Genomic DNA, 522,902 nt, shown 5'->3' on the forward strand with positions numbered 1-522,902 from the left:
TGCAAGGTTGTATCCCTGCGGCTTACATAGTGTTTGAAGGTAGGGCCAGGTTTTTTCGAGAATGCATTCAGAAGCCTAGCCCAGTGAAGGGGGAAAAGCAAGAGAATAAAACCCCTGATGCCACAGTGAATGGGGAAAAGCAAGAGAATAAAACCCCTGATGCCACAGTGAAAGGGGAAAAGGAAGAGAGTAAAACCCCTGATGTTACAGTGAAGAGGGAGAAGGAAGAGGGTAAAACCCCTGACGTTACAGTGAAGAGGGAGAAGGAAGAGGGTAAAACCCCTGACATTACAGTGATGCAGGATGGGGCTAAAAAAAGGGAAGAGGCTAAAACCTCTGATGTTACAGTGATGCAGGACGAGGCTAAACCAGGAGGACAGGCCAAGCCTATGGAAGTTGCCCCTATCCAGAAAAGGAAATATAAGACCGAATTAGACCATCCAGCAGACGATGAGGGGGCTGCTGCACCTCCACAGCAAGCAGACCCAGAGCCTGAGATCATCACTGAGTCACTGTCATTTGATAATCTCCGTAGTTTGCGGAAAGACATTGCTCGACACCCGGGTGAGCCCATCCTGGCTTGGTTGATCCGAGTTTGGGACCTTATGGGTGAAACCTTACAACTGGATGGTGCTGAAGCCAGGTTTTTGGGGGCTCTGGCCCAGGATGTGGCTATTGAACAGGTGTTTGTGAGGGAATCAAAGCCCCTTTCACTCTGGGCACGACTTCTAACGAGTGTAAGAGAGAAGTTTGTTTATAGAGAAATCCTGCAGGAACATCATATTAGGAAGACTTGGAAGACGATGGAAGAAGGAATTTTACGTCTGAGGGAGATGGCAATGATGGACGTGCTTTTTGGAAGAGGTGGGCAAACCAATAATGACCCTGACAAGGTCAGATGCACACCACATATGTGGTGGAACCTTTCACACTCGGGGCCAGCTGAATACACCGATTTCCTGGCATCCATGTATAGGGAAGAGAACCAAGAAACAGTGGGCGCTGTAGCAAATAAGCTCCGGATATATGAAGGCATGACCCACAGCCCAATGCAGGCCCGTATTTCTGCTGTAGAGACATTGGTTGAGAGTCTCAAGACGCTGCCTGCAGAGGTAAAAGCGATCAGAGAGGAAATTAGGGAAAGTCTCCAAGTGGCACCAGTGCGAATGAGAACCTCTGAAGTCAGAGCCAGACGCCCCCCAGCCAGAGGAAGTGGACAGACCTCACGAACTGAGATGTGGTACTTCCTGGCCAAACATGGAGAAGACATGGGACGGTGGGATGGGAAACCCACCCGTGCCCTTGCAGCCCGAGTACAAGAACTGAAGGAGAATGGAAGAAGGTCAGTGAGAGTAAGTGCAGTCCCAGTTTCCCACGGGCAAGAATCTGACCCACAGGAGGGCACCTCCCAGGTGTACTCATCGAGAAAAGGTTCTGACCGCTATGACCAGGATCAGTGTTAGAGGGGCCCTGCCTCTAGCCAGGTAGAGGCACGGGACAACCGTGTCTATTGGACTGTGTGGATTCGATGGCCTGGTACATCAGACCCACAAAAGTATAAGGCTTTGGTTGATACTGGTGCTCAATGCACATTAATGCCATCAGGACATGTGGGCTCAGAAACTATTTCTATTTCTGGGGTGACAGGGGAATCTCAAGAGTTGACTGTGCTAGAAGCTGAAGTGAGCTTGACAGGGAGAGATTGGCAGAAACACCCCATTGTGACTGGTCCAGCCGCCCCATGTATCCTGGGCATTGACTACCTCAGGAATGGATATTTTAAGGACCCAAAGGGGCATAGATGGGCTTTTGGAATAGCCACTGTACAGACAGAAGGGGTTGAACAATTGAACTCATTGCCAGGTCTCTCAGAAAGTCCTTCTGCTGTTGGACTGTTGAAAGTTGAGGAACAGCAAGTGCCAATTGCCACCACGACAGTGCACCGTCGGCAATACCGAACGAACCGTGATGCTGTGATCCCCATCCATAAGATGATCCGTGAACTGGAGAGCCAAGGGGTGGTCAGCAAAACCCACTCACCCTTCAACAGCCCCATCTGGCCTGTGCATAAGTCTGATGGAGAATGAAGATTGACTGTGGACTATCGTGGCTTGAATGAAGTTACCCCACCGCTGAGTGCCGCTGTGCCGGACATTCTGGAGCTCCAGTATGAACTGGAGTCCAGGGCAGCAAAGTGGTATGCCACTATTGACATTGCTAATGCGTTCTTCTCCATTCCTCTGGCACAAGAGTGCAGGCCACAGTTTGCTTTTACGTGGAGGGGCGTGCAGTACACCTGGAACCGACTACCCCAGGGGTGGAAACACAGTCTCACCATCTGTCATGGACTGATCCAGACTGCACTGGAGAAGGGTGAGGGTCCAGAACACCTGCAATACATTGATGACATCATTGTGTGGGGGGACACAGCAGAAGAGGTTTTTCAGAAAGGAGAGAAAATCATCCAGATCCTTTTGGGAGCTGGCTTTGCCATCAAACGGAGTAAGGTTAAGGGACCAGCCCAAGAGATCCAGTTCCTGGGAGTGAAGTGGCAGGATGGACGCCGTCAGATTCCAACAGAAGTCATCAATAAGATCACAGCAATGTCTCCACCTACCAGCAAAATGGAAACACAAGCCTTCCTGGGTGCCATAGGGTTCTGGAGGATGCATATCCCAGCATACAGTCAGATCGTAAGCCCTCTCTACTTGGTAACCCGTAAGAAGAATGATTTCCACTGGGGCCCTGAGCAGCAACAAGCCTTTGACCAGATCAAGCATGAGATTGCTCAGGCTGTAGCCCTTGGACCAGTCAGGACAGGACCAGACATACAGAACATGCTCTACTCCGCCGCCGGGAATAATGGCCTGTCTTGGAGCCTTTGGCAGAAGGTGCCTGGTGAGACTCGAGGCCGACCACTTGGATTCTGGAGCCGAGGCTACAGAGGATCTGAAGCCAACTATACCCCCACAGAGAAAGAGATCCTAGCTGCCTATGAAGGAGTTCAAGCCGCCTCAGAGGTGATTGGCACAGAAGCACAGCTGTTTCTGGCACCTCGACTACCAGTGCTGAAGTGGATGTTGTCAGGACAGGCTGCCTCTACACATCACGCCACTGATGCCACCTGGAGCAAGTGGATTGCCCTGATTACGCAGCGCGCCCGTATAGGAAAATCAAATCACCCTGGGATCCTGGAAATCATCACGAACTGGCCTGAAGGTGAAAATTTTGGTCTAGTAGATGAAGAGGAAGAGCAGGTGACACGTGCAGAAGAAGCTCCACCATACAATCAATTGCCAGAAGAAGAAATATGCTACGCCCTTTTCACCGATGGCTCCTGTCGCATTGTAGGGACTAATCGCAAATGGAAAGCAGCTGTATGGAGTCCCACCCGACAAGTTGCAGAAGCTACTGAAGGAGAAGGTGGGTCGAGTCAGTTTGCAGAGCTTAAAGCCGTGCAGTTGGCCCTGGACATTGCTGAATGAGAGAAATGGCCAAAGCTTTACCTCTACACAGACTCATGGATGGTGGCCAATGCTCTCTGGGGATGGTTAGACCGATGGAAGAAAACCAATTGGAAACGCAGAGGGAAACCCATCTGGGCTGCCGATATATGGCAAGATATTGCCACCCGAGTAGAGAAGCTGATTGTGAGAGTCCGCCACGTAGACGCACACGTGCCCAAAAATCGGGCCAATGAGGAACATCTCAACAACCAACAGGCAGACCGAGCTGCGCAAGTGAAAGTATCACAGACAGATCTGGACTGGCAGCACAAGGGAGAGCTGTTCTTGGCTCGATGGGCCCATGATGCCTCGGGCCATCAGGGCAGAGATGCCACTTATAAATGGGCACGAGACCGAGGGGTGGATTTAACCATGGACATTATCTCTCAGGTTATCCATGACTGCGAGACATGTGCTGCCATTAAGCAGGCTAAGAGAGTGAAGCCCCTGTGGTATGGTGGACGCTGGGATAAGTATAAGTACGGGGAGGCCTGGCAGGTTGACTGCATCACACTGCCACAGACCCGCCAAGGCAAGCGCTATATGCTCACCATGGTGGAAGCAACCACAGGGTGGCTGGAGACACACCCAGGGCCTCACGCCACTGCTCGGAACACCATCCTAGGCCTGGAAAAACAAGTGCTGTGGCGACATGGCACCCCAGAACGAATTGAGTCAGATAATGGAACTCATTTCAAAAACAGCTTAGTTGCTACCTGGGCGAGAGAACATGGCATTGAGTGGGTGTATCATATCCCCTACCATGCACCAGCTGCCGGGAAAGTTGAGCGGTGGAATGGACTGTTGAAAACCACTTTGAAGGCGTTGGGTGGAGGGACTTTCAAACACTGGGATCAACACTTAGCAAAGGCTACATGGCTAGTCAACACTACAGGCTCTGTCAATCGAGGCGGTCTTGCCCAATCAGAACCCCTTCACACTGTAGATGGAGACAAAGTCCCTGTAATACACCTGAGAGGTATGCTAGGGAAAACAGTCTGGATCAACCCTGCCTCAGGCAAAGGCAAACCCATTCGTGGGGTTGTCTTTGCTCAAGGATCTGGTTCCACCTGGTGGGTGATGCAGGAAGATGGAGAGACACGATGTGTACCTCAAGGGGAACTTATCTCTGGGTAAACAACTCATATTACTGTATTTGTAAACACTTAATTATTTGAAAGAAAATTTAAGTTTAATGTAGAGTATCGGCATGGAAGAGAATTTAGGGGTGGATAATGTTGTAGTTTGGGATTATTATGTAAATTCTCTCCCCTGCCACTTAACTGCCCAGGCCAGCGGTTAACAAAAGAAGCAGTTAACTGTTGATCGCTGGGGTGGGGGCAGGTTTGTCTCTTTTGGTTTTTTTTGGATATTCTCCGGAGTCTTGGCTCGGCGGAACGGGGGAGTGGGGGCTCGAAGGAGGCAGGCTGCCCTGCTGGTTACTGCTGGGGTTTTTCCTGGCTGTCTTGCCGCTGCCTACTTCGGACTACTTTTCGTGCCACGCTGCTGTTGCTGCCTGCCTTGGATTTGCTGCTGGTTGCTCGTACCTTTCTGCTTCTTGGACGGGGAACACAGGGGGAAGAGACTGAGTCCATCTGAAAGCTCACTGCTCGTTTGTCTCGCTGGAGAGGGACTGAAACTCACTCTGCAGCCAGCCGGGCTGTGACAAGGACACTTAAGTATAACCTTTTCTCCCGGAGAAAAAAACCTGCTGGGTTTTGTTGTTGTTTTGTTTCTTTTGTTTTTTTTCCTCTCTTGTGGTGTTGGGGAAGTGGGTTGCACTAGTCTGTTTACATATATATATATAGCAGTTATCCTTCTTGTATTAAAATTCCTTTTCTTAAATTTGATAAAGAGTGGTGTGATTATCGTGGAGGAGGCCCCTCCCCTGCTTGTGGGTAAAACATTTTGGTTTTTTTTCCCCTCAAACCTAGACAAAAGCCCTCCTAACCAACCCTGACAACTTACGGGCTACAGTTCTTTTGCCCTTCTTAGATAAATGAAGCCCATCTGCTTTGACGAGACTGGGCAACACAGAGTTTGCCCCATGATCAAAAAACCCAAAATGCTATAGTTTAATTGATCAATCATTTACACCTGCTATTTTGTTGTCATCCACAATTACAGTGGGTACTCTGTGGCAGAAGCATTCAAGTCAGGACCTTATTGAATTATTTCAGTTTCAGGGATGTGAGGGCAGCATTTTATAAGCATTAAATCCAATTTGAAAAACTGAATTTTAACAGACTAAGAAATATACAGAATTTTGATATACTAAGAAATATGTGAGAGAGAAACAGGTATTTTAATTAACCATGAGATGAAGGCTAATGATTTCAGTTCAGCAAATTCCAAAGCAGCAAGTTGGCCAGCAGAAGATATATATTAAAAACAAGGAGCCCTCCTCTAGTATGGGCTTCCAGTCAAAACAGTGGTCTTGGGTTGAGCTGTCAAAATGCCAACTGCCCACCACAGTGTCAGAGCTTCCCTCCCCCACTGAGAAAAGGGAGGAAAGGGAAAAAAAACCCCTCAAACTAGGTTTATTCTTAAACTAACTATATATATATTTATACAGGAAAGAGTAAACTACAATATAACACACACTGACTCAAGTTAGATATAACTATTTTCTACCTCCCACCGAAAACAGATTCCATCACTCTAGATTCATAAGCACCCCGAAAGACACCCAGCAAGAAACAGAAAGTATAACAACAAAATGTTTCTACTTCCCTGAACTCAAACAAAATGCAAGTAGCAGCAGCAGCAGCAGGGCCCAGACAGCAAGACAGCAGCTGCATGTCTTGCCTCTGCCGCAGACATGATGGAACTGAGTGAACACCTCCTGCTCCTGTATTCATATCTCAGGTTTCCATCATCTGGTATGAAATATTTCTTTGGTTGCTTAAGTCAGGTGATACCTGTCTCTTCTAATCTACATGGATTGTCTGAGCCTACTAACTTGAGGCCTAGTTAGAACTAGAGCCTAAACTACCACAACAGTGCAGTGTTTCATCTATGGAATACCATTTAATATTTATCATTAATACTCAGTAGCAAATAGGAGGCTATATGAATTCATCACTTTAGAGGTAATGAGTGTCAGAAAGGAGGTTGTTTTGGGATTAAATCTACACAGTAGGTGGCAGGACACCTTGTCAGGGTGCTTTTGTGTGCATTATTGAATTATGTCAGTGAGTTGCTATCTGTGCCAATGTTAAAAAATGAAATTATATATTTACTGGGTGCTATATGAGTATTTCTTGCAGAGGTACAGGCACACTGCATGCCAGACTTTTACAGCTGGTTTAAGATTTGTTAGTTAATATTACTCTTACTTTTGTTGTCCTAGTTACAGAGGCCAGGATCAGTTTATCACTGTGTTGGTGTAACCCAAACTGTGTATTCTACACCCTCTATGAAACTTCTCATGAACTGTTAATAATGGATAGTTTGCAGCAGCTGCCTAGTGCACACCAGACAAATCAAGAATTCTGTGAGATAGGGAAGAAGAGTTCCTGTCATAACACCAATGACTCAGCCATGATAACTCCCCTCCAGGGGGGCATTAGCACCTTCCCACCTAGCATGAGGGGTCATGCCTGCTAATGGGCCATCAAGGATTCCAAAAATATCCCGTGACTCACAGAGTTAAATCACCCATTGTGAAACTCCCTGCCTGGAGGGAGATACTGGGCATTCCCATCTGAACCTGAGCATGTATAATCTTCAGGTTTGGGAATTCAAGTACCACTAATCAGATCCAGAGGAGAACCAGAACCTCAACAGGACTGTGGCCACCACTCTCGACCAGACTGTGACCATCATCCTCACCAACAGATTTTCCTTTCCTTTTACTTTGCACTCAGGGGGACCACGTGGTGCTCAGCACAGGGGCCATCGAACACCATGATGTCCATGTCCCAGGGTGCTGGGTTTTACATCTGGGTTTTGTGGGTTAAAAGCTTTTTTTTTCTCTGTATCATTGTATGTATTGTAATCTTTTTATCAAATTGTAACTCTGACATAAAATGTCTTTTGAGTTGGGTTCATTTCTCCTTCTGATTTACCTTTAAACCAGCATATCAGTCCTGTGAAAAAATACGAAGACAGCAAAGTAAAGTTATAGCTGTACGCAAACCCCTGATTCTCAGCTTTCATGTGTATATTGTTTACAACTTAGTCCGTCCTAATACATGTTTATCTGTACAGTTGTTTTGGGGAATTTTTTTGTTAAATGAAACAGAAGAATTGCTCATATATATTGTAATATTTCAAATCCTGATAATTGCTTAAAAATGTAACTAGTTGGCCACTACTTACGGTGAAACTTTTCTAGTAAATTCAAACATATATGCATTAAACTAAAATTGAGAACTTTAAAGATTCTCATAGAATCTGTGATGGTATTTTTGTGTCCCTTTCATAACCCTTCTTGATATTTACAAAGATGGTGTAGGTGGTACTCCATATTTCTGACCTTGTATTGTATGCTGTTGTGACACACTGTCCCTTGTACAGTGCGTTTGCCAAACACAGCACCTTAATTTCTTCAGTTTCGGTAAATTCTTCAGCTTGGAGCATCTCTTTGCCTTTCTGTTTCTCTGCTTCTATTTGCATGTGGATTTGAACATCATTGCTCCCTCTCTTAAGTGTACATCCCATGACAAACTGGCAAAAAATCTATACTGAGATTATCGTATCCTTAAGTAGCTGTGAATCTGTGCTGCTTGAGAATCTGGCTCTGACTCGTTGAGATTATGAATTATAGATTTAGAGATAAAAGTCCATCTCGTTCACAGAAAAGAATAATATAAGCTGCCCTGTCACTAAAATTGACGTAGTCTAGAAAAAGTAGTCTTTTTGAGTAGTTTAGTCCAGTCAGTCACTGAGGTGATAATCTGACCTTGCTACGGTGAACAAGCTTTGCCATTAACTTTGACAGTATCAGAGATTTGCCCCCGATACTCTGTTAAAAGTAGGAGAACAAATTACTGAATTCTGTACTTTGGACCTTAACTCTTGTCCCTAAAACAAGATACTTTCTTTCCTTTGAGTCACAACCTATGGTATAACTGTGCTTTCATGATTTAGATGAAGAGAATGGAAGTAGCTTTATACAGATAATCTCTGTATTGGGTAATCAGGAGAAACTAATAGTTTCCTGTGAGTTTATTATTAACCACTATTCCAGGGACTGGAAACTCTAGACCGGGGTTATTCCTAAATTTTGTTTGCCTGGATACTGATCTTCAAGTCTACGCTGGGCATTACATATACCACCGATTGGCCACCCTGCCCTAAACTTACTTCCAGTGAGCTGTTCTTGATAGATATTGCTACCTGCCACATTCATCCAAGACAATTTCTCCATTGCTAGAGTAATGGATTGAGAAACCTCCATTTTTATGAACTGTTTCCATCATCTTGCTCATGAGACATTTATGTATGCCTTATGGGATACCTAATGAGTTTTCTTTATTTGATAACTTTTTGTGATTTGAGAAAGCAAGCATTCTTAGAAGCAGGTAGTCTTGGAGGAAAGAAAGAACTGATCTGAAGTGATGCAGTATCTGAAGGATTTTACTCAAAACAACCATAGTTCCAATATTTTCTAGTTTAAAAAATGGATAGGAGACAAATTAAGTTCTACTCTCCACTTTCAAGCTGCAGACCTGGACTTTTTGCATGGCAGTATGGCACAAACTCTGAATTCCAATTTCCTGTCCTGAAATTCTAGTCTTTGCAGACTTCTTTGATGTTCATCAGCTTTACTATGCTTTGAAAGCCTGGAGCATTTTTCTGTCAAAAAATTGGCTAAGATTGAAAACCAAAGCTCCTAGACACTATGCTAAAGTAAAGGTTACTACTGTTAATTTAATTCTGCTGATCATTCTTACGTATTAGTGTGCTCTGTTTTCTGTAGCAATGGTTCTTCATGAACTGTACATTAGAATGTAGTTGATGCACTATATATTCATCTCTTGTTATCAGATTCCAGGATATGGACAATTCCTTATTCAACAAGCATCATATACTTGATGCTGGACAAGGCCAAGAAGTAGCATGTGACTGGATGATGGCATGAACACACCATGAGACACATTCACAGCAAAGAGAAGCTAAGATGTCAAAGACAATTTCAACATGGGGCTTTCCACTCTTGGTGTTGTAGCAATGTAATTCTTTTTAAATATTGCTTTTTGTGGACATTTTTTGTTATGTCTGCTGGATTGTTTTCAGAAAAGCAGAAGAATAGCAATCCATTTGTACAATTTTTTTGCCAGTTAACACAAGGACTCTTTTTGTTTAAAAAAATCTTGCCCCACATGGGTTTATTGTTCTGTGAATGTGTTCATGGAGGATGGCCTGTCCCATTCCAAAGCAATTGCACAATATCGAACTTCTCCAACTGCCATCCTTACAGACTACATGCCAACATTTCTGCGCTGAGTTCATCAGACCAGTGGCTGAAGATTAACTTTGCAAGTTACTCATAGTGGGAGGAATATGCAATGTCAAGAAGCCAGCATAGTTTCTTCCCACACCTTGTGCCAGTCCTTGTGCAGCCTAAAAGGTACTCAGGAGCAATGGATATAGTAGTGAATTAAACAGCAATAAGACTTTTCATGTGTGGGAATTGCTGGATTGTAGTGTTGCATTACCAAAATGGATGGATGAAGCAGCTTACATTAGGGGAATGGTCCAGTGAATGTCTTTAGCCCATGACAAGGAGTATCTGCCCAACTTCTTGAGTACTGCCTCAAAGTTAGCACAAGCCAGGGCTCAGTCCCAAGAGGAAACCTGGTATGGAGACTGAGAGAGTTTATTTAGCATCAGTGTAGTCAGATGACAACTCTGGGGCAAAGCATACTCTGCTTTAATTTTTAGTATCAATTTAACCAGAGGGCCAGATGATTCAGCTTGGGAAGTATAGCTGTTTTCTGCTACTACTCCTGCTCTGCATAACCCTCTCAAGGAAACTGGTAATGCAAATTATTGGTCCTTCAGATGGTCTAACTCCTGCTTAAAACTGTGTGGTTTGGCCCAAGGACTAAAGGAGCTCTTGTCCTCTAGTGCAAGAGAGAACCTGGTTGTACTACGAAGTGCACATTCTATCAAGTTTTTTAATTTATGAACGTAGTTTCTGGAGTTTGTGTCTTTTTCCATTGGTCTCTGAGTATGACGGCCAACCTGGATCATAACTTTTGCACACTTCCTTTTCTTGCCTTAGACTTTAAAATCAGAACTGATCACTCAGTTTTTATTCCCTTTGTTTACTGAGGCAGAACTAACTGCAAAATAGAGAAACTTTGCTGCTGATTCACTAAAGTGAACAACTGTAGGTCTTTTCACACATCACTCAGCGAGTCCCTGCATGTTCTGTCCTTGTGTGATATTTTTTTTTAGTTTGGAGCACAAAAAAAAGTCATTTTAATAATGAGAACTAAGTAGGAGGCAAAAGAGCTTTAATTCAAAACCCCTTTTATTAAAAACTGCTTCAAAAACCAGCAGGGTGAAAGAGAAGGGAAGATAAAATATCTGAGTGAAAAGTTGTGTTCCTTATTTTCTCTTTAGAAAAATATTTCTTTATTTAAATCCTTCCCTTTGGCTCACAAGGTGAGTGGGATGGAGGCTGCAAACTATTACCAAGTCTAAATTGCTTCTTCAGAGTCAACTCAGTCACTCTCAGGCCTTGGACTAAACTCTGAAACTAAAACCATAGACTCCTTTTTTCCTCACAGATTTCTAATTAAACTCCTTTCTGCTCTCTTTAAACACCACTTGTGAAGCTAAGACCCAGACCTATGAGCTTTCCCTCCGTCTGATTTCATTCTAGTTCTTATTTTTCTGGCACAGAAGTTGTGTTTTACCGCTGCCAAGGGGGTCCGCCCAGCACCTCTCAAGTCATGCAAAATGAAGCACTTGATGCTCCTGTTGCAGCTGGAGATGAGAACTGCTGCCTTGCAGGGGTGTCACAGGGAAGAACAGCGGTCCCTTAAGCTCTGGGGAAAGGGAGGACCAGGAGTGGAGTGTGGTGTTTCACACAGGGCAGGGCTCAGCTTGGCTGTATTTTGGGAAATGTTTTTCCTGCTAGGATGGCAGCTCTTACCACAGAGGCAGGGTATCACCTACCAAACCACAGCTCTCATGGCAAGCAGAGGCTTGCAGATCTTGCCAAGTTTTGGTTAAATCTGGAAGCTGAGGGACTGGGGGAGGTATAGGTTCATCCTGGCAAAGACAAGAAGCCATTAAGTATACACCAAATTACAGCTTTTCAGTTTCCTGAAGGCTTCTCGTAACATATAAGATACCATGTATTTTAAAACAGAGGATAAAAATCTCTGAGAGAGGACATTTTGCCTTGAGCATCTGCTAAGCAAGAGACTTCCAGTTAGTAGCAGCAATGGAAAGATGACTAATTTTCATGAACATTTTTGAGGAAAAAAACCCATAAATTCCACATAACTTACTGTTTGAGGAACAGGAAAACACACACACAGATATTCACATCAGCTGCAATATTTTGAAGGAACTTTGAAACTACCAAGTAAGATAACAATTTATTTGTTAAGTATTATGACACTCAATCAGCACAGATTGCATGCAATAATTTTGCAGAGAAAAGACTGTAGAGTTTCATACTAAACCTAGAAAGTTTTAACCTTGATGTAGAAAAGTGCTTAGCTTTAACCTCGGAACTGAGACCATGCTGCTCTTTGTGAGATGCTTTTGTGATAATTCTTATCACTTTCCACTCATAGCAGGCCAAGTTGCACAAAACTTGTGAAACAACACAAAGTGGGTATGGCAAAACATGTTTTTTTTTATATTATAGCCATTACAAGAGATACTGTAAAGGAGCTGGAAATTAGTGTATGTCTTACAGTTTCCAAGTGCTTTATTCTGACCAAAATGGATTAAAATGGCCACATAATAAAGGAAAATTAAATCCCCCATGAAAACCTTGGGGATTTAAATTTTATATATAGGTGTGTGTGGGTTTAAATAGATATATACACACACATGTAAAATAAATAGAATGAAACCTTTAATGCTGACTTTCTCCCATTCAGCAGCAAAATGAATGTCTAGAAGAAGCATGTAAAGAATAACATACCTCCTTAGTCTCCACATGGTAAGGTGCTTCGTAAACATAAATATAAACAAATAAGTATAGTTTTGTAACCATTAACCTTTATTGAATAAATGAATGTTTTACAAAGTATGCTTATTCAAATAACACGGTCTCAGGTTTTGAAAATCTATGTGGTGCAAACCTGACAAAAGTTCATAAAGAAATTATAAAACTCATCAGTCAATATTTTCAGTGGTTGATGCATAAAACTAAAAAATCACAAGTCATAATCATCAAGTATCAACATGCATTTTTCTTCATATGATGTGGTTACATACGCTAGGAATGTGTACAAGGACATACCAATTCATAGGGCAGATTTTGACTCATTTCATCTATTGTTGCGCTGCTGATATCTGCATCCACTATAAAAGAATTAAAAATAAATGTTTTCCTAACCCCATGTTCTTGTTATACACTAATGGCACGTACTCTCTCTTAAAATGGAATTTATGTTTCATTAGCTTATGTGTGGGAAGCCAAAATGGGCAGACAATACATTCAAATTTCAGTATTGACTTTGGTGCTGACTCCAATGAAAAGAAAATAGGTAGACAAAATTTCAGGTACCCAAATTTTGAATAGGTCATGACAAATGTTAGTGCTGAAGAGTGGCCCAATTTACTGGGACCAGAACTTCTGAGACAGACAGCATTTGCTTTCCCCCTTTAAATACTGAACTGGATTAGCTGCTGCTTCTTTTCAATGTCTTTTCCTGAAATACTGGTTCTTGGAAGGCTGCTAGGAAAACTGTATCAACAACTTCACTGTAAAGTAAATATGCAATATTATAAAGTACATCCTTCTAAAAGAGCTCCAGACACCACAAAGCTTGTGTTTCTCTGTGCTGTTGGCATATCCTGAGTTCTCTAGTGTATATGCTTCTGCTTTGACATGCTGCATTCAGTTACATCAGATTTTAAAAGTTTTAAGGCTAGGAGAAAACTTTAACAGTTCCCCTGCCTGATCCCCTTCACACTACAGACTAAATTACCTTAGCTTCAAGCAGTTAATCAGGCAAAGACTACTAATACTCTTCTTTTAAGAGAGAGAGTAAGCATAAATATGTGCTAAAAATCTGTGAAAAATGACACCAGATACATCCTCAGAGATTTGAGATGGAAATGCAATAAACCTGAATCATTGACAACTTTATTTTCACATTTTTTACTTCTGTTTGAGCAGTTCATTCTAATCCAGTACAAACTTTTTCCCTTAGATCTGGTCACAACTGAGCCTGCTTATAATATATTCAGGCCTGTGTCCATAATGCAAACTTAAATGAAGATATAATAAGAACTGAATAAATGATTAGAAAAACTTGAATCAAGTATTCAATTCCTGAGATATACTTAATTAAAATATGTTTATAGACAAAATTGACTTTACTGTGTAAACTGCTCTCTAAATTTTGTAAACTCTATTTCCTTTGTTTTTCATTCACTTTGGGCAAAAGAGAATAGCAAGATTTAGTGATTCAATAGGTGCAACCCAGATGACAATACGTATTCTGTGACTGTGTCAGCTACTCAATGTATTCATCTCTGATACACAAATAGCAACCCATTGCATTAAAATAAGCCTCTAATGTTCTAATGTTATTTCACAGCCCAGTGAAAAATACCAGTTCCAAAAAAGATGTTTCCTCATATAAACATCTATTGAGTAGTTTCTTTTTTTTACTTGGTTTCAAAAAGAAGAAACCCAGCAAAGGTGGAGAAGCGTTGATGGTCCCCATGGAGGGCTCCATTTCCCATTCGCAGCCAAACTTCATCTCCCTTGGCAAGTTTTAGGACTGCACTGTTTCCTGAAGTATCTGCTTTCCCTTTGGATTCATAGCTAAGGATGAATATTTTACACAAGTTAGCTTTTTCTTTCTCAATAATGATCAAGCAAACAGCTTTTTAATAAAGTCCAAGAAAGTACATTATTATCCTGAGCAAAACTTCCTTGAAAGGTTTGCCAACAATTTTTTCATTTTTATAAGGGAATTTTGGAAACTTGCTCTGTTTGATCGCCTAGTCAAAATTTTGCACCTTACCTAATTGCATCATTTCATTCCTTTCTGGAGTTCTGGAATTTTAACATTTTCCAGGGCACAGAAACAAATTTTTTGTTTAAAATAAAACTCTGCTCATTCATCACAACACTACAGATTTCCTGTGATGGTTTTTTTCCCTTGAATTCATCCCAGCTAATTTTAAATGCCCCCAGGTCAGGAGTCTGATGTGAGCTGAGCTCCCAGCACAGGCAGTGGGCAGAGGTAGGCAGCTCACTCCATCCTGAGGCATTTCCTTGGAACATACGTGCATTTGATGTGGGCTAAACTCCTGCTTTGCATAAATGTTGGCTCCCTTTCTTTCCATCTGTTGCCTTTTCTGACATCAGTGCTTCAGGGGGAAAAAAAATTGAGCACTTTTTCTTCTGCAGTTGGGAATGAAGCGGCCTTTGGTGGTGTGCTAATGATATCAATGCCATGGAAGATCTTTGCTCATCCTTACTGCTACAATTTAAACACTTTTCAAATTTAAAGTAAATTGCTCTCCTTTCATCTTTAACAAGACTGTAACTAGTTGCTGAACATTTTGTTATTTCCTTTTTCTGACAGTCAAAATAAGGATGAAGATGTATTTTAGCAGAGTGACAGCACATTACCACTGAATTCCAACCCTGACTTGGAGTGTTAATTCCTTTCCCCTGAGTCTGAGAAACTTGTGGTAAAGGCTGAATTTTAGGTCCAGGATCTGTGGTGGGTATGCTCCATATTTACAAGTTGAAGAGGACAAAATAAAATAGTTCTTGGTTATTTTATCTAAAGAATTTCTTCAAAAAATGAAAAATTTTACATTTCTTGAAATGTAAGCAAGGTATCACAACTGTACAAACATGTTTTTGCATTAAAATTGCCTGGTTTTTCACTTACCTGTATAAACTGAACACTGTATTACCATTATGCATCAGGTACACATACACCTCCTCCACATCTTCATGTTTCATCATATTGAAGGTGAAGAAATACACCCCTGAAAAGGTTACCAAATACAACATATTTGCTTCATAGAAGGAGGTAATCATGCTGCAGATTTGTGCTTCTTAGAAAATGTAACAGCTGAGGACAAAACTGCCTTCCAGTTGTCAGTAGGTATTTTGCTTCTGCTTACACTGTTCCAAAATCTAATTAATTTTAATTCCATGTATGGCAGGGGTTGTTCTTCCTGCACAACAGCTGCTAAGATGTGGGTTTGATGCAGCTGAAAAGCAACCCAGGAAGAGCTGGAATGCCTCATTTCCAGCCACACATGTGTAGCAGGTCAGCTCACAGCTGTACTGGCATGAGGGAAGATGGGACTGAAGAGAATGACTGGAGGCAGAAGGTGGAGGAGGCAACTGTGTAGATGCTGCTGCTGCAACATCGAGGCCATGGTTCTCTCATCACAGTGGATGAAAGGCTAAAGGCCACAGCAAAGCAGACTGTCCTGCCCCCCTCACCAGGTCTGGTCATGTCTTTTCTCCCTGCCTTTGTGTGAGCACTAGTCTCACTGGCTGGCAAGACCTCTCTTCACTTGCTCAGTTTTCAGTTCATTTTCCCAGAAAGTAGGTAGCAAGAGCTATGCTGAGCAAACCTCATCAGTGCCTTGTGCAAAGGCAGTTAATTAGTGTCTTTTCGTTATTGACCACACTTCTTCCTATAGCTCCAAGAACTGCATTATTTTGTTTTGCAAATGCTTACCATTCACTGGAGCACCAAATCTCCCAGTCATGACATCAAAAAAATTCCCAACGTTGGTTTCGACGCTACTGAAGATGATCCCACTGTTCTGGTTGCTGAAGTGAGTAGCCATCGAAGCCATGAATGCAACCTGCAAAAATCCACTTCTTATTCAGGAGGTTGTTCATGAAAAGCACATGTGTAAAGCAATCAGCTACAAGGTTTTTTTCCTGTATTTGCAGTCTGTTTATTTTCCTGACAGAGATGTTCTTCTAGGTCTTGCTCCAAGGCCAATAAACTCCAGTAACAAAACTCCCATTGAATGAAACTGGAAGAGGACTAGGCTTCTTAATTCAATTGGACTATTCATGACTGTAAAGTAAGTGTATGGTCAAGCGTTTGCAGTTCAGAACCTTCATTTTTGATTTTATTTACTTTTAAGTCTCTCTAAGTGGGATGATGCAACAGCAAAATGGTTTTGAAACAGATGGTGTTTCTGACAAATGTGTTTTATATAGTTTTTATATGTTCCCCAATGCATTTACAGTGGTTATTGATTTTAATTGAATGTGTGAAAATAAATAATGTTTGGTAAAGTTCATACAGATCAGTGTTTCTTGCTAACTTCTTTAGAGATGCATTAAGCATTTTTATTAAAGGTCCTCTAGAAGTGCAGCTGCCGGGACACAACATCCAGTGCTTTTCCTCTCTTATCAGTTGCCCTCAGTCATGAAAACAGAGGGTGGTGGAAACCAAAAGAGGAAACTAAGAAAATGAGAACTGTGCTTCAACTTCATGGTTCACTTCTTGTCATAGAAAATGTTTCACAGGAAGCAGTGCAAAATGTCTTGCATTGGACCACTCAAATTACCCTCAGCAAGATATCAGGGAATGGCCCTGCCAGCTTGCAAAGCAAGGGACAGGGATAATCTTTTCTGTGAGTGTATGATCCCCTCCCAGATCTGACTGTCATTAAATGCAGTACAGGCAGAATTGCTGAACTTTCTTGCCATGAGCTCACATTAAGTCTTAATCTATTTATTTCTATCTCAACTTCTTACATGACAAGTATTCAATTGCAGTTGTTACTGTGCATCTCAAAAATGACATTTTTTGTGGCATTCCAGCTACACTGGTATTTGAAGAATAAAAAGCCATCCCAAACTTCTTTTGATTTCAGATTCAAATGAGAACAAAACCAAAACAGACAATCAAATACAAGTTTGGATCCAACAACGTAAATCATTAGCCATCTGTTCAGAAATTTAAGGAGCTCCATATGTGAGCTGAAAGTTTGGCCTGATTTTCCTTATCCCTGCATGGATGCATTTTCTATGATGGCACATTGTTAACATCTTGCTTCTCAGCCAGGATCACATCAAAGTTCATCAGGTGTTAAAGAAAAGCAGCTGCAGTAGCAGCTTGATGGAATTTATTGCTTTTTGTCTAGATTCCATTTCACAATCTCTTTGACCCTAAGCTACTTTTGTTGGGTGGATCAGAAGAGCTGAAAAAGATGTCCTTTCTCCCTAGGTCTCATTTTGAAGGAACAGATCAGTACGGATACACCAAGTTTTCCAAAATAATCCTGTACCTATAACAGTATTGTATTCAAAAATGTTGTCTCCTATACCTTAAGCATGATGTTAACAAGAAATAACATTCTATACTGCAAGAATTTTTAAACACATCTGTTAAAGCAGTGATGGAATTTTATTTAGAAATAGGTATTACAATACAAGCTTTTGTTATTCACCCTCTTTCATTATTCAGTTTTATGTAAAGTACTACTGTTATCTTTATGTAAGAAAAAAGTAGTGATAGTTCGTTTTAAAATTGCAGAAGAATAATCCACTATTTTTTGAAATTGTTTTTATTGTGAATTGTATTCTGTGCAATTATCCCATCTTCATGCAGCCTAACATGGGGAATTCAAACATACACAATGCCAAGAAATACAAAATTATTTTTCCACACTGCACCTGTTGATTGTACTCTTGATTTTGCTGTTAATTTTCATGCCTTTTATGAGGGTAAAAAACATATGTGAATGACTGTCATTTGGAAACAGTGTCCTTTAGTTAAGAGGTGTATATCTGTAAATAAATCAGAACTTCCATTGTCTCTGCATTCAGAGGTTTTCCATATTGTCCTTTCTGTGGTGAATTTGGCTTGGGGGTACAAATCAGACCAAGGCTAAGTCACTTCCATTGAAGTGTTTGTGTGAGTGAGGATGGTTTTGGAGTTCTGTATACTCTCTGATGTCTGAAGTACCATTTGCCCAAAAGCAGTAGTGACTGTCAGATTTAGCCAAGTTGCTCTTCTAGATCCTCAGAAATTATTATGGGAACTTAGATGCTTCTTTCACATGTGGGTTCTCTGGAGCTGAATCTGACTGCCATCACTTGCCCACTGAAATGCACCCAGTACCATCGGAAATGCTTTAGGATTCCCCATGCTGGCCAGATGACAGTGGCCTACAAAAGCTCCCTCCCTAGTGAAAGCTCGAGACCAGGAGCAATGTATCTCAATTGCTTGCTATGGATCTCAATCTTGCCTTTAGCACCTTAGCTGCACTACTTTATAGAGACAGTCAAGTCTTCCTGCTGTTGCAGATGTTTCTACCCCATGATATACAGAGTGGGCAAGTCATTAAAATCCCCTTGGCAACAGCAACCAAGGGTCTTAAGTTATCCAAATGCCATTTACTTTTGGTTGCTTTCAGAACAGGATGACATCACCTCTCTACTGTACTGCTTGTATATATATATATATGTATATGTGCATACACACACACACACACACACACACACACATGCTCTCTGCTGTCTGCCAGATTCCTGGGCTATGAAGAAGTTCTAATGCAAAAGCTATGAGATTATACTAACACAGTGCTGAGCTCAACAACCCAGGCTTGAACCCAAGTTTTACTGCTCATCTGGCTTTTGGACTGTTCATTCATAGGCAGAACCTACATGGCCCCCAACATATTTAAGGCACCTAGAAATATAAATATACAGGTAACTACTGAGGGGTATTTCTTAAAACTAGAGGACTCTGTCTGCCCTCAAAGGTTTTGAGCCCATACTTTGAGAAGCTAGATACATATGCTTCTGAGAATGTCACAAAGCCTGCCTGTCCTGAGAAGCGTGAGTGACTCCTTTAATCTTTCATATGCTGTAGGAAGTGCAATTATTTATGTGATACAGCTTCGTAGAAAAATGATAGCCCTGCAATTTCCCTTCAATAACCCAGATACTGGCTTTTTGCCCTCAAAGAGAAGCATATATGTTTCCTCCTGCCCATTTCTTTGCTGGATTCTTACTCTAAGCTGGATTCTTACTCTAAAGAAAGATTAAACCTTTTCTTTTCCAGGAAGATCTGGCAGAGCACATTTGTTCATCAAGACAATGGCTATATGCCTCTTACAATATTAATTTACAGGGGAATTTTCTTCTTAAATATGCTCCAGTAGTAAGGTGTTTTTCAGTGAAGGAAACCATAACCTGAGATTTGCTGGAGCCAACATAAGCCAGAGATTTTGTACCTGTAGCTCTGGGGGAATCCCAGGGTAACCTTTCTCGCCTTTGGGTCCATGATGGCCACGCTCTCCTCTTGGTCCCATGTCTCCTTTGTCTCCCTTCTCACCTTTGGCTCCTTCCTGACCAGTTGCTCCATTATTTCCATTGTTTCCATGATTTCCTGAAAGGAAACAAAGCTTTCTGTTTAACTGAAATAATTTAATATATTTTAACAGATTAGTGTGACAGAGTCCTCTTCCACCCATTTGAACTACATCTAGTCTTCAGTACCACAAATGCCAGACTGAACTGTGAGGGATAAATAACAGCTTGTGTGCTTAAGCTGAAGATGAAGTGTTTGCTGGGCAAATTTCCAGAAGAAAGCAGATTGATGTTTAAGAGTTAACCCTCATGCTGTCTTAGTGTTGCTGTATAACCTGTTGTTGTCTCAAGTCATTGCTTTTTTGGGGAGATGTGCAAGAAGACCTCAGCAGATGAGAGGCTCAAGGAAAGTGAAAGCCACTGCCTACTGGTAGCCTGCATAAGCACTCTTGCTTTTGTGTTAAAACTTATTTCCTGGCAATTTAAGTGAATTATGGTAGGATAAGATGATCTTGAATAGCATTTTACTATCTTCAAAACACATCCACACAAATGAAGAATGGTTGTAGCCTTAAACTAGCTATGTGACCTATCTGTGCCAAAAACCAGAGAGTGTATTCTCAGGGTGCTGGTTAGCTGGAAGGCATTGATGATTGTGTGCTCCTAGATTTAAAGAGGGACAAAATTTTCATAATTAAGCTTTTCTGAGATGGCTTATTGTAAAAAGACTCATTATAAATCATATTGCTCCTTCTGCAGTATTACTTGCTTCCTGGTGTTTACTGAGGAAATTACTGAACAAATGTCTATGCAACTGACAGAATTTTAAAGTTGGCTAGAATTACTGAGCAATTATTATGCCTCCTGCAGCAAAAGCCTGATCTTTCAACTCAGGGGATTAATTAATGTCATCATTATTCTAATTCTACCTGAATTGAAATTAGTTCTTTTTAACTCGTTCTTTGATTAGTCTCTCTGGTTATAGAATAGTGTTGTTTGAGATCAAATCTGATGATGAAATGATTTTTCAGAGTTTTTGTATTGAGAAACAAATACTTCAAACAAAGATGATAAATGATGGAAGAAATGCGTATTCTTGTTTGGATAGAGGAATCTGTAACTTAAAAATATCAAGAATGATCCTGTATGTAAAGCCAGAACTAATTCTTTACCAGTTCAGAACAGAAGTCTGCAAGCAACATTTGATTCAATCCAAGGGAAAAGCAGCTGCTGTTGTTCCCCTTACAAGCACAACAACACTCAATATAGCAGATGAAGGAGACAGAGAAATTACAGAGTGTAGAAGGTTGCTTGCAGCCACATGTTTGTGGCATCCTGTGGTGGTAAGAAAGTGGGACTTAGATACATGAGGAAAGGACTAGGCTGGTGTCCCAGTAAGTCCAGTGCAGCCTTAAAAATGTGGGTCTAATATAAAATCATGTCCTGCTTCTAGGAAGTCAACAATTTATGAATAAATAATGGGACATTAAATTGCATTTTTACTGTAATAACAGAAGTACAAGCTTTTGAAGATGAGACAAGTCTGTTGGTCAGTAGTATGTTCGGTTACATTATACATCTGCTTAAAAGTGGTGATTTTCAAATCCCTGAAGGTAGCTGCTGTAGCAAAGTTAACTCAACATACAACTAACTTCTTCCTTCTCTAGGTTCTTCTATTTCCATACCAGTTATCAGATCAAAGTATACACTTCTTGTGTATCCTCTTCTTCTGTGGGCATTTTTAATGAGGAAAAAGTAAAAAAAAAAAAAGAAGAGGTTGTTTTTATTATGGAAGACAAGATGAAAGAAGGAAATGAAAGAATTTCTATGAGAGAATAAAAACATGTGTGTCTCTGTAAAATATTAGCTAGCAGTGTGCTAGATGAAGAAAAACTCTTGAGTATGACACAACAACACAACTGGATATACAAATGTGATCAGAATAATGAACTCCAGGGAACAAGTTCTTCCAACTTTAATGGAAGTTACATACTGCTTTTAGAAGAGAGACCATCTTGCCCTAGAAATGTAATAAGATTACTTTAGTATGAATTTATGAAAGCTAAATTTTAATGACAAATAGGTTTTTAATGGAAAATATGTTTGGAATATAACTGAATATATGTCTACCCAGAAATTACAGAAAAACTTACTGCTCAATCTGTCCCCAAATACTTATGTTTGAACCATTCACTGGTATTTCATGGAATAGCCTGTAATTTATAGCCTGCAATTTGACTGATCAAAAAATTAATTAAACTTCAACTTTACCTGGCATCCCAGGGGGCCCAGGAGGTCCTGGGGGCCCTTGGTAGAGTCGAACTCCAAAGTCACCGCGGCAGCAGGAACTACAGTCTGGATTCTGTGGTCCAGGCTGGGGGGGCTAAGTGCACAAAACCAAGATTTAAGTAGCTCATTCATGGGGGATATCAATCTTATGCATATTGGTTACAGGGTCTTCATTATGTATTCTCTGTTTATATACTTAGTAAGTTTTCAAAACACTTCTTATCTGGGCTGAAATCTCTCATGCTGGTGTTGTCTCTGCAGATGTTATTTTTGGAAGTTTTAAGGGAATAGCTCTTGAAGTGTTCTAAGAGCTATATGAATATTAAAAAAAACCAACTTATCCCATCAAATAATGAATGGTTTGAAAATAAAATAATACCAAGTAACAACATTTCAGTGAATATTTCAGTTAGATTCCCATCTTGAGTCCATATTTTAACTGACCTTTGATGAGAAAGAAGCTTATGTACCCAAAAGAGATATTAATAAATTGTGTAGCGCACTCCTGCTCATGGGACCCAGACCTGCGTATTTACAGGCTACCAAAGTTAAGAGAACCTAAAAAAATACCAAGGTACAAGACAAAAATTTGAACTTACCACAACACATGTATTAGGGGCTTTTGACTATTTGTAGAGGTAAATGTGTGACTATGAAAACCTATTTACATGCTGAAATTAATACAGCAGCATAAATCAACTAATGAGTTTATTATACACAGGTAAGCTACTAGAGTAATAGTTAATAATACTTTTAAAAGTGCTTTTCTTTTCCATATTATTGTCTTTATACTAATGGAGTCACATTCAATTCTGACAGAATTTCATAACTGGGCTCTTGTGATGGCTTTGTCATCACTAATCTTCCAGTGAATCAGCTGAGGTAGAGGACCAGGGTTTGATTTCATTTCTCTACCTTCTCTTTATTTGTCCCTCTTTCTTTCTTTTCTCCTACAAGTCTTTGCTAGAATCCTGAGATACAAATCTGCAGTTCTTGAAATCTGAAGAGGGATAATCACATGAATGCAACTACTACTATTCTCTCATAGCTTCACTATTTTTCTTCCCTTTCTTTCCCCTCATCTTTATCATTGTCAAATTATTTGCCTACCACAGACTTACTGGTTTAGTGGCAGCAAGTGAGCCTCTAATGGGATGGGAACTGTCAAACGAACACAGAGATGTGCATATTTCTTGCCCTCAGTGTCATCAGCTGAAACTTCATCTGAAACACTGACACCTTCTGCCTGTGTTTTGAACAATACCAGGCACATTTCCTGAATTCATTAATTTCAGAAGGCTTTGGAGTTTATGGATACAGAAAACACCTTTCATGCCACCACCAAAATACTGCAACTCCTCCAGTGAGACAGATGCCTGCTCTTTCCAGCTGTAGCCAATGATGGAAGTTACCATGGAAATAAATACTGATTAGACAGCTAAACAAATATCTTTCATATTCAAAGAGTTATGGAAATGTTAAGACTTGCCAATGGGCAGAAGGGCTTCATATTTATGGGGTTTGATCAAGGCTATGCTTTTTAGCTTAATTCTGGACAAGCTCTATACTTTCAGAGAAAAATGAGTTCTGCCTCTTGGACTGTCTGTTCCTAGAGAACCTGTTTGTATTTTTCTTGCTGGTTTTTCTCTCCTAGTTGTTATGAAGAACATAAGTGACAATCATCCAGTATGGTTTTTAATTTTCCTATTATGAGAAAATAAATAGTCCTACTTTCAGCTCCTTTTCAGTCCTTGAAAGGAAACCAAATACAAGAAGACTGGAATTGTGTAAGCGTTTTATACCCCCTAAAATAATTATGTTGATTGTTGCACTGAGTTTAAAATATCTAGCTTTTCTTAGATAGTGCTTCATATTCATGTTAAATGGGAAGACAAACTATAGACACACCTGTGAAGAGCAAATAAGTCATATTAACCTGGAATTATCCAAAGACTTAGAACTGTGGATTGTAGGTGGGAGAAGACCTGAACCCAGCAAAGTGGGCTGCATGTGAGACTTTCTCTGTGCTGGTGTGATTTGTCTTTTTCACCCAATGCACTGAAATCCTAAACAACATTATTAGCTAACCAGGTATGTTATCATAAAATAGATATTGGTGCTGGTCATAACCACGTGCTATTTGGCATTACCTTGAAAAAAGCTCAACAGGCTCTTATATATGAAAGGAGAAAAGTCCTGCTAGTCTGGTTGTATGCAAACTGTTCCACTTATTTCAAAATAACTACTTATGCAAGTCATAACGCAATATTAACTTACTATCTTTACTTTTAACTAGGAGGAAAAAATTGTTCACCATCAGCTGCCAAGGACAGTGAATATTTAGGGTACTCTTTGTTCTCTAAAAAAAAGAGAACTTCATGAAGAGTACATTTAAAGGAAACTAAAGTAAAAGTATACCCAAGTGTGACGTAGAGATTAATTACAATCTACTTGCCAAAGGCATTCTATGTAGCTATTTGTGCATAAATTTTATCACACAATGAATCTCTGGCTTTTCTCTCAGAACATAAATATGATTTAGGAGCTCATGAAGTGCATCTGCCACATTGATATCCTAATATAGATAGAAAACTGGAAATATTTCTGAAGTTATTCGCTGAATATCCTACGATTTACTATGTAGGAAAAATTTCTAAGCAACAGATGCTCTGTCAAATTCCCTTAATTTAAAACTGTGAACAAATCGTAACTGGAATCCCAGCCCTTTTCCACTTCCTGATTAATTTTATGAGTTTCTGTTTTATTGTCTAAGACAATTCAGAAAATAAGTAATGTACTTCTACCATTCTTGGCTTCTGTTCTGGGTGTAAAATAGCATGTCTCTGTGGGCACTAAGGCCCTCCATACCCTTTCTCTAAGCAAACAAACAAACAAAAGTTGCCAGAATTCATAGTAAAACACCACTTGGCTGAGGAATATCTAAAGATTTTCAAAGAACAACCTGAAAATGCAATATGATCTGTCATGGCTCCCCCTAGTCACTAAAAGTTCTGCTTGAGAAATGCGTATGATATTTTATGGAAGTTTACAGCCATGTGGAAACTGGCCTTGAACCCAGTGCATTCAAAATAATAGCAAAGACAAATGCTGTTGTCCCTGTTCCACAACAGAGAATGGGTCCTTTAGACCACTTTAATAAGAGGATAAAGTTCTCCAGGCTAAATTCTCTCTAGCTGGGTAAAGCAACTCCACCTAAACCAACCCGGAAAGTAGGAACTTATGGATTGAATAGTTTTCATATAGCTCAAGGGGAAGTGACAGATTTGTCATGAATTAAAACATATCCATGCCACCTTTGTTGTTCCTCTGCCCAGTAATTCCTGGAGTCTGGAAGTGGAAAACACTTATTACGTAAGCCACTCTGTGATTGATTATCCCTGTCTTGCATCTGTTAGTGCTCCATTTCATTCCAGTAAGCCAAAAATTGCATCATTTCCCCAGAAATGATTGCTTCTTACAGAGGGTCTGGCAGGTAAGTGACTGCCATCAGATGTGCTCGGACTTGCCGGGCTCATTTTTATTTTCACAGCCCCTTCCCCCAGCAGGCAACTCCAAACATGTTGCATTAAACTTTCTGATAAGAGACACGTGCACCCCAGACACAGTGCTATTTTCTGTGAGGGAGAATTTGACCCCTATGAAGTTATAATTTTGTATTAAATCCTGAAATTATGAATTAAATCTGATATTATATTAAGTTAAAAAGGAATCTTCTTACATAACAATTGTACATAGTCTGTAGTGTGCAGCTGTAGAGAAGTCTGCACACACTTGCTGGCTCTTTGAACTGTATACTTGATGTTTTACACTGTTTATATACTGCAAGTGTGATTTAATATGCCTACAGTTAAATATCTATTTTACTGAAAGCACTTGAGGAACATTTAACTCCAGCGCAGGAAGTACAAAATGCAAAGCACTATAAAATTTAAATACAGAGAATACAGAGATGTATTAAACCTACTCCCATATTTGGATATGTTTCAGTTCTTCAAGCCTAGAACAGGATTAAAATCAAATCTCTTATTTGCTTATCATGATACAGGCTATTATTCAACACTTGCCTGCGTGTTCTTGATTTTAGCCATTCAAAGTATCATAGTTTTATCTAAAAGAGTTTTAAAAAACCCAAATGATAAAAGATGAACTATACAGGATTCAAACATTTGTATCAGCTAGAGGAATAAAACGCTCATGTTCTTGCTGCTTCTGAAAAACGTTGTTAAGAAAAAAGCTGCATTTGGGTGGAATTTTGTTTTGCCTAGTGCTAGAAAAAGCTTCACTTCTGCCCTTCAGATTTTTTCTTTGAAATTTTAACTGTGCTATTTTATATATAAAGTTATAACATTTTCCCTTTGATGTAAGCTGATGATATAGTATGTAAAGTGACATGAAAAGCATAAAAAGATTCCCAGTTTAAAAGACAGATACTGCAGATTATTTAGAATTTCACTGTCTTTTTCTTCTGAAACTCTCAAGTTGATATATATTATTAAATCTACTTATTACATTAGTATCTGGTTTTTTTCAAGCTACTCCTTAGAATAACATTTCTGAACAGTCAAAATTTCATTATGTTTGTCTTGAGCTCCAAAAAATACAGATTATATACATAATTTTCAAGTAAAGTTACTCTCTGCTAATTGAATCTTTTTAAATACCTCTAGAAATTCTGTAATTTTCTTTCACATCCACATGAGTTAGCAGATTCTAAAACTTTAATATTTTAAATAAGTAATACCTTGGGATAATTAAGAGGCTATATATCAGAATATATGATTTCACAGTTTCAACAGAACAAAGGGCTGCTGTGTATGTTGAAATCAGTGTCCCCAATCACTGCTGGCTCTAACAGCTCATTAAAAGATCCTATAAAGCAACCCAGCAGGATACAGATCAATGTACACAGCTTTAATAAAAACTATTTCATAAATATATCACTAATAATATTAGCAAAAGAAAAAAATCTCATTAGCTTTAAAGATATCTTTAGAAGATTAATTCAGAGTACCTGGACTCTATCTGAGGTAGTCAGTTCTACATCATCTACCTCTGGTATCAGGACCTTTTGGTCTGTAGAAGTGCTATTATCAACAGTCCACTCTATAAGTTGAGTCCGCTGTTTCAATATTTCCCTGCTTCTGGAATCTTTAGGACCAGTCTGGTGGTGACTTTGCAATATTTTGGCCACTGGTTTATAAGATCTTCTGCTCACCTCCATGTATTCATCTTGACACAGGCAAAATGGAAGAAAAAATAAAGCCAGGAGATGCCAACTGATGAAATCCTTCTCTGCCATGATATTAAAAATAATTTTCCAGGAGTCCAGCAAATGTCTTGTAGAAGGAAAACCTCTTTGCTGCACCAGGAGTTATGTGGTCCTCTCAGCTTTTCCACTAGTAAGCCTGGCACTGAGACCAGTACCAGGTTTTATACGGTTGCATGCAATAAATAAAACTAAAAATGCCAAAGTGACAGGATCCTTCTTCCAAAATCAGTCATGCTCCTTTAAACAAACCAGGCATTATTCACCACTTCACCACCACAAGGAAAATTGATTTGTATGCTGGAAATGACCACAGCATTTAATGGACTCCTGTGGTTCCTATTTGGGGGCATTAAAAAATGTAGCACCTTTCCTTTGGCATGTTTTTGTTTAAGTGTGAAAAAATGTGATGGAAATGGAGAACATGTGGCTAATAGTTTACACTCCTTGATTAGACATGGAAGGGCTGTGAATTCACACTCTTAAATGTCTTTTGGACACAGTCACCTTTCTTATTTGCCAGGAAATTCATACACACAACTGCGTCAGCCCAGTCCAAAAAATCCTTCCAAAAGCAATTAGGAAACAAAAGCACAAGAGGAGATTTTGCATATGATCCTGACCCAATGGCTGTTTCTGACTACTCTTTTCATTCACTAAAAGAAAAATATTGAATTTCTGTCAGTTGGCCAACACTGGAAGGAGACTGGGTAAGTAGCTTTGAAAAACTGGGTTGAATTCAGATTCACAGAGCCCCATTTCTCAGCATTAGTTCAACATACTCAGTCAGGCAATATTTTTTCCCTTGAGTTCTAACATTTTCCTAAATGCAATTGCCAAACCAAGTTTTATATTTTTGCTGCCAGGTAAATATTAATTTACCAGGGTCTATTTCAGACTAAAAGAATCAAATTATATATGTATAATAACAATAATAATATCCTTATTTTAGTTAATGAACCACCCACTAGTATTCTCTAGAGAGCCATAACTGCAGGATACAGTTCTGCTTACACATCCACATGCACACCCAACCTTCCCAAGAGCAAGTAGCTCCTTGATCTGTGAGAAACTGCACCAGTGCAAGTTTATAGCAACACCACTGAAGCCATCAGTGCCAGGAATGATCCTTGACCATGCAATGTGATGGACTGGCTCATACTGAAGTTGTTCAAAGCTGACTGCCCTGCTTACCTTATGAGTGGGGCTCCTCTGTGTCCTCTGGAGTACCCTGTAGCTCTGAAGTATCCCTCTTTTATTCCCTTTTTGGGTTTTATATTTTTCATTCCTGTTCATCTGCCTGATAAATGTGAGGGTTGAGGTGCAAGGTGCTACAGTGAGTGTTTTTAAAGCACAGTGCTGGAGTTGTATGCTCAGGGATGGGATGTGAGGGAACTGGGAGTGTCAGGAGGCTGTTGGGATGGTGATATGTGCTTCATCTCTCCAGAAGATACTCTCAGAAGCTAATGATCCAGACCTATCACTGAGGCTTCATCATGAGGAGAGACATAGTGCACTCCAGAAGACATCCTGGGAACAAACCAGGATGTCACCAACAGGAAGGCCAAGACCCACCGGTGAAATGGGGTGCTAAGTCGTTCAATAAAGTAGAAAACCTTAATCCTACCAGCATGCTACATCGGGAAATAATGACTCCATGAACACTGCTAGACAAATGAACAAGTCACATCTGCTAAAATGCCCCAATGTCAGTGACTGTAGCTGCAAGCATCTATCTGCACTCCCTGACATGTCATGGAGGTAGACAAGAGGTGTGGAGCATCTGCAGAAACTAGGCCTAGTCTTAATCCTTGTGAAATCAGAGGAAACTCTGTGTTTCACTTAAAGTCAGGAGAATAAAGTACAAACAGCAGCAAATTTCAAAGGTCCTCCTGTCAAAATTAAAGTTGAGCCCAGCAGACAGACCTATGCAGAGCTCATTCAGACCATTGTAGATGCTGGAAAGGATGTGCAACTGATGAATGCTGAATGACAGTGAGAAATTGTTTGAGTGATGGTGAGAAAGCACTCTCTGTTTCATTTTCTGCTTATTTCTGTGGGAAGAGCAGGACAAGTCACATCATGGGAGAAGACACTGACTGGAGATGAGTGGAGAGGGGTGAGCACTTTGCAGTCAAGGTACGTCTGTTTGTGGCGCAAGCACCAGGAGTTTCAGTGTTGGCCTGTGTCCAGCCACTTGCCTTGTTAATTTCCTATTCAGCAGCCTACAGAGAGGGGTCTGGGTCTGCATCACTCCCCCAAAAAGGCAATGGTAGCCCCCACAGACACATGGGGTCTGGGCTGATTCAGTGCAGGGACAGTGCTTGGGGCTACAGAAACCAAAGGCAGCCAAAGGGCTTTTTCTCCTTCAGCACCAGCCAAGTGTGTTGTAGGAGCAGAAACTCGAGGGCTAGAGGATGAATATGACCCAAGGATAAATATGACTGACTTGTCTCAGCAACAGCCTCAGAAGCAAGGGTGGTTCCTGGCTATCTTAGCCCACAGCCTTGCCAGACAGAGCTGCATCTCCTTGCTTCATGCTTTTGTTGTATTTTTAGCCCCTATGCTAAAGATTTAATGGCAGAAATCTTAATTCAGTTTCAGTGAAATCTCAGATTCTCAAGCCAGATGTTGACAATCATTAAATAATACTTCATAGATTAGCTCTTGAGCCTTGTTTCAGTGTATAAATATTAATTAACTGGACAGTCTTGCAGAAGAGACTCATTAGCCTATTCTTTATGACTACCAAAAATGCTAATTTTTAAAAAATGCAAATATTCTGGTTATTTCACTGGGCAAATAGAGGTGGAAAGGAATTTACTGGTGAGTGAAGCAAGACTTTGGAAAACACAGTTCTAGATTTTGGAAGCTGCTGCCATCAAAATGGGATTTCTTTTTCAAGTAGAGAAGATTTTCCTGGTAGGAAGGGAGTTTGAAAACCTGGATTCTGTAAAATTGGGAATGACTATGAGACAAACATTAATTTTTCTTGGAACTTAATAATTTGATTCAGCAAGTGCTGGGATGGCACTGATGTTTTCGGCTGACATTAGGGCTTTCATAGCTTTCCAAACCCCATTCCAGGAGCTTCCTGTGGCAAATGTTTCAAGTGTGAGTAATGAACATCTACAGCATTCATGTCCTAAAAGAAAAAGGAATAAAACCAAAGAGATTTGGGCTTCAAAGCTGTCATCTATCATTTCATGCAAAAGCTGAAACAAGCGTGTTTCTTGGCGGCTGTGAGGAAAAAGAAAGATTCCTTCCCTTCCTCACTTAGTAATAGAGTCCACCTGGTTCCTACTCATCACTGCTCTTGTGGTTTGATGGTATGCATATTTTTTGGTTCAAACTAATAGTAGAGTTCAGACTTTGCTCTTTTATTTCCAATATTTTGAATAGAATCCCATTTGCAGAAATCTTTGCTGCCCATTATTCTGCTCTGTGCCTTCAGCAAAGAGCAGCTGTCACACAAAATCATTGTCTATAGGCAAAAACTCTGGACTCAGAAGTAAAAAGGCAGTGGAGGAACTGATTCTGGTTCTCCATTCTTGATTCCAAACAGTGAAATACACTTATTCAAACATGTAAGCTGAATCTAAAATAACAGGACATCAAAACATCAGAGCTTTGAATTAATTTTATACTACAATAAAACACTGGAAATTCTTCATGATGAAAAGGATCTGGAGATGGTGAAAGGACTGACCTGAGAGGTTTGGTGTTGTTTTTAGGTGCAAGGCTGGTGTGTGTTGCAGATATCCTGACAGTGAAAATAAAATCTGACCTACTCCCTACCTCTTTGCTATGCTTTACATGCTCTTCCAGCCTTTTTCCAGCTGAGCTTGTACATAGCTGTCATTACTTTTATCCTGTTGGTCTCTGGCAGCAAAATGTGTCTCTGCTAATCAACAGCTTAAGGTGAAGTGAAGAACACAGATCTGTTAATGTCAAATAATGAAATATCAGTTAAAATGCAATAGCTCTTGAGTGAAAGCTCCTTCCAAAATTCTCTGCAAGCAAAAACTGCCCCATAAGAAAGAGGACTCTTTTAACTATGTTGCTCATATTGGCATTGGGAAAGTGGGTTATTACCGAGGTTATTAGGTAAAATTGAAGGCCACTGTTTCAAGAGGCAACAAAATCAAATTATTAAAATAAAAATGTCCAGCACTGTTCTGCCCTTTTTCCCACTGCAGCAGCCTCAGGCAGCACCCTGAGACCTCAGCCTGGTGACTTTGAAGCCTTTCACCACTTCTCTGCTGACTACAGTGAACCCACAGAAACAGCTCAGGTGTTTTCATTGAAGGTTTCTGTGATCGGCTGTTTTTCTGCAGGAGTTTTGGTCAGTAACAGGGATTCAGGCAAAACCCACCACCATCCTCCCCAAAGGGAGCCTCCAGAGGTGTCTCACCAAGGGGAAGGCAGATTCATGGGGCTTTATGAGTGTTGTGCACCTGAAAAGGACTTCAAGTCACAGTCTGTGCACCACCATGGTTAAGTATTTTTTTCTCCTGTAACCCACTGTCACTGAGCTCTGCAGACAGACTGAGGTCTTGTCTTTCCACAGCTCTCCACCACCTCTTGGTTTGCCCAGGGAAGTACCCAGGGATTATGTGCTCCAGCAGCCCTGGACTACCACTGCTACCTCATCCCTCCATTTTGACGGCTTAAAACCATTCCACTCCCCACTCAATAGCCCTAAATTAAAGGATCTCCTAAATGAAAGGGTCACAAATAGGCAGAAAGTCATGCCTGATGCCCCAGATCCCAGCAGAGCCACAGTCCAGTTGATTCTTCAAAAAACAGCTTGGCCTCTGCCAGCTCCTCTGCACAAACTGTTGCTCCAAAATATGCACCAGAGACACATTCACTCCATCAATGCCATTTTCAAGGATCCATGACAAACTGCCTGGATCAGACAGTCGACAGTCCCAGACAGGATCGCCAGATGGTTTATCCAAGTCTCTTTCAAGCTTGAAGAAAGATTTCACAGTGCTGATAGGGCTTCAGTGATGGAACAAATAATGCAGCGTGATAAGCTTTTTCCAATGTGCAATGCATCAGTTATCCATGTCTAATTGAAGAGCCAGAGCACAGTGACTTCCAAGAAAGCAGGGTGGGGACAGAACAGACATGGTGCCAAGAAAATAGCCCTGGTCAACATTTTTGTCAGGGATGGATATCCTGGTTTGGATTAAACATGATCTAACCTGAATCTTTGGCTTCATTTTCATTCACCTTTTTTTTCTCCCACAAGTTTCAAAGTGTTTACATTTATTACTTGAAATATGCTCTTCTCTGCAATTCCTCTGCCCTGGCCAGGACCAAGAGTGTAACGGCTAAAATACCACAGAAACAACTACTCATTATCTTAACTACAAGCAATAAAGAACATCTTGTGAGAAGTCCAGTTCTGACTTCATTCCCAGTTCAAACTTTGCATGTGCAGGAGATGTGGGTAGTTCAGGTAAGACATCTGCTTTTGCATGGGCAGCCAAGAAGCAATTTCAAGCCTGCTTATTTCCAAGACTGTTCTTCTGCCCTGTGCAATGAAAGGTACAATGACAGAATGCTCTCAGTGTGCTCTTGTCTCCAGGAGAGGTTAAAGGTTTTTCAAACATTTGTCTGGGGACTGTAAGCAGAATTCCAGAGTTTATGTGACCCAATGTCACACGAATAATTTCTAAGAGTCTAGATTTTACAGAGTTTCTCAGATTCCAAAGATGTATCAAAGACATTATATCTTCAGTAAAGCAATAATATCAAGTGAAAAACAGGTTTTATATTAATGGTCAAACTCCTGCAGTTCTCCTTCCTCTACCTGGGCCCTGGATGAAAATTAACTGTGGCAGATCCATAATCTATTAACCCAGGAAGATCTAGTTACTGGGATAGTTTTTGTCTGTTTATGTCTGATTATAAAAGTCTTTGTTTTATGCATGTATTGGGACACCATCAATCAAGAGTGGGACTGCTAAGAAAATAGTAGTGCTTTAGTTTTGGATTACGACCTTCTGGTGAGCTCTGCAGAGATTATTAGGAGAAAGGTCCAAGCGCTTGCTTGTGAACACACTGTATCCAGGCTGCAGCCAAAAATGATAAAAACCGTCACTGTGCCTGGGTCACGAAAGAGATGAAATAAATCACATTCTGGTAATAGGAGGGGTGTCCATCACTATCTACCAACAACACATACCACAAAGGGGACAGCTTGAGAACAGCTAAGCAGCCAGCCTAAGAAAAAGGGGAAAAGGTTGGACTTACCAGAGCAACACAAGCCAGCCTACTGTATAAAGCCATCAGCTGCTGTGTGCTGCAGGCCCAAATTTTTGCTTAATTTATTCCCTTTTTGAAAGGTTTCTGATAAATACCCCATCCACATACGTATGTTTACCCCAGAAGAGGGAGAAAATGAATAAACTGGACAGAATTGTGAGGGACATCTGGCACATTCACTTTCATTCATTGCCTGCCTGTTTAAACTAAAAATATTTTTTAAAATATATACTGTAATAAGAACTGGGAAGGAGCCACATGGACTGGAGACAAGTAACCTCTCTTACAGGGCTGGCAGCCCTTGCTGGGTTAAAGCCCAGCCAACTAGCATCATTTATAACAAAGAATGAGCTTTCTACAAGGAAAAGCTAAGCTTGTCTTCCTAATTTGAGTTCTAAATATTCACAGGGAGAAGGAAATAAAGACAGTTTGAAAAGGATATTATATCACCATGGTGGGGGTTTTATGGCATTTGCAAAATATTATGGCTTTATACAATTAAGGAATTCCTTATTAATCCATAGGAAATGGCAGATGTTCCTACAATGGTCCAGATGCTTACAGACGACTCCTAGACCTGTTAGCAACTACATCCATCCATCCTGAGATTGTCAGCAGTGACTCCCCTTTGGTTGAGGGGATGGTTCCTGCAGGACTTCCAGGAGTTTGTTCAGCTTTTGGCCGCCACATTTGTTACCAAATGTTCATCAACTTATGGTCATCCTTGGGCTGGTTCAGAGTAAGTGAAGTGGAAATAAAAGCAAGCTAAACCTAAATGACTTGGCTGGACACCTCAGTTCTCTAGCAGTGCCATAGGCACAGCTACTTCTCCTGTTGTTTTGAGGGTCTGTGTTATTTGAAGTTTTCACTTTGTCAAAGACACGAGAGCAGTCTTCTGAGACTGAGCGGGATCTGAGCAACCTATTTTTGGCTGTTTTTCAAGGGAGTGATGTTTTAAACTTCCAAATCTGTCAGCATAACCTCTTCAGGACAGAGGGATGTTAGGAATAGGTGCTGCACAGAGCCAAGGCTGCCTCTGAGAGCAATGATACTATTCCAGCATTAATCAGGTGATCAGAAGGGCATCCTTCAATTCTGGAGAAGCCCCTTCTTCTGCTTGCATAAGCAGAGCAGGCACAGTGAGGCAGTGTCTCCAGCCTGTGATGCACTGCCCTGGAGGGAAGATGCATCATGTGAGTTGATTTCCATGAGAACAGCGACACAAGATGAATAAAATATTCTGTCACAGAGTAAATCAAACAGACTGCAGTTCAGCAGACAGTGTAAAAATTAAGGGGCAAAGAAGTGCTGCCTAAGGGTTTTGACCTTTCAGGCCTTTCAGTGTTGAAGGGTTTCCTCAGATTCTTTCTGCTAACACTGGAGTTATGTCTTACCACTTTCTTGTGAAGGCAAATGCTCTGGGATAATCCAAAATTAGTTAGAATAGCCTTTTTGCTGGTGGTCTAGCCTCCAACATTGATGTTTCCATCAGAGACAGCCCTAGGGTTGTAGGATCATGGATAATTCCTTCACAGAGTAGTTCTGGTTCTTTTTCTCCATGAGTTTTCATAGGTGAAGAAAACTGTAAACTTTCTTGAACTGGATAATTTCTTACATCCTGCTTTCATCCCTCTTTCCCTGTCCGGCTCATTGCTTTGAACAAGGGTTAGATGTTTCTCAAGCCTACAGTGGCATGATCCCCACAGTACCAGCCACCCCACAGCTGCTCTGTACCCTGTTGCCAAGGACAGCAGAATCCCTTGTTCTGCTCTTTCCATCCTGGTGTTTTGTCAACAAATAGAATAGCCAAAATCTTCCCCTTCTGTAACATAAAAGCCACATGAGTGGCTGAGGACTCATCCTCTACAATACAGTGTATGCTACACACCCCCAAACACAGTCAGAAAGGACAGTGAGGCACGATCAGAGCTGCCTCATGCCCAGTTCCAGGTGAAAATGACCCTTGCAAAGGTGCAGGCTTAAGTACACATCCCAAGGTTTTATTTGGGGAAACTGACTCCAAATAATAAGTAAGAAGTATTACACTCATTTAAGAAACAGATGGACACGAGCAGGTATCTTTGGTGTCACTGCATGCCAGAATGTTGAGTTTCAAAACCACTTTCCCTATCAACCTGTATTGGGTGTGTTATGGTCACCTACAGCATTACTGTGTTAATTTACTTTGTTAGAAACATGTTACAAAAGATATGTTGCTTTGCATTCTTAACATGCTCTTTGTAAATAAAAACATTTCTTTCTGCAAACCTTACCAAGGCAAAACTAACAGAGGTAAGTCTTATTTTCCAAATCAATTGCTGCTAAAGTGTATTAATTAATTTGTTTTCTTGTTGACTTATTATTATTTAGGAGAAAAACAGCTTTAATATTTTTTTAGAGAACTCAATCCTCTTGGCATATTTGGCAATTCAAAGATGACAAAGTGAGATCTGACCTGTAGCACTGAGTCCAGCACTGGGATTCTCAGCGTAGGAGGGACATGGACCTGTAGGAAGGGTTCCAAAGGAGAGTCATGAAAATGATCAGAGGGCTGAAGCATCTCTCTGGTAAAGACAACCTGAGAGAGATGAGATTGTTCAGACCAGAGAAGAGAAGGCTCCCGAGACCTTCTTGTGACCTTTGAATACAGAAAGGAAGCTAATTAAAAACATACAAACAGACTTTTTAGCAGGGCCTGTTGTGATAGGACAAGGGTCCTCAAACTAAAGAAGGCTTGATTTAGATTAAAGACAGATTTTTTTACAATGATGGTGGCAAAACACTGGTACAGAGGTGGTGAATGCCCCATCCCTGGAAACATTCAGGATCAGGTTGAAGGAGGCTCTGAGCAACCTGATCTAGTTAAAGGTGTCCTGGCTTTAACCCAGGGGGTTTGGACTACATGACTTTCACAGGTGCCTTCCAACCCAATCCATTCTACCTATCCAAGTGCAGAAGTCTGGAAGTGTTCATAGGAGGTGTAATTTTCATGTAAAGCTCAAATTCATTTTCAGCCAACACGAGATTTGGAGAGAAATAAAGAGACCTTATTTCACTAATACATATCTAGAAAAGCCTCAGAAATCTCAGGACACAGAAGCTGCTAAAACAGACATTAAATGAATGATCTGATTTTAGTGTAGCTCATTATTTCATAAGAAAAGCAGATGGGACATTGAATTATGGCCAAGAGTTCATCTGCAATGGGAAACTTTTGGCAAGTTTCACTCCACATCTGTAATTTCTATTAATTTCATCAGTAATGTCAAATTCAGTTTCTGATGGGAAAGAAACTTGAGCATTACTATGAAAGGCTCAGCCACAGGATTGTTAGCAAATCTCTGAGCTGAGACACTCCCAACACATAGGGCAGCAAGCCCAACCTCCTCCACTTCAGGGTGAGCTATGAAGATGGTGTGCAGGAAAAGCAATGCTAACATTGAAATCAGCACATTTGTATTGCTACACACCCCATGGCCAGCTCTAGGCATGGGCGAAGCAGGCAGCTGGCAGGGTACAGCAGCATCACGAGGGTGTGCAAGAAACAGAAACTGCACCTCATAGCAACCTTTGGACATATATTTGCTGTTGCAGCAGCAGAGCCAGCAGAGCCTGCCTACCTGGAGAGAAGCTGGTGAACCACAACCCCATCAGGGAACTCTGATGCGACTGGCCAAAGTCAGCCCTTCTCCTTCCTCACTGGCTAATTAGGGAATTTGGACTGGAGCAAATCTTCATTTTATCCCCTCTTCCCAAGGCAACGGCTTTCAGCTCTCCTTGTCTACTGTCAAAATTGATGCAGGAGTCTAGCCACAGATGCCCCTTTTAAGTAGCTACTTTTCCAGAGAGAAACTGTACTTCTCAGGGTGCCTCTAAAAATGAAATTAAATCCTTTCGAGTAATTTCTGAAAGCCTTCAGAGTGATATCATTGCCATGTGCTGCGGCTAGGGGGATTCTTTGATGTTGGTCCTTACCCCATTTCCCCCTGCCTCTTAAAACATACCATGCTGTACAGATTACCTATGTCCTAGGCAACAGGTAAGCATAGGTTTTCCTGAAAACCTGGAAAAAATCAATCCCCACCAGCAGAAATATGTCAGGAGGGTATGCAGGTACAGCAAACATGAGCATCAGAGACTGAAGCTTAATGTGTCCACCCAACCCAGCTGTAGAGTAGGATCTACACAACTCAGAAATGCTGATTTACTATCCCACAGCTGTGTATGTAGATGGAGCTGGGAGGATCCAAAATGACCTGCTAAAGTTTAAGTCTAGCTGTCCATAAACACTTTACTAGGCTCATAGCTTCTATCAAACAGGGTTTGCACAGCCATCCTAGCCCCCTCCAGCACAGTAGCCACAGGGGAAATGGACCTGATCTGTCCCCTTCCTAACAGCAAGCCTGAACTAAGTCCTCAATGAAGGCAATATCAGCCAGAGACTGCCCATCATACCTCCACATTGCTCTTATAACATGCTCTTCTGCCTGGTTTGGTCTGAGGTCCTGGTGTAAATTAATTTCTGCATCCAAACTGAGGTTCACACCTTGCAGGAACTTGTGGAGTGACATGGGGGCCTTCTATGATGGGCACCAGAGAGAAAAATGTTTGCTTTGGGGGATGGGAATCCCTCAAATGACCAGAATTTCTAATGGCCTGAACTTACCTTACTATCAAAGCAAGTAGGATGCTGCATATGCAGTGTGCAGAGCAGCCATGGGATTGGTACTGCCCTGCAGTGGACTGAGACACTGGAGGCAGGAGAGGGAAGGAAGGAGGGTCAAAAAGGCAAAAGAAACATTCCAGCTGAGGCCAGGCTCAGCTATCTAAAATACTCATATTTGGAGTAAGCTTCACCAACAGCAAAAGGACACAGCCCAGCTTGTCTCCATGCCCACAAGGCATTGCATGCCTGCAGCTTGATGACGAAAGAGACAAATCCTGCCTGATGCCACACAACCCTTTTAATTGAGTCAAAACTGGAACTGAACCTGGCGTCAGACACAGCAATGGCATCTGTGGGAGGATGTCTCCAGGGAGCAGTCAGCCTTCTTCACAGGCTGGAGCCTGCTGCTGGCCAGCACTGCAGGCAGCTGCTCTCCCTCTGCTGGCTCCATGTTGGCCACAGGAGTGGGCATGGGTGAATTATGCCTTGTTTTATACCAGATGTCCTTCCTTGCTAACTTGAAAGCAGCTGACTGGAGCAAAAGTGATACAACACTGTGTGGTGATTTATGGCAATGGAAAGCATAACAAAAATAATGGGGGCTGGATCAAATGTATAGAGGTTAGGGACAAACCCATGTTGCTTCTATATCAGCCGTTTGACACTCTGAGATTGATAGGTAGACAAAGAAGATTAGAGGAATGGAACATTGCCCTGGTGAAGAAAGGCAGAGACTTGGGATTGCTCAGCCTGGAGAAGATAAAGCTCTGGAGACACCGTATTGCAACCTTCCAGTACTTAAAGGAAACCTTTAAGAAAGATGGGAACAGACTTTTACGCAAGGCCTGTTGCAGTAGGACAAGGGGTACTGGTTGAACCAAAAGAGGGAAGAGTTAAACAAGATATAAAGAATTTTTTTACAATGAGGATAGTAAAACTCTGAGACAAATTTACCCAGACCAGTGGTGGACCCATTCCTGGAAACATTCAGGCCCAGGCTGGACAGGACTCTGAGCACCCTGATCTATCTGAAGAGGTTCTGGTGATTGCAGGGGAGTTGGACTAGTTGACCTTTAAAGGCTCCTTGCAACCCAAACTGCTGAATGATTCTACAGTGATTTCCAAATGTCAGACTGGATGCATTCAAAGGAATGGGATCAGGAGAGCAACACATTTAGCAACCAGATAACACTGATTGCAAGCCTAAAAGGGCAGAAAAGCTGCCTTCAGATTCACAGACCTTACATGAAGTCTGTAATTCATATCTTATCCATAGAACCTCCTTATTCAGTACCCTGTAATTGTAGTAAGAGCAGTTTTTACTATTCATTCATCCATCCACACACACACCCACTAATGGCTTCAAATATCTTATTTCAGAGATCCATGCTGAAAGCTGTGGGTAAATCATCTTTGTTGTTCATGCTGTGACTCTCTCAGATTTGAGTTTTGTCTCTTCTTCATGTATTAAAGAACAAAATCTACATCTATATTGAGTGCGTATGAGAAAGCTGTGGTGGGGGCGGCAACAATAGGGGTGGCTTCTGCAAGAAGCTGCTAGAAGCTTCCCTTGTGTCTAAAAGAGCCAAGTGTTTTGCCCGTGTTGATTAGTGGTGAGTGATCTTTCCTCTTCCTGATCTGGACCCACAAGCCTTTTATTGTATTTTCCATCCCCTAACCAGCTAAGGAGGGGAGTGATAGTGTGGCTTTGGTGACTACCTGACATCCAGCAGGGTCAACTCACCACGACATGTAAGAAGGATGTAGGTTTTGTGTCACTGTCTCCATTGCTCTGTACTACAGATCACTGCTGTTCCTACGCAAGCCTTTGAACATCTACAGGCCTTTGCCAGTTTCCACCATGGTGTGAAGTGGGGCTGGAAAAATTTCTGAAAAACTTGTCTTTTTCTACTCTCCCTGGCTGAAAGCTTATGGTTCAATGCAAGCTCATAACTCTGGGCACTAAGCTTGTGTCAAAATTTGATTACCCCACACATAGCTTTCTGATAAAGAACATGCAGAGCTGAAGCAGACTAAAGACCCTGAGATTAGCTCAGTTGGTTAAAACTTGGTTGTAATAATGCCAAGGTCATGGATCCAATCCCCTATGTAGGGTATTGACTTAAAAGTTGGACTCAATGATCCTTGTGGGTACCTTCCAACTCAGAATAGGCTGTGTTTCTGTGAAAGTATTTGGTCTCTCTCACACACGCATGCAGACACCAGAGCTGTCTGCTGTGGCCAGAGCAATGTAAATGTCTTTAGAGATTGGAGAGTCCCATGAGTACACAGGACCTTGGTGAGGTGATGCCTGTAGCATTGTGAAGTCGGTGATGGTTCTGGCAGAGTTCCCTGCATTGGGTATTTGGTTTCATCACCTTCAGCTCCTGCAGTCAAAGGTGGCTCATCCTGGAAAAGGAAAATTTTCTCTGCTTCTGCTCTGACACCTCTGTCCTGTCCCTGGGAAATAACACCACACAGCAGGATATCTCCAACCACTTGCATGGGCAAGGAAGAGTCAATTTTGATTACTAATCAATACAGTTCACACCAAGAAGTGTTTTAACATCAGGCTTGGTTATGGCAAATTTAGGTTTTCTCAGATTGAAAAAGATCTCTTTTGGCAAAATGTATGTGTCAAATATAGTTACTGGGGCCTCTGAACTACCAAGCAAACCCCTGCCACTGCAGGATAGTACCAAACTTCCAATTTTGGTCCAGGTGATGGAAGTGCAAAAATTTTTGGTTTCATCTACCCTAACTTGGCTAAGTTTATCTCGCTTTCCTGGCGTGGGGTACTTCAGGAGCTGTAAATCTGTGGTCAGCAGCTAGGATGCTGAAGGGAATCAAGAAGCTGCTGCTCCTGGTAGCTCTCCTCTGAGCTGTGACAAGGTCCTGGATGTCCCAGAGACCTGGGAGAATTTGTGAATTCAGCACTAAGCTCAATCTCAGAGTTGCTTATGGAGGCTTGTGAAGGTTATTCAGAAACTTCCCCTGGCCCACAAGAAGAGGATGTGTCTGAGTAGCCATGTGGGCTGGATGTGTTTCTGAGAGGGGAAGAGCAAAATCAGAAACCACAGAGAGATCACTAGTCTAGATGACCAGAATCACAGATTAATAACTTGAAATTCTCCTTTACACAGAAGATTTCCCTTGCATCAGGATTACTGGGGCTTTGCTTGCCATCCTGCTGTGTTTTTACTGCACAGAAGAAAATTAAGTGTAGAAAATTCATTCTTTGAGAAATCCAAGGTAGAAACTTGCTGAGGACTTTTTATCTAAATTACACTCTTATGCCAATCCATTTCAAAATAATTTCTATAATTACTCTTGATACATAATCAAGCAATTAACTTACTTTGCTCTTGTGAGACTTCTTCTGTTTTCATGCCTCCCACGTGCATTGCGTGGTATAACGTAGTGAGTAGTACCATTATCCTTGAGCAGTCACTAGGGAATTTTGCACTATGAATTTCTTGCTGGGTACTACAGCAAACTTACAGATGTTTGTGGGAAAACCATCTGCTTTTACATTTATGAGAAATATTGGTAAAGAATAAAAGACCAGAAACATGAGGAGTTTTGTTGTTTCAGGAGTTTTTTAATTTAAAGTTGCTGTATATCTGAGTGCTTGACTTAACACAGCTCATCACAAATAAAAAGTTACTCTGAATAGATAGAGTAGTGCTATTGAACAGGCTTATTTCTCTAGGTCTTACTTGAACAGAAACAGCACCATCTGTTGCTTTCTGTGCTGTCAATCACAGCAGCTTTTTTTTCTGCCCGGATGATTAGGAGAAATGAACCATATGCTGCAGAAATTAAATGAGAAGGAAAATCTTTGTTTTCAAGGTGGGCTTAGACTGGAATAATTTAACCTTATCCATTGCACATGTAGGGCTGAATCACAGCTGCTTTTTCATTTTACAGAAACAATGCCCAATCTATGAGGCTTTTTAAAAAACCTGGTAGCAGCAGTGCTGATTTCACATTTCTCCAGCAGCCTTGCAATGTAGGAATGAATAGGAATGACCTTCATAAAGTTATAACCACTGGGGATGGAAAATACTCTCTAGGCTTATTTTGATCCATAAATATGAGCTCAAGTTTATTTCTCAGGATACATCTCATCCAAGCAGCACCACCCGTCACTATCTGATTGGTTGAGGCACCACATTTCTCTGGACCTCTTTCCCGACACTTGCTCCCAGCGGGTTTAGATGACACTGTGCTGAAAGCCCTGCTTCCAGCTGGAAGATGTCTCCCAGTCGGGCTCTCACATTGCTGTGGCTAAGCCCTGATAGCAACACTGGAAAATTTCTGTTTTCCTCAGAGTAGTGTGAGCCAGTATATGAAAGAGTGTCTGGGCTGCGCAGCAGATGCGGGCAAGGAATCTGAACAGGGAGCTCCTGGGCTATTAGACTTGTGCTGTTCATCATTTGGTAGTTTATCTTCTGAGGTGGAGATCCTTGTCCGTGGCTTAGAAGATGAATGCTGCTGTTTGTCTAACTTCTGTGAGAGCTTCCTCTGGGGAGTCCAGACAGTGCACATAGCTGGAGCCAAAGCAAGCCTGGCAAACTGCATGCTCACATACCCAGACTTGGGAGAGAGAATGTTTTATTTCAATTAGCCTGCTGTAGAGAGGGTCTTACAGTCTAAGTTATTCAGAAAAAACGTTGACAGTTATAATCTTCAGGTTTGATTGTTATTTGCATGGCAAAGAATGTGCTTTTTGTAAGCAGTAACATAAGTTTTTGCAATCCATGTGTCTGCAGGACAGAGCAGCAGCACCCAGGAGGGTGCTCAGGGCAGAGGTCCTCCATCAGTCCTCTTCATCAGTCCTGTGCTTCTCAGGGCCCAGCCTTGGTACTTGTGGCAACAGGACTCCCAGGACCTCATCACAGCTCAGAGGAAAGCTACCAGGAGCTGCAAACCCCCGCCTCTGTAGCCCTTGCCTGTTGTCTTGCCCAGGCTGAGTGCCAATACTTTCCTTTGTCTCAATTTTGAAAATGAGGTAAGGAAAATAAATCATTGTGTTCTGAGAGACAGAAGGAGGGTGCTGAAAGAGTCAGAGGAGACCAGCAGATGCTGATCTTCTTTGCTTCAAAACTGTGTTTGGAAAATTGGACATTGGTGTTATGGTTGAGATACCTTAAGGGCGCCTGATGGAAAATGACTTCTTCCACTCCCCTCCTCCTTCCCCATACTTAGGTGTTTGGTTTCTTTACATGAGATATCAGAATAAAACTGACATTTGTTTCACACTAAGTCCCAGATTTCATGTTGAAATTTTAAAATATGAAGAAAAAGAAGGAAAAATGGTAGTTTGCTTTCTCCTCTTTTGGAATGGCTCCTTTTGCCACCCTCCTGAAAAAGTGGCAAGATATTAAAAAATAGGGGATAAGTGCAGATTTCGAAAGGCAGAAACAGAGTGAACTAATGAACACAAACTAAAATCAAAGCTGTTTCACAAAAGTCTTTAACTTCAGTTAGATTACAGGCCTTGATGAAAAAATACTCTTTAAAACTGGGGATTTCTTCCTGTGCAGACAGAACATGTAGGGGCTGTCTGAAACTGGCAGTACCTATTCAAGAAGTCCATACTACTCGATGGATGGAGATTAGCACAAGAACTTGGAGATGGATTCTTTTTCTAGCCATGTGCATTACGCTAAATGAGAAAGTTAAGGAATTTATTAACCTTTCTGTCTGTGCTCTCCACTTTTCAGACCTCTTGTTGCACATTCTGCATCAAAGCCAGGTGCAAATGAGGCTTTCCTTCACTAACACTGGCCTCTGCAGCACACAGGGCACAGACACAGCTGATTAACAGCCTTCTAATGCATCCCCATCTACATCAGGGAAGCAACTGCTGCTAGAGTCAAAAATACTAAATGCAAAGTTAGAATATGCCTGCACTCCAGTCAAAAGGAACATTGATGTGTTGTCTGTGAGATCTGGGAAACTCCAGTAAGTAAATATATACATCAGTGCTTGACTTATGTCTGTTCTGGTTTTCATGTTCAGATACAATAAAGGGAATATCTCAGAGAAAGATGAAAAAAGTTAAAAATAAATACTTCAGCCTCCAGTGGTGGGGCCACAGCTCCGCAGTATGGGAGACAACATTTGAAGATGCTACACCTGAAGATGCTCTGATATAGCAGGAAACATCTCCCAAAGAGCAAGGTCAAATGAGACTGACACACAGAAGGAGGCACCAGGCAGGGAAAGAGCACAGGAAGCTTCATGCAGGAGTCCTGTGCATGAGTGTAGTGTTGAAACCAAATTTCTCACCAGCAAGGTCTTGTGTGAGGCTGTATAAATATGTGCATTTCAGATGGATGAGAAATGCATGCAAGGACTGGGGAGGTTTCACTACTTTGAAACATAGTGCCAACAGGTAATTTTTTGCTAGTGGTTAAATGGACTTCTGCATTTTCCAGTTGGTACTTGGAACAGATTTATGTTATGAAAATATTGTAAAACAATATGCTGTTCATACACAATAATGTTGAACAATGCTCTGCAGTGTTTTTCCTGTGCTATGGCAAAGGCTCTGAAAAATGACTTCCTAGATCAGAGATCTGTAGATAAAACATACAACTATTGTATTATCAATAATGAGTTATGTTAGTTTAGAAACCTTTTCCTGTAGTCAGTTTGTGTATCACAAGATGCAGTGTTCAACATCAGGGTTATTTTAAAATGGCAAGAATGCAGCAGCTCAATTCTGAATGGCAACAAAAGGGCTTTTGTGCCTTGGAATCTTGATATTTTAAAGTTTATTCACAGAGTTCTACTAAATGTAATGACTATGAATCCTATGGCCTGCCTAATTAGGAGAGATGGAGCCAAGACTAGATACTTGCATGTGTATTGGAAATAATGGAAACAAATCCATGCAAGTATGGGCCACATGATGTGCTCCATACAAGTTCACTGATAGCAGAAGACATCATTTTCACACCATAGGCACAACTTACTGTCAGTGCATGTAGGTATCTTGCCTTATGCATTATGACCTCATGTATTAATCTGGTGATTAATAGATGGGTCAGTGTTGGGTGAGCAGTCCCCGTGCAGGGCACTGGTTTGAATTTCCATTGGGGGAAAGGAGCAGATGATGCTGCAGTCCATGAAAACATTTGACACACTGTGTATGGTGGGGTAAAGGGGTAAAGAGAACACCACACACGAGAGAGAAAGGGTCAAGCAGACAAAAGGGCTGGTGTTCCTCCCAACTGGGAGCACTGTGGGTGTCAGCAGGGCCAGAGCAGACTCCCAGGGCTTTTGGGAAGCACCAGCTTGTGCAGATGGGAATCAGAAGGAGCTGTATGGATGGCTCGTTGCTGAAAGTGCAACAGGGAGGCTCATGAGGAACTCAGCCAATGAGCCTGGCCATTGCTCAGCATGAGATGGTGTTGTGCATCAGAGATGTCTGGACAGGAACTTCACCTGGGGCTTGGGATGACTTGAGGAAAACCCCTTGCATCTCCCTCATGTAATGGCAATGTGTCCGCTGATACTCCACATCCTCTGGGAAGTAGCTGAAGTTACTCAGCCTTATAAACGCCAAAGAGAAGATTTGGAAAGATGCACAGTGACCCGCAACCAAGGTCCCTCCATTTTGATTTTCAGGCTGAGCAGAGATCACTCCCAGGCATTGCAATTATACTATGACAGATGTAAACTGGCTGCTGCTATCTGTAATGTATGTATTGATCCCAGGTATTGGTGTGTTTTCTTTTTATCTTTTTTTCTTCTTATTTCCTTTTTTCTTTCTATTTTTAATTTCCCTTTTTATTATTTTTCTTCTCTTTTCCTCCCCTTCCCCCCCCCTTTTCTTTTACTTTTCCTTTTTTTATAATTTCTTTTTTTTTTTCCTTCCCCTCACCACCTAGTGATCTACTCTGGCAATTCTACAGTTGATCATCTGTTTGAGGTGAGAGACAGCACAGAGTAGCGACTTGACAGAGGGCTCTGGAAGGCTGCAGCACCGATGCAGCCCTTGCACTTCTCAGGGAAGGATAGGGGGCATTGTTTAGCCAGATTGGTTGCCTGGGGCTGGGAGAAGAGAGACATGTAGTGTCTCAGCCTTTTGGATGGTCTCTGAGAAAGCTGGGAGGTGGTTTTTCAGGTCCACGACTCCTTTTCCTCCTGTCCTCCCACACAGTCCCTACAGACCCTAATACAGTCGGCTGCCCTGCAGACTGGGTGTGTTTGTGCAGGCTCAGTGCCCCAGGTGTCAGCAAGGGCAGCCCAGCGGGGTTCCAGCACATGCCAAGGGCACAATGTGTCTCACATTCCCCGCCACACTCCTCCATGTCGTATTTCCCAGCAATAATCCCAAACAGAAGGACTATGGAAAATGGTGTTTAAGGAGTTGCTTCTGGCAGTGCCACGACACAGTGCTCCGTCTCCCTCTAGTGATGTCTGGGAGCAGGGAGGCAGGCCCTGCGTCCATGCCCAAACCAGGCTTTTGCCTTCTCTAGTATACAGGAAGCCCAAGTCCCTACCGAACCAGTGGTTCCCACTTCTCTCTGCAGGACAGAGCTCTGGTTCAGGGTCTGAATCATTAATTAATGTGGGAAGCCGTCCTGTGGAAAAGCTGCATAGTCTCTCAGGCAGCCCGATGTAGCAGAGGCTATGGTTGAGCTCACACCATGTCCTCTGCGTCTGGAGGAAACTACCCACACCAACAGCTTGCAACCTGGAAAAGCAGGAGCTTGTGAAATGCCCTGGTGCCCCATGGGAGTGTAACAGGGCTCCTTGGTGTAGGCATGGGTCCTGTGTGGTGATTTGGCTGGGGTAAACTTTCTTCTCACAGTAGCAGGAATGGGGCCGTGTTTTGCATTTGTGATGGAAACAGTGATGATAACATAGGGATGATTTTGTTACTGCTGAGCTGCTCCTCACCTCACCCCTCCAGAGAGGAGGCTGGGAGTGAACAAGAAGTTGGGAGAGGACATAGCTGGGGCAGCTGACCCCAACTGACCACAGGGTCATTTCATACTATATGGCATCAAGCTCAGCATATGAAGCTGGGGGAAGAAGGACGGGGAGAACATTCAGAATGCTGTCATGTTTCCCCAAGCCACTGCTATGCCTGATGGAACTGACTTCCCCGGGGATGGCCAAATACCTGCCTGTCCAGGGAGAGTGGTGAATTAATTCCTTGTTTTGCTTTGGTTGTGTGCACAGCTTTTGTTTTACATGTTAAACTGTCTTTATCTCAGCCCACGAGTTTTTGCTCTTTCACAATCCTGTTCCCCATCCCACAGATGGGGGAGGGAGCGAGCAGCTGTGTTGAGGGCGAGTTGGCAGCTGGGATTAAAACCACATGCCTCACTCCCAAAATGCCCTGGAAGAGACCTCCCAGACCTGGTCTCTCTAGATAGCCTCATGTGGCAGGGGTTAAACACAGTGTCTTCTGTCACAGGATGAAAGGACAGCGCAGTCACACGCCCTGGCACAAGGACTGGGCGTGTGTTCCCCTGGGCTCCTCTGGGCAGTGGCAGGGCATCAGCAGCAGCTCCATCTACAAACTCTGGTAGGACAGAGCACAGCAAGGGCACACACAGGCGGAACAGGACCTACCATCCGGCAAAGGCAGGGAAGGACACAGGGCACGGCGCTTCCAGCAGAGCCCGCTGGGTGGCAGTGACAGGTCTGGGATGGAGCAAGTCCCTGCACAGCTTCCCTGGATTAGCTCCCTGGAAAAGAGTGAAACCTATTCTGGAGCCTGTACCGTGAGCGCACGGGTATTTTGCGCTCGTAGTATTTGCTGTGAGTTCCGCAGGGATAGGTGTCCGATAAATGAGAGGCTGCACCGCTGCGCCGGCAGTGCTGTGCTTTGTGCTTTTCGAATGGTTTGCACTACGGACACTTCACTGAGTATATGCGTTGTCTTGAGCTAAACAAGCAAGTCACCAGGGCTAAAAGGAATAAGAAGGCTCCTTCTCTGCCAGATCCCACCCTCTCTAAACATCGTGACCGTCTCCAATCTGACCGACCTGACTTGCCCTGAGCCTGTGGCACCCCCTGATAGCATTGCCAGGCTGGGGCTCAGTGAGCACCAGAATCAACACAATGGAGAAGACAACACACATCTAAGAGCAGAGATGTGAGGAAGGAGAGCATGACTGCTGCTGCTCATCTCATCTCCTCTTCCTGTGAAAATAATGGCTGCTGCCTGTAACTTCATCTTTAGAGATTTTTCCTTAGGAACTGCTTTATTTCTTTTTTTTTTCCCTGGGGTGGGGAAGAAGGGGAACACGTGGATTTCAGCTGGTCACATTTGTAGAATCATTAAAAATAATAATTTTGGCGTGGACAGCCAAGTGGAGGTTGTGCAGCTTAATACACTGCTCCAAGTAGGTGAGACCAGGTTTCTCATGCATTTTTCTGGCTGCGTATTGAAAATCTCAGAGTATGGAGATTGCCTGCATCTCTGGGACCTTCTTCAAGATTTATTTACCCACATGATGAAAAAGGTTTCCCTTCATTCTAATGCTTTAGCATATGTCTGTTGATTCTTGTTCAACCACTGTACTACTTGGAGATGATTTGCCTGGATTAGCCACACCCTCTCATGAGATAATTCTAGACAGCAGTAACATTCCCTTCACCTTCCAAAGAACGCACTCCCAGTATTATGCCTACAGAGTTTTGCTATCAAAAATGACAGCATTTTGTTTTAAAATGGCATTTTTCCAACCAAAGACATTTTGCAAAGCATTAAGCAGGTACATACATAAACCCAAACAAGACGGGTCCTCAAGCAAAGCTTTCTATATTGCTTCATGAACATCAGTGCCTATGCTTCCCCCACCCAGTATGGCTCACTGTGCCTGTTCCAGAGAGCCTATGTGGTTTTCAACACTGGTGGCTGACACCCACATTTGGAGTATGTGTCTGATGCACACAAGGCTTTAATCACTTCAGAGGGTGAGGGCTGTGACTCACTAACAGGCTTCTGGCAAGTATAGGAGAGCTGACCTGACTGCGTCCCCCTCTCCCTATCCCACTCTCCTTTGGAAGTTCCCACCCTAGCTGCAGGCATGGCTAAAAGTCTCCTTAAACACTCTAGAACTGCCACAAACTGTAATCTGGCGTGTTAAGGTAAACTGGCAAAACAATTTTGGTTCTCTTTCAAGAAGCAGGACTGTAACTTGTAATTTCTTAACTGCTTCTCCCATTGATTATTTGAAACTTGATGGGTATGGAATGCTTCCTTTCCAGACTCAGGGAGCTCTGATAATCATGCGAGCTATATTGTGCTCATGGATGATTTGAGTTACAAGGAAAAAGAGAGCTTATCTCTGCACTCACAGGCAATGAATCAACAAAAAGACGCCATTAAAGAGCTAAAGCTGAGGGAGGACAGCAGCATGAGTTCAAAGTCACATGAACTCACTGGTCATATTTGAGCTAAGCAACCTGGGAGGTGGCAAATTCTGCATGACTTTGAATTACCTTGACAGCATAATATTTCTTGAAAAAACAGAGTACAAGGAGAACAGTATAATTCTAAAAGCCACTGCTGTCAAGCATCCCATTTAGTGACTCAAATATTCAAGTCTCTTTATGCAAGTAGAGCAGATCTGCAGAAATCTCAGTCTAACTTTTAAACCCTTTATTCCTGATTAATTCAAAACTCCCATTAAAATATAAAGGTTTGACTGGCTGTGACTTATACTTAAATATTTTCACAGCCAGTTTACAGAATAAATATTCTCCAAACCACGAAAGAGACACAAAGGTCTCCCTTGACTCTGATGATTTTCTGTAATTTACACGATGACATCATGATTCCAGGCACTAACTCTTGTGCTCACTATCACATGCTGGATGAATGTTACACCGTCTCACCAACCCTACCCAATCCCTTTGATCCAGGCAGACACACCAGCTGCAGCAGCTGCTGACATATGTCTGGAGGAAGTAAACTCTGTTCTGTGCAAGATTTAAAGATTTTATTGGTTAATTCATTTGAAGCTGAAACAAAACTTCTGAATATATTTTATGAAGAGAAGCCTTGTCTCAAGCCTATGAAGATTTCATTTTGATAAAATGGGAGTGTTTGTATTTTGTGTTGTAACACGGTTGAAAAATGTTTGCATATTCAAGAACATCAAAGCAAAAGTACTTTAGTATACAAACTAGAAACATATGTTGAAACAGGAATTTTTCTTCCATCTCCTGAGCTGAAACCTCAGCAAATTCAATTCCAGTTCTCAGAGCATGTCAAATTTCTCAGATGTCAGTATCCTAGCAGCCTTTTCCACAACTGCTTGTTTTGTCACTTCCACTGCTGGTACCCACACCAGTTGCAGACTGATTTTGCATCCATACTGGAGTTATGAGAGTCCTGCCACAGTATTTTTCTATGTGGGACCACATTTTTGAGGGTCATTCTGAGTACAGCTGTGCAAATCTGCTTGAAAAGGCAACCTAGCGCAGGTCTGGTTGGGACACCAGCCAGCTCTGCCTGGCATGCAGTGGAACACAAATGGAGGTTTTTCTCAGCTCTAATAATCACAGCCAGACCTGGTGCTGCTTAATTTAACAGCAGGGCTGGGAAGCCAAGATTTTCTGTTTCCAGAATCACGTGGGAATTGTAAAAGGCTCTGTAATGTCTGAAAATCAGACAGCTTATCCAGATGGCTGAACGGCATGCTTGGGGGGACAACTTCAGGAGACAATTGCAGAAGTCTTGTCTGTGCCAGCTGTAGGAAGGAACGTGGTGACCATTTTCTTTTATGTTGTGTAGAGATACAGGTATTCAAAGAACTGAGTCTTATTGCTTAGTTAAGAAATCTTGCCTCTAATTTAGAGCATATTATATGGTCCCCTTTCATTTACGTATTCGTAACTTTATTATGCAAAAGTCAGTCTTTACTAGTGAATGGGAGAAAAATCACATTTATCCTTGTTTATCATTGTAGTTTGTTTTGAAATGGGGAAAACATTTTCACTGCCACATTTTTTCACAGCGGAAACTTGAAAGGATATCATGGAAAAGTGCCAGCATAGGAGAACTGGTGCTGGGGCAGGCCAGGACAGAATCTCAGATGAGACAAAGGAAAGCAGGTGTGACATAAGCCACAGAAGTTCCCTTCTTTGACCACCCAGAGGGCACCTGCCCAGGTCTTCCACAACCCTTCCTCAGGACCCTTTGAATTGTTCTCCTCAGCCCCCAAGATGCGAAACCTTGTGGTCACAGACACAAGTCCCTTTTCCTGTGATTGCCTGTTATGTTGCTGATTTAACATTCAGTCCTCTGACCCAGCCTGGATATGATGGACACATATCCAGCTGTCCAATGGGACACACGACAGGCTCTGAAGGAGCCATTCCTCTTCTGGAGCACATCTGATGAAATGCTGCAGGAGAGGACACAGCACATGTCACTCAAACACCTGCAGTGGCCCACTGTAGCTTGGAGCTTGGCTGCTGTGTCTTCCTAGTCCTACATTTTCATTTGATCCTCATTTTCTTCAGAAAGGAGGCTGACAAAAACTGTCAGCAAGCTTGGGTCTTAGCCCTCTGTACTCTCTCCCCCCTCTGCCACATGAAATCACTGCAGCCCTTTGAGCTTGATGAGGGGTATTGCCAATTAATTACAGCTCACTGTGAGCCCAGCAGGTGCCTGCAGGCAGAATGATGTTGCAGAGGAAAATGGGAAGCAGAGTGGTGCTGGGGCCTCGAGGCACTAGGTGAAGCTCTCTAGAAAGCTCAGGCAGAGGACACAGATATGGTTTTGCTCTGTCATGGATAACAAATCATTCCCACATTCAGATGTATGTTCAAAAATCCCTATCTGCTGTGAAGGGAGTGTGCCTCCTGGGTGAGGAGATATGGTGTGAGTGCCTGGAGATGTCTTCAAGCAACTTATTTAAGGGGGTTTCCTTGATAAAGGACAGGTGCCATCACAGCAGGGCATCTCACCTGCCCTGCTGCAAATGGATATTTCTCAAATCCACAGTAAGACCCAGAGGTGCTCAAGGCACCAAATTGTTTTTCAGCAGACCATTATAATTTAATTTTTTCTGGAGGGAGAACACACCTTTTCACTGACAGAGAAATTGAACCTTGAAATACTTCCCTGAAAACCCAGAAGCTGGAATATAGATGTTTCTTAAATAGAAGCTTTTAAATGGTGAATACCACTATCATCTATCATGATAAGAGAGAGACAGTTATATTGCAGGAATCATATCACGGGAGATATATGTCAGCTGAGAAGCCTAAGTACAGAAAAGTACAGAGGTACAAAGAAACAGAATTGCACCATTTTCCCTGAAAAGTTGAATGCAATGTCCAAACTAGATCATTTCAGTGTATGCGTTAAAGAGAAATAAAAGAAAAACCCATACCACTTTTTTCCCTCAGAAAGCACATGCAGTGAAAACATATATTACTCAATGGTAAAACAGTTTAAATAAAATAATGCAACTAGTTTTATCCAATAATTTTGCTTCAAATAATACTTAGAAGTAAAATGAGCTAAGACAGTATGAGAAGCCACATCAGCGCCAGCAGACACATTCCAACAGGAAACAAAACAGTTTGCAGACTCTGGTACATTCAACTTTCCCAGCACAACCTGATCAATAATCTCACACGCAAACCTTGCCAACAGCCCAGCTCAGAGGTAAACACATGATGCAAACCCTGGCTTGTCAGAGGGAAGGCATCACCTCTGAGGGCTCAGGAGCAGCCCCTCTGGACCTGTTCCTCCACACAAAGCTGGTGCTCCAGGCAGTGAACTCTGAACCCATATGTAAGGATGTGGTATTTGTCCCAGCCAAAACCATTTCAGTCCAAACAGGAGCATCTAAATTTCACCACCATTTCTGCCATCCAAATTAGTCTGCTACTTAACATTTCCAGAGCTGTGGAAAGGGAAGTCCCACTCAGAAATATGCTATTAGAACTATACGAAGTATTCACACTTCATTCACTCTCTTTTGGACATAGAAAATGTCTTCTGGAAGCTCTGGGAGTTACAACCCTGCCATGTGCCAGCAGTGTCATACTGATAAAAAGTGTAAACATCACATTGGCATGCAATAAACAAAATGCAGAAAGTAATAATTCACCCCAAATTGCCACTACTAAAGCTTCACATGCAGAACCTGAGCCTGTCTGGGGGAAACGTTCTTCATAAAAATGGTAGACAAAGAGGAATTAGGATGCCAACAAGAATGAACTGCTGTCTAGAAACTGCTGTCTTTTCAGAAAAATTGAACTAATGGAACAGGTTGCCTTGGGAAATTGAGGAGGTTTCTAAGAATAGGTTACAGAACATCTGTCGGAAATGGTTAAATTATGTTTGATCTTAACTTGTAGCAGGGAAGAAGTCTGGCTGGCCCTTCAACATCCCTTCCAGAGCTATTTTTATGTTTCCATGACAACTTTTTTGCAGATACACTTTTTCTTTGTATCAAGGCACTGGGGTATTCTAAGGTGACTCATGAAAGCAGTTTTTGGGAGTTGACACTTAACACCCACATGTGAATTGCTAATAACAGTTTGCCCATAGATTCATCCTCATATTAATTATTTGAGGGCACCTTTTTTTATAAATCTGTCGTGAAGCCATTTTTATCCTGTTTGCAACCTCCTATTGAAATTCAGCCAAGGATGGGATGACAGCAGAGAAATCGTACCCAGTTTTGGTATGACAGAGAGGGAAGAACAACATTTCCTGCAGTCACTGCTAAAGGAAGTTCTTTTCAGCAAGATTTTCCAGCTGGAATTTGCCCAGGTATTCCAGAGTTCACATCATTGCTCTTTTAAAAGCAATATTAGAATGAATGCTGGCAAGAATTTGAATTTGCATTGCGTGGCTGAAATGGGACTGTGCAACTGAAGCTGGGGGAAGGGTTTGAGGAGGGACTGGACACAGTGCAGAAACAGTACAGAAGATACTGCCAGTTTGGACATATTGGAAATAAAGCCAAAGAAGCAGCTGTAAAGAAACCACAAATCAGTCAGGACCGATAAAGAAATACTCAATGAGCAAATATTCTTGGCCAGGGAATGAAGTCTTAAAAGAGGTTTCCACAACAGCAGTAACAAAAAAGGTGAAAGCAGCTATCAAGTGACAGCAAGCTGGTGGAGGACGAGGTCAGATATAGCAGGTGAGATGGATGAAATTCACTTTGCCTTTTAGAGACAGGCTTAAATTTTCCTCATGAACCAGTATGCTACAGCTTCCTTATGTAGTTATAGGAAAACGTTAGCTAAGCAAGCTCTGGACTGCTACCCTGAGCAGTCTCTTAACCAGCCTGGCAGGCAGCTTGGCACTTGCCTGACATTCAAAAGCCGGGATGGAAAACTCTGAAACAGAAGCTTTTGCCACGTAGCACATTGGCATCATGAGGAAAAGACCTTGGCCTGGGACCAGGTACTTCTGAGTAACAAAATCAACCCCTGTGACAAGCTAGCATGGATATTTTTTAATTGTAATTTACACACTGCTTAAACAATTTCAGTCAGTGAGAGAAGCAGAAGAGTAATAAGACCACACAAGCACCTACACAGACAAAACCCAGAAATTATAAAGTGATGTTACAAGCCTGTTGAAAAAGTCAACTACTTGCCTTTCCCTCCCTCCAAACTATTTTTCTTGAATTTTTCCTTTTGCTGCACCCCAACCCATACCACTTCAACTTCAGATGACATTCCCACAGGGCTAATCCAGGCCATGTGCGCATGGCGGGGATCTGCTGGTCCCTCAGCATGTATCCCGTGCCCCTTTGCAGACCTTCTTACCTGGAGGTGCAGCCAACCAGCCAGTGAAAGCTGGGCCACCTGGGCTAGGCAAGGTGTCTCAAGGTGGTTTTTCTTAATGAACAAAGTGGCGACAGACACATAGTGAGGAGCTGGGCCAGGTTCACATCTCACTTGGACTAGTATTTAAGCTGGGAATATATTGGTGTGCAGCTGCGGAGAACAAGATCAAAGTGAGCTCTAACTCACAAAAGAGAATGCAGAGAAGAGGCAGCTGTGGGTCAAAGTCATAGGAAAGGCACTGTGTGATGCTTAGTTGCATTATAGTCACTCTATACATTATATCATATATTATGTTCTTCCTGACTGCAGTCAGCCATCAATCCAGAACTGGAAGCTGCTGAGGAAATGGCCTTTAGCTCTTCCACCTGTCCCTGATGTGGCTTGTGGAGACCTCTCAATTGCTGTGGAAACATGCAGGACATGGACTGGGACAGCTGGCACTGTTGCACTCAGACAATATATATGACTGCCGAAAAATCATTCTGGCATCCAGTGAAGATACAGAAGGTGAAAACGTAATAGGCTAAAAGGAACAATTGGGTCCTTCATAGCAATATGTGAAAATGAGATGAAGGTGCATCACTTCTATTTTTATTATCACGGAATCCTTTCCCACAGGACAACATCTAGGCAGCAGAAAGGGTTCTTTGACTGTGCTTCTCAGTATTACCAAGAGTGGGTGATTGTAGCTGTAACTCTAGCTACTTCAGATTAAGTATCGCTGGTCTAAGGGATTTGTTTTTATTCCTTCTGTAGTCAACAGATAGAGACAGGCAGCTGCAAAGGGGTGATTCACCCCACCCTAAAATAGATGGAATGAGTCATCCCCAGACAGGCTTATCTCCTTTCACTCATTATAGAGAGAAACCAGACAAATAGCTTAGGTGAGATGCCATGGTTTTTAGATGGCTGTAATTAAATGTGTGGGATCTCACTCTGTAATCACAAAGGTCTTTAGGTTTCCTGGCCCGGTGATTTTGCTGAGACACAGAAGTTTTTCCATCTTTCATTTGCAATAAAATGGTATCAAGTTTTCTTGGGTATTTGAAAAAGTGTAGTCCAGAGGTCTCAGCTCTCAAATCAATAGCAGAAATTCCAGAGGAGGATAAATAGTGCTCCAGGCAGTGGGACATAAAGAAAATCCAGGCTAAATTATGTGTGCTCCATAGTGACTCAACAGAATGGGAAGTGTTTATTATTAGTAAAATGCATTTGTGGTCCCTCAGCACCACTTGCAATTGCAGTTAAACAAACAGACCATGGGACACTTTCTGCAGACACTGAACAAGGAACCTGACTAAGTGCCAGAAAATTAAAAGATGCCTAAACGCAGGCCTTTTTCGGCAGGTATTTTTTGTGAAGTCTTAACTCTCTTCTGTGTACATGTCAAGAAATCTCTGTCCTCCTGTCAGAGAAGAGGAGCGAGGTTTGCCACACAGAGTGGAGATGTAGCAATGCACTTTCTCAAAGTTTCAATATCTTTTACAGAATAATAATGGCCTGTTATACAGCTTAGGGCAAAGCTGTGAAAAACAAGTGTAGACAGTTTTGCAGTATAAGGTATGGAGTAGGATGATTACAAGAGTGAAATATCACAGCTGAGAAAAGAATTGGAGCAGTGGCATGAAGATGGAGAGCTGAGCTCCTGGACCAAGGCAGAGAGCAGAACAATGTCTTTGCACTGCCCAGCACATTTCCTGCAGTGTCAGTATTTGCTTTGGTTGCATTTTCCATGTGACATATGCCAAGGTGGCAGAACTGCAGAAGAATAAAACCTATGGACAGTGGCAGTTTCTTTGGAGCCTTTGTTGGAAATTGAAACATCACAATATAGGCAAAAGGCCTGTGATTCATGGTGGAAAGGACACTGGATATATAAACTTAGACCTCAAGAAACAAGGATGAGCTCCTGCTTGGGATTGTCTGAAGCACAAACTAAAGCATATATATCTCAGCACAGCTGTATTGAAACTGCAAAGATGATCTAGCTGAAATCTCTTAACAGCTCCCAGGGCCTGACCATTTCTGGAACATCTGTAGTGATTTACAGTGTTACCTCCTGTGATGAGGGAGATCTCCATCACTCTTGAGTTAAGAAAGAGTTAAATAATAGTATTCCATGGTCCCAGGCCTACCTGTCTTGGAGGCACAGACCATCTAGTAGCTAGCTACATAAGGGAGCAATCCACTGACCAGTTGCAGTAGTTAGGAGTTAAAATCCTTGCTTCCCCTTTCTTTAGACAAATAAATCTTTCTGTGGTTGCCTGGAAGGAAAAGCAGGCTGTGGTATGTGGACATCTGGGAGAGATTCAGGCCACCCTTTGTGATGGAGGGGGGGAGACCAGTGTGCTGAGGCTGCTGAGAGCCACCTCCCACCCCAGGCTTCTCCATGGTTTGGCAGTGGCCTTAGGGCTGCCTGCTTCTCTTAGACCTGCACTGTGATGCAATATTCCCCAGCAGCCCACATCTGAGGGAGATGGGCTTGTCCACATCAGGTTATTTTGTATTTACCTTCCTGTCCCAGCAGTGTATGACTTGCAGATAAAATAGGTCTCTGAAAAACCTTGTGGAACAGGAATACAAGACCTATGAAAGAAATAGCAGAATAATGAAATGAATGAGTTAATAGCTATTGGAACTCCCTTTCCAGCAGTGCTGGGTGTGCCTTCCTATTTACATTTGACAGTATTTTTCTCACACCATAAGGACAAGTGGCACAGACTTTGCTTTTTTGCATAGAGGCACTGAGGAGCCTGGCAGAGTCACACCCCAGGGAGCTGCTCAGAGAAGACTGTGCTTTTCTGTTAAGAGGTCTCCATCTGAACAGTCTTCCTGTATATCTTCTGCTGAAAGTCTAGAGGCAGCACCAGAAAAACACTCTGTGCTAACACTGTGCAGAAGGTTGTTTTGGAAACTGTCATCCCTGCCAAGTGTTAAAAAAGGCATTCTACCTAAAGGAAATGACTACTGCCAGACAATAAGCTATCAGATCACTTCCAGATGGAATTTGCACTTTGAATCAACACTGTGCCCCAAGAAACCATGTAACAGAACAGGAGGCACTGAGCTTGGAGGAATTGGAAAGGTTTGCATGACTCCTATGTGCCTGCTGCAGGTCAGAGCTGAGGCTCCTTTCAGTGGATGTGCAAATTTAATGGCAGGACAATGATAGGTTTGAAAATAGACATGGGAGAAGGCACTGAAGGGTTCAGTGCTTTTGGAGGTACAACTGAGACAGGGCCAGTTATATAAGTTATGAGCACAGGAAGGAGTCCCAGATGCAGGAACAACATATAACGGGTCAGTAATTGCAATTCTGAATGCAATGAAATCCAGTAATATCAAAGTGATGCTGATACCAGCTTTACACATCAAGCTGTGGCATTATGGTCTGACACAGCTGTTTTCTGCATCATCTCATTGCATTGCTGCTACCTCAGAGCTGGAGTCATGCCTGGGCACTGCACTCCATGGGCTGGTGGTATTTGTCTCTCTTCCCTGGGAAGAGCTGGAGTGGAGCAGGGCTGCCTACATATTATGGAGCCTCAGAGTGGGTATGCCCTGTTTTCATGAGAAATGTAGGACAAAAAGCCATCTCACATGGCAAACAGTGCTGTGAAAGTGATAGTCATGGGAATATCTCTATATTTCCTAGGTAAATCAAACCACAGGGGGAGCAGGTGGCTTGTGACTGTCCAAGAGACACAGATGCACAGCCAGCCCTGACCCTCACTGCCTTTTTGTCCAAAACTGGTGGTATCATGCTATGAGGTGAATCACAGTGCTGGTTTCCCTTGGTTTTATGAAGGATGCAAGTGATATTGCCCACGGCTGTTACATGATCTGCTTCCTCTCTAAAATGTTCTTCCAAAACCAGCATTCCTTCACTATTATCTTCTCTTTTCTCTCCTTTCCTCTTCTTCCTAATCCCTTCTCCACAGACTGATCATTTGTCACTGTCTTCTCAGACTAAATTCCCTATCATATACTCCACCAGAGGTGGAGAAAAGGAACTGCAAACATTCTGCATACCAGTCCTCAAGACTTCACAATGCCTTGCACAAATCAGCCATGCTATCTGTTCCAAAGATTTCCATAGTCTCTCCTGTCTCAAAACTCATATCTCGGAGTATGAAGTGGGCAGTATAGTGATTTGTAAATGCCAAGAAAGCTTAGTGCGTGGTGCCTGAAATGCAGCAAAGGATCTTGTCCTACTCTTCTCCATCCATTGCTTACTCAGGCTTGCCACAGACTGAGCAGCTGACAGTTTTTTAAGCAAAACAACCTCCTCACAACCTCTATTTGATTTTAGTTTGCAGGACTGAAATTACCAGCAGGATGCTGTGAATAAGCTCATGTAACATTTACAGGAGGTCAGGTACTAATTTCAACAAACTTGATCATATGCGTTTAACTCAAGCACTTTACTACAGGGCTTTACATAGATGTTTGCAAACAGCTGAAGACGGGATCAGGTCTGAGCTCAGCATAGGGCAGTTTGTCAAGGGAAAGAGGACAGAGTGAGGAGAAAACCAGATTTTATACAGTCTAGCCCTGCTGTGGTTTTGGTCCCTTAGGATTAATTAACTTATTGAGAGCAGCCAGAAAATAGCTCTAATGTACACCACAGCTGCAAGCTGTGTAGGCATAGCCTGAGGAACAAGGAGTTGCCACTACACCCTGGTAGTCACATACCTGAAACCATGTGCCATCGCTCAGGGCTAATGCCTAGAGTGTGCTTTCACTCTTACCCCTCTGAACAACCCCCACCAACAGCTAAGAAATCTCCTTAGGCAGGACATGGAGGAAAAGAGCCAAAGGCTCTTGCTGAAACTAATTCTGTGCTTGGGTTTGCTTCAGAGGAATCACCGCAACCACTGCACACAAACCAGAGAGCAAAGTTTTAGACCCTCAGGACTGTGTCTCGTTTTCTGGGAAGTCAGTGACTAATCCCCGAGGAATGGCTGCGGTGGGAGATTGCTGCTGCACAGTGCCGCTGCCTCACAGCTCAGCTCGCCCCCAATGGTGGGCTGAACAGGACTGTAAGGAGCTCCACAACTATTACACTTCCTTGTGTTGCCCAGTAACTGCGAAAACATCGTTGTTTCTCACGCTGATCCCTCCTATCCACCCTTGCCAGCCTAAGCACTTCACCTTTGGCTGAACTGATGATCACAGAGATGCTGGATGAAGAGTGGTCAGAGAGACAGGGAAAGGGATGGAGTGAACTTTCCTGGAGAGGAAATTTGAAATTTCTGCTTCAGGAGAGCCCTAATTCTCTCCATCCTGGGGAAGAAGTGGTCATCAGGAGCTGCATGCTTTCAGTGGTGGGGAGAGCAGGGAGCCTGAACTGACTTGTTTTAATATATGAGAAATGAGAGCAGAAAAATAGGAAGAAAAAACTTGCTTCATACTGTCTTTTCTACCCTTCACATCTGAGGATCTGAATTTAACTAAAACAGGGGATTTAAAGCTCACATTTCAACTCTTGGGGTTGAGTCAGGCTAAAACACACACTGCCTTTAGCCTTCCTTCTGAGTCAGTGTCAGAAATAAGAGTCTGAACGTCAGAAAGCCCCTTGTGCTCCAGCAGTGACAGCAAAAGCTGGAAAACTAACACATTCCTGGAAATCCCCTGTCAGCTCCAGCAGACCCAGACTGGAGAGATGAGCCTGAAATGGCCAGTGTTGCACTTTGGGAAAGCACAGCCAGTCTGCAGAGCTGGACAGTTAGTGAGGCCGAGCCATGCACGCTGCAAAACAATGGCACTAGGAGCTGCAGGGTGCTGAAAGACAGTGGGAGAGGGTGGTGGAAAGGAGCCTGGGCTTTCTCAGCAGGGAATAATCCAGGAAAATTAAGATAGCTGAGGGGATTTTTTTCCCTCCCCCAGCCTCCAATGTGGGATAGGAGTTACCAGGGGCCATCTAAGACTGAGGGGGACCAGCATCTGCTTCCTCTGTGTTTTCACTTTGTTTATATATATGTATTACTGTCTGGAAGAAATGTCTTCAGCATTCCAGACAGTGATAATGAAATCCATTCAGGGCAGGGGGAATGGGAACGGTGGGTAAAGCGACCCAGACAGCCCAAGTCAAGGTCTTGGCTGTGCACAGGAAACAGCCCAGCAGTTCCATACCATTGCCATACACCCTTACACACAGGAATTGGCTTCCTTCAGCCTCCTCTCCTTTCCTCTCACTGATCCTTCTCTTCCCCACTATCCGGTTCCCAAGGGAACCTAAGTGCACTTAGGAAAATGCAACTCATCATCCTGGGACTTGCTCAGAATATTCAAAATCCTTTTCTCATTAGGGTTTTTCACATCAAATTGGTTTGATAAACGTTTTGACCTCTGCATACCATTGATAAACTCTGAGGGCTGCTCCCCTCCTCCCTCTACCCTTACTGTAAATATCTTGCAGATGCTCTGCTCATTTTTCTTCTATTACAGCCAGCTGGCAACTTTGCTGGCATGCCAAAGAATTCCAGACCTTGCAGCAAAGCAACCTTTTGGTCTTTGACTCTAGATGTTTTCTCACCAGTGTGCCAGTACATTGATATTTTTAAGATTTCTATTTAATTTTGCCATTAGATCATTGAACAAAAGTCTAGAAAAAGCAACTCCAGAAAATGCTGTCCATCAGAATGAGAATATTGAACCTATGCAGCTGAGAATCATTATGAAAACGGCCAAGTGAATTTCACAGAAGGTTAATGCCTTCATACAAAATATTTAAAACAGTCTTTAGATTTTATAATATGGCTAGAATTTTCTATTAAATTCCTTAGGTGGGGCTAAAAGTTCACCTAGAAGGATCTCGTTCAATATTGAATTTTAATTTGTTGGGTACATCTCAGATATTTCCAACTCTGTTTCTACATAACAGTATTATTTTCATCCCTATGACATGCTTAAAGCTTTCCTTAGAAGAAGCAAGGCAGCTAACAGCATCTGCTAGGTAGTACCACTGTAGGCATCAGCATGCACAAACTGCTTTAAGTCCATGAGGCTGACATCTGAGGAATGCACACAAAATCACGGGAAAAATGTGCTGGACACAGTTGATTTGGAGCCCCTGTGGTGCTGTGTGCTGTGCAAGGAAGAAAGCCAGAAAGAGAGGAATTCAGTTCTGTCTCTCACTGGTGAGAAGAACAGATGAAATGCAGGGGAGGGTGGTTTGAGGCTGGTTAAGTATAACCTGTCTTCAGTGGGGATCATTAGTTTGGACTCTGGGCCACACAAACCCAGTCACACAGCTCCCAGCCAGCCTCAGGCATGGGCAAGGCAAGGCTGTTCCTACTCACCACACAGGCAAATGCCCAGAGCAATAGGCTTGTCTGAGGGAAGCCAAGCCAAGCGTGTGGTTTTCAAGTGCTCCCAGCACTCACCCCTCTCACATGATACAGCAGCAGGAGGAGCTGTGAAGCAAATTGCAATGAGCGTGTGTCTGTTTCCTTTTTCCACATACATTTTTAGCATAGTGATATGCTCCAACATGCAGTATCACATATGGCATCATGAACAGTTGTTTAGGCATGAGTAACAAGGAGCATGCAGATGACATAACCAGAAGCATGGGTACAAACTGTTCAGGCCTGTGTAGCTGTTGGTAAAAGCAGCTACAAAGTTTGGCTCAGAAATGGAGGGGTTGATCCGTGAATAAGTGGGGGAAAGACAGAAAGTGTTATAATGTGAAGGTAACCTGAATGTGGTGAGATGAGAGGACAAACACAGGAACCCACAGTAAAAGTGTGGAAAATCAGGGATATCTGAGGAGCACCAGGAGGGGATGGAGCAGTGAAACTAAGGGAGAACAGCATTTTGAGAGGGAGTTAGGCTGGTGAGTGGCATGGAAGGAGCAGAAGCCAGATTGATGGCATGTCAGTTCTGGAAGGGACAAATCTAAAATGAAGTTACAGATCCTGCTTCTGAGGCAGAAGTGATTGATTTGTGTATCACTTGTGCTTTTATCCAGCCTACCAAATGAAAGGTTGTTTGCTGTCACAGCATGATTCAGGCATTTTCAAGAACCATGTCTGGAAGGCACACTTGGAAACATTGAGCAGTTGGGCCTAATTCACTTGAATGGATGCACTACTTAAAAAAATACACTATTTTAAAATCTTTATGGATGCTCCACTAAAAGCCATTTGCACCCCTGCTCACTGCACACACAGTATTACTTCCCCTTTTCTCCTCCAAATCTCATCTTTTCCTTTTACTTGTGATCTGGATAAAGAAGCAGTCACAGCCAGCCAGGAGACCAGGAGTTGTAGGAAATCTGACTGACCACTTGCCTACTGACCTCTGGCATGTGATAAGGTTAAAGACATGGATTCACAGACCACATATGCAGAGTCAGCCTGAAACACAGCAGAGTTACTTGCTTCCCTTAGCTCAGCGCCACCTCTGAACCACATCCCGATTCATCAGCTCCTGACAACCGAAACAGTGTCTCTGAGCACTCCTGGGATTAATCCCTGCCTTGATGCAGTGTCAGCACACAGCAACCATGCCTGTCACCACTAGCAATCAGCCTTTGCAGTCCTTTGGGATGAGTCCCATCCAAGTCTAATCAGCTTGATCAGACCTTCCCCTTCCCTTCACAACTAATGTCAAATTGATTTAAAGCCTGAGAGCTTGAATTTCCCAGCTCCGTCATTATACCTTTGGTTGTTATCCCACCCAGACCCCTATGCAGATGCCTTTCCCTCCAGCCTAATCACACATCTGACATAGTCCTTTCCTGTTTTCTCCTTCCAGATCCACTGCTAACTGAGTTATGAACTCAACCAGCTTGAACTTGAGTTCTTTGCAGTGACCTCTTCACTTGTAATGTAGGGAAGTCATGTAGCTCACAGCAAGCTGGACAGTGGTGCCTTATGGGTGTGGGATCTTCAACAGCAAACCAAAACCACCAAATAATATAGAAGTGTGTTACAGCAAGTACATAGTATAGTATGAACGAGGTGGAGCTGAGAATGATTTTCCCATGTATATTATGCTGCCTGGAGAAGGAAGAGGTGGAGAAAAATGTAAGACAGTTGCCTTTCTATTTGAGGGACAGGCAGAATGGGAGCCAGGATACCTATAGGACTTGAGTATCACAGTTGTGATTAGGGCATGTAGCTTGTCCATGGATGTGAAAGTGCCAGTATAGCTAGAGGACTGTAACTGGGGGGACAGAAGGGAAATCTGGGTCTCATCAGGTCACCTGGTTGCTGAGGCAGGGGATGCCAGGCACATACACATCAGCACGTGCAGTACAGAGCAGGCCAGAGGAATTACAGGTAAGGGGCAGGCCAGTGAAGCAGCAAAGGTTTTCTATTTTGTTTACTTATTATAACCTTGTTTCCAGTCTTGCAATGCAAAGCCAGATCCAGTTTCTTCCTGAGTACTCTTGCTCTGTCTTTATCCTTACATTCCTCTGCAGCTGGAGGGGGTCCAAGTGGGACTCTCAGGTTTGGTGGTGCTTTTTTTTTGTGATAACTAATGTAAATATAGCGCTGTGTACCATCCCCATCTTGGGTCTTTGCACTGTGACATCTGTTTAGCTTCATCAAATACTGGAACCCTTCCTTGACTCCTTCAAGCTGAATGAAATGGGAAGTAGGTAACATGTCAAATAAGTTAGAGAAAACCATGACATTGTATACACAGACAAACTCTGTCAAAGGCTTCATATATTGGAAGCTGGTCCTTATCAGTCCATGAGTACACAGCCACGTAGTCTGTAAAGTTGCTAGGACACAGGCACACAACTGCAGCACCTGCAGAAGTTGTTTTGTGATTACATGATCATGTAATGTAATGTAATTTGACATTATACCTGTAGTTGCTGAAAACCTGACTATTAAATGCAGGGTTCAGTTTGATGTACTCTACAATACATGCATAAAAAAAGCCAACCATCTCCCTCATGCATATATAAATCAGACTCTCAGGCCATGTATTTAAGTCTGTAATACAGATTTTACCGTAGACAGCTTTAAATTGTTGACAATTTTTTCCCACTATGTTGGACCCAATAGAGTTATATTCCTCTCAAATCAAGCAGTTGTGTGTAGAACAAAAGGGAGATGAATCACTTAAGTGAATGAGAGTTTGTATCTTCACTTGCCGCATCTCTTACCCTACCAGGCCCTTAGAGGCCACTGGCAGCTTTGACCTGTACTGGCCAGCAATAAAGACAGTGAGGCAGCCATCACCCAGATGTGCCTATTTCTCCCCAGTAAGTCAAAGTGTTATATAAGTCCTGTAAAAGTTATTCTGTTCTTATTTAGACAACAATCTTCATTAAAAAATGGTATCGCTTCTAAATCCTTATAGCGTAAAAAGGAAAAAGGAAGCACACAGCAAACATGCATTAAAGTGACCTGGATATGGGCCTCACCAGAAAAATCTAAAATGCTTCTGTGGTCACAAGAACAATTTTCACTCCATGTTTCTGGACTTCATAACACACCATCAAAAGCACTCAGCATTGGGAAAAATAAGATCTCTTAATGGAAATATTATAGTTATAATTTGCGTAGGTAGCAGTTTCTGTAAAAAGATTTCTTACTATTCTAAGGAAATGAAAAACGTATGTTTTGTGTTTATATAAAAAGCACAACCATTAACAGAGAAAGGCCAGTAAACAGCAAGTGTGTTATAGCAAAATCTCAGTATAGTGTTATTTTAAGGGCAGTTGGATGCAAGTACAGACTTCTGTGCTGAAAGACTGTAGCAGACTTGCATGGGCAAGATGTTTAGCTTGAAATGTAATGGACAGCATAATCCAGATTAAATAAGTACTGAAATTGGTTTAAGACAGACTTCACTTTGGACTTGAGTTCTGTTGACATTTATCATCCATAACTTCATTGTCATCAGAGTTACAATTCAGAAGGGAGAAATCAGAACAAAAGTTGTCTTTGCCCGGTCTTCATTGTTATGATACTATTAGACCAGCAAGCTCTGCAGAGGGACATTACCTTCACCTTACCCTGCATGCCAGATAATCTTGCAGGCTAAAGAAAAATTTTACACAGAATTGCAGCTGGCTTGTTTTTTCCAGGATGTGCTCTGGATTACACAACGAAGGCTTAGTGTACATCTGCTTGTGGTTCCAAAATGCAGGGAAAGCTATGTGCTTACTTTTAGAATTTACTTAGGATGTATTGAAGTGTAAAAAACTCAGTGGATGTCTCTGAGTGAATGATATGGATTGTATTTCTGGCACAGCGTTAAAGCAGAACAGAGGTGCACACATGGAATTACACTTGCAAATACTTTGAAGTATGCCAGATGAGTTAATATATACAAAACAGCAATTCTTCTGGTATTAAATCCATTAGTTATCTGTGAAACAATTGATTTCAAGTACATCTTAGCCACCATTAAGCAGTACTATGGAGGAAGATGTACTTAAACTAAAAAAACTGGATATTCAAAATGTCTCAAGCAGTCCCATTACATAAATCAAGATCTTAATTTACTCCTATATCCAACACCCCACAATATAGTCACCCCAAAACATCCTTTTGTAATGACAGACTTAGTTTCAGCTGTTTGCAAAACCAAGCTCTGTTCTTTAATCTGAAACTGAATCCCTTTTCAGTTTCAGCATATCCAGACCAAGAGTTTAGGTCTGGTCTTTTTTGTATAGAAAGTGGCCTGGATGAAATGCTTCGAAAATAATTGAAACCTGCCCAAGGTTAGAGTGTTGGTGAGGATCCAGGTTTCTGATTCTGGCTTCTCTCTAATTTAAACCATCTATTTGATGAATTTACTCAGAATAACAAAGGCTGAAGGCTAAATGGGCCTGTGGTCATGCTTGAAAAGCCTTTTTTTTTTCTTTTTCTTCCTGGCAATAATTTATATTCATTGTACTAGGAATTTAGATTGACTTCTATAATTTTAAAATACTATTGTGTCAAGGAAATGGGACAAGCTGAGCATTGTACTGGATGTCCAATAAAGGATATCTAACAACTGAAAATTATCTTAAATAGGGATTATCTAATGATAGTATTCCTAGTTAATAGTGAGCACATTCACGTTAGATAGTTAAACAGCAGCTTACTTGCACACCTACACAGCCCTAAGCAGTGCTTAGGCACACTTTCTGTCATGCCTGCAGTTCTGCCAGGGCTGCACTGACGGTGATTTTCCCAGCTCACAAGTGCATGGTGCCTGGCTGAAGCAATGCAGATGAGCTGACCTGCAGTGTGAACTTTTCACAGTTGTTTCTGTGATGTCTGCACCCTGTGGAATGTGTAAGTGTCCTATTTCACCAGTGCACTCTGACTTGCATTTTGGGCAGAGAAACATGTAAACATAATTAGGTGGCTGGCAGCTACAATTCCCTTTGAAAATGCTGTCAAGATTTGTGACTTTCAATTGTGTTTTATTTGGAATGGATTTGATACTGCTCAAGACTAGCTTTGCCTCAAGAATTTGAGAGTTATCCAGCACACCATTTTAACAGGTTGTCTGTTTCTGTCCAGAACAAAGGTGATGCAGAAATTGTACGATTTTCACAAGTCAAGCACTCTTGATTTGAAGCAAGTAAAAGATGTGATGTGTCATCTGGCTTCTTTCTGGCTTTCCTCCTAAGTATCAAGATATGCAGCTTTCAAATACCCACTAACAGCAGAGTCTAGGCTTTCATAACTCAAAAAACATGTGTTTTCCTGCTGAGAGTGATGGGCTGAAAACAGTTACTGTGCTCCCAAAGCAGCCTCCTCCTCTGTCTTTGCTGCTGCTGTCTGTAGCGAGGCTGAACTAATCAATGTAAGGCCAATACATTATTGATCACCTTCTGGTCAGGCATAGCAAGATTTGCAGCCTCAGGGACTGTAGGAAAAGCATAAAGGGACTGTCAAAGGGCAAGGTCTGTAGCTGAAGGTCTGCAGTTCCCTCTTACAATTAGACACACAAATACCTGATTTTACTAGAAACTACAGACTGGGAACAACCTTTTCACCCACCTTCCCAGTGGGTGGGAGATACAGACTCCTGGCATCATTGCCCTTTATGTTTCTCAAAATATGAGGACACCAGAACTTTGAAGGACTCTAAAAGCAGTTCTTCATAGCAGTTCTCTGGAATCAGATGAGGATTTACTGCACTGTCTGTCGTGGGGGAGGAGTATCACAGGCAGACTGATTTCAAGACACCAGGAATTTCTCTCTATGGAGACTGTGATTGCATTGAATAGATGGAGAGGCTTTCCTAAATTGTTTTTCCAGAACATTAAGGAAAGAATTTAAAAACGAATATGCACAATGAAGATATACTACTAACTTATCCTCAGTTTCTTGCAAAACACTCACAGATGAGCTCCTAAAGTCAGCCAGTGAGAACTGCTTGACAGCTGGTGCCAGGGATGAACACTGACACCCACAAAACCCAGAATGGCCTTCCTTGAATTTTCTACTTATGTTTCAATAGTTTCCCTTTTTATGTCAGTATGTTCAGTAGAAATGCTATGTCTGGTGTTTTAATTAATCTTTAAAGTATGTTTTCTTTGTCAATTCTGGATGCGTATTATCACAGAATCACAGAATGGTTTGAGTTGGAAAGGAACTTAAACATCATCTAGTTCCAATCCCTCTGCCATGGGCAGCTATACCTTTCACTAGACCAGTTGTTGAAGACTTGTGAAAAGTCCCTCTCCAGCTTTCATGCCAGCCTGTTTTATGTGCTGGAAAATGCTATAAGGTCTTCCCAGAGATTCTCTTCTTCAAGTTGAACAGCCCCAACTCAGTCTGTCTCCATAGGAGAGGTACTCCAGCACCTGACCATCTTCATGGCCTCCTCTGGACTCGCTCCAGCAGGTCCATGTCCTTCTTATGCTGAGGACACCAGAGCTGGATGCAGAGCTCCAGGTGGGGTTCACTAGAGCAGAGTAAAGGGGCAGTATCACCTCCCTCGACCTGTTCATGCTGCTTTGGATGTAGCCCAGGATGAGGCTGGTTTTCTGGACTGCAAGCACATATTTTGATTCATGTTGAACTCCTTGCCCCAAGTCCTTCTCCCCAGGTCTGCCCTCAATCCTTTCTCCACTTAGCCTGCATTAGTGCTTGGGACTGCTCCCACTCATGTGCAGAGCCTTGTCTGAACTTCATGAGGTTTGTACAGAGACACCACTCAAGCCTGTCTAGGTCCCTCTGGATGGCACCCCTTCACTCCAGTGTGTCAATCACCTCATACAACTTGGTGTCACCAGCAAACCTGCTGAGGGTGCACGTGATCCCACTGTCCATGTCACCAACAAAGATGTTAAGCAGTTCTGGCCCCAGAACTGCAACACTTTGAGTGTGTTCTTCCAGCCAATTTCTTATCCACTGAGTGTTCTGTCCACAAAATCCATGCATCTCCATTTCAGAGAAAAGGATGTTGTGTGGGACAGTGTAAAATGCTCTGCCAAAGTCCAAGCAGATGATGTCAGTCCCTCTTCTCTCATCCATCAACACTGTGACCCTGTCGTAGAAGGCCACCAGAATTGTCAGGCACATCTTGCCCTTAGTGAAGCCATGGTGGTTGTCACCAATCACCTTCTTACTTTACGTGTGCCTTTGCCCAGTTTCCAGGAGGATCTGCTGAATGATCATGCCAGGTACCCAGGTGAGAGTGACTGGCCTGTAGTTCCCCAGTTCTTCCTCATTTTCCTTTTTAAAAAAATAAGTTATCTTTCCCGTTTTCCAGTCAATGGGAACTTCACAGGACTGCCATGCTTCTCAAATATAGGTGGTTAGTGGCTTAGACACTTCATCTGCCAATTCCCTCAGGACTCGCAAATCCATCCCAGGTCCCATGGACTTGTGCAGTTGCAGGTTCCTTAGATGTTCTTGAACCTGATCTTCCACAGCACACGGTTCTTCATTCTCCCAGTCCCTCTATTTGCCTTTTGTGACTCAGAAAGAGCAGCTGGAGCGCTTGCTGGTGAAAATTGGGGCAAAAGAAGTCATTGAATACCTCAGCCTTCTCCATATCCCAGGTAACACAGACTCTTCTTCCAAAGAGAACCCACATTTTCTCTACTCTTCCTTATGTCATCAAGATACCTGTAGAAGCTTTTCTTATTGCACCTGATAACCCTGGCCAGATCTAATTCGACTGGGGCTTTAGTTTTCCTAACCTGATCCCTGGCTGCTCAGTCAATCTCTCTGTATTCCTGCTAGGTTAAGGGAGTTTTCATTTAAAGTTCAGGTCGATTATACTGTGTACGTAAACCAAATATAACCACAGCTCAAAAGTACGCACACAGCTCATTTTTTAGGGCAGAGTTACAGCTATTTCCTATTTTTCTTTGGCGACAAGGTGAGAATAAAGAGGCCCCAGTGTACACTCCGCTGGGGGGTGACCTAATTTTTTCCCCAGCTGAGCAGGCAAAATTGCTTGGGATGCCATTCTGTACATATTTTTGCAACATTTATGGAAATTATCTAGGTAAAATTGTCCCTGCTTTTTGAAGTCAGAACACTTTTTCAGTTCCACCTGGAAGTTTTACTAGAATATGACCTTTTTACATCTGACTCATATCAGGGTTATCATTAGCTTAAGAGTTTCCAAACATGCTCTCCCAACCTCTTCTCCTCCCCCCATGGTAGCAGCAGTTTGCAAAACCTTGTAACAGACACAGAGGGACATTTGACATGAGGCTGTGCAGGAGACTTTTCTGATGCAGCTTCTAGCTAGGATCATACCTATTCTGCTTATCTACACAGGAGAAAAAACATAGGAAATCCCAGTCTAGACTTAAGTTCCTAAGGAACTTCTTTTGGTTGACAGAAAAAGAAACTGCATTTGAGTGACATCTTTAGAGCAGTAAGAGAGGTTTTCCAGGGTTATCTGTTGTTAGTTGGACATTTTTATTGTTGCTTTTCAAAACATGGATAAAACATTTGGACCTAATCACAGTTATCAAGCCTCTCTCAGATTGTTACTTCTCAGAGTCAGAGGAGGTTGGGGTGGACTGATGGAGGCAGATCTCAGCCTATTGGAAAAGATCAGGAGTTGCACCTCACAGAACTAAGTTAATCAGAGCACCCAAACTGTAATGACTTTTGTCAGCAACCAGGTATGTAAGTTTCTATCCAAAATCTTCTTTGGAAACATCAGAGTTTATAAATAGAAAACAAGGCTGTCATGATCAGATTGACACTCCCTCACACAATTTTCCTCCTGTTCAAAAAGCTTATTTGTGATATTCCATAATCCTGTTCAAAGGCAAAAAAAAGCAAATCAAGCAAAGAATATTACTATATCTTTATTCTCCTACAGCTGCAAAAATGCTATAACTTTTAGAGCTGTTTGTAAACAAAGAAAGATCAAATCTACAGAAAAATATAAATATGGATGTATTTTTATGGTTACAAGTGAGCACTGTGAACATTCAATCTCATTAGAGGTGTAGCCTGTATCACAGAATTTCTCTCAGTTAATCTTTTACCCAGTCCAGTAACAGGCAAGAGCTAAGGCTCATGTCTTGGAAAGACCTCCATCTGACTCGGAAATTTCTTTCTGGATTTGTGTCAAATGCCAGGGGAGAGCAACCACTTTCCTCTAATGCCCCATCACATCAGTCATAGATATTAAAGTAACTTACAAATTACTCAGAGATTCCATTTCATTGGCAAAGCCATGTAAATAAGGTTTAATATGAATGCAACTGAGTTCCAAATGCATAAATAGCTAAAATTGCAAGTATGCTTGTGGTCAGCTATAGGTACCTGATGAGCTAGAGGGGAAACCCATCTGTTCCATCATGAAAATTGTGCCCACTTTGGCATGATCGATAACAGGAACTTACCATCAGCTGTAGTATTTTGTTCACTCTCCTTTGATCTTCAGAGCTTGCTCAAGTGCCCTTTGGCTTTCTGAGGTAATTAAGAAACAAGGAGATCTGGGCACCAGGAAGGTAGTCTGCTGTGGGAAGGTGGTACATTTTGAGCAGTGATAGTCTGGATAATTAGTCAGAATAATTAATAGACATAAGCTTTCTTTTTTCCCCCGGTTGTCTGCTCTATAGTGTAATGATTATCATTGTAGACCTACTCAGGCTTGGGTATAACTCTAGAAATATTAATTAAAACATAATGTGTAAAATGATCATCAGCCTTAGAAACACTGAATCTCATCATGAGGGCTGCCCTTTCTGCCACAGTACCTGGAGAGGAAACGGATGGAAGGAGAAAAAATGGGGGAGGAGTGTTAAAACAAGAGTGGGAGAAACAGAGCTAAACAGAGGGAAGCAAAGAACACAGGGAAAAGAAGACACAGATCATGGAAGAGGGCAAAGGGATGAAGGAGAGGTGTAAAGAAAAAATCCAGACAAAGAGAGAGCAAATGTGCTGGAGACTGCAAGACAAAAGGTGTGGGGGAGGGTGAAGGCAGAGAAGGAACCAGAGGAACCTACTTCATCAATTATTGTCATTACTAATGGAAATGTTTTAAAAAAACTCATGGATCCAAGGTCCTCTCAAAAACTTACACATGTAGCCTGGGAGGTTTTTGAATTTATTTAGATGCATGGCTATGAAACACAAATTGTACTCTGATCAGTGAAGACAACTGTCAGCATAAATGAGGTTTAAGAGCTGGTCTTGACACCAGTAAGGAATTCCTGCACATCTGATTTATAGCCTCGAGGAAATAGACTATGAAAGATCTTATACACTGCATTTCCAGTTTAATAGAGACAGCCCATATATCCAGCATAAACATTTAGTGTTCTTCATGTATTTTTTTGTTATGGATTTAATCTCAGAGCAATAAAATCTTAGGATATGTTTCTACTACTTAAAAGTTAAATTAAATATAAATTAATCCTATTGATTAGCTATCAGTAGTCTCAACCTGCTACTACCTGGAGTTATGATGAGAAGCACTCACTGTCTTTTGCACATCTTTAGAGCACTTTCATAGTAGAGAAAGGGAAAGTTTAGAACGATGCATTTTCATTAAAGAAGAAGATTAAAGAATATAACTATTCTTGGAATGCTTTCAACTAGGCATAATACACACACCACTGCAGATTTTAGATAATTTTCTGACTTTTATGTATCCCATTGTTATATCTATAATCTGTTCTAATTTAGTAGAACTTGCATGAGAAGAAGCTATCTAAGTAAATGGAAATTCCAGGATTGGTGCTTAAACTGCTTTTAGTAACATTATCAGTTCTGGCCATCTGTGTTTTTTCATTTTAATTCTGTAAATGAATACTTGCCTTTTGAGAATTTCAAGGACCAGAAAGTAGCAATGAACCTCTTCTGTAGTTCCAGACTGAATACTGTGACAAATATTAGTTGATGGGATATGTACTAAAAAGAACTCTTGCTGACAGCACAATTATTAATTTCTTTTTGCTAGCAGGTATTACATTTCTGTGCAAAGATGTGGCTGGCTTAGCTGTGTGCTTAGCCAGTTTTTGAGCTGGTCTTTTGTGATGCCACCTAGCCCAAAGAGCAAGTACATAATCAGATAAGTAGCTCTGTGTTAGTGGTACATCATGACTTCGAATTATTAGGGTTTCCACTTAATTTATTTCGTTTTATAGACCATAGATTCCAAGTTGGTAAGTAAGGAGAATTAAAAACCCATAACCAATGAAAAGAAGCATTCAAATCTGCCATCTATACTGGTATGGCTGGAATGCTGGCGAAGGATACAGTCATGAACTTAGTATTCAGTGCTTATTCAGCTTTTGTTAACACTCCAATACTTAGTTTTAATAATGAGATAATATTGAAGGATTCAAACTCTATATGGTTTAATGTTACTGGGAGCTGTAACCATGTAAATGGAAGTAGATCTGGCTCCTCAACCAGACACCGACCAAATATTAGCTAAAGGAAATAATGGAGAATATACGTAGGTTCTTATTTTCACTGAGGCAAAAAAAAACCCCAGTGAAAATGTAAATGGATCCATGTTAGAGGAATTTTAAATGTAATAGGAGAAATCATCCTTGCAAATGAGAAGATAATCTATTGCATTAGATTGAAATGGCACAAAATTTATATTTTCGTAAATTTTTGTAATTTTTTGTACAAAGTTCTTTACTGAAAGATATCCTCAGGAAATAAAAGTTTTGATGTAAAATGAAATCCTACATACAGCATGAAAGCCCACAAAGCAGAACTCTGTGCTAATCTCCATACCCTGAGATTGATCATCACAAATTGACACAAAATTTAAGGGAAGAAACTGTTATGTAACCATCCAGAAGAGGAAGAAGTGGTAAAGCCCCCTCAAAGCATAAAACCCCAAACCAAACTGAAACCATAAAAAATCCCAAATCAAAAGCACAAACAGTGATAAATTATATCATTTTTCTTACTGATTTTGGGTAATAACTGCAACATAATTAAGGATTTTTTTTTAAAACCACTGATCCTCTTAGTGCAATTACATCTTTCAGTGAGAGAACATCACATTCTTCACTAACCTTCTGGACTAGTGAAGCACAAAACCTGTGCTGATGGAGAAATGCATCTTTGGATACCAGCTGTATAAGGAAAAACACACTACTTAAATTTTGCTAAATACTGATATCAATCTCACTCCACCACGAACTGACCTGAGACTTAAAGGCCTATTGGTGTGGCATGGATTCAATTTAATTTGAATCAGCTTTCATACACGGATACATATGATGGCATTCTACCTCCTCACATGCAGAGAAAGGATCTGGACAGGCATTTGCTGTAGTGTAGTAAGATAAAGAGACTGTACTGGTTCTGGTTTCTAAACTAAATTAAAGTCATCATATTTAACATTTTGATTTGGTGTGGCTAGAGAGTTAGTCACCCATCATGTTGGTTTGATTTGCTGAGCAACTTTGGTGCATATGAATTAGATTCAGAAGTTTCATCTCAGAGGCCTATTAAACACACTCCAGCTCCTTGGAAAGTGTGTGTAAAGTCCGGGTATAGGGGCCTGAATCAACAATCTGCACTTTGGAAGTCTTTGAACCATCTGTGTTGGGGACACTTTGTCCAGGTGGCAAGACCAAAAGTTATCTGAGGGAAAAGCTCCCAACTGATGTCGTGGAAACCTGGGACCCTAAGCCACAAATGGTTTACTAAAGCAGGCATAGGCCCTAATCCCAGCTTGGAAGATGTGTCTCACTGAGCCCTGCTATTCACTCATGTAACATTCATTTATCATTGAGGGGGGAAAAGCCTGATTTGGTGTATGCTGAAGGACGGCATGTGGGACAGTCAGGTTCCCAAAACTGAGAACACTCTTGGAAAGGTGTGCTGCTGATACATAGAGGTGAAGTTCAAAAGCTGCATGAAAGCTCTATCAAAACTAGAAGAGAAAATGAAATTCAAAGGCAAGACTGCCATTCCCAAGGGAATTTCTCATTCCATGAATTACATTGGTAAAGACTCTCAGGGCAAATGGACCTACTTGCTTTCTTCAGAAAATATAGTACTTCAAACAAATCTCTCAAAGGACTGACGGTGTCGAAAGATAAGATTGGTATCAGAGAGTACTCTTCACCAGTCAGCATCTCATTGCTATCAGCTTCGATCTCACTGCAACCTTCGAAGAATACATTATCCAGATACAATAATGGTGAATGTGATTGCAATTTTTTTCTGCATACAACTTCATATACAAACTGGACTTAGAACATCCAGAGGGGCAAAGCAAAACATATGCAGGACTCTGGAATAAAAAAGAATGCTGATTTAAGAATGATTTAATGAAATTTTGATGTTTTTACCTGAATTGAAATTTGCTGGATATTTAATGAGACAGAGGTTTATTAAACTTGTTCCAAAAGTCAGAATAGTGGAGGCTAAGACTGCTCTCCAGCAGGAATTAAATTCAAGAGATCAGATAGGGGCCCAACTAATGACAGAAATTACAAGTATATCTAAATGCAGAGATTTTAGCATCTTCATTTGAAACTTTAATATACCATTTAGCAACCTGGTTCAAATATGGTTTCTCAGGGAGAGCTCCATAGAGAAAATTATGCTGTGGCATTTGGAAGGGAAAATCTACCTCATTTGATAAAAGCAGAAGGTGACCTACCATTTTTTTCTTCTTTTTATAAAATGACAGAAAATGATGATTTACAAACCATTCTGTAAATTTTCATATGCACAAATGTTCTCACAACTCTTTCTTTGAATTTTCTGAACAAAAATCTCTTGGTTCTGCACATAGTTGCAGAAACAAATGCTGAGAAAAGGCAATAAAAATTATTTTAAGGTACCTGGTATTTACTTCATTACATCAATCACCAACTATCATAGGAAAAATGATTGCTATGTCCATCTGTCTTCATTATCCATCATTCGATTGCAGTTATAATTTTGTTACTCAGCTACTTAAAATGGAATTGAGAATGTCCTTAGTGCTACTGTGTATGCACTGTTCACTTGCAGAGATTGTGTTTTAAAATTGGAGAGTAAAATAAAATGGCAAGCAAGTACCCAAGCAAACAATTCTATCTTAATTACTTTTTGTGTTTTATTATTATATTTTATTGTAAATGATTACATTCCATCCAGTCATAATTTCAATCTGAGGCTATAGAGTCTTGGCTTTTGTTTTTAGATATACTGAAATGTTGATTAATAAACTGTATTCCTATCTCTCAGTAGTTGTATTGTTATTCAGGGCAACAGAAGCAAGGCAACTGAGTTGAAGCAAATGTTCATTTTTTGTATTTAATGACCTTAATTAAAATGGAAAGCTAAAGAAAATGAAAGCAGCACCAGACTATCATCTGGGCTCTCACTGTCACAACATGCAAGAACAGACTTCAGTGCCCAGGGCAAAAGCTACCAGGTTCCAGAGTCAGGCTTCATATTTTCTTAGAGATCAGTACCACCAGACCTCTTTGAAAGATCAGATCTTTTGCATAAGTGGGCACTCTTGACAATAAAAAAATAATGCTTTTTATTTCCATTTTCTTGGGCAGCACTTCAAACTCAATAAAAAGTTCTTTCTTCATAAAGAACTTGTATGAGCAAGCTGAAATCTGTGCATTCTGTTTATTGGAAGAAAACAGTGAGACACCAAGATGTTGCTGATCCCAATCAGGAGTTGAAAATAAAGTCTTAACTTCTAGGCACTCTGCATACCATCAGTTATAACAGCCCATGTTTTCAAGGTAATTATTAGTGGATTTGGGCACAGCTAGGCACAAACATGATCTCAAATCTGAGCACACCTAACCTGGCTTGAGATCAGTACAGCTACCACATGGTGTTTACACTGATGCGCACAAGGAACCTAACAGTTACTAGAAAAGGTTCATGGTATGTTTGGTGTAATTGGAAAGCAGCAGATGAGTTTGTGGTGAGAGCATGTTGGGACTTGTGTTGTGTTTCTCTGACTGGGGAGAGAAGGGTAAGATTCAGCTGAGACACAGACGCATGACTCTCCAGCTGGTCATGAAGGATGGATGAGTGTATGGGAAGGAGAAGGGGGGATAACCCTGCTGTGAGCACTGACCTTTTGACACAAGCCTCATACAGGATGGTGTGTTCCTGTGGGTCATCCCATGGCAGGCAAATTACTTCTTTCCTCAAGCCAGAGAAGCCTGCTAAACAGATGGAGTGAAGTTATTTTGGTGGTAGGCAATGAAGTGCCTGATACTGAATATTCAAGCAAAAGAGCTAGAGCAGTGTAAAACTGAGAACGCAGGACATTTCAGCAATGCATTGTAGAGATACGTGACATTCCATGGGAGAAAAACTCTACTAGACAGAAGAAATCACTTTGAAGACATCAATTCAAGGAAGTATGTATTATTTCTGTTGAGTGGAGTGAATTTATACTCTGGATAATGTGGCTTTGGCTTTTTTTAACTTTGATAATGCCAAACCCAGACGTCATCACTTCATGAAACTCTGCTCTTGGGTCCATATTTATAAACTTTTAAGTACAATTGTTTTCCTCTGTGATGTTTTGGTTTGTCAAATCTCTAAGAACTCGTACAGCATATCAAAGATTTACTCTCACTCTTTTGTTTGCTACATATTTGGTGGTAATTAGGTGCTTCATTTGTAGAAGTTCTTATGCAAAGCCTCTCTGCCAGAGGAGGATTACCTAAGATTTATATCTGTCCTTGTGCAAAGTGCAGAAATCTCCAGCATCTCCACACTAAATCACAGTCTTAAACTTGGATACAATCCTACTTTCCAACCCTTTGATATTTTTTCTTGTGATCCAGGATAAATACTGCGACCATCTCTGAGAAGTAAAAAGGAACGTCTGACGCTCATTTACACCAAGACCAGAAGAGGCAAGGGACTTTGCATGGAAATATGAATTAGACCCCAAGTTCAATTAATCTGATACAGTGAAAAGAAACCTTGGATTTTGTTTCCTTTTTTCTTTTTAAATAAGCTTTGATTTAAACATACAAAACTAAGATCTTATAGCCTCAAGATAAATGAAGACTCATAGAACTAAAAATATGATCTGAAACTCTCTGCATCAGAGGAAGCATTTGAAACAACAAAATAGATGACTGACAAAGTGAGATGTGGTTCATCTGGAGATGCAAGGAAACTTCTTTTCCAAAACCTGGAAGAGTGTCAAGAAAGACAAAATGCATAAGGGATTTTGCACCTCCACAACAAAATAACCAGAAGAAATTTTGTCATGGGAATGCAGCAGAGGACAGAACTGAAGTTTCCCCTTGCAAATGCCAAGTATGTTCAGAAATCCTGTAGGGAGCAAAGACAAAAAATAAGCAGTTTTAAATGCCATTTGCAAGGTGCTTGGTTTTTCTGTAATGCAAATAGTCATATAAAATATGCAGGAATGTGGTTTTATCAGTTTTGAATGTGAAGAGGAAATTGAGTTACAAATTCTGAATGGAATAGAAACCTTAGAGCAAGACTATAGACAAAGCAACTCCTTGCACTTATGTGTGCAGTGTACACGGCAAGGAGCCACCTCTTCCTGTGGGAACTGCTTTGACTTTTGTGCAATTACAACATAATCAAGGTGCTCACCAGTATAATTAAATACTAGGGATTTTACTCTTTAATGATTCTCAGATTAGGATAATCTTCTTCTTGCTTGTTCTTGGGCAACTGGCCTTTCAGGACTTTCAGTGGTGTGCCTTCAAAGAGTTCTTTATATTTATGGAGGGATTGAAGTCAGCTCCCCACAAAGTATGTTCTCCCTGGTCTGTGGTAGCCTGGTTGCTTCACATAGATGTTCCCATCAGGCTTTTGAGAAGTCTTAACCCTCAAGCTTGCAGAAATAGGGGCTGGGAAATAGGGGATTTTCTCCTAAGTGATCTAGGTTCCCATCTGTATTTGTGGGGCCAAGCAAAGGGAAAATCTTCCTCTTTCTTGTAGGAGAATGGAGAAAACTTGAGCAAGCCCAAATGAATAGAATTTCCATGGCCCCATGCAAGTGAGAATAAAGCACTCTTGCTAGAAAAGACAAAGCAGAGGATGCTACACATAAACAGTATTCATGGTATTGCAACCTGAAAACGCCCTGTTGATTCTGAAGTAGGCTTTTGAAAACACTTTGTTCTTATCTCCAAAGGTCTTGTTGCCTGTTTGGACAGTTGTCTGTCTTGAAAAGCTTTTCTATAAGAAGGAATGAAACACTTATTCCTTTTAAAATTATTCACATAAATGCTCTGCCATTTCAAGCTCAATCTGTTTGTGTAAGGAATGCATAGTCTCCTTTTTTATTTCCATAGACTTTTGCTTTTAAAATAATTTGAAAATAAAATAGGTTACAGAGTCATTCTGAGGCTCTGTGGGAAAGCTTCATTAGATCATCAAGTGCACTTCTAAGCTGAGATTCTCCCTACAGGGAAGATATGCAAGATAAACTTATTTTACACTGGATGCTAGTGAAAAAGCCAGTAAACTCCTAGTTAAACCTACAAAAAGCACTTTCATATCAAATATACTGACATGCCAGCACAGATTTCCATAATAATATGAGAAAGAGAAAGGAAAAAACAAGACGGTTTTTACTCTTTGTACTTAAGAAGGATTGCATTAATTCCTTTTGTATATTCCAGTGGCTACAAACTGAAAAGAAGACAATATCCAGAGGCAGATAATGTCCTTCCTCTCACAGGGAGAGAAGAATAAGCTACATTTCTAGAGGATTGTTCTCTTCTCTACCTGGAATATCTATTCGGTTCCAGCCAGGTAAGGCTGTGTTTAAGGCCAGTTCCTCAGGGTTCAGCTGGTCTCTGCTGCAAAACCACTGAAGGACTTAGCAACAGTGATACTTGGATTTGCAAGGCTGCCCAACCTCATGGTGTCATTTGTGGCAGGGACATAGCAGGGCCCTGCAGAACAGAAAGAATCACAAAGGCAAAAAGCCTTTGAATTTCTGTGGAGCTTTCCTAGAAACATCACCTGGCACTGTAAAGACATCAAATTATAAACTGGCACTCCATGCAGAAAGGTGCAAAGAGTGAATATGTAAAAGTTGTGAGGTAGAGGGAAGGTTGGTGGAGGCAGAGGAAATATTCAACTTGAAAGTTAAAATCATCTAGATAATTCCTTGTAACTATTACTGATTTTTCCCTAACCCTTTGAAAGTTCAGCTCAAAGTAAAAGAAGATCCTAGGTAGGATTTAGTCTCTCTGAAGGTTCTGTCTCAGTCAAGAGCCCAGCCTGAGCAGCTCCAGTTGTTTCTTCAATTTTTGGTGTTCTCCTGTGTTGACCCTGTCAGGCCCATTGCTGTTGCCATGCAGAGAACACAGAAACAGTAAAGACAAAAAATCCCAAACAAGTTTTCCAAAACATAACATATTGTGAAGAGGCATCAAGCACCTCCTTTCTGTGCTAACAAGTTATTAAAAAAAGAAAGTGCTCCGATGGAAGTAGATTAAAATTACACTTTTTAACTCTCTCACTTGTTACCACAGAGATTCCTTCATTTACGGGGGACATCTGTTACAATGGATTCAAAAATATTTTATGGTAAGCAAGGAACAGTCTGGGAACAAAATTATGTCTCAAAATCTAAGCCCAAACTGTTTTAAAATTGTACTCCAGTAAAAAATAACAGCCAGTATTAGTAAAACAAATTATATTCTGATTCAAAATAATTGGACCAGAACAAGTCCAACAAGGGAAGCAAAAATGCAGTACTTACAGAACAGGTTTAAGCTGCTTGAAGGAAGTGATCAGCTAGCTTGGGAATGTGATTTCTTTTACAAATAATTTCTAGGCTGAGATGTGACCAGTGCTTTGTGTCCTGCTAAAGACAGTAGCCAGAGGCAGCAAAGAAAAGTTCAACAACTAGCCAGAAGCAGAATAAAAAAAAATTAACAAGGACAAGTTAGCTAATTAGCAGATAACTATCAAGACAGAGTGATGTGATTTAAGACATCTCTAAGCCACTTCCAGGCCTCTCCCTTTTGGAGTAGTGGGCAGGGATGTATGAGTCATTTCATTACATTCTCACCATGGGCAGCCGACTCCCAGATCCAAACTGACTGCAACCTCTCATGTTTTCCAGGAGGCTGAGCAGAGGAGGGTATTCCCTTCCTCTCCCATCCTTGCCTCATGCCTGCTCTACAAAGGAGCAGGGGCATGGGAAGGGCGTCACAGAGCCAATGTGCTAATACTCAGATTTTGAGAGAAGCTGCTTGTGTAGGATATACTTTACTTTCTGCCCCTTGCAGATTAGATTCTCTCCATTCTACTAACAACTTCTGTTAGCTTATGCTGAGCATTCAGTGAAACTCAGAGAGCTGTGTTCACCCCATAGTAGAAGCACAGGAGGAAAAATATGACCATGGCAGAGTCCTGCAGCACACTGAGGGCAAAGTTTGGAATACAGATGAGCTCACCTGGCTCCCAGCCTTGTCCTTCTGCCTGCAGAGGCTTCAGTCACAAAGTGACATAGGAGTGTTTTGAATGAAATGTCTGGCCCTTGAAGGGGGACACAAGAAGGGGCTCAGAAAATGGGATATTAAGGAGCAGTAGTCTATGCAAGGAGACTAACCTAGAGGGCAGTCAGGTTCTGTCAGACAGATCAGTTAGGTTTCATGCATTTAAGCTTGCTATCACAACAAAGCCCAAAGCCTTTATTCCAGTCCACAGTTTAAGAGATAAACAGTACTTTCTGGGAGCTAGTAAATACAGTATTTCCCAGTTCTTAAGGACTGAACATTTTATACTGCAGACAGAAGGTACTATCTATTATTCATGTGCCATTTTATATATGAACATCCCATGCAAACATATTCAAACTTCATTTTTATTATATGCTGGCATTGAGAATGGGAATAAAAATCCTTTTTGGTCAAACTATCCAAATGCAAGAGACGGTGATGAACAAACATTTTCATGTTAGTAGCACATGATTACACAGAATTTTGCTGCTGTTGGAACAAGTAAGCAGGAGACTTTCTAACCATACTGTACTCATTTATTTGGCTTTTTAAAATAACAGGAATTAAAAATAATTCCATAATAAATGTAACATGTTTTGTAGTTGATGAACGAGTATTGCAGGGAAGTTTAATTTTTCTGTTTCTATCCATTTTAGGCAAATTAAATTCTCGTAATTAACTGTATTAGATTAACCTTTTGGTGGGTGTCTTTTTTATTAGAAAAAAAGAGGAAACAGGACTGACACAATGATGGCTGTTCTCAGAGGTAAAACACATGCAGAACAAATTGACAAGGTAAGGACTGCAGATTAGCAAAGTATGCTTCTGCTGATAATGAAGTGTATTTGTTTAATAACAATACTTGCCACTATTACAATAACGATCTGAAGTTTGAAGTGCTCATTTCCTCCCTGTACTGTTTGCCACTTTAGAAGGTGTGGATACTGTTGAGAACAGAGAAGATAAGAGCGACCACAGAGATTAAAGCAGAACCTCTCAGGCAGGGAACCCACTTGTGGTGAGTGGGACCAATAGATGGGCAGGACAGGATGGGAAGCAGCTCCGGTAGGACTAGATGAGATGATAGGCAGAGGCTCACCAACACACTTAACAGGCTAATTCATTGACAAAGTGTCCAAGGTCTTGCATAGATGATCTTTTTTGTGAGGTATCAAGGTGGTTTCTCATCAGCTTACCAGAAGACTCAAGAAAGGGTGCCTGGAGGTTCAACTTTAAGAAGGCTTTGACCTAGACAAAAAAGAGACTTCTGGAGCACATCCAGTTAATCAGAACCTTGGTACAGCTGTAAAACTCACTTGAGATTCTTCAACCTCCAATCTTCTATGTAACCAAACACTACAACAGTATTTGATTTGTATACTAAGCAAGAATAGCGCACTTCTCTTTCTTCTGAAGCAATCCTTCCTACCTAGAGGTCTGAGAAAGGGGAATTTGATGCACAGGGAAGCAAGCTTTAGAGAGAACCAAAGTGCAGGACTTCCCTAATGTGCTCAGGCACTTGTGCTTCTTGAGGACCTTGACACATCTTTTGCCTCCCACCCCCAGCTTTTCCCTGATGAGACCCAAAGGCATCCAGAGATGGCAGCAACTTGACACCCATCTTCAGCCTAGAGGAGGCTGAGGAGAGAACTCATCACAGTCTACAACTTCCACACAACAGGAAGAGAAGGGGCAGGCACTGATCGCTTCTCTGTGGTGACCAGTGACAGAGCTCAAGTGAATGGCCTGCAGTTCTGTCAGGGGAGGTTTATGTTGGATATCAGGAAAAGGTTGTTCCCCAAAGGGTGGTCTGGCACTGAACAGGATCCCCAGGGAAGTGGTCACAGCACCAAGACTGACAGAGTTTAAGAAGCATTTGGACAATGCTCTCAGGCACATAGTGGGACTGTTGGGGTTGTTCTATGCCGGGCCAGGAGCTGGACTTCGATGATCCTTGTGGGTCCTGTTCAGCTCGGGATATGCTACGATTTCACAAATACCCTTCCCAAACACACCCCCCCACACACCTCCTCAATCCCCAGCCCCGAGCCAGCAGGGTGGTCTCCTCGGAGCGCCCCCCGCCCACAACCTCTGCCCACCGTTTTCCCTTAGCAGTCCCACCCGGGGCGGGGGGAGGGGAGCCGAGCGCAATGCACCCGTGCCGAGCCCCCTGCCCGCCCCTCCGTCGCTCCCTTGCCCCGCGGGGGGCCGGAGCCCCCGCGGTCACGTGGCGGCGCGGTGATGTCCCGCCCCGCCATCCCGCCCCATCCCGCCCCCGATGTCCCGGGGCGCTCGGCGCCACCGCTCCACCCTTCGGCAGCGCCCGCATCGCACTGTGCGCGGCTCCGGGATACTCGCGCGGGCGTAGCGGGACGAGGCTGCTCCATGAGGTGAGTGCGCGGCTTGGCGGGAGGCGGCGGCGGGGAAAAGGAGGTGGAGAAGGAGAAGGAGGAGGAGGGTCCGTGCGCGCTCGGCGGCCGCGGCGGGCGCTGTGAATGGGGCTTTGTGTGCGGCGCCCACCTGCTCCCGCCGCCGCCGGCTCTCCGGGCGCTTCCCCGGCCGAGCCCGAGCGGAGAAACTCGCTGCCTGGCGCAACAGGAGCGAGTTCATCGGGCGCTGCCGCACAGCCCCGTTTGCCTGGTCTGGGGGGAGTGGAGAGCAGCTGAGGGGACGCAGCCCGTGAGTCACTGTCGTTTGGCTGTTTCTTTTTATTTGCTTCGTGGTTTTATGTTTTGCTTGGGGTCTTTCTCCTTCCCTCTCAAAGTGCCTTGCGGGGAGTGACAGCTGCCCGCGGGGCTGAGCGGTGACATCGCCGGTCTCCCACCCCCGCCGGGGGTCTCGGCGTGTTCCTCAGCCGCGGGCGGAGCCGCCCCCGGGACGCTCCCAGGCAGCCGAGTCTCGCTGAGCCCCGGCGGCGCCGCTCCCTGGGAGACCCGAGAGGGTTAAATCCACTCCGTCGAAGACCCTCAGATTCCTCGGTCCGGTCAGAGAGGTCGCTCCGGGTGTCTCGGTGCTCTCCCATGGATTTTGTGGGCGCCCAGGAAAGGGCTGCCCCCGCCCCGCGGCCGGCCCTGGCGCCTGGTACCCCGCGGGCACACGGGGAGGCTGCGCCTTCCCCTGGCACGCGGGCTTAAGAGATCCAGATTTTCTGTAGGTGTTAGAAAAAGAAAATAATTCAGTAGTCTGCTTTAGGAATCGTGTCGAGTTTAACCAGGAACCTGTGCTTTTAACTTCCCACAGGGCATGCGAAAGATTTTTCTTTTGCATAGCGTTTGGCAGCAGAAGGCTTCTGCAGTCTGCTGTTGCCACTTGTGACGTTAACTTTATCCATGTGAAAAGAATAGTTAAATCCTACCTTAACAGTGTTTCAAGATCCGTTAACAAATTATGCCATTTGTTTCTATAATGAATATGAATCTGCTTATTGCAGAACTGATAAAATGCTTCCACTCTAGTGCTGCTTTGGTAGAAACTGTAGTCTCATCTTTCCTTTTTCCCCCTTTTCCTTTACCCGTGTGTTGAATATTAGTGTGCATTATTTAAAAAAAATCAAATGCCAATAACCAAACATCATTTTAGAAAGGTCTTGTGATGTCTGGGATTCACTAGGAGTAACTGAATTTTGTAAGTTATCTGTCAATGACCTGCTTGCCTCTTGTCTTGGAGCACTCATGCAAAGCTCATGCAATGAGATTTTATTTACTAATAGAAGAATCGCATAACAGCCATATGAACCAGAGTGAAAGAGCATCTGAGTAGAATGATGCTTGATACGAGCTCAGGGTTCTCTTGAGTTGAAGACAAGCTCAGTGCCAGTAAGTCACTGTGCAGTAGCAGATACCCATCCTTCCAGTCTCTAAAAATATTTGCTCTCTGCTATTCTCCTCCTTCTTCCAAGAGTGATTCTACTACCAAAGCTAAATGCTACCTCCTCTCGTCTGCTTCCTGAAACCAAGATAGATGGATAACATCAAGTGGAGAAAAAACTAGGCAAGAGGCTGCTCACCTCATGAAGCGATGTCAACATTTCACAAGAGGGTTCACTCACTTGCCTTATCTCCTTTTTAAATTTTTTTTCCTACTGTATGCTCAGTTTTTCTTCTTCCCTTCTCTGCTGAGGACTTTATGTCTTTGTTTTTGAGGGAGAAGCTGTGACTGGAGAAACATGAAAGCCAGTTCTTGTGTAAGATGTTGGTAATTTCTAAATCCTACTGCAACAATACCCTAATCACATTCCTTTTGGGAGCTGATTGTGGGCTAGTTCTTTTTTGCACAGGGATAATACTTGACATAATTACAGAATAAAAAGACAAGGAAGACTAGAACAAATAAATTTAACACTTTGGTGCCTTGCTTAAGGCAGAGATAGTAGAGTACTGCAAATTCCGAGGTGGAAGCATAACAATCCATAACATTTTCTGGGGTTACAGATTTGAACAGCTGGCTCTCCTGCTGTGTTTATACTTCTTGGATGTCTGTGATGCCTGTTCACTTGCCAGTATGCTTTGGAGTTGTCTAGGTGCCTGTGAATGTATGTGGGTGAAAGCTCTGCATTTGAGGTGGCTTGGGCTTTGTTTTTAGAGTTGTCTGTCCTGGCTGCTCCTGATATTTTGAGAGTCCTCTAATCTTACACTTTTAGGGTACAAAGTAATTAGTGCAAATAGGTGTAATTCCAGTAATATGTTAGAAGCAGAACTTGTCATTGTCAAACCGCCAGAGGTGTATACAGGTCTGGTAAATTGTGGGAGAAACTAGAGCTCTCCACTGGCACTTGCCAAGGACTGGTGGAGTGGAAGGACACAGAAGTGAACAAAAGCATCCTTCCCTTTTGTTGAGATCCAGAACAGGATGGCCAGTAATGCCTGGAGGTGATGTTGGTAGTCAGTGTGCTGAACTTGAGACGATCACCTCTGCAAAAGAGAGCCTTGTGGTTAGTGCATTTGCCTGGGAGGTTTTAGGCCTTGACTCAAGTCCTTTCTCTGCAGGCAGAACTTGCATTTTAGATGAATGCTGTAATAACTTACATATATTTTCTAAAGCTGTCATATTCTTCTTTTGGTTTTGAGCCTGGAAGTACTCAAAATACTGTACAACAAGATGTGTCTCTTTTTTTGTCTCTTTTTTCCTCTGCATGAATCTGTAGGGGTAATGGGTAAATTGGAGAGAGAGCCAAATTTATTCAGTCATTACAACAGAAAAAAGAATTTGTATTCTGGTCTGTCTGTGGCTCTGTGACTTCAGTAGCTGATGGTGTTCCATTTCTTTTCTCATAATTGCTGAGAGGCAAGGAACTACAGTTGGTTATTGGAGATGTCTAACTTCCCAAAGGCACTTTGGAACACCCTGAAACATCTCTGTGCAGTTTTGACCCTGGAGTGCTTCCTAAGAACCTTGTTTACAACGTCTTGCCTGAGAGACCAGTATGATAACTCAAAGGGAGATCTGAAGATTCCTAAGTCCATGAAGGTTGCGAGAAGTATCTTAAACACTGCATCTTCTCCAGTATTTGTAAAGCACCTAGTGCTGCTGCTATTGTGTTCCCAGAACCAGAATGAGATAAAAATTGCTTGATTATTGCTAAGATGACAGAACAGCTGGAGTTGGAAGAGACCTCTGAAGATCATCTAGTCCAACCACCCTGCTAAAGCAGGTTGCACAGGATTGAGACCAGGCAGATTTTGCATATCTCTAGAAAAGGAGATTCCACAGCCTCTTTGGGCAGCCAGTGCTCTGTCACCCTCAAAAGTACAGAAGTGAAGAAGGTCTTCGTCATATTCATATGGCACTTCCTGTGTTTCCTAATGTGCCTGTTGCCCCTTGTCCTGTCACTGGACACCACTGAAAAGAGTCTGGCCCTATCCTCTTGGCACCCGTTCTTAAGATATTTGTAACTATTTATATGCTGTCTCTTTTCCAGGCTCTCAGTTGTCTCTTCTCCAGGCTAAACAAGCTGAGCTCCCTCAGCCTCTCCTCTGGAGAGATGCTCTAGTTCTTTAATCATCTCCAGCCCTCCTCTGGACCCTCTCCAGTAGTTCCTTGTCTTTTTTGAGCTAGGGAGTCCAAAATTGAACACAGCACTCCAGGTATGGTGTGAGCAGAGGAGGAGGATAACCTCCCTCAATGTGCTGACCACACTGTTCCTAATGCATCCAAGGATACCGTTGGACTTCCAGCCACAAGGTCACACTGCTGGCTCATTGTTAACTTGTCTGCCAGGACTCCCAGGTCCTTCTCAACTGAACAACTTTTCAGCAGGCTAACCCCTGACTTGCACTGGTCCATGAGGTTATTTTTCATGAGCTATAAGACCCTATAGTTGCCTTTGTTGTACTTAATGAGGTTCCTCTCTGCCCCACTCTCTAGCCTGGCCAGATCTCATTGACTGGCAGTATAGATACCATTCGACAGATACCATCTACCAAGATGTAGGTATTGATCTTGCTGATGTTGTGGTAGTTTAAAACATTGGTAGTCCTCCAGAATAGACAATATCTGAATTTCTGGTGCTTTTTATTCAAGTGTTTGTGTGGAAGCACATTCAGCTCTCCATTTTTAAGTAATGTTAAAAGAAAGATACTCCATTTTCATCACCTAAAATATTTTCCCTGCCCACAAACTTGATAGCTGAACAGGGGAGTTGTGTTATCAGCACAGCCTCTGAAGGTATTTCTAGATCACAGGAGTTTTCATTAGAATACTCTTCTAAGGCACTTATGGGAGTAGGCCTTGTCAAGTGTTTTAAGTGAATTGTATTGATGTTCCTGTCTTTCTCTCTCCAACCCTAACAGATGACTGCTTTGCCTTAGACTTTTTCAGAATATTAATTCATAAAGTCATGGATATGTCTTTTCATAGATTTAACACTGCAACTGTGCAGTTTGTAGTGTTTGCCAACTCTGAAGAACATCAGATTGAATGGTTGATAACAGAATATTAGGAAAGGAGTAAGTATAAGCAAGTACTAGGTGCTGTTATCCGTGTGGGTTTCTCGTTTAAGAACTGATATTTCACAATTGGTCCTCTGTGGCATTTTATTCTGTTTCTAGTTGTAGCTGGATGCTTCATTTTCAGTCTTGCCCTGTTGAACTAAGCACTGAGAGTGGAAAAGTTTTCAGGAACTGCAACATATCTTGGGTATGACCAAACTAAAGGAGATGTCTCAAAACTGAGGGGCATGCAAGAGGGGGCATGCAAGAGGCGGGGAAATTGATAGCAGAGAAAGGCAGCAGTGTGTCCGAGTTCATGCAACAAGCCTTGTTTCTTTTGCTGTGCTCTTCATTGAGCTGGGTGCATGTTGACAGACATTTCCAGCCAAAAGAACTGGAGTGAGAACAGAGCCAAATTGTATGTAATGAGTGAATGACAAATTTGCTTGAACTTCATTTGAGCTAGAATTTTGCCCCAAGTCTTGTCTAATAGGCCAAGGAAACAAATCCGGGCAATGTCAGATCTTGATTTTTCTCAAACCTTCCCTGTAATTCCCTGTATCTAAGGCCTTGTTGGTGCAAACTTTCTCCTGGCTGTCCATAACTGCATTGAGTACATTGTTAAAGAAGCTGTACATAACCCCACATCAACAGTCTTGCCTGTTGTCTGGGTTTATGCTGGCTGGATGACATGCACACATGCTGGTACTGTTTCAGCTGAATCCATGAAAATTCTGAATATCAAAGGAAGTGTAAAGGTAGAGAGTTGATGCAAGCATTCTAGAGGGAGGAGCAATACCTGTAGATTTGTTAGTGTTGCAATATCTATGGAGCTCTAACTTTTGGGCTCAAATGCTTAAATTTGTACAGTTCAGCACATCTTTGCCAGTGATTTGTGAGCAGACAGAGGGATTGTGCTGTTACCCAAGGCCCTTGCTATCTCTGATGTCTGATTCTGTTTAGAGTGGGATTAACTGTATATAAATCACTCCCACTCTTGTGTAGTGCTTGGGCTTCTCAGTGCATTTTTCAGTGTGTTTTCATTAGTAAGTAATAGTAGATTAACCAAGCCAAGAATTATTTGTCTTTATAGGTGACACTGAGTTTAAAAACTTCTGTTATATTTGACTTTTCCTATGATAGGATGGGGTACTCAAGATGGAAAAACTGAGCTGTGCTGATAAAACAGTGGGGAAATGTTCCTGTTGCTTTTGGTCGTATCATACACACTTCTCTGATTTGGCCTGAGAAATGGAAGAATATGCTCAGCTGGATGGAAATTGGAAGGTAGTTAGAGGTGAAGTGTTTGGGTGGCAGGGTTTTTTAGGGCAGAGTGGGCTTGCTGCCTTTGTGTGGGAGCAACTGAAGAGACTGGGAAATGGCTAATGCCTGCAGGCAGGAGCAAGGCTTTGGCAGTGCTAAGGAAAAGCTTGGTTTGGAGCATGTTCTTGGTATTTAATGGTAGCTCAGGGGAGCTCAGGCACATGAAGCACTTGTGAAGGTGGGTACTGAAGGTGAGCAGCAGAAGGGATACATTAGAGCTGATGCCTCTGGCTGCTCTGCAGTGCTGGCTGCTGGTAGGCTTGTGCTTCTGGGTCAGAGCAGGGCTTGTGATTTAGCAAGTGATCATTCAGAGAATAAGTGATGGTGTCATGCTTTTGGGAGGAAGATGCTTCTGGACCCCCTTATTTTCCCCTTTGAGAGCAGGGGAAAGGGATTTTAAGTGTCTAGTGTCAATAGTACCCTTCCATGTTCCAGACCCTTTTTTTAATTTCCCCTCCTCTCCGATGTGTATTGCCAGATCTTGCATAGAGTCTGTAAATATTTTCTATAATTCTCAGGTTTTTTGAGGTATTTTTGGGAGGAGAAGGAGAAATTAGTTGTGAATGTGAGTTGTGCTTTGCTGAGGAATTACTTTCTGTGAGGTGGAGGCTTCTCAAGTTGTTTTGAAAGGGATGTGAGGTTTTTGACACCTAAATTAATTGATTCAGCCCTTATCAATCAGTAAAGAGTGACTCTCATTAATGTGGTTAAGATATGGTTTACTGTAAACTTGTAGTTTTGCTTTGTGAAACTAAGGCTTTTCACTGTTGCATCACTGTATCTTTGGCTGTTCAAGGAGTTAATATAGTTTGAAAGGCCTTGCTCTGATTTTAATGGAATTTAATGAAAGGGAAAAAATGTCAGTATTGTTGTTTACTGTGGCTTGCACAAATCTCACTCTAAATCAGTTGGGAAGATTATCCTAATCTGTTTCCTATGTTTAAACCTAAAGATTGTATTGTGTATTAAAACAGAGTTGCAGTGAAATTATTGAGGCCAAAGATTACCACCACTTCAATGTCTCTTGTTTTAACTACATAGGTTTACCACCAACCTAAGGATGTTTTTTGTGGCTTGTATTCCTTAAGGCCATTTCTTAGCACTCATCTAGAGGAAGATGAGATAGAGGGCTAGATACTTAATTTTGGAGCTAACGGTTAAAAGCACATGATCGGCATTAACTGTTAGTATCCCTGGAGTTAAGCACTTATCTGCTGCTAACGTGCTGCAGCTATAAAATGACAACACTCAGTATTTATTACCACATTTGTTCTGAAAGCAGAGAGATTCCACTATTGGTAGAGAATGCTTCTTGTTAATACCTGTGATTCATTGCAGAAATACTGTTTTGAAGTGTCTTCATGATCCCTAGTGAATTTCTAGTAGTCAGTTCCTATCAAGAGTATTAATGGTGCTTCCTTTTACCTCCCCCCTCACCCCCCCCGCAAATGAACAGTTGTCATAAAGCTCTACTGAATCAGAATGCTGGCCTCTTTTTTGCATCAATTCCAATAATTACACCCTATGAGAGGTGACTTCCTCCTTTAAGCAGTGCTAAGACTGCCCTCTCCATGTATTTCTATCTCTGCAGTTGAAGAATTATAGGCATTATGATGCATAAACTGTAACCTTAATATTTCCATTTAACTGCGTCTTATGGACAAAAAACACAGATGTGACACAAAGTAAGCTTGGGAATGCTAGTTTTTTGTGCTTGTGCATGCTTTTTTAGTTAGGCTGAGGATTTGAGTTTCACATTTGGTGTATAAAATGCACTTACTCAAGAGTTGAAGTATTCTATGGGAAAATTGTCTTCTGATAGAAACACTTCTTTCTTCCTCAAAAGGGGGAGAAATAGCATATTTGGAGTGTTTACAAAACTTGTTGTTAGACTTTAGGACAGGTTCCTCAGAGAAGAGAGTCCAGCTTTGCAGCTGTTCTGTGTGTATACCTGAACAAGTTATCTCCTCACCCATAGCCTTATAGTCGAGTACTTTTCTTCCTTGGGAGCTGTAACAAATCATTCCTTGGTAGGAGCCAAATTGCTTAGGGGGTGGGAAGGGGAAAAGTAGCCTATAGCAGAAAATTCTTTGGCAATCTCTATGTGATGAACAGTTTCTTGTTTTCAATTGCCCATGCACAGGATTTCTTTATATTTTATTAACTGGTCTAATTAAACAGTTTACTGTTTTTAGTAAAATTTATTTAAGTTTTAAAATAAAAAGTCCTGTTGAGTTTTAGATTTTGTGGGATATTGTATTATATTTCACATCTTTAAAGTTACTTTAAATTTTAGGGTTTTTTTGCAAAAGTTGTAAAAACAGCGTAGGGTTTTGTCCTCCATTTTCTCTCTTTGTTTTTTTGGTGTGGTGTGTAAAGAAAGCCAGATAAGTAATGGTATTTGTTTTGTCTGGCATTTCTGGTCTTTGCAGTTCTCATCATCCTTAGTGTTACTAGAGGATGATTTAGGAGATTATTGGTTTCTTGTTGAGGTTCATGCTCCTTTGTGACAGTTGTGCAATTTAAACACATCCTCCCAAGTTTGAGTAGGTGTAGCAGAAATAAAGCATTATGCTTCTCTCAGAGCAGCCTGAAATAATTCCTTCTTTTTGATATTTCAAATTTTTAAAAATCTATTTTTTGTTACTATTTTGCAAATCCTCCATTCAGCCCAGAACTAAGAGATTGTCACTTAAGTCAGGAAGCGAAAAGATGTGGAATCTATTTTGCTTTTTTCCTTTTGCATGGCTAAGAATTAAGCAAAATGTCACAAGTCCATTCTCCCTGTGATTAAATGCAAGGACTTTGATTAAACCCCTCATTCATATACCTGGAACCAGTCAGGAATCTGACATGACTTCAAAATGACTGCTTAATTAAACTTAGAGCAATTTAATTAGATTTAATGGTATTTAACAAATTACCCCATCCACATTACCTATTGTTACCTATTGGAGGAGTGTGGCCTTTGGGAAATGTGTTTGTGTGTATATTGTATGGTATATGGGATGTCTGTATATTGTATAGTGTATGGGATTTTTTGTTTGTTTGTGGAGTTTTTTTTAAGAAATGTACTCGAGTTTTTCTTAAATGGCTACCAGATAAATACAGGGTTGAACTAAATGGCATGTTTACTTTTTAGTAATTGCTATTCCTATCTGGTACTAAGTGTTGTATTTTGTAGAAGCATTCATATATATTTTACTAAGACTATACTGTGTATGTGGATTTTTAAAACTTACAGTAGAGTGATCATAGCAGTTTGCCTCATAATAATGATACATACTTTTATTAAACAATTGAATCTCGCTTTGCTTACCAAACTACAATCTGCTGTTTCTGAAGAGTGATGTGAAACATAGTGACCCTACATGACCTATTTGAATTTATGCTCCAGTCCTCATTTCAGTTATTTATTTTTCTGACTAAACCTGTAAAACCTTGTCTACTTTTCTTCTAGGGTGGTGGGAGGAAGTTTATACAACTGAACATCCTTTACTTTAAACTGTTCCTTCAGAAAGAATTTGTATAGCAACTAAAACGTGTAGATGAAAGTGACTGACTATTTTCAGTAAGCATACTGTAAAACTAGAAATGTGAAACATTTTTACATAGGTGCACTTGCCAATCCAGATGTTGCTCCCTCATTAAGTTTTTCTGCTGTGCTCTAGGAAGAAGCACATTTCCGTGTTTCTTTAACATGCTGTTTGCTGTTATGTTTGTCCTGGATTGGCAATATGTGGTATAATTGAAGTTTTCTGTAGGAAACTTTGCCCTAGAACTGGCACCCCGTTCCTCTGTGAGAGTTTACAGCTTGTCTGTTGCATTGGATTTATATGTTTGTTCAGTTGCTGCTTTCCTTTGCATGAAAGGGAGGAAGGGGGATCATGACTGTGATAGTGCACTGTGAAGTTACAAGCAGCTATGACTCTAAGAGTATATGCACAGTTTTGGGAAAGAATCTAAAACAATTTCTCCAGCAATAACCTCTCTCTTGCTCAGATGATTCTATCTGCTATGTTGTGTTGAGCTGTCCTAGTACATGTCATGCATGGTTTAAGTACAATTTTGAATTTGGTTAGTGGTTAGACTTGTGTATACAACAGTGATGGTACTTGTGCTACCCAGTGAAGACCCATGGTGATAGGACAGTGACGTTTTAATGAATTACTTTATATGCTTATATTATGTAGAGACGTAGCTAGTATAATATGATACATGCTTGAGCTTTTGGTAAAGGTTTGTTCTATTCTTTGGTGGTCAGACTTAGGCTTGCTTTTAAGTCTGGAGAAACAGAAAGTTTCCCTTAGCTGGCTGTTAATCTTTTTTAGAGCTTGAGGGCTAACTCCTCAAAGGGTGATATAGGTATGCAAATTCAATTCAGACTTGGCTGCCAGTGAACTGAATGGTATCGAGTTGGAATCTTATTTTTCTTTCTTTTTTCTTTAGATACTGAAGAAGGACAAAAAGCTCCTCAGAGGTTTGGAAGGTTGAATGTGATCAGCATGAAGAGCTTAAAAGCAAAGTTCAGGAAGAGTGACGTAAGTATTTCTGCTCAGTTTGACTGCTGGTTTCCATGCTGGAAGTAAATTCTTCAATCCTACCTTGATAAGGTTATGCGTTAATGAATTACAGAGAAAACTTTTCCAAGCACAAAGGCAACAGCTGAGTACAGTATGGAGTAGGCTGTTTCTGTTTGTAATTCCCTTCTCTGATATGCTAACAGTGTTTCACTACCTTGGTCCCCATAACTGAATCATACACATATGTGTGGGGTCTGCAGAACTTTATTTATGTTGTGCTGATGCCCAGACAGAAACTTTGTTCCAGGTTTAGGATTAAGTCTGGTAAGGACTTTATTACCCAAGAATATTTCTGTCTCAGCATAATACTGGTCTTATCAGCGTGGTGTTTGAGCACTAAACGAAATGTCTCCTCAGTCTGGGGCAGGGTTTCTTTGTCAGCAAGAATACAGGAACCTGCTTAGCAATTAGGGCAGCTGTGGTTTTTCAGTGTTAGTGTAATAGGAGAGGTGGATACAAGGCTGGAGCAGGGAGGAAGACATGTAAATATGGAGGTTCTAAGGTGAATCTTCCAAACAGCTTTTAGAGAGATTGGGCAGCACATCATGTGTTGCCTCTTGGTGGTGGTGGTAGTAGTAGTAGTATCAGTAGTATCAGTAGTAGTAGTAGTATCAGTAGAGACCCAAGCTTCTAGTTGTGTACTAAGCATACCTCCCTTGGAGCAGTGGAACTGTTGTGTCCAGTCCTGTTCTTGTCCTGCTGTTCCTGCCACTACTCATTCCAGGGGTTTGTGCTGCTAGTAACCAGTCAGTGCAATAGGTGACTTTGTGTTTAATTAACTTTCCAGATATGGTGTGGAATTCATAATGAAACTCTATAATCTGTGAAGAACGTGTTATTTTACTCTTCATCCTAAATTTTTGTGCTGCTTCGAAAGAAGTGATGTGTTCTTTTTCATGGCCAGATTTGCAAGGGGTCCTGAAGCAGCTGTGTTAGATGAAGGTGCTGAAGATGCTTGGGTGTGAAAACAGAGCTTCTTGCTGAGTTTTGATGTTCAGGAATAAAATTACACAGAGCACTCGGTGTGCCTTGATGTGAAGATGGTCTCATTGCACATCGTTAGAGTGGTGTGTCTCTATCCAGCCTGTAATGCACATCAGTAGCAGTGAAGAAGGTAGAGTTAGTGTTGCAGTGTAGCCTGCAGATGTGCTGGTTACTGCTTAGAAAATGTTTTGAGCTACAGGATAGATAGCATTTGCAGGATACGTAGCATTTGAGTTGGCTTCCCAGCAGCAGCACTGGTGGATGCTCTATTCCTTCTGTTTACCAAGAGCTATTTTTTAGGAGACTACCTCTCTAAACAAGCTAAATATGTCAACCAATCTTTGTTTTTTAGAATATCTAGAGTATTCTACAAATATTCTGATTCTAGATACAGAGTGAAGCACTTTTAACTATTTCAGCAGTGTTTAGCCTTTGCTAGTCACCAGAATGAATCAGCCAGTGGCTGATTAAAATAATATCACAGGTCTCTGATCTCTCATCTAACTGAACATGCCATTCAGTTTAGAACTGTTAAAGAGTTTTGTGTTCAGACATTGTTGCTCTTGCTGCAACGAGTAGCAGCAATTGCTATTTTGAGTTCACCTACACCAGTAAAACTTTTAATAGGCATATGCTTGAGTAATGAGACCAGTCCGTTGTCTAATATATGATCACACTTGGAGTTTAGGTGTGCCTGTGTGTTAGGATGACTTCATTCACACTTTTATGCTAGTTGGCTGGGCTGCTTCTCTAGTGCAAAGGCTAAGTGACATGTGTGATGAAACTAAATCTTGCTGTAGCTAGTCCAGCCACTGTTATAAATCTCACCAGTTCACTTATTCCTTACTTATCTATCTTTGGTAATGTGTATACACCTCTCCCCAAAATCGAGTGGAGTCTGAAAGTGATTGCTGTTTTGTTACTACTGCTGTCTACTGATTGGAGACAAAGCTGACCACATAAGATTTTTCAGATACCTAAAATTTAGATATGCAGCTCTAAGAGCACAACAGTCTAAATCCATGACAGTCTGGTTTCCTCTGTTTTGAAGCCAAACCTTAAGGGTATAACTCAAAACAACCAACAGGAGCTGTTCTATATTTTGTGCAAGATAAGCAAGGAAAATTGTCCTTCACTTTCCAGAAGCTGCCCTTAGCTATAATTTTTGAGGAGAAAAAGGAGGCCTTTTTAATTGGAATTAGTTGTATTTGTATCTCAATTTACTGCTCTTGGACTGGGGATAAAGTCAGCAGGAATGGCCAAACTATTTTTCTCATTCCTTTCTATAAGTAATCTTTTATGTATAATTTTTAGAACTAAAGGTGTCTTGGGGTAAGGAACAGTACTCTTCTCTGTAAGCTCATTGTTGGCATAAAAATAAAGAGTGGGAGGAGTAGGAAATAAGTCTTCAAGGTGTGTGTGAGAAACAGGAATTACACAAACACTTCTCCAGCAGTAAGGCTGAATGAAGACCACGAAGGAAATTTCACTAATGTGTTCAAGTTCTCTATCAGTTTCTGGAGTGGCTGAATTCAAAGTGCATATGACTGCTGATATTCAAGCATATGTCTTGGTGTCAAGGCATTGCTTTGGTGCTGTAGTGATACCAATCTTACAGCTTGTGAAAAAGACTTCCCTGTTACCTCTTTTGTCATATCTAATCCTCTCATTTTGAGAGTATCTCACTGCAGTTCAGGAACAAAAAGTGATGGAAAATTACTTTTTGGGGTGAGTGTCAGCTGGATAACGCTCTGCTCTGTCCAGCTGTAGTGTCAACTGTGAGAGGAATGGTGAAAGTATAAGGAACAGCAGGACATCCTTTACTGCAGCTGTTGCTTGGCTTAGCTGCATTGTTAGATCACACCCTGAGATTATTAGCCTAAAAAGCATAGTAGTGGGCATGCTAGCAAAGGAGTTGCAGGAACACAAAAGTAAATAAGGCCTCTAATTCAGATATTTAGCAAATATTATATAGTCCACAGCTGAGGGATGAGAGTATCACTTTTAAATGGAAGAGTGACTCCTCACATCATGCTTTTGCTCTACCCCTGTATCTTAACTGATTTACTGTGTGTGAAGCCAGCTCCATTAACTGGAAAATCTTTTGTCCTTGACACACTTAATGGCTGTGAAATCCTTCCTGGGGGTGACTGTTGCCATGTGAGCGTGTGTATTTGGAGAAAAGGAATGAGATTTATCGTTCTGTCACAAATGACTATTGTCAAAGTGATGTGTAGTCACAGGAGGATGCTTGTAGACTAGGAATCTGTGAACAGGATGCCTAAGTGGGAGCAGAGCAGTAGAGTGGAAGCTAAGCAGTGGATGTGCAGACTTGAAGAATGTATAGACAACAGAAGCTGCACTCATGTCTTCACAAAGCAACAAGTCTCTTCTGCCTGAGAAGCTGTATTTTCTCCACTCTCCTAATCTCTTTTATGCTCATTATCAAACTCAAAACCTACTGCATATTAAACACCTGAAAGCTGACTACCTAAAAGGTGGTCACTTTAATTGTTGCAGGAGACTATCACATATAACACTTGAAAATGTTGACACAGTAATACCAGGAACTATCACTTCAGAGCTGAAATTGTTTATGGGCTGCTTATTCCCACAATGGAAAGTGAATATCTCAGTTAGACATAAGTTCTTCACTGTTTCTACTTGGAAAAGCAGATCTTAAAATAATGCAATTAAAACAAAAAACAGAGCTACTGGTGTCTTATTAGGCCTCTTATTAATACTTGAGATTGGAGTGTTTTCTGTAGTAACTAGTCAGTTTGTGGCCTGCCTTCAAAAGCATCTAAAATCTTAAACAGGCAGATGATGGCAAAGTGGATTTTGAAATGTACAAAGATTAAGCTTGCCTAAACATGTTTTGCCTTCTTCTTAAATATGGGAAGATGCTCATCAACACTTTTAGGCACCTACACACATGTAAATATCTAGCCCTTTGATACTAAGGTGATGTAGGAATGTAAGTGATCTTTTTAGGTAGATGCGATTTTAACTGTGTTCTTGGTTATGCTAGAAAATGCATATTGTGTAAGGCTGCAATGGTTTGAATTGTTTTCACTCTTTTAAATCCTATAGGGAAAACCTGAAATGTTTTAGGACCATTTTCTGTGAGTATTGAAGATCATCTGAAAAACACTTACTGCAATTTGTCAGTGGGCCAGTTCTCTTCTAATTGCTAATTGGTTGACTGGACAAGAAGAAGATTAGCATTGGGATTTGTTTCCAAAAATCTTCAATACTGAATAATTAAAATAGTGGAGTGTCTTTTAAAATTGAAAGTTGATTGTGCAGTTCAGCAGAAAAGGTAGTTATTGTCAGAAGCAGAGCCAAGACAGGCTGGGATTTCCCAATGCTAATTGCCAGCTCTAACTTCTGGTATTTCTGGAAATGCCTATTTGTTGTACTATCATGCGGGGGTTGAGAAATTTGCAGTTCTAATGAAAATTTCTGCTTTTTGGCCTTTGGTGTAGTCATTACTCCATAAATCTCAAAATGATGAGGCAGTTAGGTATGTTGTAGTGTAAAATCTCAGTCTTAATCTAGACACTCTGCTAATTAAGGCTTGGCATCTCTTTTTAATGCCAAATGTTCTAAGTAGTCAGCTTCCATTTAACACGTTTTAAAGTATAAAAAGCTACAGGGCGCTCTGGAATAGAAGGATTGCTGGGTTACATTGTACTGAATCTCTGTGTTCTCTGTTCTCTCTACTGAATGTAGGGGAGAACAAATTTGGGTGGGGCAACTTGAAAAGTAATGAAGCAGGATCTCCTTTAAACAGTCCTTAAATTGTTTTATCCACTGAAAGCTACAATTAAGCTAGAGAGGAGCATGGGCTTGAAAATTGCAGTTACCACTCTGTCTACATATACTACTTTCTTTCAGAGTAATTGTGACAACAAACTTACATACAAAGTTCACTCTAGCAAAAAAAAAGTGAAATGGCAATATTGTCTGACCACTGTACACAATTATGTAGAAAATGAACTACTGACACTTGCTTTTATTTCAGTGTCCTGGGTTTATTCGGTGTTGGATTAAATCAGCCTGAAACACATCATCATGACTGTAGCACCCACTAAGTTTACTGTGTTCAGTAGTGATCTTTGATTTCACTATTCACTGTGTAAGGGAAGTCTTGATCTCTGGAGTGTATAGATTGTCTTCAACCACCTCTTCTTAGGAATGGAAAATTTACCTTCTCTCCCTCTTGAAACAAGTGCTAAGGCTCCTGATTCTCCCTCTCTGTGTCAGGAGTCAAGCATTCTACCTTCCACCCCATTTTCTGCTCCATAGCTATTTGGCTTCATGCCTCTGGGTCTGGACAGCATAAGGCTCTGTTCTAGTCAGCTTGCTCTCCCAGCCAAAGCTTAAACGCTTCATGCAGGAAAGAAATTAAACATGTTCTGAGTAGCTTAGAGTAAGACCTGCTGCCTGTTCCTGCTACTTATGCTGCTCAGTCCAACTTGAACCTCGTGACATCAAGTAATGTATTTTCTTTATTATTGACATAGGAATGTCCCCAAAGTAGTTCTAAAATTACCCTAGTCAGGTGAAATGTAGTTCAGGTGTGCTTGAGCCCTCTGTGCCCAAAAGTTACATAGCGTTTCTTTTAATGATGGGAAGAAAATGTAATGGAAAAGGCAAGCAAAAACTGACCGGGGTATGGGAAAAGAGAAGGGGAGTAAAAAACTCTGAAAGTGGGAGAAAGGCAAAACAGTTGAAGCTGTAGGGTCAGAGTTACTATTTTGGTAACTGTCCTGTGAGAAGAAGCAACTGGGCTCTTGTGGGTTGCCTGTTGATCGTCTATCTCTGAATGGGAGAGTACAAAGACTGAGTCTAATATTTAAGGCAGATATTTTATAAATAACCTGTAGCATCTCCAACTGGTTGAGACAGAAAAGAGAAGGAATTGGTTAAATGAGAACTGTGCTGTGCTGTTTGGAATTACAGTAGGCGAACCTGGGTTGGAGTTAGCTTACTTTGAATAAACACATCGTTATTTCCTTAAACAGGATTGTGAAATGGTAGGGAGTAGGAAGAAGAAAGGCAAATTGGCATGCACAAACTGGAAAAAACTAGTATTTTTAAATATATTGGTAACAAGAAAAGAATCTTTGTTTAGAGACATTTCTTTTGTGTCCCTTTAAACAGAGCACAAAAGTTCAAAGGCCTGAGTTTGGAAGAGTTGGGAAAAAGCAATTTTAATTTTTTCGTTTATTTGTTTATCTTGAATAAGATTTAAATACAAAATAAATTTTAAAATTATAAATGAGCAGTCTCTGTGTTCTTAATGTGGTACACTATATCCTCTCTTCCTTTTTGGCTCTACTCATGCCTAATCTGATCTGTCCAGCTGTCGAAGTTTTCAGTCAAAACTCATGTAAAGGAGAGGATTTAAGCAATGGTCCAGCCTTTTGAAGGTAGTTGTTTGAAGGTAGTTGTCTTGGGTTTTTGTTGTTAGTAAAGACAATTTGCTGTGAGTATTTGCTTTAATATGATCGAAAGAATATAACACCCAAATGTTTTCTTTTAGTGGAGATTAGAGTCTTTTCCTGTGCTTGGATTTTGGAAGCCTATGAATGATATAAGCAGATAACAAAAGCCAGGTTGAAAGAGATGTATTATTTGCCTTATTTCAGCAATGTTTTCTAGTCCTATTCTTCGAGAAGCTCTTCTGATTGTGTGTAGTCCAGGCAAATGCCCAGCATTAGGGACGTGTCAAACTCTTTTTTGCTTCCTTGCACATTGTCACACTTGCATCTCACTCAGGTGTTCTGCATATTTCTCATGCATTTTCTGAATTTCTGTGAAGCTTAAGAGTAGAGGAGAATCAGAGTGTCGGTGACCATTTTTCCAAGAAATGGGAAGCGTGGACTTGCATAGTTACTTTGCTATGTGAAAAGCTATTTAATGAGCTATTTTTTCTACTTCTAGACGTAAATGATCTTGACGTAGCTTCAGCCTTAAGCTTTTAAAAATACTGCTAATACTGTGCTGGCAAAAGCCATCATGGTTGAATGTCTTTTAACTACAGCTTCGAGATGTCTTAATTTCTTAGACTCACAGCTTGTATCCACTTTTACTGGTACCACGGATACTATCTCCTCCTGTATTTAGGTTGTTATATGGACTTTAAGTCTTCTGAGGCAGAAATCCTTTTAAGTCGTGTTCTTTTTTCTCCTGACACTAGTGCTACTTTATACTATTTGAGAGGTGACTAGCAAAGCATAATCTGAAACTCAAGCTAAATTTACTCCTCTACAGCTGTCTGAGGAGTCTCATTCCCCAGCTATGCTGCATGTGTATATCTCAGATGAAATGCACAGTTAGCTGTCCACAACACTTGCACTGACTTGATTATGATGATAGAGGCAAGGGTGTTTTAGTAACTTGGCAAATAATGTAGTTACTGGTCCATATGTATGTGTCTGACATACCTGTGTGGCTCAGATCATGGGTGCATACCTCTTTTCTTTCATCTTTGTTTCTTTGTTTCTGTGTGTGTGGTAGAAACCTCTCAGGATTCTTGTAAACTTGGAAAACCTGTCTGCCTATCCAAGCCTGAAACAGTGCCCTTTGAAGTCAGAAGAAAGAGTTTAGTCTGCTTGGCTATGCATTGAATCAAGAATGAAACCCAAAATGCTGGCTCCATGAAAGCATATGGCTTTGTTCCAGTGAGGCATGGATTTCCCCTGAATCTAGCATAGAAATCCACTTGGCTGTTGAGGATGCTTAGGTTGGTGGCTTATCCAGCAGGGGTTTCTTTTTGGAGTCTAGAGTAGACTGAATTTTTGTTATATTCCTCTCCGCTTTTTTTTTCATTTGGTGAGTCGTTGCTTATGATATGACATGATTCTGTTTAGTAGGATTGGTGGCAAACCCCCAGTGATGTTGCACTTCTGGTCTGTATTTCAGATGTATAATCTATAGATGTATGGGAAGTTTAAGTCAAAGGCACTTTTTTGAGATGTAGATGAGCTCTGGCTTACTTCCAGGAAGTAAGCAACAGCATGAGGGTACAGAGGTAGTTGATGCATTGTTTTTGAGCAGTTTTGCTGCACATCCCAGCTGCAGATAGATTGCTGCATCATGCCCAAGCACTTTATTAATCATTAAGAAAAGCTATAGTGGACTGTTAGATTCTTGTCTTCAATTGTTTTGCCTTTATTGCTTCTTGTCAACAGGCAAAAAATGGGTAAAGACATTGTGTAGTCCTGAAATCAGATTTGAAACTATGAATACGTATATAACCCTTTTAATGGTCTGTGAGGGGATTTGGCTGAAGACAATGATTTGTGAATACAGGTGTAGAAACTGTTTTATCTGTAACTGTGTGCCTGCCTTGGAGGTTGATTCTTAAATGCCTTAGGTCAGAATCATAGAATTACTTGGGTTGGGAAGCACCTTAAAGGTCATCTAATCCAACACCCTGCAATGATTAGGGACATCTTCAATAAGATTGGCTAGCTCCATGCCTGGTCCAACCTGACCTTGGATGTTTCCAAGGATGAGGCAGTCTACAGCCTCTCTGGGCAACCTGCTCCAGTGTTTTACTACCCTCACTGTAAAACATTTCTTTCCTTACATGTAGTCTCAATCTACCCTCTTCTAGTTTCAAACCATTACACCTTTCCTATTGCAACAGGCCCTGCTAAAAAGTCCATCTTTATCTGTCTTTACAAGCCTCCTCTAAGTACCAAAAGGCCACAGTAAGGTCTCCTGAAGTCTTCTCTTTGCCAGGCTGAGCAACCCCAACTCTATAGAGCACCTCTCCTCAGAGGAGAAGTGCTCCAGCCCTTTGATCTCCAGTGGGTCCATGTATTTCCTATGTTGAGGAGCCCAGAGCTGGATGAACTCCAGATGGGATCTCACCAGAGCAAGGGGGGCAGAATTCCCTCCCTCGACTTGCTGCTCATGCTGCTTTGCATGCAGTGCAGGACACGATTAATTTGCTTTCTGGGCTGCAGTCACACAGCGTTGGCTCATGTCCAACTTTTTGTCCACTAGTACTCCCAAATCCTTCTCCACAGGCCTGCTCTCAACCCTTTCATCCCCCAGCCTGCATTAATACCAGGGGTTGCCCTGGCCCATGTGCAACACCTTGCACTTGGTCTTGTTGAACCTCATGAGGTTCCCATGGGCTCACTCCTTAAGCTTGTCCAGGTGTCTCTGGATGACATCCCATTGCTCGGGTGTGTCAAACACAGCACTCAGCTTGATGTCACCTGCAAAAGTGCTGAGGGTGCACTTGCTCCCACTATCTGTGCTACAGATGCAGACAGTAAGTAGTACTGGTCCCAACAGGGACCTCTGAAGGATACCTCATCACTGATCTCCATCTGGACACGAAGCTGTTGATGACTGCCTTGTGGATGCAGCCATACAACCAATTCCTTATCCACTAAACAGTCTATCAAATCCATGTCTCCAGTTTAGAGAGAAGGATGTTGAGGGAGGCCATGTGTTGACCTCATTTTTATTACCTGCTTATCAGGGGAAGAAGCAGGCCACTTTTCTTTGATTCCTTTAGCTGTGGCTAAGGGAACCTGAACAGCATATCATATTCTTATGTGTTATGTTGTGCATTGAGAAGGACTGCAAGTTCAGCCTATCTTGGAGTATATGACTGGCACAGTAATAGCATACCTAAGGTTGGGATTTTTGGGGATTTCTTTTTGGCCACAAAGTTGTGTTCCTGTCTCACTTGGTATGAACAGCCTGTTTGTGTCTAATTTTGCTGAATTTCTCTCACAACTGTCTCCTGTCATGTGTTGAAGTGTGATAAGTACAACAGGCAGCAGGAGTGTGTCCCTGCAGCTCTCTTGGAGTAGGTATTGCAAGCAGGGCTATGCCTGAGGAGAACTGTATGGCAAGAAGCTCCCTTAGGCTTCATGTTGGGCAGCAATTTTGTTTATCCAATAGTGAATACCACTTCTTAATGCAGATGTTGTTTGCTGGTAAACTTGGAGTTGCTCAGTGTGTTTTGGTTTTGTTGTTCTTAGTGTAGGTTCCTTGTGTGCAAGCCAGGTCTCGCTTCAGCTGGATTGCTGTGCTGGTTATTTATCATGTTGTGCTCTCAAGAGGAAGGCTGTATTATCCATGTGTTTGTGAAGAACGTTAGCTTCAGTCTAATGTCACAGCAAAAAATTCTTGAAAATTTCCTGTGGTGATGCACTGTGGCTATCTCAGTTTACTCAGATGATGGTAAGATGCATGAGGTCAGATGAAGGCTGCTGGGTTTTTATGTTTCTGAGTAATTTTGCTTTCCTTAGAGGGGCATTTGACAGAAAAGTAATTTATAGTAATTTATATTGCTTGCTAAGCTGATACAGTAAATGGGATGGCATGAGCAGTGTGTGGGGGAAATGTACAGTGTATGGGGAAATGGCTACAGGTAAGTTTCTTCTGTTCAAGGGTGACCATTGGTTTATTTTATATTGCCTAGGATTTTGGAGTAATGTATGATACTTATTATTCTCATTTTTAAACATGGGTGCTTGCTCAGTCACTACACATTAGGTGGTAAACACCAAAGGTTTGCTATTATTTTATTCTTTTAATTAAGTCTAGCTGAAGAAACATGGGACCCTCCTTGGCCATAGAAGCTTTTGTCCACCTTGTTGTCATTCACTGTATCTTTGCATAGTTTTGGGCAAATAAGCAACTATGGCTGCTGTTTCACCTTGTAAAATACATTGTATCTACTTCATTTAGCTGTGCAGTGATGAAGGGAATGCACCAGCTCCATTATGAGAGTATATGACACAAAATGGAAGAACATTAAGTGAGTGTTGTTTAGAGATCAGAAAGGCAAGTTTAGTAAATTAACTCGTAGCTGAAATGTGCTTGACATTTTTTAATGTTTTATTTCTGGTAGCGTAAGAATGTAATTGTTATGCCATGGTGTATTTTTCCCAATCCATACCGTCAAGTTTCCATGTCTGGAATTTAGATTTATAATCTGTTTCCCCTCCCTCCCCAGCCCCAATGTATAATGATACTTTTAGATGAAAGTCAAGTTACTTGATTTATTCTTGAAATGCCAAGTTGCGTCTTTGCTGCTGTGGTGGCTCTGGTTGTATCTATCTATAAGCTAACAAGAAAAAAGTCTGCTATCTAGAAATTATACATAAATATTACTTAATGACAGATTTCTTCCTGCTTTTTGGTAGCAGCAATTCTTTCACTCATTCTCTTCTCCTGTCTCCTGGATAACTCCCATAGGTTTAATAACTGTGGTTGGGACAGAATTTTAATTTTCTTAAATTTATGTTTCTGACTTTAGCAATAATAGCTTTTCTGTTGTTTGAATCCCCTTCTGCCCCTTCCCCCACTGGTGTTTAAATTACCTCTGTAGTGCTTAGGATCTTCAGTTTTATGAATGTAACATTGTTTTGGCTCTGTACGTACAGCAAACACAATTAGAGAAATACATTCTTTGACATAAGAAAAACAAATTAGGCATTTGCAAGTAGCTTGTACATGGCACATGCACTGCAGCTGCCTGCAAACAAACTTAGTACAACTTAGAGGGAGGGGAACAGATCCCATAAACCTTGCCATTGGAATTGACTTAAGCTCCTAGTTGAACAGCATGAGAACTGCCAACGTAGTGCAATAAAGGAAGGAAAGGTTACAAGATTGGGAAAAGGGCTCAATCCGTCATCTTTCAGTGCAGTTTTCTGCAGCCTTGTGTAGTGGCATGTTAGCCCACTTTCACACCTTAAAAATAAGGAAGAGGTATGTAAAAGTATGGATAGACAAGTAATTCTGCACTGCTAAAATACTGTAGAAATAGGAGGACTGTGTACATTGTCTTAAGGAGAGACAAGCAGCCCAGATTAACTTCTTTCTTAGCTCTACATAGTTTGAGACTCAGCAGACTGTTCTGACCTCAGTGTGTCTGCTGGCTGTTGTTGTAAACTTCTGTCTCTTGAGTTTCTCCTTGTTTAAAATCGCTGAGTAGTTTGTGGAGTGATGCTGTTTTATAATGGGTCTGATAATAGTCTCCTTTAATGACCTTTTCTGGAAAGTGAAGACTTACATTCGTGGTGTGACAAGGTGCTCAGAACTTTGTAGGACCACATCTTCTACATTTTGGTAGTTCAGTTCTGTGATTACTCCCAATTTTTGTCAATGCACGATCATGCTCGGACCTAGAACATCTCCTCCTGTTTTCGGAATGGGGGGGATTTTGGGTGAATTGTGAGTTTTCACACACAACTGAAATACATCTTCTTTTCAAGTGTGTTTGAATAATTCATAGTGATTAAACAAAACAAGTAGGAAAGAATGTGATCTTGCTATATGCCATGATTGTAATGACCTCCTCTTTGAAATAAATCACTTGTTTGTCAGAAGACTCATGTCTGCATAAGCACACGACATTGCTGCAGACAGGAAGTGCCCTAGTCTGTTGACCTTGTCTCCCAGGGAAAATCAAAGTTCTCATTAAATTAAGAAAGAACAACAGAAAAGCCCCCAACTTGTATTAGTGAAAGACAAAGGCAATAATACGTACTACTGGGTTTTTTTCTCTGTTGTTTATGCATGTGCAATCTGATATTTAAATTGCTTTTAAAACTTTTTTAATGCAGCTGAAAAGAGTGAGGTCAGATATATTTTCTTAGGGTTATATTACACTCCACAAGGGTGAACAGGAAATGGTTTAAAGGAATGCCAAGAAGCCCCTATTCCCTAACCAATTCCCTTGTCTTATTTTAGCATTATTTCACATTGCATGCTTCAGCTGCTGTAAGCATTTCTGGGTTGAGAATAGGGGAAGGTTTCAGTGTGTTCTTAAGTTACATCATTCAAGTTCCTTTGCCTGCAATTTAAAGAAGAAAACTGTCTGGATTTTAAATACAAGTGTGTTCAGACCAAGTGTGGTGAAACAGATCTTGCTATATGCATTTCTCATCTCTTAGGAGTGTTAAGTGTGCTACCTTATTAACCTGAGAAGTTATGATAGTTTAATGTGAGAAGAATATTCATCACAATTTCCAATCATTGTCACTGTTTCCAGAAATCTGCATTTGAATTTATGCAGTATCATCCCCATTTGTTGACTTTTTATTTCATGAATTCTAATTCATCTGTTTCTAGATAGGTTTTTTTTCCAAAGCAGCCTATTTTTTTGTCTTCAAGTCAAAGTCTAGGAAATTGAAAAAAACTTAAACATTGCCAAATCTATGCTCTTACAAACTATCAAAGGCAAATAATTAAAGAAAATAAAAATAACCAAAACAAACCCCAAAACTCCGACTCAGTTTTAAGTCTTTCTGAAATGTTTAAGACTCTGTATATCTCTTCAGTGGTTCTGCTTGCCACCTAGAATATCCAATTAAGTAACACAAAGGAGTATTTTTTAGAAAAGAAAATTTGGAAGTAGATGTTTCAAAGAGCTGCAGGGGAAATAGCCTGTTTTCTGGAAATGCAGTGGTCTGTACACAGTGTAATCTTGGGCTTCCTGTGATTCATAGGTGAGGCAAGTCCCTTCCTCTATGGGGAAGGTCACTCTAGCAAGTAAGTCACCTCTTTCTGTGACTTTAAACAGATGTAATGAATACTTTTGTAACATCTAGGTTCTAGTCTAAAAGCTCATAAATCTTCATACCTGATCTGGCTGATTGTATGAGTGTATTTGGTGGTTGTACCCATTGGCTGGTTAGTAGGGTAAATCTTGCAAATATTGATGATGTTTGCCAGAGTGCTGCCATGCTGAACATGCAGGGCTAAACCAGAAATGTACTAAATTCCTTCAGAGAGTGTGTGTGATGGGAATTTTTTATAGTTTTGTCTCTTCGTGAGTCATTTCAAACACATACACATATGTGTAAGTTCCAAAAGTGACCTTCTGCTTATCTTAAAATCACCTTAAATAGTCACATTGGATATTATCCTGTTCTGTTTCAAACTTGGTTATCAACCCAAGATGTCTAAAGTATGACAAAACTAGATAAGCTGACCAGTAGTGTTGGTACACATTCAGGAGGTTAAACTTACCAATGTCCAGCTCCTGTCTTACTAAGAAGATGCATTGTAACTTCTGTAGCTTCTGAACACAGTGATTTGGCTTTCCAGAGCTCAGCAGCTTTGCTGAGCACTGAGCTTAGGTGTTCTCTTGTAACAGTTTTTACAGAAGTATTTGCACAACAGTAATTACTAAAGAGGACTAGGAGCTCTGGTTATGAAATCCATCACCTATAACAATAATTAACAATGAATGGTTGTGTAGAAGGCATGTAATATGCTAAGAATCTACAATTAGGACTGAGTGCATGCTACGGGATATCAAAACCGTGGTTGCTGAATACTGTAACTCATTAGACATAGGGACAGGACCTTATAATGAACTTAGAGGATCTTCTGCAGTCTTTCTGATACTGGTAATTCTAGATTTAATTGGCTTTCCATGCAATTAATCCTTATCACATGTGTGATTTATTGCAGCTTTGGGTTGTAAGGGGAAACTCAAAATTATAGAACTTCTGGTGTTACATCCCTCCTTCCCCCTGAATTTCTGGTCAGTTTTCTGTTTGTTCCTGGGCTGTTTTGGTAGGGGAAGACCTTAATGAAGGAGACAGCCTACCATTTTGTTTTCTCCTTTAGGATTGCTCTGGCAAAGTCAGCTTGAAACCCTTGCTGGATCTTCAACACTGCTTGCCTCCTGCAACAGTGGGGAGATCCCTTCAGTCTCCCTCTGTGGGATAAGGGTTAGAACATTTGAGATTGCCTGCCACCTCTGAGCCCTGGAGAAAACTTCTTTCTTGGAAGCAAAACAAACAAAAAAACTAAAGGAAAAGAAAATGTGTCTACTGACATGAAGTCTGTGTTTTATTTCAAATGGAAAAATAGGAGCTTGCACTGACATGAATCATCGTCATCCATACTCTGTTCCTTGTTTTCTCTTCAACTGATAGTGGGTGGAGTTCCAAAGTATTTCAAGCTAAACTAACTTCAGAAGACACTGACTTGGGAGTGAGTTGCCATCAGCCTGGGCCTCTATTGTCCTACTGTAGCTTTGAGGATCTTTTTAGCATGTCTTCATGTGGCTTTTTCATGCTGCCCTTGAGGCATTGTGCTTACCATTAGATCTTAGTTGTTACTGCTGTAATGAAAAGCATCATTGCTAAGCTGTGCCTTCTTCCCCATTTCTATATCCCTTTGCTGTTCCTTGCAAGCTTATTGTGTGTTTGTCTGTACCACAGAAAGCTAGGGCTGGGCTGGGATCTTGTTATGCTTAGTGGTGTTATTTTTATCTCCTCTTCTTGCCCTTGCAGTTTGAGAGGTTCTTCTCTTACAAAGTTTCTTTCTAAAATGAATGCCACATTTCTTCCCATAAAGCACAAAATGCCGATGATCTTACCTAAAAGAGACACCCTGCTTGTTTGTGGAGCAGTGTGTCCACATAATTTGTGCTATGCAGAATTGCTGAACGTTAATAAATTCCAATCACCCAAGCTGATGAAAGACACACATTATCTGTTTCTGGCAAGCATTATATTGCATCTAATTACGCCCAACTTTAGAACATAGCATTGCATGAGCAAAGTTAATTACAATGTTCTTAGTCTTTGTTACAAGGAAGCCTAGTGGTGGGGAAAATCAGCAGTTGACATTAATTTGTGTTCCTTACTTAATGCTTAACTGTCTCAGTCTCCTAGTACCTAAGCTTGCCAGTCCTGCCATGTACTGCAGAGTCTGGGGAGAACGTAATTTCAGCTGATGAGAATGACAGGGAAAGAACCTTCTTTCCAGTGGAAAGCAGTGTAGTGTTCATACGGTTTTCCTTCCTCAGTGGCTAAACAGTGTTTTTAAGGGAGTTAACCAACTCTTTTTTTTTAATGCAAGGTAATAGGGCGGAATTGCTGCGGTTAGTGTTAAAAGTAACAAGGACATTCTTTTTGTTATCTCCCTTACCTTCCTTCTCAATCTCCCAGTTTAAGCCTCTGTCCTAGCAAAAAGTCTACCTGATTTATCAGTATGACTATATACCCTCCAAAAGTTTTAAGAAAGTGAAGCAACTCTTTTCTTAGATAACGTCATAGGAGCAGCATTTGCAGTATTTCTTCGGACTGGGCAGAATCAGTCTTAGATTTCTTGGATTTTGCAAGGTCCTTTGTGAGCAGAACTGGTGAAGCCTGGCCCCTCTGTGTGGTTGTTTTGTATCCCTCCACTTCATCACAATTTGTGTGGTTTTCCTGCTTTGGCCTTCACTGTCTGTCTTTTCTGCTCTTTCTCTGGAATATGTGTAGAAGCAGCTCTGTTCCATAACACTCTCCCATGTCACCCATGTACCTGCCAGGCATTAGACAGTGTCTGCTGGGGCTGTTCTAAATTGCTAAAGCAGGTAGTGCAGGTAGCTGTTCGGCATTTGTGAGATCAAACAAAACAGCTAAAGCTAATGCCACAGTCTTTGGTGGAAGCACTGTATTATTCTTGTCAACATAATCACAGGTTTTCATGAAACTTGCATGAGCTTATTTATCTTGGAGACTGCTTCCTAGCTTTTGGTAATCTTGGAGTAGGTGTACTGGCATAGAATGATTGCATAAACCTCCTGGGTGGCTGGTGGGGAAGAAGGGACTGACACCAAATTAAATTTTATTTCTAAATAAGTATTTCTGGAACAAGAACAGTATGCTCCAACTTGCATTGCTGAGTTTGCTAAAGCTGCCCTTACCAAGGGGTGAAAGTTTCTCTTGCTCTCAAAGCAGTGCTAACAGAAAAGCTACAGTCTGGGACCAGTTTTTAAAGTTGACAATTTATATTCAATAATAGGGATGTGGTTTCTGCCTATGCTAAATAAACTTGTTAGGAGATCCAATTCCACTCTGTAAAATAGATGGAATTACAAAAGTAGTGTCATATTGAACTTGTTTAATAAAGCTACTTAACATGGCTGTTCTGGAGACTGTCTTTGTTTCAGCAAGCATCTGGCTACACTTGCAATTTGAGAATAATCAAGGGTAGATTTTTTTTTTCTCCAGTGCTTTGTGCAACTACATTTTCAACCATGACTGAAATGTCAGGATAAATTGAACTCTGACACACTTCTGCTTGCACTGTTCCTGATAAAATAAGTAGACCGCAAACTTCTGCTATATTGAAATATTTTTTTCTACCTGATGTCCTGAGTGTTATGTTGATAGACATAACCTCTGGTAAAAGAATAGTCATCTTCTGTCACTGTTGTTGTTTGAGAACTTTAATGATACAACTTGCTTCCTATTTCTCACTACTTTTACACTGTGGATGCAGACAAGAAATGAAAGAGAATATAGGGTATTTTGTCATTATCATAATCATGCTTTGTTTTGTGATGTAAATTTTCCAGCTTTACCCTTGAGAGATGGAGATTATTGACTCTTACACATCTGAAGATGCACGTGAAGGAATACTGTCTGCCTGGTGCCTACTCTGTTCCAGGTTGCTACCTCCCTGAATATGTCAGGGCAGCAGCCGTTTATGAGAGAAGGGTACTGAGATAGATGCCTTGTCTCTGGAGACTGCCTAAAAACTGACAGTGATTAGATAGTTTACATGCAAAACATGTATCGTTTGTATGGGAGATATGTATAACATTCTTACTGGCTTTCTCAGGAGTCTTCCCCATGAGCCTGTTATACCTGGACAAGGTGCTGTAATGTAATGAACAGTCAAGATGTGTTACTCTAATTGCAAGTCTGTCTGACAGATTCTTGCATCTCAGACAAATACAAGTCAGGGATTGACAAATTCTGCAACACAGATTCTGTGGAATAGTTTGGGGGATGCTCTTTTTGTAAGAATGAACTCTTTGTGGTCTTGTCTGCTGTCCCTTGGCTTCCCATCCATCTTCTGGAAGGCCCACACGAAAGATGTTCCACTATAGGGTATTGACATTGATATTGTACAGATGTAGTGACTTCCATAATCTTTTTCTTCTAAGCACACTCATGAATCTGAGAGCAAAACAGGATTGTTTAGAGTAGATGAACCAAAACAGTTGTGGGATTAGTGTTTTGAGACAAAGACATTTTGCCCTCTTCTGTGGGGAGGTGTTGGGACTTGCAGCAAAATGCATCAAACCACAGTCTGCATAGCTTTGAGGAATTTAATACATAGTTGTGATACCATCTCATTTGAGCTGTACTGTTTCTACTTGTGGCGTTTCAATAGCGCAGTTGTTTTGTGAGCCTGGGGTGCTCTCTGGAATCATACAGACCAAGTGATTGCCCATTGAGTCATCTATGGCAGAGCGAAGACTGCAGTAGGAAAGTATGTTGTAAAAGCAAATCTTGGAAACTTGCATTCAATAGTAAAATCAGGACTCTGCAATGCTGCCCTTTGTAAAACACAAGCAGTCAGTGGCCTCTTCATTAGTATACTTAAATGCCTGACACTACAAAGACCTTACTACACAGACTTCTTTTTCCTTCATTACTTGCAAGCTGAGTTGAGTTTGCAAGCAAAAGCTCTGGTTCCCATTTTCATCTGAAATATGAACTCTACTTTACATTCCTGACCTGTAACAGAGCTATTTCAAAAGCATGCTTTTTCTTCTTCAAAACAGCATGTGTTGAATTATAATGGCCCATCCTGCAATGCAGACATTTTAATTTTCAACAGGCATGAATGTCTGCAAGGAGGTGAAAGTTCGGGGTGAGGGGGGAAGGCTAACTCAGAAAATATGAACAGAAATATGTTCCATTCCCAACCCTCAGTTCTTTAGAGCATTCTCACCGAAAGAAATTAAAACCAGAAAGATTTTTAAAACGATTTTTATCTTGAGAAGAACTTGATGCCTGTTTGAGGTTTTGGAATGTAAGTCCTGTATAAAAAGCCATCTTATGTTTGTGTACAACTTCGCAGTATTTAGATGGTGAGGGGAAAACATACCTTTGATGTCTAAAAATAGATCTGTAATTATGTATAATTCAAAGGTAACTGATTGTCTTGCTTAGCCCTGGTATTGTGGCCTAGAGGAAGGCAAGGCTTCTGCAACCAGTGTTTTCCATTGAAAACACTGAAATTCTTCACGCCTTGTAGAGCATGTTGTCTTCAAGTTGTGTGCATGTTGTTGAGCTGTTTAATTTTGGCTCCTGATCTATCTTGCTCACTACTCCCCTGGCTCCGTTCCAAGCAGAAGATGAGCTGTCTGCCTAATGGGAGATGAAGTTCTTGCTGTTGCAGTGCAGTCACAGCTTTCTGTAGCTTAGAGACTGGGCAGCATAGGAGGTAGCTGCAGTGGCAATAAAGGTATGAATTTTGCTGTACTTCTGATAAAACATAAGGGTGAAGAGTTTGAGAGGGAAATTGGGTGGATGTAGCTAAAGGGCTTAAATTGTAGTGGTGAATTGACTGTGTTAGAGTGCTATCTACTTGACTTCCCCAGAGAAGAGGAATGTCAAGTCAGTTTTTTGCAAAAGCACTTCCATCTTGTCATACATATTATTAGAGTAATGTTGTATGTCATTAGAGCTGTAGAGATGTCATGTATCACTTGTACATCCTTAGGCAGTCTCGTGGAGCAGGAGGGTGTTACATGTTCTAACATAATAGGGAACACATCTCTGTTGAAAGGATCTAGAAGTCCTGTTTGACTACACTTTATAGAATTAAACTGAGGCAATGGAACTACCTCTTTTCATAGAGCCTGATTTATGCAAGAATTTTCTTCAGACAATTTGGTGATAAACATTCCTTTGCTTTAAAAAAACCTGCAAGTACTGCATGTGTTTTGATTTGTGAGTAGTGGGCTGCACAGATTCAGTAACTAAAAGCAGAAACTTAAATTTGGATTCATGTGCCTGTTCAGAAGAAATGCTGAAATAGGAGGAAATTGTAAAATCAATCAATGAATTCTAAACAGACGTTGTTTTCCTTGTCGTCACCAGCCTGTAGCTTTTGTTGACCATGTTACCCTGGCTTATTGATTATCCCTGAGATGTACACAGATCCATGTGCCTTAATAATGGGTGACATTTGTGTTCAGTGTCCATGTGGCAGTTTCAAAATACACATATGGAAGTGTTCTTTTTTCTTTCTAGTTGACAAGTTAGAAGTTTTTCCTTTCTCCTAGCTGTGTTCATAGAGTGACTGTGAAGTGAATGCTTTGCAAAGAGTTAATCTTTTAGCCTTTTGAAGACTGCCTGTAGCTGACCAGCTGTGTGGAAAACAGGTAAATACAGAAGATACAGGTAGGTCTAGCTGACTGTAGAAAAGGTCACTGTGATAACTCCATCTTCCCACCTAAACAGTTAAGGAAACTGGAATGCTTTACCATGCAAATCAGATACAATTGTACTTTTGAATGGATTCTTTGCCCTCTTTTTTTCAGCTGTTGGGGCAAGGAATGCCCTTTTGTGCTGTCTTCAGAAGCAGAACAAAAGTATTCTTGAATACTATGCATCATCGTAGATGTGTTGAACTGAGTTTTTATAGCTCTTTCCAGTTCTCATGTGACTGTTTGTTGCAGGGCTCCACTGTTTATTTCCCATATACAAATGATTTTAGGCTCAGTTTAGAAAGGACAATTTCAAGATGAGTGTGCTGTTCTGTTATTTTAAAAGTAGACATGATTATTTGTTCCAGCATGTGTCCTTGAATACCAACTCTGTCCTACAGATTGTATTAAGCCAATTAAATAATTGGTGTATTTTCTACATTTGATGGGGAGAAAGCTACCGAGGTGAATAATTTTGGTATGATATGTTATCTTACATGTTTTGGTATTGTCTTGTTATCTGTACAATGCGTAACAATCAAATAAACAAAAAAACCTCCTAATGTGTACAGAAGCCTTCTATCACACTGTGTTGTAATACTGGCATATACAGTAGGGTCTGGACACAGTTATCTTCTCCTTTATGTTGAAATTCTAGCTGTGCTGCGAGAGTAGTTTACGTATTATCTAATTTGATGGTTCTTAATTCTTTTGTGCCCTTGTGTTCTCCTGAAGCCCACACAAATTGACTGTATGCAAGAGAGAGAAAAATTTTGGTAAAATACATCTTGTGAGTTCAGGCAGAGCTGTCTAGGAGTGGTCTCCAAGGTAACCAGGCTTTTCCTGACATAACTCAGTAGCTCCGTCTAAAATAAGTGCTGGCAGTGGCGGCCTTGGTGCAGTAGCAAGAAACATCACATTTTATTGGGCACAAGTAATTAGCTCTGTTTATGGTCCAGTGTTTTCTATAGAAATCATCCGTGTGAGATAGACTCTGCCACCTCTCTGAAAGGGTCGAGAGTTTATTTCCAAACTGCCAAGGTCAGAAGAGACCATGAATTAAAACATGGTTAACTTCTTGGGTTGAGAATAGATTTTTTTTTCTGTGCTCATCTCCCCAGTGATTGCTCTTGCAGCCAACTGAAAAACACTATCGACTTGCTTTGGATGAGGTGCATATGCAGACAGTGGAATATGTAATGAAGCCTGGAGTTTTACAGGCCACATATATACTCCTTAAGCATAATAATTTTTGATGGTTTAAAAGTAATAAAAATGTTGCACTGCAGCACCTAATTTTTCTACTTCTACTGACATGCAAGGATTATTTTTATTGCCTTTTTATTGTTTTCCAGTCTCATGCAAACAGCATATGGATCATAAACAACATGGTATGTTATTCTGGACTTTACATTGAAATTCTATCGTTTCTGTTTGCAAAAAGTGATGTCTCTTAAAATAGCAGTGGCATGAGTGGCTATAGTGCTTGTGGTAACTAAGAGCATGTATAGTGTGTCAGGATGTATGGAGTGTGTTGATAAAGCTCAGTTAGACTGGCTGTCATCCACTTTCCACTTCAGTTTTCCTGTTTGACATTAAATGTTTGGAAAACTTTTTGCATAGGCATAGAAATAAAAGAATGACGCATGCTAAAATGAAACAAAGCTAAGGAAGTGTCTACCTACCCATGAAGGTCAATATTAATCTAAAACTTCTAATTTATTTCCAAATCGTGTAATATTCACAAAATGTTTCTCACTTGCCAAAATGTTTGGTCACTGCCTTCATTAAAAAACAAAGTAAAACAAACAAACAAACAAAAAAGACACCCAGAATAACCAAAAAAAACACACAAAAAACCCCCAAAATCTGAAACCAAAACGGAATTGAAATGGCAGAATTCTCCTTTCTTTCATTTATACTTGATGTTGATTATTTCTTTTAATTTCCAGTGTGAAAAGCTAGTACATAAAAGCTCTTTGTAATATGCCATGGGGACTTCAGGTAACCTTCCAGCAATCGCAAAGCCTTGGCCCAGGGTTTGATATCTTGTGCAATCAAGAGCATTTACCTCAAAGAAAGTGGCGTTGGAGATGGCCAGCCTGTAGTGAGCATAACAGCCCAGTTTTACAAGGGAGAGCATAATAAAACCAGTTCAGTGGCTGGGCAGGCATTCAGCAAAGCAGCCTGAGGCAACGTGTTGTATCAGGAACTGAGTACAAAGCCTTGGACAGCTGCAGCACAGAGGTTTAATTTATAGTGACGTTGCAGAGTGCATGCCAAAACTTTCCTCATTCCTAAGGAAACACTCTCCAGTGCATAATCATTCAGCCTTGTATAGTTCTTTAGAGATGCTGAAGAGCATTTTGAGCTTTTTGTCTCAAGCAGATAGCAATGTTCTGTGGTGAGATTATGGAGGAATTATGTGTTCACGCTTCGCTGTAATTTCCGTAGTTGCTACAGTAATATTACTCCCAGATTTTGCTAGTAGTAGTATCTTCACTGTAACTTTTTCTGGAAAAGTAACATGAGGTTGATTTCACTTTCGTAATCATTCTCTTTCCATTCAAATAACATGCCAGGCCAAAATCTTTAAAATTTGATTTCTCAGAAGTAATTATGGGGCTGTTCTGAAATACTATGTTGAGCTTTCCAAATAGAAGTCCTTGATTTTCTTTTTTTACCTTAGTGCAGTGAAGACTTTTAGAAGGATAAAACTAAACTGAAATGGGGTAATTGATAATTCAACATTTTAATTTTTTTTTTACTAGTATGAGGGCCAAGTTTTTGAAAGCTTCCTTTCCAAATCCATATTTAGGTACATAAACAAGATATTTAGCTTTCAAAACAGCTGATTCAACAAAGAGTTCAATATTTATATAGTAGGATGTGTATGGCATAAATTATACTTAATGTAAGAGATACAGTCCACTGGAGTTGCATGCTTTTATAGTGAAGATGTGTCCTCAGCCGCTGTCAGAATGACTGTTACATCCATCCTTAGGTTTTTATTCAAACCCTACATTAAAGTGTGGCTGCAGCATGTCCTTGGTTTAGGCTTTATCCCTTGACTCAAGTTACCATTCAAAGCCCTTGCCAGAAGATTATAGAAATTGGTGGCTGGAGCATGAGAAGACCATACAATTGAAAGTATGCCAGGTTTCTGCCTGAGCAGTTAAGGCAGCATAGCCAGAGCTTGTGACTTTGAACCATCTTTGTTTTGCCATTATCTGAAAACTGTTGGGCTGGTGATGCAGATCTGACCTGTTCAATTCAAGATTACTGCCTTGCTTTTCTTCACTGCCCTTGGATACTTGAGAAACAGCGGAGAGATTGGTTTGGACTGATAGTGTACAGGGTGCTTGAGCACAGGGGATCCTTTCTTAGGACTATGCTTGTTGGTGAGGTGAAGCAGAGGTAAGTGGTAACAATTTGGGTTTTAAGCCACCTGCAATAAAAAGTGGAGGTTTTTTATAGAACTGTTAGACATTACGTGCTTGATTAAGGTGTACCTTCTTAAATGGCACCCTGAATATAATGAGGGCCAGGGTGATAACAATGTGTGGAATGGTTCCTGTTAATTCCAAGAGATTATGTGAAATAATTGAATATCTGAGTTATTAATGGCTTCTGTTGCACATATTTTGGTATTTAATGAATGGAAGAGTACCTGTTGGTGATTTCAGTTTCCTTCTCAGCAGCTTTTCTCATTCAGCCTTTACATAATGCAGAACATTACATTCTTTGCCACTTTTTTAAAGAAGTTTCTTGTTAAGAAGTGTGAAATTGTAATAAACCACAGGCTGCTTTCACAATTTATAAAGGCAAACTTCTTTAAAGCTGCATTGCTGCAGAAATGTGTAACAACTTGTTCATTATACCTGTTTAACTGAGCAGTGTTTGTAATAATAGTGGTTGATGCATTAAGGCAGATATTAAGAGCAATACCCATTTCTTTTCCAAGAGAAGGCTTGAGAATATTTTTCTTGGAGTCTTCTAGAAAACCCTGCTTATTTGTGTAATACCTTTTTTGAAATAGCTAGCCAGATGGATCCAGGGAATGCTTGTGCATGTCACATATGTCTAACGCCTTTCCTTCTCCTGGGACCAAACTAAATTACATCATATTTTATGATTACAGGACAGAATTTTGGTGGAACTTGGCCATATGGTTGAGTCATCTGTTCTCTTCAGTTTTGGAAGAATTATACTAGTATTTTCAAAAGACTGTTAAATTTATTGTCCTTTTTAACCCATAAAATTTGGAAACCTTCTGCTATCTCTGGCAATGAAACTATCCCATTTTCTGCTTATTATTTATATAATTCTTAGCAGTTATTAACCGAATCTGTTAAAGATGCTGTTACAGAATGCAAAGAAAAAGATGCTTGTACATTATTCTGGGTTTTCTATCTCATGAGATGAAAGGGAACCCCTTAGATGTGTGACATGGATTCCTAAAATAAACCAAAAAACAACATTTTTGCATTTTTGCATTTTAGATGTGTGACATGGATTCCTAAAATAAACCAAAAACCAACATCTTTGCATTTTTGTCATGACTCCTGAAGCTCTCAGGTGTTACCTCTTCTCCCTTGAAGACTTAAAATCTGTTACAAGCCCTTGCTCTCCCTCTGCTACTCCACCCTTTCACATGAATTATTGAAAAGCATGTTTTGAAAGAGATGAGAATTGCCTCGCTGCTGATTGACCATTTGCTCCTGGGATCAAGCGTGAATTCAGCAGTTACTCATTCATAGCTGCTGCATTAAATGCACTCACAAAATCCAACACAGCCTTGGTGTGCAGTCTCAGTCTTTGAAATGTACTTAGAGTAAACTGATTGTGATGGGGCAGCGTGACTAGGGATATTGGTCAGGTCACTCCTACTTGTAAGCATCAACTTACTTTTTCTAAGATTTATATTACTACTGGGAATTTCTCTCTCATGTCAGCCCCTCCATGACCTGTAGCAAAGCGACTGCAGATGTAACAGGGGATGTTTTTGATGATGGGAAGGGAGCTGATAGCACAGACAGCCTACTTACTTTTCCTAAGGTTGAGTAGTTTGTCTCCAAAGAGACTCTGGGCACTGTACTGCCCTTCAGGATTTTGTACTTATTGCATCCTTTCATTATAGATTTTTAATTTGCAGTGGCTTTACACTAGGAAGGTGAATATCTATAGGCTGTTGAGCTGCTAAGCTCCATTATTATAGGAAATGTGTAAGGATCTTGTGAAGAAGTCAAAATACAAGCTGGGCAACCTGAAGTAGCAATTCTTGATGTAGCAGCAGCAGCGTTGCTTACAGAGGGGATCAAGACTACAACAGACAAACCACTGGCAGCTCTTGTCTTGATAATAGGAGAGTAACTTGTTGATTGTGACATGCAAATTAGTCCAGCCTAGAACTAACCAATAGGAGCCAAGTGAACCTTTAATTCAAACAAAAGAGCAGATGCCTGTTTTGTTCCTGTTGTCATCTTCTGTGAATTATCCTAGCACATCTGGTGAGGTGCAGAGTATCCAACTTAGCAAAGGCACTGTAGCAGAGGACTAGGCGCTCTTGTAAATCACACATTTTTGATGAGAATATTCCGATGAGACCAGGAAGGTTATTGGTGTGCGGATTGGTCCGTTAGTACTGAGCTGGGGTAGTTGTGCCAGGCAGCTGATAGCTTAATGGCTGATCATTAGGCAAGAGCTAAACGCGCAGCACTGGCTTGGAGAAGCCAAAACTGAGCTTCCATAGGCTGCCTGGAGCAAGGAGTGCAAGCTGTGACTCTGATCAGATGAAAGGCAAGGCCATCCATGCCTGCTGAACAGAAAATCTGTGCATGTCATTATTCACGCCTTAGAGAAGCAGAACTCCGCCTTCAGATGAGGCCTAAGGGAAGGAACCAGGATGAGTGCCTGCTTGCTCTTTCTCTCCTCCTGCTTAAGTCCTGCCATGTGTGGGCAGCTGATGTTCTGCATACAGAGAGTCTGACGCATAAAAGAACTTGTCTGATTCTTGGTGCATGTGATGTGGAGGATAAACAACGTGGGAAGATGTGGTGGTGTGAAATCTCACATGCTCTTTGCTGGGGGCTGAAATAGATTTTATTTCCATGCAAAACAATTACTTGCTTTTCCCTGTCACTCTCAAATTTATCCTTCATTGCAGTCATGGAAGTAAAAGCAGCTAAGCTTAACTTGCTGCTTTCATACTTAATTTTGGGAACAGGCAAATATTAGATCTAGAGGTCAAGCCACAGCACAAACTTCTGTCAGTGGCCTCATGAAAATCAGACAGATAGTGAAACTTTTTTGCCTTCTTTTGTAGTCATGAAGTACTTTTGGAGATTGAGTTGAGTCCTTGAAGACTCCAAAGAAAATAATTTCTTGGAATAGGTATTTGTCTCTATGTATGCACTGTGTTTTGTTTGGCTTTGTCATGGGTTTCAGAATAGAAGGCTATAATCCTGTAACAGTGGTTATGTCCTTTACAAGAATGACAAATTCTAGTTATAAATAGACTGTTTTTCTACTCTGAATAGTTTTGAGATGTTAATACATATTTTGTTATGAATTTGGAGATTGTATTGCTTCCTACAATGGCACTTTTTGTAGGTATAAAAATACTGTGAAGTGTTTTTAAGAACAGCTCAGATATTTTCTGGCATTTGTGGAGTGTATTAAGATGGTGGACTTCCGTCAATGAATCTCCTGAGTCTTGCTAGTAGAGAAAAAAAAAGGCAACAGCTTTCATCGTGAGCTGAAATACCATGTTGGCATTTATAATACAAAAATAAGGTGCCATGGTGGTTTGGATCTTATGAGTACCTCTTACAGCAATGGTAATACTGATAAATTGATGTCATTCTGGACTGTGTGTAATGCTGCCTGGTGTTGAATTATATTTTTGTTGTCTGCAACCTTTGTGTCTGTATTCCCCTTTGCAGAATAATGTGAAGGAAAAACGGACAGCAGCTCTAAACTTGGGGAAAACCAGCTTACTGTGCAGAAGCAGCAAGATAAGCCACAGTTTGACAGACTTAGCAGTAGACAGGAGAAAGGATGGAGCCAAGGGTCTAACCCCCTAGTAGCAGTAAGTGAGTTAGCGTTGCAGTTAGTGGATTCCAGCACGATGGATGTCCATCTGGCCATCTGGAGTGAAGTAGATTTGAGTACCTGTATTTTATCAATAAATTTACTAGTCAAAAGAAACTGGAGAGTGCTACTAAAAATCTAGATAGATGTGGTCAGCTCAGAACCTCATATTGAGTCATAGAATCACAGAATTACAGAATATGCTGAGTGGAAGGAACCCATCAGAATCATCGAGTCCAGCTCCTGACCTGGCACAGGACACCCCAACAACCTCACCATGTTCCTGAAAGTGTTGTCCACACGCTTCTTAAACTCAGATACCCTTGGTGCTCTGACCACTTCCCTGGAGAGCCTGTTCCAGTGTCCAATTACCCTTTGGGTGAAAGAGCTTTTCCTGATATCCAGCCTAAACCTCCCCTGACTCAGCTTCAGGCCATTTCCTTGAGTCCTCTCACTGGTCATGAGTGAAGAGATCTGTTCCTGCCCCTCTGTTTCCCCTCATGAGGCTGTTGGAAACCACAGTGAGATCTCTCCTCAGTCTTCACTTTTCCAGGCTGAACAGACCAAGTGCTCTCAGCTGCTCCTTATACAGCTTCCCCTCCAGGCCGTTCACCATCCTGGTGGCCTTCCTTTGGAGGCTCTCCAGTATCTTAATGTGATGCTGAATTTACAAGTCCACTGAGGAGCTGATATGTCTATGGCATTGGATGCTGAAAGATAAAAGGCTGTTCTTCTCACTATCTGGAACCAGAGATACCAGATGTATGCCATAGTTGTTAGACATGGACCAGTTATGTCTAACACAGTGTTGAGGGATACAAGCTGGTCAACACCTTAGCTGAGTAAACAAACATTGCTTGCATAGTTGGCATTGTCACTGTATCTTACAGCCTGCTAACCTCTTACATACTTACCAGATAAAAGGTCATCCTAGGTGATCCAGCCAATTTCACCCTAAAGCTCATGTTTTCTCTTTTCACCCAACTGACTGTGATGCATGTGTGCAGCAGAGACACCAAAAACTTGAAATGCTTTCCGTGAATTGCTATTTGACTTTGATAAGTAACTGAAATCTGTTGATTAAGTAGTTCTTCAAACTTTTTTTAGAAGCAGTCTTTTCCATTTGTCTCATGCTGATGATCAGTTTCTTGTTCTTATATATTTTTAAGCGTAAGGAAAACCTGAGAAGCCTTGGTGGTACTTGGATAACCATTTGAGAAGTGTGAGGGGTGTTAAATCTGTGTTTTGACACCCCACCAATTGTTTTGAAGGGGAGAGAATTCATGTGTCCATCAGTAAACAGTAGTTTATTAGATGTATTCAGTAACTTCAAGATGAGAACAGTCATCAGAGTTCACTGTAGCTCAAATCGTTAAACTTTGAGAAAAGGCAGAACAATGAGAGATGGTCACTTCAAACAGGATTGATATAACTTTTTTATTTTTAAAAAGTCCCTTGTGTTTTTTCCTGTGTTAAGATAAACATTGTTTTGTTTATACAAATATACACAATTAATTCTTGGCTTGACTTTGTTCTGTCTTACTGAAAGTGATCGGTTGCATATGGTGTAATGACTGCTACATCCTTTGCTCTCTGAAAATAAAGATAAATCTCCAGTTGCTATATTGCTGATGTGTGAGATTATAAACAGTGGACAGTAGCTAGACTAATTGCCAGTGCTCTAGCTGTATGTTTACTAATTATTTAGATGTACTTTTTCTTGTTTTGTTCTAACGCCTTGCATGTTGTGAGCTTTTTCTCTTACCACTTTTCTTTTATCCCCACTGGACTGAAATTGGTTATGTGGAAACATCAATAATTACTTAGAATAAATGACTTTTTAATTTAATTACTGATGTACCTAGATGTAATGTTAGCAGGAAATGCCACTGTTCCTCAAATGCAAAGATTGATTTATCTTGTTAAAAGGCTTAAAAGTAGCATTTCACTACTTAACAGTAGTAAAACAAGGGGGAAAAAACCCACTGTGGCCTTTACTATGAAATAGAATGTGCAGCATGTGTGAGTTGTGTGCATCGCAAGCCATGCAAAGCTGCACCATATGCCTCTAAACACCCTAGATGTGGGCCAACTGTGTTCCTTGTTCTGGCTGGACCATATCAGGCTCTCTTGGCCCCCCTTGCTGACTTTTGGTCTCAGGCTCTTCACTTCCTTACTCTTATAGAAATGAAGCCTTACATTTGAGTTACAAAGAGGCTGCTTATTTTTGCTTTAACTGTGCATTTACCCTGTGCTAACCTTATGTCTGGTGTTAGTTCAAAGCCCGACTAAAACTGTGAAACCAAATATAGGTGTTTGTTTTTAAAAAAAAAACGAAACAAGGACAAAGCAAACAAAAAGGAAATAAACAAACCCACCCACAAAACCCAACCAAAACAGACAAAACGCCCAAGAAACTTACAAGAAACACAAATACCTCAGCAAAACAGCAAACTCTAAAATGCATTTTCATATCCCTCTTGAGTGTTCTTGGAGCACAGCTCACAAACTGCTGCAAATTCCAGTCATCATAAAACCACACTAACTTTTTTCCACAACTGCCCTCTCCCCCATGCCCACCACTCTCCAGACTTAGAGTCTCAGATGACCATTTTAGTCAGGTCGTCTTTCCCCTTCTCTTGGTGAAAGACCCTTTCATTTCGCAGCTTGTGGTCCCCTTCTGCCAGGAAAGCTTCCGGGCAGCCTCACTGGCTGATAGAAGTGCCCTGCTGAGTGACTCGCTGTTCTGTTGCAGTATTCTGGGGTTCAGCATGAAGAAATGGTTTGCTCGGATAATAATCACTTCTTTATCCACAGAAGTTACCCAGTGAATGGGTAATTATCAAAGTTTACTGACAATCTGCCGTTAGTCTTTTGTTACCATTCCTTGTTCATTCACTCCAACTGCTTCCTGCCTTCCCCGTGGTGTTTTTTATCTCCAATTCAAATGGAATTTATGGTCTGACACAAATACAGCCTCCAGTGTCAAATAGACCTTATGGACTTTGCATGGCCAGTTACCCCCACCAGCACCATAGCTCAAGAAGCAAGAGGAGAGCAGTGGATTAACACTCTAGTTGGTAAAATGTGCATGGGTTCCTTGCATGCTGATGCTGTTTCCACCTTTAAAGAACTGCATGTGTAATCTGGTGAGCCACGAGTGTTTCATCTTCTTGTGTAAATATAATTAATATTATTAGCTGTCAGGCACCTAAGATGGGGAACATGGATGGCCAGGTGAAGGTGTAAAGGACCGTTTCTGTTGTAGCAATTAGTGACATTTAGATAATACCACTATGATTTACTTTCAAAGCTATTGTCACGCTTTGGTTTTTTGACAACTTAATTAGAGGTCAAGACCTTACTTGTGGTGAAGTTAATGAACACATGGCATCTTTTGGGTGCTGCCTCAGTCGTGTGTGGGGCAACAGAGGTTACGTGGCAATGCCATTGTACTGTGTATGCACCGTGGGCAGACTTTGAAAGGTATAGCAAGGAGCTGGAGCCACAGGCATTGAAAGCCGCCTGGAAGGCAGCAACTTTTGGCATCTGCTAAGCTCCAACTGTCCTGGGAGATGCTGCTACAGACTGGAATGAGCTGTTGCTGTTAAGGTCAACAACATCCTGCCTCCTGCAAAGGAGACTTCCACTTCCACCTCAGAAGTTTGCTGCTGGCTAATACAGTCTACAAATTGCAGATGAGAGGGCAAGGAAAGGTGTAGGCTACTTACCTAACTACCACTGACTCCTAGATAATGTTTTCAGATAAGCCATTCTTTTGAGAAAAACCATCAGCTGTTGTTTTAACTTTGAGGCATGTTTTGTTTTGATCCATTTTTTGAATGCATTCAGTATAATAGGATTGTTCTTGTTTTCAAGACTCTCTTGGGAATTCCAACACATGTAGACTTTTGTGGATGACCTTGTGGTGCAGTGGTGTTCAGTATCTTTGCCATGCAATTGTTTGTGACGCCAGTCTTTAAGTATTCCTTTCCTTTTCAAACACTGAGTTGCTGAGTTTGAAATTATCAGGAATTTCAATTTGCTACTCAGCTTCCCTGCAGTTCTGATTTCAGTAGAGATAACATAACTCTGTCTCCAGTAGGTTTGCAACAATGCAAGGTCACTTAAATCATCTCCTGTAGGCTGCATGCCAAAGATAAAGAAACAAAGTTGTTGCCAGTTGTTAATGTTTGCTCAGGTATTTGCTCATGGAAAATGCTGAAAAAGTACTGAATAAAACGACCACCTCTTGTTATAAATATATATTTTTTTTTTGGAAGACATGTGCTGGTAGTATCAGGAAACTCATATCCTGGTGTGGTGTTGATGAAAAAGAAATGGGTACCTTTTTAAAGATATTTTTTAATTCCTGAGTTTCTGTAATGGAAAGAAGAATGTTCATTTAGTGACAGAGAAAACGATGTGTCAAATAGGTAGTGCACACTTTAATTTTAACCTTCATATATTTTCTTGTACAATTAAACTCTACATGCTATGTGTGATCCAGATTGTGAAGGATTTTTGCTGGATGCTTTCAGTCCCAAGGTAACTATTAGCATCTTATAGTGGTAGAATTATCTCTAGGTTTGCAGAGGAAATAAATTGTGCAAAAAGGAAGCTTTGAGGAGACATGTGGTCGGCAATTTTCTGTACTGCTGCTGAAGGGTTTATGTGATGGAGCCGTGCCTTTGAGGGGCAGCCTGTCCTGGCGGTGATCACTGAAGGTGTTGTGAGCACTCTGCATTGCCCTGACTGTCGGGCTCCTTTTAATCACTAATCGTGAACTGATGGTGTAGATCAAGTCAATCAGTTCTCAACCTCACTTCACTAACATTGACCACACAGTGCCCTGAGCTGGAGTAGGTTTCCATCCTAAGCATCCTGCCAGCTTCTTTCTCGAGTTCCTAAATGCTGATGAAAAACAGTGAAGTGTTACAAGAGAGAGGTTTCTGAGTGAGGCCATACAGCACAGTTTTCTATCTGAAAAATGAAAATCAAGAATAGAAAACATGCTTCAGAAGGATGTTAAATACCACCTGATGTTTGGATTTTAGCATACCGTCTTTTCAGCTGTCACTGTGTTATGTGTTAGGACTTATTAGGGGTAATGGATTATCTGATCCCCAGGACATTAATAGGAAAATACTGACTATTTTTAGGCATGACTGAAATGTGCCTATTTTATCCAAAAACTTGCACTTCTTGATCTTTGATCAGTTTTACTTTTTTCTCTGCATATGTAATGCGCATTATTACTACCTATACTGATCAGTATACACGTTTGAAAAAATCCAAACAAAAAATTAACCCTTCCCCCTTCCCCAAACCTGAAGAAGTACTGCGTGGAGCACTGGTTCTGGTCTGTGAAGCTGAAATATGCGTTTCAGCAGTTGAGTTTTGCATGCATTCACAAGCCATTGTTATTAAAAAATGTTAATTGTTCGAAGGAAGGCTGTTGATAACTGTTCGGCATGTGGTCTAAAGAAGCAGAGGGGTGTGTGGGGTGGGTGTGGAGGCAAGGAAAACTCACTTGTGCAGTCTCTTCTAGGATCAGATTCTTCCAAATTTCTTACACGTGTGTGTTTATCTTTACACTGAGATACTCAGGTTGGTTTTTTTCCTACTTGTATGCTACTTGTATACGACCACGTGTCATGCTGAATACTCAGTTGACTAACTTGCATATTTTCAACATTTCTAAACAAACAAGAAAAACCAAACAGAAAATAAACAAAACCCAAAGAACCCCCAGCTTTATTGCTGATGAAAAGTACCTGCTTAGCTGCTCGAGCTTGATAGCTTTGTTCTCTTGTGCTCTTGTGCTATACTAAACATTTTCCTGAAGACCATACGGCTACTCTGTGTTAATCTTTAAGTGCTCTGTGTTGGTTTGTTGGGAAGGTTACATGTGGAGGCATCTCTGACATAAAAGAAAACACTCTTTTATTACCTTTTATTACCTGAAAGAGTGGTAGGGACAGGACTGAAACTTCCCGAGTGCTGTTTAGTGGATGATGCCATGCTGCCTGGGGGAGATCTGAAACCAAGGGGAGTTAGGAGCCTTGTCATAGAGGGTGCAGGATGTGGCACACAGGTGAAGAAGGAGCCATACAGCAATATTTGGGCAGTTTGGAAAAGTGGAATTGGATGGTTTATGGGGCTGCAGCGGAGGAAACGATGCAGTAGGTTTTCTGCACCTTAACTGGCCACCCTGTACTCTTGGCAGAGGAGAGCATCTCCCATATGTGTGTTTTCCAGGAGAAATAAATACTGGTGCTTGCATGATAGATGTCCGTTCAAGGTTGCTTTCACACCGAAGAGTAAACCATAACTGGGGGTGCCCATGTTTTGCCTTATCCCAGCAGAAGTTACCTCTCAAGTCTTTGATGTAGATTTGATGATGTATGGCTCGTGGAGTAAAGACCAGGCTATTATTACAAGAGATTCAGAAAATGTACATAATGCAACAGTCACTGCCTCTGTGCAGAAATCTGTGTTTTCTGATCTGCTCTGGGCAGGAGTGCCTGTGCAATTTTTGATTACATGAGACACTGTGAGAGACCTACTGATTAAATGCCTCCTACTTTCTTGGCAAATTTATCCTTGATTTCATTTTGCAAATAAAATGAAGTCTGTAAATGGGTTTATAGAACTTCTATAAAATTGACATTTTATCTGCAATAATAATACATTATTGATGCCCTAGAATGGAATTGTTATTGCCTTAATGAAAAGATGCATAACTTGAGGTAAGCAACAGAGTGTGGTGCCTTTTAAGCATCTGGCATAGAAGACAGCTATTTTAGTTTACAAATAAGCATAACTCTGCTGTACAATGTTGAAGAGAAACTGCATGTATCTTTTTGTTTTCCAGGAGCATAACAAAATTGCAATTACAGTAGTGTCAAAGATGTTAAACATGCAATTGCAAGAACTAATGTAAGTGGATTTAGGTATGTGGCAGTCTCTAAAATTATTCATTCCTTCAACAACTCTGAGTCACAGTGCTTAGAAGAAGAGACATTAATAATTAGAGATAGAACTGAAAACAGGAATCTGAAATGTCTGCGAAATACAGATCTTTTAGCTTAGCTATCAGTGTCTACCACTTTCCTCTAAGCAGGAAAAAGAATTAATTATCCAGTTTTGTGTGACAAATAAAGAAATATATGCTGATAGCCTTTCCTTGACACTGAGATGGATCTGATAGTATTGAGTGTTCAGGGTCCTTGTGAGAGACTGCATTACTTAATGGCTTGTCCAGGTCCGGTTCTGTTTTAATTCTGAAGTAGGAAGGAATCTTTTTAGCTGTACAGATAACTACACAGCAGTTTTTTAAATGAGACATTGTTTAATCTTTGATTAATTGCATTTGTGTGTTGTGTCAGTTGTTATTTTTTGTTACTAAAATGAAAACTACAGCAAAGATTAATTAAAACCTATGTACTTGTAAGAGAGTGATTCCATATGTCATAAAATGTTTTAGTGTTAGAGTGAACATGGCATCATTCTGCAACATCAAAATGACTTTCTGAATACTTCAGGCTTCTCTATTCAATGTCTCTTGGGTCTGGGATGTTAATGTTAATGTAATTATAGATTAATGTAGTTACCACAGCAGCCTCTCAAAGGGGAAATCAACACTTTATCTCAGATATTTCTCATATTTTGGAGTTGATATTAGTGTGCTTGCTTGCTTACACCAGAATACTGGATTATTATATGTCAATCATGTTTTGATTTAATACCTGACTATTGAAGGAATATTCTTGAAACTGCTTCCTGAAGATGTGGCCATTTTTGTACTAAAAAGCGGATTGCTCTTCTGAAAGCTGTTCTGCCAAAGCTTTTCAACAGCCCTTAGTCTTAACATTTTCCTGTAGTTTGTTCTGATTCATATTTTGGAGGTAAACTGGTTATTTCAAGTTAGGAAAACTATCTTAAATTAGGTGGAGTGTTTCTTCTTCAAAGTATGGCGTAGTATTGGATTACGTGTGGGGTGTGTGTTGTGTGGATTATCATGCTACCTGCCATCTCCATCTGTCTTTTCTGAAACAAAGCACACACAAAAAGTTAAAAAAGTAGGAGTTAGGTGCTACCAATGCTTTGCAGTCATCTTGGTGATTTGTGGGTTTGCGTGATTTATCAAATAACCTATATTTTAAGTGTCTTTATGACTGAATAATAAAGCCCAGAAACAGGACAAACTCCAAAGCAAAAGGCATAATATACTGTCAAATAAACAGTGTTAACTTTAAAGGATTTTATTTACAAGTAAGCTACATTTTTTTTAACATCTGCTTTTAATAATATGCTCCCTTTAAAACCTGAAATTCTCCAACTGCAGAATAGGCCATGAGTTTTCATTTTAGGCGGAGCCTGCTGCTAGACTCACCACTCGCTGTCATGGAGTCTAAATACTGCCAGGGGAAACAATTTCTTTTTGCTGAAGCAATTAGTGCTCTAGAGTCTACAGAAGTTTATTGCAGTGCTATGAGAATAAAGAGTATAACCTGCTTGATGTGCACTTGCTCACAGTCATACCACTGCCATAACAGACTGCAGTCTCTCTGTGTGCATGTCACTTCCTTTGACATAGCTGCCATTCACACCCTTGGGTTCAGGTGCTGTTCTTTCAACTCCTGTGTGCTCTGCTCATCAGCCTGCACTCTCCCTAGTGTGGTTTGGTTGGGTTTTTTAAAATTTGTTTGTTAAATAAATTGTAACCTGGAACACTTTCCTTCTGCTCTGGTTTTTCAGAGTATGAACAACCTATGGAGTTAGTTCATATCAGTGTGCACATCATATACTTTTCCTCATGGGCCTAGACAGAGAAACATCAATTTTTTTATGCATCTGAAACGAAAAAAGTTTGTATAGTGCATAAGGGCAATGTGTTGTGGTGGATTTTGCTGGGGTTTTTTTCTGCTGGTTTGGGGTTTTTTGTTTAGTTTTTTGAGTATTTCTCAAGGTGTGTATTAATATGAATTCAGTAATTCCAAAAGTTGTGTAGAAATCAAGTGCTCATGAACATGCAGTCATGCTGGGGATGAGTTGACTGGTGTCAAAGAGAAAGTTACAATCTGTTGAAGATAACTATCCTGAGTAGAGCAGGTTGCTAACACTAATCCAAACACAGCTTTCAAATGCACCAGATTGCTTTTTCTAAAGACAGAACACTGTTGTCTTCTAGTCTATAGACTAGAAGGCACAAATGCAACTTTCAGCTCCTTTTCCAGAGCTGTGATCACATGGAATACACAAGGTTAAGTGTCCTCTGCTTTCTTAGGATCTTTCTGGATTCAACTTGAACCATCTGGTAGAGGAAATAGGCCACATCCTGAGGGTTCAGAACATTAGGAAGTAGTGTCCTATTCCTGATTCCAATACTGAGAAGGATAAAAAAGACTTAGAAGTTTGGAAAGATCTCAAAGTAGAGTGGTTGTCTTTTCTTCCAGCAGCATTAGGGATGTGTCATCTATCTGAGTGGTTCCTTTGTTTGTTCAATAAAAAATGTAGGGGATGAAAACTCAGTAAAGCTAGTTAGAGTCTGCAAAGGGCAGTCTCTTACCTTATTACCCTGTACAAAGTGTGAGCTGGGAAATGACTTAAATATGGAAAGTTTTGGCTGGAAAGGGTGGGGTCTGCATTAGATGGGGCAGCTCATTCCTTATCCACATATTGCATGTCATGAAGGTCCAGTGGGGCCAGTATAGCTCTGAAACAGAAACCAGGACTAGAAAAACTGAAGGAAGCTTTTCAAAATACAATAAGAAAATATGGAATTTTTTTTTCCTGCGCTACTCATCTACAGAGTTTCCAAGTTACATTTCACTTTCAGTCATTACTCAGACCCTGGTTTAAGCCATTCAGTCCTTGGGAACTTGTGCTGCACTGCTTGCAGATTGCTTTTATGCAGCTTTCTTTGTGTCATGCCTTTGGGTTGTGCATTTGGTTAAGCTTTCAGTGGTGATAAGTGTGTGCAAGATCATTCAGGAGAGGGTGTACACAGTGCTGGTACTGATAATACTTCTCCCTTCTTTTTCTTTCACTCCAGACCAATGAGTGGAATAAGAACGATGATCGGCTGCTGCAGGCAGTGGAGAATGGCGATCCTGAGAAAGTGGCTTCATTGCTGGGTAAAAAGGGAGCCAGCGCCACCAAACAAGATAGCGAGGGCAAAACTGCGTAAGTCCAACCTGAACTTGTGATTTAAGCTCAAGGGAGGGGAAAGCCCCAATCCTAGATGTGTGTGCCACTTCCATGAATTAAGAACCAGATACTATCCTGAAAATGAAGGTTTCTTTTTCTTCTGAAGCACAATTCATTCTGGAAAGCTCCTTTCTTTATGTGTAATTCTACATTTAAAATACCATTTGAAAATCATAAACCCATTGAGGTATCTTGAAGGTTAACAATCTACTGGATAAATTTGGAATATTTTAGGACAGGATATTTTGGAATTTCATGGCACACTACAGATCGCACACTCAGAAAGGTATTCATCTTTAAGGCTATTTTTGCCCATGGACATTATTTTAATGAGACAGAAATTAAAATAAATTTTCATTTTAATGGGTGAGTTTGAACTGAAACTAGAGTGACAGAGTTTTAAAATCCTGCAGACACTAATGATTCCTGTAACTGTTCCTTGTTTTGACTGAAGTGTGGTAATGAAAGTTTTGTGTAAATAAGATTCCTTTTGCACTCTCAGTGTATAGCATTTTTGTCTTTTGTTCTTCTGTTCTGCTGTGAATGTTCTGAATTGTGGAAGATAAAAGATTTCACTAAGAAAATTATAGCTAAGAGAATGCTATCCTTACACTTTTTTCCTTATGGCATAGAAAGATGGTTAAATGGAAAAATGGGAAAAATAAGCATCCCATGACATAACCAAAGCCTTCATAAGATTTCAGATGTATGCGAACAAAAGAAAACAGTTTCCAGTCTTGGGAAGGGGAGCGCAAGGCAGTTTATACCAAATAATAAGTTCTAATGAATTACCTCTGTGTTACATTTATTGAATCATTTTCTGCTCTTGATCTGTTTCAATTTCCTACATCTGCTCTATTTCTGCTCTGCATCTGAGGAAACTGAATGATGGAGTGACTCATAATGACCTGCAACTTTTTACTGCAGAAATCGAAGTCCTCATTTATGTCAAGTGGGCTGTCTCCTTCATACTTTAATAGTTTCTTAAGTTTTAGAAGTTACATACATATGGTTTTCTTTTGACCATTGAATTTTCTGAATTACAGCTATATTTAGCATTTCATGTTTTTACAGTCAATGTTACTTCTTAAGCTAGGCAGTTAAATGCCTCCCTGACATCCAATCCTGTCAGATCTCAGAAGCTAAGCAGGGTCAGCCCTGGATTTGTACTTGGATGGGAGACCTCCTGGGAAATGCCGGGTGCTGTAGGTTCTAGTCCTGAGGACTCCACTGTCACTGTCCAAGCTTGCTCGGCCGTGGCAGATGAACCTCCAGACTTAAAACGGTGGGGCCAGTTCTGCGCACGCTGTGCCTCACCTAAAATCCACTGTGCAGGCTGGAAGGGCACACCCATTGGGGACAGCCCTTCCCAAATCTTTGTTCGCGAAGCCGACACACGCACACACACACACACACACACACACACACACACACACACACACGCACACACACACACTTCTTAAGCTGGACTATATCCAGTATATCCAGTGTCACACCTAGTTTGCAAGTTTCATGTATAATTTGACACTATGAATTTTTCTAGGGAACCACCCAAGACTGATTTCATCCATGTCTCTGAACTCAAAGAAATAAGATTGTTGTAGTTAGGCATCTGGTGCAATGGTTTTCGGCTATATACCGGTAGACTACAAAATTCCTGGGTTTTACACTTTATTTGCAATCACTAAGAAGTCAGTAGGCATACATTTATATTAATGATGCTGTTACTAATAATGCAGTTGCAAGTATTTATTTTAATTGTTTGAAACAAATGTGTTAGTGATATAAAGATCTCTGCCTCTGCTTGTTATGGATGTTCATTTAATAGTAGTTTTTAAATTATTTCTATGTAGTGTTTTAGAAGACAGCTTGAGAGAGAACAAAGAGAAATTGCATTGTTGTGATGCAGAAATACAGCATGCCAACTCTGATTGTGTTTCCAATGCTTTGGGAAATTTAGCAGACCTGCTCAGGTTATTTCTGTCTCAGTTTTGAAAGATAGAGACTGACAGATGTAGCAGCAAGGACGCTGATCTGAAGAGACATAGCTACTAAAGATGACCCAGAAATGTTCTCCAAGATGGCTTATTAATGATGGGCTGTGTCTTGCTTGTGTTTTGACCACTCCAGAGTCTTTTTCTGGTGTGTACAAAAAAAGTAAAGTCATTGTTTCTGTATAGACTCATTTCTCTTACATTTGCAGAGTGATGCCAAGGCTTTTTTCCTGCAATGTTTCCTGGTGCCTAGCAGTGCAGTTTTGAATAGTCTTAGAAGCTCTGGTTAGGGGCATAAACTCTTCTGCACCGCACTGAGATCTCTTGGTGTCCTGCAGAAACATGGTGCTCATTTGTTAGCTGCCTCATCTGTAACATCAGCAACTATTCTGCTGGGAAATTGGAATCTGGAGAGTTTTTTTGGAGGAAAGCTGGCTATAGTTGTGTTCAGATTTTATAGGATCATGGGATGGTTTGAACGGGAGGAAATGTTAAAGACCATGTAGTTCTAACTCCTCTGCTATGGGCAGCAACACTCTCCACTGACTGTGTTGCTCAAAGCCCCATCCAACCTGGCCTTGAACACTTCAGGACCTCGCTGGACAATCTGTTTCTCACCACCCTCACAGTGGAGAATTTCTTCCTACTAACCCATCTGTATCTGCCCTCTTTCAGTTTGAAGCTATTCCCCTTGTCGTATTCTTTACAGGCCCCTGTAAAAAGTCCCTCTCCAGCTTTCTTGTAGGTTCCCTCTTAGATGCTGAAAGGGGCTATAAGATCTCCCTAGAGCCTTATCCAATGAGCCTTGCACATGGCAAATATAGTGGTGATTGGTGAAGCCAAGATGGCTTCACTAAAGGCAAAGAATTCCTGATAAATTTGTTGGCCTTTGACAGTGAGGTTATAGAAGTGGTGTGTGAGGGAAGAGTGACAGGCATAATCTGCCTGGACTTGGGCAAAGCATTTGGCACAACATCCTTGTCTCCAGCCTGGAGACATGGTTTTGTCTGATGCACCACTTGGCAGATAAGGAATCGGCTGGATGGTTGCACTGAAAGAAGTGCAGTCCAAGTGGAGACCAGTGACAAGTGGTGCTCCTCAGGAACCAGTATTGGGGCCAGCACTGCTTAACATCTTTGTTGGTGACATGGATAGTGGGATCGAGGGTATCCTCTGCAAGTTTGCAAATGACACCACGTTGTGTAATGTAGTTTAGTAAACTGGAGGAAGGGGATGCCATCCAGAGGAATCTGGACAGGCTTGAGAGGTGAGTTTGTACAAACCTCACGGAATTCAACAGGGTGAAGTGCCGGGTCCTTCGCATGGATTAAGGCAATACCAAGTAAAAATTTAGGCTGGACAGAGAATGGATTGAGACTAGCCTTGTGAAGAAGGACTGGGAGTGTTTGTGGACAAAAAGCTAAACGTGACCCAGCAATGTGTGCTTGAAGTCCAGAAATCCAACCATGTCCTGCGCTGCATCCAAAGCAGTGTGGCCAGCAAGAAGAGGGAGGTGATTCACCCTCTCTACTCTACTCTTGTGAGACCCTACCTGAAGCACTGTGTCCAGCTCTGTGATCCCCAGCACAGGAAAGATATTGACCTGCTGGAAAGAGTCCAGAGAAGGAAATTATGTGGATCACAGGGCTGGAATACCTTTCCTACAAGGAAAGACAGAGGTCTGAGACTGTTCAGTGTGGAGAAGAGAAGGCTCTGGAGAGACCCTAAAGCACTTTCCGGTACCTAAAGGGGACTTAGAACAAAGTTGGAGAAGGATTTTTCACAAGGGCCTGTTGTGATAGAAAAGAGGGAATGGCCTTAGGCTGAAGGAGGGTAGATTTAGGTTAGATACTAGGAAGAAATTCTTTATTGTGAGACTGGGGAGGCACAGGCACAGGTGGCCCAGAGAGGTTGCGGCCTCCCCATCCCTGGAAGTGCACAGACCAGGTTGGGTAGGGCTGAGTAACCTGGTCTAGTGGAATCTTTGCTGCCCATGGCAGGGGGATTGGAAGTTGGAAGTAAGATAATCTTTAAGGTTCCTTCCAACCCAAACCATTCTCTAATTCTATGGTTCTTTTCTCCAGGCTGAACAACCCCAACACTCTCAGCCTGTCTTCACAAGAGAGGTGCTCCAGCCCTGTGCTGGTTTAAAGGTAAACTGGCAGGAGAAACAAACCTAACACAGAAGAGATTATAAGTCAGAGTTACAATTTAATAAAAATATTACAATAATGTAATGGCACAAAGAGAAAGTGGTTTTGACCCACAAAACCCAGAAGTATAACCCTGCACCCCATGGCACAAACACAATGGGGTTTGTTAGCCCCTGTGATGAGACCCATGTGGTTCCCTTGAGTCCAAAGTAAAAGGAGGTGAAAAACCTGTTAATGCAGATGACAGTCGCAGTCTGGTCAAGAGTGGTGGTTTCCTCCTGTCAAGGTTCTGCTCCTCCTCTGGATTCACTGAGTGGTTCCCAAAGTCCCCAAAACCCTGAGATTATATACCCTCATATCCAGGTGGGAATGCCCTGTACCTCCCCCAGGGCAGGGACTTCCACAATGGGTGATCTGACTCTGTGAGTCATGGGGTATTTGTGGAGTCGTTGATGGTCCATTAGCAGACATGACCCCTCAGGCTGGGTGTGAAGGTGCTAATGACTCCCTGGATGCAGTGTTCTGGGTGGTGTGTCATAAGAGCAGAGTGGAGAGGCAGAATCACTTTTCTTGACCTGCTGGCCACATCATTCTTTTGATACAGACCAGGACACATTTGGTTTCTGGGCTGTGATTGCTCATGGCCAGGTCATGTCCAGCCTCTCACCCACCAGCACCCCCAAGTCCTTCTCAGCAGGGCTGCTCTCCATCCATGCTCTGTCTGTGTGTGTTTGGGTTTGTACCCTGATCCACATGCAGGACAATCATTTTACTTTGTTGAACCTCATGAGGTTCACATCTTTCACTGGGTACATTTTAGGATTTGACAGTGCTATGGGGGATGGGAGCTCTTTGCATGAGAAGTCTATTGATCCCTCTGAGTATATATTGATGCATTTGTTTACATAATTAGGATGAGTTGACTAACCAGAAGAATGTGATGGATTCAATTACATAACTGTGCATAATGTGATTAAAGACTTTGGAATATGCTTGAAAGTAAAAAGGAGAAACAATTACACATTGCAATACAGGTTTGCTAGCTCCATCATTGTCTGTCCTCTTAAGGTGTGATCTTTTCTTTTTAAGTCTTTTTGTTAGTACGCCTACAAACAAAATTTTCAATACTACAATATAGTACATTTTTTAAACAGACGAGGGAGAGGACAATTTGTCTTGTTCTCAGAGTTACTTCTAAATTTCTGTTTTATAATCAAACGGCTTCTTATTATAAAATGCTTGAGCTGAGAGGAACAGATACCAGAACTCCAGATTTTCTCTGATTGTGTTGTTAAGTACTGTATGTGTCATTCCACTAAGTCCTGCTACAATGAGCTCTGGCTCAGTTTTTGACATTACACTGAAATTTCACCTGTGTCCTCTTTTGCCCCTATCCTTTAGGACCTTTACTTTGTGACTTGTCCGCATTCGATAGAGTGGAGATGCTTAAATTAATGAGGTCTAGGTATCAGTAAATGTCTTAGAAGAGACACTTGCAAATTTTCATTAGGAGGTTTCACTCCTCAGCAGTATCTCTTAAAAAAAGTATTAAAAAACACTGTCAGATTAATGAAATGAGGGGTTTTAAGACTTGCTTGACTTTCCACACCACCACCCTGCCTCTGACTCAGCCCTTTCTGTAAACAATAAATCAATTTTAAGGCCATGGAGCAAATCCACCTTTGGCATAAGTTAACACAGTCCCATTGTTGCTCCCACTTACATAGCACAGGTTATTGCCAAGCACAATTGTAATAGGACCTATCTGGAAATCTGACTCTGTCATTGTAGTTGTATTTTGCCAGATAGGTTTTTTTTTTCTTTCATCCAGCTTCCTTAAACAAGAAAACAGGGCTTTCCAGTTTGGAATTTGATCGTTTAAATCCCACTTTAACAAAAGGGAGTTTTCAAAGACATCCCTTTCAGGAGCAGATAGGATTCATTCATGTGCTGCACTTTCCTCAAGATCGAGCGTTCCGATGGGCTGTTAGTGTAAGAACCTACTGTCATTATTGAGGCAGGGTGGGAGAGTGGAGATGGAGGAATGATTTTTGAAAGAATTTGCAGTGTATAAATGGTAGCACTTCCTTGTCCTAAAGTGTGCCAGTCCATCACTGCCATGTTTGCATGTTTCTGCAAGGTACTGAACTAGAATTAAATGCTTTTGGCTATTAAGTCAAACAATAGATCTCTGTACATTTTTTTGAACGGCAATTGAATCAGCTGTTGTTTAATAAAATGAGTCTGACAATAGCACAAAAAAGCTTTAGAAACTTCCACAGATTTGTTCTTTAAGGACTCTTTCATGCAACTATTGCCAATAGCAGTTAATAGAAATGATATATTTTCATTTGAAAGAGAATGTTCATGCCTTGGAGGCTGAACTAAAAATAAATCTTGGCACATGTTCCAACTGCAAATACATTATATTTATTATGTACATAGCATTCATTTTTATTTTCTTCCTCTTGGATCTTACTGTATAAGGACGTGAGTCAAGTGGCATGTAGAACGTCACTTTTCAAAAAGTAAATCAGGTTTTAATCACTTCTGAGAGTGTTTCCATGTATGTAGTAATGTTTATCTTAAAAGAAGCTATTGGAAGATTACACAGAATCGTAGGATAGTCAGAGTTGGAAGGGACCCACAAAGGTCATCAAAGTCCAACTCCTAACCCTTCACAGGACAACCCCAAAAATCACCCTGTGTGTCTGAGAGCATTGTCCAAACACTTCTTCAACTATATCAGGCTTGGTGCTGTGACCACTTTGCTGGGGAGCCTGTTCAGTACCCAGTCACCCTATGGGTGAAGAACCTTTTCTTAACATCCAGACTAAACCTCCCCTGGTGCAACTTCAGGCCATTCCCTTGGATCCTGTCACTGCTCACCCCAGAGAGGAGATTAGTGCCTGCTCCTGCCCCTACTCTTCTTCTCACTAGGCAGTTGTAACTGCACTGAAATGTCCTCTCTGTCTCCTGTTTTCCAGGCTGAACATATCAAGTGCCCTCAGCTGCTCCTCATATGGCTTCTCCTCAAGGCCTTTTACAATCTTCCTTGCACTCCTTTAGATGATCTCTAAGAGCTTAATTTCTTTTTTATACTGTGGTGCCCAAAACTGCACACAATATCCAGTGTGAGGCCACCCCAGTGCAGAGCAGAGCGGGACAACCCCCTCCCATGCCTGACTGGTGATGCTGTGCCTGATGCCCCCCAGGACAGGGTTGGCCCTCCTGGCTGCCACGGCACTGCTGACTCATATTCAGCTTGCCATTCACCAAGACCCCCAGGTCGCTTTTCATGGCACAGCTTTCCAGCATCTCATTCCTCAGTCTGTCCATGCATCCTGGGTTGCCCCATTCCAGCTGCAGAATCTGGCACTTGTCTTTGTTAATCTTTCCATGGTTGGTGACTGCCCATCTCTCTAATTTGTCAAGGTCTCTCTGCAGGTTCTCTCTGCCTTTTGGGTAATCAATAGCTCCTCCTAGCTGTTAGCAAACTTACTTAGTATCACTTTCAGTCCTGTGTCCAAGTCATTTATGGAAATGTTGAAGAGAACTGGGCCAAGAGTGGAGCCCTGTGGAACCCCACTAGGGACAGGTCATCAGTCTGATGTCACCCATTCACTGTAACTTTTTGCTCCTTACCCAGGAGCCAGTTGCTCACTGATCACATGATGTGTTTATCCGTCGGCTGTGGACATTTTGTCCAAAAGGATCCTGTGAGAGACAATATCAAAAGCTTTACTAAAATGCCAAAAGTTTACATCAGCTGGTTTCCCTTGATCAGCTAAATGGGTTACCTTGTCATGAAAGGAGATTAGGTTTGACAAGCAGGACTTTCCCCTCATGAAGCTGTGCTGGCTGTGACCAATGACTGGTGTTTTTCAATACCTCTCAGAATAATCTTCTCCATTACTTTACCAGATACTGAAGTGAGACAGTTTCAGGGTCATCCTTATTGTCCTTCTTGAAAATTGGGGCAGTGCTAGCTAACTTCTAGTCAACTGTGGCCTCTCCAGATTCCCATGACCATTCAAAAATCATCAAGAGAGGTTTTGTGATGACATCAGCAGCAATTTGAGGATTCTCAGATGAATCCCATCAGGCCCCATAAACCTGCAGGGATCCAATTGGAGCAGCAAATCCCACACAAGTTCAGGGTCAACTGAGAGTTTATCATTCTCACAGCCACAGTCCTCCAACTCAGACCACTCTAACACCCTTAGCCTCTTGTCAGTGTTGAAGACAGAGGCAAAGAAAGCATTAAACACCTCTGCCATGTCCACATCCATTAGTGAGATGACCATCCTCATCCTGTAAGGGTCTGATGTTATTTCTGCACTGGCTTTTGCTATTAATGTATTTGAAATAACTCTTCCTATTGTCCCACACAGTTCTGGGCAGCTTCAACTCCTGTTGAGCTTTGGTCACATGAATTTTCTGCCTATGGTGTTGAGCAGCATCTCTGTATTGCTCGCATGCTGCCTGACCTTACTTCCACTGGGCATACACCTTTGTTTTTTGCCTTAGCTCCAAAAGAAGATCCCTGCTCAGCAAAGTTGACCTTCTGCCTCATCTGCTTATTTCCAACATTTTGGAATTGCCTGCTCCTGCTCCTTAGGAGGTGGTGCTTAAAAAGTGACCAGGACTGTTTAACCCCAACACTTTCAAAACTGTTTTTCCTGGGGGACTTTATTCACTAATTCCCCGAGCAGCCTGAGGTCTTCTTTCCTCATGTCCAGGATTGAGGTCTTGCTGGCACTTTTTCTCCTGACAACAGAGATTTTAAACTCAGTTGCTTCATGTTTGCTGGGGCCACAAAAATTCTGGAACTTCTTTTGGAACTGGAGTTCAAGACAGCGAAGTCATGCCACCATCAACATTGCCAAAGTGTTTTTCCTTTGCTCCTTTAGCAGCTGAGTGTGGGTAACAGTTTGCTTTCACCTGGAGGGGCATTCAGTTGGAGGTCCTCAGTCTAACACCATGCTCTAGAAGACTTTTTTTTGTACAGACTCTATGTCACTTCTTAAAAGCGTTTAAACACTGAAATAGGAAAGTATATTAGCATACTGTCTTTTGAAAATTATACCAGGGTAGGAATTACAAGAAGGGTCTGCTGCCTGAGTGTTGTCACCTCTCCAGGAATTAAGTTCATTGGTGTTCCACTTTATCTCTGAGAAAAATATTTTTAATATACTTCTATGAGTGTTTAATTTATGATGGTCCAGATAGTCTGAGTTTCAGAACATGGAGAAAGTAAGGAAGACCACAGGTATCTCAACCTGTGTTTATCTCTGGCCAACAAATGGCTGAAATCTGGTTCTTATTCCAAAGCTTCTTGTAAAGTTTATTTTCATGGGGGATCTATGTGTAAAAGGATTGTCTCTCCAAATCTTTCCTGAAGTTCTTTTGAGGTTCAAATCATTATTGTTCTTTTTTTGTCCCACCCTGCTCTGCACCATTGTTATGAATATAATTTAAGATGTTGATATTAAGTTTCCTGAAAAATTGCTTTTCACTTTAGAAAAACACTTAGAATTTCTAATGGCGCCCTAGGCCATGGCTGGACAAAGCTGTCTACTGCCAGGATACTAAATTGGGCTAATTACCTTTCTGTTACATTCAGTATGAGCTAATTGTTAATGTACGAGAGGAAGTGGTCTTATCTCCATAACAGTGGAGCAATATTTAACTTTGATGTTATCATTTTGTGATACATGAAAAAATCCACATTGCATACAAACACCACTGTATTGACAATCCTGCAGCCTTTTAAATGAGATCCACAGAGTGGAATTCATTATAGTGTTTTGTACCTGCCTCTTGACTGAGACTATGTAGACTATTTCTGATGTTTTTGAGCACATGACCCCTCACTTAGACTCAGAGACTTCATGATCCCATTTTTCATTCTTACATATATTTTTGAAATCAACATCATTCAGGTTTTATAATACACATTATTGAAGCAACTTCTGTAAGACGTTTTAGCAGTGTCATGCCTTCATGTTGCTAAAAAAGAAAAAGGGAAGAAGCCACCTTTGAAGAGACAGAAAATGCTCTTTAGTTGGTTTTCCTCTTCTGAAAGGCCTGGTACAGATTTGGATAGCCTGTGAGCCTCTTGACCAGGTAGGATCAGCCAAACCTGTAATGCAGCATCAAGCAGCCACTGGAATTCCCTGTAAAGCAGCTCCATTTGCAGAGTTGCTAAGTACTCAGATTTTACCAGGCCTGACCAGCTTTCAACAAGTTTGTCTGTTGCTTGGATCATAGCATAGCCTGGGTGGTTGAAAGTTTTTGTATGCCTGGGTCGAAACAGCTGCAGTTTGGCTCCTATGGAGGCAAAACCCAGTGCCCCACCTCCCTGTGGGGAACACAGGGCTGCTCCTTGCACTCCTCCTGTCTGAGCTGGCAGGAGAGCCATGAGGGAATCATGCCTCTCATGAGTCAGACCAGAATCAGGCTCTTTAAGGCTGAAGGGGACAGCATTAAGGCTGCAGTTATTTTTCAGATTTCTATCGACATAATGGGCTGCAGTTGTCCTACATGTTTTTCAAAGACTTATGCAACCAAATGAGCTGTATGTGTAGATTTTAATTATACCCACTGGCTGCTACTGGCTTAAAAAATGCACTCTAATCTGGAAAGGGAACAGGCAGCCAAAACAGAGCAATGTGCAAATGTTGAATTTTGTTTATTTTTTAAGCTTAAGACCGAGGTTTCAGGCAATAGACTATGCTGGTGGCTGCTTATCTATTGGGCCTGTATATCACTTGGTGTTTTCTGCTACCTGTTTTACAGGTGTATTTGTGTTAGGAGAATACTAATTGGAAAATGCAGAAAAACTCTGAAGTTGCCTTTTGCCACACACACCTGTGTTCCAGTCCCTACACCTTTCAGAAATGTGGAATCCAAAAAGCTTTAGTAGTATAGTTATTCTGAAATACAAAATAGAAGGGTTTTGCCATAATAATTTAAAAAGTCTATAAAAAGAAATATTAAGAGGCCATACTAAGCAGTGGTCTCAGAAGAATATGTTACTAGTAAATTAAATGCTTTAAGTATTATTATTGCACTTCGTTTGTAATTCTCCTATGAAGTAAGAGAAGTTCAGTTTACACAGTTTAATAAAAAAATAAATATATCTGAACAGTTCTGTTGCTTCAAATCTGAAGAGGTGTGAAGTATTGTAAGTGTAAAAGGCACGGAAACATCAAGTGCAGCATATAAGCCTGAGCTACCCTTTGTCAGTGTCCCTCCTGTTCCCTAAGGATATCCATGCTCTTTTGTTCTTGAAGCACTACATGCAGTTCTTAAGCCTTGCTGGATTTTCATGCAACAAAAATATTTTTGTAGATTAACTTTTACTCAATTTCTCTCTTGCTTTCCAGCCTTTTCCTGGCCTTTTGTTATGCCAACACAGTTTGGGATTTCCTTGGTCTCATATTCATGACTTTCCATGTACTAAGGTGTTTATTAGCATTTGCTGGCCCATAGTCAGCAATACCAAGTGAGTTGTGTTGGAGGATGAGGGTCAGGGGAGACGCCAGTCACTGCTCTCATTGTTGGGATCAATTTTGATTTGAGCTCTATCTGGCATTGCAAGGCAGTGCAGCAGATGGTTAGCTGGTTTTACGTAGCTCACAAAGGAAGTTATATTGATCTGGGCCCATCCTCAGGGATTTCATCCTATGCTAAAAAGATACTGTTCCATAAGACATATATGTATTGAGAAGGTGACTGTGCACTCATTTGAACATTTTATGTGGGATATGTTCTCAAAGAAAGTATTATCAGCAGGAATCTTTCCCACCCTGCCTCTTCCTCATCCCTCTGTACCTGGCTTTGGAGACGCAGGCCACACTGCACAGATTTCTGGGCTCTTTAAACTTTTGAGACTTCACTGTTTATTGTACTTTGTTCATTTTTCTGCCCTGCATCTCCAAAAATAAAAGAAGTATGGCAAAACTTCAGACTTCCTATCAACACCTAAGAGTGCCCTTGAGCTTGACCGTGCAGAATCTCTGTTGCAATTTGCTGACACTGGTATTGGGGGACTTTAAAAATGGACACTGTGCAAGAAACTTCATATGATAAATGTAAATTTTGAGTACTTATGTTTACAATTAATGAAACATGAAAGGGAGGTCTATACATTTCAGACTTGAAGTGGGAGTTTGTGATAATGTAGTAATAGAGTTTGCCAAAGAAAACTATATGAAAATGGAACTGCTGGAGCACAACCTGAGAATGAAAAATATAAAGCTGCTGGGGATCTCAGAAATCTCTCTGAAAAGCAGCTGGGTGGATGTTTTTGCTGAGTTTGCAGGCTGAAATCAGGAGTCTGTAGCTTGCCAGCTCCTGTGTTTCACGATGCAATGGCTTTTCTTTCTAGTAAGAAAACAGGCATTAAACAGGCTTGCCTTTTATTAACATCCTGTACCTTGAGGCGTCTGTGATTGAAACAAGACTTTTCATGTGATGACGAAAAGCTGGAAACTTTATGTGAAAACTGCATTTGTTTTGATTTTGGTGGTGGTCTTTTTGTTTGCATTTTTTGGTTGGTTTGTTGGGGTTTTTTGTTTTGGTTTGTTTTTTTTTCTTTTTTGAAAGCTGTTTCAGAATACATGCTAACACAGAAGTGGCATGCAGAGTTCTTACCAGAGGGTGTATTGCGTGGAGGGCAGATGCCATCTCATGTTAAAATAGAAGAAAACAGTCTATGTGCAGCACTTCACTTTGCAGTGGCTGGTGCTAAAGGGGAGGGGGGGGGAAGTCTCTCACAGCTCATAGTAAATCCATACCTGCCAATGTCGACTTCTTAAAATCTTAATCTGCCTGTACTCTAGAAGTTGCTTGTAGTAACTCATTGATTGAATGTCTTAAAACTTTGAATACATAATTTTCCCAGTTCATACTGGTAGCAGATCTGACTCAAACCAAATGTATTTCCTGTAACTGTTTTTCATAAGCTGATTTTTCCACTCTTCTGGCTGCAGAGGTGTGAGTGACAGCATAATGACATGGACTGCCAGCATTATTGAAAAGCCACACTTGTGATGTTTTCTCTGAGGAGGAGATGAAATGGGTGCAGTGTGAAGCTATAATTTTATTTGTTTAAAAAATAATTAAAAAAACCTAAAGAACTAGTAAGTATTGATAGCTATTACCTGCAGATGTCTGATTTTCCTTTAAGGCAGTCTGGTCTGCCAAACGTCTGTATACGGCTCCTCCACAATTAAGTGACTGGCTGTTCTTAAGACATATTTGTTTCAAATGAGTAACTGTATCTTCATAATGCAGTCAGGAAAAGATAAAGATTCTTTTACTTTCATAGCAAAACATTCATAGTTTAATCTTAGTCTTTAGGTTTAAGGTGAAATTCTACATGTTGTTCCTTTCCTTTCACTGACAGGATGAATGCAGCGGTGCTGTGCAATGGAACAGTAAAGGCAAGCTTTGTTTTTCAGCTGGTTTTGTTCCCTGTATCAGCTCACCATCCACAGAGTTACCTACCTACATCTGCTGGTGCAAGGAAGAAGCAGAACCGGGCACATGCTGCTCTTAAAAGCAGTCCTTGCTGAAAAAAAGCAAGCTACTAATTTGTTGGAAGCCCTCTCTGGGTTGGCAGAGGAAGGAAGAAGACACCTCCAGCTCCAGGACCACTCTGGGACTTCCCAGTGTTTTAATCTGAAGGCAATCATTTTCCTGTTAATTAGATTCAGGATGTGTCAAAAAGAGCTTACTTGCAAAATTGTTTTTATGCTGATAAAATCTCAGGCCCTTCATGGATAAGTAAACTGTATTCTACAGTGACTGGTCATGTGAGAGAAGACCACAGCAGATTTCCTTCTGTGTGACAGCATTTCTACCTCCACAGAATGTGCTGCTCAATGGTAACTAATGGCCCTTTGTCCTCCAGGTTAGATCTTGGGAATTTTAGCATTTTTGCCACTCAGCCTGTGGTGGAAAGCAGTGAAAAGCCGATGTCATCTACTGTATTTATTTTTGCTGTTGTTATCAAAGTGGGAGTTGAGGCTTTGGGAGATAATATACACTGTAAGCTAGGTGCTGCTACTAAAATGTGGAGAAGCTCAAATCCCGACATAAAGCCAGGTTATCAGTAAGTCTCTCTCTGACTTAGCTGGTGAATTGCTTGCCTGTCTGATCTGGTAGTGTTGAAACTTGAATATCTTCCATTTCTATATGGGTTTTTTTTTATTTGCATTACCAATACTCCAAGCAGCTCTGTGTCTTTATTTTATCAGACTTGTTTGTTTGTGTGAAGGTATTGGTCAGTTGGGAAATGATAAATCATCAAACTGTTGGCAGGCAAGTTAGACTTTTAAAAAGTCAACAAAGGGGTGACATCCATTAGAAAATGAAGAAGAATTATCTGTCTTGAGGAGGGATGTTTTTACTCAAAATAAACCTTGACAAAGAGTGTATGTGAGTTCATGGTGCATTTCAAACATTCTTGCACTTAAAATATTTTCTGAGCACTCAGATTAAAATGACAGAGAACAATAGTATTATATGCTTGCACAGAAGTTTGACTGTGTTCCATATTTGCCATACATAATAGGAAATAGCAAATACAATATATTCATTAGCATCCATAATTCCACCGTGTTCTTTATTTGCTTTGGATTTTGGTAGGTAATGTGTCAGACTACTTTCAGGCTCTGGAGAAAATTTGTGTGATAGAGAATGCTAATTCTGCCCAGAAAAAAACTGAAGTGTGACCTTGCCAAACAGAGCTTGAGCCCTCTAGTTGGATGTAATTTTCTGCTTTCCCCTTCAGCCCTGTTTTTCTTTTCACAGATGAAAATTTCCTTGTTAAAAGGTTCCTGTCTTAAATTGAGACTTGATATTTATTTTTTCTTATTTTATCATGTTCCACTCTACTTTTGCAGCACTTTCCATAGATGTATGGACCACCCAGTTGTTTTAAGCCAGCTGTCAAAATAATAGTCAGTAAGACAGGATTGTGCTCAGTTTTGCAGGAAGTGTCTGTGCAAATGGTTAAACAGAGAACCGGGATATACCAGACCCATGTCTTATTGCTAACACGACCTCAGCAAGTGCAGTCAGTTCGAGGTTTACACGACTAATCCTTAAATGTGGATTATTTTTGTTCTTCTGCCTGTGGTGTAATGATTTATAAAGAAATGTTTTATGTGAGCTAAGTAGTAAAAATTACAGTTTTCTGAGTTAGACTGACATTTACATAATTGCTGGTAACACTCAATCTCAGTCTTTTAGCAAAGACCGGCTCTGTCTGAAACATTATGCTTTGTCTGTCAGATGCTGGCTAAAGAAGTCTTCATTCCCTTGCTAGCCTGACTTTGCAACCAAAATGTGGAAAAGATCATTTGCCCTGAAGAAGAAATTAGTTGGGTTAGGACAGTTTTAAGTGTTTCACCAGTTGGCATTTCCTATTTGTAAGAAATCTGCTGTTTAAAAGTAGGTCATGGATGTCATACAGAATTGTCCCCTCTGTTCAGTCATAAAAAGCATCTGTGAGCATGAGTTTTTTATTTGAGTAACATTTTGGGTCAAGGAATTTGAGGTCCTGACAACACTGAGGTGATAGTCCTGTAGCTGTTCTCCAAGCTGTTGACCTTGATGAAATTTTGCTGTAAGTTTGTTCTTACTCTCTAGGCCTGTTTACTCCAACTGGGCTTTACATTCCTCTCAAAACCCATAATTTTCTACTTTATCTTGTACGGGCTGAGTAATTATGAGACCTGTATGTTCCCAGTATGAAAAATCAGTGTCAACCAACTAATCTTTATCATCTGCTGCAGCAGTGGGTCTTGAATGCTGACTTGCTTAATTTCTATATCCAGTGAGAAAAAACACTGGGAAAGGGTAGCTGCTGTGCTGTGCTGGAGGGTCTGGATGCAATCATAAAACATCATCCCGCCCCTCAGGAAGAATAGAAATGTTTTACAGCAATAAAAGAATTCTACCTCAAATCAGTTCAGGCTGGGGTATCAAGATGTGGCTCTTAGTGGTAATGATAGGCTTATCCATTGTTAGGGAAAATTAACTATGTCGCAATGGGATTTTAAGCTGAATAAGAATCCAACCCTCAGTGTGGCCCTTGGTCCAAGTCAAGCCTTACATGTTTCTTTTTGTTTGCCTACGTTATTGCACAACCAGGAAATGGGAGGAAAAGTTGTTTGCTTTCATATCAAGGGAAGTTTATTCGTGGAAGATGCAAGTAAAATGACCCACTGCTTAAGGCGTCCAGATGGTGAGAACTCCAGTGTTTGGAAACCTGCAGCTTTCGCCTCAAATATTTTAGGAAATTATGTAGCTTGTAAAGAATTATTCTGTACTGAAATGAAAGTCTACAGGCTTCTTTGTTTAAAGAGCCTCCCTTGCTACTCAGAAGTCCTCAGTGTCTACTACTCATGTGTTTGGGTTTGCAGATTTTTTTGGATTTGTTGTTTGTTTTGTTCTGGGTGGAGTATTTGGGGGTTTTTTGTTTGTTTGTTTTTCTCTCAAAAGAAAAAAGCAGAGGCTATAACTTTAAAATCAGAATTACTCCTAAAGGAGAAGGTTTTGCCCAACACTCTCTAAATACTCAGACTTAAATAGTCTGAATTTTGTAATAGGTTCATCCCAATCTGGAGTCATTCTCTTCTGTATCTCTTGGGCAGGGTTGACTTCCGATAAGCCAGATCCATTTACTAAACCAGCAGCTAAACAATCATATCCCCTATTCCCCTCCCAATTGCTTTTAGATTATTAAAAAAAAAAAAAGTCTCACTACAGCTTTATGTGACAGATAGTAGCAATAGAAGGATGCAGGGAGGAGACACACAGCAAGCAGTTTTGAGGGAGCTGGAGCAGCCCGATGTTCTGTGGCTTTGGACACTGTATGAATGATTGAGGATGACAAGGTTTAACTCTCACTTTTCATGGGGCTTTCCACATAGCTTCTATATTTTTACTTTTGTTAGATCTTCACCGTGATATATGTTCTCTCCTCTTTAGCACCACCTGTTCTGCTTAAAGATGATGTTTCTTCCATCCCCATCAATTGGGAGAAGGAATATTTTTAATCAGGCCTTTCTTACTCTGAAGTATTTTTGTCTGTGTGAAATAAAGCATCTGCTTGTGTGATGACTTTTTGAGAACAGCCATGGGAATTGTTTTCATTGGTAGGACTGATAAATTGATGGGAGTGTAACCTGAAAAGAGTTAATTTTTCTTGTCTCTGGTACTTTTTTGCAGTCTGATTTTGCCTAAATAAAACTTCTTTAGCCCTGCGTATTCATGTTGCATTTGGCACCATCCTAAGCAATCTGTCCATAAAACCTCAGTGCCCCAGATTTAGCCAAGTTATTATTATTCAGGTATTTATTATTGCTATGAATATTGTCAAGTGTAAGTTAGCCAAGTGCATGCTTCACAGACTTCCAAATATATAAGTAAATTTGACTGTATTTTGTGTCTACACAAATATATCTGTTTGGTATTTACTGGTGTGTTGTGCTGGCTAAATTAGAGGTGTTGGAATTTGTCAAACTCCTCTCATGTCCCTCTCCCAGCAATTTTCCCAGAGCCTGAGAAACCATTTCTTCTAAAGAAGAATGTTTATGCAACTTTGCCTTGGTCACAGAGGACATGAAGTTTAGATTTTGAATGACCAGAGAACAGACAACAGCAGTACTTCTTGCACTCTTGGAAGTGTTAACTCTTCAGTTTGTTTATGGCAGTAGTTAGCATGAGCAGAACATACAGAATATTTTTTCTATTTGCAGGGAATGGTTCAAAGCTTAAGCACTGCCCCTCTGCCATTTTTAATCAGTAGCAGCCAGTGTGGAAGGGCTCCTTGTAGGAAGTTGCATGGTTGTTGTCCTTGACAGAGGACTCTGTTCCAGAAACTCTCCTGTTTTCATTAATTGTCCACTCTTTGCCAGCTCTTGTCTGTAGGTCTATCTGCTGAGTTTTCAAAAAAGCTGCGAAGAAGTGTACAGCTTAGAGAAACAATGTTGCAGTTCACATACTCTGTGGCTGAAAATACCCCTTTCATTCCTGCCTGTTATTCTATGTTTCCCTGGTTAGCAGGCTGAACTTTCAGTGTTAATTTTAACACTTCAAGGAAACAGTTGTTCAAAATGTAAACTCTTGAATACAGTTGTTGGTGTGGTGCGGTTATTTATGATGTTCCCTTTAGATTTCAGGGGAATGATCCTAAAAATTCGATATCTTCTTTAAAAGATATTAAAAACTGTCCCAGCAATATTGGCTCTTTCAGTCTGGGGCATGTTGATCAAGTCAAGTCCTAGTCCTAACTTTTCTCACACAGTATAGTACCAACTGGAAGTGGGATTTGTTTTTCATGTTACTCCCTCTGAAAAACTGCACCGTGTGTATCAGGCTGGTATTGGTAGAACACATGTGGTAGCAGTATGTCTGCTGGTACTGTGCCCTATCTTAGGACTTGACAATATTGGCATGCTGTGCCTCAGGAGGATATAAACAACTCTATTTTCTGAAGCTTTTCCTTCATATTTGCTTCAGAGCAAAATGAAGTCAGCAACATCTTTGTAAAACTGTTTCTGTCAGTCCTGAGGTGCCCAACATGAGGATGTCAAACATGAACCTTCAGCTGAAAAAAGGCTCGAATTCAGTATAACTTCTTTGATTTGTTCTGTAATTATGTCTTAGGTAATTGGTACTGTAGAGTGCCTCCTGCTGTGGTGTGGTTGGTAACCTCTGCAGTTTTCCACTGTTTAAATAAGCAGGTTGTTGAGATGAACAGAAAAAGCAAAAGTGGAAAAAGTACATCACTGGCATCAATATCCAGTAGCTTTCATTTCTCCAGGTGATACAAAAAGGTGTTTCCTGCACACACACACCCAGCACACACCCCTGTTCACAAAGGAAAGATGAGCTCTGTAAAGGGCAGTGCAGGAGCACAACTTGATTCAGTTTAATTAAGAAATTGTAGAGTCACCTCTTAGAGAAACTAAATTTTGTCCACTGAACAAGGAAAATCAGGACTGACTAAAATGACTAGGGCTATGTCAGTTATTGTGAATGTTTTCTTTATTAATTCCCCAAGCCCAGGCATTCTTTGGGAATATATTGCATCACTACAGATGTTAGTTTAGAAATTGCATGGGACTAGATGTACATAAAGTATGTGGTGTAGATTAATGAGACAGCAGCCTGTGTCAAATCAGGGAGTCACTGCATTCTTCAGTCTGGAAAATACTTCTAAGATCATCAAGTCCAACCATTAACCCAGCATCACAAGTCCACCAGTAAACCATGTGCCCTCCCAAGTATCACATCTACACATCTCTTAAATACATCCAGAGCCTTCCAGAGATGGTGATCCCAGCACTTGCCTGGGCAGCCTCTTTCAATGCTTGACAACCCTTTTAGTCTAGAAATTTTTCCTAATGTTCTATCTAAACCAGCCCTGGCACAGCTTGAGGCCATTTCCTCTCGTCCTGTTGGTTTTTGCCTGGGAGCAGACCCTGACCCCCATCTGTCTATACCCTCCTTTCAGGGGCTGTGGCTTGGTAAGGTCTCCCCTGAGCCTCCTTTTCTCCAGGCTAAACACTCACAGGTCCCTTAGATACTCTTAGGGCTTGTTCTTTAAATCCTTTGCCCAGCTTCATTGTCCTTCTCTGCACATCCTCCACCACATCAGTATCTTTCTCGTAGTAAGGGTCCCCAAGTGTAACACATTTGAGCTTCAGTATGAAAGTATAACTATAAAATCCTTTTGCTGTGTCATCTCACTTTCAGAGCTGTTATGTTCTTGGGAGGCCAAAAGGTCTTAGGACAGGGAGGGGACAACTTGGCAATACATGGTTTGTGAATGAAAGAGAAAGGAGATCTTAATAAAAAAGTGACATGTAAATGCTCTCTTGCAGTTTTCACCTGGCAGCCACGAAAGGGCATGCAGAGTGCCTCAGGATCATGGTGACACATGGTGCAGATGTGACAGCCCAGGATGGTGCAGGTATGCCTCTCTGGACCTATACAGATAGCATAATATTCCATTTTCGTATGTAGTTCTTGATGTGCAGAGTGAAATCAAACATTTGACAACATTGCTTTTCCCCACACACTGTATAGGAAAAGCAGTTGCAACACTTGCAGGTTTAGGCGTACTTGCTTTCCTGCACAGAGTATTTCCTTATTATAGGAATAAATTCCTTATTTTAGGACTTCAGATCCTAAAGTCCTAAAAGCCTAAAGTCCTTAAAAACTTTTGTCCTAAAACTATAGATTTCGGCATTTATAGTGAACTCCAAATGTATAATAGTTGCTCAATTTTTTCAAATCACATTTGAAGTTAAAAAAAAAAAAAGATCCTTTTTCCCCAACTCTCTTTATTATTATAGGTTACATCAAGGTCCTCAGTGTTGCTTTTATGTTTATCCAAGCTATTAACCCTATTAACTTTATAGGTGTTGCAGTAACACATTTACTCAGGATTATGACATAGTGAAAACAGCTGATACAGGCCAAAACAGAGCTAAGAGCTATTAAGTATGCTGTTTCAGTTCTCAAAAGTCCTATGTCTTAATTACTACCCCTCTAAGAGAATGATGGGAGCTGAATTTGAAACTGGCGAGCTCTTCCTAATAGATTTCTGTTGACACATCCATGAAGTCTGTGCCCAGCATTTTTTCTGGCTAGCTGAGCACCTGGATGAGCTGTCAGCATTCTGTCTCTCCAGTAATTATCTGTAAATGTTGGGCTCATGGGTTCTGTTTTGGCCACTGATTGCAGCCTGAGGGAATTTCTGTCATACATTCCTCTATAAGGAAGAGCCTGTGATCTTGGAAGAAGCATTCCTATTATACAAAATGATAAGAGAATATATGTACCTAATGCAGACTGTTATACAGGATTCATACTTCATCTTGCCTTAGGATTTATCATTTGCTTGGATAGTGAGAGGCTGCCTGCCTACTTTCACCCAAGAGTATCAACCCTAGTGTTCATTAGAGAAATCCTTGTCTGTAAAAGTCACATTATTTGCACTGAAAGTTTGCTGTCATAGGTGTCTTTGTCCTTATTGAATACTAAATCTTGGCTCCTTCTTTTCTTCGTTACATGGATAATTAGTTCTTTTCCTGTCTTGACCTCTTTAATTTTTCAGATGGCCTGTAAGATGAAGCTGGAGGAGAGACTGTAGTCTTTCATCATAAATCCATAGACAGTAAATCATTGTATTCCATAGCTAAATATGAACTCACGGGTGCTAAATAAATAAACTGAAATGCAAACTGATGTAGACCTGTGTTTGATATGTGCTCACAGCTGCTATATAAAATAACTGAATAGGGAACCTAAAGTAGGCCTGTTTGAGTCTTCTTCATACACTTCATGGATTATGCAAAGTTATTGTAGTGGTAGCTGATGAATTTGGTGCTCGGTTATTTTTCATGGCCACATGGCAAAAGTCATGAAGACTCTGACAGAAATCTTTATGCGGGAAGGGTGAGTAATATAGGAAAATTATTTTCTAAGAAACAAGACATAACAATCTTAGACTTACTTCTGCCAAAGTATAGTCTGACACAATGTTATGTCACTCCTTTGTATGAAGAAAGACATTTGTGTGAAGAAAGACATTAAGATTATTCTGTTACCTCCCTGAACAACAGTTGTAAGAACATTCTGGTTGATGTTTTTTATCTTATTTTCTCTACCCTTACTTTTTATTTGTCGTGATAGGAATGAGGTGGATAATTCAAGATCTTGCCTTTGACGATCATGTAATAGTATTCCTGTGCTTTGACATGATTGAATAATGAATTTGCTTTGCTTTTATTCACTTAGGACACAGTGCTTTACATCTTGCAGCAAAGAACAGCCACCCTGATTGCATTAAGAGGTTACTTCAGGTAAAGTAAAAATGAAATTAATTTTCATTTTTGAAATTTTCGTTTGGGTCCACTAAACACTGACACATTTTCTGCTAATAATCTGCACCCCACTGCTATGCTGTTGTCCTGTCTCTTTGACATCAAGAGTTTAAACATAAAGAGTTTAAAGACCCTTCAGGCACAGTGAATGAGTGATAGAAAACATTGTAATATCTTCCCTGAGTGGTCTGCTGACACAGTTTTCTACGTGCACCTGATCTGACATACTGGGTTGGGTTTCAAACAGGTTGCAGCTTCGTTCTGACTTCCTCTGTTTTGTCTGTGTGGTTGGATGACTTGGAATTAGGTGGATTGGAGAGTTATAGGGGAAAAGGATTTTTCACTTCTGAAGGGCTTCTGATGTTATTCTACTGGAATGTTTTCTGTCTGTTCACCATAGAAATATTTGTCAAGTTGAAAGTCAAAAGGAGGAAAAACCATAGTAGTTTAGATCCTGAAATAAGGAAACAGTCAAATCCTCCATGAAATGAGGTAAAGGACAGTGAGGGACTAGAAAGAGAGTTGAGAGAATGGGGAAAGAAAATAAGAAAAACAAAAGTAAAGATTAATAGAAGATGCTCATAGTGTTGAAGCCAAAGATGGGCATTAGTAAGCAAAGTCACTGTCCATCTCAGCTCCATTTCAGAAATACTGGTACATTTTCATGGTGATGATCAGAGGAATGAAACAAGAGTTTTCTAAGTTTGGAGTTATCGGTAAGTCTCAGATAAAATCATGAATACAGACTGAGACTGCAGATGAAATAATGAATAACAACCCCACTAGAACATAATGGTACAGAAGGAGAATGGATCCCATATCCCAACCTCTGAATTGTTTTTGCCTGGTTACCTCAGAGCTTACCACCTGTCCTGTGACTGGCCCCTGTCTGTCTGACATTGTTGGGTCCAGTTTCACTGACTCCCACCTCAATACTCATTGCAAGCTGACTTCCCCTACTCCTGCACACCTGGGAAGAGTTGTCATTAGTCACTGAGGCTTATTTCATTTCCACTTTCTACTCTTGCTGATGCCAACCCATTTACAGCACAAACAGCACCATCAGGCCGTCACTGGGGGCATCGCAGGCAGCAGCAGCAGCAGTTCAGCAACGAATGTGTGTTTAACACTGCACATCTGCTGCCCTTTCACTTGCTGGCTGCAACCACAGAGTGCTTTTGTTGATAATTTTCTGGTTTTGTTTAAATGTGCAGATTTGAAAACACGTTCATAAATGCAAGACCATGGGTAATATTCTCCAATAATTCATGCTCTTAGGATTGCCTTCTTACTTCTGTGGACCAAAGTGTGCGTGTGAGTAATGTCTGACTGTGGGACTGGTGTGTTTCCCACATCTGACTGGTGCTGAACTAAAACAGGCTAAATAGTGATTTTACACAGACAGAAGCCTGACGTTTTTGTTACAGAATGTGGTAATCTATGTGATTGATCCTGTTTTCCTAGAAAATCATAGGCATGTTGGAGGCAATGTTACATTTAAAAGTAAAAAGTTAAAATGTTTGATTTTTAGAAGACTATAATGTCAGGGTTCTTGTCTTCTCCTGTCCAAAGAAGCTTTCAAGCTGTTGAAGGGTTTAGAAAACAAGTTCAGTGAGGAGCAGCTGAGGGAGCTGTGGGTGTTTAGCCTGGAGAAAAGGAGGCTCAGAGGTGACCATATCACAACAGGTCAAGAGAAAGTGGCCTCACCTTGCATCAGGGGAGATTTAAGTTGGATATTTGGAAGAATTTCTTTACCAAAAGGGTTGTCAAGCATTGAAAGAGGGTGCCCAGGGAAGTAGTGGAGTCACCTGAAAGGATTTAAAAGACGTAGAGATGTGGGACATTTTAAAGGTGGTCTTGGCAGTGCTGGGATCAGTGAATTTTTGTTTCTATAATCTCTGTTGTAACTAAAATGAAAATCTGTACCAAAACAAGAAATATTTTTTATTATTATTATTTGTTACTTTGAAATCTAGGTTGATCAGCAGTAGCTGATACCATATGACAAAATGTAACTGGTTTGTTGATGCTTTAGTTTTTTAAAAATGCAAATGAAGCCTTAATGCATTCAATGGAAGTGGAAACACCATGGTGGGCTCATGGGAACCTCATGAAAGCCAAGTGCAAGGTGCTGCACATGGGTCAGAACAACCTCCAGTATCAACACAGGCTGAGGATGAACAGATCTAGAGGAGCGCTGCTGAGAAGGACTTGGGGGTGCTGGTGGATGAGAGGCTGAACGTGACCCAGCCATGTGCACTCACAGCCCAGAAACCAAATGTGTCCTGGGCTGCATCCAAAGCAGGGTGGGCAGCAGGTGAGGGAGAATATTCTGCCCCTCTGCTCTGCTCTGGTGAGAACAGCCTGGAGCTCTGCACCCAGCTCTGAAGTTCCCAGGATAGGGAGGACACTGACCTGTTGGAGTGAGTCCAGAGGAGGCCACGAAAATGCTCAGTGGACTGGAGCCTGTCTTCTATCAGTACAGGCTGACAGTGTTTGGGTTGTTCAGCCTGGGGAAGAGAAGGCTCTGGGGAGGCCTTATAACACTTTCCAGCACTTAAAGAGGCCCCCCAAGGAAGCCAGAGAGGGACTTTTACATGGGTGTGTAGTGACCAGACAAGTGGCAATGGTTTCAAACTGAAAGAGGTCAGGTTTAGATTGGATCTTAGGAAGGAGTTCTTACTTAGAGAGTGGTAAGACACTGAAACATGTTTCCCAGAGAAGTTGTGGATACCCCATCCCTAGAAGTATTCAAGGCCAGGCTGGATGGGACTCTGAGTAATCTGGTCCGGTAGAAGGTGTCTCTGCCCATGGTGGGGGGTTGAAACTAGATGATCTTTAAGATCTCTTCCAACACAAACCATTCTATGATACTATGATTCAATGAAATAAAAAAGAAATGCAAGACTAATTGCCTTAGGATATGACTGTTTTAGCTCTTATTCTAATGTTAAAAATTATTTTTTGAGATAAAGGAGTTTCTTTCCTTTTTTATTTCCTGATTTGAATTATTCAGAAACTTTAACATTTTTTAGGGTTAGCTCTCTGATCATGAGGATTTCCTATGGCTTCAGTATAAACTGGTACCAAGAAAGGAAAGATCAGATTGGTAGAGAGGGAAGCTCTACCTTCCTTCAGTATTCCTTCCTGAAGCAGCACAAAACCTTTTCTCAAAGATGTTCAGCGTTCTGTCAGCATCAAACATATGTTTTATTTTCTTTCTATTTCTCTAATTGCTTTTTTTTCTTCTCCTTGTTGAACTGTGCAGAGTAAATGTCCAGCAGACAGCACTGACAATTCTGGGAAAACAGCTTTGCATTATGCAGGTAACTTCTTTTATGAAAGCTTGCACTATCCATTTTCTTGTGCTTGATACCCCTGTCTTTTCAGCCTAGAATTTATGTGTCTAGTACTCCACTGTAATGCTGCAGTATTGCAAGTGGAAGCAGGGAACACCAAGTTTGAAAATGGGATGGGTTTAATGGGCTTTCATGCTTGTCTTTTTTTTAAATTTGTTTGTGTGGGGTTTTTTTTGTTTTTTTAGCTGCTTGTGGATGTCTTCAGGCAGTTCAATTTCTGTGTGAACACAAATGTCCCATTAATGTTAAAGATTTGGTAAGTATCTCTTATCCAGTTATGCACTTCAGGGCTTTTGCCACCCTCCAGCCCATGCATTTACCACCCTCCGTCTCAGTGCGGCAGTTCAAAGCAATCCTGTGCTTATATTTCTTCATGCATTTCTCTACTGGAGGAAGTTCCTTTTGCAGCTTGCTGTAGCAGAAGTGTGGAGGCATTTCACAGTCTTGTTAGTGTAGTGGCAGGATTTGCTGATCATTAAATCGAGATGTTCTCACAAGTAGCTAGAAACAGTTCTTACATGTTCAAAGCATAATTGAAAGTATTCTCCATGGACTACAGTAGGCTTAGAAAAAGTTCAGTGTGTGAGTAAGTAGTGCAAAATTCTTAAAAAGCCCAACCATAGTATGATAAGCTTGAGGGGAAAAATTATACTTGGTGTAGTCTAAAGGCTCAGGGATTCAATGCTGTGAAATGTCTGCAATCAGCCAGGTCTGGTTTTGGGCATGATGCAGTTGTGTCACAGAAAACCCTCTAATGTAGAAGGAGTGGACCCAACAGAAGTGCAGGCTATGTGGGAAAGCATAAAAGTACTCAAACATTTTGTTAGTTTTTGACTTTGATCTATCTCTTTTTATCTGGTCTCTCTAACAAAACCAAGTATGTCGCAGATGTCAGACCTAAAATTTCAGCAGATGTGTTTTAAAAGCAGAAAATGTTTGTTCAGTCTTAAGAAGAGAAGGCTGTAGGAGTATCTAAAATTGTCTTAGGCAACATCATGGTTGGTCATAGAAAGAGGGAGACAGACCAACCTCAGACATGCATGACAAAATGATGATAAGCAATGGTCAGAGTTTGGGAAGTGAATCTAACAGGGACATTCCAGCTGGGTACTAGGGAAAAAGTAATCTCACCTTGAAGGTGGTCAAACACTGGAACTGCTATCCACAGATGTCACAGTGTCTCTATCTTTGGAGATGGTTAAAACTTGACTGTACAAGTTTCTCAGCAAGGTACTTTAACTTGAAGTTTGTCTCGCTTTGGATTGAGAACAAATTGGAGAAACACCAGATGATGTCTAAAGGTGTCTTCCAACTATATTATTCTGTGATTTTATGAAACACTGTATTTTTGCCTTGTACTTAGTTAAAATTATTAATTCTGTTGTGGAGCTACTGAAAGGTATTGGGTAGTTTCAAAATCACTGTGTTTTAGCATTGAGCAAACAACAAAGGAAGTATGAAAGCAAAAAGCATTCCTCCTCCTTATGCTTTCCATCCTCCCCAGTAGTCAAGAAGTAATTAAACTCAGCTACATTTATGGTACACAAGAAAAATGCACTAATAGCTTCTCACTTACGCTGTGTGGAGATAAAATTCACAGCTGAGTTTAAATCTCAGAGTGTTCTTTATAAGTGGATGGAACATTGTTCATAGTTTCTTTAAATGCATTTCTAGGATGGGAACATACCACTGCTGCTTGCAGTGCAAAATGGACATACGGAAGTCTGTAAATATCTTCTGGATCATGGAGCAGACATCAACACCAGGGATAAAAATGGAAGGTACAGCAGTTTAACATACTAATTCTTCCCCGAGGCTGACTGTCAAATGAAGCTTTCTCCTCAAATTCTTCCCCAAATAGTTGATGTTTGGTGAAATAATGCTTTCTGTACTAGACATCCTGATTGTTGAGAAGGCTTATATAGCTCTGCCTAAAGGGAAAGCTTAAGCAGAAACTATGCAACTATAAAACTAATGTGCATGTAAGATTTCCCTTGGGCTACAGAGCAGTATATCCCATTTTTAAATGATTCCTACACAAATCTGATTGATAGCTCTTACCCATACATCACTTTGTAAGTGTCCCAGTTTGAAATGCTGCTCTCTTCTTGGAATGAGTTAGTAACTGTTACTTGGAAGCAAAATCTTTGGAGGGTTCTTTTTTTCTACCATAATACAGCCACAGCAGCAAGAGAAGAATACAGCAAAGCTTTATAGTGGAGATGCTGTTGTTTTAGGAGGTGCCAATTGGAGATTTTTTGCATTAATAGATAGTGCATGTATCAGAAAACTGTTCTTAAAGAGCAACATCCTTGTAGTGAAAAATGCACTTGTTTTAATGATACTGACAAAGATCAAGAGTCTTTGAAAATTATGGACTGTTTTATAAACAGTTGGTTAAACTGTGAAGGTAAGATAAGATACTGAGTTGACTTTGCACTTACACTTCATAACAATGCTGATTATTATATGTGATACAATGCTGATACTGTTCTCTGGCAACACCTGTGAGAATAAGACTGGGCCCTAACTTGTTTTTTATCAGTCCAAAGTTCATTAGTGTGCTCTTTTTTCAGCTTTCTAAAGAAAGCTGCTTTCTTGTCTTTGTGTGGCCTCATCAGTGCTTTGAACCTGAGGTGCTGCAAATTCTGGGACCTCTGCCTTCCCCTCTCTCTCTTACTACTTACTCAACAGGCAGTGTTGAGACTTTCTTCCCTAACTGGATGAAGGAGTTTCTGTCATAGATAGGACTCAACATTTTTGATATTCTTTTTTAAGAAAGTATTATGTGTAGAGGCAAGAAAATTATATAATATGGAATATGCTGATTTACTTCTTGCTTTCATCATGGTAAGAGGCGTGACTACTTGTGCATTTCATGTTCACAGTAGTGTTTAAGATTTTACTGAAACAGGAGAAGCCTTACTGGGAGAAGAAGGAAATAACCTTTGAAAACGGCATCTTGAGATTCCTATCTTGTTCAGACTAAATGAATTGTTTTGTAAACTAAAACCTTCCCTGTGACTCTGGTAGTGTTATCCAAGTTGCCACTCAGCACTAGTTTTTAACAGCACTGCAGCAGCCATCAGCTCTCCAGGGCTCACCCATTACAGGGAATATGTTTAATTCATCAGAGAAATGTTTGTCTTAATATTTAGCAAATATTATCACTGTAGTAACTTTTCAACTTCAAATCTGCACTGAAGAATGTGTTTGGCAGTAAACTTGGCCAACCTATTAGACACATTTTCATGCTGAGAAAGAAGAATTATGCCCAATTAGGAAGGCAATATTAGAGCATGCTTGAAAAGAGAGGGGTTTTTGTGTTTTTAATTATTCTGTACATCTCTTATGATCTCTTCAAGTAACTAAGAAAAGCAAATACAACCTGTTAGGAAAAGACTCCTTCTACATGCTACCCTTACTGTAGGATCTGGCAGCTGGGTAGCTACCCTGTGTTGGAAAGGGAAAAGTTTGTGCTCTAATGGACTTCTTTTTTCCCTTTTTTTATTAAGCTGACAGTAGTACAGAGTTTCAGGTCAAACCCATCTCTTGGACTCACTGAAGATCTTTGAGATTTGTTTGTCTTTTTGGTTGAAATCTGTTTGTCTGTTTTGTTTCAAAAGCAACATGTGAAGGAGAGCAGCAATGAAATAAAGGCTTTCGTGTTGTGCAACCACTGTAATTGTAGTGTAGCAGTGAGATTTGTTGGTCTGACTCTATCCTGCAGCCATTTATATCTATGACTCTCCTCTTGGCCTCAAGGAAGCTAGTTTTAGAAATGACATGTCCTTGCACCTGGAGAGTATGAGGAAGAGGTGGAGGGGCTTTATTGCACAATAACCATCACACTTTTTTTCCTGAAAATATGAACTGATTAAAGAGTATGCTCTTTGGTTTTGGTGGTTTTTTTTGTTTTTTTTTTTTTTTGTTCAGAACTGCTTTGATGATGGCTTGTGAAGCTGGTAGCCTCAACATGGTGGAAGCTTTCCTTAGAAGAGGTGCAGATGTCAGTCTGGTAGATGTCTTTGGACAGAACGCCCTGCATTACTCCAAGCTCTCTGAGAACACAGGGATCCAGAATCTGCTGTCATCTAAATTGTCTCAGGATGTGGGTATGTAAGAGAGGCTGATCACTTTTTGAATAGCCTACATGTATGTTTAACACTGAACAAATTTGCTTCACACTGTAGCCTGAAATGTTGCAAAAGCCATTTTCAAGATCATCTGGGTGAGACTTCCCAAAAGCTCTTTGCCCTAGATAGTAATATTTAGCATGGGATAAACCCCTGAGGGCAAAAACAGGTGTTTTGGAGAAAGAAAAGGTAAGTGGATGTAGCAGCATTATGAAGTTTTGAATACAGTTGGGAATAGATTCTTTTTTTATTAGGTGAAACAGTCAGTAGAACATATAACCCCTCTGTAGAGGGTTGGAGAAGGAACTGAAACAGGCAGAGGGTTTAATGGTCAAACTAAGATGGATTTCTAAAGTAGGAAGCTTAGTGTGGAAGAAGGGTGCAACACTACAGTAGAAGAAAATTTGTCATGATTCTTCAGATTTTATCTCAATATGAAACCCTAACAGTAACAGAGAAAGGATGTTATTCCAAAGGAATTTGGAAATTATATTTCTCAAGTTTCAGACAGGAATTCAAAAACCAAACTGTTGTACAGGAAGTAGAGCTGAGATGTGGGCTATAAATGGCAAATAACTTTTCCTTTGTTAACTGTTCTTTATTCCACCTCTTTTTCTGTTTCACAGATACAAAGTCACCAACAAAAGCGAAACAGGTATTTGTGCTTTTGGTTTTGAAAATACACAGACTATCTAAACTTGTACCATAAGAATAAGTAACTGATAGGACTGGAAAGCAATAGAAAATGCCAGTGTGAGATGCATTGCCCTGACTACTATGTAATGTGAAAGGTTTTTGTTGCTTAGTTAAGAAATGTGTTTCAGAAATACCGCATTTAGCCCGAGCTTCTCTCTGTGTCAGCAGCCAGCACTCTTGGTGAGACAAGGAAGGGGGGGCAAGCGTGTATGTGCATGTGTGCTTTTCTCATGTGTAACGCAGGAGCTTGGCTTTTGCGCTCCGTACCTCTTCAAATTGTAGAGAAGATGGTCTGGAAAAATTCCCCATTTCTAATACATGTAATTGAAGGTTATCTCTGGTTCCTGGAGATCCCATCCTGTGTCAATCCCAACAGATTTTGGCAATTAAATTAGTTTTTACGTTTCTTATTTAGTATCATGTCTTGGAGTGCAAGGAAACCTTGTAGACCTGCTGGTGGCTGGGAAGTAGGTGAAGGTGCAGTGCATTCATTCATTCCTTCTCTGATTGAGGAGGTGGGTTTTTCAGGAAGCTCAGGCAGAAGCTAGTAGACAGGAAAGGTTGTAGCCATGAAGAAGAGCATGACTGGGCTATATGTGAATGGAAGTATTTCAGATCACTGGTGCTAAACTTGTTGTCAGCTTCTGCTTTTTCACTAAATCTTGTTTGTTTTCACTGAAGCATGGATGACAAGGGAGCAGATTCTTATTGTCAGGCATGTTTTATATCTTTATGTTAGTAGAGATGTGGTCTTTACATAGGAATAAAAGGCACTGCATGAGCTGCTAAAGTTGATATTAATGTGGGATTTTATTTTATTTTTATAAAACAACTTGCTCGGACTTTACTAACCAAACTAACAAACCTACCTTTTCTGGCTGGTGAAACTTTCAGCATGATCAAGGCTCTAAATTAAGTTCAGAAAGAAGTGGAACTCCAAAAAAACGCAAAGCCCCACCTCCTCCTATCAGTCCTATTCAGGTAAAGAAAAGACCAATTTTGAGATAATTTTAGGGGATGTAAAACATTTTGAACATTAAATTATGTGAGCTAGATCTGCTCTGTCACTGTTATATTGTATACCTGTCTTACCGTGAGTGCTTTTCCTGACATTAGGATGACACCATGAAAGCATATGTTGGTTGTGTTAACTAAGCAAAATTGCTTGAAATACAGCATGGTCTAAGATACAACTGTTCAAATGTTAGTGTACAATTGGTTTTTCCAGCTCAAGTTGAAGTGGTCCTGGTTTTGTTGATTTCAATAAGTAAATAATTCTGCTTACTTTGATTATACACACACACACACACACACACACACACACACATATATGTACACATTATTATATGCATTTTGATACTATATAAATGTATTTAAGTAGGTTTAATCTTAAACTGGAATGTTACCCGTGTAAGAGCCACAATCCTTATGTTATACTGACTCAGAAAAGCACTAAATAATTAGATCTGCTCTTAGAAAATAGTCTAGAGTTGTGACTTATGTTGGTGCAGGGAAAAATACTCTTTAATGCCTCTGTGTGTGAGTATATATATATATGGGCACATATTGGAGAGGTAGTTATGTGTACATATACATACTTATTCATAAAAAAATCTTTTACAGCTTAATGACTTGTCCTCTCCACACTCATCAACTTCAACTCCCATGACTGGAAAAGGGCAGGCTTTCTTTGCTGATCAAGTGTGCAAGGTATCAGTATTCTGTTCTTATGAGCTAAGGAAAGGATATTATCTGTTTTGCTTACTATTCTATTTTGCTGACAGCAGAGTCTTCTGTGACTTAGCTGACTTCAGGGAACAAAAAGGAATCCAAATCTATTTCAATGAAATTTAGAAAGCAAGTGTAGGTTACTTTAAAGTTTAACAAGTATGTATATAGAAATAGTCATAGACTAGTTAGTGTTTAGGAATATAGTTATGAAAGTAAGTATTAATCCTACAAGAGTTCATTTTCTAATACTAGCAAAGGGCATGGAACTGGGCAGTGCAAAAAGAGACCCTTTTACCAAAAGATGTGAGGAAAACAACTGAATGTGTTCTATCTGACCTTTACCTTATGGCATTGACTTTTTTCTAATACGTGTCAATATATTGCTCTTATTTAGCACAGGAGCTGCAGCAGTCTTCCAAACTATCTAGGAGATAGTTGCCTGTATTCGTTAGTATTTTGTGAGAACTGGACAATGGGACTTGAATGGCTTTAACAGACTTTGAAATACTAGAAACATGGTACAATTAAATGAGACCTCAGAAATAAAAGAAATCCACTTCGATAGGCTTTGTCCAGCAGAACCTATACTGACTGTAGTTCATTTTGGTGAGCTGTACGACCTTACATCTGCTTTCTGTGAAAACATTTTCTTTTGATGTCTTAGCAGGAAGAATTCAGCTCCTTGCACAGAGATAGTAAAGACAGACTGAGTGACAGCACCACAGGTATACAGTTAATCCTTACTTTCATCTTTGCTTAGGTTTTTTAGGTGGCATGAAATGTTGAAATCAGAAGTTCCCTGTGCCTTTCTGCTTAGGACATGAGACACACTTAAGTATTGAGAGTAGTGTTTTGTAATTCCACTAGCAGCTTCCCACCAAAGCCTCCTGCTTCTCATTGAGTGAACTTGACACTTTTTGGGGCAGTTTATAGAAACAGTTTTCTTGCTCACTGCATTTAGTAGTCATGGGAGCAAGCGGTTCGAGATTTAGAATAACTAGCTAACATTTCAGCTTTTTGAAAGCTTTTGAATCTTTCTTTTTCTCCAAAGGTGGTGATAGCTTATTGGATGTGAGTTCTGAAGCTGACCAACAAGATCTACTACTGTTGATGCAAGCAAAAATTGCTTCTTTGACATTGCACAATAAGGAGCTGCAGGACAAATTACAGGTGGCATATTTTTGTACTGGTTTGTCACTTTCTTAATCTGCTAGCAGAACAAACAGCTTCTTACTGTTTTAAAGAGATGTACTCTGAAGATAATTTTGTGAGCTTATTGGTAAGAACATTGAAACACTGCCCCAAAGAATTAAATCACTGTTTTGATCTTCTTATTTTCCCCATAAATTACTCAATAACTTTGATTATTATCATAAGCACATTCTAAAAGATGTTGTCAACAGTTATGTTAGCAGAATTTTAATTTGCATAGCTTTGATTTTTAGCTTATGGAGATCAGCCCAGACTTTCAGAGCACTTACACCACTGTAGATGACTAAATGGAAGCAGCTGGGTTTTGAATTTTTCTAAAACTTTCTTCCATGGTTCTTTAATCACCTTTCTTTGTAGAATGTGGCAATATTTCCTTGCTTATTCTATTCTAAAAAATTATAATAATGTACTTGTATTTATTGTGCAATTGTTCATGTTTCTTTTTGAACAGGAAAGGACACCTAAAGAAGGGGATTCAGCTCTGGAATCTTCTTCAACCGAAACAGAGTTTAAGCAAACAGCAGATAGACAAAATGAGTCTTCCATTCAGGATCTGAAGCCTACATTAAATGCCACTCAAATCCAAGAAAAGTTGACAAGCCCCAGAGAAGTAAAAATGAAGTACCTCCAGGAAGACTTAAAGGATGTCCAGAGGAAATTAGAGAATTCTGAAGCCAAAACAAGGCACATGGAAGCTCAGGTCCAGTCTAGAGTTCCAGAAATAGATCATTTGAATAGCCCAGACATTTCAGAAAATGGTTCTGATCTTAACCTGAAGTTCCAAGAAACTCAGAACAGATATGAGGAAGCTGTGAAAGAGGCCTTGAATGTACAAAGGCAAAAGAAGCCAGGTCTTGTTTCCTCTGAAAGTGAAGAAACCAGTTCTGATCTGAGTATGTTGAAAGTTACCTATGTAGAAGTTGAGACACTTAAGCAAGAATTGAAGAAAGCATTGGAGGAAAGTGAAAGACAAAAAGAAAAAGTGCGAGAGCTACAGAAAAAGTTGGAAGACAGAGAGCAGAATGTGGCAAGCAAATTGTCTGTGGAAGAGTGTGAGGAAATGAAGAATTCGTATTGTTCCGTTATTGATAACATCAATCAAGAGAAAGCATTGTTGATTGAGAGGTACAAAGAAGGGCAAGAGGAAATTAAAAGGCTACAGGACAAGCTGACAAATCAGACACAGTTGGAATCTAGTGCTGAAGCTGGAGAAATGAAAGATGTGATGCACAGAATGGTAGATGAGCTCAACAGACAACTTAGTGAATTGTCTCAGTTGTACAAAGAAGCACAAGCAGAGCTTGAAGACTATAGGAAGAAAAAAACTCTAGATGATATAGTTTTAGACTACATTCCTAGAGAAGAACATGAGAAACTGATGGAGGTAACAAATTCTTTGAAATACAAAGCCGAAAATGACTTATCAGAAATGAAGTCCCAGTATGCGAAAGTATTAGATGAAGCAGAAGAACTAAAGCAACTGTTAGACACTCAGAAACAAAACTCTTTGCCAATTACTGAACACCGTCAGGTGATTAATGCACTCAGAAATACTATAAAGGAAATGGAGGAAGAAATAAATGAGCTCAAACAACTGCTTACCGACAAGGAAGGTGAATTAAGAAACTTAGAGAAGGAGTTACGTGAAGAAAAAGCTTCAATTCATGAAGCTATGGTACCCAAGGCTGCATATGAAAAGCTCCAGTCATCACTAGAGGGGGAAGTTAATGTTTTGTCATCCAAACTGAAGGATGTAATTCGAGAGAAGGAAAACCTGTCCTTAGATACTGTGAAACTGAGAAATGAAATTTTGCACTTGAAAGAAGCAAAAGAAGGTATGCATACTCTGCTTGAAACAAAGGAACGGGAGGTGACTGATCTTCAGCAAAAGTATCATCAAGTTCAAGAAGCTCTTCTTGAAATCAAAAGCTCATCAAAACTAGAAGAAGATAAAGATAAAAAGGTCAGTGACTCCCTCCAGTGGAGAGGTAGTATGAGTTCAGACTACAAAACATGTTGGGTGACGCACAAGTGACCCAATAGATGATGTTGATTCATGTCACAGAGTGGAGTAACATCTGACTGCATTTGCCCATCTGAAAATTCAGGTTTTAATTTCAAACCAGTTTTCAGTATGTTTAATTTTACAGTTGGTTTCCCTCTCCTGATCTTTCAAGTTACCTCTTTCAAGTTCTGCTTATGTTAGCTTCACACTATTCAGGCAACTGAAGTCAAAAAGGTGGTATTTACATCAGGAAGGTATTCCAGAGAAATCAAGAAAACAAAATACCAGGAAGGAGCAAAAATTCACTGTTGTGTTATTACTATATCATCTCAAGCATAGCATGATTTGACTGATTTACCTGGGCAGAAGCCATATCTATTTCATTATAAAAAGCTATGCCTTTTGCTAGCTGTGAATAGCTGGCCTGTGTTTGGTAGGTTTATGTCTTGTCTTCAGCAGCAGAATTTGTAGAGGTGCTAAATGCAGTCCTTTGTAAATATTGCTGACTTTCAGAATAAGGAGTGATTTTTGAATAGACTGGGTTAGAATGAGGGACAGAGAAGCATTGCAGCCCTTTGCTTACATCATCTCTGTTTGTCCACTGAGTTATTTACAGTTTGTTTTTCCCCACTTCTTAAATTTAAGTCACAAATAACCCAAAGATGAGACCCATAGTAATACAGCATGCCTTGCATCTTTTGATGAAAACCTGTTTTTTGCCTCCTTAGATCAATGAAATGTCCAAGGAAATTAGCAAATTAAAAGAAGCATTGAACAGCCTTTCTCAGCTTTCCTACTCAAGCAGTGCCCCCAAAAGACAAAGCCAGCAGCTGGAGGTGTTACAACAACAAGTGAAGCAGTTGCAAAACCAACTGACTGTAAGTGTGGTAATTTGTAAACCTAACATTAGTCCCAGTTCTCTGAAGATACAGGTGCTGTTCTTCACTCTGCCCTATTTAAAGTGGAATCAGTACATGGGAAAGAATTTTCATCTAGAAATTCTGTAATATTCATGTTTCTCTGAAACATCTAGGAATCTGCAAGTCACAAGTTGCTCTTTAGACTAAAGAAGGCTTTTTTCCCATGTATTTTTCTCAGGCCAATAGAGAAACAAAATTCTTGTAGTGAAATGTAGTGACCAAACCTGCTGAGAACCTGTGGAAAAGTTAGACTGGTCTGCAGGGGATTTTTGCATTTTTTCAAGAGCATTCATCAGCTGAAGCAGTTTTGTTTTATTAAGCTTTCTGGAAGACACATTCACAGAAAGCATGAGGTTTCAAATCAGCAAATCCATCTGTTTATGAGGAGCAGAGTTTATTTTCTGAAATCCTGAACTGCTTACAGAGGGGATTTTTAAAATACATTTGTGCATAAAAGATCTGGTCTTCTAAGCTGGGTTGAGTCATAATTGATATTTCTAAGAACCTCCCTGCAGTTTAATTCACTATTGAGGATGAAAAGAAAGTACTGCCCATCAGAGATCTTTGTTGAGAGCTGTGGAGTGGCTCTGAAAGGAGAATTCCCAGACTGACATGCTAAATGATTTAACTGGTGTCTCCTTCCTACCTTCCCCAGCAGGAAGAAATGAGTCAATATGCCCATGGGCCAGAAAAACTCCCTTACATCAGGGAGAAATAGTAGGCAAACAGTTAGCACACTGCATCCTGTCAGTGCAAAGGCTTAGACTGTTTCTTATTCCAGTCTTCCATGTCTGAAAGAACCAGCAAAGTAGTGTAATGTGCAAAGGTATGCAGCACATGAGGAAAGTGGGTAAGATTTAAAACAGGACAGAAGCACTCTTTTCTTCTTGCAGGTTAGCTATGCCAGCAGCTTCACATTTATTTGGAAAGATGGCTTCTGAGTTTTGGCAGTCTGTGGTCATAAAAAAGGAGGTGGGCTTTCATTAACTGAGGGTTTCATGGATTGAGACCTTTGTAAGCCCCTCTTCTTCCCTGGGAAGGCATTAGCTGACAGATGGGTCGCTGTCTTCACAGCAAAGAGCTTAGCTAAAGGTCAGAATTGATTTGTCAGAATATTGTTGGCTTTCTTCAGTTCTGGTTGCTGATAAGCTTGGAAGTAGAGTATGTGCTCATTCCACACTATTTCAGCTCAGAACTTCTTATAACTGATGTTACCTCCCAGCTTTTTTACTGGAGTGGATTGAATTACAGCATTTTCATAGATACACCTCTGAGCAAATTCAGAGTGCTTAGTGGCACAGCACTGCCTGAGGTGGTTTTCAATGCTTTGCATAAGACTATGGTTTGTAATTTCCCCTGCGTAAATCTAGTTGAGGAGTTCTGAATTCAATGGTTCTGAATGCTCTGTGCCTTTCTGCTTAACTGTTTTCTAGGAAACAAAAAAACAACATCAGGAAATTGTCTCAGTTTACAGGATGCATCTTCTCTATGCTGTGCAGGTATGGTTCCATGTTGTCAGTCACACAGTGTTGATATTTTAGTTAAAGATGTTTCTTCTGTGGATCTAGTAAGAACTTTGCATGTTTTATGTAAGACATCCCTCCCAAAAGGTGTAACGGTTCAAGCATAAATTTAGCACTGCTTCCCTTTTGGGAAATTGATCTAGTTACTATACCTCAAAAATAGTTTGTCAATATTCTTAAAGAGTAGAGAGCTGCATGAATTCAATCATCTTTTCTTCTTTCTCCGCTTGTCTAGGGTCAAATGGATGAAGATGTCCAGAAAGTGCTTAAACAAATTTTATCGATGTGTAAAAGCCAATCACAGAAAAAGTAAACAAAAAAAGGCCAAGGAAAACTCCCTATTTTTATTAATCCGGTTATGGTTGTCTATCTAGATCTGCCTTAACATAAGATTTAAAATTGGCAATTTGCTGCTTTTGTGTTATTGTGCTGTTTGTGAGGGGGATATAATTGTCTGTCTGTACCACTTCCATGTGCATTTCCATGTACAGTAACTAAACACATGCCTGCTTTTCATATCCAAAATGCAAGTGTGTTCTTCAGACTTTTTACTTAGGCCACTCCATATTATGTTTACCCTGTAAGTACTTTCCAGCTTCCTCCAACAGAAGCAAGTTAACCTGAAGGAAAGCACTCGTATTGCCTGGGTAAAGGTGAAATTCTCTGTGAGGGCTTCTGTACTGATTATAAGCTGCATCTTGTTACTGGGGATGTTTGATGCTGTAGCACTCAGATTCCTGATATTTTGCCATATGCAGTCTTTGGCAGAGCAGAAGCGAGCCTTGCAGCAGTGAGCAGGAGTAGATATTTATGCTAAGCCAGAATGTCAAACAGCTACACTTTTTAGTAATATTATTTAAGATTAACACACTAAGGTAGCTGTCCCAATCCACCTAATGCACTGAGTACACAAAAATCATACCATACTTCATAGTTTCCTTAACTACCTGGTAGTGGAATGAAACTATTTCAAAAAGGTAAAAGCATTAGTTTATTGAAGTTCTGTACAAACAGAACTGTCTGTAAAAGCCACCCTTTATGATAGGTTTAGCTGTCTATGCAAGTGTTGGCCATGAAGCTCAGGAACAAAACCAGAACATGTACTTTAGACAAGGGATTCTAGTGAACACAGGATGTTTACAATGAATGTCAATGCCTCATACTTCCTAACCTCACTTTTGTAAAGATCTCTTCAGTATATTTTTACTGGCCCTCTAATGAATTTTTTTGTAACTAAATCATTTTTTTCTACGTAATATTTGCATTAAGCTTATTAACAAATATTTTTAGGTAACTGTGTTTTAGAGAGTTTCTTTTTATACCCCCAAGTATTCAGTAATAGTGAAGCATAGTGAAGTGTTTTCAGTTTGTAAGAGATTTGTATGGAATAGTAGACCTGTTTGTCAGTGTGGTCCAGAGCAATGAAGTCTGAAATGCAATTCAGCCTGCTGTTTTAAAAAAAAATTAGAAATTATAGGAAGAGAACAGCAGAAGATGTCAAAAATGTTGTTTCTAGAGGCTAGGGACATCAATAAAGCCTGTATCAGCACTTCTAAATTTAAAATCAAATAAAAATGTCTGATGTGGGATAGAATGAAACTATGGAAAAATGTTTCTAAGCACACACTGCACTCGAGGGTACAACCATTTTAACCAGCTTGCAGCTTCAATATGGTATTGGTTTTTTATTCTATGGGGATATGTCTCTATTAATAGAGAAACCTTTCAGAGCTATATAATCTATGACGTTTATATAGAGTCATAATATGACAAGAGTCGACAGTGCCTCAGGCTGACTGGACTCATAGTGCACTTATATCAGATAATTCCTAACTCTGGCAAAACTAAATGGATTTTAAAAGCAAAAAGGAAAACTACACCTTTGCATCAGTTAGACCTTGGTGTTACTTTTCTTGAGTGGTTTAACTAATGCTGGCTAATTTTGAACAGTATTTTATAGTTAGACAGCTTTGAAAATGCTCCAAAGAAATGTGAATAAGAATTATGCTGCATCACTTCAAAAAGAACAAGATTTTAAGCATGCAAATGCTGAAAGTATAAAACTTGATGAACCATTTTGTAGGTTGCCTGATGGATTTAGTCTTCTACCTTGGTTTGTTTGTATATTTATTACAATTATCTTTGTGGAATATTGGAATTATATACTACAGCATAACAACTTTCTTTATATGTAATTTACAAAACATTTCCTTATGCAGCAAATAAACTATTTCCAATTTTTTTTGTTTGTGTCTTCATTTACTATTGAGGGGAATCTCACTACACTGTTCTAATGTAGTACAAATGTGGTCTATATCTCATGTTTAGATAGATGTCAGATGAACTGGACTTTCCTCCCTGGACCTTCCTTCCTGAAATTGCAGCTTCATTATTAACTATCCTGATCTGTCAGGTAGAAAAGGACCTAATCAAACCCTCACATAATCAATTTTGCAGATGATGCCTTGTAGCTGATTGGTAAGCTCAGAGCCATTTCTCATGTTGACATCCCCCTAGAGGTAATACAAGTTTTCCATTTGCCACTGGATGCATTCCAACTAAGTTTAAAACTACCTCAGAGCAGTAGCACAGGTTGGTGATGTCCCCCAGTTCTTCTATCTCTTAACACTCCACACAGAGACCTACAGTGAAAGTATACATATTTGTATATGCATACAGATATATGGATATGTGGATATGTATAATTTTTAAACTTAGGTACACAGCCCAAATGCTTTTTATGGTCTCTCCACAGTTTTATTTAAGAAACTGTTTTTTCAATAACTTATTAACTCAATAAATTTCTGTAAGCTATTGAGCACTGGGTTTCCTTTGAAGGACAAATTGGCATGCAGAATCTGGTCGGGGTGGGTACATCAAGTCTGCCTGTGCTGCTACTCTGAAACCTCTACACTTACTTCTGTTCTCCTGCAGGGTAAGTCATGACAGCATGGATCTTCCACTGGGCAGCATTTTTATTGCCAGTGTTTGGGTTCTGGGGATGAACATTGCTCTTGCCAAACAGAAACTACAGTTTGCACACAACAGTGAAAATTTGGTCAGACAGCTTGAGCATACTGGCTCTTCTCACCCACCCTATGCCTTGTCACAGTAGAATATAGTGACAAATGATGGTGTCAGACTTCAGATGAAATTGGGGGTGAAACAGCAACTTAGATATGTATTAAATCACCTTTTTTGTTTGGTTGGTTGGTTGGTTGTGGTTTTTTGCCCTCTCTTGCTTGATAACTAAGAGCAAGGTCCTGTAAAGCAGATGTTTCCCTAGTTATTTGGCATCTGACTATCCAAGGCCCTCTCCTTTTGCCAGCCCAGACTGACACAAGAAGACGATGGAGAGTGGTAATTCAGGAGATTTCAGCAGCATTCAGGCAAGAACTTCCTGCAGTGTGCCATATCTCCTTGATGGACAGCTCTTTGGACTTCAACAGCACATAGTGGCACACAACCAACACCTGAGCACAAAGATAGTTGATCCTCTTGGATGAGTCTGGCTTCCTGGGCATGCTGCGCACCAGCTGCCCTCCTCCGGCCTCATGGATAGAGGCACAGGTAGGAGGGTAATATTCCCCCATGCTGGCTGAGCAGGGGGTCAGTGATGGCAGAATTGCCTGCTGGTTTCCTTTCCACCTCTCCTCAGGTCACTTAAATGATGATGTGCTATGTGTCAGCACAAGGCAGCAGAAGCCAAGCGAAGACCATGCTTCTGTGTACTGCAGAAAACCACACACAGTGCCCTGGCAGAAGCAGCCAAGAAAGGGCTGGTGGAGAAGCTGGCAAGAAGTCCCTTGGCAAGTGACACATCACTATGTGGAGCCCATTATGTTCCTTGAATTTCCTGAGAGTGGCTGGCTGGGGGATGGAGGTAGGTGGTGTGTGATTTCATTGCAGGGTGTTTCAGCACTATATAAATTACTGCTGCTGCACGTATGTTGTATTTAGACTACAGCTCTGCTCTCTGAGGGGCTTTGGCAGTGTAGGGTACCAGCCTAGAGTGTGCAGGAAGTAGATAAGCAAAGAGGTTAAAGAACCATGTGGGACATGGGAGAAAAGCTGGTTCAAGGTACTGGAATGGGGATATTCATGTGCCCTTTTCCTGTCTGACTTGTCCCCAGGGAGACTGTTGCTTGGGTCAGCCCCACCAAATCATCTTGTGGCTTTCTTCACACTGATGCCAGCCTTCATCTGAGCAAACAGCAGGCACAAAAGGCTGAGGCGAGGCATGTCTGCCCTTAAGCATGGCAGAGACCCATGTGCTGCTGGGAAGAATCGTTGGCCCAGGCAGTGTGGTCAGGCCCTTCACTGCAGGGCAGGTCGTGGAACAGAGGCAGCTTCCCATGGCTTTAGCTGTGAGACATCTTGGGATCCAGGCTGCAGAGCAGCTCTGCATGTTGAATAAATGCCTGGAAAAGCTCTAGAGGTGTTCATCGTGCAGGTTTCAGAGTAGCACAGTTGGACGTGATGTACCCGAGCACATGTCCCACAGGCAAAGGCGTAACACAGCAAATTTTTTCAAACAAATAGGAATGGGTGCAAGACTTTTAGGACAGTTCAGTGATTTAAATCCTCTGTTCACTGTGGTTTTGGTCTGCCACAGGGAGCTTTAAAAGTGTTCTGAATTTAATGTCAAGACACAGTTCAAGAGTTTGAATACCTGGAAACCTTCATCTATAGCAGCACTGTCTGCTTCTGCAAACATAGGTCACTGGGGGTGCTCTTGAGTGGACACCAATTCTCAGCAAAAGTTTCATAGAAATGAAGTTTCAAATGCTTTTCCTTGTCCCTGCCTCCTTCTACTGTGTTTGAATCCTTCATGATCCTTTTGAACATAAGGAATGGAGATACTAAGTACAGAGTAGAACCATAGTTTGGTTTTCTGTCCCACGTTCTTCTCAGGGCAGTAACAAATTAATTATCCTTAACAGTCATTTCCATAAGCCTTCTGTCTCAGAATTACAGTGCTGAATTGCAGCTGAACCAAATTAAAATCTGTGATTTAGTAAGTTTCTACAAATTCAAGGAAGCCTGAGTTACAATTTTTGTAGCTTACAGAATATACCTACAAGGTGAACAAGTTGCTGGCAAGAAAGCTGTGTGCTTTGCTCAACACCTTCAAGTGCTCGGTTCCCCAGGCTATAGTCATCATCATTATCATCATCATCATCATCATGGCTAGGCTTTGCAAACAGAGATTTGGGAAGGTCTCTACCCATGCTTGCTGCAAGCGTGCTGGTGGCTAAAAAGGATAATATGGGATAGGCAAATCCGGTCACAAAAGGCAGAGCTGAAAGTCTTTGGCGATATTGGTGAGGAGCGGTTCTTTCTGTGTTGTCTTTTCTCCTTGAGGCTGACTCTGTGTGTGTTCTCAAAGGAAGCGGCAGCGTCGTGAATGGTGTGTCTCCATGAATCCCAATTGGAGGCCAGAGTGGACCATTGATGGCAGTCAGTATGGCCAAGGCTGACGTGTTGTTTCAGGGAGTCCTTGTATCTCTTCTTTGGGGCTCCTCTCTTGCGGCAGCCAGTGGTGTGTTCACCATAGAGCACAATCTTTGGGAGGCTGTGATCCTCCATCCTGGAGACGTGCCCTGCCCAGTGCAGCTGTGTTCTCATCAGCATGGCCTTGATGCTGGTGACCCCTGCCTGTTCAAGAACAGACACATTGTTCACATAATCAGACCAGTGGATGTTTAGGATTGAACAGAGGCAGTGCTGATGGAAGCATTTGAGAAGACGCAGGTGGCTATGGTAGTGAGTGACAAAAAGTCTTCTAAGGGGAAATGATGGCCTCTGTTGTGTTGGACCCACTGGTGGGATCCTGCATAGTGCGTCACTAACGTATGGTCAGTTTTTGCCTTTGCACAAGCAGCAAAAGTTTGTTCTTTAAGTCTTGCAGATGCCAGTCCCCAGTCACACTGGTGGCTTCAGGAGGGTCTGTTTTGTGGTACAACATGTAAATCCTGGGGTGTTCTATGGCAACCCTGAGATTATCTCAGCTGGTTGGAGGCTGATGCTAATGATGCCAAGGTTGTGGGTTCAGTCCCTGGAGGGGCCATTCACTGATGAGTTGCACTTGGAGATCCTTGTGGGTCTCTTCCATCTCAAAATACTCTTTGATTCTGGGAATATGAACATGTTTGTGGCTGTTTACAAACCTTTGGCTGCTCTGGCTGACTCTCACTGATGAATTTAACACAGGTATTTATACAATCACTGTTTTTTTCACTCTATTATTTTAAAAGTCTGCTTGCATGCTGATCTGTGGCCAGATCCACAGTGCTGGCCCTCTCTGTACATTTTCCAACAGCCTGAAATGCTCAGACAGTTGGTAATGGGGCCTCCTACCAGCAGCTGGAGATTGGAAACAGGCACATCTCAGTGACATCATCTCCTGCAAGGAGCTCTGGGCTGGAGCCTGTCTCCCTCTGTCCCAGCGGGTGGCCGTCTGTTCCTGCCTGCCTGGCTGGGCCATGCTCACTCACAGAATGCTGTTGTTAACCCTGCCGGGGGGAAGCTGCAGGTGGTATCCTGTGCCCAGTGACCCTCGGGAAACAAGCATAAAAACACCAATGTGCCTGAATGGGAAGCTATTGCTCCTCTGTGGTCACTCTTCCCCTCGGGGTTAGCCAAAATGCTTCCTTAGTGATGGCTTGGCTCAGGCCCACAGGACTCTTCTTGCATTCCCTGTTGTAAAGTAGCAACAATCCCACACCCACTGCATGTTCAGAGGCTCTGCCCAAACGTGTTTGGATGCATTTGCTTTTCTAAATGCTTTGCTGCCCACCAAGAGACATCCCCCAAAGAAGAGTCTGGGGAGCAAAGGGGAAGCTGGATTAGGCTGCATTTTCCAGATATAAAAGAATCCCAAACCATTCCTGAGAAATAAATCTGGCATTTCTTCCCCTCCAAGCCTCCCTCACAGCTGAAAAACTGTGGGGAGTGACAACTCGAAACTCAGGTTTTTGCTGCCCCATTCCTAGAAAAAGCTGTTCTAGATTCTTCCTATTCAAAGTGCAGCTCTGAAAAGAGCAGCACTGCATTCAGCAGTTGGTGAGTCCACAGCTGGATGTCAGCACAGCTGGACAGATGTCACAGAGCCAGGTTCAGACATACCTGTGCAGGTGTTTCAGAGCTGGGTGCCTGCTGGAAGGTCACAGTGAGGAGGGCAGTGTCCCCCACAGTGCATGTGCAGACGGTTGGGGAGCAGGTAGTGGGAGCAAGACTGGCCCGAAGCCCTGCAGTGCCTGAGGGTGGCTGTGTGGTATCCACAGTGTTTCTGAAATTCCTGCCCTTGCTGCCACAAGAAGAAATCGCATCGGGCAGGCTGGCAGTTTCCTCCACAGAGCTTTAGCTGGTGGGTCTCTAGCAGTATGTCCCCTTGCAAATATGTGTAATTAAAGACTCTGGCACTATGTTCCCTTGGAAATACCTGCATAATTAAAGCCGTATGGGATCACCCAATCTGAGTAGCAGCATGGAAGAGGAGGGCATACCAGCTGTGTGCAGCCAGTGCCTCTCTGAGAGCCTTTCTGAGAGCCTTGGTCAGCTCTGGAGAGTGACAGGTCTCGAGGGACACCCTCCCCAGTGCTGCAAGCAAGTAGCAGCCTGGGTATCCCCCAGCTCCTCTGGAATTTGTTTCATGTCATTATTTAGTCTATTAGGAGAGTGAACATCTCCAATCGGCTTGTTGTCCAGAAAAATAAGATTTGTTACCTGCTGTGCAACAAGGCAGTAATTACACACTCAAGAAAGACTGATTATTTATTATGGTTGCCCAAGCCTGGGTGCTCAGTGTTATTCCACACATCAAGCACACTGACTTGTACCATGGTATCAAAACCTTTTACTGTTTATACATTCTAGTGTTAAGAAAACTTCCCAGTCTGACCATTCATGACCCTCTGGCAGTCACACTCCCAGCACCAGAGACTTTCACTGCTGGGACGGAAGGCCCTTCACCACAGGCAGCTTGAGTGACCTGACAGTCCCTGCTTGACTCCCTACACACCCCACTCACACAGTCAGACCAGGTTTCCCACAGCAGAGTCTCAAGTGTCTCGTTTCATAAAGCAATTTAATCATAGTGCAGTAACACAGAAACAGCCTGAGCTGGTGATCCCAAGGAGGTACCCCCAATAAAAGACCTCTGGGGCTTTATATCCTCACAGTCATGTGTAAGTCTGGCTCTTCTTCCCAAGGTGACTCCTGCTTCACTCTTTGTGTTCATCAACCTGGTCGGCGTCACTCATCTGTGTTCTTCACCTCCTTTGTTATCCAAAAGGTTGGCAATTCTTGGCTTCTGCTGTGTCTTCCAGTGTCCATCCACCCGGCTGGTGCTGCCCACCTCCGTGCCCTTTGTTAACCAAAGGGTTGGCAGTTCACGGCCTCCTCTTGGGCTCCCACCCAGAGCCCAATTTCTATCTCAAACTGCAGCTTGCAAAGTGAGCTACCAGGACCAGATGTATTCCTCAACATTTGGCAAACATGGGCATTAATGTTCATTGTCTACAAGTTACATAGTTCTTCTAATAATTACTATTCTATCTTCCATTGACTAATGATTCTCTCAGTTCATATGCTGGACATCACTTAGATCTTGTTTCACAGATTAGATCTACTTCCTTGATTAGGCTCGAAAGTATACACAGATCAACATCAAAGAACATCCCAACTTAAGAAAATTTTGATTATATTCATTTTGCAACAAGCTGATGGTGGCACTTAAGAAAGAGCTCCCTGGTCAAGGTAAACAACTTATTGCAAAACAATGTGAAGAAGCAACATGTTCTTGGTGATTCATCAGGCTATGCCTTACAAAAGTGGCTGGGAATATTCTCAGTCACTCGAATGAGACCACCTCTGTCATTAACACTGCTTGGGATAAGCCCTGCCATAGTGTTGGCCCAGGCCAACAGGAAGTTTTTTACAAGTACCTGCCCAGCAAGACTCTGGATCAACCCGTTCCTCTTTGCAGGATGCTCTGTACCTTGCAGGGTGAGGATTCTACAGTGCAAACCCCAGCTGTGCATCCCCCCAACCTCCCCATGCCCAGGGGCATCTCATGCGGCATCTGCCTGGTCAGGTGTGGCCTGGGAGCCAGAGCCCTCAGCCTGCACTGCTGGGGTCCAAGGGACCACCTCAGTCCTTGCTGCTCTCTTCTAGACTGCGCTGAGCTGTGTATGAATCTCGAGAGGAGACTGTCTCCTTGGACAGCTGTCTGGTTTTCAAGCAGACAGAGGTACAGCAGTTTGGTGTCACTGCAAACCCCCTACAGTTACAGCCTGACTGAGTGGAGCAGCTTCGTGCCCTTCCTTAGTGCTGCAAACCCATTGCTGCAGCCCACTATCATTTATGGGGAAAAATCCAAGCAAATGTACCAGTGGATCTGTTATCTCAGGCCTCCAGGTTTCTGCTCACTTGCTTTGTCTACCTCATACTCCCACCTGATCAGGAAGAGTAGGAGGCTGCTCAATTCCCCATGGAAATTTTTAATACACATGCCCCCACACCTCCACCGACTACCCCAACTAAAATGCTGGTGTGGTGGAAGTAGGAGTGAAATTCCCACAGTCTCTCTGTCAAGATTTTAAACGGTATAACAAAAGAGGAGCTTTACCTGGGTAGTGCAGCTCTTTCTAGGTTCCTTTGGATGCATTTCTCCAGGATACTTCCACAGCTTGACATTCACAGCGGTGGTGGATACTCAAGCCCACTTCTCACTCCCGTGAGAGTCTATTAATTCCACAAACAGATCAGAGCTGTGTGGGCACTTGATTAAATTTCCCTCCAACACTCACTCCCTTGAAGATCCCTCAGTTCCTCATTAGAGCCTAGCTAAGGACACAGGCAGGGTAGAAAGAGGCTGAACACACTAGTTGTCACTTCCATTTACACCTAAGTAGTCCGGGCCTCCCTCAAAGTCAGATTCACATAAAAATCAGTTTCTGTCTCAACAGGAAGGCATCAAGTGTCTATTCTGTAATAGTTCCACTTTAAATATAATTCTGCATTTTTTCAGCTCAATCTGTTCTATCAGCAAAAGCACTGTTTAGTTCTACTATAAATACGCATATTTATTTGTTTCTACATATTTATGTTGGTAAGACCGACCTGCTGGATTCTTAGAGGCTTACAAGCTGCTGCAAAATGAAGTTAAAAACAGACACCTACAGGAAAAGGCATGTGGTTTATCCTAGCTTTCCCAGCTGCTCCACTAAGCACACTAAAGACCCATCTAGTCAAGAATATAAGAATATTATTTCCTTATAAATCCATGCATAATTAAACAATTGACTTTTTCCCATGACTAACTTTGAAACAGAGATCTAAAACTTGATTTCCTTTGGGAAATTTTGTGCTCAACAGTCTTTTACAGCAAATCACTATAGAAAGCCAAGGAGACACAAGAACTCAGCATGCTGGGAGGCAGGAGAGAACATTAGCATGAGCATTTTGGGGGTTTTGTTGCACAGTCAGCACCAGGAACCAAAGGCATTACTTTGACTTCTGGTATCTTTGCAGACTGGTGGCGACCTGGGGCCGGTTGGCAATCTTCTTCTGGTAGACTCAAGTAAGTTTGCCTTCCTGAAGACCTGAGCTCTGTTCTTACACTGAAAAGCACACATCAAAATAATTGGAGGGAAAATCACTTTCCAATTTTGTGGCCCCTGGATTGGGGATGAACACAGCCCCCAATGCTGCCCCATCAGTGCTGCCAGGCAGCTCCTACATTTAAATTGAGTCTGGGTGGAAGATGCTGGTGACAGTTCCTACCCAGGAACTGGTTTAGTTTACACCACCAGTAATTCTGAGTACTTACATATATCATTTTATAAGAGAGCAGGTGAGCAAAATCTTGGTTATGACAAGTCTGTTCTGTGATATTATTAACAAAAAACATGAGGAAAACATTTCTTCTGCTGCAGGTTTCCTGTAGTCTTGCAAGGGGAAGAGACTTGTCAAATAGCAGAGACAAAAGGTACTAAACTAACCCGAGTTCTGGATCTCATGCAAAGTGTGACAGGAACTTAAATCTAGTGGAGGTCTGCAGAATGTAAGCAACTTTTGAGGTCAAAACAATGCAATGCCTTTCCAGTCAATTCTCCTCTTCACTCTTTTTATTTTACTGGATTTGAAGGCACAGATAAAATAGAATCCATCCATGGATCTTCAATTCACTCGCTGTCATACAGCACTGAGGCTGTATCCCAGACTTGCCAAGTCTCTGCTCCCCTAGAACCGTATCCATGAAAGCACAATGTGCACAAACACCTCCACAATTATTTGAGTGTAGGGCTGGACTAAGCCCTTTAGGGGTACAGCACTATATCCTGCACAAACCATGCATGTCTGTAATACCTAATATTTACGAAAACAGTACTTTCTGGTATTCTGTGGTGCTCTAACTTCCTAGGATTTTATTTCCATGATTACTGTTGGTAGGTTATATAACAAATCATTAAAAGTACTATTTTAAGAAGTAACACAGTACATCTATAGGCAATTATATAAAAATACAAATGTTAAGCCACAGTAGACATCCTTGAACACAATACAAGGAACTTGGATACTCTGAAAAAAAATCACTGTAAGAAAGTGGTGTGTTCTGATTCACTTTTATTCTGTCATCCAGAGGTTATGTAAATCATTCTTAACACTCAGTAGTCAGGGATAACATTAATAATTCCCAGTGAGACCATAACATTTTTTTCACTGAAGAAATTGGAACAGTAAGCCAAGAGCAAGTTCACCTATACTAAATACTTTAGTTTGGAAAAAAAAAACATAACAAATAAGAGTGACATTACTAGGTATCTTTATCTGCCCTGTAGTTCAAAAATTTGTAATTGTTTTTCAAATGTAAAATTTATTGCAATAAATTAATTATTTGCATGGAAGACAACAAACCTGAACTGCTAACACTGTGCACTCTGAAAGTATACTCTTGCTGACACAAGGAAGATGTGAAAAACAAGGAAGATGTGAAAGATGGTCAAAGGAAGTATTTTAAATCTAAAATAATCCCAGAGGACTCGGATTCTATTGCATTGTGGAGCAATCCACTTAGTAACATAAAAATGTACTGCTTTCCACAGGTGCAAAGCAGCACTTCATCTGACAAACAACAAAACCTGACCACCGTTTAAGGCTGTAGAAACCACTTGTAGGTCGATGACCCTTGGATCATATCCCATGGCAGGAAGGCAGGAAGGCCCCTTGCAGTGTGATTTGCAGTTCCTGTATCCAATCCAATGCCTGGCTGGTCTGGGGGACCTCCTGTCCTGAGCAGATTGTTTGCCAGGGACAGGTGTGAAAGCAGAAGTGCCACCTTTGACCTAAACATAATCCACTCCGCTGCTCTGCAAAGCTGAACACTGCAGAAAACTGTCCAGAAGCTGCACTCCCTTTTCAGTGAGTATGAGGTTAGTCCCATTTTTAGCAGTGGTATGAATACACCACTCCATGGGACACAGGCAGACATTCCTTTTGTTTAGGAGTTCCTCCTGCTGCTGAAAAAGGCTACTGAGAAGTTAACAAATTTCATAAATAATTTTAAATAAAAAATTTATTTTTCTTCTGATGGTTTTTAACAGCATTAGTAAAGAGTAGCAGGGTAGCACCAGGGTTGTATACATACACAAACATTTCAGCAGCAGCATTCTTGCAGATGTGTAATAAATTATTGATGCAAAACAATGACGTTGCCAGAACAGTTGTGAGTAATGATTAAGTAAATCATGGCTTTTATATCAGTTTTCCAATTCAACACCAGTACTGCAGTCAAAATGGTAAATTGGTATCAGATGAAATTCCAAGGAATTGAGAATATATATTTGACTTACTCCAGATGAGGAGGAGCCTAGTGGCTTCACTGGCAGCATTTGCCAGAAAGAAACTACCACTGCTATTAAAAGATCAGTTCGAAAATGTTATCCTCTTTCAAGACAAAGTCAGTTTTAAGTCACTGAAATTTAACTGGCTAATATATCACTAGTATTCAGAGTTTCTCTTATGTAATTGATTACTACAAGCCAAAGACAAAAAACAAAACGCCAACAAAAAATGCTGGAGAACATTGCAAAAGCAGCAATGTATTACACAAACACTACTTTAACACCTCTGCTGCAACCATTGTTTACAGATCAACTGCCCTTTTTGCTGTTTCAGCATCAGTTTTTTTGAGTCAAGGATAAGAAATGTTTGCAAAGGAAGAAAATGAAAGTCTTCAGATTCTTTATTGCAGAGTTTAAAAAAATAAGAATATTAAGTCCATCAACCTTTACAGCTTGCATTTATTTTGTAAAAAAATAGAGTATTTTATATAACAAAAAATATATTACAGATGCCAGCACATACACCTACAGTTCTGCTTCAGTAATATCCTCATCAGGGCAACAGTAGTATTCCACAAAACAGATCTGTCCATCTTCATTCCTAATCATATACTGAAGTGAAAGAAATCCTTGAGCATTTGTTCGAATGGACACTTTACAAGACAAGGCCAGTGCCTTTGTAGATGGTTTAAGCAAAGAAATCTTGTACCTACAGGGGGGAAACCAAAAGTAATCTGAAGAAAATACATTGTGCAAAGAGGAGCAGAAATCTTACTCCCAAACAAAGCCACAAAATAAATAAAAACCAACTAGGACTACTCTTATTCAGTCTTTACCTGGTAACAATATCAGACTGATACTGTTACCACTTAGCTTTTGATTACAGACACAGACTTTTATCAGATTGGAAATATTTTCTCCTCCTATACTAGTGAAATAGGTGCTACAGTAAGGCAAGAGCAGATTTTAAACTTCCCATCAAGAATGCATGATCTGGCACAAAGGGCACTGATCACAGACTTCCTAACCTGTTTGTCTGGGTCTGGTTACAGTGGAATGCTTCCATCAAATCAGAGTCCCTAGGATAGTCCAGATGTGCACTTCCAGCATTTCCAAAAGTGGATAACCTGGAAGACAAAAAGCACCATCTCAAAATACTTATCACAGCTCTAAAAACTTATCAGAATGAGTCTTTGTGCATATCCCAATGGCTGTTTCACAAAACACAGCTGTCTGCTTCACTTCAATTAAAAATGCTAACCTGTCCACACCAGTGACACATTTACCAGGTTGTCAATTGTTCACCATGTTGATTAGATTACATATTGTGATTTGCTATACTCATTACAATTCTCCCTGTAATGAAGCAGTATTCTAAAATAGTTCCCTCCTCTCCATTCTGGAAACTTCCAGCCCTCACTGATGGAGGTCAAGCATGAACATTTGAGTTGAAACCACAGTTTCCAGTACCTGAAGTAGGGTTTATCTGGAGACATGGTAATCTGCAGAACTTCACTGGTCATATCCAGCTCAGCAAAAGCTTCTCGTAGCCCCTCCGACTGCAGGATGATTTTATTAACAACCCTCGTACTGCAGAAATCAAAATCTAACAACTCTTCAGGTTCTTGAGTGTTAATTTTGCACACTGTCACTACTCCTCCTTCTTCCAAGGACAGCATCAGGGGATAACCATAACCACGGTAACACATCCTAAGCGTTGTTGATGTTCCTGAAAAATGGAATGACATACACATTCTGCAGCAAACAGAGCTATCACATTTGATTACTTTACACATTTTACTGGCACACAGACTAATTTGATTCAGTATATTTGGTCCAGCCTTCAATACATTACTGTAACACAGAGCAGCCTCCTAGACCCTCTGCAGCAAAATGAAATTATTTGTGTGTAGATAGTTCAAATCCAAATAATTGCATCTATGAAACAGGTTAATGCTAGCTGTGAGAATAAAGATGTATGTGCTACAAACAGTTCAGAGGAATTAAAAAATCCTCCATGGTCCTGAAGCTCTGTGTCTCACATCATCTTGCTTTACTACTATTGTAACTTGTGCAACTCAAATTGAATTTAACACAGCTTAGCTTGCAGTCACATCCTCCTCTAGTAATGTAATAATCATCTGAATGTCTAGTGCTGTCCAGTACACTTGACTTAGGTCTTTAGGTCATTCACAACTAAAACTGCAGAGAAATGTGGAGTTCAACACACAGTTGCCATGGCAGAGCTGCCCAAAGAACTGCCATGCCCACCTGAGTACACAGTGCGTCCTGCAGCACTCACACAGCCCTGCACATACTCATACAAAATATACCACACCTGGCAAAGAGCTGGTTCCAAAAATGGTCAAGCAGTCAAGAAGAACAGACAAATTGATCCGGAACACCACTGATTCCTCCTGAACAGCAAATTCCTGAAAAATTTCTGCCTGCAAGTTAGAGTAGAGACAAAAAGAAAGGCGTTTCTGTAACTATTTTGTAGATTGCATTTACCTCCTTAAATTCAGAGCTTTCACTTTCAGAATCAGTGAAACACAAAATGATTTCTACATGCAACATAATATTGACTATATAAAAATGGGTCTTCCTCCTCAAAACTGGCAAAATACAATCAGGTCACAGCAGAAAGACGGTAGCATAGCACAAATATAAAAACTTAAACACTTATGGTTTAAAAACAAGCTACAGATATCAAAGCATGAAGCTTCCTATTTCTGGAGCTGAAAACATTCATGGAACTACTGTTCTCCAGAAAAAATACTCGCTTTTCTTCACTCAAAGCATGAGGAAACATTTCAAATAATAAAAGAATGTAAGAACAGGGAGTTCACCACACTGAAATACTGCTGAATCCTGCCATTGACTAGCCTGTACCCTTCCACGCTATCCTATCTGCCCCCAGCACTCAGGGCTTTGTAGTACCTGCAGGAACCTCAGAAATAAAGCAGGGTGACATGAGCTGCTTTTGGAAAAGCAATTACATATTTCACTGGCTGCCCAGAGGGCAAACCCCATCCTGGGGTGCACTGAGCACAGTACAACCATCTGAGCCCAGCCAGTAACTTCAGACAAGTGTCTGTGAATCTCTGCTCTCTTTCGCCGCTGACATAAATCCAACCTTTTAGCTTTGAGATGAGACATAATAAAAACACTTTAAAGACAGATAATCTGAGACCTTGCTCGTGCATCAAAGCACAGCATGGCCAGAAGGAGCCACAGGCCTGGCAGGTGCCAACACATTAAACAAGGGAGCAAACCCACCACGCTGGCAGGTTACGGAAGCCTCATCATAGCCCTTCCTCCATGCCACCTCCTGCACCTGTGACATGGTTCTAGAAAAGTCTCCCCCTTCTCTGTGGGTAAGCGTGGAATCACAGAACTCTTAGGGTTGGAATGGACCTCTGGGAACCACCCAGTCCATCCCTCCTGCCAAGACAGGGTCAGCTGGAGCAGGTGACACAGGAACACGTCCAGGCAGGTTTGGAATGTCTCCAGAGAGGCAGACTCCACGACCTCCCTGGGCAGCTCTGCCACCCTCAATGGAAAGAATTTCTCCCTCATGTTGTGATGGAACTTGCTGTGGTTTAATTTATGGCCATTGCTCCTCGTTGTGTCACTGTGAACCACCGAAAAGAGCCCGGCACCATCATCTTGGCACCTGCCTTTGAAACATCTATGTTCATCAATGAGATCCTTTATCAGCGTTCTTTTAACAGGCCCAGCTCCCACAGTTTCTCCTCAACAAGAGATGCTCCAGGCCCTGACTCATCCTTGTGGCCTCCACTGGACTCTCTCCAGGAGCTGCTTGTCTTTCTTGTACTGAGGAGCCCACACCTGGACACACGCGATAAGTGAGGCCTTTCCAAGGGCTCTGACAGAGGTGCCCTCCCCGCCGCCGATATCCCACCTGGATGAAGGCGTTGGCCTGCATGCACTTGGCATCCTCCACGGTGACGCGGAGCCCGCTGGCCGTGGCGAAGCAGGTGGCGTGGTCCTGGAAATGCACGGCGCGCAGGAGGCTGGAGAGGTGACGGGCGTTGGCCAGGCTGGCGGACAGCAGGAAGGACTCGCCGCTGGCAGGGGGCTGAGCCGAGAGCGACATGGCCGGGCCCGGGCGGGCAGCGACCGAGCCGGGCGGGGCGGGGCCGAGGAGCAGTAAGGAGAGGGCAGGAGGGGGGGAAGGCAGGAAGAGGGGAGCAGGTGGGGGGACAAGAGAGGGGCAGGAAGGGGGGAGCAGGAGGAGGAGCAGGAGGGACGGCACAGGAAGAGGAAGGCAGGAAGAGGAAGGCAGGAAGGGGAGGGCGGGAAAGGGCAGGGCAGGAAGGGGAAGGCAGGAGGGGCGGGCACAGGAAAGTGAGGGCAGGAAGAGGGGGAGGGAAGAAGGGCGGGCACAGAAAGGGGAGGGCAGGAAAGGGAGGGCAGGAGAGGGGGCAGGAGAGAGGGCAGGAGGGGGGGAGTAGGAGAGGGGGTAGGAGGGACTGGCACAGGAAGAGCAGGGCAGGAAAGGGAGGGCAGGAGAGGCGGAGGCAGAAACGGGAGGTCGCAGGAAAGGGCGGGCAGGAAAGGCAGGAAGGGGCGGGCAGAGAGGCAGGAAAAGGCGGGCGGGAAAGGCAGGAAAGGGCGGGAGGGAAAGGCAGGAAGGGGTGGGCAGGAGGGGCGGGCAGGAGGGGCGGGCGCAGCGCACACGGCGTGTGGCGAGATGGCGGCGGGCAAGAGGAAACGTGCGGCGCTGCCGGCGGGAAAGGCGAAGCGCCCCAGGAGCGGCCCCGGCGCAGCCGAGGCGGAGGCGGAGGCGGCCCCGGGCGGCGCCCCTCAGGAGTACAGCATCCCCCCGCCCGTGTCACAGGTACCGCCGCCAGCCGCCCCTGGCCCCAGGGAGTCCCCGGAGTGCGGGGCCGGGCTTGTTGCTGATGTTTCATAGTCCCAGCGCAAGTAGGAGTGACGCGGGGGGGGGGGTGTTGTTCCCGTGAGGGTGCGCGAAGAGAGGTTTTCTGGTCGATTTAAATAAGATGTGTTTCCGTGATCTCAGAAGTGTTTCTGAGAGTTGGGGACTTCTGTTTTGCGCAAAAGATATATGGAAATTGTGCCTGTTCCATCGCCCTGAGGAGGTTTCAGTAACTGCTTTTAGCGCGTGTAGTTCGGAGGTTTGGTTGGATGCTCATCGGTAGGAAAAGCTGCACTGTGCTGTGGGGCTGCTTCTGAGCTCGTTTTGCAGGGAAGGAAAGGCAGCTTTTGTGGATAAGTAATGCACGTGGCTTTGTAATACTATGGTGGGAGGGAAAGGCTTTACCTGGGAGCATGCTGGAGCGGGATGGATGGCAGTTCCTCCTGGAAAAGCAAGGCCCCTGCGTTCTCTAGGGAACCATCGCTCTTGCTGAGAGTGGTTCTCTGCGGGTGGGCAGATAATGTCAGGCGTGTTTTTCTGTAGTTACTGTTTGCTGTGTTGGAATAGTATGAAGGCTAGAAACTTCCTACATAACTTTTGTGTCTTTTTTCCTAGGGTAAATGGAAAAACAAGGAGCGAGTGCTGATATTCTCCTCTCGTGGCATTAATTTCAGAACAAGGCACCTAATGCAAGACTTAAGGACATTGATGCCTCACTCTAAAGCAGGTAGGGTTAAGTATCATTTCTAAATGATATTTTCAAAATACTTTTAAACCAAGAATTTCTGACGACCTGTTTTTTTTTTCAAATGTAGTACATAACTGTTTTGATGAAACTTCTATCTTAAGCAAACACCAAACCCCTTCTGAGCCAACAAATACGGTAGCTGTCGTATCTTAATATTTTCTGGGAAATTAATCCTATGGTATCAGTCCTGCAAATGCACAGGTGGTTTTGCTGATATGTTTATTTATTCCATAACATGACTATAACAACTTCATTGATTCATTTATAAACTAGCAAAATTTTTGCACCAGGACTGACTGTTAAGTGAACCTCTTGTGTTAAATTGGCTTTCCAGCCTCTTAAATGTTTTTCTTGTTTTCCAGATACTAAAATGGACCGTAAAGACCAGTTGTTTGTAATTAATGAGGTAACCATGGGTGTTTCAATTTTTCTAGTGCCTTTTTTTTTTATTTTTTGACTTTGTATGGAAGTTCAATGAGAAAGGGCCAGCCAAGTTCAGAGGATCTCATACTAGTTACAGGAGTCATATAACTTCATAGATGAAAATTACTGATATTCAGAAAGCACTCATGTTAAAACAGGAAGTTTAATTTTTGATTAATAAAGTCAAAATTAAACTTTTAATTAAAACATAGACTTTTGTCATGAAGAAATAAAACAGAATGTGCCTTTCTATATATGTGAAAGGTGTAGTGCAGTTCATACTTCAAGAACACAGAACACAAATATGCAACTGGCCCAAACAATGTAGCAGGACATTAGTAGTCCTGAACCTAGAACCTAATGTTACAGCTCCTGCTCTCAATTTGTATCCTGGAGAGCTTATCAGGTTGTTTGAAGCTTTAATGAAGCTATTTTTCTTTTTTAAAAATGTGCGAGATTTTTTCAACAAAACAAGTGCTTCAACTAAAGTTTGGGGATTACTAGGCTTAATTTACTAAGTTAAAACGTTTGCTTTTGAACTTAGATTTTGGAGGGGGGAAATTGTAGCAATGTGTGTGGAAAGTTTTCAGTAAAGTCTTCAGAATATTTGTAAACAGCTAATTTGATATGTCTTGTGTAGGTGTGTGAAATGAAAAACTGCAATAAGTGCATCTTTTTTGAAGCCAAAAAGAAACAGGATCTCTACATGTGGTAAGGAAATGTTAGTTTTGTACATTTTTATCTATAGCTCCATATGCTTCAGTTTCAGCTGAAGTTTCTTACTGTAACAGTGAAGATGCATGAAATAACGTTGCGTAGTTAAATCTCTTCTAATATTGCACTTCTGTGGATAGTGCACATTTGCAGTGTATGACCAGCTTTTGTAGACTGTTGACAGAAGCATTTTACAAAATTATTTAAAAAGCATGTGTTTATGAGTATGTTAAAGGAACTCAATAATGCCGTGAAAGAAACAGAACTTACTTCAATACATGAATGAGGCTGTACTTTCAAAATCCAACATTCCTTCTGGCTGTTATTAACAGCTTTTTTTGTTTCTGTCTTCCCCACCACCTGTTCTCTGCAGGCTTTCAAACACACCACAGGGACCATCAGCTAAATTCTTAGTGCAGAACGGTAAGCTGGTTGACAGTACTATGTACTCTTTTCTGTCTGTACAGTTTTGTGTTAAGTACTAAAATTATGTCACTTTAAATACCACTGTAGTTCACACACTGGCTGAATTGAAGATGACAGGAAATTGCTTAAGGGGCTCACGGCCCCTCTTGTCTTTTGATCCAGTAAGTATAGATTTCATTTCATTGACTTTCCTACGTTTCTGTTTGTACTGCTATTGCATTTTGATTTTTATGTAAAATTAAATTTTTATTCTTTGTAGATATTTGACAAGGAGCCACACTATGCCCTGCTAAAGGAATTGTTTATTCAGGTCAGTGTGTAGTCCAGTGTTTCTTCTTCACTGGAAATGTTTTTTCACAACATACTTAAAAATCTTAAGTGGTTTTTCAAGTAGCAGTTTTACACTTCTGAACTTTAAGAAAGTCCTCAAACGATTTGGATCATATTCTTAACATGACTTTAACACTTATTCTTAAGTTTTTGAGTTTTGAAATGTAACCTGGGATTGGGATCTTAGTAAATTAAAACAAAATGAGCCACTTATGCTTGACCTCTTAAACTGTAGATACTCAGAAATACTGCCTCTTATTACAGATATTCAGTACACCACAGTATCACCCCAAAAGCCAGCCTTTTGTCGATCACGTTTTCACCTTCACCGTTACAGATGAGAGGATCTGGTTTCGGAATTACCAGGTTAGTGGTCTCTCTTAGCTCTTCAGAAGGACCTCACTGGAGTAATTTCATAACAAATCTATTAATTAAAATAAAATGAGAAGAATCATTATCAGTATATGCCAACCTCTAGTGCTTCCAGATTCAGTGTTCTGAAATTACTTACCTTCTCCTGTCTCTCAGGAGAGATGTGGTTCAATCAGCTTGTATTCACTGAGATTCTGTGATGGATGACTTGGTAACAGGAAGTACTTCCCAAAGTCTGTATTTTGCCTTGTAGCGTTATTTGCTGCTTTGACCCAAAGTGAGCTGGAGCTTACTTTCTGAAGGAGGAATTACAGATACTTAGTACTCTTATAAAAGCTTGCTTGAACCTAAAAGAACTGCTTTATGTACAGAACTGTGTTTATACAAGTCTAACTTATCAGCTTCAGTGGCACTGTATCTCTTATTTAAATTCAGTTGTGCATTACCATATGCAAGGTGCCTACAAGATCATGTACTTTTATTTGATCCATGAGAAGTTAAGAAAGTCTTCTTTTTATTGCAGATAATAGAAGAAGATGCATCTCTAGTAGAAATTGGGCCTCGTTTTGTCCTGAACCTCATAAAAATCTTCCAAGGTAGCTTTGGAGGACCAACTCTGTATGAAAATCCTCATTACCAGTCCCCAAATACGGTAAGTAGCTCTGTCTTTATCTTTCATTTAGCAGCTAATTTGAGAACTGATCATGCAGTCTCTCTGCAGGAGCATCACATATGCCCTTTTCCAAGAGCCTTCATAGAAAAGAGCCCCAACTGATCATAATTTGAGAATAGAGTAATTTTCTAAATACGGAATGAATTCCAAAGTCACTGAAAAGATGTCATTACACTGAGGATTTTGACCATTAAGTAGAGAAATTACCATGTGTTTCTTTAGTACCAGATTTCTTTTATCTTGCTTATTTGAAACATGTTCAAATTTAAATTCTTATTTTTTATAGCACCGACGGCTGGTAAGATTGTCAGTGGCAGCAAAGTTTAGAGAGAAACAGCATGTGAAAGAAGTGCAAAAGGAGAAGAAAAAAGCAAGTAAGGTCCTTATTAAAGAAGATCCTACCGAAGTGGTCTTTGAAACTCCAGCTGAAGAAAAGCCAGTGGAAATACAGCTTGTGAAACCAGAGTCAAAGCCAATTGTTAAAGATAAAAAGAAACTACGCAAAATTCAGAGGAAGAAGCAAAAAAAGCTGTTTAGAACTGAAACATCAGCATAAATGTTACAGGGGATGGAATTAGCTATATTGACCTCATATTGTAAATAATTGTTTTTACAGGCAAAACTATCTGTACTTCAATGTTAAGTAAACAAAATTCCCATTTCTTTGTTAGGATTGAGTTTGTGTTCATTTTTTTTTTTTTACATTCTTTTGAGATTCTGGGTTTACGAAAATTAACATGGCATCCCATCCAACCTGACCTTAACACACTTCCAGGGCTGGATCATCCATAGCTGCTCCGGGCAACCTATTCCAGTGTCTCACCAGCCTCACAGAGAAGAATGGTTTTCCTAATATCTAAGGTCTGATTCCAAGACACTGTCCTTAACTGAGGTAAATGAGTATTTACAGACGTCTCTGGGACTGTTTCCTTAATATATTTAAGCTACTTCACCGTTTAAATTTCATGACCTCGTTCTCAGTGATGCCGTGAATGACCCTTCCCCCGAAAACCAGGACTTCGAGCCACGTTAGTGTAGGGTAAGATAAAAAGTAAAGGTCCTTTAATACACAGGGCCTACAGCCCACAGGAATACAGGATGACATGCATGTGTCTCAGTTCTTGTTTTCATGGCTTTTATAATAAGATCCCTCCAATCATTGCTTTACACATTTCTCAGTTCAGCCCCAGTCCCACCCCTGGAATTGGGTCTAGGGTCGTCAAGACCCTCTGTCTTCATCAACTCTTCTTCCTCAGGCACACAAAGGTCTCTTGGAGTTCATCCAATTCTGGCTTTTGGGTCACTGACCTATGTTTATGTTTCATTCTGTAGGCCTTTTGATATCCTTCAGCTCTTTACCTTGGAAAGGAGTCTAAACAAGATTAATTAACTAAAGGAATTTGAGCTCCCTGTTCTGGGACAGGGGTAGTGATAGAAAGGCATTAAACTTAAACTGTTAGAAATATTAACCCTCTAAAAATCTACAACTACTGTGTTCCTAAAATCTACAAAATGTGAAAATCAGAACAAAAACCCTTTCGGCATCATCAGCAATAATGGAAACATCGCGTTAGTGACACAGTTTTCAGGACAAATCCAAAACACTGTTCTATACCTACTACTGGGATAAAATAACTCTATCCCAGCCAAAAACTCTGTAAAAATGGTATAACAAAGTGAGGTTCCCCCTCAACTTTCTCTTCTCCAGGCTTAACAAGCCTCAGCTTGTGACTCCTCCTAAGTCTTGCCCTCAAGTTCTCCATCTCACCCTTCTCTGGATAAGTCCAATAACTTTATATCCTTATATTCAGGTGATCCAAACTGCACACAGGACTTGAGGCGAGACTGCCCTGGTGCAGAACAGAGCAGAGCGGCCCCATCCCCTCCCTCTATGAACTGGCAATGCTTCGCCTGATGGCTCCCGAACATGGTTGTCCCTCTTGGCTGCTAGGACGCTGCTGACTTGTTCAACTTGTCACCTCTGGATCAGACAGTGAGATCAGGACCTCTGGATCGCACTGTCTTGACCCAAACCTCTGTTAATGTGGGACCCACTGATATGCACCTGATAGAAAAAAGCAGCTTGGACCAATGCTAAGATCTCTGAAGAGCACAGGTGTCAAAAAAACCCGTGTTACTTTGCAACCTGAGAGTGGGTTGTGCCCCTGATTTCGTCAGCACTCACAGGAATCAGAAATACCTGGATAGCAGGACTAGGGGCATAGTTCTCGCCCTGTACTGGGTACTGGCAGGGCTGCACCTGGAGTGCTGTGCCCAGGACTGGGCCCCTCAGTTCAGGAAGGACATTGAGGTGCTGGAAAGGACGAGGAAAAGGCAATGGGGCTGGGGAAGCATAACACAGTTTGGAGCACAAGTCTTGGGAGGGGTGGGCTGTTCAGCCTGGAGAAGAGATCCAGGGGAGACCTTATCACTCTCCACAGCCACGCGAAAAGAGGGCGTTGCCAGGTGAGGGTCGGTCTCTTCTCCCGGACAGGAGAGTGGAGAACAAGAGGACACAATCTTAAACTGCGACAGGGGAGATTTAGGTCGGTCATTAGGAAGAATTTCTTCACAGAAGGGATGATTAGAGATTGGAATGGGCTGCCCAGGGAGATGGGGGAATCACCGGCCCTGGCAGCGTTTTAAGGAAAAACAGAATGCGGCGCTTGGCTGACAAGGTGGTGCTCGGTCACAGGTTGTATTCGATGACCTCAGAGGTCTTTTCCATCTTAACTGACTCTCTGCTATCCGGTCAATTCGCCACGGCGTGGCTGCTGGGCCCAAACCCTCCCAGTCCCGCCCTGCTTCCCCGGCACTTCCCGGCCCGGTCCCCGCCCCGCCGGTCCCTCCTCCCTTCCCCGACACTTCCCGACCCGGTGCCCGCCCCGCCGGTCCCTCCTCCATTCCCTGCGTCCGGCCCAGTGCCCGCCCCACCGGTCCCTCCTCTCTTCCCCGGCAGTTCCCGGCCCGGTGCCCACGCCGCGTCCCTCCTCCCCTGCCGGCGCGCTGTCCCTGCCCCGCCGGCCGGCACTTCGCGGCAGGCGGAGCCACCTGCCCGAGCCGGCACCGCGGCCGCCGCCATCGCCATCACCATGAAGTGCCACTACGAGGTGCTGGGCGTGAGGCGGGACGCGGCCGACGAGGAGCTGAAGCGGGCATACCGCCGGTTGGCTCTGCGCTGGCACCCGGGTACGGCCATGGACCCAGGGCGGGGACCCGGCCGGAGCAGCGCGGCCCCGGTGGGCTCGGGTGCCGGGGGCGGCGGGACGGGCTCGGCCGCTCTGCCCCTGCAGTGACTTACGCCGTCTCGTTCAATTGCCCGACAGATAAAAACCTCGAGAACGCGGAGGAGGCGGCGGAGCAGTTCAAGTTGATCCAGGCGGCGTACGACGTGCTCAGCGACCCCCAGGAAAGGGCCTGGTGAGCGGCGCTTGGCCTGGGAGTGGCCGAGTTTAGGTGCTGTCGGTGCCAGGGCGTGGGAAGTGCTGCTCGTGGGCCCACCGGCCAGTGGAGCCGAGGTGTGGCTGTGGGCTCGGGAAGGGGCGAGAGCCGCGCAGCCTGCTGGCGTGGGCCCGCTCCGCTCCCGCACCGTGCCTGGAATGTGCGGGGCACTGAGCGGTACTCTGCGGACACCAAGTGTTGGCCTGTTTTCCTCCTGCACGGTGTCTCGGTGCCCCGCTGGCCAGCCTTCCCGCACCAGGGGAATGCAAGCACGTGTTCAGCGTCCTTCGGTAGGCAGATGTTTAGCCTTAATGACACACGGGGTGTTCGTTTCTGTAACAGTCCCAGTCTGAAATACGCACATCTTCTTTAGTGTTCTTTGTAGCTTGCTTTTTAAACAGGCTGAGGCATCTACCAGGTTATGTACCCAAAACCACCTGTACTAAGTTTGTCCTGTTTGAAAATACAGCACTGTTTTCTGGTTTTATGTGCCAATGTATGACTTTAGTTTTTTTGAGTGTGTGTAAGTATCAGATGATTTAAATAATGTCCTACACATTTCTGAAGCATCTTGCTCAAAAGTAAGTGGTTGCTACCTACCTGTTAAGAAATTACTGCTGTAGATAATGCAGATAAAGTAACAGAAAGGAAACTAAAGTTCAAGAGAGAATATTTACTAAGCTTATTTTTCTCTCTGGAGACTTTGGGTGTCAAATTACAGACACTTGGCTAAGATAGGTGTGATAGGTGTACCGTGTTAGCTTATCAGCACTAGGGAATGGTTTGTGTCTCTACATCCTTGATGCTGTGAATTTTTTCTAGGTATGATAATCACAGGGAGGCTTTGCTGAAAGGAGGAGTTGATGGAGAATATCAAGATGATAGTTTAGATCTGCTGCACTACTTCACTGTTAGCTGCTATTCTGGATATGAAGATGATGAAAAGGTAATGAATTAATGAATCACTCTTAATTCCATGTATTTCCTGTTGAAAAGTTATGTGTAGAATTACTAGCATAGGTAATAATAATGCTTACACAAATCTAAGGCAAAACTTACACTGTACTAAAGTTTAGGGAAGCTTTAATTCTTGCATATTATCCAACAATTACTTAATCATAATTTCCAGCTAAGCCATACAACTACAGAGTGTGTGCATGTTATTTATTGATGTTATATAGTGAAGCATTCCAGAGCTTTGCAATACCATCTGTTTATTCAGAAATACTTTTAACGGGCTAGAATGCTTCAAACTACAAAAAAAGCAATGTAACAAGAGTCCTTGGGAAAAGTGTGCTTCCTATAATTGAATTTCCTATTGGATTTTTTTAATTCCTTGCTGAATTTTAAAATACTCCATATAAATTAAAACGCTTCATGTGATCAGAAAAACCTCTGCCAGAGAAAGTACTTACCTGTCTTTTTGTTACTGAGCTAGGAGTCAGTAACATACTAGTTTTAAAAAAGGTAGGATACTTAACAGTGAATTTTTTATCTGGAACTTCCACAAAAACTGATCCTGTGTAACTCGAAACTTATCACCATCTCCAGCATGCTGAAAACTTCTTTCTTTTTAGATTTACATTTGACTACAGGTGTGAGAGATAGACTACATGAAGGAGATAAAATGAAAAGGCATGCAAGATCATGGAACTTTATGTTAAACAGATGGGTCTTTAGAGCAAGTGCTTGCAAGGCCTTTACCCTGGTTTTGAGTTGCTTTTGCAGAATTGTAGTATTACACTCCTGCACCTGAGCATTTGTATATCTGTTACTGAGCCATGCAAAACCAGCCAGATTTATTTATTTATTTGTTTGTTTCAGGGATTCTTTACAGTCTATCGACAAGTTTTTGAAAAGATTGCGAAAGAAGAGATGGAATACATGACCCAGGAAGATCCTGAAGAATTCCCTATGTTTGGATATTCCCAAAGTGACTATGATACGGTAAGAACACGTGTAAATCTGAACTGAAGGTAATGGAGTTAAGCCATTTCTTTATCCCACACTGAAACCAAAGGAAGGGCTCCTGCTAATCTCTGAAGTGAACACAAAACCATGATTCTGTAGTCAATTTTCTACTATTGCAGCCCACTACTATAAAGGAAGTGCTTGTGTTCTGATTTGTAATATTTAGGTGAATTAAAATTGGTATTTCCTGTCAGACTATAGTATTAGTGTTTAGGGTAAGTTATCAAACACTTCATGGGGCCAACCATCAATTATGCTGGTGGAACTTAAGTGTAGTGCCAGACCTGTAAAACAAAAGAACAGATGTTTGCTTCCTGATGAAAGTAGTTTACCAGTGTGTAACACAACTTACGTTACAGAAAGAGATATTGACATAATTTTTTTTTCAATATAGGAAAACTGCATGGCACTTACTGTGTAGCACAGCCCATAGAAAGCAGATAATGTGGTTGACCTGCAATGTGAGCTCCCCACTATGATTACCTTGTCATCTGCAGTTAGCCTGTAGTAAGATTTGATTCTGAAAACATTGCATGCTTTCCTTTGTGAAGCAAGAAAAGAAAATGTATGGGGGACACCTGAATTCTTGTCATCTGCTTGCCAACTATGTGTTATATTCTATCAGATTTAGGATTTTTTTTAAGGTTACCAGTATTCCTGTGTTGAAATTAAAAAGTGAAGTAATAACATTTTTCCCAGAGAATAACTGCACAGTCTCAAGTGTACTCAAATGTTGTCTCTAGTCTGCTGCTTCTCCCTGTCACCTTTATGGCAAATTATTTATGAAAGTTACATGCCTTAAAAGTTAGTAACTTAAGTGGTGCAAAAGTTGGCTGGAGTTGGAAAAAAAAGTTACAAATCCATCCTCTTAAGGAGTGTCAGAATGGGTGTTTAGATGCCAGGAATAATAATAGAATGGCTTAAAAAGTTGAAATCTTTCGTAGGAAGAATATATATAGTTTAGAGAACCAGGTAAAAACCGTCTGTTAATGGAGTTATCTTGAAACATCTTTTAGAAACTGCCTGTTGTGAGGCTATGGGCACAGATACGATTATAAACTCAAAATAGCTTTTATACTGTCATTTATTAACTGCAGAAAGGGCTGGAATTCTCTCACCAACATACTTTAAAATCTGCCTTGTTCATGTGATTCTGGAAGCGAAGTGCTCACTTTTTTTCCCCCCTAGGGATTCATAGAGATATTTAATAGCAAATAGCCTCTGTTAACTAGAAAGGTAATTTTCCCTGTTGTGTTATATTCAGACAAAGATATTACACTGTCAGAGGATTCCAGCATTGCAGTCCTCACTTCCCTACTCAGTGGGAGTATTGTGGGAAAAGAGTTTTAGAAGGGAACTACAAAAATTCTACAGAGGTTTCAAAACCTATATGAGAATACTCTCTGGTTCGATCTCTTTGGTGAATCCACAAAAACCTTGAGAGGCAGCTTAATCAGTGCCAGGCAGACAGGAAAGGTACTCATAAGGCCGTGAGTTGACAAGCCTTCATGGGAAGAGAAGACTTAGAGGTCAACTAGATGCAGAAACAAAACCAGTCAGCTCCAAGTATGAGTAGTAGGCAAACCAAAATCCACCTGGTAGTTCAGCAAGGGGTGCTGTACAGACTGCTGGAGAATGTCAGAGATGTGCTTGTATTTGGTTGCTGAGAAAGGGGAGCCTCAGCTCGTACAGCTGGTGAAGGTGAGGATGATACCTGTCGACAAGTGATGGCTATGCCTTCTTTTGCACAGAAATACCCCTTCTGAAGTAGAAATCTGAGCTAGGTAGTCTAATCTTGTGTTGTTGGATGAAATATGAATATATGGTAATTACAGAGCTGTTTTTTTGTGATAGCAGATAAAAACACCAGTGACTTACCTGCCAGAGGCCACAGCTAGAACTTTGCATGTAGATAGGCTGCTGGAAATGGAAGAAGGAGAAGAGGAGTCACTATAAGAGGAGATACTAAGCTATTAGGCTGAATACCTCTATGAAGTGTCCCAAAATACAAGCAGTAGTACATACAGGAGTAAACAGGTAAAAGAAAGATTGATGGGGCAAGTGATATAAGAAGGAATTCTAGGCATATCTTGGTTCCTGAAGATACAAAATGCAGAAGGATAATAATTATTTGGAGAGGAATAGAGAACAAACTCAAAGTCATTATTATGCCATGTTATTAATCCAGCAGTTACTCATGAATAGTAAAAGAGAGTAGAATAAGTGAAGATCACTTATTTTTAATTTTAATGTGAAAGCTAGAGGGCATAATTTTAAACTGCAGTGATATATATAGTTTGCTAGCAAAACAGGAGGAAATGCATCTTCACATAGCCTCTTGTTAAACTGTGCAAGCCAAGGCTCTGTGCTGTTTTATCATCAAGGGTTATTAATTTCTGTCTTTCTCTGGAAAAAGAGTATACAGGGAAGAAATGCCATTATGTGCCTGTGTTTGTTTTACTGATTTTTTTACTCTGGTCACTGGCCAATCTTTGATGTGATTTAATATGGTGGTTAATAGGCAATCTGTGCATGTACCAGCTTGTGGACAGCACATCTGATTCTGACTGTGCTTTTCATAGAATCATAGAATCGATTGGGTTGGAAAAGACCTTCAAGATCATCAACTCCAACCCTTGGTCCAACTCTAGTTCATTTACTAGATCATGGCACCCAGCGCCACGTCCAATCTGTGTTTAAAAATCTCTAGGGATGGTGAATCCACCACCTCTCCGGGCAGCCCATTCCAATGCCTGATTACTCTCTCTGTAAAAAATTTTTTTCTGATATCCAACTTAAATTACCCCTGGCAGAGCTTAAGCCCGTGCCCCCTTGTTCTATTGCTGAGTGCCTGGGAGAAGAGACCAGCCCCCACCTGGCTATAACTTCCCTTCAGGTAGTTCTAGACAGTGATGAGGTCACCTCTGAGCCTCCTCTTCTCCAGGCTAAACAACCCCAGCTCCCTCAGCCTCTCTCCATAGGACTTGTGCTCCAGTCCCTTCACCAGCCTTGTTGCTCTTCTCTGGACCCGCTCCAGCATCTCAATATCCTTTCTGAACTGAGGGGCCCAGAACTGAACACAGTACTCAAGGTGTGGCCTCACCAATGCAGAGTACAGGGGAAGGATCACTTCCCTGGTCCTGCTGGTCACGCTATTTTTGATACAGGACAGGATCCCATTGGCCTTCTTGGCCACCTGGGCACACTGTTGACTCATGTTGAGCTTCCTGTCAATTAGTACTCCAAGGTCCCTTTCTGCCTGGCTGCTCTCCAGCCACTCTGTGCCCAGCCTGTAGCACTGCAGGGGGTTGTTGTGGCCAAAGTGCAGGACCCGGCACTTGGCCTTGTTGAACTTCATCCCATTGGAATCAGCCCATCTCTCAAGTCTATCCAGATCCCTCTGCAGAGCTCTCCTGCCTTCCAGCAGGTCGACACTCCCTCCCAACTTGGTGTCATCAGCAAATTTGCTGATGATGGACTCAATCCCCTCATCTAAATCATCAATAAAGATGTTAAACAGGACTGGACCCAACACAGACCCCTGGGGAACACCACTGGTGACCGGCCGCCAGCTGGATGCAGCTCCGTTCACCAGCACTCTCTGGGCCCGACCCTCCAGCCAGCTCTTAATCCAGGAGAGGGTACACTTGTCCAGGCCATGGGCTACCAGCTTTTTCAGGAGTATATTATGGGAGACAGTATCAAAGGCCTTGCTGAAGTCCAGATAGACCACATCCACAGCCTTCCCCTCATCCACCAGGTGGGTCACCTGATTTCAGGAAAAATAACAGCACAGCCAAGTAACAAGACGCTAGTGTCAATGTGTCAGTTTGTCATAGTATAGACAAGGTTGTTGAATTAACACATTTTCAAACTTTAAGGATGATATTAGAGGTTTATTTAAACCTTCATGTGATTTATCTATACTCTGAGACAAAACTGTGGCCTCTATAGAAGTTCAGAACAAAACTGTTACCAGTGAATTACTTGCATGATTTTTGTGTATCCCTGCTAAACAAGTGACTTAATTATTTTTTCTTACAGGTAGTCCACCCTTTCTATGCATATTGGCAGAGTTTCTGTACTCAGAAAAACTTTGCTTGGAAAGAAGAGTATGACACACGACAAGCCTCAAACCGCTGGGAGAAACGAGCTATGGAAAAAGAGAACAAGAAAACGAGAGAGAAAGCAAGGAAGGAGAGGAATGAACTGATCCGTCAGCTAGTGGCCTTTATTCGTAAAAGGGATAAAAGAGTACAGGCTCACAGAAAACTTGTAGAAGAACAAAATGCAGAAAAAACTAGGAAAGCAGAGGAATTTCGGAGGCAACAGAAGCTCAAACAAGCCAAGTATGTAAATGTGCAACTAAGCTTTTCAGGTTGGACACGCTATCCATGGGGATACAGTTTAGGGTTAGGTTCTTGTGCGTTTGCTCTTCTAAGCATGCTTGAAAATTTTAGGTATTAATTTTGGTCTCAAGTCTTGAGCTCTTTAAAACTTAAGTGTCTGCGTTGTACTGACCTGTAGGGGTCCAAGATAACTGGTGAAAGCTATCTGGGTGCTGTGGGTTGCTGGCTGTAATAGCACAGAACCCAGTGTGCTTTCACTTAGCTGTGGAAGTAAGATTTAATAGTTATCATTGTTCCTTTAAATTAAAAAAACCATGTTAGTTTTAGAATGAGAGAGAACAGGACTATGACAACCTGGACTTAGATCAGCTTCATCTGCTTTGGAACTGTACCTGCTAAAAAGAAAGTGGGAAAAATGAACTTCCTTTTGCTTTTCCTTTTAACTCTTTGGAAAGGACCCTTTCATTGGACTAAATGCAGTTTATGATGCTTTTATTTTTCCCAGAATAGGAAGAGATGGTCTCCCAAGTGTAAACACAATTTATTTTTTCAACTGGAAGAACTTTTTGCCTGCATATGGGAGGAAGGAGCTTAAATTCTCAGTAAGGGTGCACTTGCAAAATAACAGCATATAAATTGAAATTATATAATAATTAAAAATATACAGATAAATTATGTAAAATTTATACATATATATTTTCTCCCTTTAGGGACAATGAAGCAGAGTTATGCATTTACTGACAAGTTGCTTGATAATTCTAAGTCCAAAGGCCAGCTGGAGCAAAATTGAGCTGTCCTGCGATGCACTGATTGATAATTTAGGCCACACTTATTTTGGGAAAACTGAGCTGGTACATTCCCATAGTGCACAGTCAAGGAGTAATGTGCTTGTGGATTTTGTGGTCCTGTATTTTTTGTGAGTTTGGATCTTACAGCAGGACTGAGCTGACTTTCTTGCTGTCAGCTTGATACTGTCCATGCTGCACAGCATGTTCTACCTGAAATTCAAGCAGGACTTACCTACATTAATATTTCTGCTTGCAAATTAACTGCTCATGTTCCTAAGCTCTACGGGCAATTGTTTACTCCATCATAATAGGTTCGGAACTTTTCTCCTCCAACACCTAAGAACAAGTTACCTTTAAGTAACACTGTTGTAGTTCCCATCTCATAGACACAGTGTAGAATTTACTGTATTATTCTCCTTGCAGGCTTGCTGAACAGTATAAAGAGCAGAGTTGGATAACTATGTCAGATTTGGAGAGAGAGCTACAAGAGATGGAGGCACAATATGAAAAGGAATTTGGAGATGGATCAGATGGTGAAGAGGAGTTAGAAGAACAGGAGACAAAAGGCGCTGAAGGTGTGGTATATGGGGAGGAGATCTCTGTTCAGTCATTGAAGCCTGAGTGTTGGCTCACTTACAACCTCAGACTTACAGGTCTGACTGTAGTACAACTCTTTGCGTCCTGCTGAGGGTGCCAGGCTGGAGCCTCTCGTGTTTTCCTTTGAACGTGAGAGGAAGTTAAGCTACAGCTGTTAATGTGTTCTAATGTGTGGTTTGGTGAGGCAGCCTTGATGTATCTGTGTGTTAGTAATACTGAAGAACTTGAGTGTCAGTGCTGTGACTGTTTTCTGAGGCTTAAAGAGCAGCTTGCTCAAAAATTGCTCATCTGACTTTGTCTCCCTGATCCCCACTGATCTCTTCAGACAAACCGAATGATGAAACTGGAGAAGCTGAATTTGTTGATGGTCTGTACTGCCCTGCTTGTGACAAATTTTTTAAAACTGAGAGAACGTAAGTGCTTGTGGTTGGGGATTTATGGGTGGGGGTGTTGGGTTTTAACTTCTTTAAAAACGCACTTTAAAGACTTTTTGACTTCATATAATGGTCAGTGTTGTCCTTCCAGTAGAGACATTGTCAGTGCAGAAATTTACATACTTCATAGTGATGGATAATAAGCTTGTGACTAATTTATATATAAATATAACAATGTTTGCTCAGAGCAACCTGCAGTAATGATCTGGTCTTCACAGCATGAAGAATCATGAAAAATCAAAGAAGCATCGAGAGATGGTAGCACTGTTACGACACCAACTGGAAGAGGAAGAAGGGAAATTTCCTGTGTCTTTGGATGATGAAAATGAAATCAATACTAAAGAGGAGGAAGAAACGGAAGATGTACCTAAGCAGAAGTATGTTAAATTGGTTTTAATGTTACTGTGACTCATGATTTAATAAGTCTTAGTGGCCCTCAGAAGGAGCTTCTGATGATTTGCAGTTGCATTGGAACTCTGTGTTGGGCAACTTGAAATACTTCTTAGCATCAGAGTTCCAGTAAAACACATACATTAGTATGACTGTATTTAAATGCTGTAAAACAATAGTCTCAAGTTTTCTCTGCTGTTTAAAGTTACATGTTAAGGAAAAGAAGGGATTGTTATTTTTCAAGGAGGAGAACTTGCACTGAGACAATGTTTATTGATTTGGTACTTTCTGTCAGTTGATTGCTGGCATTCATGAAAAACAGGTGATTAAAATCAGAATTGATGAACTAAGTTGCACAACTTAATTTTTTTGAATGGCCAGAGCAAAATCCCAGCTGTCTCATTAGTATCTTCAGGCTTAGTCTGAGCAGAATAAATGTTTTACTAAATGCAGTGAGTAGTTTAGGAGACCTGTTATTTTAGTTTCAGGCATGAGTATCTCTTTATGCCTACTGAAAAACACATCTTCGCATTTATCTGTAAATTCTACTAGTTTTGGGTTTCAGCATTTTTTTGTTTGGGTTTTTTGTGGCTTTGGTTTGGTTTTTTTGGGGGTTGGATTTTTTTTCGTGGAAAGAGCTATTTTTAAATTCTTATCTTTACAGACTCTCAAAGAAGCAGAAGAAGAAACAGAAAACAATGAAGGTATGTAGTCATATAATGATACTTGGGGAATTTTACAAGCCAGTTTTATCTCCTATCTTATTTTTTTGTCCTGAAAAAATAGGAGAACTTGAAATTCCACAGAAGTTGAAGATTGTTTTGAAATATTTTTAATTCTTCTTTGCCTTCTGAACAATTTTTATTGCACTTTATTATCACAAAATATGATCATAATCTCATAGACCTCACTTTGTTATGTTTGTGCAGATTTTAATGTGTGATGCTGGCTCTAAAAAGGCTGTAGTCCAAAGTATAAGGAAAATAGATGGAAATAGACAAGAAAAGGAGAATGAAAGGAATTAATCAGAAAGACCAGCTGTGTATTACCATTAACAGCTCAGTGCATTAACAGCTCCTTCTCATGTAGCTTTTGGTTTTAGTTGCAGGAGTTGATATAATGTACTGTTTGTTAATCTCTAATTTGGGGGGAAACGGTGAAAAGACTAATGCTGTATTGGCATCCTGCTGTCACTGTAGCTGTTGGAACGAACACATCCATTCCACCTTTCACTTGATCTGTAAACACAGGTAACACCAATCTGTTGCATTCCAGGATCTGAGTCTGTGTATGGTTTGACAGATTCTGTGCTTACAGCAGCAGGTGAAATTCACCAACTGCTAGCTGTTTCAGGCCTGAGTGGCAGGAGTGCCATAATGAGCACTCTTATTTCTGCCTTTGTCAAGTTTTATCCTTTTCAAGTATTACCTCTTCTCTGCTTAGTCTTCAGTCCTAGCTTTGTCCCAGTGAGCTATCTGTTCCAGGTACTGCCTCTTCCATCCTTTCCCAGGATCATTTTCTGTCTTTCCCCAGACTAAACCCTCTAGTCTGCAATTCTCTGTTCACTTTCTCTGCCATCTCCCACTCCATCATTATCTCTTGCCCTCAAGAAACTTCGCTGAGACTTTCAACCACCTAAAAAGTTGTCTGGCTTTACATTGGTTGGTCCAGTTCATAGTCCACGTCAGTATTGGCTTGACCTTTGTATTTCTGTGCTAGCCATCAGGCTCCAGTTAATTCTTTCCTCCTCTGTTTGAGGTCAGAAGGTCTGTTCTCAGTGCACAGGTGGCATATGGGCACTGTGTCTCTGTCCCATCATTTTGGGCATGGGGCCTGCTCCAGCCTGGACAGTAGGTGCCACTCTTGCACAGCATAAGCTGGAATCTTGTGCAGAGAGATCTAAAGCTCCATCCTCTGCCAAGTGTTACGAAGGACAGGGAATCACTGTGGTTTTTATTTTCTTTTCCTGAAGGTAAATTAGCCAAGTTTTTTCAGCTAACTGAGACTCTGCAGTAGAGGTGATAGAGTTGCATTAATGTAGCGTTAGGTCAAATCTGTTATCCTGCTTTTGGGAGCTTTGCTGTTTTGCTTCGGATAGGGGGTTGATACTTTGCCCAAATGCCTGTATTGAGTCTAATCCAGTATGTGGAAAAGGCTGCCAGTGTTTCTAATGTTAGGGAAGGAAAATACAGTGTGTCTGTCTGGTTTCAGTCAACTCAGTTATTTTGGCTCAAGGGTACTAACACAGGTGTCTGGCACAGAAAACTTTAGCCCAAGTAATTAGCCATTTGCAAAACTACAAGCCAAGCCCCTATCTGTGAAATGAGAAATGGTATTCCAAACAAGTTGAACCTTATGTATAATTAAAAGCTGCCTGCATTCTCCTCTGCTGTGGTTTTAGAAGCTTTTTTATTGGTGTTTCTTCCTTTCACCACAGGTGGCCTCATCTTTCAAAACAGGAGAACTATCGTTTTATCTGTTACAATCTTACTGAAAACAGCCAGTAAAATTAAAATGTCCATGGCTTTCTTTTCTCCCTACCCGCACGTTTGAGGTAAATGAGTATGCTACTATAAACATAGTCACGAAAGTATTTAACTTGCATTTCTTCTGAACAGAGTTACGAGGACTCCGTTGATCAAAGTGCTGATGAAGAAACAGTTGAACAAAAGGAGGTGCCCAGTGTGGACAAGGAAAATGGCTTAGCAGAGGAGTTGGTAAATGATGACCAAATGTGTGCTGTGTCAGTGGACACAAGCACTACAGATGATGTCAGCCAAGACAATGAAACAAAAAGTGAAGCAAAAAGGTGCGTTAGCTTGCAATGTTGTGGTCATTGTCATTGTGTGTCACATTTGATACTGTCAAACAAATCTAAATTTACTCACAAATGTGAACTCGGGGGCTGCTCACTAAAGCAGGTTTGAATAAATATGATACTGAACAAAAAGTGTAGTACCTTCTTTGGAAGTGGTGTTTGACTGCAAATTGCTGCCGTATCACTTACCAGTAGTAGCTGATTTGACATACTGAGATCAACAATTGATTGTGTGAATTAAATCGTCTTTTTTTTTGGATGAACTTGGGTTATGTGAAGGAAGAAGAAGCGAGAGCAGCAGAGACATTGATTACTGAAAAGCATCAGAGCTCATAATTGTTGAATGTTCCTGCGCACTGATCGTGGTTTCCTTTTGTCTATTAGCAGCACTAAGCCTAAAGGAAAGAAAGTCAGGGATGTAAAAAAGTCTGCTCAGACATCTTCAGGGAACCCAATCACGGTATGTCAAATTACTTACACTATTTAAAATAGAATCATAGAATTGTTAAGGTTGGAAGGAACCTTAAAGATAATCTCATTCTAACATCCCTGCCATGAGCAGCAACACCTCTCACTAGACCAGGTTGCTCAAAGCCCCATCCAGCCTGGCCTTGGACACTTCCTGGGAGGGATTCCAGCTTCTCCGGGCAACCTGTTCAGTGCCTCATTACACTCAGAGTAAAGAATTTCTTCGTAGTATCTAATCTAAACCTACTCTCTAAACTGTTACTCCTTGTCCTGTCACTCTGTATGTATATCAAGTCCCTCTCCCTCACCTGTATAAGCCCACTTAAGGCACTGGAAGGCTGCAGTGAGGTCTCCCTGGAGCCTTCCTTGGTCCAGGCTGAACAAACGAGCCCTCTCAGGCTGTCTTCCTAGGAGAGGTGAAACATTGTGGTCATATTACTACAAACAAGGTTGGTTGTTCTGATCACCTCTAGTCCACAAATTCTGTTCTTGTGTTTTTGTTAGAAGCCAGGAGACTGGAACTCGTGCTCTTAGTCTTGCAGAGAAAAGCAGAACCGAGCTTCAGTTCTAAGTGTTGCTAAAGTTCTGCACCTGAGGCAGTTCATAAAAATTAGATGAGGACAAAGCTGTTGTCACCAGGCAAGTGAGATGCAGTAAAAATCTTGATACTTCCCCAGAGAGAACAAAACTCTGTAGTAACTACAGGTAGGACATACTAAATTCACTGCATCTTAGGACCTAAAGAATTGTGTGTGTAGTCCAGTGAGATCAAAAGTATTCTTTACCTTGAATTAGATTTGTAAGGCTTCCATTGTTATTCTTGGTTTTACTTAGAGTTATTTGAAATACCAAGAAGTTATATTTGCAATTATTTTTAAAAATACATATATTGTTAATCAGTAATGTAGTATTGGTGATAGAAGCAGACAGCTTATTCACATTTCATTGTATAAGAGAAACTGCATATAACAAATTGATGTACTACACTTACTACATATTTGATATGAATATGAAGCATTCTGTGTTTTTTCTCATTGTAGAATGAAGTTTCCATCATGTGTGTAACCTGCAACTGTGCATTTCCATCCCGAAATAAATTGTTTGAACACCTAAAAGCCACAAAACATGCAAGAGCAACCACCACATCAATTGCAAGTGGAGCTTTAAACACCAGAACCAAAAAAGAGAAACGCAAAACCAAATAGGACGTCGCTACAGTCAGTCTTCAGCATTGTAAATTAAAATTCTCCCAGAACTGAAACATGCACATTGCTTGTGTCTGGAGTTTAACAATGAAAGCAAGTACCAGTTTTGGAAAAAAATGAAGATGCAACAAAAGGAATACTATCTTGAGAATGAAACTGTGTTTTCTTCTGGGTTTAGCAGCCTTTTTTAAACACAGAATGGTTTGGTGTCGTGAGTGATGCAGGGCTCCTTCCACTGAGGCACCTGGTCTAAAGCCTCTTAACCTCACAGCACCTATCATTCTAGGAATGGGGATAGTAACTCAGAGATACTCACCTGGTATTTCTGTAGAAACCTGCATGGAAATAATAAATTATTTTGGCACTTGTGTGGCTCTTTCTTTTGAGAGGGCTTATCTCAGGGTCTGTGCAGCCACTAGCAGAGTCTCTACTTCTTTGATCCTCTATCAAAGGTGAAACATAACCAAGTCATGGAGAAACATGGGCTTTTCTTCTGCCACCCTTAAATTACTTAATTACATTAAGCAGCAGACACAAGGGAAGGAGTAAGGTAACATAGCTGTTTAATCAGTTTTGACAATTACTATTTATTTTGTATATCTCCCTTTGTGCTAGGTATTGGAAAAAAGATTTACTGGAAGAGTCTTGCTGGAGTAAGTAAGGTAGAAATAAATAAGTGGCATAAATAATTTGTTCTGATCTGCAATGAAATAACACGGCACTTCAGTTTAAATGCATAATGTACCTGATCTTGAGTAGCACTTAAAAAAAAATGGTGGGATAACAAACACCTGTTTTTGGAGTGGAATTGGATTTTACACAGGAGTTGTCAATGCAGTTGGAGAAAGCAGTGCTGTAGGATATAGTTTAAGAAACCTGTACAATGAGATTGGCAGAAGCATTGTTACTGTGTTCCTCCAGAGTTTCACTTTATCACAAACACTGGCAGAATACTCTTCCCCCCAGCCTGCACATGATACTTTATTGGGTCAAGGAATTATTCAACATCTGAATCAAAGTAAAATGGTGAATGTCCAGTTCTTGCTGACTGTCCACAACAGCTAGGGTTTTTTATTGGAAACTGAAGTAAACAATGAACTGAAACATTAATAACAGTGATTATGTAAGAAAGAAACAACACTTTATTTCACCAGCAGAGTTTGCACCTTTGCTGAATGATTAATGGTTGTGCTGTGCAATCCCAAAAGCAGCAGGAGAAAAACAAGCATATTTTGGAGAGGGTGATGACTGGATTTCTAATCCCCATGATAAAAATAATTACTGTAATTAGAAACATTTCAACTTTGTGCAAACTTTTAGTAATGCTCTAATTACAGTGTGTTCTTGTAGTCAGGGTACACAGTTTTAACTCTGAAACTTCAGTTACTTTTTGCGCAGGGTGGTTCTCAGCCAGGGACTGACTCTGTGCTTATGTAAGTGAAATCTCACAAACTGGACTGGTGGAGACCGGAGTCACTGTAGTGACTCTGTCACTCTTCCCCCAAATTACCAATTTGGATATGACTCTCACAGATCAAAGAATACGTGTCTGCAACTGTCTGACACCCAGTGAATCCAGTCAGAATTTTTTGATAAGGCCAAAATAGGTGTGTAGCTAATACAGATCACTGTAAAACTGAACTGTACAATTACAAAACAGATTAAAGCACGTTCTGTATTGAACAGTGGATCTTTCAGTATGCTGCAAAGATACCGAACAAGTATTTAATCATGAGACTGACTTTCTTTTCATTTACAGATTAGTGCCCAGTCTGGGTTGCAAGTTTCAGGGGTTGTGTGTGCATCCTGTGTAAGGAAACAAGTCTATTTTGCAGATGTTCTTTCCATGTGACTCTGTAAAGCAGTGTGAAATACTTTCACAGCAAAGTCGACATCTTTTCTTGTAATGCACATAGGAGGCTTAATTCTAAATGTCTGAGGAGAGAGAAAAAAAAGAAATCCTCAAAAATGTATGGAAATAATACAGTTTCAAGCAGCCCAACCAGGCCAACGCTCCCCCCTCTGCCCCAGAAAAGTAGAACAGCAGAGCAGGGACTGAAGCTTATGATAAGTGCATTCTGAGAGGGGACAGTTTTGGACTTGACTGCATTTAATTGCATCTGACTCACAACTTCCCTCTTGATAACCTAATTGCCTCCACAAAAGACCTCAGTAGAGTAGGTCATGTCTGCACTTCTGTTACTGCCAGCAGAGGTAGTGTAATATCTCAAATGGGTTTGTACTAAGAACAGAGACAGATGTATTTTCCTTTCTGGCAGCTTTGCCACAGGGAAAAGTGGCATCTGCTGAGAGTGGCAGCCTTTTGCATTGTGTCAGCTGATTTGCTGCTTTATTACAGGCTTTTAAAAAAGGCTTTTAAGAGAATGCATTATGAATGAATCGCTAAATACTATCTTTTAGTTAGGGTGCTATAGCTGGAAAGCATGTTGATCAGGAAGCTAAACTTAGCAAGAATATAGATTCTTTAAAAAAGTGTTTGATCTATGTTTCTATGAGTATTTAACTTCCATAAGAATCTTAAACTTTCAGTTTAAATGTTTCTGTCAGCATGTCACAGGACTTAATACAGCAAAAGTGGAATAATGGCCTTTCCCACCCCCAGCCTCTGCTGAAGCACATCAGACTTTCCTACACAGAGCTGCCGCCTGTTACCCATGTTCTCCCTTGTGACTTGGGGAAGAACCAAATGAAAGGACAGATGCAGTGTCTGATTTATTTTAGTGACCCTCCATCTATCTCACAGGGAAGCTGCTCCCTCTGGGTCAGAGGGTTTCGCTAACCCATCCAGCCCTGAGGCAATTCCCTGCCACTACCTCCAGTGCTGTAGGGAGCTAGTGACATTGTCGGGTTCTAGAAATTTAGGTCTGAGAAAAATTCCATCACCAAAGACAGACATCATTTGATACTTGCGGATTTTAGACATAAAAACAGCTTGGTATGGTTATTGCAACTTAATAGAAATTATTACAGACATATTAACATGTGTTGAAGTAGTTCATAGAATAATAAACAACAGAAAAGGAAAGCTTGAGGCAATTTTAAAAAGGCAGTATTTTAGATACATACTTATTAATAAAAGCAACATAAAATTTCTAAAATTTACAAAACTCAAATGCTTTTTGCAATGTTTTTTAACTTGGGAAACTTTTTGTTGTCTCTGTTATTATAGGCACAAAAAACTAAAGTAAAATTGAAACAGGAAAAAATGAAAGACATTAGATTTAGAAAAAAGGAACAAAACAAAACAAAAAAGAGACATTTAGGAATTGAAGGAACCTACTTTGTGTTTCTAGTTTTAAAAATGCATTTTTTCTTAACACATGCTGCTATAAAAGGTTGTAGTAAAGAATGCAAAGCTGAAATGAAAGTTTTTGCTTAAGTATTTCACACTTCACGTAGAAGCTTGCTTTTAGGTACTTTGGGCTTAGAAACAACTGGAGATATTACTAGATGTTAAAGGGTAATTAGTATAAGACAGAGAAAAATTTTTGTTTAAGCAAGTAGAAAAGACTTAAAACAATTTTTAGTTATGCAGAAATGAAAAAGGATTTGTGAAACAAAGCAACTATGATACTTTTAGTAAAAATTAACTTGAGCTTTGCTGAATTAGTATGCAAGATTACAAGAGAAACAGAGTGGCAGAAGCTTGCGGCTTCTTTAAAAACAGAGTGGTGTCCTGGGTACAGCACAGTGCATCCTCAATTGGTGTGGGCTGATGCCCATGCACATACAATTCTCACTTCTGTGTTGGGTGTCAACATTTTTTTTTAAATTTTAATTACAAGTAGAACTTTATCAGCTGTCCAGGCTGAAAGAACTAGCAAAACCACCCTTGTTTTGTACTGACAGGTCAGGTGACAACCTAAACTATAGCATAGACTTAGTGGGCCTGAATATTGCTGAGTTCTAATTTACATAGTGTAGTACCTTGATATCCTGGGGACAGTTGTTCTTCTAAAGGAAAACACCAAGCTTTGAGCTAATTCACCACACTTGAATCATAGAGCTCCTCCCCAAGTTAAAAATAACATTTAACAGAGATAGTTCCCAAGTTTATTTACTAAAGTGAACTCAATTTGAGGGAAATGCACATGTAGTTCATGGAGACAGAAAATGAGCTTTTTTTGTAAGCAGAGGTTCAGTACCTGACTGTAGAGTCCTCCTCTGCCAATCAGAACTCCCATGTCTTTACAGTCCTCCCAGATCTGACCAACTTCTTCAGCTGGAAGAGGGCAGCGACTGTCCTAAGGAAAATGAGTATTAAACTTCTCTTAGGTATTCTAAATTAGTTACATGGAAAAGATGTCTATTCAAGTTTCTTCAATAAATCCCACTCCCATCTCTATCAGAAAATCTTAGCTTCATAACTTACCTGCTTTGATGAGTTTATGCAATTAAGGTACATGTAACTGTTAACTCAAAGTTTGTGAAATAGCTGACTGATGGAATGTTCTGACTAATTTTTAGCCAGAGCCAAGTTTCCTCACTTCACTGGCTGCATTTTAATAGAAAATATTTATATTATTTCAACTGAAATAAACTGATAAAACTTTCATTGGCACTGTAAATTGAAAAGAATAAAGTCACTAACCTTATCTGTCACCATTTCTACTCCAATCATAAGACCCTTGCCACGAACATCTCCAATGATCTCGAATTTATCCCGAAGTTTAGCCAACTCCAGTAGCATGTATGTTCCCACATCCTCGCTGTTTTTTTGTAGACCATCTTCTTCAATAGCCTGGTTAAAATGATGCACCATGACAGTGTTGCAGGAAAAGCTTCCAACACATTCTATTAATCCCTGTTAAACTTGACAGCACTGTATTTATTTCACTTTCTTGCAGACTATGTTCCTTCACTACTACAGTGCTTACGTTTTCCTTCTCTTACAAGCCTCTAATGGCATCAGAACACAATTGAACATAATATTTTGGGGTTTCTGTGGCATTTCTAATATTTAATTAATGTTTAATCCAGTAATTCCTGCTCACATGTACTCATAACTGGAAATATCTGACCAGAAAGATTACTTTTAAAATCTTACCAAAATATTTTTATTTTTTCTCAGTATCATGATAATATGATTAGACAAGGCATATCTATGTGTACTAGGCAGCCTTTTAGGGAATAACTTGAGTGTTTTAATTATATTCATCCATTTGTGCTTTTTAATCACAATCTTTTCTTTGTTCCTTACTTCGCCCTCATTAATCAAAGTTCTGATGTGCAGGCACAAATTGGCATGGAAACCATGTTATGAACTTTATATCTACATTAAGAAGAATCACATAAACACCCACCTTCCCCCCCTGAAAATTACAGAAGATAAAGTGGTTGTTTCTCCTTTTCTTTTTTCCTTTTTTTCTCCTTAAACTCCATTTTATTCTTCCTGAGTCTGATAATCTCCATGGAATTATTTCATATTCAGGTTCAAAGTTAGTTCAGGGTAAAAGGAACTTCAAATACAGGTTCTTTCTTAATTGTAAACTGTTTTTTCAAAATATTTTTAGGCATATGATCATCCTTCTCCTAAAAGAGCTTAAGCCCCCCAAAACACTCATGAAAGTAACATGAAAAGAAACTGTATCTGTAATCTGGAACTGTAAAGAAGTGAGAGTCAAGAATGAATGGTCTGTACATGATCAAGACAAATTAAATAGCAACCTACTAACCACTCACTGATTTTCTACTGGCTAGTAAGTGAAATTTGTTGCAAATTTTTGTCATCTTTTTCATGAGGGATTTTTTCCCCAAAGGAATTCTGACTGTAAGTATTTTTAGCTGTCCAGTTGTTAGGCTTTTTTAGGCATAAGGTAAAAGCTGTTGAGTTAAAATAATTTTGTTAAGACTGTGTGCCAGAACACAGATTTGCTTTAGCTAAGGATTTGTGTAGTCCTATGAAATAGTTAGCTAAGGCTTTTGAGAAAGTACTTTTCTACTTTCTTATTAACAAATGAAAGACCTAAGGGAGATAAAGATGGTTCTGAAAACAGAGAGCTCCTTTGAAAATTTTTGCAATTAAACTAATCAGGGTTTTTCCTACGCATAGAGCACATTGGCTATGTATGCACTTTATACAGTTACTAAAAAAAACGTACACACATAGAACTTCATACATGTAGACATTTCCCATTTTTTGATACAAAATGGAGTGTGGTATATATAAATTTATATAAGGTTCTCCCTACATCAAGAACTGCAGCTCCAACTACGCAGGCCAAAGGGTTTCCTCCAAATGTATTAAAGTGAAGATTTTGAGCCAAGGAACCTGCAATCTCTAAAAGAAAAAGGACAACACTGATTACTCTTTCAAGTTCATAGAACCAGAATATCATACAATCACAGTATCACAGAATGGTTTGGGTTGGAAGATCAGTTCCAATCCCCTGCCATGGGCAGGGACACTGCACTAGACTAGGCTGCTCAAAGCCCCATCCAACCTGGCCTTGGACACTTCCAGGGATTGGGCAGTTTCTCTGGCAACCTGATCCAGTGCCCCACAACGCTCAGAGTAATGAATTTTCTCTAGTATCTAATCTAAACCCACTCTCTTCCAGTTTGAAGCCATTCCTCCTTGTCCTGTCCCTCCATATTCTTGTGAAAACTCTCTCTACAGCTTTCTCATACTGGAAGGATACAATTAGGTCACCCCAAAGTCTTCCCACCTCCAGGCTGAACAAACCCAATTATCTCAGCCTTTCCCCACAGGAGAGGTGCTCCATCCTTCTGATCATCTCGGTGGCCTCCTCTGCCTTTTGATAACTGCACTTACTTGCTTTAACTGGTCAGTTATATTTGCTGTGTTTCAACCCTAATTCTACTGGTGACAATGCAGTAAGATTTCCTGCCAGCAGTCTGTGCAAAATATGACTGCTTTTGAAAACTATAGTGTATAGCAGATGCCAAAACAAAACCTCTTTAAAAAGTCACACTTCTAACATATGCTGTCCTCTGATATCTACAATTTTTCCTCACTAGATCTGTATGAATCAAGCAGCTGGCTGACATGTAGTACATTGATTAGTAAAATCTTGAATTCTGTGAGGATTTCCAGGCTGTTACGAGCTCTATGTATGATTCATGAGGTCATTCTTGCTTCAGTTATACAAATAACTGTATTTAAATACAGCTTTGCATTAATATAATACAAGTGAGTAATGAGAACCCAGTTCATTTGTCAAAAGACAGAGACAAGGACATTATTAATAAAACTCAGCTTTTTGAACACACATCTCTTAGTAATTATTGTGTAGTATGTTTTGTAAATACTCTTTTAAGTTATAGCAGAACAGAACACATACCTTTTGTTGTGACAACAGCTGCCATTGGGAAGCCATTACCAATTCCTTTTGCCAAAGTAACAATGTCAGGGACTACATCATGTGTTTGAAATCCCCAGAAATGGCTGCCTGTCCGTCCAAATCCTGTCTGCACCTTTCAGAGGAAAAATTCAGAGAAAATCTCCATGATTTTCTCATGCTTTACAATACAGGTTCTTTTCTTGTCTTTCTATTGTATTGATTTGCATTAAACTGCAACTACCTCTGGAGTCAACTTGTATTAGGATCCTTATTCAGATAGCTCTGCACAAAATACTACTTATTGTAACTGAGTTTTTCTTTCATGTGATAACACATCATCATGTTTTACGCCTGGTGAGATGCACATATAAGATGCAGATTCCATGTCATAATTGAGAGGAAATTCAGATGCTTACAACATTTAAAAGCAACCCCAAGACTGCTGATTTCTGCCACTGCAATGCTTGAGGTATGTACCACAGTCACTTTGAAGCATTTGATACCATTCTAAAACAGTTTTAGGTTATAAAAATTCTATTTCTAAAATGCATTTGCAGAGGGACAGCCATCAGCTCTCTTCTATATTTTGTTTATGTCAACAACACTTATAAGAAGAACAGCTATTGTGACAAACTTCACATCACAGCTGGCATTTATTAGCTGCATATTTATGCAAATTTACTGCTCCCAAAAGGTAAGGATTGAAGTCTGCTACAAATATTACTTTTGCTTAAAATCAGAATAAAGGCAGTAAAGACTGGCAGGCTTCTATACATAGAAAAAAGCACCATGTTAAACTTAAGGTATGAAGTGCACAGCATTTAATTTATATTAATTCCAGTATTCACTTAGTTCTTTCATGACAACTTTCAGAGGTAGCTCAAATTGTAGAGCTCTTATATTAAAAAACACAACTCACTTCATCTGAGATACAAACGCCGCCTCTTTCCCGTACCAGCTGATAAGCTTCCTTTAAGAAATTTCTTGGGTACTGTACAGCTCCATTAACACCCTGACAAGAGAGAAAGACAAGGTCATTAGGAACAAACAAGGAAACAAGAGTTCCACTTAAGAAAAAACCCCTGGTAATAGCAAGACTCAAGTTGTCTCAAGCTTCTGCCTTCAGAAGTGAAGCTGCTTCAAAAAGCTTCGGCTCAGGTGACTCATTCCATTCCACAGTGCTCTCTGCTGTTCCTTACTTGTGCTGGTATAAATGTTTGTGAGGACATTCTGTAGACTGGACCACTGTAATACTGAGGCAATTAAAAATACACTGCCAAAACAAGGACCTTGAAAACCTAAACATGGGGAGACCCAGAAACTGTGTTCAATGACAAAATTGAACAGAGAATTCACATTCGTTCTTTGTAATTTGTTTAGAACATTGTTTCCTCGATTGCTTTTCACCTTCGCAGTTTTCAATTGTATCAGAAGTTCCACTCCATGCTACACGTGGACTGGAAACCTTTTCAGACTCAAGTATGTAAGAGCTGAGAACACAGCAAAACCAGAGAACTGCTCCAATTTTCTCTGTGGTCACAATTCTCATATTCTTTTTTTTCGTGCCAGAAATAAATTCTCCACCTTTCCTACTGAAGAATCACATACACAGCAATACTGAACATAGGGTGAAACACTAAGAGAACAAATCCTGTGGTCACCACTTTCTGGAGAGCTGTTAAAAATATAGTGGATAACATGACTGGGAAGATGTGAAAGGAGGATTGAGTTAAAAGTGTACAGAAACAGTAAAGAGAAAAGCAGTATGAAAACTGGAAGAAAGTAATAGAAGCTAAACAATAGCATGCATCAAACCACTATTTAAATGAAGAAAAACATGTGTATGTTTGATCATGATTTTGTATTTAACTTCATGAGCAAAATTCTAGCTCCACTGGAATCAGTGATAAAAGCTGAAATTTTAAGGCAGTGCATCCGATCTTTCAAACATTCAAACCATTTATGGCATTAAAAATTGTAATAAAAATCAGCAAAAGTCTATGTTCAGGATGTAGTAAAAGAATATCAGACTTGAGAATTTGACACTATTTGTACAATCAGAACTGAGAAATGTCAAACTACCTACTTGAATTGGTTCAGCAATAAATCCAGCTACTGTCTTGGGCACTGAGGTATTCAGAGTATCTTTGAACTGTTCAATGTACTGGTCTTTTGCATGACATACACCTGTTTACAGGGGAAACAGTTTCAAGGGAATTAACTTACTATGACACAGAACTACCTTCAAAACATGAAATTACACATCCAAGCAACAAGTATTATCTGACTGCATGGCAAATATCACCTCTCAAACACACAGTAAAAGGCTAAACATTACAGGACAGTGTCCCTTCTTTTCATTATACAGGTCAGTATCACCTCCATCAGCAGAAGGAATAAGTAGACATTTCTCAGGGGTTAGTACACATCAGTCCCTAAGTTAGTGCAGGTATGAGGATTCTGGAGAACACAGTTGCATATAAGTCTACACTGAAATAAAGAACAGAGTAATTAGTATAGGTAATGCTCCCATTCACTAGGGAAGGCAAAGCTAAAAAGAAAACATTCTGTTACGTATGCATGTGAATTAAAATATTGAAGAGTGCTTGTTGAAACAATTGATAAAATTATTGTAATTGTTGTTAACAGCAGAGCAATTAGAGGAGCTTTCACATTGTGTTGTGTATGGGATATTTTGCCCCATATAGGACTTTTGCCTATCACTGGCTTCAGGTTGTCCTTACTATTTGCCTTATTCCAAAATAAAAGTTGGAAAGCTGTCAAACTTCAGAAAACACCATCAACACTTCTGTTCTTCCACACGTGCTAAATCAAGTTCCACATCATCCAGAACTGATCATGACAAATACTGGAAACAAAGGCTGGTATTTCAATAAGAAATCTGAGAATGAGAGGTGACACCTGTCACAAATTTTTCTCTTTGGGAACCAGAGGCCTGAGATTCTCTTCAAGGTTTTCTTTGGTTGCCCTTGCAAATCCTAACCAGGCATCTATCTTTCTTGAGGTGGTAACTATAACCAATTGTCACAGCCCTCTAGTATACTCTGATCTGAAAGCCAAAAGCTCTTTGTCATTGACCAACCTTCAGGACAGGTGCATTTTCGAACAGTTTGCACTGGAGAATCTCTACAACGGCTGCCTCCCCATGGGCCACGAAAAACATCTGGCAACATTGTCTGTCAAGCACAAGAGAAATAGCTACAAATCTGATGACACTTTTCTAAGAGATCTTTTGACCTAATGACTAATGACAGAACAAAACAAAAAAGTCTGTTAGAGACAAGGGGAAAATATACTTCAAACAACTTGTCTGAAGAACACTTGGAAATAACACCTAACTTCTACCTCACAGACTGGTAGAACAGAGAGTTTTGGAACTGAACAAGTTTAGACCATTCCAGCAATAGTAACTCAATTGAAATTTTTCCTTTGTTTTGTTCTTTAACTTAGCATATTTGTTATCTAAGATTAGTGTCTGCATTTTAAGAGTTGGTGGCAGTATTTAAATAGTCTGAACAAAATCTGTAAAATAGAGACAGGCAGACCTACCAGAGTGAACTCCAAGTTTCTAATCCTTGTTGCTAATTGAATGCCACATGACTTCAGGCAACTCACTAAGAGAGACTGGGAGGCTGCCATAAATGAGCCCTCCTATAGTCAGTGGTGTGGCTGAGCTATCACCAGTAATGATCAGAGTCACCAGTGCCAGTTTTCAGACAGAAGGTTACTTCCATCTGCTCATGGGCAGGGAGATAAAGTATTGCCATTTAACCCTAATGGATCTCCTTAATAGATATGTCTCCTAACTTACAGAAAGAGGGTTTCTTTTCATTACAGGGAAAGATCTACTACAGAACATCTGAATGCAGCTTTGCACAGATCTGCTAAAACAAGGTATTCTGAGAGAAAGGGTGTTCTGAGCATTATTATTTTGCCGCTTAAATAGACTTCCATGCAAATACCAAGCAAAATCATGACCCCTCGTGTTATGCCTGTCCTGACTCCAAATTAGCCTAAGCAACTACACAGAGAAGAAAAAGGGACTCTGGCTTCTACTGGGCTTACACAGGAGAAACAGCTACACAGCAGTTTACTAAGTGACCATAAAGCACGTGCGAGCAGAAAACATTTAATTGTTGAAATAATCAAATAAACTGTTAGTTAGCCAGATTATTAAAAAAAAAACAAAACCAAAAAACCTCACTGTTGTACAGCCAAATCCATTGGCAACACCATGCTTATAAGGACCAAGAGATGTCAAACCCAGTGTGTAAGGGCTGCCTCCATGGTACGCTCCTCTGTTCAAACAAAGCAGATGAACATTACTCATTTCCAAGAAGAGTCTGAAGCAATATTAGTTCTGAGAAGGCATGCCTCTGAGCTAAAAATTATTGGAGAAAATGTGTATTGTTGTACTCAAAACAAGAAGATTCCTACTGCCACTTTTTGCTCTGGTTTTCGAAGATCCATGATTGCCCAACTACATTGGTTTCCTGCAATTTCAAATGTTAAAATTGTGAGCTAATGTTTGCAAGGAGAAGAGAACAATGATTGGAACCAACAGCAATTCAGACATTGTCTCAGTAAGTTATGTGGTAGCACCTGAGCCCTCCAGAGCAAACATCTCTGTCCTTTGAATCTTGGAAACCACTGCTCTCTCCAACAGATGGTGCCAATCCTTAAACCACATGGTGGTCTGCTGTCAGTTTTATACACATATCAAAAGTTCATTTATGAGAATATACAAGCAAGGTGGGTACCCAATGTTAACGAACACAATAACAGAGAAGTACAACTCTTTATAACAAAGCCTTCTATTCTATTATTCGAGGCTACCTGGGATGCACAGCAAAGAGAACTGCTTACACTGGTGCTTACAGTGTACTGGTGCTCACCTCTGCGCCACCTCTGTCATTAAGCCAGAAGAACTGTTTGTGTGCCTGTGCAGTGACCTATGGTTCAGGGCTCTGGCAGAAAAATAAGGCAACAAAACAAACAAAACAAAATAGTCCTTCCCCTAGTTAAGCTTTCAGCCAAAGCAGTTTCCTGCTGAGGTTCACTGCTCTGCTGTTTCAGAGGTACCTTTGCACCCCCACAAAGGGGCACCGCAGAAGTGAAATGAAGTGAGAAAGCAGCAATTGCTGAATCTTACTCTGGCCCTGTACAAAGGTCCACCAAAGCACACCTTGGACACAGAGACTAGACCATTTTCTAAGTAACATAAGCAAAATTTGCAGTTTGTGTTTTATTGTGTTTTTACTGCAAACTAGTCCTAACATACTGTTATCAAAACTTAGCTCCCCTTCAACTTCAATTTCTTTTCATCAAATAGAATCATTTTATAGCGTTCTTCTCTGCAGATCTGGGGTTAGAGTTCCCTATTATTTCTTGATTTAGACATATAGAAACTGATCACATACACAAAGGAGTTTTGTAATCTATCAGCATTACCTGAGAGAGATGATGTCAAAGTTACGTGTGTGTAGCCTTGCCATGAACATAGCCAAATCATTGGCTTCTGACCCACTGTTGGTTATATAAACCACCTATGGGAGAATGCTTAGATCAGTGCAGCAGACAACACCTTCAGACTATGTCACTTAGAAACACAGTGAGCTATAACCTATCACTACCACACAGTGACTTCCCCACCACAAACTTAGTGTGCCCTGACATTATAGATAAGAACTAACTGATGTGCTCAGGGAGGGCACAGACAAATCTAAAAGAGTTTCCGTGTACAGGGTTTTCTAAGATGGAATACTGATGGATAGAAATGAAAGTCTTTGGTTAAACTGAGCATGACATTTTTTAAATTATTTTTTTACCCTCCTTCCATCTTGAAGATTGCAATAACTTTATACTCTTCTGCTAGCTCAGTTTCATTTTATCATCAGTTTATTTTACCTGAAAACAACAATTAATTCTCGTATTGTTTCTGGTCATATGAATCATGACATTCTGAGGTTTATTTATTTAAATGTCAGTAAACATAATTACACAAGAATACTGTAAAATACTTTTCACTGTGAATTTTCATGATAAGGCTGGCTGCATATAAGAATAGTTAATATCTTCATCGTTCATTTAGTAAATTTTATGTTGGCAACGCTTCTTAATACAGTGACAAGTGGAGGGAGAAAATGAGCAGAACAGCAGCTTGGGATATTATGCTTGTCTACATCTAGGTCTAAAGAAAAGGCCTTGAGGGATTTCACACTCTTTATCTGACAGTCTGTAGTCCCTACACAGAATTTTTTTCTCTACAGATGTCACAGCTCTCATTTATTTAAGAAATACATCTTATAAAGAGATACCCTCTTCACCAGCCCCTGCTTCTGTCAGAAGTGGAGTACCTTCAGTGGATCTGGAAGAAAGGAAGTCAGCTTTTCAGCATATTCATGGATTGACGGGTGCATGTAGATATTAGTGGTGTGCCACAGGCGAGCAAGCTGTTTCTGTGTAGCCATAGTTACCTTCCTGCATGTAGCACAAGAAGAGACAAAGGTATTCAATTCCACACATATTCCACACATACATGCACACACCTATGTGTTATTAAGTCTGCAAATGCAGATGCTGCACTGTTTACCAGATGGACAAACAAGCAGACCAAATTAATGAATTCTTCAAGATGTAGAAGTTAAACAATGTAAACGACACATGACAGTCAGTGAATTATTCTGGTTTTAGGTTCACAGTGCTACAAATTACCGAGGAACAAAACCAGCATAGGTATCTCGTCCTGTATTTTACACCATAAAGAAAAAAGCAACATACTTACGGGTGGCAGTGACCAACACTGACGGTGACAATTCCAGCAAAGAGATCAAGGTATCTTCGTCCCTCATAATCAAACAACCACTGCATATGTCCTTGATGCAGCAACAATGGCCTCTTGTAATACATTCGCAGTGAAGGAGCAACATATTGCTCACGAATCTTCTGCATACGTTCATACGGATAGGACTGAATGGAATAGAAAAGTCAGTATCCATTTATGCTTTCTAAAGGATCCAGACTAATGGAGTCATAGTGGACCACATAGATTACACAGCTGTCTACAGCTGTTGTTCACAGAACCAAGATTTCAACAAATTCTGGCACATAAAAGGTTCTGTAAACCTCTGAAACTCAATTTTTGAAAGAATACTGCTGTTCTGCATGTATCTCTTCCTTAAAGGTTTTCAAATGAACAATGTAAAAGTTACAGATTTGTCACACAGGTACATCTAGAGGTTATATCCTGGTTGCAATAGCTGGGTTTTGTACAAGGAAGCAAATTTTTAAATATTTTTTAATGCCCTGACTGTTTATAGCAGATAAGCCTATCACTCAAACCTAGTAATGCACTTTTATTCATATTTATGGTAGTATGCATGACTTACTTTGTATTTTTCAGGTACAAAATCACAAGGAGGCATTTTTGGTTGCGTGGAGACAGAGCTTTTCCATTTCTGCTGTCTGAAGACAACTATAAAACAGTAAGAGAATTATCAATCACTTAGCAAAGTGCACATCTGAAAGAATTTCTCAATGAGCTTGTTCAGAGAACACACAAGCTACAAAGCAAATTTTGGGGGTTTTTTTGGTCTGAATTTTTTTTTTTAGTGAAAAATAAGTAACATCCTAAAACTCAGTTTTCAGTTTCACATGCACTTTCATTTTGACAGGAAAAGACTTTTAAAAAGTGTTTCTAACACAAATTCTTATCTGAAAGCAGTGTGAGCAAGCATGCTCTATGAGGGTGTGAGCCAGGAGCCCAGGGTGACTGCAGCACAGGCAGTGCCCTCAGGGACCAGGGCACTGGCCCAACAGACCCGAACAGGATAAGCAAAGCTGAGTTCTCTGGGAATGCCCCACGTAGCAGAGATTAATCAGGTCCAGGGTCCTCCCAATCTGGAGCAGCAGCAGATGGGGCCAGAGACAGGGCTGGAAACAAGACTATACCACAAGTCCAAGGTCCGTCCAGGAGACAGAGCCAAGAGCTGAACTGGGTGCGAAGCTATGCCTGTGGCACAGCTGAGGCAGGGGACTGAGGGTGCAGGGTTGAGCTGAAACAGGGCTCTGGGCGGGGGGTACAGGCAGAGGCCCTGGGTGAGGCTGCTCAGGGCAGCCCAAGTGTGCACAGAGCCCTGACAACTCCCACTGCCATCTTCCATTCTTTCTCCAAAATCCTGGGATCATCACTCCATCCTGCCTTTTATTTTTTTAACTGCAAGTGCAATTCAGCAGGTATCACAGAGAGATACCTGATTGTCCAGAAAGGTTGTGGAGTATCCCCCACTGGAGATACCCAAAAACTGTCTGGATGCAGTCCTGTGCTATGTGCTTTAGGGTGGCTGGGCTCGAGCAGGGAGGTTGAACAAGGTGAACCCTTGTGGTCCCTTCAAACCTGATCCATTTTGTGATTCTGTGAAGAATTATTTAAAAACATTACCTTTTTCCTTCCCAAACACTATCTGCTCAGAGCTACACATTTGTTTTCAAAAGCCTAAGGTTCTAAACAATATCTGGAACACATTAAATTGTAAATGAGTAAAGAATAAGATTTTCCAAAATAAACTACACACACTATCACTTCCCTTACAACCACTCACAGCACTAATGAATTAATCACCAGCAAGAGTCCGATCTCAAAAAATTAATTAAAGTCACATGAGTTGGGGAAGTTCTGCCACACCGAAAGGGATTCTCCCCCTCTTCGTCTGCCTCCACGAACAGACACGGTGTATCGGCCCCAAACCCACTGGGAGCGGGATGCAGGATCGGGAGCAGACCCGCGCCGAGACACCTCGGCCGTCCCCGTCCCCGGGAGCGCTCGGGCAGCCTGTCCCCTCTCGGGCAGCCAGTTAGTTCCCTTTCGCCCCGCCGATACCCTCCGGCCCCGCCGGTCCCCTCCCGCCCCGTCGGTTCCTCACCGCTGCGGAGCGCTCCCGTCCACCGCGCCATGTCCAGCCCGCACCGCCCCGCCCCGTGCCGTGTCCCGGTGCCGGCCCGTGCTGTCCCCTGCTGGCATCCCATGCTGTGTCCCCAGTGCCAACCCGTGCTGTCCCATCATCCCAGGACATTTCCTGGCATGCAAGTCTGACTTCTGGTCGAAGTCTGACCGCGCACCCTTCAGAGGGACCTCAACAGGTTGGAGAGAAGGGCAGAGAAGAACAGTCTGACCTTCAACAAGGGCAAATGAAGTGTCCTGCATCTGGAGTGGAGTAACTGCAGGCACCGGTACAGGCTGCAGCCAACCTGCTGGGAAGCAGCTCTGCTGAGGAGCTGTGGATGCTGGTGAACAAGCTGTCCCTGAGCCAGCAGTGTGCCCTTGTGGCCAAGAAGGCCAATGGAATCCTGGGCTGCATTAGGAAGAGCAGTGCCAGCAGTTCCAGGGAGGTGATCCTCAGCCCTGCTCAGCCCTGCTCAGCCCTGCTGAGGCCACATCTGGAGTGCTGTGTCCAGTTCTGGGCTCCTCAGTGCAAGAGAGACATGGAGCTTCTGGGATGGGTCCAGTGGAGGGCTACAAAGATCATTAAGGGACTGGAGCTTCTCTCTTATGAGGAAAGGCTGAGAGAACTCGGCCTCAGGAGAGACAACAGAGAGGGAACCTCATCAATGTCTATCAAGTATCAGAAGGGAAGGTGTCAAGAGGATGGAGCCAGGCTTTGCCTGGGAGTGCTACGCAACAGGATAAGAGGCCATGGGCAGAAACTCATGTACAGGAAGTTCAGCCTGAACATGAGGAAGAATTTCTTTGCTGTGCAGGTGACCATTCACCATAACAGGCCGCCCAGGAGGCTGTGGAGTCTCTTCCCTCACTGGAGATATTCAAGAACCATATGGACACAGTCCTGTGCCATGTGCTCTGGGATGGCCCTGCTTGAGCGGAGGGGTAATACCAGATGACCCACTGTGGTCCCTTCCAACCTTACCCATTCTGTGATTCTGTTGCATTAAATACAGCCAGGTGGATGAGGAGAAACAGAGACATTGTCAGAGGATAACTTGCTGACCCGTTTCTTCCCCTTTTTGGTTTTGTTTCATCAGCAAAGAGGCCTAGCACAACCTCCAGCAAGGGTGGCAGAAGTGGGAAGGTCTATTGCCTTGCTCCATTACCTTCAAGTAACAGAGGTGCTTTAACCTCAGCCATCAACCAAGCCCCACATGGCCCCTCACTTGCTCCCCCATCAGTGGGATCAGGGAGAGAATCAGAAGGGTAAAAGCTAAAAAAACTTGCGGGTTGAGATAAAGACAGTTTAACAGGGTTGGCAAAAACCATGCATACAAGGAAAGCAAAACAAGGCATTAGTTCCCTGCTTCCCATGGGCAGGCAGGTGTTCAGCCATCTCCAGGAAAGCAGCACCCCATCACATGTAATGATTATGCAGGAAGACAAACTTCATCACTCCAAATGTCCCCCCTGTACTTAGTACTTTATATACTGAGCATGATACCATATGGTATGGAATATCCCATTTATCAGTTGGGATCACGTGTCCCAACTGTGTCTCATCCCTGTTTCCCACGCACCCCCAACTTCCCTGTCAGCATGGCAGTACAAAAAGCAGAAGTGGCCTCAGCTTCATGTAAGCACTGCTCAGCAATAACAAAAACATCTTTACTGTCATCACCATCAGCACAAATCCAAAACACCACCTCATACCAGCCACTCTGCCCCAGCCAAAACTAGCACATTCTCTTAATACTAAAAGTATTAGGGCTTGAGATGGGTTTCCCAGAATGGCAATTGTCATACACTGTAACTAGACAAAGTTGCCAATGAGAGGCTTTTCTCAGGTTGAATCTGGCTGCTCCTATTGCAGAAGGCTGACAACACCTACCCTGACGGGCAGCCCCAGTGTTGCAGGAAAAGTGTCCAATGTTGATGCAAGGAACCAGAGATTTGTGCCTTCCACTAACCAGGGCAGCACTTACATAGCCTAGGACCCCTGACTGCTCAGTATTTCCTGATCAAAATTTATTTTTATTAACTTGAAATCCCTTAATTTCAGTGATAATTTTCATGAATGCAAAGAACCATAAAGAAGCATGACAGTTGTGACCTGGTGGGTGAGTCAGCTGTGCAAACTGGTTCAGTTGCTGAGTGTGTGCTAAGTAGGTTAAACACATTTACCATGGAGCCTTCCATGTGGAGAACAGCAGGATCCCATCCTACAGACTGTGTTGCATGTCTGGCTTTTCCTTTCTCTATGTATTATGTACTGGAATTATTGCATATGAAGAAAGAATTTGTGAATTTTATTCAAGAAGTTTTATTAAATTGAAATGCAAACACCATTGCAAATAGATTTTACAATGACAAAAGATTGAAAATTCCATCAGAAAGCTACAGACTTCAGAACAATATTGATCTTACAAGTGAAAACACTAACAGATTTTATTAAAGCCAGCATTTTCAATATTAAGAACTTAAAAAATACATTTTAAAGCGTTTTCCTTCAGATACACTTAGAAACAATGAAGAATTCCTGAGCAACTATTTTTATACCAGTATTCTCCCACCAATGTACATTCTGCATATGAAATCGAATTCTTAGAATTTCTTATATTTGAGAAATTCACAAAAAATTTGGATTCGGTTCATAGAATAATTGTGCTTAAAGTCATTGTGTTGCTACAGTGATGACACTGCGATAATGCTGATGTTCCAGATTGCAATCAAATTCTGAAATTATAGTGGGAAAAATGCCTAGCTTGTATGGCAAGGCTACCAACAAAATGGTTTATGCAAGTGGAAACAAGTTGGCTTTAAATATTGGATTATCTGTCACTCTGCTGAAAATATACTGTTTATTCTGTATATTATTCAGAAGATGCAATTTATGTTTCTTTGAGAGACTGCTGGCACAATTAAAGGCGAGAAAGTTCCAGAGACTTTAACCTTAACTTAAAAGCATGGCAAAACTTTGAAAAAATATTAGTTAATGACGGCTAACATATATTTCCCGGGCTGTACTTTTTCATACCAATGCCCTCAGTATTGCTGTATTTTACACAACAACTAAAAAAATATACAAAGCACAATATAAAGATTTCAGAAGCTGAGATAGTGCTGAGTGTCTCCAAGCAATATAATGCATACATGGAACTCGTGGTTGTGTTATTTCAGATGGTGAATGATATTTGTAATCAGAATTTAAAAAATTACTTTGCAGGATGAAAAATAAACACTAAAGCAGCCCAGGAGCTCTTTCTAAGTATAGCTGAGTAGTAGTTTCCTCTTCTGTTTGGAATGAAGGACACAGGGATGAGAATTAAGAGTAGTCTACAGCATTATATCAAAAAATATGATCTGACATAATTATATTTCTACCTGTAGAAAATCTGCCTCTTCCCAGACATGTAGTTTCCCAAACGTTTGAAGGAGTATTTTCTACAAGTGACTTGTACAAAGATTTCCAGCATCCTGTAAAAATTCTACTCGGTGTTACATGTCTGTAAAACTGACCATTGCAGGAACTGAAGTGAAATCTTTCAATTTTTATTGATGTCAAAATGAGGTGAAGGTACTCAGCAGCTCACAAAAATAGACCAAAAGCAGCATTATCCAAAAAGTTAAAGACAAGATCCAAGACAAGCAGCATCACAAAGTAGAAAAGGACATTAAACATTCAAAAAATAAAAGCAGAATATATAGAAAAAGACTTTCTTATATCTAACTGCTCTACATACCAATGTTTTGAGTATAAGATCATCCTTCAGCATATCAGCACTGCAAGAGGCCACACAACTAATTCAGGTATTTTTGTTTGCTTTCAACAGATACAACAGTGTCTCTTAAAAGCTTAACTTAAATTGAAGAGATGTATTTTAAGCCTAACTTGGTAATTTTCCAAATTTATTACCAAGACAGGGACTTTCTTATTAAGGAAAATATTCACAGACGCATTGTCCCAGGTACAAACTAAAACAATGCCCAGAAATGCCAAGAGACTGTTTTAATATCCCCAAAGTATTTTTCTCTTGGAGCTTCTAGGTCATTGCATTATGTTTGATAAGTAAAAACAGAAGAATATTTCAGAATGGTCAGCATATGTGTGGGACAAAGTAAATGGATAAATACACCTCATCTGTATATCTGTCTGAAAAAATTGAAGGTTGCTTTTAAAAACAGTGTGGTACACTTTATTTCACTGGAGTTTATTTCCTTAGGATTGGAGGAAATACAACAGCACATCAGATGCAGAGTCTAGCTCTTTAATTATTGTGTTTGCGTGGGACCAGTGTCAGTATGTGGAAAAAAATCCTGTAACTGACAGGAAGTTCTCATGTATAGGACTTTTTTTGCTCATATGTAATAGCTGATCCATAGTAGCTGATTGCAGCATTTTGCCAACTCTTTAGCATATAATAAGGCTTTACAACTTTTGTGGGCTATATCAGGTAGCTGTGCTTATTCCCAATTTGGATATAAAAGTATTTTCTTATTTTTTTTCTCACTAACTCATTCATTACTCCTCTCAGCTCTAATAGTTCTGATTTTTTCCTGTCTACTCTTACATTTTATTCTTTCACTTCCATTTTCTGTTCTCTCTTCTCAGTAGTAGTCAAAATTCATTTTTTCTCTCATCATCTGCCCATGTACTGTGCTATAGTGACTGTACTCCCTTTTCCATTCTGCCACATGCAGCAACCTTGTCCCTCTTCCCATCATTCAGTGGTGGACTTGGCAGTGCTGGGTTAACATTTGGGCTCTATGACCTTACAGGTCTTTTGCAAGCTAAAAAATTCTATGCTTCTATGATCATTAAGCTCTTTATATCCCCATATATTATGTATTTATGTATCAACTTTGCTTTCCTGCTTGACATACACAGGAAAGATGAAGACATTCCCTGAATTGTTTCAAAATGGTTTTCAAGGCAGGGTTACAAGGTTATTCAAATTACATTAGTAACTCAGTCCATCTTTCCACACTCACAGGAACTGGAGTCTGAATTTAGTATGAGGGTTTGAGACAGTTGACAGCAGGGCTCTCCATTTTTGCTCATGTAGAGGCAGAATGTGAAGATTACTTCCTAGGGACTCAATTGAAAACAGGTATTTCTCAATAGCAAGTATTGAAAAAGGCTTAGATCCAGAATGAGGGCATCTCTGGAAATTTGGCTCATTCAGTCCTAGCAACCTGGGAACACAGGTATTGGCAATAAACTTTCCAGGTCAGGAAAGGGACTCTGATGCTTAGCTGCCAAGCTGGGTGATATGGCTTTTCCTACAGAATGGAATTTTCTGTGGATTTTTTTTTAATATTAAAAACATTTAATTTGGCCACACGTCTCAAATATCCCATCCTCATACTACCAGTGCAACACAAGTGATGATTCCACGACAAACTGTTTGTTAACAAAAACAATTTGAACTTACAAATAAGATTTTTAAAATCTTGATAGAATGACTCACTATTTTACACACAAATGAAAATGCTTCTGCCTGCCTTTTAGAGGGAGAAGAAAAAATCTGAGGTAGCAATTATTTGAAAACATGATGCCTGATCTCATGACACTCTTTCATTTGTCTTTATGGCTTTGTAGAAGATGCTTGATATCTATCAACTGGCTTAAATTGCTTCAGTTTCCTTGCACAACACCTTCAAATAGTTGACAGTTACCATAAAATTATGAAATACACTTACAGGTTTCATGAGGTGACCCCCACATATACAATGGTTCAGAGAGCACAAAAAAATTCTGGTTATTCATTTTGAACAGCTGCTACTACACTTTAAATACTTACAGAACATTTAAAGCAACTGTCTATTTTTCAGCCATTTAAACATAGATACATACATAGATATACTACAGAATTCACTGCTTTAACATAAATCATCATACATATTTGTTTTACAGATTGTTCCATAAACACATATATCCTCTTACTAACATTATATAAGGTCAGTTTACTGCATTTTTATGAAATAATCTTTGTAGTTACATAGTGTTATCAAGACCATCCTTCAAGCCTGCATCGTATGTGACAGTGAGCTTTGTGAGCACATGTGCCAATTCAATAACATGTGTGTCTTTAATAGTCTGGAATATTACACTGAGATACTAAAATAGTACATCAAATATGTCTTTGCTAAAAAAAAAGTCTAGTTAGAAAATTTACTATAATGAATCATATTCGTCAGTACTGAAGAAAAAATATTAATAAAATTAGTCTGAGTCAAAAGGAGAGGTTATTAATTTAAAAATATATATTCAATTTTATGAATTTTATAAAATTAATTATCCTGAAGAGTCTTTATGCTTAATTTTAGGGCTTTTATGCTATTATAACTCCATAAATGACACATGCATAATTTTGACATTGAAAACATCATTCACATTCTTGAAATAAGTGTTCCAAGTGAGAAATGTTACTAATGGTGCAAGAGCTAGAGGGCTAATCCCTGTTCCTGGGGTAAATTTTGTTGTATGTTTCATCCCTCTGGATATCAAAGGAGGTGTCAAGAGCTAGTTATTCCCCACAGGTGTGTCATAATTTTACACCAGTTGACTGTGTACAACTGCTTCAAAAGCTCATCTGTTGCCTAATAAAAACCTTGAAGAGCTGCAAGCAAAAATATTGTTGCAAGCAGAAAGAATTAAATACTTGAAAATTCAAAGGACCAAACTGTTAGCTGAAGGTTATTCTGATTTTACAAAACACTAGTTTTTTGGTTTCTTTTTTTTTTCATATACTTTCAGATGTTAAAGGTCACTTTCAGAAGGTGTTGCTCCACCATTGGGAGTAACAAGGTGTTTCAGAAAATATAAGGAAATCCAAGGGAAAAATAATCAATTTGCACAGTTGTCCATCTTAAAGAATGCAAGATATTTATGAAAATTGTGTTTAGATTATATTCAGCTACCAAATCCCTCAACACTTCAGTGCAGTGAGCAAATGCCCTTTTTCCACTCTGGCTGAATTTCCCTTTTCACAGAGACTCAGGATGATTTGACAGACTGATATATTCATCAGCAAAGGTGGGAGAGAATCAGCACCACACAATGTGGTTCAGGCTACAGCAATTTTGCAGTTTCAATACTAACTTGTGGCAAAGCATAGAAACTCTTTGACTCTCCTCTGTGTGGATGACTGGAGGCACATGTGCCTACAGTTATGTGGGATGAATCTTACACTTTATATCTGCTAAAAATTGTGCCTATTTGCCTCAGGTACAAAGTAACGGAAGCCACAGCAACAATCGGCTGCTGTTGTACATCTGTGTAGTCACATGTGCTTTACTAAGAAATCCACTACATGAGGAACACATTTAGACTGTGGCTTGATCAGATTTTATACCCTCTGTTCATCACTAGATACACCCCAGAAGGCCTGTAGCAGCATCTCTTTGCATGGCATTAGGTGTAGAAAACAACACAGATATGACTATCTGTGTAAAGAAAGAAAATGTGTCTGATCTGGATTAGGTCTGTCAGATTCAGTCAGAAAACTGAAGTGTAAATGAAACAGTCAGACATAGTGTGTTACCAGCTTACATACTTGCACACAGACAAGTTGTTGCCCTGCAAAACATTCCAGTTTTTTGTGATAACTCAGCGGTTTCTTTGCAGTACTTGCAGCATGTCTAGAAATTTGTAAGGCATATTACAAACAGTATATCTACTGTAAAATGGTTCTGCTAACCATAGCTAAACAAAGTTTTATATCTGGCTGCTCTCTGGAGCAGCCACTTTATGTCCTCAAGTGTTAAATAAGTGAATGAATTAAGAATCTAAGGTAGCTTCCCACACATCCATCAGAGCATCCTGACTGCTCTGATCAGCCTCTGGAAGACAGCAGTGCACTGCCAGTATGGAGGACATAGGCCCCAAATCTGATGCCTAAAGCAAATGTTACAGTCCACACTAGTATGTATGTTTATAGACACACAGGTCATTAGTTAAATTCTTAAGTCCTGTCTGTGGAAAGGATAGACAGCTCGACTCAGGAGCACTTCCATGGTAGTGAAGGTAAAGGGTGAGAATCTGATTTGTCAAATTAGATATAGCCTTCTGGGACCTTCAAAATCTGAAATCCTTTTTTTGGCTGGCTCTGCAGCAGATACCCAATACTGCAGGAAGGCTTGCTCAGTGCATAAAATCATGAAAATATGGAGAAATGTAAAACTGTTCAGGAAGGAGACGAACCAGACAATACATTTTCCTTCACATGTATGGAACTATTCCCTTACATTACGTTTCCAGTTTCCCTTGAAGCTAATGATGGAGACTAAATATTTTCCGGAGTAACTGAAACTTTTGTTTCAAGAAGGAATGACCACAGTAAGTTCACAGCCACTACAGTATCATTTTAATTCTGTCTTCGGTTACATGAGCTATGATGAATCCTTACTGTTTCCACTGCTATTCCGGGGACATATGTCCAGCCCTAGAACATGACTCCTTTCCTCATTGTCACTGCCATTTCAGCAGAGCTATGACTCAGACTTTATGTCTCTTATCTTTGACTTTGGAGGCTGGGTTCCAAAATTAATGTTCATAAACTCATTGTGAAAAATCTGACTTCAAACTTTTCCCCCAGACTCAGAGAAAAGTGCAATGACTAAGGATGCAGGAGAACACCCTCCCATTCACAATTGGCATTAGACTACAAGTTTAAAGGGAAAGAAACTTTGCTCTTAAAACCTAGATTCTATTTTAATTATATAATTACAGGTGATAAAAAAATGTGTGAAAGAAATAATTTACAATTCAAATAGTAATATATCTGTAATATATTAGAAATATAGCTTAAAAATGTCTTCATATTCTTAGTTAGTATAAAGTTTAATTTCATGCTTTGTATAGAAATTGTAGCTTTACTTATTACTGCTCTCTCAGCAGAAGGAAACAGAAAAGTTCCTAAGTAGCTAAATAACACTGGGAAATTAAAAAATATTTTATTTTGCTCTTTTTTGGTAATAGAAAAATAGCCTTTAAAAATACATTGTTAAATATGCGGGCTTATACTAAAGTAGAATCGTATATTATATACAGTAAGGCAGTATATCAAATATTATCCTGCTATTTTTTTCATGTTTGGTTTGATCAGACTAGGATATGAATGGGATGCAAAGTTTTCTGTCACATTGAAACAAAGCAAAAATATATTTGGAAGAATTTGTTGTTTTACTGTAATCTGTAGAATATATTCTTTTTATATATGTCATACAAGAGCTCCTTTTTCTCAAGTATTGAGAAAAAATATAAAGAAAACTTAACCTACTGTCAGAATGCATTCAGAAGAAGACACACTGTAGATAACAATACTGTTGTGCAATGACTTATCTATTGTAGAAACTGCTCAGATCACCATGGTGCACTGATTGAATCTGAAGTATTCCCTCAGGCTTAGTCAATTAACAGAAGATTTGCAGAACTGAATAATTATTCTACTATGTATTTTTCATAGCAGACAATATCCATTTCCTCATTTTACTGTGTCTGAAACGTGTATTCATGATCCAAGACTTACTCCCATGATTATTACCTCAATCCACAGTTTATTTTACTGTCTGTACCATACACATAGGAAGCTAGGCTTTTGGAGTCTAGGCATTTTTAAAGAACTGTTTGCTATGTGATTTTGTTTTACTGAACATAAGTGCTAAGTATGTACTCTTCTAAGTGGTTATTTAAAGGAGGGCATAAAGGAAGATGGGTCCATGTACTCTGATCCACTGGTCTCTCTTTTGCAGTCGCTTGGAACTGTCAGGCAGTAGCTCATATTTTTATCAGCTTGACCTTGCTGAAGGTTCTGAGATGTTTCCATAGCAGGTTCTTGAGATACAGGTGTGTGCTGGATGCGTGAATCTGGCATTAATACTAGAATATTATGGTCCACAACTGTTGAGACCTTGGTATATTCTTTGCTGGTTCCTGGAACAGTGTATTTTTCGGTCTTTCCGTTATTTTCTTTATGTTTCAGTAATACTGTTGGCTCGTCATCTTGTCTGACTTTATGAACTTCTACATAGTCCATTAGTTTAGGATTCAAGAAAGGTGACTTGTCAATATATCTGTTTTGTTTGACCTGTGCTGTGGTTTGGTCAGTTTTGGAAATCTCCATCTCTCTTTGCTTTTCCATGTTGTCATGGACAGTTTCAGGGATAGGATTTTGTGAATGATGCTTTTCTTCATTTCCCACCAAAACTGGTGAAAGGTTCACATTTGTGGTACTCAGTACTATCTTGTGTGCCTCCACAGTACTGTGGTAGGCAAACATAGGAAGGTGATTATTAGGTAACTGAGCTGCAGGCCAAGTGGACGACTTTGTATTCTCACTGTTTAAAAGGAGTGTTTTCTGTTCTGAGGCTACACACTGAGTTTCCCAGCTCCTTTTTGCTCCTTTATTTTCTTGAACAGCTCTTACATCCTGTGTTTGCAGTGCTGATGGAAGGGCACAGGACTCCCTGCACTTCTCAGAGAGCAGAGAAGGGCTATCACAGCTCCCTCGGCCCGAGTCACTGTCTGTTTCCTTGGGTATCACTTTGTTATTTTTACTGGGAGTGTCATGGCTTGGCATGAGTTGCTGATCCTCACTGTCCTCTACCTCCAGATATTCTATCAGTAGCTCCTCACAGTCTGATGTTGGAGGGAAACCATGGCAACCAAGAGCACTCAGTAATTCTTCAGATTTTCCTGTCTAGGGGCATAATAAATAGGATATATTTTTTCATTGTCAGTCTTAGGGTTTAGCTGACTACAACAATTGTGAACAATCTGCATATTTGCTACACAAACACTTCAATAGTGGCACTATAGACCTTAACTGAACTTCTACTGCTGCAGAAAATACTGAAAGAAGGGAAGAAAATTTACTGAGTTCCCTCAGTGGGGACACACAATCCCAGAATTAATGGAAGGACCTGTGAGCTTTTGGGAGGTATGGGTCTCCTGAGATGGAGGAGAATCATAGTGCAGCCATATACTGCCACCTCAGCATGGCTAGAGACTGTGCAGAGCAAATTCCATAAGAACTACTAGGACTTCCTTAAGAACTCTTAGGAAGATCACACAGGCAGTTCCTCTTGCGTCCCAGGAAACAGCTGTGGTCACAAACCCTGCCCTCAAACGCTCCATTACTAGAAGTGCAAGGCAAAACTCTGTCTCACAAATACCCTCCATATGATCAACCTGAAACTGGTGCTTGTTTTTAACGTTAATTGAAGCAGATTCACACTTTACTAGCGTAATTGTGGCTGCTAGTATGCAAGTTGGAAAAGTAAGTAACGGTGAATTCTTTTGTTGTTAGTTTTGGTACTCACCTCTAACAGATGTGTATCTATGCCTTTTATCTTTGGTCCAGGAACTGGTGGTAGGATAAAGGCCATCATTCTAAAAAGAAAACAAGAACAAACACAGCAGGTGTAAGGATGGGCCCTATCTTCCTATTTGTTCTTCCATTTCATTGAAGTGTAGATGAGATTTTAAATGCTTCTCCCATATCTCATACATCCCTGTTGGACCTCTATTTCCTGCCTACCTCTCAATTCACAAATCCAGTTACAGTTCATAAAGTACCCTCAGAGGTATTTATAAGAAACAGAACAATTATTCAATGGTAAAAGTAACACCACTAATGTCCTTTTATTGTCTTTAGTCCTTTAACTGCCAGTTCTCTAATACTACTGTAAATTCACCTCTGGCCAAGGAACAGTGAAATGGGACACAGTTCAGGAGAACTAGTGGCCCTGTCTGTGCATACTTGACAGTAAGCTGACTACTATTAAACAGGATTTATGGTGAATGACTTGGCTCTTCCAACCACATTTTCCATCTCTTTCTTCTACTTGGAAAGTGTTTTTTGTAAGACTTGCAGAAAGTGATAATCTTGGCAACATGTTTCTTTCAAATTTGATTGACATTAGCACGGTAATAAACTATTTGGGGAACTGGCAGACAGGTGGACAGAAAAACAATCTCATAATACAACCTTGTTTACTTTAGGAAATTACAACAACACTCAAAAGCATATTTTCTACAGGAGCAGGGATACTCCAAGTGATGTTTGCTGAATTATTTACATGACTAATATGGATTGTCAGATCTGATACAGACATGTCCTTATCAACTGAGGATTTAGGCAGGTTTCCCTAAGGAGCAGAAATACTCCTTTATCAGTGTAACTAATAGTTTATATACAAGAGAACACAAATGCTACAGGAAATTGAGTCAAATATTAGAAGTCTATTTCTGAAAAGTTTTCTGTGATTTTGAACTCCATACAACTGTGAAATCAGTGACTTACCTGTACCCTTTCAAAATCATTGTCCAGCTCATGATTAAACATATTAGAGATGATAATATACCAACAATGATCCACACAACCATATCTTTTACTCTAAAATCTAAGAAAGAAACAGAAATATTTAAGTACATACATCTAGTGTAAGCATAGTCAGCATGCAAAAAAAAGCCACAAATTACTTTTATTTCACAAAAATGGGCTAAACTGCCAAATTTGGTATGAAATACAGAGGGCTTTACCACCACAGATGGATCTCAACAATCACTGTAATATCTAATAATAAATAAAACTTTTGCTAATGGCACTGCACAGGAAATAAACTGCCTTGGAAAAATGATACAAAAATGTATGAAGAGGAAAATTTTGTCACAGTCAATTATATCAATTGGGTTCAATTCCAGTTTTATTAAAACTGTAGTCATTTCATGGTCAAATGCATATCACACAATTAATTAAATAGGGTGTTAAATGACCTAGCCTAGTACTAGCTATTTTAAAAAAAAATTTATTGTAAAATAACACTTTTTACACTGAAGTGCTGATTCAAATTAATTCCAAATAAAGTGTAATAAAGAGCTATTCCTGTCTGAAGGCAGTCACTTTTTGTTGCCTGTGTCACAGTTTTAAATTTTAATTAAAAACTACCATCATGGGAACAAAGGAAGCAATAGGCAGAAAGGGCATGGCTTAAATAAGCAAAGAAATTTATTGACCTTCTTAACACCATAAAGTAATGAAGGGGAAAGCTAATTGGGTATGGTGCAGGCAAGATGACAATTGAGTTACCTTAGCAACGATGTTCATGCCTATCCTAGAGAAACTTTGGGATCTGCATGGGTGTCACAAACAGCTAACAAACAAGAATATAACATGAAGTTGCACGTAATAACAATTACTGAAGGGGTACCTGGCCACTCACCAGTAGGGATCTGAATATACATTTCTGGGCTCCACTCACTCCATGATCCATGGTGGTCTGGTTTGCAGTGAATTTGTACAATGTACCTCTTTCCAGGATTTAAACTAAACATTTTACATTGTGTTTGCTGTCCAACAAAAATAGTCTGGAAATAAAATAAAAATCACAGCTAAGTTTTTGGTAACCAAGACAGGAACATAGAATAAGTCTGGATAGCATTTCCTAATAATTGTTAAACAGGCATGGAATAACGGTACATTTATTTTATTTCTGTAGTTTAGATTCCTAACATCAGTGGGAATGAGACCTGGCTCTGGTATACAGTGCAAATGAAACTACTATAAGAACACATCACAAGCATTTGGCAAATAGGGTGGAACTGTGGTAATGGTGGGAACTGCAGTAGTGAGAACAAGAGGAGGCAAGAAACAGAGATGGAGGAAGAAAATGCAGAGAAAAAGAGGGAATTTGAAGTTGGTGGAAAGGCACAGAGTAGTAAAAAGGAGGTCTTTCAATGGCCAGGGGCCTGGAAAGCGCAGTGAGAGGGGGAAAGAAGGAAGTACAGAGATGGTTTGGAAGTATTGCAAACAAGAAGAGGATGCAGTCAAATACCAATAGCTGGAGTCTTTAATTTTCCACTAAGTTGTTTGAGTTGCAGATCCTGACTACAGACAGCTATTATTATGTGGCCATTACAACAACATTTTATATAAATTTAAATTATTTTACATCGTGTCACTGAGCTTTCTGTTACCTAAAGAGTGCTCATGGTTAAGAATGAATTATCACAGAAGAAACCTCCCTAAATGAGAACTAGCAATTTAAACTGGCATGCCAATATGATTAATATACAACAACCACAATTAAAAACAAGTACATTATCACCTGATCTCATACACCCGCATCTGAGACACCAGTGTTCTCAGTAGGAAATCACAGATTGCACAAGCACTTTTGAAAAATGATAATCTATTCAGTGTGCCTCCTTCATTACATTCAGGCATGGAACCCAGCTGACAAAATCTAACTGAACAGAAAAAATTATCTAGCAAAAACTTGCAACACCCTTACCTCCCATTCCTCTCCTTCTTCAGGTTTTAGTCGCAGTTCATATTCAAGAGTAAGCCATCCAGATCTGACATCAGCCAGTGGAGGAGGAGACCATGTCAAGACCAGATAAGGTTTTCTATTTACTGACTTTTTTAATTCCAGAGTTATATTCACAGGAGGATCTGGCTGTACTGTTAAAATAAAACAATTTAAATGAATTTTTTCCTTGCATCCTAGGGAGATATATAAAATTATATGAGCGAAGAGTCACCACTTCCATTGTGTCTAGTAATTTAGAACTGATGCTGAAATACAGGAATCAACAATTTCCAGATAAAATAAGTATGGATTAATGAATTTGAAAAAAAAAAAACTGAAGAAAAGTAAATATGTTGAATTCATTTTGAGATTTGTCTTGATCATTTAGCAGCAAAAATATTTTTCTCTTACATTAGCATTTATTTTTGCTTTCCCCCACAACTGTATTCCAAAGTTAACATTTTTAATGTTGTGTTGTAGGAGTTGTGTTTTATCATAATCTTATCAAAGTTTGGCATAAATATTTAGGAATGCTGAAAACATGGAGGTAGCTGACGAAACTTGCCCCCTTCATTTTTTACATTCAGAAAACACAACAGCATAGTCCCTATAGGCCTATGTAGGGATATTTAAAAGTAAACCAAAACAGGAATATTAAAACTCTGTCTGTATCTCAAAAACACACCAAAATGGAACACAAGTTTCTGTTACAGTCAGGCTTGCCGCTATTGTGCATGTATTTTACCACTGTCTGATGCAAAGCTTCATCAAGTACTCATGGCACGGAGATAAAATACAAAGCCTCTTCTTCAGCAGCCCTTTCCCAGTTGCCAGACTCCTGGCAGCCAGATCCTTGATAACAAAATGGTTAGCAATGATACCGTTCTGTTCCCTTACAAAAAAAACCCCAAATACCTGTTCACAGTCACTCTATGGAAAAAGTCTGAGAAAGAGATTATCAGTATACTGCTACAAAAAGCACTAATGCAGCTTCTCTTGGGTCTGGAAGCTACTTTTATGTAATCAGATTTAAGTATTAGTTAAAAGATCAATTCATTTTCAGTTGCTTGTACAGTGGAATAAAGATTTTAGCTGAATGATGTTTCTTAGGGATTGACCGAAAAAAATATGGAAACCTAATAAATGTTTGTCTGAACACAGTTTTAAAGCTTTCTAGCATTTTTATGCTTCCTTTGAAAATAAAATGGTAAAGGGATGAATATTGATTTGTTATTACACCAGAGACTATTTTATTTGTACAAGTTTTTGACTGGCATATAATATGATATATAAGAAGAGCTGGAATTAAAATGTCAAAACCCATGATTCTGAAATATTTGGTTCCACAGAAAATACTTTTAAGTCTTACCTATGTAAGTCACATCCACATAATGCGGATCAGAGACATTACTTCCTATTTCATTAGTTGCCCTCACAGTAATATTATATATGGTCCAGAAAGAGGTGTGCTTTTTATCAAAGTAGCATGAATTGGGGCCTGCAGTTTTGTAATCTGGACATTCATAAACTTTTTCTTCTCTGAAATGAAAGAATCACAGTCATTAGGTTACACAGGCTAAAACACTTGACTTTGATTACTAGTATATCATGATTATTTAGGGCTGCATCTGATTTTTCATGCCTGGCAATGTGAAGAAAATCAGAAAACTGCTTCCAGACTAAAGAGTCATGGGACAATTCCAGAGACTGTAGTAAGCATTTTCCCCACAAAATAAAGACTACAAAGCCTGTAGAATTTAGGCTGTTGTAGATGCAATAGTGGGCTAATACAGTGAAGCTCTTTCTTCTCAGAAAGCCCCTACATGTTCCAGAGAATGAGTGGAAGTGATGGCTGAAGTTTCCTAACTCATCTATTAAAAACTATGTATTTCCAATGTTCATTTCACATTTACAGGAATTCTGCATATTACACTAATATGCTTTCAGAATTTATTTTGGTCTTTCATCTCTTGTTCATTAAAAAAAAAAAAACAATTAAAAAATCTGCTTTGTACCTGTCCTCCAAATCCATTCCCAAGCTTCCCAAAGTCAGAGCAGGGATAGGACAGAAAGTTGAGTATGAAGTACCTGTTTTCACACTCCTCTGACATGCACAAAGACCAAAGAGACAGCTGTGGATCTGGACCTCATATTCTGCCCTACCTGTCTGGACCATTACTTGTCTTTTTCCACTAAGACCTGGCTCTCAGCTGAACAGAGTTTAGCATCCAGTTATGTCAGTGCAAGGCTGAGCAGTGCTACGTGAACCAAAAATAGCTCACAGGACCTAAAATTATATATTGACTATTTTTTTAAAATGAACGTTTAGCACTTGAGCTAAGTTCCAAGGAAATATCACTGCAGAAGCCAGAAGGAATTCATGGCCTATGAATACTAGTGCAAAATAAGCATCATCAGAAGATGAAAATTTTAATATCTGTTCATTTTGGACGGTTTTATTTCTAGGGCTTCATGGCCAAAGAGTTACAGGACTGTGATTTGTATTGCTTAGTAATATGCTGCACAATGGCAACTTTCAAGGCAGTCCATCTCTCTGAGCAGAAGAATTGACAGTCATTCACAATAATTCACTAACACTATAAAGAGATCTTATTTCAATCTTAAATACATTGCTGCTTTAGTGCTTCCAGAATATGGCACTGGCCAAAACCATTTACTACAGAAAATTACATCTCCCTAAATGCAAAATCAATCAGGATGGATTTTCCAGGGCCTTCCAATAAGACACTGAAGAACTATACATAGTTTATTACCCCTCTTTGCTGTAAAGCAAAGTGTGGTTAGTAGGATGTCCTCCATCTGAACCAGGTTTCCACCAACAAGTAAATGTTTCCTTTTCAGGAGAACGGCACTTTATTATTGTAGGCTTTTCAGGAGGTGACTCTCCTGTAAGAGATAAAGAAATGAACTAATTAGTAAGTTTAATGCATTACGTCCACACTGAATTCATAAAATAATGTCAAACAGAGCAGAGGAAAATACAAAGAAAGGAAAAGTTTTGCTTCATAGTAGCACAGGAAAGGAGGAACTGTTCAGTGGTTCAGGCAACAGCCTGGTAACTACACCTGGATTCAGAATCCTTTGTCACTTCAGCCATGCTGAAGAACTGCTTTAATTCTCTGACTGTGGCTCTTTCTCTGCCCCAAAATCTCATTAGGAGTGCTCAAGTACTGTCATAGCAGGCTCTATAAAATTATTTAAAATACAGTTTGCTATCCAATCTTTTTTCTTTGCTGTTCTGCTTTCAGCTGGGATAGAGTTATTTTTTTCACAGTACCTGGTACAGAGCTGTGTTTGGATTCTGAATGAGAAAAATATGTGCAATGCATTAATGTTTTGGTTGATGCTAAGTCATGTTTATCCTAAACTAAGGACATTTTTATGTCTCCTGCTCTGCCAGTGAGAAGGTACAAAACAGGCAAAAAAGGCTGGGAACAAGCATGACAGGTGACCTGAAACAGCCAAAGGAATATTCCACACCCAGTATACAAACTGTGGAGTTACCTGGAAGTGGGGTGAATCAGGATGTGGGGAAGGGATCTGTCATCAATCAGTGGGATGTAAGCAATTCTATTGTGAATCACTTCTTTTGTTTTTCCCTTTTTATTATCATTATTATTTATCATGATTATTATATTTTACTTTGTTTGAATTACAAAACTGTTCTTACCTCAACCTACGGTTTTACTTTTGATTCTCCTCCCTATTCCATAAGGGTGGGGTGTGGCATGTGAACAAGCAGCTGCGTGGCGATTAGTTGCAAGCTGGGCAAAACCTTTGTTTTAAGATCGTTCTGATTGTTTAAAAAATATGCTGTCATTTATTTTGGCTTTTAGATAAGAAAAATTAAGAATGTAAATATTTGCTCATTTTTTTATGCCCTTGCCAGTAAATATCTTCTGAAAGAGGTATGATCTGACTCCAAAGATACAAAAAAGCAGCTCTTGTATTTCCTTGTAGTGTTGTTATGTTCAGTACTCTGGCTGCTCTCCTGATTGCTGTCTAGCAAGTTTCTACAGACTCAAGCAAAGCACTTAAGAATAGGGCAGAGAAAAACACTTAAATTTTGAATAGGATGATGCTAGTCAAAACCCTTATGTGATTCAAACTTTTGCAATTATGCATTTGTGGCAAAAATACGGTTCTATTACATCAATAATACATATTTTCTACTATGCAGACCAGAGACATTGATTTTCCAAATGTCTAATTGCCTAGGGCAGACCTGAAAATGGGACATTTAAAAGGTTTTTTTTTCTTATTAACAGTAAATAGAAATAATGAATGTCAAATAATGAATAAAACAAATAGTCACAGAAGAAGATTTGAGACAAACTGGCTAAAGTGTGGCAACAAGATATGATGACATGCAATGACATGACTACTCAAACCCAAGAAAACATAGATAATGACTTCCATGTGGTAGTACCTCCAAGCGTCATGCTCTGTTAGACACAGCAGTCCAGGTTCTTACACAAAAACCACTGCCCAACATCTGTAGCTACACACAAAATCAATGTGATTTTTAAATAAAGGGACAGGAACAATAAATTATTTAGGCACGCCAGTAGCAGAAATGACTTCCTATTACCATTTTGTCATAGCCAGTTTCAGAAGAGGATTCTGAGTGGATCAAAAACACTAAAGAAGCAATTAGATAGAAAGTAAAGTAAAATTCACTGAGCTGTTCCTGCAGCACTACAAAGCATCTGTGTGAGAAGTCAGATTTTCAGGGCCGCCATTGAGGGACTTTTCCCAACATTGAAACTGACAGAATTCAAAACAATTTACAGAACAGCAATCACCCACTCACCACTGGGGACCTGGACGTGTCTTTCAGAGCTCCACTCACTCCATTCTCCAAGGTCTAACATGCAACGGACCTGAACAACATACTTCACCCCAGCTTGTAGCCTGGTCACCTTGCAGTGTGTCTGCACTCCAACAGAGATTGTCTGGAAGAGAAATGGACTGCGAAAATAATAAAGAATTGGGCCATTTTAACAAATAAACAACAAAAGAATAGGCTTGAGCTACTGAGTTCTGAAAGTCAAGAACTTCAGCTGGTATTTTATAAGATGTGAATTAAAGAAGCAAAGGTAGTGACTTAGCAGAAAAAATCACTTTAGCAACACTGAGATACTGATACTCAAGAACATAGTTCCTAGTACTCCATCAGATCCACAACACAAGGAACACTGTGGGTAGTCCACCTCACATATAAACCCTCCATGTAATTCTTCTCAGTGGCTTTAAGTGCCTTTCTCAGGTCCTTTGAATTTCTCTTCAGAACTCTTTCAAAATACATAGCTTTCTCCATCATTAAAGCATATGGTTTAGGTAGCATTGAGGGCCCCCAACTATAAATTTCAGAATGATATTTTATCCCTGAGCTGTGGGAATATTGTGGCCCATTCCTAGCCAGATGGCAACAATGGGGAATGTCAATGGAAATGGTGTGTGTGAGTAGGACACACCAAAATTTGTGAGCAGCATGTTGCCTCCAACTGCTCTTGTTGAAGAGGATGATGATAACTCTCAGCCCAAATAAATAATAATTAGGGAACAACTAAGAGACTTCTCAAGGTTGTGAAGACAAGCTGGAGAAGTAGTAATAAGAGAATAAAAACATTACTTTTCAAGTTTGAAAAGTAATAATAAAAATAGTGCGGGGACACCAGAAACTTCAGCAGTAGCCGAAATGCAGTTTGATGCTATCAGAAGCTGCTCTGGCAGCACCATGACCTCTGCCTGGGCCAGGCAGGGCACCATACCTGGGTGGCTGCATGTGATTGTGTGTGTGCTTTCTCACTGATGTGTGTCTAAGCAGCTTGTAAAAGGGACATGGGTTCACATTATGCTAAAGCACCCATGTCTCCCACAGAAGTGGGCATAATTAGGAGAATCTGAATTCCCAGGAGGGAGGGGTAACCTACCCATCTTGGGAGAGGGGAATTTCTGTGTGTAGCATATATATGTCTGGGACTAGTTATAGAAATGTATTGTTAAATTTGTAGATGTCTATTAACATTTTTAAGTGTCCATTATTGTGATTCATCTACTGAATTGCTGCATAGCTAAGTGATTAATTGTTAATTAAATTTAATGAAACATTAAACTGTTTTGATCCTGATTTGTTTTAAACAATATGAACTGCACAGTCTTTTACTGTGACACTTGGGATAAAATGCATTGATAAACATCACAAATAAATATTATTTCAGTGGACTAATTAGGGTTTTGTAGTATATGACATTAGGATGACTAACATTGAATTCCATTGTCTCTACAAACCTCTCCAGTACTTTTCTTTCCTTAATCAGATTTGATTACATTAATTTTTCTATCCTTAGAGAAACTAAAATTTTTATAATACCAGTTAAATTGAGACAAGAGAACTCACTAAATAGAGCATTTATACAATAAATATACTTTTCCATTACCTCCCACTCTTCCTTTTCCTCAGGTTTAAGTCGTAGCTCATAGTGATACACATGTGAGTTAGAGCTGACATCAGCTAGCGGAGGTGGAGACCATTTTGCCCAAAGGTATGTTATGTTAGCAGATGATTTTGTTTCTAGAGAGAGGTTCACAGGAGCATCTGGCTGAACTGTATGAATGAATGAAAAGCATGCCATTAATAATTTAATCTTCTCTCAGAAGCGGCGCCTCCTTTATGGTTTTGTATTTCATCACATTAATTTCAGATCATTCAGCACTTCTGTAAGGGAATAGTGCAAGCCTTTTCTTTTTTCTTTCTCCCTAAAAAGTTTAACTAGCTACTGATCTACCACAGTATCAGCAAATCTTAGACCTTACTCTGAACTGGTCAGGCAAAGGAAAAACAAATCATAATTTCATTTGGCTACTATTGAAAAAATAAAATGTCAGATATTTCATGATATAAAATGACTAAGTACATTATCATTACAATGTGTATATTATGTGTATGCAGAGAGCAGAACAGAGGCAGGAATATTAAATACTACAAAAAGCCTGTACAGTGCTCAGGCAGTTATTTTTACATTTCTGAGACTCCAATGCCAGCAGCTGTAAAATGCTCACATTTGGAAAATTCAGGTAGCTTAACCTAGTGAAAATTTTATAATCTGCATTGAGTCTAAGTGAAATACTGGAGACAACTAGAAACTGAAGCCAATTTTTAAGCTACAGTTAAAATTACAATAAAATATGTAGTTACTTTTTATCAGTAAAATGCAGTTTTCACATAAATTTAAGTTGCGTATTTTAGATCACCTGTAGATAAACACTTCTCCGTATCAATTTTCACATCATGAGGAAAAATGTTTCACCACTACTTGTTCTGACATTAAAAACTGCATACATCTCCAACTAGCTTGTTTTCCATTTTATTCTTCTCTTTTTACCTATGGAGGTTACATCCACATACTGAGGATCTGAGCTGTTACTTCCAATCTCATTCGTTGCCATTACAGTGATAATATATGTTGTCCAGGGATTAGTGTGGTTTTTATCAAAGTAGCAGGAATTGGGACCTGACGCTTGGTAGTCTGGACATTCATAGATTTTTTCTTCACTGAAATAAAATGATTTAAAAGTTAAAAGTTTAGGAAATAAAGAAAAGCAGGTAATATTCTAGTAATGGCCTAGGTTCAGTAGATAAATTTGAAATGTTTATATATAATATAATATTATTTTTATATATAGATATATAATATATCACATGAGAATATAATAATGGCATGTAATATATGTAATCTCACTTCTGGGAAACATTTTGGTTTCAAATGCTATTGCCATAAATGCTTCATTGTTATTTTTACTGCAGTTTTTCTGAATGAGTTCTTTCCCTCCCTTTTTTATACACAGAGATATGTTGATAAAAGAATGGAAAAAGACATTTAGAGAGACAGCAAAAGCAGTTTTAACAATATTTATAAGCAAATAAAAGGGAAATTAAAGACATTCACATAGACTAAATAAGAAGAGTTGCTAAATATCTTCTTGGCATATTAACCCTGGAAATTAACTTGAGGGGCCCTATGGCAGAGGACTGTTGGACTCATTAGTTTGTTTTCAGCAAGATCACAGTATCATTTAGGCTAGAAAAGACCTCTATGATCATCAGGTCCAACTTTTGGTTGATCTCCACCTTGTCAACTAGACCATGACACTAAAGTGCCACATACAGCATTTCTTGGAACACCTCCAGGAATGGTGACCTCCATCGGGAGTTCATTCCAATGCTTAAACACCCTTTCCATGAAGAAATTCTTCCTGATATTGAACCTGAACCTCCCCTGGCACGACATGAGGTCATTTCCTCTTATCCTGTCTCCAGTTACATGACAAGAGGCCGACCCTCCTCTCACTAAAACTTCCTCTCAGGTAGCTGTAGGGAATGATAACGTTCCCTGCCAGCCTCCTTTTCTCCAGCTTAAACACCACCAGCTCTCTCAGTTACTTCTCCCAGGACTTGTGCTCCAGACCCTTCTCTAACTCCACTGCCCTTCTCTGGACTTGCTCCAGCATCTCAATATCCTTCCTTGAGGGGTCCAGAACTTGACACATGACTCAAGCTAGGGCCTCACCCGTGCCCCATCACTGTCCTAGCCCTGCTGAACACACTATTGCTGATACAGGCCAGGATGCCATTGCCCTTCTTGGCCACCCAGGCACACTGATGGCTCATGTTTAGTCACTGCTGATCAGCACTCTCCCACACCTCTTTTTCCGCTGGATTCTTCCCCAGTCCTAGAGTGTAGCCTGGGGTTATTGTGACCCAAGGGCAGGACCCAGCACTTGGCCTTGTTGAACCTCATACCATTGTCCTTGGCCCATTCAGCCTGCCTGTCCAGGTTCCTCTGCAGAGCCCTCCTGCCCTCCAGCATTTCCTCCTACCTGGTGTCATCTGCAAACCAACTGAGGGTGCACTTTGGTCCCCTTGACCAAATCATCAATAAAGATATTAAAGTGGACTGGGCCCAACACTGACCCCTGGGGGACACCACAAGGGACCAGCTGCCAGCTGGATGCAGCCCCATTCACCAGCACGCTCTGTGCCCGGCCATCAGCCAGTTCCTAACCCAGCGCAGAGTGCCCCTGTCCAAGCTGTGGGCTGCTTTTCTGGGAGAGTGATGTGGGAGACAGTGCCAAAGGCTTTGCTGAAGTCCACGTAGACACATCCACAGCCTTCCCCTCATCCACCAGGTGGGTAAACTGATCATAAAAGAAACCAGGTTGGTCAGGCAGGACCTGCCTTTCCTAAGTCCTTGGTAGCTGGGCCTGATCCCTTGTGTGTCCTGTATGTGCTATGTAGTCACTCTCCAGATGACCTGTTCCACGACCTTCCTGATGTTAATTTATCTGCTTTTTAACATGATCATCATCACAACTATCTCAAAAATAAAAATCCCTTATTAGTTCATGGTCTCTTACAAATTACTTTTATACAGGTCTTCAGCCTTTTTAGGAGAGTTATTGGTTTGTACTCGATTAAAGCTGAACTGGGTGATGTATTCACAGCCTAGCCCAGGTGTGAAGAACTACACAAACCCAAAGCACCAGCTGATGTGGTGCAAGAATGCATGTTAGTCCCACTGCTGTGCTCTGTGCATCGCTAATAATAACATCTCTTAGTTCCTAGGAAGTTTTGTCACAGTTCTCAAAGAAAAGATGGGAATAAGGCGATCACACCTGCGAGACAATGAGCCTAGAGATGCAATTGTGGCCCAGATCTGAAGTGCTTAGCAGTGCCTGGGTTCAGCAGATTTAATGAACTGGATAAGCACTCCTATTCCTCGCTAAGCAGGACTGCTCTGGGCAGTGATACATAGGACTTAAAATGTTAATTAAAACTTGTTTTGATGAAGACTGAAACATCAGGGCTTTAATAAAATAAGAACTCTCAGATGATTGTTGAGTGTGGTAACTTTATTAAAGGCTGCATCTTTTCTGTTCAATCAATACCAAATGATCTGGAGTTTATTTAACTGATGCAAGGATGTCTGAGGCTTTACCTTATCTATTCTGGACCTGACTGGATTTATTCAAAGAAATTTAATCTCCGAGCTTCCCTGCATACTTGGCCCTGTTCAAAGACCTCTTGTTTTCAGGAAAAAAAGTACAGTTATACAAAGATGCATAAGTTAAACAAAGTTGCCAAACATATGCGATTTATTCCTAAAGGGAATGAGGGAATCACAGACCTTACCAAACAGTAACTTTGGAGATGTGCTACTCACATCTGATTTCACTCCATTTTGGAAACCATGAGATTGGCTACAAACCTCAAAGGGGAAACAATTACTCTCTACATTCCAGATGGGGTTTTGCTTTGCATAGTAATGGTAAAGATCCTTGGCAGGGACCGAAAGGTCCCCCCAACCCTGACTGCCCCTGCCCAATTTCCCCAGGCTCCACCGGGGTCCCAGGTCCCTGTTCCAGCCCCTCACAGCAGGGATGGTCTCCATTTCCCCAAAGCTCTGCCCTTCCATGGGCTCACCAAGCCAGCCTCAGACTGTGGATTGATGTCCTGGCCCAGTCAGGCCTCAACCTGTCCCTGTCCCCAAGCAGGTGCCCGATGCCCAGGGCTAGGCTGCCCCCAGCCTTCCCTGCTCCCTGGCTGGGGTGGTGGGATGGGCCCTGGATGAGAGCTCCCTCTGCCTCATGGTGCCCTGATGCTCCACTCCTCAGAGCTAAAAACTGTGTGCCTCCTGATAAAATGGACAATTATGTGTTTCCCAACACTTCTTCAGACCAGTGGGATTTTAGGTTGGATGAGTTTCAGTAGGGACTGACTGAATATTTGGGACTGGCAGTGGCCCAGCTTTTTCCAGTAAGGGAAGCCGCTCATCTCATGCAGCCCATGTTGGCTTTCTGAGGTTAACAAGGATTCATAAAAACAACTTTAAAAATTCCTTGTTCTGTCATAACCATCACTCTCTTATAGAATATGTATGCACCACTTGTTACCTGTCCTTGCTGTAGAACAAGGTGTAATTGGTAGGAAGTCCTCCATCCGAGCCAGGCTTCCACCAACAAGAAAAGGTTTCCTTTTCCAGAGAACGACATCTTACTATTGTAGGTTTCCCAGGGTAGGACTGACCTAGGGAAGTGCAAAAATCCAGTTAGTTATATTAGAGGCAGACAGTGTTTTTAGTTGTTATTGCAGAATGGTAAGTCCAGGCACCAGGGAATGCATTTTTGAAGACCATAAAACTAAGTGAAACTATGGAGTGACTTGGGTGAATAAATCTGCCTGGAGAAAACTTTCAGAAATATATATTTTTACTCTAAGCATCTAAAATAACTGCTAAAATTATTTTGCTTCTCTTCTTGATACAAAAATTTAATTTTTACCTAAACTCGAAAAATGTATATTTATCTTCAAATTAAATTACAAAGATTGGAAGTAAATAGAGGACCTTTCTGATTTTTTTTGGTAAAACAATAAATTTTTTCATCTTCAGATCATCTTAAAATTAAATTTCACCTTCAACTTTGCAACAGAACTAAAATTCCACTATTTGTGCATATTTGGGGTAAATTATAGGTTAGACAATAAGAATCAATGGGCTAGATGGGCTTTTTTGTGTACTGTCAACCTGAATGTATTCGTGAATTATTTGAATATTCTCTGTTAATTCAAATACATTTAAGAATATTTCTTGTTAAGACTACTTGTCATTAACTTATATCAAGAACATAGACCATAAATTTCCATACATTTTGAAATGAAAAGCATGTGACCTTTGAACCTAAGCTTATCTTTATTTCATTAAAGGTCCAAATCATTACCTCAAACAGTGTAACTATTGAAATGATGCTAATTTCCAAGAAGATGACAAGCATGAAGGAAATGTAGGGGCGGAGGGAGCACCTTTCATCACTGCCACCACACAATCCTTAAATTCATACTATATTAAAAAAGGACTCTAGCCATTTCCAACATGTCCATAAAAAACTTCAGAAGAAAGTAATCTAAATAGGTACAGGCTCCAGTGGTGGTCAGGGTAGATTGGGTAAAGCCTCATACTTTTCTGAAGGGAATGTTGTAAAGAAAAACAAGTGTTCCAGGAAGTGTTGCACTTACCAGTCAGGACCACTGTAGTCAGAGCAAACTGCAAAATAATTTGAACTGATGAAATTAATGTCTGCTTCATGATGTCTGCTTTTCCTCAGGAGGAAATATCAGATCAGGGCCCTACTGAAAAGCACGCCATAATGCAACAGTCAGTAACAATACTTAGTGTGTAATATGTATCACTTGACTTGATCAAAGTCCTTTTTGAATTGCAGCTAATTGATTCTTGTTCTCTCTCAAAAAGGTGCAGCAACACCTACATTTCCACTTCAGAAACTGAAAACCTGAATCGCAGAATAGCAACTAGGTCTTCCCAAAAGTCTTTGAATGGTTAACTAGAATGACAATTTCACAGCATTAATAAATCTTGTGTATTTATTTGGCATCTTGGAGTGCTGGGTGCTTATCTTAGAATTCTAACTTTTAGAGTCATTAATTTACCTAAGATACCAGCCTTTTGGTAACAAAAATACACTTTTATTCCTTATTTATACCAAGAAAAGGTCAACACATTTAAACTCTGAAAGTCCTGAAAACAGAAGGCAAATAGAAAGGTTATAAGGTTATGATTTTGGATCCAATTGCATGACTTCTGAATATATGAGATTGTCAATGCTGAATTCAGGATCACTGAGATGAAGAATCCTACTATTTCTGTGCATTCAATTAATTGTTTTTTTTTACTGCATTTGATTTTGCAGTGAAGTGGAAATGTCAAGACCAGAGAAAAGAAACCAAGGAAAAAGTGGCACAATGTCACAGCTAATTTACTGTGTGAAAAGGCAAGACGGGATGCATTTATCTCTCTTTCCTCAAGCTGCAAAGGCCAGTGCTGTAGAACTCGGCTGGAAATACACATGTGCAATTGGGAAGCCACCAGCTGTGACAAAGACCCTGACCCTGCAGTGGGCTGACGCCGCTAGATGTCCTCAGAATTCAGGTTATAACTCTGGGTGCTCTGGAGGACCTGCTGATGATAAATATGTTTGCTTAGCCTCAAGGAAAGCCAGAACGACTTAATGCAAACCTGCTGCTTCTCCCACCAATATGCTTCCTCCTTGGAGATGATGACCACGGTCACCTATTAGCTTCTCAGTAGCCAACTTCACACTTTGAAACTAAAGAAGAACAATTTACTAGCTAAATACAAGCCTCTTTATCTCAGCTTTCCACCCCTACCAAGCACATCCGACAGGTATTTGTATGCTTGCAATCCATTCATTGTAGCACAGCATGGGAACAAGCTGTGTCTTTGGTGAGGAAAAATCCTTTGTTGTTTATCAGATGACTCAATTTTCAGTATGCAATTCATCTTCTTCATAAAGAAACTCTAATCCATCATCATACAAATGTTTTTCAAGCACAAAGGCAAATGAAGTATCAGTTAATTTAACTGAGTCCAAAACATGGTTACCATGGACAATTAGGAAAACAACAACAGTTGGCTGCATTTCCATATAGCCTTTTGGAATATCCAGTTACACATGTAACTGAGAAACATGCTGTAAAATCACATCTGGGCTGGTTTTAAACTCACTCAGAGCATTCTGTGCATATGAAGTCAGTGGAGAGAGAAATACTCAAATATAAATTCCAGTTTTATGTAAGCACATGGAAATTTTACTACTGTAAACAAATGGCAGGCAGAAATGTTAGTGTTTACCTTTAGAAACTAGCCAAAAACTTAGTGTTGTATAATGAGCAATGCAGGTGATTGTACTCATACAAGGAACATTTTTCTCAAGTGAAGATGAAATACTAACTATAAATAGTAGCTATGTAATAGACATATGATACTATTTAGAATATTTTACTATTTCTAAAAATAGATTAATAATTTGCAAAATACAGCACTTTCAAACTGAGAATCACACTGTGACTCCCTTTAGGGAACTGGTACCATATGATTTATTTTTTGACTTTTACATATGTATCTTTTCTGTGTGAAGAAAGGTCAGGTAAGAGAAACTGATTACAACAGCTAAAAGAATTAAATTCTTCAATATGACAAAAACAAGGCACCATTAAGAAAGATATTTATTAGAGCACTCTGCAAGTAAAATAGTATAATTTTGGAAACTAAAAAACTGAAGAACAAAATTAATAGAAAGAGGGAGAAATGATTGCATTTAAAGCCAAGTATTTTTCCTTGGGGGCATCTGAAAATGAGATGATTGTGAAACATCATAATGTGGCTGTGAAAATGAACAGAAGGAATACAGGGGAGGAATATGGACCTATTAGTGCCACAGATGAGGCTCTGTGTACAATTCTCATCACCCATACTTGGAAAAACACCAAACCAGATTTAAAACAGATTTAGAACACAGCTATAAACATGACATAGAGACCCTCCCATGATGGTGACTTTAAGAATTAGCTTTGTACTCCATGCAAGGGTGTTTGTCATCTATAAACATAACAGTAGAGATAAGCAACTAAAGCAGGAAAATAAGAATATGTGAAATATGAATGTTTCCATGGGTGCCTGGTATTTGGAATTTGTGATTCAGATGGAGTTCATAAAGCTTTAGAAGAGATACCTTTTTTATTAATATTTGCTTTGATAAAATAGATAATGCCCACTTTGCCATAACTGTATCAAAAGTGCATCTCCCGTATCTATGACATGAAAATGTTTCCATAAAAGGGCAACTAGCATTATTAAAGATGTGAGGGAATGCCTCAAATTTAGGACTGAATGCATTCTTTTATCAGGGATACAGTGGACATTGACTTCTCACAAAGTCATGCAAAACCAAGGGTTGAGAACTGATAATTAAAAGGTCACATGCCTCCTTTAGAAGGTTTTGATTTAATTCCAACCAAGTTATTGCATTCTGGCATTCCAGCTGAATTTCTGCCTTTTCACACAGCGTATTCAATAGCTGCACATCAGACACTGGAAAACAGTGCTCCTTGATGGAAATGGGAATTATTACAGTGGTTTTAGAATGCACAGAAGAGTTAGATATTTCTGCAAGATAATTTTACACTGGTATTGACAATTGAATATTGATAATGAAATTATATGGTTGAAAACTGTGCTGACAATGCTACTAGATGAAGCTGAAAGCTGAACACCAGCACTGAAATCAGGTGCTGTGGATCATGATTGAGATAAAAATGTTCTTGTCATAATTGACTTTTAGTTCTTGCATTCTTTTATTTCTTTCTTGGCTATACTGATGGATAAATTTCTTAAGATTGTCAGAGAAGTCTCAGTTCTGCATAGATGGAAAAATTTTCTATCTACAATGCTTTCAGGCTTGCAGGAACAGGAACAACTATGTATCAGCCACTGGCAATGACATTATGTCCATCTCAAGCTCTGCTTGCATGGTTAAATAAATCAAAAGCCAAAAGTACTTTACCAGAATGTACTGAAAAAGTTTCACATTCCCATTTGTCATGATGATAAGCAATATTCATCTTTCAGCCTTGGGGAAGGCAGTTTAAGGAGATCGCAAAACACCAGAGCTCATTACCATTTGAAAGGCTGAACTACAGCTGTGTGAAACCAAGTACAAATAAAGAAAGAATGTGACAGTCTGTTCGACCATCCAGAACATTCAACTATACCGTAGACATTGCATGAGTCTGCTTCCCACACAGACATCTCAAGTGTCAGGGATACACACTTCTAGCCATGACTTGAGCACTGTTATGGCTTGAAGTATTTCTGAATGACAGTGATGGCTGGTATTATAGTGCAAATGAAAGCTGTAGGTGTGCAGTATGACCAGAACTCTGCTTCCCCTCTCTGAATGAACTCTAATTGGATGTCTCATAACTCTGAGTTCCTCAGGCACCTTCATAGTGATGAACAGGCTCCAGAGAAGATAGGGAGTTCAGATGTTCCTCTGGTCTGAATTTCTTGTGACTGATTCCAGGTGGCTACTTTTAGCACATAGGTTCTGTGGAATACTTTGTAAGGATGTGTAGTGCCTGCTGTTGGATATATGTGGGAACCTAGACATCTAGTTAATTTATTGTGACTAAGGACTTCATATTTCTGTGTTGCATAGAATAGGAGCAATGTAAAAGTCTTTTAGATTTCACCTGAAAAGCCTATATATGGGTTTGTAATATACTTTTCCTAAATTTCTCTCTTAAACAAAAACCACCTCCTAATAACTCTTTGCAGTCCTTCCTCTGATTAGCAGTCAAGATGTGACAATGAAGGGAATAGCTTCCCTCACTCATGGATATATGTTCCTCAGTCTGAAAGATTTGATTCATTTTTGAAAAGAAAAAAATTATGAAACCACAGATTGTTGAAAATAGTTTAGAATCTTACTTCTCCATCATAGTGTTCATACTCTTAGCTCCTATTGATTTTACAGAAATGAGCCTGAAAGTCTCATAAAAACACTCACCATTTAAACTGACAAAAAAAAAAGTACCATTATTCCTACTTTACAGATGGGGAACTATGACAAAGAATGACCAAGTGCTTTGCTAAGACTCATTAGAAGTTTAACAATAGCTAAACCCAGATAATTTTCTTTTCTTTATACCACCTCTAGTACCTCTGTTTTCCCACTAAAACACAATTTAGCTAACAATAGCAATCTTTCTCTACCAGTCTCACAGCTCCTGAATATTCCATTTTTTTCCCTGGTGGTTTGAATGTTTAGCCATAATTGCAGGATTATTATTTTTACATCTGTCTTCTAAAGAAAAGCAGAGCATAAGCTCTAAAGAGTAAAATTTAACAGTCTGAAAGTTAGAATTTACATTAGAACGTGAAATATGATGGAAATCAATCTCTACCAACTACCAAGCCTGACTCCACAGTCATCTCCCTATAATAATTTAAAATATTCTTTATATATAGCATAGTCAGGAAATCTAAAGTTGAATTTCCTACCTAAAGGATTCATGTATGTGAGGAAGCTTATTCCTCTTTCATGAATGTCAGATCACTTGACAAGCTGCAAAAGAAAAAGAATTCTAGGATTAGTACATTATCAGAAGAAACATTACTTTATTCCCAAAATATAAGGAGAAAAAAGGTCACTCTTTGAATTAGCTACTGTAGCTACTGACATTCTAAGTCAATATATTTAAACACTGAGAGCAAGAGACTACCATAAAATACTGTGTTGCTGTGTGTGCTTTCCTTTATCACTTTGAATAAAAGCACAAAACTTTGTAGCAACTTCGGATGCTGTTTAAACTCACTAGCAGATTGTGCTAGGCTACTCGAAGGCCAACCATCCACACAGGCCAGGGCAGGAGCAGATAAGGACTGACAGGGCTGTGGGAGGCATTCCAGCAGCTTGATCAGTGAAAACGGGGAGCAGGGAATGAGCTTCACCTGACTACCAAAGCACAGACCTTGTGTGGAACCCACACAAATCCCCTTCCCCACATGTCTCATTGACTGAAGGAGGTGTAGCACTCAGTAAGGGATACAGCAGGGGGAAAGAATTTGGGGAGGAAAGGAAAGTGGACTGGGGACAAACAAGCATGGGAAAATAAGAGGAATAAGGAGGTCAGTCCAGTGTAAACTGGTGGCTTGTCAGACTGAAATGTGTGCCAGATCACTGTAGTCCAATCTATGCTCTCATTAAATCCTATTTCTAACTACCTTCTGCCTGGGTGGATTGTTCTGAGTGGTACCTTTGGATGCTAGTGAGCTTTCAGATGGATTAGCCAGTGGAAAAGAGACGGGTTGCAAAATCCAGGTTCAAATGCAGCTTCACCACAACTGAGGAGACCAGAGGATCTGGGGCCAAGCTACTGGGTCAAATGAGCATTTAAGAGCAGCTACAAGAGTGATTCATTTTTTGTGTGCATATGCACACATATCTGTGTAAATGTCTAAGTTACATGTAAATGTCACAGCTTTGTTGATGTGTGTGGCCCCTGTGTGGTTTTTGTGTCTGTGCACCCACCCAGTGGGAGCAGCTGCTTAGGAAACTGAGGAATTTAGATGAACTTCAATGGGTGACTTGTACCTGCTGGAGAAATAAAAACTATTTATATGTTAAATTACAAACTTTGAAATTACTATCTTCATCATTCTATTTCTTACAAAAATCTCTCTGTAAACAATTTGAAACAAAGTAGAATATTTTCCATTTAACTTTAAAAATATACTGTATCTCCTGGAGACCAGGTGGAAAGACATATTACCCAGTTACCAGGGTATTCTTTTGTTTGGCTCCATTTCAGTAAAGCTAATGAGAGCAATAAAAATACCATGAAGTTATTTGGCAGCTAGACATTATGCCATTACAGAGGAACGGACTTAATTGAGGACGATAAATGGTTTCTTTTTTTATGTGCATATTGAAAATGGCATCAATAACATACAACTGAATATGGCAGAAATAATGTTTGCAGTTAGTCAACCATGAGATAAGGTGAAATGTAGTTTAAAGATGGAGCTCAATAAATGCTTCCTGCTTTAGGGAGGACAGAAATCTGGTTGACACTGTGCATGCTGGGAACACTGACTTGAAATTGACTAAATAGAATTTTCTCAAAATTCTGCCTTGTAGATCTAGATTACTTCACAGAGATATTTTAAAAACAGTGCAGTTGTTTAACACTTAAAGGGAAGCATAGTTCTAAGAGAAAATATATGGTTAAAATCACTAAATAAAAATAACACTTTTTCTGATCTCTGCTTCCTGATACTACATCAAAACACACAGTTCTATCCTACCAGCAATTTCTTTTCCTACTTTCATGATGCCTTCATCAGGAAATGATTTTATGAACTAGTGACACATCCCTACATAACATGCCTGACATAAAATGAGTTTTTTACCAAAGCTGCAATAGTGCTTAAGCATTGGCTTCATCATATCACTGACTGGAAAGGATCATGATAGGATAGACCTTAACCTTCTGCATAAATCAGGACAATGACTTTCATCCATGTATTTCTAGACAAAATAATCCTTATTCAAATATTTATTGTGATAGTCCTGAGAACAAAGACAGAATCTCACTGTCTTAGGTACCAGACAAAGAAGAGTTTCTGCTCTTAAGAGCCAAAATCTAAGTAGCCAATTAATAATATAGAGTGGAAGAAAGGGATCTGAAAAGTGGGTCAAAACTGGAATATTTTTTTGTTTGAGACTAAAAACTATTTTCATTATAAAATATTTTCTAAATATCCCATAAACTGGAAACTGCCCGTGAAAGATCAGTTTTAGAAAATTCAGAACTCAGAATGTCACAAATTCTTTTTCAACCACAGCCAAAGCATGAAAATTTTCAAAATTCAAAAATGAAAAACTATCACCAGATATCAACATAAAGCATTTTGTTTTGAAATTTACCAGTAGAATATTTTCTGAAATCTAATCAAATAATTGCAGGGGTTTTTATATCTTTTTTTTTTCAATGAAATCAGGTAGTGATGAAAAATTTTTGATAATCTTTAATTATACACAGAATTTCATTGAGTAATGCAGTGGAATGAAACTCTTGTTATTTTGACATTTCTGGGGGAAGATGTGGGTGAAGAGGTGAGAAGATTTATTGTGGAGAGACTAAAATTATGAAAACCTTAGAGGAAGCCAAGAAACAGGACTTTGAAAAAGATCATAGTAACGGAGAAAAGTGTGAGAGGTTAGAGGGAATAAGATAACAAGGAAGGACACAGAAGGAGGAAAGAACAAATAATCTGTTTGCACCAGGCAGCACAGGGTCAGATGAATTGTAATTTTGAATGTATTACATGATTGTGTTTGAGTTAAAAAGCTCAGCCCACTGGATGCCAACCCAAAATAGCCTTTTGTTGTTGAACACAGGTGATGGGGTTGGGTGAAGGAGAAGCCTCTCCTGGATCCTAGTGCCTGCAAGTACCAATGCTGAGGAAAGTTGTGATCTTAACTCTAGAGCAGTTTATTTAGTCCCTTTGACTGAGACAGCCCATTTTGGCTGAGTCTGGGTCTGGAGTCTCTCTTCAAAGCTTTGTGACTGTGGTAAGACTCTAAGAGAAAGAACCTGGCTGCAGGGGAGCAAATATTCTTCTTCAGTCGCCAGAATGCTCAGCAATTAGCAGTATCAGTGGGAGCAGAGAGTAACAACTATTTTCTACTTCAGTGTTCCCTTTTTCAGGAGGTCCTCAGTAAGAAATTGTAAAAGGAGCTGTTTCTTTGTCTTTTTCCAAGCACATATTGTACATTTACACTTGAATTGTTTAAGTGACTGTAGAATTACTCTGTAAAAGAACACAATTACCAAAAATTACTGCTCCAATCAAACTGATAAAAACACTCTACGCCCTATTATTTGTGAACATGAACATTTCTCAAACATAGTCCCCAAGCTCCAGCCTTGATAAAAGAGCTTTGTGGTTGCATGCTAAAGGCCACCACTAATGCTATGTACAGGTAAGTTGCACACTGGTTAAAAGAATGAAACAATGTTATCCTGGTAATCTAATACTAATTATTTGAGAGAAATTGCTGACAATAATGGGAATACAAGAATATTAAACATTCAGCCTTCAGTTTATTGAGTTAAAAGTAATTAATCTTTTGGCACTTTTGAAGAATTACAACCTTATTAATACTGAATTATGTGGATATGCAGAGAAGTGTCTTTATTATGCCTAGCTCAGATTTTGGTGGGAGTTTGTCCACCTCATGCCTGAGTAGACTCATGTTTAACACATTTTATAAACAGATTATTCTCTACAGCAGTTTAGGTAGGTGGCATTAATCTCTAATGTCAGTAGAAAACACAGCTTCTTCATAAGGAGAGTCTTATTACAGAAAGTCAAATGTTCAAATTTACATACTAAACCAGTAATAGTATCAATACTGCTCTATCACAACTGTGTTAAGTTCTACATAGATGGTCATCTTCCAGAAAGAAAAAAAATGGTAATAATAAAATTAGTTTTGCAGTGGAAGAATATTGATGCCTCTAAAAAGTGCATTCTGAGCAAATTGAATCTAACCTTTGATCAGGAATACAAATATCCCTTCTGATTTCTTCACTATGAATATATAAACTGAATGAAGTGTAGCACTAACTTGATCTTACTCCCCATCTTCACCCCAGACTGCTATGCCTTGGAGATTTTCAGCCACAGTGAATTGTGGCTTGGATTTTTCTTTTGTTTTGAAGGATAAGGAAATTACTCTGAGGTTGCAGACTGTGAGATTTTTATGTGCTTGTTTAGAGAATAAAGACTAACAGTGCAATCTCTGGAGGTTAAAGGTAAATTTATTAATGTATTCATTCCTTAACCCATTCATTCGTTAACCCTTTTGCTCAGCTCCTTACAAACTGCAATGACAACTCTGTGTGATGAATGTGTTTCTAACAGGTAATATTTGCATGTCTGACAGTGAATAAGCATCTGCCAAGAATATTTTTGAAGAAATTTGATTTGCAAAGAAAGAGAAAGCTTCCTTGTGCAGCAAAGGCAAACAAATACCTTCACAAATAGATCAACTAAATATGGGAGATTAGGTTTCAAATTATGGACATTGTTGAGTTTTAGCAAACTAAGGTCATAAGAATGCCTCTTTCTTGCCTCTGCTGTAACACCAAATGTCCCCAGTAAGATTTAATATGAATAACTGAGTTTGTCCTACTCCTCTGTGGAGTTTGAACACTTCTTGGTTAAATAATGAAGAAATAGCTACTTAACAGAACTTGGAGAAGAAATTTCAATGATTAAAAATATATTCTGTACCAGAGCAAAATCTACTTCAACATTTTTCTTTAGTAAATTTCTGCTATTTGGTGAAAAAAGACTCAGAATGAAATAAAGGAATTTTGGTTATAGCATGTATCAATGCATCAGGCTACATCTGGGGTTTTTTCAGTATATGTTCTTGATTCACTGTATATTGTATAGTTTCAGTGGCTGGGAAATTTCTCCTTCTTCACACTCAATTTCAGATTGAACCTGCAGTGAGTACAGTAATAACCAAGTTTTACAGGCCTTATTATACTGGGTTATGACTTAACCTTGCAGCACTGGAGTCAACACTGGAGTCCTCTGCTTTTGAAATGACATGCTTCATCAGGATTACAAAACCACATTCAGTGTAGGGGCCAAAGGGGAAGGTGTGAAGGTGGGGTGTTGGAGTGATAATTTCAGAGTTACTTGAAAGCAAATCTCCTGCTTTTCACCTAAAAGAAACTGAAAAAAATTCAAGAGTTTCAATAACTGCAGGTAGACAAAGATCAGGTTTTTTTATGCCCAAGCATCTGAAGTATCAGATCATCCTTTAATCAGACAAAGGTTATCTCACAAAACATTAAAAAACCCCAAACTCACCCAAATTTAAAGTTAATAACTCTGAAATAACAATGGCAGTTCTTTTAGAAATATTAATATTTACAAGAAATCAAAGGAAAGGAATAGGCATCAGGAACATTAATGCTTGCCCTCTGTAGGATGGACTTCATGGAACATTACAGCAAACCAGGATATTTTAGTAACAGCTGAAATAATTTTAAGTATGGTAATTCAGATCACTAGAAATCAACTATCAGCCTCTATAATTAAAACCAACCCATTTTGTTTCATATCCCAATACACTCAACTGTAACTTATAATTTTTTGTAGGCACCCTATTACTCAATTATATTTCAAATGCTAGAAACATTCATTTTGTGTGTAATCCACTAAATTTCTTCCACAATCCCTGAAATAAAAACCTTATGCTGACATTTATGAAATAGCAGGAGGAAAAAAATACTTTAACTGTGGGTATTAGTTTAGGTAATAACAACAAGGCTTTTAAATCCATGCTTGCATAAAGGCTGACCTTTTCAGTTGATAAAAAAGTAATTTCTATTGAAACTTGGATCCACACCTCAGCCAATATTGCTACCTGCATCTTTTCATGTTGCCTTTTCAGCAATGCCTTTTATGTTCCTATATCTGAATCTGCTTGGCCCTGGGTCACAGTATATTTTATACAATATAAAGGTAAAAATCACTGAAGAATAACACAGCCATGTTCTAAATTCCTCTTTCAATTTAATAGTTGAGTTGCTTCACTGACAGTATGTTGAATATATGACTGGACACTGTTAAAGGTACTGACACAAATCTTCAGATGCAATTCAGATTTTGTCTTTTGTAACTGGGCATGGTAGAAACCTTGAGTTAAAACGAGAGTTCAGATCTCTGTGTCTCTTAAGGTCTGCTTCCTCTTGAAATATGTGCATCCTGCAGATGGTTACACTTCTGACAAGGCTGCCAATAGACCAGCCTTGTGTGACCCTCAGAAGGACACAGAACAAAGCAGATGTGAGGCAGCTCAGAATCATTATGGTTGGAAAAGACCTCTACGGTCATTGAGTCCAACATTTGACAAATTACCACCTTGTCAACTAGACCATGGCAGTAAGTGCCATATCCAGTTGTCTCTTAAAGACCTCCAGGGATGGTGACTCTATCACCTCCTTGGACAGCTTGTTTCAATGCTTGCCATGAAGAAATTCTTCCTGATGTCCAACCTTCCCTGGCACAGTTTGAGGCCATGTCCTCTCATCCAGTCACTGGGTGTCTGGGAGAAGAGGCCAACCCCCACCTGGGTACACCCTCCTTTCAGGTTGTTGTGGAAAGCAGTAAGGTCTCCCCTGAGCCTCCTTTTTCCCAGGTTGAACACTCCCACCTCCCTCAGCCTCTCTTCATGAGACTTACTATCTAGATCCTTCCCCAGCTCCATTTCTCTTCCCTGCACTTGAGAACACACGAAATATTAGGGGTCTAAGAACCAGTCAGGAAAGTGCAGAGGAGAGGAAACTTTCTTTCTGCCCCACAGAGTTTTGTCACAGAGGCAGCTCAGAGAGGCAGAGGACTCACATGCAAAGTTGGTATTTGGATGAAGAACGAGGTTTGAGGGTTGGCTCGTGGTGGTCTTTCAAGACAGCACAAATAGCCATATCACCTTAAGCAGGCAAATCAATTGCAGACAGTATAGATGGGTAATTGAGGTACTTTGCATTCTTTAGACGTAAACATATATCTGTAAGTGCAGTCAGAATGATGCTTTAACCTATATAGATAAGAGATAGGCCCCAATTTTTGAAAGCAACTTTTAGCCAATTGTCACAGCCCATTTAATCTTTGATATGGAAACCAAATCAAGGGGACAGTGTTGTAATAGAGATTTCTGGAACACACCTCCTCCAGTGGCGCGAAAGAACAATGGTTCTGCAAGTCCTTAATGCATATTGTGTTTGAAATCTGCACCACTATTTCAGTTTCTCACCCTGACTGATCAGCTCTTTAATCACTTTAAAAAAATCATTCTTTGAAAGGTGAAACTGGTACTTGAAAATACTGACCTATGCATAGAAGAATATCAAAGGAAAAGGTCACAGACTTTTTTAGGTCTCAGAACCTCTGACTTGAGCAGGACTCCTTGCTTTTTATACTTGTGCATACCTAGAAGAGTTTCACAAGTATGTGTATACAACGATGTAACAGTTAACCTTCAAGTCAAAAAGTGCGTAGTAACAACCACTTTGCTATACTAAGTATGGCCCTTTCTTAACTTATTTACATAGCAGCTTAAGCTTACTCAACTTCATTTTACACCTCAACCTTCAATCACCTTGTCCTTCAAGTAGTTTGCAACACTGAAAAATGTAAACAAATGCTGTTATTCCTTTTACAGGATCACATTCTAAGCAAATACATTTGTGAGACTAGATATACATGCATGTCAACAATGTCATCATGGGATAAATGCAAAGGAAAGAAGAAAGCAGTTTTAAGATCCTTTATGTAGTAAAGGCAACACTCTTCATCTGAGGAAAAGACTATTGAGACAACCAGCATTTAATTTGTAATCCCCTTTTTTTCCACGTGATGGATTTTCAGAAACTTAACACTATATTTTCTTTACATGCTCCATATCTGATAATTCCACCTCTTAAAATTCACTCAGAAGAATTTCACAGGCTATACAGATGTATTTTTTGATGGAGGTGTTCTAGGAAACATGTTTGTACTTCATGAGGCATGTTTATACTTCATAAGGACTCAGTCCTTTACTATGTTCCCTGTATGGATGCTTTTGCTCTTTGAGAGTCCCATTGATCTGAACTTACTTTTTGAGACTTCTTAGTCTTTGTGATGAATGTAATGGGAGTTACACACTGCTTTATTTAGACTTTTCTTTAGCCCTAAGTATCATAGCATGTGAGGACTTTTTTAACATAATACCTACAAAATAGGATTTACTACACATAAAATACATATTATTAATCGGAGTCTTAAAACAGTATCACTCTAAATGAATGTGGATTATTGAAAAAAAATTAAGGAGTGATTCCTGATTTGATATAAAGTTTGCTCAAATTATCCAGGAATCAAGTATTTTCCTGGAGGAATCAGAAAGCTTAGTAGGAGCTTTCCAAGATCAGTTTTCATCTGGAATTACATTCACTAGTATACACTCTGATATGAAATAATTTTATATCACTGAATTCACACATGTCCTTGACTTAGTAAATTAAATACTTCTATATAATCAATCCATTACTAGAAACTAAAAGGGATAGGAAATAGTTTGTGCTTTTGGTACTATGACAGGACCAATACTCTAGATTTCAAGGTAAATGCATCAAGTGGATGTCTAAAAAGGCAGCAGGAAGCACTGCTAGCACCAATAATAAAAATAATTGAATTAAAACCCAGTGCAGAATAAAGGGAGCAAATGTTAAAATCACATGCATTTCTGCAGGTTGTCTCAAGTGAAATTGGTAGGAATCTTCATGGGTTCAAAAGCTTTGAAACAAGGGTCTCAGCTTAGACATGAACTGCTGCTGCTGTGTAAGACATGATATTACTTGTATTTTCCACAATGGAAGTACAGGTTCTAGAGCAGAAACCTGTACAGAAGAGGAGGAAAAAAAATCAACTATAGAGAATTATGGAGGACACCAAGTCTTCCAAGTACCATTCAAGAGGCTGGGAAGACAGAAGTGAATATCAGAAAGCACAGGTATGTTCTGCTGAAGAAGAGGGAGAATTAGGACTCAGCTTCAGAGTTCTGTTCCCATCTCTTCCAGTAGTTTAGTCTCTGGCATCTTGGACATCTCTTGTCTATCTGCAAAACGGGTGGGCATCTCATTGAGAAGTATATCTTTTTAACTACACTTACAATTTCCATGTTGATTGAAATTAATGTTTCCAAGATAATTTGAGGACTTAAGATTGAAGGCATTATTCATGAGATGAATTATTGGTATTAGATATTTTGTTGTAAATAATTGAAAAAAATATCCAAATGCCAGAATTTTAGTAAACATTTCAAAGAACCACAGAATGGATGAAGTTAGAAGACCTTTGGAGATTGTCTAGTCTCACCCCACTGCTCAAAGCAAGGTCAACAAGAACAGGTTGCCCAGGGTGATGTCCAGTTGGGTTTTGAATATCTCCAAGGATAGAAATTCCACAATCTCAGAGTAAGTAAATATTTTCTTATGTTTAAGTGGATTTTCTTATACTTCAAGTTGTGCTCACTGTTTCTTGCCCTTTCCCTGGATGCCACTGAGAAAAGCCTGGGTCAATCTACTTTACTTCCCCTGGAAGGTAATTCACCCACTGATGAAATTCTCCCAGGCTATCTCTTTTTCTGAAAGAACAGTTTCATCTATCCATAGGAGTCCAGTCTGCATCCAGGAGTCTCTATCCTCTATCCAGGAGATCCAGTCCCTTAATTATCTTAGTCATACTTTGCTGACTTACTGTGATATGCCTATGCTTTTTTTCTACTAGGGAGTTCCACATAGAACTCCAGGTGCTTTAAGCCTAAGACTGTCTAACTCATCAGGGCAACACTTGAAAAACAAAGCTAAAACCTACAACTAATTCCATTCAATGAGAAGAGAGAGACAATGAGGCCAGCTCTGAGAAGAACTCTTCTTTAGAGCTCCACTGTGCTCATTTTCCACTGGTGTATATGCATAAGAACTGGCACTGAGGTTCAGGAAATTGTGGTTCTAATCCTCAATCTCTATTTTCTCTTATACGATATTTTTCCATTAGTCAAAATCTGATTCCTTTTTTAGAGGAACTATGCTCATAACAAAAGCATCAGCCAATGACTGAATTCCTTTACAAACCGCTTTATTTTTGACTTTACAGCCAAACCATTAAATAAGTCATATAAATTCTCAACCTGGGAACAAACTGTCATTCTTCCGAAAGTTCATCTGCTTGTGTTTGGCTAACAGCATGGAAAATAAAAGCTTTGTCATTTCTTGCTATTTTTTTTCTCTCCCTCCATTAGCATTCAGGTTGGTAACCCCTAACAAGAATTATATGCCTGGCATTTCTATTTGATTGTCATTTCAGTGATTGCAATGAAATTACATCCCAGAATAGTTTAATGATTTCCATGTTACAAAAAGCTTAGATTGATAGCACACCTCTTACTGCTGGAGAACATGAGTATTTGTTCCTTATAGCATCTACAAAACATGCAAGTCTGTTTTTCCTGTAGCTTTACTTAAACAATTTTGTTTGATACCAAAACCCAGCCTCCTACTTATATGATGACAGCAGTACTGGGTGGTGAAGTCTGTGTGGAGCACCTGACTGGTGGTTTGGCCCTGGCTTCATGTTGGGTGCCCATCAGAGCTGCTCTGCCAATGCCCTCCCTCCTCAGCTGGACAGGGCAGAGAACACAATGAAAGGCTCGTGGGTCAAGATAAGGACAAGGAGAGATCACTTACCAATCACTGCCATGGGCAAAACAAACTTGACTTGGGGAAATTAGTTTAATACAGTACCAACCAAATCAGAGTTGGATAATGAGACACCAAAAGCAAATTTTAAAACACTTCCCCCCGCCCCCCCCCCCCCCGCCTTGGTCTTCCAAGGCTCAGCTTAACTCTTGATTGCTCTACTTTTTCCCTCATCCAGCAGAATAAGGGAATAGGGAATGGGGCTTGTGGTTGGTCAGTTCATCACACATTGCTATTTCTTCTTCCCCACGGGAAGGACTCATCATACTCTTCCCCTGCTCCAGTGTGAGGTCCGTCCCATGGGAACCAGTCCTTCACAAAATTCTCCTACATGAGTTCTTCCCATGGGCTGCAGTTCATCACAAACTGCTCCAGCATTGGTTCCTTCTGTGGGGTGCAGTCCTTCAGTAACAGGCTGCTCCAGCAGATCCCCGGCACAGGGTCACAAGTCCTTCCAGCAAACCTGCTCCAGCGTGGGCTCCTCTCTCCGTGGGCCATAGGACCTGCCAGGAGCCTGCTCTAGCAAGGGCTTCCCACAGGGTCACAGGCTTCTTTGGGCACATCCACCTGCTCCTGAGTGGAGTACTTCAGGGGCTGCAGGTGGATCTCTCTCCACCTTGGACTTTCATGACCTCAGGGACAGAGCTGCCTGACCATGCTTTGCACCATGGGCTGCAGGGTAATCTCTGCTCCAGCACCTGCAGCACCTTCTCCCCCTCCTCCTTCACAGATCTTGGTGCCTGCAGAGCTGTTCCTCTCACACATTCTCACTCCTCTGTTCCAGCTGTGGTTTTGGAGCAGTTTTTATCCCAGAGGCACTGCCATGGTCACTGGTGGGCTCAGCCTTGGCCAGCTGTGGATCTGCCTTGGATCCATCTGGCATTGGCTCTGTCGGACATGGGGAAAGCTTCTGGTGGTTTCTCACAGAAGCCACCCCTGTAGCCCCTCTGCTATCAAAACTTTGCTGTGCAAACCCAATGCACTGACAAAGGACATTGTGAACTGAGGAGATGGGCTCTGTGCCAGCTCTACTACGGCAGCACAGAGGAAGAAAATACTCATCCTGTTTTTTTGTGATGATTAATGTACCATTCTTATTCTCAAGCCAGGAGATGAGGTTTGAATCACAGACAGCTGGTACGAAACAAAATTGTTTTCAAATAGTTTCCTTCTACACAGTGGTACTGACCTATGTCGATGGTGTCAGGGTGTGATGAGTGGCTTTGGACATTGCTTATTCCATACACCCTCAGCTGCACCAGACATTTCTCAGCCACTGCTAACATTTTGTGCCCTTGAATATAGTAAGTCTGTAATTTTGTGAGAACAAAAGCTCTTTCAGGGACAGTTTTGCAATACTGACTCAACAGAAGTTAAGCTCTAAAACGTGGCAATAACACATGATTAAAGCTGAGACCAGCCTGGAAAAAGATCATGTTTTTCCATGCACTGAAACTAAAAAAGCCTGATTTTCTAAGAAATTTTTTCACCTTGCCACTTCAATACCAGCTTCCATCTCTCTGACATCCTCTATTATACTCCATTGTCCAAGAGACTGAAAGGCTATGGCTGGGCTGGAGATAAACTAAGCAAATGGTTTGCTTCTACACAAGTCAGCTTGCACTGCCAGCATGCATATGCTGGCAGTCTAATGGGCTTTTGCCAAAAGGAACCCCATGTTAAATAAATTCTGCACAATCTTGCTTTCAAATGAGCAGAAAATACTAAGTGGAGTATCCATTTTTCATTCATTCAACAATTTTAGGAAAAAACATTATGTTTCTATTAACCTTGGGATTTTTACCTTCTCCTATATATGATTTATACTGGGCAGTAGTGTAGCAAAATATTTGAAGGAATGGGCCTATATATTGTGAGATCAGTCAACTTCATTTCCTTAGTAAGCCAAGAGCAGTTTCAAATTTCAAAATCTCTGATTATTATTTGTTAATTTTATTTTTCTGCTAAGTCTGTAATAGTGTTTCTGTTCACTCTGAGCATACAGTGCATGTTTTATGGGTTGTCATCTGAGCAAAGAGAGTAAAGGCTATTAAAAAAAACATGTATGGACTGCAAACTATTGTGTGGATCACACCTGGATAAAAATAGACCCGTTTGGTCTTTTGCCTAAAAACCAGGAGGCAGAAGTTAAAGTATCTTCTCCTCCTAGCAAAATAAATCTCTTCTTTCAAGTCTCTTCTTTCTTATGGCATAGAGTAATCTGGGCTAGAATTGTTCTCTGCTCCTCTCGTTTCCATTCTGGCTATGAATGCAAGAGTTGAAGTGACAGAAAAAATATAACTAGGACATAATCTCATTATAGCTTAGTGTTTGAGGTTCTTAGATGGCAAAGAATGAGGTTTGCTTGCTGCTTCCCCAAATTTTCTGTTTATTTTAAGGTGACTGTTTAATGTAAAATACAGGAAGATAGCTGGTGGGGAGGAAACACTCTATTTTAGAATAGCAGTGCAAAGGAATGTGCAAGATAGCCTGGATCTGAATTCACATATGAAAAATGATTTGCTGCTTAAGTGGCAGGGTTGGTCAGGCTGCTATAGCGGTTAAGGAAGAACACAAGAAACAAAGAGGTTTGTGTGACTGATTAGGAGCTGTCCTTGAGCCCTGTTTAGCTTGCTATGCAGGTGACAAATCCACAAAGAAATGTTAGAGAAATGGGACAGTACTTTTGTGTGGAGCAAAGCCCAAAAGAAAGGTTAGGTGATGTAGATTCAAGGGTAACCAGTACTGAGAAGACAGATGGAGTTGTTTAGATAGATGAGATGCAGAATAAGACATGCAGGGAGAACAAAAGAGGATCAGCAAAGGACTCCTGTAAAGAAAGAAGACATGCTGCAGTAGTCAGAAGAATAGTGGAAGACAAAGATAAAAAGAAAACTGTCTCCTGTCATGTGTGTCTGTACATGCATACAAAGAGAAGGGAGTGCAGGCTGAGAAAGAAAAGAAGACACCTGTAGGGTAAAGAGGACAAAACAACTTATTTTTTCCAGAGAGAAATTAAATACTTGGCAATTAATTGATATTTCACAAGCTATGTATTAAATCAAGTTTGCATATGCAAACTTGTGCAGTCACCATCCTTGGAGACTGAAATTAGCCAACTATTTCTGTTTGTCAAATTAGACATGCAGAAACATGCATTTGTTTAATTTTCCTTTCAAAAGAAATGTTCTAAGAACATGTTCTAAAAATGTTCTTGAAGAGGAAATCAATAGTATTTGCCTGAACATAAGTAAGAAAGACAAAAAAGCTAGGTGACCTTAACACTAGACTTACAATAGGTGTTTAAGATAGTAAAGTACAAAACCAAGTACATGTTTGTTGAAATGCTATGAACATTTGGAACTACCAAATGTTTGAGTAAACAAACCCAAGAGAATAGGAAGCATGATATCCATATATTCTTCTGCATGTGTTAAGTTACACTGAGTTAGATGTATCAGGTAAATCTTATTACCCAGACTAAAAGACCAGTTGAGTACAAGCTACTGAAGTGTTACTTCTTACTGGGGGCACTGCTAGTGAAGTGAAGGATGCAAAAAGCAGAGGTAACTGTGTGGGACATGCACACAGGAATCACCCAATTCAAGAAATGCTGCACACAGAAAAAGACAATGTGTCTGTATGGAAGCAGATTGTAAAAATGCACTAAAAATGGAAAACAAAAGCAGTAGAAAGATGGAGCAGGGTCACCTAAATTTCATGGGACCTATTAAGGCTAAGTAGAACCGGACAGAATCACATAATGAAAGAATAATTCATGTTGGAGGATCTCTAATCCATCCTCTGCTGAAGGCAGTTACCCATGAGACCAGATAGTATTGCTCTGGGCTTATCTGTTCACAGCTGAAAAATCTCACTGCAGAAACTCTCAGCACGACTGTCCTTAGGGTGAACAAGAAGTACCTGACATTCAGTTAGAACCTCTCATTTCAACATATTCCTTTACTCCTTTGTTCTCCTGCCATGGACTGCATCAGGAACCTGCCCTCATCCTCCCAGTAACTTCCCTGCAGGTAGTGGAAGACTGCCATCAGGAAAATGCAGGCCTATATTTTCCCTTCTCTATACAGCTCTGCTGTTCTGCTGTCACTCTCTGGTTGTACTCTAAACACCTTTACTTTCTGGGAGCACTTACCTGAATTTTAGGCAGTTCTTCTGATTTATAACTGCATATTAATTCTACGATGTTGTGGCCCTTTCTCCCTCTGGTAAGCAAATGAAAACAGTGTGAAACAAACCCTGCAGTTTCTGCAGTCACAGTGGCTAAGTGCCAACAATCAAGGAAAAAAATCCAAAACACTCAACCTGCATGAAAAAGGGTATATTAGCACCCACTTGATATGAATACTTATATTTCTACAAAAGGAAATAAAACCTAAATAGAGCATGAAAATGAACCTTAATGAGCCACTGCTGCTTCTTCAAAACAGTCTCAACTTGGATCAACAGTTTTGATTATTTTTTCTGGAGTGTTTTATAAAATAAGAGAAATTTCATCAGTTCCCATAGAACTGTCAACTGGGACAGCAAACAGATCTAAAAGCTCCCACAAAATATTAAATGTAGACATCTTGACCTCCCTCTCTTCATATCATATTTGTATGGATGCAGTTAGAAACCCACTATGCTGCTAATAAACTAGGGAGGGTAAACAGTACCAGGAGTTCATCAAAGATTGCAAACCAGCTTGTGGGCTCTCACACTCTCAGGACAAATGGCTGATAATGAAAAACAGCCTTTAAATTCAGGATTTTAGTATCGGCTTGGGGAAGGACCATACATTTTCATTGGTGTAATATTATCAGCCTTCCCTAGTCAGTTTGGGATGAACACTCCAAAAATTGCACAAGAATAAGCAGCACAAAAAATCCAAAAAAACCAACCCCCCCCACCCCCCCCAAAAAAAAAAAAACAAACAAAAAAAAGCAGCCAGCTCACTGCTAAAACAAAACCTATTCAAACTTCGTGTGCAGAAAAAATAGTTCAAGAACATTTCATGCTTAGGGATAAAGTAATTCTGAAATTGGCAAAATTAGAAAGAGCTTAGCTTGATACAGCTGCCTACTTTCCAGATGAAAAAGATTAGCAAAGGTAGGAGTTCATTTTTCATTGTCATTTTCATAAGGGCTCCATGTTCCCAGCTCTTAATGCATTTCTTTTAATGCCATTATCTCCTATTACAGGTTATGCCACATGGCTTACTGGCCTATTAGAGAAAGATTGTTTGCCTGTTAAGTAAGAACACTAGACAACAAATATTTAGGTTTACAGCTGTTAAAATGAATGCAGTTACATCAGTATCCAATTATCACTTCATTGTTCCTAGCCCCTAAGACCCTAAGGCTAGAGATACCAACCCATGGCCTTGGGAGCACATAAATGATTCCCTTCACTATGGCAAGAGACTGTTGCTGCTTCCTCATGGATGGATGCAATAAACTTTGACGGGTAGAGAAAAGGCACCATCTCACCTTTAGGGAACAACAGAAAACAGAGTAAGGTTTTGAAATTCTCTTAGTGCTTTCCTCTCTTTTTTGTTCTTGTTGGTTTTGTTTGTTTTTGTTTGTTTTTGCTCATGTGGTATAAGCCTTGCAAGTTTTGCTAATGTTGTTCCTGGACTTGTACAGAGAATGTAAATAATTTTTTCTCATACAACATTCATATATAAATATCTTGTGACTACTTGAGAAAAACTAAACAACTTGCACTCTAACTCAGAATGTATTCTAGATCACAGAAAATTTAACATTTTTGTTCTAAATAAACCCCTGCTGCTTTTATGAAATAACTCTGGAAATGGGCTTAGAAATTTTCTAATATGATAATGCAGCAGGGCAATAGTAATACCAATTAAACTTATTTGAAGATAAAAATATCTCCCTATTTTTGAGTATGAACAACTGAAATGGAAAGTCAGTTACCAGTTCTTAGTGTTTCTCCACTGTCATAATAAATAAACCATTAAGATCCCTTGGGATTCCTCTCTTGACTTATCTCCCTGCCCCATTTTTGAATGTCAGTGTCCATGTACTTGTTTTTTCCATTCTCTGGTTGTGTTTGTCTACTCTACATTTTCTGAAAAGACACCTTTAGCATCAGCTGGTGTAATCTTTCAGATGCTTCTCCTTATTCATATAAATAAGGGACTACTGATATTAAGAACTGGACAAATTGTACATATCTAATAGTAAACAGGTGATTTCAACTCCATGGAGGTAATTTAAATGCAAATAAAAAAATTCAGTACAACTTACAATTTTCTCTGCCAAATTTCATAAAAGCTTCATAATTTCTCATTACCTCTACAGAAATTACTATTATTTTCATGTTCTATGATGGCATAGCTAGTGATATACACTGAATACAGCTGAAAATAAAACTTGGAGGGTTATTTCAGCATCAGAGCTTGTATGACAAATACTGTATGCTGCCTTCTTCATTAAAAAAAAAGTAAAAACATAACCTCTCCTTTAAAAAAACATTTCAGTTTTAAACATGATATATAGTCAGATTTTTAAGGATTAAAATGAATTAATGCAAACTAATTTTGCACAACATAATATTTTTAAGTGAGCTGGTGATAAAACTAATTTCTGTACCATCACATATTTACATGTTATTTTTAAATTTCAGGTAAAGATGCATTCCTGGAGCTAATGCCTTATAAGCTAAGGTGGATCAAACGGAAAATCAAAAATGAAGAAGTTTGGAAGAACTTCTAGAAGAAATAACTGTTGATAAAAGTACCCTTGGAAGCCAACAACGGCAACACTGAGTCTTTCATAAAAACTTCTGTGAAAGAAATAAACTTGAATATCACAAAACTCAGATAATAAATTTAAGCCTCCACTGCCTGTCACAGCCAGATGGAGTATTAACTTGTTGCTCAAATGTTTTTTTATACTGAGGAAAGAAAAAGACAAAGTTTATGTTGACCTGAATGTATTTGATGGAAATAGGCACAGAACAATAATCTTGACACAGGATAGCATGAAAGAGTGGAGCCACAGGGGTTAGGGAGGGGTTGTGTGAGTATCTGCAGGAGGACTGTATAGTCCTCAAGGGTGAGGACAAGCCGATTACATTCTCCTTAAGGAAATAAAAGTCCTGAATGGACTGACTCCCAGAGAAGTGTGTGAAGCAGGAAAAGATTAGCCTAAGAAGATTCTGTGCAGAAGCTGCTTTTTAGTGGCTGGATTTATCTATAAGGCAAAGGAGTCTTTATATTTCGAACAATTATTGTATGTATAAAAGTCTAGACCTCATTTTTGCAGCTAGAGACAAAGCATTGCTGAAGTGGAATTTTACCAGTTTTATGCTTTGCTGTATACATGCGTCCTAGACAAAAGTAAGCACTACTTACTTAAACCATAAGCTGACTACTGACCACACATACAGTTCTGTTAATGATTTACACACCCAGGAAAGGAAGCCCTCAGATGCATGTACACCACCACTGTAAAACAGATTTACAATAAATCCTGTAGCTGTGAGGTAGTGAAGAAAGTATTTTCTTTCACTGTGTGACTCTACCAAAGCACCAAAACCCCGCTCAGTCAGAAAACATACATCCCTCTGCTCTTACCAATCCGAGTGCCTTTGTAGGAAAACAAGCACCTCTGCCCTGTCACAGGATAATGAGGATCAACAAGGTAAGAGTAAGAACAAACTACCAGGTTGGCTTGGTTAGTCTAACACCTTATTGGCTAAAGAAGACCATGTCGACAAACACAATTCTGAAAGTAAAACAACAGGTCAAGTTAAGGAAGTTATGGGGAAAGCTAGCAAGAAAATCACTTAGTAAAGATTTGTGGAAAGTAGATGTAGATAAAAAGTATACTTGGCACTGAGAACTGAGATTGACTGTAGCCTAGAAGTGACATGAAAGCATGAATCTCAGCAGCAGGGAATTCTGTGCTGAAAGTGCGAATTTCATCCCTTCCCACAACAAAGAAGACTGTGCATAGAGCATAGAGCTGAAAAATGTTCTGTTGAAATATTAAATGTATTAGAGGCAGTAACTGTTGATTTTTTTTTTAATTTTCAGAAGATTTCCTTTAAGTGTTCTGCTATAATCTATGACTTAGTCACAAGTTCATCTTGATCTACTTTTTCTCAACAAATCCCTGAAGACTATGTAGAGGATTACTGCTTTAGTGCAGAAACTCTTTCACCTCTGAATCTATACATTTGCCAAAGAGGTAGAAGTGATACCACATAAAATACCTATGAATGAACAAGCTTGCTATAACATATTTCAGTTTTACTGTCATGATACACAAACTTTCAAGCATTTTTTTCCCACAGACAGCTAGCATACAGAAAAGATGAGCAAAAAACATGGGCAAGCTGCTAAGAGAAAAAAGGTTACTTTAAAATAAAGGAGGAATTACTAGAGATAGAATACACAAGTCATTGGATGGCTTATCTATGCAAGATCCTTGAAAAATATCAGTAACCTGATAACCTTGGTTTTATTTAAACAAGGTTATAAATAGATCTAGGACTTATTGATATGGTATCATATGTAAGTACTGTGGGTACATACACATGGCATGTATGATTCTAGACATTCCAGGTCATTATTTAAAAATATTCTGCTTGATTATACTGATACCTAATAATAAGACTACCAGGAAAAATATGGATCTGATATAACACACTTATAATTAAGATTGGTGTGGTGCAAGATCAGGATATCTGATGTTAGATGAAGATGTATGTATGTACGTACATATGTAACTGAGCTTCAATTGAAATAGCAGCTGTTTATATAATGATGAAACAAAGAGCTTTTGTTGCTTGATAAAGTGTATCTCACATACTCTTGAAGAGGAAGAGAGATTAACTGGGTTTGGGCCTGGATAATTTCAGTTTCCACTTGTCCAAAAGTCTTGTGGACGTGAGATCCCAAGATTTGATTTTATTCCACTGTATTACAGGTTGTGCATGGTGCAGCAAATGCTGGGAACAGAGACTCAGCAGATGGATACAGGTACAGTTCAAGTCCCTCCTGCAGCTCCTGTTGTTAATGCTGCCCTGATAGAAAAGGTCTGCAATAACAGGCTTGTGAGACACCTGGGGCTGCCCCAGGGGAAGCTCAAGGAGACTGGTACATGAGGGAGGAGCATCGTGCTCTATTATTGTTACAGTTTTGTATATGGTTGGACTTAAGGGCTTTTTCATTCTCAGTGTACTTAGATTTGATCTGCAAACTTCAAGGATATGACTAGAAATTACTTTGGGTCAGGAGCACTAAATGTATTTTGTAACTGGGAAAAGGGGAGCTATATTGTTATTATGAATTAGGCATGTTTTCAGCATGCTGAATAGAGCCAGTCTTTCTAGACAGTCCAGGTCATTATTTAAAAAGTTATCCTCTTCTATTCCGCTTGATTATACTGATGCCTAATAATGAGACTACCAGGAAAATTATGGATCTTGTCTAAAATACTTAAGATTGATTTGGTGCAAGATCAGGCTATCTGATTTTTGATGAAGATTTGAAGGAAACAAATTTTAATTAGGATATTGCTTGGTTGAAATACACACCTTTAAAATGTTTTAGAGTTTGCATAAATTCTTTTTTTTTTCCTGAGAAAGCAACTGTTATTTACTAATAGTACATTTAATAATATTTGCCTGAATAATGCATGAATAACATTTATTTCCTAATTCTGTATTAAGAACACAGATTCTCCTGCTTGCTCACTCTCTTTCCAATTTAGCTAAATATTACAATACTTTTGAAAAAAAAATGCATTGGCTTTCAAGTACTTCTACACCAGAATAGAGCCTGCATTAACTGGAACTCAAGCAAACTTCAACAGTGACACTGCAAGAAGCTCAAGTTGTAAGACCACACATATAACTTGCAAATTGTCTACAGCAACTATTGTTATCAAAATCAATGTTACTGACAATAAAAAATGGCAACTCTAGATGAATCAAGAAAAAAATTTACTAGGAAATTTGCACTGAACATACATATTCAGTTTTTTCAGACTGAAGACAAAATTCTATTAATTACAGAATTACTCTTTCCATGACACACTGCCAGGATTCACTTTTAATGCCAAACACCAAATTCAGTACTAACATTTTCCATGAATTCTGAAAAAGATCTCCAGCTTTGAATCAGAAAATTAAATAAATTCCAAAACAAAAGACATTGGTGTCTTCATTTTCCCCCTTTTATAGTGCAAAATCCTGATTTGATTTATTTCTCAGTTTTAGTTCAATCTTTTAGTGTCTGTGAATGCTAGCTCACAATTTTTCCATTGGGAGAAGGAGGATATAAAAATGACACCAGGCATTTAAGTCAACTAAACTTTGTAATTAATGTGTAAAAATCCAAAATGATAAACTTACTTTGTTTTTAATCAATCCTTAAGGAATATTATGTGGCAGGAAAAAAATAATATACATTCTTCTATTGTAGATCACTGCACTTTTCCTAACCATCATCTGATCCTTAACAATGACAAGTAATAAAAACATGGCAATTAATCCTCAGAGCTGAATACTGAGCTATTGTAACAGCTATATTGACCTCCTGTATAATTTAATCTCTTCTGTTCTGCATTATTCACATTCAGATCAGTATATACAGAGAAATCTCACTGAATTTAGCATTAGCAGAAGAAACATACTTGACACCTGACTTCTAGACAGTAGTTTTCTGCTTCATTGGGTAAAATAAAAACCCCACAAAGCTCAAATTAACAGGTTTTCTGTGAAAAGAAGCACCTGAAAACCTGCAATGATTAAAGAAAAACAAAATCACAGCTTCTGATAGAAGACCGAGAATATCCCCTTGATCTCACTGCCACTTGTGCCAACTTTAACTGGAATGATTCTAGCATAGTAAGGAGTGATACATCTTCAAATAAGAGGAAAAATGTGATGCAAGAAAATTCCTCACAAATTATGAAACAAACCATGTGAAGATTGTACACATAACAACACATTCAGAATCACCCCTGAAAATAAAACTTAAGTATTTGCTGATTAGAATGGAATTTCAAGCAACATTTTAAACTACCCAAGTTATTTTCAAATCATCAACTTCTTTCTCATTATGATGAACTGTAATTCACAAAAGTTAATGATAGAGGGATTATTTATGTAAAAGTTTACCAAGTGAACAACAACTTCAATTATTTTCTTTCAAGAATGTCCATGCTTTGAATAATTCCCATAGTTACCTTGCATTTACTTGACAAGTAAACAAAAAATTTGTGTCAGTTCAAATTATCAGTATTTGGTTTTCCACATATTGATGTGAGACTTTCTAGTTCTTTATTTGTGTTTACATACACTTTATATAACAGAACCTGTGGTCTAGGATCAAACTGCATATGGAATTCAACTCTATTTTTCTCTAAAGGTATAGCTGTCTTCTACTGTAACCCTGTGCCTCTGTAAATACACTCCTGCCATTGGTAGCAACAGGTGGTAGACTCTTCTGACTTTGCAAGTTCACAGGACCAAGGCTTCTCAGGCATACTTTGAACTTTTCTTAGTCTATCTGCCCATTTTTGGGGGGCCTACTTAGGTGAAGAAATAATTTTTCTAGTTTATTTCAGTTTTTAGTTCTCTCCTTTTTTTTAAGTATGCTACAACTATAATTATATGTATGATAGTAACACATAATTATTCTGAGATGATAAAATATTTAATAGTGGCATAATGCCACAGTGTAGAGGACAAGCCTGGTCTGATTGCTGAAACCTTGAGAATAAGGACAGAGAATGGAGCAAAAGGAGTCAGACATGCAAAGGAATTACAAGAAATGGGGGACAAGCTGACCCAGTCCAAGGTCTGTAAACAATTCACCAAAAGGCCACAACTTGCTGAGCAAAATGAAAGCAATGAAGAACAATATCCAAAACCCATCAAGTCAGCTTTGATGTAATGTAAACCATCAGACCAATAAGTAAACAGCAAGGTGCAGAACATTAGCAAACAGAAAAATGGCTGAAATGGATTGAAGTTTATCCTACAGAAGGGAATGTGTAGAAAGCAATAACCTATTCCTCATAGTGAAAAACAGCACATGAGCACAGCATCAACATTTCAGCCCTCTGAAAAACCTGGAACACCTCAGGCAGACTACTATTGCTGACCTCAGCAGGAAGAGGTGGCAAAAGGATAAGCAGAGAAAAAGAGGTAGATTCAAGGAATATTGTGCACAACAATTTACATTGTATTATTTTTGAGACTTTTTCTGATATTGTATTCTTATTTTTTTCCCTAACAATTAGGTCTGGACTAGTAAGAATTCTTTGGTTACACTCTTCTAGTAAAATAAATTCACAGATTTACATATAAGTGTTTTCTTTTTTCTCATACAAAATTTAAAACACACTACCCTTCATCTAGATCTTACTTACCCATGCAAATTTTATTTTTAATTTATTGACTTGTGCTTCTTAATATTGCATCTTATTTCTCATATGAAAGGTATTTTGACTCCTGTTTAAAAAGTATAATCTCTCTACTTGATTTTCCTAAAATCTATGCCAGCATATTGCACACAGAAAAAGAAAGACCATGGCAGACACAGTAGCATTATATGACTGAATATTGCAGATGTAGGACAGAATTACACAGGTCTCTGCAAATAACTTTTCATTCTCAGGAATAACCTGCCTTTGAAGCACCTTTTTTATTGCAAGTATGTAAAACTGGTATATATACTTGCACTGACAAAGAGGAGGTGAGGGATACTTGAAAGATTTTTGTATGGAGCTCAATATACAGATTAAATGATAAACCTATTCAGTGTAATGCTTTGTCATGCACATTCTTCTGCTGGAATTGCTTATATAGCCAATTATCAGTTTTAGCATTCATTTATAATAGTCTTCATAATGAGTAAACCATCCTTTAGAAACATGAGAGTTGCTGGCCCAGACTACTGATGAATGCATAGTTCAGTGTGGTGTTGCTACAGCAACTGAAAAAACGAAATTACGTGTCACAGATCATTTACACGTTACTTCGAACATGCAGCTTTCTAGAAGCCATTAACCAAACAGAGGTGCTGTGATGGAGGAGACAAGCATATTTTAAAGCATTCTAAAGTATTTTCCATTGTTCTGAAGGACTAGGGAAGCAAATCAAAGTAATACACAGCACAAATAAAAGTGAAGTATTTAAATATCAAAGAGCCTTCCTTTTTAACATGTTATTGGCATTTCTCAGGGTCCACTTACCAGAAAACCACAATTCCAGATCATGGACAAACAACTATTTTACTTCAGGTAACTAAAAATGTTCATTTGTGGCCAATGGTACGGTATGCAGAAATTGTGCAGAACCAATGTTGCCCACAAGAAAACAGCTACTTTTTGAATGAAAGCTAGAGAGGATTTAAAAATGGGGGCTAGATCTTGCTCCAGTGGCCCTCCTCAGCAAATATATGTGTTGTCATTAAAGTAGTTTTAGTCCTCCAAGACAAGCTAATTCTCATATAGAGACACAAGCCAATATGAAAATGAAACCAGTATGTGTGGTAGTAGTGGTGGTGATGGACAAATTTAGCAGACAAATTAGGACAATTCAGTATGGCAAATCTCATGATTTAGTGAAGCTATTTATGCATTAAGTTTGCAAATGATCTGCAAAACACTCAGTTTGTGATGCCACTGTGAATAAAAAGTACCCATGATTGGGTTAAAATTTTAGATTCACCAACAGGGTGCATTTTGGATAAGAAAGTGAACAAAACATCTGGGAATGAGTCTGGGGATGTTTTCCAGACCACAACAGAAAGATTGATGACCTAAGTCTGTCAGGCTAAAATGGAAGCTTACTGAGGGACTGGATAAGGTTTTGATTTAAGGAAAAAAAAAGAAGAAGAAAGAAAAGCAGTAAAACAATCTATAGAGTGGATAGGCCTGCTGCTCATTGTCAAAAGGATATAATTCTTTGCTTATGTATAAACACAAGAGTGTTTCATAATTATGTAAAAAGGGAACATTTTGTACTGCCAACAAGAGAAGAAATTCTGTAAGCAATGGAGGATGCCCAGTCTTTTTCTGCATCTGAAGTACCAGAGGGTTTCTGGCAGTCATAGAAGAGAAGCAAGTCTCTGCATTTTCAAGACACTCCCCAAGAGCACCAGTGAAACCACTTGAATGCCCAACACTTACTGTACTTTCCAGAGTACCCTCCTGCACAATGAAGAATGTGCTGCAATACTTCAGGGCTGGGAACAAAACCAGCATGAACCCAGTGGGAGTATAGCACTTTCCTTGCTTTATTTAAGACATTTGTGCAGGTAGGGTCAAGTTTTTGAAAATGCCACCTACTACACAGACATCAGTGCCTACATGCCATAAATGGACTGGACAGAACTAAAGAAACTAGTACAAGAGTACAAGACAACTGGGACAGGAGTAGGAAGAACTCTAGTTAGAGATCCTCAGGCCTGTAACAGTGCATGAGTTTATCACCATAACGTGATGGAGAAGAATACAGAAAGGTCCTCAACATATGCTGCAGATACCTCCACACATGGCTCTTGATATCCTGGTACACTACTGTTCCAAATAATTCTTCCACAGTCACCACCTCATCTGGGTTTGCAATTCAGAAACAATGACATAAAATTGCCAGCTAAATCCATCAGGCTGGGACACCCTTTTCTCCTCCTGGCATAGCATATCAGCACTATGGAGCTTACTGGCCTCCACCCAGGCTGTTGCCTCACATGCAGAGAAATCAACTTCCCTCTGGAAGCATCTGTCTGACAAACTCTAGGCAAGCATGAAAAGAAGAAGAGCTCTAAGGAGTCTGTTTCATTATTGTCTAATACAGAGGACAAAGATTGCAAGACAGTGCAGTAGAACACAGTTCTGGAAGGAAGGCATCCCTGAGGATGGCACAAAGGATGGGGCAGTCTCCTGAGCCAGTGGTTCCTGAGCACTTCAGCAGTGCTCAACATCAAGCCTAGTCATGCTCTTACAGTGAAATCTCCACTGCAATGCTTCTTGAATGTGCTTTGAGTCACTACGGAAAAACACGTGTGCTAGCAAGCAGACACATGCAAGGCTGTCAGAGATGCTCTGGCCAAATGGAGGAGGCTGATTAGAACAACAAGGACTGGCAGTCTTGCCCTGTGCTTTCTCCAAAGAATTATTTGAGACAGAGGCCAGGGACCCTGTCGTATCATGCCATCTTCTCTTGTAAGGCATTCCATGCTGCAGGCATAATCTCTTCACTCCATCACCATTATCATATTGCCTGGAAAAGGGAGTTCTGGCTTTGGGTAAGCATATCACGAGCTGAATTAAAGGCAGGCCTGCAGTGTCCTACAGAAGACAGAGCAGCACCAATTGTATATGCTAGAAATAGCAGAGGAAGAACATGTAGGGCAGTAGAACTGGGTTACACAGCATTAAGACTGGAAAAGGGGAAATATGGATGTCATTCTTGGGTCTCTAATGACTTGCCAGCTATTACAGAAGCTCCTTACTTGCTCTTGACAGAAAAATAAAAAAGCGGAAAAATCTGGGCAGCAAAGAAAAAACCAAAAACAAACAAAGAAACAAAGAAAGAAACAAAAAACCCAAAAAACCAAAACAAACAAAAAAAAAAGAAAAAAAGCTCTCCTGGCATCAACTCTTGGAAGCAAACCCATATTCAGATAGAGACAAATTTTCTGTGTGCCCCATTAGACTGCACCTTGGGCAGAGTGTTTTCTGAGTTCATAGAGAAATTAGGTCTATCTAAATAGGAGTGTCAAATCCAAGCAAGCCATCTTGCTTATCATAAAAACACTGAAATAAAACCCAGGGAAAACCCTTTCTTTAATGCCTCTCTTCAACAAGACAGGAGTCAAATTATGATGAAAAAATCTAGCAAATGGAGGTAAAGACAGGGAAATCAGCCACTAATTACCATCTCAGGCAAAACAGATCAAATCTGGGGAAATCAATTTAATTTAATTTAATTTATTGCCAATTAAATAGATTTGGATGGTGTGAAGAAAGAAAGACAAAATTAAAACAGCACCTTTTATTCACACCTCTTTTCCCCAGCCTCAGCTTCACTCCTTCACTCATGGATTCCTTTAATCCCCATCACTAAAGCAGACCAGGGGAAATGGGGGAATGGTGGATTATGGTCAATACACACTATTTCATCTCTGCTACTTCTTACTTCCTGTGCTTTTGCTCTACTCTGCTCCTCTGCTCCACCACGGGTCATTCTCTTTGTCTGCAGTCCCTCAAGAACTGCTCCATGCACTGTTTCACCCTCTCTTCAATGTGCTTTCATGGAGATGCCACAAGCTTGGCTGATGAGTTCAGTTGTGTCCTTCCTGTGGTGGGTCTGTTGTGGACCCAGCTGGAACCAGCTGTGTTTGGCACAGGGCAGCCCCTCACTTCTTTTCTCAGAGGCCATTCCTGATGCTGACACCTTGACACCCACACCAAATATGTCCAATAGCATTTTGGACATGAAGGCAGCCAAGTCTGTTCTGGCTGTCTGGCTCTACATCTTTTGTCTGTAGCCATGAAAATAGGTGATGAGGAGAAAGATGAAAGAGTTTGCAAGGGATGAAGGAAGTGACTTAGAGTCTCAAGGCTAGGTAAAAGAAAAGGCAAGTCATGGTATTGCAAAACTTAAGCATGATCATAGACTGGTGGTTTTGTAACCAAAGTTAGTCTCAGGCTTGGCAACAGCTTAAGTGTGGGCTAGGACATACAACTAACCATTGCTCTTTAAGTCCTTTCAAGGACTGCAAACTATTCAGCTGCCTTCCAGTAACTTTATCCAAGCTCGTATCAAGCTGATTTTATGGATAATACCAGTAAGCCTTAAAAGACCTGATAGTGCAACCAGGTAACTGGTTAAGAAGCTGTAACCAGAATATGGGATCATTCCATATGAAAGAAAAGCTTAGCAAAGGCAGTAAGAACCCAAGTCAGAATATTCATTTCTGGACTGTAAATCTCTGCATGGGACCAATTTAAGCTCACAGCCTACAGGATGACTCTGAAGTCCTGAAATACATGAATCACAGTGTTTCATGAAGTATATAATAAAGCTGAACATGAATTGTCCAGAATAGCTTATAAGTTACCAGAGTGTGATGCAATGTCGTTAGGACTTCTCCAGAGAACAGCTATATGTATTTCTTAACAATATTTCTGGCCCAGATGTGCATGTTACCTCTGTGGAAAACAGCAGTGATGCTAGGACAGCATTAACTGTCCTACAGACTTACTGGATGGACCTGAGCATGTCTGCTGCAGGAAAGGTTACAGGAATGGAACTTGCCAATGGTAAAACAGCCCCAAGCCTTTAATGATTACCCTGTGGCCAAATGATGCCTACCAAATTCTGCATCTGTAGGGACACCCAGAAACAGCTCTGAAAAGACAGAATAGCTAATTCAGAATGCATGAAGTAAGGCCCAGAGGGATCTTCCACAAGCCAAAATTAGCATTCCATTACACCTGAAGAATGTGATCTATCTGCAGATGTTATTAGGTTCACAAAAAGAGTGTGCTCAGGAGCAGGAGGAGACTTTGATTTCAAGGTCTTCCCTTGAAATAAGTCTGTCCATGTCTTTCCATGAATTCAGCTTCTTTGCTTAAGCACTGAGACAGCATCTGCATCCTCTGAAACCAATGATTTTGGTTAGCCGCTACAAGACAACTTCTACAGAGAAATGCATTATCTCTTGGATTGCTCCATCCTAAAAAACCCATTTACACACTTCCTTTCATTAAGCCCCATTGTTACCTGAAGGCAAGGGAAGGCCTTAACTGCTCTCAGATACATCTCCAGGACTTAAGACTGTTCCAATGAGAACATCACCTGACAAGTACACCCTCCTCTTTTCTTAATCCAAAGAAAGCTCTTTTTCTTTACTATTCTTTTTTCTCATTTAATTCCAAGACCTGACTATGCAACGACGTCACTCTGGCAGAATCTTTGAAGTGCATTATAATGAAAGCATGATCCTCAAATGCTTTGTTGGAAGATGTTAAGACACTTGATTGTCTTCAGGTTTATTCTTCTCACAGTTCCTTTAAAGCTTGATGAATGTACACTTACAGTAAATTCACAAACCCCAAATTGTAATAACTGCACTTCAGAGACTTAAGTATATGCAGTATTCATAAAGTCATGACATTCTTCTCAGATCATTGTTTAGCAGTTCTCTCTACATCACTCTCTTTTCCTGACCCAATAAAATTTAGATAGGACAACTCACATTTACACACAGAAAAGAGGAACAGCTGCAGACATGGCAAGGGTTGGTGCTCATCTTGTTCCAAGCCCCCCAGCCATAGGCAGGGACACCTTCCACCAAACCAGGTTACTGAAAGCCCTGTTCACCCTGGCCTTGAACACTTCCAGGGATGGGGCATTCACAGCTTCTCTGGGCAACCTGTTCCAATGCCTCACCAGCCTCACAGTAAAGAATTTCTTCCTAATATCTAAGCTAAAGCCACCCTCTTTCAATTTGAAGCCATCCTTCCTTCTCCTGTCATTATGAGCCCTTCGGAAAAGTATTTCTCTTGTTTTCTTCTAGACTCTTTATGTACTGAAAGCAGCTATAAGGCCTCCCTGGAGTCTTCTCTCCTATCTGCTCAAAAATCTCAGGTCTCTCAGTCTGTCTGTAAGAGAAGTGTTCCATCCCTCTAACCATCTTGGTGGCCTCCACTGGATTTCCTCTGGAAGGTCCATGTCCTTCTCAAGCTGCAGACCCAGACGACTGAATGCAGCACTACAAGTGGGGTCTCACAAGGGCAGAATAGAAGGGAAGAATTACTTTCCTTAATCTACTGGCCACACTGCTTGTGATGCAGCCTGGGACACTTTTGGCTTTCTGGTCTTCAGGCACACTTTGCGGGATCCACTTCAGCCTCTCATTCACCAGTAAGCCCCAATCCTTCTCTTCAGGGCTGCCCTCAGTTCATTTTCTGCCCAGTCTGTACTTGTGCTTTGGATTCTCCCTATCCAGGTGGAGGACCTTGAGTTTGGCCTTGCTGAACTTTATGATGTTCACATGAGTCCACCTCTGGAGCTTGTCTGGGTCCCACTGGATGCCATCCCTTCCCTCCAGTGTGTTGACCACACCACAGCTTGGTGTCATCAGCAAACTTGAAGAAGATGCCCTCTATCCCACTGTCCATGTCACCAACAAAGATCTTGAACCCTGAGAGGTTGTCACTGGTCTCCACTTGGACATCAAGGTGTTGATCCTGCCAATGCCTTATCCACTGAATGGTCCATCTATCAAATCCATGCCTCTCCAGTCTGGAGACAAGGATGTTGTGCAGATTGGTGTTAAATGCTTTGCATAAGTCCGGGTTGATGATGTCATGCCAGTCACTCTTGTCCATCAACACTGTAACTCCACCATAGAAAGCCACCAAATTTGTGGGGTGTTATTTGCTCTTAGTGAAGCCATGCTGGCTTGTCACCAATCCACCGCTTCTTTTCCATGTGCCTTAGCATAATTTCCAGGAGCATCTGCTCCATGATTTTGCTGGACACCAAGTTGAGACTGGCTAGCCTGTAGTTCCTAGGCTTTTCCTTTTTTACCCTCTTTGGGTTATGTTTCTCTTTTTTCCAGTCAGTGGGAACTTCACTGACTTCCATGACTTCTCATATATGATGGATACTGGCTTAGCCATTTCATCTGCAAATTCCCTCTGCACAGCCCATGGCCTTGTGCACCTTCAGGTTTCTTAGATGTTCTTGAATCTGATCTCCTACAGCAGGTGGTTCTTCATTCTCCCTGCCCCTACCCTTGACTTTTGCAACATGGGTGAGGTGGCTGAGCAGTTGCTCATGAAGACTGGGGCAAAAAAAGCTGTTGAGTACCATGATAAGTTCATGTCAAATTTTACTATCAATTTAAGGCATGGCAGCAATCAGTAGGTATTTGGACTTGGTTTAGAAAGGGTATATAAAGATTATGAAAGATGTTTTGGTCCTAAATGACAAAAGCAAAATCAAAAACTTTGTACTTCAAAGTGAGAAGTTATTTCATCACTTCAGAATAGAGTGAGTTGAGTAAGAAAATGAAAGATGATGATACAAAACCTTTGATTGTTATTTACATGAGGAGGAATAGTAAAAGAGAGAAGAATGCAGAAAAAACACAAGTTAGCATACCTCTAATTAGAGGTATTCCTATGGAAATGAAGGCAGACACTTTCACCAAACTCAGGAGGTGATGTAAATTTAAGTTTTGCATGAGTCTTACATGACTCAGAATATCAAAAGCTACCTTTGCTTATACCTTCAAATCTCATGCACAGGAACAGTGAATTTGAAGAGATAAGTATGTTTTCATCTTTGGAAGCCTAACAGAAAAGTGGATGTATGTTTTATATTTAATTTTAAAAGTCTGATAGAGTCAGACACGAGTCATTACTAATCTAGTATCACTGTTCTATCTGTAGCAGGTGACTTAATCCTAAAACAGATCTGAGTGACTAAAGCAGCGAGACCATAGTTTGTATAGGAAAGTACAGAGAGAACAGAACTCTTTGGAACAACACACATTTATATATTATTTCTACTTAAACATAATTTAAAAAGAGACACATAGTTTATAAACTTAAAAACAAATTTATGAAACCTCCAAAATACGTTTTTCTCATAAACATATCTTGATTTTATTCTTGTACGGAAAAATTAGGTCTTTTCTAACTGTAATGAAAAAAGATTGATCACCTATACATGTAGACCATAAAGAATGACTCAAATACAACCTTTTTATTCTTCCATCTCATATCTAGTCTTGTTTGACTGGCAGGATACTGAAACAGAACCTTGTTCTGGAAACAATCTTTCTGACTCAGAATGCTAAGCAACATGAAGGAAGACTAACGTCAGGGATATTCTCTAAGACTAGGTCAAGACTGCCAATGGGCAGTCACATAATTACTTACTAAGGGACATCAGCGGGATTTTAAAACTTAGCTTTTTTTTTTTTAATGTGGATCAAATATATATTAATATGCTAAAGCAGAATAAATATAAGAAAATCTAAACCTAAGTCAACAGAGAGCTCTAGTGACCCAAAGACATTTCAAAAGATGAAGTGTATTATTTTAATTTACTTAAGAGAATAATTCCACTGTATTATGATAACAAGTACATTCATCTTGTAAGGCCAGAACCTTTGAAATGTAAGCTGGTTTTAGACCACATTTTTCTTTAAATGTTGTAATGACTTATTCATAATTCATGAACCGTGTCATTGTCCTGGGTATATTAATTGAGTGAAAGATAGAACCAGAACTTAGTAAGGCTATGTGTTTTCTTGCTTTATACATGTGACTTTTTTAACGGCTTTATGAATCTGAAAGAGAACCACAGCCCCATATGAGCAGCTATAAATCCTGTCGTGTTTATTTATGGCTGGTTAATGTGAAAGTGAAGATCCTGGATCCTATATGCCACCTTTACCATTCAAAGTTAATACACAGCAGAACACAAGACTTCATATTGTGAATGTTCAGTCCAGCTCATATGTGGGAATATTGTGTTTACTGTGTGTGAAAGAAGATACCAAATATGATGCTATGTGTAGATCTAACTGTAAGATAGTGATAATCTTTTTCCAAACACTTTTTTTGTTTCTGGAGAAAGCAAATGGTGTTTGGAGTTATTGTATTATTTGATTCTCTATCTATGCTTTGGAGAATAGAAAAATCAGATACAGTAGGTACTGGAGAATAAAATGTATTGTACGCATGGCCCTCCACCCCATCAAAACATTTATTACTTCACTGCAGTTCTAGCTCTGAGCTAATACATGCTCTCTGAAAGCTTCCAGAGCTCTGAGCACTCCCTTTCTACCTTCCCCCTGTCAGGGGTTTTGGGTGCCTGAGCTCAGGATCAGCTTCAATAAAGTGTCTAACCTTGAAAACAGCTCTCCCAGGAAGGTCTGCTGAGAAGCACCCATGGGTGCTCTCCCCATTTTGCTCTGCAGTGGCTTTTAAGCTGAGGGCCTCATACTGGCCCCACCTGAGCTGTGCTGCCATGACTCTGCTGGGCCAGGCACCCCACTAATCTGGACCCTGATCCTGAGCCTTGAACTCGACCTTCTGGCCTGATTCTCGACTTGCTTCATCCCTATGGATTTGTCTGGACATCTGGAGGCATGGCTGAACCTGGCTATCCTCACTAGATTTAACTGGGCAATGTGGGCTGTGCCCTGACACAAATTATGAACATGCCTATCTCTGACACCACGAAAACCTTCTGTCTCCAACTAGTTTGTTGCCAGACAGCACATTCTGGGTTTCAAACTAGAGCTGTGGCATCTTGACAATATGGAAGAGTGGATCAATGAAGTGGGGTGGCTTCACATCCTTCATACTCCTTGCTCCCAGTCACATTCTCCCGCTTCCCCATGTGCCAGCTGAGATACACACTGACCAACTACCTTGACAAAGAACTTTTGTCAGGTCAGCTACTTAAATCAGCTTCATAACAGCTACAGTGAGCACCAAAGACAATGTAAAGGTGATAGTGTTGACAGGTAGGTAGGAACACAGAAGGGGATGGACGAGGGGGTGAACAGGACCTCCCCTTCTGCAAAAGCATTTGCTAGCTGAACCCAGCCACAGCACAATGTCAAACCCAGCCATAAATGTTATAGCCAGTAGCATGACAGGTCATTCTAAATTCAAACTGTGCTAGGCTACATTTCCCTAGGAGTTTATGAATGGAGACATAAAAGAGTAGAGAAAAAATAGTTCAGCTTCTTGAATAGAACACATAAATATATGTGTACTCACCATGCTTTCTAGTTAAACAAGCCAAAAGCTTCAATAGTTTAGTAAAGCAAATGCAAAGCCTGCACACAAAAATAAAGGAAAACAAAAAGATTAATTCCCTACCTTCCATCAGCAGTAGATGTCCAGCTACCTCCTAGGAAGTAGGTCCTCACTGTGCTTAGGTGTTACTCTGGAAGACAAAAGCCTTAATAATTGCTGCTCTCTCCTCTCCTCCTTTCCCTTAACTTTCATTGCCAAGCAGACACCGTGGTATGGAAATCTCTTTGCTTAGCCTGGCTAAGCTGTCCTGGCTGTGTCCCCTCTCCAGATCCTGCTCACCCCCAGGGTGCAGACCCTTGGTGGGGGATGTTGCAGGCACAGCCTGGGGGCTGTGCAAGCCTGCCCAGCAGTGCCCAGGACACTGTGTTACCAGGATCCTTCTGGCTGCCAATACACAGCACAGCACTGTGAGGGCTGCTGTGGGGGAAGTTAACTCTGTCCCAGATAGACACAACACACTTACCCAATCCAAACCTTTCTGGAATTGCCAATGCCAAAAAAAATGTCAAATTGAATTCTGCAGCAGCCAGGCAAACTGCCTGACCCACCAAACTATAGGATACTGCTATGTTTGGATGATTAATGCTTATACAGTTTTCTTTATTGAAAGAGATTGTTACACAAGGGATCCAAAAGCTCTGTGGGAAGTGCATAAACACCAAAAGTGTTTATGTAATTGCAACTCCCACTTGAGTGCACAGTGGAAATTTACACGGCATTGGATACAGTCAGGAATGTTATTTGATGCCTGATAAAAAATTGGGTAAGAAACTAAGAGAACAATGTGAAAAGCTTATCTTCATTGTACTGAGCTGGGCTACAGTAACATATCTAGCATTTCTCCTTCATAGCCTTCCATTTAGTTTTGCAGCTAAACAAAAACATTCTCTAAGTAAAGCTTTCAAACCCTTTAGCAGGGGTTTAAATATGGAAGAAAGGCAATAGTGCACAGAAAGCAAAGTGCAAGTTGAAGGCAATTGCCCCACATATCAGTGTGGTAACCTGTACTAACCTTAGCAGGAGGTCACCAAAATGGAGCTTTAGAAATTCAACAGTTGTCATTAACATGGACAAGAGTCACTACGAAGAGGCATCCAAAGAGTGGGATTATACCCCTTTGCCTTTTCCTTTTCCTTCCATTTTTTCCCAAGGAACTCCCTTCACTTGCATACTTTGGGAAAAAGCTAGGAAAGTAGGGGGAACACTTGGCCAGACCTGTCCTGCAAGTGCTGCCCAGCCATTGTAACCGCAGTGCGTGAGGGCATCACAGCCCCCCTAGCTGCTATAAAGCATTTTCTTCCCACCACAGGCAGCATTTCAACTTCACAGAGGCATAATTAAGCCTTTCATATTCCTCACTGATACACCAAAAGCTCTAAAGTGGGAAAATTTAATACCCCTGAATACAGGAATCAGCTCTAACCACTGCCTAGACCTGCAATGAAAAGTATGTGCTGCAGGCAACCAAAATAATAACTGACAATTCCAAAGAGCTGACACTGGCATCATGGTTCAGTCTTCAAAACATAGTTTTTGAGTTAAGGTAGATCTGTAATATATCAGCGATCTGTCATCCAGACTTTACAGATCCGCCCTCAGAGAGGCAATAACTGGGAGCAGCAGCTGGACAAAACCACCGGATTCAGCCAAGCCACCTGCTATTATGAATAACCATATTGCGTAAGTTTCTTAATTAGCTAATCAAGGTAGATTTTTAAAGTAGCTGCTTCTTTGGCTCTGACTGTTGTTATTGGGAGGTGATCTGGTCTTTAATTGCATTAATGGAAAAGAATAGTCTTCCAATTTCCCACTAAAGTTTATTAACTATTTTACATCTACTTGTTTGTGGCTCAGATCAGAATGTCACATTTTCTTTTCCTCTCTTGTCCTTAGTATTACCGTCTCCTTCTGGCATTCTTTCTGTGCTGTACCACGTTATGGAGAGATACAATATCCCTTCTGAAGGAGCAGATGGATGGACAGGACTTTGATGTCCCTGCCATAGGTAAAGAGAGTTGGAACTTGGTGATCTTTAAAGGTCCATTCCCACACAAACCATTCTATGATTTAATGCTTTGCTCATACTTTTCTTGTAAGAAAAGCTACTAGAATAGTAAGAGCAAAACCTTTCTTTGCACCTGCTACAATTTTAGTTCAGGCTTTTTGAATATGAATAAGTAGAACTTCACAAATTTCTTTGATGAGCTTACTAAAACTTTGAATATCATCATTAACACTCGTGTAATTCTGCTTGAAATAATCTAGGTACATAAGGCCAATGCTCCCAGAATTGTACTTGCCAAAATAATTTGCCTGTGTTTCTAACTATTCAGCTTCTCTCTGAAACAGCAATTTTTGTTATTAGTCCAGTCTCAGTCCTTGATTCAAAAAAGTATCAAAGATTCAGATCCAACACTCATCCTGGGGAACTTCAGAGCCAAGTCTCTCCTATAAAAGAGCTTTCCTTTCACTGCTAGTGTTATTAACTACTGAGATACAGCCTTACAAATCCTTTTCTAAAATCAAAATTTTCAATTCCCTAGTTTTGTATCTATAAAAAAAGATGCTTACTGAAGTTAGATGAGATTTATTGCACTTCTACATAGATGGGTATCAGTTAGTCTAGCTCAAAAGCCTTCAGTGTTTCATTCTATTTCCCCTTTATTTTGTATTTGTCTTTAGCTTAGAAGAACTGTTCTAAAGTTCTCCATATTTTCTAAATTACTCTGGCCAGTGCATAGCTGCCTGCATCTTTTTCTCCCAACCTCCCCTTTAATACAGATTATATATACAAACATTCCTGAGTCATCTTGTAATATCTGAGAATGAAGAGACTTTCTAATTACATGGTCTTTCTTATACCATTTCTACACAATTAGGTGATGGAGATTCCTTATTACCCAACCCTAGTAGATGGCTAGGGAACTCACCAAATCATTTGTAAAAAGAAATCTTGAGTAAAACCTTGAGAAAAACCCACAAACTCCAAGTGACTCATAGCTGTGCAAAGTTGTGCTGAAGGAAAGTTAAACATTTACTGAGATCTGTACACTTATATGAAATGAAGAACAATGTTGAAACCCAACTCTGTATGTTGCTGTGTGTTAGCAATTTGGGGCACTGTTCTCAGATTTGCAGGCAGTTTATTTTGTATTAGCAGCCTGACCTTCTGTCACTGTGTCTTAAAAACTCTTGGTTTTGTGGTTCTCAGATCTGGTATTGTCTTACAAAGATTGGCTTTAGCCCAGATGTTTATAAATTCATCATTTCAACTCCTTCAAAAATCTTCTGCAATTAAATGTTTGTTTTGTTTTGTTTTGTTTTGTTTTGAACTGAAATATCTTTTTTCTCACATATACAGTTTTGAGTTATAAACCAAGGTTTGTTTCTTCTGTTCAAGGGATAAAATCCTCAGAAACCCCACAAATTTATACACATTTACATCAAAATGAAAATGCCAAGCAAACACATGCAGCTTTTCTGAGAACAGATTATTGTAAAAAAACCCCTGTTTTCTGGTGGTGCTAGTTTCTAAAGAAATGCAATGTTTTCAGATGGCCTTTCAGGCTTTGCTTGTTCAACTTCATTCCATAAACATGAGGAAAATACTTAGAAAGAAATTACCTGCATATAGAGATGCAGCACTGTGTTTACCTAAAAGAAAATAAAACAACCAAAGAGTGACCTAACACATCTAGTTCAAAGTTTTATTATATTAAACTAAATTTACTTGCAAATATTGGTTTTTAAGTGGACTGATCTTAATTCTGCTTCTAAATGAAGTTTGAAGTGTTTTTACAATGTTTCCACTGAAGTCTTTCCTTTCAACTCTTGTGTCCCTTTTCATTAGACACAAACCCCAGTAGATATTTAATGATATCTACATTTTTTCTTCTAATACTTAAATTATATACCTGCCTCACACTTTAATCAAAACACTGGCAATTAGTTTTCTGGAGTAATGTTGCATTTAAAATTCAGTTCAAAGATTATATGCATTTTTGGTAACAACATGATACAGAATTATTCTATAACTTTAGGCTAATACAAATTTTATATTAGCAGTAGTTTGCCCACAGCTTAAGTTTCTACCAGGATACTCACAGTAGGGCTCTATCCAACCACTCCACATATCCTACTTCTTATTATGTAAGCAAACCCCAAGTTATTTGCAGACACAGAATTCAGGACAAAAGCAAAGATCAGAACATCCAGTACCATTCGCACATCTGAGGCTAATACATTTCATCCACTTAATCAAGTAACTCAAGATCATCTGTTTCATCCAGAAAAAGAGCAGAAGTAACTGTGATTTTACCACACTCTGTTCTCAAGCAGCCTCCTCTGATTTCAGAAACCTTCAACTCCGAATCTCCTGGCTGAAGTGCAGTGTTGTGGTTTTCCCCCTGTCAATTGGCACAAAGAATATGTCATGTCAATTTTCAGCCTTGCTTCTCACTATGAATGCGTAGCATAAAATTCTGATGTAGACAGATCCCTGATAACTGATCTTGGTGGCAGAATCATGCTCAGAAATGAAAGGATTTTAATTTTACATTTTCTGGGTTTAGCTTTTGTTGATCTGTTCCTATGGCTTTAGTCCCCAGAGGAAAATGCTTTTAATAATTTTCTCTTTATACACTTACTTAAGAATTAAGCCACCTATTCCATCTGAATACCTAGACTGAGTCCCTGATTCTCCTCACATTGAGATGCTGACTTCAGCTCCCTCACAAGTACTGCACCCTTCTATTTCTCCAGCATCCACAAAATGTAGGAACGCACTGAATATGCAATGATGCATTTTGTAATGGTGTACAGAGATCCTGTAAACCAAATCAGGCAAGCTTGTTGAGATCTCATGCTAATCTACAGCATCCAGTTGACAGCACTTGACCTGCTTGTTGTCTCTGAAGCCTCAGCATTCTCAGAGTCAGCAATACAGTCTCCACTCTGTAAAAATTACCTTCATTACTCACTTCTTGCTACCTACTGGTTTGTAACTAACTGTGCTTATTGTCCTGTAAGGGCTCCAGGCTACTGTGTGATCCCAACTGCCATATATGATCACCTCATTCTCACCATTATTTACCTTCATGACAACTGTTGGTCAGTTTACTCAGTAAAATTTCATTATTTCTTTCATTATCAAGAATTAATCACGCAGAAGCAAATGCAGTATTGTTCCTTCCAAAGATCTCCTGGAAACACTTCTAAAGAAACACTAGTCTTTGGAGATTTAGTGTGTATTTTAATCTATTTTTAAGAACTTACTGTTTTAAACAGAACTCTAAAGACAAAATTAAGACTTTTTTTCCAAAGAAAATATATTTTCCTGAACTTAACATCATTAATGAACTTGAAGAACCTCTAACAATAAATCATGCTTTAGAATTTAAAGTGATCCTAAAGCTCAAGAAGAGCTTTAATATTCTTTTCCACTTTGGATTTGCTATGGTTTAAGAAAATCAAATTTAGAACCAACAGATGTAATCTAAATTTCAGCTATTCTGTGTTACAATCCATGACCCACTCTGATGCAGAAAAGCCTAATTCTGACAAAAAGAATTGGCCAGTCTTTGTTCTTATACTGAATTCAATAGAACTACACCTACACTCTAATGCCTTCTGCTGCTAGATCACATCCAGTTTCTGTGGGCGCTGAGAGGATTAGAGCATATAACACAGAAACAACAAGGTATATTTGAAATCACTCAAGGACATGGACAAGATAAAACTTTACTAGTCGTGGGCCCTTTTAAAAAGCTTGTGAAAAGCCCTTTTTCTATTAAAAAAATCTGGCCATATTTACATTAGGAAGAAAATCAGTTTGTTCTTCAAAATATTTGGTGGAAAATTGTGACAACAACAAAAATCTTCAGGAGAGAATGATTTCTCTTTTTTTTTTTAATTTTTTTTTCCTCCTATAACAAGCACAACAAGATTACCCCTCAAAGTTGGCCTCTAAGAGTCCCCATGATATGTTTTGGTTGTTTGTTTGGGGTTTTTTTTTAAGAACAATTCAGTTTTTTAAACATACAATCTTCTGAGCAAATTTATCATTGCTGACTTCTCATCAGTTTTAACAGTCTTGGGGTATTTTTAAGCTGTAGAGACTGACTCAGGATTACATAAGTTACTAGCTTTCTCACAGAAAGCATACCCGTAAATCAGTATGATTTTTGTGTGCCTCCAGGGGATCTCTATGTTCAGTTTTAACTGGATTTTTGAACAAACTGCACTTTCCGTGCACCTGCAATCTTCATTTTTTGGTGTCATGATGTGGTTTACTGTATCATGTGTCTTGCCTGTGGAATTGTTCAACTAGCTACACAAAGATATAGGCTTTGCTTGACTGTAAAATTAACAAAGAGTCTTGCCTATTTTTAACTTTGGCAGTCTATTTTAGGAAACACAGAAGAGAGCTTCCCTGCAAGTCATGTCGCTTGATTTCAGTTTAAGTATTACATGGTAAGATATCTGTTTTGTGAAATGCTCCAGAATGTTTGCATCAATAGATTCTCTAAAGAAAAACATGACCGACTTCTTGAGGCAAATCTCTCTAGCACATCTGGGGACCAAGGCAACTGGAAACAAAAGGCAGAGAGGGGCATGTACGTCATGTGCCCCACATGGAACGCTGTGCTTGGCAGGCAGCGGCTGCAGTGACACACATGCTGCTGCCCTGCATTGTGTTTGTGTCTCAAGTGGGACTGGGAAATACTCATGCAGACTTTGGGCTTCCTGCCCAAATCCAAGAGCTAACTCCTAGGCTACTCCACAGCTTAGCAGGATTGCGCTGCCAGATTAAAAATCCATTCTGCCAAGTAGGACTCCTGGACCTAAGTTTCAGGGCTGATAGAAAATTAGCCTCCCACCATGCTAAATATGGGAGGTTTCCCATGGGGAAAGCAGCTGAACTGAGCAGAAAAGAGATAGTTTTTTTCTATCAGTGCTACATCAAACCTGACTAAACTGTTTTAAGCATGACATTGATTTATAAAAAGGTTTCTTGATTCATCTCACTAGAGCCTATACTAGCAGAGTGTGAGCTATAAGGAAAAGTAAATAGCTAACTGTATTAAAATTAGGTAGATGAAATAAAAAAATGAATAAATGGCAACAAACTCCTTAATTCATTGATTTTATCTCTTTAATTTTTCCCATGAGGCAGTTTATATGAGAGTTAATGAGCTGCCAGTCATCAGTCATTGGACACTGACTGCTCCACATTCAAGAGGCTGATTAAACAATATAGGTGCTTATTACATTCTGGCAGCACAACAGGATTGAGATTATTAGTTAGGAAAGAGACCAGACCTTTTGAGCAAGGGAGAGGCAATCATTCTAGTTAGACCAGTCTGAAAGTATTGTCATAAAACTCACTATAATATTAACTTTTTTATTATTTGGATTAGAACAGAGGAAAATACCTGAAGCATTGTATAAGGTATAAACCAAACCTGGGCATGGGATATTAACATGCAGAGTTTCCCCAACTCCAAAACTAAGGAGCAGGGTCTGCATGGCTAATGGACATCTATCTTCACATGAAGTATCTCTGTACAGGCAGAATACTTATAAATTATAGATGTTAACCTATGAAAAAATATAGTTTTGCATTTTGTGTAGTAAATAATTTTCTTCCAGTCTTTTTTTGGTGATGCTGAACAGTTTATGTGGTACAGTTTTTTATCTAATTTCCACAGTTCTGACCGATAAACTGTCTTCTCTGTAGCATCATTTCCAGTACTCACCTGCATCTGCAACGAATCAGTTCAAGGAAATAAAACCAATCACTTTGCTTTTTGCAGAGCTATTTTTTATTACTATTTTATCTCCTTGAACCATTCAGATGAATATCAGTGAAAGAACAAGAGAAGAGGTGGAGATGTTTTGAACTCTTATGCAATAACACTTAAACACAACTTGTTTAAAGCACCTCATTTCAGGCAAACACTAAGGATAATCCCTGTGAAGTTTTGATTCAACTATGAGGATGCAGCTAAAAGTTAGTATTAAAGTAATAATGTCAAAGTCAATGAAAATCTAGTTTTTTACTGACTGCTATGAAAGGACTATTAAAATATGTCTGTTAAAATAAATGTTCTTTGTATCCATTGTCTGACCTTACACAACTGCTGAACCTAGTCAGCAGTAGTCTGCTAACAGTAGAGAGCTGAAAAGCAAAACACAAGAGAGGAAGTAAAGACATTTTTCAAGTACTCACGAGTATTGGTTATTACCTGCAACAAGATTCCCTCATGCCTGTTTGAATGAACACTGTTCACACTACAAATCCTAGAACAACTGTGATGACATAACCAGACTTTCATGGAGTTACTAGGCAAGATCCATCACACAACTGAACAGCTTCTAAGCCTGGGTGATCTTTGGCTCAACTATCCACCTCCAGAATCACAGAAAACAACCTCACACTTCTCCATGAGCTGGGAATAGTTATTATTTGTGGGAATCAAAGAGAGATTCTCCTGAGAGGATTAAAATCAGCTAAATACAAACAGCAACTTTTCTCAAGTAGCACTAGGATCTCCATGCAATGGGATAGCATGACCAAAGTCTGAGAAGTAAAAAGTTTAGGAACACAACGTTGATTCTTAAGTCATGGCTACTGGTCTTCCCATCATCAGAAAAAAGAAAGCATTACGATCTCATGGAAAAAATGGCAGTGGGCATATGTGGGGTGATGAAGGCCTACAGATCCAGTATAAATTATCTCCTATTGCAGAATCTAGCCCATACACTCTAGATTGTATCTACCTGTCTTTGATGTGTAGTACCTATGAAGTTGTGATTTCTTGTAGGGAAAAAAGGAAAATTTCAGGTTTGTGTCAAGCACCATCCATAACCAGTGGTCAGAACTAAGGCAGCAGCTCCCCAGCTAACGAGGTCACAGTCCTTGACACCATTTACACAAGCAGTGCAGGTTACACTGACCTCTCTTCCAAATGCTAAGGGTGTAATTCTACAACACGCTGACAAATACTACTATCTCAGTCACATCCTAACAAAACTTACTCCCCTTCCCATACTGCAATTCCCTTCTTATTCACTTGGGTTGAGACAGCTGCTTTTGAGTCTGTGAGACAATCAAGGTTTGCACTAAAATATATGCTACAATTTTTATTAAAGCGTAAGTCATCTCCATGACTTGGCTTATACTACTGCTAAAAAACCCAGCTGTAGTGGCATAACACAGTGAGTGAATGAGGTTTGGGATAGGAAATAAAAATTTAAGGGTGTAATTTCTTTAGCTTTGCTATTAGAAATAATGTATAATGGAAACAGTCTTTAGTTGAAACATATTCAAGGTTAATATTCTTTCTTACTTTACATCAAAAATCACACCAAACCCCAACAAAGAAAGTGGGCGCGCCTTGAAGTCACTTATCCTAAAGTGATTATGCTTGTGATCATACTGTATCTTAAATCTCCAATTCTAGTCATTGACAAAGAATCAAGTCAACTTTATCTCTTGCAACTATAAGAAATCACAGTTTTCAGCAGAAACAGGGCAGGTGATCCTTTCACTTGAGATCAGTATCTGAACTCCAGAACAATTCTTTTCTCCTCTGTTCCCGGTTTCTGGCACTAGCTGGTAATTCAGCTGAAGGTCCTGATGCTTAGTTGACCCTGCACTGCAGGAATAGGAAAAGGGAGGAAAAAAGCTTTTATCCTCCTCCTTCTGGAGCATTCCCAAGTTTTGGCCCAAACTTGTTAACTAATTTTTTCAGGAGTCTGGAAAGAGCAATCAGGGGTTCAGTGTTTCTCTGTTTCCAAGATCTGCTCAGCAGTGACAGAAAAGGGCAATAAAGCTGGTGAAGGGTCTGGAGAACAAGACCTGTGAGGAGTGGCTGAAGAAGCTGCGATTCTTTAGCCTGCAAGGGAGACTCAAGGAGGACCTTATCACTGTCTACAACCACCTGAAAGGGGGGTGTAGCCTTTGGGGGGATCAGTCTCCTCACAAACAGCCAGCGACAGGATGAGAGGACATCTTAAGCTGCACCAGGGGAGGTTTAGGTTGGACATTAAGAGGAATTTTTTTACAGAAAAAGTGATTAGACATTGGATTGGGCTGCCCAGGGAGGTGATGGAGTGACCATTACTGGAGGTGTTTAAGGAAACAGTGGATGATCTCATTGACATTGTGATGTTCAGTCAAAGGTTGGACTTGGTGATCTCAGAGGCCTTTTCGAACCTAACTGATTCTGTGATTCTGTGACAGTGAATGGTGTACTACATTGCATACCAACCTGTGAATTTGTATACTGTAAAAGTTTCTGTATATTGACCATGTTTCTCTCTATACTGACCATGTTTTTTGTATACTGACCATGTTTGAAGACTCTGGCAATGAAGCATTCAGACTTGGATTTTGGGATACTGTGGAAATCTGAGTTCTGACATGGGAGGAACAGACATTAACAGATGTGGACAAGTGAGATTCTTTGGCAGGGCTTCAGCTTGAAGCAGAGCTTTCACTGCTCTTTGATAGATTCAGCTTTGAAGGAGAAGGAAAGCAAAGATCTTTACAAGTTTTTTCTGTTCAAGAAAGCAAATTTTCCCAAATATTCAAACAGCATAACAGAGATTGCAGAAAATACAGGCTTAAGACCTTTTGTTCCTGGATTCAGATCAAGAACCTGAAAGCAAGTTTTCTTTGCCTCAGCTACAGAGCTCTGGCATTGGCAAAATAGTTGTCTCTACCTTTTTATAAGAAAGTTCATCGTGTTATGATGATGCCTTATTTTTCATCTTCGATATTATATTTGAACTCTTGAATATGAGGTGCTCTGGAATGTTCTGTCCCTGCTTCTTTGAGGACAATTTACTGAAGTATTACCTTCAAAAATGCTGTATTACCCTGACACAATACTTCTGTACTGTCCTTTCCTTCCACAACAAGAAAAATAAAAACACTCCTCACCATGCATTAGCAATCTTCATAAATCTTCCTAGTGGTGCCTTGTAGCTTCCATATTCCAAGACTTGGACTAACCAGTTCAGAACAGGCATAAAATCTCTCAGCCATGTCCATTTTTATGTCCCAGGCTTTCTGGACTGCTCTCTTTTGTAGCAATTCCTAAAGCCCAATTGAATATAATTTTAAAAAGACATCTTTTCATATTTCCTTCTCTGTTCCTCCCAAATGTTCATGATAGTGCTTGTCCTACTTTCATAATACTCTATGATTTTAATGCTAGGCCTCATCACTCACTTATCTCATTCCTAGCAACCTTATGTAGGAATCTAGTTCTTCGTGAGATTTAAAGAGTGCATTACAGTCAATTTTCTTCAATATGGCAGGAAAACAACCTGCCCTCCCTATATTAGAGAAATTTTCCTCCTTGCATGGCTCTCTGCTGATCGTTGACTATACCTGCAGAACTGAAGTCAGACACAGCTAACTGAATATTTCCATTCTTTACCTTCCTTTACAGGACACCCCTCATGGCCTTCATCTAGAGTAGGCATGATTAGATTAGGAATGGCCCTTAAAAACCCCAGGGACCCTCAGGCAATCTCCCAAACCCCAACCAATGCCATTACTATTGAGTTATGGACAAGTCTCAACTTCTGTATTCCAACTTAGCCTTCTTAAACTCTTTGAAGAGTTATGAAATATTAATTGAACCAGAGAGCAAAATGCAAAATATAGTACAGCAGTAAAGACATTAATCTGCAATGCTAGACAGCCAGGATCCCTGTTATAGTTAACATTGTAATACTTATGAAGAGTGAAATTACTGACAGAAGAAATGAAACTATTTCATTTTTCATAAATATTTAATATTAACACCAGTTAACTATTTGGCAATGTCAAATAAACAATGCCATAGTAGCTATTATGATTTCTTTCAAATTAGAAAAAAAATTCAAGTATTTTTACTGTAGTGGGTTAGGTAAATCAACTGTAACATAGATTATGACAAATATAGGCTCTACGCAAGTTGAAAGAAAGCAGGGACCTGGAGCTGATTCTCTAGAATGAATGCCCTAGTCTCTCAACTACTTTAGCTGAAACTTCTGGTTAAAAATTATATTAAGAAACATCTTCCTTCCAAATACTAAAAAAATATAATATTCTTTAATATTTCAATAGCACACTCATGTGTCAGCAAATAAAACTTTCCAGATTTTTACATCCATACTTCTTCATATATGTCATGCATTTATTTGCTCCATTATGTACCAGGAGGTTGCAAAGGGGACTGAAAGAAGTTATACTGGAAGAAATTAGGTAGTACTGTGGAAGAGACAAATAAATATGGAAGTTTATTTTAGAAAGAAAACTTTAATCATAAAATATTTATAAAATCATTTAAATAAGTTACTATGCAATATTTTTAAAGTGAAAATAACTTGTGAGTTCAGAATTTTTTTCCAAAACCTGATATTAAAATGCCCTATTCAATAGCTACACTATTTCTTTGTGTTCTTTATGGGGTCAGGTGATGTCCTGCATGTAGGGTTGTGTATTTCAAAAGACCTGAGTCTCATAAAACTCATCTGCTTTAAACTACAAAGCACCTCTTTATCTCATCAGCTTCACCCCTGGCTTACACTATTTCGGTGAAATCATATTCAAATTTCTTGTTTCTGAAACACAAAATATTTCCAGTCTGTCTACTTGTCAGTATAGTGCCGTTCACAGATAATCAAGCTAGTTCTGAATCACTTAGCTTGAGCATTTAAAATTAGTATTACTGCATTAAAGTAACCCTCCACAGGTGATAATATATTCTGCTTTTTAGCATTGTGTATTGTAGACAATCCCCTTTACAGTTTTAGTTAATGAAAGACTCTTTTCCACATTTTCTTCCAAAAACTGTTGTGTAACATCACTGTGTACTGTAAATAGCTTCCCACTTCCATCTGCTGCCTGAAGTGTTTGCTCTAAACTGCTCTAGTTTGCAAAGTTTTTGCCTTGTAGTTCTTCAGCATAAAGCATTTGTTAGCCTTGTTGTAATTTGTACTAGAGTATAGCTGCCAATAAATTGGGCAGTGGCGCGTAAATGCATTACTATTAATACATTCTTACTAGTTAGAGTCTAAAAGAGTACCTAAAAAACCTAATTTTAATGAAGACATTTCACAACAGATTGGACATCATAAGTCCCCTGAGTTCAATGGGATATAGCATTACTGATCAGTTGATCTGACTACCTCTTCCTCAGTGCTCTGGGAGAAAACAAAGACTAAAGGCCCCACAAACACAATACAGATAACAATCATTCTTGACTTAAATTTTTTTTCTGACCATGGCAAAAAAAAAAAAAATTAAGATGATAAATTAGAGGATATGATGTCTGATTTCTAATACAGATCCCACTAAAACCTGATTTTCACCTATATGAGTCACTGCTACAGTTTCCAATAAAGTCTAAATTGCCCAAGATAATTTGAATGATGCCATGTAATTCTGAAATATGGTTGTACTGGGTTTGCACAGCAAGAGTTTGGCAGCAGAGGGGCTACAGAGGTACTCCATGAGCAGCTGCCAGAAACTTTCTCCATCTTCAACAGAGCCAATTCCAAATGGCCTCAAGATGGACCCACTGCTGGCCACATTTGAGCTCCTTGGCAACAGTGGCAGCATGTCTGGGATAACATATTTATGAAGCAGGAACAAAAAACCCCAGCACCGTCAGCCAGAAAGAGGAGCAAGAATGTGTGAGAGGAACAGCTCTGCAGGCACCAAGGTCAGTGAATGAGCAGGGAGAGGAGGTGCACCAGGTGCTGGTAAGGCAGCTGTGCCCCTGCATTCCATGGAGGTCCATGGGGGATCAGAGGCCCACCTGCAGGACCCCACAACAGAGCAGGTGGATGCCCAAAGGAGGCTGTGACCCTGCAAGAAGACAGTGACAGAGCAGGCTCCTGATAGAAGCTGTGGAGGTGTGATGAGAGGAGCCCACTGGAACAGGTTTGCTGCCAGGACTTGTGACCACATAAGAGGGACCCACACAGGAGCAGCATTTCCTGAAGGACTGCACCCCATGGAAGGAGATCCATACTGTGGCAGTTCATGAAGAACCACAGCCCATGGAAAGGACTTATGTTGGAGGAGTACACAGAGAACTGTCTTCTGTGGGAAAGACCCCTCATTACAGCAAGGGAAGAGCATGAGGAAGAAACAGAAAATGTGTGATGAATTGACCACAACCCCCATTCCCTGTTCCCCTATATTGCCAAGGGGGAAGACACAAAGAAGTTGGGAGTGAAGTTGAGCCTGAGAAGCAGAAAGAAATTTTTTTAGATTTGTTCTTATTTTTCAGGTTACTCTTGTGTTAACAGGCAATAAATTAATTTACTCAAACTGCTGACAGTAATTGGTGAGTGATCTTCCCCTGTCCTTATCTTGACCCACGAGCCTTCTGTTCTTTTTCTCTTACCTGTCCAGCTGAGGAGGGGAGTGACAAAGCAGCTTAGGTGGGCACCTACCAACCCAGCACATCACTGATAGCACAGGACTCACAGTTTTACAGTTACATTTCAGCACAACATGTTAATTACATATAATCCTTACAGTACAGTTTCTATGATGACCAGAGTGTCTAGCCTTGAATTGCTTCGGTGTGCACTGTACAAACACTAGAGCTGTATCTCCCTTTTCAAAGAATGTGAAACCTAAAAATTTCGTGCATAAAAGCCTCTCAATAAATCATAGACTAGAAGAGGTTTCAGGATGTCATCTAGATAATTTAAGGGCCCCAAAGAGGGATTAACAATGCCATTTCATTCTCAAGATTTGCTTAATCTGTTCTTAAAAAACTCCAGTTAGAGGAATTTTGAAAACTCCTTAGGCAATGTAGGCTACTGCTTTAGTATCTTTATTAATATCTCATCTCCATCTTCCTTGCTGCAACTTAATTCAAGTACTTCTTTTGTAGCCTAGAAGCATCAAAACAACAGACTGCTCCTGTCTCTTTGCAGAGCTCAGAGACACTACCTTGAACACTTCAAACATATCACCCTTGTCTTCCCTTATTTAGACGTGTCAGTCTTGATTCATTTTCTCACATGCCACATTCTCCAGACCTCTAAATATTCTTGTTACTCTGCTGCAGACTCTGTATCTTTTGTGAAGTGCTGTGCCTCAGAAAGACAAGGTATTTTAGCTGAGGTCTTGAAAATATTGAAGGGCATAAGAGAATCACTTTGCACAACTCATACCATTTGTAAATTCTGTCATGATGTTTACTTTTTTGCACAGTAGGATGACAGTACTGACTCCCATTCCTCCTTTGTAGCATCAAACCCCTTAATTATACCAAATAACTTCTTGAATCCTTGCTACCTTAATCCTGTATTTGTGCAATTGTGTGTCTGTGTTTAAGAGCAGCACCTTGCTCTTGTTTCTATACAGCAACTTTTTATTTCTCAGAAACAACACAGCAACCTATAAAAATAACTTATTTTTCTTGCTCTTCTCCAGTAAACTGAATTCCCTCTCCTTTCACTGTTGTCTAATAAATATACTGTGTAACATTATCCGTGTCACTAATGATATTCAGATTAGTTGCCACACCAAAGAGTTAGGCTTGTGCAGCTGGTTCAATCTGCCCTTTTGCTCTTACAGTGACTCCCTGATAACCAGTTGTAAATGGTTTTCCAAGGACGGGCACATCCTGCACAGTAGTCTCACACAGACTATTGGTTTCCAACTAATACATGAAAATTTCATGAAATTGTATTGGAAACCTGACCACAGTGCAGATGTATGACATCACTGCTGCTCTTCCATCCCCAAGGCTTGTTACCTTTTTAGAAGGAAACAGGTGCACTTGGAGAATATTTCTTTTCAGTAGGAACTTGTGTTGCTCTGTTACTTATCTCCATGCTCTCTCAATATGTTTACTTCATTGTCTTACAGCAGTTTATAAACAACTGATCAACACACAGAGGATACAGCTAAAAAGAAAACAAAACAGTTTGTTTTATCTGCACAGAAGATACTAATTGTAAACAAGTTACAGAAACTGCCGATTGTGTCTTCTATTGTCTAAGAAAAGATTTTGTCTCCCTTTTCCACTGCCCTCTCTTAAATTCTGGGGTCAGGACAGCTTTACACAAGGTAGGACAGGGCAGGTGCCTGAGGTTCCAGCCCCTCATGGTGATATGACTCCTCTGCCTCAGAACCACCCCCATTTTCCAGTGACTGGCTTATCCCTCCCAACTAGCTCATCATCATGCCCATGTGAGGCACCCATTGTGGCACAGCTGTAACGCATGCGATTTTGTTAATGATACAGACCCCATGACCTCTGTGTGCTTCCAAGCTTCTCAAGAGCTTCCTGTATATTCTTTATATATGTGATATATAGGCAGTGTAAATATCTACAATATATACAGTAAGGTGTGTATATTTATAAATGCATACACTTTATAATAATGAATTTATATTTGCAAAAGTTTGTATATAAAAGATTGCTTAATAAGAGGTACCAATAATAAAGTTTATATATGAATAGAGAAATAATAAAGTTTAATATGAGTAGAAAAAAAATAATAAAAAATACAGTTATACAACAACCAGTTAACAAGACTGACGAACACCCAACTAGACTGTCGCACAGTACTACCTGGTCAGTCTTTGGAGTTTATGCTGTGCTGCAAGTGACAGACAACATTGTCTACTAAAGTGGAAAACCAGAACAAAAATTGAACTTTACAGGAACATGTGTAGAGGCACAAGGAAAAGTTTGCAATGCGTTTTCCCCAAAAGACCACATCCCTTGGATAAATGCAGTTGCAATAAAATTTCCGAAACAAACCCAATTGTCCAGTGTGACAAGGGCAAGGGATCACACTTACCAAAAGGCCTCTCTAAGGGGAATGCCGGCCCTGAACACGATGCAGCAGGAAACATGTTTCCTGTTAGGACAAAAGATGAACTGAAGGCAACTTTCAAGTGACCCATACCTTACATAGCAGACTGGGCTTACAAACACAGGATGTCTCCAAATTTATCATCCAGCCAGCAGAAAGTAGCCAACAAGTAATTCATCAGTCTCACTCTTCAACAATTTTTTCAGCAAAGATCCAGCATGGTTGTTTGGACCTACACAATCTTTCCCATTCCAGTCCAGGGTAAAAGCTGTGCTACAGCTGACAGTAGTGGCATCACATTGAACAAGTTCTTTCTCATGCCAGTTTGAACTGGGGCCCCTTCAGATAAATCCAGTATGGGTTTCCTACATTATTTTGAGAAGTCATGAACAAAAAGCAGCCTTGTTAAAACAGATCTTCGTTCCTAGTAGCAGAATGAGCCATCTTCCTCTGAATTTCTTAGTTTTTTTCTACTGTTCAGTAGAGATTGTTATTATTTTACTTTTTGTGTCTGGAATGAAGTCTGGCACTACCCATCCTTTTCCTTTTAAGGATTTGGGGAAGGACAACCGTTCAGGGCTGTGGCATGTCTCTTAACAACCCTAGAGACCTCCCGCTTTGCCAGTGTTTGCAACTGGGCCACAACTGCCTGGGAGACATATCTGATCGCATCTTTGGCCATGTTTTCAGCCACATTTTTAACACGTGCCTTAATAATTTCCAAAGTACTTAAGAAAAATGATATAACTTTTGAGAAGAGGCTGTAGAATACAGCTCCTGCTCCACCTGGGTTCTTTAATAATCCATGTAGAAGGAGAGGTCTTTTTTAGTCTTTTGTGACTCCCTTTATTACATGACGGCGTGCCTTCTTAAAATACTAGGATCTTCCAGGTTGACAGATAAAACTTCACAATCTCATTTCCACTGTGAAATAAGACATGTTTGCTTTAATTTGTGTTTCTTTCAGTGCTGCCTCTTTAAATATGATGTTGGTTTACTGGCACATAATGCAGTGTTGCTGCAATGAGCTCACTGCTATTACCATTTGCCAGAACACAGCATGATAATGGCACAAATAAATCTCAAACCAGCTGGTACTCAACAAGGTTTTGTATAGAGGTAGATTGGAATAAAAACCTTCCAGGCATGTCAGTGATAAAGAAAACTGTCACTGGCTAACACAGAAGTTTCCAATATACTCATTACCCTTCCAACTGTACAGACTGCAAGAATTTTCACCCATTTTAAGCTTTGTTTTCCTAATTGCAAGACTGAAGACCAGGTCTATGGCTGGTCAACAGTTAGAGCTCTATTGTTGGAACTAGTAAATGTTTATACATTCCAATAATATGCATATGGATGAATAATGGACTCATCACAAAGAATAATGTCATGTCTTACCCAGCAGCACTATTCATACTATTGCAGCTGTCTGGGCATTGTATTTCTGTAAACCCCATCTCCCACTGGCCTGACAGCTTCCAGGGGCTTTGAACAGCTATTTGGTAAAGTTCAAACTGGTGTTTTGTGGGGATATTCTGGTGTAAACATTGTTGGGGAGCATGATGTAAAAACCACAGTTTACTATCCTTCTTTTTCTCCCACTCTGGATGTCATGGATTTGAGAGGTCTTAATCCAGCTGTTAAAGCAAGCTTACATACAGCTGTTTCTTCCTTCCTTGTTTTTTTACTGCTAGAAACTTTTCAATTTTGCATACACTGTCCTCAACAGAATTCACTTTTAAAGCTCTTTAAAGTTCAATGGACTAAAATGTCCTCTTGATGACTGTAGCTGCTGAAGCAGTACACCTGACTCTTTCTCATTGTCATCACCTAGGGAAGGTGATGGGATATTGGGAGGCATGAAGTGTGGCATGACATAAGTGTTATGGAATAAGGGGTGGATATTGTCCTGGTTTCAGCTAGGGTAGAGTTAATTTCTTCTCAGTAGCTGTTACAGTGCTCTGTTTTGGATTCGGAGTGGGAATGATGTTGATAACACATTCATGTCTTGGTTTTTTTTTGCTAAGTTGTGTTTATCCTAAGTTTGTTTTTTTCTTGTCTCACGCTCTGCAAGTGATGAGGTTCACAAACTAAACTGGGAGGTAGCATAACTGGGACAGGTGACCTCAACTGACCAAAGGGACAATCCACACAACAGAACATGATGCCAAGTATATAAACAGAGGGGCTGATCTGGGTCAGGGAAGAGGGCTCTGGAATTAGTCAGTGAGCAATGAGCAATTGTATTGTGCATCACTTGTTTTTCCCTCTTTATTATCATTATTATTATCATCTACTATAATTACTGCATTTTAGTTTACTTTCAATTAGTAAACTTCCTTAAATTTTTTCTTGAATTTCCTTATCTCAACCTGCAAGTTTTATTTTGATTCTCCTCCCCACTCCACCAGGGTTTGGGGAGAGAGGCAGGGGTTGAGTGAGTAGCTGTGTGGTGTTTATTTCCAGCTGGGCTTAAACCACGACATTCACAATTTCAACTAGTACCTGTGAACATCTAGTCATAACTACCGTCAAATATTTCTTTTGTCCTAAACATCCTCATGGTCTTATTTTCTAAGTGAAGGTATATTTACTCTAATTTTCACCAACAGCCAGACATGCCTGTTCCAAATCGTTGCTCAGCCAGCAGGTTTCACACCCATACTCTGACAGTAATGAAGAAGCTCTGGTTATAGTTCTTTACTATAAGCTCTGGCAACACATTAACGTAGCAAATGGTAACTGCTTGCTGTAAAACATCCCCATGTCTCAGTTTCAAGAATCCTGTTAAAGCAATCTGTGACAGAGGCCTCTACTTCATTATTAGTAACAAAGAAGTGAAAATTATTCTAATTTAACAACTTATGTGAAGGCTGATTTAAAAAGATTCATTCCCTGTTTGGTAATTACTAAGGCAGCAAAAATGGTTTCAAAAGCCTCAGCTGCTTCAGAATCCATTCTGCCTTTCAGACACACAGTTCAGGCACATTGGGATAATATGTTCACCACCATTAAAATAAGCTCAGTGCTGCTACTGCATTTAGAATAGGTCACGAATACTTGTCACTTCTAAAGGACTTTCTTACAGCCTTGTGTATATTCTAAGGCACCTATTTCTCTTCATATTAACAGTACTGCTTGTTATAGAAAGGGTTTACACTCCCAAAGCTTCCACTTCCCCAGGAACATAAGAAATATCTTTTAACAGATGCTGCAGTTCTATTAAAATACTGCTACTATATGTACACAGAAAAACAAACATTAGGCAACTAATTAAAGTAATGTTCAATGAAAATTTATTTAAGTGATCACTGGGGTAATGGTGACCTGGCTCTCATTGTCACCATTTCTTTTCTTTCAATGTTGTTTTTTTTCCTTATGATTTTATTTATATTTTTTTTAAATCCTGTGGTTCTAAGCAAGAAAAAAACCCATTCACAGAATGATTGTGTCTTCTACATTATCAGCCAGGATCATGTTTTCAGAAAGTGCTATAAAATCCATGTCAACATAAGGGTAAGGGAATATGTGGAGCATAGTCCCTGTCATGGGATGACAAGTAGCTGTTAGCACACTGAGATGTAGAAAAAAGTTGCCCCCCACCCCCTCACAAAAACTTTGGTTCTCCTGAGTGCTCCCCAACCACCTTCTTTCCAAAGCATATGGTCTTTTGAGGAAGATCTTTTGGGGTGTAGATGTCCTTATAAACACGTTCCTGTGAAGTTATTTTTTGATTCTGGCCTTCAAACTTAGTAAGCAATGTTGCAAATATTTTCTAGCAGAGTACAGTCCCACAAGGTGATCTGGTTGGTTTGAAGGTAGGTGAAGGCAGCCTTTTGGTCACAGGTCTGGTCTGCTCTTTGGATGACTCAGGGCTGGATGGCAGACTCCTGGATAGCTTCACAGGCTTAGCCCTTTGCCCAGTGAATATTCAGGTTTTTGTCATGCCCCTGCCCCCACCTCTGAAATATTAACACACCATTCAGCTATACTTTCTTTTTATTTTCTTTCTGTTTGCGTTAAACTTTCACTTAATTTCATCATCTCTTATCAAACACTTTTATATATACACTTTTAAAATAAATAAATAAAGTTCTTGTATATTACAAAGAAGTGTAGCTATGCATAAACATAGATTTAAACAGTTCATACAGTTTTACATGTGTTTGTGAACAGATACAAACACATGTATGCATGTGTGTGTGTATGCATGAGGGCCTTTGGCACATTTCTGTGGCAAAGAAAAAGGGTTTCAGCTGTCTGTCGTTACAGGGGGCTCTGAGATCACATGGGGTATGGCCATGACCATGACCAAATGGTGACTTATGAGGATAAAGAGAGGAGTTCTGAGGCCTGGAGGACCTGATATACTTCTGGGCTAAGTGGGTCATATAGTCGGAAAAGGTGGGAGGGCTTCAGGGATAATGGTCATCAGACTTTTGAGAGTCAGGTGTTCCAGTAGAAGTCGGAGGAATGCAGCCTGCACCATCTAGTACCAAAGTTTTTCTTCAAGTGACACTAATGACATTTCCATTGGTTCTAGCCTTCTCTCATCCTCTCCTCAACTTCACAAATCACAATAATTGCTATCACTTAAGCAAGGAATGAAGAGAAGTGTTAGACATAAAATAACTATGAAGCAGTAATGATAATTATTAGCAATAATAATTAGCAAGAGAACTTACATGTGAATACCATTTTTATATACAACAGTAATTATTATGGCAAATTTGAGGTAATTTGGCTTTACTTAACCTAAGTAGATACATGATGATGAGGGTACAGAGGTGGTATAAGACATGTGTGGCTAAGCTTTTCCTGAAGACTAGAAGACATACTTTGAGTGACAAATAGCCAACAACCTAGTTTTTCTCTTCCTTATATTAAGACAAAATGGTATGATCATAGCCAATTACCTTATCTAGGCAAAATACTTTGATGCCGAAAGGGTTTTTTTTAATTTTTCAATTTTCATATTTTGTAGACTTTAGAAACACAGTAGATGTTAATGTTGTAGATTTTAGTGAATTAATATTTAGCAGCTTGTAACATAAAGTCCTTCTATCTCTACCCCTGCTCCAGAACAGGCAGCTAAGTTCTGCCAGCTATTTAGTCTCTTCCTCAAGGTACCAGATTAAAGCATATCAGAAGAGAACATAATCATGGAGCAGTGTGACCCGAAGCCCTGGAGAGCGTCCAAGAGACCTTTGTGTGCTGAAGAAGAGGAGGTGGATGAAGACAGAGGGTCCCAACAACCCCAGCCCCAATTCAACAGGGGTGGGAACTGGGAGGGGACAGAAGTGGAACTGGACATGTGGACAGTAGTGATTGGATAGGTTATATTATAAAAACTACAGAACTTAGAGCTTGCTTGCACGCGCGCGTCGATGTATTCCTGGATGAGCGGGGTTGCTCATTAAAGTGCCTGCCCATTAGCTTATCTCCTACAAAACTTGGCTCGGAGTCTTTTTTACAGACTTTTATGGCAATACTTTACATAGCTACTTAAAACAAAGGGGCCACATGAGGATCCTGCCTTCACTTCACATGCCCAGACCTTATCACTGAACATGGTAGTTTAGTAGTTAAGCCTGGTAGTTTAGTTAACATTTCCATGTAAGTAAGTAATTTATCTATTAATGTTTTAAAAACTGATTTTTATTCTTAAAGTATGTGTCTTCTATTTTTTGCTATTTTTGTTTGGTATTCACAAAATCATGATCTACCTACCATTCATAAGGTAGGTGACTTTGCCCTATAATCACTGAAGTGTATTGTGCTTTATTTTCTCTCTGCATCATCATTAAGTAAAAGGAGTCCTTTGAAGGAAAACCCTACTGTTTTTGGATTGGCTTTCTTGAACTCCTGATTTCCCAGCTAAGGTTTAGGGGTGAAGAAACAGCAACAACAGCAATTCAATTTTTGGATTAAGCTGTGAGCAGATTTAGCCTTGGCTACAAGTCATCTTTGCTTTTCCAAAGGCCATCTCCTGTTTTGTCCAAGAAGGGTCACACCATATAGCAGTATCCAAAACATGCTATTCATCAAACAGACTATCCTGAATTCTGAAACTTCCATTTTTATGTCTTGATTGCTCCTGATTGTTCTTACTCCAGTTAGAAGTCTGAAAGTTTTCAGAAATTATCAGTGCCAAGTTTATTGACTGTTTTTATGAACCAGTACATACTTGCTCACGGGGAATGCTATGTATCACATGTTCACCAGAAGTGGAAATGTGACAACTTAAAAGTACTGTTAATATGGAATGACTTCGCCCTGAGGGAATAATGAATTTGCTAAGAGAATGGCTATGCCAAAAGACCCAGGTTACCTGAGGTTATAAGGGGTTTGAAATTCAGGAGATTGGAAAATTTCTCAAGCCAAGGAAAAAAATTATACCAGATGTAACAAATATGCTCAATGAGATCTTTTCAGAGATAATTAATTGTAAAGCTAGAGGGATCACAATAATCTAATCTATATACAAACACAATAGGACTCAACCTAACTGCAATCCTGAACAGCACAGATGTTTCAGAAGACTGTATTTTTAACACCTATTTTGAATGTTCATTCTTTCACAATTTTAATTCACTAACCGAGACGGGCAGGAAAAACGCCCAGAAAACAATAAAACCAAAGCAAAGTGGCCTTGGCTTTAAAAAACAAAACAAAACAAAAAAACCCCAAAACAACAAACAAACCCACAACCCCTCAAGTCTCCCCAAACTAGCAATTCCTTTAAAATGTAAAGTAATTCCCTAGTTCCTTTTTGGTGCATTGTCAGAATCCTCTGCTTGGTTGGTCAGACGCTGCTGGTAGGTATGGGGGTATACATAGCAAGGAGGGGTTATCAGGCAGAACCACAGCTGCACTGGGCAGGTACAAGCTTGCAGGTAAGAGATTAATGGTTCCTGTGTTATGGGGTATCTATCTTGGGTTCAAGGTGCCTAATGGAATAGGTTGCAGGCCTCATCCAGTGGCACCAGAGCACCTTGCAGGCATCTCACACATTCTCCACAGGTAGGGACACGTGAATGTACATATTCAAGAAGCTTCTAAGTACTACTCTGAAATGGTCACATGCTGCAAATGCTTCTGGCATACTCAGTCCCTTCCAATGCCTGTAAGACACGAAGCCTGAACTACAGAAATGAGTAAGCGCTTTGAGATATGAACTTCCTCATGGTTCAGTATTTCCTAATTTCTCATGTTAATAATTCTGATGCAAACTTTTCTGAATCTTCAACTGAAACATCCTACATACTTTATTTTGAAGTGAAGGCTAAAAAAACCATTCTAAGGTACCAATTACTCTGTAACTTAATATATGAAACTTATTGGCTTCATGGGAAAATTTCAAAAGAATACAGCACATACAGAAAACATCACTATCAGTGCAGGATTCTACCAAGCACAGGCTTCTTCTGGGAATATGAAGTTAATTGCTCAACACTATGAATTGAATTGTTTCTTAAGAAAACTTCTGTTGATCAGCTGTAGAAAACTGCCATGCAATTTGACTGAACTTCAAAGGACAGGAACAGTTTTCAATTTCTAAACCAAAAATAAGTAGGTTGTAATGTTCCAAGTAAAATGAGATGACTGGATCATTTTGGTGCTTATCAATATTCACACTTGAAAAAGTGGGAGAAAGACTGATGGATACAACAGCTGCAAGTCACATAAACTCCTTGTACTGCTATGATTAGAAGGTATTTCTCCTTCTTCATAACAGAGTAGCAACAATTGGAAAAATAGTCACAAAGGTCCCAGAATAAAGTTTATATTAGTCCAAAATTAATAGTAAATCTTAGAAAAGGAAAACCAAAGATTTAATTTAGACAGAAATTTTTGGTTAGAACTTTAATCTGCAGGTAAAAGCTAAAGTGAGCTGTAAAATTTAAATAAGCTGTTTTAATTTTAATATAATAAAACTTTAATAAAATGTATAAGAGAAAGAAAACCTAAAAATATTTTGAAACACTGAAACAAGTAATCATGGGTTGTATGAAGAAAACCTCTACATTTTTACTATGACAGTTTTCTAATTCCCTTTATTTCTAAAAAAAAAAGCTTAAAATTGAAATGTTTCTCTTTCAGATTACATAGCATTAGCTGAGCTGAATTCTTTGCTCAGCCTGAAGTTTTGTCTTTTCAATTTGCCAAAACACAATTAAGAAAGCCCAATGATTTCAGTTTCTTTAAGAACAGTATTCAGCACTGCCAGTGAAGTGAAAAATCAGTTAAATAAAAATCCTACTAGATTATCTGCAAAGAGTTTCCTACCAACAGAATTACCAGTGTCTCTACTGGAACTTATGATAAAGTTTTAGGGCTAAAAAGTGATTGTAAGAAGTCTATTGTATATGAAAGTTTATTAACAACTTAGTTTTCAGAAGGATTAAAGTTCATGTTAAATAGAATCATTACTAACCTGTATCTACCAAAACTGTGGGGTACTATTCTCTCAGTGCAAGGTCATGACCTCTTCAGTAAGGCCAGGCAATAAAAAAGACAGGAATGACAAGAATTAGAAATATTCTTTCTCTCATTATTTAGCTCATAAAAAACCCCTGCACCCTTGATTTCAAGATGTTTAATTAAATTGCTCCACAATCATAACGTAGGGTGAGAGGGAGGATTGTAGAGTAGGTACAGCTTCAGCTGACCAATGAATAAATTATATTCAAATGACATGGGCTGGTTCTATAAAAGGGTTAAGATCAGCCTCAAAAGAACTAAGTTCAGCCTAGCTGCACATGCAGCCTGAGTAAGTACAGACTTATGTGACAGGAGATATCTAATTCAGAGCCAGGCTGAGGAGAAATGCAATAGCAATCAGAGATAAACAAGAGTGGAGACCAAACCAGGGAATTAATCCCCCCAAAACTGTAGACCAGTCAGGAAAAGGTCAGTGAGAAAGCCTTCATAGTGAAGATATTAGAGCATTAGATTAGTCAAATTTATTAGTAAAAAAAACTTAGGGTGCAGTCTGAGTTGCCCTTTGGTTTTACCTTATGAAACAACCTTACACCCTCTCTGAAAGGCACCTGTACTGAAGAAATAAATGGGAACCAAAAGTGGTGCTGCAGCCACAGAAAACTAAGGTTTTCAGGGAAGAGTAGCATTGAAAGAAGAGTATTGCATAGCAAAAGTTTGTAACAAAACTCTTAAAAAATCCTGCTTGAAGGATAGCAGCTCTATTGAGACGTACATGCAGGTACATATATATAGACAGAGAACAACCTAAAGTTTGTAAAGTTCCATGAATGAAAGTATTAGAATATTTGTTTCAAACAAGACAAAAACAAGACTAAGTAGAAACAAAGTATTTCTAATGTTCTATGAATATGTAATTAACCTGATCCTGGTGAAGAAAATGTGCCTGGGAGACTAGACGTTTCAACTCAAATCTTAATGCAGCAGCCTGAAGTGTCTGAACTCCATTTGCTTCACTGCAGTAAGGAATGTGTGGAAGTCAAGCTTCCACAACCTCTAAATGAAGGTCAGAGCTTTCAAAAACCATGTTTGCTACTGAGCACCCTGTTTCTGATAGCTGAGTTTCATTTGCTATGGGTGGTAACTCAGATCAGCCCATGAATGCTTACACATTTAAAAAGTGTATTTCACTGGGCAACAAAAAAAGATGATAATACAATGGAAATAGCTTAAATACTTTAAAGATCTTCTGAAAAACAAGATGAAAATTCTGAAACCTGAACTATCCTACTGAGCTCAGTCCACTGGAATACTTGTCCTTTTCAAGCCATCACACCTTTCACATGAAGATTTAGTCTGTCAGATTCCCTGTTCAATTGTAGCAACACAAAAAAGCTAGGATTACCTGTCAGTTTTTGCTCCTTGCTGCCTTTACACTAACTGCATTTCTCTAGATTTTGTTTTCCTTCCAGATCTGCATTCTCCAAGCCATAACGAGGATCTATGTTAATCCTGGTGCTCGACTTTAGGCTGTACTTTATCACAGCAGCCCAGTGTGCATTCACACTGAAGACTTCCTACAGATGCTTGGTGCTGCAAAAAGTTCATATGGTAAATGGCACCTTTCGTTATGCTGATGTTCAAGCATTACTTGTTGCTAAACTTGTTCACTGCCTCGGCAATCTATCTGCCTGCCTTGGGGGAGTGCCTAGTGCAGCTCAATAAAAGGAAGGCAACTCTGAAAAGAAGAAAAGACTGATAGCTGCAGCACGACACTTCTGCAGCAGAAATCTTACGTTGGTAATACGGACGCAGAACCCATACAATTGTCTTGCAGGCGACTGCGCTCTCTAGAGGGAACTCGTAGCAAGGGAAACTGTATTCATGCCAGGGTATTCATGAATTCCCAGGTGACTGTGGGAATAGTGAAAATGCTACAGATGATGATGGTACAGTGTTTCAATAGAATGCAGAGAAAATTGGCTAAAAAGATGCTCTTTGGATCAAATCACATCGTTTTCTTTACTCCTTGCCAGCTCAGTCACCAGCTTTTCTTTCCCTTCTCTCTGAAATCCATCTCCCTTCAGCCTTTGACTGCCTGTCTATGCCAATACCAATGAATTCTAAAGATAACAACACAAACCAGAATCTGATAACTAGTGAATGTATACAGAAGCATAGGAGAGGATAATAGAGGAAGTATAAAATAATAGCTAGGGAACATTAAGACAGTGGAAGATATGACGGCAGTTATGGGAGCTCCAGGAGGTTTATTTCCTCAACCAGCATATTTTCATTAATAACAAAAATAAGGTATATTTAGTGAAAATAAATGATATAAAGGAGTACTATAATGAGGTTAGTACTAACAAGTGCATTAAAAATGTTTTCAAATAATAAGCACGACACAACTGTCATTAAAAAAAATACAGAAAGAGTGGCATCTCTGTGTCCAGCTTGTTTCAGTATTTTAAAAGACAGTTCACTGACTCACAAGTAAAAATGATTTTTTACTTTTTTAGAATGTGAACCATGAGGTATTTAGCATACCATATTAAGCTGGACTGATTTTACCTGTTTTATTTTTTTTGCTAAGTTTTTGATTTCTGCAAATAGAACTACAGCCCACTCTCTCCTTTCTACAACACCAAATCCATTACAGTAAGGTAAACATATAGCAGGAACAGGTTTAACTGCAGTACTTACTTTTGCCTGGTAATGAAATGTATGTTGACCCATGCCAGTTCATGAATGTTTCCTGAACAAGGACTTGAAAATCCAGCATTTGAAAGAGTTTCACATATATTAAAAAGAAAAAAATCCAGAAAGAAAGCGGGGGGAAAGACCCAGAAGAAAGCTGAACAAAGAAAAAGCCTGTAAGCTTTAGAGCTCTGACTGCAAAATATTCAGCCTGGCAGCTCTAGGAGAAATACAACTCTGTGTACTTGTACATGCTCACCCCATTAGAGGAGGAGTCAGTTTTGCAACACTTATGTTCCTTGCTTGAGGCGAAACAGTGATTCTCTTCAGTGCAAGTAATGTTTGGAGTGTGACAGCTATAAAGGTGAGAGGTGTGCTCTGGAGCGCAGGAATGCATCAGCAGAAAAAGAGTAATTGTAAGCATCAGCTACATACTCTACGGGTTGTTGTGGCTCCTTTTAAATGTTCATTGCCTATGATTTTTTTTTCTAATAATGATTTTTTTTTCCTAATACCCCTTCAATATAAACTGCATCCATAACACTTTTTGTTCACCAGCACTCCATGTTTTATATTTCAGGATAGCAGAAAAAAAGAAATTCTTTTTACAACAGAGTGAAAGGTGTTGGCTTTACATCATAAAGCAGATTAAATAGAAGCAAAAAAGTTTTTTTTCTTTTTGTAATTTTGATAGCTTTTCCCTGTGACTTGAAAAGTTTCAGATTATGCAATAAGGTTTTGAAATTTACTGACATAACTATTCACTAGTCATCTATCTCTACTTAACTAAAAACATTTTTACATATTCTCGTTAATGCTTTCATTGAATCACATTTTTGTCTTCTTTTTATTCATGCCAGTGAACTGAATATAAAATAAAATGTATGCATGTGTAGTCAAAGTTCTTTTCAGGAAGAAGATTGAGCAGAAAGATTCCTTTTCATAATGAAATGAGATTTTGTTGATATTGATGTTATTATTGGAGTCATGTTTCTCCAACCAAGGTCGGCATTGTTCATGTCTTGTGACCAAACAGACGTTCTGCAGACTATTTGAAACAATCAGTAATCAGAGAAACAGTTTCTTGTCAAACATTTGTGTTTCTTGACAAACATTTTCAGGTAAGGAATGTGTACCTTGTGATCTATACACACAGAGATTACAAAAGGTGTGTTACTTCAGTGTGGTTTGGCTATGCTGACAGCTGCTGCAGAAAGGAACAGTTCCAGTCTGCACTCCACTTGCATTGCTCTCATCATGTGCGCTGTGCTATCCCTTTGACTCTACATTGTGATAGTTTAGAGAGCTAAACTGGTGGAAGACAATTCTTTCATTTTTCACTTTATTGGTGAATTTCTGAATAGGCTTGCTCTGGGATCAAACGCACACTGGTAACAGCAAGCTGGGGAACAGAGCATATAGCTTGCAGACAATATTCAGTTGTGATTGTATCACAAACTATGGCCTAAAATTCATCACATGCCCATAACATTCATCCAGCTCTGAACAAATTCTGTCAGTGACTCTCCATGTTGAAAGTGTTGTCACTGCTCCTGATAAATAGAGAGTATGTGCTTAAAAAGATGCTATCACCTCAAAAATGAGAAAAGAAACACATGGTAAAACCTAATAGGTATTAAATCAGCCAGAAGAGATGTGGTGGGCTGTGGCTGGCTGTCTTATTTCTGCATCTGTTTGTCTGTGCTAATCCCAGGGAGATCAAAACAGAGGTGGGGGATAAGAAAGATAAGATTCTGCCTAGCAAAGCAGCTTTCAAAATGAAGATGAAACAAGAAGTACTGTTCACACCATCACTATCTTAATATGTAAGAGAAGTGTGTCCTTTTAAGGTCTGTGTTTACATTTTTCCCCCTAATCAAAACAGGCCTTATAGCTCTGTAATGTGGTTGATGGGAAAAAGAGAACAAAAAGTAAATCACTTATGATTTAATAGTGAAAGATGAGCAGTGAAATAACTATCACTGGGGTCTGTAACAATGATAACTTTAGACATTTATACCTGTGCTACCCCATTTATAGCTAGCTGACGTAATGCAGCCTTGGTAACTGTGGCAGAAGGCAGTGCAGTGTGAGATAGTTCTTAATTTTTTTCCTAGGACTTTGACTTAGCTTTTTCAGCTTTTAATGACCACTGTGGGCTTGTGGCTACACTACCAGCAGTATTTAAGTCAGTCAGGCAAGTCTATACAAGCACACTCAGCCTCTGGTGGAAAAATGCCAAGAAAAGACAACTGTGATTGTAGGAGCACTGGATTAAGGAGACTATTTTAAGGTAGTAGTAAGAACTCATATGCACACAACACAGGTCGCACACATTCAAGAAAGATTCTTTCAAATTAGGATAGAAGAAAAGAAAGGTCACCAAGATGAGGTAAAGCCTCTAAAGTCTATCTGTTAAAAGGTGACTGACAGAACTTGGCTGGGTTAGTGTGGCAAAGTAGAAGTTGAGGCAGAAAATGAGCAGGCATTTACTTGTCCCTATAAAAGTTATGTATGTCTATAAATACAAAAGAGAGTAAGCACTGGAAAAGTGCAGTAACTGTTTAGGCTAATGAACAATGCTGGAGCAAAAACAGCAGGTAGAAACAGAACACACATAAAATCATACAGTAAACTAAAAGGATACTAGGAGTATGACAAATTGAATTAGACTTTCAGTAAGGTATAAAACAGCATAGCTACTTCTAGAATGGAGCCTGGCCAGTTTCTGAAGGGATTATCAGCCTGACTCATCCCATCTCATGTAACTGGTGTATCCACTTTAGAAATCTAGTTTAGGTCAGAATTTTAAGCAGCCCTATAGTCAACAGAGAAAAATTCCTCTGTGGCTGGTCTGGAAGCATAATAATTGGATTTCTAGAGAATGATCTATTTAGAAAAGTTTGTACACTTGGAAGCTATTAAATTAAACTATTACAATCCAAACAACAGTCCTTAACACCAACAGATCATTTACAGAAAGGAAGGTTTAATAAATTAAGAAAGCAAGTGCCTAACTTTATTTTCAATATAATGGCATTTGTATCAGTATAAGTGCACTAACCTCAGTGAAGTTATTTTGCATCAGTTGTTTCCATCAGAGTTCTGACATTTAGACAGAACAGGATGCATGTAGGATTGGGAGATAGACAGGAAAGAAGACATAAGTTGGAGGAATCCGTTAAATGAAGCAATAGGTTTTCAGGAAAGGGCTTTACATGTAAAAAAAATGCTAAAAGGAGCATGTCATGCAGTGAGTGGCATGTGAAAGGAGAGAGTAGTCTGTTTTTCCCTTTCCTGCAGCCTTTATCTATCAAAATCCCCCAGTCTTCCATGGAGAATCACTGTATAGGGGTTGTGTTTGTCCCTGCCATGCCTTGTACCCCACGTCCAGCAATTAAAAAAAAAGTGGCAGAAGAAATCAAACAGGAAAACAGGGCTAGCCTCTACTTTTAAATATAGAGAAAGAACTATGAGAAATAAAATAAGAGGTCACAGAACTATAGAGAGAATATTTTCTACTACTGCTGTCTACTTTTCCTTACAATGACTTCCTCTGAAGAAGCCGCAGCCAAAACCCTCTGAAGTGAGTGTTTTTAGAGACAGACAAAATGTACTTACAGGACATTTGCCATATAAGAGAAGGCATGGCAGGTGCTATGGCTGCTCACTTTCTCTCACATCAGCAGTGTCTGAGGTCCTGCTCTTTACCTCATCACATAGCAAGCTCAACTGAGAAGTACAGCAAGGACCCACAGGACCATGATGTTCTTAGCTCATGACGATCACCCTTTTGAAGCTGCATTCTTGTTTACCCAGAAGTACTCTTAGGCCAGCAAGTCCAGGATATTCTGCATACATTCCGTATCATCAGAACTACAGCCCTTCCTTGTTCCTGGATCTTTAGTCATGGTCAAAATGCACGGATGCTGGTTTATTGTCAGGATCTATTATTAACACATACCACATTTCCAGCCATTACTTTTGTAAATCTTCACATGTCCTTTGCACCTCTCACAGAAAACCACAATCACTTTAGCAGCCAGGGCTGTGTGACACTGTAACCCTTCCCTAGCCTCCACAGCAGTCTGCACTTACGGCACTTTATTCTTGCACTCCTGTTCGTGGGATATGTGAGGCTGTCATTCGCTGCAGAAAGCCCCTGTCTTTTTACCCCCAAACCTGCTAATGGTCTTTGCATTAACACATCGCAGATGCTCACACAGTAGAACCTCAGTCGGTGTGACCTCTGTGTGCATGGACCACACTGGCAAGCAGGCACAGCCTCAGGAGCCAGGCAGTCATGGGGAGCCTGAAGATCACACCGATGCAACTGACAGTGGCAAAGTGGCAACTAATATTGAGCAGAGGAAGGGAGGACTGCTTAGTCCTGAGGGACCTGACACTTTCTGAGTAAGCCTGCCATATGAGTTTGTATGTCGATATAGGTGAACTCTTTTTTCTTGTGTGGGATCACTGTACAAAGTGGCAACTTCCTATTTTATTAAGCAATGCTTGATCACTTGACTGCCTCCTAAGGAAATTCATTAAATGTTCCCGTCTCTTTTAATTGTGGATTTGTAACAAACCCATAGCTTTCATGGATTCCTTCACTGTGTATCTCATTCATTTGCAGTTGGCACATAGTTTAATTATGGTTACTATTAAAACAAAAATGGAACATAGTGGAAGAAATGGGGATCACATCCACTATCTGTACTTAAATTCATTATTTCTTAAATTTCTGTGCCAAAAATTCTCTCCAACCACTTTAATTATGCAGAGAAAAAGAAAAATAATAAACTCCATTTATTGTCTAGAAATATGTTCTCATCTCATGAAAACATTCATGAAATAATGATGATGTTCATCCCAACTGAATCTTTTAGCTTAAATTATAAACAAAAATACTTCTGCATCACAGCAGTTCAGTTGATGTGAGATGCACAAATACAAACACTGGGTCAACAACACAAGGTCTAACTGATATGAACACATAGTATTTACACAATAACATGGTCTCTCTGTACTGCTAGTAAGTGACAGACTAGCCAACTTTTTCAGAGTTTAAATGTTTTCATCACTCTGATCTGTAACTGAAGTTACACTATCATACCACAAGTCATTTATTATTGGGTTTGTACCATTACAGAAAGTCTATTTACATTTCTAAACCAGAATGCATTTCCACAAAACCCTACATCTAATTAACACAGTATGTCGAACAGAATCACACATTGTCTGAAAAGACAAATAGAAAAAGAGGTGGTTATAAAAACAGGCTTTCAAAGGACTTGTCTCCTGTTATTTATATCTCTTAAATTGATTCAGTCACTTAAAATATTCTAAGAAATGGTCCCAGACATTTTTGTAGGGCAGATACAGCTTTTTAAAATAATTGAACACAAACAATACTTAATTTCTAATTAACATGACTGCCTTATGAGCACTAGCTGTAAGAGTGTATTTAATGGAAGTATGTTCTTACTTTTTAGCCTCTTCAAATGCCAAAATGTTAGAACTCTATTGAGTTGCTTGCTCTCTAAATCAATCATATATTGTAGTAGATGAGGACATGTATGTAAAATCAATAAAGTAGGTAATATGTAGGAGGCAGAACTATGTAAGGATGGTGATACTCCTTCTGACTCCATTCAGTTATGAACTTGGCCTACTGTACATGGCCACACTACTGATAGCCATCAGGGTAAGCCCCAGGGACTAGAGCTGTGCCTCTGGGTGACATTTAAATGAAAGCCTGACCACAGTGAAATGGCTGGCTACTCAATTATAAGAGAAGTTTATATTATAAGAAAATATAAGAAAACTTTCCCTTAAGAACTTGTTCCAGTAAGTGTATTCAATCCATTGCAAACTAGAAATTAATACTCACTTCCAAAACATGTATTGCTATTCCAGAGCATGTTATATGATCACTAAGAATCATACTGCTTATGGGTTTACATTGCAAGGGTTTGCTAGCAGGGGCTACAGGAGTGGCTTCCATGAGCAAATGCCAGAAGCTTTCCCCATGTCCGACAATGCCAGACAGATCCAAGATGGTCCCACTGCTGGCCAAAGCAAAACTCACCAGTGACAGTGTAAGTGCCTCTGGGATAAGGTATTTAAGGAGGCAGAAGAATGACTGCCAAGGACAGCCTGAAGAGAGGAGTGAGAATGTGTGAGAGGAACAGCTCTGCAGGCAGCAAGGTCAGTGAAGGAGAAGTGGGAGGAGGTGCTCCAGGTGCTGGAGCAGAGATTCCCCTGCATTCCAAGGTGAGCCTGCAGCCTCAGACAATGGGGAGACAGCTGTGCCACTGAGGCCATGGAGGTCTACAGGCAGCCAGAGATACCCCTGCAGCCCATGCAGGACCCCACTCAGGAGCAGGTGGATGAAGAAAGCAGCCTGTGACCCCATGGAAAGCCTGTGCTGGAGCAGGCTCCTGGCAGGACCTGTGGTCCATCAAGTGAGGAGCCCACACTGGAACAGGTCTTATGGCAGCACTTGTGACCCTGTGGGGGACCCATGCTGGAACAGCCTGTTCCTGAGGGACTGCACCCCATAGAAGAAACCCACACTGGAGCAGTGTATGAAGAACTGCAGCCCATGGGAAGGACTCATGTTGGAGAAGTTCATGGAGGGCTGTCTCCTGTAAGAGGGATCCCACACCGGAGTGTGAGAAGGCCTCACTATGAAGAGGAGGGAGCGACAGAGACAACATATGATGAACTGACCACAACCCCCATTCTCCATCCTCCTGCTCTGCTGGAGGAGAAGAGGCGGAATGAAGCTGCACCTGGGGAGAAGGGATGCATTGTAAGTCTTTTAAGATTTACTTCTCATTATCCTTCTCTGATTTGTTTGGTAATAAACTAATTTTCCTAAGTTTAGTCTGTTTTGCCTGTGATACTAATCAGTGCATGATCTCTCCGTGTCCTTATCTCAACTCAGGAGCCTTTCATCATATTTTCTCTCCTGTGATGAGCTGCACAGGGGAGTGACAGAGTGGCTTTGATGGGTACCTGGCATTGAGCAGGGTAAAACCCATCACATGATGTCTCACTTAACATGTGAATAATCATCATATAGAAAAATGTCACCTATTGAGTATTCTTTCAATTAACAAGAAAGCTGCTATATTTTGGCTATTCTCTTCCCCAAGAAACGTTTATTGGCTACAGTTGGAGAAAAGATAGTGAAACCAGATGGCCTTTTCATATGATCCAGAATGACTGTTTTTCCAGTAGTATTTAGAACAGTTTAAATCAAGAAATTACAACAACAGGAGGTATGATACATCTTTTCCTCCAACACATAGACATTTACAAGCCTCTTCCCTGGAGATAACCTGAAGAGGTCTCTAGTATCATTAACTACCTGATCTTCCTGATCTTTCAGAAACCAATGAAAAAAATAGCTGGATCCTAAATAGAAAATTCTGAAATAATTCCCTCCTATCAAGGGAATGCAATTTTTCACTTAATTATTTTCAACCAAAATAATTTAATTGCTATTCAGAATTATATGGGGGCATTGGTTCACCTTTTAATCAGAATCATACCTTTTAGTTAGAAGAAATCACATAAAGATCCCTAATACATTAAAAGCATTCTAGGTTATCAGTTTAATACTGACATAATTACTAATACTTAATCCTAACTTAGTTCTCCGTTTCTTAGTTTTGTTCCAGGTTTGTTTTCTTTCCTTTTTTTTTATCCTTCTTCATGCACATGAGTCATGGGCAAAATTGCAAGAGAAAACAACTTGTCCCAAATAATGGTTAGTTGTCTCTCTCCTTGGTAATTACTAACTTATCTTTCCAAGATACAATCAAGATCTGTATATGATAGTTTGTTAACAAGAAACAAATAGTTACAATGAATAAATCATGTTTTTAAGTGATGCTGTTCTATTATAGTATTTCAAAACCAGAAGAGTTATTTACTAGTGGGGTATCCCTACTTTGATTTTGAGCTTTTTTTTTCTGTGTATAACACAAGGAATTAAATTTTGCAAAGAGAAAAAGACAGCCAGGCAGTAGAAAACTAGCAATGGAAATGTTTGTGACAATTCTTACAAACCACAGATGGAAAAGAAGGAATTAAGACATGGAACTTTACAATGATATGACCTGAAGAGACAAACTCTGGAGACAGGAAAAACAGCAACTTGACACAATTTGCTCAAGCCATTTGTGAGACACAGCACACTAATCAGAAACACTTTCATGGAAAGCAACATTAAAAATAAAACATATGCAAATTAACAGTATAACGTACACTCATACTGCTCTGCCAAGCAGAACTTGGATATGAATTGTTTGTTTCCTTGGTACTTGAGCTTTAATATCCCAATAAGAGTTCCTATCTGCAGGGTCACCAGCTGGTTTTTATTTTATTTATTTATTTATTTATTTTTGTTTTCTTTAATCTAAAATAAGAATTTTTATTGAATGTACATGCATTGCTCTTTGTGCATAACAATAAATGGCTTTTTCAATAGAGCTTCATATTTGAAAAAACCTCCATAAAGACTTAAAAAAAATTCTGGGCAAAGTCGTTAAAAATACAAATGCTTGTAAGATTATTTATGAATCATCCTCAGTTAGAAGCAAGTAGAAAAATACTGCTAATTTTGTCTGCTCATGATGTTTCTCACGGAGGTATTCCTAGCAAAGGGTAAAGAACTATGTTCACAAAATTACAGAAAATAAAATGCACAGAAAATAAACTGTAAAGGCAGCAAAAGCAATTTCTTCAAATCAAATTATTGCTATACTTCTCCCAAAGGCCAAACATGCTCTGCTCAATTTAAGAAACAATTTGAGATACTGCTTCTCTAACAAATAAAATCTAAAATCAAAATTCTGACCTTAGAAGAGGAACTATAGAGAGTAAGTTCCTAATTTCTCATAAGCAAATAGAGGTGTCTTTGAAAATTTCAAAGATGGAGATTTTAACAGTCCCTTTAGGTAAACCAATCCAGTATTTCATCACTCTCTTGAATACTTTTTCCATATTCCAACCCAATTCTCCCTTATTGCAACTTCTGACCACAGTGTTCTGTCACTGTACTCTTTTGACAAGAGTGTGGCCTTTTACAAAGAATACAACCAGATCTTCCACTAACCTTTGCTTCTTCAGGGTAAACAAACCTGCTTCTCTCTGCCTCTGCCTCTGCATCATATGCTCTAATCCATTAACCATCCCAGGCATCTAGAACGATATTTTATTGTTACAAAATAAGACAGTTCTTTTAGGAATGACTCCTGTTTTGAGAATGAGACTTGTTTCTTGTTTTAAAACTCTTTCTATAGATGTTCCCTTCACGATGGTAAAACTAACAGTCTAATAGCCTGATCTTCATTTCAATAGGCCTGGTGAACAGACAAGAAAAGAGATTTTCATCCTATGTATGTCAAAATGGCAGAGGAAAACAAATTGTAAATACATATCAACACAGTCTCATTTTCAAATGTATTTTGGCACCTCAGGTTTCACTCTTCAGTACCTATTTATGCTAGATTATATTGCTTTTCCACTTCTACATAATCTTTCATTATTGCGCAATCAGCGTCTTACAAAGATAAGTGAGACTCCTTGTGAAAAACTTACCTGCTGCAGAAAGTGCTTTAGTTGTAGAGAATTAAAATATTGATTTCTTTACAAAACTCTGTTATTAATTTGCTGATATGTACAGATAATTAAATGGAGGCAAAGATATAAAGGTGGTTTTGTGATAGGTTGCTCTTTTGTTACAAACCACAGCTTCACATTCACAGTCTCAGAGTAGTTTTGAAAGACTGCAACACATTCTGTTCTCAGCACCCTTTACAACTGGTGCACAGTACTTGACATACACACCTGACTTCATTAGCAGGGAGATGATTAAATGACAGTATTGAAGGTACTGATGTCTGAAACTGGCTGTCTTGTCCTCTTACTCATGTACACAAGATAAAAGAAATGGTTTTGAAATGGATGATCTAAGGCCAAACCACCTTGTGGGAGGAAATCAGAATCTGTCAAACCTTTGGAGAATGTTCAGGGGTTTTCTCAGTTTTTAAAGCAAAAAGACAACCTGTGGAATGGAGTAAAATTTTCAATTTTACACAATTAAGCACAGAGCCCAGCTAAAATTCTGAGGTCCCTTTAAATCACCCTTCAGTTCTAAGGTATAATCAAGTGTGCCAATGTAATTTATCAAAATTATTTCTCTCACCTGTTCTCAAAGACATCTAGTAATAGAGGTTCTATTTCCAAGCAATGCTGAAGACAATTTTTCCCACTGTTATTGAAAATGTCTGCATTTTTCTATGACTTTGAGGCACCTGATACAGACAATTAAAATTACAACTATTTATCTTAAATTATTGCACCCAATACTTAGGGAGTTTACTTTTTCTCTGTACCTGATCCATAGGCATAGGAAAGTATTTACATATCTATGTCAATTTGTTAAGTCTGTATTTGGAAGTGTAATGGAAAATCTTCATTTTTAACTTTATACAACTGCTCTTATTCATTGTTTGTGAATTAAATATATGGATTAATTATCTAGAACCATCTATTTAAAATGCCTCACAGAAATAATGCTTTGGAAAATATCCTGTATATTCCTTTTCCTGTTAATAGATTAGACTACAGTATCTCTCAAACAAAGTACTAAAAGGTACTTCGTTAAAGATATTTAAAAAACATAAAAAGACAGATTTTTCACTGGTCCTTCTCTCTTTTGTATTTGCTTTTTAAAACACATTATGGTTTTTTTTTTCATAACAGGAAATGTCTATAGTTCTAACATGTATGGGAGATTTTGTTTAATGTGACTATTTAATATAGCGCTCTTCAGTAAATAACTTAGAGTAATTTAGGGGTTTCCATGTAGAATCTTGTTTAATAATGTTTCATTTTTATTTCAAGAAAAATATTTTTGAAATACATCAGATAATATTAACCAGAAAATACCTAAAAAAACTTGCTTGAACAATATTCCCCCTCAGGGTGTTAGTCTCACATTTTTACTTTTTTGATACTTACTAGGTGAGAATTATTTCATACTTCTAATGCATACCATGCAATTTTCAAGCTAAAAATGCCAACTTTTAGAAGTAGGATGTTTATAGAATGTTAAGAGAAATTATTTGGTGAAATAATACTGGCTTTTCAGAGAATGAAGCAGAGAAAAACTAGTTGTGTATCATTCTGCACCTTGATACCTTGGATTTGACATCTCCATGCATATGCTATTAATCTTCTATTTAGCTTTTGACCTATTTTCCACCTTTTATGCATATCTCTCAGGTCACTTTTCAGATTAATGTCATTGAAGAACTCATGATTTAGCCAAATTGGTCTTTTATTGAACTGCCACTCATGCTCTGGAGTAATTTGTGTGGATGCCCTTCACGCTGTTCCTTTAAGAAACTGCCAACCTTTTTGTGGACAATTGGACTTTTTGCAGCATTTTACTTTAATGCAAATTTCCTTAATTTTCTGCTTCTAGTCAAGACATTTCACATAACTTAAAGGAATTTTTACGCACAGTTCAGTATTATGATAAAAGTTTTGGGAGTGAAGTACTAGAAGGTCTGGGATGGATACTGGAGAGACCAGAGAGAGTTTGTTACCGGAGAGGCCTGAAGGTTCAACCCAGCTCATGAAGAAACCATGGAATCTTTCCATGGAAAGAATGCAATCATCAGTTATTTACATTTAAAGGAAATAATCTGAACAGTAAGTTAAAGAAAAATTCATAGGAAACAAGAATTTTACACATGAAGAACAGTGAAACATGAACACATTCGTTTGGAATGCACCAGCAAACATAAATACACTTTCTGAAGAGACAGAAAGGAAGCAGCTTGTGCTAGAAGATTCTCGTGCCCTGAAGCTCACTGTGATGGAAACCTATGTGACAGAGGTTGCAATCATGGATGAAAGAAACATAATTTCATATTAAAATACAGTGGTATAGATGCTAAAGAGAAATTATTCAAATGCAGAAGAACAAAGAAGGTAAGGATCACAGAAATCTCAAGAAATATCCACTGTGGTAAAATCAGCAGTTTTAACTGAGTAATTCAGCAAAATCCAGATGGTTTAAAAATGTATTGGTATAAAAGAAATCACCTGTTCTGTGAACTGGAACTACTACTATTTGCTTTGTGCATCACAGATAAGGAACAGATTAACCTGCTTCTTTTTGCAACAGTTTTTAAATATGTGAGAATTGTTACTATATCTCTTCACTTTCATCCTCCTGTCTTCTCAAGATCAAAGATTTCAAGTTTTTCCCTTGTAATTCTCTGGATTTCTGGCAAACCCTTGCTTCTTTCTAATAGGTTCTCTGAGAATATTCTATCTATTCTTGAAGCAAAACACTTGAATTAAGTACTTCAATTTATTCATTAACATAGCTGAAAAGTAGAAGGAATAATACACATCATAAGAACTGTACTCCTCTTAATATCTGACATAGTACATGCTCTTCTCACAAATGGTAGTTTTTTCTAGCAAATGAGGAAGCAGCCATATGTCTAACTCAGATAAAATATGCTTATCTGCAAAGAATAACTGAGACATATGGCAAAACAAAGTCTTTCTTCGCAAACAACCTATGGTTTCAATGTGTAAATAAATTTCATAATCAGAAACTTGAAGTAATAAACACCAAACAGTATTCAACAGACTTAACTCTTGCTCAGCTTGCAATCTGCTATGAGTCTGTGGCTCCTTTCATTTTTGCAGAATCAGTATTTAGTTGTTGCCCATCTTATTAGTGTGTGGCCATTTTGTTCTACCTAAATTCATAAGTTTCTTCTATCCTTCTTATGCTGTCTCTTTTTTTCCCCCCTATAACATAATTTTAACTTTTAAAATCTATTTTGGCGTATCTACCATTGCAACTCCAACAGAACAGTTTTCTTTCATTTCTTTACTTCCAAGTCAATGTTTAAGAATGTTAAACAAAATTCTGTATGGTACTGAATACAGGGCAGATGCAGACAAAACTCCAGTTGTTACAAACTTCTGAGGCTGAACCACTGATAGCTGCCTCTAGTCTGATTTTTCAACTAGTTTTGGTTTTACCCTAACATAAATTAATCCTGATCATGTTTCTGTGCTGTATGAAAATGGCATGCAATACAGTACAAAAGGATACAGGATACAGTCTGTTCTCTATAGGCTTTCTTAAAATTAAGATATCTCATAGTTACTGTTCCTCTAAGACCTCCTAAAGAAAGAAATCAAACTGCTTTGATTCATTTGTTCATGACAATGCTGTTAAGTTACTTATCTCTCTGTTGCCATTGTGATGTTTATAGTCAAGTAGTTAGTTAATGATTTGTTTTTTTCCTTCACAGTTAAACAGTACCATTAGGTCTTCAATTTGGTATTAATAGCATTCAGCAGCTCACTGACACTGACTTCTTTAATGAGAGATAATTCGCCTCTTTGGCCTTTTCACTTGTTAGAGAAGTAAAATTCTCTTCTGTCTCTTACTGCTTATATTGCACCAGATAGACCTTTTACATTTTAAAGATTTTACCCCTTTGGTCACATCTCATGTCATGTCTTGTGCTTGGGAAATCTGATAACCTTGATTTTTAAGAAAACCAAGACCCAGTGCTGGTCCCTTGAGGGATAGGACAGGCAAGGAATGAAAGCATCTCCCTAATGAAAATGAACAAATTGTACACTAAAATGTGAATAGGACTTGCTGGCTACATTTACTAAGGTAAATAAAACAAGGTCATGGCCCAAGTTCAAACTCAAGCATTCATCTGTTCATCCTATTTAACAGTAGCACACTCCTGGTCCAGTTTTAGCCTGTTCAACTCGGTGCTTTCCCAGGGGATGCACAGGAGTGTTTGGGAAGAAACATGAACTATTTACTGTTCCCCAGAGGCACCAGGGGACAAGGCCATACTGTTTTGGAGGACAGAGAATTTAACCATGTGGATACGGAATGCATGACACCACATGTTTTGAGGCTACAGAATTCTTACTGGTTCATTTTATATGCCACTATATACACAGTGTCTGTCTATATACTGCCATTAAGTTCTGTGAATTAATCAGAGGTTTCTCTCTTTTTGATTCCTTCCAGTATGCTGGATTGGTCTGAGTTTTTTATAATTATCTTCTACTCAACTTTTGCCATTTCACCTAGCTTCTTTCTGCTTTCAGAGTTGAAGCCTGCTAATTTGGAATCTGGTGGTTTTATTTTGCTGAATTCCTTTCATCAAAATATATCTGAGTAGTCAAGATGGATCATTACCATTAGTGATAGCAGACAACTCTACTACTTGCTCATCAGAAGTTTTGTTTTTCTTATTCTTTCTGGCTTGTGATTACCAGACCCTCACCATGATAATTGTTTACATTCTTGTCTTTTTTGATGATTCTACAATTCTATGAATGTAACCTTCCTATGTGCCAAAATGGTTATTTGGCAAAATGGGACTGAACAGTTATGAGGGCAGCAAGATGTGAATTTTAAGTGCCAGTGTTTGAATTCAGTTTCTTCCTCCTGTACACTGAAGCAAAGTATTTTTAATTTTATAGCTGCAGAAGTGGGGGTGGAGAGCAAGGGACTATTCCTTAAGCCTAACGTTCATTACTGCTATTTGCCATTTTTCTGCAAGCTAAAGGAGTGGGATTAAGGGAATACCCTCAGAGTATAAAGTACTGTAATACGATTGAACTGGTAATCTGATTAGTGAGTGAGCTGTGCAGTGTTCAACACACATTCAGTGAACAGATTATGCATGCAAACACACATGCATATCATAATCAGAAAAACTGAATTAGTACTTATGATATCACTTACTAGCAGCCTAATTTATTTTTACAATATTCTTATTTTCCCCTAAAAATCCTTTGTGTCTGACAAACATACCACACTGTTCACTGGAAATACAAAAACAAGACCCTAATTAAACCCATCTAATTTTAGTCATGTAACACACACAAATACATTAGAAGCATACAGTTTCAGCAGTGAAGTGAACAAAATGTTAAAAGGAGCTGAGCCACCCTCAGCTTCCTTTAAAATTGTTTGAAGCACCAAAACAATGTCCTAGAAAAGACTCAATACTTATTTATATTTATGTAAGGAAAATCAGACTAATTTCTCTAAGAAGAATATCACACTTTTCTTGAAAATCCTGCTTATCAAGCATGGACCCTGCTTAGGGTTATTAAATACAAGAAAACAGAAAAAGCTGTGGCAAATGATAGATGTATAATATATGTAAAAATATTGCTCAGTCCATTAACAGCTGTGGTGCTGATGGAACTGGATCTGACCTTCTTTACCTCCATCACTATGTCTCTAAGAGTTGAATTTTATCATATTTTGTAAAGGGAAAAAGATTTGAAGTTAGGTTTTATTTTAACTCTTCATGAGATACTGAGGCATTAAGAAGATCTTCTTTTCTTTCATCATAATATTGAAGGTAAAATTACAGGCAGTCTCAAATGGCCCTTGGAAATCACAGTATCACGAGATAAGACAATGAAAGTCAAGGAATTGAAAGAAAATGTTGGCCCTTTTGACATTAGGAGAGCTGATGATTTTTAAAGAATCCCAACCTGACGTATTAGCTGACATACGCCAGACAACGTGTCATTTAACATGTATTAACTAATTAAGATAAACATCAGGGAGCTTTGGTTTCAATCAGATTACTTAAAAGGTTAAACTCTTTCTCAGTGGAGTCAAAACTCACAACACAGTCATCTTTGTTTGGATTAAAAAACCTCCATCAATTCAAACTCTTACAGAATATAAGAAGTTGAGACTCACTCAGTTTTAATAAACAAACTTTATTTTAGCTGGGCAACATGGAAATAGAAAAATGCCTTTAAACTTACTAATCCAGAGTTTAATCCAGATTTTGTATTACAAATCTTAACAGTTTTACCTTGTTGAAATAGAACAGCATGTAGAAAGATTACAAAACAAAGACCTGAGATACATTCAACCCAAATGCCAAACAAAGAAATAAAAAGGGAAGTTTTGATCTTAGCTATCCATTGTAATTTCTTCATTTGTAGTCTACTTTTATACTTCCATTTGTGTGTTCAATTGTGTCTTAATATAGCCAAAATAAGAATAATCATGCACATTAAAGATACAGCGCTGTCAAAAGAAGAAGTGGAACAAAACCAAGAAACGAGCTGTATATGAATATGGCAACTGGAGTAAGTTAGGTGGCAGGTTCTACCCTGGTAAACAACTGTCACTGAGACAATTAATCACAGATAAGTTAGTCTGAAGCAAAAGCTGACTTTGCTACCTGGCCTCTTGTAGCTCAGGCAGCTGGCAGTTAGTAGAAGTAACCAAACTAAATCTAACAAGACAATGAACAGCTGTCACTGAGACTTGCGACTTCTTAAGTAAGACCAGATGAGATAAAGGAAATAGCATAGTATCTCAAAGAAATAGAGCAACTGATGAATTAAGTGACAAAACTGGGAAAATCACAGAAAGCAACCAGAACAGCAAACTTGGGAACACTTAGAAGGGTGGAATGCTACATGTACTTCTGAGTTATATTGTTTCCAAGTTCTGCAGACTCATAGGACATTTTGAGGACAGATGTAAGAACTCATTAACAGGGTTCATACATCACTGGTGAGTTTTGCATAGTTATTTATGCAGCCAGTAAACCTTTACCAATGTTACGGATGGTCCTTTGGCTATTGGCTGCTCAACTATCGGGTGCCCAGAGTGACAGTTTGGGCAACGGATTCAACATTCATGTGCATTCAAAGCTGAGTGAACCAAAGTAAGCCTTCAGCATTGAAAGACCGAGACCTTCCACCTCTCACTAATCTCAACTCTCCTAACTAAAAGGGCCTATAAAGTAATTCTGTATCATTAAAATGCTACCTTCTTTAAAAGAATAACCTATTTTGCCTTGGAAAGAATGATCCAGAAACATCAATTTACATGAATTCTTCTTACATGAATAAGTATACAACAATTTTCATTCATGCTTGATTCTTAGACCTAGATGAAATGCTCTTTTAAATTGGAAAATGGAGTCATGACCTTGACACTTAAAAAAAGACAACTACTAGTATTCAACCTTTCTCAGATATAATTAGCTATTAGCAGTTATTGACAATATCTCTAGAGCCTGCAATCGCCTTCTCATCAACATACACAGCACCTTGGATTTTAATTCCAATCAATCATAAAATGACTTAAATAAAATTAGAATTAAATGTTGAACTCTTGAGTTTTTCTTAACCTCCAGGTCCTTTCCTACCAATTCCACTTTCCCCACATTTAGATTACTTTTCTGAGTATAACTTTGCTTCTGAGAATATGTATTCGCTCTATATGCCAGACTCTGCACTCTTGACTTTCCAACCTCACTTCTTTTCTTCTCCTGCTGCTATTGAGCCCTCCTTGGTTTTTTGGCTCTGGTTGACTTATCACGTTTCTCTCACAACTTGCTAGTATAAATATGTTTTTCATTAATTAAGTGACATGCATGCAGTTTCTGGATAGATAAGAAGTGGAATCAGTTTGAACCAGATCTACCTCACTAGTATCACTGCAGCCGAATTTCCTGTTTGAGTCACAGAGCAAGACCACTATTGAATCCAGAAATTATAATGCAAAACACTACAGCAACATGATCAACACTTCTGTTTTCTTTCCCAACCCTCTGCTACTCAAAAACTGTGTTACTGTAAAAATACTGCTATTGTGCAATGCCCATGACAAGCAATAGGGCCCTAAGATAGCACCAGAAATAAAAGACAGATACATCTTCTTTGGAACCTGAAGATGATTTTATACAAGTATTTCATTGCATGTAGTCACTGTTGCGTAACGTTACATAGTATGGTGGCGAAAATGGAATTAGAAATTACAAACATACAACTTCAAGCAAAGCACTAAAAAAGCTTGCTCAACCAAAAGCCTATGCACAGATCTAGCACTAAATGCAAATCCTGTATTTTCCCCTAAATGCAGAAGAAAGTATTTCTTTGCAATGGAAACAAACATTTCAGAATTATTGTTAACCTACCAATGTCAAAGAAATAACAGCCACACCTGTGCATTTAAGGATTCCACTGAGGAAGGCATTTTCCACTGAAGAGAATGTGGGAAAGAAGTGTCTTTATTTTACTACGCTTGTGATCAGAAATGCTTATTTCTTTGCTGACATTTACAGACTTTAACATGCAAGCATAAAAATCCTGAAAAAACCCAGTGGAAACAGTTTTATAACAGCAATATCCTTTTACAACAATCATATCCTTTCAGAAACAAAATGTACAATAAAACATCATAATCACAGGAAAAATATTTCCATTGAGTTCCAATTATCTCTTATAGGTTTTGTAATTTTAGTCATCAGCTTGGAGTCCAAAAACTTTTACTTATCCATAAAATAGATAAAAAGCTGACATTATTGAGGAAGGATTTTCTACCTCTGCTTCTTCTTGAAGGGACCAAATAACTTGAAAAGAAATAACTGATAATAAATTATAATAATCTGCTCAGCATAATACTATAAACCTATTTAGAAGATGACTAAGCATAATAAAAGATTCCTTTGTGTTTCCTAGTCTTCACAATCTTGTACCATTTCAATTAGAGTTTTTAGAAATACTTCATGAAGAGATTAAGTAGTCCTTAGTACAGCAGTAACCTAAGAGACAGTGATTTTATCTTAGACCTAAAAATTCTGTATGTCGAATAATATCACAATATATTATTCTTCATTTAATAGGCAAAATTAATATTTTCTTTTATATTTTGTGTGTAGTTCCATGTCTGTTCATTCGACTCTCATGAGTCTTTAGCCCATGTGCAGCAAAATGTACTAAGAGGTAAACAAAATGACTCAAGTAAATCTTAGTAATAGTTAATTTCTCACTATGTTTGCATAAACTCAACATTAACATAAATATCCTTACGTCAAATGTACCCTGCCAGTGGCCTTTAAGACCTAATTGGAAGATCAATTCATTCAAATTACCTAATAACAGAGAAAGAACATGCAATAATTTAGAATAGCTATAGAATCTCATAAATCACACCTGAAATAAGAACCTGGGGCTAAGACACAGGTACACATGCTGACACCAGAGTAAGGAACAGCAGACTATGGCAAAATGAACTTCAGTGATTCAATTTAGTGAAAAGAAGCTGCACTAAATCTGGAAATGACACTACACTTTATGAGTAACAGTATAGTCTGAAGGGCTGAAAGAGAGAAGTCTTGCATCCTCACTTTTCTCCTGTTCCTCCTGCTTTTGATTTAGTTCCATCCCTCCAACCCTCAGTAATGCAGTCTCTGCACTCTGTCTCTGTGTCCAGGATATGACATCCATATGATCGCAAGATTAAAGATTTAATGAGTTAAACAGCTTCTGGTTTTCCCAAGATAGCTTTCAGACATTTTAGTGAGCTTCTATGCTCACATGCAAGATAGGCAACACACACCTTTGGCCAGAACTGGGAAAAAAAAAAAAAAAAACAAGACAGGAAATTTCCCATTCTTGCCCTGGAAAGTTGTTAATGGGTCTAAATCTATTTCATGCAACCTTGCCTTATTAGCATATTTTAAAGTGGAAATACAATCATTAACCCATAGCCTGTATCAAAGTTTCAGAATCTAATAACATCTTCAGGGAAAAACATACAAAAGCAAAATATTTTTGTTTAATAAACATAAGAAAAGAAAATCTGGAGACTTAGAGAAACCTGTAGTTGGAAGGAGCAATTGTGAAAGTACTACTTGGAATAGAGGACAAAAAAAAGATTAAACTCTGTCAAGTAAAATACCCACTAGAAAGGTCACTGTAACTTGCCCATTTTGGAACAGGGAAGAAATGTTCCCTTCTTTTTGGGTCTTACTGAGCTGAACTTTGAGTCAATTATGTATTCCCCAAGAGATGACACTTTCAGAATTTCAAATTTCTCTTCATTGAACCAGAAGCCTATAGCTGAGTTTGCAGCTGAGCTATAAGAAGTCTCTATATGGTCAACTAAGAGAAACAGGCTCTTACAGAATGTGACTGATGTTACATGTTTTAAATAAAGGATGAGACAAATTCCTCTGAAAGGTGCCTATTTCCTCACTGACTACAAAGAGTTTACACAGGCTGTTTTAAGTACCCACACTTTGAAGAACTGCAATCACAGAACAAGTGGGAAGGAGTTTAGAGTCAAGCAGCAAAAAAATCATTAAAAAATGTTATAAACCCTCCACCCCCCAGTTTTATATATATAAAAAAGAACTAATAACTAAGCCACATCATCAGCAACAACTGCAAGCACCCTCTGTGGGCATTATATAAGGAGACTAAATCATAGAATCATAGAATGGCTTGGGTTGGAAGTGACCTTAAAGATCACCTGGTTCCAAGCCTCTTGCTCCTGTGGACAGTGACACTTTCCACTAGACCAGATTTCTCAGAGTTCCATCTATGGGGTGTCCAAGTGTCTGTGGGCAAGCTGATCCAGTGCCTCACTATCCTCATAATAAACTATTTTTCTTATTATCTAATAAAACCTACTCTCATTCAGTTTGAAGTAATTTACTCTTGTCCTGTCATTACATGCTCTTGGAAATAGTTTCTCTCCATCTTTACTGCAAAGCCACAATTAGGTCACCCCAAAGCCTTCACTTCTCCAGGCTGAACAATCCCAATGCTCACAGCCTTTCCTCATAGGAATGGTGCTCCATCCCTCTAAACACCTTAGTGGTCTCCTCTGGACTTGCTTCAATAGGTCAATGTCCTTCCTGTGCTGGGGATTCCAGAGCTGGGTACAATGTTTCAGGTCGGGTCTCAAGAACACAGAGCAGAGGGGCAGAATCCCCTCCCTCAACCTGCTGCCCACCCTGCTTTGAATGCAGTACAGCATCCACAGTCGAATTACTTCCTACCTATGGTGTAAATTCAGTAAGAACTTTCTCTTACATCAAACCAATTTTTATTGAGAAACAAACATAAAATCATAATCAAATAAGTATTCAGCCCAATATTCACTGGCTGAGTCTACTGTACCTTTTTAACAGTTACATATCAGCAGCCTTTGGATGGTTCAAGTACACTAAGTGTAAATGTTTCCGGAAATCATGCTTTTTGAGTTTAATATACCTAACCTTAAAAAGAATATAGATGATAATTACCTCTGCTTCTCTTCTTCTCATTAAGAATTTTTTGACTTCAACAGCTTTTATGGTGGGTCTTGGTGGAGGCTTTGGAACCTGTATAATGGCTGTTTGAATCCTGGCTATTATTTCATTTTGTCTCCTTTTTCCTATGTGATGCTGAATATTCAACATCTTGTGTTCAGATGTATAGGTTGAAACAAAATACAACATATGCCCTAACATAATATCTAAATATCCCTGAACTAATATACTCTGTCTCTATCTTTCTCTCATCAAGCTCTGCATTTACATATGAAGTAAATTATGAAGTAAATGCAATTAAGTCAGAAGGAAAACAATCTTTCAGGAAGAAAGTAGAAGGGCTTATCATGTTGCACACTTAAGCAAAGGAGCAGTGCCTTATAGGCATTCAAAGGCTTTCATTGGATTCTAGTTCTAGTACGGTTATTCTTTTTTTGTAAGCGAACCAATAAAATGTTGTAAAAGCAAAAAATTCTTCACTTTTTGTCCACAGCTAAACTTTGACTTAAAAATATTCTCAGACACTGTATTCGTAAATTACAATTTTTATATAAAAAGTAGGTGCATTTAAATGCATTTAAAGTATCATAATATACTAGCAAAAGTTTTCAATATTTGAAGATGAAGACATGTTTTTTAATTACTTTTATCAGAAAATGGTGCAACTATATATGCTATGTCTGCATTAGCAAATAGGATCATGTAATAGAAGCACATCTGTAAAGAAAACTAGTTTGTGTTCAGTGCCTTACAGGCATTTAAGGGTTTCCATTGAATACTACTCCAGAGTTGGGTGCAGTGCTACAGGAGGGGTCTCACCAGAGCAGAGATGATGGGCGAAACCTCTCCCTCACCTGCTGCCCACCCTGCTTTGGATGCAGCCCAGGACACGTTTGGTTTCTGGGCTGTGAGTGCACATGGCTGGGTCATGTCCAGCCTCTCACCCACCAGCATACCTAAGCCCTTCTCAGCAGGGCTGCTCTAGATCTGCTTAGCCACCAGTCTGTGTTGATTACCAAGGCTTGCCTTGGTCAGGGTTCAGCACCTTACACGTTGTCTTGTTAGACCACACGAGATTCCCACGGGCCTGCTCCTTCAGCCCATCCAGGTCCCTCTGGATGACACTCTGTTTTTTTGGTGTGGAAACAGCATCTCTCAGCTTGGTGTCATCTGCAAATGTGCTGAGGGTACACTCAATCCCTTTGTCTGTGTCATTAATGAAGGTATTAAATAACAATACAGAACCCAGAGGGGCACCATTTGCACTGATGTCATTGGGATTCTGAGCCATTGACCACTACCCTCTGGATTTGACCATCAAAACAATTCCTTACACACTGAACAGCCCACTCATCAAATCCATGTCTCTCCAATTTAGAGAGAAGGGTGTTGTGGGGAATCATGTCAAAGGCTTTAGAGAAGCCCAGAACAACGACATCTGCAGTCCTTCCCTTGCCCAGTGATGTAGTAACTCCATCATAGAAGGGCACTGGCTTGCTCAGGCAGGACTTCCCTTGGTGAAGCTGTGCTGGCTGTCCCAAATCACCTCCCTGTCCTCCATGTGCCTTAGCACAGCTCCCAGGAGGATCTGTCCCATGATCATCCCTGGCACAGAGGTACAGCTGACAGGTCAGTAGCTCTCAGGGTTCACTTTCCACCCTTTTTAAAGATGGGTAGAATGTTTCCCTTTTTACAGTCACATGGGATTTCACCCAACTGCCACTACTTTTCAAATATCATGGAGAGTGGCTTGGGAACTACATCAGCCAACTCCTTCAGGACTCTGGGATGTACCTCATCAGGTCCCATGGACTACAAATACTTCACTCATGTCCAGTGGGTTACCCAGCCTTCTTTTCATGAATTTGTGATTTCAGTGATTTCAGTCCTCCTGCCAATCAGCATAAAAATAATGTGAGAATCTTGTTTATCTCAATGAACTTTAGCCTTGGACCTAAACTCTGAATGAGATGTGGGGTTATACTTTCTTCTCACAAAATAGTAATGAAAGTCTGAGGACAGATCAAAATTTATGTATTGTAGTAAGAAAGAAATACAAGCTGTAATGCCAACACACTTATTACAGTTTATGTGGGAGACATCAAAGAACACTGAATATAGAAAAAAGTCCAAATGAGAATTAAAGAAATCAATACCAGGGTAATGTGGCCTGATAAAATAATTTAACTGTCCTTTAGTCCCCTCTTACAACATATTTTGTTGCTGATTAAACTTACTGGGATCTTAGTATGAATATTAAGGTCACTAAGACCACAAAAATATTGCAAATGTTATCTACATAACACCTACCCTACATGTCCATGGGAAAAGATGAGACAGAGTAAAACTGGGTTTAGAAGGAGCAGCTCAGGGAGCATGGAGGGCATAGCCAGTCAGAAGTTCATGTTTACTAATGTTTACTAAGTGTAACCAAATAAAATAAATCCTAATAGCAAGCACACAATATACTTAAAAATGTGTTTATAATACATAAAAACAATTAATCTTTTTTCCTAATCACAATATTTCTGATTTTTAATGACAGTAAAACAAATTTCTTACTATTGAGTAAACTGCTTATCATAAAATGGCACACATTATACCTTTGTAAATAATACTAGCTTAGCTGTTCATCAATTTAAAATTCCCAACATCACTTCATTGATGTGTGGAAAGACTTATTAAGTGCTTGCAGTTTTAACTTCTGTTGCAGCCCCTGATTTTGGTGGGTCTGAAGGACCACCTTACAAGTTTCATTTTCACCTTAAAAGGACATGTTTCCAGCCTCAAACAATTGGAGTCAGACCTCCGCACCTAGGGTGGGGTCACTTAAGGTGATATATACCTGTGTTTTTGAATAAACTTTGGATTTGCTTGAACATCATATTGGTGTGTGCGGTCTCACTAGAGCACGGTCTGCAACATTTGGTGGACCTCGACGTGATTTGAGGACATGGAAGCCACCTGCAGACCTGCCTAGAACCTTAAGAAGTGGCCTCCGAGAGCTGCTGTGCCCCAGTTTTTTGGGTGCTTTGTGGAGAAGCCTCCGAGAGCTTCTGTCTCCCGTAAACTCGGGAGTTTGTTGTAGTGGCCTAGAGAGCTGCTGGAAGAATGTGGACTGAAAGAACCATGACCTTCAAACCGGTGAGTTAAAGAAACATGGGGAATTCTGAATCGACTAAGACAAACTTATTGCTTGATAAATTTGAAAAATTAGCTCATGTTACAAAAACAGACATTGAAAGACAAGCATTACAGGAATTTCTGGACTGCTGCTTTAGTCAGGGGCATTTAACAGATGCCAATTCCACATTTTCCATAGAATTGTGTGACAACATTGGAGCAGATTTGTGGAATTTAGCGCAAACTGCACCCGAAGAATTTTTGCCGCTTATTCCGTCATATACAGCTATAAGGAAAATGCTGTTAGAGGAAGAATGAGCCCATAAAAACCTCAAGCTACCTGAGAAAAAGGAAAAAAGTTTCCTTCTGCAGGGTGGTTTTTCCCCTGAGCACCCTTCTGCACCCCTGTGGGCACTGCCGCCTGCGGTGCCCCCGCCGCGGTACCCCTCTGCCACACCGCTGCCGCCCGTGCCGCCTGTCGGACCCCCGCTGTCGTTCCCTTCAGCATCACCACCGCCCTATCCACAAGAGCGGAGCCTGGAGCCGAGCCCCGGAGCCAGCGCTGTGCCATTCCCGTACCCACACGCGGCACCACCTGCTCCCGCTCCAGAAAACCCAATGGAATCACAGCAACCATGGAATCAAGGCTTTTCCATGCCGTTCGTTGCTGCAAAAAGCACAGACATCCAACAGTACCAAGAAGTCATCTTTGCACCGCCTTATAACTACCAAGAAACAGCCTATGCACAGCAAATGAGCCCAGAGCCCACCTTTTACCTGCCTGTACCACTGGCTGCCGATGTAGGAGCAGCCGGCTAACCTTCCTAGAACAGGGAAACCTCTGGTAACTCAAAAGACCATTTCAGGAGCTTTCACAGCTATTGTCAAGCCAGATGAAAAGCATCTAGTCACAGCTCTTAGCAAACAATCTACCCAAAAAAGGGGGAAAAGACCCTGGAATTTAACAACAAAATCTTGTCCAGCACAACCAAAATATAACAGAACGCAAAGCTTCACTGGAGAAAGTAATTGTTGTCACAGGCTTGGCCACAGGGCCCAGGATTGTCATTCTAAATATAAAAAGGATGGTACTCCTCTAACAAACATGGGGTGGGGAGCTGGGCCTCCAGAAAACCAGAGGGGCTGCAGGCCATGAGGCACAGCCAGTCAAATACCTCATGGAAACTGGAGCCAAGCTGCCTTCCCCATATGGCAACCACAGCCACAAGCAGTGGTAGCCTAGGACTAGTCGTTAACTGTCCAATCAAACAAGAACAGTCCAGTTCAAGAGCATGTTGTTTAGCCTGTATTTTGAAATTCTGTTAATTTTCAGTTAAAGTGCAGTTTTAAGCTTATTGCACTACCAAGTTGCCCAGCAGGCTGTAGGGGTAAGGACACCTGTCCCCTCAGCTGTGAACATTTTCTGCAGAATCTAAGTGGTTTTGTTTAGCCTTTGTGAATTTTCTCTGTGAATTCACACTTGTTTCCACATAGCATTACTGCTTTACCAAGAATGTATAAAGTGACTGAGACTCGAGGCTATTCTCAAACCTCTGTAGTGGCCACACAGAAGTTTTGAGAATTGACCTTGAAATATTACATAAGGAGATTTAGCTCAGCTGGACTGAACTTGCTCCTAAGCAAAGTAAAGTCACTCTGCACTCTTGGACACTTTGCACAAAATTTAATAAAATTTGTAGTTTTGTTTACAGTGGTCTGTGCAGTGACGACTGCACAGAAAGGACCACAACCTCACATGTGAGAGAAAAGTTTCTTGTTTAGCACTAGTTGTAAGTTTGTAAATTCCAAGTATACATGTCTTAGTCATGTATTAGTTTGTGTTAGTTTACAAAGGTTACTGTACCTCCTTCCAAAGGTCTATTTTGAAAAGAGAGGGGGAGGTAGGGATGTGTAACCCGCAAAATACCCTGTTAAGTCTTGAATTAGCAAAATCTAAAATCTTCAAAATGTTTTTTCTCAATTTTCAAAATTTTCAGCCTTTCTGTTCAAGTTGCAATATGCATGAATCTGGGTAGTATCCTGATGCTAACAATTTCCCCATTGGATAAGTTAGCTAAGGAGCTAAGATTTAAAATTGCAGTGTTGTTATGTGTATTATGTTGTTTGCATTTTTGCTTTGTTCTTTGAAACAAAAGGGGGAGATGTTGCAGCCTCTGATTTTGGTGGGTCTGAATGACCACCTTACAAGTTTCATTTTCACCTTAAAAGGACATGTTTCCAGCCTCAAACAATTGGAGTCAGACCTCCGCACCTAGGGTGGGGTCACTTAAGGTGATATATACCTGTGTTTTTGAATAAACTTGGGATTTGCTTGAACATCATATTGGTGTGTGCGGTCTCACTAGAGCACGGTCAGCAACAACCTCCTTGTCCATCAAGCCAAGGCCAGGACCTATATACTCATGAAATGAAAACAGATGAGGGAACAAGGCGGGAGAGAAATATTTACAATCTTAATTTCAAGGAGTGATGAGAACAATGCTCTTATTTCTGAGAAATTCTTATAATTACTTTGCTTTTGATGGAACACCAATTTCCTAACTGAAGATAGGATACAATTTTAGTGAAAGATGGACAAACTGAATGTGCTGGAAGACTTAATTTTACTTCCTAAAGTGCTTTTGAACAGAAATGATGTTTTTTTCATTATGGCAATGGCATAGAGATTTTTGAGTATGTGTAATTACATAAATTCAAGGGCTATTGCATTGTAATTAGACATCTATTTATAAGGAAAATTCCTGTAATTTGATTTTTTTTCCTGTCAAAATCTACTGTCTGGCTTTGATGTTTGTGTATGTTATTAAACAGACCAACAACACAACCAAAAATCCTTCTCTGAATGCCTTTACCTATCCACTGAAAGAAGAAAGCAAATGAAAATAATTTCCAGAAGGCTGAAATCAAGCCAAAGAGTCACTTATATAAAAGGAAACTTCCTGTATGAACATAATGGAAAAGGGGAGTTTTAAGGATCCAGGAACAGGCTAAAATCAAAGTTGTCTTTCCCAGACAGTCTTGAGTTTAAAAAAATAAAACAGGGACTGTGTGCTTCAACATTACTTCAGATCTACAGTACTACCAAGCACACTAAACAAGACTGAGAGTGAAAATCACTGTATCATTCAACTAATAAAGTCTCATTGTCTCAATGAAAATGGCATCTACAATACATAGAAAATCAGAATAGGTTTAAAGTAGAAAATTAATGAATATTTAAAAAAAATAAAATTTCTGCATTTGCCTCTAACTTTTGTACAGAACTTTCATTATTTAATACTGGAAACCCTATTCTTTCAAAATCTTCTCAATGTCTTGAAAGTGTAGAACCGTGACTCAAGATAAGAGGAAAAAACTGTAGAATGATGTATGATCTATTGCCTAATTGTATTTCTTAGTGGATCTACAAAAATGGTATTCATTTGTCCCTACTATGCATGATGAAAATTTCAGTCTCCTCTCACAAAACATACATTAAGTCATAAACATTTCATATTCATACCTCTGTAGTTTTCCACTCAAACTCTGGAATTAAGGCTTCATTGCTTCTCTTTAACTTTTGCATTTGCTTTTTCTTTTAATTTTATAGAGATCAAATAAGGAGTAATTTTGGTCTAGACATTTTCAATTTTAAGACAGTAATACAGTTTATATTGTACTCATGGAAGTGAAGGGTAAGTAAAGAAGTCAAGAGCAAAAGAAATTATTAATTGCATTGTTTTGCAGATAAAAGAGGATTCAATTTAAGAACAGAGTTCCATTTAGACAGGGTATGGTAATTCAAAAAATTCTACCAAAGGTATGAAAACACACAAATGCAAACCAAGATATAAAATGGGGCAAACAAAACAACAAACTTTAAATCACTTTAATAACACTGTAAACATATAACATGGTGAAAGAAAAATAGCAAATGGAATGATCATTGTGTTCAGCACACAAAACACAGGAAAAACTGTTTACCCCACCAGAGGAGCAGCATTATACACTAAAATACCTGAATCAAATTAGATGGGTTCACTGCACTAATAAGGAAAATAGGATCAGTATGGATTGGGATTTCTCCCCTAAGTAGGAGAGTACAGGATTTTTAAGACTATAATACTGACAAGGGGACTAGGATGATGACAGTGACTGTGACACACTGTGGGAAACCAAAAACCTCAGAGCAAGAAGCAAATAATAATGTAAACCAGGTAAACTCCATAGGAGTGCACTGCTGAGGCAAAAATTTACAATATTATTTCAGATAATCCAGTCAGGAAAGCCACATGAGGAGAAACAGCTAAGTTAGTCCTCAGCAAAGTACAGGACATGATCCAAATTTATATTTTTAAGACTAATCTGCCACTGTGTCCACCATATTCTTTGCTTCATGTGCAATTTAAGAAAAAATGATTAGAAACCCATCAATCTAGAGTTTAATTCCAAGGGGAAAAAAAAAAGAGTGGCCTTGGTAAAAAGAAAACAAAAAAGGAACTTTTAGATCTTAGTGGCTTATTAGTATCATGAAGACTTTTCGGTAACACCACGAGAGGCTGCCAGAAAAAAAAACAGAAGGAGGTTTCATTACAGAGGATATAACAGAAAATTTGTTTCAAATGCATGTGACAGTAGCAGATCTGGAACAGAATAACAAAATGAACTGCTGCAAATTGGCAAAACTAAATGAAAAATACTCACTAGTTTGTAAGGAACGTTTCTCCAAAGGAACTAAATTACTAGTGTAGATCTGCAAGTGATCTTAATTCCAGCATTTTCCAAGCCAGGTTGCTAGTGTACATGGCTAGGTTCTCCTCCTTTAGCCCTGATGTAAGCTAAGTACTAATTCCCTTTCCCACACATCTGCAGTCTGACAACACTGCAAATTAATTCAGTTCACCGTGGGAAAAGCTGCAGAACAGAGCAGCCACAGCACCATAAGATAACAACAAAACAGACAATTTTATTAATATCATTCCTGCAGTATCTTAGAAAAATAACAACGCTTAAAAAAAAAAAAGAAATATGAAGAAATATGCAGAATCAATGGCATCCTGAGACTGAGTTATCCCATTCTCTCACAGGTGCTACTTTTGTTGCTGGTTCAGATTGAATTAATGGACTCTACCAACTTAAAGGTCATTTCCAGTGAAAATGATTCTGAGTCTATGACTCTAACACAATGAGTCTTACTTAACTATTAGAACCAATTCAACAGCACTGTCTTTCGTTTTTGCATCCATAACAAGATTTGAATTGTGTCACCCATCACTAGATTTCTGAGAGGGACCATTTAACAAATATACATATGAAGTAATCCTCAGAACAAAACATAAGGAAGTGAAGAGAGATCAGGAAGATAAAGAACAAAAGAAAATACAAATTTTTTTAATCAAGCAAAAGAATGGGAAAAATATGATAAATATACTTGGACAAAGAATGCAGAATTATTCCTCAAACAAGCCATCAAGATGCCACAATAATAAATAACAAATAATAAATTTGCAAAAAAAATTATTATACTTTTAAATGTACCTGTTTCTCACATCTGAGGAAGCAGACAATTTTCTCTTTATATATCTTCCAAAAAGAGACACAATTTTTGCAAGGTGTTTTTTTCCGTTTTTGTTGTTTTTGGTTTTGGGATGGTTTTGTTTGGTTGGTTGGTTGGTTGGGGTGTTTTATTTCTTTTTTTGCTTTTTTTTAGACTCACAGAGCAGTTTGGCTGCATTGTTTCAAACTAACCCCAACTCTAACCCTCAGCAGGTTTGCTGGTGACACCGACCTGTGGGGGGTGGTCACCACACTGGAGGGAAGGGATGGCATCCAGAGGGGTCCTGACAAGCTTGAGAGGGGGGAGCTGTGCAATCCTTGTGAAGTGCAACATGGCCAAGTGCAAGGCCCTACACCTGGGCCAGGGCAGTTCAAAGCACAAACACAGGCACAGAGAATGGATTGAGAGCAGACCTGGAGAAAAGGCCTTGGGGCTGTAAGTGGATGCAGAGAGTTCAACATGATCCAGCAACATGTGCTTGCAGCCCAGAAACTCAGCCATGTCCTGGGCTGCATTAAAAGAATGATGTGGCCAGCAGATCAAGGGACGTTGGTTCTCCTCCTCTACTCTGGTCCTGTGAGACTCTAGAGTGCTGCGTCCAGCTCTAGGGCCTCCAGTCTATGGACACAGACCCCTTGGACCAAGTCCAGAGAAGGCCACAACGATGACCAGAATGCTGGAGCACCTCTCCTATGAGGAAAGGTTGAGGGAATTGGGCGTGTTCTTCCTGGAGAAGACAAGGCTCTGAGGAGAGCTTAAAGAGGCCTTCCAGTACATAAAAGCTGAAGAGGGACTTTTTACATGGGCATGTAGTGACAGGACAATGGGGTGTGACTTTAAAGTGAAAGTTTATATTAGCCATTAGGGAGAAATTCTTCACAGTGAGGGTTGGTGAGGCACTGGAACAGCTTGCCTAGAGAAGGTGTGGATGCTCTCTCCCTGAAGCTGCTCAAAGCCAAGCTGGAAGGGGCTTTAGCAGCCTGATCTAGAGGAAGATGTCCCTAACCATGACAGGGGCATTGGAACTTCCAAACCAAACTACTCTATGATTCTGTGATAGTCAGTTGGACTTAGATGATCATGATAGGCCCCTTCCAACGGAACTATTCTATCAAAGAATTGCAGATCTTGAAAAGCAACTCTGTTTATATTTTTGCCCATGCATTGGCAAATATTTGCAGTTCAACATGGCATTAATGTCCTACCCAATTCTTTTCATGAAGATAGTGTACAGGAGAAATCTACTGCAGAGGTACCAACAAAAAGGAAATTTAGACAGAATTTTCAGATCAGATAAAGTAAGCAAAGACATTAACACTCCTGTATGGGCAACCCAAGTTGATTGAATTATAAAATGGACTAGAATACTTATTTTAAAAAATCCTGCAATACAAGTTTCTGTTGTCAAAATGCTACTGAATAGACCATTTATTGAAACAGAACCTTGTTAAGAAAATGTGATGCAGCAAAGTCAGGTACATATGCCAGATTATATTAAAGGTTTATGTGTGATTCACATTGTCAGCAAAACAGGAACTATGTATCTAATACCTGTCATTCCTGAAGACCTAATACCTGTTCTAACCAGTGTAAGTTTCTGTCTTAGTCAAAACTGAAGTCTGATATTTCAAAGGAGTTTCAAAATGGAAAAGCATACATTTAAGTTGCAGAAGTAGAGTAAGTACAGCTTGCTTCTAGAACAGTGTAAAATACAGTTTTTTCTGTTTGGTTCTGCTGAAGCTTGCATAGAAGTTTATTTTCAGAAAATTTAAAAGTTACTCAGGTTGAAAATTCTTGGAAGAAGTGTCAGGGGGCCATTTACCCTGTACATAATAAATGCGACCTGTTAAACAGTCTAGGACCTATAAAAAAGACCTAATATCACAGGCTAAGGAATTCAACAGGCTTGAAACCCACAATCCTGAACACTTAAGAGTATATCAGACCCCTGACTAAAGGGCCAACTGGATGATAGAGTATCTGCTTGCCCAGCTGTGATTCTGGTTATCCAGACACCACCTTGCTTTGTTAAATAGGTTGTTTGTACCTACTCTTTATTAAATAGGTTGTTTGTATCAACTTTTTAAAGGTCTATCACTTCTAGAAAAGATGAATATAGTGGGAGAAACATTACTAAGCAAGGTAACAGCAAGAACCTCTAGTCCAACCTTCAAAAGCACCAGTGTATGAGACATCCAAGTTGACTGTGCTTTGTATCTGAGCTCTGCTCCACAAGAAGAGAACACGGACAGATCTCATTTCCACTTTGAAAATCACATTAACAAATACAATTTTCTTGGTAACTACAAATACAGTGGACACAGAAAGAAAAAAGTCCCAACTACTTGTACATATACTGGAGATGCAATCAAATCCACCTACTAACAAACTAACTCACAAGAAACCTGCTCCTCAATAAAAAGCTTAAACAAAATGTAAAATTGAGAAAGAAATACAATATTATCAGTATTCATAAGGACTACAGGAATCTAAGGCTTATCTATACCAGTAACATTGATTTCAATTCAAATAATACTATATATAAAAAAACAAAAACAAACCAAACCAAATAACCCAGGAAGAATACGAAAATAACTGAAAGAATTCAGACAGGAATTTTAATACAATGTTAAAAATTTGAGGAAAGACATAGGAAATATACCACACAAAAGAGAAAAATGTCTTGGAATCTGTAACTTAGAAAGAAGATAACAATGTGGGCTTATAAAACAACAAATGATGCATTGAAAATATATTGGGCTGCTATGGCTCAGAAACAGTAAATCCAAAGTGCAAAGAGAATTTTTAAAACCCCTCTTTTTCTCAGCCTTCTTCTCTTGCATACCAGAGATGAACATGAAACTCTTATGACTGTTACTGAACTGTTATTATAGGAAACCTAGGTAACATCACTCAATATCCCCCAAGTCTCTTGCTTCCCCTTATGATATATCCAAGGTTCTCACCACACTCAGAACAGACACAATCATATCCTCTCCCTGACACTGTAACCAGAATTTTACCCAGTTTCTTCACTGTACTTGCTCAGGCAGTATCCATCAAATACTGACTATTCAGGGGACACTGTCAGCTACTTGTGTCACTGTTGGTCTGTGGGTGTCTGTCTTTTCTTTCTATCAGTCATACTACACTCCTTTACACAAGAGAATTAAGAAGTAACTTTCACCTTTTCTTCATTTTTTCCATTGCACTCAGCTTAGCAGAGTCATTTCATATAAATCAAGCTTCATAAGCAATGACTGGGAGAACCTAACATGAAATTTTCTTTAGTGAGCAGATTATTCTGTAAAAGCAATAGATTCTTGTCTTTTTCTCCATAGAATGGTTATCAACTCCAACCACAGGATGAACATATGAAAAATGAACAGCTTTGATCCAGTGCAGCCATTTCCATGTTCTTGTGCTTGAAAGGACTTATATACCTTTTCTTAAGGAAGCAGAACAGTTTTGCGTTAGTGATCGCCTGCCTCAGTATAAATACTAAGCAACAAGCACTGAAATAGTCATCTTCTTGGATATGAGCCCTTAAAAGCAGAACTCATAATCCAAATGATCCTTTGTGTGTTTTTCTCAGGCTGAAGCAGGATGAACATCATTACTTCTGAAAGCATGTAATGTCTCTCAGTGGAAGGATCATCAATATTTACTCAGGTTTTATCAAGATTGAAGACTTGAAAGGGAGACAGCATGAAATTTTAGCACATTGGTTGAACCTTTTATCTCAGTTTTTCTGTTAATAATAATTTCTAATAATAAGTTTTATTAATAATCTTCTGGACTTGGGTCTCTCACTTCTGAAACATCAAACTGAAACACTGCTTCTTTAAATAAAGGTAGGAATGGAAAACATGCATGTCTTGCATTGTTTCACCAAATAATCTGGAAAAGTGTACGGCACCTACTGAGAGATCAAAAAACCCAACAGGCACTAAACACCCCCTTTCTTAACGTGTTTGAAAATGAAATAGTTGAGGTAGTATGTCATGCATTGCTGCCAAGTATCGCACAGCTTCCTCATCAAGTGATTAAGCCAAACTGCTACACCTTCCCTATTTACAGACGGAGGACACCTGTGAGAACCACTCTTCACTTTCTCTTAGTGCAGAGCTAGAACTTCACAGTTCTGCAGGTCTGCAGCCGCCTCTTTGGTCTCTGACCTATGATGTGAACAGGCATGGGACAAGGCACTCAGCTACTACTACCTACTTGAAAGTCATCTGTTGTCTCCTGGAAGATGAAGTGAGCCATAGGGGAGCACCTTTAAGCACAACCTAAGCTTGCATGCTGCTTGCTGGATCACAGCAAGCTTCAATATAATATTATTAACTACTGCTGTGGACAGACAACTTGAATTTAAGGAGGACATAAAGTCAAAGAAAGAGCTAACAGTCTTACAACTGAAATATTGGATTGATTCTCCATCTAAGTTTAAACTGGATTGTAAATTGAAAATCAGTATGTAAACTATACACACACAAAATAACACCTCACAGTGAATTGATTTAAAAAATATCCATAGACCTTAAAGCTGAACACCAGCTATTTTTCTATTTGTTTATTTTTGTATATAAACCAGACATAATATAAACACTAATGGAGCAAACAACTGTAAAAATGCAGCCAAATATGCAGATATAAATATTTTGAATACTTTTCTATAGAAAAACACAGTTTCAGGAAAACAGTGCAGACAATTTAAAAAAGCATGTGGTACTTCTGGTTAGTTGTTAAGAGTAGTGTCCTTGAATTCTGTTAGGATTATCTATCTGTTGCTACTCATTGCAGTGACACAAAGATAGGTACTACAAATATGTGCAGTTGTTCACAGATAGCTACTGTGGCTGACAGACTTTGACTTAAAACTAATGGGCAACAGCATATTGCTATACGCCATTTATTTAGGAAACTACACATCTGTTGATTAATATACCCACAAAAGCATCTGTATTTCATAACCTGAGTATGTTCAAGATTGAGTGTTTCACTCTCCAAAGCCTCTTCAGAAAGTGATTCAGCCTTATGAGAAACTTAAATATGTACATCAGAAGTCTAAAGGTAATTTAAAAAAAAAAAGCATCTAATATACAGATTTGTATATTTGGGTTATGAATAGTGCACCAAATTCAAAATACTACAATGCCTTGCAGAAATAGTTAACACAATTTTTCCCCATAAACGCATAATCTCATAACAACAATGGAATTAATGTTTTGTAATCTACAGTTATATAATTCACATGCAATAAATTTGAGAAAAACATTGGACTAAATTAGAGTTTGGACATTATGCTTTTATTTATTTGAATTAAAACTACAGTTGTCTGTTCAGACCTTTGACAACAGCAATCTAAACACCCGAGGTCTACCACAGCCTCATTTTTTTCTGGGGTTTCATTGTCAATGTTAGATCTATGACAAATCTGAACATTTTGATTTGGTATAACTGTTTTTCTACTTTCTACAGCACTGGCAATGGCTATATAAGATGAAAGAAAAAGAAAAATCAGATAGGAGTATAGTAGAGTAGGTCTAGTTCTGGTTTCCTCCATAATGATATTACAGAATTAATCTGACTTCACAGTAATATATTTCCAAAGGCTAATCCTGAATTCATGTCTGAGGTTGTTCAAATTAATTAAATGTCTATGGTACGAGGTATTTAGAATAAACAGGCCAAAGTTCCACCAGTAATTTAAAATGGAATGGGAAAATCATATCTTCCAACATTTCACATGGGAAAAAAGGTAGTACTGAACAAGCTGGAACACCTGGACACATGGTTTGGGGCCATCAGAAGCTTAGACTTGTTAGGCACTCAGGGATGAGTTGCACAGCATATGCACAGAGGACATGACATGTCCTGGATTCAGTTAACTCACACTGTGAGCTGGGAAAGGCTGATCTGCCTCTTTGTCCACAAATAAAACAACTGGAGTGACTGCTGTTGCTATGACTGTTGTTCAGGATTACAGATTATCCCACAAAGTGGCAGGGTGGTAGATAACTCGTAGTAATTTACTGGAACACTGTTAAAGTTGGTTTAAAGAAAAAAAAAAGTGGGATTACACTTACTGTTTTCTAAATTAGTGATAACTGGTCAAGGTCATTTGCACTAGTGAGCTCTAACAGAGGATGGACCAAGGGAAAATAAGGACAGATTTATGTACAAAATTAGAAAATATGCATGGAGGGGAAAAAGACGAGAAGTAAATAATAAATCCTGAAAAGTATTCAGCTGTGTACCTACCTGCAAACTGAAAGTAATAAATTAATAATTAAAGAAGAAATAGGAATGAGAATGTTTTCGGAAGGTACAACACGATTCCTAATATTTTTACTTTGTAAATTAATGTTCTGTTATTCTAAGCATATTTGGATCATAGTGGATTTTTCTCTAAAGACCTAAGTCACAGTCTTTTAAGCTAACTTCTGCATGTATTGTAACAACTTCAGTGCTCTTAAATAGTCAAGCATTAAATGTTTAAGTATTGAATGTGCTCTCATTTCTGACTTTTTTATTGCGCATTTTGCATAGTTAAGAAGGCTGATATCATATTCAACTCACAGAAGTGGCCAAGTCTTCACTGTCCTCTTGCTTCCTTTATTCTCTTGATGTTTTGATAGAAATGTCTCATCAGGAGAGTGCTTCAGAAATGAAGCAATGAAATCAGGACAATTACAAGTTTTCCATAATGACTTTAAACATACTGCAAAATGCCTGAATTCTCTTTAATGAGAAGTATCTTATGCATAGAATTTTTCTGCAACTTTGATTCGTAAAGAAAGTAATTCTTGGACAAAAAATATACAACCCAGTTATTTTAAATAATCGGATATATAAAAGAATGAAATGCAGAAGCACTGAAAAAAAAGCAGTGGGATGGCAGAAAATAGTCATAAAATAACAAAGTCCATTGATTTTGACAGATTTAGATTAACCTCTGAAGGAAAAAAAAATCCATTAAGAAAGGAAATATATCACAAGATAATGTTGGAAGTCAAACCACTGTCCTAATAAGATGTATCTCATTTCACAGTTTACTTCAGTTGACCACTTCTCATTACATGGGGGAGTACCACTATTGAAAAAGGTTCATCTGGCATTATGTGCACATAAACTAACATTGATTTTATTTTCTTTAAATAAATCTGTAACACAAGAGATACTGAAGAAAGAAAAATACAATGGCTGATAGATGCAGATTAACAATTTAAACTTGTGGCTAGTAAGAAAGCTATTAAATCATCTTTGATGTTATGTGACAACAAAAAATCCAAAAGCACAATGAACTCCAGACACATTGCCAAAGCAAGTAAAATTTAGTTGCTCCTTCACTCATTCTTATTTCTTATGAAGCTTTAACTAATGTGTAACATTCTATTTAGCTCTAGAAGCAAAAGGTAAAAATTCTTCTAACAGCAATTTAAATAACTTTTTCAACTTCTTACCCCATGCAGCAATTAAGGCTTTTTCTCTTGCATTAATTTATCTCTATTCCATTTGAATTTTCATTCTTTTAGATACAAAAACCTGTTATTAAATAATATGTCTGTGTTGCAGTGTACTTTAGTGATACATTAATTATCTGTTACTACTAAAGAAGAACACTGTTGGAAATTGTTGACAACTATTCTGCATCTCAGGGTTCTATAAACTTTGTTTCCTATCCCTGAGAAATTAAGATAATTTTGTATTGATATGTTTTTGTGTGAATTTTCTACAAAGATCAAAAACACTTACAGATTTCATTATACTTCAATTCCTTCCTCATTTCATAGCTTACAGGAAAACTTTTCTATTATTTAATTTCATATAAAGATTTTACTTACACAGATGAAGGCTTTTAATCCATCTAATTGGGAAAGGCATTCACTTCTTAGAATAATCCACATCTGATACTTAAAGCAGGCATAGTGCATGTATGGTTTTGTCTGTGCATATCTGCCTCACTCCTGAGGGACACCTGCACAGCGAAGAACAGACAGATCTTGATCCCTGATAAGGTCACAGGGACTTAGCTATAATATAGCCTTGCTTAATCCTCATTGGTTTTGCCTACTGAGCACAAGGCTGTTTCCTTGGCAACACAGCTGCAGTTACCACAGCATCCAGAGACATATGTGATGTCCAGGTTTAGGGTATATCCCAGATGAAAATCTGTTATTTAATGCTATTTTCTACAGGTCATTGCAGACTGAAAAATAAACGCAGTGAAGATCTTCTGCACACTCTACTTCTTCCATTAATATTAAGCCTTTTACTATTACTTACAAAGACACTCCCCATATAGAGCTGGACATTCCTGAAACTCACTTCTTGTCTTAGTGAGCACACAGAGCAGAAGTCACAGTAAGAAGCAATGGGATGTAAGGGGATTACTGAATGTTTGTATAAATTCCTATCAAGTGGGAAATAAAACAAGAGAGAAAGGAAAAAAAATTTGAAAATTTAACAATAATGGCTAGCATAGAAAGGGAGGGAGCATTGGGGGTCCAAAGTGAAAGGTGTGGGAATAAGTTTAAATGTGGATATAGAAATGAGATGGTGACAAAGTACACACTGCAAGAAGGCTATGTTTTTCACAGTTCAAAAAAAAATTACAATAATTAAGATAAAACTTGAAACAAGAGAAAACAAATGTATCGGATCTGTAGCTGAATAAGGAAGGTTCTGTTTTAGAAATACTCTTGAGTAACTATAGGCAAAAAGAACTTAAACAGTAAATCTACCCAGATAATTTCTTGTACTCCACCAAAAGCATGCAATGCTACAATGCACAGATTAGATCCTACATAAAATCACTTTATTGGTTTAAATTTGTTCCAACAATGATGACAGGATAACTTTCCAGTAGCAGATTTTTTTTATGTGACCATATATTAATTAATCTAATATGAAAACAAAATGTTGTTAAAAATCTTTTTTTATGTGCACCAGTTAATAGTTCTAACCCAATTAGCATGAGGTAAATTCAGTACTAGTAACTGGAACTTTATACAAGACGTTCACTGAGAGATGTCTGAGTAATTTTAGTTGACATGAAGCAAGACTGACGTTAGGTATGAAGCATGGCTTGACCTCATGGTTAATGGATGTGCAACATCCGAGGCTGAGTAGAGCATTGCAACAGACCTTCCAGTAAAAACACTTAGAGGAGAAGGATTTAATCAATTGACAAGACAGCAGTTTGTTTCTTAGCAACACAGGTCACCAAGAATACATCACTCCACTCATATAGTTGATTTCCTATTGAATATGGTTAAATTTAAGTTTTCATTTTTTCTTTTCAAATATCTCAAGTGTACAAGCTCGCATGACAAAAAAGGTCAGGTTAGCACAACTATGAACACAACCTTCCATGATATTGAATTTCCTCTTCAAGAACAGTGGAGCTGAAAATGCAAAGAAAATTATTGTGGGGCTTGGGAAGGGGAGGGGCTTGGGAAGACTTCTTTGGCTTCGTTTGATTAGTTTTAATTTTTAAACTCACAACAAACAATGATGAAGTGATCTTTATGTGTCTGGCACATATTTCTCAATTTAGTCCTGGAAGGCTGGAAAAAATTATGAATTCTCTTGCTTTCAGAAAAAAACAGAATGTATAATCCGACTACAGACTTCATATTAAATAAATAACTAATAATCTGGGACCTTGAAAGAATGCAGTAAGAGAGACAATATCAATTTTCTTAGACACCAAAATAGTACAGTGATAAGCAAGATGTGTAGGCTTAGTAACAAAACAACAGTTAATCAAAGAGCATTTGTTGAATACTGTTTGTACTTTAATTTCCTCATGTTTCATGTTTTTGAGTCTGAAACTCAAATTTTCTGTAAACTTGACAAAACTTATTTTGAAAAAAATACTGACTCTGCAAAACTCTTAGTAATGAATTGTTTGTATATTTCAATTTCAATTTATACAGGTTCAGTCCAGCCACACTAGAAGTGCACATTGCAAATATAAGACATTGAAGAGAGTTTAAGCGTTTTTTCAAAAATGACAGGATGTTTAAAGTGTTGCTAAAAAGTGTTCAGTCTGTAAAGACTATGAGCTGCTTGCATTACCTGTCTGTGTGAAATCACTGTTTGAAAATAATGTTAATATACAACAAAACCATTAATTAGCCATTTTAAACTGTAATGATGCAGAAGTAGGAGTCTTATCTAGGACTGAGACTTTTTTAAGAAATACAACCACATTTAGAAAGACAGCTAATGTTATTAGACTAAGATGTACTCACAATAAAATCCCAGAATTAATTCTTAGACATTTTGAAACAGATGACAGCTGAAAATACAGTTGTATTGACATCATATGTTTTACATGTGTAACAAATAAAAAAAAAAGGATTATAATTAGGAAAGGAAGTCAATTTCACAATTAACTTAGAATATAATTAGTTAATTTTCTTAACTACTTTTCCAGCTGAAAAAATAAAGAAATAACTAGAGATGCTTAAAAAAGAATAATGACTGATGTGACAAGTCTAAACTTAAAATTCTTTTAAAAGAATGACTAATAAATGAACAAAAAAGATTTCAACTTCATTCCTTTTGGAGGCTAGTATTGGGCAAGATAAAAGCAAAGTTAGGCGGATATAGGGTCTCTGCAACAGAAGAAGAAATAAGAAAGAGGAAACGACACTAAGAAAAAGAATACAAGCATACTCAAAGTTAGTTCATGCTTAACAGCAAGATTCACATGCTAGAAAATGCTTACAGCCACTCTAGAGGAACTTCACATTACTAAGTTCCTACAGCATTCATGTAAGAAGATGAAAACTATGTTAAAATATATTTGTACTAATGTTAATATATGGAAAATAACCAAAGTTACATTAAAAACCAAGTTACAAATAAAATAATGTATTTACCGCAATTGCTAATTGACTATAGTGAGGCCCTTAAGTGAACGACTTTCCTAGGACACATGGAGGTAACTGCTTTCAAACATGAACTATTCAGGATTGCAAATCCATTCCCCTCTTTTCATCCCGAACAACTTATTTATGTCCTGTATTTTGCTGAGTGAGTTCCACTAACCTAGGCCACCATTCTATTACCTGTTTCCTTAAATTACTATCAATGTATGTTAATCATACTGTAACACAGATCAGTTGAAAGATTCCATTTGCAAGAGAGATTCTCTGCTAATACTGTGTTAACACAGACACTGAACTGAAACTTGTCAAAGTTTTCTGTTTCATACAGATTATTAAATTTCTCTTTTCTTCTAAGAACTCTGTTTTGTATCTCGCCATGTTCTCTATCTCTTATATTTCAGAATTGGTTGATTTCTTTCCTATGAGATCACTTCTTTTCCTGGATCCACTGGTGAACAGATCCTTCCAGACCACTGAGACTTAAACACTGAAACAATAATTTGATAGTTCAAAAAAAGTGAAATTATGTAAACCATGCAAGATTACAGAACTGCAAACAATAAGAATATTTACTGGTTAAATGCTCAAAACATTGTAAAACCATGAAGTAACAATGCAAAAGAAGTAACAATAAGCAGGCTCACATACCTCAGGCTTAGGTCAGCTGGAATAGTTTGTAGAAGTATTACAAATGTAACTCACAGTTTTAGCTGAAAAAGTAATACAATAAGGTTTCATTTTACATTTTTTTCAAAACATCTTTCATGTACTAAATTAACTTCAATTGTAAAATCAAATTAAAGTTTTCATCATGATTGTTAGGGAATTTAATCCAAACAAAACATTTTTTAAAAATACAGAAAGCAGTACATTTTCCTTGTCTACAAAAGAAAACAACAAAACCAAAATGGTTAAATGACTTACCTCATGTTGCCCAGACAGAGGCCTAGGCAGGAGGAGGATTTGCTTCACAGTTCTTGTTGCAAAAACTCTGTGTATTCTTTCAGGCTCCAGTATCTGAAAGGAAAGTTAAACATGGGTTTAAAAGGGACCACTAGACACAGACACTAAAATCAGACATAAAATTTTCTATTTCCTAAAAACTTCTGTTGCTTTCAGCATTACAGAATGTAATTTTTAATGGAATGATGATAGATTTTTCATTTTGTCATGCTAAGTGATCCCTTTTCAAGTGTGTTGAGGTAATTACCAGAAGTCTAATAGCAAAATGAAAAAACCAAATTGCCAGCATCTCTGTATATCTATCATACAAATTTTCAATCACTGCAGCTCTAATTTAGATTTTTGTATCATAATTATCCTTTATTACAGCAACTACTTTAAGACATGCAAGTAATTTGCAGTAATCTTAATTGTTTTACAGTAGTAATTCATGTTTAACTACCTACTTGTCCCTATATTCCCTGTCTGTGCTTTTCCTACATGACAGCATTTTTTTGGACTGCAAAGCTAGAACGACAGTTAATAATTTCCCCTTTTTCATCAAAGAAATAAAGACTGACAATGCAGTCAGCACTTCATGCAAGGAAGCACAGACATCTAGTGGTATTTTTTGACCTCACCTTTCTCCCAGTAGGTTAAGTCAGAAAAAAAGTGCTGGCAGAGTCTCAAACTCTTCAGCTCTGAAATATGCCATTTAAAATTTGTGAAATTTCAACAGCCTTCTTTATGCAAATAGAGAAACAAAGTGCATGCAAAGTCTGAGATAGTTTGCTTTGTTTTAATCAGTTGCCAACATTCTCAGTTTGTATTTTTTTCTGAAATCATTAATTCTAACAACCAGAAACATAATCACTTGATCTATCACGTTTTACAGACTACATAGGATTTTGCATGTATATTTCTTCATTTGCATCTCTGTGTGTGGCTCAGCTTCGCGAAGGGAGATTTGGGAAGGGCTGTCCCCACGTGGGTGTGCCCTTCCAGCCTGCGCAGTGGATTTTAGGTGAGGCTCAGCGTGCGCAGAACTGACCCCACCGTTTAAGTCCGGAGGTTCATCTGCCACGGCCGAGTGAGCTTGGACAGTGACAGTGAAGTTCCTCAGGACTAGAACCTACAGCACCCGGCATTTCCCAGGAGGTCTCCCATCCAAGTACTAATCCGGGGCTGACCTTGCTTAGCTTCCGAGATCTGACGGGATCGGATGTCAGGGAGGCATTTAACTGCCCTATTTGCATCTAGAAGATGAAGAAATTTTGCAAGTTCTAAATGGCACATATCTTTGCTGAAGAGTTTGAAAGTTTTCTGAAACTATTTTGAAAGAAAATAACTTTATAAAATGAACATATTTCAACACAGTGCAACAAACCTATTACATTTTCCTATTAAAAAATGAGAAAGTTTAAACTGTGTAAAACATCTTGTATCTTTTTTTCTCTTTCAGAATTAAATAACACAAATAAATAAATTTCCATGCCAGAAAATTTATACTTACAGGAATTTCAGTGCTGTTAACTTAAAAAACTAAAGAGGTTTGAGATTATTAATTAAGCAGTATTCAATGTTTGGAAATCCCAGCAATGTGCTTATTCCCAGGCAGTACATAATTACCTGAATACACTCAAAGAATAATTAGTCATAAAAAATTTGAAGACAAAGTCTGATAAAATGACCAATACTGACAGAATGAAAGAACAAAAATTTTTTTTTCTATTTTTAATGCTAGAAATGTTAAGCTGAAATAGCTAATATTTTGATAATTATGTGATAATCACTGGATATGAATTGTCTGGTGACAGGTGACCTTATCACTGTCTATAACTACCTGAAGGGAAGTTCTAGCCAGGTGGGGGCTGGTCTCTTCTCCCAGGCACTCTCCCAGACACTCAGCAATAGGACAAGGGGGCACAGGCTTAAGCTCTGCCAGGGGAAATTTAAGTTGGATATCAGAAAATAATTCTTTACAGAGAGAGTAATCGAGCATTGGAATGGGCTTCCCAGAGAGGTGGTGGATTCACCATCCCTGGAGATTTTTAAACGCAGATTGGACGTGGCGCTGAGTGCCATGATCTGGTAGATGGACTAGAGTTGGACCAAGGGTTGGACTCGATGATCTTGGAGGTCTTTTCCAACCCAATCGATTCTATGACTCTATGATTCTAAGTTTACACATCAGTTGCAACCAAGAGTAAGAAAGATCATCAATAAAACAAAAATACTTAAAAAGATCATCTAATGAAAAACATAAGCCTGTATGAATGATTAAAAAAAATCCAAACAACAAGCACACAGTTTTTTCTATTTTGTTGGCTGTGTACCAACTGACTTTTTGCTATCTTGATGTTCTTACTGTCTGTAAAACAGTGATAGAACCAGAAAGACATGATCTTCCAACACTATGTTTGTTTGCTACTTCTGTCCTCTGAATGTCGTTAGACAGAGGGGTCATCCCTTCCCAAACCAAAGGATAAAAACATTTACAACAGGTCAGTAGCCACCTTGCCTGTAAGAAGCTGAGCAGGCCTAAAAGCAAGACATGGAGTGATAAAGTATATGATGTATAAGGCCAAGTGCCGGGTCCTGCACTTTGGCCACAATAACCCCCTGCAGCGCTACAGGCTGGGCACAGAGTGGCTGGAGAGCAGCCAGGCAGAAAGGGACCTGGGGGAACTGATGGACAGGAAGCTCAACATGAGTCAACAGTGTGCCCACGTGGCCAAGAAGGCCAATGAAATCCTGGCCTGCATCAAAAATAGCGTGGCCAGCAGGACCAGGGAAGTGATCCTTCCCCTGTACTCTGCACTGGGGAGGCCACACCTTGAGTGTTGTGTTCAGTTCTGGACCCCTCAGTTCAGGAAAGAGATTGAGGGGCTGGAGCGGGTCCAGAGAAGAGCAACAAGGCTGGTGAAGGGACTGGAGCATAAGCCCTACTGGGAGAGGCTGAGAGAGCTGGGGGTGTTTAGTCTGGAGAAGAGGAGGCTCAGAGGTGACCTCATCACTGTCTAGAACTACCTGAAGGGAAGTTCTAGCCAGGTGGGGGTTGGTCTCTTCTCCCAGGCACTCAGCAATAGGACCGGGGGCACGGGCTCAAGCTCTGCCAGGGGAAGTTGAAGTTGGAGATCAGAAAAAAATTCTTTCCAGAGAGAGTGATCAGGCATTGGAATGGCCTGCTCAGAGAGGGGGTGGATTAACCATCCCTGGAGATTTTTAAACTGAGATTGGACGTGGCACTGAGTGCCATGATCTGGTAAAGTGACCGGAGTTGGACCAAGGGTTGGACTTGATGATCTCAGAGGTCTTTTCCAACCCAATAGATTCTATGATTCTATGTAGTAAGAGATACAGGATTTGCAACACAAGAGAAAAATTAAAGTTAAGAAATTTTTATTACTCCCATAATCTTATCACAATAGGTATCATAAGGAAATGTGCTATTTTCATGGTCCCTTTGCATACGCTGCTCTATTTCAGTTTCCACAACACTACAAATTTGTGTCTTACCCCCCTTTCTATTATTGTTGAGTACATCCTTTCACTCTGACTATCAAATCCCAGCTTTCACATTTTTCTAACTACTATCAGTGCTGCCCCTCTCTCAAACCAAGTGTTTCTCCTCTGGCTTCCTTGTTGTTTCCTATCCCTTGCATGACTCCCAACCCTAATTTTCTCATTCACTCTGTTCCTGACCATAAAATCATCTTTCCAGCTGTGTGGAACCTGGTTTTGAGACAGAAATGCTACACTTTCACTTTTTTAATATAAAGTGGAAGGATACCTCCTGCTTTGAATATTAACTTTCATATATGCAATACATATATTGTACTCTAGTGGAACAGGACCTTTTCATAATTTTTCTTCTTTAACAGTAAGATGTTCAGCTTTTAGTAGGCCTAAATTTTGCAAATGTTTGTGGCGATATCTGCATCAACAAAACCAGTCTTCCAGAAGAGATGGCTTCTCTGTCATGGGGATCATTTTACTGGAATCAGCACTCACCATCTTCGAGAAGGGATGGAAAACATTAACAGAAAACAGTTCATTAATGGAAAAAATCAAAGAAGGGAAAAATTAACAAGTGTCTCCTTAAATCTCTGTTAAGGGTACAAAAGAACATATTTGCCATCCCTGGTTGTTCATATCAACTGGCTAGAACATACCTTGGGACTTGTAGTCTCCAGGGAAAGAAAATTTTGACTCTGTCTAGTTCATGATTAATCACATTAGTTAAGCCATGTCATTATGATGGCTAGTAGCCAAATTTCTGTCCCAGTCGTGCACTTGGAAGGGTAATGATGATGGACCTGCAGTGTAATTCACCAACAACCTGTCACTATTTGATTTATCTATTGTGATAATTATGAATGCAAATAATACTATCTGCAAAGAGATGCAGATTTTTTCTCGCTCCTGTCTCAAAGATTGTAGACGCTAATTCAAAGATAATCAAAGATTGTGTGATTACATATGCAAACTCTGGCTGGTGCAGAAAACCATATTTCAAATGACAGATTAAGAAGGATGGAAAAGGTGCAGCTGTTTGTTTCATAAGCAAATCTATACTTAAATGCAATTAAGGATTTAGACTAATAATAGTTCTAATATTAACTGCCACAAAGCCTTAGCCCTCTGAAAAGCAATTGGCATTATCTACAGATCACTATTGATATGATTAACATACCAGTAACTTGTACTAGAATTGCTGGAGAGGATTAGTTAAATGATACTATTGTTCCACATTCCCTTTTTGGTTCTGTTGTTACTCCAAGCAGATTTAAATACGGCAAAAGCAAGGAGCTGAATTCAGGAAGAAAGCTATGGCTATACAAATTAAACTAGGTCATATATACCAAAGGCATTGTTGGTTTTACATACACCTCTTCAGGCTTTCATACTTTTCAAAATAACTCTGTCTGAGTAGCTTCAGTTCAGCATCTAGATGATACTCCAAAAATGCTTCTAAGTCTTAAGAGGCATCTACTCAGGACACTGTGTACCCATACACTGATACATGCCTTTAAAATCCAGACCAAATACTTCAGAGATTGAGATCATCATCAGGATGCTTTCCTATTTTCAGTTTGGTTTTGACTCCACAATTGCAAAGATAACTTCTGCAGGTCACTGAATCTCCTCTGATTCCAAGAATAAATTCTCATCACATACAAGGAACAGTCAGAAGTACAGCAGCAAAACTCCTCTTGCCAGTCTATTCACACACCCAGATTCAGCTACCAATGCTCTTTCACTAGCGATGAAAAAGTCAGTCTTAATGCTGACCACAGTCTGCACTTTAACTCACATCACAGGCAACCAAGTGTCTATAACTAAGCACAATTCAAAGTCATTTAGACCCGACCATTCAATCACCATCTAGTTTGCTCATGTGAATAAGGAATAAGGGGAGTCAATAGAAATTCATTGACTTATTTTTCTGTATCCAATTATTTATCTTTTCATTCTGGGACTGCATGGCTTTGTATGTCTGATGGGAGCATTACTTCCAGTGACTGGGGGAAGGTGAGCATTGAGGGCAGGAAATGTGTTTTGTTCAGTGTTTAAGAAGTACTACTTCTCTTTCATGCTCCTAAGAGACTAATCCAGTAGCCTTACAGGAATACTATTCTTTATTAGTTTAAAAAAGACTCATTTTTTATGGCTGTGCCTGTAACAAGGTTTCCCTTGATTTAAAAAATCATGTGTCTTACTTCAGGAAAAACTAATTAACGAACAGCATAAATTAAGACAAAGTTCACATCATCTCTTAGAGCAGGTTATTCTCCTCATATAGTTAAACTACACAGGACTAAGTAATTTCTTGTATCAGCTTACTAACTTAATATATCTAAAAGACAGAAGAAGCCATTCTTTCTTTCCCAATATCACTACAATATTATTTTTAAAAAGTTGGAAAATAAGCAAACAGATTTTTATGCCAGTTAAAAATTAATTTTTCCTTTCCAGTATAATTGCTATTTCCTCTTTTTGACTACCCTTAAAGTGAAGATAAAGATTTTATTCCAGGGCCAAGAAAACTAATGGAAAGTTGCATGTCAATCCCATTTTCATTTCTTTAAATGTATGTTTTTAAGTATGTATTTTGTATGTAGTAAGCAAAAACCATTAAGTGCTGGTGCATTCCCCCTATGCCTTCCCCTAGGGCCACACTGTGATCTCAGAAACGCTCATTAGGCCTCAGCCTTGACAAACAACACTGGGACTAAGTCCCTCTTGAGCTTATCAAAAACACTGTCTGCTCCCAGGAACTAGTGCTGTCTAACAAGATCCTGCATTTAACAAACAACCTTGGAATGTTATTTTTCTTGCCTGGAACAACATATCTGTACCCAGACAAAGTTACTGATCGAAACTGTGGCCAAGATGGAAAATTATTATGACTTAAGCCAATTCTCGTGTGAGCCTATGTTATGGGTTTAGTCTGAACTTTAAAGCCTAAATTAAGGCTACCTGGCTAAACCCATAACACCCTCTTAACAGTGGTCCTAAGTGAGACATCTTCTTTTAGGAAGAATTTCTTCACAGAAAGGGTTGTTAAACATTGGAATGAACTGCCCACAGAGGTGGTGGAGTTACCATCTCTGGAGGTGTTTAAGAAATGACTGGATGTGACACTTAGTGCTATGGTCTAGTTGACAAGGTGGTAATTGCTCAAAGGTTGTACTTGATCTAAGAGGTCTTTTGCACCTATAATGATTCTGTGATTCTGAGCTCTCCTGGAGGCACTGGGCTGTGACCAGCACCTCCCTCTGACTGGGACTGCTCTCAGAGGCAGGGATCTCTCAAGTTTGCTCTACTTGGGGGATCACCAAACAGCAATGACAGATTCTGGGCTGATACCCCCACTCCTCGAGGCTCAGCCCTTCGCCCACTGAGAAGATGCAAAGGCATTCCATGTGAATACTTTGTGAACCTGAGGGGAATTTTTCACAAGTTAATATCTTGTACATATTCATGCAGATCTGTGTGCATGTGAGTGTGAATATGCTAAAGCAAATGTATTATGAATGCTGCTCTCCTACATTCTTAAGTACTTTAGATTTGGAAGTTAAGCCTGTAAGAGTTACAGTTGTGTCTACAGTAAATTATAGAATCTTTTGAATATAGAATCTTTTGAATATAGAATCTTTTGTTAGATTTGTTAAATATTAAGTTTAAGGCCTAAACTCTTGGTCAAATCTGTGGCTAAGTTTGGCAAGTGGTCCACTCTGAATCTTGTGACTCCATGGGAGCGTCTCACTTACTCCTTTTTATCCCTGTGCTTTCCTATCCTTATCCTTTATCCATTTTCAGCCTTCATGTAAATAATTTTTGGATTATTTCATTTTTCAATTGATTGATTTTAGGTTCTAGTCCAGTTTTAACTCTGTGTGCTTTAACCATCTAGTAAATAGAGTGAACTTTGCCAACAACATTTGTTGCACTTTCACTTTAATATTAAGCTTGCTTTAGCTGATACCTTTGCTGGTGACTCTTTGAGTGACCTTGAACACTCACTTGCAACAGAAAGGCAGCAATGATGACTATTTTCTCACAACTCTAGGGTACAGATATAAAAGGAAATAGCTTAATATAGAATGTGTAACACTATGTATGTGTATACATGAGTTATGTATGTTTACATAGATATGGATATATATACATATAAAAATATATTCACTAAACTTTACTCTGAAATATTGAAAACATTTACACAAGTGATCTATCAATGTTTAAAAACCCCCATCATGATGCAAATACACATTTGTCTCATTTGTCCTTACAATCAGATGACCTGCTTCCAGAATGTGATGTTATGTGTGCAAAAAAGCAAAAAATATTCTTGCAGAAACCAGATAGTTCATGTACTTCCCATTGCAGAAAAGCAAACAAAAATCAACCAAGTAAAACATAACAAAAATATGTAAAAACATGTCTACTCATGATAACATTTAATTTAGCACTTGATCTAAAATAATTCAAAGGAAATGCAGAAATTTAAGGTATATACAATAAATAATTTAACAGAAGAAGTACAGGTAAAATTTTCAAGGCTGTATAATGGAAAAATACTCTGACTGGACTGGGATCAAAGTGAGAAACAGATGATACACAAGAAGTGACAGAACAGGACAGCATCAGACTGATGACACTTTATGGTTTGATCACTTTTAAGAAAACATTTTACAGACTAACTTAAAGAATACAGCTTTAAAAGACTTCTAAAAATGTGAGACAATTCAGTAGCAAATATTCAGAAGACATTCCTGAATTAAGAGAAACTTAGTGTTCACTGTATTTAGTGGAAAAGACAAAGAATTTTGATAAATTTTTCCCCAAGAAGATGTGGATGCCCCATGACTAGAAGTGTTCAAGGCCAGGTTGGATGGGGCTTTGAGCAACCTGGTCTAGTGGAAAGGGTGTCCCTGCTCATGGCAGGGGTTGGAATGAGATGAGCTTTAAGATCCTTTACAACCCAAACCACTCTATGATTCCTACAGTTCTATGAAATCCCACCAAACACATTAAAGACAAAAAAGAAGGTTTTTGAGCAAGATCACCAAAGCAACACAGCCAGGTAGCTACAAATATGGCTACATTGGCTCTAGCTCCTAGTTTAAGCTGTGGTGATTTCAGTTTGTCCCTCAGTTAAATGATAGACTACACCCTAATTTTGTAGGGACAATAAAATAAGTGGATAGTTCAGTCTCTACCTGTGGACAGCTCACATAATAGTTTACATGAAAATTAGTCCCCAGTTATATTAACTGGTGAGCTGCTACAAATAAAACACGTTTAAAGTCAAATGCAAACCTAAGAAAGAAAAAATAAACTAGAAAAGATGGTTTAATCTTTACCACACACATGCTTCTCAGGCATCATCATCTCTTTTGTTTGACTCCTATTATAAATGGATTTCTGAGTCACGCCAATACAGTAAACAGTAATTACTAACAGTAACTATAATTTACAACATATAATTTTCTATTTCATTTAAACAACTAGTCAGTCTATATAAGCCACCAAAGGGCCACACCTGTCACAAATGATATCCAGCATGTTTATTATAACATAAGTCAGACTGGTTCCTAATGATTTAGCAAGTGGCATTTTGTTGCAAGGACTACGATTTTGTGTCACATAATCACATAAGCCTCAGAGTGTGTGTGACTGCCACACAGATAAGGTAAATATAGTCATCTTTCCATTAAAATAACTCATCATGAAATCCTTTCCTAGATTTTTAAGGTCCCAACATTTTAAGGATCGAGCAAGCAAATATATCAATTAATTCTGCAGTTATGAAAATAGCCCCCACTTTCCTAAATTCTCTTTTCTCTCTCAAAAACCTTTGTTTTCTTACTGCTTATGAACGAACTCTGAATTAAAAGGCCTGTACTTAATTATTTTATTATTCTACTGATCTTTTGGATCTACAATTTCACACCTAACATTCTATTGAAAATGGTGTCTTCTTCCCCCCCCGAAAAAAAAAATTAAAATCTCTTCCTCTAATTTGTTCACATTCAGGTTTAGTAACCATTGCTTGCATTCTCTGGGAAAGTGGCATTCCTACTCTATAAAGCATGTCCTATCCAGAAAAACCACTTTAATGAGAATTGCTTTAAGAATGGTTGAGTAATCTTTATCCAGAACTTGATTAATAATGATTTTATCTTACTGCTTTACATACTTTCTAGCTTGAAGGTGTTGAAATACTTCCAAGCTTTCAGTGTGCCAGCATACAGTATCCGTATGTTTCATATTACATGATGAAAGTGTTTATCATACATCAGTAGTTTTTGAAACACTGTGATAAATCCCAGGTTCACTAAGCCATGATAGCAAATTTCTTTTTATCTTAATATTTTAAGTTAGCAATGAATATGGTCACCTGTTATTTACTGTGATGTATCTGGTTTTTTAAGCTGTCAACAAGGACAATACTTTAAAAATCTTAAGGATGACACTTTAGGCCACTAAACTTGACTTCTTTAATCCACAGGTTAAATTTTACACTATATTATCTCTGTAAGTATTTTTTTCTGGCTCCTGTAGATCAGATTGTTAAAGAGCTGCTGACAGGATTTGCTAGACTCTTAATCCTAGGATAAAATTATTTCCCTTAAACTCACACATCATCTTCTTTCTTTTGTAGAGGTATCTTATATATTAGATTAGGAGTTTTACTTACATTGCCAAGACAATGTAAAAGTCATCATAATATCACAGAATCAAGGTTGGAAGAGATCTTCAAGATCATCTGGTGCAACTCTGAACTCAGCATCACCATAATCACCCCTAGGCCATACTCTCAAGTGCAACAACCAGACACCTCTAATCCCAAACCTTTGTGGAAAGAGTAAGTTTTACAGACTGTTAAATATAGGTAAAAATTTTATGTCTTCTGGTATTTCTGCAATACAAAATATGTATCAAAAAGTTGGTCAGGCAGGATGTGCCACTTCTAAATCCATGCTGGCTGCATCTGATCCCTCATCTGTCCTTGTAGGTGTGGTGTGATCACACTTAGGATGAGCTGCTCCATAACCTTGCCAGGCACTAAGGTCAGACTGACAGGTCTGTAGTTTCCCAGGTCTTCCTTCTGGCTTTTCTTGTGGATGGGACTCACACTGGCCAAATTCCAATCATCTGGCTCCTCAGTGCGTCAGGACTGTTGATAAATGATGGAGAGTGGCTTGGTGAGCTCTTCTCCCAGCTCCTTCAGCACCCCAAGATGGATCCCATCTGGTCCCACAGACTTGTGAGGACTCAAGTGGCTCAGCAGGTCAGTAACTGCTTCCTCCTGGATTACAGGGGGGACTCTTCAGCTCCCTGTCCTGGTCTACCAACCCAGAAGGCCAGTTAACCTGAGGACCACCTCATTTATTGTTGAAAACTGAGGCAAAGAAGTGTTTTCCTCATCTTTGATAAGTCTGTTCCCCTCTGTGTCCAACAAAGAATGAAGTTTTCACTGATCCTCTTTTTGCTATTGCTTTTTGTTATCTTTAACTGAAGTGGCCAGATTAAGTTCAAATTGTGCTTTTGCCTCTCTAATTTTCTCACATTCCTAAACACTTCATGAGTTGCCTGTCCTTTTTCCCAAAGGCAATAAACTCTATTTTTTTCCCCCTAATTTACTGCAAAATCTTCCTGTCCAGCCAGGCAAGTCATCTTCCCCACTGGCTCCTTTCAGCATACAGGGACAGTCTGCTCTTGTGCCTTCAACAGTTTGTTCTTGGTATGTCCATCCTTCCTAGACCTCTTTGTTTTCAGGGGCTGTTCCCCAAGGCACTCTCTGAACCAGCCTCATGAATAGGCCAAAGTGTGCTCTCCAGAAGTCCAGGGCAGAGGTTTTGTTGATACCATTTCTTACTTTACTGAGTGTTGAGAACTCTTACCATTTTGTGGTCACTGTACCCCAGGCAGCCTCCAGCTACTGCATCTCCCACCAGCTTTTCTCTGTTCATAAACAGCAGTCTAGCAGGGCCCCACCCCTGAAAGGTTCATTTATCAGCTGCAACAGGAAGCTACCCTCGGTATGCTCTAGGAATCTCCCAGATTGCCTCTTCTCCGCTCTGTTGAGTTCCCAGCAGACATCCAGCAGGCTAAAGTCACCCAAAAGAACAAGGGGTGGTGATTTTGAAACATCCACCAGTTGCTTGTAGAATAAATCATCACCCTCCTCTTTCTGGTTGGGTGGTCTGTAACAGATTCCCACCAAGACATCAGCCTTGTTGGCCTTCGCCCTGATTATGACCCATAAGCACTCAACCCTATCGTCACTGACCTCAAGTTCTACAGTCAAGAGATGTCCTAACATACAGAGCCCCCCTTCCACCTCTCCTACCTCGCCTGTCTTTTCTGAAAAGCATCTGGCCACCCCTTGCAGCACTCCAGTCACACCAGTCAGCCCACCACATTTCCGTGATGGCAACTACATTACAGCTTTCCTGCTGCACGATGGCTTCCAGCTCCTTTTCCTTGGTTCCCACACTGTGTGTGTTAGTGTATACGCACTTGAGCTGGGCTGCTGATTTTACTTCTAACTCTGGCTTTCCATCTCTGAAGAGATGAGCCTAAGGGCTTCAACCCCTTCCCCCTTCAAACTTACTTTAATGCCCTCTTAATCAGCCCTGCCAATTTATATGCTAAGGTTCTTTAACCCTTGCTAGACAGATGAAGCTTATCTTACTCTAGCAGGCTTGGTACCATAAAAATTGCCCCATGATCAAAAACCCCCAAATTCCACCAATGGCACCAATCCTTTAGCCACCTGTTAACAAAAACGGTTTTCCTCCTCCTCTCTTCATTCATCCCTGCTACTGCAGGAATCAAGATGAACACTACCTGTGCTTCTGTGCCATCAACTGATCAACCCAAAGCCTTAAAGTCCTTTTTAATTACCCTGGTACTTCTTTCATCACTCTCATCATTGCCAACATGGACTACCAACAGTGGATAATAATCAGAGGGCCGAATTAGCTCTGGGAGTCTCCTGCTCATATCCCTCACTCAGGCCGAGGAAGGTGGCAGAATTCCCTGTGGGACAGGTCCAGTCAGCACACAGGGCCCTCAGTTCCCCTCAGAGGGGAGTCATCAACCACAAGTACCCTTCTTTTTTTCTTAATAGCAGTGGTTGCGATCCGTCTAATAGACGGTGTGCAAACCTGGAGACCCTCCAGACAGATCTTTTTCTTGAGTGTCATCTGCCTGACCCTTTAGGTTCAGGGCCTCATACCTGTTCTTTAAGGGCACCTGGGAAGGTGATGGGCATTGGGAGGGGATTCTTTTACTTCTCCATTTAGGGACCCATTTCCATTCCCCCCATCAACCTGGTCTGTTCCATCTGCCTGATGGCAAGAGGGGCAGGGCTTCTCTAACTCCTGCTAAACTTCTTTTGGGGTTGAAAGGGTGTGACTCCACCAGACTATTTCCCTTTCACTCTCCCTAATACTTCTTAGCCTCTCTACTTCTTCCTTAAGCTCTGCCACTAAACAGAGCAAATCATTCACCTGATAGCACTGTATGCAGGTGTCTTTCACACTGTCCTCTGGTACTAACAGCAGTCTCAGTCACTCCCTGCAGCCAGTGATCTAGACAGCTGCATCCTTCCTAGAGGGTTCTGTCTGGGTTAGCATACTCCTGCTGGTAGCAGCAACAATTGTTTTTGACCATCTGGAAACCACTGCTGGATCTAGTGAAGCTGGAGCAAAAAATAAAAATACAAACAAAACAACCCCCCAAAGAACCAGCAAAACAAAAATACCAACAAAAAACCAACCAAACAAAAAAAACCCAACCAAAAAAACAAACAACAAAAACCCCCTCACCACACCAAAGAAACCAGGCACATCTACCACAACCCACCAGCAAGAGCTGAGAGAGTGGCTGTGCCCATGGTGCTTGCCCTGCCTGTGCAAACTGCTGTGCAAACTGCCGGGCAGTGCCTTAACTGCCACGACATGCCACTGTTTCCCCACTCCAGGTCACCGCACTCCTTAGAGGTTCTTTAATCACCTGCAAATCAGCCTGGAAACACCCCTTGCTCACCTGCTTGGCTCCCAAGAATAGCCAAGCCCAGGTGGGGAGCACCTAGCCAGCTCCCTTCAGCTAGTGTCTGAAATGGAACATCTCACAGAAGTAAAAGGGGGTTTTTACTATTTTTATTTTCAAGAATTTTGCTCTTTCTCACAACAGGGTTCAAATTGTTATTCTATTTATTGCCCAAACACTATTCCAGAGAATTACAATTACAGCATTAAGCATGTAATATGGAATACACAGTGTACCTAGGTATCTAAAATATAAAGATAAATAAGGTTTGCAAAAGGAATAATATGGAATAGTATGTACAGTTCTCTTAAGAACTTTTGATCCATACAAGGACTATGCATGCAAAAGAAAAAATTAAATCATTTTAGAATTTTGGCCTGTCTCTCCCTGTTTCCCCCATTTTTATGCTTCAATTCTGAAAACAACCTTAGAAACTGAGACAAGTCTTTCAACCATATGAAAACAATCCAGAGAAAATTGTATGACAAGACATCAGTAAGACAAGTTCTGCATCACTCTGTGACAGAAAAACCGTAACCTTCTCATCAGGGTAACTGGTAAGAAGCAATATCTTGTGATAGGATTAATTTCTGAAAAAGTCACATCTGTATCATCATTAGAAGTCAGCATAAATTTCTAAATGGTATGTTTCAAGGTTTCAAGGTTATGGTGAGTACTCCTTAACCCAGGCTGTTACATAATGAGTGGGCAAGTGAATTCTTAACAGATTTAGCATTATCATTGTGTCTTCTCTACATGTATTTTTCTGAAGATGACTGAAGACACATTTGCATTAAAGCCAAAACACTCCCCAACTCCCAAGTGTTTTTTCCTTTAAGTAACATACACACCTCCAAATATCCCTTGCTGAGGGAAACTGCAATTGCTAACTCCTTACAAAGATTTGACATCTCCATTATTTAGTATTTATGCTCCCATTATTTGCCCTGGATTTCCTGTAGTTTATCACCTTGTAAAACATGTGTTTTTTTCTATTTGTTAAATTCCACATTACAGTTTATGGCATCATAACCCACAGCTGAACCACATGTGCATAATGTGAACCCTACAAGGGATCCTTCCTGAAAAGGGGTGATCGACAGTAAAGTCCTCTTCATTAATGAGGACCATAGACATTATAGAAAAAAATGGAGGCTATAAAGATGAAGCAAAACCCTCCCTAATAATATTTTTTAAAAAAGTCATACATAGTACAAGTTATAAAAAAATTACAAAATGTAAGAATTACTGGAAAACTACACTTCTAGCAGCTGCTGTTCTACATGATGACATTTTACACAGGATGGAAATACCTACTTTAATCTTACAAAAAGACCGTAAGCAGTAGATCACAAATACTAAGTGATGGGGACAATAGAAGCAAATTCTCTAAACATCAAAAATTATCATGAGGAAAGCAATGTTACTACTTCTTTTTCCCAAATGTGCACCAGAGATATTAAAAACTGCTATCCTCATTCTCTTCCTTTTGCACAAACAAGACACATTCAAAAGCCAGATAGGATATGACAAGATAGGAGAACACAATAGAACAGAAAAGAACATTTCAGTTGGAAGAGACTCAAAAACTATTTAAAGAAGTTGTATTGGTATAACTATTCAAATTTTAACAATGTCATAAGGGGAGAAAAACATTAAATCAGTGATTTACATTTAAAATTCAGGAAAAATAATTGTTTTATTTCTATTAAGTAACTTTATGGGAAAGAATCTACATTGCAGGAGTAAAATATTATTGTTTATTTGTCATTTGAAACACTGAACATTGAGTTTGCAAAAGAGTTTTCAAAATCAGTGCATGTAAAAAAAAAAATTTAAAAACATATACACAAGTGCTTGCACACCCGGACACAATCTACAAATAATTTTTCTTATGACTATTCATTTACTTGCATTTGGGTTGTGTTTGTCATTCTATATCTGGTTCTTCTCTCACCATGGAGCTGAAACTGTTAAAAACATTAATTAAAAGTGATTGTTGAACAGAGGTTCCCTAGGCAGCTAATCACAAGAAGCACTTGTGTAACTCCAGAAACAGAATTATATTAATCTTAAGTTCCATGTATCATATTATTCATTATATTATTAAATTTTATTTACATGGCCTATAGTGAAAATGGGGTTAATCTGATGCCTTAAAGTCTGTCAAGGATGCTTATTTTTTGTTTAAAAATTAAAACTATTTTTCTGTGTTTTACCTGGCCCATTCAAGCAATATAATGAGTTAAACTGTCAAACACAAACAAACAACCAGAAATGAAAAATCAAACCAAAGGACAGAATTTCTTTGAGCTAAAATAACTTAAGATGCATTGTCTTTTACAAGCATGGTCCTTTTCTTACTCCAAATGCAATGCTGAAGAATTAAACCGCCCTAGAAACAAAAAACTGTACACCTAAATCTTAGAAAGACACCTTCCTCTAAATGGAGGATAAGGACTACTCTGTCTCTAAGATTCTTCTGATGTATATTGATCATGTGTCTTCAGCTTCAGTGAAAGAATTTTCTGCTGCTATCTGTTGTAGTTTGGGATTATTATGTAAATTCTCTCCCCTGCCACTAACTGCCCATGCCAGCAGTTAACAAAAGAAGTCGTTAACTGCTGATCACTTGGATGGGGGCAGGTTTGTCTCTTTTGTTTTTTTGGGGACATCTTTTTTTTCTTAGCTCGGCAGAAGGCGGGAGCGGTGGTGGCCGAGGAGGGAAGCCACTCTGATGGCTACTGCTGGGGCTTCTGGCTGAGACGCTGGTTTTTTTTCCTCACCGCTGCTGTTTCTCCTGGTTCCTGCATCTGGGATCCCGGCCTCTGTTGCAGCCTGACCACCGCCTGCACTGACCACCGCCTGCACTGACCACCACCTGCATCGTCACAGCCTGCCCGCCCCGGCCGGGGAGTGACCCGGGAGAGAGAGAGGTTTGCAGCTGCTTTTGCAGGACACGTGGTGGTTCCCCATTTTCAGCTTTCCTTTTCCTTCATCTGGGACAAGAGACACAGAGTTCATCTGAGAGCTAACCACTCGTCTGTCTCGCTGGAGAGGGACTGGGAATTACTGGGAACTCACTCCGCAGCCAGCCGGACTGTGACATTTGACACTGCTTAAGTATAATTTTCCTCCTGGAGGAAAACCTGCTGGGTTTTGTTGTTTGTTTTTTTTTATTTCTCTTGTGGTGTTGGGGAAGTGGGTTGCACTAGTCTGTTTACATATATATATATATATATATATATCAGTTATCCTTCTTGTATTAAAATTCCTTTTCTTAAATTTGATAGAGTGGTGTGATTATCGTGGAGGAGGCCCCTCCTCCGCTTGTGGGTAAACATTTTGGGGGTTTTTCCCCTCAAACCAAGACACTATCCAATGACAAAGTGATCAAAAGATAGATTAAGTCAACTTCATTTACATATTTCATTAATTACCATGCAGGAGAATTTTTGTCACAGAAGATGTGATAATTTTCATTTTTAAAATGGAAAAGAATTTATTAAATTGAACTGCAAGAATTTTATTCAAGGTTATAGTAAATCTTCAAATCCTCATCTAAACAGAATTTCAAACAAAGAAATTCTACTGGAGACTTACCAGTGTTTGTCTAAGAAAATCTCAAATGTCAGTAGATACCCACTATTATAACTGCAGTTAGAACAGCTGTTTTGAATAGTGCAGTCTGAACATTTGTATCTGTTACTGTAAAGGAGAAGTAGCATTATGGTGAGAGATAAAGAAGGGCAGAGATCAGAATGAGCTTTACTGTCACAAAACACCAGTGAAAGGAAGAAAGAGTAACCTCTTTGCTGACACTGAAGATAGGTCTATCTGAGTGTGTACCCAGAGAAGTGCTACTTCAAATTCAGAAGAGGCAGGAAGAAAACTGCATTCCGGGTATTGTCCATGATTCATTCTGACAAATGCTGCTCCTGCACTGCTAAAAAACAACTTGCAATTGATACAATTTGTTTGGGAACATTCGTTCTGCTTACAAAATTAAACACACTAACAACTAGCTGATCTGCAGGTGAGAAAACAGTTTTTGATACCCAATGGCAAAACAAGATGAATAAGGCACAATATAAACATAAACACAGGCATAATTATACAGATTTGAGGATTTATGAACAAGAGTTTTTCAAGGTACTTAGGAAACAGATATTCTATCCAGTTATAAGGGTTTTTAAAAGCTGGCATATTCACCAATTGGTTGAGTGTATACCTGACAGCCCAGCTATCATTTTCTTGGGTTTCAGTTTTAAATCTTATTCATACAACATTTCTCTTCGATTAAGCAGGACAACTACCGTCCCTCTGGGGAAGGAACATTATGACATAAAACATAATTCAGGATGTGCATAAATTACTTTCAAAAGAAAATGCAGCTATGAGTCCTGGTAGGACAGAAGAATTAGGGCAGTAGATGAAGAGGAGAATACACGTCATTAAATGTGAAGACCTTAGAACTACAAGGAAGGAGATAAATGGAAATATTCTGATTGCAGGGGAGAGTAAGAATCAACAGAGCAAAAAGAGTTGGAAATGGGAGTAAGTGGTAGCACAGCTAGAAAAATCAGAGACAGTAACACTATTTTAGAGTCTTACTACTGGTTTGAACACACAATGTTCTATGTGTTACATGACTTGAAGTGATCTGTCAGTAATAGTAAGGCAGTCAATGCTTTACCATGCCAGTCCCTAAGTTACAATTTCTTTCTTTTGTTTAAAGTGCTTATTTGTGCCACAATTTAAAGCATGAACAGTTGAATGGTGCCTTTTTTTTGCATCTTTCACTTGGACCTGTGTTTAGTCATTCTGAATTAAATTAAAATTTTTAACAGAATTTCATTTATTTTAAAGCAGGCTGTTTCTTCCTGTTCAAATCTTCCAGTCAAGAGTGAAAGCAACCGAAAAAGAAAATGCTTATGAATAATTCGATAATTTTTTTAGACAAAATTGTATTTTGGTAGCCATTAGACAGAAGTACAATATTATCCCTAACATTATCAGCAACTCTTATGCTCCAGAAGAAAAGAAAACATCCATGGGTTCGAGAAAAAAAACCAAAATATTCGCTGAAATCAGCTTAAGAACAAATTTATTCCGGCATAAGGGGAGAAATTAGCAACTTGAAAGATAAATCGTTATTGCAGAAAAGAAGTTATATGCTGTGTACTTGCATTATCATGCCATGATGTATCAGTAATTTATTCTTAAAAGACTCGAATAGGTATGTTAGTCCACAGACTCTCCTTAGTCAAGTTACATCAACATCACTTTAATTTTAACTATTTACATGATCACAGTTACCCTAATTAGCTCAGTACTGTGGATTAAAGAACAATTATGAAAGCCTGATGTTCTACCAGGAACGCTTCCAGTGTACAACATGCTTGACCAATGTTCTCATTCAACATAATGAGAAAGAACAACTATCCAAGGCTTTTAAGTGCTGGCATTTGCTGCAAGGACGTTAGCCAAATTCCAGATCACTTAGTTACATTATGCTTACTTGCATTCTTCCTCTACTCCAAAACAGACACATTATTCTTAACTTTATACTCTAAAAACATAATTGAACAGAATTGTTAGTACACAATAGCTGTACTATTTCTAAAAAAAAAAAGCAGTTGAATTTCAGTACCATCCAAAAAGATTCTACTTACATTACATGCATTCTTTAATAATGTTAGACAAAAGCTACAATAAAAGAACCTAAGACAAATGTTCCACAGTTAATGAGAATGTATTGAATGATAAAGACAAAATAATAACTGATGAGGCCTTGTGAGTATTCCAAATAAAATATTTCAGACCATTGTATATAAAGTAATCCAACCATAAAATTATATACTCAAAATTTGTAGCTGCCTAGAAAAATCTGATTTATTAACTTGATTTGTATGTTGCAGAAACACTAAGACATAATCTGAATTAAACTGTGCGTGACAAAAATGAACTATCTAAACTTTACTTACTGCTTAGCTGCCTTCTTTTTTATTTAACAGCCAGCTGGAGAGACCTTTCATTCTTCTACACCAAGAAATGAAACCATTCTGTAAATAAAGGAATGACTACAAGAAAAAATTAGTCTTGTTCTATGTCACAGATTTGTGTGTCGATGTGGGCAATTACTGGGTTGACTAAATCCATCCTTTGATGGTGCATTTTACATACAGTTTCCTAAGGTAGAGAAACAGTGAGTTAGAATTTCAAAGCTCTGTTTAAGCCACAGAACTAAGGCAGTTTGTGTCATCTTGATCCCCTTTCTTCCATCCCTGACAGAATCCTCTTCTTGGCTAGCCTATCTGTACCAGTCACATTCCTTGATGAATCTTTATTCAGTTCCAATCTCTAATCTTGAATTTTTTTTAACCCCTTGCCTATTGCTGTCCCAATTCCCCCTACTGTCCCACTAAGGAATCATGGAATCCTCCACCCAGAATCTTTAACTTTCTGACAGGAAAAATTTCTGTACAGGAAGGAAAGTGGTAATAAACCCCAAAATAAACTATTAAGAAGAATGAGACATGCAGAAGGGGTAATCAAATTCAGTGGTATCACAGCAATATCTTGAAAATAAAAATGTCCTTAATTCCTCATTCTTTTGTTTCACACACTTGCTTAAAGCTACTTTCAGTCTCTATTTTTCACACAATTTACTCTGTCCTTAAGACATATATGTATTCATTATTCATGGAGGTTCTAATGAGCTTTCTACCTCCTTTTATTGTCATTATGTGACTTTTCAATCCGTCAGGCAGTTTGGTTCTTTATTTTGACCATTTACACTCAGCTTGTATTGTTTTGATGCTTTCTACATAAAGTACCCCTTTGCTCTTGAAGTGGTTAAGAAACACCGTCTACCTTAAAGCTACAGAATCTCTTCAAACACTTTCAGTTAAAGTCAGTAACCAATGGAAGGCAGCAATTTATTTAAAAATAAACAAAGAAACAACAACACAACCCCCTGTCCTAGTTCAGCAGGAGGGACCAGCTAACACTGTGTGGGGGTGATCAAAGCTGTGTATTCTACCCCCTCTATTCATTCCCCAAGGACAATGGACCATTAGCAGCAGCTGCCCACGGAGTCAATGGCACCTTTACACGGGGCGGGGGGGAGGGGGGGGGGGGGGGGGGGGGGGGGGGAGCATGCCTGATAATGGGCCATCAACAGTTCAACAATACCCCCTGGCTCCCAGAGTTAATTACACATTGTGTGAGTCCCCGCCCAAGGGGAGGGACTGGGTGTGAACTTCTCATGGGATCCAGAGGAGCAGCAGGACCTCAACAGGAGGAGATCACTGCTCTTGACCAGACTATGACTGCCACTCTTGACCAGACTACACCCATCACCTGTACCAACAGGTTTTTCACTTCCTTTTGCTTTGGACTTGGGGGAACCATGCGGGTCTCAGCACAAGGGCAAACAAACCCCTTTGGGTTTGTGCCCCAGGACACTGGGTTATACTGCTGGGTTTTGTGAGTTGAAAGCAATTTCCCTTTGTGTCAGTGTATTTATTGTAATATTATTATTAAATTTTAGCTCTGACTTATAATCTCTCTCGTGGTGAGTTCACTTCCCCTGCTGGTTCACCTTTAAACTAGCACGCCCCCCCCAAACACCCCTCTGCTCCATTAAGTCCTTAAGTAGTCTTCTAGCATCAATATTCATATGTCATTCAGTATCATATACCACTACCCACTGGAGTGGATTGTAATTCCTGACAAACATGTCCCGCTAGAGACACTAAACTTTCACTTAAAGCTGAAAAATCCTTCAGACCTTGGTTTAAATGTGCAGTTGCTATAACTGAACTAAGTAGAAGCATATTGTCTTAGATACTACAAGAGAGTTATGGATCTCACTTAAGAAGATTAAATTATCTGCTTCCTTACTTGGTTACCACTGTGGAAAAGATTTAAAACATCAGTCAGCCATAACATTACAGCTGTTCCTTATACTGAAATCATTTTGTCTTTTCTCTTCACAGTACCCAAATGTCTCTGCAGTTCTCTAGCCTTAATCTTGCCCTATAATTTACCAAGATTTACTCAAAATGAACCTACATACTAATAATCCACCTTGCAGTACAGAAAACAATGCACTCAGTATTTTCCTGCACACAGCATACCTGTAATTTTCCAGGATGCATCATATATTCTCACTGGTATTTGAACACAGGTGACACACTAGCTTACAATATAAAAAAATGATTTAAGAAGCAACTGCAGATCTTACATTTATATTGTATGTAGCCACATTAGCATTGCCAAGTCTTTGTTGTACTAATTAAAGTGGGGGACTTTTTTTACAGGATTGGTAGCACAGATTCCCACCTTAGCATTCTTTCTGCAGATAAGTGCAGAATAAGCCATATTAACCACAGTGCTCGAGAGATACAAACCCACAACTGGGATGGAGAGAAAACAAAGATAAGCAGTACAGGCTAATATAAAATATACCTATTATACAGCTATTGGAAGCAAGGTAACACCTGAAGCATCAGTACAACCTGCAACTCAGATGACTAATACTCTTGTTTAAGAGAACAGCTGGAGCACTGAAAAAAATGAGCAAAGGCTGCATCTTCAAAATACACAAAACAATGTACTTCTTCACATAACGAAGGATAATTTGTTTATATAAATGCAGTTTAAGTTATGGAATTCCTTAGCACAGACCACTGTCAATATTAAACTTTTACAGAGATTCAGAACTGTCTATAAGGGCTCGCGAAGGAAAAGTTAATTGTACAAGCTTATGCAGATACATAGGGTGGTCCTATGGTGTAAAGGAGAGCACTCTGGACTCTGAATCCCAAGGACCTGAGTTTGAGTCTCAGTGGGACCGTCCCCTGGCAGTAAATGCCTCCCTGCCATCCCATCCTGTCAGATCTCGGATGCCAAGTAGGGTCAGTACCGGATGCTGTGACAGTCCCGAGGGCTTCACTGTCACTGTCCAAGCTCGCTCGGCCGTGGCAGATGGACCTTGGGACTTAAACAGTGGGGCCAGTTCTGCACACGCTGTGCCTCACCTAAAAAATCCACTGCGCAGGCTGGAAGGGCACACCCACGTGGGGAGAGCCCTGCCCAAATCTTTGCTAGTGAAGTCTGGCCATACATACATATATGTAGATACATAAAGTCCTTTACACAATCAGTATGGCAGCAAGAATGTTCTGTATGGCAACATAGTATATGCGAACAAGTTTTAGTACATGATTTCCCCTTATTTCTTCTCCAGAAGTTTTTACTGATCATTGTCAGAGACCAGACCTGAACCAGGCAAACATGAGCTCTGAATCAAGGGAACTGTAGTCTTGTGGCAACAGAGAAATAGAAGGCAGAAGCCAGGTCAGGCTTCCAGAGTGGTGCTGTTCTAAGAGCCAGTTTGGGCAATGGAGCTGAAGGATGCACAAAGCTAAAGGCTGTGGAAATGTGGGGTAGGCACAGCCTCAAGATCATGATTGTTTTGTTTTGAGTTTGATCCATTTTTGTCCTCGGTACAGACATGAAGACCCAGAGGTGACCAGAGCAGAGTCTGCGAAGGACGAATAGAGCCAAAACTAAGCATTTGGTCATGTCAGAGTGGATACGTAACATGAAGCAAAATGAATAATCAAACTAAAGAGGGAAAAGTTAAAAGAAGCCCTAGGAGAATTTAGCCTCATTGTAATTTCCCAGGAGAAAGGACAAGCAAACAATACAAACCATAAAATCACAAACTTAATCTTGTTTATGCAGCAAGTACACAAGAAGGAAACTCCTGAACTCACACATTCTTTAATTACTCTGTATCAGTTCAGCATTATTACTGTGTGCACAGCTTCAATCTAAATGGAATTTACTTTAAGAATTCAGGCACTGTTACATTTGACTTTTCTTAATCTTCTTTGTGTTAAATTGTAAATAATTCCTCCTGATTAACTGCCCCTTCAGTTTATTACCTTGAACATTTTGAAGAATTTTGATTGTCCTAATGATAATCACTTTTAAAACTAGATTTTGCCCTCTTGTTGTTCATGCATACCACTATATGCCCATGTTATTCAAAACTAATGTACAAAAAAGCTGTAGGCTTGATTATATTGTAATTTTTTTTTCTTCTTCATATAAGCAGTTTCTTTCAGGACAGCAAAAGGAATGAAATGTAATAGATAATCCCTGACACCTCAGTTTCTGTGTCCAAGATTGCTGTCTGACGGCTTCTATTCCTTGAACTATTATAAATTTAGTATATAGACAATCCTCTCCTCTTTCAAAGCAAGTCCATGAGAAGATGCATGAAGTTGAAAATGAAGACAAAGTTTTAGAGGAAAAATTCATATGCATTCCACAACAAAGTATTACTGTCTAAAATCCTTTCAAAAATCAGTTTGAAATGTCCAGAATGTTCCAACTGGCATTCCTAGAAAAAATTAAAGTAAAAGTAAGAGTAAAAAAAGTAAAAGACTAAGAGAACACAGAACACACACATTTGAAAATACTGGTGTTTCCAGCAAGGGTAGAACCAGGAAAACTAACCTTTTTTGTTGTCCACCAGAATTTTCCTTTAAATGCTGCCTGGACTCAGCTTTCACAGTGCAGAACACAGACATCTTCCAAGTTCTTAAATTGAGAAATGAAGCAAAAATTGATTAATATACTATTCTATCACTACCCAGAATTCTGAAAGAAAGCTGCATTAATTTGTTAAGAGCTAAGCCAGACTTAAGCGAACCACCAAACCACTACTGAATTTAAATACGAAATTCCACATCTTTCTCATCATTCTAGCTTATCTAAGTAGGATTTTATTATGTCATCTCAACAGACAGAACAACCCATGTTATTTTTAAACAAAACCAGGTGTTTAAAAATTCACTGGATATGATAATGAACTTGAAGGAATACATTCCATAAGAAAAAAATCTAGAGACACAGGAAATACCAGCTTTACAAGGTCAGAGGTGATACGGAAAGAAGTTCTATACTTAATATAAATCAGTTCTGCTTTGCATGTTTTAAATCAACATAAACTTCTGTTAATGATTACCTGTAGCAATATTTAACTAGAGATAAACATAAATACATACATACTGCTTTCTGGAGCTAAGGGAAAAATTCCATGAGAAAACTATAGCCTGACATACCAGAAAAACACTCTGATAGTAGATATACCTACTACTAATGGGGAAGTATTCTTACCTTCATACTACTACTACCACTTTCACCCTACTATGAAACTGTCATAAAAATATTAAAAATTCAAGGTTTTTTCACCCCCTATTTTATACCTTCAGATCTACACAAAACTTTGAATCTTTAAAAGAATATAAATATTCATTTAGACATCTGCCTTGAAAGTACTTTCCCTCTCTTGAAGTTTCCTGTTACTTCATTCACTCATGTGCCACTAATTCACACTGACTTTTTCAAGATATATAAATATCTAGTCAGTTATTCATTTACTTGCACTTATTCTCAAGGATTTAATCTGATTTAAAGCACACCCTCTGCAAAAGCACAGAGATTTAACCTGAGCAATTCTGTTCCTTCTAGAGAACCTGTAACATTCCAAGTTATGTCAACTGTTGCTCATTGTCACTTTTGAAAATTATGGTCAGTTTGTTGTCAGTCTGTCACTAGCCACTAGATCCTCTTGCTCCTGCCTTTTGCAGGACAAATAATCCTTTAGGAATCTGTATTGCTCTGAAAGATACCTGAAAAAGTAAACAAAATATAACTGTTTTCCAGAAAAAAACTGGCCAATTTATATCCCCGTGGGTGTGCACTGCATTTTCCAGAAAGAAGCTTTATGCTCTATGCTCTATAGTTTTGTGACACCAATAGGAGCACTGTAACCACCCATAATTGTTTCAGAATCTAAACCAAAGACGACTTAATACAAACAAAAGCTAAGCGAAGTGCTGTATCGGCAAGGCTCGTTTCAAACCCGGCTCGGCTCCCTCTCTAGCAGCTGTTCTGGCACAGGGATGCTCCTGAAAACCCTCCTCGATGTGTAGCGCACATTTGGACCGCCAGAGCTCTTCACGGCACTTCTTGCTCTCCCTCCCCCTTCTCACGCTGCGCCAACAGAGTAATTTGTGCCGTTATGTGAACGGATTTGCGAAAATCAACCTGGGCTAATTTCTTTCTCCTGCCAGGCTTGTGTTTCACAGAGTCACAGAATTGATTAGGCTGGAAAAGGCCTCCGAGACCGAGTCCGGCCCCTGAGCGGGCACCACCTTGTCAACTACACCCTGGCACTGACTGCCACGTCCAGTGTTTCCTTGAACACCTCCAGGGACGGTGATTCCACCACCTTCCTGGGCAGCCCATTCCGGCGTCTGAACACCCTTTCTACAAAGACATTCTTTCTAATGCCCAACCTTCAGCCTTCCTAAAGTCCAGCCTGAAACCTTCAGCCTTTCACCCTGCGCCATCCGCTCCAGGCTCACGAGCAAACAAGGCTCGGGGCCGCCGAGGTCTGACCGCAGCGGGCGAAGTGCCTGTTTGAACACACGTGGAACACAGCGCTGGAGCGGCGGGAGAGGGGCGGCAGAGGGGGAGCTGCCCCCGGAGCCGCCGGCCCCGCACGGCGCGGGCGGACAGGGCGGGGACAGGACACCTGCCCCGGGCATCGCCACCCAGGGCCGGGCTAGGCTCAGGGAAGGTGGGCTCAGGTGAGCCGGGCCGGGCTGAGGGAAGCCGGGCTGGGCTCAAGTAACTCGGGCTGGGCTCAGGTAAGCCGGGCTGGGCTCAGGTAAGGCTGGGCTCAGGTAAGCCGGGCTGGGCTCGGTTAGCCTGGGCTGGGCTCAGGGAAGGCGGGCTCAGGTAACCCGGGCCGGGCTCAGGTTAGGCGGGCTCAGGTAACTCGGGCTGGGCCGAGGGAAGGCAGGCTCAGATAGCCCTGGGTCAGGTAACCCGGGCCGGGCTCAGGTAACCCTGGCTGAGCTGAGGGAAGGCGGGCTCAGGTAACCCAGGCTGGGCTGAGGGAAGGCGGGCTCAGGTAACCCAGGCTGGGCTGAGGGAAGGCGGGCTCAGATAAGACGGGCTCAGGTAACCCGGGCTGCGATCAGGTAACCCTGGCTGGGCTGAGGGAAGGCGGGCTCAGGTAACCCGGGCCGAGCTCAGATAACCCGGGACGGCCTCAGCCCCCTGCCGCTCCCGGCCCCGCTGCGGGGTCAGTGGGCGCGCGCACCGCCCCGTCCCGCCCCGCGCGCGCTCACCTTCCTCCGCGCCGCGGCCACTCCCGCGCGCCCGCCCGCAGCGCCTGCGCGGCCGCGACACCGCCGGCCCTCCCCTGCCCTCCTCGGGCCGCTCTCGCCGCGCAGGCGCCGCGCACGGTCGCCGCGGCAACGGGACGCGGAGCTGAGTGGTGGCAGCGGAGGTGGCGGTGGTGGCGGAGGCGGCGGTCGGGTCCTGCCATGTCGCGGATCCTGTGCGAGTGGCTGAATGACGAGGTGAAGCTCTCCCGGCGCGTCGGTGAGTGCGGCCCTGCTGCGCGGGGAGGGGCGGGGGCGCTGCCGCAGGGTCAGGCCGCCGTCGAGCCAGACGGGTCCCCCGACGCCGCTTCTCTGGCGCACCACCCCGCTGCCCCAGGTGCCTCCCCTGGTAGATTTTTAGTCATGAAGTCAGAGTATCGTCAAGGTTGGAAGGGACCCTCAGGATCGCCCAGTCCCACCGTCCGCCCACCGCCGCCGCTGGGACCCCCAAACACGGGCCCGCATCGCCCAGCGCCGGGGTCGGACCTGCTTGGTCACCCCCAGCGATGGAGACTCCACCACCTCCCTGGGCGGCAGGTTCCCCTGCCTGAAAATTTTCGAGCTGCAGTTGCTTCTCCTCGTGGGGCAGGTGCTCTCAGGAGACAGGAGATGCTCAAGCTTCACCTGCTAATAAGGACTCCAGAGGTTAAAAAGTATTTTGATGTGTTTGGAAAGTAGTGCTTTGTTTTGAATGGCAGGTGTTGTGCTGGCATTGGAAAAGCGTTTGTTCTGCGAGGAGGGAGCAACTTGCTGTGGAAAATTAGAGCAATGGGCAATCACTGACTGTATGAAGTGTTACAAGGGCAAGTGCCGGATTCTGAACCTGGGATGGGGCGCCCCTGGCTGTGTGTGTAGGCTGGGGAATTGTGTGGCTGGAGAGCAGCCCCATGGAAAGGGACCTGGGGGTCCTGATGGGAGGGCAAGTTGGACATGAGTCAGCAGTGCCCTGGCAGCCAGGAGGGTCAACCCTGTCCTGGGGGGCATCAGGCACAGCATCACCAGCCAGGGGAGGGAGGGGGTTGTCCCTCTCTGCTCTGCACTGGAGCAGCCTCACTTCAAGTACTGGGTGCAATCTGGGGGTCCACAATACAAGAAAGACTTCAAGCTCTTAGAGGATGTCCAAAGGAGGGCAATGAGGATGTTGGAGGGTCTGGAGGGGAAGCTGAGGAGCAGCTGAAGGTACTTTGTGTGTTCAGCCTGGAGGAGATTGAGGGGACACCTCACTGCGCTCCACAACCGCCTCACAAGGAGAAGTGGAGTGACAGACACTGATCTCTGTGGTGACCAGTGACAGACTTAAGGAAAAGGGGTGAAGCTGTGAAGGGGAAGTTTAGGTTGGAGATCAGGAAAAGGTTCTTCACCCAGAGGGTGGATGGGCACTGGAACAGGCTCCCCAGGGAAGTGGTCACAACAAAGCCTGACAAAGTTCCAGAAGTGTTTAGACAACACTCTCAGGCACATGGTGAGATTATTGGGGTGACCTTTGCAGAGCCAGGAGTTGGACTTAGGTGATCCCTGTGGGTCCCTTCCAACACACCATATTCTATGACTCTTGACGAAAAGCACCTAAGATGTAGCTTTGTTTTAATTTACATTTTGTACAAAAATATAGTAATTATAGTTTATAGATATTGCCACAATGTCAGTGATGATTATGACCATGTTTATATTTTAACATTGAAAATGAGTAATTACTACCTAAAGCTGCTGTTGCAAAAGAACAAAATATTTGTGAGTTGGAAACTACTACTGCTAGATCAATCTCCTGAAATTCTTCTGTATTACTTAATAAAGTTTGGAGTTAGATTTTTTTATAAGAATAATAACAAGTTGTATTAGGATAATGTATAAATTCTTTTAATTATCTTTTTATTGGAAAAAACCCAAAAAACAAAACCCAAACTTAGTTCCAGGATCATTTCCAGAAGAATTTTCTACTGGCTACCTCATAGGAGAAATTCTACACAAACATGGTCTTCAGGATGACTTTAAACAGTTTTCACAGAGCAGGTTAGTATTTATGTGTAACATGTCTTTACATAAAATAGACGAAATATGTATTTTCTCATTTAGGTTTTGCTAATGCAGAGTGGAAAAACATGTAGAATTTAGCAAGTTCTGAAACATTTTTCAATGGTTCAAAAGCTGCTTGTGTTTGATGCATGTGTTAGTTTTGTATTTCTAGAGAGATTGATCTTACTTCTTCAAGAAAACTTTGCATTTTTATTGTAACTTCGATAGTAGCAGATTAGACCAAAAGTTCAAAAAGCCTTTCCAGAATGTTTCTAAGTCTGGAAATACTGGCATTGTCCCTGTGAGTTGTGTCGAGTCAGGAAAACAGAGTTGTGTGATGGTGACCATTACATCTTCGCTAAAATGGAAATGATGGAGGTACATTGTGAGGCTCTGAGTGAAGCCCTGGAAGAAAATCACACAAGAATTTATAAATTTACAAGTGATCTGATGTGATATCTATAATGAAGAAGAACTGAAAACGTGAAGTTGAAAGATCTTGTGCTGATCTGTGAGCATTGGTACATTGATGATGCAATTCATGAGGTTCCTTGGCTTATGTATCAAGAGTGCCAGGCTATACAAAATCTTCCTGTTTCTTCTGAACCTCTGTTTTTATGTTCTTTAAACTTCTTATGTATTCAGACCCTTTCCTATCCAAGTCCCACCTACTTGCAAGAGAGCAGCTTGAGCACGGCTAAGAAAGGCAGGCAACAAAAAGCAGTTTAGCACAGCAGTTTTTGTGCTTTGCTTCTAGGACTTCTAGGTCTCTCAGGAATTTCTGGGATCATTGGAAAGCCCTTGGTAGCTCTTTGAGGAATTTTATAGAAGCTACTGCAGCTTCTAACAAGTTCTCTTGATTCTTCCCAATAAAAGAGTGCTTTGAGCTCTTGTCTCCAGCTGATTGGGGGGGGGGGTGGGGTGGAACTGGTGAAGGTGCAGCACAAAAGATTTACCCGTGGAGGAGGAACAGTTTAAGGAGCATTTAATTAAGTTTAAAATATACAAGTCCATGGGACTTGATGACATACACCCACCAGAGCTGAGGGACCTGGGTGATTTCATTGCTAAGCCACTCAGTTATCTCTGAAAGGTCCTGGTGACTGGGGAGATCCCTAATACTGGGACATTGCAACTGTCATTCCTGTCTTCAAGGAATGCAGTCACCCTCACCTCACCTCACAAGAATAAAACATTAAGAGGTGGTATCACCACAGCATCTCAGTGCCTGTGAGATGTTTTGTGACAGTAGAATTTATCTGAATCTTGAATCAATGGCAGAAAAATGTTCAGTAGTTGTAAGCTGCAGTTTATACTTGTGTAAGAAATAAGGCATGGACTATTATAGTGAGAAGAATATGCTCCTGGACAGTTTCATCTAGAAGTAAGATGAATACTCTGTTACCAGAAGGTCTTAAGGTAAAATTGGGTGTTTTTGTGGAATTGTGCTGAAGCCCATCTGACCTCAAAAGCTAGTTAGTAGATAATGAAGGAACTATTGTGAACTGAAGAGATAGAGCAGTGTAGAAAGCATGATGTTCTGACTCAGACTGAAGTTACCGATTTGTTGGATGAAGTTTGACCTGTTAGTTGTGATAAACTGATAATTTATTGGTTTTTTTTCCATATGTATCTATTGATATTGAGTACTTCCATAGGAGAATCTACATGTCCAAAGAAACAGTAATCTTCAATCCACTATTTTATTTTGAATGTAAACTGTTCATTCTAACCTGTGTGTCTTTTTTTATTGGAGAAGAAATATGTCAAAATTTTGTGAGGGTTAATAGGTAACATAGACTTTTTTATAATTTCCTATGTTTTGATTGGGAAGAGCTCAAGTGACGATACAGCTAATATAGAGACTTCAAACTCTGTGTGTGTTTTGTGGATGAAATACCATTAGCTGCATTGGGGGTTAGTTTTGCTGTCAGATGGACTTTGTGTATATATGGATCAGGATTTAAATAATCCAGTGTGCTCTTTTTTTTTTGGTGAAGGTCATGCATAGTAATCAATGCACTTACAATACTGCACTATTAAAACCTAAGCTGAAGTGTGTATTGCATTATTTAAGGAAGTTCTCTGTGGTTTTTTTTCCCTCCTTCTCCTGTCTTGGTAAGAGACAAATGTCATGGCCATGCTTACTGCAAGAAGTTGAAATTGAAAATAAGTTTATTTTCTGTGTTTTGTTGTTGTTTTTAATCACATAGGGTTGCAGATGCAAAAGTTAGCAATTTTTCTCGCCTGGAACCCACACTTCACCTGCTTGGTGTGCAGTTTAATGAAAATGTGGCCCAAAACATTATGACAGGACAACATGGGGCTGCAACAAAGCTTTTATATGAATTGTATATTGCTTTACAAAAAAAGAAGAAAGCAAAGCACCCTGGAGTATACATGGAAGCAATGAAACCCACAGCAACTACAAAGCTTAAGTCTGTTGAAAGTGTTTTGTATCCAGAGGTAACTACTTATGGCTATTTTGTATAAATAGAGAAAAGGTAGCATATTTACATGAACTTTTTGAGCGTGTTGCGTGCTTCCCTTCCTCACTTTTTAGATCTCCTATTCAAAACCCAACACTTCTATTGAAAAGAAGCCATTCTTTGCTGTGTCTTGCACAATGGGATCATGCAGTAACTCAACGGGATATTGATCTTCTGTGTTCCTTTCTTTTGGTTCATTCTTTGTTACCTGCTCTGCCTTCAAACTTTTTTCAGACTTAAAATATCACAACAACAAAGGCCAGCAGTTATTCAGCAGCTGCATTTTTACTTTGATCAGTGCAGATTGCAGACTGCTTTGTGGTCTTGGTATCAACTTAGACTAATTTCCCCTCCAGGAAACGTGTTTACAACTGTGTTGAGCTTTGTGCCACAACGATTTGGTTCATTCTGTTGCATGCCTCTCCATATATTTATACTACACTCCAGCCAGCAATAATCATATGCTGGGTAATACAAAGAGAAAAAAAAACAAAAATAAAAGAGAGTACTTAAGAGGAAATCAATATTGATGTAGTAGGCTCTGTTGAAGACATTCTTCTTGTTTTCAACAGTAATATTCAGCATGTGTAAACCCTTATTTTTATTTCAGATGAGCAGTTTTTAAGAAGCTATATACCATGAATTAAAATCAGCAGAGTGAAATTTCACACTTTTTTCTGGCATGCTTCCTGAAAAATAGTTTAGAAGCAGAAAGTTTACCCAGAAATACAAATATAATACCAGAGGGTTGAAATATCACTTCACTTGTAGAGGGATAGCTTAAAGAAATTGACTAACTGAGAGTAGGTTTGGTCTTTGGACAGGATCAGAATAGCATTTGAATCATAGAATAGTTGAGGTTGGAAGGGGCCTCTGGAAGTCACTTAGTCTGTCCTCACTGCTCCAAGCAAAGCCAACTAGAGCAGGTTGCTCAGGACCTTGTTCAGTGAGACCTTGAATATCTCTAAAGCTGTAGGCTTCATAACCTGTAAATTGTTTATTACCATTTCAGTAATTTTTTGTGATGTTTAAGTTGACTTTTCTATATTTCTATTTAAATAGATTAGAATATTTTAATTAGAAGGGACCTACAATGATCATCTAGTTCAACTACCATACCACTTCGGGCTGACCAATAGTTAAAGGCTATTATTAAGGTCATTGTCCAAATGCCTCTGAAACACTGTCAGACTTAGGGCATCAATCACCTTTCTTAGAAGCCTGTCTCAGTGTTTGATTACACTCAGTAAAGATGTGCTTCCTGACATCCAATCTGAACCTCCCCTGGTGCAGCATGTGATGAATCCCATGGCTGGAATATTACTATTGATGGCTGTTCAGGAGAGACAGGAGAGGAAAGTGAAGCAGATGGGTTCCCCTCTCCATCAAGAGATGGATTATGAAGAGTTGACCCTGAGAGTTAGACATGAGCAAGACAAAAACCTGAGGCAAGAAAGAGAACCCTGTGTTGGTGTCTGCTACAGTCCAGCTGGCCAAGGAAAGCCTCTTGATGAAGCCTTCTTGCTCCAGCTACAGGAGGCATCATATTTGCAGGCTCTTGTCCTGCTGGGGGACTTCAGCCACCTTGGTATCTGCTGGGCAGGTAGCGCAGAGACTCCTCCAGTGCATGAGGGATAACTTCCTGACCCAGGAAATAGACTGTCCTAGCAGAGGGGATGTGCTCCTGGATCTATTGGTCACCAATGCAAACCAGATAACTGGGGACATCAAGATTGGAGGCAGCCTGGGGTCTAGTGATCACACATTGGTGAAGTTTGCAGTCCTGAGGGATGTTTGTCAGGTGAGGAATAAAGTTAGGTCCCTGAACTTTAGGAAAGTAGATTTCCAGCTCTTCAGGGAGATAGTCAGTAAGATCCCCTGGGAGATGCCATAGGGACAGGGCAGTGAAATATTGCTGGAAGATCTTTAGGGATGTCTTCCATAGAATGCAAGAGCTAGAAATCCCTATAAACAAGAAGTCAGCCAAGGAAGGCAAGAGACTGGTGTGGCTGAGTAGAGACTTGCTGGTCAAACTGAAGGAAAAGAAACAAATGCACAGGCAGTTGAAGCCAGGAAAGGTGAGCTGGGAAGAGTATGGAGATGAAGTTTGGTTGTGTAGGAATGGGATGAGAAAGGCCATGTTGAAGCTGGAAATGAACTTGGCAAAGGATGCAAAGAAAAAGAGGAAGGGCTTCTACAAGTACCTTAACCAGAAAAGGAGGGTCAAAGAAAGTGGACCCCCTCTGATACATAGCACTGGAAAACTGGTGACAATAGGTGAGGAGACAGCTAAGGTATTAACAACTCTTTTGCCTTAGTCTTTACTGGCAGCCTCTCTTCCCACACTTCTTGAGTGGATGGACAGCAAGATGGGGACTGGGGAAGCAAAGTCCCTCCCACTGCAAGGAAAGATCAGGTCCGTGACCACCTGAGTAAATCATGTCCATAATGTACCACCATGTATGTAAGTCTATAGGACCCCATGAGATCCATCCCAGTGTTCCGAGGAAATTGGCTGATGCAATTCCCAAGCTGCTCTCCACGATGTTTGCAAAGTCATAGCCATCAGAAGTCCCAGGCAACTGAAAAAAGGGAAACATTGTACCAGTTTTAAAAAGGGTAGAAAAGGAACCCCTGGGAGCTACTGAGCCATTAGCCTCACTTCTGTGCCAGGGATGAACATAGGACAGATCCTCCTGGGAGCTGTGCTAAGGCACATGGAGGACAGGGAGGTGAATTGGGACAGCCAGCACGGCTTCAACAAAGGCATGTCCTACCTGACCAACCCAGTGACTGTGTATGATGGGGTGACTACATCAGCGGACAAGGGAAGGGCTACTGATGTCATTTATCTGGACTTCTGTAAAGCCTGTGCCACGGTCACAACACCCTTCTCTCTAAATTGGAGAGACTTGGATTTGATGAGTGGACTGTTTGGTGGGTAATGATTTAGTCTGACTGTCACGTCCAGAGTGCAGTGGTCAGTGGCTCAGGGTCCTGATGAACATCAGTGCAAATGGTGCCCCTCTGGGGTCTGTATCATGACCAGTGTTATTTAGTATCTTCATCAGTGACAAAGTGATGGAGTGCTCCCTCAGCAAATTTGCAGATGACACTGAGCTAAGTGGTGGTGTTGACACACCTGAAGGGCAGGATGCCATCCAGAGGGACTTGGACAAGCTTCAGCAGGGGGTCCATGGAAGTCTCATGCAGTTTAACCAGACAAAGGGCAAGGTGCTGCACTTGAGTCAGGACAACTCCCAGTATCAACATAGGCTGGGGATGAACAGATTGAGAGCAGCCCTGCTGAGAAGGGCTTGGGGGTGCTGGTGGGCGAGAGGCTGGACATGACCCAGCCACATGCACTCACAGCCACAGAAACCAAATGTGTCCTGCGCTGCATTCAAAGTAGAGTGGGCAGCAGATCAAGGGAGGGAATTCTGCCCCTCATCTCTCCTCTGGTGAGACCCCACCTGGAACACTGCATCCAGCACAAGCAGGACATGACCTAATGGAGCATGTTCAGAGGAGGCCACCAAGTTGATCAGAGGGATGGAGCATCTTTCCTGTGAGTAAAGTCTGAGAGAACTGGCATTGTTCAGCCTGTAGAAGAGAAGGCTTCCAAGTGACCTAATTGCAGCCTTCAGGTGCCTGAAGGAAGCCTACAAGAAAGGTGTGGAGAGACTTTTTAGAAGGGCTGTAGTGATAGAACAAGGGAAAATGGCTTCAAACTGAAAGACAATATATTTAGATTACATATTAGAAAAAAGTTCTTTTCTATGAAGGTATGTGGGCAACCGGATCAAGTTGCCCAGAGAAGCTGTGGATGCCCCATCCCTGGAAGTGTTCAAGGGCAGGTTAGATGAAGCTTTGAGCATCCTGGTCTAGTGAAAGGTGTCCCTGCACATGGCAGGAGCGTTGTAACTAGATGATCTTTAAGGTCCCTTACAATCCAAACCATTCTATGGTCCTGTGATTCTATAATTCTATTCTGATGTGTCCTCTCACTGGATACCAGGAAGAGTACAACAATACCTCCCTCTGCCCCTCCACTCCTCAAGAAGCTCTACAGAGTGATGGGTCCTTTTCTTTAAATTAAACAAAGTTTGGCATCATTCAAATGTTCAAATCTCTCTGTTCTTTTCAATGGACCTAGTCCTGGTTTTCTATTCAACCATGTTTAGATGTTTTTTTTCTATGTGCATTAACACAGGAGAGCACAGTTTGAAATGAGTATCTTAAAATCATCATATTTAATTATGTTTAGTACTGTTTCTGACTCTTCGTTGCTTGATGTTTAATTTTAGTGTTTGAAAACTTTACCTTGGGCTGATTTGCAGCCACAGCAGATTTCAGAGCATTTTGAAACAAAAGCCGAGGCAGCAGTAGATAGAATAGCTCACACACATGTTGCAGAGCAGCAGAGAGCTCAGAAGCTTCAAGAAGAGCCAAGAGCCCAAGGCACTGAAAAGGTGACTGCTTACCTTTTATAGTCTTCTGAGGAAGTATTTTCTTATGTACATAAGGAGTTAGTTAAAGCCAGTGTGAAGGCTTCTTAATTCTGTGCTACGTAGTCATGTTTATACGAGAATGAAGGAAAGGAGTATGCATGGAAATCCTTAATATGTAGACATAGAGTCAATATACTGTCATGAGATTTAAAAATTATTACTATTTAAAAATCACTTAACGTTAAATTGAGAGTATTTGCATTTTATCATGCGTGGAAAATATTTATAGATTTGAAGACTAAATGTAAATTTCACAACTTGTATGTGTTTGAGGTGTCTTTGTAAAAGAGATTTGTGACATTCCTCTTTTGTGAAGAAAAGATGAAGCATTGTTCAAAAGCAGGAAAAGGCAGGGAAAGGAGACCTAGTGGATATAGCCTCAGAACATCTTATGCTTCTGTGTAGCTATTCTGATAAAATCAAAAAAGATGAATGAATTTGTTCAGACATGGGAGCACTCATCCAAAGTACAGCTTACAGTTTATACAGAGGAAATCCCAAGGTATCCAAGAGGTGTTGAACTACATTGAAGATGCAGTTGACTAATTTGATAAGTGTTTTATATGGCTAATTAAGGATGAGAGTCTTGTGATTATTTAGATGTTTTATTGTCATTACATGAACAAGAATGAAAACGAAGAAATCAATTCATGTATCTAGAAAAGAAAATACAAGCAATATCCCAAATACTAAAAAAAACAACTTTAAAAGAAAATGTATTAATATCTTATTTGTTATATTATTTATTTTTAACTCTTTGAATTTTTTGGATGAAAACTATTTTTCTACTTTTATCAACCATTACCTGCATATATCTGTAGTGCACTTTAAACAACTGTAATTTATATATTCTTTATTTCTTGATCATCTGAGGCTCACTGTTCACTGTAAGTATTACCTAATGTGTTACCTAATGGTATGCTCAGTTTCTACAGCCTGAAACTGGTATTCTCAGTTTCTGTGCTATATTCAGACCTGAAACACATACCATGCTACAACTTGAACCAAATGAATGCCTCTAAATGCCTGTAAGGCACTGCTCCTTTGCTCAAATATGGAGCCTGACAAGCTTTTCTTTCTTCCTGAAGGATTGTTTTCCTTCTTTTACTTTAGAGATATTTAGGTAGTGTGTTAGGGCCATATGTTGTATTTTGTTTCCACCTGTGTATCTGAATGTAAGATGTTGAATACTCAGGATCACATTGGAAGAAGGAGACAAAATGAAGTAGTGGCCAGGATTCAAACAGCCACTTCACAGGTTCCAAAACCTCCACCAAGACCCACCATAAATGCTCTTGAAGCCAAAAAATTGTTAAAGAAGAGAGAAGCAGAGGTAATTATCATCTATATTCTTTTAAGGTTAATTATATTGACTCAAAAGCCATGATTTCAGGGAACATTTACGCTTACAAATATGTGCTTTCACCATCCAAGAGCTGCTGATATATAACTGTTAAAACTATAAAGTAGACTCAGCCAGTGAAAATGAGCTGAATATGATTATGATTTTAGGATACTGTGGCTGGTGGAAGTAAGTGTATCTAGGAAAAGGAAAGAGGGGAAGAAGTGAAAGGTTAAAGATGAAAATAGTGTTGCCTTTATTCTTGGTCTAGCTGATGCTTAAAGTATTTTCAGTGTAAACTTATCTGTTGTACATTAATGACATAAAAGTAATACCCTTCTACTTATTCTGTTAAACCTTCTTTATAATGCTTTGTGAAGAGAAAGGAAACATTAAATTTTGTATTACTTCTCCAGAACGTATACAAGGAGATAGAAAAGTTTGAGAAGTCTATGGCAGGAAGTGGCTCTGAAGGACACACCCAGGTGACTGACAGGTAATATTTGAATATTAGATTGTTAAGAATAGACAGGATCCTGCCTCAGGCATCTGCTATCTATGTAGACAGCTACTTAAGGAAACCATAGTGTCTCAGTTAGTTTAAACTGTGATTGTCCTTTGAGTAGTTATCCCATTAATATTGCAAATACTTCAATTCCAACATGGTTGCAGTGTCTTTATGTTACCTCTAGTTGTAATAGGCACGGCTCAAGCTTCCTTCACTACTTTGTACCAAAAATGCAGCAAGAAGGGACTCAAAGTGCATCTCTTCTTCTGTGTTAATTTTAATCATGGGCTCTATAAGGTCAATGAGCCTTGCAGAGAGAGGGGAATGGTTGTGGATGTACATACACTGTGTAACACATTGTGAAGAAAATAGTGAAAAGTAAATTTCTTCCTGAAACTTACCTGTATGTTGATTTATTTGTGAGTAATTGTAAGTAATAATCATTCTGTCCCCTTTAGTGATACTCTACTCAGAAGAGGTGACAGTCATGCATGTGCCTGCAGATATTTCTGTATGTAAGCCTGTGATTAATAACTGCAGAACTACTCAGTGTGGTTATATTGAGGAGTGACCCAAATAAGAAGAGCACCAAGAAGTAGCCACAGTGCCCACAGAGTGATGTTGTACATTTGTTAGACTTGCACGTAACTATACAGGGATCTCTATGAAAACACTTTTAAGAACCATAATTCCTGTAAAGTCAGTGATCTTTCTCTTCTTAATCTTTTCAATCAGTGACATGAAAGAATCATTGCAAACACTGAAGCTGCAAGAAACAACTCTAGAAATTACAACACAAACAAAACCTGAGCTGTTAAGTGTTTATTCAGATGGTGAATATATAAGGAAAATTCAGAAGCGTTCAGAGGAAGACACATTTGCTAGAGAACAACGAGCAAAGAGACGACGAAAAATGCTAATGGACCAGTTAATAGCACATGAATCTGAAGAGGTGAGGAATTGTATGCTGAAGGACACAATTATTGATCTAAAAATTTCCTTACAGATATGAAATAGGAGCACTTTTGAGGGTTGAATAAAATTTGGAGGGAATAAAGCGAGGAATAGACACCTACATCTGAAAAATGCTTTTATGGCAACCATTGTATTTCCTTGAAAAATATTGACAGTTAGCTCTTCTTTCTCACCACCTTTATGTCATACACCATACTTACAAACAATGAAGGGAAGGAGCAGAGCAAAGCTTGTTAAAAATCAGTTGAAGACCTGCCTTCTTTTCCTTGCCACCCCCTCCCCAAAGTTGAACATACTGTGGTATTAAAATGTATACAGATTCTAAAGAACATATTTATTAAAAAACAAGCATTCCTTGGTTGTAAACCTCTGTTTACAGAGGTGTCATGTAAAGGTTTTGACCTGGACTGGGTGAGTTCTGAAATTATTCTCTTGGGTTATGTGAAGAGTCAAAACTTAATTTACAGGTCAGAGCTTTCTTTGATTTTGATATGTTACAGAATAGAAGATATATCTCTGGAACATGTCTGTGTTGCATCTAAAAATGGGTGGTACAGGTTATTTCTTTTGAGTCCTGTCCTGTAAAGCACGAGGCTTTTAATATTTCTCTTCAGATACTCCTCATTCAAAAAGCAGCCCTTAGATTACTGATTTCACAGATCTCTTTTAGGATGGTTGTGTAGAAACAGGTCTTGTAACTTACTGGGGTTTTGTGATTTCTCGTTATTTATTTTAGTGTTTCACTGTGAGTCCTTAGCTTAGATCACATGTTTGAACCCACTATAACCAGGACTGTCTCCACTGCTGCTGCATAATAGTAGCATTTCAGATGTGTAGCATCTCTGAAAAGATGGAATTTTATACATACATACATACATATATATGCATAACCTACATACATACATATCTATATCTCTATCTCTAAGGGTTGGCATGTAATATCTGAAGATTGAAGAGGAGACTGAGGGAAGACCTCATCAGTCTACAGCTTGCTCATGAGAGTAAGCAGAGGAGCAGGCACTGGTCTCTTCTCTGTATTGGACAGTGACACGACCTGAGGGAATGGCCTGCAGTTGTGTCAGGGGAGGTTTAGGTTGGATATTAGAAAAAGGTTCTTCACCCAGAGGTACATGCTGGAACAGGTTACCCAGGGAAGGGGTCCCAGCACCACGCCTTCTTCTTGGCAGAGTTCAAGAAGCATTTGGATGATACTCTCAGGCACATGGTGTGATTCTTGAGGGAGGGCCTTTGGAGGGCTAGGGGTTAGACTTGGTGATTCTTATGAGTTCCTTCCAACTCACCATGTTCTATGACTCTGTGAGTTTTTTTGGAAATGTTAAGAAAAAATTTAAATTGTTGGGGTAGTCACATAGGAATTGGATGTTTCTCAGGGTCTATCTCAGTCCTGTATTCATGAAAAACACCTGTAGTGGTTTAGACCAAGATTTCATCTATCTTTGTATCTGGTCTCTGAGTTCTCATTAAAAGAGGTTTTACACCATGCTCTTGTTGATATGCATAGGCCATGGAGAAGTTTTGTGATTCACTTGACTGAAGTCACTGCAGTCCCAAAACTTGCTCTTTAACTGCTCTCAGCTCTTGCAGCACTGGCAGCCTGGACTAGTGGTTCCAAAAGTCCTGGCTATCAGTCACCAGAGATCACCTGGTGGATGCACCAGCTGTAAGCCAGCCAAGCCAGCCCATGTTCTGAGGAAGTAACACAGCTGGTCCATCTGCAGTTTTAGTACCAGCCTTGTCACTCTGGGATGGAGGAACTGTTGCAGTGTGCTGCCAATCAGACAGGCCTCAGTGAGGCTCCAAATCAAGGCAAAAGTGAAAATCATGTTCTTAAATTGCCATGAAGAAAAATCAGTTTTGATACAGGAGCAATTGAAGTCACAGGCTGCAGACATTAGGAGGAAAGACATGTGAGCATTTGACTGTAACAGTAGTCTCACCATATCAGAGAATCTGTTTAGTGTTAACTTGGTTCTAAATTAGCAGAGGAAGAGGTGTTTGGTTGGAGCTTTGTGAGATTTCAGAAATTAGATATTGCTTGACTTACGAGAAGTGGGAAGCAAACTGAGGTATTTTCTTTAAAAAATGCAATAATATACAAAATAGTTGAAAATTACTTTTTCCCTCCATTACATGTTGAACCAGAAGCAATCTTCAGTCTCAAGTTGTAGCTGTCTTATAGGCATTAAGGTCACATTTTACCTATACAGCATAAACCTTGACCATGGCATGGGACCATTTAGAGTCAAATGAATTTTATCCCTTCCGAGTGTGGTAGATTGTTTAGTATCCACATATATATAAACCTTACTAATAGCATCTTGTTCAAATTGGGGTTTTTTGGCACACTACAAGTTGGACCCTGGTAGAGAAAACACTTTACAATTTCATGACCGCATTCTGTGTAGAGCACAGTGTGATGTCAGTCAGATTTTCATAGGCAGGTGTTAAAAATGATTGACAGTAATATGGCTTCATCCATATTCAACCTTTATCTCCACCATTTCAACAAATTATTTATGCTTTATAATTGTTATTTTTAAATGCTCTGAATTAAAAAGTTATCAGAAATAAGTTACTATCAGCAATAAATTGAGAACATGAAAATGGGAGGAGAAATGAATTGTTACTATGTTATTACTTGTCAACCACATAGATTTGTGTATGATGAGCTGTAATTTTTGGTCATAAATTTTATGACCACACAACAGCACAGAATTGTTTCACTTACATGTAAATCAAACAAGGAAATAGAAAAATGGAAACATGATACAGTAATTATGTATGGACAATGTGATCCATAAACATGCCATGGTTTGGCCACTGGATGCCACTGTTGTCTCAAGTAGGTAGACTAGAAAAAAAAGTATATATTGCGCTTTTTTAATAGTAATTTTACAAATTATTATGAAGATGTCCCAGTTAGAATATTTATGATTTCTTCAAGGACTTCACAGTCCTCTTTGAAGATGCTGATGTAAAATTTTAGGTCTAAAAATTGTATTACAGCTTTTCTTTTGTCTCCTGCTATGTTCAGAAGTTTCAAAATTTGTCCATTCCTTCTTGTATGAAAGATATCTACCAATGCTTCACTTTCCCACCCATAAGCACCCTTTCTGAAACTATAAGTTTACTGTTCAAAATCTGTATTTATCTATTGTGTAGCTTGAGTTATTTGTCTTTTCATTTATTTTTATTCCTCAAAAATCTCCTACTGGCTCTATTAAGGCCTACTGAGCATGCCAAAATATTTGATCACAGAATACTGAAGTTCTCTACCCTTCAGTTAACAAAGATAAGGTCTATTTTGGTTGCTCTAAAGTGTTCTAAAGGACCATCTTCTGTTTCCTTTAGGAGGTGCACATTCACCTAAGTAAGGTGGTTTAATTTCCCACTGGACCAACTATTTGCACCATAGAGTTGATGGTTTGAGTGAGACCAATGACCACTCTGTTAGGATGGCTCCTTCAATTCCCTGTGAGTTAGGATTTTAAAATCCATGTTCCTCTGGTGAAGCACCTACTGCTTTAATAACCTTTTGCTGAAAGTAAACAGTAGCAACTGAAGAAAATAATGAAGGATATTTACTTACAATAGGAAGCAAATTGTGCATTCTCTCCTCTTCTTTGAAATCTTAGTGAAATACTAAGTACAAAGAAGCAGTGGATAGAACTGAGATGCCAAAGAGTGCTGTAACTCCTTTTATTGCCTTGAGTTCAGGAATGTAAGACAAAATGAACAGATTAACTCTTCAGTAGGCAGCTCTGTTGGAAAAATTTGTCACCTGAACTGTATCAAATGACAAATAGAATGAATATGAAATTGTTATGACTGCATTTTTTTTTCCATTTCCATTGCATGCATGGTGATAATTCCCTCCATAGAAGATTAACTCACAAGCAGTACACTACAAATAGGAAACAGAACAGAACACGTTCAAAATTAGCTTTGCAGAGGGACAACATAGCATGCAGGTGAAGTGCTCTGGGATTAAAGTCTGAGATGACTGCATCTGCCATTAGATCTATCATGCAGTTTTATGAGATTAAGTGCTAAGAAAGGGAAGTGCAAAGCCCACATTTTGGCTAAAATAAGAAAAATGTTGATATATTTTAATATCAGCTTAGTATTTTCAAGTCACCAGTGTTTAATTGGAATGTACTTTATTCTCAGCAATTGTGAAGGGAAAAGAATGAAAAAATATGGAAGGACGTTGTGTTTTGGTTTTTTTTTTTTAATTGGCTTCTCCCCAGCATCAGCATTAAATAACTAAACTATTTAGAAAGTTCTTGGTTTTATTATAGAAATTAAAATAGCCATACTTTGCATTAGAATTTTATTACAATTGTGCTGGTTGTGTTGTGTAGCACAGGTCTAGACCCCTTTGTACAGTCCTTCATAAGTAATATGATAATATGTAATCAAGTTGGAATTTTCATTTGTAGGTATATTTATGTTATGTGTTTTGCCCTCTCTGTCACAGACAGCTGATGAAAAAAAATAAACCAGATGAAAAGAAAACAGACATGATACTTTATTTTGTTTAGGTTTTTTCGTGCTACTAACTGGCTTTACCTGTGCCTCAGTTCTTAGGAAAATGAATTGGAAATCATCAAATTGGTTCCCAGTTTGGGTCCTTATATTTGAGTATATTCCTAGCAGTTTTGCTGAACTGAAACAAATATTCAGCAAATCAGGCATTTCCTCTAGAATTTCATTGTAGGAGTAGTATTTGGCAATGGGACTTGAGAGGCAAGCTGTTGCTTTTGCTTTGTACTCAGAAAAAGTGATAGTGAGACATAATTTTAGATCAGGGTAAGCATTAGTTTACATACCAGGAACTGGCTAGAGAAGTAGTGATAAGATAGTATATTTTAAGAGAACTTCAAAAAATAACAATCCACAGCCTTGAAAGTGTTGTGTATGCAGACCATGCCTAAAGCAATGGTTCAGAATGATTTTCCTGTAGCACCAAATAGGGTATTATATCCATGTCCCAGTGAGAACACTGGAACTATTACCCAGAAGTCTTGTGTTTTGCTCTGTTCTGAATGCTTCCTCCTAATTCCCAGTCTCCTGAATAGAAGAAAATGGAGAAGATAATTACCCAAATCCCCCCAAAGAAGGAAAATGTTCAAACTGAGGAAAACTGAGTGATCAACTATTCAGTAGAATATGATTGGGATTGGGGACTGGTGAATAGCAGGGATAAGTTAGTTTTTTGAGGAAAGGGAATGTCTTTATATACAGAAGACATTATTTCAAATATGCTACAGTTTCTTTGCACACAGGAAATAACCACGTTAAAATTGAGTTAATCTGGCCAAATGTATTTTTATTGAGTATCTCAACTAAGGCATGTTTAGAATTCTCTTCCATAGTTCTACAATTCTTGCATAAATAGTATTGCTGTAATTACTGATGTCAATAGTATTGCTTCACACAAAAACAGTACTAATAAATAGATATGTATGTTGTTCTGCATTTATGGATCATACAAGCAGGTAAATGCTGTTATATGACTCCATTCATATTTCACATATGAGACACTGATGAGTTGTCTGGGAAATAATTTATAAACCATATTTACTATTAATATTTTTTATCTTATAGAAAGCTTACAAGGAGGAACAGCTTATTTACAGACTAATGAAACAATCTCAGTACGAGCGGAGGATTGCTACTCAACTCATGCATGTTCGACATGAAAAAGAGGTGTTAAGGCAAAGCAGAATTTTTAGGGAAAAGCAATATGAAGAAAGACGACAGAAGGAGTTCCAGGAAGCTCTTGACAGAGAAGCGGTAAATGAGTGTTTTACTCTCTGAACTGCTTCAGGACTATTGGAATACTATTAACTGGAATTTGTAGTGTTAACTGTTAGAATTTAGGACTTTCTAGGGACAGGATGATTTAATGATAAACATATTCTTTTATCTAAGTTCAAAGTTACAGCTAATATGGGTGATAAACAATAAGCCTGTAACTGTAACTGTGGAACTGAGAGCATTTTGTAGTGTGTTAAAACTTTACGGGAATTATGTAGGGAGGAAGAACAGCCCTGCCATGGCAGGGGGATAATAAGGGGTAAAGCTGTCCTACTTAAAGTCTATTTTTGATCTTTTCTTCCATACTAATTTTAACTTTGTAGGAAAACCTTTCTGTGTGCTGAGTTTAAAAGGCCCAGTCTTGCGAAGGCAACAGGACAAAAGACAATAACCTAAGATCTTGTTTCAAGAATCATGTTTTTAATTTCCTTTAGATGTAATCTGTTAATGTCCATTTTTGACAAATGCTGGAATAGTTTCACTCACAAGTGCTCATTTCATTTTACCTTTAAGTTTTCAGTTGATTAAAAAGACTCATAATTCTGTAGAGAACTGCCAAGTGCAATGCTCATAGTTGGCCATAATGTGATCCTGTCAAAAACAGTTAGTAATTACAAGTCCTGCAACACAACTGGAGTCCTGTGTAATCAGCAGCTATCTGATCTCTTTAAGTGTGCTTTCAGCCAAAAGCAGCACACCATCACGGGAATAATTTTCTACTATGACCAGAAATCTTTTTCAAAGACTGAAAAACATCAATAATTTAAAATTATTTTAAGATCAGAATCTAGTAAGATAAATTACTTGTCACATTTTCTGAATGAGTAATTCCACTGAAAACTGCAATTTCACTGCCCCCAAGTACTTAATATGTTGTTAATCTGTTTGCCCTGAAAGAAGTAATGCATTTCCCCTTTACTTTGTTATATTTTAGCAGTTAGAAAGCAGAAAACCTGGAATTTATGGAATGAATAAAAATTTCTATATTTGTTATGTATTATTCTGCCTGCTGGCTATCAAACTCTGGTGAGAATTGAACTGTTTTGTTTCTTGATTTAAATGAACAAGTTTCTTTTCATTTCCAGGGTTGTGCACCTCTGCACTTCTATTTTCATTGCAGTCTCAAATTTTCTCTCTAAAACAATTCTAGGTTTTCGCAAAACAAGAAAATATTGATAATGAAGAACAAATATTCAAGGAAAGACAACAACATGAGAAAATTGCTGCTGAAAGAGCTCAGGCACGCTATAACAAACATTATTCGATATGTTGGGAAGTGATGGGCCAAATCATTGATTTGTCAACAAAAGTAGGAGAATATCGTGAAATGACAAAAAAGTGAGTATGATAGCTGTTAGACAAAAGTAACAGCTGCCAGATGGCTGTTAGGCTGCAGCATTCAGACTGCTTTAAGCACTGTAACAGGTTATGTAGTTTCTCAGATGTTTGACATGACAGCTTCCAATTAAGTTTGTGTGGGAAAATGGTAACAGTAGTTTTGTGCGAGGATTTGCTGGTGTGTAATGCAGGGTGACCTAGTGCTACAGCCTTAGCATAATTTCTTGAAAACTCAACTAGTTCGAATCCTTACTAGACCAAAATCCGCTAATGCTACAGTTTATGCAACTACTGATTTCCTTTCTTATGAACAAATTCCTTAGTTAAAAGTTTAAAACTGAATGGTTTCTAGATTCATCCACTAGCTGAATACTTCCTCCATGTAATATAAACAGGATGAATTTCCTAAGATATATAAACCTGCTTGGGTTGTCCAAAGAGTAGCAACTAAGCCCAGTATTTCTGAGTCCTACATGCTGTGATTCCCTCTACAACATGCCCTAATTGCACAGGGTTTCTGAGAAGGTCCTAAAAGGGCATTAATCTCCAGATGCCTGTGCTGTAGAGGAGTTTAAAAAACCAGAGAGTGGGGCTTTTTATGCTGTAGTTCTTTCATTAGTATTCAGTGATTTGACTATGAAGTAAGACTTAGAGTATTAGAAAGTATACCAAAATCTTAATTGCTTTTTAGTGTAACTGCATGTTAAAATAATAAAGGTGTAACCCTATGAAATACATACGATTTTATTTTATGAAAATGATATAAATTTAGGCCCAGTAAGTACATGAAAATACAGTCAGTAATTTAGTGAAATTAGTAACTAAAAAAAAGGAGTTTAATTATTCATACAATTCTAAATTAATTTTAACTTACATTCTCTAGATTTTTGGCAACAGGAGGCTTTACCCAACAAAACAGAATATTCTGGAGCAGGGAAAAGTAGTTACAGCAAAACTGTTATTACACAGCTCTGCCAGCCAAGTGTTGTGTGGTAACACATTTGTGAAAATACTGAAGCTTACAAGTGCCTACAGCTGTCATATAAGTAAACAAACATTACAAAAAGCTGTAATAATTACAGAAAGCATTATAAGCTATAACCAATTTAGCATATACTTGTTTCATGATTAGGCTTCTTGTGAATTTGGGTTCACTGTTGTCAAACATCTAACCCTTTAATTTTTGGTTTGGAAATGTTTGTTTTTGTTTTTCTTTTTCCTGCAGCCGAGTTCCATTAAAACTGGTGCTTGATTGGAAGGATTTTTTTTTAAATGGAAAACCAATATATGAACAAGCCTCAATTCAACCTTTGCCAAATGAACCTGACCCAGAACAACTTGTAGAGATGAATAAAATGAGTCTGTTAGATGAAAAAGATTATGGTGAATACAAGGTACACCAAACTGATAATACATAATGGAAGATAATACATCTTGCATTTTCAGACAGTTGGAATTTGAAGTAAAAGAAAGTAATCAGTAAAAGCAGTAAAATTAAATACTGTGTATGTTACAATACCAGAAGTCTTAATTTGAGCAAATTTGAGCAATTTTATTGATTGAGTGATTCATTCATTTTGAGATAGTAATGTTTGTGAAAACTACTAGAAATGGCTATAATTTTTCTTAAATTTTTGTTGGAATACACATAACTGCTTTTCATGGTACTTTAAAAGTTTTCTTCAGCTTTATAATACATTAGCATAATTTCAAAATTTGAAGATGAAGGATGAACATTTCCTCGTTAAAATCTATTGTACAATTTTTTCAAAATTCTTCAAAAGCTGATCTCATATGACATGTAAAATTGTTGGCACCAATTCATACTTATGTCTTCTAAAAGCCTAAATGAACTGCTAATACCTTCGAGCTTTACTTCTAGGTGAAAGTGTATTGGCAGGGCATTCTGACAATGTTTATTCTGATTTTCCTAAACCTTGTGAAAAAAGCCCAGGACATGCAGTTTGATATCTCTCAAGAATAGTGCATTTCCATTAGGAATACTGACTAAGAGTGTCAAATGTGTTTGATAAAATACAAGAAAATGCAGTGCTATCAGTGCATTGCACATTGCACGTTAGATTTAGCCTGACAGTATTTGGAAACTACCATATTATCAGTCGTGGCTATTTACTTAACATATGATTTCAATCATCCAAAACAAGCATAACATTAGGTACTGCTCGAAACAGCAAATAATTTCCAGTTTCATCTGAAAGTGTTGATCAGGAGTTATGTAACTGTCATCTGGATGCCTGAAAACTTGTTTCTGACAGGTAAACTACTTCAGGACAGGTACAGTCTAGCAATCATCTGGTTAAAAGGACAATAAAAGTGAAAAGTGGGGAACCCATTTAATCTGGAATTAATTTTTCTTAGAGGTCTAATAGGACTTAAAACAACTGATCGAGCTCTACTTACATGTTTAAGGAAAAATGGTTCAGAAACAACAAGGATTTGGGTTTTTTAAGGATGTCTTTTCAATTACATATGAAAAAGTATGTTTTCTGGAATATGTCGGAGAGGGAATATTCTGCAACTCAGATTTTTTTTCTGTTTTATTGATTAAAAATAGATGATTTTAAGTTTATTTTAAATTTAATTTAGAGTGATAATTACATTGTGTTTTTCTATGTAATGCACATAAGTTCAAAGCAAATAGTCATCAAGTTCTATTAGTAGAATGTATGCTGTGGCAATACATCATTCAAATAGCAGATTCAGGAAAAGATTGCATATTCTACCCAGAACATGAATTCAGAACATTATCTTTCAGAAGAATTTAAATCTTTCCACTTTTGTTGATGGTGATGAAATATTTTATATATTTACACATATATACATATAAACACACATATATATATAAATAAAAATTATATAAAACATCACAGTTGTTTAGGTTTAAAGATGTGTGAAAAAGCCTTTTCTTAAAGCAGGGCCATTTTCTGAGATAAGGTTGCTCAACACCTTGTCTGGTCAACTTTCAAGTATTCCAAGGACAGAAATTCCAGTCTCTCTGTTCAACCTGTTCTAATGCTCAACAACTCTCATTGTGAACAATTTTTTTGTTGCCTTAAAAGTCTGTAAAAAAAGACTCCAAGCCAAGTTTTAGTAGGAGATATGATAAAGGGTAGTTACTTTAATGAGCACTCCAGCTCATCCAGGAATACATAGACGTATGCATGTGCAAGCCTGGATTTCCATGGCTTTTATAATATAATCTGTCCAATCACTACTCTACACATATCCAGTTCCACCTCTGTCCCCTCCCAGTCCCCACTCCCTGTGGATTTGGGGCTGGGGGTGATGAGACCCCCTTCTTCATCCACCTCCTCTTGTTCAGCACATGAAGGTCTCCTGGATGCTTTCTAGTGCTCTGGGTCACTCTGCTTCGTGCTTATGTTTCCCTCTGATATTCTCCAATCTTGTACCTTGAGAAAGAGACTAAACAGCTAGCAGATCTGAGCTGCCTGTTCTGGAGCAGGGATAGAGATAGAAAGACCTTATACTTAAGTTGCTAAATATTAACCCACTAAAAATCTACAGTGCTACATCTACTGTGTTCCTAAAATCTACAAAATATGACAATCGAAAAATCAAAAACTCCTTTGGCATCATTTTCTTAATTTTTTTTCCCCCTACTTGGAATTTCTCTTGCTGAAACATTTGACTTTGTATGTCAGCACTTCATTGTGCACCCCAAATGAGGTGACAAGCTAGAATCTAGTGGAAATAGTTAATCTACATATCTTCCAAACAGCTGTTAGTATCCTGCAACCAAATAAATATTATTGTCCTGCATTTCAAAATGATGTCTTTTATCTTCTCACAGCATAAACTATACATCAGGACTTCAATAGTGCTACAAGATTAAGTACTAGTAGAGTATATATTAAAGTGGCAAAAGAACAGTTCAGTGTTCTGTTCTTTTGACTACATCCTTCCATTCTTATCTTTCTTCTAACATGATTCTCAGTTAAGAGGATGCTGGTAAATCATACAGCTGATAAATTGCTATTGGTCTCAGAGTAGATGAACTGAAGTTTCTACTCAGTATTTTCTTCCCTTAAAATGGTTTGAACTCCATTGGGTTATTTGGTGTGGTTGGGGTTTTTTTAATCCATTGAATGTGTGTTAGGCAAATATATATTTGAAATCTTTGTCTATAAAATTTTCAAATATTTATGTGTGATACTGAACAGTAAAATTGCCAAGTTTTAGAATGGCAGAATGTTAGAATGCTGAATTTCTAATACAGAAATCTGCTACTGATCAATTCTGTGGTATTGGTGAAATTATTTTTCATGTTTATGGAATTTAAAAAAGTGATCATAGGAGTCTATTTTGGGTTTGCACAGCAAGGTTCTGGTAGCAGAGGGGCTGCAGAGGTGTGGGATCTCTGAGAATCTGCTGGAAGCTTGTCCCATGCCCAGCTGGGCCAATACCAGTTGGCTCCATGTTAGACACACCAGTGGCCAGGGCTGAGCCAAGCAGTGATGGTAATGACACCTCTGTGATAACATACTTAAGAAGAAAAGACAGTTTTTTCTCAGTGAAGTCTTGAGGCCAGAGGAGAGAGAGAAGTGAGAATATGTGAGAGCAACATCTCTGCAGACACCAAAGTCAGTGGAGAATGACAGGGAAAAGGTGCTCCAGGTCTGGAGCTGAGACTCCCCAGCAGCCCATGGAGGTCCACAGTGGTGCAGAGATCCACATGCAGCCCCTGGACGACCCTACACCAGAGCAGGTGGTTGATCAAAAGAGGGCTGGACCCCATGGGAAACCTGTACTGGAAGAGTCTTTGGAGAGAAGAGCCCATGCTGGAGCAGGTTTGCTGACAGGACTTGTGACCCCATGGGGTGACCTGTGCTGGAGCAGCCTGTTCTGAAGCACTGTGCCCCATGGAAGGGACTCATGCTGGTGAGTCTGTTCCTGAAGGACTGCTGTCCTTGGAAGGGATCCACACTGGAGCCGTTCATGAACTGTAGCCCATGAGAACTCATACTGGAGCTGTTCATGGAGAACTGTCTCCCATGGTAAGGACTCCATACTGGAGCAGAGGAAGAACTCCTCTCCCTGAGGAGAAAGCAGCAGCGAAAGCAACATGTGATGAACTGACCATAACCCACATTTCCTGTTCCCCAGCTCTGCTGGGCAGGAGGACATAGAGAACTGGGAATAAACTTGAGCCTGGGAAGGAGGGAGGGGTGAGCAGAAGATGTTTTTAGGATTTGTTTTAGGTCTCACTATCCTGCTCTGATTGTGATACATAATAATTTCAATTAATTTCACCAAGCTGAGTCCACTTTGCCCGTGATGGTAACTGGTGATCTGCCCCTGTCCTTATCTGGACTCATGAACCTTTTGTTATATTTTGTCTACCCTATCCTGCTGAGGAGGGCAGTGATAGAGCAGCTTTGATGGGCACCTGGTGTCCAGCCAGAGGTAAAACATCACTGAATTCATGCAAGTGTTTGTATGAATATATGTCTCTTACCAAGTTATTAGTGAATATCATAGATGTTTAATGATTATGATGTAATTATACCTTTGAACAAGGGTCTATTCTAAAAAATAAGTTATTATTTAATATTATTCAAATGTGGTTATTTTATGTATTGTGTTTGTGTATTAATATATACATCTAGAAAGGTGGAAGACAAGGCATATTGAGACATGATTTGCTAATTTGTCATTTATACAGAGTATGACAGGGGAATGGAGCCCAGCTGAAGAGAACAGTGAAAACAAACCTCCTCTTAATAATAACATATTGGGTCATGTGCTTCGTAGACTGATGGAGATGTTCTATCCTCCACAACCCAAATCTTCACCACGTGCATGTACTTCATTTCCTATCCAGGGATGTATTTTGGGAAAAATTTTTAGTGGAAAAACTACTTGTGCAAAGTTTATTGAAAAAGGTAGAGGTTGGTTGCTTTTTTTTCCCTGAAATTCTTTGAAATTTTTATCTGTATTAATACCTCACTCTTAAAATGAAGATTGTTTGAGTAAATCTTTGTATTACTGATTCTTGAATCTCATATGCATTTGTATTTTGCATGGGTTGATTTCATGTCATTCCTTCATTATCTTCCAAAATTAGATTACAAGCACCCAACTCTGAAATAACTGTTAATATAATACTACTTCTGCATTGAGAATTTGAAAATGCTTTTAGTAAGCTTGTTTGGAGATACATGTTTTAGAAGAGAATAGCAAGATAGCTAGTGATTGAAGATACACACTGTGCAATGGTTACAGAGAAGAAAGTATGGAAATAACTTAGATAATTAATGTAACTGCCTGTAATAGTTTCTCTGTATGCGAGCTCAACTCAAACTGTAAAGTTATCTAATTTTGTTGTGTATTAGTTTGCAATATTCAGGTACTATCTGTTGACGCTTTGGTTCAGGAGGCCATCCAGTCTTTTCTAAAAAATGAAATGAAAAGTGAACATGGTATGATTCCACATGAAACAGGAAGTTCTGGGGAGCAAAATGAGGTAAGCATTTTTCTTAGTTTTGAGTTTGGCTCCAACAGGTAAATAAGAATGAAATATATAAGGAAGAAAGCATGTTTCAATTGTTTACTCAAACTTAATTCTAAGTTTTGATGTGTAACACTTCAAGACTCAACTTGAATTGATGGTTTTGTTTTTTTCTGTACTATAACAAATTGCCTCCCCAAGGTTTGCAACCCAGTTTTAGTTTCTACTTTACACAGAGGCAATAATTAAAATGGTTAAATTAATTAAATGGTGGCACCTTTTCATCGTTCTAAATATTTAACCCCACTGCAAGCATTTTATTTTTGAAATATAGAAGGATTTAGTTTGAAAATCTATTCCTCTTATGTTGGTTAGAGTTATACATATTGTTAAAGTTCTATATTTTCTGGTTTAATCTCATATTTACATAAGGTATGGTATTTTCTATGTAATTTCTGAATTAGCAAAACTGTATTCTTGATCTTGCTGCTGCCAAGCAGATAATTCCTCCAGTGACAAAGTTTCTTTCCTTCATGTTAAAAATGCATAATTCTGCAGTAATTTCTTTGACTTTATTGTCATTGAAAAATATTTCAAATGCTAAGATATAAAAGAATCCCTATAGAACTAATAAATTTATATGCTACTGTAGGAAACCGTAAGTGGATTTGTGATAATGAGAATCAAAACAAGCTTAGAGCCAGGACACTTACTCTTTGATTTCTTGACCTTCATATCCTCAGTTTCTCAACTACATTTCTTTTGACATTTTTATGAGTGTAGTGATGAAATTCAGTTGAAGAGTACAATTAAACTAGGCATTTTTTACAGTTAGAACTATCCCCATAATAGAAAAAACCTCACCATTAAATAACAAAAAAATTAAATAGTATATCATATAAGAAGTGGAATCTTGTTCTTTTTCACAATGACTGGTATGAACATTTTGAGCATACACTGCACTCTTCACAGCTATCTGTACGTGCCCAGCTTGGTGCTGCATCACAGGAATGGCTGAAGAAAGGAAAAAGTATTCCTGATGAACTACTCATTGACATCCTATTGGAAGCCATTAAGTATGAAATCGTATAGATACTTGGTTTTGTCTACTCTTTTTTGACAGAAAATTGTTGCAACTACCCCAGTGTGCATTTAGGACTTAAGTTTTATTACTCCCATTAGTATACTTCAGAGTTACAGAACAGATTTTCCAGTTTTGTTACCTCTATACAAATGTTAATTGGGAAAACAGTGAAATTAAAGCTCTGAGAAGAGCCCCTATAGAGAGTTTTTTTGAAAACTCTTTATCAAGACAGCAAAAATAGTTTTATTTCTGATTTTTTTAATTTTTTATTAGACCTAATGTTGATTTTGCTAATTTAAAATCCATTGCTTTACAGTTTAGTAATACCTGTCATATTTAGTATTCATCAGGATATTTAATATACTGAATAAGGAATGAAAGACTGCTAGAGCAAGCTCTTCTTTAGATTTTATTATTATGCTGTCAATTCACTGTATAATTCTGGTTCTTCATTTACTTTTAGCCAAATACCACCAGAGAAGGGGTGGATTGTGGAAGGGTTTCCAATGACAATTAATCAGGCAAAGCTATTTGACAAAGCCTATACAGGGAATGATCCAGAAGCAAAGGATTTAATTTCGGAAAAACTCTCACTTGCTTTAGATCCCAGAACCTCTAAAAAGCCTCCTGTTACCTCACCTGCATTTGATGTTTCTGTGTTGTTGGATATTTCAGACCCTGTGGTACTGAAACGTGCAGCTGACCTGAAGTGTAAGTTTCTAACTGCTATAAAAGTAAAATGACAAGCAGATATCTCTAAGTTGTAGTTATTAATGCAAAATAGCATTACTGCACAATTTCTCTACAACTCACAGTATCCCTTTCATTAACTGTGCCTTGAATACTTCCAGATTATTTCAAATACTTCTGTTTGTTTCAGTCAAAGGCAGATCAGAAGTGTGCAAGGGCATGTGTGTATTTTGAGTTTGTACTGAACTCTCATGGGAGTTGAGGTAGCACAGTGGCTGGTGTTAGATGTCACATAAAACAGCATCTGGAAAAAAAAACAAGTTACAACAGTTGCAGAAATATCCCTCAGTGCAGATAAATGTATGTAAATTGGTTTTTGTCCAGGAGACACATTTGGAAAGGAAAGGAGGAAATTACAGAGGCATAAGGTATTCATTTGCTGGGAGTGCCAAAATTCCCTATTCATTGCTGCCTTTGTCTTGTCTTCAGTTAGTCAGTGGGTGTTTAGAAATTGTCATTTTTAGCTAACCAAGGCAAAGGCATCAAAGGCTTCTTGAGGGCTGTTTCACTTTTAGACTACACACTTTAAATTGCCTTAGCACACCTTGGCAAAACATGAGGTTTTTAAATGAATATGTCCCATATTATCCAAAATTATAAGGAGATTCTTCCTCATTGTTTTCACTGCAGCACATAGATGGCATGCAGGTTAAATTAAAGCACACTTTACATTTAGCTTTTATGTAGGAGACAAAATCTTCAGAGCTTTTGCTAACAATGTGGTGAAGATAAATGTATAGACACTTGAAATTCCCAATAATTTTAAGACCTTGTGTTTCCAAAATGCTTGGAACATATGTAATGTCAGAAATACAACAGAATTTATTTCATGCAATGTAATGTGGTGATAGAAGTCAAAAACCTCCAATAAATTAGAATTTTTTAGAAATGACTTATTTCTAATGAACTAAAAGTTTCTTAAAATTTAGAGTAGACTCAGAGAGAGTTGATACTTTGTCTTTTGATGCAGTAGAATATCTGTTCATTGTGAAAAGAAGTAGCTGCTTCAAGGAAGATTCAGATGAGACTGGGAGAATACCTTTTAACGGGTAGAGTAGATAAGGCTGAAGTAATCTGCCCAGAGGAATGCTCCGTCTTTCAACTGGAGATTTCTATGATTACAAAGCATCCATTAGGAGAGTCAAGACAGTGTCTTCAGGTCCTTTGCAGCTTAATTTTTTATTTCCGTGATGTTCTGTGACTTTTACTTTCTTTGAGGAAGTTTGGTATCCAATTTTGAATGAAAAATAGAAGATCAAGGAACACTGAATCTTTTCTTATAATATCTTACTTGGGGCAAACAACCTGAATAATTGCCTTTTTAAATATGTGCTCATATATGCTGTTTTCCACACATCAGATAAAGCTCAAACTGAAGAGCAGAAGAGAAGTAAAAATTCAGATGTTGGAATCCTAGAAGAGAAGATTGGATTAGACAAAGACCAGGTCCTACATAGGTAGGTTATATGAAGTACAAAAAAGTTGCTCCAGGCAGATATTTAGGCATGTAACTAATCTGAATCTCATTTGTGATCCATCACAATACTGACATGCTTAATGTTAAAAATTTACATAGGCATTTCTCTAATGTGGAGCCTAAAGCACATTTTCATTGTTCGCACAATGTAAATAATCCTAGAATATTTGAATTCATGTGTTTTGACTTTCCAGTGTATTCTTCCAAATAGCATTTAGTTTTCAGATATATATTGCAGGGACTATGTATATACATATTTGTATATATACATATCTATGTGTACACATATATCTGAGGTATATCACACATGATGTGGGTGGTCCTGTGGTGTAAATGAGAGCACTCTGGACTCTGAATCCCAAAGACCTGAGTTCGAGTCTCAGTGGGGACCGTCCCCTGGCAGTAAATGCCTCCCTGCCATCCCATCCTGTCAGATCTCGGATGCCAAGTAGGGTCAGTACCGGGTTCTGTGACAGTCCCGAGGGCTTCACTGTCACTGTCCAAGCTCGCTTGGCTGTGGCAGATGGACCTCAGGACTTAAACAGTGGGGCCAGTTCTGCACACGCTGTGCCTGACCTAAAACATCCACTGCACAGGCTGGAAGGGCACACCCACGTGGGGAGAGCCCTGCCCAAATCTGTGTTCACGAAATCTGGCTATACATACACATCACACATGATGTAACTGCCTTTGAATGAAATGCACTTGATTTGAGTTACAGATTTTCTAAGATGTTATTTTGGATTTCTGCATTTATAAAAAGCACTAAATTTTCTATTTTTAATTAAATCACTAGATGATTAACATTACACAAAGGGCAAAATCAAGAACAACAAATCTTGTTTCTATATATTCAATAATGTTAACTAACTCAGACTATTTTGTATTATTACCAGCTTATTTGTGATATAGGAAGGTAGGTTTAGCTTGTGACAGGAAGTAGGAAATACATAAGACTACTTAAGACAAGGATTTTGAAAACTTTCTTATGTTTAAAATGGTTTATTGTGAATGGAGTTATTGTAGTATGAAACTAGATGGCCTGCTTTTTCTTTTGGTTACTAATTTTAGAAAATTTATGATTTTCTATTACTTAGATTTTACTTTCATACATTAATATGATTTTTGTAGAATTTCTGGCTTTCTAGACACATGGCCAAAATTAGAGAAATGGTTTTCAGTCTGTCAAAATACTCTGGTGAGTGTAAATGCAGAGACAGAAGAAAGTCACGTGTGTGAAACAGTGAAGGAAATTATAATAGAAGAAATTGCGAAAAAGCAGAATATAAGTAAGTTTTCACATTCTTACTTTTTAGAAACAAAAGACTTTGTTCGTTATAATTAAATAATTACTATATAAAACTAAATGGCAACCTGCATTTTTGCTGCCCCTGGAAGACTTTGAGGATGTGTCAGTTAGTGATAATTGCACCAGAACACTAGACTTTCCTGTTGTGTTTTTACCTTTTCAGATGACCTGGACCAATTTCACATTAAAAATTAATTAAAACTTTAAGTTCTGTTCTTACTTCCTGGTTTAAAAATTACAGCTAGCATCTTCATTATGTGAGATAGCATAATGGTATAAGAAAGTCTAACTTTCTTATACATTCATTCAACATATATTCATTTATCAACAGCAGCAGCATAAAAATATGGATAACTAGAAGTGGTTTTGATACATTTTATTCCATTTCTCTTCTTAATCAAGGAGAAGGGAAAGTAATTTAAAATAATAATTAAAAAAAGCAAAAAAGCCAAAGTATCTAGAGGAAGAAATGCATCAAGTAGACCAGTATTAGGAGACCTGTGAATAACCAGAGGTATTTTTCATAACTGTTATGAGAAAGTTTTGATATGTCTTCTACCACCAAATGAAAAAAAAAAAAAGTATTAACTGGAAAAGTACTCTTTACAGTGAAAGTTTATCCCACTACTGCTGCATAAGGTCTCTAGTTCATGAAAAATATTTAGAAATAGCACATCTGACAGAAAATTGAATGGAGTGTTTTCAGAAAACTACCTAGGTGGAATTGATCCTTTTTTTTATGCGCTTGGTATAATTGGTAGCCCTGCTGGAGTCAGTGGCAAAATTCCTATTGATGCATATGGATCAAAGATATTGCAGTTAGAATCCATCTATCTTACGGAAGTACAGTAAAGGGCTATTTACTCCCTATGGAGAAATAAGCGCTATGGTCAATTAATATTGTTTAACTTCATATTTATTTTGATAGCTTCCAAGCTGTCCTTCAGTTAGATTCATAAAAGAACAGGCAATCAGGTTGGTCAGACACGGCTTACCTTTAGTGAATCTGTGCTGACAACTCCTGATCACCTTCTTGTCTTCCATGGGGGTCAGAGATGGCCTCCAGATGGCCTCCATCACCTTTGGGGCCAGTATTTCCCTGTGTCCTCCTTCTTGCCCTTTTTGAACACCAAGATGACATTTGCATTCTCCCAGTGTTCAGGCACCTCTCCTGATTTCCATGGCCTTTCATTGATGATCATGGGTGGCCTGGCTATGGTTTCTGCCAGCTCACTCAGATGCATCCCATCAGGACCACACAGACTTGTGGATATTAAGTTTTTTTAGATGTTCTCTGGCCCAATCCTCTTTGAGCACTGCTGATTACATTATTCGCGTATTTTTGATGAACACCTAAGTGATGAAATAGTGAATCTGTTCCATTATTTTGAACTTGTCAGAATAGCACAGACATCTCTGTTTACTGATACTTAAAATATATTTGAAGGTACTTAATTGTATATTCATATCAAGGGTCTGATGAAGAAATAGCACCAGCAAAAATAGCACCAGCAGAAGAAAAGGTTTTACCAGATCTGGTTCCTCCCCCTCCTGAGGCACCACCACCAACAGAACCAGGATCAGATGAATGGATTTATGTAGATGAACCACTTCCCCAGGTACATTAATTCATGATTAAAAGTCTTAAATATGAAAGTATATGTTTTTCTTAGTATTCTGTGTATGTTCTACATAAACTTTTTGCATCAGTGCATGTTGTTTTCTTCAGTATTTTTCAACAAATGTTGTGCTAGTACTGTGTGATAAATAAGTAACTATAAAAACAATTCTTTCTACTAAAATACATACAATAAATAAACATACTTTAAAATTTTGGTTTTTTTCCTAAATTCCTTATAATTATGGTAAAGAACACAGATGCCAAAATAATAATCCTTTTTGCTGTTACAATACACCAGTACAGACTTACTAGATCAGTTTTCTGTCTCTGACAAGGGTCAGTTGAGGATCTCATACAAAGAGTAAGAATAGTCCATACAGGAATGTGTGCACTAATGTTTCTCCTAGGGTAGATATTTCCTTGCATATTTTCCCCATGAAATTCAGGGGTTTCCTGAAATGGCTTTATATCTACGTTTTGTGTTTAGTAGCTCTCAATAGACTGTTCTTCCATGATTACGTGTTTTAGTTGTTTTTCGAAGAAATTTAATTTTGTTCTCCATGACATAGGCTTTATAATTATGTTCCATCTGAAAAAGTATTCCTCTCTCTTTTCTTTAAACCGTGTTCTTTGCTTGGGTTTGATGACCCTAACTCATGTGTCATGAGATACAAGAATAATAATTCTATAATCACCCTCTGAAGGTGTTTAAGATGTGACAGAGATCTATTACCTGTTCATTTTGCTCAGTGTTTCTTTTCTTCTCCAATCCAGTTATAATCTGTTCTAATTCTGCTGTAGATTTTTGGAGATGGGAAGATGTGACTGCATGCAGTTTTTCGAATGTAGATTTCAAAGGAGGACAATGAAGCTTGGAATTTTGTTCTGTAATTCCTTTCCTAATGTTTACCAATTTTTCCTTCATGACTGCATGCGCTGGGTTTCCTCTGGCCATGGACTTTATTTACATTTTGTGACAGTCAGTCAGTCAAACATCACTTTTGGAACACTAGACAGTCAGCTTAGATGTTTACAAGTTCAAACAGGAATGACAAGTTCTCATACTTTAGTACTCAGTACTATAATATAAGCATGTTTGTCATTAATGAGCATATCCAAAACCACAGATACTGGAGCAGTCTTCTGGAACCTCCCATTCTTTTTGAGACCTGCCACTTTTTTTCAAAGAAATTTACAGGATGAAGCTCTATGTTGGTACAATCTCTACAATCAACTGTAAATCCAAAGAAATACATAGTTAAAAAATTCAGTAATGCACTCTCATGACATAATGTTTTTATGTCTTTACTAATGCTATAGATAAGTGAGTTACTGAGAAATACATAATTTAATTTTTATGTTTTTAAAAAATTCACAGGAGATTATTGATTTTTTAGTACCTCGCTGGGAAATGATAGAAAATGCATATATAAATACCATCAAAGCTATACTTAGATGCCTAAGGGATGAACAGCATGCAGTGATTCATTACATAGCAGATATTAAGTGAGTAGAAATACTAGCTTATTACATTAATATTAGTATATTTTATTTTTCTTATGGCATTCTGTATGTCTTTTAACACCAAAATTATTTTTACCATAACTTACAGAAAAAATTACAAAAATTATTTGATGCGTCCAGATCTTAAGCAGGAGTTTGTATCTCAGTGGCAAGCAGATTTTAATTCTATTTCTGATGAACTGCGAGATGATGAGGAAACAAAAGCTGAACTACACCAAAGAGTTACTGTAAGTTAATGGCAAAAGCTACAATATGTCCTAGATTATTATTCATTGTATATAAAATTCATATAACATGAATGGTATTATTTATTTCTTTTTTCTTCTTTACCAGTCCTCTTAAACTATTTAATTTCCTCTTGTGCATAAAGTGTTCTTCACAACTATTTTTTTGTTTTGGCCATAATTTTCTTATGTCTTGCTTAATTTTTTAGGTTACACTGTATTATTCTGGTACAGTGCTCTCCTTTTCTTCACATTGTATGGTTGTTTACAATTGTGGACATTTCTGTGGACAATCTAAGAAATCTTTGGCAGTATTTTAGTTTTTGTGTAAGTTGTGTATGGTAATGCATGTTTTTAAAACTGGTTCATACAAAGTACAGAGAATTTCCTTGAAATGTTTTGATTCAGGTAGATCTTTGCCTGGTCATACATGTCCTGGATGTTCTTCACAAAAATCCATAACAGCAAAGGTGCTAACAAGTTCAGAGCCAGATTTAACATACGGCAAGAGTAGAGCTATCTTTGAATTGATCAGACTCCCATTTCAGAACAGACATGTTTTTCAGTTGAATCATATCAGGAAACAGTCCCAAAAAAGGGAAAGAAGAATACTGACAACACTGTTAGTCAAAGAGAACATTCATGGAATCCTGGATTAATTCACTGAGATGGAAAAAACTCTGGACCTCCTTTTCTATGGAATTATTTCAATAGAATGAATTAGAGGACTTAAAAATCATCATCCATATTCCTAATTTCTACTAAATGGAATTATAAACAGGCTGGGACCCCTCTGTCCTATATTTTAGAAAGGTAAAATTAAAATATTTGGACTTTTGCTCATAACAGAAATCCATGTTTGACATTATCCAATTGAAATTCTGTTAAGAGGGGGTGGAACTCACATATGATGCACTGAGACTCAGATACTGTTATAAGGCTAAGCAGTTTGTAATGAATATGTGATTTTCAGAATTTCTTTTTTTGAATGACCTGTCTGTTCCTTGTGGATCCCAAGCCTTTGGGTGAACGTGAAGATGATACCTTCTCCAACATTTTAGGCCATGCTCATTGTACCTCCCTGCATATAAGAATGCTGTCAACTATCCTTCCTTGATGCTGGAAAAAAAAAGAGGAAATGAAAACAGTGGTAATCTTCGTAATGTTTTTTCTCCAACTCTCAGGTTGCTCAACTCTCTCATCTCAGCTGGACCCTTTCTAAAACACTGTCTGCACTGGAAAATGTCAGCTGTAAAACCTGAAAACAAAATTTCTCTGACACCAACTGTAAAATGTAAAAGAAAACCCCATTTTGTGATGTATGAGAACTTTCTTAAAGGCCTAAAGCCCAAAGGGCAGCCAAGACTTTGTTTGGCATGCTGTTGTGGTTTAACCCCAGCCAACATCTAAACCTCACACAGCCACTCACTGCCTCCCCCACCAGTGGAACTGAGGAGAGAATCACAAAAGCTGGAAAACTTGTGGGCTGAGATAAAAACAGTTTAAAAGGTAATGCAAAGATGGCACACAGAAGAAAGCAAAAGGAGGAGTTCATTCACCACTCAAGTTCATGGGCAGGGAGGTGTTTGGCTATTCCCAGGAAAGTCGTGTTCCATCAGGCATAGTTGTCCCGTGGAAAGAAAAATGCCATCACTCCAAATGTCCCTTCTTCTTCCTTCTTCCCCTTCTGTGTTATATATTGAGCATGGTGCCATATGGTGTGGAATGTCCCTTTGATCAGGTGACATCAGCTGTCCCACCTGTGTCGCTTGCCAAGTTCCTGATACGTGTCTCAGGAAGGTACTGGAAAGTGCTGTACAGCAGTTTGTACAAAACATCAGTTTGTTTATGTTGAGTGATACTTTATTTAAGTAGAAAATTTTTGTAGCAAAGTGTCTGCAGAGATGGCTTCTGTGAGAAGGCATGGCAGCTGTGAGAGGAGTGGGAACATGTGAGAAATAGCTCTGCAGTCATCAAGATCAGTGAAGAAAGAGTAAAAGGAGGTGTTCCAGGCACCAGAGGAGAAATTCCCCTGCAGCCTGTGGAGACCATGGTAAGGCAGATTGTTCCTCTGGAGCCCGTGGAGGACGAAAGGGAAGTAAGGTAGCCATCCTGCAGTCCACCCATGCTCTATCAGGCAGACATGCTGCATGAGCAGATGTTCTGGCAGGACCTGTAGCTCATGGAGTCTGCACACTGGAGCAGTACAATCCTGAAGGCCTGCACACATAGGAAGGATCCACACTGGAGAAACCAATGAAAGACTATCCCATGGGAGGAACCGCACTCTGGAGCAGGGAAAGAATTCGAGGGGGGAGCAGTGACAGATGCAATGTATAATGAACTCACCACAACCACCCGTTCTCATTTTCCCTGTGGCAGGCAGCAGGTAGGAGGCAGAAGAGTCAGAAGAGCAGTTGAGCCTGGGAAGAAGAATGGTGGGCAAAAGGATGGTTTAATTTTGCTTTATTTCTCATTATTCTGCTCTGTTATTAATTGGCATTAAATTAAATGGATTTTCCCAAATTGAGTCTGTTTTGTTCATGATTGTAAGAGGTGAGTGATCTTCCCATCACCATCTTGACATGTGAACTTTTTCTGTCATGTTTTCTCCCCCTTTCCTGTGAGGAGGACTGATAGGTGGACAGCTGGCAGCCAGCCAAAATCAACCCATTACTGCTAACAGATAAGTTGTATGTTTATGTGTTTTTCATTCCGCGGCATATCCTTAGGTGTATACACGACAATGTGGACAACCATGAAAATATGATTGCCTGCACCTGGGGTAACTTCCAGCTATCACTGATGTGTTTGGACTTCCTATTAGTCAGCTTCCCTGTGGCTTTTGTCCAACAGAGAATTAGTGGATTTTTCTGAAGTATTTGTACAGGTGAAGAGAAACAGGATCTGGCATACCAGGCTGAAACCAAGACCTGGTGAATATGGAATCACCTCAACTGAAGCCTAAGCTCCTGAGGGCAGAGCTAGTAGTCTGGAACACCTTTTTTGTTCCAAAACAGGTCAGGTGAGGCAGAACTGCTTGGAGCCCAAGAGACAGGTCATCTTGTCCTACCTTAGTACTGCATTTAATAGCATGCTTCTATTCCCATGGTCTCCTTCTACAAAGTGGCCTGTCACACTATTTCCATGCAGAGATGGCAATAGGGAACCAAGGGTTTGCATGCATGTTGTATGCTTAGTATGTCTTCAGTGCTCTCAAGGAGCCAAGTAGTGCTGCTATTAGATACATACATTAGTTGAAGAGCCCTTAATTAAAAGAATGTTAGAGAAAAATGGCATGAAGGCTGTCCAGATTGTAAAGACACTTGAAATCTGACATAATTTTCTCTGAATTTTTCATATTGCACATCCCCTTTGAGTATTATTCTTAGTGTATTAGTTAACAAACCATTGAAGTGGAAAATTGTGAGTGCATTTGAGATTTTAGCTGTTCATAGTCTCTGTTTGTCTAGTTTAGATAGATCATCTCTGCCTGAGATGAGCAAGGCAGCCGGCACACTGAAATCATATCTTTGTATTCTTCTCTCTGTCACATTTGTAAAGCCACTTTCTGTCAGTTCTCTGTAAGCATATGATTTGACCAGGCTTTGATATTTATAGCAATAAAGAAAAAGCCACAAATTAAAAGATGTCCTATACATAGGCAAGAAAAAAAAGGTATTTAAGTTATCTTTCATAACTATTTATCATACTTGATTTTGTGTTTTAGGACCTAAGAGATCTTCTCTGGGATATCTGTGATAGCAGAAGGGAAGATGCAGAGCAGGAACGTACTGATATCATGAATACACACTGGTTACCAGATCATAGGAGGATTGCAATGAACCACTTCTTTTCACTTATGCAGGTATGGACCACTACAGAGTCTGCAATGGACAGGGACAATGATTTAGATTTGGAGGACAGTAAGCCTGGGAGAAATTTCCAAATATGTGAGGGATTGAGAATTAGTTAAGCAAATCTTCATGTCTCTTCTGGATTTATCTAGAAGCTCGAGAGACAAAAAGTAGGTGGCATTCCATACATTTCACTTTGACAGGCAGAAAAGTTTAAGAAAAGGACCATTATTGTTGTTCAAACCCCCCAAACTCTCAATCTCTATTTTATAGTGCTACTTTTTGCAACTTTATCACTTCAGTGAATCATCTGAGTTTTGTAATAAAAATGTTACAGCTGTTACCCTTCTGTAATCATATTGACATCTCCTTTTAATTCGCAAATTATTTAATTCCCCACTGTTGCAGACCCACTTGATGTTACAGTATTTCCCATAGCTCAAAATTATTTCAGTTCAAATATGACCCAGGTTTCAGATATCTAACTTTAAAGTCTTCAAGAGACCATTCAGTTCCTGCAGTAATATAGGATTTCCCTGTTACTGCTGTTCTAGATACATAACTTTGGTTTGAAACTGGACTGGAATAGACTAGACTAGACAGGCTTTTCTGTAAACTGAAGTGACCATTCTGTGAAAGTTTTGGCAACTGTAAAGAAGACAATGAAAACAATGCTTTAAAAGCATGCCTTGTGATGATGATTTAGCTGAAAAAAGCAGGTCTAATCAGTTTAGGATGGACTTCTTGCCTTTAATTCTCTGTATTATTTTTATATGTTTAATATATTTTGTGTGACTTTCGTGGTAATTTAAGTATAAAGTTTGTGAAATAGTCTGTTGTTACAGTAGGAAAATTGTTAACTTCATTTTCAAAGAGTCTAAATAATGCCCTAAAGAAATACTTAAGGCCACTGACTAAAGAGTGAGGTTGAAATATCAAATAACTGCTGACTATCTGAACCACATTCATCCTGTAATTAGGTTATTTATAGGCCTGAGTATTTAAAAAAATCCGTCTTGAATTATATGCATAAAGGAGACAAATTAACGTTACAGAGCTTAGAAATTTTTAATATTCTCCTTTTATAATCATGTATAACTTTGCAATCCTAATTCTAACAGAATTTCATGGACACCTATGATGCAGTCCAGTGGAGATTCACTATGAATCTAATTTGATTTTGTGTGGATTTGCAGAACACCATTTAAAATGACAAACACATGTATTAACCATATAAAAGCTTTTACTTTCATAAAGAAAAATTTAAAGGAAAGCATGATCTGACTCTTTACTTAATATATATTCCCCAAAATAAATTAATTATTAATCCTAAAACTACAGAACTAAAATTGAAATAACTTTATGTAATGACTTTTTTTTAGAAACAGTCAAAAATAGGCCTCTTTGGAACTGAGCTCTCTATCTGTGGGTTTTTCTGTTGAAAGTCACATATATTCCCTGGATGGCTCTGTTACTCTGTAAACACATAGATTTGTATAAATGCTGTTTATCAGATTTCATTCCGTCTTTCTGTGTACACACAGTTATGTTAGAAGATATTTCCTCCTTAACTTATGGATAAGTGCTGGTTTACACCACAAAGGTTTTATCCTTTGTTTTGTGAATGTGGTTTTGTGCATTTTCCCATGAATATTTAGTACTGTTTTGTCGGTTAGAGACTAACACCATACTGTATCAATAAATCAAAACATGACAGGTGTTAAATGCTTCTTGAATCTTCCTTGATTTCTTTCGAGATGATTCACACAAAAAGACCTTCAGGACACTTACGTGTGTAAAGTCTGTTGATTGCTTCAGTCCAGAAAAACTGTATGACTTTTAAAATTTTCTCAATGGCATAACCCTTTTTATTTTATGGTATTAGGGATGTTATTTCCTTTCAAAAATAAGATCTATGTAATATGTTGGCCGTAGTATACTTGCTACTATAGAAATATATATACATCAAAATATAGTGTAGTTAAATTTAATACATTGAACATTAGGCACATGCTGTGACTCTTGGGGATGCTCTTGTGCAGAGCTGAGAGCTGGACTCAATCCTTGTGCATCCCTTCCAGCTCAGCATATTCTGTGACTCTGTGATTATTTATTGTAAAGAATTTTTCCTATTTTTCCTATTTTAACAACCAAGATTCTTACCACTCCTTAGAAATAACAGTGTGAAACATTGTAGATGCAAGTAGAAGTATGTATTGAATACACTATAAATGGCTAAGCAAAAGTTTGTTCTGTCCTATTTTGAATTGCAATCCTTCTGTCCTTTCTTCTTGAGGTTGAATTGGATCGTTTCCAAGATACCAAGAGACTTCTTCATGACTACTACAGGGCAATGGAAGGAAAAATCCCAACAGAAGACAGTCAAGATTTTACTAGAATTCCATTGTTAGATATTATTGATGTAGAGCAGAAGAAAGATGTAGAACAAAAGGAAGATGTAGAGCAGAATCAAGATGTAGGGCAGAAGGAAGATGAAGGCAAATCAAGAAGGTAGGAATGCATTATTAAGTTATACAAATATGAACAAGTACAATGCACTGATAGCTTTGTGGGTTTATGTGGAAATATGTCTATGTGTACTTCAAGAGGATGAGGAAATAAGAATTTTTAACTGAGGATTAGAGTCAAATGATGAATCTTAAATCATCTTATAGGTTACATGTCCCCCTGATTTTTTTGGCTGATTCACATGTTTTCACTAATGCATCTCTGAATTGTGAAACATTATAAAAACTGTCTTAGGAGGAAATCCACTATAGATAAGTTTCCTCTGTGGTGCTGATAGTTTCCAGCACAATCTTCACATAAATAAGTTAAAATATTGTTGTGGAACATTAGAAGGTTTGAAATCTGCACCAATTAACATAATTAAATGGGTTATGTAATGACAAATGTAAATCAAAGCAGCCTACAAAGATGCACAGAGCTGAATGACATATTAAAAGGTAAGGAATAGCAGCAGATAATTTAACAATATAAAACAATATAAAAAATACCATCAATAATGACACCTTCTTTTTGACCTTCTTGCAGTGCATTTAGAAAATACCTGAGTAATTAAACTCTGCTTCTAACCCATGTGAAATTCATCAGCAAATCACATAGTCATTTGACATAGTTTTATCCATCTGTTATTATTCCTTAGCTGTTACACTTAAATCAGACAGTTTTCTTGTCATATACACACTTCATCACCTTTGGCCATAAGGAAAGTTCCTCCCTTTTCTCTTGCTATTTCAAGTTTTGAAAATAGCATTCTCATTTTTTCAGCACATTATCCAATGTAGTTATTAACACTTTTTACAAAGGAGTGCATGAATTATTCCTTGTATTTTATTTTTGAGGATTCCTCTAGTTTCCTGGAAATTGCTTTCATCAGAAATAAATGCTGAGACAGAAAACAACAGAACTCTGCGGAAGAGTCCTCAGGATGTAAATTCTGAAAATGGGGTGGCTACATGCAGGAATGATGAAAGAACTATTATTTATACATGGCAAAAAGCAGTATTAGCTGTATCAAATATGGTAAGGAATGTTTTATTTACTTAAACATTTCTGGATCATACATTTAAAGCCTCACATTCAGTAGGCAATCTAAACACATAATCTGCTCTGTGTGTCTCACTTTCATGCCTCCTGCTCCTCAGCTGATATTTTCAGTGAATATGTTTGTCGTTCTATGAGGAAAGTGTTGGAATCTGTGTGTTATCAGCACCTCTGTATTTATAACTGACCTTCTTACTCCAGTACTGAGAGAAATACTTTAAATTTTGCCTCTTTATATCTACTTCTTCGATGAAAAACTCTCTTCCCTCAGTAGAAGTGTGAGAAGATTGAGAAATTTAAACCTGTGATGCAGTGTTTGCTTAAACCTTTCACAACTTGAAAAGCTACTGCTAAATTCCTTTTTTTTCTGTGTAGCTAGAAGTAAAGTAGGTGAACTTTTCAAATGTTTGGTTTCTAGGTTTGATTTTTCTTTCCTCATTGATCATTTAAAAATAAATGAATTTTTGCACCCTTACCATGTAACTGTAGGCTTGCTTCATATACTGTTGATCCTTGTATTTTTCAGATTCTCCTCAAGCACAGGCAATGATTACAAGAATTAAACCCACTCTTTCTTTCATTTTTGCTGTACAATTGTATTTTTGACAAATAATGAAAATTTAATCAAATAGTTAAAATATCTCATTTTGTTTATGTGTTTACTTCTCATCAAGTATTTTCATAAAGTATAGGCAATTCAAACCACTAATTGCATAGAGCTGATACTATGTACTGTACTATGTGTGACTGTGGTGTCAAGGTAACAGCTGAAATAGAGTTCAAACAAATGGAGGAAGAAGAAGAAGAACGTCAGCAGCAGCAAAAACTGAAAGAAACTCAGAAGGCTTCACAGAAACGCCCAGGCAAAGCGGCTGGGAAAGATGCCAAAGATGCCAAAAAGCCTTCTGCCAAATCACCTACTAAACAGAAAGGTATTTAAAACCCAGGCTTTGTTTTAGCAGTGCTAAGCATTACTGAAGTGTGACTATGTCAATAATACATAAATGAGTAAGCAAAGACATTTAATTTGGATTTAATTCCTCTTTTAAAATTTCAAATGTGACATGTCAATGTGAAATGCTGGTAGTGATAAAGGAGGGCAGAGGGTTTTAAATGGCAATTGCATTTATTTAAACATATGTGTTGTCTTTGATGCCCTATAAAATGTGAAAATCAAAAGATCAAAAATCCTTCCTGCATCACTTTATATGTATATAAATAATTATTCTAAATGGCACATAGAAAGTATTTTTACTCCACGTTCTGTGTTGGAACGGAAAGGAATAGTTAGAACGAGTTTATCAAATTTAATAAAATTTTATTACATTCTGCCTACTTGCCAGCTGTAAGACATATATACTTCAAATATTAAGGAAACTTCCCTGTCTGACCATCCAGGAGCCCCTCTGGCAGTCATACTCTGCACCACCTGAGCTGGGACTGAGGCCCCTTGAAAGCAGGCAGCTCCAGTGAGCAGACAGGTCCCCACCTGATTCTCTACACATTTCATATTCAGGCCAGGTTTTGTTCCTGTCTTGATCCCAGGTTTCCTATGGCAGAGTCTCAGATGTCTGGACCCTTAACATTATTTAATCATGGTAAAACAACAAGATAAATGTGGTGGTCTGTAGTAAGAGGCTTAATCTAATTGCCAGCAAATACTACTTTGTTAACAACTAAATAAACTACAAACAAACTCACAAACCAAGCTAGCTGCATTGAATGTGTTCCTCAGCAATTAAAATAATAGTACTGGAATGGAATGAGTAAATTATCCAATACCCTAAGACTCATTTAGCAACCATATAGTAGCATGGATCATTCAATGTTCATAATTTTTATGTGTAATTGCAATGTGGTGTAAATTAAGAACATAGAATCCAGTATTATCTGTAGTCCTAAAAAAGAGCAGAGCCCTGTTGAGGGAGATCTTGGATGCATGCCTGGCAAGAACCTGATCTACCAGGTGTAAATGTAAAATTTATTTGTAAAAGAGAAACAGGCCTTCTGCTGGAAGGGATTGTGCCATACAAGGCTGTTTATACTTTTTGTCTTAACTACTTCCTTGTGAAGGTAGTGGTTTATGTAACTTCCAGGTTTTTTGGGTTTCTTTTAATGCAAAATGTCCTAACTTCAGCAGGAAGCAAGGCAAGCAGCCTAAACCTTTTACCTTTTATAAAGACATTCTACACAGCAAGGAAGGGGCCCAAGCACTGTGATGAAAGGGCAATCTGAAATTCAGGTATTCCATTTTGAAGTGAGAAAGCTGTACCTGAGGAGTTATTATGCATAAAGCAGGTGACTTTTTTCATTGACAGGCATTTTGTTTGCACTCCGTGTTCAGCTCTCTCTCATTCTCTGTCTCTGTCTCTCTGTCTCTGGTTGATCCTGCCCACAGTAGATGGAGCAAGCAAAGCCTTGCAAATACTTAGCCTATTGTGAGCCCCAGAGAGCCTGAGACTTAGTTTAGCATTCAATGCAGCCAAGACAGAAGCAGATTCTTAGACATGTGAATAAAAGATCAGCAGCTGTCACCTGTTGCATGCTAAGTGGCTAGGTTGGCATTTGTGGATTGTTTCTTGGAACTAAATTTTTTTTCAGAACTGGTACAAGACAACTTACCTGAAATCAAAAACCATAAAGTGACAGAACTGCAAGTATAACTCAGCTGTGCATTCCTCCAGTCTGGAGAGGAAGTGTCAACTGATGATTTGTAACTGAAGCATCAACCTTGATTTAATGCCAAATACGTGTTACTGTAGTGTTCCTGTAACACAAGAATTTCCAAGGATAGAGCTGTGGGCTAGAAACTGATACAACTTACCACATGTAGTTTTATCACTTCAAAATGTGATCTTTTGCTTTATATTGACCTTATGTATCATGCAGATGTCATTAGTTTGTTTTTTCTGTAACACCTCCATCTGCTCTTCTTCTCCAGTAAAGCAATTGCAAAAATATTAATATTTTTGAGTAATAGTCAAAATAGCATGGCTACAGAACTCTAAACACATTATAAAATACCTTTAAAATATCTGATCATAGATGCATAAATTAAAAGAGGCTGGATATGCAGGTAACAGAATGGTTTGGAAATGCATGAAATAACACAGATCTCTTTTTTTTTTTCCTTCTGATCTATGATGATTGGTATTTTAATAGCACAGTTCTTTTCACTGCTTTCATGGTAAGGAATCATATTGACTAACATAGTATTTTTTACTATAATACACTTTGTTAAACTTGAATTTGCTCCAGAAGAGATAAGTGTTATTCAAAACATGTTTATTTTATGTGCTATTTGTGATAACTTGGTAGATATTAGGGTCAAACAGGATATTCTGACCATTTTAGGATCAAAACAGAGGCACGCCTACTCAGTCATGATTTTGCATTCAGAAAAAATATTTTAGGATGTTATTTAACCAATTTTAGTATAGTTGTCTTTACTGGGGTGTTTGTTTTTATGGAGTGTTAATCCTAGCATTACTTGCAGATGTAAATCACATTTGACAGCTGACTGCTCCCCTTTGTATTGTCATAAATGGTCACATCAAGTAAGGTAGAAAGAGTAATTTTTTCTTTTCAAAAAAGTATGCTTATGTGTGCCTGTGTACTGATACACAAATTTACCAGCAAAGTCCAGACTGAAAGATCTGTTCTCCTGCAGGAGCAAGGCAGAAAGACAGTCCAGTTCCTATAGACCCAGAAGAATTAAGGAAACAAGAACTGGCACTTAAAATAAAGCAAGAACATTTGACTGCCTTGAAACATGAGGGTATGTTACTATTTGGTTATTTTTTTGGGGAGGTGATGGTTATTCCTAATTTAATAGTGTAACAGTCAAAACTAGCCAGAAACACTAGGGAAGATGGATAGATAAGAAAAGAGAAAGCAGAAAGTAGTATTTAGAGAAATCAGGATTTTTTTTTTGAGGGCAGTAAGAGTGATCTTATGGGAAATATATTTAAAGTAGAAATGTGATTTTCATTCATTTTGTTCTCTGTTTCATTTCATATAATTGAATTTGACATGACTAAATAAATGTCATGAGAAAAAAGGTTTAGCATAGGTGATTAGCCACTTTCCAGTATTCAAGTGAACTGAGTTCAGTATTTGAAATGTTTTGATGTGGGAAGAATTTTTTGGCAGTTGTGTATTTCATTGATATTTTTCTCTGATTCCCTCTTCTTAAGCCACATGAGATTCAAACAGCAGGACACAGATTTTCTTTATTCTTCCAAACTCCTTTACAGCAAACTCTTCCAAAAACTACATGTTTTTGCAGTTATTCTGTATTCTTGTGTTTCTTATCCAATAACTTCCAAGCCAATTCAGCCAAAAGTAGATTTCTGAAAAAAGGAGTCCTAGCCTAAAACTGGTTTGAAAACTTTTTTTGAGATAGGTTTAGACTAAAAGAAAAAGACCTCTTTATCACTAAAGGAAGGTAGAACCTAGCTCTTACAGATTCCATTTGGCAGCAGTTGGGAAGCCCATCATCTTGTGTATTACCTCTTTGGTGGCCTAACTATTGCATAGTGTTTTGTTATGGAAGGTAGAGGACAAACTTCAGTTAATGAACAAAACACAAATTCATAAGACTTCTTTAGGTCCAATCAGGCCAAATGCTTTTACACCTACCACTTCAAACATGGTTTAATGCAAAAGCAGTTTAAGAAGATTTTCTAAGATTTTGGGCTAATAAGGAGAAGAATAGTAATAACTTTGAAGATCCTAATAGCGTGAAGATGAATTTTAGTTCTCCATTAACATGTTTTGTTCTCTTTACATTGCTTCATTTAAGAAAATCCAAGAACCTAAGGAAGGCTAAACATGTTGAGCTCTGTTTTCTACTTGCACAGGCACCTATTATTTGAGAATCATAGTTTCACTTGCACCTTTGGTAGTTGAATACTTGTGCTTTTGGTTATGCAGATACATTGAGTTTAGCACAGCACTAGCTGTGGGTAGTTGCCAGTTTTTAATGCTGATTTCATATTTCATTCCTCTGTTGCCTCAATGTACCTTGGCTTTTACTCTGTTACTGTTGAGATAACAGTTTTATCAGTGGACTGTGCAGTATCTACTTCTGAAAATGCAGGGAGACAAAAATTGTCATACACTTACCTCTGTAACATGCTGATAGCAGCTTCACAAAGAACATGCAGAGAAGTCTTAATTAAGGCAGCCATAAACTCTTAATACAGAAAGGTGACTAGACAGGCATAGAATATCCTCTAAGGTACTTTCAGCTTAGAACTTTACATTTTCTCATTAATTAAATAATGCTTTGTGAGACCCACATCCATTCTGTGTTTAAAATTTTGAACATCAGCTCTTCATTGCTCAAAACAGGAAGTGTGCAGAGTTGCATTATGCTGTGACTGCAGTATCACATGCCTTACTTCTTACAGTCCCACTTTCTAAAGAAAGTTTCATCTCCAAATCTAAGTATTTTAAAAAGTTAATAGAATGTACAATAAATGTAGTTACATAAATAATGGGAAAGACTTTTACTTTGAAGTCACTGTATCAATTACTATATAATATTAATTATAGAAAAGGTTTTGTGGTACAGAAGGTTAAATATGAAGACAAATCAAGTTGAATACTGAATTTTCCTTCAGGATTGAAAATAATCAGTATCTCCTGCTCCCCTTTTCTTAGTCTTCTTTTGTAAGGCTTTTTGCTAGTTCCATGTACCTCTCAATATAGTGTCTTAGCTGTCTTTTCACACAGTTTGCATCGTTTCCTTAAAGTCATAGAATGTCACAGAATGGTTTGGGTAGAGCTTTAAAGCTCACCTAGTCATGGGCAGGGACAGGGACACCTTCAGAGTCCTGTCCAACCTGACCTTGAACATTTTAAGGACTGGGGGGCTCCCTAAGCATTGTGTTCCAGTGTGTCACAGTAAAGAATTCTCTCACAGTAATTTCTTCCTTGAATCTGAATCTACCCTCTTTTAGCTTAAAACCAGCACCATTTGTCCATTTGCTCAGGCTCTAATAAAAAGTCTGTCCCCATCTCTCTAATAAGGCCTGTTTAGGTACTGGAACTTTCCTCAAATTTTATAATTATTATTCATTATGACATTACCATTTAAACAGAGGAAGCCACAAAATCTCGACTAGAACTTATAAAAGAAAAAGCTTTAGCATTTCTCGAAGAGCTAAAAATGAAAGCAGAAGAGGCTTATAAAGATATGGAAAAGTGGCTTGGATCCAGCTTCTTGGCAGAAATGTCCAGGTAATGTATACCATTTTAGACAGGTTTTTGTTTTTTTTTACTAGGCTATAGTAGTAAATACAGCTGTATATAAAGAGAAATCATTTGGGAAAAAAGTGCAAAAAATAGTAATTTTATTTAATTAATGGAAATTTAATTTTATCTTCAATAGCTGAATGGTAATAGCTCATTTCTTAGCTGATTAGAAGGTTCTACTGGTAGCTGTAGAGGTAATTATCAGTTCTGCTATTTTTCTATTATATATTTCTAGTCTATTTATTAGACAACAGCTTTGGCAGATTTATGAGCAGACCGTCAGTTATTCTGTTTAGTAGAATGCTCTGTATCATTTCAGAAGCTTCTGTCGCTTTGGAAGGTGGGATTGTTTTCTTTACTGAGGTCTACACATGCTAGACAGTTCCACCTACTGTTATTATCACTGTGTATAACATTTCTCAAAATTATTTTAATGACTATTAAAAACGTTCTTTGCAATTTTTCTGTCCTAGTAGCTGAAATGTACTTGGGACTACTATATGGCCCTTAGGCCATGTGGCATAGAATGACCTATATTCAAGTACTATATTAAAGGACTTTTGCTCTCCAAAGGAAAGGAGTCCCTTTGCCCTTTGTAAAATATTTCTGTCCTATAGTAACTTTTGAATCATACCAGGGACAGGGCTACTTGATCCATGTCAGGGCATGCCCAAAAAGAGAGACATGAATGTAGGATGTGAAGCCTTTAACAGGCAATAGTTCAAAGAGGCAAAGCCTCTGCCTTCTGGTCAGTTTTATTTGCTCTCCTAACAAAAAGTGCTGTCAGAGACATGGTATTTACAGGACATGACCTGACACTCCAAGCCAGACCTAGGTCTACTTGTATGTTAAAGATGGCTGATGTATTTCCCTCTGTAAATTGTACTCATTGCACTTGAAACAGGAGTTCATATGTCTCTCCACAGTGCTACCCTAGGAAGTGCTTTCATATTTTTCTATCTGGTCTCTTCTGTGTCTTAGATCTGACTTTATATAGTCCAAAGATGTCATGCTACCAGAGGAGGAGTAGACTTCCTAATGATTTTGCTGATTACAGAATTTGCACAAAGGATTTGTAATTCTTACTACAGGAAAGCTCTAAAAATGTAAAATTTACAATTTTTTTCATTTAAAAGGTTAAAATTCAGAACTATGTTTTTAACATTGTGTATTAAAATTATGGTTTTCTTCATTTGCACTTTCACAGTGTTGAAAAGCTGGTTGAGGTTGCACGATACCACATTGAGAGTTCTAGCAAAATCCAATATGAAATGACTTTAGAAGAAAGAGATTTCTTCATCAATGGTGATGTAAAAGTGGTTCCTGACCCCATTCCTGAGCCTGTTCCTGCACCACAAGTTCCACGCATAGAAATCTCTGGAAGTAGTACTCTAACTGTTTCACAGCTTTCTACACTTCATAAGCAGTTTCTACAGGTGGCACCTAAAGGTCAGAAATTTTTTTCCTTTTAACTCCTGAAAACTGTTACCTGGTTACAATCTGAAATACCTGTCTGAGAGCTACTAAGTATTAGTACTTCTAAACATTTTGATAAAGATGGTACTACAATTAAAGATTCTGCTACATAGGAATGTCACAGTGCAGAATATTCAAAATGTGAAATACACTTGAAATACCACTTGAAAGCTTTTAATGGCTTTGATACAGGCTTTGTATCCACAAGACCATGCATTTCATATTCCACTAACATCTGTCCCTGTAGTATGTTTTTATGAGGGTTATGTATCATGCTTGCTTTGCTTAAAGATGCAGGTTTTGATGATTTAAAAATGTTAGCTCTTTTCCTTTGAATGTGCATTTATTGTATACCTACCTGCTGATTAAGGAAACCTCAGGCTTAGGATGTTTGAAAAGGCTTACTTGCAAAACTTCCTGTGACTGTTAAGGTAACGCACTTTTAAACTGAGATGGAAAGTAGTTATGCACATATTTGCACAGTGTTTCATTACTACCAGTGTTTGGTATTATAATTTTAATATTATTACCACTAAGATTATGAAATACAATGTGTCAATAAGTGCTTGCAATTTTAGATCTAGCTTTTCCAATGTACTAGGGCCACAAAGACACTATGAAGTTGAATTTAATTCTTTATTCAGAAATGCTTTTATGAGCAATTATAGATTATGTAATAGATTATATAATTATATAGAGCAATTTCAATCTTTTTGCATATGAAACCATTTTAGGCAGAAAGATGTTTACAGTTTTCCCTTAGAGAGATGCATGTCATCTCATCTGTACTGTAGGAGTGTGGATGTGCATGTAAGCATTTAAAAATTTCCTGCAGAGACTAATTTTGCAATAGGTATTCATATATAATCCCAATGTGAAGTGAAAAATCTCTATGTTTGTAATCATTGATAGCACCATAGAGGTGAAGCACAGATACCAATATGACTGGTCATTGCACTTAAAAGGGGGGTTTTGTTTGTTTTTAAGTCACCCATTCTTCGAGATTTTTAAAAGATTTTGTCTATTACAGACTTCAATATTCTTCACATATTTAAGACAGAACAACTACTTTGCTTATGTATTTGTAATAAATAGCAAGAAAACAACTGAAATCTTTATCTTTCTAAAATATTGTCCTTTTGATAATATTATATTCACTAAAATGACCCAACATGACTTGAATGGTATCCAAAAAAGGAACAGTAAAAGAATGCTAGTGCGTGTTCTCTGGGACAATGGGAGGGAATTATTGTTTAAATAAAGTCCAAAAACCATGCAACAGCATTTTGCTACTGTCTGGTGACTATTTAGTCAAGATATTTACCTTTTTGGATAGCTGAATTGGGATGGAAATCTCAAGCTGTGCAAGTCATCTTGAAAATAATTCCTCTCTTTCTTAAAGACAACATAAATGGTATCCTAGATTTCCTAAGGCACCCACTCCCCTTCATTATAAACTCCTCTCCTAAAACATCTGGAAAATTTTTCATATCCTTCTGTCTCCCCGTGTTCAGTAGAATGCTCAACAAAAAATACATGCCTCCTTAGCAGTTAGTCTCAACTGAAAAAAAGAGGGAAAAACACTAAAGCTTCCAGCACACTGACAGCACAATTGTTGAACAGCAGCTCTAAAGCAGATACAAAAAATTAACAAAAAAATCCCTGCCTTAGAGAACCTCTAAACTGATCTGGAATTGCAGCCAGACAACTTATTTTTCCTTATTCTTTGCCACCCCAGCAGATCTCTGAGCATTCATAACAGAAATCCACACACACAATGAGGCCGAGGCTTTTAGGCAAGACTAAGTAGAATAAATATGCCAATCTCCTTGCAGTAGGTGAATGGCAAAATTCTTAAAGTGGTTCTGAAAATTGAACATTAGGCTTTTCTAAAGCATTATGGAGATCACATGAAGCAGATTTTTATTTAGGAAGCAAGCAAATAAAGAGTAACAAAGAAGGAATGATGATGTGGGAAGAAATGAACAGGTGAACAGGTTTCTCACCGGATATTTGGTTAATGTCAATAGGAAGCCTTTTCAAGGTATGTTCAACAAATGACCAAAATTAAAGCTAAAAGTGGTAGTGCCAATATACTTAAAAGAATTTTGTTATTCACAAAAGAATTCTTATAAAAATTGTAAACAGTTTTGTGTTTCCTAGGAATATAAAGTTTTAAAGAACTGCTGATGCGTCACAGACAACTTTGTACTATCCTGCACACTTGGTTCTCCATGGAAGCTCATTACCCTCCATTCTAAGCACCGACGGTCAAAAAAACAACCTATGCTGGACCCTCCACCTACTGACAGTCTCTCTTTGATAAGGAAATACTTAATTTATTTTTTTTACTATTCCAAGTGCCATTGCCCGGACTCAACGTGGCTCTACAGTAATTGTTAATTTCACTAACTTTTGATCAAGCTGTTACCAGTTCTATAATATATTACCTTGTGAATGCTTTTTTGTAGGAATAGCTATGGCATGTCCTAAATGGAGCTACTAACACTCTCTTTTTTAATTTTCTTTTCTACAGTGTATTTGGATGTGTGCTCTTACCAGTGAAATTAAACTAACTATCTATCAGCTCTCACTCCCTTGGTTCCCTCCAGCGCTGTGTTCTTCTTATGACCATGTCTCCTGTCATTGCAATTAACACACATATGGAATGTCTCTTTTTTTTTAAAGGTGCCTCAGAAAATGCAATTTGGGTAAACTTTTGCATTACCAAGCAGATCAAATTATACTCTATCCAAACTTGTTCTCCATCTTATGACTGAATCACTCAAGGGAATTTTAAATTATTTTTTTTCATAGTCATGATCTTTATGAACCATTCCAGTTTAATTATAGTAGCTGTTATTCATCAGAAATATACTTCAGTCAAGTTTCAAAGAAATTCTATATCCAATAATGTTTAAAATATTTATAAAACTATTTAATAATCTGCAAAGATGTGAACATAAAGGACAACCTATAACCAAATTGTGTTGCTATTTCGTTTCAAATTGTAAACTTGTCAATTGAAGTTTACTGTGTTACTAGATTTGGAACAAATAGCTCTATTAAAGAGAATTTTTTTGTTAAGTCAGAATTTTATGCTAACCCTGCATAATGTCCATAGATTATTCTTTCTTTTTCCAAGCAGTTTTGTAGAAGCAATTGAAGGTCTTACATTTGTGATCAGCAATGACTTCGATGCAAATAAAGATTGAAGTTCATATGTGAGCATGCAAATATCACTAACTTACATTTTTAGAGAATATTTATTTCAAATTATGAAAAAAATGATTAAATTTGTAGGCAGAGAAAATATCTTTTACTAGATGAAAAACTGGTAATTCTACTGATAGTTCTATTTACATCTCCTGTTATGTCTCTTAGTAAATCATGTATGTTACTTCATTTCAAAAATTTGTGACCTTTTGCCTAGGGTGTTTATAAATCTGTGTATCTCATTACTTGTATGGAACATATTTAACAGGTTTCTGTATGTTGCTGTGTGTTTAAATATATTCAATTTTAATATTTCAGTCAGCATGACAGAGGACCTTGCCCCTCATTGCATCTGTTCAGCAACAGAAATATCTTACTCTCTATGATTCTAAATTCAAAATGCCAATTCTTGCTATTTAATGAAAATTGGATATATAACAGAATCAGTAATTAGTAAATAAATTATGTAAATATTTACAGTGAAAATCACTTGCAGGGAGTCATGAGTCTCTCAGTAACCTGGACAGAGACAATATATTGAGACATCGACCTTTTTCATCTAAGGGTGAAAGTATCCCATAATATTACCTTTTAGACTACTGAAGTCAGATGATTGTAATTCAGCCTCAGGGTTTATTCCATCCCTTACAGAATTGCTGCAGAGTCTAGTGTGTAACTTGCGTGGATCATCATCCAAACCTCTAGTCAGAAATTGCTATGGAAACATTTTTCTCCATGAAAATGGAGTGGAATATAAATCTGTTCAAATGTTTTGGTAAAATTTTATGAAAATGGAATAAATGTTAACATAATTCTCTAGTATAGGTTTGTTGCCTGTGTAAATTTATAATCTGAATCTTTAATAGAGGTTTACTACTTCCTCACTTTCGGGACATATTTTCATACGGTGCCTGTACGAAAATATTCTGCTCACTGATGCATCATTAGAAATAGTCTCTTCTTTTGTAGATCTGTGCCTTATGACTGAGCCATGGTTGATTGCTCCTTAGTTGTATGTCGCAGTCCTGGTTCAGAGGGTACACATCTAGTGTACACTGCACTGCAGTCATCCTTAATGCTCCTTTTTGGATGTTTAATTTTTCTGTTTTCAATTTCATTTGTGGTCATAATCTTAACTTAATGATGTTCCTGCACTGCTTTTTGAAACATATAAAGGCTTGCAAATGTCACCTTGTGTACCAGGGAATAATACTACCTTTCAAAAAGATTTTAATGAAAAATAACTTTACCTGGTGTAGCTTTTCCTACTTCTTGATTTCCCTGATGACGAACTTTGTGTGAAAAAGAGGTTGCTTCATAAGTAGTACAGGCTGACTTCCTTTTGTGTCCTATGTTCTTCTCAGTACCGATGCAACAAATGTCACCTTTTCCTGTGTTCCCAGTTTCTTCATGTAATTTGAAAAATGTTGGTAACACTGAAGGTCCATCTTACAGAAAATATTATCCCTGACAGTGGATCACAGTTCTTCTCTGGCTCCTATTTTTCTAATCACCAGGATATTTCTACAGGTGCCCATACCCCTCAAGAAGCAGTAGGCACTATAGAGGTGTTCAAATGATTTTGTCCCTTCCACACTTTGACTTCTGAAGTTGCAGATCCATTAATCCATCTCCCCACCTCTTTTTCACCTTTTCTTGTGGTTTTGTGCCTGCCTAATGTCAGGGAAGAGTTTTAATCTTTATTGGATGTTAAGAATGTTTCTCACCCTCTTTTCAGTCCTGGGTATGGTACCTGGGCACATGTCAGTAAAAGCTTCTGTGATCTAGCTGGTTTTGCTGTCCATGTGGACCACAGCTGCTACCTCAGATTTAAAGTTCCTTAAAAGAATCACTCAAATGAACTGAAACTGCGTGTTCCTAACTTTTTTTAATATTATGGCCTTTCAGGGTGCTTAGAATAGACTGGAACAATCAAACTGTAATTTTTATGACAATAGGAACAAATTGTTCTCACAAATTATATCATCTATATAAAAATTTGCTTCTTGTAAAATAGAAAAGAGTGGCATACAAAAACTCTTTTTCTTAAGACCTTTTAAAGCACCAGAAATGGTATTTCTTTCTATGATTAGCTTAATGTAATCATAAATTTTGCCTCTTGACGTACACATCACAATAAGGAGGGTGAGGAGTCAGACTGGATTTAGGTCATTTGCTCAGGGCTTTACTTTTACTATTTCCCAGTGAATAAGTAGATTTTTCATTTCCTTTCCTCCATTCTGCATGTAATTTCTTGCCATTATTTGATTGCTTTCTTTTAAAATCTGAACTTTCTGACAGCAGTGTCCTAAAAGAATTATTAAATTACTGACCAAAAGTAGGAAACTCATGAACTCTAGAGTTAAATTTTCAAAAATGTCAGCTTATGGCATTTTCTCCTACAAAATACAAGAAATACCATCTTCAGAACAATTTGGAAAATGTTGAGAACAATTTCAATGTTTTAAGAATGTTTTAATTTTAAGAACAAAATATGAAGTTTGTACAGTTCTGTGTTCTGAAAGCAGTAATAAAGTAATTCTGCATATAAATACATTTTAAAAAGATCTTGTCATCTACATATATCGTAGAGCATCTTATGCATTTTGTGTCAGGTTTTTGATTATGTATTTATAGACTTGCTTCAGGTTAACTTTTATGCTAGTGTCAGGTATAATGGGCATTGAAATAGGTTTGTGACTTTGGTGGTATCTCTTGGAGACATTTTTCCTTTAAGACCCTTCTTAATTCCACTTTCTAACTCTGCTATTCTCTTTTTCAAAAATAGTATTGATGCTGCTGCACTTCCCTGGCTGCATATTCTGACAAACTCATGAGACTCAAAAGGAAATTGAAGTCAAAACTAATCATTTCTTACAAGAATTCTGAGTGGCTTCCAAATGATTTAAGAGTAGATCTCTATTTGCCTTGTCCTTCTTCATGCTGTTTATTTCAAGTCACAATCTAGTCCCAAATTAACAAGATAAATAGGGACAAAAAAAGAAAATATACGATTGATATATTATGGAATAAAGACTATTTTATATTTAGTTTTTTCTTTTTTAAAATTATAGCCATAAAAGCACTGAAGCAATTTAAAAGAAAGAGTAATTCTTCTAGCAAGAGAGAAGTTGGTGACAGAGGAAAAGAGAAGAAAGAATTGGAACATCAGAAAACAAAGAGGAATCGCCAGTTTCCAAAAATATGGCTAACAAAATACTCATGGTTAAAATATGATGATGAAAGGGGAATAATGTTTTGTGCACCATGTCGTAGACATAATGTGAATTTGGGGGAAAACATTCATAATTTTTGTTCTGGCACTGATGATTTCAAACTTGAATTAATAACCACACACCAGAGTAGTGAAGCTCATGCATGGGCTACCTGCATAGAAGCTGCCAGTACGGCCTCACCAGATACAGCTTCTGCTGAGCAGATGTTGAAGAGCATGAATTCTGTAACATTAGGTAGAGTAGAAAATATTTTTAGAACTTACTATGCTATGGCTAAATCTGGTTCTCCCTTTACAGATCTTGATGAAATGTGTAAACCAGATAAGCTTTAACATGCCCTCTCACAGTTTTTCTTGAACTTTTCCTTCAGAAGACTTCTCTACAGAAGCAGAACAGAGCCATTGCTGATTATTAATTGCAAAAATCAGCCTTCACATAACAAGTACTCTTACAGCCAGGATATGACTGATATACTTCACAGCTTGAACCACTTTTCTTTTTCCCCTGTAAAAATATTTTTGAAGGTTGCAGTAAGAGTGTTGTATCTTGGTTTTTAATTTGGGAGCTGAGACTAAGTATCATTCAGAGAAGTATCTGATTTCATATTTTCATAGTTCTACATATTCTAAATGCAACTTTCTACTTGATAATTTCCAATCAAGGTAAAGCATACCAGCAGACTGTATTTTCACCTTTGAAGAAATAGCAGTTATTTTTATCAAAAGATAGGTAAAATTAAATCATTAATGACTGTTCTTAGTTCTTCCTATAGTAATGAATATGTACTAGAGGTAATTTGGGAGAAATGAAAGTGACATCATTTATCTTTAAATCAACCCATTTTGTGAATCGAGACCAACTCTACTTTCAAAATAAAACGTGTCATAATAGCAGAAGATGCACAATAGCATTCCATACCATACTATACCACACAACTCTACACTATATTATGCTATACTATACTATACTATACACACACAAATACATCATATATATATATATATAGTCTCTTTTCTGGTGTTTTGCATATATCTATGTCTAAATAGTATGTCAGACATGGAGTAGGTTTTGAATGAAAGCCTCACTAAGAGATGTGAGTCCGCTCATGGACAGTTAATCTGTAGAGATCAGAAAAAGAGATCAGTACTGTGCATTCTGCAGTTGATTATAGAAGATCTATCATTGAAAAATGTTAATTTGTGATTTCTTCTCAGACAAAAAAATAGTTTAAATATACTTTGCCTAATAAGCAACCTTATATATATTATACAATGTACCTTATTAGATATGTGGCATTGCTAATTTCAAGGGTTTTCTCTTCAATCACATAACAGCAAAAGGATTTTTTTTTCCCTCAAAGTTTTCAAATGGAAAGTTTTTAACTATGTTGAGATTAGAAAAAGTTTGAAAATGTGTCCCTTGAATGTCTCACAGCTGAAGACATAAAAAAAGGAAATAAGAACTGAAAGCCTGTTTAGAATCTAGAACATTGAAGTCACTTCCATGATGTGGTGGGTGACGTTTTTTCATAATCTTCCTTTCATCCATGAAACTAGCAGAATTCCTTCAACCTTGCTTCTTGGGACATGTTTTCTAAGTCTGTGATGATTCTTGCTCCTTTATTCTAGGCAGTCTAATTTACGTACATCCTTCTGGAGCAGCAGATTCCAAAATTGTATGCTAGCAGAAGCTTTAAAATCTGAAGGGACCAAAAAAAAGGGCTTTGGGTCTACTTTCTGGTGATACTGTAATCTGCCTCTAGTCCCCAGAGACTTTTCTGCACAAATTTTACTTTATCAGTAAGATTCCCATTGTGACATTTATGCAGTTCATTGTTTCAGCCCTTATGGGATAGTGTCCTTTTATTCTAGACTGTATCTCCAATTTGTAAAGTTCACTTTGAATTCTAATCCTTTCTCCAATGTGCTTAAAGTCCATTCCTGAATTTTTCCATCTGCAGTGTAATAAATGTATCAACTTGTGCAGTCTGTTTCCTCAAAGTACTTTGAACAGTTTCTGGTGAAATTTTCTTACTGATCTTGATCATCTCACTAGTTTTTCAAAATCTTCATGAATACAGATTCTTTTCCAAAGTGCTTGCTACACCTTCTCATTAAGAATTTTTCTAGGCATTTAATATTTTAATTTTCTATTCAATCTCCTATGTTATTCAATTAAAACTTACTGGGTTTGATTTCTTTTAGTTTGGACTTAAAAAGATTTTGTAAAGAGCATACCTATTTTGAAATGTGTTCTGTTAGGTGGACAAAGGCAATTCTGGGAATTGTTTTCCTTGTTCTTTCCTAGAAGACATTATTTACTCTTACCACTTGCAGAGTGTCATTTGCAGACACAGGTATTCTTTTCTGTGCCATCTGTGTAGCAGCCAGCTCTCAGCATTTCCCCAGGATTATAAAGCATTAGCAGCCGTTGAACTTAAAATGATGAATCACCTTTTGTCTCGTATTATAATCAGATATTAAAAAAATTTTACGTGCTCTGTAATATATACCCAAATTAAATCTAAACAAAAATGCATAAAAAAGGAAAGTATTTTGTATCTTTTTTTACATGTTTGTGAGGCATTTCCTCTGTCTCTCCAAGACTTCCTTGTTCCTCCTGCATATGTCAGTAGAAGGATTTAAATCACAGTCCATTTGAAATTTTTGAACTACTATAACTTTGAAATTGTCCCACATCAGATGATTCAGGAGGAGGTAATAAAGTAAAAGAAATGACCCTACAGCACATCAGCCATTCTGTAATTAGTAGATAGAAAATTGCTTAGCTCTGAATGAAAGAGAATGTGTTTCTTCACACCACTTCTTCACACAGGAAGAAAAGCGGTTGGACACTGCAGATCACCTGGCAGAGCTTAAACATCTTACAGTGTTTGCCCTAATATTTACCTCAAACCCCCATTTGAGCACTTTCTGTAATCCATCTAAGTTCTGTAATTGTGAGTAACATTTTAGATTGCAATCCCATTTCAGACATTAGTTTTGATGGTAGTTCTTAAAATTCTTTGTCCCTCAAATCTTTTTAAGTATGTTTCTGAAGTCATGTAGCTTTCATACAGAAATAAGGATATTAGTATCCTTTTACAATTTTATGCAAAAAAACTAAATTTCATTTCAGGAAGCCATAAACTCATAGGAAATACAGGAACTGCATTCTTTATTGTCATATAGGGAAATCACAGTAGGAGTTTAACAGTTTTAAACAGAAGATAATGTGACAGAAGTTAGATAGCAAGTGATCAGATGTGGAAATTCAAGTGTTTCGAAAAAACTGAAATAAAAATTGTCATAGCTGGTCTGGTCTCTTTGTGGTAAAGCACTAGAAAAAAATGAGACTGCAAAGAAGATGTCAAATTTTTTTCTGTAGCTCTTTATATGAAGTGTTCACTGACTCCTTCATGGAGCATAGCCTGTTCTCCCCATGAACAACTAAAATATTACCTGGTTTATTGACTAGTCTGTGTAGTCTCCCAGTGATGATGTTTCTGTGATGTTGGCTTTATTGTGCCATATGGAAAAGATCTGATTCTTGTGGTGTTAAGTTTTCATCAAAACCCAAATTCCTGGTTACCTTAAAATTATTGTATCAGGAATCCAAGTTGCTTCAGTACACAGCAAATGGTTTATCACATGGGGTATTTTTAAAGATACTCTTTTTCAATGTCGGTAACTCAAAAACTTCCACAGGGTGACACCAGGGCACTTTTACCAGTCTGCCGGTATTTTCCCCAGCTTTTGCTTTCATGCTGAAATTTGAGGTAGGACATAAGGCTTCAAATCCAGATGTTTCTTCCTTCTCCTGTCCCAACAGACTTTAAGTTTCCCAAATCAATTTTATTCCTCTTCTCTTCAAGCTTGTATATGTGTTAAGATGTGATGAGGGCATTACTCCTGGTTTTTCTGTTTGGAGGTAAACAGGTTTGCAGAGACTGGAGATTATAATTAAAATTGGCAGATTTTTTACTGTTTTTCTACATCTTTTTTATAAACTTAAATTTCACTTCACTGTTTGGCTTTCAACTAAAGTGTTTCTTAGCCATAAAATGTGCTTTTTCAAAAGGACAAGATATTTGTCTTGAAAAAAGAAAAATAAGGAAGTCTTTCCAGTATTTCATTGGTTGTGTTTTCTTTTAAAGTTAACCCAAAAACTTCTAGTTTTGATGCTGTGAAAGTGATCATGACCCAACCAAATCTTCTTTGTCTCTTGAAACTTAAAGAATTTGAACTTATTTTACATTTCTGTTGTTAATGCACAGGTTTTGCAGTGAATCTTCACTGAGCCAGCAAAGTCTGTTTCTGGAAGAAAAAACTTACCTGTCTGTTGAATTTTATATGCATCATTTTGCATCTTAATACCATGCATGAAGTTTGAAGTTTGATTACTCATAAGCAAATCCATGCCTATTTAAAAAACAAATAGGATTTCTTGCCATTACCTGTCTAAAGATTTCTGTAAAAAAAAAAATTTATGGAGCTTTTTTTTAGCTCCTGCATGTCAGTTCTGAGACACTTTTTAAACAGTTGAATTTTGTTTCAAATTTCAACAGACAATAATCTGTGGGGTTTTTTTCTGTTCACTAATTTACGCTTGCTTTAAAGAGTGAAGATTGATTTGTGATTGATTAAAATAGAGCACAGTGGGAGAGAAGGTTGGTAGATACTCAGTACATAGAAATCTGGATGATTGGTATTTTTGAACAGTTCATTAACTGTAGGTGAAGACTCTGTGAGGTTGAATTAGTGATCACAATGCAGATCAGGGCAAGTATCAAAAGACGTGCAGTGCATTGGAATATTTGATATTTTATTTGATTTATTTTAAATGTGGAAATTTTATGTTTGGCTTCAAAGATATTAGCATTATCAATTGTGCAAGATAGCAAAGTAAATAAGTTTCTCAAATGGCTATTAAAATTAAAAAATAGATTTCCTTTTACAGAAGAAGTCTATTTAAAATGCTAAGTGTATTTTTGATATTGACTTTTTTTATTAGGTTTTATAAGAAAGAAAGTATTTATTCACATTTTTAGTCGATTGATTAATTTGAGTCGTGGAGCAAATTGCCTTCCTGATCCATGGATGAACTTAAAACTTCCAGATGTAAGTTAATCCCTGTTTTCTCTTCAACTGAAGTATTGGTTTTTGTAAAAAATGCAGCATTTCCCTATTATGATAACATCAAGATTATAGCTATTATAGAACATTATCAATTTTTCCTTAAAATCCTTCTGTTTCACCAGAGAAGGATTCTGGAAGCCACTGTGCCGAAAATAAAATGCTTTTGTCATCAATATATTTATTTGCAATTTTCAAATCATGTTTTTCTTTAGACACCATTGAAAATACATTTCCAGGAGTTAAAATAAGACTGTTTATGTTCTTCTTTCCAAGACAGGAAATTAAAATCTGGGGCTGTATGACCTTAAACTTATTTACCCAATATTTTCAAGTTTAGGAACATGAAGAATAATCCATACTGAATCATCTGATTATTTTTACTTTCAGATGCTGCTGGTAGGCCTATGGAATGAAATTATTTACTTGTTTTAGCATGTTTTGGTAATTATTTCTGTCAGTCAACCATGACTCCCATTTATATTTTTATTGGATTTCACATGTGGGAAACAGCTTCTTTCATATATTATTCACACAGATGAACTGTATGAGTAAAACATTTTAAAGTTTCTCAGTGGTGTATTTCCACTGAATTTAGTGAAAACTAGCCCCAGCTGTCATCATCAGTATATAAAAATCTAATCTTAGCACAGGAAATTAATTATTATGGGGAAAAGTACAAGTCAAATACAGTCTATTAATAGACCACATGTGCATATATCCCATGCTCTCTCTGTATTCTTTGAGAACTTTTAGTGCTTATAAATACTATTTTTATTTTAATAACAGAATTTTCTTAAAAGCGTCATTTCAAAATGAGACTTTATAATACTTACAAAAAATGCATGAAGCATAAGCTAAGGTATACATGTACTTTAAACAAGCTGTTCTGAGCTGAGCTAACCATTTCATCACTGTGTGACTAAATAGAATCTCAAATAATTTTTCGGTTAATAACCAGTGGCAGTGTTACAGTCAGTGTCAGCACAGATGACATCTACAATGTCACCAAATTGTCTCCCTCTGTGCTGCCCCATGGCCTTTTCCTGTGAGCACATTGCTTCTTAAACTCCAATCTGGAGTAACCCAGACACTTCCCTTGACAAGGAAATCTGGGTGTGGGGAGAAGTCAGTGTTAGAGGTACATAGTAGGGTCTCACCATACCAATAGTGCAGAAATGAACTCAGCAGGTTTGATTTCCTTGATCACATACAGCCTTTGCAGTGCTGTGTCAGGAAATTATACATGTGTTCTCCTTTTTGTTTCTCTCTATAACGAGCTCTGCTATGTACCTGCAATGTCTTCATTGGTATGAAGATACAAAGCACCTTTTCTACTGCTACTTTTTTCTAACTGAAAATAATGCTGGAGCAGAGAAAGCCACTTGGTGAATACCTGTAATAGGGACAAGGCACAGGAGCAAGGATTTACTGTATGCTGCTAAATTGTTGGCTGCTCTCACAGACAGATTGGGGTTCAGGGCTTATAATGTACTAAGGGATGGTCTCTCATAGGCAATTTAGATACAGACCCCTATTTGGGGAGTCAGAGTGTTTATTTGGAGGGATATCAACTGCACAGGCTGATTGACACACAGTGGTCTGGGGTTGCTTTTTTTACTGATAAGTGTGTCCTTTAGGTAACTGTGACATCTTTCTGCAGAACCTTGTCCATCCTGTCCAGGAAAAGACCTGAGGAAACAGATGGTATCTAAAGAGTTTGTTTATGCATGCCTATTTGACAATATTTATTATTTTGGTTTTATAGTTACCACATCTGGCATCTGCATTCTCAGTGAATGCAGAATTTATTGACTGGCGCAGATTCTTGGTAGCAGCAGCACAGCCTTGGCCAGTGCCCTCTGTGACACAGCTCCTCAAAACACTGCATAGCTTCAAGACTGTTGATGTAGCCGGATCAGGCTTTGTTACACAGGAATACTATATGCAGGTTGCAATTCTTTTCTCTTTTGAATCATGTTTTGTTTTGCTAAACTCTCTAAATTGAATGGTGCATTGTTGGGTTTATTCACATTCAGAAACTCAGTCTGAATTTTAAATATTTTTGGGTTTGAGGGTGATTTCTAGTGAAAGGTGTTTTCAGAAAATTGATGGCCTAATATCTATGTTGTCCATATTTTCACAAATCAGGCTAATTAAGATTAATTTTTACTTCCATTTCCTAATTTCACCATGAATTTCAAGTAGAAACCCTTTCTATTTTAAAGAAAATATTCAGCATGCACTTTGATGACTATTATTTGACACTGAATAAGGCAAAAAACTTCCTCCAAGCAAAAATAAGGATTTTAGTTTCAGCTCATCAACTGTACTTCCATTAAATATTTCTAGGTTTTTCCCTATTAGTTATTTTCTCAAATTAGGATTGTTTTTCAGAACTTAAATAATGGGAAATTATAAAATTCTTTGATCTGTTCTCTGAAGAAGGCTTCTATTTGAATTGCCACTTAGTTTAGTGAGGTTTTTCAGCAACCAAGTTGCATGAAGGAATATTAAGAATACTTTTTCCTTCTTCTAGCAAAATTCTGCTCACTACATTTTCACTTTCCATTCTTAATTATACTTACGAGTGCTGTTTTACTCTTTTAGTCCTTTTGCTAGCTATATATATCATATATATATATATATATATATATATATATATATGTCTGTAGATACATGTGTGTGTGCATGTATATACAGAGTTCTACAGTTCTGCCAGTTTGCATTTGTTTTGTGATACTGAAAATAATTTTCAAACTGTTTTAAATATGTGTCATGCAACTTTTATTGCAATTTTTTTCCAGTCACCTAGTGTTGGTTTTCTTCAAAGACTAAATAATTGCTATGTTAGTCCAGAATTCTGTCAGTTTCAGAACTACTTTGATTAATTTAAAACTTCTAGGACTGCCTGCCAATCTCTACACATGGCAGACTTACCAGGAAACAAATTCTGCAAAGCCAAAAAACCCACAAAAAGTTCAGATCTATCTGCAAGTATTTTTTTTATTATTGTAATTTTTAGTGAAGTATGAGAGTTTAGAAATAAACTAACAGTTACAAAACATGCAGACCAAAAATGTGCATTTTTAACACAGGATATTAAAGTCTGTTCATACATATCCCATTTTAGATCTAGTTGATACATCCTATGTCTTGAATCTAGTATTAGAGAATTGGTTCTGAGCACTTCTAATTCACAGCTGTAGCTGTAGCTGTAGCTTTGTAGACATTACAGGACACTTTGTCATCTTGTTGGGAGCAGGCTAACATGAGAAGAGCCTTGCCTCAATTCTTCATCATCCTGAATTGTGGACAGTTTCTTCTAAAAGTACAGTTCAGATAAAAGCTATGAGGGTAGTAAATGATATCCTAAAAGAAAGAAGCAAGAACATGTATAGAAACTCCACATCACATTCCACTACTTGAGCAGTGTAGGTTTACCACTATGTAGTTAATTTTCATTTTTTTCAAGAGCATAAATTCAATTCTCTCCTACTTAATTTTTACTGATTTCTCAAATATCTGTTATAAAGTACAAACATCTACTTAGTTATTCTGATGTTACTGTATCTTAATAACAAATTCATTTTCATCATGTCCAGGAATTAAGCTCTTAGTAACCTGTCCGTTGAACAGTTAGAGCATAAAGACACCTTAATGTATGAAAATAAACAAACTTTTTTCTTTTCCCTAAATCAGGTTGGCTTATGGTTTAATGGAAATGAAGATCAAAGCATAAAGAAAGGTTGCATGGAACCTTTGGCTTTAGATAGACTAAAACATCTCATAAAGGTAATGAAAAACATACGTATTTTGAAGAGACCACTATTCAAACTGGAGAGGTCTCATTCAAAAATTTCTTGTGTCTCTTTTATTTTCACAAGTGCAACAATGTTTCAGTGTTTTTTGAGGTCAGGTGGTGCTTCAGAATAATTTAGAAATGAATCTAAGAACTCTACAGTATTCTAACTCAGGGTCTACTCAGAATTAATTATTTGTGTTCTTCACTGAATGACATTAATTCTGCTACACAGTAACCATCCTTGTAAAGAATAGGAGGCAAATGATCCCTGCATCTAAGCTCATAAATGTTTCCATGAAAGAGAGAGTTAATAGTACGATCTGAATACAGAAAATTCTTTCAACATGTTTGTCATGATACAAGATTTATTAATTTCTTCATGATCTATGAAATTTGATTTCTGTTTCTGTTTCTTAAACACACTTAGGATTTATCTGGATTTACACAGCATAAACATGTTTTTATATATAGTGTCTCTTATTAGCAATAATTACTGTATTTCATCCTTTTCTCTACAGTCCATGACTGATATTCCATTAAATCCACTCATATAAATTAGGTTGCATATTTTTGTCCTTTTATAGTTTTTCTTCAGTTTATTTGCTGATACCAGAAAAGATCCTGCTCTGCTCAACTATACTGAGATGCTGCTTTATTTAGCCTCCCACTGTGATCCAGTTGAAGGTGTATACAGAGCACTTAGTGTTGCTACTGGAACATACATTCACAGAAAGAAGGAAACTTCTCATCCATGTGAGGTAAAGTTATTACAGTCAATTGCTAGAGAACAGTAGTAGTGTTTTAAAATTATACATTTGCTATATTTCTGTGTATTTGCTTATTCTGGGTAGCTCCAGTCCTTACAAGTAGTCTCACTGACTTCATGTGAACTCTGCAAATAGTTTCACTGACTTTGGCAATAATACTTAGAAATATTCTTCCAAAAGGGTGGAAATTTTCTTGCCAAATAATAATGGAAGTCTAAGATGTTTACTGGTGACTGCTCCTTGTACATACAAATGGATGTAGTTCTTTGGCCTAATCTTAAGACCAGCTATCACTCTGCAGGAATTAGACTGTAATGTGACTTACAGCATTGTGACCTGTAGATGCAAAACCTGATATTATTGCTGGTCTTACTTTATTTTCCACTGTGTTTTCTTGGGGTATTTAGAAGTAGATACACCTTTTTTGTTATTTTCAAGTGTTTAGTTTTACCAGTAAACCAGAAGGATTGATAATAATTAGTTTCATACATAGTAATTTTAAAATTATTTTTGCATCTATGATGAATGTATTGTCACATCAAATGAAACTGGTTTTTTGAACATTTTTGATATTTCTGGAAAATGGGGTTTTTTTTGTGAAAACTGCAATTAGTGCACTGCATGCATCAGTTACTTGTTATTGAAGTGTAAGTAATTTTTTGAGACATAAATTATGTATCTGTACACACCTTGCTGTTCCAGATAATACAATGTTTCATTGCCCTGTCACAACCACAGTGATGGCAGCATTTGCCCAATACTTAAAGTACAGTTAAGATCTCTAGAAACAGCACAGAAAGGTCATTATTTTACTACACGGTGTAATCATGCACATAAGCATAATAGCATCACTTCAAATGACAAAACATTTTTACTTCTCTGTGTTTTATTTGGCACAGCAGAGTTGTTGTACATTGGAGAGACTGAATAAGAGTTTCCTTTTCACATTTCATAGGAAGACGGAGAGCACAATGCTCTCAATTAGATACCATGGACCTGAACTTAGTTTCCCACATTTCAGTGGAAGGTTCTAACTCTGATCTCACTGGACATAAAGCTGCCCAACCTATTCTCCTCTTTAACATTTTCTGCTTGGTTTCACCTGTTTGGTTTGAGGTTTTGTAAGATGTAACTGCGCTGACATTACCACCCAAGTGTCAACAACTTCTTAAGGTTCTGAGCCACCGGTGAAGATGAACATTTGCCTTCAGCCTACAATTAACAACGTATCTTTGAGCAGAAGGAGTTATATCCCATTTAACCCGAGAATTTCCTTGTGCCTAGTTTCCCAATCAAGGCATTAGCTCTGTGAATCTGTGCTATGTCTGATGCACAGTCTATTACATGAACAGTTTGTGTGCCTAATTCCTTAGAAACCTCAGAATATCTAAGAATTAAATGTTAAATAAATTTTGCTTGTGTGGATTCTCTTTGACTTAATAGTTTGTTGTAAGTTGGTGCTCAGAATCACAGGACTGGCAGAACATAATTTTAATATTTTCTGTCTTCTTATGCCTTGTGTTCCATCTTTGTGCACTTTAACAATAATGTGGAATACAGACAAAAGAGAGGAAAAGAATCCCCATTCCGCTGAAGTGAATTAGTTTTTTCCATTGGCTTTAGGTAGACTCAGCATTTCATGCAGGTTATTCCACAAACACAAGGGGGCAAAAAGTAAATTGTGCATTGATGACGTGTCATGTTTCAGCCAAGCTCCATCAGATATAGAGAACCATGATGACATCCAAAGTGGTTTGGAGACCCAAATTAAGAACCTAAATCTTTGTTTCCCTGTGGGTATTTATATGTGATCTAAATATACCAGTTCTCACTACAAGTACTGAAAATTTAGTAAATATTTTCAGTGAAATATTCATCGGTGAAATATAAAGAGCTATCCAACTCATCTTTAAGAAGTTTTGTTATATACCTTAGGTAGCTGGTTTGTAAGTAGGCATTTATACACCTGCACCAGATTTCTCTCTTCTATTTTTCTTGTTCTGTGCCAATAATTTTAATGACTTCTCATTGGTAGCTGCCTGCAGAAATACATCTGAATCTTGCATGTTGTTAGTAAGAAAATCTCAAACAAACATATTCTTGAGACTTTTTTTACTTTTGCTAACTTCATAGCAAAGACCCCCTCACTCAAAATGCTTAACTTCTAAGTCTTAGTAATGTTATTGGTCTGAAAGCTAAATGTAAATGATGCAGTGGGAGATAAAAAAACTTCAGTGCTGATATTTGTGTAGTCTCAAGTGCTGTGTGTTAAAAAGACTATAAATGACTGCACCTTCTGTGTTCAAAATTACATGTATTAAGGCCTAAGGTACGTAGCACAAGTGTCAGCAATGTCTCCCTCTCAGTGAGGAAAGAAATGGTTTGTTTAATTAAATGCAATCTCCTGTTGTTGTTAGCAGTTAGTCTTCATGGTGTCATAATCTTGTCAAGTCATTTTTCACCCATGTGACGGCCTTTCTTGTCTTTGTGCTCCCAAATCTCTACAGCATTTGTTTTGTTTTGTTTTGTTTTTTCTCGTTGGCCAGCTCTAATATCACCACAAAGTTACCTTATTACTGTTTAAATAAAATTCTAGGTTTTCTGCACAAAACAGAAAATCTCATCTTTTTCTGTGGTGAGCTGCTGAGTCTATGTCAGCTGTTGGCCAAAATAAAGTTGTTGTAGTGACTCCTTGATTTGGACTAGAAAATTCATACTGTTTTTTCCATGTGAACATCCACAATCACCAAGTTTACTCCTTATAGAAACACAAAGTTATTGGTATTGTAACTTACAGCTATTAAATATTTTTATGTTTTGTTGCTCTGAGAAGTAATAATTTTTCTGTAGAATTTTGGCCACATTCCTGGAAAAAGCATTTTATTGAATTTCATTATGGATATTTTTGAACTCTTAAGATCTATTCCTCTATCTTAGAGTACAGTAGATAATTTTGTGTGAGTTGATGATTTTTTTTTATAACAACTGAAGTTTGGAAGTCTAATACACTGATCCTTAATTTATGTTTAACTGAAACAGGTGATCTACTTACAGACTATTTATCCCCAAGTATTATACCTTTGTTTAATTTTCTTAGGATTCTCCATACTCCGACGTATCATCAAATGAGAAGGCTTTAATAGAAAATGATAAAGAAGTCTTGGATTACACAGGTGAAGGAATAATTTCAGTGGCAACTCTACTCCAAGTGTTTCCTACTGGAGGAAGTAAAGATCAAGATATTCACAGATACAGCAATCTGGAGAAGGCAGGCAGCTGTGATAAGGTAGGCAGATTGATTCCAAGAGGGTTTTGTAGCTTGCATTATATGTTATATAAATATCTGCTGTAATCCATGCTTTTTCACCAATTTTTAAACAATAAATTGACCACTAATTATTTTTTAAAGCATTTCATCAAAATATACAAAGAATTAGGTAGTGAAGATCTGACACCTATTCCAGTTGAACTCCTTTTGTGCCACCCTTTCATGAAAGACTTGATCAACACGTATCAAGGATACAGACTTCCTGTAAGTATTGCTTTCTGGGACCAAGAACTTTGTAAGCATACATATTTAAATTTGCATTATCCCAGAAATGTAAATGTAATTAATGTAGATACTGCCACCACTTTGGAATATAGAACAGCTATACAGCTGTAGGTTAAATAGTTTGGTTTGTTTTCCATGAAAATTCCATCCATGAAAGACTATGCTGCTTTCTGACCTATTTTTTGTACATGTCTAGCTGGCCTTTAGCTGCCTACAGGTTTTCTACTGCCTTGACTTTCTCCTCACCCATAGGAAGGAGACTGGTTGTGTTATCTTCCGAAGGAGATCATACTGCAAGACACTATAGGATATGTGATAGGTCCAACCAGGCTGTAGAGGGCATACAGAGATAATACAGGTCCAGGTGTTCTTCCCTGCCATTCTCTTGAGCTTCCCTGTTACCTGCACCTATGCTTAAACATTCATTAAAACACCTGGACATAAGGCAAGTTCAGGACAGAGTATACCCCTATTTAATGTATAAAACTATGATAAAAATTCGTGATATACAGGATAAGCAAATAGTGTGAGACAAGGTGAAAGGATGCTTGAATTTGCATGCCCAGAGATCAAATATAAACAATCTTCATGAGTTTGACATGATCATCACCAGGGGCAAATAGTGTCCCACAAAATCTGAGTAAGTTAAATGATACTTCAGGAGTAACTTGCTATTTCTTAGTTGTATTCATCACTTGTAGAAGGTGAAGTGTCCAGCATTTACTGGATCACCCATAAACATTGTTAGTAAAAGATAAGGCATAAGAATAAATAATATATTTACTCAGTCAAAGTGAGGGTTAAAAATTCATTTGTTACAATAGGAAGGGATAGAAAAGGAAAACGTTAAGACAAAGACAGCACAATAGAAGATTATAATTGCCTACGTTGATATCTCAGCCAGTTTGGGAAGAGAGACACCACAGAATGTTAGGTCATTCCTCCCTTCTCTTCCCCATTATTTCTTCCTGACCCTTTTTATTTAATTAGTATTGCATTTTCTAATTAGACTTTTTTGCCGTCCTCACTGAATTTCTTGTAGACCAAAGCATTTCTTAAACTAGTAGTCTGTATGTGTTTCATCTCAAAAACTGTTCTGTACACAAACACCTCACCGACTTTGGAACATTGAACATAATGCAACCTCTTTATGTAGACCAAATGTGATGCAACCTAAAGTAACTGAACTAAGGTGTAAAGTGAGTAAAGCTGTATCTATCGCTCAGTTAATTACACTGAGGGGGGCTTTGTTAAAAAAACCCCAACTTTTCACACTAATCAAGAGCTGAAAATATAAAGCACAACATCTATTCTTTGTTAATATTTCTAATCTCTATTTACAACTTTTAGGAGAAACTATGTTATACAGCTTAAGGAGTAGACCGTAGTACACATTTAAAATTTATTAGCTATCACTGGTCACCTATGTTGTTTCTGGCTGATAGGATATATTCAGAGCAGTTCAGTTATAAAAATTGTCACTCTGTGAGAAAAGGTGTATGAGAGTGCATATGAATCTTCGCAGAAAGTGAGGGTTCCAGAGCACAAGTTCTAGCCCAAAGGAGTTTCGACATCTAGTTTATATATAGGTATAATTGAACTTAAATAATACATTTTTCCTCTTATTCGGCAGTTATTCAACAGTTAGGTGATGCATAGCTACCGTTCTCGTTTTCAATATTTAAAATTTCCCCTTGAAATAGTCTTGAGATACTGACTGTATTTCAAATATAGTACTCTATGGTTTTATACATAAATCCAGATCATTTTATTCCTTGACTGTACTGTTATATACAGACTGCTGTTTTATGCATGAAATCAACACTTCACAGTCTTACTTTCAAAGTCTGACTAACTGGTGAAGAGTTAAGACCACAAGGTCCTACTCAGATTTACAAAAAGACCTGTTATATTCACCAGCAAACAGGCATAGGACCCAGGGGCCATTGTTGTAATTACATTACAATTCTGGTCTAAAACATAGGAACTCCAGCAAGAGTTTTCAGTTCAATTCTGTCAATTCCACATTTGGGGAACAGGTGAACTTTCTTCTTTCTGAGACATTGCTTAATTAAGTAAACAATATTTTTGACAATTATTTTTTCAGAAATTGTCTTGATAGATGTCTCTAAAAATGAAGTTTAAGCACAGTGCTGTTATTTTGAGATAATTTACAAGATAAATTTAGCAGGTTAGGGTGTGGTTTCTAAAGTTAAGGTGATTCTACTAATGCAGTCAAAAACATCAGAAAATAAAATGTTTTGCTGAAAGCTATAAATGGAATATCTATCTTACATACTTTTAATATGAGTTAGGACACCTGAATCCTTTGGATCATGGTGACCTGTTTGATTTTAACCAATACTATCTCTCATAAAAGTATTATTTTGAGGTGTGTTACATTCTGGTCTTTTGAATGGATTTTGTTTTCTTAGTTCAAGTACCAGTGGGCTGTCAACATCCTACATGATGATGACTTTTCTGTCAGTCTTAGTACAAATGTCAATAAAGAATAAACTTGGAAACTTTATTACTCTCTGATCTGGTCTTTCCTGTCCTGATCACAAATCTTTCTGTTCCTGACTAGAGCTTTCAAGTGGCTCACTATTATCAACACATCTTTTTTCTGCTTATCACATAACATTTATTACTTGAGACTTGATGACACCTATACATGTGTGTTTATGAATACCCTTCATCACATTCCAAATTAAATTTGAATTTTCTTTAAATACCACTAATAATAAATGAGAGAATATTTTTATTAGACCAACTGATTCAGAAGAAAGAAACAAGCAATTCTGCCTTTTCCACTGCATGGGTTTGTCTGTTCAGTTTGGTCAATTAAGGGATCTTCTTCAGGCCTCATATTACTTATGGTAACAGATTTTGCCATCTCTTCTGAGGCTGCCACAGATGTAGAAATAAATTTCACTAACTCTGCGTTTTGATTCTGATAAATTTAAAGAGTCTGGGATATATTCTACTTCTGTAATTCCTAATGCTTAAGGCAGTTATCTGTTAATTTGACTGGAAAACATTCTTATAATTACTGAGGATAACAAGATAGTTTGATAATTAGCATCCAGTTTATTGACATCAAAAATCTAATATATTGGATAAATTATGTTACTTTTTTTATTCTACTTTCAAATCCTGAATAGTCCTTTTTAAAAAGCCCTGGCTTTGAAGGTAGGGATATCACATTGTCTTTCTGTGCATCCATGTTTCAAATACATTTAACAAAGGCCCTTGCATTATGCTGGTTCCTTCTAAATTAATTGTTTACAGCTGTTATTGGTTCTGTTAATCATTTCAGTAACATAACTCAGATACTTATTCAAATAGGAATTCCACTGAAAGAGGATTTCTATTAATGTATAGTTAACATATCTTTCTCAAAAATATTTATTAATATGTTAAAGAATTATTACAAAACCTGTTTATACCCATAGCAGCCATTTGATATTGCATGACTCAACAAACATTCAGAACTCTACATATCACTTAACAAATAATCTGTTCATCCAGATTATGTTCACTACAACTTTTGACCTGGACCAGATTGTTCATAGTCAATGCTTTGACAGAAAGAAGCACTGCTGAATCACTGTCTAGGCATAGGCTGTACTTGTAATACCTGTGACACTTCAAAAACTTTTTTCATGTGGTGTTTTAAATGTCCCAGTGTGCAAGAAAAGGAAAATTCAACTCAGTGTTTAAATAACTCCTTTAAAAAAGAGATCTATGTTATGCTTCTTTTTATCACATATTTTATCCCAAAAACAGTCTTAGAAAATGAAATGTACATGAACAATATTGTTTCTTACATTCAGAAATATTAAAAAATATATATTCATGTAACTGAAACAGTAAGTTTGCTTCATGAAATACAAAGTAAATGTGTTGGAGTACTATATAGTGTTTTGACAATATTAAAATGACATTTGCTAGCATTTACAGTTGTTGAACTGGAATTGAAACTCCTTTTTTCAACTCAATGTGCTGAAAAAGACCTTCTAATATTGAAATATTTCTTAGAGTCAAAGATAAATGTTAGTGCTGCCTTCTGAGTCAAAGGACTGGTAAAATTTTCTTGACATGGTTCTTATGTATTCATTGAAATGCTACTGACATTTTGCAATTTTGTGAGGCATCATTACATACAGGCAGTTTCTGGTTTTGAAAAAAGGCTGTATCGCAAAAAAAATGCAAAAAATATATATATTGGACTGTATATTTGAATTTAAACTAAGTTATTTTACAAAAATTCTGATTGTTAATCATTCTCCTAAAGGAAAAAACATGCTTACTGACAATATCAGAAAATGGTAAGATGTTAAATTACTATTTATCTCTGTACTGAACATTCAGCATGTTATTTTTTTAAACCAAAAATTCCTTGTTCATCCTGCTAACTCAGTGGATAGTATTGCTGAAATTGGAAATAGAGCAGATTGTGCTAATACAAAATTATTGAAAGTTAACAAAACGAACAATATGTTATAAAGAACTGACCACAAGATGGGTATGTACAGGTATGAGGGTATGTATTATTTCACGTGTTAGTTACTTATTTTCTTTTATATCCATTTCCTGGGATCACTGTTTAAGTTCAGCCTGAAATATGACATATATAAAAAAAAGAAACTTTACTGGAGTGTTTGTCTTTTTTATGTCCTAAATAACATTTACTGGTTTAAACAACAGTGTTAGTACCTCTCTCTTTGCAGGTAAGTTTAAGCTGATTATTTAATATTTCTCTTTACTTTAAGAATTGCATTTTAGCCATTGCAGATTTCTAAAGCCACCAAAGGCAGTTAAGTTCTGTGAATCATATGAAAACACCATCTCAGTCATATTAGTACTTAAGCTGAATGATAGCTTTGGTTTTAGAGACCTTTTGGAAGACAATTTCTGTAACCAGGGGAACATGTAACTTGCCTCCACTGAAGTTAGTTTTTCATCACAATCTTGTAGTCAGTAGTTAAAAAGCTCACCCTATGGACAGACAGGTGTTATTATTACAAGTTTTAAGGCAGATCAGGCTACAACATGGAATGATCTCTTAACATTTCTTTTTTCTTTTTCATAGGACATTAAAATCTTTCTCCAATGATCCAAACAAGCACATTCGACTGATTGGGGGAGGGAGGGGGGTGGGGGGGAGGAAGTAAAAACATAACTGTATGAGAAACTGTTATTCATGAACACTAAGAAATCTTTTTTTTTAAGTTTGTAAGAAATGTGTCTTACATCTCCAGTCATCTCCTTCACAAGAATAGTTTTTTTTTTGTTTTGTTGTTGCAAGAGCAAACTCCCATTGCAATTACACATTTTCTGTTACTTTAAATTTAAAAACCACCAACAGGAAAATTTATGGTTTGCTCATATCAAGTAGTCTGATGATAATTCTAAATAAAATTAAACCAGTTTCTAAACATAAATAGAGTTGATAGTGTCGTCATTGAAAGTTGGTGTAAGAAAGTTGGTTTAGAATTCTTCTAAATGCACTAAGGTATCTTCACTTTTTGTTATGTATATAGTTTATTAATTATTTAATGAATTATATGTTGTAATCAATTAATGCTTTAAAACATGTTGCAATTTGTAGCTAATAAATAAATGAAAACACTGCTTTCTCTAAAATCAGGTTAAACTACCAAAAGGACATGAAAATGGAATGCCTGTTGACAGTGGAGATGTTGACTCTTTGCTGTGCAACCTTTATATTTCTAACCTTCCATTACATCTCACCTGGGCTACCACCTAGTAAAACTCTGCAGGCTCTTTCTCCACTCCAGCACCAGGCAGAGGCCAAAGGTGTTGGTGGCACGGGATGCTGCTCCCCAGTCACCTCCCCTCCCGACATAAGGCACTGAGACATTCAGCAGCAGGACAAGCAGTGCGCCGTTTGTGGTTCCTCTGCTCATTTTGTACATCACATCAGTCGTAGGTAGAATTGTAGGGATTCCACACAACTCCTACCAGTAACTGACCAAGAATCCTTTTTGTGTTCACATGCTGTATTCAAGAGCATCATATACTCCAGACACATATTGCAGATTTTCATGTGATGGGTATTTGTCTAAAACTCTCTATGGCACACCATGACACCTAGAGGATGTTGCCCTCTGTGGCAGACTAAGCAAATGGTCAAATGCCCTCCTTATTTATGGTTGAAGTGGTTGTTTGTATTTCTATATCACGTGTGACTCTTACTGGTTTTTTTGGAAGTTGTTCTGGAATAGATTTCAAATAAATTTTTCTGTTAATGGGATGTTTGTTTTTCAGTGTAGTTTTATTCAGTTTTTCAATTCTCTTGTGCCTGGTGATGGCTAACTATAAGGTGATAGGAACTATTCTTTCATGGAACATGGTGACATACATTTCAGAACACTCCTCATAGTTAATTCCTCTGGAATTAAAAATTGAGATATCTAATAAATCTTCAGTTTTCAGCAGTATTCATTCTTCTGATCTCCAGTTTCAAGTTTTCTGAAGACTAAATGTAGGAAGCAGGTAACTGTGATTATCTGAACTCAGTATAGCATCTAATTTGTAGTCTGTCAGCTGCCCAAGATTGTAGCAAACACTGAGCATTCTACCTTGTCTTACTAGCCTAGAAATGTAACTAATAAGTAAATAATTCCAAGAGGCCTACTCATATCAGAACACTGCTCCTTCATTCTGAAGTATATTTTTCTCTGGATTCAGCATTACCCTGGTAAAAATTGTACAAAATATTTAAAAGTTCCTTTCCCTGGTTTGATTCAGTAAAGCATTCAAAGATAACTCATAGGGAACCACAAACCTTTCCCTTTGTTGGGACTGCTGTCTGTTGATAATGGTATCTGCACAGAATATTTTTACATTTTTAATGTACCTTTGTTACTTTTTAGCCAAATGAGTATGATAGCATAGTACTTGCACAACAGTTGCTGCTGTTTCTTGTGAGGTTTCTAGTTTGCCTTCTTGAGATATAAAAAAATTACCAAAAAAGCAATAGTAGCATACAAACAAAAAAGATAAACTGACATAGTTTTGGCTACACAGTGAATAACAGACCAGATAAATAAATCTATCTAGTAATAAATATTTTGTCAGATTTTTAGAATATGATGTCAACAATGGAAGGTTTATTTCTTTGTTGATTAAAGACAGTCACGTTTTGAAAGTTAGTAGTCTAGAGGTAGGAGATCAAAACATTTATATGTGATATACGAATCTCAGAATAGAACCCAGTGAGATTATCACTTCAGGCAAATAGTGTTGTGTCTCTTAACTCTACCTATTTTGTCTAACCACACTGGCACAGAAACAGATGTAACTTTGTTGTGCCCCCACAAACCATGCTCAAACCTCAACATCCTCATTTTTCTTGTGACAACAAATTAATCTGCTTTGTTACCAGAAAAATTTCTTCACATAATATGTACGACTTGGTCAAAGTTTCATCTCCAACATTTTGGAAACATTTTATATATAGATATATAGATATAGATATATAGATAGATATATTCTTACAAGACTGGCATTTTACTTCTCATATGAAAATATGATGTGGATAGGAAAGAATTGCAATGCAGCTCTCTGCCTTTTGCATGTTTCATAATCTTTAAATTGTTGCTTTTGATCCATATTTAGTTTCTTATTAAAAGCCAGCTTTCATTAGTGTTAGATTCTGCCTGCATGCTGGAGATTTCCATGTGAAAATAAAAAGGATATTATAAATTATATATATAAATAGATGCATAAATAAAAATATTTTCAGAAAGGCTTGCCTACAGTCCCTAAACCTGAATGAGGGAAGAGGGAACTTCAGCTGCTGGAAATCATCGATTTCTATTTAGGTAAGATTTTTCAAGTATTACTCCTTTGGCATACACTGCTTATGTATTTTACCTGTGGCCTAGAATGGGACATAAAATCATTACTGATAAAATTTGAAATTAAGTGCAGATTGTGGAGCAGTGTCAAGTAATAAACAGTGAAGGTGATAGCATGAAGTTTCAAACCTTATGCAGTGTTCACATACTCCTGTATGGAAAAAAGAAGGGTATGATTTAAAAAGCAAAGTATTTATGGCCTGATAATAGCAACTTATTGTTGTTGACAGTTACTACTTGAGTATACCTGAGTATCACAATAGTTATTCAAGAGACTTGGAGTTCCCAGCCAAGTGCTGGTACCCAGACATGAAAGAGGTTCTTGTTTTTATGAAGAGAGAATGCTGAGTAGATTTGCATTCAGATTTGGCAGTAGAGTTTCTGTCATATTTTGTTCAGTTTTCATATCTACACTTCAGGCAGGAAGTTGGAAACTGGAAAGTGTTCAGAGAATAATATCAAGAATGATGGGAAATCACATTTTGTAAAAGAAAATTCAAGGAAACTTGGTCTTCTTACTTCATCAAAAGAGAACTTCGTAAAGTTTCAGATAGCATTTTTACAAGAATCCATGTAAGGCATCTTCATTCTGGTATCCTGATAGATTCATTAGGCTGAAAATAACAAGCAGATTTTTAATAGGGAGTAGATTAACTGTTGAAGCAACTAACTAAACCTGCCTATTTCTTCTTCACAGAGTTGTAAAATCAAGATATTTAATTCTTGTAGATCCAGATGATGAAGTGAACTGAAAGAATAAATAACTGCACATCTGATATTAGGATACATAATTAAAAACTAAACCTAAAATATTAGTTTTGTTTTCAGTTAATTGTATGCAATGTGCTTGATCCTGTTTTCACAGCCTGCTTTTAATGTTCTATTTACTCCTTCACTTATTTCAGGTATTCTTGTGTATGCTGCATAGAAAATGCTTGTATAGTCTACTTTAGAAAAGATGCAAGGAAGCTTACATTATCAATGTTCTTATGATAATTAAAATTACTTGTATTCCATCCTTGCAAAAATCATCTTTCAAAAAACCCAATGAACCAAAAGGTTCTGCTGAATTAGGATATTTTCTACACTTTTATTAACTTGTATAAAATCTCTCTGCATAAATCAATCTCAACATTTCATTCTGTAGAGAATTCAGGCTCTGTATTAGTCTCCTTCAGGACCCATTCTTTTACATAAGTAGAATCCTTCCAGGCTCACTCCTCAGAGGAAGAAGAGCATGGTACAGAGGGATGCAAAATTTTGCAAGCAACCAGAACACGTTTAAAGACTGGTTTGTTTTGGCTTGACTTCAGGTTTTTTTGCTTTAAAATGCAGCTGTGTGATGTCACATTGTTGCCATAATAGCAAGAACAGTTCCTCAATCTGCTCTGTGGTCCTTACCTCAAAATTTCCACTAAGCATGAGATTCAGACATGGTTTCTTTCTGTATTCTCCATAAGTGAAGCCAGCTGTTTTGTTAAAACCCTTTAATTCTGCTGAATTTTCTTAGTGTGTGAAGACACCAAATCATTGAAAGAAACACAGAATGATAGATACAATCTGAAAATCAAACACTACACAAACTTCTTTGCAGTGTTCTAGTTATGAAATTAAAGCAACATCAATCAGAAAAATTCCAAAGATCTAATATTGTCAGTCAAAATTACCTGTGTTGATACTGCTTTTATTACCTCTAGCAGATTCTGTAACAAATATGTTTATTTGTAAGTAGAAAAGCAATTGCATTTAATTCTCACTCTTACCAGATGTTTTGACAGTGGGAAATGAAATATTTTCTGTGTATTTTTAAGTATTATATGTAATGAAAATTCTGCAGTTCAACTTCTTATCATAGGACATCCCTGCCAATTCCAGGAACAAGGTGCAAGAGGCTGCCCCTTTGGAAGGGGTAAACCTCTCTCAGTGATAAGTGCTGGGGGATTTCCAGCTGGGGAGCAGCTGTGCTGAAAAGGGGATGTTGGTGGACAACAAAATGAACTTGAGCCAACAGTGTGCCCTGTCAGCGAAGAGCAATCATGGCATGTATTAACAGGAACACAGCTAAAAGCAGATGTTTACAGTGTGTGTCCAGTTCTGGCCCTCCCAATACCAGAAAGACATTGGCATTTCTATTCAGGACTTACCATTTACACTCAAGACTTTACGTTTGACACTTCTCAATGTTGTGGCTTCAGCAGTAATGTTTTGGGCATCCTTACAGTTCAGAACAGCAGAGCTTTGACTTGGTAGATAAGGCTCGAGAAACTTCTGTCTCATGACCTTGCCACGTGGTTGCCTGTATTTTGAGAAAGAGTTGTACTTACTTTGCTCTGTGAATGCCATACCTGTTCATTAAAACCTACCAGCAGTACCTGTCAGGAACAAAGAATGTCCCCACGCATAGTTCATAGTTCAAATTAGGCAAAACCTTTGGGTTTTCCTGTCTTTTCTTATGAGAGCAGTTCATCTTTGTTTTCAATACATGTGTGTGTATATATATATATATGTGTGTGTATATGTGTGTTTATATCCATTTATACATGTATACAATACATATGCATATATGTATGTACACATATATAAATACATATATACATAGAGAAAACTAAAGCTTTTCTAATCTAGTTACAGAGAGAAGTAGATTTTTACCTCAATAAGTTAAATTACTTCCTGCTTAACTATTAATTGCAGCTTTTTCAGCAAATACCATTCTTTGCTCAAGATGATTTTTTTTTAATGTAGAGCATGATACCTGTTCAACTCATAATCTGATCCACCATAGAACTTCACATATATTAGAACTACCATAAAGTAGGTTTAGGAGAAGGTCTTGTTTTAGTTGGTCCTATGGAAATGTTTCAACATCTACATAAATAATAATAAATAATATTTAATTATGTCAGTGTGGAATTTTCATTGGGCATTTTTAGTTGTTAATGAAAATAACAGCACCTACAACAATCAAATCAATATTGTCAGTATTTTAGAAACTCTGTGTTCTGAAATCTCTTGGAATTCCAGGTTCAGTATACTCAAGCCTAGATTAAACATAGAACAAAACTTTGCGGTACCATGACAGCTGATGTTCAGATAGTATATGTTGCAATTGATTTAGCATCATGTTTCCTTTTCAACTTCATAATGATTAATAGTGACACAATGAAACCTGAGATTTTTTTAAACTGGACATATCATTCACAGTTTTTCTCAGAGAAACCTAAAAGGGAGGAAGGAAGGTTGTGATTAGGATTCTACAGTAAAGACATGTCTCCTAGAATCATGGAATCATAGAATATCCTGAATTAGAAGCGACCCACAGGATCATCAGGATCCAACTGCTATTCCTGCACAGGATACCCCAAGAGTCACACCATGTGCCTGAGAGCATTGTTCAAATACTTCTGGAACTCTGTCAGACTCATGCTGTGACCACTGCCCTGGGGAGCCTGCCAGCCACCCTCTGGGTGAAGAACCATTTTGTAATATCGAACCTAAACATCTGCTGGCACAACTTCAGGCTGTTCCCTTGGGTTCTGTCACTGGTTTCCACAGAGCAGAGATCAGTGCCTGCCCCTCCAATTCCCCTCATGAGCAAGTTGTAACTACAGTGAGGTCTCCCCTCACTTTCTTCTCAGCTGCTCCTCATATGGCTTCCCCTCAAGGCCCTTCACCATTCTCATTGCCCTTCTTTGCACACTCTGTAATGGCTTAATGTCTTTTTTATATTGTGGAGCCCCAAACTGCACCCAGTACTTGAGGTGAGGCTGCCCCAGTGCAGAGCAGAGCAGGACAATCCCCTCCCTCCCCCGGCTGGTGATGCTGTGCCTGGTGCCCCCCAGGACAGGGTTGACCCTCCTGACTGCCAGGGCACTGCTGACTCATGTCCAACTTGCCATCCATCAGGACCCCCAGGTCCCTTTCCATGGGGCTGCTCTCCAGTCTCTCATTCCCCAGTCTACACACACAGCCAGGGGTGCCCCATCCCGAGTGTAGAATCCGGCACTTGCCCTTGTAACACTTCATATGGTTGGTAACTGCCCATCTCTCTAATTTGTCAAGGTCTCCCTGAAGGGCCTCTCTTTCCTGGAGGGAGTCAGCACTTTGTCCCAATTTAATATAGTCTGTAAAATTACTTAGTATCCCTTCGAGTCCTGCATCCAGGTAGTTTATTAAGATGTTGAAGAGAATTGAGCCTATGATGGAGCCAAAGTGAAATACAATATGGAAGTATCAAAATGGAGGTATCAAAGCTGGGTGCAAGTAATTAGCTACTTCAGACACTGTAGAATCTTGCTAAATCAAACAGAGATGGGTAATCTTTCTGCAGCATGCATACATTTTTAGGAGACAAAATACAGTTTTCTGAAAAATGCCTTTTTTCTGTTCTGCCACTGGTAAATGGAGCAGGAAATAGAAGCTTTCAGCTTCCATTCTAAAAGATCTCAAAGAATCCATAGAAGCTTATTTTCTTAATTTTTAGAGATTGATATTAACCTCTTCAGGTTTTCTGGTTAACACTTTTAGCAACAATTAGCTTTGATTTTAAAAGAAGTACATTGTCAGTATCTCAGCCTTTTTGGCTTTTTTTTCTCCCCCACCACTTCCTTTAAAATTGGTTGAATTTGATGAGCCTCTGAAGCTTAGCCCATGGCATATTTTCACCTCTGATTATCTGAATTACCCAGGCTACTCAGCAATCAGCACAGCTTCATCTTTGCCCCAGGCAAACTATCCTAGTTTGAATTGATATTTCTTCAACCTTCTTTCTAAAGAAAAGAAGAAAAATATCTCTGTTACTTCGTTCTTCTCATGCTCAGTTGCAAACCCAAACAGTTAAAATGCAAGACTCCTTAAAAGATCCAAAACTGAGCAAAGGAAGGGCTAAGGTGGCTTCTCAGAAACGGATGAATTAGAAGTAAGAAACAGGTTTCCTCTTCTCTACCACTACCCACATCTGAACATACAAACAACAAAAACAATGGTAAGGTAAGGAACAAAATGAGGACAAACTCAAAAAAGAGAAAAAAAAGCTGGTACTCAGATAAAATCAAAGATTGTTTCCTATCATGAGTTTGTTTTGGAGCATTTATATTCATAGAGTGAAGTTTTGTCTCTACTAAAGACAGTGGACTGTTTGATACTGATTTCAAACCAAACCAAGTTTACATCTGGAGATTGGCCTTTGTTTGCCAGAAAGTTCGTCCAGAAGTTCTCAACAAAAAGACTAGTATTACAATTTTTAGAAAACTGTTCATTTATGATTCCAAAAGATTATGAGAAAGAGCATGCAGAACATCATACGCTGATTTATTTTAACACTCCCATTTCAGAAAATATTTCCCTTTTGTTCAGGTTGAATTCTAACTCCATGGTCCAGAGCTTTTGTTATGTGCTGTGTTCTAAGGTGAAAAGCCTTCTTTCTTTCTTTTGAAAGCTAGACACAATGACCAATTGTTTAATTTTTCACTTACAGAGAAACTTAAGTTCTTGTGTCTCTCCCCCTATGCCTATATAGGCTTTTCTCTACATTGCTGAGTTCACATTCTGGAATCAAGAATCCCAGGCATCTGGTCAGACTTTACAGAACTTATTTAAAGTCTATCTACAAATTAGGTATTAATGATTCTTCTCCCATCTTCTATCTCCCCAATAAATTGCTAACAAGGCTTTCAGATATGTTTTTAAAGTAGAAAAGGCCAATTACAAACAAATATATTACAAAGGTTTTAAACACCCTTAAAAATTAGTGAGCCTATATTATTGCTGAATATGGGTGCAGTTTTCTTTTACATACCCTGTTGACAGCAGCTATGCTCTGCTTGGACTTGGGGGAATTTGCAGAATGTGCCATTTTGGTTATTTATGATATACCATACATTCCTTTACTAATACCTTTCTAATAATACAATATAATTAGAATAAGACAGATTTAGTACCTTACAGTGGCAGCTTGACTTCATTAATTCCCTTTGAAGACTTTTGATGCTGACACATACAACTCTTCAGCTTACAAATGCAGGAATGTATTATGAGATCATTATTCTTAGCACTTCACTACAGAACACACGAAGGCAAACATTTAATGTACAAATGCAGTTTAATGCATTGCTGGTGAGTATTGCAGCTGATCTTTATCATATTATTGCTCTTGAAGACTTAGCTATGGAACACTGAGCTCACATCTATGTTAGTTTTATATATGCGTATAAGTGGTCTAAGCACTCTCAGAGTTGAACAGGCTAAACTGTTAAATGAAGTCAGGCATTGTAAACTGCATTTTCAGGTCTGCTCGATTCATTTGTCCTTTTTAATCTGCAGGTAAGTGTTGATACCAGTACTGAACAAAGCTACTTACCTGCTCTCCTTTTAGAAGTGAAAATTCAGTCTCACATAATAAAGATTTGCAAACCTAAAAATTAGATCAAGTTGAATTAGATTTGTTTGGCAGGCATTGTGAAGTATTTTTAAGATATTTTACCAGATATTTTCAAGGTAACCTTCTTGCATGGATGTTTAAAGGGTGCTGGCTGTGTTAATAGCTCTTCAAAAGACTGTTAGCACAAATGACAGTAGCATACACAGTGCAGGGCCCAGGCAGGTTTTGGAGATGACTGGCTAAAGTTTTGTTAATTTCTATTAGAGGCATAAAATATTTTGCACATTAAATACTTTGTCTTCATGTAAGGTGCGCCACATGTTTCTATAGTAAAGTACTTCCCTCTGTTTCTAAGATGAAGACTTGTATGTCAGTATAAAAGTCTTCACAGGGAATTAATGAATTTAAGCAGCAACTGCAAGATAGAGATCAATCTTATTCTAGTAGAATTGTATTATTCGAGAGACGGTAATCAGTAAAGGATCATACAGTATAACATTAAGTGCCAAGTAAGGACAGCATGAACACAGATGATCTAAGGAAACAGGAGCATGTTTAAGGGTCTAGTGAGGGCACAATCTGTATGACTAAAAAGAAAATATCAATATATGTTATCATATTGCTTCTCCTTAGCCAAAGATGCATGAACATGAAAAAATAGCACTTGGAGAGACTGGAATTCTTTTGTAAAATTAGTGAGGAAAAAAGTGCAAGTTTCATATTACTGTGAGGTTTTTTCTGTGCAAACAGAGAATATATTGCAGGATTTCCTGGAATATCCTGGCTGAAAATACAATTATATTCAGCCAGACATACAATTGAAATAAACAGGCAAACGATATTGGAGGAGGAGATACATAATTACACTGCTAAGGAAAGGCATGTTGCGGGATATTTTCTCACTTCCGTTAACAAGGGCCGAATGTGGGTGTGCTGCCCTGGAACAGGAGATGTTGTGCTCCTGAGGTGCTCTGGCTTTCTACTTAATGTTTTGACAGGGTTTGCAACTCCTGCTCTAGAGCCACATTTCACTAAGCAGGACACTGCAAGCTGACCTCATTTGATTTGAGTAGGTTGTACTTCTAACACACTCACAAATATAAGCTGACCTAATTTAGGTCTTAATACGTTATTGTGGGTAAAAGATCTCTGCATATTTAAAAGTATAGGGCTTTGGAAACTTTTCAGATAGACAAAACAAATGAAATTACTGTCTCAGCAATTGTAGCAGCAGTGACTCAGATATAATAATTTACATTACTTGACTAACTCATGTTTTAAACATATGAACTATCATCGGGAAAATCCATATCAGGTCAGTTTTCTTCCTTCTATCTGAAAAGATGGCAAAGAGAGTTTGTCAGATTTGTGTAGTGCTGGAGGACCTCTTCAGCCTCATTTTCAAAGTCTTGTGTGGTTTGCAGAATCAATAATATCGATTTTTTTGCATGGATTCTTGCCTTTGTGTAGTCAGGAGGAGCAATTATCTCTCTGCCTCTTCAGAGGGTCTGTAACTGACTGTGGAGAATGAGTGGACATGAAGTTAGATCCAGTTAACCTCTTCTGCTAAACATGTTATTTTAAATGTCATGGTGGCATTGTAGTGGAAGCTATGATTTTTCTTCTCTTCAACAAGGAAAGGGAAGGAGAAGGGGAAAGGGAAGGGGAAGGGGCAGGGCCAGGAAGGGAAGGGTAAGGGGCAGGGGTGGCAAGGGAAAGGGAAGGGAAAGGGAAGGGAAAGAGAAGGGAGGGAGGAGGGGAAAAGTTGAAACGGGGGAAAGTTGAAAAAGGGGGAAGGGGGGGAAAGGGGGAAGGGGAAAAGTTGAAAAAGGGGGAAGGGGGAAAGGGGAAGGGGGAGGGAAGAGGAGGGAGAAGGGGCGAGGGAAGAGGGAAGGGGAAAGAGAAAGACTGTGCATCTTGCCAAGCATTAGATTTTTCCATTTTCACCTGTGAGAAGTGAAACTTCTTCAAAAGACAAAGATTTCTCTTATGCAATTAAATGTAGAGTGCTGAGCTATGAGAAATGTGCAGACCACAATCATTCATTCCCAACACAGACAACCAGCAGCAGGTTGCCTGCATGCTAGTGGCTCATTAGATAAAACAGTTCTAGCACATAAACCACAGGCAAAAGTGTCACGTCGCACCCACACCTATATGAACCACTCATGCTCCGTTAGGGTAAATAAAAAAATCTACCTTGGTCAATGTTTTTTTCAGAAGTACCTTTGTTTATTTTTACACAACAAAACAGTCTATCATAAATGAAGACATGGATCAAAACATGGTAGTATGGATTTCTGTATTGCTTTGGAGATGGGAAACCCAGTATAAGACCTGAGTTTTAATTGAGGTAATCATCTGGAGTTTGTCATCTTAAGTAGCTATTGTAGACTATCCCTTCAGATGTAGTAAATTCTTGCAGCTGATTTGAAGGCACTAGATTTTTGTGGTTGTACAGTAGATGAAAGGCTTTCAGAGCAAATTGCATGGCAGACGTTGTTATCAGGGCTGTCAAATCCATCACTGTATGTAGTCACTGAAATGATGGTTTACAACTTTTTTTAAATAAAAATGTAACTCTTTTAATCTTTGCTTGTCATTCACTGATCCAAAGATGTGGCAATGTACCCGTGATTCATATACTTGATTTAGGTATTGGAATATTAATTTTAGGTTTGTACATATCACTTCTACATATTTTTAGTAATTTGCATTATCCATTATCCACATTCCTGTTACTGTGTTGACAAAAGGGAGGGAAATTAGTAACAGGTATTCCTGTTCATACATTAATAATTGGTCCTTGCATGTCCAAGTATACTTGTTTGTAGCAATTAAACTAAGCAGCAATTTTCAAATGGTTGTATAAAAATAACATTACTCCTACAAGTATTTGTTAATAATAGATGAGGAGGGGTGGACTGCTGAAAGCTATTTTTGCTCACTGGTGTCTGTGACAAAATGGCAGTTTTGCAGGAAGACACCCCCTTGCCACAGTGTCCCACTGCCTCTGGGCAGGGGAAGCAACATTTATGGACCTCAACCACCAATAGCAAATCAGATATCAAATCTGTTTCTCTTTCCAGAATTTCTGTTCTGAGACTTTCGAGCCCAACTAAATAACCAGTTCAAACCACTTAAGGTTGTTTAACTCACCATAAATCCCCAGTGCTGGTGTGTTAACTGTTGTTAGCTGATGTTGAATCCTCTGTTTCATCTGCTGCCTACTCTTACCTTGGAACAGAAAATTTCAGATGTTCAGTGCACATGAGGTGTTGGTAATTTTTATATTAGTAAGAAATTTTAATAGTATTTAATACTATAATAAACTTCTCAAGCTCTAAGTGTTGGCTCTGCTATGTAAACAGGAAAGCAAAGTTTTTTGATAACTTCCTATCTGAACACCATTTTCTCGTTTGCATGTGCATATGAGTCAGTTGTCAGGAAACTTCTAGATTCGGCATGTGTTTGTTAAAATACCACTTCTGTGACAGCATAAACCACTGTTAGATAGCAAAGATACCTGGGACAGACTCAGCACACCTATATAGGAACCAAAGTTGCATATTTGAGGCAGGGATAGAATGTGGCTGTGTGCTGTTCTGATTCCTGGTGCATTTCCTACCCTGTATGCCTTGCTGCTGGGCTCAGCTACTTAGTTAATTCCAGAGTTCACTCCATGGTTTTACATGTGAGAGCAATTTTAGAGAAAATAAAGTGAAACTGGCATAAAAGTGCATATTAAAACTTTTCAAGATTAAGAAGTCAGGTTTTTGTTTGTTTGGCCCTTCTGTGGTTTCAGAATGGAACAGAAATGAAAGGTTTTACTATTGTTACTACTTTTGAAGTACAAAATCATGGTTCATGATGTAACATTGCAGTCAGGTAAAATCTTGACTTTCCCAAACATTGTTTGACAGCTACCATGAATTCATTGGAAATACATGTTTATTCATTTAGTGCCTTCAGCTACTAATTAGTGTTAATGAGATTGTCTTTAAGTCTCCAGTAGGGCAGAGGTACAAAGATCTTCAAACCATGCAGTTCTGTTAAAATGTTGGTGCTCTTTTCTATTGGCTTTCCTAACAAACAATGTTCAGTTCCCCTTCCAAGTTTCTCAGTCTTTTCACGTGTTTGAATTTGATGGATGAGTGAACAAAAAAAAAGTTTTGAGAGGATCATCATGCTGCCAGGATTCATAGTTCACATTGCAGAGTGAGCTTCCTCTCTGTGAAATGAAGCTAGTATTTACTTATCTTAGAAAGGTAGGTTTTGTGGGGTTTGTTATCAATAGCTCCAAATCAGTGTGCTGTACATAGCTTGATTCCATTCTGTGTTTTCAAAGTATTGTTTGTGATGGTGTCTACATCCTCTTTGCTGTGAGCCTGAAGGTAACTGCAACAGACACAGGAAACCTGGGCAGCCATCCTGCCCTGGGACGGGGGATGGTTGCAACCTCTCCAAGCCATTCCCAACTACACTTATCAATGCACTTAAATGAGCACCCAGTTCCATCTACAGCCAATCCTTTCCTGACTGTTTTGTAGAAGGAAATCAGTACTCCTTGTGCATGTTCCAACTCCTGAATGAATCAAACTGTAATGCTCCCAATTATAGTTCTCTAAAATGTTATGCATGCATTTTCCCTTAACTGCAGAATGACAATCCATACTAATCAATAAAACTGCCCCAAGTATCCCCATAGCTAGTCAAAGGGGCTGTGAAACAGAAAGAAATTATTCTACATAAGAAATTATGGACAGCCCTTTCCAAAAGAGTTCCCTAAAGTTAGGTGCAGAAATCCATTTCTATTTGTTGAAATACATAGTCAATTACTTAGAGGTAATTAGCAACTTCTTAGAGATAAATGTAAGTTGTTGATCAGCTGTGAAAATCAAGATAAACTTTAGGTAACAGAAGGTTTATCATGGGAGTTTCAAAAGCTTTCCAGTGGCTGAGGAGTGCAAATCCTAGTGAAATTATTTTTTCCTTCTCTCTTTTACTTTATTACTTTCAAAATCTTTTCCTAGAGTCATGATACCACTTTGAACTTTTTTTTCTCTGTAATAATCATAAAGCTAAGAAATTTAAATGTAATGGCTCAGAAGGTGTGAAGCTGTGATTCCAGTTCCATTTGCAATACAACTCCCTTTTCCCTGCAAAGTTCACTTCACATAAGCATACACAAATGATGCTTTAGCACACAAGACAGGAGAAGCCAATAAGTGAAGCACTGGCAAGCACTAAAAATTGTCACTGGTAAGTGTGATGCAGTTTGCATAGAGAAGTATAACATTACCCTGTACACGTTAACATAATGATCTTGAACAACTAAGGGGTGTATCTGTGGTTGTGGAGGGCCTTACTGTACCCTCCTCATTCTCAGTGGTTAGAGCATCCAGCAGTTAAAACATTTTTTCTGGCTTTTCTTTGACTGTATTGAGTCTGTGGACGTAGTTTTAGTAAAATTTACTGAATCTGAGACTTGAAGGGAAATGAAACAGTTGGTGGTATTGGATTCATGGTTGGACTTGATGATCTTCAAGGTCTTTTCCAACATTAAGGTTTGTGTGCTTCTATTATTCTATGGTTCTAGGATTCCAAGGCGCAAGGGAATTGTTACTAGAGCAAGTTGCAAGCCATGAGCACTGTGGCATGTATGCCTTCTGGCTATGGGCCAGACAGCAGAGCAGGTTGGTTGGAAGAGCCTGTGTCCCTGTGTTTCACTTCAATCTCTGGCCTTTCCTGCTCCTCAGAGGAGCCAGGATCTGCTCTCCTTCTGTGCCCAGAAGGTGGCTTCCTTCACTGGGACATCTTGGCTCCTCTCACCAGCTGTGTTGTGGCAAGTGGAGAGCAGATGCCTCAGACCATCAACTCTTCCATGGTTTTCACCACTGTCCCCTTGAGAAAAGAAGTAACATTATCACTGTACCATTCAAAAGTGCATGATCAGAGCCATCTTTTTGTTTTCTGCTGTACTTGCACATAGTACCTTACTGATCACTGGAATCTTGGGTTCTAACAAGTGCACATTTCAGCAGCTGCTGTCTATTGCAGTTTGTTTTTTCTCTTTGGTTGCTCAATATTCAACATCTTGCTTCCCTCCTTGTTTTTTAGTTTTCTTCCTTCCCAGCATGAGATGATTTGGTGCAGCCTTAGTTTAGCAGAACATTCTGGCTGTGAACAGAAAAACCTCGACCTGGTGGCTCCCATGGCAGTCCAACTTCAGCTTCACTGAGGCTGGGCTGGTGTTTGCCTCCAAAAGTGAAACTAGGGGAGGTAGGTGTGTTTCCATGTTCAAACAAACAAACCTCAGGCCAAGGTCACTGAAAGGTTGGGCAGCCTTCATAACCTGTAAGCAATCCTTGTTTACTGTTTTCACCAGCTTACCTTTCTTGTAAGGCCTAGGCACAGGTTCATATGACTGATAAATTTCTGACTTAGCTTTGGCATTTTCCTTGACTTGTAAGCAACACTCCTTGCATATAACCCACTATGGGCTGAAAGCCAAGTTACAAATTTTGTCTTATGTACAAAACTTAGTGCCATTCCAACAAGTCCAGACAGCAGTATGTGATTTTAATCCATGCCCATGGTAGACAGTAAGACCTAGCACATATTAACTTCCCTGTATACATTATAGTGAAGAGAAATCAGCTTTGTGTAGTGATAGAAAATGCTGGCTGATACAGAGAAAGACAGAGTGCAATCAGGATGCTGTTGCAGGAGCCGGGATGGAAGGGGAGCTGCCTGGCCCCTCTGGCTCCTCCTGCAGTGCCTGCACCTCTGCTGACTGTGAAGAGATCTTGCCAGGGGAATTGACATTTGCATCCAGTTGAGGCCGGCACTAGGGGCTTTTCCCAAGGCTCTGTATTGAGCCCAGTCCTGTTTAATACCTTTACTGATGATCTGGATGAGGGGATTGAGTTGACCCTCTGTCAGTTTGCAGACAACACAAAGTTGGGCAGGAGCACTGATCTGCAGGAGGGCAGGGTCTGCAGAGCGATCTGTATCAATGAGTGAAGACTAGATTGATGGGTTGAGGCTAACAGTAAGAGGTTCAATAAGACAAAGCCCTGGGTCCTGCACTAGAATCACAACAATCCCATGCAAGAGTACAGGCTTGGGGAAGAATGGCTGGAAGGTTGCCAGGAGGAAAAGGACCTGGGAGTGCTGGTTGGGAGTGGCTGAACACAAGCAAGCGAGTGCCCAGGTGGCCAAGAAGGCCAGTGGCACCTGATTTGTATCAGCAGTTGTATCAGGGCAGTGATTCTTCCCCTATACTTGGCAATGGTGAGGCCACACCTCTGTTCCTGTGCCCAGAACTGGGCCCCTCACAAGAAAGACACTGAGGTGTTGGAAGGGTGTCCAGAGGACAACAGCAAAAGGTACTGGGGAAGGGTCTAGAAAACAAATCCTGTGAGGAGCAGCTGAGGAGCTGAGGGTGTTTAGTCTGGAGAGGAGGAGGCTCAGGGGAGACCTTATCACTCTCTACAACCACCTGAAAGGAGGGTATAGCCTGGTGGGAGTTGGTCTCTTTTTCCAGGCAAACAGCAACAGGACGAGAGGAAATGGACTCAAGCTGCACGAGAGGAAGTTCAGGTTTGACATTAGGAAGAATTTTTTCATTGAAAGGGTAGTTAAGCATTGAAACAGGCTGCCAAGGGAGGTGGTAGAATGACCATCCCTGGAGGAGAAATGACTGGATGTGGCACGTGGTGCTATGGTTTAGTTGGCATTTACTGTGTTCAGACAAAGATTGGACTCAGTGATCTTGGCAGTATTTTCCAATCTTATCAATTCTGTGATTCTATAATATTGTTCAGTGAGGTGAATAGCAAACAAAAAGCTCTTTCTTGGCCAAGTTGCACCCACAGCAAGGGACTGGCCCTATAATGCTGGAAGTGAAATAATCCCTTAATTTACAAGAAGTCATAACTTCAGGGACAGTATGCTCTGCACCATGCCTGTGTACAGAGACCCAGAAATTGATCAGGCTTTTTGTCTTTCTTCTCTCTGGAGTGCTGGTTCCCATTCATGTGACTCTGATATCACACAGTTTGTGGCAAACCTCTCCACAAGCACCATGCTGGTCACTCAGAAGAGTGTAAGATGGTTAAGGTGTCCTACTTCGGGTCACCTTGTCCTGCTTTCGCAGCCTCTGCAGGCACCAAGAGCTGTCTTGCACTATAATTTCCAGCTTTTCTTTCATTTTTGTTCTACTCTCTCCACCTAGGCAACACGTCTCTTAAACCACAGTGCTGAAATTGAAAAAAATAATGATCCTTTCTTTGCTCATCAGAACCATTTTGGGTAATGTATTCCCTAATGACACTTCACATTTTCAACTGTGATGATGTTCATTCAGCCCATGCTGGGCAGCCCAGAAAGGCAGACCAAGCAGCTGGAAGATTGACTGCAGCTTGTAGGGAAGGCATGCAATCAAATCAGATACCAACAACAGGAATTTAAGCATTTAGTGTCCCAAGTGGACCTGACTAATAGAGGTATGCTGACCCTCACATTCCCAGAAGTCAGCTTTGTATATCAGCTGGTCAGTGTTTGCACTCTCTCATTTCTTTTGTTGGATAAAGCTCTGAGTTTAGGGAGGTAATGGCTCCAAAATGATGTTAGGTAAGGCTGTGGCCTTGTAATTCAGCACATAATACTGGTAAATGCAGCAGTTGTGATGCAGAATGAATGTATATGCCCAAAAATGCAGAGAACTGCAATGGTGACAACATCCCTACACACAGAGATTAGTGAGACTTTTATCAGGGTATTGTGTCTAGTTCTGGGCACTTTGGGAAAAATCTGAAGGAAAATTTGTTATCAGGAAGACCTGTCCTACTGAGTGAGGAGTTTAAAATAGAGTTTATTTTTTCAAAAACATGATAAAATTATAATTTCATTGTTGACTGCAACTGCAAGAGAAAGGATTTCTGATAATTCATTTTTATAAACCAAAGCAGATAAGATCTAGTCACTTAAAGCTGTGTTTAAACAAGCTTGCAGGCGTGCAGTAGTTCCTCTTCTATGTCAGGTCTTGAGAAGAAGCAATATAATAACTCAGGCACCACAATTGATGGAGAGAGAGTGATATCCTTTGGACAATGTTCTGCTTCAGGGCAGATCACATCAGGACAGTCTGTTCTACCTTAATCAAACCTCAGGTTGCATTCACAGCACACAGAGCAGCCGGTGCTAGAGACAGCTCATGTGGATGCAGGGTGTGAACAGCAGTGATGACATGGCTGTGCTGTTTTGAGTCCTCTATACCCAGCCCTTTTTACAGTAAATAAGCTGGGCTGTATGCAGACAGTGCTACATAGCACCCAGCCTTCGTAGCTGACAGGAGTACAGCATCTGAAGTGGTGCCTTACCCATAATGTTCACTGGACTCTGAACTGAGAATATTGCTGGACTAGAGGATGGAGATTTGATATCACATTGAGCACTCAACATATTTGGAAGCAATTATTTTGGTTTTACCCTTTACCCAGTTCTCCAATTCAGATAAGAATGCATGGAATCCAATTATGCTCTTTCTTACACTTTCAACATTGCTGCGGTGAAATTCCCTGTGTTTCTTTGGCCATCTTGCTGATAATACCTCAGTGTAAAGCAAAAAGCTGGGCAGGCTTTTTAGTCCCACATTACTACACATTAGACACTACACTGGCACAGCAATCATTTCAGTCCTAGATCACATTGCATTTTATTTACATTATTAGCACAGAGCAATTTAATCCTCTAGAGAAAGAAGAAACGACAAAATGTTCTCAGTTTGAGGTTTTAGCCTGCTTTGATCAGCACAGAGGAGGAGCCGGTTAAAAGTGAAACGAAATACATGAAGCAAGTAAGAATGTGTCCCCTGGGGTGAAGCAGGTGGCCAGCAGGTCTGCATTATCTTGGTGGCTCATCACTTTTATTTCAGTGGTTGAAGAGCATTCTTTGTTTCCTGCCCTGTCAGGAGCAGGACACAGCATCGCTTTGTTGGCTTTGTGGTGGTGGTTGTAACACCCTTTGGGGGAGGAGGCTGGGCAGCCCCTAAGCTTGACCAAAGAGAGACGTGGAGCATGAGGAGCAGGAAGGCATGGGAAGAACTGCAGCAAGACAGCAAAGGGGACCTTTGCAGCAGAAATGTAGACAGCAAGAGCATCCAGCAGCAGGCTTTAACAGAGATTGAAAGAAAGAGCTTTTCCAAAGGCCATGGAAGGAAGGGTAGAGCCTGTGGCTGGTAGCTGGGCTGAGAGCAACCCTGAAGAACAGTCTCTGTTGGGACTATTCAAACATGCTGGACAGTATTTGAAAGATGATGGAGTCTCTCCTTTCCACATGTGGAACCATCTCTGCATAGTTTTTAAATGCTCACTGTAATAATAATGACAACAGATCTCTGCATGCCAGGTCTGCCAGATGGGGTCCTGTCACAGCTCACAGATATCACTCGGCAATCAATGCCTTATCTGCATATTTCTTTTTCTTCTTGCTAATTTGGCATAATGAATGGGAGAAAATGTGTAATTATTTTTCCCTGCTATAGTGATTTCCCTACCCCCTCATTCATATTTTAGAAAGAGGATTATCTTTCAGGTTGATCACATATATTTTCCTGTTGTTTACAGACAGCAATTTAATGATATCTCAAACATTACTCCTATTTAACTGGTATGAAATAGATGTAATTAATTTTGAATATATAAACATCTCAGTGCACAAAATTTGTGCCAAAAAATCTCATCAAATATGTATTTTTGATACCTTTTATAATATCTGTTTACAATACTTGTTTTCAGTTGCAATTTCATTTTCTTGTCTGATTTTCTCAGTCCTTCTAAGTAGGTTTTATATCAGGAAAAATATTTTAAAACATACTTAAACATAAAAGCATTTAAATTATCACTCTCCTTTGTGACCTTTTGTTATCTAATGTTTATCTAGTCCTCATTTGCTTAAGCATTCTAAATGTTTTATAAAAATGTCTTAAAAATATTTTAATGAGTCTAGCCTTACTGATGAAGCTCTGTTCAACCAGGGCAAATTTAACCAATAAATTCTGTCATCCCCAACAGTCAGCATGGCTGCAGCTGCCTCTTCAGAGCTGCTGGAACACGGAGACCTGCAAGGAGAAGCAAAGGAAACCTGTGGTGATATTCAAGGTTGCCTTTGGCAGCCTAATCCACATAAATTGCTGTCCAAGTCCACTTCGCATCCACCTAAACAGCACAGAGCTTGGTTTAGAAATGCATCATCTTCCCCAAAGCCCATCCCTGGAGGATTTGCCTCTTCCTGAAGACTCTCCACAAAGAGGGGTGAAGACGTGGCCACAATGGGGTTGGCATTCAAGGGCTGCAGCACAAACCCCATGGAAAAAGTATGAGGGAAGAAACATTGTCAGAGTCAGGCTCTCAACAGTACACTCAGCACAGCAGCCATGGTACTTCCTATATCCCTGGCTCCCCTGGGCTGTGGGCACCGTGGCTTTGCTACAACCACATGCACTCGACACTGGTCGGTTTCCTGGAAGTCTCAGTTTCCACTGTTGTCCACCTTCATAACTGCAGGAGCAGTGCTTGCATCCTGGACTGTGCCCACACAGATGTGGATCACAGATGTGTCTGCCCAAGTGGAAAGAAAGGGAAGGGTGTGCTGCCATGCCCACTGGGTGCACACTGCCCCTCCTTCCCACTTACCTGGTGGTGGTGAAGCCCCACATTCAGAGCACATTAAACACAGATATTACAAATGCTATTTCTCATTCCTCATGCTCTTTCGTACATACCACCAGCCTCAGCTTCCTCAAGACCTGTCATCATGTTACCTCTGTTTACTCCTTCCTTTTGTCCTTTTTGCTGAGGTCTATGCCTGTTTTTCATCTGAAGCTTACAAAAGACTCCAGGTCTGAGTCACAGACCAGTCATACATTGGAATTGAAACTCCTACATTCCTTTGGCATTTATTTCTGGAATGGGGTCTGCATGCAGAAACACTATGGCTAAATATTAAATATCCAAACAATTTCAGCTTTCATGGACAGATTTTAAAAGAAAGCAATCAGATGAAACCAAATCAGTTTTTAGTAATTCACATTTTTAAACTAAAGGCAATTCTAAAACCAAAATCATTAAAAAGAATGAAAATTCAAACATTTAATTTAAAAGTTGCAGGCATCAGAATGGAGCATTTTACAGAAATAAAATACATTCACAAAATACTTATTGTCACCAAAATACCAAGGGTTTGGCCCAACATTGTTTCTGGAAAATGTATATGAGCAAGTAGAGTGCTCGCTCTCCTACCAGATTTCAAAAGTAATACATCTTGCAGTAGTTTATATGGTTTTTTCATACCTAAAACAAATAATGTGAAAACAATCTAAGCTTTCATGTCTTTAAAGTTTAACTCATTAATGTAGAGAATAGCTGAAAATAATATCCTAAGCACCCTAAAGACTTAGAAACTAGCAAGCAAATAAAAAAGTCCAGAACTATTCATATGACTGTTCTTTTTACTGCTGTTGTGGTATTGGTTACTTAGGGAGATGAAGGGGGAAAAAAATCACCTTTTCCAGCCTGTGCTGTTGGTTTTTAGTCTGATCTTTTAATATTTGAATGCCTGCTTAAAGTTCAGGTCTCTACCTCCTGCTTTACACTTCAACCAGCAATGTTTTTCTAACTTACCTGTATTTTCCGCTCAGTATACCATGTACCCTTGTTAATATGTAACCAATTCATGAGTACTGGGTGAGGAAGTTCAAAGCAATTTTAAGTGGCAAGCCCACAAAGACAGCTTCAAAAACTTTCCAAAATTTCTTGTCTTTGTCACACACAGCTCCATTCTTCAGGACAATGTGGTGACAAACCCTGTATTTCTCTTTTACCCTGTGGACCAAAATAATTTGGTGATAAGGCAAATACAATGTCTTGTAGAATAAATCCATCTAATCTCAGAGTTTCGTTCTTTCCAGTGTTCAGACCAGAACTGGTTTCTTAGGCAATTCCCAGGAGTGCCCACTCTTGTGCTTGCCTTAAGCAATGCTGGCTCCTGCTTTTTAGAGCAACCTCAGGCCAACCCACAAACCCTCAGCTGAGGAAGGGTTGAGGGATCCCTCCAGCAGGGAGAAGATACGTGGAACAAGGTTGTTCAAAGCAGGTTGGGGAAAGAAATGTCAGGAAGCAACAAAAAAGGAAGATTCTGAATCCTTGTTCTTCTTAATGCAGAAGTCCTCCTCCTCACAGCTAAAGCTTACTGGAAGATTTCTGCTTCCTGGCATATCTGGTTAAAAAAAAATAAAAATCTAAGTATTAGGTGTGTTTGAACATGTACATAATGGAAGTTCTACTAAGATTCTGGTTTATGACTTGCCTAAACTTTACCTAACTCTTTGCTAATGACAACAATAAAAAGTAATGCTAAACATAGTAAACGCCACATTTTTCAGTTTTAGGCACCAATCCTGTCTCCAGTGATGCTCACTGGGATGTGTCTGGAAAACCCACTCCACAGGTGTTCCAGGAACTTCCTGAACTGGAACACTTGAAAACATTGTTGATAGAAGCCAGGGATCTAGTAACTTAATCTTTGTAAACCGATACTGATAGCAGATCTAAGTTTAGCAAATGTGCAGAAGCTTTTGCATTTTTTGGAACCAAAACAGAATCAAAAATACTTTTGTGCCCTCAGGAGAATAAAAAACAAGTGAACAAACAGTATGAGATGCAAACAGAAATGCTAACTTGTAGATGACTTGCCTGGTTAGTCATTTTCAAAGGATGTAACAAAAGTGATAATCCAAGAAGGCAATGCATGACAAGAAGGGCTCAGCAGAAAGTGCTGTAGAACTGGTATGCCACATGGACAGCACACACTTGTGCACTGAAAAACTGCTTTTCACAGTCACAGGGGTTGTAACCTGGACTTTGTTAATGGCTAAAAATGTAAGAGGGTCTAGGGTGACTCAGAAGCTCCAAAACAGAGTGTTGGGACCCAAAGAGAACTGGCATATGGATGAAGTACAGGTACATTTTTGCTGGACCTTCAAAATGTATCTGTTTAAATTGGAGGGGTTTTTTTGTCGTGGGTTGGTTTTTGTTGTTGTTGGGGGTTTTTATGGAACCTTGAACTAGGAGGCAGAAGCAGTGTAAATTTATTGCAAGTGAAAAGTAATACAGCTTTCTTTTAGCCTCTCCTGTGTACTAACCCTTCAGCTGTCCTAAGATTTGACTCTCAAGGATTTCATTTCCTATTTCCCAGGCATTAGAGGAAGGCAACAAGGGGAGATGAATGGACTCAAATATCTCTTAGAAATCAAACAGCTTCTGAAGAAGAGATGCAGAAGTAAAACAAAATGTACTTTTGCTTCAGGGTTTTTTTTTTCTCTATACTAGTTTTTTTTTCTTTTCATTGTGGTCCCTCGTTTCCCCACCCAGACAAAATGAAGCCATGACAACGTGGAAATCCCCTGAGCAGCACAGCTCTGATAATAAGATTATTCAGCTTCACAAAAATATTATGTCTAAAAAGACTTTTTCTTTTAGTTTGCTCCAACTGAAACAGGAAAAAAGAAAAAAAAAAGATCAGAGTGATAGCCCACTCAATTATAAACAAGACAAATTTAAAGTGAAAAGGTGTTGTTTCTGGATAGTAATCAATTTGCACAGGAGGGTCCTCCTCTAATGACACTTATGGCTGAAAATGAGGTAGAAATTAGCCCGAGGGTTCCTAGAATAACATGATATTGAAGCTTATTAAGAAAGGTGTTGAAATTGTTAACTAAACTTTTCTAAATCAAGCAAGGGGTAGGTCTTAGGGATGTGAGGTCACTAAGAACCAATCTCACTAATTCAAGTTTGGCTGCAATCAACTTGGATCAATCACAGAAAACTCGGGAGAGAGAGATGAGGACAAACTCTTGCTGAAGTTTTTGCTGACTTGGAAAGATTGTGTTTCTTGAAGAGATATCATGAGAATTTGGCAGTGACCTAAATAATTCTGTAAGTGAAGTCAAGCTCTTGAGAGAGCGTCAGTCAGGCCATGGTGATGCCACCTCTGTGGCTCTGTGCTCCCCACACCATGTCCAGCTCCTGCTCTGCCCTGTGTGAGTGGTTACTGGCCTGGCAGGTCCCTCTCCTGTTTGTGGGTGGGAGGTATCACAGAGGACTGCCAAGCAGATATCTACCCCTGCCTCACCCTGGGCTCTTTTTGATTTCAGTGGAGAGAAATAAACGTATAATGTATTTTATGTATTTAGGTTTCATCTTTTTAATATCTATGTTAAGATGAGATTAATCATGTTCTTCACTGCCCAGACAGAGGCACAGCATGAGGAGTTCTGACATAGCAGTACACGCTGTAAATGCCTGCAAAGAGGCCAGCAAACCCAACCCATCCTTCTGTATCTACCTATGTTTGGTGCACCTTCAGGGAATGCTTTGGTGGGGACTCCCAGGGTCCTGCTACAAGGAGGGGCTTGATACAAGTATTTGAGATCTCCATCTTCCAGGAAACCTCCCTGAAATCTCATGGAAATGGGGCCACGTCTTCCCATTAAAAAAAGGCAGGGGAAACCAGAAATGGCACCTTGACAACTCACTGCCCCCAGCTTAGGATAGCAGGAGACATGGCAGGACAGCCCCTGATGTTCTGGCAAGAACGCTCTTCTAGACATGAGGCCTGAGCTTTCATCACTTTGGTGAGCATTTTAAATTATTTCCTTGTAAATGAGAAAGATGCTGTGGTTTCCATATTGAGCTTCCTTATTATAGTGTCATAATTTTTCTGTTTGCTTGGGCACTGTTACCATCTTAGCCCTCGATTTCCTTTACGCCTCCAACCTAAATCTTTTTTTAGTGCAGCCACGGCTGTGCCAGAGCTTGCTCTTCTCTTTCAGGTCTTCAGCTCACTTGTAGTTTGCCACATCAGTCAGCCGTGTGCACGGCCCTGCTTTGCCCTCCGGTGTGCGTTGGTGTTTACAGCCACAGAAAGTATGCAAAGGAAATATTTAACACCTCTTTACCTTTTGCTTTCTGCCTTTGCTTTATCCAAAGCCTGAACAAATGTGATACATGACACTTTTTTCTCAGGAGCCAGGTTTTGCAGGACTTGTCTTTTAAATCACAGCTTTTCTGGGTCAGCAGTGCCTTATGCAGAACTTCAAAGAATCACAGAAGGTTTTGAGTTGAAAGGGACCTTTGAAGATTGTGTGGTTTCAACTCCCCTGCCATGGGCAGGGAGATCTTCCACTAGGCCATGATGCTCAAAGCCCTGTTCAACCTGACCTTGAACACTTCCAAAGGATAAGGCATCCACAACTTCTCTGGGCAAACTGTGTCAATGCCTCACCACCCTCATAGTTAAGAATTTCTTCTCTAGGTTCAATGTAAATCTACCCTCTTTTAGTTTAAAACTATTGCACCCTGTCCTGTCACTAGAGACCTTGGTAAACATTTTCGCTCCATCTTTCTTATAAGCATCCTTTTAATAGTGAAGGGCCACCATACAGTCTCCCCAGAGCCTTCTCTTCTCTGGGCTGAGCAACCCCAACTCTCTTAGCCTGTCTGCACAGGAGAGGCGCTCCAGCCCTCTCATCATCCTAATGGCCCTCCTCTGGACTCCCTTCAATGTCTCTTATGTCCTTATGCTGGGGACCACAGAACTGAAACCAGTAGTCCAGGTGGAATAAAGAGCAAAGAATCACCTCTTTTGTCCTGCTGACAATGCTGCTTTTGACCAATAGTTAAAGAATAAACAAAAGTAATCAGGCTTAATGTTTCACACCTGGAAGATTTTTCTCCCTTGACCCTGTGCATCTCTATTGGGAGGAAAATGCACTCAGCTGAAGCCAGCAGCATTCAGTAGCTGAGTAGGAGCACTGCCCATGGAACATGCTCCCTCCCTTCCCACTGGACTTCAGGTTTGCCCATGTAGGTTGGCAAGCCTGATCCAGAAGGTCCTTAGTTTTGAAGTGGGGAAGCCTGTTTCAAAGTAAAAGCTCAGCGATTATCTCCAGGCTGGCTTCCTGCCCTCTGCCACCAGCCACCCTCTGCGTGGGCATGTTTGCATTTCCCCTGCCTGAGGTCGCTGTCAGGCTGGATTCGCTCAGTGCCGCCTATAAAGGCAGGAGGTGTCACACACAGACTCACTGCACACATGCAGCGTGCTCAGGATGACACAGCCCAGTATAGTTCTGAGCATTTTCGCCATGTTCCTTCACACCACTTTTGGGGAAAGTGGTTGCACCTCAGCAGACGGGGATGGTGAGTCATTTCATATTCATCTTTCCACTCCTGCGTGATCTTGAAACACCTCAGTTAAGAGCTCAAAAATGCGACTGCTGGGTTGAATATGTTCATATTTTAATTTCCAGTCTCTCTTTCAATGCCAGCACCTCAGGTGGAGCTGAAGGATACCTATTTAGTTTTATCCCCAAATCTGCTGTCCTTATAGCATCCAGATTCATTTAAAAAAGAGAGCACATGATTGTATGCACAGGACATGCATGGTCAGACCTATTAGTCCTCTCTCATTGTATCTAGTGTCCATGTGAAGAGTTATGCAGGGAACCGCTTCACTCTTCTGCAGCCCATGGTCACTCTGACCTGCCACTGGAGAGGGATAAGGTTCTGGCTTCTCATGTTCTTGTCAGTTTCCTCCAAATAAAATGCCTCAATGTAACTTAAACTTGACCAAAAGTTTGTTCCACTTTAGAAGCCCAACTTCTGCATTTTCTTCAAGCAGTTGCATCAGGTGTATCTAGGGAACAGTCCCAGTCTTTCTCATAGCATGGCTAATACAGCAACTCAGCCACAGTGCTCTCACAGCCCATCACTATCAGCACTCGTTGCTTACTCAGCAAATAATTATAAATTAATCAACAGTTTAAATTTAGGCTTATTGTACATTGCATGATCTCATTTAGAGATGTGAAAATTATTTAGCTGCATTAAGGCCAAATACAACAAATTGAAAAGCAGCAATAAAATCACTGTTTCAGACTGCTGTTCCTTTTCTCAACAGGGACAAGAAAACCCAGCTTTGATTTAGAGGTTTAGTCCCAGATGGCTAAACTCTTATTTGTCTGATACTAAACAAACAGCTGTGACAGAGTTTGTGCACTAAGCCTGCAGGACATGGGCATTTGCTCAGTTCCTGATTGTTTAGAGCTCCATTGTTTGGTTTTTAGAAAGACAGTGACTGTGTTCCTGTGCTATCTCAGAGTTAGGGAATCTCATTTTCCCTGCATGTCACACATGTAACATATGTGTGTGTAGGCAATTGTACTTACATATATATATATATATATATATATATATATATATATATATATATAAATGCACACACATAGATAAGAGATGCATGATAGGTTATTTATTTAAAAGAAAACAGAGTCTGGTTCAGGACTACATCTAACGACTTTGGGTTTTCTATTTTCCTGTTATTCATACAATCTACAGCTGTTTAGAGACAGCTTTAGCAAGCACCTATAGTGAAGCATATTCAATGCTACTGATCTGTTGTTGGTATCACTGAAGTCTTCAGGGCTTCCCAAAAGCAGATATGATCAGGTCTTTACTTGTTTAGTTACTAACTCCAGTAAATTCTAATTTACTCAAAATCAAAGACAAACAGATTCAGGAAATCCCCACTGAGCAATTACCAGCTTTTATGATTTCCTTATGGGTCTCTGGGGTTTCACTAACAAATTAAAGAATCCAGGGCGAAATTACACTGGACTGACAGGTGTTTGCTTTCACTCTTTGCTTTTCTGACTCACCCTGTCTCCTAACAAGGTGCCACCAGCAGATTTGGGCATGAGCTCACTGTTTTGGGTACTCCTATGGGCAGAGGAAGGAAAAGCTAATTTCAGCACCCTCTTTCATCTCCTCCTCTTTTCTGAGCCTCCCAAACATTGTCCCCTAGTCTGGCAGAATTGGCAGAGACCCCAAAAACCCTGAGAGAGATACAAGTAGAGCTGAGAAATGGAAGTCATGGAGGGGCAGGAGAGAATGGGCAGGGGAAGCAGAAGGCAGCAGGCTGTGGGGTCTTACGGGCATGATGTTTGGCCTCAGTTGTTCCTTCTACACACACTTGTATGGTTTGTCCAACTCACATCAAAACTGTCGTGATTAAAACGATTTCTGCCTGAATCACATCAGCACTAGAGATCCTGCATTATTCTGTCCATGTAGAAAGTCACTTCATTGACCTTGGAAATTTGGCCACTGCCTCTTTGGTGCTTAACAGTGCTTTGGCTTCATGCACTGCTGTTAGTCCCAATGGCTTTAGAGTTCGAAACTGAAGCATGTCCATACCATCTCCTACCACCCTTCTCTTGGTAAAGGCTCCTGAGATTACTGTTGTGGTTTGAACCATCCTGGTAGATATTGTCCAAACTCATTTCTGTGAAGTACCTGCCACGGCTGCAGCTATGAGAGCAGCTTTTATCCCACTAGAATCACTCCCTCCCAGTCCCTGCCTTGGTTTCAGCAGAACCAGGCTCAAGGCTCTGCCTCATCCAGCTTCTTAAGGTAAATATTGTAATCTTGTAAGTTTTTAATTGAGTGAAGAGTCCTTAGCAGTATGAGTCATGCCAGAGTCATCCAAACCATTCACATGCCAAACACATTTGTGCATGGTGGTTCTGAAGTTTAGGTAAGTGTGACTGAAGCTGCATGCATACTTACGTCAGACAAAAAAAACTGAGTCAGTCCATGGAAAAAACATAGCAGGAAGCACCTTTCAAATTGCTTGCATATCATTATGGATAAGGTTTAATTATCATATATTCTATGGTTAGTACATTATTTCCATGAATAAGGAACCATGTAATCACAATGTGAAAGTTCAGTGTCAAAGAGGTAAAGTCAGCTTTACTTCCAGTGTGGCACCAAAGCTGCACTGTGTTGGTTAAACCTCAAATGGCTGTATGAACTGCAAGACTAAACCTTTCTTTTCATTAGCAACCAGCCTCATGAAGAATGAATTAAAATTTCTCTGATTTTTCAACAAAGTAGGAGTGGACAGTTGAAAGATTTTTTTTATGATAAACCATTTATGAATAGGATGATGAATTAATTTATTAATAGGATGATTATCAGTTTTGTAGGTTTGTGCAAAATCTGGTATGTGTAGTTTGCATATACAGAGAGCACGAAGCAGTCTTATTGATAGGAAGATTAGTCATCCTAATCTATAAGTTTTAATATTGTCTTGAATGTAAACAACCAAGTTTCCTCGAACTGCGAGTAAAATTTTAGGCTTAAAACATGACATATCTGTCCATGTCAACTTTGTGTGTATATATCTATATAAAATATGGGGCTTTTTCAATTTTACATGGATTCATTTCATCTTAATGGTTATTGTATGAGTTTTGAAAATGCATATATTTATATGCCCATACTTTTACCCACAGGTATGAAATTGTATGTGGTACATGTTTCTGTATGTGTACATGCCCATATGGCTGCATTGGACAAGACTCTCACCTGTGTGAAACTAACTGCTGCAGGACTTGTTCTAGAGTTGTACTGGCCTCTGTGCCTCTCTTGAATACAATGGTCAAATACAGCAACTTAGTACAGGACCTGCTTAGTCCATGTCTGTGCTGCACAGGTTCTCCCCTCAAAGCAGCAACATTGGTAGAGGACACTGCGTTCCTTGTCCTTCAGGGAGATTTGGTCTCCCAGAGCTCCAGTGAGAAGACCAGTCATTTCTTACACCGGTTGCTCATGGTGATGAATGCTGCTAAATCTTACTTAGCTCAGGAGGCATAGATCTGCCTGTGGGTTCTGGATTACAGCACCAGATGCTCCTATTCCTTCTGCTGCCCACCATGGATGCTGGTGGCAGTAGTCCCCTTCCCAGCCTCTGCCAATACTGCTTTTGTGTGTTTCTCTGCAGCTGACTTTTGAATTTCTTCTCTTACTCAAAACCTGACTCCAGATGCAGCTCAGCTCTGAGGTCAGAAAGAAGCACAGCTGATGGTGATCCTCTTGACTTAATTTTAAAGCAGTCAAAAACCTCTCCCCTGCTTTCTCCCTGCTGTCCAACCCTAAGCCTTTTGGATCTGCAGATGTGTTTCCATGATGAACAAGATCTGGGTCTCCCTGCACACTGGCAGGATTGGCCAGGGTTCATAGGATGTCACAGTAAGGACTATGAGTCACAGTATCCAAACAGCTTATCACAGTGATCCCATTGGTTTACAGCAGAATTGACCATCATTTATTCTGGCAGGGATTTTCCATTGGAAACATTTCAATATTTCCCCATTGTTTTTGTGAGTGTGAGTCACTGATATCCCAGAGCAGACAGTGATAGGTCTGATGGAGTGGAAAGGATTTTCAACTAAAAGTGGAGGTATTTAGATTAGATATCAGAAATAAGTCCTTTTCTCAGAAGGCAGTAAGGCACTGGAACAAGCTGCCCAAAGAAGCTGTGGATGCCCCAACTTGGGAGGTTAAAGGCCAGTTTGGATGGGCCCCTGAGCAACCTGATCTAGTGGGTGGCATCCCTGCCTATGACAGGGGTATGGAATGAGATAATCTCAAGGTCCCTTGCAACCCAATCATTCTATAATTCTATGATTCTTTTCTCACTGCATCAGATGCTCCACATGGCAAAGACATGTCTGAGGAACAGATAGCAGAGGACTCAGCAGGGGATTGAGGATAGTCCCTGGACAAAAGGAAGAGGTTTATGTGAAAGGAGACATAGGCATTCCTGCCCCAAGGATCCACTCAAGGGTCATGGCAATAACCTTTTCCACATCCACTCTGTTGAAATGAGGCTGAAGTTGCAGTTTTGCTGGAGAGGAATTCTCTCAAAAGCATCAGTTTTTGCATCACTGACCTCATACATGCCAAGTGTAGGACTCAAGGCTTACACTCTTACACAAATCATGATTGTGTTATTAGTCATGGAAGTAAATTTGCAGGAAAACACGCATTCTGGCAGCAAGTCAGAGCTTTCCCTCTTGAGCCCAAATTAGTGACATTTCAGAAAACTTTTCAGTCCAATCAAAATGGGGCATAGTTTCCTCATGACACCAAAATACTCTTGTAAGTGGGCAGGCTTCACTGGCATGCAGGGAGGTCAACCTTGAAGGGTGCAAATGGCTTTTAACTTCATTTTAAAAAAGGTTTCTTTTCTTCCTACAAAACAGGTGGGTTGATCCTCTTCCTTTTAGTCAACCACATGAAGAAACAACCTCCTATACAATGCAGCTGCAAATCAAATACACTCTTGGGTTTGCTTCAGTAACATCCTGTGAATCTCTCCTTAGGGACTCTCGGAGATGACGAACCAGACAATTTTGACATTGATTGCTTCAGCCAGCTGGAAATTAAGGACTCCTTTAGCAGCCTGACCTGCAATTTTACTGAGCTGCCTCCTCACAACACAAACTATACTCTGACTCTGTGGTAAGTGCTGTCAGTCTGTCCTTTGGCAAACTTCTGGGAAGTGAAATGTTAAGTAGTAGTGAGTCATGTTGCCACACGCTGGGAGACAGGGACAGCAGACCTAGACAAAATTCTTATTCAGAATGTTTTGCCAAGTTTGAATACTATATTCAGCAAGGAAAGGGAGCTTACTGAAAGAGAACATAACTTTCTAAGCAGAAAAACAAAAGAGCAGGAAGGATCTCTAAAGGGGATTATAACATCTCCAGTAGTTCTGATCTTGCCTCTATTGCTCTGGAACACCTGTAATTGTTTATGTAGCCCAGAATGAACTGAGAGCATTTTTCTTTAAGTTAAATGGTATTTTTAAAACCTCCAAACCTAGGCTTTATCAACTGAAAAGTAAAGAAATGTGTTGGAAGACACAGATCCTTGCCACAGAAAATTCTTTAGCAAGAAGATTAATTTTCCACATCAGAGAAAATGCTTTTATCTGGGCTAGAACAAAATCTAAGCTATTGTTATTGCACACAGACATGCAAAAATCACACTAAAACAAGTATACAAACCCCTAACAGTTACCAAACACATCAGTCGTCCCAGCTTTTCATTGAGGCCTTCAAATTCTTTCCATCTTTGTTGTCACTGTTGCACCTATCTGAAGAAGCTCACATTTTTTCTTTAGCATGCTCTTCCCTTTACCTGAAGATTCTGTGGCAGGCAGCAAAAGAAGTAGATTTTTTTGAAATGTTGTTATTCTAATTAACTTTTTTCACATAGTTTATTAGCATTTTTATATTTTCATGGGATTGACTACAGATTTTGATTGAAATTTTGTGACAGTCCTCAAACATGGGATCCACACAGATGGAATAACACAGTTCCAAAACTGCCGTATGACTCCTTCATGGCCAGGCTGACTGTTGATCCTGTATCTGCTACCACTTAAATCAATAAGAAATTTCACTTTATCTTCACTAAGCATCAAAATCTATTGCATTAAATTTAAAACAGCAGCACTGAGAAAATTTTTAAATATACAAATGTTTATACACATATACCTGTAATTAAAGAATTGCATTTTTTTCTTTGAGAGCTCCATGACTCTTAATGTGATTCATATCACTGGATTATTGTGCTCAACGACCACAAGGAAAAACACTATCTCTCTCAAACTCTTTATTTGCATGGCATTTCCTCTTATTTCACATGGAGTGTCACTTCAGTTGAAGTGAAATGAGCAACCAGGATTCGTCCCTTATAGTAAGTAGTTAATTTATAGTCAGACTGAGAAGAAATTAATGTCATATCACTTTGGCCAACAGTACCAAGGAAGACAACAGTTTCATGTGCTACAATATGAAGAAACAGGAGGATGCTTATTTCTTACAGTTCACTGATATACTCTCAAATACAGATGTTTGCATGTTCTCTGAGATGAAGAGAAGGCTCTGCAGGAGTCTGATTGTAACTGACATTGGTAAGACACTTAACATCTTGGACATTTTCAGGATATAAGAGTTATTGGAGGGGAAAGTAGCCTGGCACAAAGCCTAAACATCAATCTGGATGACACAGAGGCAATATAAAATAGTACCTTAGCAGGGCATGTAGCCTGAATTGGAGTGTTATCAGTGTTGTGTTTCCCTTGATTCAAAGACAAACATGATTAACCTCCATTCAAAATGTGAAGCTGAATTCTGGCTTGTTGTGATGCTCTGCCCAGCTCTGGTCATAGACCAAATTCTGTCCATGGGTGAAGCAGCTGTTCCTAGGTGGGGGTGAACTGTCAAGCAGGGACATTTTGTTCAATTCTTACTAGGGATTATGCAGTTTTGGGACTGATCGCCCCATATATAGCATGAGCTCGGTAGCACAGGGACCACCACAAGGTTGCAAAATCTCACTTTTCCACACCTTGCATTGTGATGCATCCTGTTGTCTGAACAAGAACCTGCACTGAGAACCCATGGACAGCCTATGCAACACTACACTAGGGACCTGTCTGAGCCAAGAAAGAGGAAACTCAAGAGGAAGAGGAACTTGACTCATTCCAGGGCTGCAGAGAAGCCCGTGTAGGACAGATTCTTATCTGTTCTCTGGTGCCACATTGCTCTGTCTTCCGCTGAGTAGGCACTGCAACATCCCTCTCTTGTGAAACATTTCTCCCTCAATTCAATAGTTTTCTAGTAATCTTACATTGCCTTTCAGTTTATGGGCCAGCCTTGATCATCTCTGATGGTCCCTACTCTAGAAACTGTGAGATGTGCATGGAAGGACTAAGTGTTTGGAGCTTGCTGAAGGAGTGAGCACAATTTATGGCTATATGAATTTACTTGAGAGGAGAGAGGTGTAGGTTCCTTTCTTCCTGTGAAGGCTGATGTACTCTACAAGATGAATTCAGGAAACTTCAGTGTCACAACCACAGGTCCCTGAAGGTCTGAAGCACATCCAGCTCAGGCTCAGTATGGGGAGAGCCCTGAGGGCTGTATATTGGACTTGATGTATCTGCAGAGATTGTCTTTGACCCAGTATCCTGCAGATTGGGTATGGAGTGGGTTCACAGCAAGTGCTTGGAGCCACAGGCCCCTCTGCTCTGTCTGACACTGTCAGACTTGGTCCTTTCCTCAGTCCCACTGTCCTGGGACTGAGTCAGCCCCAGGGCAGAGGGTGGCATGCTCATGAATTTTTTTCCAAGACTAAGTGTCACATCCCTCACAAGCACCTTCTCTGCTGGTCAAACTGGTGCTTCAGCAGGTCAAAACCAAGACCCAATCAGGATCAGGGTGTAAGGATGAGCTGGGGCTTAGAATGCCCAGCCCAGTATAGGCCTTGCTCAAAAGAGATCACCCTGCAGAGGCTGTAATTTGAAGTGAACTGTATTTTTACTTTTCAAAATCTGACTATTTTCTAGTAACATTATACAACTCCTGTTGTATCCTGGTTTGTTGTCATTTGCAGTTAAGCCTGAAGTACCATTCGGTATAAACATCACTTACCAAAAGGAGGCAAATGAATATCTTATTTGTTACCATACACCACATGCATCAAAGAAATACTTAAAGGACAAATTAATACACCAAATAGCCTATCGGCACAAAGAAAGTACTTGGAAGGTAAGTAATGATGTATTGCTGTGACTTGTACTAATTTCCAAAATTAAGCATTATCAAAATTACCAGTACCATGTAAATAGTCTCAAACCTGCATTTCTACAATTCTTCGGCTGAAAACTTGGAAAAGTGCAGTATTTGGCTTTTTGAAATTTCATGATTAAAAACAATTCCAGGCTGGCAGCACCATTGTCAGTCAGACCCTTCTCTGGGCTATCAACATTTCATTCATTTAGCTTTCACAGTGGGAAGAAAAGACATAATGTGGCAAATCATTCTAAGTGTTTGGATGGCTTGCTCTTTCCTGTGGTACTTTTGCTCTTATTTTCTGTGCTTATCAGCCAGCAAAATGTATGACCTCTTTTCTTATTTATCAAGTTTCTTCATGCTCCTTTTTCACTGAGTCCTTCCAGCCCTTGGGTGCAGCTCTGCAGCTCTCCCACCCTCAGACTGTTTAAGCCTGCAGCTGCTGGGTCTGGTTTGCGCTGTCCAGCTGCAGGGACCTCTGTGTCTCCTGCCGCAGAGGCAGTCATGCAAATGCTAGCCACGATATTTGAAAGCACAGACTACACCTGTTTTTAGGGGGAAACACAGTGCTGTCAGTTCTTATGGAGGGAACAAACCAGATTTGTTACATGAGGTGCAAGAGGCTGACAGTGACACTCTTGAGAGAGCCATTGATTATTTATTTCAGAGCTGTGCAAGCCTGGGTGCCCAGTGGTACTCCACAAATCAAGCACACAACTATCAAAACTTCTTACTATTTTATATTACTATATACTGTATTACTATAGATTTCAGAAAACAAAGGAATTAGTGTTCGTTGGCTACAAGTTACCTAATTATTTTATTAAATAGTATTCTATCTTCTGTTGGTTAGTGATTCTCTCACTTATGTTAATTAACCTGCATGTTCAGTCTTTCTGTTCTTTGGGTCAGTGGGTTTCTTGGGTTGATGGTCTATGAGTCAGTGCTGACAATCTGTCCCTGCTAGAAATACCTTTTACCCAGCTGGAGCTAATTTCACCACAGTTGCTGAGTTTATTTTTTGAGTTTCTTTCTTATCTTGGGAGTTTTGCCAGATGTCCTTGTGGCCTATAAATTCTGCACTCTTTGTGTTCCCTATTAGTGATACACCCTTCTCAAGCTTTGTTAACCTCCCCCTAACTCTGAGATCCTTCAAATATGTCAAGCCCTAAACCATAACAAGGCAATTCTATCAACAAGTAATTTGTTTTTCTAACAACTGGGCATCACTTAGAACTTGTTAGCTGCCATCTGTTTCATGGACTACATCTCCTTTATTGTTGATTAGGCCTGAAAAAACACAAAGATCAGATATCAAAGAACAACCTTTCTTAAGAAAGTTTTATGTACTCCAGATTTTGCAACAACAGGAGAACTCTAACTAGGAACAAAAAAAGGGATTCAGGCAGCAAAATACATTGAAATGAGAAGCACCAGAGCTTCACTGTTTGATTTCAGCTTCACAGTTCCCTGTAACTGCTCTTTCAGAAATTGTCTTTTCACCCTGCACAAATGTATTTTCCCCCTCCCTCTTCTGAGCCTTCCTAGGGAATCATATATTACCCATTGCAGTGTTGGCAACAGCAAAGCACAGTTGATAGTCCCAGCTGTTTTTCAAGGAGCTTTTGCCTGGCATTTGTCTTCTTCTCAATGCTGCCTGGACTACCTTCCTGTTAAACGAGGCTGTTGCCTTGATAAGCACCCGTGTAATAACAAAAGGCATGGAACAAAGAGCACAGTATTGCAGGGATGCACCTGATCTCACACCTTTTGCTGAAACTCAAAGATAATTCTCCACTATCTCCTGGAAAAATAACTGGTTTGGTTTTTGTTTGTTTTTGTTTTTTTGGTTTTTGTGTGTATGTGTGTATTTAGACAATAGAGTCGCCATACCTTCAAATAAAATTGCTGGGGAAAACCCTCGAAAATGATGCATCATATGAGGTGAAAGTACGTTCACAACCCAATGGAGATTATTTTAAGGGTACATGGAGTGAATGGAGCACTTCCAAGAGCTTCAGGACAGCAAGAGAGCCGCACTCCACGGAGAATTGTAAGGGTAGAAAACAGTTTGGTCCACCTGGAGGACAGCTGAGCTGGGGGCCCTGGGCTTCTGAGAGCATGGGGAGGGAAGAGCCCAGAACCACATTAGGGTGAGCCCTCACAGACACTGGGCACCATGAGAAGGGGACTTGGAAAGCAGCAAGGTGAGGCACAAAGAGCTGTGAAACATGACCCACTTCAGGACCCTGGATTTGTGTGCAAACATGGCACTTTGATCACAACTGTAACACAGGATAAAATCTCATCCCTACACTTGTGAACAGGAATAATCCATGTAGTACTTACAATCCCTTCAGTACACGGGGGCACCCCAGTATTACGTGTGTTAGAAGTCATTTCAGTGCTGCTGTGAGGACACAGAAACTGGTGATTTCAATGCACTGGAGGTGATAGCAGACTTCAAACTGCTTCAATCCAGTCTGGGAATCCAGCTTGGGGCTTAACCAAGTGCTGCTGCTCTGGCAGCCTACCTTTTTCCTCCCTCAAGGAAATAGGATAAATGAGTCATTGCATCAATCCACTGATAGTCAAGTTCAATACTTGGTGTTAATTTCTAGTTTATCATCTGAAAAGACATCACAGTTACAGTGGCTTAGCAGTGAGACATGTACATGCATTGGCTGATGTTCTTTGTTTTCCTTTAGACAGCAGTGTGGTCGTGTTTATACTCTGCATCCTGGGATTCATGCTGTGCATTGTTATGATTGCACTGATCGTAATTTTTTGGGAAAACAGGTAAACTAACTCTCTTAATGTCAGAAAAAGTGTCAGAAGCCATTCCTGTTCTGACAGTCTTACTGCTTTCCCTGTTATACTTGTGAATTATCCTCTCTCCATCTCTGGATTTCTGTAGAAAGCTGAAGGCAGGCAAAGAGCAGAAATGGCCAATACAAGAGAGAGTGTTGGCAGACAGAAGGTGACCTGCCACTTTGAGTAGACTTCAGTCTTGGATAAAAAACACTCACAGAGTCAGTGTTCCACTGGAGGCAGGTCTGACTCAAAAGCAAGATCCAGAGCAGGAAAGTGACCTTCAGGTTTTTGTAAAGTCCCAAGAGGTGTGAAAACAACATACCAGGAAGATTTCCTCTTTCCCTTTCACAAGCTGAGTCAGCAGGGTGTTTGCGCTGCAGCACTTGTAGAAGCAGCAGGGCAGTGCCCTCTGCAAAAAGGGCTCAGTGGTGTCAGGCACCAGCCTGGCCAGACCCACATCCAGCCAGCCATGTGGTGAAACCAGGTTCCACATCCTCCACCAAAGCAGTTACAACAGAAGTGGGAGATATGGAATGTATCTGGAGATACATTCATTACCCAGGAAGTCCATTGTTTACATTGTGTTTTGGTTTATGTATTTGCTACACAGCAACAGACATGTAACTCTAAATATATTTTTACCCACATGGCTATATATATGCTCATTTGGTATTTACAGTTGACAAATTTAAGAAAATGAACAGATATGTAGATAACCATGTGACACTAGAATCTGAAGTAAAAAAATTCAAGTTTAACCATAGAAGAAGAACTCCTGGCAAGACACGACTCTTCAATGGCATTCAGTGCAGCCTGTCCATGACATACAGCTCAAGACCAGTAGTTGTGTGTGAGCTGCTTTTTTGGGACAGCACTTGGTCTTTGCTAACTCCTGAGTTAAAAATGAGGTTTACCTGGGAATGTGCTAGTTGGCCTTAGACAAACCACACAAAGAACAATTTTAATAATCAAACATTTTAGACACTGCAATTATCTGCCCTGGTGCTGTTTTATTTGCAAGGATAGATGTAGCTTGAGATTTCTAGTTCTTGCATTTTATTGTACCTGCACTTCTCTAACTGTGCAAGAAGTTTTGCTTATGTAAAACTGCAGGAAAAACAGGTGAGATTTTTTAATCTCAGACATTTCCATTTTAAGAAAAGGTTTTATACATGTGTATATATTCACCTACATATACACACACTATGCAGGTACAGTTATATTTATTTCATTGCAACATTGAATGTCTATTGGACAGCATTCTTTAGATGCATCATATCTGCAGGTATCCAGGACAACAACATGAGAACTTTGTTAATCAAGGAGTAAAAATGAGACCTGTAGGACAAAGCTACAGTACAAATATCTGAGGGGAAAAAAGCTGGCCAAGGAGCAGTGCAATATGTTGCTCTTTGACTTATGTAAACATGCAGAGGCAAATATGAAAAAATTTGCACTTTAACCACAGCATCTTTTTGCACTTGCAGAAACTGGTTTCACCATGCAGAGCCCTGTTAACACAGCTACATGCAAACAGGCTCCTTGCCAACAAAATTTGCTGCTATTCCAGTACCTGGTGAAGTGTCTTTCTTTAACTGTGACAATTCGTGCACTCAAAAGAACAATGACTTTTTGATGACCCCTCTTCTCCTGTCTGTTCTATTCCATTGTTATTCTGGATTATGCAACCCAGCCCTAAGGCTTTATGAGAATTAGTACAAATGATGCAATATGAACCTCAATATATTCCTCTCTTTGATGCTTTATGTCTGCTATTGTTGTTTCAGAATCAAGCCTGCTGTATGGCCAAACCTTCCTGATCATAAAAAAACACTGGAGCAACTATGCAAGAAGCCAAAAAATGTATGTTTTCCACTGTTTTTTCCACCTCAGTATAGACTCTTGGGGACAAAACTAATACTCATGAGAGATAGTATATGCATTTTCTGCATTAATTAGGACATCTTTCAAAAATTCTGCTACATTTCACTGAAGAGAGCCCACATCTCCACAGGCAGATGCCAGTGAAGGGTGTGGAAATAACAGAGAATTCAACCAGTGCCTGAGCATCAACTTACACAAAGTAACTACAAAGGGCTTAGGAAGTTGATATATGAAGAAAGACTGAAAGATATGAGATTGTTTATAGCAAAAAAAGGAAGCTTAGAGTCAGGAATACTATTTACAACCTTCCAATATCTAAGGTGTAGGTAGAGAGATGGGGAAGTACTCTCACCATAAGGCTGCACAGTGACAAGATCAGAGGCAACCAGCATGTGTTCCTTCAAGGCAAATTTCTTCTGCATATAAGTAAAGAATCTGTTAAACATTGTGTAGTTTGCCCAGAGATAAGGTAGGTTTCCCTTTTGGAAAATGTTCAAGGCTTGGGGATAGCCCAGCCCAGGTCGTACTTCTTGCACAAGGTTGAGCTCCAGAGGTCTTTCCAATGAAGATGCTTTGGTGATTCTTTGAAACTGTGATCATGAGGCTGGATGAGGACCATTTGCAAACATCCCTGGTGGTGTCTATGTAGCCTTACATGGTCAGAAGAATTGTCCATACACCACACAGTACATGAACTGCTCTGTCTGTTAAAAGCCAGATGAACAAATCCTGCAAACTGTAAGGCATGGGATTAACCTGTTGCGTTAAAACTGTATGTCTAACTTCATTTTTTTCATGAAAAGGTCACCAGTTCTCTTCAGTTCTGTCCAGCTGGTACATTATTAACATGTTCTTAATTTAACAAGAGGCCTAAGACAACTCTCCCACTTCCTGTGCTCCCTAGTGCAGGGATTCCTAATCTGTTTCAGGAAGTCATGGCAAACTTTTTCTTCCTCTCTGATAAATTATGAAGGCAAAACTGAAAGAAACTGCCTGGATGGACACATTTATTCATGTGAGATGGTAGGCATGCAGTAGATGGGTGTGTCAGAAAAGTCTCTGAGACACCAGTTCCCACCACATCCTGTGCAGCATAAAATGCTCTGCAGTAGTTCTGCCCTTCTGTGGGCACCTTAGATATTGGATAGATCCAGACTAATAAGGAAAGGGATTTTCAGCCATATGTAAGTTTATTCTCTATATAAAGTTACTATTCTCTATATTAAGCTATTAAGCTCTTACATTCTCTATATTAAGCTATTATTCAGTTTGCTTAAAAAAATCAATTAAATTATAAAAGTACCTTTTCTTTTAATGATTACCCACTGTTAACTAACTGTGCTGTTCCCTTTGCCACACAGAGTTTTGATATAAGCTTTAACCCAGAGAGTTTTGGTTATGTTCATATCCATAAAGTGGATGGTATTCAGGCAAAAGCAGAACTGGAAAATTTTCTGCAGCCATCAACTGCTCCAGAGACAAGTCTTCCAGAAAAATCCAGAAACAGATCAGACCTGAAGATGATCCCTGCAATGACAGACAACAGCAACCTAAATCTGTCTGTGACTTATGGAGGTGTCTGGCCAGCTGGAGCCCTGCACAGGCTCCTGGGCACGAGCCAGTTTGCAAACACGGAAGGAAACTGCAGCTCCAACACGTACGAGGTGTGCCACGGCAATAGGGTGCCCATGCACAATGGTGGTTTCAACCTTTCCTCTGCTGCTACCCTGCATCCCTCTGGCCAGCCCAGTCCAGAGCACCTGAATGAAGACACCGTATCCCAGATGCTGCCTGACAGTGAAATGAGGTCACCAAACAATGAGGAGGCCTATGTAACAATGTCCAGCTTCTACAAAATTCAGTGAACCTTGCAAGATAATAGCCTGTCTTTTTTTCTCTAACACAAGCAGGACACTGAAGCTTCCTGTTTTGTTTTCCTGTATCCTGCAAGTTCCCACCTCCTACACTCATTCTGCTCACAGTGCAAAGCTGTATCTGCAAGTAAGTGGGTTCTCCAACCTTCCAGCAAGAAGTAGCCTGACCTCAGTACTCAGCATCCTGCTAGCAGTCTCCACTGCAGTAGAAATTACATTTAATTCAACTTCATTTTAATCTTCAAATATGATTAATCCAGAGTAATGGCAGTACAGTCTGAGCTGAGGATCACAGCATGTCTTGTAAAAGTTAATGAACTCTTCTGTTACTCTCTTGGTTACAGAGCTGAGCTCTTATTAATGCCTAAGCAAGAAATATGGCAACAAATTCATGTTAAACAGATTCCAACCTCTTTTAAACGGTGGTAAGTCAAGGGTAATTCCTCTGAAATCAGTGTAAATTCATGAGTTTGCGAAAAGACAGTAAATCAGAGTTGCTATCAAGGATTTGCTGCCTGGGGATTCAGGAGAAATGGTACATGGACCCACTTTAGGAAGATGTTTCCTGAGGCTGATTTGAGGTTTGTTTTGTTTTTGAGACACAAATTAAAACAAAGCAAAATGCTACATGGTGCTGCTTTTTGCTGTTGGCAAAGGTCTACCTTGGAGCCAATTACAGGATCCACAGATACTTCTGCTAATACTTTTGAGGTCTTCAATATTTCATGTACTAACTACGTAAAGTCCCTTCTCTTCCTAGAAACTGAATTGGGGCTGTAAAATGCACAATGATGTCTTTCTCTGCTGCTCTTGTGCGAGTATTAGTCCAGCATGTAAGTACTTTCCAGAACAGAGGCTGAGCTGACCACGTTTTTTCACTAGCATTATTTCTGATGGCTGTGATTGCATATGAATACTATGAATTTGGACAGGCAATGTTCTCATGCAACATCTGATTTAGAGAGATGGATGGAATGCCATGTCTTCTGCCAGTGATCAGAAGACCTATTTTCTTTTTCAAAGTAATTTGTTAATTGCCTGGAAATAGTATTTAGTTTGTTGTTGGGGTTTTTTCGTTTGATTGGTTTTGGGTTTTTTTTGAGTTTTTTTGCATTGTGACTTTTTTCTTTAAAGTATCGCTTTTTTTTTTTTTTTCATTGTGGCTGAGCCACTTCACAGTCCTCCTTAGATGCTTTACATTATGGAGCACACACTTGGAGATAAAGCTGCTACAGCCGCATGTTTGCATGACAGCAGAGAAATGTGGCCTTCGGACATCCAAGCTGCTTTGTTGCACTCTGGGATTGGGGTTCACCTCACTGTGCAGCCTCAGTTCATCTAGCTGCTTGAAATTCTCCATACCAACTTGTATTCACATTCCTAGAGTCTAAGCATGAAGAGTCCTCTCATCCTCAGAGCTTGAATTTGTTCTGACTGGTAATGGTCACAGAGATGTTGCAAAACCTCAGCTACTTCCATCTGCCTCTGCCAAGACAGCTTTGTGCCAGGAGAACAACAAAACTGATCAGATCACTGAATATACCTTGTGGTCTAATTTCAAGAATATATGGAAGAGAGCAGAGAATGCATTAAACTCTGTCACTTGAATCAGAATATTATGTTGCAGCATCAGCCAAAAAATTCTGGACCATGTAAAGTCAACAACAGTCCTCCCAAGACAGCATTCCAACTTCTGCACCTCCAATCAGCACCACAGAAACCTTTGAATGGGGAGAACTTATGGTAACTGTGTGTAAAGGGGCCTCAGGTTTGGCTCAAAGCATTCCAGTGACATTTTACAGAATGGTTTTTATTGCTGTTTATTGCCAAATGAAGCACTGACTGATGCAGAAGAAAATGAAAGCTCTGGACATTCATTTGTTTTATAATGCTTGTATTTCTTTTTAAAAATGCTGCTGGTAATGCTTATACTCTGTGGACTTGCACAGTGTAATTGTAGATACAGACAGACTGTACTGGAAAGATTTCTTCCAGCAACACAGTGACAAACAAAAAGGGGATAGAGGAAGAAGTAAAAGCACATCAGGAAAATCCTCTACAGTGTGTGCTACGCTTTTTCCAATTTTATGTGATGGGTGTATGCAGAAATAACCATTTTCAGCTTCCTGTTGGAAAAAAAAATAAAGTCAAATATGCACCAAAGCACTCCTTGTCCATGACCAGGTTATATACAGTACATATATGAAGGTAAATCCATGGCTATGTCTGGGCAACACTTCATTGAGTAGTTTCCTTATTCTACAAGGCAGAGTTTCCCTACAGCTGTTCACAAACTCACATCTGTCTCAGTATCTGCAAAGGAATATTACTCTGCTTTCACATACTCCATGCTCTCCAGTTCAGCATAACCTTCCTTCTCCACACTTTCTGCCTCTGGTGCTCTTACTCAGTCACACAACCAAAAAGAACTTGGTGACCCTGGTTTCTACGTAGCTGCTTTATGACACAGTGCCTGGAGCTGCTTGCTCCTCTCTCTGCATTTGCCCAGTGGGCTCCAACAGCTCTTTTGCAGCTGTGGTACAACACATACACTCCCATCTTCATTTCTCCCCTTATCTATGTGCAGCTTATTTGCACTCTGCAAATGTCTCCTTGCTATACACAAATAAACTTAGACTTTTGTCAGTTACAATAGTGAGTCATGGTCTGATTTTAATGATGCTGAAAAATGTTAATTGCATCTCAAAGTGATAATCATCCACTGTTTAAATTACCAGTTTGTTTACCAAATCTTCTCTGGAGCAGGTTCATTAGGTAGGCTGAAAAAGCACACACAAATGCTCTGTGTCAGTGGGGCAGCAAAAGATCAGCTAAGCATGGGGAGTCAGGAGAACTGCTTCTGCCAGAGTGAAGGGATGGTTAAATGTATGTAATGTGAAATCTGATCCATGAAATAAATGGTGAAGGAGTGGCTCAGCCTCTACTGCCACAGGGAAACGAGGCTGAATTTGGGGAAGTTATTGGCAGGCAGAAGCTGACCAGAAAGCCATCCTTTTTGTCAGCAAAGGACCTGGTGGTGCTGCCAGGATATTTCTACAGGGCAGGAGTGCAGCCACTTCTCAGCTTCTTAGCAGAAGAGTTTATAGTACAGCAATACTGCAGTGCTGCAGCCTGCAGGGAGCAGCAGGATTTTAGACAATATGCTTTTGAATCAAGATAGTGAAATCTGTGGTTGTGGATTTCTGAATCTATCCTTTTAAACCAGCTAAAACGTAACATAAAGTTTGACCTTCTTGCATTGCAAAACAGAGCTGCTGCTATGTCTTCAAAAAAATAATATAAGTTATGGTTATTGTTAAATATTGACTGCATAAATTAAATGTCACAGGGAAATTATATTAGTCCAACATCAGCACCATCACCAAATGAATGTAAAAAGCCCCAAAGATTTCTCAGATAACAAAAAAAATGAGACACAAAGCAGAAATGCATTGATGGAAATGTCTAAAGGAATAAACCCATGCCACAAAGTTGGAGCTTTGCTAACACAATCCAGTATTTGGTTTTCCAGGAAAAGTACAGAAGCTAAAAAAATAATCCCTAAATTTTGAAAGTAAAAAAGTATATATATCAGCTTTTGGCACCCCCCCCCCCACATTTTCACTGAGAAAAAAAAGAATAGATTAATCTCTGGAAAATAAACACTTCTTATGTTTTACCACAATCTCTCTTTTTGCACAGAAAAGCACGCTTAATTTAACTCCCACCTTGTACTTCGTTTCTTATTTTTTCCTACTTGTCAAGATATTCAAAAAACCTGGGTGCTGTCCCCAGCCTCCAGCTGCAGCTCCTGCTGGGATCAGCAGCAGCTTTGTGAGCTGGGATGACACCTGGGTCCAGGTTTTGGCAGAGATGGGACTGCTGTACATGGGGTGGCTGCAGACCAGAGAGCTGAAGGCCTCGAGTCCTACAGCATTCCCACCTCCTGCAGCTGCTGGTGTTGTGAGAGTGAAAACAGTGCTGGAGCCAAACCAGTGCTCAGTTTGGAATCACAGAGATTTCAAACTCAGCTGAGGCAAACCATTATGGCTGAGGGGCTGCTGCAGGTAGGGAGGCTTCTCTGAGTCCGCCTGAGGACTTGGTCTTAAGTACAGCCTACTGAGAAACCTGCTTTCCACTCACCCTGTCCTCCTAGGAGAGAGAATTGGTAGAGGAACAAGGCAGGCTATAATCACAGCAAAAGCCACAGGCAGTGGGCAGCTGCTGGCAGTGGCAGGTTGCTCTTAGCATTAAGTGTTTTACTGGGGAAAGCTGAATATGATGCTTCTGCTGCTACTGCTGTTGCTTCTCCCAGTATGGAGGACAGAAGCTGAGAGGCAAAAATCACTAAAATCGCTGGGCTTGCTCCTTCTGCCAGGTGGTGACAGCAAATGCTACAAGCCCAGCTTTGGAATATCAAAGTTGTGCACTGCCCACGCGTCTGCAGAGGTTTGAGAAGGCACTGTGTGGAAGAAATTACATAAAGGCAAGTTGGCTTTGGTACAGCAACGTGCGCAGGTGGTTTCATCTGCAAAACCTCAGCGGCTTCCAGCTGCTTCTGCCAAGACAATTTTGTGCCAGAAGGGCAGCAAAATTAAACGGATCACTGCATAACTCTTGTGGTCTAGTTTAAAGAATATATAGCAGAGAGTGGGGCTTGCATACTCATTTGCTTGAATCAGAATTTTATGTTGTAGGAGACAGTATAAGCCAAAGAACAATTCTGGACCATATGAAGCCAAAAATTTCCTCTCCAGGAACAAAAACACAAAGCCACAAATAGCACAGAAAGGGCAAACCAAAATGCAATGAAGGATGCAGCAGAAGTGCCACCTTTCCCAGGGGAACACACCAGAAGGAATTGCTGTCTCACACCTCTTTGCCCTCACACCCTCATGCTCTTTTGGGGATGGTGTCACAGAGATGCTCTGATGGCTCAGGCAGAGTCAGGGATTTGGGGCAGAGTTTTAGGGGAGTTATAAGGGTGCCTGTTCTCCTCTTTTCCACAGGGCTCTACCAGAAATTTTGGAGCAAGCTTCAGTTCTACCTGGTGGAGAGGACAGCACTTATCTCAACAAGACACTGTGCCATGGGAGCAAGCTGGAGCTCAAAGTGCACGTGAACCCTCTGTCTCTGGGACTGGCCCTCAGCCCTGCAGACTCAGATGCTCCTATGGTTTGTGCCATCCTGTTTAGCAGCTGTTGCACAACCAGAAAGAAGAAACAGTGCTTCAAGCATGAAGCACCAGCCAAGATCTACAATCTTGATGTCAGCACCAGATATGATGGTGTGCATTGCCACCTATCTCCCAAAATCTGCTGAGTGCGCCATGCAGCCACAGGCTGGCAGGACAGCCTGCATGTCCACCTATCTCTTTCATCAGGTGGGTCTGTAACCAGCACACAGCAATCTATAGCTGAGCACAGGCATTTCAGCTTCACTTTTGGCTCTCCCAGATGGCAGGCAGGGACAGTGAAGTGCCAAAGGGTGTCTCTGGGTACGTGCTGTTAGACCTCATAATCCTTCATGTCTGGTTCAAATCCCTGTAACTTGCCACTAAGCTGTGAAAAGTGCTTCCTCTGAATCTCCAGTGTGTGTACCCAGTGTGTCATTACAGCTGCACATCTTTCAGTGGAGATTTTCCTACCTAGCAATTCATGCAATGCCTTTGTTTCCTCCATGAATTTGCACAGATATTAATCAAATTATGTTTCTTACAGGAAAGATTTCAATTTTTGGTCTACAGCATCTGATGACAAGTGAAAAATCACATTACTCCTTCTCAGATTATTTGTTTTTTTCCTGGAAGCACTATACTTTTCTGCAGTTACCAGTTTTATTTAGAATGCTCCAAGAGTAAGTCTGTTCCCACAGAAGTGAAAGAAAACTTTGCCACTGACTTCAAAGGAACCTGAAACCAGCACTTGAAAATATGGTTCTGTACAATTGTTGAAATGCTCACTTGTGAACAATGTTCTCCTGATGCTGAGAAACTTATCTGGTGAGTGATGACATCCACACACAGGCAGACCTGAGGAGCAAGGAACTGTTCTGAGAGCACCAGGATGAAGGGGTATGAGCTCTCCTGGCTCATGGCCTTCAGGTCCCCACACAAACCCTGCTGGCTAAGCTCAGTGTAGAGATCTTTTCCTGAAGCCTGGAGCTTTCTCCAGCCACCACAGGCTCAGCTAAGGCTTCCAGAGGCCAGTGACAAAGCTCCTGCTGGTTTTGAAAAAGAATTGCTGCTTTTCAGTACCACTCCCCACTTCTGACAATATATATTTGTTTGGGATTAAGTAAAATTGGAAGGTATTAGTACCCAAAGGCAAACTGGTTGCAGTTATTCAGATTAAAACTTCCACTGCACTTGATTAAATATCAGCCTGTCAGATCACTGTGGGGTCTGAAGACACAAGATAGCATGTCAAAAGGAAATGTTTTTTTTCTTCATTTTGTGATTCCCACAATCCTTCCAGATACTTTCTTTTTATTTGAAACAGAAAAGACAGAGGGCATGGCAGCATGTTATGAAATCAGTTAATAAAAGAGGAATAAATGGATTCTACTTAAGCTGCCCAAACTGTACAGGTCCTATTTGATATTATGTTTGTTTTTCATATATTTGGCACTTCTGCAGCATCACTGCAAGTAAAGGTTCCTCTTATGATTGATGACAATAATAAGGAGAATTTTTCTGTCAGTTTCCACTGTCAGCCAGCATGCAAGTTTCTGGAGCCTTACAGGTCAATGAAAATAATTTGCACAGCCTTCCCTAAGGAATTTCAGGCAGCTATTGCTTATACTGAGATCATGACCAGAAAAAACAAAAATGGGGTTTGTACGGGATCAGTGCAGCAAGCACTCAGGAGTTCAGTGTTTGCACTGTTAGCAACCCAAACTAAGAATGAGACTTCATCAGAAAGGCTCTTTTCCAAGTCCAGTGTATAACTCTGTACCACTTTTAGCTGGTTGCCAGCCTGAAATGGAGCAAAGGCTGCCATGCTCAAGACAGTTAATCTTTGCTACAGCAGCACCTTCTCAGTCTAGAAGAGCAGTACAATGATAAGAGAGAAGCAGAAAGTAGAAGAAAAAAAAGAAAAGGACTCAAAGCAGGAATAATTAGGCAGCACACACTCATATATTGTTCTTTTTTGTTGTTTTGTTTGCTTGGTTTTAGTTTTAGTTTTCTTTGTGCACCATTTCCCTAGTGTCTGTGTGGGCAAAGGACAAAAGAACCACAACAGCCTCATTGGTGTGACAAGGAGTACAAGTTTTCAGTCTTTATTCAGCAGCAGAAACAGAAGACAAGACAAGTTCTTTATTTCCCAGAAGTCATAGCTTGGTCACAAACTACTGTAAATACAAAAAAGTAATAAGCAACTTTCAGTGTACGTATGTACATCCAACACTTACTAAGCCAGCAAATGTTCCAAGAACAGAGAGAAAAAATACTGTGACAAATTTATCCCCTTTAAAGAAAAATATTAGTTAAACAGTCTCACAATACAAAAATCAAGGAATCAAAGAAGGGGAAGGTGAGTGGAAATCTATAAGCAGGCCCACTGGGTTTGAAACAAGGCATACTGAGGAAAGATGCCTGAATGTTTATTTGTGAGTCAGGGGGGAAACAGGGCTTTAAAGAGCATTTTGGAGTTCTGGTCCATGTCTCCCCTTCTTGGTTTGTTTCTCCCTCCAGCCTCCTTGCAGTGGGAACTTGAGTGTTCCCAACAGAGAGATAAGTGGTTGCTCCATCCCACAAGAAGCACAAGATACTGCAGGGCTACGGGTGAGAGGGCTATGTAACCCACTTGGGAGAGATCTCCGTTTATAACAGCCTGCTTAAGACCACCACACTTTCAGAATAGTCTGGCTTCATCCTCTTGCATTTCTGTCTAACAGAGTTATACCAAACACTGGAGGAGGGGACATGTCAGGAGCCACAGGGGCCTACTGCAGATGTCTGAAAAGAAAGGAACATCTCATCTTAGAAAAGAAAAGACATGCCTTGGAGGTAGGAAGAAAAGAGACAGATGTGCAGGGTGGCTGGATGCCAGATCGGCTCTCTGGTTATTCCCCTATCCCCTCAGGCTGAGGCTACTGAAGCATCTGGGAATTAATTGTGCAGATTGACTGTAATTGGCACAGTTACTGGGAACTCTTGTTATGGAACATGAGAGTGTTGTTGGGCATACACTTAATCAAAGCAACCTACAAAAGGTGGAAGTAAAGTTTTGCTTCTTTAATCTTGTCATCAGAGTTTCCAAGCAGTCTTCATCATAACGATAAAGTAGATATCTGTATCAATTGAAGCACTCACTCCTGCATAGTAGTCCATGAATTCTTCTGTTGTGACCTGAGATGGATTTAAAAAAAGGAAAATGAACTTTTTTTTTATGCTCACTTAATGAAGCAAGTATTTTTTCAAATGCCTAGGAGTTGGGAATATATTTCATGGGTATTTTGAGGAGGGATAATTTTAAAATGACCATTGGAAAAAAAACCCCAATAAAATTAGCAGGGAGTTGAGGCATAGGGCAGGAAGAGCTTGCAGCTCTGTCCCAGCTAATGGCTCCTCAGGGCACACAGCTAATGGAAGTATCCCCAGTCCCATCCTCCCTCCAACTCTCTGTAGATAAAACTATCTCTATTATGAACTGATTTCTGAGTAATGACACTGGAGAAGAGCTAACTGTAAAGTATTTAATTTATTTTACCTAGTATTTATCCTCCTAAGTAGTGAAAGATCCTCCAATTCACATGGATCTTGAAAACCAGCAGTTTTGTGGGGTAGTCTGAAGATATACTTAAAGCGACCTGTGAAATTAGAGCCTTAAGACTAATGCAATCTTTTGCACCTCCTGCAGAGCCCCTTTGCTTCAGAATGTGCAAGCAAGCTGTACCAGGATTCCTATGCACTTTACTTTTCCATGTAAATGTGACGCAGATGCATGTGTGGTACTGCAATTGATCCTACATTTAATAAAGTAAGTCCAGTGCTGAGTCAGATGGTGATTTCATGGCTTGACCTTAAGTGGTTCACTTACCTTCCCATCTTTGTCATAGGGTGACCCAAAATTATCCAGAAAGGCTCTAAAAACTTGTTCTTCTGTCCAGTCTCCATTTAGGTATTTGGGGTGGTGTTTGGGATTATACACCCCTCGTAAGTCTTCGACTGTTATGACACCATCTCCAGTCTTGTCTAACTTTTTAAATGCCTCCATAATGACTTCTTTTCTGGCATTTGACATGGGAGGCTATAAAGAAATATTAACAGAATCATTTTATTTTTGCCAACTACTTGTCTGGTTCCAAATTCAAGTACCTGCTCTTGGTAGCAGTACAATTATTTCAAGGTATATGGGACTATAGACTGCTGACAGTCTACAATATTCATGAGCTATAAAGGGCAATATATCATCACAAAACAGCAATGTGATTGAGACTATTCAGTGTCAACCAATACAATAGTAAATGCACAAGTAAGAGAGTAAGAGAGAAGTAACAGAGAAAATGCTACCCAGAACACTGTCCTGTTCTACCCATTTTAAATATTTCTAACAAGAAATTACTCATTACTCTAGGCATTTTCTACCTTAATTGTTTAGACTTCAGCAGAGCAAAGGGACCCCAACCAAAAATAGCCACGCTGTGGTGGATTAGATAAAGTCTCCCCTGAATCAATTCATGCTACAAAGAGGTGCATCATAAAATGGCTGACAAAGAAGTGAGATTGATGGGCTGAACCACTTAGGTATACAGACTGCAACGCAGGAATTTAGGTAATTTAATCAAGGCTGCAATTCACTGAAAAAATCACAACAATTTATTTGCAAATAGTCTATTCTATTTTGTTCTGTTCTGCTACATATTTCTCCATTTAATGCAGTATTAGCAAAAATTCACAAACTTACTCTCAGCATAACAAGAAACTCACTGAAGTCAATTGTTCCACTGCCATCTTTGTCAAATAAGCGGAAAATCTTGTATGCTTCTTCCTTGTCTATCATCACAGCATAATCATTTAATCCTTTCATAAATTCATTGAAATCAAGGTTTCTGCTCTTGTTAGCATCCATTATCCTAAATACTCTGTGGAAAATGGGAAATTTGAGGAAAATGCCTAGGAAAACATGGAGAATGCTGCAGTGGTTTAGCACAGTGCTGGAGCAGAGGGTCACCTGACTCAGATAACATTTGCCCCTTGTTCTGTCTTTGGAGGAGGAAAAAAAAAAAAAGAAAAAAAAAGAGGAACCCCCCCCCAACAACCACCACCACCACTTACAGGTAGCAGAGATGACTTGTTTCTATTGGGTGCCCAATTATAACACATCTTAAAGTAAATAAAGGAATGCCGTGATCTTCCTGTTCATTATTGCTCTCTGCAAGATGGGCATTTAGATGAAGTTCCAGTTTGTCACCAAGTAGATCCTTTTTTTGTTTACAGGGCCTGGCAGGGTTTTCAAGGTGTGATGCAACTCCCCTTTCCTAGGACTAGGGTGCAAAAGGAGCCTAGATGCTTCTCATAAACTAGGCACAAGCAAACCATTACACACTCTGAATGAAAGGAGGCATAAAATGCCCAATATTGAGATACTTAAGTTAATTTTAAAAAACACTGAAGAGAGATATGTTGCTCATGTTCCCCTTCTCTTCCATGGCAGAAGTTGATCTGGGTTTAACACAAGTACTTTCCCATGAAGGATTCATGGTTCTTATCGCTTCAGTGGGCAAGCAGGAACTAAAAACACATGAGGCCCAAGGCCAGTCGCTGTGGGTTGTGGCATTTGCATTGGAACCAGAAGACTCAAACTTTGGTCCCTGTTTAGCCTATGAGCCTCCTGCAGCTAACACGCTTAGGCTGACTCACCTCCCAAGTCCTTTAATGCCTGCAGATCCCCTTGCTAAGCACTGTAGACGAAGCTTTTCTACAGGGTCAGTAGTTTCAATCAATTTCCTTTTGGCCTGGGTTGCCATGTCTCGGTCGTGTCTTGCTGTGCCTGGCATCTGAAGGACCAAAACAGTCATGTGACATGGATTCACATTCAGGCATAGTGAGACACTTGCCTTAGAATACAGAGCATCCCAAATCCCTCACTTGCAAGGTGCTGGTGGCAACTCCGTCATGACCACTCATTTTGACTATTTTCTTTTCCTTATAGCCCTCTGTCAGAAAGGACACTGTCAATACATGCCATCAACCATGAAAAGAAAGATCAGTCAACCACTCTGTAACCAGATAAGAATGTGCAGGTAAGAATTTTCTGCCTACAGAGTGAGAAAACAGTGAAAACTGATGGACGCACACAGGAGAGTGTGGCTGCCTCCATGTTCCCAGGATCCCTGACAAGCCTTCTCCCCCACCTGCCCAGGTTTCAGTATTTGACCACAGGAATACAAAAATTATTCTGGGTAAAGATCTTTGCCTTAGATTTACTTTTGTTCCACTAAGACCCTAATTCTCCAGAGCAGAGCTTTTTTTTATTGCAAGTCTGAGCAACAGCTATCACCTGCAGATGACACCTCCTGCTTTTATAACAGAACTGTGGAATAAATTAGTACCTTAAACTTGCACAGCATTTAGAACCTCAGGATTTCAGACTCTGCCAAGTCACATAAGCCTTCCAGCTTCCCTCAGAGGAAGACAGTGGAATAAAGAGGGAAAACCAGCCTGCAAATCTGCAATGCTGCAATAGCACCACCAAGAGCAGCCTGCCCAGATTGGCAGAGGGTCATTCTTTCTCCCACAGGGATTATTTGTGCCTAGTGTCAAAAAACAGCAGGGCTGCCCATGCCCATACCAGTATGGGCACATTGAATCCTGACCCCTGGGCACACCTAAGGGCCAAGACTGCCACTCCCTAGCCTTGCTGCTCTCTGCAGACCATGAAGGCTCCCAAAATATTTTACAGCTTTTAAAGCATCACAGGATTGGGACACAAAACAGTCACAGAAGGACTGGGCAGAGATCTGGACCCAGAGGGCACCTGGTGCGCTCCTGGGGCAGTGCTGGGACGAAGATGGGCAGCCCTGAGAGGCATTAATGCATGTAGCACTTCCAATCCATTGTCATTGCACATACAGAAGTGTGAATTGGAATGATCAGAGAAAACTTGTGAGAAACATGGAATCAAACTGTTTCATCTCAACTATTCCACTCCTGTCTTCACAGCATTGGCTATGGCTGCTGGTACTGTCAATGTGCTGAATTTTGTTACCCCTTAAGATGACTCCAGCTGAGCTTGGAAAAACAGAAAAATAAAATGGTTTTGTCCACCCCAATTGGTTACAGTATTAGCTTATTGTAGAAGTCTAGAGAGGTAGAATAGAGACTATTTTGGCCTTTGCTTCAGAATGAACAAGCAAAGTTCTTCTGGGAACTCATTAACCAGTGACCAGAAAGACCTTACAGCTGCGTGAGATCAGCAGCCAAAAATGTTTTCTGTAAACAATGACCCGTCCTTAAGGGGAGATTTTTAGCTGGAAATAATATAAAATACAGTGAGGTTACATAAACGCAGTGCAAACTGTATTTACATTATATAATTATGCACTATATCTTATATACAATATATAACAACTATCCATCAATACACAGAATGCATAATGGATGCATAGCACTGTGCACAGTAGCTCTACGTTATGTTATGCATTTATATGTATGCATATGAGGACATAATTAATCTCCACTACATGCTGCAAAAATCTACACAAACACATGCCACAATAAAAGTGTAACATTTCTTTGCCTTGGGTTCAGTGGGACAATTTCCAGTATACTGCAATGTGCATAAAATAATCACTGCAGTGAGATTCATGAAATCAGAATAGGGAGGGATAATCTAATTTGGTAGCTATTGTGATCTCCTGTACCTCCATAAAAGCCACTGAAACTGGCCAATCCTCTTTAATCTCTCAGTAACTAAAAAGTTTGCTGCTACATCTACAAACATTTCTAGCTGAGAACTCAGCATCTCTAGGCCAGGTTGTTCTAGTTTTGAAGGATTTTCCTTTTAAAATGCATTGTTTGTTTCTAGTGAATTTTCCCTTTTTTTACAAGACTAAAGAGCTACCTACTCAAAGTTTGCCCACATGCAAGCATTTTAAGGTCCCTTTTAAACCTACTTTGGCTAAATAATTAGGCAATTATCAGCCTTCTCTCTCAGTGAAATTAACCAGCAGTGTTTATTTTCATTTTGAATGCCAGAGAGTTTTGTTTTGCTTAACAGCCGGGGATATGAACAATTACAATACCCATGCTGTCAGTATTGTTTGTTTCTATGGGTGATGTTGTGTTGTGCAGGCTGAAGAGAAATTATTGCATTTATTCTGAACAAATGCAAACCTTCGAATTTTGGGCTGAATTTTTCCAGCAAAATCTTAGGCCATTTAGCAACCAGGTCCTTTTACATTTCTCTATGCCAATGGATTAAATCTGGAAAGAGTCAGATTTGGTCTAAGTTCTGCACCATTCCTTTAAATGTTATCCTTCAGCGAGCCAAAATCCTCCTGTGAAATCCTGAAAAACACCACAGCATAACAGGCAGAGTCCCATACTACTTCTCTTCTGAGAACCCCTGTCCCAGCCAAAGACCAGAGTAGAACACCACCTACTGCAACACACAAGATCTTAGGGCTGGGAACAGGTGAAGTGGCCTAAACCAACTGCACAAATTTGGTTTACTCCTAATACTTTCACAAAGTTATTAAAAGCATGAAAATGAAAACTACAGGAATGTTGTCAACCATCTTAACAGCACTTTAAAAATCTGGCTTCCCAGGCTCCCCTGTCCCACTCTGTAGCAGCATCTGATCTCTCTCTCCATCATCCCCAGCATCAGCCACCTCCAGCCTCCTGGCAGGGAGACACCACTGCTCTTGCTATTTTGAACATACAGATAGGTGGATAGACGGATACATATGTAGATAGAGAGATAGATAGCATATATATTAATATATAGTGATATACATATATTAAAAAAATCTGCTCTTGGCTGATTGGAGAAACTTATTACAAGATAACAAACAGGAGAAAAAATCTTTACCTGTAGAGTTTTCCTGAAGCTCAAGTTTTCACCAAGGACTGAAGAGCTGTTCAGAGCACTGAGATGGTGTCGTGCCCCACCTGCTTCTATGCTGCTGGGCTCAGGTGGAAGGCAAGCAACAAGTTGAGGGAATAATGAGCCACAGCCTCACTGCAAAGCTTACTTATAACATCTCGTTTTACTTGTTTACACACCCACAACCTTGGCCCCCCTGTTTTGGGAGGCCTGGAGTTTACAAGCCGGTCTCCAAGGTGACACTGAAGGCTGTGGCCCAACCTGCAATTATGCTGCTTCCCTGAGCGATGGCTGTGGGATTTGAAGAGTCTTTTTATTTTATCTCTTTACAAAAGAATGTCCTTTGTCCCATCTCTGCCCACAAGGGCTGGGGGATAACAGAGAGTGGGACGCACCTTGTGCTGCCCCTCCTTGAGGGATGGCTGTGGGAAAGTGCTGCATTGCCTTGAGCATGACTGTGTTTTCACAACATTTCTCAGCTTACATAGTTCATAGGGTTGATAAAACTCACTGGTTCAATCTTTTTGTCAAAACATAATAGGAGAATATAAGTAAAAGACTGCCACAAAAAGTCCCTCACCAGTGTGTTTTTCCTGCTGCTTAATTGGCACTTTGTAGACCCACTGGTGGTTGGAAACTCTGGGGAGACACTGAGCTTGTGCTCATTTGCAGCAAGAAGAAAACTGAAAAGGTTAAACACCTATACCATGAGAAAAAATTGTTCTCTGCCTAGACACAGCTATTAGCAACTCTGCCTGCAGAAGGTCACATTATCAGTGATGCTTGGGGAAGGAATCAGGATGTTGATAGACTCCCTAAGTGTAAGAGATGCCCTATGTCGTGTCCCCTGTGTCTCAGGCAGCAGCAAGGTGAACACAGAGGATCAAAGCTGATGGCAATAGCAGTCCATACAACCCAGAGTGAGTGCATATGGGACATGGAGGGAGAGCCCAGTTCTGGCCACAGATAAAACACTGACTGAGAATGAAAAAGCACATCTCTTCCTGGCAAAAGCAGAAAATTATTTTAGGCAATTGCTAGAGTAATACCACTTGCAGACTGGCAGGCTGCTTATCTTCCATCGACAGGTACTTCCTGGTACCAAACTGAAGCTTGTGCAAGACTTAAAATATTCTTTTATATCTCTCATCTGGCGGCTGATTGCACATTAATGCTTAAGCAGGAAATAGTGCTTATTTGATCACTTACTGATTCAGAAATATTGATCTTGTGAAACTATAACATCCCTCTGTCCACTAGCTTTGTTTTGGGAATTGATCTCCAGAGACCTCCTGGGGATACAGATGAAGTAAGGACCTAGGAACATTACTTGGGCTGCTGGCATGGAAGAGAAGCTCCTGCTGCCTGCCCACACACTCTGCAGAGGCACCGGGACCTGAAGAAATGGTTTTCACTGAACAAGTCAGTCCTTGGAATTCAGCATTCCACTTGAATAAAGAAATTCTTCAGAAGCAGAATTTGCATTGACTTTTAGAAGGATGCACATAGACTGGAACAAGAAGGAGGGGCTCTTGAAAGCAAAAAATTAAGTGAACTTAACATCTGGATACTCAGCAGCTTTCTGCTGCCTGCCTGCTCTCTGCCAGTGAGCCAAGGCATACACAGGCATACAAGAATGTTTAGTCTGCCTTCCACACACTCCTCTGAAAACTGGCGTGTGTCATGTTGGAGCTGGTTAATGAGTTACCAGTCTGAAAAATTATTAGTGTGCTTTCAGGTGTCTCACATTACATCAGGATGTGATGAAGTTGATTTGATTGTACCTGGTCTATTACTGTGCACAAAGCTCTAAGCAGAGTTCAATGAATTCAGTATTTATCATAAAGGAGATAAAGATTTCATCAGAACTACAATTTTTTTCTTCTTATTTTCTAACCAGCTCTGAATAAACGCCTGTTTGATTTTTGGTTTTGCCTAAACAGCCTGAACTGTCTGCTCAGTTTGTGGTTCAGCACTGGACTGAATCTACTAAGAAAAATATTCTCAGAGGTCTAACATGATCTATAAACTCATGACAAAGATTGAGAATTTGTCAATTTAAGTTTCCAAAAGTTCAGATTTCTCGTTGAATTTAGGCAGGAGGGAAGGTGTAAGAAATACCTTACAGGCATTATCAGAAGTGTCTCAAAAAACTAGCTCTTGGTGTTTTGCTATGATAGTTTACATGTGATATCATTGTTTATTAATGTGCCATCTGTGACCTTCACTGCAGATAAACTCTTCAACTGTGAGAAGTGAACAGCTATCCTTGTTCTCGGATGGGAGATCAGCATGGTTGTTCATGTTCCGTGCAACTGAATTAGGAAGTTAAAAAAATAAAATAGCAAAGATGAAGTCTTAGAACACCATTCACCAAAGAGGACTAATTTACAGAATAAACCTTTGGGGATTTTTCCTGACATTAAAATTAAGAAAGCTTCACATACACTAAAAATGAAACCCTCATGGTAAGTACATTATCACGGGAAAAGAATTATGATCTTAAACCAAGCTATAACCCAATTAAACCACAGAAACATGAAATGGTTTGTGTTGGAGGGTCCTTACAGATCACCTAGTTCCAAATCCAGCTGAACTCCAACTCCAAATAAAATACTTTCATATTCAAAAATGCCCTCTCCCTATGTGGTTTGAAGTTATCCATCTGAAATTAATTGTCTGTTTTTCAGAGCGAAGACCATCTGGCACATGCAGCCTGTGTTCATGCTGCTGAACTACTTCCAAAGATGGAGATTACCTGCTTGGTCAAGTCCCCACACCTGGTGGACACAGAGATGCAGCCCAGTCTCTCCACGTGTATCTGACCCACAGCAGAGGCCCTCAGCTCACCCCTCCAGGATGAGGAGCCTTTCCAGCCCAAAGGGTGCACACGGCCATCAGTGCCTGTGCAACAGACTGATCTGCTTGGCTACACACCTACAGCATTCATAACCCTTACCTTTACCTGCCTTCCTTTCGCTCTGGGACAGTGCAAACAGATTCAACTTTTTAGCACTATGTCACCTGCTCAAGACATGTGTCACTTGGCAAGTTTTTGAAGGTGATTTGAGCACAGGAGCATTCCAGAAATGGAGGTAGTTGTTTAAACTTTTTATTTTTCTTGAGAATCCACAAGTCTGCTTTCAGTTGGAGAATGGAAAATGAAAACACTAGATACTGCAGCTTTCTAAGAAGTTCAACAACTAATGTTTACTAAAAATTGTTTATTTTTATCCTGTGCCTTGAACTTGAAGTTCTTCTATATCTCAGGCCAAATAGAAAAAACAATGTTGTGGGGGTTAGGTTTTTTTTTATTCTATTAGATTTCTGAAAAACATTGGCAAGTTTCTGTCAACCACAGTGAAACAATGCAATGGAAGTCTGACAGCATGAAAAACGTCTGTGCTCAACCCTCTCTCTCTTTTGTCCACAAAAGAAAACAGTTAAATGGGCTCAGCATTTAGTGGGATCAAATACCTTTTGATGCTGTAAAGCTGTCCTTAATCATTGCAAAGTGGGGAAGTAAGGAAGAATAGGATAAGAACAGTCTGCAGCTTTCTGCAACAAAACCCAGAACAATCTGTCCTCAGTGAAGGGAGCAAAGAGGAGGGAGCCAAAACCAGAGAGGTTTCAGCTAGCTGCTCCTCAGAAAGGCCTCCCTAAGGATCAACACAAAGTGCTGGAATGGCCTGGGGAAGGAAGTGTGGTTGTGAAGCCTCTGTGCTTGGCACAGGCATATGCCAAGAGGGGAAGTCTTGATGAATTTTATATGGCTCTCTCAGTCCTCTGAAATGTTTTTACAGGAGTCATGCAGGCAACATTAGGCAGGAGAGGAAAAGGTAGCAGGTAGGAATGTCAGCTGTGAAGGAGAAGGCAAAGCCAGGCAGGGCACTGCTGCAGGAATATCTGGAGGGAGGTGGTGGAGGGAGAGGCTGTAGTAGCTGGTAGGGAGGGAAATGCTTCTCTTACCACCCTGTGGAACCAAACTGACTGCATCTACGACCTCAGTCTGTGTGGTACCATTTCTAAAACAACCACAAATAGGATGTAGCTATTCCTTGTTATTCTCTGGAGCTTCCTCTCCAAATTCCCAGGGTTCCTTTGGGTACCTGACTCCAGAAACTTGCTGGTGGTATGTGAATTAAATGCTTCTATCAACCAGGTCAGCACGATTCAGCACTCAACATGCTGGTGACACTCATCAACATGTCTGGGGATACACCATTGCTCTGGAGAGCTTTGTGATGTCCCAGAGTCCCTTCTCTCCATGGCCTCAGCAATTCAGAAGTGAGTTTTGTCACAAATAAGATAAGCAGTTGACAGGTTCTTCTGCACAGGAGTCCTGAGATGTTGCCACCTTGGCATAAGAGCAGCTGTTGCCTCAGTGAAGGTCTCTGCCTGTGAAGAAAATATTCATACAGGGATGAGTCAGTAGACTAAGGACCCAGATCTCAAAACAGATGAATGACAAGTACTGGCATTTACCCTCTCCTAATTCTGCCGTGCTCAAAATATTGTGGCTTGTGACCACAAGAATCTGAACATTCAACAATTTAAAAAGTTTATTTGGCCCAATTACTTAATCCCCACAGCAGCCACCATTGAGTTATAAGCACTGGACATGCCTCATCCCTCAGCAGTTCTACTGCATTTATCCTACAGCAACCAGATATTTCCCATCTTTCTGAGCTGTTGCACCTGTGGAGCTGTTCTCCATGAGTTTCCTTAGCCTCTCTTTGAACCCATTAACGCATTTGCTCCTTGCAAAGTTCTCACAGTTCCAGATACCACAAGTGCTCAGTTGTCATAACCTGCAGGTCACATCTGGTGTTGCAAGCAGCCATCGAGATTTTGGGGTATTCTCACTGGTAAGTGAGGGCTGGAAGGTGAGAGGTGATGTGGCTGGAAAAGTCCAGCAAGAGTGTCTCTGCTAGCAGGCTTGCCAACCTTATGATGAGGGCTGTAACACAGATTTGCTAGGACTTGTGACTGAAGCCTGAAAGTAGAGGCATGGGGTGGTCCTAACACTTTCTAGATGAAAAAAGCACTGCTGGCAACCAGCTCAAGTGCCTGCACAGCACAGATGCACATACTCAAGAACAGAAAGAGATAAAAAATCTAAGTGTGGTCCTCAGAGTGAGAGAATCACAGAATTATCAAGGCTGGAAGAGCTCCTCGAGGTCATTGAGTCCAACTGTCAACCCAGCACCCCCGTAATGACCCCTAAGCATATCTCCAAGTGCCAAATCCAGACACCTCTTGAACAATTTCAGTGACAGTGACTCCTCTACCTTGCTGGGCAACTTATTCCAATGCCTGAGCATCGTTTCAATTAATTTTTTCCCTAATATCTCATCTGAGCCTTTCCTGGCGTAACTTAAAGGCTACTTGTCGTTTTTTGGCTTGAGAATGAGAGGAAGGAATGACAGGGGATACTGAGCCCTACCTGGCAACAGCCTCCTTTCAGGTGGTTGTAGAGAGTGATAAGGTCTCCTCTGAGACTCATTTTCTCTGGGCTAAACACCTGCAGCTCCCTCAGCCACTGCTCATAGAATGCGTTTCCTAGACCCTTCACGAGCTCCATTGCCCATTTCTGGACTCTCTGCAGCACCTCAATGTGAATGCACCTTTTTTGAAGTGAAGGGGCCCAGAACTAAACACAGTGACCTCATCAGTGCCCAGTACAGAGGGACAATTACTTCCCTAGTCCTGCTGGCCACATTATTCTTGATACAAGCCAAGATGCCATTGGGCTTCTTGGTCACCTGGGCACACTGCTGGCTCATTTTCTGCAGGCTATCTGCCAGCAACTCCAAAACTCCCCCTTGCTTCCTATTTGCCTGGTGAAGAAGTCAGACTAATTCCAGCCTAGGTCATCAGACATGGCTTTCTGAGGATGCTACTTTTCAGCCTTGGAGGAATTGAAATTGTTTAGCACCTTGTGCACTTTCATGAGTCTCTAAATTCTAGAGCACTGGGAAAGTATCCCTCTTTAAATAAGTGCATGTATTCCCTATCTGAACAGTGGACATGTGTAGGTGTCTTTGGCATATTTCAGACAAGCCCAGGTGAATTTGGGGTTAGTCTTCCCCCTAAGCTTCCAGGGGAACTTCTCACAGACATTTACATGCTCAGCAGAGATGGTGGGACCTGCCATCACAGCACAGAGTACTGACCTGAGCCCACAGCTGTCACAGAGCAGGTATATGGAATTCAGATGAAGACAGACTCCTTCACCACTGTCTGCTGGCTTCCTGTAGTTTGGCTTTTGGATGTCTTTTTCTAGTTTCGTCCTCTAGCATCCAATCTGGCCATGCTCTTCACTAGACGATGCAGACCACTGAGACAGGAGGCTTCAGCTAGGACTTGTGAACTTCTGTGACTTTGTTAATGGTACCTTGGAGAAACTGCCAGTCCCCCACACAGCAGTTTTGGAAATCCAATTAGCAATGCCTTTCTATAGTGTTCTGTCTCTTTCTGTTACAATGACATTAAGGGCTTCAGTCGAACAGATCTTACTGTGAAAGTCCTTTTAAAAAAAGAATTCACATCAATGGGTGCATGTAAACCAGTTCTGTCTGCTTACTATGCCTTGTGAACTACAAACCACTGAAATGAAAAAAGTCACAGTGCTGAGAAAATTATTTGACAAGGAAGATTTTTCTCATGCCATTGACATAAACAATTCAAACATTTCATTCCACTTGGGCAGCATCGTACTAGTGGTAGGAAAGGTCCTGAAATAAATGTTTGGGCACCAAAGGCTTAATGTGATGGAGGATGGTATGGGAGATTAAAATAAAACAAAGAAAAAATGAAAACCACTAAAACCCCCTCCCATTTCTTGCTTTGATGCTCCATTCATAGCTATTGATCTCTGAAACTTCCAAAATCTGGATAATCTACTTCACCAATAAACATTAAAACAGAGACATATGGATTTGCATTTGGATGTACTACACCATAAAAATTTAAAGGACTCCTCCACATAACATGCCTAATTCCCTGAGAAGCAGGCAAGAAATGCTGGGAAGTGCAGCAGGGTAGCCCTGTAACCTGGTATTGTCATTGCTGGCAACAGGCAACCAGCTTTTCAGAGCGTCGGGATAAGGGCCTGCCAGGCTTCTGTTGTCTGACCATTCCTTTATATGCCTATAGCTTTGTTTTAATTTCTGTGACAGCAGTTTCTCTAACTGACCAGTTGCCTACAGTAATTAATTTTAATTTTGTTTATTTTTGTAAAGTGCAGTTTTATGCAGATAGCAGTAACTATTAGCAATTCTATGTATAATGAAGATGTTTACATTTAACACAATACAGGGTCGAGAAATACCAGGCTGGAGACACTACATGGAGCACAGAACAGTACAGGCATGAAATGATAAAATCTGGGACACGGGCTTGCCATTGGAGACCCCCTAGCTCTGCATCAATGGTCAGAAAAATACAGACCTGGTATTGGACAAGACTGAGTTTAGCTGTAGTAAAGAGAACAAAAGATAAGAGCCTTCAGCATATGTGGGATATACCACATACAGTAAACTGTGCTGCAACATGTAGCTGCAGAGCAGTGGAAAAAAGTGAGAAAGTTGCAAATGCATCTCAGGAGACACAGACAAAAGACCTCAAGTAAATACTGGACTATCTGTGATAATATTCCCACAAAGGGCAGCAGAAGCTGAAGATTTACAGTTTTAAGTAATTCTGCAGTCCAAAGATGCTGACAATAAGACCTTGAGGAACAATGAAAAGATGAATGCAATTCCAAGAAGGTAGATAAAAATTAGGTGTATTGTATTTGTATTATTGTGTGTTGCAACTGTATTATTGATACTACTGTCACTTTCCCCACATTGAAGTTGTAAATGCAGTATTATTCTTTCTTCTTCTATATCAATTAGATATGGATTAGCAATAATATACTGTTTAAATTTCAATTAACAATAAATTCCTGGCATTACTTATTTGTGAACCATTCTTTCTTTTTGACCATAAATGAGACCTCAAGCACAACAGCAGGGAGATGAGCATGAGAGCCTCTTCAAACTCATCTCCCAGTGGTGGGCCAAAAGGCATTCTGTAATGTCACTCCTGCTCTTTCTGAGGGGCGTGACTCATGTTGCCAGCTGAGAACCACATTAATGGGAAGTTTGACTGCTATGTTGCGTGTGATTATTTTCACACTCACAGAATTAAGGTCAGTCTCAGCAGTGAGACTGCTTTGCCCCTCCCCATTGCCATTTCCCTTGAAATGAGATGGT

At 39.5% G+C, this 522,902-nt stretch overlaps 10 protein-coding genes and 2 long non-coding RNA genes across 23 annotated transcripts; 5 read left to right on the plus strand and 7 right to left on the minus strand.

Moving 5' to 3' along the window:
• Window positions 1-12,702: 12,702 nt before the first annotated feature.
• Window positions 12,703-27,671, minus strand: C1QTNF3 (C1q and TNF related 3). Of its 2 annotated transcripts, none has more exons than XM_071580121.1 (6): window positions 27,503-27,671; window positions 22,249-22,360; window positions 19,902-20,056; window positions 16,376-16,505; window positions 15,569-15,668; window positions 12,703-14,484 (listed from the first exon to the last, which is right to left on the minus strand). In XM_071580121.1, exons 1-6 carry the CDS (start codon window positions 27,584-27,586, stop codon window positions 14,325-14,327), a joined length of 741 nt encoding a protein of 246 aa, XP_071436222.1. In that variant the 5' UTR covers window positions 27,587-27,671; the 3' UTR covers window positions 12,703-14,324. The 2 variants fall into 2 exon arrangements, with proteins under 2 accessions (XP_071436222.1, XP_071436221.1); XM_071580120.1 differs by having other exon boundaries at window positions 27,299-27,671.
• A 56,778-nt stretch (window positions 27,672-84,449) lies between these two features.
• RAI14 (retinoic acid induced 14) lies at window positions 84,450-172,398 on the plus strand. Of its 5 annotated transcripts, none has more exons than XM_071580114.1 (18): window positions 84,450-84,551; window positions 94,860-94,951; window positions 132,358-132,488; window positions 152,568-152,656; window positions 154,489-154,553; window positions 157,843-157,900; window positions 158,119-158,189; window positions 159,608-159,714; window positions 161,870-162,048; window positions 162,696-162,724; window positions 163,660-163,746; window positions 164,389-164,475; window positions 165,161-165,221; window positions 165,548-165,666; window positions 166,160-167,671; window positions 168,442-168,591; window positions 170,067-170,132; window positions 170,392-172,398. In XM_071580114.1, the coding sequence occupies exons 2-18, from the start codon at window positions 94,916-94,918 to the stop codon at window positions 170,467-170,469; spliced, it is 2,925 nt and encodes a 974-aa protein (XP_071436215.1). In that variant the 5' UTR covers window positions 84,450-84,551; window positions 94,860-94,915; the 3' UTR covers window positions 170,470-172,398. The 5 variants fall into 5 exon arrangements, with proteins under 5 accessions (XP_071436215.1, XP_071436218.1, XP_071436219.1 ...); XM_071580117.1 differs by having other exon boundaries at window positions 165,164-165,221; XM_071580116.1 differs by lacking the exon at window positions 84,450-84,551 and adding an exon at window positions 84,646-84,840.
• A 10,972-nt stretch (window positions 172,399-183,370) lies between these two features.
• Window positions 183,371-187,631, minus strand: RAD1 (RAD1 checkpoint DNA exonuclease). Its single transcript, XM_071581617.1, has 5 exons — window positions 186,930-187,631; window positions 185,343-185,451; window positions 184,475-184,733; window positions 184,033-184,131; window positions 183,371-183,713 (listed from the first exon to the last, which is right to left on the minus strand). The coding sequence occupies exons 1-5, from the start codon at window positions 187,122-187,124 to the stop codon at window positions 183,530-183,532; spliced, it is 846 nt and encodes a 281-aa protein (XP_071437718.1). The 5' UTR covers window positions 187,125-187,631; the 3' UTR covers window positions 183,371-183,529.
• Window positions 187,632-187,662: 31 nt separating this feature from the next.
• Window positions 187,663-192,263, plus strand: BRIX1 (biogenesis of ribosomes BRX1). The gene is made up of 10 exons (XM_071581618.1): window positions 187,663-187,868; window positions 188,523-188,634; window positions 189,018-189,061; window positions 189,719-189,789; window positions 190,166-190,215; window positions 190,306-190,379; window positions 190,478-190,528; window positions 190,813-190,914; window positions 191,444-191,572; window positions 191,880-192,263. Exons 1-10 carry the CDS (start codon window positions 187,722-187,724, stop codon window positions 192,147-192,149), a joined length of 1,050 nt encoding a protein of 349 aa, XP_071437719.1. The 5' UTR covers window positions 187,663-187,721; the 3' UTR covers window positions 192,150-192,263.
• On the minus strand, window positions 190,810-194,985 carry LOC139685078 (uncharacterized). The gene is made up of 3 exons (XR_011700022.1): window positions 194,895-194,985; window positions 191,060-191,216; window positions 190,810-190,972 (listed from the first exon to the last, which is right to left on the minus strand). It is a non-coding gene; the product is annotated as an uncharacterized lncRNA (long non-coding RNA).
• On the plus strand, window positions 194,520-208,440 carry DNAJC21 (DnaJ heat shock protein family (Hsp40) member C21). 2 transcript variants are annotated; one of them, XM_071581614.1, is made up of 12 exons: window positions 194,520-194,782; window positions 194,920-195,013; window positions 195,857-195,980; window positions 196,859-196,981; window positions 201,050-201,354; window positions 202,566-202,717; window positions 203,065-203,152; window positions 203,392-203,550; window positions 204,228-204,267; window positions 206,182-206,372; window positions 206,766-206,841; window positions 207,890-208,440. In XM_071581614.1, exons 1-12 carry the CDS (start codon window positions 194,686-194,688, stop codon window positions 208,052-208,054), a joined length of 1,614 nt encoding a protein of 537 aa, XP_071437715.1. In that variant the 5' UTR covers window positions 194,520-194,685; the 3' UTR covers window positions 208,055-208,440. The 2 variants fall into 2 exon arrangements, with proteins under 2 accessions (XP_071437715.1, XP_071437716.1); XM_071581615.1 differs by having other exon boundaries at window positions 206,769-206,841.
• On the minus strand, window positions 196,874-207,246 carry LOC139685077 (uncharacterized). Its single transcript, XR_011700021.1, has 3 exons — window positions 207,158-207,246; window positions 198,884-198,925; window positions 196,874-197,289 (listed from the first exon to the last, which is right to left on the minus strand). It is a non-coding gene; the product is annotated as an uncharacterized lncRNA (long non-coding RNA).
• Window positions 208,441-209,173: 733 nt separating the features above from the next.
• AGXT2 (alanine--glyoxylate aminotransferase 2) lies at window positions 209,174-224,422 on the minus strand. The gene is made up of 14 exons (XM_071581616.1): window positions 224,322-224,422; window positions 222,789-222,874; window positions 222,185-222,369; window positions 221,757-221,880; window positions 220,852-220,946; window positions 219,605-219,698; window positions 218,483-218,576; window positions 217,466-217,566; window positions 216,299-216,391; window positions 215,380-215,512; window positions 214,267-214,355; window positions 212,667-212,816; window positions 212,221-212,319; window positions 209,174-209,989 (listed from the first exon to the last, which is right to left on the minus strand). Exons 1-14 carry the CDS (start codon window positions 224,350-224,352, stop codon window positions 209,879-209,881), a joined length of 1,485 nt encoding a protein of 494 aa, XP_071437717.1. The 5' UTR covers window positions 224,353-224,422; the 3' UTR covers window positions 209,174-209,878.
• Window positions 224,423-226,633: 2,211 nt separating this feature from the next.
• Window positions 226,634-385,818, minus strand: PRLR (prolactin receptor). 6 transcript variants are annotated; one of them, XM_071579882.1, is made up of 25 exons: window positions 385,791-385,818; window positions 383,104-383,187; window positions 358,981-359,073; window positions 358,705-358,766; window positions 355,000-355,133; window positions 293,613-293,700; window positions 292,919-292,948; window positions 289,358-289,424; window positions 271,826-271,939; window positions 270,604-270,673; window positions 260,700-260,874; window positions 258,717-258,933; window positions 255,619-255,682; window positions 250,755-250,868; window positions 249,635-249,767; window positions 246,067-246,236; window positions 245,122-245,288; window positions 243,492-243,633; window positions 241,432-241,564; window positions 240,027-240,196; window positions 238,640-238,809; window positions 237,569-237,713; window positions 236,650-236,749; window positions 235,667-235,736; window positions 226,634-235,044 (listed from the first exon to the last, which is right to left on the minus strand). In XM_071579882.1, the coding sequence occupies exons 14-25, from the start codon at window positions 250,822-250,824 to the stop codon at window positions 234,031-234,033; spliced, it is 2,484 nt and encodes an 827-aa protein (XP_071435983.1). In that variant the 5' UTR covers window positions 250,825-250,868; window positions 255,619-255,682; window positions 258,717-258,933; window positions 260,700-260,874; window positions 270,604-270,673; window positions 271,826-271,939; window positions 289,358-289,424; window positions 292,919-292,948; window positions 293,613-293,700; window positions 355,000-355,133; window positions 358,705-358,766; window positions 358,981-359,073; window positions 383,104-383,187; window positions 385,791-385,818; the 3' UTR covers window positions 226,634-234,030. The 6 variants fall into 6 exon arrangements, with proteins under 6 accessions (XP_071435983.1, XP_071435984.1, XP_071435985.1 ...); XM_071579883.1 differs by lacking the exons at window positions 258,717-258,933; window positions 355,000-355,133; window positions 358,705-358,766; ... (1 more) ...; window positions 383,104-383,187; window positions 385,791-385,818 and adding an exon at window positions 317,297-317,509; XM_071579884.1 differs by lacking the exons at window positions 258,717-258,933; window positions 260,700-260,874; window positions 270,604-270,673; ... (7 more) ...; window positions 383,104-383,187; window positions 385,791-385,818 and adding an exon at window positions 256,649-257,148.
• A 149-nt stretch (window positions 385,819-385,967) lies between these two features.
• SPEF2 (sperm flagellar 2) lies at window positions 385,968-456,726 on the plus strand. Its single transcript, XM_071580724.1, has 31 exons — window positions 385,968-386,046; window positions 387,734-387,836; window positions 390,053-390,305; window positions 396,035-396,172; window positions 396,598-396,677; window positions 397,425-397,641; window positions 403,296-403,484; window positions 404,659-404,846; window positions 406,072-406,240; window positions 410,551-410,770; window positions 411,221-411,351; window positions 412,309-412,412; window positions 412,884-413,131; window positions 414,531-414,627; window positions 415,779-415,936; window positions 417,430-417,575; window positions 418,956-419,083; window positions 419,190-419,328; window positions 423,056-423,193; window positions 425,479-425,693; window positions 426,548-426,728; window positions 427,510-427,681; window positions 430,420-430,527; window positions 432,857-432,995; window positions 434,218-434,459; window positions 445,952-446,058; window positions 447,842-448,024; window positions 449,776-449,868; window positions 450,463-450,636; window positions 453,743-453,905; window positions 454,026-456,726. Exons 1-31 carry the CDS (start codon window positions 385,989-385,991, stop codon window positions 454,307-454,309), a joined length of 4,965 nt encoding a protein of 1,654 aa, XP_071436825.1. The 5' UTR covers window positions 385,968-385,988; the 3' UTR covers window positions 454,310-456,726.
• A 28,825-nt stretch (window positions 456,727-485,551) lies between these two features.
• On the plus strand, window positions 485,552-502,750 carry IL7R (interleukin 7 receptor). The gene is made up of 8 exons (XM_071581332.1): window positions 485,552-485,724; window positions 490,755-490,893; window positions 492,198-492,352; window positions 493,834-493,988; window positions 495,888-496,065; window positions 496,721-496,811; window positions 498,614-498,689; window positions 500,072-502,750. Exons 1-8 carry the CDS (start codon window positions 485,634-485,636, stop codon window positions 500,573-500,575), a joined length of 1,389 nt encoding a protein of 462 aa, XP_071437433.1. The 5' UTR covers window positions 485,552-485,633; the 3' UTR covers window positions 500,576-502,750.
• Window positions 502,751-507,849: 5,099 nt separating this feature from the next.
• CAPSL (calcyphosine like) lies at window positions 507,850-514,812 on the minus strand. The gene is made up of 5 exons (XM_071580664.1): window positions 514,627-514,812; window positions 511,452-511,588; window positions 510,496-510,673; window positions 509,629-509,838; window positions 507,850-508,937 (listed from the first exon to the last, which is right to left on the minus strand). Exons 2-5 carry the CDS (start codon window positions 511,586-511,588, stop codon window positions 508,836-508,838), a joined length of 627 nt encoding a protein of 208 aa, XP_071436765.1. The 5' UTR covers window positions 514,627-514,812; the 3' UTR covers window positions 507,850-508,835.
• Between the last annotated feature and the right edge of the window lie 8,090 nt (window positions 514,813-522,902).

Source organism: Pithys albifrons, chromosome Z, assembly GCF_047495875.1.
Source record: "Pithys albifrons albifrons isolate INPA30051 chromosome Z, PitAlb_v1, whole genome shotgun sequence".
Taxonomy (NCBI): Eukaryota; Metazoa; Chordata; class Aves; order Passeriformes; family Thamnophilidae; genus Pithys; species Pithys albifrons.

Coding starts and splice junctions, on each gene's coding strand:
- AGXT2 (XM_071581616.1), bottom strand. CDS start 224,352: ATGGCGCGGTGGACGGGAGCGCTCCGCAGCG. Junction 214,356..215,379: donor AGCTGTTGTCACAACAAAAG/GTATGTGTTCTG, acceptor TTTTTCTTTTAG/AGATTGCAGGTTCCTTGGCT. Junction 212,817..214,266: donor TTGGAGCTGCAGTTCTTGAT/GTAGGGAGAACC, acceptor CATTTTAACCAG/GCTATTGAAGAAGATGGTCT.
- RAD1 (XM_071581617.1), bottom strand. CDS start 187,124: ATGTCGCTCTCGGCTCAGCCCCCTGCCAGCGGCGAGTCCTTCCTGCTG. Junction 185,452..186,929: donor AGGCCAACGCCTTCATCCAG/GTGGGATATCGG, acceptor TCTAACTTGCAG/GCAGAAATTTTTCAGGAATT. Junction 184,132..184,474: donor CCAGATAAACCCTACTTCAG/GTACTGGAAACT, acceptor TTTGTCTTCCAG/GTTATCCACTTTTGGAAATG.
- CAPSL (XM_071580664.1), bottom strand. CDS start 511,588: ATGCCAGGCACAGCAAGACACGACCGAGACATGGCAACCCAGGCCAAA. Junction 509,839..510,495: donor AGTTTCTTGTTATGCTGAGA/GTAAGTTTGTGA, acceptor ATTTCTTTATAG/CCTCCCATGTCAAATGCCAG. Junction 508,938..509,628: donor CCTATGACAAAGATGGGAAG/GTAAGTGAACCA, acceptor AATCCATCTCAG/GTCACAACAGAAGAATTCAT.
- RAI14 (XM_071580114.1), top strand. CDS start 94,916: ATGAAGAGCTTAAAAGCAAAGTTCAGGAAGAGTGAC. Junction 132,489..152,567: donor GATAGCGAGGGCAAAACTGC/GTAAGTCCAACC, acceptor GCTCTCTTGCAG/TTTTCACCTGGCAGCCACGA. Junction 162,725..163,659: donor CACCAACAAAAGCGAAACAG/GTATTTGTGCTT, acceptor TGAAACTTTCAG/CATGATCAAGGCTCTAAATT.
- PRLR (XM_071579882.1), bottom strand. CDS start 250,824: ATGAAGCAGACATTAATTTCATCAGTTCAAATTATTTTGCAGTTTGCT. Junction 243,634..245,121: donor AGGAAAAGGAAGAGTGGGAG/GTAATGGAAAAG, acceptor TTTCTCTTCCAG/ACAATCTCTGTTGGAGTGCA. Junction 237,714..238,639: donor AAGAAGGAGAGGAATGGGAG/GTAAGGGTGTTG, acceptor TTTTATTTCCAG/ACTATTTTTGTTGGACAGCA.
- DNAJC21 (XM_071581614.1), top strand. CDS start 194,686: ATGAAGTGCCACTACGAGGTGCTGGGCGTGAGGCGGGACGCGGCCGAC. Junction 195,014..195,856: donor GACCCCCAGGAAAGGGCCTG/GTGAGCGGCGCT, acceptor AATTTTTTCTAG/GTATGATAATCACAGGGAGG. Junction 201,355..202,565: donor CAGAAGCTCAAACAAGCCAA/GTATGTAAATGT, acceptor TTCTCCTTGCAG/GCTTGCTGAACAGTATAAAG.
- C1QTNF3 (XM_071580120.1), bottom strand. CDS start 27,586: ATGGCAGAGAAGGATTTCATCAGTTGGCATCTCCTGGCTTTATTTTTT. Junction 22,361..27,298: donor CTACCTCAGATAGAGTCCAG/GTACTCTGAATT, acceptor TTGTGCACTTAG/CCCCCCCAGCCTGGACCACA. Junction 20,057..22,248: donor TGGGCCCCCTGGGATGCCAG/GTAAAGTTGAAG, acceptor GTTTCCTTTCAG/GAAATCATGGAAACAATGGA.
- IL7R (XM_071581332.1), top strand. CDS start 485,634: ATGACACAGCCCAGTATAGTTCTGAGCATTTTCGCCATGTTCCTTCAC. Junction 490,894..492,197: donor AACTATACTCTGACTCTGTG/GTAAGTGCTGTC, acceptor TTTGGCCAACAG/TACCAAGGAAGACAACAGTT. Junction 498,690..500,071: donor TATGCAAGAAGCCAAAAAAT/GTATGTTTTCCA, acceptor TTTGCCACACAG/AGTTTTGATATAAGCTTTAA.
- BRIX1 (XM_071581618.1), top strand. CDS start 187,722: ATGGCGGCGGGCAAGAGGAAACGTGCGGCGCTGCCGGCGGGAAAGGCG. Junction 188,635..189,017: donor GATGCCTCACTCTAAAGCAG/GTAGGGTTAAGT, acceptor CTTGTTTTCCAG/ATACTAAAATGGACCGTAAA. Junction 190,915..191,443: donor TCTGGTTTCGGAATTACCAG/GTTAGTGGTCTC, acceptor TTTTTATTGCAG/ATAATAGAAGAAGATGCATC.
- SPEF2 (XM_071580724.1), top strand. CDS start 385,989: ATGTCGCGGATCCTGTGCGAGTGGCTGAATGACGAGGTGAAGCTCTCC. Junction 404,847..406,071: donor TATCGTGAAATGACAAAAAA/GTGAGTATGATA, acceptor TTTTTCCTGCAG/CCGAGTTCCATTAAAACTGG. Junction 412,413..412,883: donor ATCCTATTGGAAGCCATTAA/GTATGAAATCGT, acceptor ATTTACTTTTAG/CCAAATACCACCAGAGAAGG.